Below are 576,716 nucleotides of genomic sequence, written 5' to 3'. Positions count from 1 at the left end.
TTGAAGTCTCCCAGATAGATTGCTGGGTGAGGTTGAGCCTGAATTACTGATCTTGGCCATGGAGTGGTTGGAGGTTTATAAATATTTGTAACGGTTACGCTCCCAATTTTTACTGTGACATTATGGATTCCATCACCTGACGGCGTGGAGATAAGGGAGGCATTTTCTATATCATGTCTGATGTAGGTTGCAACACCATGGGTATGGTGGTAAGCGGCACCAAGTAATTCAAATCCGGGTATTTTGCCCCTTTTCCGCAGTTGTACTTCAGTACTACAATGTGTTTCCTGAATGGCGATCAGATCAATGTTGTCTTTCTTCAGTAGTTTTGATAAGTATTGGCACTTAGAATAGCTTATGCTCTCTATGTTGAGATGGCAGATTCGGACCGTAGGTCCAAGTTTCCTTGTTGGCATATCCTTAGGAGGACGTTTTTTGTGTCTACTTGCATAGTCAGGAGAACCTTTCACGGTTTGTCTGACTGCCATTATGTGCTAGCTCATTTAGCGTTACCCGGGGTGCACCACGTGGAGGCGAGCTAGCTTTACACCCCAGTAATATAGGTAACTTCACTCAAAAGAACACTGCCTGAATTTACGTCAGGGCCCAGGGCAGGTAACCAGAACACTAACGGCCATAAGGCAGGTAATTCCACTGGTGCACTCAAACTGTAGTCGACCAAAATAGTTAACTGCAACGCATGGCGGCTGAATTTCAACAATAGAAACACTCGGTGCTGCTCACAGAAAAACCTTGCCAACAGCAAACCACCGAAGCGAACCACCGCAATATGAATGCACGTGGCTTGGGTAGCTGAAACCACTACTCAACTTTGACGTCCTGGGTTGCTGAACCACGAAGCTCGTAGCGATCGGACAGCTCCAGACACGCTCCGACACTGCGCAGGGACCGCCAGCGGACCCAGCCGACTGCACCGCGCGGAGATAACTTCCCTCGTCCGCAACAACCGGCCGACTCCCGCAGAATGCCGACAACATTTAAAATCGTCGTCAGTGGAAATAGCGCCAACTACACACACAACCCGAGAAACACTTGCAGGAAGACCTGAACGATACACAACAGTAGCTAAGCACTCACGAAGACAAATCGGGAGTCGATGCACAGACACACAGCCGACTGATGAACGGTCAGCGATCCAAAACACGTCGTCCGGTAGGACGACCGACCGACGATCCACCAAGACCGTGGCCCGGCTCAAGTGATGCGTGGCGGCAATGGTCGGGCGCGCCATGTCGACGCAGACCTCACTGCTGCTCCAACCCGACTGCACCAGTGCCGCGTTGTAACTCCCCGACTGGCAGGTCCGGACTGCGTTCCAGACGCGTTCCAAATGACTCGCCGACCGGAACTCGCAACCCGAACTGACCCGTTTGCGACCGACAACGACCGGTAAGTAATAGCAGTCAAGCAAAGATACTAGGAGACGAAATATATCGATACGCGCTGCTAGCGCCGCTCACGGTCAGGCAAAGCATCAACTCAGTGACAGTAGTAAATTAAATTAACGTAGTGAGGTGGAAGTACGTTAAAAACAGGGTGCAGAACACATTATGGTGCGAACATGAGCCACGCAAGGCTCAGTTCTCACAAAAAATAGAATATAACATTAGAGGCCAGCTACACCTACATTCTGCGGGAATAATAATATTCCAAAGGGTTTACAATTTTTCTTAACAAATTAATTTGTACTAGTTTCCGTTACATTATTAATTTCGATTATTATTTCATATAAACACTGTAAACAATATAGGACTGCGTAGTTAATGATAGAAAAATGTTCCAGTAATTCGTAATTTCGAATGTTTCTAAAATGAATAATGTTAACTTTACATTCAGAACTAGTAGTTATCGATTATAACGCCGGCCGGTGTAGCCGTGCGGTTCTAGGCGCATCAATCTGGAACCGCGTGACCACTACGGTCGCAGGTTCGAATCCTGCCTCGGGCACGGGTGTGTGTGATGTCCTTAGGTTGGTTAGGTATAAGTAGTTCTAAGTTCTGGGGGACTGATGACCACAGATGTTAAGTCCCATAGTGCTCAGAGCCATTTGAACGATTCGATTACACATCGAAAGTACAACATTTTATAAAGTAAGTACTTATCATAAATTTTAGCTTGAAATGTAACGTACTGTGTATAAAATTATATCATAGTTTTCAGAAAAGCAACCGATATAATACTGACCTATCGAAAATTCGAAAAATGATACTGGTATCGACAAGTACTGTTGAGGAAAAGTAATGTTGGAGGAGGATGTCCGTTTACAACATGTGTTCGGCTTTTGAAGGGCTGTCCACTGGGCCATTTTACCACTAAGTCTGAGAGGGGTGCGATGGCTCGTTTCCCTTGTTAGGTATGTCGTACAGGGATCCGTCCTGGGCATCTGGCTAGCGGCTTTTCATGTAAAGACTATTAATTTCCAAGAAAGTCAATGAAGAAGTTTTATTCGTACCTGCCATACACGTAACGTTAGTTCTGCTTGCGCCAACCGAAAGTACCACAGTGGCTGACGTTCACGGCTGTCACGCTGACGAAACTGGTGCAGCTTCTACCACTCTACTTATTTTTTTCAGTTTCAAATGGCTCTGAGCACTATGGGACATCTATAGTCATCAGTCCCCTAGAACTTAGAAATACTTATACCTAACTAACCTAAGGACATCACACAACACCCAGTCATCACGAGGCAGAGAAAATCCCTGACCCCGCCGGGAATCGAACGATGGAACCCGTTTTTTTTTCAGTTTCATCGTACAAAACATCATTACAAAGGATAGGTCATTCTAAATTATTTTGCTCTAAAATTTGTCAACATATAAATCATTACAGCAAACATTCTTCAAATGTGCATTCAGTTTGTGGTTCACAGTTAAAATGCTAAACAATTGCATAACTTTCTCTTTGTTTGAGGAACGCAGACTGATCAGACACATTGTAACAACAACAACTGTACATATAATAATTTTTTCTTCCTTCGGTGAATACCCTGTCTGTAGGGGAGCGGTAAAAGGTGGATGGCAGGCGAGCGCGGGAAAATACACACAGGCACTGTACGGCATAACGGGCTCAGCAGTAGTAGTCGGAGTTGGGCATCGGTCTGAGAAACACGCTCTCGATCAAGGAGGCTCTCCTGGAAAACGTGATTTCATTGAGCCTCGGATGTGCCGTTTCCGACGACTATACAGCATGGCTATATTCCATAGGCACTAAATGGGAAAGTATTGCGACGCTAAGAAGAAGCAAAGTGCCGATACATCAAGAGCCATAGCTGTGATTGTATGTGTGCTTTGCGCCTCGCCATCACGCCGCCCGCCAACCGCCGCATCGACACGAACAGGTTGAAACTTTTAGTACTGTATTCGTGTGGACCAGTGTTACTTTTGTTCCTGACTGTTCAATAACAACTTAACTTTTACCAGAACTGTCCTATCATTTAATTATCCTCATCACTAACCTAGACAGGGTATTTTCCAAATGTTGTGCAATCCGAGTGTCCCGAAATGAAGGTTTAAAGTTTATGTTAATAATACTTACCTGCAGACCTATCTATGTTAGAATGATGTTATGGAACTTTGTTGTTAATGAATATATAGGTAAATAATATAGGTCTGACGAAGTTGGAAGATAATGTTGAAATTGGTCTAGTAATGAAGGCTAATTAATTTGAGACAAAAATTATGGTAGTTAAATGAGCAAGAAATAAGACAAAAAGAGTAGTAACTCATATATTGGAAATCTTGAGTGCTTACTGATTTCGATAATCAAAAATTTCAGTACAGTGATCATAACAGTTTCAAGGTCCCCTCCCCCTTTTCTTTTCTATTCATGTAAATTGTGAAATGTACTGAACTGATTTGACCAGCAAAGTTAAAGTCGAGATAAAACCAAAAGTTATTAGTGTTCTACCTTTTTCAAAATTGACATTGTATGTGTGTTTCGAAAGTGCTATTTCTAGGGTAACCTATGCCCGATTTTAATCAGATCAATGGACTGTACGAAGTTTGTAGTAAACATTATAGTATATTGTTGCGTATTTATGGCTTGTTCATATTAGTACAGAAAGTAAAATTATTAGTTCAGTAGATTTTCTGGTTCTAAAATTTACCACATTATGCAGTGTTATTACGTGTTGTTTTGCATACACGTGCTTCAACTTGTACAGGGAAGAAACTCAATTAATGCCTAATTAGACTGGCGACAGTATTATTAACAACTGGTAGCATCTGCTGTGTTGTTTCTTGTCCGTCCTGATTTTGCCTCCATTCAGGTACACGTGGTCAACATATATACAAAAATCCTTTCTCATAAGGTGAAGCCCGTCAACTTACCATAGTACAGGCTTTAATAAGTATCGTGCGTAGTAGCGTAGTGTTACAACTTTACGATCAATTTTTTGCGGATGAATGTACTCTGCTTTCGAAACCAACCCTGTGGTGTTTATTTTTATGGCACGTTAAGATTTTCACGAAAAAATTTCAAAATCCTCCCAACTTGCTAAAGACTAATAGAGGAAGCGCTTCGGGAGAAGATTCCATAAAAATACATTGTTTAGCTCTGTGGTACCTGAGACTCTTGAAAATGAGCAATTAACAGGTCTGATGATCCCCTTGTGAGAGAGTGTGGCTCAGAAGTGCAACTCCCAGTCAAAGCGTTTCTGGTACGGAAATTTCTTGAAACACGGTGTGAGAGTAGCGAAATATACACTCCTGGAAATTGAAATAAGAACACTGTGAATTCATTGTCCCAGGAAGGGGAAACTTTATTGACACATTCCTGGGGTCAGATACATCACATGATCACACTGACAGAACCACAGGCACATAGACACAGGCAACAGAGCATGCACAATGTCGGCACTAGTACAGTGTATATCCACCTTTCGCAGCAATGCAGGCTGCTATTCTCCCATGGAGACGATCGTAGAGATGCTGGATGTAGTCCTGTGGAACGGCTTGCCATGCCATTTCCACCTGGTCAGATGGACCAGCGTTCGTGCTGGACGTGCAGATTGCGTGAGACGACGCTTCATCCAGTCCCAAACATGCTCAATGGGGGACAGATCCGGAGATCTTGCTGGCCAGGGTAGTTGACTTACACCTTCTAGAGCACGTTGGGTGGCATGGGATACATGCGGACGTGCATTGTCCTGTTGGAACAGCAAGTTCCCTTGCCGGTCTAGGAATGGTAGAACGATGGGTTCGATGACGGTTTGGATGTACCGTGCACTATTCAGTGTCCCCTCGACAATCACCAGTGGTGTACGGCCAGTGTAGGAGATTGCTCCCCACACCATGATGCCGGGTGTTGGCCCTGTGTGCCTCGGTCGTATGCAGTCCTGATTGTGGCGCTCACCTGCACGGCGCCAAACACGCATACGACCATCATTGGCACCAAGGCAGAAGCGACTCTCATCGCTGAAGACGACACGTCTCCATTCGTCCCTCCATTCACGCCTGTCGCGAAACCACTGGAGGCGGGCTGCACGATGTTGGGGCGTGAGCGGAAGACGGCCTAACGGTGTGCGGGACCGTAGCCCAGCTTCATGGAGACGGTTGCGAATGGTCCTCGCCGATACCCCAGGAGCAGCAGTGTCCCTAATTTGCTGGGAAGTGGCGGTGCGGTCCCCTACGGCACTGCGTAGGATCCTACGGTCTTGGCGTGCATCCGTGCGTCGCTGCGGTCCGGTCCCAGGTCGACGGGCACGTGCACCTTCAGCCGATCACTGGCGACAACATCGATGTACTGTGGAGACCTCACGCCCCACGTGTTGAGCAATTCGGCGGTACGTCCACCCGGCCTCCCGCATGCCCACTATACGCCCTCGCTCAAAGTCCGTCAACTGCACATACGGTTCACGTCCACGCTGTCGCAACATGCTACCAGTGTTAAAGACTGCGATGGAGCTCCGTATGCCACGGCAAACTGGCTGACACTGACGGCGGCGGTGCACAAATGCGGCGCAGCTAGCGCCATTCGACGGCCAACACCGCGGTTCCTGGTGTGTCCGCTGTGCCGTGCGTGTGATCATTGCTTGTACAGCCCTCTCGCAGTGTCCGGAGCAAGTATGGTGGGTCTGACACACCGGTGTCAATGTGTTCTTTTTTCCATTTCCAGGAGTGTATAATGACAAAGTAAAAGACTTTTCAGATAAATTCATGGTCATTATAAACGTTACATTCTAGGTAAATCATTATCCTATAATTCTGTCACTAAGAATGTAATAGGACTAAATTAACTCATGAGAAATAATTTCTTGGCTAAGTAGAGAGCTTATCGATATTGGTATGTATTTGCATTTACACGCGTACTGTGTATCGTATATTCTATTGCGTTGTTCCACATTTATTCACGTATTCCACGCACCTATCGAGTCAAACATGATGATTACATTATTCCGTTACCCTTTGATGCATAGGCCTCATTTAGTTGATTGGTGTAGTGGAAGTGTTGGAAAGGCTTCCCCGAAAGTCGCTTCTCTGAAATTACGGTAAAAACAGGTGTTTTTTCAGCTTTAAAAAAGTTTGTACTGTAATTTTAAAAAAGAAATATAAAAATCAAGAACTATGCGGGGTTATTGGTCCCGTGCGTAACTTTAAACTTATAATTAGATTTGGGAACTAACTAATGCTTGTATATCATGAAAAATCGCTATGTTTCCATTCGCCGCACAGGCAGGGGTGCATAGCAACAGCAGTGTTAACTTTAACAATTTCTCTATTTTGTGCCCATTGTAGTGAATAGGGACACGTCGGAAACTGTTCTGGGTCGAGGAGAATAAGAAACAAAATCTGCCTGGTTCAAAAAAGTCTTTATTCAATACAAAACCTAAAAAAGTACATGAATTGTGCTTTTTATTGTGTTATATCGATATTTACTTAATTTTGAGATTGAATTGATGAAATTAGTTCGTTTGTTAATAGATTACGTCACTGACATCATGCTTAAAATTATGTCTTTGAATACGCTCCTCTTTAAAAGACTGAAGTAGGGATCCAGGTGTCTCAATCCTCATTTCGCTTCCCTCAACAAAAATTTTATCGTGCGAACACATTTACGCTCTCTTAACACACAACATTCTAAATCCATTTGTCCAGTCTCTCTTTGTAGTGAAGCTCTCGTACTCGTCATTTCCCTCTCAATGCCCCTCAATATCTCTCTCTCCCCCACTGCTTCCTTTTTCTGCTATTGACATTTTCTTCGGTCTCTCTCTCTCTCTCCCACTATCGCTGTCTTTATCGTTTTCTATGACTCTTCCTCACCAATCTCTCCGTCTCTGCCTCTTTCACTGTCTCTCTCATTGTCACTGTCTTTGTCCCATTCTTTTTGTCTCGTATTGCCATTGTCTCTTTCTTTCTCGCTTGTAGTCTGCTGTCTTTCTCCGCAACCACTATTCACACATGTCTTCGGATAGGGTTTGGTCGAGGTTTTGACCCCTATATCTGGAAAAAAATGAATCTGAGTATGGTATTTGTGGACACCTTCCCAGGGAATTCTGCCGCAAGGTGCCTCTTGAGCTGGCGCCACCATGGCGACTTTCGCGTCGATGATGATGAAATGATGACGACGACAAAACACACACACACATACAGTCCCTTGCTGAGAGCCTGGGGCACCTGGTGCACCGAGGTCGAGAGCGAGCATCGCCAACCACGCGACCACGAGCTGCTGACACAGATCGAGGAAGTTTAACACGTGGTTGTATGGGGTGCGTTGAAGATGAGAAATGTTTTGGTGTTAAGGGTCATCGGTCTGGAAGGTGGGGGACGGGGGGAGGGGGCAGGGGGGAAGGGGTGTTCAGACCCAATGTCTCCATCCTTGCTGGCTCCCGATGCTATTGTCTTCATCTACCTTGTGGGGCGGCGGGTAGAAAATTTTACTGTTGTATTTTTTGTTTGTGTTTGTAGAAACACTGCATTTCCCGGCCGATGCACCATATGTGGGGCGGCGGGTGGCGGAAATGGTTTACTATTGTATAAATGTTTGAATGTTGAAACACTTCTCGGGCATGGATGTGTGTGATGTCCTTAGGTTAGTTAGGTTTAAGTAGTTCTAAGTTCTAGGGAACTGATGACCACAACAGTTAAGTCCCATAGTGCTCAGAGCCATTTTTTTGAAACACTTCCCGGTCGATTAACTATATGTGGGGCGGCGGGTGGAATTAATGGTTATATAAATGTTCCTATTATTTATGCTGTCTTTTGCCGTTCTCAACACTGGCTTTCTAACTACAATATTGGCAACCAGAAAGTGATTAGCAAAACGTGAAGCCTGTAATTAGAATCCCTAGTGCCCACTTCATCTGAGAATACACTTATAGTTACAGCATAAAGCTCTGACGAATTAGGAGATTGTCTGGGATTTATAATCAAAAAACGGTCGTAAAAAGAAAAGTTCTGTATTCTGAAAGTCACAGATGAAAACAAAGGAATCCACACAATCTAACTAACAGAGCAGATCAGAGTCTAATGCGCTGATGCAACTATAAATGTCCAAATTAAATGTTTAAATGAATTCTCGCCATAATTTGATGATTAGGTTCATCAAACGCCACGCTAAATAATGGTAGAATGTTTGTCCCGTGGCGGCACGTGAAAATACGACAATACGCAAACTGATGATCGATAATTAAAGTCAACCCAGAATTAACACTTCACTCGAAAATGATTTCATGGTTACGCGTATCTCTAGTAACTTAATACGGCATCCGAGGCTGTTTGTAGCAATGATACCGACGCGACGCGACTCCCGACACAGATGGCGTGCTATTCAGCGTCTGGAGAGAACTGGGGCATGCTTCCTCGCGCAGCGTTCTTATATATAAAGCCGCGGTGCGGACGGCTAAGGGAACGCCTGATCAAATCGGCTCTCCCGACTAGCCGCTGGACTAGTAATGCACCTCATTAGGTTACCGAATAAATCATAGCTTCTTTGCTGATGGCCGATGAAGCTCTTAATTTAAATGTGCATCCAGCACGCAGGTAAGTATTGATAATAAAATTTTGACGTGGCTAAGTTAAATATTTTGGGCGAGAGAATTAATTTAATTACACTGCACGCAGGAGACGAGTTCTGAACTGGCCCTTTGGAGATACGCTATCGCTATAGTTTTATAGGTATTCAAATGAAACTTCTCACATCTTCATAGTTATAGCGGATCTCCAACCTATTTACATATAAACATCCTAGCCTTATTTATTAGCCTACTTAATCTATCTTGCTTCCTTAAATTTTAAGACAAAAACCAGATAATATTGAATTTCAACTAAAATCTTAAATTGTGAGATCCAGAAGACTGTTTCTATTAAATATTTATGAAATAGGAATCTAATTATAAATTTTGAAGTCTCTAGCTCTTTTCTGTTGCGCCAATGATTTTTACAGAAAAATGTCCAAATTTCGAAAATGGCTAAAGTTATCGAACTGATATTCCACAAACATTAATTTAGTATTACTCCTGACATGCTAGAAATGTTTTAGGTTATTTGCTTGATTTTTAAAGTATTGCGCAACATTTATGACGTCAGAGCTAGTTACAGCAGATTGGCTGGCACACAATGGAAAGACTGATGTGAATTTACTACAGCGTGAGTAGGCTGCTTCCCTACAACCTCTCTTTCTCTTTCACTGCCACATTTTCTCTCCCTCCATCATCTTTATCTCCTCTCTCTCTCTCTCTCTCTCCGACTGTCACAGTTTCCTCTCTCTTCTATCATCACTGTTTCTCTGCTAGTCTCTTTCAGCACGAAAAAGCACGAATATTTTTGGTGAAGGAAGAAGGATGAGAATTTAGGAAGCTCGTTCACCAATTTTCTATTTTCTAAAGGGGAGCATATTCCTCTTTTTTGCCCTCCAACAGGAGCATTTTTCAGCTGATTCTTTTCGCTGTTCTGAAGGATGTGCTGCTTACACAAAACGAATTCTGTAGGTCAGTGGACGGTTTATTCATATATTTCGAGACATTTACGTACTTCGACACATAGAAACAAGAAATAAGTATGCATAACGTAAACACAAAATGATCTCACATTCAACGCAAGTACATAAAAATCAATACATAAAAGTGCACAACATTTTTTGGCTGCACCTACAGTAAACCGAAAAATGCGGTGTTTGATTTGCAAGTCCAAAGCATTTCGTAAGGCATAATAGTTTCATGTACGGTGCTTACGCCAACCGGAGGCACTGTCGAATTATTTCCAGGTCGAGACAACCTGTATAGGCATAGAGTGCCAATTATATAGAGACAGCACGTCATAAAGTTTTATTGGTAAAAAATGGCAACCAAAGCATAGTTTCTGTTTATCCTCCATGGGCAGGGGACATCAGTTGGCTAAGTAATTGTCAATATCAATGAATTTCTCCAACTGCCGTGTAAATAAGATGTTATTTTATTTTATTTTGACAACAGTTTCGGATTTCCACTATGCCATCTTCAGGTCCCTGCATAATAAAAGAGTATACATGTGATCTATATCAGGGTGTACAAAGCAAAAATTACAGAATGTGACGGGTAATCATAAAAGCGCTTAAAGCTACAAGTAGAAGTAGTGGCGCTAAACCAAACCTCTGTGTACATCCAACACACAAGACTAAAACATGTATACATATATGTCAGTCATAAAACTATTTAGCAATACGGATTCACAAGAGAACATGTGAAAACATTAACAAGATCAGAAATAGACAGTATGATTAGGAGCTCCGCTGAAACAAAGCTTGTTTTTTTTTAATATAAAAAACCTATCAACCTATCTATAGATGAGCCCATCTAAATTACAAGACGTAGCAAGTTGTGTCACGATAGGTAACATGGGTATGGAAAATGGTAAAAGTTAAATGAGTGTGCAAAGACCAGCATATCATCAAAGTTGAAGCCCACTAAATGAGTAACGTAGTCGCGTGTCTAAGGGGCACCGACTGTGCGCGAAAAATAGTTTATTAAGTGGAACCATAGCACAGAGTACTCGTGGAGTGAACACTACTACTGGATGCAATAACAGAACGTGTTAGTGCCAGTCCAAACACGTATAGCGTCGCAGGCCTATTATGTCCCACAGTTGTAGCCCATAAACTCAAAAATTTTATACCTAACGTCAGGTCAACATCAGACTCCATGAACACCAAAACGTGTACTAGGTAAGAGCATCACAGCATTCCCCCCTAAGCGTGGGGAGAATTAAGGACGTCACTGAAGCTCTTATATAAACTGTCCGAATTTGGGTCTAGAAGTGCAACTGCCTAAAACGTGGTATCTGGCAAAAGATAACATCAAATCATACCATGAGGAAGCCGTAGAACACTTCATTGTCCTAAGTATAAAACTAGCGTACAAGGTAACAAATTAATGAAAATACGGTCTATAATGACCATTCGATTTGCTGTATAACCTAGGCTCACAAGGTATTTGTGAATATTCTTAGCGTGCTCTTTGCATGCTGTTTTCCTCTTAATATATCGTCTGTCGTTGGATTTTGCGTGAAGTGGTTTTTTTGATTCTATGACAACTAGTAAATCACCAATTATGATATATTAAAAAAAGGACAAGCTTTGTTTTAGCGGAGCTCCTGTTTGTATACTGTCTATTTCTGATCTTGTTAATGTTTTTACTTTTTCACTTGTGAATCTGTCTTGCTATATATTTTTATGACTCGCAAATATGTACACATGTTTTAGTCTGTTGTGCTGGATGTACACGGACATTTAACACAGAGATTTGATTTAACGCCACTACTTTCACTTTGTAGCTTTAAGCGCTTTTGTGATTACCCGTCACTTTCTGTAAGTTTTGCTTTGTACACCCTGTTATACATTACATTTACACTCTTTTATTATGCAGGGACCTGAAGATGGCATAGTGGAATGCCGAAACTGTTGTCGTCAAAATAAAATAACATCTTAGTTACACGGCTGCTGGGGAATTTCACTGATATTGATAAAAACATAGTTTGGTGACCTCATAATCCTTGCGATAGCTCCGTAAGTCTTTCCGTTTTACACGACGTCAGAATTACATCTACTCCTCGGACCGGATATTATATGTATAACTTACGACCATATTTTACATACATAAGTATGTAACTTTTAAGTAACTCGTTAACGGATAATGATATCGAAAAATGTTTCAAGGAACCCCGAGAATATCATCTTAACAACATATGGAGCACATTTCGCCGATTTGTCACCAACAGAATTTATTCCAGTGGCCGCCCCGCTGTTGGTACTTTTGGTACCCAATCAAGATGTTTTTTGGTTGTATCTTGAAAACGGATACAGATTTTCGAAAACGAGAAAGTGTAGTTTCTAGATAAATCTCGAAAGAGTATACAGTTAAAGTTGCAGCCGTTTTCTCTGGTTACAGATTTACATAACGGCGGCCCATGGTTCAGAAACGGCTAGATTCCGCTTTTTGCGGTTTTCTCCCTAAGTGCTGTAACTTTGAAGCTCTGGATCTCTGTAACGGGTACTGATGTCGAGAAAATCTTTGAGATTCTCTGAGAACAATTTCTTCACAACATATGGGAAAAATCTCGGCTGTATGCTATGAATAGAAGTTATAGAAATGCCCTCACTCCATTTCGTACTTTTGTTTCACTTGTGGCTTTTTGGATACTGTTGGCGCCGTGCATCGTCGAGCATGGACCAATTTTAAAGGAGTTACAGCAAATGTGCTTCTCTTGAGAAATTACTCGTGCACAGACTTAGTAATGTGAATTTCTAACTTAATCGTGTTCAGAGTATTCCTGTTTCATTAACTTGATCTCTGTCCAGGCCTGTTGGTCCGATTAGCACTGACTGCTAGGTATGACCAAAGTGTCATGGCTTCGGAAACACCTGTGTTTATGGTTTTACTTCTAATGAAGACCATTTTTGTCTTTGTTATCTTCCGATTCCAGTGTTGTTTTCTGGAGGCTGTCACTCTTTACATGGCACAGCGCCTAGCTTTTTCCCGCAGTCTTGGGAACCATTATCCTGTGTAGCTAGTGCCACTGAGTAGGGAAGTCTATGTTGGCGAGTTGTTCCTAAGACACAAGTCAAGTAATCCCAAGCTCGCCGATTTTTCCAGCGTTACATATGTTTCAACGTTTAGCTGAGCTTCGAGTATTTTCTGCTTCGTGATTTGAAATTTTCAGGAGATGCCGCTCAGACAATTACAGAATAAGATTTAATCACGAACAATCGTTACGCGTATTCGAACCTCTACCAGTTGCGTAGGCGTCCAGTACTGAGCCGGCCGGAGTGGCCGAGCGGTTCTAGGCGCTACAGTCTGGAATTCCAAATATTTGGTGAAGACGGTATAGTGGGCGAACTGCTGAAAACCTCGGACCAAACTCACTTCGAGAACTCACACAGATTATCACAGACATCTGGACATCTGTATATCAGAAAAGCTGCCAGGCGACTGGTAATGAGCACTTCATTCACTGCATAAAGAAAGGTGACCGCACAGACGTAATCAGTTACACCCGCATTTCCCTACAACAACTGACATACAAGATCGTTTCAGCGTGCCTACTCAAAAGGACACAGGAGCAGCTGGAACACAAGATCGGCGAGTACCAGGTGGGCTTCCGACCTGGTCGCTCCTGCGCAGAACAAATCTTCAATTTGAAGACTACTCTGAACATCAAAACCCTCAGAAATACGCCAGTCACACGCAGTTTCGTTGACTTTAGGGAAGGGTATTACTACGTTGGCCGCCAGTCATCGTTCAGCATCCTATACGAACAAGGTTTGGACAACAGGACACTGCGGCTGATCAGACACTGATAAACACGACATCAAAAGAGAAATTTTGGGAGGAAATCTCTGAACCCTTTGAGATCAGGACAGGGATGCGTCAAGGTGATGATCTCTCACTACTGTTCAACCTAGTGTTGAGCGAAGTCATTAAGGAATGGGAGAAAGAGCTGAAATTACAAGGATACTGAAAGCGAGTGTGACTAGGACGACCCAAGGATGACCTAGAAGTTGGTTGTTTAGCCCTCGCGGACGACCTGGCACTACTTGCTGACAACGAAACCACAGCAATCGGGCAGGTGGAAGTACCCAAAGAATGCGCAGAAAAAGTAGGGCTACACCTTTCCTCCCAAAAAAGTGTTCTTCTGCGTGAAATTTAACATACTGAATTTAAACACAAAATATGGCAAGATCAACAGAGTAGCACATTTTAAATACTTACCGGAAGTGCTCGAACCATTAAGAAAGGAGAAAATCACGCAGAACGCCAGAATACTGAAGATACCCCTGCGACACACCCACGCTACACACCAAGAGCGACCTAGAGAACATCCCCACACAGGAAAGAGAAATTATCACGAAAATTTTGGGACAAAAACTCATGGACGAAGGGAACAGGCTTCACTCCAGAGACATCACAGAGAAGTTGTCCAACCTCACAGCGAACATCGGAAAAAGGCGAATAAAATTTTACGTCCGCATGAGCAGACTCCCACAGACCAGACTCACCAAACCCACTACACCTTGGATGGCGTAAGTCAAAACTGATCTGGAAAAAGCCACAGGCAGATTCAGTGGACATGACAGACAAAAGCGTCTATAGACACAAAACACACAACTGGGAAGTAAAGTCAGAGAAGATAGCACCTAAAGCCCAAAGACCAAAAAGAACCGAGGAAAGGAAGATGGCCTTTAGCGAACGAATGAAAGAATACTAGTAGAACAGGATGAATAAGTAGTCATAAAATGTTCGCGTGGTCTGACAAAGCCCTGTAACGTGTGTAATAATAATATATGTAAGGCAAGACAGCCAATGATGTCTTCAGTGCAGATGCACAACGGGCTCGATCTCTGAAGGGAATAGTAAAATATGGCGAGTATTGTGGCTACAATACATTAGTAGTTTGTTCTTAATTTCAGAATCAGAGTCTGACGGAATGCGTGCTAGGATAGCCCATGCAGCTGCTATGACCAATGCATCCGGATGGCTCAGTGCTCAGAGCATCTGCGTAGTACCTAGGCGACCTGGGTTTTAATCTCGGTCCGGCACAAATTTTTGGCTACCCCACTGATTTCAACCAATCTCTGTAATTTCTCTTTGTCAGCCTTGTACAAATTGTGAAGCTCACATATCGACGAACAGATGTAAGAAAGGCACTAAAGCTTTTATTTTGATAGCTGAAATAAATTCATAAACAAATACAATAATTATGGCACCTAGTAGTTATTAACTTGGAAAATCCATTTCCTGAAACAATGATGAGGTATCTTACGAAATAAAATTATTTTGCTTTATTCACAATGGAACAACTGGTCATCGAATTTTATAAGTTCTCAATGTGACCATCTTTGAACCAAGCATCTGCTCTATAGGAAAATAAAAGTCCTTATCCTTAAATAAGTTTTCACCAGTTAACGAAATAAAAACACGGTTTTGTTTATTTTGGTGAATAAACAGGGCGCGGCTTCGCTCAGTGACGCTATTCAGGCGGCGTCGGCCCAGTTTATAGCAAGACGGAACATTGCATTGGCACTCCGAAAGTCCGGGAAGCCTTTTGTTTTCATTTTCCGCTAACGACTGGCTTCAGTACGCGTCTCTTGTATTTATGGAGGGAAAAATCTCCCTCCGCTGTACAGGCCGTGCGAGCACCAAGACCTATTAAGTATTCACGTGCAATATTCGAGGCAACTCAGGGAGGGGGGGAGGGTTGAAATTTATGCATAATTGATCCACCAGAACGACGGAAACACGGACGGCTCACTTAGACCGCCTGCACCCCTCGCAGCCTTCACCCCCAGACCGGGGATTTACCGCGCCGACACTGGGCGTGGAGCAATGCATATGTCCGTAATATTTTTGCTCGCAGAAATCGTAAAGTTTTACAATACACGGATTCCCTCTCTCAGACCGGTATTAAAACGGTGTTTCGGGCGGGGAGAAAGGCGAGGGGTGCGATATAATGGCAGTGGCTGGGATGATGTACTTCCCCTAACACTACCGGAATTGAAACAATTTCCAGATTGTGGAAAAAAAAATCGAGGAGAGAAATGAGGCCAGGTTATATTCTCGTATACATCTGACGACATTTCTTTCTTAATCACGGTATCAGCCATCCGGGATGGAGAATCGGCGAATGTAGAGTGTGAGGGAGTGACCCACTAAACAACTTGAAACATAATTTGTAGGACAATAGATATTCGTTAGAACGTGTGATGTCTACAACTTATAGGGTGACAATTATTGAACAAAATCACTACAGATACTCGGATTTCGGTTACGACATGTTCGATATGGCTACCATCATTGGCGATGATATGGCGCAGACGAATAGCGAAATTCTGCATGACCCGCTGAAGTGTCGGAACATCGATGCTGTCGATGACATCCTGAATGGCTGTTTTCAGCTCAACAGTGTTTTTGGGGTTATTGCTGTACATCTAGTCTTTAATATAGCCCCGCAAAAAGAAGTCGCATGTGTTCAGATCCGGAGAACATGGCGGCCAGTCGAGGGCCATGCCCGTGGCCTCTGGGTACTCCAGAGCCAGAATACGGTCCCCAAAGTTCTCCTGCAGGACATCAATCAATCTGTTGCTTCAGTGGCGTCGAGCTCCGTCTTGTGTAAACCACATATTATCGAAATCGGGGTCACTTTGGGTAATGGAGATGAAATTATCTTTCAAAACCTTCACGTACCATTCGGTGGTCACCATGCCGTCAAGGAATATCGCACCGATTATTCCGTGGCTGGGCATTGCACACCACACAGTCACCAGTTGAGGGTGAAGACACTTCTCTATGGCGAAATGCGTATTGTCAGTCCCCCCAAATGCGCCAATTTTGCTTATTAACAAACCCATCCAAATGAAAGTGTGCTTCATCGCTAAACGAAACCATACTAATTCCCATCATGCTTCGCGGCCAGCCGCACAGTTTGAATGTCCTAATGCAAACCGTTTAAAGGTTATGACGATTTGATTTCATATAGCTCAATAATTGTCACCCATCGTAAGGGCGTTAATTCAGTACTACGCACAGGATATCAGGTATATCAACTGCACTGTTATACAGACTGTTATGTACTTCCTTGCAGGCTTATTCACAAGACTGTATTTCATATGTTAATTATACTGTTGTACATAATTTTATATACTTCCTTGCAGATTTATTCATAAATCTATATTTGAAACCTTTATTATACCATTATAAAGAATGTTAAGCTGTCTCATGTAGGTCTACTAGAAAATGTGCACTCCGAAAGTTTATTTTCCGTTTATAAAATTCTATATGACTTACAGGAACGGTGCTGGAGGTTTGATCTCAATGTGATTAGCGAGCAGAATTCTTTGTGTGTAATTCTACTTCAGACTTGTTTTTCAGGCAACACGTACTTCCATGGAACGTTTGCTTGAAGATACAAAAGATGGAGTGCAGTTTCCCGTCTTATGAGAAAGCGCTTTGATGGTCTTAAAACAGTGGTCTGGCTGTTTTCTGTTTGCCATAGTGATATATCGGACAAGCAAATCTGACGGTATAACTTCCTCATAGCCTATTGGCAATGTATTTGTGATGGTAGCTAATCTTAAGCGAAAGATGGTGGTAGATATAATGGGTGAAGATTCGCTATGCTTTTCGAAGCTGAATTATGTATGAGAATCAGGAACCGCACAAGGCACACAGTCAGTTCTAGTCAAATGGTTCAAATGGCTCTGAGCACTATTGGACTTAACTGCTGTGGTCATCAGTCCCCTAGAACGTACAACTACTTAAACGTAACTAACCTAAGGACACCACACACACCCATACCCGAGGCAGGATTCTAACCTGCGACCTCCTCTTGTGTCGGGGGCAGTGAGTCGGAGTGCTGCTCTGTCGGCTCTTCCTCTAGGAATCTCTCTGTGGGTTCTGGGCAATTCAGAAGTTCTGATAAATACTGTGCCAGCACCTTGCAGTTATCCTTATTTGTCAGTGGCAATATTCCATCACTTTTCCTGAAGCAGAGGTTCGGTGGTGTATTTGCCCTACTAACGCCCTGTGAAATCTCTTACGTTGTAGTTACGGAAGTTGTACTCTATGGACTCCACCTGCTCTTTCATGAATTTTCTCTTGGCTTGTCTGATAATTTTTTCGGTTGTTTTTTAGTGTTTGGTTAAAAGCTTGTAAATTTTCTGGGGATTTTTTGCTATTGTATTTCTGGTATGCAACTTCCCCTGCGACGAGTGCATTCTCGCAGTCGATGTCCCACCAAGGGTGTTTGGCATCCTTCTTCAGAGGAACGATGGCCTGTGCTTTTTTTTGTGACTTTTCGTTTGAAATTTTGACAGTCATTTACATGTTCTTTTTCCCAGACTTCTTTCAGTCCAGATTCTGCAATCTTCCTTGTGTCAAAGTTTGACACATGGTTCCTTACTAAAAGTTCTCTTTGAATTTGACTTTGACACGTGTGAGGTAGTGATCCGAGTCGATGTTGGCTACCCTGAGTATCTGCACATTGTGAATCTCTTTCTGTACAGGACACGAGATTGCCACAGGGTCAAATTGGAACTCACGTAACTGCTGGACTGGTGAGCGCCAGGTTTTCTGTTTTCTGGAGTCTTTTCCGAGGGATGTCGACATGAGCCTGAAGTTGTTCTGTTGGCAGAGTTCTATGAGCCGAGTGCCATTTTTGCTAGTAAATTTATGCTCTGGATAATTTCCTACTGTTTTCTTTTCTGGTTTTTCTCTGCCGATCTGTGCATTGAAGTTGCCTAGGAGGAGTTTGATGTCATCTCTGGGGACTTTGGACATCAATTTCTCGAGGGTCGACCAGAATTTTTCTGTGGCCTGTGAGTATTTCTTGTTACTCTGGTTGGTGGGGGCGTGTGTGTTGATCAGTGTGTACTTTTGGTGGGGTATTTCTTGTAACTCTGGTTAGTGGGGGCGTGTGCGTTGATCAGTGTATACTTTTGTTGGGGTATTTCTTGTTACTGTGGTTAGCGGGGGCATGTGCGTTGATAAGTGTGTACATTTGTTGGGGTATTTCTTGTTACTGTGGTTAGTGGGGGCGTGTACCTTGATCAGTGTGGTTTTTTGATGGGGTCTTTCTTGTAACTCTGGTTAGTGGGGGCGTGTGCGTTGATCAGTGTGGACTTTTGTTTGGGTCTTTCTTGTTACTGTGGTTAGTGGGGGTGTGTGCGTTGATCAGTGTGTACCTTTGTTAGGGTTTTTTCTTGTAGCTCTGATTAGTGGGGGAGTGTGCGGTGATCAGTGTGGACTTTTGTCGGCTCACTGAATCCGCATAGTCATCAGTCGCTGCAACTTCTTTTGTGGATTCGACTATGGCCTTGTGAACCATGAAGGCCGTCTTCAGTAGTCGAGCGCCTTTGGCAACGCGCCTGTCAGTTTTGCTTTTGAAGATGCGGTATTTGGCGTATCTGTGGTGTCTTCTTCTCTGACACGTGACTCCTGGAGTGCAAGGATTAGAATCTTCTGTCTGTCGAGTTTTGTCACTAGGTTCTGCAGCTTTCCATGCTGTATGAGAATGTTAATGTTGAGAGTCCCTTTGTAAGTAGTTGTGTTGAGTGGGAATGTTCCACAGAATCCCGATTTTCTCTGTATTCGTGGAAGCCCGGGTTCCCCAGGATTAGAATGCCCGGTTGCCGTTTGTGTGGCGAATGGATTGATTACCACCCGGGGTATTGCTGTTATTACTTGCACGAGCCACGGTTGGCTGCAAGCAGCTATGTCCAGTGGTTACCCACCAGGTTTGCTAAAACCAGGGATTGTCAGTTCCTGGAGCACGTGTCGCAGCCGCACCACTTGGTGAACAGACGCTGACCGTACTGCCACTTGCTCCCAGTCAGACGCATCATGGATTTTGGTTGTCATTTTTGTCTGCGGGTGGTATTTTATTTCCCACCTACCCTGCATATCTGTCGGCCATTCCCCTGTCCGCCACCTGGGGACGAGCCACAATGAGGTTGACGACTCCACGAGATAGCTAATTGGTGGTCCTGGCCTCTACCGCCTTTCATCACTACTCACTTACGCCCAGATCATCCAGCACGCCATGTACAGACAAAACCCAAAAAAATTCCGGAAGTGTTTTTTAAAACTATATATTTTGAAACGACCTTATTCCCTTAAAAACACTCTCCACTACAACAAATGCGTTAGTCCCACCGGTGCTTGCACTGTTCTAAACAATTTCTGTAGTCATATTTGGAAATGGCTGACAAATCCGCCATCGTCTATTTCTTGACTTCTTCAGTGTTGTGAAATCGGTGTTCTTTCATGCCCCGCCGTGCGGAGTGGCCGCACGGTTTGAGGCACCATGCCATGGATTGCGTGACCCCTCCCGCCGGAGGTTCGAGTCTTCCGTTTGGCATAGGTGTGTGTGCTGTTCTTAACGTAACTTAGTTTGAGTTAGTTTAAGTGGCTTGTAAGTCTAGGGATCGATGACCTCCGCAGTTTGGTTCCTTAGGAATTCACACACATTTAAACATTTCATGCCCCTTTTTATGCGTGGAAATAAGAAAAGTCGCACGCAGGCAGGTCAGGCGAGTAAGGTGCGTGGGGCAGCAGAAACACGCCATTTTTAGCCAAAATGTTTCTAACAGACATGGCTGCGTGTGCAGGTGCATTATCGTGGTGTAAGAACCAGTCTGTCACAAATCGTTCATTTTTTGACGAACACTGTTGTGTAATGAAACTTCCTGGCAGATTAAAACTGTGTGCCGAACCGAGACTCGAACGGAACCTTTACCTTTCGTGGGCAAGTGCTCTACCAACTGACCTACCGAAGCACGACTCACGCCCTGTCCTCACAGATTTACTTCTGCCAGTACCTTGTCTCCTACCTTCCAAACTTAACAGAAGGTCTCTTGCGAACCTTGCAGAACTAGCACTCCTGAAAGAACGGATATTGCGGAGACATGGCTTAGCCACAGACTGGGGGATGTTTCCAGAATGAGATTTTCACTCTGCAGTGGAGTGTGCGCTGATACAAATAAAGAAAAGATGTTATGTGGACATGTGTCCGGAAACGCTTAATTTCCATGTTAGAGCTCATTTTAGTTTCGTCAGTATGTACTGTACTTCCTCGCTTCACCGCCAGTTGGCCCAATTGAAGGAAGGTAATGTTGACTTCGGTGCTTGTGTTGACATGCGACTGCTAGAACATGTGCCTTTACAAGTACCACACAACATGTGGTTCATGCACGATGGAGTTCCTTCACATTTCAGTCGAAGTGTTCGTACGCTTCTCAACAACAGATTAGGTGACCGATGGATTGGTAAAGGCGCACCAATTCCATGGCCTGCACACTCTCCTGACCTCAACCCTCTTGACTTTCATTTATGGGGGCATTTGAAAGCTCTTGTCTGCGCAACCCCGGTACCAAATGTAGAGACTCTTCGTGCTCGTATTGTGGACGGGTGTGATACAACACGCCACTCCCCACGGCTGCATCAGCGCATCAGGGATTCCATGCGACGGAGGGTGGATGCATGTATCCTCACTAACGGGGGACATTTTGAACATTTGCTGCAACCAAGTGTTTGAAGTAACGCCGGTGCGTTCTGTTAGGGTGAGTCACCTAACATTACCGCTGGATATATTTCGTAAACCACATCAAATACTAACGAATCGATTCCACAGACCGAACGTGAGGGGAGGGGCTAGTGTAATTGGTGAATACAAACCATACAAAAATGCACGGAAGTATGTTTTTTTAACACAAACCTACGTTTTTTTAAATGAAACCCCGTTAGTTTTGTTAGCACATCTGAACATATAAACAAATACGTAATCAGTGCCGTTTGTTGCATTCTAAAATGTTAATTACATCCGGAGATATTGTAACCTAAACTTGACGCTTGAGTACCACTCCTCCGCTGTTCGATCGTGTGTATCGGAGAGCACCGAATTACGTAGGGATCCAAAGGGAACGGTGATGGACCTTAGGTACAGAAGAGACTGGAACAGCACATTACGTCCACATGGTAACACCTTTTTATTGGCCTTCGTCACTGACGCACATGTACATTACCATGAGGGGTGAGGTACACGTACAAACGTGGTTTCCGTTTTCAATTACGGAATGGAATAGAGTGTGTCCCGACATGTCAGGGCAATAGATGTTCAATGTGGTGGCCATCATTTGCTGCACACAATTGCAATCTCTGGCGTAATGAATGTCGTACACGCCGCAGTACATCTGGTGTAATGTCGCCGCAGGCTGCCACAATACGTTGTTTCATATCCTCTGGGGTTGTAGGCACATCACGGTACACATTCTCCTTTAACGTACCCCACAGAAAGAAGTCCAGAGGTGTAAGATCAGGAGAACGGGCTGGCCAATTTATGCGTCCTACACGTCCTATGAGACGCCCGTCGAACATCCTGTCAGGGGTCAGCCTAGTGTTAATTGCGGAATGTGCAGGTGCACCATCATGCTGATACCACATACGTCGACGCGTTTCCAGTGGGACATTTTCGACATTTTCGAGCAACGTTGGCAGATCATTCTGTAGAAACGCGATGTATGTTGCAGCTGTTTGGACCCCTGCAATGAAGTGAGGACCAATGAGGTGGTCGCCAATGATTCCGCACCATACATTTACAGTCCACGGTCGCTGTCGCTCTACCTGTCTGAGCCAGCGAGGATTGTCCACGGACCAGTAATGCATGTTCCGTAGATTCACTGCCCCGTGGTTTGTGAAACCCGCTTCATCGGTAAACAGGTAGAACTGCAACGCATTCTTTGTTAATGCCCATTGAGAGAATTGCACTCGATGATTAAAGTCATCACCATGTAATTGCTGATGTAGCGACACATGAAACCGGTGAAAGCGGTGACGATGCAGTATGCGCATGACACTACCTTGACTCAGTCCACCGGCTCTCGCAATGTCCCGTGTACTCATGTGTGGGTTCATGGCAACAGCAGCTAACACACCAACTGCACCCCGTTCTCCAGTGACGGGCTTGTTACGGACCCGTTTGCATGCTACGACCATACCTGTTGCATACAGTTGGCGGTAGATGTTTTGCAATGTGCGGCACGTTGGATGCTCTCTGTCCGGGTACCGTTCTGCATACACCCTGCAGGGTTCAGCTGCATTTCGTCGACACTCGCCAAAGATGAGTATCATCTCCGCCTTTTCGGAGTCCGAATACACCATGGTCACAGTTCCTACAACACTACACTATCACAGACGTCTGGTAACACGGTGTGCTACAGTTGGTCTGCGTGCGGAGACGAATCCAGAATAACAATAGCAGCTAGTGCTACATGCGGACACTGCGACAGCTATACCAAACCACAACAGTGCACTACAGCCACACTCGTAAACACGGTCGTCATCGTAAAAATGTCCCTGCAGATGCTGCTCGCCGACCGTGGCCCGTGTTTGTTACAACACGCAACTGAACGTCGGAGGTTTCAAGCGTCAAATTTAGGTTACAATATTTCCGGATGTAATTAACATTTTACAATGCAACAAACGGCACTGATTACGTATTTGTTTATATTTTCAGATGTGCTAACAAAACTAACGTGGTTCCATTAAAAAAAACGTAGGTTTGTGGTAAAAAACATACTCCCGTGCATTATTGTATGGTTTGTATTAAACAATTACACTAGCCCCTCTCCTCACGTTCGGCCTGTGGAATCGGTTCGTCAGTATTTGATGTGGTTTACGAAATATATCTAGCGGTAACGTTAGGTGACTCACCCTATATATATATATATATATATATATATATATATATATATATATATATAAAAAAGTGTGTGTGTGTGTGTGTGTGTGTGTGTGTGTAAACACATATAATTTCTGTAATACACAGCGTGCCGGACATGCTGGAGGGTGAGTGAGTAGAGTTGAATGGCGGTGAGGCCTAGCGCCATACTTAACGATAAGGAAGAGCTTTGTTGATGCTGGCTGGCCTGGTGTAGCTAGGCAGCACGCCTCTCCTCGCAGACTCTGGGGCTGGGGCCGTTGTGCGGGCTGCGTCTTCCGCCTGCCGCTGCTGCGGCTCCGGCACCTGCACTGCTGCGACACCGGCAGCCTATGTAGGCCGCGGCCGTGACCTTAGTCGCGCGGCAATTTATCCTGCGATGGCCTCCCTCTCTGGAGACGGCCCCTCAGCTCAGAAAGTGGCCGCGGTTGTGGCATGCGGAGACTGCTGTGCCCGAGACACAATCCACTGCCCTCGGACAGAAGTCGGGTGGCAGCTCGCGCTGCGGCGCGGCGCCCCAGTACGTGCTCGTCGTCGGAGTAGGCAGGTGTGGTCGGTAGATCGGAAACACAGTGCAGGCGGCAGTCGCAGCCTGGTCTTGAACCCACAGCCGCAGCTGGCGGAACCCAGCCGTTTCGGCGTCCTGCGTCGTTCTGCCATAGTGATGGTGCTGATGGCTTCCGGCGACGAGGAGTGATTCCTGATTTAAAATCCAGAATTATGCACACTGAGGTGACATGAGTCATGCGGTAGCAAAATCCACATATACAGATGGTGGCAGTATCGCGTACGTAAGGTAGAGAGGGGCAGTGCATTGGCGGAGCTGTCATTGTACTCAGGTGATTGACGTGAAAAGGTTTCCGACGTGATTATGTCCGCTCGATGGGGTTCGAACGCCGATTGGTAGTTGGAGCTAGGCGCACGGGACATTTTATTTCGGAAATCGTCGGGGAATTCAATATTTCGAGATACAAACTGACAAGTGTGTGTTGAGCATATCAAATTTCAAACATTACAACTGACAACGGAGTGGCCGACTGGCTTCACTTAACGACCGAGAGCAGCGGCGTTTGCGTACAGTTGTCAGTGATAACAGACATGGCAATACTGCGTGAAGTAACAGCAGAAATCAGTGTGGGACGTACGACCTACGTATCCGTTAGGACAGCGTAAGAGGTCCATGATTAAGGAATTTGTTGCTGGCGCACTCGAGCAGATGTAATTTCGATGGATTGCTCATGCGCTGCCTGCGATATGTAAGCTATAAGAGAATCTCAGACCAGAGAGCAGTGTTGCAGTTGTAGTAGTATTAGCGTGCAGTCGTGTTATGGAGCTGACTGGGCCGGTCGTGCCTGAGCGATGTAGTATAAGGTAAAAGCAGCTTCGCGCATATGTACTATTATTATATCAAGTACCATGTAAATGTTTTAAAAAAATCTCTTAATAATAATCTTTCTTATAAAAATTAACTTTTGACAATCATTCGTCTCTATTTATAGGGTTTACTAATTTCTCCAATCTATGGTCATCCCAATTATTGCAAAGAAAAATCAGTTCTTTCTTTTTATATATAACACATTGAAACGTCCCTTTAGAAAATTTATGAATGACTGAGCTGATAAACCTCTTACATTATTTGATTTTCAAACAGCTGAGCACAAATGAACGTACTCAGATATTTCTCTCTTTACTTATTCTGGTCAACACTAAATTGACACACAATATTTTTAGCGCAACGCAATCTGACTTTCAATAATCCCTACAAAAGAATGGCCCTGACTAACAATAACCTATACCTTTCATGAATCACTTACCTCACAAAAATTTTCGTTACTCGAACTACTGCAATACAGCGAGCGCCAATACTGCCAGCTAAATAAAAGATTCTAACTACTGAAGTCACTAACTACTGATAGCCATAGTTAGCAAATGAAAGATTTGCCGTAGGTTCGTGAGTAGTGGATTGCGGTGTGAGACTTGTTCGAAGCTATTTTCACTGGGGGGAATGCAGTGGGGAAGCCAGTGGGCATTCTGGTGAGATCCTCTCCTGGAACTGCAGGTTATGTAGCAAGAGTAAGTTGATAGAGGAGCAGGAGCGTAAGATCTGTGCCCTTCAGGTTCAGTTGAAAAACGCACAGGAGGAGCTAGATGGGATGAGGAAGGAGAAGAGGGTTGGGGAATGGGAGCTGGCTGTTGGCAAGAGATCTGCTAGGAGAAGAAGATTTTCAGATAGTTTTACAATTGGCGTTTACAATAGATATGACCAACTGTCAGAGTCTAGTGGAGAGAAATCTCTAGTAGCTGTAGATGTAGGAAGTATGCAGCAGACCTCAGTAGTTACTGTGCCTAGAACAGTTGCAAAGTAGAAGAGGAAGAAGGAGGTTCTGCTGTTAGGTAGTTCTCATGGCAGAGGTGTAGGCCAGCAGTTGCAGGAAGTGCTGGGGGAGTGAGTACCAGGTCACCAGCATTGTGAAGCCTAATGCAGGGTTGGCTCAGGTGACTGTTAACATAGGGGGGTTATATAGGGATTTTACTAAAGAGGATCAGGTAGTGATTGCGGGTGGGGCTGGTAATAGTATTGATAGGGATGGGGAGTATAACATAGATGGTGACCTGGAAAAGATAGCCACTCAGACTGGCAACACGAATGTGCATTTCGTGGAACTGTTTCAGCGTCACGATCGGCCTCATCTTAATACAGCCGTCAGGCGTAATAACATGAGACTTGGGGGGGGGGGGGGGGGGCGCTGATGACAGGAGGCATGGGTCACGTTTCAGTGGTGTCGGTGGAGTCTATCAGCAGGACAGGTTTCACTAGACATGGCCTGCAACTCAACAGGTATGGAAAGGGGAGGTTAGCAAAGCTTATAGGTGACAGCATAGGTGGGGTTGGTGGGATCACTCATGGGAAAATTCCTGCAGTAGTGGGTGTTAGACCTGCACCTTTTTTAGATTGAAGTCAGCTGATAGGTATTCCTGCTTAAGGGAAGTCTCTCTAACAAGGGAATCACTTTTGACAAAGCTTAGGTATCCGAGTAATGAGAGAATTAGTATAATTCATCAAAATATACAAGGTATTAGGGATAAAGTTAGTGAACTGCTTATAGATGTTGACTCTGAAATTATTGGTATATCTGAACCCTTCTTAAATAAGGAGATAATTCAGAGGCTTCCTTTACCAGGATACAGGTTGGCTGGCAGCTTTTCGAGGAGCTCTTTGCGGTGTGGGGGAGTAGCCATGTATGTGAAAAACGGCATCCCATTTGAGTCAATTGATGTTTCAAAGTACTGCACTGAAAAGGTGTTTGAATGTTGTTCAGGGCCCGCATCTCGTGGTCGTGCGGTAGCGTTCTCGCTTCCCACGTCCAGGTTCCCGGGTTCGATTCCCGGCGGGGTCAGGGATTTTCTCTGCCTCGTGATGGCTGGGTGTTGTGTGCTGTCCTTAGGTTAGTTAGGTTTAAGTGGTTCTAAGTTCTAGGGGACTGATGACCGTAGCAGTTAAGTCCCATAGTGCTCAGAGCCATTTGAACCATTTTTTTGTTGTTCAGGTGTGGTTAGATTTAACGGAGCTAAACTTCTAACTGTTGCTATTTATAGATCCCCAGACTCCGATTTCACAACATTTTTGCTAAAGCTAGAGGAGGTTCTTGGTTCACTTTATAGGAAATGCAAAAAGTTAGTTATATGTGGTGACTTCAATATTGATTGTATAAGTGATTGTGCAAGGAAGAGGATGCTGGTAGACCTTCTTAATTCATATCATCTTATGCAAACCGTATTCTTTCCAACTAGAGTGCAAGGTAACAGTAAAACAACCATAGACAACATTTTTTTTTCATTCCTCATTACTAGAAGGGCATTCTGTTAGCAAAAAAGTGAATGGCCTTTCAGATCATGATGCACAAATTTTAACTTTAAAAGATTTTTGTGCTGCAACACGTGTTAAATATAGTCATCAACTGTTCAGGAAAGCTGATCCAGTTGCTGTAGAGACCTTCGTAAACCTTATAAAGGAACAAAAGTGGCAAGATGTTTATAGTGCTGATACAGTAGACGATAAATATAATGATTTTCTCAAGACTTTTCTCATGCTCTTTGAAAGTTGCTTTCCGTTAGAACGTTTAAAACAGGGTACTAGCACAAACAGGCAGCCTGGGTGGATGACTAGAGGGATAAGAATATCTTGTAGAACAAAGTGGTAATTATATCAGAACGTTAGAAACAGTCAAAATCTAAATGCAGCAGCCCATTACAAACACTATTGTAAGGTGCTTAAAAATGTTATTCGGAAGGCAAAAAGTATGTGGTATGCAGATAGAACAGCTAAGTCTCAGGATAAAATTAAAACCATATGGTCAGTCGTAAAGGAAGTTGCTGGTCTGCAGAGACAGGTCGAGGATATAGAATCAGTGCGTAGTGGAATGTCCGTGTTACTGATAAGTCGCATCTATGTACAGTATTTAATAATCACTTTCTGAATATAGCAGGTGAACTAAATAGAAACCTAGTCCCAACAGGGAATCATATAGCGCTCTTAGAAATAGTGTTCCGAGACTGTTACCTGAAATGCTCCTCCATGATACTGACAAGAGGGAGATTGCGTTAATAATTAAATCACTAAAGACCAAGAACTCTCATGGATATGACGGGGTATCTAGCAGAATACTGAAGTATTGTTCTATGTATGTTAGCCCAGTTCTCAGCCATATCTGTAACTTTTCCTTTAGGAGTGGTCGGTTTCCTGACCGATTAAAGTACTCGGTAGTGAAGTCACTTTATAAAAAGGGAGACATTGATAAGTTGACAATTTTAGACCTATTTCTATGCCATCGGTGTTTGCTAAAGTTATCGAGAAGGTTGTATATACAAGGTTACTGGAGCATTTAAATTCAAGTAATTTACTGTCAAATGTTCAGTTTGGTTTTAGAAATGGTTTTAACAACTGAAAATGCTATATTCTCTTTTCTCTGTGAGGTTTTGGACGGATTAAATAAAAGGTTGCGAACGCTAGGTGTTTTCTTTGATTTAACGAAGGCTTTTGACTGTGTTGACCACAAAATATTACTGCAGAAGTTGGAACCATTATGGAGTAAGGGGAGTAGCTTACAATTGGTTCGCCTCTTACTTTAAGAACAGAAAGCAGAGGGTAATTCTCCGCAATATTGAGAGTGGTAGTGATGTTCAGTCCAATGGGGCACTGTTAAGTGGGGCGTTCCCCAAGGGGTCGGTGCTGGGGTCACTGCTGTTTCTTATTTATATAAATGATATGCCTTCTAGTATTACAGGTGATTCAAAAATATTTCTGTTTGCTGATGACACCAGCTTGATAGTGAAAGATCATGTGTGTAATATTGAAACAGCAACAAATAATGTAGTTCATGAAATAAGTTCGTGGCTTGTGGCAAATAATTTGATGCTAAATCACGGTAAGACTCAGTTTTTACAGTTTCTAATTCACAATTCAACAAGAACCGATATTTTGATCAGACAGAATAGGCATATTATAAGCGAGACGGAACAGTTCAAGTTCCTAGGCGTTCGGATAGATAGTAAGCTGTTGTGGAAAGCCCATGTCCAGGATCTTGTTCAGAAGCTAAATGCTGCTTTATTTACCATTAGAACAGTATCTGAAATAAGTGACACTTCAACACGAAAAGTAGTCTACTTCGCATATTTTCATACGCTTATGTCGTATGGTATTATTTTTTGGGGTAATTCTTCTGATTCAAAAAGGGTATTTTTGGCTCAAAAACGGGCTGTTCGAGCTATATGTGGTGTAAGTTCGAGAACCTCTTGTCGACCCCTATTCAAAAATCTGGGAATTCTGACATTGCCCTCACAGTATATATTTTCTTTAATGTCATTTGTTGTTAGCAATATTAGCCTATTCCCAAGAGTTAGCAGCTTTCACTCAGTTAATACTAGGCAGAAATCAAATCTGCATGTAGAATGCACTTCCTTGACTCTTGTGCAAAAAGGAGTGCAGTATTCTGCTGCATCCATTTTCAATAAGCTACCACAAGAACTCAAAAATCTTAGCAGTAGCCCAAACTCTTTTAAGTCGAAACTGAAGAGTTTCCTCATGGCTCACTCCTTCTATTCTGTCGAGGAGCTCCTGGAAGAGCTAAAAAATTAAGCAAATTCAAGCGTTACATTGTCGATTTACTTCATTTAAACTTACGACTTGTCACCTGAATATGTTTTATTATATTTCATTTTATCTGTTTCTAATATCGTGTTATAATTTCATGTATTGACTCGTTCCATGACCATGGAGACTTCTCTTTAATTTGGTCCCACAGGACAATAAATAAATAAGTAAATAAATAAATAAATAAATAAAGAACTAACAATATATTTACCTTAATAGTGTTCAAAAGTCATAATATATATATATATCAGTTCATGAGATCCAGTCTTACAAATTTACTGCCTCTGATGGACACACGTCCAGATCATCCTCTCTCAAAACTCTGCCATCTCTCTTCCCACATCCACCACTGCTGGCGGCTCACCTCCAACTGCGCAACGCTACGCGCTCTTCACATCCAACCGCTCAACACTATAATAGCGAATATTTCAACAATGCCAACCAGCCACAGACTGCACACAGCACAGAATCTCAGACCAGAGATGACTGATGGGAAAAGGCAAATAGCAGGGGGAAGGATTAAAATAACGCAGCAGAGTTATGTGTCTGGCTGACAAGTGGAATAAAAGGGATAAGCTAGCCATTCTGCAACACACTAAAATCACCAGCCTAAAAGCTTAGGCCGCAGGCCACACACATTACAAAACTTTAAAACCTCGACCAAAATCGCCTCGACATCACGTAAATAGAGAGTAGATCCCCACCGAAGCTCGCCTCAGCCCCTTGAACGTAATATAAATAGCACTCAGCTGAAGCGTGGCGTACAGTGACTTGCACTCCACAGGCACCACAGGCTGGGAGATCCTCTCCCCTGCAGAAGAAGCCAGGCGGGGGCGACAGTGCAGGATTCGGAGGCAGGTCAGGGCCACTTCATCCCGTCTGGGTGGAGAACGCCACGACCGGATGGTCTCAGGAAGGCACCCGACCGCCAACTACCACCGACATCGTCCCTCAAATCACACCACAATACCGCACTGTAGAAAACGGTAACAGGCAAAGGGAAAGAGGAAGAAGATTTACCTCTCTGTCAGTGTTGCACAGAAAGTACCTGCACAACAATGCAAATGACTATAGTATACGCTCTGTGTCTTGTTTGGAAACAAGTTTTTTCCATCCACTCATGTTACTCGCCGTTGACAATAGTTACGTCCACTTTGCACTTCCCCTCAAGCTTGCACTCAGTATCGCTCCATACTTCCTCAGCTTTGTCTTTTCGGCAGTGTTAGTTCCACGTTAACAGTGATAGACAGCAATGGGAAGGGTTTACTGATGGTCAATGTGCACCTCGTACAAGGGTTCACTGAACGCAGTGGAAGGGCAGCACAACCACGCTATGCTCAGCTGTTTCTACAGCGACGACAACCACAACAAGATCTCCAGAATGAGATTTTCACTCTGCAGCAGAGTGTGCGCATGATAGCTTCAGTGAAGTTTGGACGGTGGGAGATGAGGGATTGGCAGAAGAAAAGCTGTGAGGACAGAGCGTGAGTCGTACTTGGGTGGCTCAGATGGTAGAGCACTTGCCCGCTAAAGGCAAAGGTCCGGAGTCCGAGTCTCGATCCGTCACACAGTCTTAATCTGCCACTAAGTTTCACAGTAAGATCTATCTGAGTGTTGTTCCATTACTCTGTGCTTTGTATCGTGTGGTTCAGTGGCTGAATATTTTTGGCTTTCTCATTGCTGAAAGGATATTTTCTCAGTAACATCGGAAATTGAGGCAACAGTCTGAAAGGAATATACCAGGTGTACCGGTATGAAATGAGCGTTTTTTTGTGAAAATGAAACACTAGTTTTGAACTGAAAAGTAAAAAAATTTTATTCAAAGTACTGACCATTGCTTTCTATACATTTTGACGACCTTTTTGGCAATTTGTGGACACAACGCCAATAGAAATGTTCGTCTTATGAAGCAAACCAATCAGACACACAATTTTCGACTTCTTCGTAGAAATCGAAGTGTTTCTCAGCCAATGCGTGTTCCATTGCTGAAAACAAACGGTAGTTGGAAGGGGCCAAGTCTGGTGAATGCGGCGGGTGGGGTAGCAGCTCCCAGTCAAGTGTTTTGCTTGAATCCTGAACCAGTTTTGCTTTGTGTGCAGGTGCATTGTCGTGTAAAAAAATTACTTTGCCATGTCTTCTGGCCGATTATAATCTCTTTTCGATCAATGCATAGTTCAAATTCATCATTTGTTGTCTCTAGCGATTAGTACTCACAGTTTCACCGGGTTTTAGAAGCTCATGATACACCACACCTTCCTGATCCCACGAAACACAGAGCATTGTCTTCTCACCGAATCGACCTGGTTTTGCAGTCGAAGTTGATGGTTGTCCCGGATTACCCATGATTTTTCCCGTTTAGGATTCTTAAAATAAATCCATTTTTCATCGCCAGTAACAATTCTATGCAAAATTGATTTTCTTTCATGTCTTTGAAGCAAAATTTGACAAATGGTTTTTCGGTTTTCCATCTATCTTTTATTCAATTCATGTGGCACCCATTTTCCACAGTTTTGGATTTTTCCCATAGCTTTCAAACGGTCAGAAATTGTTTGTTGTACAACATTTAGCATTGCTGCCGTTTGCTTCTGACTCAAAGTATCATCTTCATCCAATATTGCCTGCAATTCGGCGTCTTAGAACTTTTTTGGTGGTCTTCCACATTCTTCATTTCTTACATCAAAATCGTTATTTTGGAACCGTTGAAACCATCTTTTGCATGTTGCTTCTGATAGAGCATGATCACCATATGCCTTGACAAGCATTCGATGCGACTCTGCAGCACTTTTTTCAAATGAAAACAAGAAATTAATGCTTTCCGCAAATCATCACTTTCTGGTACAAAATTCGACATCGTTAACACGATGAAAACATATGATGTTGTTTGTTCCATGACTTGATGTATACTAAATATCTTTGACAGATGTCATACCAACCAAACAAAAAAAGTTAAGGCTCGTTCACAACAAATCGACGCATTTGTATCTTAACGCTCATTTCATACCGGTACACCTGGTAATTGCATTACTACTCTGTAACGAAACACTGGACTTCGGTGGTCGTTTATGGTAAAATATGTAGAAAATGTTTCTGGAGAAAACTCTGTGGGTTTCAGGATCGTCATGGATACAACGTGGAGTGGCGCAGTGCTTAACACACGAGGCTGTCAAGGAGAAACAGCGAGATTCAAATCCCCTTAAGATCATTAAGATTTACGCATCTCTTGATCTCCTGAAATCGTTAACTGTAAATGTTAGTAGGTGTCCCATGAAAAGGACGCAGCACATTTCCTTCTTGGTCACGTCCCTATCGGACATGTCCTCCGTCAACGGAATGTTAAATCCTAAACATCCCGGTTTTAATTTTAGCTACTCTCCATACAAGTGCTACATGCTATATGGCTTTGAGATTACTTACAATACTTAACGAGAGGTCTAAGAAACAGAAAAACAATAAATATGTTAAAACGTTCAATATTTCCTAGCATGTTGTAAGAATTTCGATAATAATGAAGCTAAACCTAACAGAATATGCTGGACACATCTGACGTGGTGAAGAGACGGGAGTCAGATATGTTGAGGACTGGATATTCACCTGCTTCTTGTCTCCTGTTTCCAAAACGAGTAGGGATATACAATGAAGTTGTCACACTTCCTCCTGGACGAATGGACGGATATCACAAAAATATAAAAATACCAGGGTGCCATCAACTATAATGTGCACGGGGAAGTGATGCAGTAGGTATCACTCTTTTACTCTGGATAGAGCAAGTATTGCCGTCGAGATGTTAGCTGGTACTCAATGTTTAGCCGCCGTCAGCACATAATGCAAGAATGATACAGTGACACAATGTTGCTTCTGAAAAGATAATACAAAAGAGGTTCCCAAGGACTACAGAATATTAGGAAATGCGGGTTTTTCTGCAATCTAATTCGATATGAAGTAAGTGGAAATACCCTAAATGTATCGTCAACTACCCCTTGTCTGTTCACCTACAGATTTGGACCTAGAAATAGTACATGTGTTTGTGCCACGAGTCGCAGTCGGCGAGTTTAAAGTGGAATAAGTGTGCAAGCTGTACAAGAGAACAGAGAAGTTGGTACGACAAGTAACAGATGACGTCAGATACAGGATATGAGGTGTCCCCGGGTATCCTGTGTATTAAGAAAGTATTACAAAGGCCCTGGTCACCTTTCAGTACTCAGTTCAAATCAATAAGGTAGTTTAATTTGCCGAATGTGAATACGTTTTAATTTTATATTTCTACCTGCAAATCCCCCCATGAACCATGGACCTTGCCGTTGGTGGGGAGGCTTGCGTGCCTCAGCGATACAGATGGCCGTACCGTAGGTGCAACCACAACGGAGGGGTATCTGTTGAGAGGCCAGACAAACATGTGGTTCCTGAAGAGGGGCAGCAGCCTTTTCAGTAGTTGCAGGGGCAACTGTCTGGATGATTGACTGATCTGGCCTTGTAACATTAACCAAAACGGCCTTGCTGTGCTGGTACTGCGAACGGCTGAAAGCAAGGGGAAACTACAGCCGTAATTTTTCCCGAGGACATGCAGCTTTACTGTATGATTAAATGATGATGGCGTCCTTTTGGGTAAAATATTCCGGAGGTAAAATAGTCCCCCATTCGGATCTCCGGGCGGGGACTACTCAAGAGGACGTCGTTATCAGGAGAAAGAAAACTGGCGTTCTACGGATCGGAGCGCGGAATGTCAGATCTCTTAATCGGGCAGGTAGGTTAGAAAATTTAAAAAGGGAAATGGATAAGTTAAAGTTAGATATAGTGGGAATTAGTGGAGTTCGGTGGCAGGGGGAACAAGACTTTTGGTCAGGTGATTACAGGGTTATAAATACAAAATCAAATAGGGGTAATGCAGGAGTAGGTTTAATAATGAATAAAAAAATAGGAGTGCGGGTTAGCTACTACAAACAGCATAGTGAACGCATTATTGTGGCCAAGATAGACACAAAGCCCATACCTACTACAGTAGTACAAGTTAATATGCCAACTAGCTCTGCAGATGATGAAGAAATAGATGAAATGTATGACGAGATAAAAGAAATTATTCAGGTAGTGAAGGGAGACGAAAATGTAACAGTCATGGGTGACTGGAATTCATCAGTAGGAAAAGGGAGAGAAGGAAACATAGTAGGTGAATATGGATTGGGGGGAAGAAATGAAACAGGAAGCCGCCTTGTAGAATTTTGCACAGAGCATAACTTAATCATAGCTAACACTTGGTTCAAGAATCATAAAAGAAGGTTGTATACCTGGAAGAATCCTGGCGATACTAAAAGGTATCAGCTAGATTATATAATGGTAAGACAGAGATTTAGGAACCAGGCTTTAAACTGTAAGACATTTTCAGGGGCAGATGTGGATTCTGACCACAATCTATTGGATATGAACTGCAGATTGAAACTGAAGAAACTGCAAAAAGGTGGGAATCTAAGGAGATGGGACCTGGATAAACCGAAAGAACCAGAGGTTGTAGAGAGTTTCAGGGGAGAGCATAAGGGAACAATTGGCAGGAATGGGGGGAAGAAATACAGTAGAAGAAGAATGGGTAGCTTTGAGGGATGAAGTAGTAAAGGCAGCAGAGGATCAAATAGGTAAAAAGACGAGGACTAGTAGAAATCCTTGGGTAACAGAAAAAATATTGAATTTAATTGATGAAAGGAGAAAATATAAAAATGCAGTAAATGAAGCAGGCCAAAAGGAATACAAACGTCTGAAAAATGAGATCGACAGGAAGTGCAAAATGGCTAAGCAGGGATGGCTGGAGGACAAATGTAAGGATGTAGAGGCTTGTCTCACTAGGGGTAAGATAGATACTGCCTACAGGAAAATTAAAGAGACCTTTGGAGAGAAGAGAACCACTTGTATGAATATCAAGAGCTCAGATGGCAACCCAGTTCTAAGCAAAGAAGGGAAGGCAGAAAGGTGGAAGGAGTATATAGAGGGTTTATACAAGGGCGATGTACTTGAGGACAATGTTATGGAAATGGAAGAGGATGTAGATGAAGACGAAATGGGAGATAAGATACTGCGTGAAGAGTTTGACAGAGCACTGAAAGACCTGAGTCGAAACAAGGCCCCAGGAGTAGACAACATTCCATTATAACTACTGATGGCCTTGGGAGAGCCAGTCATGACAAAACTCTACCATCTGGCGAGCAAGATGTATGAGACAGGCGAAATACCCTCAGACTTCAAGAAGAATATAATAATTCCAATCCCAAAGAAAGCAGGTGTTGACAGATGTGAAAATTACCGAACTATCAGTTTAATAAGTCACAGCTGCAAAATACTAACGCGAATTCTTTACAGACGAATGGAGAAACTGGTAGAAGCGGACCTCGGGGAAGATCAGTTTGGATTCCGTAGAAATGTTGGAACACGTGAGGCAATACCAACCTTACGACTTATCTTAGAAGAAAGACTAAGAAAAGGCAAACCTACGTTTCTAGCATTTGTAGACTTAGAGAGAGCTTTTGACACTGTTAACTGGAATACTCTCTTTCAAATTCTGAAGGTGGTAGGTATAAAATACAGGGAGCGAAAGGCTGTTTACATTTTGTACAGAAATCAGATTGCAGTTATAAGAGTCGAGGGGCATGAAAGGGAAGCAGTGGTTGGGAAAGGAGTGGGACAGGGTTGTAACCTCTCCCCGATGTTATTCAATCTGTATATTGAGCAAGCAGTAAAGGAAACAAAGGAATAATTCAGAGTAGGTATTAAAATTCATGGAGAATAAGTAAAAACTTTGAGGTTCACCGACGACATTGTAATTCTGTCAGAGACAGCAAAGGACTTGGAAGAGCAGTTGAACGGAATGGACAGTGTTTTGAAAGGAGGATATAAGATGAACATCAACAAAAGCAAAACGAGGATAATGGAATGTAGTCAAATTAAATCGGGTGATGCTGAGGGAATTAGATTAGGAAATGAGACACTTAAAGTAGTAAAGGAGTTTTGCTATTTAGGGAGTAAAATAACTGATGATGGTCGAAGTAGAGAGGATATAAAATGTAGACTGGCAATGGCAAGGAAATCGTTTCTGAAGAAGAGAAATTTGTTAACATCGAGTATAGATTTAAGTGTCAGGAAGTCGTTTCTGAAAGTATTTGTATGGAGTGTAGCCATGTATGGAAGTGAAACATTGACGATAACTAGTTTGGACAAGAAGAGAATAGAAGCTTTCGAAATGTGGTGCTACAGAAGAATGCTGGGATAAGATGGGTAGATCACATAACTAATGAGGAGGCATTGAATAGGATTGGGGAGAAGAGAAGTTTGTGGCACAGCTTGATCAGGAGAAGGGATCGGTTGGTAGGACATGTTCTGAGGCATCAAGGGATCACCAGTTTAGTATTGGAGGGCAGCGTGGAGGGTAAAAATCGTAGAGGGAGACCAAGAGATGAATACACTAAGCAGATTCAGAAGGATGTGGGTTGCAGTAGGTACTGGGAGATGAAGAAGCTTGCACAGGATAGAGTAGCATGGAGAGCTGCATCAAACCAGTCTCAGGACTGAAGGCCACTACAACAACAACCTGCAAATGTAATTTTGTCTCTTGTAGAAAGTTTTTCTTGGTACTTCAGTCTTCTGACTGCTTGACGCGACCCACTATAACTTCCTCTACTGTGCCAACACCACACCTCAGTCCATAACTTCACCTTGAATCCTCAACTATCTGTTGCATATATTACAGTATTTCTCGTCTTCCAGTGTTTTTTCCTCTAGCAATTTATGCACAGTCGTTTTCACAAATGTCGTATTATCCTGTCCCTTCTCCTAGGCCCAGCGTTTCCTGACTTTTTGTACTCATTTAGAAATTTGGACGTACAACTTTATAACGAACCGTGAGGTTGGAGGGGGTGTGCTTGCGGAAGACTGACCGATAACTCCCGCTCGAGTGAGGAACGGGGCGGGGGAAATAATTTTCGCCATCTTGCGCTCTGCTGACGACGTACATATTGTAACGGTAACACGGACAACCCTAAACGGCAATCTGTGCTAACGTTAAATCTCTGCGAGGAATTTTTGAGAAAGCTGTGACCGTGAGATAACCTAATGGGAACGATCAGAGTGGGATTCGTTTCCAAAACACTCCAGCAGAGGATAATCAACGGTAAACAGGTGGGTCAGGAAAAGACGTCCTCCCAGCACAAAATCAATTTGTAACATTACATAGTAATGTCGGTCGGCAGCCAAATTAAGCGTTCTTGTGTCAAGCCAATGATAAAGCAGAAGGCAGTGCTAAGGCTAACCTACCATTCCTTGACACACACACTAAACTTTTTCTTTATACCTGTTCACACTACAACACAGTAAACTAACCTAGCAGACAAATGTACTACTAACTTGAAAGTCAAACAAACAAATTGCCAATGAGACAGCAAACAGTAACATATGCCTCTCAACAACACTTACCTTAAATGAACTAGATGCAGCGGTTTATGGAACCAATCGCCAACACACATGAAACTAATAGCAATACTAAACCGGGAAGAACATGAAATGATTGTGACTTAAATCAGGGGGTCTATTAATGATCATACTCTACAACATCAATGCTTACTACAGGGTCTCTATGCTTGTACATTAACCACCTTGCGATAGAATAGCCACCACAGTAAATATTTCTTTCTTAAGATCAGTTTGAAGCAATTACACAGAACACGAATCGAACTACAGTGACTCTGAAGGAGCCTTTACTTTGCTTCATTAACTAACTAGCCTAGCACATGGGGGCCCTTAAACTTTCACGGTTTGGAAAACCATGCTTATTAACAAAACTACACAAGTATGTATAAGAAATGGTAATTATTCTCATGAATAATTATTAATTAAGTAAAGCACAGTGAACTATAACTCCTTAAATAACAAATGTGCTTTTATAAGAAGTCTTTTAACTGACTCAAAATATAGTTGGCTATGCAAATACCAACACAACATTAAATTCAAGTTCAAACACTTTCTCATGGAATGAACACTGATAAAACTTTTTAATTTTGATCAAAATGCATAATTGTAACAATTAATGTTTTTCACTTCAGATCAATATTTTCTCTGCCTCGTGATGACTGGGTGTTGTGTGATGTCCTTAGATTAGTTAGGCTTAAGTAGTTCTAAGTTATAGGGGACTGATGACCATAGATGTTAAGTCCCATAGTGCTCAGAGCCATTTGATCCATTTGATCAGATCAATATTATTGTTCTTTTAACTAACAACTTTACTATTTTCACGGAGCTTTTCAAGTAAGGCAAATTATTTAAGAAAATGACTGCAGATGAATTTAAAAATGTACTGGAAGTGGAGTATTTCTCAAACTATAAAACTGAACTTTAAACACTATAACTCCACACATTAAAAAGCAATCACAGCTACTCTTACAGCTGCCTTATAAGTCTTTCCATAATAAGTTAGGACACTCGGAATTAAATTCACTAGGATGCGATTCCTGTCCAGGTTTGTGATTTGGGATAATCACGGCCCGCGCAAGATTAGCGGAGCGGTCTAGGGCGCTGCAGTCATGGACTGTGCGGCTGGTCCCGACGGAGGTTCGAGTCCTCCCTCGGCCACGGCCGTGTGTGTTTGTCCTTAGGATAATTTAGGTTAAGTAGTGTGTAAGCTTAGGGACTGATGACCTTAGTAGTTAAGTCCCATACGATTTCACCGACATTTGAACATTTTTTTTGATAATCACGGGTGTAAGATAGAATTTTTAGCAACACCACGATTATTATTAAAATCAACCAAAATTTCATAAATTCCTGGTCCATTTAGAGCATGCCAAATATGAACAATTTAGTGGAAAGGCGGTGGCACTGTTAGCGTGATTTGCAGTGGCTGCTTTTAACATGGCGGCGATGCAACCATGGCAGTGCTGTTGGCCTCGGAATTATATTTTTACAGGGCCAAAAACCACAGTATCACCAAATGCAGCATCCGAAGCCCATAAATACTACTCTTACGCTCCTCTGGTCTCAAAACTCCAGCAATATGAGCCACAGTGACCCGCTACTGCTGGCGAGGTGTTAACCACAGCACTGCTCACTCCAGACTCCTTACCCGTCACAAGAGTTGCCACTTGGGAACCAACCACACCTTTTGCACTCCTCCAGGCTACTTCCGTAGCTGCGGGGCTTCCCCACGTCTTTTACATTCAACCCTACTTTCCTTAAGAATGGACCAAATCATTTACAGTACATTATATAGCAATCATTCCAGTAATTATTTAAATCCACAAGCACAGTTTAAACAACATCGTTCAAAAAGTTCACATAACTGAAATATGTATCCATAGTGAAAGAATTTCCGTGACAGATACAACACTCAACATAAGCAACGCTACAAGCTGACATAGAAATATCGATACAGATACAAAATAGGTCAAAAATAGGTGTTACATTTTGATTTTGCGTCGTGCCGATAAACCACTATGTTTGGCAGAAATGGGACGCACGTAAGTAAGAAGGTTTCACGGAAGCACTTTTTTACATGGTCGTTCAAGTTCATATACGGTGCTTATTTGTACGAAATAATACGAAATTAAAGTAATTGGGTTCTGATACAAATATTCGGTGAGTAAGAAAGAAATGACATGCAAAATATATGAAGCAGTAAAATTAAAACAAGGCAGATGGAAAAAAATAAGTAAATGTTATTTCAAAAGTAATTGCCATAACTGTTTATACAGTCCCTCTGCCAGACAAGACGGTCGATGCCCTCTCGGAAAATGTTTGCGATTGCCTAAGGAGCGACGTTTGTGTCCAGCCGTGCAGCTCTCCGCCCGAAGCAAATCTACGGCCATGAATGTCTTTCCTCACGGCCACAGCAATGGGTGAGATTGGGACTTTATGGACGATGTAGAAAGACTTCCCGCCGTTACATCCGGAGCGTAGTCGAAACAAACTTGTTAATGTGGGCCGGGCATTTTGTTGCCAAGGTTATTTGGACTACGCTGCGGAAGGAGCTCTGGGACACTCGCATACAAATGTGGGCGGGCAGTTTGTTACCAACTCTGATGTTATCTCCTAAGAAAGCTACTGTGCCACGTTCTTGTAGCCGGTCGGGGTGGCCGAGCGGTTCTAGGCGCTACAGTCTGGAACCGCGCGACCGCTACGGTCGCAGGTTCGAATCCTGCCTCGGGCATGGATGTGTGTGATGTCCTTAGGTTGGTTAGGTTTAAGTAGTTCTAAGTTCTAGGGGACTGATGACCTCAGAAATTAAGTCCCATAGTGCTCAGAGCCACGTTCTTGCGAAACTATTTTCAAAAAGTGAAACGTGTCAAAAATATTAGCTAAATAGGCCAGTCTTGATACCGCTGATCATCCACGAAAAAATTCTTCACGTCATTATTTTTGTTAGTGAGGATATAAAGACCTCGGGTCCCAACTCCAATATTCGGTTTAACACCTTGCCGCAAGTGACCCAACTCATTTCATCATGCAGAAGCAAACTTTTAAATTTACCTCCCATATCTTCACCCAAAGCGTAAACGGCCGTGAGTTCAGCGCCCTTGCCTTGATGAACTTCACAACTTTTACAGAACAATATGAAGAGTCTCAGGCATATCCCTAGAAACCAATGCTTCTTGTTGTAATATACACTTCGACAATCAGTTACAAGTTTCTTTACTTTCGTTGCCAGCTCTGTTAAGTGACCATACAGTACATTGCGTTAGGCTTGTCTGCATTGATACAACACGTTTTTGCCAAGGAATACCAACTTTTTGAATAATGAAGTCAATGAAATTAAAAATGTTTTCTACTGTGGCATTAAACTCATGCGGTTTGCTAATTTAATAAAAAGTCTACACTTTTATCTCCGTGATAGCCAAAATGCAAGAACGAGTAACTGTGCCATTATCGTGACATATAAACTCTAGCCTATTTGGACAGCGAAGTTTAGTGCACTCTTGTAGTTGTAATAACTACGTTTTTTCAAATTGGGAGACATGTTTTCTGTTCCTTTTGGCGGATTGTTGGATGAAGGATTTTTCTTTATTTCTTTGGGTGCTTTTCCCCAAAACTACTTTGACCACGTCTAACAGTAAGAGAGAATTGAGAGCCCCACCTCCCCCCCACCTCCCCCGCCCACCACTGCTATCATAAAAAGGTATGAGGCTTTCATCAAGTTATTAGCAGTGTTACTAAAATTTGCCACGCATTTGGATTCTTTTTTTTACACAACAAAGATTTTCTCTGAAAAAAGTCAACAGATTTCCATCTAACTCAGAGTGCTTATAAGTTTCGTGACTTTTTAATAAATATGGCTTGGTGCTTTGATTTGAAAGCGTTTTTTAAGCGTACAACGCATTGAGGAATTGGGTTTTCACCGGTTTCTGTATCGGCCTTAATTGTATAGCCAAACTGTAAGTAGCTTTCGTCATTCTTGCGAATAGGTGTTGGCTGTGGTTTTTTTAGCTGCATTCTTGGAAGTGGAAAGGGCTTCTAGCGTAAAAATCGATGCATGGTTAAAAAGACAAGCAGATATAAGTCACACAGTCAACTTAAGCTTCAAATCACAAATATACTAATGAAACGGTGAAGAATCAGTTCGCTGTAATACGCCCCCCCCCCTCCTTAGTATCACTATACCATTTAACGCAACACGCAACAGAACGATAACAATAACAATTGCGTAACGGCTGTTGCAGCGCCTCACATCAGTACACGGCGTAGGTTGGCAGCACTTGCAAAGCGGAGCGAAAAGTTTCGATCAAAACATCACCACTGTCAGAACAAGATGATTCATTGAGTTTTTGACATTTTTACGGAGTGACATTTGCACTGAGACAGAATGTGTTGACATTTGTTCGAAGCGCAGGACACTTCAAGTATGTGGCCAAATAAAACACCTACAGCCGTCCTAATGATTTTATTTTATTTTGTTGCAACCAGTTTCAACGCTTCAGTGCATCACCTTCAGGCCTGTGTGCATAAAACAGTAGCAATAGCATTATCAACTTATCAATCAAGTTACTTAGAAACAGATTAAAACAGAATGATTTAATACACGAGATTCCCTTAGAGCGATATAGGAAGAGACAAAAAAAAATTGAACGGTGTAAGTTACATTGGCCCTCTGTCAAATGACGTGGCACATATTTTTCATAAAGTTAATACTAATGTAGGATTCAAGAATAACAACACGTTGTCAAAGTTGCTGACACATTCAGTGGAACAGTTCTGTCCGTTTCAAAAATCTGGCGTATACAAAATAACCTTTGCTGATTGTGGACCCATGTACATAGGCCAAACTGGTAGAACTTTTAGAGAAAGATGCAGGGAACATACTGCCCTGCATACTATTAAACACTGGACATTCAAAGAACATAAAGACAATTAAACATACGGTCAAGGTATAGACGAGAATTTAAAAATTTTGTGCTTCGTGGATAAAGAAGGTACAATGGACATAATAGAAGATCTTGAAATTTATATCCATTTACACAGAGAACCTAATTTTTTGCTGAGAGAACAAACTTAGTCGAAGAAGAAACCATTCTTTGACTGTTTTCTTAACTTTTTATGCATATAAACTACAGTTTGTGTCATGTATGTTACAATTACCTTGACTTAGTAAAACATTTTTACTAATGTTGTACAGACACCGTAGTCTTGATGTACTGACCCACAGGGTTTTCATGTGAACCACTACGTATTTCACCTTACTACTTTACAGTATTTGTTTGACTACGCCCCAGTTATTGGGTTTCAACATTTTACCCTAGTATTTCAGTTTCAATGTTCCTTATACATGGGTTTGGTTTCGATTGCTGTTATCGAGTGTGAGATACTCGCGCATCGTCTGTTTAATGTCGACCGACTTCTTTGAGTATTCGCTGAAACATATCTTGTGTTTTAATGGTTCTCGAGTCAGTTGGCAGTTGACGGCTGGATTTCTGACACGTTTCAGGTACTTCCAACATTCATTTACAGTTGTTATTAGAGTTGTAAACTGTGGTATTCATTGTATTTATGGCGTTTTGCAGATAATCTGTGTATCCAGCAATGCTGGCGCAACTGATATATATATATATATCAACCCATACCGCATCAACAATAGTGAGTCTTTCAGTGTTTTCCGTGTTTTTGTGTATATTTGGCTTATGAATGGGGAGGGCTTTTCGACACTGGCTTATAGCTGCTTGATAAGTGTCGTAATGGTTCATGTCTCTGCTTGTTCTCACATTAGTGGTACACCATTTGTAACTGTATTTTGATCAGTGTCTATTACAAGCCATCTTGTGCCTGTACGGTTACATTAACTCTCGTCTTATCCCTTCTTCTCTCCTCCTACCGCCCACTACATAATTCGTGCCACGTTCCTGTTTTTTCATAGCTGTTTTAGTATTGACTAAGTACGTGTCTCTTGCCGACTTTCACTGTATTATCTGTTTACGCTTGGTTTCGTAGGTGATAAGTAGTTTGTAGCGTGATTTAGAAGATTTGTCGAGTAATGATATATGATGAGGTGCACGATGCTGTTTCTTTCACATGGAGCTGTTTTGGTCGTATGTGACACATTCAGTGGTTATGCACACATTTTCGTGTTGACAGAAGTACGCATTTCCCATCACTCAGATTCTGCTGGCCAGGACTATGGCTTCCCCAGTGTTGCAATTGTAATGGTGAATAAAACGTCAATTCGCAGACTGCTATGACATGGTCATGGTCTCACATCAAACATAAGTATACGGTTCACTTACGATTCAATTACTGGCATGTTGTGTGGGCTCCTCAATGGTCAATTGATGAATCGGTTTGTGTGACATGTATGGCTCTTTTGAAATTTGATTACATTGATATGATTTTTAGTTTTGATTTCCAAGGTGTTTATTGCTTACAATACATTTGCTCTTAAATATATCTAATTTAAATTTTGTCGTTTTTTGCGTGTTTACTTGGGTTTAATACATATGGGTACATTTCGAGTGGGTTGCTGGTCAGGAAGTTGGCGTGGACGTTGCTGCCACTAGCCTCTAGTTACGCATTTGGTGGTAGAACTGTATTATGTTAAATGTCGCTTTCTGTAACAGGCAATTACTTTAGTCATATATGACACATATGGTGATTATGTACCTGTCTTGTATTTCGCGTGGATTTGCATTACATTACTTTAAGTCCCACTGCGTACGAGTCGTAGCATTACCAGTGTTTTTGTTGTAATAGTGCATGTATTGCCAACATATAGATTGCTGTCAGTCATTAAAAGCTTACGTTGGATAGAAAAATTACAATTACTTACGTTTTAATTAAGAGCATGGTGTGTGGCCTCATCACTGGTCAATTAATAATGTGGCTTGACTTTGACACGTTGTGAATGACTGGAAATTTTCGATAAAAAATTAATTGCTGGCATGTAATGGCTTTTGGTTTCAATGCCATCCAAAGACCTAAGTGTGTACTGGTTACAGTGCATTTATTCATAACTATATATTTTAGATTTGAATTATTTCCTCGTCATCACTTATGTTTAACACACTTGAGTACTTCTTGAGTGGTGTGATACTCAGTAAGCTTTTCTGGTTTTCTCATATAGATGTATATATTATTGAGTCATCCTTTATGATACACTGCATCCTTGCGGGCTACTTAGTATCCCTATATGTGATTGTTTCATGGCAGTACACGATATACGATGCATTTGTATATGAATGTTTGCATCGTGAACAGCTTCCTTGTTGGTGTCTTTCGTACGTTCTACATATGTGGGTCCTACATTCGGTTTATAACACGTCTTGGACTTTCATTTAATAGATATGACATAGTGTATGCCCCTCATCTGTGTACAACTAAGCGTTTTACACTTTGACACGACACATAGGTCATGTTACTTCTTTTTACTTGTGTGTGAGGTATTGTTTCCTCTCATTCATGACCTTCCACAGTTATTTTGTCTTACAGTAGGTTATTCAGGGTTGTGCAGATAATGTATGTCCGACTGTCCCATAAAAATCATGAGTAGTAATTAATGAAACTTTTAATAGATAGTATAATTGTACAATGTGTTGAGTGGAAATTCGTGATGATATATTTTAGATATGTGAAAACGGATGTATCTGTTCGTTCTATCGTTCGGTGTCAATTCACTGGCAGAGTCTTGCCATTGTCTCTCATTCTATTTTAATCTGTTCTTAAGTAACTTGATCGATAAGTTGATAATGCTATCTTTACTGTTTAATGCATACAGGACTGAAGATGATGCACTGAAGCGTTGAAACTGGTTGCAACAAAATAAAAGAAAATCATAAGGACAGTAATTTCAACACTGGCCAATGATTTGACAGCATATTTCCCCAATTTCAATCTCATAGCCAAACTGCCCCTTCTCTACTTTGCGAGTATCATTGTGAATGAAGATGACTGTGCAGTACGTCCATTCAGTGTGAATTCTCGAACACATAAATCATCAAAGTATACCAGACAACGCTCTACATATTTCTAACACCTCGAGCAAAGTGTTTAATTTACGATCTATCTCTCCGTGTATGAGAGTGACAGAGCACTCTCGCTGTATCAGGGTAAAATTAGAAAGTGAAAGACCCTCCTCACACTGTTACCGTCACCGTTACCGAATTAATCTGCAATCAATCACAAGTAGACAGCTGCATTCCACATCTCGTCAATGAATAGAGCTTTCCGAGTCCTCATGTTTCCCATGTGGAAAGCTGTAGAAATAAGAGTAGTTGCAAGATGCGTAGGGGGTGACTAAAACCACTTTGGAATTTTATTGTTTCAGACGGGTTCGAGAAAGGTGACTCGTGTCATGATATGAGAATGCCAGAAATTTTGACTGAGTAGTGGTTGTAATCATTAAAGGAATTCTCAAAAGGATCCAACACAGGTATGTTCTTGAATGGGAAGACCTGATTCCAAATCATGGACATCATTTTTAGGAGATAGCGTAACACTAGAGATCTGAGAAGCTATTGTACATTTTCTTGCGACTTCAATCAGCGCATCATCTACTACTACTGTTTGTGATCCTTCTCAATCAGTCATCACCTATAACTCAGTGCATATATCACCGAACCTTGTAAGGTGTCAGGCAAATCCAACACCTTCCATGAAAACCCTGACGTGATAACCAAATCCAGTAGTATGTCACATAGCTCTGAATAAATCGTGACATTAAATTAACCAAAGTAATACGAGTAACGAGTAAGCAAATGGAATACCACAGACTAACACAAGAATGCCTAAATGCATGTCATACCTTCCCACCGTGAGACAGACGCAGTTCCGAGGGGAGAAACGAGAACGGAAGCCGAGAGCAGAACTGTGTCAAGCTGGAAGGCCCTACGATAAGGGACAGACGGACACCAACGTCGCCAGATAACTGCTAGGTCCACACCACCCGCAAGTTTTAGCATGAGACTTTTTCGCGTCTCTGTTACGTTACCACCACCCCCAGCCAATGTTAAAAGCTGGAGCCCTCCAGAAGAACAGTATAGATCTTATGATAACGCTAAAAGGACCATACCAGCTGCAAGTCTTAGCGTGAGACTTTTTCGCTTCTCTGTTACGTTGCGAACTTTAAAAACATTGCCCCACCACGAAAAGTATAACGTTTCTCATTGGATAGACAGAATTTCTGTAGGCGGAGCTTAAGGTTAACATTGAGACCCTGATTGGTCAGATGAAAACACAGCCAGATAGTTTTGTTTAAACCAACTTCGGTAAATTGTAGTAAGGAGAAGTTAGAGGAGAGTTGCTTCCGAGAGGGCGAGCTGGATGGAGCTGTGCTCCCCGCCGCCCCCTGACGAACACCGACAAGGTAATGAACGCACGCGATGCCGCATTTTTGAGCGCATGAGGCTTCACTCAGAACTGCAGAAGTCTCATCTGTTACATCCCCTTTTTGCGTAATACTAATGTCGATCGTCAATTAAAGCTCATGGTGTTCACGTTTGCCACTTGAAGTAAAAATCTGAAACGCGATGATTTTTCTGCTATATAGTTATTGAGAAGCCACATAAGCCACTGTAATTTACGACAAGTTAGATAAGTAATTAAAGATAATTGAGGGTCACTGTAGACCATTTTGATAGTTTTCTCTTTTGTGAAACTTAATTTAAACCTAGATTATAGATGTGATATGGCATAGGTCATCCTTCGATCCATTGTAGAACTTGGAAACCCACTCAGGGAATATTCGTTGACATTTTTGTTGAACGCAGTTGGTTTTTACCATCCTGTATTAAAACATTTCCTTTTATCAATAGTGCAAGTTATAAACAATGTTTTGTGAGTAGAATAAAATTTCCAATAGTAAACTTAACTGCTTTTTCGACGTTATTTTACCAGCGAACTAAAAATAGGAAAGCCTTGAACCCCTTCCACTACATTCAGTTAGTATTAAGATTCTTTTACAGGGAGTGCAGTGGAGCTGACGCTGAAATCAATAAGTATTTGGTCATATCATCGCTAGACTCACTGAACTCTTCTGAATTCTACATGTCATGTGTGGTCTGGCGTCTCCTTACCAGCAACAGGTCCCAGGTTCAAACTAGTCAATTCCCTAAAAAACACACTCAGAGCATCGTTGCGCGAAAGTGGTAGGGAGACACAATATAGAACAAACAGACACCACGCAGAATGTTTAGAAAATGGCGACCCTGCCAGGATGGTAAAATACCATGATTGAAGGTCGACCACATGCCTAACTAAGTCAGAAAAATATCCTGTTGAAAAATTTTGGTAGTAAAAAAATTTTTTTTTCTTAAAGTTATACATGTCTAAAACAGTAACTGCAGCGATAGATAGTAAGAAAGTATTCAATAGAAAGTGAGTCTGGCAGAGACAATAGCATAATAAACTTATGAATTTTAAAAATTGTTAGAATTAAGTTTTCTCCTTAATGCAAGCGCACAGGTGGCGGATACATCGTTGGCAAGTTGGTTCTGACCCAACAAGTAAGTGAATGGATTGTCAGTCTTGGTAGTGTCAAGTCGTATGAGCGCATGTTGACTCGAAGTAGGGCTCGTGAATTGCTTTTAAAACAGAAAATAAGGGATTCGGAAAGATTAGCAATGGCAGATCGAGACCTTGACCAAACTGAGGTAGAGACCCAGCATGAAAATGGACAGAGAATAGAGGACAGTACAACAGACGATGCAGTATCGCGAGAAATAGGACATATAACGCACGATGACGAGGATAATGTACGCCAAGGCATAGAAAACATAGGTCAGCATACGACAGAGGAGCAGGAAAGTAGTCGATGAGGATTCTAACTTGCGTCTTGAATACGTAGAACCCATAGTACAAGTAATTAGAGCTCCCTCACCACAGAGTACAAGGAATTCGAGCAGAAACGTGTCACCGCACAGTTCAATGCAATCGGTTGCGAACCAACACTTGGGCGAAAACACAGAGCGTAGGACGTCGGAAGAAAACGCAATAGGACCCACCAATCCGGCAGAATTATTACAATTAACGACGGAAACCATGACAAGACAAAATAAAGAAATTGCGAACCAAATTAAAATTCAGAATGCAGAAACGACGAACCAAAATGCAGAAATCACGAGACAAATCCGTGAGATTAAAGAACAAAACAAAAAAATTCAGTTACACCCAAGTCATATTGAAGACGAGGTAAAACAATCTCGAGAAGTGATAGGAAACTTAATAACAGCTCACAATCAATTGGGAACAGACATTGACAAGGTACAAGCGGACGTACAAACATTGCGTAATGACATTCAGGACGAGATCAAAATATTACGTAACAACACCCAGGGAAAAGTCAAGAAACTAGAGAAACAGATAAACGAAATTACTAGACAAGCAGCAGATACAGCGCGTGAAATTGTTGAAAACAATGTGTTACACAAACGCATCACAAAAGCAGCGCTGAAAAGATATGATAACCGCATGGTCAAAATAGAAGCGCAAACGAAGCGACAATTTCAGAAATTGCGAACAGAGTTGTTGCAAACCACTGAAGAGCGTAGCGAACAGGATCGAACAAGCACTGAGTCTGCAACCACATCCGTATCTGTAACAGCACCGGAAAAACAAGCAATTAACGAAGATATTACACATTTGCGATTCCAATCACAGGCGGAAAGTAACATACGTGAAATCAGACAGCCTGCACAGCAACAAACACATTTAGAAATTCTTGATGAACAAACGTCATCACAAACACATGCGGAACCACAAATGTATATTTCAAGACAGTTTGGATCGTTCAATGAAGCAGCAAGGTTAGCCAGACAAGATACCGAACCAATTCCTGACAATGGAAAGCCAGGTCGCGAAGAGTACAGTGCAATATATTCAGCTACACGTTCACAACCAATGGAAGAAAATTATTGCGTACCACTCCAACGATACTACGCAAGGGTAGGCGAAAGTTACAGTGGACAATATCCAATGGATCTACCACAACCGGAAAGAACAACGGGAGAAATGATCGGAAACAAAAGTGGCGAAGAGCCGCGAATTTCATATGGAACTATGACGAAGTACGACCACGATCATTTCCTCACAGTCAGAAAATTTCAACACTTTCGAGAAGGAAACTCATTACATCCACGAACTTTCACTGATGAATTCCGAGTAGGATTACCAGAACACTGGACACTAGCACACAAATTAAACTTTATATGCGCACACATGTCAGGAACAGTCGCAGAAACCATGCAGAGTGTTGCAGCGACATGCTGATCGTACGAAGATTTCAGAGAGAAGTTTCTCTCACGATATTGGTCCAGCGAAGCACAGAACAGAGTGAAGTACGAATTATTACAGAACCCATATTTTGAAAATTCAGGAGAGAAGAGTCCCGTGAAATTTTTCGAATTAATGGCAAAGAAAAATCAATGCTTAGATGTACCATACAGTGACGGAGAGTTGATTAAATTATGCACGATGAAGCTACCATTGAAATACCAGCAATCATTATCAGGGGGCGGAGGCAATGACGTCGAAGCATTTAAAGGTATTCTAAGGGAACGAGAGTTCATATTTTCGGAAGATGACGCAAGAAAAAGACGAAGCGCACGTGAAAACGAAAGCAAAAAGCAGTGGAATCCACAAGACACAGTACTAAGAAACAATAATTACGAACCATGTGATAACTGCGCACCAAGATACGACAATAGATTCCAACAAAGAACCGGTTATGTATTTAGAAGAAATATGGCAATAACTATAATTCACCCAGGAACGGCAACAACTATTACAGAGGGAATAACTACAACCGGAACGGGTACTGGAGAACCAATAGACCGACAAATTATCAACAAAGAAACCACTATCAACAAGCTGAACAAGAAAAGAATAAAGATAGGTGGAGGTAAGACCACCAAACACCGATAAACGTTCGAATCGACAGCTAAGCGCCCATGCGAAAGAGAACGACGCACCGACCCAGGACAATTGCAGCACCTTGAACAGAGAAGTAAAAATCTTATCACGAGAAGAGAAGAAGGAAGAAACAAATCCGCAGGGACCAGATGAAAACGCAGACAAGAAAATAAAAATATCCTATTGGGACGAAATTGGTTGGGAGAATACTGACTACTGACGAGGAAGATGAATTACCAGAGGCATGCACAACGAATGTAGGAGGAAAGGACGAAGTAATGAGTATTGCAGAGCTATTTGAGCACAGAAAGCGAATTCAATGAGGATAATGCGCAGTCGACAGAAGTTGAAAATAAGTTACGGGTGGGCACACAACCCAACGCATATAATGAAGGAAGTTATGAAGCGATAATTAGAGCATTTAGATGCGATTATGTGGAAGTAGCGACGAAGAAGGAGAAGATAGACGAGGATGAGGAAAAAGTAGAGGATTTTGAAGAAAGCGTAAATGAAGGAAGAAATAGAGAAGAGGAAATAAAAGAGAGAGAAGTAGCAGTCGAAGCTTATCCTACAGAAAGTTCGAATTCACAAGGGAAATTCCTAAAAAGACTCATGTATGATTCAGTGGAGGATTCGTTGATGCAAGAAGAATAAGAACAGAACCAACCCTTTCAAATTCAGCCAATTGTGAAGGCCATGGGAAATCATATCCCAGTCAATATTGTAATTGATAGCGGAAGTGAACTGACTGCGATCTCAGAAAATTTATTCATGCAGTGTAATGCTAATGAGGAATTGCCAGTTCTGAAAACACGTAAGATTAAAGTAAGAGGTCCTATTAGAAACAATACTGCGGAAGTTACGAGACAAACAAGGTTTACTCTTTCATGCCAAGGTCAAAAGATCGAAGCCAACTTCATGAATATACCTAAACTAACTGTAGATATGATTATAGGTGCTGATTTTTTAAATGAGAGGTGAGTGATAATAGATATGGGGAAAGGTAGCGTATCGTTCAGGAATGTCACACTTCTCTTTGAGCAAAAGTTAAAATTAGAAGAAATACCAGTTATAAACAAACAATTAAGAATGATGCAAGATAAAGAGGATGAAGAATTAGAATGGTATGCACAAAAGGGGGAATCGCCTCAACTCATGTTAGAAGTCCATAAAGAAATCGACGAAAAATTGCAAGAAGTTCAAGGTATTTCGGAACACAGTAAAAGAGAATTAGAGGGTTTTTTACCTAAGATTGGCAGTATTAAACACTTTCAGTACGATTTTGAAGATTAATTTTATTACTGGTAAATAATCAGCACAATATTTCAAGATTATGTTGCAGATGATATCGTCAGGAGAAAGAAGAATGAAGAGAGAGGAAGGTGGGAAAAAGAAAGTAGTTTCAATAATAACACCAATAGTACCATAGATTAAGGTGAAGGGATAAAGCGTAGATAGTCTAACAGCATGAAATACTAAAATGATATACACCATGGCACTACAGAAAAATAACAAACGAATTTGAGGTTTCTTGTATAAGTTAAAACTCAAAATATCTTAGAATTGTAACATGGAAAGGGCGCCGAAATTTGTAAAGCTTTTAAAAAGGCGCAAAATAATGTAGGTACTAGACATATGTTAGATAAATATAAGTAAAACTTTTTGTAAGAACCATTGTAAAAACTCCAGCAAGGACCAGATGCAATGAGCCACAAGTTGCAACGCGAGAAGTATCAAGAAAGAAAAGGACGTAATTAGCAAGACACGATCCTACAAGGCAGAAGCGTCAAGAGAAGGGAAAGGACAGCGAGACCAACAGAATGCCCTTGTAACTGAAGTGGGCAATAAATTTAACCACTAGGCGGAACCCTGCTGGGATGGAACACCCTGCAATGATGCGACGGGACGCCGACGCCGAACGCCGGAAAGGTCTCCAAGCGCCCCCACTCAGCGGAGCGAGCAAAAAAAAAAAATGGCCTGATGAGAAGACCGCTTGGGCATGCCACTACAGGCAAAAAATATGTGTAAAAGTCACACTACCGCTATTAAACAGCACGCTGATGCACGAAACTGAAGAAAACGTCCACAAATTAAAAATGACATGCTCAAACAATTTGTCAAACTGTTACTAAGAGGAAAACATCAAAGCGACTAGTTATCAATAAATATTGCCATATCCCACCCAGAGAAGAACCAAGAAGCAAGTAAGAAACAGAATTGAAGATTTGCAAGATTGAGACCAAGAAAGAAGATGGTTGAAGAACTGATGACATACCTTCCCAAATCCCTATCCTATTTTAAACTAGTCGTCTGCGAAGTATTACAACGAAAAACGACTCCTTTCAGCGACACATAACGATGACTTTCACACATACAAAGCCAGTAAACCACGAGATTCTGCACTCACAGCTCCATTCCATTATGGGACCTCCACAATAGCAGCACACACTTGCAAAGCCAACAAGGAATGACGAACGAAGCTGTACATCAAATACTTGCCCACACCCATCTCGCTCAAGTCCATCACCTTCATGCAAAAACATTCGCTAACCTCATGCTTTAATATTTATAGGATTGTGTGAAAGTGTGAAATCAAATTATGTGATGTAGGAATTGTGAAAAAGAAACGTGTGAAAAACTAAATAAGTTAAGCATGCCAGACAGCTCATAAACTACAAAATATCAGTCATTGACTATGGACTTAAGTAAAAAATAGACTAACGATAAAAATAATTCATTAGTTCTGAAATGGACAATATATAAAGAACAAAAGTAAGGCATAATAAACATTAAAACTATATGCCACTTATTTTCTCCTCATAAAAAAAAAGAATAACTATATTTTACTTATTTTCTCCTTATAAAAACAAAGAATAAAAAATTATTTTGTTGGATATTTTCCCTTTTTTTTAACATTTGTACCATTTGTTAGGATAATATCTCAATACTTGTGTATGCATATTTCTTTGTCAAAGCAATTCTTCGAAATAAATCTTATTAGTTAGTGTAACAATGTTGAAATGAGTGTCTAGAAACATGTACATGATATTTAGAAAATGTGTTTGGAATAGATTTTACTTAATTACTACATTTATAAAAACAATATTTCTAAGAAAATCGATGTGAAAGGCTCCTCACTTTCGATTACAAACTTCTTAAAAAACAAACTTCACACTTAAATAACGAAAGAAAATAATTAAAAATTAATAACAGCATAAAAATATTCTTCTCTTGTCAATTTTAAGAATAATTTGGAAGAATATAAAAATATAAAGTAGTAATACAAACTAGCATAGAACCAGAATAATGTGGCTGAACAGTAGGCAACAAAATTTAGATAAATAAATAATTTTTGACTGACTTAGCCGACGATTCAATCATTGCCTAAATTCAGTGCAAAAATTAAGTTTGAAGGGTGGTGATATGTAAGGTGTCAAGCAAATCCAACACCTTCCATGAAAACCCTGACATGATAACCAAATCCAGTAGTATGTCACATAGCTCCGAATAAATCGTGACATTAAATTAACCAAAGTAATACGAGTAACGAGTGAGCAAATGGAATACCACAGACTAACACAAGAATGCCTAAATGCATGTCATACCTTCCCACCGTGAGACAGACGCAGTTTCGAGGGGAGAAACGAGAACAGAAGCCGAGAGCAGAACCGTGTCAAGCTGGAAGGCCCTACGATAAGGGAGAGATGGACACCCACGTCGCCAGATAACTGCTAGGTCCACACCACACGCAAGTTTTAGCGTGAGACTTTTTCGTGTCTCTGTTACATCAAGACCACCCCCAGCCAATGTTAAAAGCTGGAGCCCTCCAGAAGAACAGTATAGATTTTACGATAACACAAAAAGGGCTACACCACCCGCAAGATTTACTGTGAGACTTTTTCACGTCTCTGTTACGTTACCACCATGCCCAGCCCATGTTAAAAGAAAGAGCCCTCCAGACGAACAGTATCGATCTTACGATAACGCTAAAAGGACCATACCAGCTGCAAGTTTTAGCGTGAGACTTTTTCGCTTCTCTGTTACGTTGCGAACTTTAAAAACATTGCCCCACCACGAAAAGTATAACGTTTCTCATTGGATGGACAGAATTTCTGTAGGCGGAGCTTAAGGTTAACATTGAGACCCTGATTGGTCAGATGAAAACACAGCCAGATAGTTTTGTTTAAACCAACTTCGGTAAATTATAGTAAGGAGAAGTTAGAGGAGAGTTGCTTCCGAGAGGGTGAGCTGGACGGAGCCGCGCCGGCCGCCGCCCCCTGACGAACACCGACAAGGTTATGAACGCACACGATGCCGCATTTTTGAGCGCATGGTGCTTCACTCAGAACTGCAGAAGTCTCATCTGTTACATCCCCTTTTTGCGTAATACTAGTGTCGATCGTCAATTGAAGCTCATGGTGTTCACTTTTGCCACTTGAAGTAAAAATCTGAAACGCGATGATTTTTCTGCTATATAGTTATTGAGAAGCCACATCAGCCACTGTAATTTACGACAAGTTAGATAAGTAATTAAAGATAATTGAGGGTCACTGTAGATCATTTTGATAGTTTTCTCTTTTGTGAAACTTAATTTAAACCTAGATTATAGATGTGATATGGCATAGGTCATCCTTCGATCCATTGTAGAACTTGGAAACCCACTCAGGGAATATTCGTTCACATTTTTGTTGAACGCAGTTGGTTTTTACCATCCTGTATTAAAACATTTCCTTTTATCAATAGTGCAAGTTATACACAATGTTTTGTGAGTAGAATAAAATTTCCAATAGTAAACTTAACTGCTTTTTCGACGTTATTTTACCAGCAAACTAAAAATAGGAAAGCCTTGAACCCCTTCCACTACATTTAGTTAGTATTAAGATTCTTTTACAGGGAGTGCAGTGGAGCTGACGCTGAAATCATTAAGTATTTGGTCATATCATCGCTAGTCTCACTGAACTCTTCTGAATTCTACATGTCATGTGTGGTCTGGCGTCTCCTTACCAGCAACAGGTCCCAGTTTCAAACTAGTCAATTCCCTAAAAAACACGCTCAGAGCGTCGTTGCACGAAAGTGGTAGGGAGACACGATATAGAACAAACAGACACCACGCAGAATGTTTAGAACCTCTGACATGGTATCAAGACGTTACAAGTACTAAAGAAATATCTAGCTGGGGCAGCATGAGGGAGTCCAAGTATCTCTTACATAGGACGTTCCTTAGGTGAATCACTTTCAAAATTCAGCGATTTTATCACTAGGTTGCAATGTAGGCGACGTGTAATCGGAGTGTTGGTCCAACACTTATATGCTCCTGTGATCACTGTCACAGTATTTGTCCGGACAAAGTATTATACTTAGTAGTGGGGTGAGCATGACATGTTCGCATTTGAGCATCAGGCACATAAAGTATATGTTTGTATTCCGACATGTGTAATGGAAATGACTATGTCAAGTCGAAGGAAGGTATGTATTTGACGTGGTGTATGGTGACAGCATGGGAAGAGTATGTCAAGTCATAAGAATGGTACTGATATTTCCATTTCCATTGCCACAGCCGTCAACAGAGTTTATTTCCGATACTTCCCTCATTGTCGAATGTCGTTCATTTAAGACTGTGATCGTAATATTTAGTTGTAAGTACAGCGATAAAAAATATATGTGGACGACTTCTTAGGATATACATTCTACCTGTATGTGCTCGGCCTGACACGCCAGTGACCTTTGCAGGGGGATTCACGTTTTCCATTAACAGTAGGAGCTCTCAGACTGGAGATGCCTGTTGGAGTGTACGAATGTATATGAATTAATCCTTTTGTCCCCTTGACGACCAAATAACAAACTAATACCTAGTATGTGTTGGATAGCTTTCACGATCGCGTGGGAATTGGGAATGAATATGGAGGTGCGGTTGCGCTGGACCGTTATTCCCGTCCAAGTAATTTGTTCAGTTGACTGCTTCTGTACATTTTGTACCATTTTTTAGTTGAGAGAAGACCGATTGTGGTGTGTGCACCTAGGATGTGGAAGACACGTTTGTCGGTTCTGTAAATTACAGGGATGTTTTGGAATCTACTACATCACCGACATTGGTATTCAAGAATGGAAATATCAGTTTCCTCTAATTGTCTCGAGCTGTGAAGTAAAGGTCTTCGCCGACGGGATACGTTTCTAGTTATTCAATGGTCTACATCATGCTCCACATAGCTAAAGTTTAGGCTTTGTAGAGAAGTTATTCCCAGAATGCATCTTTGGAATTATAATGCGTGGTTTGTTGGTAGGATACTGCTGTGTGCAAAGCATGTGATAGTATATTTGTTCTCCTAACCCTGGAGTCTAGAGATGGATGTGAAGAAAAGTAAGGGGGGAAGCAGGTCATGACCAGAAACAGCAACGCATTTGTGTCTAGGGGGAAACGGGCCAGTCTTTACACAACAGCTCTGAGAGTGACTTCGATCCAATGACAGCTTTCTGATGCAAAAGGGATGCTTTTGTATAGTGGAGGTCATGAATTGTACGTTTAATACATCGACATGGTATGCACTGATATATTGCTGGATCAAGCTCCTGTACTCAGTGGGAGAGTAGTGTAATTGAGTAAGAGTCTTTCCGTGTTTGAAGATTTGTATGGCAAATTGCAACTTTTAGTTGTCGGTGCAATATGGTGATCAGTGTAAAACAGCTTTTTTAACACTGAAAGTCATGTCTGTACAAAGAAAGAAAAGGCGGACGCTGCTTCCCTAGGACTGAGGAGAATCATGACATATAGCCAGTGTGAGTGTAGGCATACCATAATTTTTTCTGGAGCTGTAAAGATATAAAAGATAACTGCACTGTTTGTGTAAAATGTGTATATATTGAATTGTAAAAGTTATTGTGGCTTATGTTGTGTAAAATGTGTATATATTGCATTGTGGCATGACAAGAGAAGATGACTGTGTGTCTTACCATGGGGGATGTATAGAGTCAGCAAATCAATAACCGTGAGAGTATCAGAGAGATTTTTTATGTGGAAAATTACGTGCGCTTTAGATAGTGAGATATGTACAACAATCACAGCCGTCATGAGGAGACATTACCTGTATATCGATCGGTGTCAGACTGTAGCAGCAATCGTAATATTTAATTGTAGCTGCACTGGTAAATGTGTTTATGGCTTCCAATATTCTTGTGATTCTAGTATGTATTTGATGATCTGTAGACATCTTTGCGAGTGTAACTGTCAATGCAATTTAGCGATCTGTGCAAAATAATTTTACCACTGTATGTCTCTTCTGCAGAAAAAAAGAAAAGGTGGATAATGCTTCTAACTTGCAGCATCAGTAATTCAGCGGGTAAATTCGATACGAGCCAATCAAAATGATCGATTGATTCACAAGACATCTTTTGTGCTGGGATATAGGAGTCTCTACATTGCGGTAAGAAAGTTAGTGTATGTTGAGAGCAGGAAGGGTATAACGTTAGGATGGCTGGCAAGAGTGCATTACATGTTATTCTGTGCTATTTTCGTAAACAGGTTCTGTTAGGGAAAGAATTTCCGTGCATACAATCTGAGACATCCCGAAAACTCCTACAAAAGGGACGTTAAGTATTTCTAGGACAGTATGCAATTTACTAGAGTTCCACTTGGTTATTATTTTAGATAGCCATGTGGCTTCAGTATAACATTGAGAATGTTGCTAGATGCACTTGTGATGGTATGTAGCTATGCACGGTGATGCGTCAGTCACATGTCACACATGGTCCATTACAATCACTAGGGAGAAAGCAGCTTGTGCTATTCTGTAACGGATTTCTGCAGTACCGCTTGGCAGTGAGCTCTTCACCAGACCACAGGTAGTGGAACGGTTCACACCAGCAGTGGTGAACACACATGCATGGTCAACCATGGAGTGTCTGCACTTTGTATATAGGTTACGCTACCGTCCGATCGCGTCATCAATGGCACCTAGGTGAACACGTATTTTGAAAGGAATTTCTCTGGTGTTGCATATGAAATGGATGCCACCACCTCATGCGTCCAGGACCCGAACAGGCGCCTGTGTGTGGTTTGACAGCTGATGGTCGCATCACTTCTCGGAGCTGTCGATGCATCCCAACTTCTGGGAAAGTATGTGGTCCAGTGGACAGGGGGTGGTGGGCAGTGTCTGTGCATGTCTGTTACATTATTTTGCGAGCAGGTCTGTAGGCTGTGCTATGCACTATTTGGATAGTTTACGAATACTGAGCGTGTCTACACATCACTGTCCCACATTATGAAGGAGCAGTTTCCAGGTCTGTACTGAAATTATTTCAGTAAGTTAGGAGTTGTTTGAACGTCTGCAGAGCGTTATTTAGGAGTTGTTTAGAGGTCTGCAGACTTTGTATTGTGACCCCAAGCATGTGTTTCATATCAGTGTGATAAAATCTCTCCAGCAGCCCAGCGCAGGCTGAGTAATTTTCGCTCCATTCTCCCCCTCCAGACCACCATCTTGGATTACATCACAGAAAGGATTATAGCACCCTCTGGTGGCAGTAATGTGTACAAGGTCAGTTGGACTCTAGATCTCATGGTGGAGACACTTCCTGCAAAATAGACTCATGTCCATCACAGGCAGCGTCCTTTTCTTATGATTTTCCCCCACCATAAGAGTCATCTTGGGTTACGTCATGGAACTGACTACAGCGGCCTCTGGTGACAGTGCTGCATACTAGGTCAGTTCGACTCTAGATCTCTTGGTGAAGACACTGTCTGTCGCCATTTTTCCCCACCGTCTTGGATCATGTCTTGAACGGCAGTGCCCTCTGATGGTAGTACTGTGTACTAGGTCAGTTGGAGTCCAGACTCCTTGGCGAGCCCACTGGATGGTGGTAGTGCCTGTAATTGTTCAAATAAAATAGTGCAGGCCAAATAAAGACTTATGTCCAACACTGGTCGAGACCTTTTCCCACAAATCCCTAATAGGAGGTGTCAGTCGGGTGACATAGTTTAGTTGAGGTAGTCCAAGTGTCTTTTCTTTTGCGGTATTTTCTCAGCTTAGTAGAGATATGCGAACTGACCTTTCTTTATCACCAAAATTCAAATTGGTGCCAGTTCCTAGGAAGAGGTGGCGGTCGGATGATTGAAGTTAGTGGAAGTAGCGCAAGTGACCTATCTTCCCGCAATTTTTTCAGGTTAGTACATATAACTGAGGTGTCATACATTATCCTGTTGGAATCTGAACTTCCTGCCATATTTCTGGGGGAGAGGAGGCGGGTACGATCAGTGGAGGTAGCCCAATTGACCTATCTTCCAGCCAAAATTCAAATTTCCCGCCAAAATCCGCTAGCTTGGATGACGTCACAGTCACCATCTTGGATGGCGTCATCTCCGCCATCTTGGTTGACGTCATCACCGCTATTTTGGATAACTGTACTATGGGGCAGAGCCATCCTTGCCCCAATACTCCTGTGTCCTGGGAGTAGTCCAAAACATTCTGCAGTAAATCCATTTTATTTTATACAGATGCTCCTTTATCAGTCTGTTTTATCACTGTCATTTTATTTTAAACATGTAGGAGAATAGAAATGTAAGAGAACAGAAAAGGGACTAAGAGAATAGATTATTTAATACATGTTTTGTTTACTTCTATCACCGGAAATGTCCTTTTGTACCACCAGCTGTACATGCTCCATTATGTGAGGACCAATATTCTAGGCTGTGTTCTCCATATACGTGCACCATCACCTGGGAAGGAACACTTTAGACTGTGTTCTCCGTATCTCCCTCACCTCCCCTATTCTCCTGAGAACCGACTCACTTCATATTCTACATCCTTCCATAGCGCCATTTCCAAACTGCGAATCTCTCATGTTCTGATTTTTTGTAGTCTGTTTTTTACTTCCTTACAATGCACTACCCCAAACGTCCATATCCTGAAATTTCTTCCTTGCATTGAAGCCCTTGTTTGACACGAGTAGAAATCTTTTAGCAAGTTGTGTCCTCTTTGCCTGTCCCAGTCGGCTGCTTATATTCTTCTTCCTCCACCGTTATTTTGCTCCCAAGGCGGCGAAATTCCTCCAGTTCGCCTACCACGTGGTCCCCGAGTTTAATGTCAAGTAATCGATAGTTTCATTTCTGATTCACATTACTTTTGTCCTTTTGTGTTTACTCTCACTTTACATCAGCCCACTACACCATTACTTTCAACAAGACCCACAATTTTCCTCAAGTTCATTTGGGTATGAGTTGATAGACCTACATGATTGATATCTATTCACCATGATATTTAATCCTACTCTTGAAACTTTGTTTTATTCTCTTCATTGCTTTTCTGATACACAGGCTGAATAGTGGGAGAGGACTGCAGCTTTGTCTTGAGCCCTTTAACAGCTGTTATCTCTCGCTCTTCCATTCTTATTGCTCGCTCATCATTCTTGTACATATTATGCATTACCCACTTTCCCCCGTCCTTGTATCTATTTCTCAAAGCATCTCCAATACATAGTACCATATGACATGTAAATACAATTTCGAACGCAGTAGTTCTACCGACTCTGTAGCCCCTAAACATACTATTTTAAATACAGGTTATTTGAAAAAAAACTCCCCGGTTTTAACTGTAAATTTAATGAGGAAATTAATGAAAAATTACATCAATGAGTACATATCATGAAAGAGAATTCCTTCAAGTTCTGTTTAATGTTAGTAGACTTCAACGTGGGATCCATTTGTTGCCCTGTAGACGTCGAGACGATATTCCACTTCTCGCCATGTATTCACCAACATTTCAGGTGTAACTGTCCCAACCGCCTCGCCAATTCCTTCCCGAAAATGACTGATGTCTCTGATCTTTTCAATGTACACAATATTTTTTATGTGGCCCCAAAAGAAAAAGACCAGAGGGGTTAAGTCTGGGCTTTGTGGTGGTCAAGGTATTGAGCCAGCCCTTCCTATCCACCTTCATGGAAAGCAGATGTCAAGAGCCACATGCACATGGTTTCGGTGATGATGAGTTTTTCCTGTAGGTGGTTCACCACCATATTGACATCGAAACTCACGTTGCAGTGTTATAACTGACTCACTTTTGACGAACCAGATATCACACTGAACTTCCCGTTTGAGAGTACACAATGTTGCTGGGTTGCTCTGCACTGCACTACACGCACACCTGGACTGAACTGAGGGAACAGATGGAAGAAATAGCATTGGTGCCGTCTCAAGGTCAAGGAGACCAGGGGAGCCAAACTTGGAGAGTTGATGAATCAAACACCACAAACTAGAATAGCGTATGTCACTTTTTAGACATTCTAGAACACATTAAAAATATGGAGTTCTTTTTTAAACACCCTGTGTAGGAACGTAGTCTACTCATCAAGTTGAACAGTTTGATACCACACATGCCCTACTTCAAGTAAAGTGATAGTGATTGGCTTTGTATAGAGAGTAATACGTGGCCTACATGAACTCGATACTAAAAGCATTCCCTACTTTGCATGTTAATAGTCATCAAGTATCGCAATCAATTTGAACCGAAGTGCACGCAGGGAGTTTCCAGCCGTAGAGAAAAGTAGAACATGGAACGCATTTCGTGAGGGGCCAAAAAAAAAAAGCCGACCCATCGCAGTGGGGAGGCAGGCACCATTAGCTAACAATAAGCCATTAAGTGAGCTTCCCTGACTCGCATCTGCGTGGAACGGAAAGAAACAGCATAGCAGGACCGCTCTTAGGGGACCAATACGCGGAATACGCGTTTACGAAAATTGTTGCCGCACAAAATAAAAGTTAACAGTGCATCAGAGACAACTGGACATAACACACGAAGGATGACCACATCTAATGCCTGGGAAAGTGCCTTTCAGAATCACAATGGGAGGTCTTTAAAAAGCACGAAAAACATTGTTGCTATGTTTCTTTGTTTCAAAACAGAAAGTCCGCAGCTCGTGGTCGTGCGGTAGCGTTCTCGCTTCCCGCGGCCGGGTTCCCGGGTTCGATTCCCGGCGGGGACGGGGATTTTCTCTGCCTCGTGATGACTGGGTGTTGTGTGATGTCCTTAGGTTAGTTAGGTTTAAGTAGTTCTAGGTTCTAGGGGACTGAAGTCCATAGATGTTAAGTCTCATAGTGCTGAGAGCCATTTCAACAATTTTTCAAAACAGAAAACAGGCCACAGTGGAAAGCACCGCTATTTTCAACAAATACTCGCGTATGACTTGATGAAGGTGTGTAGAACACGAGGTTGCACATGGACAGTTCGCGTATGGGTAGAGTGCGGATTATAGAAGCGATACATGAATGCTATAGGCCAAAAGGAAAATAGTTTCCACCCCCAATACGCTTCTCAAGCTTCATTGGGACAAGAAACGACGCAAGTGGTACCACAAAAAGGATTGGCTGCTACGACATGTGGCAGGGGATGAGCACAAGGTACAGTGGGGGAGAACAGAAATGATATACGGATCGGGTCTGTGAGTAGAAGGGAGAGATCTCTTCAGATCATGGCCGTGTGCAGAAGGACTGTTCTGTCGGACTAGAAGAGCTTTTTACTGAACACTTGCGTTCACAGAGTTCGAAAATCTCGTAACATCTACGGAGTGGATGTTACTGATTTCGACCCGAGTTAGTTACGTGCTGCAGAACAATTAAAGAGGGCAAAGGTGTACACGTCGCTAAGTTATAGCGAGTGGACATTGCCAATAACTTAGTTAGGGAAAAATACAGTTTTCTGCCTCACGAAAAATCAGGTCAGTTTATGACTGGTCATACAGTCAAGGCCAGAATAGTGTTGAGGTTTACAGGTCCGCACAACGCCGACGTCATCATACTTCACTGCGGACCACAGCAGCCGCCGACACAGCACGGTAAATATCGCGTTTGCTCAGGCGCTCAGTAAGGAAGTCACTAGCTTGTGTGTGCACTTCGGTTCTATTAGAGACTCTAGTTGTGTTACGTATTTACTTGCCATTCCCTCATATCCATGCTAGCTACGTATCGCATTGTGTTCATAGGGCTTAAAAGTCGAGAAACGTATCGGTAAATATACGTCACTCTCCAGCAGACAACAGGGCGTATTGAAGTGGTGTGAGTGTAATGGTTTTGAAAGGTTGTTATATGTTCGTGTTATCACGATTAATTTCATTTTGTTCGTGAATTCATTGTCAGGATCTTCCTAACTATAGACGATTTTCCAATGTCACTAACTACACGCTCGAACCCAATGTGGGCCGCGTGGGATTAGCCGAGCGGCCTGAGGCGCTGCAGTCATGGACTGTGCGGCTGATCCCGGCGGAGATTCGAGTTCGCCCTCGGGCATGGGTGTGTGTGTGTGTGTTTGTCCTTAGGACAATTTAGGTTAAGTAGTGTGTAAGCTTAGGGACTGATGACCTCAGCAAGTCCCATGACATTTCACACACATTTGAACATTTTTTTAACCCAATGTGTATGGTGATTCTGTAATAAAAACATTTAGTACAGGTAACAGTTGTTTGTGTATTCTAAAATAGAAGCTATCCCTTTCTCACTAATTATTTTGGGGCATGTATGACGGCTGTTATTCTGATGTCTAATCGTCACTTCGTCTGGGATTGCCGGCCGCGGTGGCCGTGCGGTTCTAGCCGTTTCAGTCCGGAACCGCTGGACTACTACGATCGCAGGTTCGAATCCTGCCTCGGGCATGGATGTGTGTGATGTCCTTAGGTTGGTTAGGTTTAAGTAGTTCTAAGTTCTAGGTGACTGATGACCTCAGATGTTAAGTCCCATAGTGCTCAGAGCCATTTGAACCATTTTCATCTGGGATGGCCTTACCTTGCAGGGCCTGCGTTCACAGGCACTTTAGTTCTGTCAGGTATCTCCGTGCGTGGCAATTGGTAAGGACAGCTCATAACGACTGGGGGAATACGTTAAAATTCTATGCGGTTCTGGTCTCGTAGTGTAGCGATGAAGATTATGACACCACAGAAGCACAGTTTCAACTGGAAGAAATCTCGCAATTGAACACGTGTCTGAATTCAGAGAACCTGCTGACATTTCCGCCGCATTACGCAGAGCCGGATGACGCCGTTGTGCCTCCCGCAGGCCTACGCCGTCGGCTCTGCACGGTGTGACATTACCCCGGGCCTTTCCACGCAACGGCGAGCCGCGGTACCGGATGGCGAGCCGCAGCGGCCCAAATTGTCCCAGTCCGACAAGTGTGTAAGAGCGTCGGGCATTCATCACCAGACGGGAAAATCGCGGCGTTTGCGAGAGCCGGCGCGCGAATGCTTAGAATTCAGCCGGCGAGAGCTTTCATTAAATTAGCATTAAAAAGGCAGATTAGCGGCGGGCGGCGCGCGCGTTGTAATTGCGTCATCAGTATGCGCGAGCGCTCGCGGCCGTGTGTGTTCTCGCGCGCGAAAGCGCATTCTGAACGCGTTAGTTCCGCGCTTTGCAGCCGCGAGAGCGCTTTGAAGGAGGCGCCACGTACTGACGATTTCGCACGGGAAAAAAGGAGGGGAAAAAAACCCAGAGGGTCGAGGGTTGTTTTCAGGCTGCTGCGGCTGGGGTAACGGCTGCCACGGCCGGTGGAGGAACGGGGAAGAGCGGAGGCAACCCTACCTCTGTTCACGGTGACCAACACGGCCACTATGGCGACAGGAGACCAGTGACGGGCAGTGACTGAGTGGGTCCGACTCGGCGCGGCTGCTTCGCGCGTCTCCAGCAAACAGTCGAGGAACGCCTTCTTCTTTACGTTTCTGTGGCTCGGTGCTGGTGTAGCTCCATGTCAACTGTTACTCTCAGTGACGTAGCTTCCGTACCACCAGCAGCGTTCTGCGCTTCGCCGTTGCAAGTTGGCAACAATGGTGGCAGGTCAGCACCCTTCCTCCGCAATACGAGGCTGCTTCCCGTTTTACACGCCACTCTCCTGTTGGACACGCTAACATTGCTACAGAGTATCGGACAGACCTGCGATTGAAGGCTTCCTAACTAAAGTCCTCACGTCGTTCGTGGGTGGAAAGATCGTCAGAAAAGTAAGACGCTATGTTAATCACACAACTCTCCTCGAGAGACTGAGTTACTATGCAATTGATAGCCAACCAATGAATGATGTCATATCTTTCCAAAAGCGTGCAGCTTTAAAATGTTGACACTTTTTTGCTGTGGCCCGCCACGAATTCTTCTCCTGTGTCAACTTTCCCATCTCAGTGAAGCAATTCTAACATACGTCCTCAATTATTTGAGAGATTTATTCTAATCTCTGTCTTCCTCTACAGTTCTCTGTCTCTACAGCTCCTCCAGTACCATGGAAGTTTTTGAATGATGTCTTAACAGATGGTCTATCACTCTTTCCCTTCTTTTCATGTTTTTCACATATTCCATTTCTCGCGGATTCTACAGAGAGCCTCCTATCACTCACCTACTTTCAACATTATTCTGCAGCACGTAACTTCAAATGCTTCGATTATCGTCTGTTCCCGTTTTCCCACAGTCCATGTTCCACTATCACACGATGCTGTGCTTCAATCGTACATTCTCCAAGTGCCCATTCACAAATTTAGTATGCAATAAATTGAATGTGACATTAACGTCTCTTTCTATATATACCTCAACTCATTCCACCTCTTTCACATTACTCCTAAAGCATTGTCTCCTCTTTTCGTTAAATCAGATCTACATCTACATTACACAGATACTCCTTAAGCCATCGTACAGAGGGTACCCTGTACCACTACTACTCATTTCCTTTTCTGTTCCACTCGCAAACAGAGCGAGGGAAAAACGATTGTCTATATACCTCCGTATGAGCCCCAGTTTCTCCTATTTTATCTTCGAAGTCCTTATGAGCAATGTATTTTGGCGGCAGTAGAATCGTTCAGCAGTCAGCTTCAAATGCCGCTTCTCTAAATAAGCCTCGCTGCTTTCTGTGAACTTGTCTCAGGCCTGTAAAGTGTCACACTGTTTATTTCATTTGACTGTGCATCACGATCAGATATTGTAGTAACGGTTGGTTTCATACGAGTATTAATTGTTTCAACCTCGCCACACTGTCTATCCAAGATGCTACTACTTTGCTGCACCCGAGTTGGAAAAATTAGCCACTGCAATCAGAATGGAACCTACAAATAATAATCCCAGTTAATTTTTTCTGTCCGTATCATCTAAGAAGTCTACACTGAAATCTCCACAAGCTACTAACTGTTCTTTCCTTTCTGACAGGTAGCTCAATAACGCGTCTCTATATCTCAGAAATAGCTGACAGTGAAAGTTTCCTAGAGGGTTTATGGGAACTGTTAAAACCACCCTAGCAGAGCTCTGCAGTAACAACTCGTAAGCCTATGTATGCTTCTAGGTTCTGATCTAATAATAATAACATAAAACGATCTGTTTCAGTATTTTTGGCTGTGCCTCCAAGTTATATATATTTTACAACTCCTTGTTTTTGCGTGTTAACACGAAAATGATACTAGTCTGTAATCCCTAATACTTAACCCCTCCATCCCCGTGATTACAAGATATTCTGAGAGGCACCGAACGTCTATCACTTCAGAATTTTTCGTGTCTTCTAGACTATAAGAAGCTCTTCCGTCTACTTTTTTAACACCGAAATAATTTGATGAGAAAAATTAATTTTTCAGGAACTGTTACATATTTTACGGTCATGTTCTGCTGTAATTTCTTTCAATACTGTCTATCCCTAACCTGACTCTGACGTAAAAAATGTACCCTTTTTATTCCAGTAATCACAGGATTTTGTCCTGTGTGCTTGAGGCTTCACTTACACTTTCTTCAAGATGCTCAGCTAATCTTTCCTTTCTCCTCTTGTTCAGGTACAGTCCATGATTTGTGCAAAGCCATCTCCCAATTGCAGCAACAGGCACAGTACAGATATGGGACTTTATTTCTGTCAAAAGCAGTTCACTCAGATTGTAACCTCCCCCTCACTTATCGACCTTAATGACAGTGAAAAATTAAACCGCGTGTACCTAATGGAAATTTGGGAAAAGCAATCGTCACCGAAGTTAATCCGTCGGTAAAGAGGGAGGAAAGGGTTACATCTAAACGAAAGGAAAAATGCAAATGAAACTGGTGGAAATTAATTTTGAAAAGGGGTAAAGTTAATAAAGAAAGTAAATGTGCGGCCGTTACGTCAACAATTAACTTGCGGTAATTAGATATTTGAGATTTGGGGGAAATTACAGTCGCCAGTCCTAAGGACAATTACTATAGTAACTGAAAAAGAAAGGTTATTACACATATAATTAGCACTAGAAGCGTGGCAACTGAAGGTTGACACGTGTAGTGTGAAAACTGAAGGTTTGTCAGAAGTAATAAATTTCGTTAGGGGACTTATGACCACAGATGTTGAGTCCCATAGTGCTCAGAGCCATTTTTGAGCCAATAAATTTCGCTACACTCTGACTTAATTTAGCAAAAGAATTAATAAAACCGGAAAATTGAAAGTTAATTTCGTGACTCAGATTAGTACTGAACTTTGTTTCTGAAGCATATTGAAATTCAGTAAAATACAGTTAGTCTTGGGCTACCTCAACAATCATTTCAAAAGCTACTTGAATCTATGCAATTTAGAAATAAGAGATTTAACTTCGAACTTGAATTAAATGATTCTGAACAATTAACAATAGTAAAATTTAGTACGCACCAAGCTGAGCTGCAGTCACAGGTAAGCTAAAATATGGTAACAAAACCCGCACTCTTAATTTGTGCTTGTGTAATCTAAATATTGTAGCCAGCTATGAATACTTTAATTGAACTTTGAAATTAAAGCAGTGAAATCGAATTATATTATTTTAATGCTGGCGTTTGAATTTCAACGACACTCGGGTTCATTTCGGAAAAGGAAGGGACCCTGCTTGGTAATGCAATTGGGACAATGAGCAACAAAGGTTCATGCTAAGTTCCTGTAATTTTGTGATGCAACAATTTTAAATGCTAAGGTCTGCCATACAGTTCTGAAACTTTACGTGCTTTTAGTCTTCCTTGTTGGTTGATTGAAGGTTTGAAGACGTCGATCGAGGAGGTGGCGACAGTCACTCATTGTCGGCCGTCGCTGTTGCAGAAGGTGGATGCTGGCGCGCCTTCTTCTCGACACGGTCACCAGGCGAAACGGGCTCTTGATGTGTGCCAGCTAATGCTTCCCGTCCGCGACACCGTGCTAGAAACTGTTATAGCCAGTCGAGCGCAATTACATGGTGTCCAACCTCGAAAGCGCGGCAACTCGCGGGAGCTTCACACAACACCTGCTCCACTCACTACTCCAGCCAGACTCTCTCTGCTCAGCCCGCGCTCCACGCGGCAGAGTTAACACTACCAAAGATCCTAAAGAGTACCGCAGCTGTCTGCAGCTAGTGTAAATCATGAAATATTCCGAACATGTTTCAGACGTCTGCAAGTCGTGTAACTGAGGCACGATGGGGCACAGCCAAGTATTCACCTAGTGGGATGTGGGAAACTGCGTAAAAACCCCATCCAGGCTGGCCGGCACACCGGCGCTTTGTCGTTAATCCACCGGGCGGATTCGACCCGGTGCGACGCTCCTACCCGAGTCCAGGAAGCAGCGCATTACCGCTCTGGGCTAACCTGGCGGGTCTCAAACCAGAGCTGAACATGACACTGTAAAACCTCCACAAACCCGACACGAGTGTGTGCTATTGCGGCTCCTATTTCTTCCACGTCACCTTTAACGATTCATTATGTTTTGCCAAGCTGTTTCCTGTTCCTCCTTCTGTAAGTACCTGATCCTTTGTTCCAAAATCTCTGCAAAAGGCGACTACGATCTCTGCATCTGGCTAAGCTTGGAACTAGGATTGACGATGTTTTTGACCTGGTATTCTGTGCCTAGGTTTTCCTGCTGCATTCGACTGACATATTTGCCATAACTGCTGCTTAACAGCAGGGCTCTTTTCTTTCTACTTGATTTATCTAGATCTAGCCTTAAAGTCGTTCCTTCGAGTCTGCTGCACTCTACTTTTCTCATAACCTGGTTGAGGTTCTTCTCTTATCTCCGATAACAAGTCAAATTGATTGCTGAAGAGAATTTGAAATGTCGTTTGTACGCTTTTCTACGACATTTCCTAACAACGCCCCTAAACAGGCACTATTAGGAAATCGTGTAAAACACTGTAATGTATTCGAACAACAGGTAACGACTAACGAAATGGGCGTTTTCAAGGCTTCCTCGTGCAGACACATGACGAAGTTATGTCGGCATCCCCGTCACGGGACGTGTTGAACCGTTTGTTATTTTTTCCCTGGACGCACTGACATATAGTAAAGCCCAATGAAAATAAGGAAGAAGTTTCGTTTCCCGTACTGCAGATGGGGCCGAGAATTCGGCTCTTGAGCCGTTCCTACACAATACGCTCCGTGGCCATGCCCTGGCACAAGTGCCTTAACGATCGAACTCGCTGCACAACACTTCCCCCACTACCACGTCACACTGTCTGAGCGCAAGGAGGGTGAACAGTGGAAACTGCGAGTACGCTGCATTTAAATGCCAGTACAGTCACACTGTATATGGCTTGTTTTCACGTTGCACATTTCTGAACAACATAGATCACTATCAAAACGCATTTTCGGTCTTTTATAAATATTCTTCGTGCGCTGAAGACGTAGTATAATTTTTATCTGCTACAACTTGCAGGCATACGGTCGAGCACAAACAATTTCTCTGATTTTTCGGGCTCAGGTTGCCAAATAATTGTGAATTATTTAGTTTTATAATCGAATGAAGGTCTTTCACACAATTATGTTGATCGAAATATTGTAGTGCTTGTGGAATCCCATTATGGAGACGTGGAGACTCTACCTCACAAAAGAAATGCAGACAGTTTTAAAGTAAAAGGATTTGTCTTTAAGACCGGAATTATCTCGCAGGTCTTTCACTTTCCCCTGCACATGGACAGGGGTGTTTTTAAGTGCAACAGCAAGCTCTCCTCAAAACAGCTCGAAAAAAGATGTAAGATTGGCAGTGTCTTCAAAACGTTTACGAAACCATCCTCGTAATTTTTTCAAGACCACTGCGAATCCTTCAAACTTCGCATTTTCTTTAACGCCAATGAGCATTTTGAAGTGGACCGTGTTTCTCATAATGTGTCCCTTTTTCTTGAAATCGTTCCCATCGCATCACGAAGACGTTGATTCTCACTTTGCAATCTCTTACTGTAGACACTGTGATGTCAAGTGCGCTTAAGCTGTGAAGTCTGCAGTCCATTCCGGATGTTCTAATTTTTGTTCCCGCACTCATTTTCCCTTCATAAATCCGACAATAGCGAGTTTTAAACTGAAAAATCGTTCCAGGCATGGCCCTTGACTTAACCAACGTACGTGATATAAATTTGTACTTCGCCAATAAATAAAGTCTCCGTACTCTTCATTCAGTTTCGTCGATAACTGTTGCAACTAAGAGGAATAATGTATGTGACTTTAATATTGCTATTCGTAGTACTAATTTTTCCCCCACTGCAAGCCTGCAAATTTAGCACGAAGTACTTCTTGATGGACGGAACAATTAATCACATCTGTCGATCGTTGTATTTTTTTTCTTTCGTTGTCAATTAAACCTTTAAATTCTTTCTGCATCCTATTGTAACAGCAAATTTGCAGAACGAGGCTCTTATGAGACTGTATAATATACATTGAGAATTCTGATCGCTCCTTTTCCGTCATTCCCATTAATTTTTAAGGGCTTCTGACGACAGATTGCTACACTTTCATCTTTGTAAAAACATTGTACCTTCGAGTATCCTGCGTACCGTGGACAAACAGCACTGACACTACGATTCTGCCGAACTGAAGAGGGTTGCGCCAGCCGAAAACAGCCACATCGCAATACTAAATGAAATGGCGCTCTGTAACGTGTGCTTGTGAAAAAAGCACGCACCATGGACACAGAGCACGCGTGAAATTTGACAAGCCATGGCCTGCCATGCTGTACAGTGTACAGTCAACAGTTGCACGAAGCTTAAGAGAAAAGGAATTACGTGGCGTGGCAAAGACTGTAACGTCGTCAGTCCAAATTCTACAACTTATTTACACAACTTTACTAATCTTTTGTATGTTTTTTTTCTAGCTGTGACGGCACCGCAGATTTGGAAACGCCAATATATGCACAACCGCAGACATTACCAGATAAACAAAAATCTCAGAGTTGTCTAGTTTGAGGCATCAGTCTTCTGACTAGTTTGATGCGGCCCGCCACGAATTCCTGTCCTGTGCCAACCTCTTCATCTCAGAGTAGCATTTAGACACTACGTCCTCAATTATTTGCTGGATACATTCCGATCTCTGTCCTCCTCTACAATTTTTGCCCTCTGCAGCTCTCTCTAGTCCGGCCGTTGTGGCCAAGCGGTTCTAGGCGCTTCAGTCTGGAACCGCGGGACTGCTACGGTCGCAGGTTCGAATCCTGCCTCGGGCATGGATGTGTGTGATGTCCTTAGGTTAGTTTGGTTTAATTAGTTCTAAGTTCTAGGGGACTGATGACCTCAGAGTTGTCTAGTTTGGGAGTATGCGTGCGGAACGATTTGAAGTGGAATGATCATATAAAATTAATTGTTGGTAAGGCGGGTACCAGGTTGAGATTCATTGGGAGAGTGCTTAGAAAATGTAGTCCATCAACAAAGGAGGTGGCTTACAAAACACTCGTTCGACCTATACTTGAGTATTGCTCATCAGTGTGGGATCCGTACCAGATCGGTCTGACGGAGGAGATAGAGAAGATCCAAAGAAGAGCGGCGCGTTTCGTCACAGGGTTATTTGGTAACCGTGATAGCGTTACGGAGATGTTTAATAAACTCAAGTGGCAGACTCTGCAAGAGAGGCGCTCTGCATCGCGGTGTAGCTTGCTCGCCAGGTTTCGAGAGGGTGCGTTTCTGGATGAGGTATCGAATATATTGCTTCCCCCTACTTATACCTCCCGAGGAGATCACGAATGTAAAATTAGAGAGATTAGAGCGCGCACGGAAGCTTTCAGACAGTCGTTCTTCCCGCGAACCATACGCGACTGGAACAGGAAAGGGAGGTAATGACAGTGGCACGTAAAGTGCCCTCCGCCACACACCGTTGGGTGGCTTGCGGAGTATCAATGTAGATGTAGATGTAGATGTAGATGTTAAGTCCCATAGTGCTCACAGCCATTTGAACCATCTGAACCATAGCTCTCTCTAGTACCATAGAAGTTATCCTCAGATGCCTCAATCAGACCTGTCATTCTGTCCCCTCTTCTAGTCAGTGTTTACCACATGTTCGTTTCCTCTCGGATTCTGCGGAGAACTGCCTCATTTCTTAATTATCAGTCTACCTAATCTTGAACATTCTCTGTAGCACCACTTCTCAAAGGCTTCAGTTCTCTTAAATTCTGGTATTCCCACAGTCCATGACTCATGCCGCACACTGCTATTCTCCAGACCCACGTTCTCAGAAATTTCTTACTCAGGTTAAGACTTTTCTTGACCAGGAACGCCTCTTTCACCAGTAACATTCTGCTTCTAACGGCGTCCATGCTCCGTCCGTCATAGGTTATTTTGCTGCCAAGGAGGAGAATTTCTTGACTGAGACTACTTCGTGATCACAAATTGTAATGTTAAGAGTCTCCCGGTTCTCAATTCCGCTATTTCTTATTATTTCCGTCTTTCTTCGGTTTACTCCCATCCATATTCTGTACTCATCGGATTGTTCATGCCATTCAGCACATCATGCAAATCTTTCTTCACTCTAACTGAGGATATAAATACCATCAGCTAATCTTATCACTGATATCGTTCCACATTGAATTCTAACCTCACTGTTGAACTTTCTTTTATTTCGCTCATTGCTTCTTCGATATATGGATTGAACAGTAGGGGGTGAAAGAGTACATCCCTGTCGTAGAGCCTTTTTAATCTGACCACTTCGTTCTTGTTCTACCAGTATTATTGTTCCCTCTTGGTTCTTGTACATATTGTATATTATCTGCCTTTGCCTATAGCTTACACTTACTTTTCTCAAAATTTCTATTATTTTGCACTATTTGTTCCACGCGACAAATCCAATGAACGCGTCTTGACTGTTCTTCAGACCAGCTGCCATTATCTACTACAACATCAGAACAGCCTCTCTGGTGCCTTTACCTTTCCTAAAGCCAAGTAGATCGTAAGCTAACAGGTCCTCAGTTGACAAACTTCCTCTTGGCTTCTGTCACGGGTTGTTTGGCCGACGTTTCAGACGTTTCGCCAGCACGAGTGGCTGGCATTGTCAAAGCTTCACCCTCCATTGCTGGTGGTGGACTGGAGCCGAGATCGCGGCCGCAGACTATATGTACACTCCTGGAAATGGAAAAAAGAACAAATTGACACCGGTGTGTCAGACCCACCATACTTGCTCCGGACACTGCGAGAGGGCTGTACAAGCAATGATCACACGCACGGCACAGCGGACACACCAGGAACCGCGGTGTTGGCCGTCGAATGGCGCTAGCTGCGCAGCATTTGTGCACCGCCGCCGTCAGTGTCAGCCAGTTTGCCGTGGCATACGGAGCTCCATCGCAGTCTTTAACACTGGTAGCATGCCGCGACGGCGTGGACGTGAACCGTATGTGCAGTTGACGGACTTTGAGCGAGGGCGTATAGTGGGCATGCGGGAGGCCGGGTGGACGTACCGCCGAATTGCTCAACACGTGGGGCGTGAGGTCTCCACAGTACATCGATGTTGTCGCCAGTGGTCGGCGGAAGGTGCACGTGCCCGTCGACCTGGGACCGGACCGCAGCGACGCACGGATGCACGCCAAGAACGTAGGATCCTACGCAGTGCCGTAGGGGACCGCACCGCCACTTCCCAGCAAATTAGGGACACTGTTGCTCCTGGGGTATCGGCGAGGACCATTCGCAACCGTCTCCATGAAGCTGGGCTACGGTCCCGCACACCGTTAGGCCGTCTTCCGCTCACGCCCCAACATCGTGCAGCCCGCCTCCAGTGGTGTCGCGACAGGCGTGAATGGAGGGACGAATGGAGACGTGTCGTCTTCAGCGATGAGAGTCGCTTCTGCCTTGGTGCCAATGATGGTCGTATGCGTGTTTGGCGCCGTGCAGGTGAGCGCCACAATCAGGACTGCATACGACCGAGGCACACAGGGCCAACACCCGGCTTCATGGTGTGGGGAGCGATCTCCTACACTGGCCATACACCACTGGTGATCATCGAGGGGACACTGAATAGTGCACGGTACATCCAAACCGTCATCGAACCCATCGTTCTACCATTCCTAGACCGGCAAGGGAACTTGCTGTTCCAACAGGACAATGCACGTCCGCATGTATCCCGTGCCACCCAACGTGCTCTAGAAGGTGTAAGTCAACTACCCTGGCCAGCAAGATCTCCGGATCTGTCCCCCATTGAGCATGTTTGGGACTGGATGAAGCGTCGTCTCACGCGGTCTGCACGTCCAGCACGAACGCTGGTCCAACTGAGGCGCCAGGTGGAAATGGCATGGCAAGCCGTTCCACAGGACTACATCCAGCATCTCTACGATCGTCTCGATGGGAGAATAGCAGCCTGCATTGCTGCGAAAGGTGGATATACACTGTACTAGTGCCGACATTGTGCATGCTCTGTTGCCTTTGTCTATGTGCCTGTGGTTCTGTCAGTGTGATCATGTGATGTATCTGACCCCAGGAATGTGTCAATAAAGTTTCCCCTTCCTGGGACAATGAATTCACGGTGTTCTTATTTCAATTTCCAGGAGTGTACTTTGCGCGCCAACGACCAAGAGTTTCTCAACGGTCATTTCCGGTGCGGTTCTCCTCTTGCTACCTGCAACAGTTGTTCGCTACAGCACGGGAATTCAAGATCCGTTAAGCTATTCGAGTATTGTGTAGTTCTACAGCTTCTCTAAACAAGCAGGCGTGACAGCTCTTCTCTATAGCCAGAACTTTGGTGTCGGCTAATTTAGTACGTGGTCGGCCTAACTCAGTGTTTGCTCTGCCACGGTAGATTTATCGACCTGCCCGAACCTGCAATGTCGCTTATGTTCTGCGATCCTGGTGTTGATTGATTGTCCAATCATTCCGACATAAACTTTTCCGCATGTGCGTGGTGCACGGTATATTCGCTACATTGCAAGTTGGTCCCTTTTCTCCTTTGTCGATTTGACACACTCTTTGACCGTCTTCGTCGGATTTTCAAAAGCCTTTCCGTCGTCTTTAGGCAGTATACGGCCAATTCTATCCTCCACTCTGGGAATGTATGACAGAAAGGCCGTACCCGACATTTCTTCTTATGATGTGTCACTTTGTCGAGTGTTTGGCTCTGTTATGCTTCTAATATAAGCTATGCAGTACCCATTGCTGCCCGAGCCAGAAAAGAGTCTTGACGAATACGCTCGCAACGCGAGGAAGACGAATATGTGAGTTGCAGCACCTCAGACCTCACGATAGTAGTGTGTGGAGAGAAGCGTTTTTACATAATTGTAAGAGTTGCTAGACGAAAAAGAAGAAGGAAACAGAATCAGGGACTTTTTTTTAGGTGTCTGCTGGTAAGGCAGTCACGATTAGGAACAGTGTAATGTTTGTGTAACACTTGTTTATTGTATTGTGTTGTGATGGGTGAGTTCGCATCTGTCTGTGATATGTTGTCCAAATAGTGGATGTTGGGAGCCAGTGGTACGAAATTTTTTTTTTCTTTATTGTGATTTCATTCCCCTGCCCAATACGGGCAGGGGAGGGCTGTCAGCGGCACAATCCGCCGCTCTTCAGCCGAGTGACATAACAACTTTAAATAAGAATAAAATGTTACATACTTAAGGCGAGAAAGGGGAACTTAAAACAGAATAATGGGAGAAAATGGAGGTAAAAAATAGACTAACATGGAGACGTTCATGGAGGACAGTTAAAAGTCACCAGAAAGTTAAAAAACACAGTTGGCGAGTCTTCAAAACTCAGAGAAGATACTGAATGGACATGCACACGTTAAAAGTCGGCCACAGTAGTAAAAACACTCCGGAACAACACACTGAAAACCCATTTGGAGCACACACAGTGAAGAACAAAACTGCCGAGGGAAAGGGCAGAGAGGATGGAAAAGGAGGGGAGAGCAAGGGGCAGCAGGGGAAGCGGCGGGATGAAGAGACGAGGGGCATCAGGGGGTACACGAAGAGGCAGGATACACGTGGGGCGTGAGAGGAAGAGGGGAGACAGGGCTCGAGGGAGCGCAGGGACCCAGTGGTACGGAAGTGGTATTGTAACAACAACAACTGTACATATAATAATTTTTCTTCTGATTTTCGATGAATTAATGTCAGCAATGTTTTGATTTCATTCCTTTTTCTTTTCGTGTCATTATGTTAAAGAAAATGTAAGCAACTTTCGATGTGAATGTTAATATTTATGTCAAATTTCAAGAAATTCTATAACAGAATTGAAGTGTAACACATGTTGAATCTATTGTGACATGTTTAAAATTGTAATTGTGCGCCTGGTCCATACATAGGCAATGTATTTGGATATGTGGAATGTAAAACCTTTGGTGAATACCCTATCAGTAGGGGAGCGGTAAAGGGTGGCAGGCGAGCGCGGGAAAATACACACGGGCGCGGCACGGCATAACGGGGTCAGCAATACAGTCGGAGATGGGCATCGGTCTGAGGAACACGTTCCGGATCGAGGAGGCTATCCTGGAAAAAGTGGTTTCATTGAGCCTCGGAGGTGCCGTTTCCGACGACTACACAGCATGGCTATCTTCTATAGGCACTGAATTGAAAAGGATTGCGACGCTAAGAAGAAGCAAAGTGCCGATACACCAAGAGCCATAGCTGTGATTGTATATGTGCTGTGCGCCTCGCCATCTCGCCGCCCGCCAACCGCTGCATCGACACGAACAGGTTGAATCTTTAGAATTGTATTCGTGTGGACCAGTGTTAATTTTGTTCCTGACTGTTCAATAACAACTTAACTTTTACCAGAATTGTCCTATCAATTAATTATCCTTATCACTAACCTAGACAGGGTCCTTTCCACATGTTGTGCAATCCGAGTGCCCCGAAATGAAGATTTAAAGTTTATGTTAATAAGAATTTCCTGCAGACCTTTTTATGCTAGAATGAATTTTAAGGAGCTTTATTGTTAATGAAAATATAAGCAAAGAACAAAGGTCTGACACAGTTGGAAGTTAATTTTGGAACTGGTTTAGTAATAAAGCTTAATTAATTTGAGACAAAAATAATGGTAGTTAAATGAGGAAGTAATAAGACAAAAAGAGTAGTAACTCATATTTTGTAAATCTTGAGTGATTAATGTTTCCAATAGTTAATAGTTGCAACACAGTGATCGTAACAGTTTAGGGTCCCCCCACCCCCTCCACTCTTTTCTTTTCTATTCATTTAAATTCTGGAGTGTACTGAACTGATTTGACCTGCAAAGTTAAAGTCAATATAAAACCTAAATTTATCAGTGTTTTACCCTTATTAAAATTGACATTGTTTGTGTGTTTCAAAAGTGCTATTTCTAGGGTAACCTATGCCCGATTTCAGTCAGATCAATAGACAAAACGCAGTTTGTAGTAATCATTATAGTGTAATGTTGTGTATTTATAGCTTGTCCAAATTAGTACAGAAAGGGAAAATATTAGTTCAGTAGATTTTTCTGGTTCTAAAATTTACCATATAATGCAGTATTACTACGTGTTGTTATGCTTGTACGTACAACCACTTGTATAAGGAAGAAACTCACTTAACGCCTAATTAGGCTGGCGACCGTATTATTAACGATTGGTAGCATCTGCTGTGTTGTTTGTTGCCCGTCCTAACGTGTAGTTGCACTTTAGACTTGCTTGACGTATCATTGTTGTTACTGAGTGGGTGTAAGTCTAATTTTGCCTCCATTCAGGTACAGCGGTCAACATATTTACTAAAATCCTTTCTTATAAGGTGAAGCCCGTCAACTTATCATAGTACAGGCTTTAAAGAGTTAACGTACGCCCGAGCGTAGGCGTTACAGTATCTGTACATTCATAGGCTGTAGAGATCGAACACAGGCCAGGGGACTGTATTTCATAAAGTTGAAATACGACTTTAAACTGAGATCCTGCACAGAGTGATCGCCACGCTCAGAGAATAGTAATAAAATCAGTTAATAAAATACTGTACTTGATTTGCCACCATTACGGGAGCAGCGAAAGACGAGAAGCGAGCTCCGGGGTTCGATGTTACGTGATGTCGATGTGACGCGGTGCAGAAACAGGCGGCGGGCGATTTCTCGCGGCCCCCGGCGGCGGGCGCTGACGCGACTGCGGCGGACATTAATATTCCCGGCAGCCGGCGCCCTCGGGCGTTCGCCGGAGAGGCCGCATTATAATACGTAATCTGATTTGCGCCGCCCGCTCCCCGGGGCGCCCCGGCCGCCGTAATCTGCGACGGCAACCTTTCCGCGAGTCGGCCTCTCGTTCTGGCACTTGGCGCCGACGAAGCCAATAGGCGGCAAAGCGGCGCCGCCGGAGGCTCCCGCCCACCCGCCCCGAGTACCGGCGCCGAATTAATGGTCGCGTCCGCTCACCACTCGTGTCTTCACCGTGGCCCTTGCCTTACCTCCACATCTGCTGTTATTGCGACGTATCCTACTCTTTTTTTTTTAATTTTCACTTGTTTTTTAATCTAGAGGCATCGGACCAGTCCTGTCTCGTTGGCAATAATTGTAGAACTGAGCCATCCGTAATTTTCACATCCACTACCTTTACCTAATGAAACGGTACAGTAGTTTCCGCTCTACAAGCAGCAGGTTTCGCTGCTCGCTCGCACCGGGAAATAGAAACAGAGGCGGCTCCGCAGCCAATTTTATTACACGGCGCGGCCGACCGCGGGTGCAACAGAACCCATGTGGACGGGTGGAAAGAAATGTGTCAGGCTTCATAATACGTATTTCTATGTATCGTGTATTATGCACCTTTCCGTAAAACGTGGCCAAATCCTTGTTGGGAAGTAGTTATGTAGTATAGTAGTGCCAACCTTACTCCTGGCTAGGGGATCAGAGAGACAGCACAGGCGGGTAAAAGTCAAAGACTTTCCAGTGTCACAAGATTTGGGGTGGAGAGGTTGGTCACGGCCAAGTGGTTCGACCGCCCCATCCACCGGGGCTCAGGAAGACCTCCGCGTGGCCGCCACATTCGTGGAGGGTTACAGAAGACAGGTAAGTGAGCAGACGTGCCTTAGTGTGTCTGTCTCAATGTTCACGCATGGAAGAGAGGTATTTGAATATTTGCACTAATTCTTTTATTTACAGCTTCTGATTGTGTAAGGAAATGAATGTTCTCGTTAATTTATGAGATTTAACCCCCTGTGTTAATGCATCTGGTCCCCAGTTTGCCCGTTATCCTCCTCACATAGTGAATGTCCCACGTAAAATATTGGGAGGCTTTGCTGATATACATTTGGCCAACGCAATTCCGTCTTGCCCGTAGAAAAGTGCGTGCAGATTGGTATATAATATACCCGAGCTATAAGTTGTAAAAATTGTAATATGTCTAAACTGAAACAATTGCTACCATCGCTGTAAAGTCGAGTGATAATGTTTAAAATAAATAGGTAATTAATTGGCATCATTCTTTAACATACTCTAAAAACCACATACTAGTCAAGTTAAAGGAATTCATCTAAAATAGAAGATATAGAATGCAGGGAGCCACACTTCAGCGTGTGAGCCCTCCAGCCCCTTGCCTAGTATCGTACAGAAAGTGCACGCTCTCTAGGTAGCGCTCTCAAGCTCCCCTCCCCAGTTATCCGTTGCGCAATTTTGATTCGGGGCTTGGCGACATCAACTTTCATTTGGCGTCCCTAGGCAAGGAGGTAGACGGTAAACTTTGACTAACCATAGAAGACCGTCCTATCCAATTAACACACACACTAAAATATCTCGATCTAATACTTGATTGCAAATCAAAATAGTGACCACCCCCGCTATATCACCCAACACAAAGCCCACAATAGACTTACACTGAGGTAACAAAAGTCATGTGATAGCAACGTGCTAATATACAAGAGGCAGTAGTATGGCGTATACAAGGTATACAAGTGTAGCACGTTGGCAAAACCGACATTTGTACTCAGACGATTCGTGTGAAACGTCTTCCCAGACGTGTTTATGGCCGTACGACGGGAATTGATAATGAAAGCGCAAAGGAAGTACACACATGGGATTTCCATCAGGGAACTCAATATTCCGAGATCCATAGTGTCAACAGTGTGCCGAGAACGCCATATTTCAGGCATTACCTCTCACGCATTGGCCAGAGGCCTCCACTTAACGACCCAGAGCAGCAGAGTTTCCGTATAGTTGTCAGTGCTAACATACAAGCAAAACTGCGAGGCCTAACTGTAGGAATCAATGCGGGACGTGCGCGGACGTATCCGTTAGGACAGTGCGGTGAAATTTTGCGTTAATGGGCTGTGGCAGCAGCCGACAGTCGCGAGTGCCTTTGCTGACAGCACGGCATCGCCTGGAGCGGCTCTCCTGGGCCCGTGACCATATTGGTTGGATCCTAGACGACTGAAAAACCGTGGCCTGGTCAGACGAGTCCCGAATTCAGCTCGTAAGAGCCGATAGTAGGGTTCCAGTGTAGCGCAGAACCGACGAAGCCGTAGACCTAGCTATCAACAAGGCATTCTGCAAGCTGGTGATAGCTCCCTAATGGTCTGGGCTTTGTTTACGTGGAATGGACTGGGTTTTCTGGTCCAACTGAACCTATCATTGACTGGAAGTGGCTACGATCGGCTGCTTGGGGATCATGTGCAGCCGTTAATGGTCTTCATGAGCTCAAACGACGATCGAATTTTTATGGATGACATTGGGCCATGTCACCAGACCACAAGTGCTCACGATTGGCTTGAAGAATATTCTGGACAGTTTGTGCGAATGATTTGGCTGCTTACATTGCCCAACATGAATCACATCGAGCGTTTATGGGACACAGTCGTGAAATTAGTCCCTGCACAAAGCCCTTCACCGGCAATACTTCCGTAATTATGGACGGCTATAGGGCACCATTGCTCAGTATTTCTGCAGGGGACTTTGAAAGGTAACTGTCTTTCTTGCCATTACGATTTCGACAGAGTTTTGACCATAAATGTAAAGGAAGTTTCGTATTTTATAAATGTACTCAAACTCTGTAATGTCGATATTACCATATTCTTTGTAAGTCTGGTCCTGAGACCACAGATCTTGGTCAGAGAGGTTACTTCTTTTGAAGAGAGTAGCAAGTAGTGTCTGTTACAGTCTGGCTATGTACTTAGTTCGGAAAGGATCGAAGCTGGCCTGCCGTCTGCAGGAGGCAGCACTATTTAAGAAGGATTTTTTAGTAATATATACTGAGGCAAAATGTTGTGGAAATGAGAAGATACGAATGCAAGAATGTCAAAAATGGAAACTTTTAAGGTATTTCAGTTCTTTTATATTCGTAATTGTTAAAACATTTTATATGGTTCAAGTTTAGTCTAAAAATGTCCGCCTCCTTAGCTGGATGGTAACGTGCTCGCCTCCAATGCAAGCGGGCTCGGTTTCGATTCCCGGCCGGGTTAGAGATTTTTCTCCGCTCGGTGAGTGGGTTTGTGTTGTTTTCATCATTTCATCCTCACCGAGGGCGCCCAAGTCGTCCAATGTGGCGTCGACTGAAATAAGACTTGCACTTGGCGGCCGAACTTCCGGGGATAGGAGCCTCGCGGCCATCGATACCATACGCTCATTTCCACGATAAAAATTTTATAGTGTAACACATGCATTTGCCTTGTATTTGAAACAGTTTTCGAGTAACTGTAAACAGGAAAGTTACTAAGAAATATTTTGGTAACTTGTCATGTTGTGAGAACTTTGCGAAAGGGTGAATTGTTGCTATGACTTAATGAAGCATAGTTATACTTTGAGTCTTTGTTCTCATTTATCAGCCGTTAAGTTTAGTTCGTCTCTTTTAATTTCTTACCTTTATGAATGTGTTTTGTATACTCACATTGCACATCGCGAGCTGTAGGCTGCAGAAGCATTTTGTGAAAACTGGTGAGATAGCGTCTTGCACTGCATATCGCAAATACGGTAATTGAAATTTTGCTTTGCACAGCCAGACCACTATTCCTAAACCAATATTCCTAATAGCAACAGGTTGCAGGACAGGCGAGCGTTCCGTGTGCACAGGTAGGTCAACAAATTTAACCGTCATCAAAATTCATGTCCACTATAAGATACAGTGATTGTCGGAATGTATTTGTGAGATGGCTGTTCAGAGATATCATATCATTACAAGATATCAGAAAAGTGCAACCTTGTAATTTTTTAAGCACTTTATCAGAAAGTAAAATGCGTTAAATTTTATGTTCATATTGTGTGTAATTAGAATAACAGTTCTGGTAAAGTGATTGTTTGCCAGGTAAAAGATAAAGATTAGCAGTATTCAGGGTCAACATTTTAATGTGTATCATTTTGTTCTACAGCCAAATAGCATATAAAATTTCATAGCAAAGACATTTTTCTCTCGCAGGCAAATTTCTTAATGTACTGGCTATTTTGGATTAGCCATGGTGCAGCGTGAACTACGTACTTCTATATCAGTCTAGCCTCTCTCCAACTATGTGATACTAGCCAGAAATGTACAAACACGAGTTTACAATATCGTTTCAACTTCCCTCCCTTCTATTCCAGTCTCGTATTGTTCGTGAGAAGAAGGATTGCTGGTATGCCTCTGTGTGGGCTCTAATCTCTCTGACTTTATCCTCATGGTCTCTTCGTGATATATACGTAGGAGGGAGCAATATACTGCTTGACTCTTCGGTGAAGGTATGTTCTCGATACTTCAACAAAAGCCCGTACCCAGCTACTGAGCGTCTCTGTTGCAGAATTTTCCACTGGAGTTTATCTATCATCTCCGTAACACTTTCGCGATTATTAAATGATCCTGAACGAAGCGCGCTGCTCTCCGTTGGATCTTCTCTATCTCTTCTATCAACCCTAACTGGTATGGATCCCACACTGCTGAGCAGTATTCAAACAGTGGGCGAACAAGCGTACTGTAACCTACTTACTTTGTTTTCGGAGTGCATTTCCTTATCATTCTTCCAATGAATCTCAGTCTGGCATCTGCTTTACCGACGATCAACTTTATACGATCATTCCATTTTAAATCACTCCCAGATAATTTATGGAATTAACTGCTTCCAGTTGCTGACCTGCTATATTGTAGCTAAATGATAAAGCATCTTTCTTTCTATGTATTCGCAGCACATTACACTTGTCTACATTGAGATTCAATTGCCATTCCCTGCACCAAGCGTCAATTCGCTGCAGATCCTACTGCATTTCAGTACAATTTTCCACTGTTACAACTTCTCGATATACCACAGGATCATCCGCAAAAAGCCTCAGTGAACTTCCGATGTCATCCAGAAGGTCATTTATGTATATTGTGAATAGCAGTGGTCCTACGACACTTCCCTGCGGCACACCTGAAATCACTCTTACTTCGGAAGACTTCTCTCCATTGAGAATGACATGCTGCGTTCTGTTATCTAAGAACTCTTCAATCCAATAACACAATTGGTCTGATAGTCCATATACTCTTACTTTGTTCATTAAACGACTGTGGGGAACTGTATCGAACGCCTTGCGGAAGTCAAGAAACACGGCATGTACCTGGGAACCCGTATCTATGGCCCTCTGAGTCTCGTGCACGAATAGCGCCAGCTGGGTTTTACACGATCGTCTTTTCGAAACCCATGCTGAGTGGATTTCTAGTCTCCAGAAAAGTCATTATACTCGAACATAATACGTGTTCCAAAATTCTACAACCGATAGACGTTAGAGTTATAGGTCTATAGTTCTGCACATCTGTTCGACGTCCCTTCTTGAAAACTGGGATGACCTGTGCCCTTTTCCAATCCTTTGGAACGCTACGCTCTTCTAGAGACCTACGGTACACCGCTGCAAGAAGCGGGGAAGTTCCTTCGCGAACTCTGTGTGAAATCGAACTGGTATCCCATCAGGTCCAGCGGCCTTTCCTCTTTTGAGCGATTTTAATTGTTTCTCTATCCCTCTGTCGTCTACTTCGATATCTACCATTTTGTCATCTGTGTGACAATCTAGAGAAGGAACTACAGTGCAGTCTCCCTCTGTGAAACAGCTTTGGAAAAAGACATTTAGTATTTCGGCCTTTAGTCTTTCATCCTCAGTTTCAGTACCATTTTGGTCACAGAGTGTCTGGACATTTTATTTTGATCCACCTACCGCTTTGATATAAGACCAAAATTTCTTAGGAATTTCTGCCAAGTCAGTACATAGAACATTACTTTCGAATTCATTGAACGCCTGTCGCATAGCCCTCCTCACACTACATTTCGCTTCGCGTAATTTTTGTTTGTCTGCAAGGCTTTGGCTCTGTTTATGTTTGCTGTGAAGTTCCCTTTGCTTCCGCAGCAGTTTTGTAACTCGGTTGTTATACCACGGTGATTCTTTTCCATCTATTACGATCTTGCTTGGCACATACTCATCTAACACATATTGTACGATGGTTTTGAACTTTGATCCTCAGTACTATCTGTACTTGAGACAAACTCGTTGAGTTCATGCCACGTTCAGTTGTTGCACTACGCCGGGCAAAAGGAGGTCCGGTTCGGCAAAGTCTTTTATCAACTCAGTTTACTAAGCTGTGCCCGTCATCCTCCACACCTTATAAAGCCTTCATCCTATCTATATACTCCTACGCAAATCTCGTCTGAATGTCTGTCCCATATACATTCTATCGATATCACCAAACCCTTGACACAACGTACTTCGTCTTTCGTTCCGAATTCTCTTACCCTCCCCTACAGGAATTATTTGCGACCTACGTCTTACACTGACTACCTCGAACCGAGTGAATACTTCCCCCTTAATCACAAACCCTGGCATCGATAAACATATTCCACACACTCTACACTTACACACAGTCCATGGCCTCTTTGAGCGCAGTTTCAACAAAGTCTCGACCCTTAACTGTGATACCTGTCCTGACGTCCACTCCTCCCGTCAGATTTCCCTCTCCTCCCTGTCGCCTTTCGTTTTCAGGGCTCCCCTCCTTCCCCCGTCCTACCCTTCTCTTGACATTTGTCTGGCTCCCATCCTAGACACCTGTATACTTCTTACATTATACTTGTCCCCGAAACCCACCTGTCCTCCAACAAGCATCTCCACAAACTCTTTAATTTCGCCAAAGAATCAACCCACCTTCCCTCTCCACATTACTTAACCTAAATGCAGGTCCCTCCCATCAAGTAGTATAGATGTGGAGTACAGTGTAGTATTTGTCTTAACCAACTAACAAGTCGATGTTTTTAAATGCCCTACGACATTTCAGTGCGTGTTATTTTAAATGCCATGACTGAAAAGTGTATTTTGAAACATGTGAGCCGCGCGGGATTAGCCGAGCGGTCTGGGGCGCTGTAGTCATGGACTGTGCGGCTGCTCCCGGCGGAGGTTCGAGTCCTCCCTCGGGCATGGGTGTGTGTGTTTGTCCTTAGGATAATTTAGGTTAAGTAGTGTGTAAGCTTAGGGACTGATTACCTTAGCATTTAAGTCCCACGAGATTTCACACACATTTGAACAACCTATGAATATCTGCGATGCTCTGGTTTCCCGGCGATAGAAACGCAATGAGAATTCTCTGCTTGGAACGCATCTCTGTTACAGATGTCATTCTGAAGGCTACGCCAAGAGCTACCATTTATCGGAACTTGATGAAACTATAAGGATGAAGAGGAAATATCTCATCATGTCTCACAATAAATTCTGCGTTTTTAAAACCGGTACTGGTCGTGAAAAAAATATGTTGCTGTACTTATCGAAAGCCCTTCGTATGTTCCTGAGGGTACGTGCCTATGACCTCTGCCCGAACTTCTGCTGTTTTTACCTGTCTGTTAGTCAAAGCCTTATACGATACTCTCGTGCTGCAGTCTTTCTGGAAGGATCCATTCCCACTCGTCTTGCCAACCTGTTGTCTTGAGTCCATCTCGTGAACCCACGTGCTGCACATGGACCTACAAGCATTTGTTCGTGCAGTCTGCCGCTATGTTCTCCCAAGAGAAAGATGGGCTACACATGTACGTCGCCTGAGGATGCTGTAATACGATCTCAACGAGAAAAGTTGTAGTCACGTCAGACTCCCCCGACAGGCGTGATGCACACACACCAGCTCACAGCAACTGGAATTACTTATTCCTGGCCGGCCTTGGTGGCAGAGTGGTTCTAGGCGCTACAGTCTGGAACCGCGCAACCGTTACGGTCGCAGGTTCGAATCCTGCCTCGGGCGTGGATGTGTGTGATGTCCTTAGGTTAGTTACGTTTACGTAGTTCTAAGTTATAGGGGACTGATGACCTGAGGAGTTAAGTCCCATAATGCTCAGAGCCATTTGACCCACTTATTTCTGTACCAAAAATACGAAAATTAGCTCGCATGTGTATGAAGTTGACTTAGTAGATAGTGTCGGAAGTTCCATGCGGCTTTTCGCGGATGATGCTGTAGTATACAGAGAAGTTGCAGCATTAGAAAATTGTGGCGAAATACAGGAAGATCTGCAGCGGATAGGCACTTGGTGCAGGGAGTGGCAACTGACCCTTAACATAGACAAATGTAATGTATTGCGAATACATAGAAAGAAGGATCCTTTATTGTATGATTATATGATAGCGGAACAAACACTGGTAGCAGTTACTTCTGTAAAATATCTGGGAGTATGCGTGCGGAACGATTTGAAGTGGAATGATCATATAAAATTAATTGTTGGTAAGGCGGGTACCAGGTTGAGATTCTTTGGGAGAGTGCTTAGAAAATGTAGACCATCAACAAAGGAGGTGGCTTACAAAACACTCGTTCGACCTATACTTGAGTATTGCTCATCAGTGTGGGATCCATACCAGGTCGGGTTGACGGAGGAGATAGAGAAGATCCAAAGAAGAGCGGCGCGTTTCGTCACTGGGTTATTTGGTAACCGTGATAGCGTTACGGAGATGTTTAATAAACTCAAGTGGCAGACTCTGCAAGAGAGGCGCTCTGCATCGCGGTGTAGCTTGCTCGCCAGGTTTCGAGAGGGTGCGTTTCTGGATGAGGTATCGAATATATTGCTTCCCCCTACTTATACTTCCCGAGGAGATCACGAATGTAAAATTAGAGAGATTAGAGCGCGCACGGAGGCTTTCAGACAGTCGTTCTTCCCGCGAACCATACGCGACTGGAACAGGAAAGGGAGGTAATGACAGTGGCACGTAAAGTGCCCTCCGCCACACACCCTTGGGTGGCTTGCGGAGTATCAATGTAGATGTAGATGTAGAAGTTGTAGTCAACAAACACACCGAATAGCTACGGAAAACCCAGAATACCATTCTGGCAGCTTTCAGACAAGTTGCTCACGACGTAGTACAAATATTATTTATGTATCTCATTTCCTACAAGTGTTATTTCTGTTTGCAAGCATCATGAACACTAGCAACTGAAAGTAAACTTAATATTGTAGAGTCTGTCAGAGACCGCGGAAGCGGGTAAGTGTCCTCAAAACCAGGAGTGCAGGCTTCCTTAAGAATCCCGCAATTAACCCGGTAATCAACCGTTATTACATGGGCGCTACCCGTGAGCCGGATCACGCTTCGCCACCGTAAAGAGTCTCTCGGACCAATGCGGCGGCTCCGCTGCGCCGTTTAATGAAGAAAACGGCTCCGCAAGAAAATTGGCGCCGATGGTTCGCAGTCGTCGGTGGCCAGGAGGGGGGTGGGGCAGGGGGAAGGTTGCAGCCGGGAAGGAGAAGAAAGCCGCGCATACCTCGATGCGGGCAGGCGAGACCACCGACCATTACGAGCACGCCGACACTCGGATTAATTACTGCTGCCGCTTACAACACAATCTACGATTGAACGCTCCCTGTTTGTGCGAGCAGAGGTTATGCTAGGACAGAAGTAAGGAAAGATATAGCACAGTTACCTCCGTTAATTTAAGATAGAGTACTCCTGGCTTGTAAGTGGAGAAGTGCGCTAGGCAAGAAATAACAAAGAAAATGTTACTTTGTGACACGAGTGATACTGGCGTATGAGCAATGAGTCTTTTCTTTAGCAACAACTGACTTATTCTTAGCGCAGGTGTAATGTCCAGTGAAATTTTCATATACAGGACGATTTTTTCACACCGTGCACAAACTCTAGGGATTGATCGATATGAGGATGCCGAACAAAAGACATCTAATGAACTTATGTCGCGAAATGCATGGTTTCTATGCTAGAGACTTTCTACTCAATTATACGAGGTGTATTCAAGTTCTAAGGCCTCCGATTTTTTTTCTAATTAACTACTCACCCGAAATCGATGAAACTGGCGTTACTTCTCGACGTAATCGCCCTGCAGACGTACACATTTTTCACAACGGTGACGCCATGATTCCATGGCAGCGGCGAAGGCTTCTTTAGTAGTCTGTTTTGACCACTGGAAAATCGCTGAGGCAATAGCAGCACGGCTGGTGAATGTACGGCCACGGAGAGTGTCTTTCATTGTTGGAAAAAGCCAAAAGTCACTAGGAGCCATGTCAGGTGAGAAGGGAGCATGAGGAATCACTTCAAAGTTGTTATCACGAAGAAAATGTTGCGTAACGTTAGCTCGACGTGCGGATGCGTTGTCTTGGTGAAACAGCACACGCGCAGCCCTTCCCGGACGTTTTTGTTGCAATGCGGGAAGGAATTTGTTCTTCAAAACATTTTCGTTGGATGCCCCTGTTACCGTAGTGCCCTTTGGAACGCAATGGGTAAGGATTACGCCCTCGCTGTCCCAGAACATGGACACCATCATGTTTTCAGCACTGGCGGTTACCCGAAATTTTTTTGGTGGCGGTAAATCTGTGTGCTTCCATTGAGCTGACTGGCGCTTTGTTTCTGAATTGAAAAATGGCATACACGTCTCATCCATTGTCACAACCGACGAAAAGAAAGTCCCATTCCTGCTGTCGTTGCGCGTCAACATTGCTCGGCAACATCCCACATGGGCAGCCTTGTGGTCGGCCGTCAGCATTCGTGGCACCCACCTGGATGACACTTTTCGCATTTTCAGGTCGTCATGCAGGATTGTGTGCACAGAACCCACAGAAGTGCCAACTCTGGAGGCGATCTGTTCAACAGTCATTCGGCGATCCCCCAAAACAATTCTCTCCACTTTCTCGATCATGCCGTCAGACCGGCTTGTGCGAGCCCGAGGTTGTTTCGGTTTGTTGTCACACGATGTTCTGCCTTCATTAAACTGTCGCACCCATGAACGCACTTTCGACACGTCCATAACTCCAACACCACATGTCTCCTTTAACTGTCTATGAATTTCAATTGGTTTCACACCACGCAAATTCAGAAAACGAATGATTGCACGCTGTTCAAGTAAGGAAAACGTCGCCATTTTAGGTATTTAAACAGTTCTCATTCTCGCCGCTGGCGGTAAAATTTCATCTGCCGTACGGTGCTGCCATCTCTGGGACGTATCGACAATGAACGCGGCCTCATTTTAAAACAATACGCATGTTTCTATCTCTTTCCAGTCCGGAGAAAAAAAATCGGAGGCCTTAGAACTTGAATGCACCTCGTACTTTGTTACAGAGACTGCGGTCTAATAAGCGCTGTACGATGCAGCCACAGTTACTGTATGCATTGTTCCTCGCTAGAGGGTGGTGGTGTTCCTCATACGTGATGCCCTACCGCTCTCTGCTGCCGTAGTACTTGGTAATGTTGTGTCCGATTCACTTCTCTCGCTGACTCACCTTGTAGTGGATGTGAAACACCGCTGTACACGATGGTGTCGTATTTCAATCGGGGGCTCGCCGGCATGGTGTTTACTTACGGAAAGGCAAATGACAACAGGCGGCGGGCAGCAAGGTTGTATCAGGAGACCTATCCCCGCCAACAAAAACCACAGTATTCAATATTTGCAACAGAGATTTCCCCGTCTGTCCGAGACAGGGTCGTTTCAGAAAGCAGGAAACAGTGAAGGAAGTGCCCGAAGTGTTCAGACACCAGATGTGGACGAAAATGTGATTAACACTGTGGAAGGCGACCGCCGTGTCAGCAGCGGGCAGTTGGCCTGCCGGTACAGGGTAAGCCAGACAAACGTGTGGAACCTTCTCCCTGACAATTTTTATTACCCTTATCACCTGATGTAAGTGTGCAGGGCTTACTGGTGACAGACTTTCCACATCGGGAGCATTTTTTTTTTTTCACTGGTTTCTTCACCAGGTAACCACGATTCCGAGATTTGTGTCATCCATCCTATTGACAGATGAGGCCAGCGTTCTTCAACTTTCATAACAGGCGTCTGTGGGGTAGTATGCAGACCCACATGGTATGGTGGCAGCGAATCATCAGCATCGGTGCGACCGGGATAATCGGCCACCGTGTTTTGTGACCAGTCTTTCTTCCACGTTGCCTAACAGGCCGGAATTTTTCAGGATTCCAACACACCATGCTATTCCCCAGTCTCTAAGGTGCAAAATACTGATTCTCAAGATTATCTCCGCTGAATACGACAGCCTTACGGCACCTTACTGTGAGGGCTTATATGCCCGCATGGTACCACTCAACTGGTGGACTTCGGAACCAACAGGACTTACAGAATTTCTTGCGGGTGACTTTGCTTCCTCTGCTGGAAGAAGTGCCATTGATGATTCGAAGGGTAATGTGGCGGCTACGTGATGGTGCTCCAGACCACTTCGCCGTTAACGTCCGGACGCATCTCAGTCGTGTCTTCCTTCGTCGATGACTCGGTCGAAGGGGTCCAGTTGCACGGCATGCTGGTTCACCGGATACCAGCCCGTACCATTTCTGGTTATGGAGCATATCAAAAGCATCGTGTATGACGAGCGCATTCCAGATGTGGAGACACTGGAGCAGCATATTCATGCTGCTTTTGGCACTGGTCGGATGCAGCCTGGCCGATGTGAACGTGAGAGACAGAACACGCTACGTCGAGTACACGCATGCGTTGCGGCACGTGGAAACCATTTTCAGCACATACTGTAACTGCGGCTGCATGGTACAGCGCGTATTAGACCGCAGTCTCTGTAACAACATATAACGGAAAAAATGGTCTCTAGCATGGAAACCATGTATTTCCGGACTTAAGTTCATTAGACGTTTTCTGTTCCGTATCCTCTCATGTATCAATCCCTAGAATTTGTACACGGCGGAGAAAATCACCCTCTACAGTTACCTTCTCAAAACTGAATCCTTTTCCTCAATTAGTTTCTCGTCTGCTCTCCTCAAATGACACAAAACCGATGCAATACAATATGGAAAATAATCTTCTATATTATGTTAATATAGAAACACACATCACTTCAAACAATTTGAAAGACGCCAAAAGCGCAGAATATGCCTTCTGGTAGCCACGATCAAGGACCTCCCGAGAATCTGGTCCCTCCCATGGACTCACAAAGGAATGGTCCAGTCCTACGTGTCGAAACATGCTCTGAAATTTTTTATGCAGGAAGAATATACACAACGGAATATTCTGTCAAAGACAGCAGTACTGCAAGTATTCAAAAAAATGTTGAAAATCGTAGCTCGCCAGGAGGTTGGAGAACTGTAGACCACAACCGGAGCTGTAGCGGACATGGTAGGCGAATGTCCTTGGTTAACGGCGCGTTGGTAAATTTTGTATCTGTCTTCAGGTACCTCAAGGAATAGTCTACATCTACATCTACATCTACATTGATACTCCGCAAGCCACCCAACGGTGTGTGGCGGAGGGCACTTTACGTGCCACTGTCATTACCTCCCTTTCCTGTTCCAGTCGCGTATGGTTCGCGGGAAGAACGACTGTCTGAAAGCCTCCGTGCGCGCTCTAATCTCTCTAATTTTACATTCGTGATCTCCTCGGGAGGTATAAGTAGGGGGAAGCAATATATTCGATACCTCATCCAGAAACGCACCCTCTCGAAACCTGGCGAGCAAGCTACACCGCGATGCAGAGCGCCTCTCTTGCAGAGTCTGCCACTTGAGTTTATTAAACATCTCCGTAACGCTATCACGGTTACCAAATAACCCGGTGACAAAACGCGCCGCTCTTCTTTGGATCTTCTCTATCTCCTCCGTCAACCCGACCTGGTACGGATCCCACACTGATGAGCAATACTCAAGTATAGGTCGAACGAGTGTTTTGTAAGCCACCTCCTTTGTTGATGGACTACATTTTCTAAGCACTCTCCCAATGAATCTCAACCTGGTACCCGCCTTACCAACAATTAATTTTATATGATCATTCCACTTCAAATCGTTCCGCACGCACACTCCCAGATATTTTACAGAAGTAACTGCTACCAGTGTTTGTCCCGCTATCATATAATCATACAATAAAGGATCCTTCTTTCTATGTATTCGCAATACATTACATTTGCCTATGTTAAGGGTCAGTTGCCACTCCCTGCACCAAGTGCCTATCCGCTGCAGATCTTCCTGTATTTCGCTGCAATTTTCTAATGCAGCAACTTCTCTGTATACTACAGCATCATCCGCGAAAAGCCGCATGGAACTTCCGACACTATCTACTAGGTCATTTATATATATTGTGAAAAGCAATGGTCCCATAACACTCCCCTGTGGCACGCCAGAGGTTACTTTAACGTCTGTAGACGTCTGTCCATTGATAACAACATGCTGTGTTCTGTTTGCTAAAAACTCTTCAATCCAGCCACACAGCTGGTCTGATATTCCGTAGGCTCTTACTTTGTTTATCAGGCGACAGTGCGGAACTGTATCGAACGCCTTCCGGAAGTCAAGAAAAGTAGCATCTACCTGGGAGCCTGTATCTAATATTTTCTGGGTCTCATGAACAAATAAGGCGAGTTGGGTCTCACACGATCGCTGTTTCCGGAATCCATGTTGATTCCTACATAGTAGATTCTGGGTTTCCAGAAATGACATGATACGCGAGCAAAAAACATGTTCTAAAATTCTACAAGAGATCGACGTAAGAGATATAGGTCTATAGTTTTGCGCATCTGCTCGACGACCCTTCTTGAAGACTGGGACTATCTGTGCTCTTTTCCAATCATTTGGAACCCTCCGTTCCTCTTGAGACTTGCGGTACACGGCTGTTAGAAGGGGGGCAAGTTCTTTCGCGTACTCTGTGTAGAATCGAATTGGTATCCCGTCAGGTCCAGTGGACTTTCCTCTATTGAGTGATTCCAGTTGCTTTTCTATTCCTTGGACACTTATTTCGATGTCAGCCATTTTTTCGTTTGTGCGAGGATTTAGAGAAGGAACTGCAGTGCGGTCTTCCTCTGTGAAACAGCTTTGGAAAAAGGTGTTTAGTATTTCAGCTTTACGCGTGTCATCCTCTGTTTCAATGCCATCATCATCCCGTAGTGTCTGGATATGCTGTTTCGAGCCACTTACTGATTTAACGTAAGACCAGAACTTTCTAGGATTTTCTGTCAAGTCGGTACATAGAATTTTACTTTCGAATTCAATGAACGCTTCACGCATAGCCCTCCTTACGCTAACTTTGACATCGTTTAGCTTCTGTTTGTCTGAGAGGTTTTGGCTGCGTTTAAACTTGGAGTGGAGCTCTCTTTGCTTTCGCAGTAGTTTCCTAACTTTGTTGTTGTACCACGGTGGATTTTTCCCGTCCCTCACAGTTTTACTCGGCACGTACCTGTCTAAAACGCATTTTACGATTGCCTTGAACTTTTTCCATAAACACTCAACATTGTCAGTGTCGGAACAGAAATTTTCGTTTTGATCTGTTAGGTAGTCTGAAATCTGCCTTCTATTACTCTTGCTAAACAGATAAACCTTCCTCCCTTTTTTTTATATTCCTATTAACTTCCATATTCAGGGATGCTGCAACGGCCTTATGATCACTGATTCCCTGTTCTGTACATACAGAGTCGAAAAGTTCGGGTCTGTTTGTTATCAGTAGGTCCAAGATGTTATCTCCACGAGTCGGTTCTCTGTTTAATTGCTCGAGGTAATTTTCGGATAGTGCACTCAGTATAATGTCACTCGATGCTCTGTCCCTACCACCCGTCCTAAACATCTGAGTGTCCCAGTCTATATCTGGTAAATTGAAATCTCCACCTAAGACTATAACATGCTGAGAAAATTTATGTGAAATGTATTCCAAATTTTCTCTCAGTTGTTCTGCCACTAATGTTGCTGAGTCGGGAGGTCGGTAAAAGGAGCCAATTATTAACCTAGTTCGGTTGTTTAGTGTAACCTCCACCCATAATAATTCACAGGAACTATCCACTTCTACTTCACTACAGGATAAACTACTACTAACAGCGACGAACACTCCACCACCGGTTGCATGCAATCTATCCTTTCTAAACACCGTCTGTACCTTTGTAAAAATTTCGGCAGAATTTATCTCTGGCTTAAGCCAGCTTTCTGTACCTATAACGATTTCAGCTTCGGTCAAAACTGAAAGAAAGGACTCTTTAGTGACAAGAATCTTATAATCGACCTATAAAAATCTGGGAGAATAGGAAAGAATTATTTTTAAACTTTCATTCGAAACTGTTTCTAACCATTGCAGAAATTATTTCATTGCTTTTGCTGGTCTTTTGGCCTGCACGTAACTATACTTCTGTCTTTCATGACTTAGATGCAAAGACTGTTCATGTAATTCAGATTCCACCCAGAACAACTAATGTGACTCCCGTTAAAGAGGTTTGTCAACTGCGGAAAGTTTTTTTTAAAGAAAGTGTCGAATAATATAATTTCCGTTAGCTCTGCGTCATTTAAGGTTTAGCCGGAGAACAGTATTCTTAAATTTCACGCATTTGTGCGTTATCAGATTCCGAATTGCTAAAAGTATGCTCAGTGTGCTGCACAAGAATCAGAGAAACGGCCAGAACCATTTCTTACTCCAACCCAGTTCCGTCCGACTAAAACAAATAATTATTGTGACATGCCTAAAACTATTAATTTTTCTTTCCTCAGGTGTGTCTGGTACAAGGAAATGTTCGTTTTTGTCATTCAAATGACACTTCGCTGCACTGAGAGGACTACGAGGAATAAAACAAGGAACTGTTTCATTGTCACTAAAATGTGCGCTATGCAAGAATTATCATAAGAATTGTGCTACAGAAATTGTTATAAGCCGGCTGCTGTGGTCGAGTGGTTCTAGGCGCTTCAGTCCGGAACTGCGATGCTGCTACGGGAGCAGGTTCGAATCCTGCCTCGGGCATGGATGTGTGTGATGTCCTTAGGTTAGTTAGGTTTAAGTAGTTGTAAGTCTAGGGGGCTGATGACCTCAGATGTTAAGTCCAATAGTGCTTAGAGCCGTTTGAACTGTTTGAGTGTTAACTGTTATAAAGTGATTTGTGTGTAAGAAATATTTCATTTCAACAAGTTAAAGTCATGACTGATGGAAGTCGTCTGTAATATAATATCAAACACTACCTTGATGAGTTTCCTCTGCCAGTCGCCTTTGCAAAAATTACGTATGCAACAATTTAGCTCCTGATATGAACTGCCTCTTATACAAAACAATAACGATACGTAACTCTTTTCTACGGTTTAGGTGCTTCAAGTTCGCTTGTGTCACTCCGAATATTAGCGCTACGTGGTGCACGTTCTCTCTTGTCATGGCCCATCGTGCGCTAGGCAGGAAGGACGGCTACACAAACCGTTCTCGTAAGCGGTTCTTCGTGTGGCAAAGACGAGTGATTACAACATTTAAAAAACCTTTTCAGTGCATCTTGGGATATAACCTTTTGACAACTCATTTCTTTCATTGTATTCCCACTGCAGAAAACATTTCAAGGTGGGTTTCCACCTGTCGGACAGGACTATTTCCTTGTCAGATGCGCTAATGAAAACTGGCGCCCGGATAAATAACGACCTGAAAATGATGGCCCTGACAAATGAGTCGTGGGTGTTTGTCCTTTAAAAAAGCATTAATTATTTCAATAAAGGGGGTTCATGCATCTACAGAAACATGATAACGTTCCAAATTAACTCACCACTGTATGGAATACATAATATGAATTTGCACACAAAATGGTATCGTGAGTGATAATAGACAGAGGAAATAAAACAACCAATCTTTATGTATAATGTGGAGTCTAAATTACTGATTGCCTAATCAAAACCATCGAGCCCTGGAACATAACTTACTCAAAAACCAGGGGCCTCACGAACGAGTGATAACTCTGGTTTGCAGTTTCCTGTGCTGCTGAATCTCACCGTGATTTGAGATGCAGGATGAAGCACAGTGCAAGAGGAACTCCGCCTTTTAAGCGCAGAGGCGAGGGATAACATGTGTCAGGGGTAAACTGGAGGACTCTGCGACGGGAAGGAACTGTCTGACGAGATAGAAGGAAGAAGGAAGTCGTTGTAGAAAGCGCTGGAGACCCAGCATCAGAGCCAGAATTTGACAGTGCTTTGCAAGACTTGAGATTAAGCAAGGCAGGAGGCACGGACGGTGGAGCATCTTACAGACACTATGCGCACCTCGGGTCAGGCTATGAGCTGGTGTGCACCGAGACCAGTATGCACGCGGGCAGTGCGTCGAGATCCGCAGCAGGGTGGACTGCCCTGCTCTCGTTGCAGCTTCCGTCAACGCAGCGACAGAAGAGAGACGCGCGCAGACCGCGCTGTGTCCGTCAGCAATGGAGAGGAGGACACGTCGCCTTGTCGGGGGAGTACCTCTTCTGCATGCATCTGCAAATCCGGGTATGAAGCCTCTGAGGAGAATGAAAGTGTGAGGTTCCTGAGCCACGGCTGTCTCATGCTATGCACTGGATTAATCCTTCCTTGCGATTCTGTGTTTAGTCTCCAGCGGTTATCGTGATTATGCTGTTATCCTGTCCTTCTGCGGGTAGCGGCAGCGGTGTGTATCGATATTCCCACCTTGGACAATCTTTGACCTGCCGCTTATAGTTTCTGGCTGGGCGGTGTACGACCAGTCGGTCAGTTCTCCGCGGGACGTAGTTTGGCCGAGGCCGCTGGCGGTCTCTACGGGGTGTGTGTGGAGCTGTTCGCATTGCTGGTCCGTGGCTCGCCGACCCTGGACACGCAAGTTGAGTTTCGACTTAACCTACCAGCAAGAAAGACTGTTCACATTGTGTCGTTTGGAGTTCGTTGTCGGCTGTTGGGGTGTTGCCGCGAGCAACAACGTGTGTTTTCAAGTTGGCAAATTCTAGCCACCCTCCGGTGGAGTTTCACTGTATTTGGTTATTTGAACTGAAGTGCACCAGCGGAATCTTCTGTTTTGTAGCCATTAACGTTCCGGTTACGTGTCCTGGCCGTTGACTTAAATTTAAGGCAGTGTAGTTTTCTCATCGTGTTGTTGCTGTCCATCGCGGTGTGTAGTTTGACAGCATGTATGATTGGTTGCGGGCGTCAGTATCTCCTACGTTCAAAAATGGGTCAAATGGCTCTGAGCACTATGGGACTCAACTGCTGTAGTCATAAGTCCCCTAGAACTTAGAAATACTTAAACCTAACTAACCTAAGGACAGCACACAACACCCAGCCATCACGAGGCAGAGAAAATCCCTGACCCCTCCGCGAATCGAACCCGGGAACCCGGGCGTGGGAAGCGAGAACGCTACCGCACGACCACGAGATGCGGGCAATCTCCTACGTTGTTCCGTTGAACTCCCTGTAGTGCCCTGGTCGGGTGAAGTGGAAGTTATTTAGTCGGTGGGTCCGTTGGCTGTCGTCGGTTGGGTTGTCGTCGGATCGTGAATGGTTGGCGCGACTGCCTGTCTCACCTAAGCGAGCGGTTAGTGTTTGAATTCTAGGCCGACCCTCCAACATCTGAGCCCCTTGGGTGTACTGCCCATTTTCTTTATTTCTTCTTGTTGTTTGTACTTGTATGGCTTCTAGTAGATTTCTTTTTTCTTTTAATTAACGTTGCCCTTATGGCGTAAGATTCTTTAGGCCTTCAGGCGAACGTAAAGAACTGTTTCACGTAAGACCGTTGGCATTTTAAAGGTTCTAATGTTGTTCAATTTTAAGCGTTGGGCCTTCAGCCGATTTTGAGTTTGAGTTCTTTTAGTCTTAAGGCCTTCAGCCTAAATTAAAGAACTGTTTCACGTAAGGCCTTTGGTATTAAAAAAAATTAATGTTATGGCCTTCAGCCGATTTGAATATAACGTGTTTGCTCTTGAAGTGTCTGATCCTTTGGGCCTTCAGCCTAACTAAAGAACTGTTTTAAGATAAGGCTTTGCCTTTTAAATATATGTTTCGGTTGAATTTTGCCTAATTAAGAACTGTTTTACGTAAGGCCTTGTATTCTTTCTTTAAAAATTTAATGTTGTTTAGCCTTAAGTGTTGGGCTTTCAGCCGATTTTGAATTCAAATTGTTTGCTCTGGAAATCTCAGATTCTTTGTTCCTTCAGCCTAAATAAAGAACTGTTGTAAGATAAGTCTTGCCTTTTAAATTTCTGATTATGCTTGATTTTTAAGTTATTGACCTTCAGCTCTTTTTAAATTAAAGTGGCTTTCAGCCGGTAATTAAGTCCCAAAGATTAAAGTTGTGTGTTTAAAAAAATTTTTTTGAGCTTTTGTAATGTTCAATCAAATATAAAGTTGTATGTTCGAGTGTAACTGACAGCCCCTTATTTTTGCCCCTTTCCACAATTTAAACTACCTGTCCTGTCCTGCGGGTTAAGAGGGGCGTCTCAGTTCCATTTGCCATACAAAATTATCACCTCTCGTTCCACAGTCGGTAATTGGACAGGACGCGCTATATTTATGGTTCAAATGGCTCTGAGCACTATGGGACTTAACATCTGAGGTCATCAGTCCCCTAGAACTTACAAGGGAACCTCCCCATCGCACCCCCCTCAGGTTTAGTTATAAGTTGGCGCAGTGGATAGGCCTTGAAAAACTGAACACAGATCAATCGAGAAAACAGGAAGAAATTGTGTGGAACTATGAAAAAAATTAATAAAATATAAACTGAGTAGTCCATGCGAACATAGGTAACATCAGGGAGATTGGGAGTTAGGAGCGTCGTGGTCCCGTGGTTAGCATGAGTAGCTGCGGAACGAGAGGTCCTTGGTTTAAGTCCTCCGTCGACTGAAAATTTGACCTCCTTTATTTTCGCAAAGTTATGATCTGTCCGTTCGTTCATTGACGTCTCTGTTCACTGTAATAAGTTCAGTGTCTGTGTTTTGCGACCGCACCGCAAAACCAAGCGATTAGTAGACGAAAGGACGTGCCCCTCCAATGGGAGCCGAAAACATTTGATCGCAAGGTCATAGGTCAACCGATTCCTCCACAGGAAAACACGTCTGATATATTCTATACGACACTGGTGACGGCATGTGCGTCACATGACAGGAATATGTTGTCGGCCCACCTAACTTGTACAATTGGCGAATGGGTAAAAAGATTGTTCTACCTTGCCCGATTTAGGTTTTCTTGTGGATGTGATAATCACTCCTAAAAAGTGATGAAAACATATGAGTTTGTCACATAAACTGAAAATAAAAAATTAAAATTTTCGCTCGAGGAAGACTTGAACCTAGGACCTCTCGTTCCGTAGCTGCTGTCGCTAGCCACGGGGCCACGTCGCTCCTCGACTCTCGCTATCCTTGATGTTGCCTGTCTTCGAATGGACTACTCAGTTTGTATATTTTACTAATTTTTTTCATAGTTGCACACAACTTCTTCCTGTTTCCTCGATTGATCTGTGTTCAGTTTTTCAAGGCCTATCCACTGTGCCAACTTATAACTAAATCTGAGGGGGGTGCGATGGGGAGGTTCCCTTGTTAGAACTACTTAAACCTAACTAACCTAAGGACATCACACACATCCATGCCCGCGGCAGGATTCGAACCTGCGACCGTAGCAGTCGCGGGGTTCCGGACTGAAGCGCCCAGAACCGCTCGGCCACCGCGGCCGGCCGCTATATTTATCATCTTTAACAGCGGCGCAGTTAACGTCCGAAGATATGCACGTTCTTCGAGGTCTCCAAGACCTCATGTTCCAGCAAAGCACGAGTCCACGAGACATGAGCTACCTCCATACGGAGGCTGTTCGAATGTTAACTGACCAGCGTGCTCTTCCCTTCTATCACACGCTGAGAATACTCGTATGTGGTCATTGATGCCCGACACAAACTATTCTCACCACTGGTACCACTCACTGGACATTACGGTTGATGAACTCTTGCACAGCATGGAATGACGCACCCGCATCTGTCACCCGACCTCAGCTCTGCTCGGTGACCAGCCGGATTAGAGCCCTTCTTGGCTTCGGGAGTTTCATTTGTGCGTTCTAAATGTCGCATCCTGCATTCCATCAAATTACCTGTTAACTTATTTGGTGACCTTCCTTGTGTTGCATTTTTATTTTCCAGTGGCGTAATTGTTTTACATGTCTTCCAATTGGTAATTTTTACTAACTCAGTAAGGTTCAGACAATATAACTTTCATACGAGGCGACGTCACGTCGCTTCTCTGCCCGAAGTCAGGTGCTTTCTTATGACACCATTCCTATAGAGTTAGGATAAGGCCGGAGCTAGTTGATTCCCTGCCAGTTCTCATTTATCCAATCGCTGACAGTTATGATTTATGTACGCAGCCTTGTAGTCATGATACGGTTTATACAGCGTGAAAAACTGACAAATTGTAGGGACGAATTGCTGACTGGAACTGGAGGAAAAAAGATCTTATGAAAATGTGTCCGGAAACGCGTCGTTGCCAAGGTAAATGGCGCTGAGAAATGGAAATTTCTTTGACCACGTGCTGTGGGTTCCTTGGGTGTCGAAAGCTGTGTGATTGACACTGCGTATTGTAAGCAGCAAAATTTCCATTCATAGCGGGAACAAGCCGAGATGGTGTTTGCGTACGACCAAGAAAATGGTAACGGTAGAGAGGCAGCACGGTTAAACTAAAACAAGTACCCTCACACACACCAACCACAACACTCAACATTTCAAGCCCTTTTTTGCGTTTCTGTGATCATGGGTCTTTCCAGACAGACGAACGTACAGCGAGGCGTCGGACTGCGCGTACAGCAGATCTGAAGGTCCGGTTCTACAGGATATAAAGACTAACCCTAGTACAAGCTCGAGGCAAGTGCTCACCAATTTGAAACGTAAAAAGAGGCGATAGTCTCACGTTAATGACAGGTTCAAGAGTGAATCGTAGAATAAAAATACGTGAAAACTGAGGGACTATTGTTTTTGCGGCTGTTTAATGGTACGTTGCCTGGAAGTTTAGTCACTCGTCAAGGAATCTCAGGCCGCAGGACTGGAACACATTGTCATTTTCGTACGTCAGACGCTCACAAAGATCTGAACATGCTTGGTACCAAAGAAAAGTCATTTCGCTGGAAATTCATTTTCCTAGCATTCACGTGAGACATTCATATTTTTTTACGTCTGAAATTGGTGAACACTTGCCTCGAGCTTGTGCTAGGGTTCGTCTTAATATCCTGTATAACCGGGCCTTCAGATCTAGTGTACGCACAGTCGAACGCCACTTGCCCTCCCAACATGGTGTAAGCCAAAGTACGATTATGTGTAGCATGCATGACAATCCCTACTATCCCTGTCATCTGCAACGAGTTCAGTGACTGTCAGCAGCGGATTTCTCTCTACTGGAAGGATTTTGACGGTCGTTTTTACACCAGACTATCACAATTATGGGATTCCTGTCAGCAGTCCTCTTTACCGACGAACCAACCGTTATCACAACCGGCACGCTCAATCTGCATAAGCGTTGTCCGTGGCCTACAGACAATCCTCGGAGAATGGTTGAGGCGTCTCACCAGCTTCGGTTCAGCATCAGTGTATGGACAGGTATTCTTGGAGCCCACAAATTTGGAACGGTTGTTGTTCCGCAACGTCACAACGAAGGAACTTACCTAGACTTCCTGCGGAATACTCTGCCTGAGCTTCTTGAGAATGTGCCTACGGTAAAGGACTGGTTATGTGATTTCTGCATAACATAGCACCACCACACTCCCGCAATACAGTTTTTTTTATTTTATTTACACGTCAAGTTCCGTAGGATTAAATTGAGGAGCAAATCTCCAAGGTCATGGAACGTCTCAGTACATGAAATTACACCATGAAAGTATTAACAGATCAAAATAAATGTTCATGAACCCGAAAAAAGTCAGTCCATAAGTTTAAATAAACGCAATCAACAATACAATAAGAATCAGTTTAATTTTTCAAGGAACTCCTCGACGGAATAAAAGGAGTGACTAATGAGGAAACTCTTCAGTTTCGATTTGAAAGCGCATGGGTTACTGCTAATATTTTTGAATTCTAGTGGTAGCTTGCTGAAAATGGATGCAGCAGTATACTGCACACCTTTCTGCACAAGAGTTAAGAAAGTCCAATCCAAATGAAGGTTTGATTTCTGCTTGTATTAACCGAGTGAAAGCTGCTTATTCTCTGGGAATAAGCTAATATTTTTAACGAGAAATAACAGTAAGGAATATATATTGAGAGGCCAATGTCAAAATACCCAGACTCGTGAACAGGGGTCGACAGGAGGTTCGCGAATTTAAACCACTTGTTGCCTGAGCAGCGCGTTTCTGAACCGAAAATATCCTTTTAGAATGGAAAGAGTTGCCCCAAAATATAATACCATACGACATAAGCGAATTAAAATAAGCAAAGTAGACTAATTTTCTGATACCATTCGAATAGTAAAAATGGCAGTATTAAGTCTTTGAACAAGGTCCTGAACGTGGGCTTTCCACGACAGCTTACTATCTACCTGAACACCTACAAATTTGAACTGTTGAATTTCACTAATCATATGCCCGTCCTGTGAAATTAAGACGCCAGGATTTGTTCAATTGTTAGAAACTCTAAAAACTGAGTCTCACTGTGAATTAGCGTTAGTTTATTTTCTGCAAGCCATGAACTTACGTCATGAACTGCACTATTTAAAACCGAGCCAATGTTGCCCACAACATCCCTTACTACCAAGCTAGTGTCATCAGCAACAGAAATATTTTAGAGTTACCTGTAATACTAGAGGGCATATCATTTATATAGATAAGGAACAGGAGCAGCCCCAACACTGATCCCTGTGGTACCCCCCACATGACTGTACCCCACTCAGACCTCACATCACAGACATTCTCAACACTGTGAATAATGGCCATTTGCTGTCAGCTGCTAAAGTAAGAGGTGAACCAATTGTGAGCTACTCCCTGTATTCCATAATGGTCCAACTTCTGTAGCAATATTTTGTGATCAACACAGTCAAACACCTTAGTTAAATCAAAAAATATGCCTAGTATTCGAGACCTTTTGTTTAGCCCACCCAGTACCTCACAGAGAAAAGAGAATATAGCATTTTCAGCTGTTAAATGACTTCTGAAGCCGAACTGTACATTTGATAGCAAATCGTGTGATATAAAGTGATGAATTATCCTTACATACATAGCCTTTTCAGTAACTTAACTAAACACTGATTGCATAGAAATAGGTCTAAATTGTCTACATTATCCCGTTCTCCCTTTTTAAAAAGCGGCTTTACTACTGAGTGCTTTAATCGCTCAGAAAACTGACCATTCCTAAAGGAAAAATAACAAATATGGCTAAATACATGGCTAACATGTTCAGCACAGTACTTTAATATTCTGCTAGACAATCCATCATAACCACGAGAGTCCTTCAGCGATTTAATTATTGACTCAATCTCCTTCTTGTCTGTATCACAGAGGTGTATTTCAGACATCAGTCTCGGAAAGGCATTTGCCAAGAAAGATATATGATTTCCTGTAGAAACGAAATTTTTATTAAACTCACCAGCAATGCTCATAAAATGGTTGTTGAATGCTGCACTTATATCTGATTTGTCAGTAACAGAAATATTTTTGCTGCGAACTGACTTTATATCGTCGACCTTGTGCTGCTGACCAGACACTTTTCACAACTGACCATTTGCATACCATATACTCTTCGCCTCCCTAATAACATTTTAAGCACCTTACAATACTGTTTGTAATGGGCTACTGTAGCTTGATTGTGACTACTTCTAACATTTTCACAACCTCAACAACGTCTTCTCCGGAAGCTGGACAGTACGCGGAGTCCCTGTAGGACGGCCTGGTAGCTCTCCCCCCCCACCCCCACCCCCCCCGGATTTTATATGAAAAGCGTTGTGTAAGTTGAACCAGTTCCTGATGTACAAGCCAGATTTTGTCGGCTTTTATTAACGTTCAATCTTTGTACATCACCTGCGAGCTGCAGTGCAAGCAAGTAGGTATCTATTGGTGTCCTTGTCACCATGGTACCTCAGTCCATACTAACACGACTTTATACAGAGTGTCCCAGATGGAATGGTTGTGGAACAACAACCGTTCCAAATTTGTGGTCTCCATGAAACCCTGTCCACACACTGATGCTGAACCGACGCTAGTGAGTCGTCTCAACCATTCCACGAAGATTGTCTGTACCCCACAGATGGCGATTATGCAGATAGAGCGTGCCAGTTGTAATGGATATGACAGAAACAAAACGTCGAGTTAAGACGGTCTCTATAGCCTAAGAACTTTATTTATAGCTTAGTGAACGCGAACAAGTGCTGACAGCTCTTAAAATATGGACCTTGGATCCCATGTTTACTGGACATCTCCGTACGTCTCTGGTCTTGAAAGAATGGAAAGCAGAGAGAATGCAGTAAAATAGATTTGTTTCACAGTACTGAAGGTGAGGAAATGGTAACAACTCTTCGTGTATATATTTTGAAGCCCATGTTTATTAGAAATTTTTGCATCGAATGATCGTTGCTGTCACATCCCTGATATTGACCATTCCTGTTGGGACTCCCTGTACAAAACCAGTGAATAACTGGCTGCCATATTTCTGACCTGTGCATACTGTTGTGATAACGGTAGATTGCACCAATCCTCATTGAAAACAGAATACCACCCTGCAGTCTTATCAATGCATTGTATGCTGCTACGGTCGCAAGTTTGAATGCTGCCTCGGAGATGGATGTGTGTGATGTCCTGAGGTTACTTACGTTTAAGTAGTTCTAATTCTAGGGGACTGAAGACCTCAGATGTTAAGTCCCATAATGCTTAGAGCCATTTGCACCATTTGAATGCATTGTACTTCAGTGACGCTGAAAATTTAATATCTATTATTAGGTTTGTACGACAATTTTGGAAACAGGAAAGCGTAACATCGTTTTCTCTTAGATGTACTTCCGCAAATGTTTCACATTTTGGAAAATGGAATTAGTTTCTTGTGGTCGTACACTCCATCATTTGTATCAATAACGCTACGAACGAAAAAGAGTGGCTGTTATTAGCTTAAACTGCGCACACATTTTAATGCATTATGTAAACGCTGCCTCACGTACGTTCGTATGTAAATCACGTTACACATTGCTGTTTCTGATACAGTGTGCGTTTAATCCAGCGAAGCGCAAACCGAGGCAGGAAATTTGGAAGGCTCACTGCGTGCGCAGGTGGTGGGCGGCGCGAGATAACGCGGCCGGCAGGTAACCTAGCTGGCGGGCAGCAGGTAGCTGGCGGCTGAATTAACGCGCTCTGCGCTGGACCGCCTGATCAGGCGCGCAGTCAGCAAACTCAACGCTTTGGCGCCGTCAGCGAAGCCCCGGGGCCCTAGGCTGCCCGCCGTACAACACGCGCCCGGCACTTGGCCATCAGCCGCTGGTGCTGCTCTGAGCGGACGAACGGCAGGCTCACAATACAAATATGTGCACAAGGCTTATAGTGGCTGCATTCCACATCAGAGAGCTCGGATTAAACGGCAAATAACTTTAAAATACTTTCAATGCAGTTCGACACAAGGAGTGTGCAAACATTCTATCCTCTTTTTATTCTTTTCAATATGATCGGATACCTTGCGACCAAGTGTTATTCATTCACACTAAATCACAGATGTTCAGGTCCAGGGTGGCTGCTGCATCTACATCTACACACGACAGGCCACCTCGTCGTGTGTGGTGGATTGCGCTTTGAGCACCACAGCCACTTCACTCCTCCAGTGCCAGCCTCGGATTTTTGGGAGCTCGGCGCTAATTTCACGTTCATACCCTTTTCCCGATATATTTCTAGGAGGAAGAAACGGATTGGTTTACTCTTCTAGGATGGTATCGTCACAGAATTTTAATAGTAACTTGTAGGGTCTGTCGCTGGAGTTTGACGAACTTCACTGTAACGCTTTTGCGTTCGCTGAACAGACCAGTTACAAAACATACCGCTCAGTTTTGTTCTATCAGTCCTATCTGGTATACGGGTCCCACATTACACTGCAAAATTTAAGTAATGGTCGAATGAGGGTGTTGTAAGCTACTCCTTCGCAGGTGACCTATGCTTCCTGAGAATTGTTCGAATGAATCTGACATCCGCTTTCGTCCGTTTAATGTTATGGGCAATTCACTCTAAATCGCTTTCTATATATTATTATAGGTGTTTGATGAATGTGGCGGGTGTTACACATATTTGTGCACAGTAAGCTACATATTTTCGTGCTAACGTCAACTGCAAATCGCCACACGGGGCGTTGATTCTCTCCTTATCGCTGCAATTACTAGGGTTGCGACTTCCCTCTTGCAACAGCATCCTCGGTGAATAGTGTCGTGGAACTTCGGAGGGTACCGAGTAGATGATTTATAAATACGTGGCACGGTGCGTAAATTTTTCACTTCAAATAATTTTTGACACGTTAAAGACATTTGTAACTTGTTTTCAAAAAGACGAACAGGGAAAAGGTTTCATGACAAAAATAGCAATGTTTTTAGCAAGTTCATTATCAACCAAGATTCAGACATCGACTTTTTTAGTGGAAGTATGCAATTTTTTGCATGAGATTGTCGTAAGTGGACGAAAAGTATTCAGTGATATAACTCATTTGTAGGTTTAAGACTAAATCGTGGAATAAAAATACGTGAAAATTCAGCGATTGTTGTGTTGTTGTTGCGGCTGTTTAATGGTTCGCTGCCTGGAAGTTTAGTCACTCGTCAAGGAATCTCATGCTGGCGGACTGGTACACGTTGCCATTCTTGTAAGTTAGACGCTCAGAAAAATTTGAACATGCTCGGTACCAAAGAAAAGTCATTTCGCTGCAAATTCAGTTACCTAGCATTAACGCGAGACAATCGCCTTCTTTTACGTCTCAAATTGGTGAACACTTGGTCCGATTTGCAAGAGATCATCTGGTGCTCGAAAAGGCCCAAATTATTAGAATTTGCAGGTAAAATATGCTGAATAAAAATCAAATTCTTATTTTCTTCCATCTGCTTCAGGTATGTTGTCGTCTGCATACCAGTACAAAATTTTCATTAATGTAATACATGAAGTAAGGCGCCGGACCAAAAGAAGTATGCAGTCGGAAGGGAAAGGGGAAACGAAATTTGCAGATTGAGGGCATAAGTGGTGTTATTTCAGTGAATACAAAATCGAATCAAATTTACGGAGGACTGTAGGATGCCACTTACTAATATGGTGCTGCAACCGCTTTGTCCTGGATACGGGCTCTGATTCAACTGGGAATGGTGCCATAAAACCTTTGCATCCTCTCCTGAGGCAAACTGGTCCACATCTGTTGTATCTTGTTCTTGATATGTCCTGGATTCTGTCCCTGGGAAAGAGGTGACGTCCAAACTGGTCGCACACATGTTCTATAAGAGAGGGATGTGGTATGTCACTCGCCACGGAAGTTCCTCAGAAACACGCAGGCGGTTCACAAGCATACCTGCCGTGTGTGGGTGAGTATTGTCCTGATGAGAAATGACAACGTCGTCCTCTCTAATGAGGGGTAACACGCAGCACGTCCGTGACATAGCGTTGCGCCGTCACAGTTCCGCAACCACTAACCAGCCGCTACCTGAAGATAGTTCCACACACCACGACGCTAGGAGTAACTCCGCTGTTCCTGTACAAAGCATTGGAAGATCGGAACCTCTCCACAGATCGCCGGTTTTCTCGACGACGACTGTCATCCGGAATAGGGCAGAACTGCATTTCGACTCCATTCCTGCGCAATCCATGCTTCCTCCACACGTTACCACTCCAAACGCACTGTGTGGTTAAAGGCGGTCTGTTAGTGGGACGGTAACTGCATAATCCGGCTACTACTGCTCTCCGATTAAAGGAGCAGGACGACATGGAGTTTTGCAGGGTGTCCAGTATTTGTTCTCGAATGGCTGGCGCTTATGTCAAGGGGCTGTGATGTGCTCGGTACACTACACGACGCTCCTTCCTTGTGGTGGTCGCAAGACGACGACCAGACCCTCGACGACGAGATGTCTGCCTTCAGGTTCCCAGACATTGTGAAACTGGGTCACTGTCACATCTGAAAGAACAGACACCGCACATGTACCTAATTGTAATATCTATACGCCTGATGGGTACAAAACATTTATGGTAGATGATCGAATGGTCATTTCGTGCACAAAATCCTGTACCGGCAACACTGTCGCAATAATGACGGCTATAAACGGAGCATGGCTCAATATTTCTGCAGGGGACTTCCAAAGACTTGTTGAGTCGCTGCCACGTGGAGCGGGTGCTCTGCGCCGACAAAAGGAGTTCCGACACGATGTTAGGGGGCGTCTCACGATCTTTTCTCACTTCAGAGTATACACTACCATGCTTCGTAACAACACGAAACACGAACAACACCAGTGAATTCTGTTTAAACTGCTACCAGTCAACGAGAATTTCAATTTGAATTACTTAGATACCGTGTAAGAATTTATACCAACATCTGACCAACACTTTTGTGGCTAGCTGTGTAAAACGGAAAACTACGTTTACCAGTGTCAGCAGCCGTTTCAAATGTATCTGTCAGCGTATACTGACCACACTTTTGAACCATACAAGAGAGCGGGAGTACGACGGGCGCGAAAACGCTAGTTTTGCGTTGCCTGATACTCTATAAGACCGGATACAATCCAAATATATGCCACAACTATTCCTGGCTGCACTGCTTATGTACGACATCGAAGTCCATCTCTCGTCGTTTTGAGGTTTCAGTACAGTTGGAAATTCGTAAAATGTAAATTTTTTGATTTTCTATGTGCCAATGTTGGACAATAACTTACAGGCGCTGTGCCTCCTATACTGTGCAGAAATCCGTATAAACGTAAATCAATATCACCATCAATTTTTTGAACAATGTACACACAAAAATAAATTTCACAGCTCAATACCAGAATAATGTTAGGATTTATTTTCTACAATTGTGGATAGAAAATAACAGCAACAGGAACAATTTCAAGACACCCAGGAATATGATAACTCAGTACAACAATCTTCGCCACATCATATCATCCAGACACACACAAGAAAGCTGCGTACAAAACAATAAATATAGATCGATGAAAAATCCTATGATCAGAGAGACTGGGAAGGAGACATTAGACATGAAGCAAATTGCACTCTGTGAGTTACCGAACATTGCGCTGTCATTTAAATATATGGCCGAAAGAGTCAGCCTACAGGAATCGTGTAACGAAGCCTGTCGTCGAGTAGCGCGTGCCACAAAGGACGCAGATTCACTACGAGGTAGCGACACTCACAGGCGTCTATTGTCTATTGAGGCCTAAGCGCTGTCGTGTGCGAGTGAGACAGACGAGAACCTACGTCATAGGGAAACCCAGTAAAAAGCTTTTTTGGCCAAGGAGATGTAGCAGTGTTAAATATGGCGGACCTTAGATCGGCAAGAAAGGGAAACATTTATGGAAACTATTTAATTCTGTAGTAATGCAGGGAATCAAGCCACAGTAATTTTAATCTGCCATCCTCCATAAAGTTTCATGGTGATCCCAATAAAACTTGAATATTGATCAAATCTACAATAGCTTAGGATTTACTGTTAAAGTGAAATTAACGAGTTTTGTAACAAAGACCTCAATGCTAAAATCTGAACGCATTGGTCAACCTTAACGAATGATATTTCGTATAGAATCCCATCATTAAAATGACAAATGCTGTAAATATCAACTCTGTAACTTCATTTGTTTAAAAGATATAGTGAATTTAAATTATCTGTATTTTCAGTTAAGATGGTTCTAATGGCTCTGAGCGCTATGGGACTTAACATCTGAGGTCATCATTCCCCCTAGAACTTAGAACTACTTAAACCTAACTAACCTAAGGACAGCACACACATCCACGCCCGAGGCAGGATTCGAACCTGTGACCATAGAGGTAGCGCGTATCCATTCAGTTAAGAATCAGATCATCATTTCCTCCAACAAAACACATTGAACGATGACAGCATGACACCTTATTGAGTCATTAGGTGATAGAATATTTGTTGTTAAGTTTAGTGTATAGTAGTTACTTCTATTCTTTATTTATTTTTCAGAAAGCACAGGAAATTGTATTGGTTTTATGTAAAAGAATGTAACGTTTATTATGTAATGGATATTATTGTTTATTTAGAACGTGAAAGTGGTCAAGCTTTGATTATTTAAATATTTTAAAATGTAAAATAATATAGAATAAGCTGTAGCTAATCAGATGGACGGCATCAGGAAAGAGAACTGCCCTAGTCAGTTGAGCGAAGATGTTCGGCGCGCTGGAAACACGAGCGGAGACGGACCGAGTGAGTGCTGGCGCAGATGCGAAAGAGGTCAGTTCGGCTGGAGACGCCAGAGGGTACAGTTCGAATTGAGACGTGAAAGTGGACAGTCGGTCTATAGGCAGATAATAAGTGAAACGACTTAGAAAATTTCGCGTTGTGTTTGTGTGGTATCGCGGGACTTAGTCTCTGAGCGGTGAGTAGCCGCACACCGGGTGTGAACTCTAACTGTTCGCGTAGATTACTTGTGTTTCGCGATGAGATTGTGGATGATCTGACTGTGTCAAATGGATATGCGTTCGAGTGTAACCGTAACTCTAAATACGACCACTTTCGCTATTAGTTTGCTTTCTGAATAAACATTATTCTAACCAAATCGCAACTGTGTTGCCTACATCATTTATTGGTCGTTAATTAAGTTCCCAATGTTATTACTACTGTTATCATATGTTATGTTAACTTTGTATTTCGCAAGCTTGCCAACAGCCAAACAATCTAACCAGAGGGTCACGAGTGTCTAATTCAGGGCGTGTAATGTGATACGTGCGGTTCAAACCCTAGACTAGTTTTACCCAAGACATTTTAAACGAAGAGGAACCGCATTCGATCCCGAACATCTTTGGGATATTAGTTCGCAACTGGCTAGTATCTTCTCCGGCTGAGTGATATACAAATGGCAGAAACAAAAAACAAATATGAGGATATTGCCAGTCGCATCTCTCGAACTAATAATACAATCAAATATGTGGGCAGCAAACTTTTAAATAATATTTCACAAAAACTACCAAGCCTACTTAGGTCACACAATGTCAAAGTAGCTTTCGCCACAGACAAAAAATTACATCCATTTTTTACACCAGGAGTTTAATGAGCCATATGTATAACTTTTTCAAGATAATATATTGAACAAACTGTGAGAAACTTCGTGCTTGATACACTATAGGAATGACCTGTTACAAACATAAACAGTTCACAAAATCAGCCGTGCCAAAAAACTTAAAAAATGAACACATGATCCATTGTAGAATGTATACACAGCGTACAACAGACCATGTTTTCATTTTTAAAATATTTAGAGGCTGTACAGCTACACATAAAAACGCTTTACACCCATTCCCAAACAGAAAAGAAGATCTTAAGATATTCCACGTTCAGAAATGACGTACAATAGATGTGATGATAGTGCTGCCCATTGTTCTACAGCACAAAAAGCAAGAAGAAAAAATTCTCGGTGACAAACTAAATATTGGATCGATTAACTTCGTCAATATTTCTGCTGTATATAATAATTCAAACACATAAATATTTTCCCTGATTCACACGTTCTATTTACTGTTTACAACACAGTAATATAGAACTGAATACAATGTGCAATCGATAATTCAAATAAAATGAAGTGTCAGAATAGAGGACAGTGATGATAACTTGGTGTAAATAATACAATCGACACAAAATGGAACAACTTTACTGCTCTACAAATCCGAAGTATGCCCTTTAATGACAGGAAAATTACTGAAAATTGAAACTGCAGAATTGAGACTCCATGATATTTGTCAGGATAGAAAGAGTACATACGAGTGAGATAACAGGGGAGCACAATGTTGTACGAGTAACAGAATAGATCCAAGAGCACAGAAAGCAGTGGGATGACCATCTACTACGTATGGATCGAAGCCGGTAACCAAAGAAACCATACGACTACAGGTTCAAGAGTAGAACAAGGACAATCATCTTTAAATTGCTTGATTTCGGAATACGCAAAGACGTCTGGTCCGAAAATCTGTGAAGATGATGATGATAAGTACATTTTAACATGGAAAACGGTGGGAGAGTTGGTTTTTATGTATGTGTGCGAATTTCGTCACAACGTAGGAGGCTCAGATCCTTTAGACGGACATAAAGTACAATTTTCAAACAATGGCACGTAAAAAGATCGAAAGATTTATACGTTATGATTTTACGATTGCTGTAAAACCATGAAGAGATACGTGCTGGTACTGGTTCAGTACTCTTGTCTTACTTGTTTTATTTGTGATTCTCAGTTTAATTTAAATTGCTAGATAGCACATATTTTGCGATATTCATTGTTAACGTTTTTCTCGTTAGTACCCTTTATATTTATTTACTGTTCGACTTTAACATTTTCAGAACGTTGCCACTGCACTGTCAGAGATGCTATTAGTCTTTGTACTCGCTATCGATGAACACATTTTGCTATGTTTTTCACTTATACTGTGTTCTCTTAGGCGGCGGCAGAGTCTGATAATCGTCTTGTGCGACAATAATCGGTTAACAAAATAAATTACCACATTTTTTCGTGTTTTCCGTTGCTCCTTAGCTGCTTCAAAATTCATGGGTGTATGTTCCGCCTGTGCAACTAACTGAGGGCAGCTTGTTTATTGATTACGTGTTTCGCATCTTCAGTGGCTTACGATTTCCGGCGGTGGTAGCCCATACGTGTGGAAATCTTAAGTGACACCGAGCGATAATTCCGTATCAGGAAATTTGTGCTACAAAAGTTGATTCTAACCTGAAAAGCAAGATAAAAACACAGAATGTAACATAGTAACATACTGAAACTACCACATAATACGTTTATTATATGTATAAAAGAAACATCTATTACAGGCCGCTGAAGATGCTCTGTAAGTAAATGAAGCGAAACGCGTATGGCAATAAACAAACTGCCGTCAGTTAGTTGTATAGACTTAACAACTCCAATGAAAATAAATTAACTCTAAAGAACATATACATTATTGTTATTGCCATCGAAAAAAAGCTTCTTATGGCCTGGCGCCTACGAACGAGCGTCTAGGAGACGGCGAAGATGGTCCCTTGTCTGCTTGTCACTACGGTGAGGAACTACGGAAAATGCTGGAAGGACGGGGAATCCACGAGATGTGTTGGTCGTCCACGCCTCATCATAGAACATGGAGGTCGGAGCCTCGCAAATCAGCCTAAGCTGTGATGTACGGCAGTGCTGGTGGAGACAGACGTGTTTCGGAACGCGCCTTTTAGCGCACGATGTTGACCACGTGGCTTCACAGAAGACGACCCCCAATGTGTTTCTGTGTTGAGCCAGAGGGTTCTTAGGAGCAAATTATTTCTCTACCCTTCCAGCCTCTAAGAGCGCGTGTGAAAAATAAACACTTTAACCTTTCCATACGAGCTGTGATTTATTTTGTTACGGCGATCATTTCTCCCTATATTTTCGCATTCAGAGGACAAAGTTGGTGATCGACATTTCGTGAAAAGATCTCGCCCTAACGAAAAATACCTTTGTTTTAGTGATTGCCACGCCGAATCGCTTAACATATCGTGACGGTCCCTCTCCTACTTCGCGACAATATAAAGCGAGCCCTCCTCTTCATGTTTTTACGATGTTCTCTGTCAATTCTGTCTGTTAATGACCCCAAACTACAAAGCAATACTCTAGCAGAGAAGCAGTATTCCAGAAAGGAACTAAATTAATAAAAAGTAAAAGAATGTATTCTTTAGTCAATAAACATTTTATCTACGACGTGCACCGCTGTCAGAGGCCTCTACAGATTTACACGGTAATCACTGGTGTCCCTGCACACCAGCTCTCTTATGTCCATCGTATGTGATGTAATTTTGCTGTTAAGTCATTCATTGCAGGCGTTCGCTAGCACACTGTTGTTCTGTGAAGCGGTTGGTCCTGGACTTGGGCCAAGTATTGCTAACGTTCTGGCGCTGGATGTGCTGCACAGTTGTCTAACGAGGCACTCCACAGAATTTTCACAGCACTGTACAGACTCAGACACTGTTCTTTAACATCGTTTCGTTTGGCTGCTGTCAGAACTAGAATATCAGCAGTTCTAAATGTTATGTAGTAGCAATTCTATAGCGTATTTATGTCCCACATAACTGTCAACCACACAATAAAGATGGTGCAAACAGTAGAATTGTACACTGCAAAACTGACGCAGCAGCCATCTGTTCTCTGTACTCGGAGAGAAATACCGCTTTACTAGAATTATTAATCGAAACTAAATGGGTGGAGACTGAAAAACTGTTCAGTGAATTATTAATTTTACAATTAATCACACATTTTCAATTTTTTATTCATTCCTCCTCGAATTTCCGAGATATCTTCTACGTCTATTCCATTGGCGAATTTCTGTTTAAAAACTGGTAGCCAATAAAAAAAGAGGGTAAAGTGAAAAGTGGGGGAATACTAGCCCATGAACTAAGATGAAAGAAAGCCTCAATCAAATGGGAGAAGGTTCGTAGGAATGCAGACGAAATGACGTAACAAACTGTGTTTTGGGTCACCTAAGGATCGTCTGCTATCAAGAAACAAGTGGCGTTCCCCAGGGCAGTGTTATAGGCCCTCTATTGTTGCTGATCTATATTAACGACATAGGACACAATCTGAGTAGCCCTCTTAGATTCTTTGCAGATGATGCTTCAATTTACCGTCTTGTAAAGTTATCAGATGACCAAAACGAATTGCAAAATGATTTATATAGGATATCAGTATGGCGCGAAAAGTGGCAATTGACTCTGAATAAAGAAAAGTGTGACGTTATTCACGTGAGTACTAAAAGAAATCAGCTAAATTTCGTTTACGCGATAAGTCATACAAATCTTAAGGCTGTAAATTCAATTAAATACTTAAGGGTTACAATTACAAATAACCCAAACATTAACGATCACGTAGATAAAGTTGTGGGTAGAGCAAACCAAAGACTACGATTCATTGGCAGAACACTTAAAATGTGCAACTGGTCTACTAAAGAGACTGCTTACACCACGCTTGTTCGCCCTATTGTTGTGCGGTGTAGGATCCGCATCAGGTGGGAATGACAGATGACTTCGAAAAAGTTCAGAGAAGGGCGGCTTGTTTTGTACTATCGCAAAATAGGGAAGATAGTGCCACATGCATGATACGTGAATTGGAGTGGCGATCATTAAAACAAAGGCGTTTTTCGTTGCGACGGAAATGAAATTTCAATCAGCAGTTTTCTCCTCCGATTGCGAAAGCATACACTCTGACATTACCAACGGACGACGGGCGTACCCAGTAAGGCTAGTACGCCCGTCCGGGATTGCATCAAAAATCGAAAAGTTGAATTTCGAAAAACAGACATTGCCATTGCATACAGATGTGATATAATAGTAAGCATACCGAATATTAAACAATTTCATCAACAAATGACGACAATATTCAACAACAAAGATTTCAGAGACTAAGTCCCATAGGGAATCCAATGTATACGGACTTTAACTTTCGTCGCTTAATTGAAACGCGAATATTCTAAGTCCAACATGCCAAAAAAATGAAAATGCAAAAATGCAGAAACTAACTACATACAGTGATGTACCCTTGTTCTGACATTACAAATACCAAATATTATTACGATTGATCAACAATTGTGATCTGTAGCGCAGCTGAGAACTGGGGAGTGTACATCTAGAATCTGTCGGCCATAGAGCGAGAACAGCATGTTTTATTCGTTATTGATCATTATAATACACTGATATAGCTTGTGGGGGGATGGGGGGCACAACAGACTCCTCCCACTCAAACATCGCTACGACGATGACGTCACATGCATACACTCTGACATTGCCAACGGACGACGGGCGTACCTAGTAAGGCTAGTACGCCCGTCCGGGATTGCATCAAAAATCGAAAAGTTGAATTTCGAAAAACAGACATTGCCAGTGCATACAGATGTGATATAATAGTAAGCATGTTGGCACACACCTACATATGGAGAAATGATCATCACGATGGAATAAGAGAAATCAGGGCTCGCACAGAAAAATTTAAGTGCTCGTTTCTCCCTCGCGCCGTTCGAGAGTGGAACGGTAGAGAGACAGCTTGAAGGTGGTTCATTGAACCCTCTGTCAGGCAATTTATTGTGAAAGCAGAGAAGTCAGATGTAGATGCAGATGTGGTGCAGGAGTTAATGAGATTCCACGGGCCTTAAATTGGGCCGATGCTTCAGGTTAAACTGATTGGACATTTGGTCACGCTAATAAGGAGGTACATTAATGAAACTGAGATTGCAGGCGCTCTCCAGAAGTGGGGCACATATCGACCACCATCGTGTGACTGCAGTGCGGAATGACAGACAGTCGCTCGTGTTGTAGCAGCAGGTCCCGCACGTGCCTACAAATGTCCTTCCGAAGACATCGTGACAGCGACGAGCAATGTGATAAAATACATAAAACTTCTTGATATCTGTATTAAGCTGTTGCTGTTTGTATTATTTTATTCTGGAGAGCTGTGTTTAAATGTTGATATCTAATAGTTTTGTAATCTTTGTATATGGATTTCCATATGATAAATAATTACATAAATTAATTAACCTCATAACCGAAGTCTGTCTCAGGTAGGAAGAAGGTTTAAAAATCCTCCATTGCAGCTAGGACTTATTCATCAGTCTATACCTGAAAATGATTTACAAACTGTTGCACGGTAAATTACTAACATTGAGATTGGCGAAATGCTGATTTTTCGAAAGAAATACTTACTTCCATTAAACGAGATCATAATTGTGAACTAGGTTGATGCGTCTGAGTAGGATGATATCAAGATATTGATAATGGCCAGGTGAAGAAGTGCAAAATACATAAAGAAAATAGGTAAAGCTGCTACTTAGAGATATAGAGCAATAAAATGTTTTTTCTCTAAATGATAAGAGCAATGAAAACATCTTTTATTATGCAGATGAGAAGACATGTGGCTGTTTGAATTTGAGAAATAAGGCGAGAACGAGTTAACTTTCAAACCATATTCCTGCAATAAATTGAAGCTGTACTCCCTGATCCTTGGAATGGTAAGATCAGTCTTGATTTATAATCAGTAACTGAGATGAGGATGGTCGGCCGGGGTGGCCGAGCGGTTCTAAGCGCTACGGTCACAGGTTCGAATCCTGCCTCGGGCATGGATGTGTGTGATGTCCTTAGGTTAGTTAGGTTTAAGTAGTTCTAAGTTATAGGGGACTGATGACCTCAGCAGTTAAGTCCCATAGTGCTCGGAGCCATTTGAATCTGAAGATGGTTCTGTGTGAGCCGAAACCGGTCATATGAATAAAAAATTTTTGCAATCAAGACGGATTATAAGTAACATTATACAATCACTGATTGCTGCTATCCCATCAGACATTATGTCGGTTTTTGCAATCAAGACGGATTATAAGTAACATTATAGAATCGCTGATTGCTGCTATCCCATCAGACAATATGTCTGTTTCTGCAAAATTTGAATTTTTTTTTTTAGATGAGGATGCGGCTCAGTGAGCTATCCACAACTTGGAGAAACTTTCGTCCGTCGAGAAATTTAATCCCTTTATATTTGTACTATTGGCTGCAAAGTCTGTGAGTTTTTGTAGTGACGGCTGTGACTGATACCGATGGTCAAGCAAGTCCGACAGGAATGTCGCGTGGTGTCTGCTTCTCAACACAACAACGTTTTGGGAAATGATAACCATATTTTTAAGAAACTGATATCTGTGTTAGAGCGATGGTCGGAGTACGAGCGCTGTGCTGGCCGTTAAAAATGACGAGGATTCTCGTATCGTCACGGTGCATGAATGGTTGCGAAACATAACTTTGAAGTCCACGTTATGTCAGTCAGCGATATAGATCTATATTGGGCTCATCACTGTGTAAGCAGCAAGTGCGGATGTCGCCGCGTCTCCCATCAGTTGTGAGGTACGTGCTGAAACTCGCTTCCTGCGAGCGGAAGACATTGATGTCGCCGGGAGCCGTCGTCGATTGTGTCGTGTCTGTAGGGCGGGCCTGTGAGCGACGGTGATGTCACAGAGTGATGCAGCATATTCAGCATTGGTAGCGTGGAGGTGCACGGCGAAAGTGGTCGAGCAATACACTGAGATGCTGCTGACGAATTTTTGCAACACGTCGACGAAATTGTTCTTGAAAGACGTCGGTTGACAATTTCGGAGCTTCTGAAAATGTGCCTAGGACTGCAAGGACAACCCTCTTTAACAGCGTCATTGAGACGTTCGATTACCACAGGATTTTTCCACGGCGGGTGCCAAGTTGTTTAACAGGTTAAAAGCAGTGGCTCGTTTGTTTCAAGTTACTATTCCTTGCCGTATGGGCTGTGATTTTTGATATTTTTTGTCTAAACCAGCAAGGCAAAACAGGGGCCGCTACTCCCACCACATCAAGTGGATTTAGTGCTCACGTACTCACACTGAGCCGTGAACACTTCCCAGTTTATCAATGGGGAATAGTTGAGCATGATTATTACTGTTATCGAAGCCATGCGTGCAATGGTCGTGCCAGGCGCCTGGTATTGAATCCTTATACCAGGGGCGGGCAGGAATCCTGCACGTGTGCGGTGCGGTGCACTTGCACGTGTGCAGTAAACAGGTGTTCTGCGTGCACACAGGGGCAAGCTGGCCACCCGCTTCTCTCCCCTCCCCACCATAACGTCTCTCCGCTTCTTCCTCTGTAATAAGTTTTGTTTCCTGGCCTGCTTTATTGAATGAAGGAATAAGGTTACTACGAGTGCTTGAAAGAAATCATGGTTTGAAAGAGTACCTATTACCTACGATACGTTGCATTTAATTTTCACAGGTGGAGTTTACAATACGTTTAATGTCTGGAACAAAATTTCTACATACAGAAAAACGCAAACAGTTACGTAAATTTTCATTACTGATGTTTGCTCTTAACCGAGACTTATTAATTTTCATAACAGAAAAAAATCTCTCGCAAACGTATGTCGAGCCAAACATATTATCTTTGCGGCTTCACGATGGAGACGAGGAAACTCTTGCTGTGGAAAGCCGTGATAAAAATCTATTACACGTCTTGCCAAAAGGAACGTGTCTCATACGAGAATTACGCTGTTGAATCTACACTGTAGATCTATTAATTCCATTTACAAACTGGGATGAATATCATCTACTGAAACAGCAAATTGTCTCGAGAACTATTCAAAACCTTGGGATAACTATGATATATCCCCAAATCGCTTGAGAAATTCCTCTTTTATTGCACTAAGTACGGGAACATATTGAAATTTATTATAATGGTGTTCAATATTAAACTTCCGCTGACCAGCGAGAATACTGTCACATTTCGAATTTTCACGTTTTTGCACAAATAAAAAAATGATTCTCCCATTCCTTTTTAAAAGATAGCAAATCTCCACTTCTGAGTTTCCTTGATTCACTCTGCATTTTCCGTTTCTTGAAATACAACGTTCACTACGTAGTGGTCCCTTCGCTTCAACGTCCACAGCTTAGCCTGGCACTACACTGCCGCAACCTGCCGGCTGTCGCCACTGTCCCGTTCGACGGCTGCACGCGAGCAGCACACGTGCAGCGCTGTGCGCTCATGAGCCGCGTGCAACGTTTGCCCGCCCCTGCCTTATACTATCGTTAGTGGCGCGAGACCGGCACGACCTTATAGCAACCGTTAGAGTTCCGCATTATTGTGTTGCGCTAGGGGTGAGTTCACGTAAGGTAAGAGAGAGAATGTAAGATTAACAGTTGAGAATCGAACAATAATACTACCAAATGGGGGTGGAGGGGGAAGAAAGATTCGAGTTCAGCAGCCTGCCCCAACGTACGTTCATAACACGCCACGATAGCAGGAGGAAAGGAATTTTAGTAACGATCGCTGTATTATCAGATGGAGCACCATTTAGTAAAGGAAGGGGTTGCAGGCGTGCAACGACCACCGCCAGGAATTATCCAAAGACTGCGAAGAATCGCTCGGTAGCCTCGCTTACTAAAGCAATAAAACCCGCAAGACGCGAAACTATTCACAATGACCTATCAGGTCCCCTCTGGGCCGCAGGGCGCGAATCTACAGTGCACGTCGGCGCTCATGCTTACCGAACTTCATCTCCTGGAAGCAGCACCTCCAGTCTCCGGCACGGTCACAGTAGAACTGCTTCTAGTGCCCCTGTATCCACTATCCACCCGCGGAGGGCGGTTGGCGCGTACCCGCGAAAAAGGGCGCGCACCTGAACTGGCCAATCATAGGGCGGGAATTTCACAGGGAGGCGACCTCGTGACGTTAAAATCGAGAAGAAATAGCAGTTACAAGGTGTGTAAGGCATATTGGGGAAGTGAGAACAGGAGAAACTTTGGCCACTGCTGAATGTTCAAACGACACCACGTGCTACCCTGGCGATCGGAAAACGGATGGGAAACGGGAAGCCATCGTGGCTGCTAGGAAGACTGCTGTCCTCGCCCATAAATAAAGAAAATTTCTAGCGCCAAGTTCCTCTCAGAGATCAGTGTGAGACAAGCTGCAAAATTGTCAAATAAATCAGTCAACCGATAGAAATTATATATATTTCCTGAATTATTACTTTACCGAGTACCAGAATGCTAGGATTAGAAATATGAAACCGGAGCACTGAATGGTGAATGAAGTGCGCATCTTTCAAGATGTTCAAAAAACAGAACGGTTCGACCCTGATATTCCAACATTGCCATCATGACGAGGATGAATATTTAACAGAACCGTCACTGCGGACGAATACGAATACATAAGTGAACTCAGAAACTAAGAGACAGTCAAAACAGTGAATGTGCACTCATTCCCGCAGTAAGCCCAAAACATATAGGAGACGTCAAATATCACAATGGTGCCTTCGTTTCTTTGCGATCACAAATGAATTTTGACAACAGATTTTCAGAAAGTAACCCGTGACAATACTGTGACATTAGAGGTTTATTGTGATACTCTTTCGATGCTCTGAAGATCGGTCGAAAATGGCGTGGGAGGATTAGCCAAGGACTCATTCTCCTACACGATAATCGTCAATCCCGTTCAGCAAAGCGACGATAAACACCAAGCTTTTGGCTCTGAGATTTTTCAGTACCTTCACTTCAGTCTGGACTAGAGAGCAAGCTAGTGTCATCTCTTAGGCAAGATTAAGTCCTCCCACCACTGATGATGACCTCAAAAAAGCAGTGAACAACTGGCTAAAGCACGACGCTGCACCATTCGTTGGTGAAGGAATGAGTAATCCGGCGCCGCGGTACGAAAAACGTTTCAATTTGGATGGAGACTATGTGGAGAAGTATCTCAACATATAGGTACAGACTGTATATATACAAAAGGTATCTATTATTTCTTTTTTTAATGGCCAATTTAAGATTAATTTATGAAAATCCCTCACACGTACCGTGGTACGTACGTTGGAAGACAATCCGAAGAAATTCTGCTCGTATGTAAAGTACACAAGCGGCAAGATGCAGTCAATACCTTACCTGCGCAGTGCCGATGGTACTGTTACCGACGACTGTGCAGCTAAAGCGGAGTTATTGAACGCAGATTTCCGAAATTCCTTCACCAGGGAAGACGAATGGAATATTCCAGAATTTGAAACACGAACAGCTGCTAGCATGAGTTTCTTAGAACTAGATACCTTAGGGGTAGCGAAGCAACTCAATTCGCTTGATACGGGCAAGTCTTCAGGTCCAGATTGTATACCGATTAGGTTCCTTTCAGATTACGCTGATACAATAGCTCCGTACTTAGCAATCATCTACAACCGCTCGCTCACCGATAGATCTGCACCTACAGATTCGAAAATTGCGCAGATCGCACCACTGTTTAAGAAGGGTAGTAGGAGTAATCCATCGAACTACAGACTTATATCATTGACGTCGGTTTGCAGTAGGGTTTCGGAGCATATACTGTATTCAAACATTATGAATCACCTCGAAGGGAACGATCTATTGATACGTAATCAGCATGGTTTCAGAAAATATCGTTCTTGTGCAACGCAGCTAGCTCTTTATTCGCACGAAGTAATGGCCGCTATCGACAGGGGATCTCAGGTTGATTCCGTATTTCTAGATTTCCGGAAAGCTTTTGACACCGTTCCTCAGAAGCGACTTCTAATCAAGCTGCGGGCCTACGGGGTATCGTCTCAGTTGCGCGACTAGATTCGTGATTTCCTGTCAGGAAGGTCGCAGTTCGTAGTAATAGACGGCAAATCATCGAGTAAAAGTGATATCAGGTGTTCCCCAGGGAAGCGTCCTGGGACCTCTGCTGTTCCTGATCTATATAAATGACCTGGGTGACAATCTGAGCAGTTCTCGTAGGTTGTTCGCAGATGATGCTGCAATTTACCGTCTAGTAAGGTCATCCGAAGACCAGTATGAGTTGCAAAGCGATTTAGAAAAGATTGCTGTATGGTGTGGCAAGTGGCAGTTGACTCTAAATAACGAAAAGTGTGAGGTGATCCACATGAGTTCCAAAAGAAATCCGTTGGAATTCGATTACTCGATAAATAGTACAATTCTCAAGGCTGTCAATTCAACTAAGTACCTGGGTGTAAAAATTGCGAACAACTTCAGTTGGAAGGACCACATAGATAATATTGTGGGGAAGGCGAACCAAAGGTTGCGTTTCATTGGCAGGACACTTAGAAGATGCAACAAGTCCACTAAAGAGACAGCTTACACTGCACTCGTTCGTCCTCTGTTAGAATATTGCTGCGCGGTGTGGGATCCTTACCAGGTAGGATTGACGGAGGACATCGAAAGGGTGCAGAAAAGGGCAGCTCGTTTTGTATTATCACGTAATAGGGGAGAGAGTGTGGCAGATATGATACGCGAGTTGGGATGGAAGTCATTACAGCAAAGACGTTTTTCGTCGCGGCGAGATCTATTTAAGAAATTTCAGTCACCAACTTTCTCTTCCGAATGCGTAAATATTTTGTTGATTCCAGCCTATATAGGTATGAATGATCATCAAAATAAAGTAAGAGAAATCAGAGCTCGAACAGAAAGGTTTACGTGCTCGTTTCTCCCGCTCGCTGTTCAGGAGTGGAATGGTAGGGAGATAGTATGATTGTGGTTCGATGAACCCTCTGCCAAGCACTTAAATGTGAATTGCAGAGTAATCATGTAGATGTAGATGTAGAGCTTATCAAACACATTATACCGAAATGGAGTCACGTCGTTCAGATATTGCGTTGCCTCATGCTTCTGTGAGATACGCTGCATACCGTGAACCGATCGTAGCATTCGAGGATGACGACGCGTGCGTCGGACGAAACGTTACAGGTGACACGGGGAGTGACTACGGAAGTTTGCGCGCCGCGCCAGGAGGTATCTCCCGTTAATTGAGTGGTGTTTTTAACGAGGGAATTCGCAGAGGATAATTTCTCCCGAGGGAAATCTGACTAAACGTCTTACGGGCCTTCTCCCCCGCCAAGTTAACTGAGTTTACGCCAGAAGGCTCGGAATGAATAATGAGGAGGCGAGGGCGCTCCGCAGCTGAGCCAGTGCCCGCCTCGCCACAGGGGACGCCGGCGGCCGCGGCGGCGCGCGGTTTAGCGGCGAGGCGTCGCTCTGCGCTCAGAGGTCGGAAAATCTCTGACTGGCTGGCAGCGGGAGTGCAGACTCCTGCCACACAGTCCGTCTTTATTTCCTCTCCGTGCGCAGTGTTACAGCACTCAACAAACACACAGCATTTTTCCTAGGGAGAAGACTGCTTATCTTAATCTCCGTCTGCAACAAGCGTCGGTTTTCTTTTCTGACTTTCGTTCTCTGTACACCGCAGTAACTTCGAGCCAAACGCGTCACTACCGTCGTGTATTTTGATATCTCGTTTCGGCTGTCCGACTACTGTCATCAACTTACGTATGTTCGTGTTAGCAAATGGTTCAAATGACTCTGAGCACTATGGGACTTAACATCTACGGTCATCAGTCCCCTAGAACTTAGAACTACTTAAACCTAACTAACCTAAGGACATCACACACAACCATGCCCGAGGCAGGATTCGAACCTGCGACCGTAGCAGCAGCGTGGTTTCGAACTGAAGGGCCTAGAACCGCTCGGCCACACATGCCGGCTCGTGTTAGCAGATTGTACCGTGATTTATTTTCAAAGAATATTCTTAAGAATTTATTTTATTTACTAGCGATTCATCAAGAACATTAACACAATTAATAACACTATGTAAGCATGGAAGTAGCTGCCAGGGAGTAACTGATGAAATCATAACCAAATTCCTTTTAACAAATGGGAATTTTATTCACTTTAATAGTGCCTAAAAGCATTTTTTAAAAGAAACAGATTTAAAATTATAATCAGAAACCATCCTTTAAATATCAGAGTTACAATTTATTCAGAGGCAGAAAGAAACAAGTTTTGACTGTATGAGCTTTGTGGCAGAGAACCTTGACGCTCCCTTTTCACACGGCCATAGTTACGACCGCTCACAACAGCCTCTGAAAGACTACGCTGGTGCAAACCTGCAACACACCAGATAAGTTTAAACTAAGATTTTTAACAATTTACACAAGCACACAAACTATGAACCCTCGTACGAGGGATGGAAATGGTACAGAACACGAACAATTAAATAATTAACCTTGCCACCGAAGGTGCAACTTGATTCCAAATTCTAAGAAAAGTCTTATGGTGAAAGGGTGGCAACTATATATACTACAATGATTATTTAAATAAAGGCCCATGAAATGCAATCTTATATAGAATTCTACTAGGTTGGCCAAACAATAGTTAAGATGCTCTACGGTACACAGATACCGCCTCTCAAGATCATAGGCAATAATATCAAAGTTACCAAAGATCAAAACATATTTCAGGTATTAGGCCGTTACTCTCTATGCAATAAATTCGTTAACACACCAAATTCAACAAACATGACAGAGGCAGCTACTAAAATACGGTAGATTGATAGGGAGATTACCGAACAACCCGAACCGCAGGATGCTCTAACCTGCCCCTACTTCACAAGGGAATAACGGACCACCCAATTTATAAACAACCACCTTCCCGTGGGTGGGGAAACGGAGAAGAATGGTGGGACGACCCCAAAGCAGAACGGCTGGTGACCTCACCAAGAAAACATGTAGAATTTAACAAGAGTAAATCAAACAACATATCACCAATCACTTAACTTCTAATAAACTGCGATTTCTCGAGAAGACCTGGCGCAGCACCCCCAAATCACTCTCCCGAACCGTCCGCTGCCAGCCGCTTCAACGGCCGCAGGAAGGCGCGCCGATCTCCCGTCTCACGGCCTCGCAGCTCGCACCGGCCAGACTGATGTCGTGGGTTGACTCCTGTTGCTCTCGTGTTGACCGCGAAGCCACTACCCCTCGCTATACGGCGCGGCCCACTGGACTCACGTGGCTACCTCACATGCGCCGATGCTCAAGACGGACAAGTCATCTTGTGTCTCAGTGCGCGACCGACCGACCGATCGATCCAACAGCCTTGACCATTGCCTGACCAAACTCGAGCAGACTGGCGGCGTAACGCGCAGAGTCAGATGCAGGAACTAAGCCCAGACAGAGAGACCACTCGCTGAGTTCTCTTACTGGCGGAGTGGAAAGACTCTCATTTTGCCGGCTTTAAAGGTTGATCCGAACGACAGACATACTAGCACTCCGAACGACAGACAGGCACTAACTACCTAACAAATACGGACGAGAGGCAGACTAGCAAGCTGGGGACTTGAGACTGACCCAGACTGACTGACTGGCGAGGTCATAGCGCCCCTCAAATGCACGTGAACAGGCAACCTTTTCCCTTTCCCACCAGAGGGAGACACCAAAGCTGCGATTGCCACAGCGGCGCCACCGCCAGAAACGGAGGGCGACTGTTTCACACTACGCGCTGCGGCGCGCTCTTCAAAACAGCAATTTTTACCACGGCTCACAGATTCTCACGTTTTATCGTACACACTATCCGATCAAAAGTAACAGGACACCTGTTAGCGGATCTTAATGTGGAGTAGGTCGACCATTGATCTTTTTGACGGCTTGAAAGTTGCTGGAGACACCTTAAGTGAGGTGACTGAGTATATCTAGAGGAACCGCATCGCATTCTTCCCCCAACAGCTTAAACTAGAGAATATAATAATGTTGGCTGATGATGTCTGGAGTGAAGTCGACAATCTAACTCATCCCCAAAGTGTTATATTGGAAATGTAATTGTACACAAACCATTTCCTTACAGACGATGCCCCATGACACGGTGCATTGTCGTGCTGCTACAACAGGTCACCACTTCCGAACAGTTTCTCTACTGTACACAGTAAGACGTCGAGACGGTTCATCCTGGAAACGGCCACGAGAAACTTCAACAACAGACGCGGCTGTGCACACGTCCTGTTGTAGCCGAAACGGCGTGTGTTGAGACAGCCAAGGGAGCGTGCTTTGACAGCTGGAGGGACCATGATGTAGCGGACGAAATTTGAGGCGGCGTCCGTGGGAGGCGGCCCCTTCGAGGTGCGATGACTGGCGGACGTCAGAAGTAGTCTATGTGAAATCCTGAGCACGAGTCAGCCAGCCGGAGTCTCTGAATGCGTAGTGGGAAAAACCCAGCAAAAAAGGTGAAGTCACTCATGACAGTGCCACCAAAGCAATGTTTTTACACACGATTTGCCGAACCCCCTTCACCAAAGAAGACGAAGTAAATATTCTCCAATTCCAATGAAGAACAACTGCGAAGATGAGAAACATAGAAGTAGATATTCTCAGTGTCGCAAAGGAGCTTAATTCAATAAAGTCAGAGCTTCCGGTCCAGATGGTGTACCAGTCAGGCTCCTTTCAGAGTATGCAGATTCAATAGCTCCATATTTAGTAATTATATACGACGGATCGCTCACAGAAAATTGCGTACCTAAAGACTGGAAAGTTGCTCAAGTCACACCAACACCCAAAAAGGGAAATAGGAGTAATCCGCTGAATTACATGCCAATATCACTAACGTCGATTTGCAGTAGGGGATTGGGACATATACTGTTTTCGAACATTATGAAGTACCTCGAAGAAAATGATTTATTGACACATAGTCAGCAAGGATTCAGAAAATATAGTTCTTGCGAAACACAACTCACACAACTAGCTCTTTATACTCCTGAAGTAATGAGTGCTATCGACGTCAAATTGATTCCATATTTTTAGAGTTCCATAAGCCTTTCGACACCGTTCCTCACAAGTGTCTTGTAACCAAACTGTGTGCCTATGGAATATCGCCTCAGTTGTGCGACTGGATTCGTGATTTCCTGTCACAAAGGTCGCAGTTCGTAATAATAGACGGGAAGTCATCGAGTAAAACAGAGGTAATATCTGGCGTTCCCCAAGGAAGTGTTACACGCCCTCTATTGTTCGTGAACTTTATTGACAACGTTGGAGACAATCTGAATAGCCCGCTTACATTATTTGCAGGTGATGCTGTCATTTACCGTCTTGTAAAGTCATCAGATGACCAAAATGAATTACAAAATGATTTAGATAAGATATCTGTGTGGTGCTAAAAGTGGCAGTTGACCCTGAATAAGGTAAAGTGTGAAGTTATTCACATGATTACTAAAAGAAATCAACTAAATTTCGATTACGCATCTTAAGGCTGTAAATTCAACTCAATACTTAGGGATTATAATTACAAATAACCTAAACTGGATCGATCACATAGAAAATGTTGTGGGTAGAGGAAACCAAAGACTGCGATTCATTGGCAGAACACTTAAAAGGTGCAACAGATCTACAAATAAGACTGCTTACACCACGCTTGTCCACCCTATTCTGGAGTACTGACGTGCGGTGTGGGATCCTTATCAGTCTGGAACCAGGCCACCGCTACTGTCGCCGTTTCGAATCCTGCCTCGGGCATCGATGTTTGTGATGTCCTTAGGTTAGTTAGGTTTAAGTAGTTCTAAGTTCTAGGGGACTGATGACCACAGATGTTAAGTTCCATAGTGCTCAGAGCCATTTGCGCCCTATTCTGGAGTATTGCTGTGCGGTGTGGGATCCGCATCAGGTGGGACTGACGGATGATATCGAAAAAGTACAAAGAAGGGCGGCTTGTTTTGATTATCGCGAAATAGGAGAGATAGTACCACAGACATGATGGGTGAACTGGAGTGGCAATCATTAAAACACAGGCGTTTTCCGATGCGACTGGTTCTTCTAATGGAATTTAAATCACCAGTTTTCTCCTCCGATTGCGAAAACATTCTGTTGGCACCCACCTACATAGGGGGAAATGATCATCGCGATAAAATAAGAGAAATCACAGCTCGCAAAGAAAAATTTAAATGCACGTTTTTCCCGCTCGCCGTTCGAGAGTGGAACGGTAGAGAGACAGCTTGAAGTGGTTGATTGAACCCTTTGCCAGGTACTTAATTGTGAATAGCAGAGTAATCACGTAGATGTAGGTGTAGATGTAGATGTTTCAGTGGACGTGGGAGGTTAGGCGTCATTGAAGGAATTGACTGAATAAAAAAAAATGATAAGAAGGAAATTCCAGATAAAAGGTAAGCCCAAATAGTTATATAGAAGGTACTAAAATTTTAATAAAGACTAAATTTAAGAGAGTCATGAGTAAAGACATGCTCTTGTTACGAAGGTTTTCTTTCAACTTATTTAATGTTAACTATTTTACTTATAAAATGATCTTCAAAAATTAATGACTCACTAGAAGCTTAAGCGATTCATACAGACCTAGTGAATACTGTAAGTGAGTAGTGTCGAGCTTTCGTGGTAGATATTTTTTGTGAGTATTAAATTCTGCACATGAAAAACTGAACTTTCTCACAAATTTAACATGAAACAGAGAAAATAGAAGCAGCATTAGTAAATAGATGTATTTAAGTATATATGGCTATAATTAGTTTAAGAGTTTTGTGTTTATAGACGACATAACGACACCAAATAGCACCCGCATAGAAAAATACACTACCTCTGATCAGATCTTTAACGCTAGAGAAAAAACTACGAGCAGCATAGGAAAGCTTATGAAATCGGTGTCCAGTTACACGTGTCATACGTACACACAACATTACATATGTGGTTTATTTGTGGTTTTGGATGTCGTAAATCACGTCAGCGCGTAGCTGTAAATAAACGCTACCGTTTTCGCGTGCGAGACTCGGCTTTTGTGCAGCGGTCTGAAAAGAGATAGGGAATAGACACGTGATATGTGCAGCTACACGTCGCCCAGTGTGAGCATCAGAAATATTTTTAAAGTATTTTGTCGTGGAATTGTTAAATTCCGTGTGCGTCGCACGTGAGGGCTCACACGTATGTGTATGAATTGGTAGGATTGGGAACTTGTAGCACTTTGAAATCGATTGCGAATACACTGTAACATTTCGAGCGTGTACACTCTGAATATTTTGGATTAAGCGACTTGGTCTATACTTTTAAACATTGTTTTGCTGCTAACTTTGGCTCTTAGAACATCGGTAGTTCGCGATCACGGAATTACGACTTTAAAACTGTGCCGACGCAACTTCAAAAATTTTTCGTTGATTTTTGGCGGATTAACTCAATACTTGATACTGGCCAGCCTACTTAAACTCTCACACAGATAGATATTATTTCAATAATAAACCACTGTGAATTATAAGAAGCGATACTCTTGAACCATGGACCTTGCCGTTGGTGGGGAGGCTTGCGTGCCTCAGCGATACAGATGGCCGTACCGTAGGTGCAACCACAACGGAGGGGTATCTGTTGAGAGGCCAGACAAACGTGTGGTTCCTGAAGAGGGGCAGCAGCCTTTTCAGTAGTTGCAGGGGAAACAGTCTGGATGATTGACTGATCTGGCCTTGTAACATTAACCAAAACGGTCTTGCAGTGCTGGTACTGTGAACGGCTGAAAGCAAGGGGAAACTACAGCCGTAATTTTTCCCGAGGGCATACAGCTCAACTGTATGATTAAATGATGATGGCGTCCTCTTGGGTAAAATATTCCGGAGGTAAAATAGTCCCCCATTCGGATCTCCGGGCGGGGACTACTCAAGAGGACGTCGTTATCAGGAGAAAGAAAACTGGCGTTCTACGGATCGGAGCGTGGAATGTCAGGTCCCTTAATCGGGCGGGTAGGTTAGAAAATTTAAAAAGGGAAATGGATAGGTTAAAGTTAGATATAGTGGGAATTAGTGAAGTTCGGTGGCAGAAGGAACAAGACTTTTGGTCAGGTGATTACAGGGTTATAAATACAAAATCAAATAGGGGTAATGCAGGAGTAGGTTTAATAATGAATAGAAAAGTAGGAGTGCGAGTTAGCTACTACAGACAGCATAGTGAAAGCATTATTGTGGCCAAGATAGACACAAAGCCCATGCCTACTACAGTAGTACAAGTTTATATGCCAACTAGCTCTGCAGATGATGAAGAAATAGATGAAATGTATGACGGGATAAAAGATATTATTCAGGTAGTGAAGGGAGATGAAAATTTAATACTCATGGGTGACTGGAATTCGTCAGTAGGAAAAGGGAGAGAAGGAAACATAGTGGGTGAATATGGATTGGGGGGAAGGAATGAAAGAGGAAGCCGCCTTGTAGAATTTTGCACAGAGCATAACTTAATCATAGCTAACACTTGGTTCAAGAATCATAAAAGAAGGTTGTATACCTGGAAGAATCCTGGAGATACTAAAAGATGTCAGATAGATTATATAATGGCAAGACAGAGATTTAGGAACCAGGTTTTAAATTGTAAGAGATTTCCTGGGGCAGATGTGGATTCTGACCACAATCTATTGGTTATGAACTGCAGATTGAAACTGAAGAAATTGCAAAAAGGTGGGAATTTAAGGAGATGGGACCTGGATAAACTGAAAGAACCAGATATTGTAGAGAGTTTCAGGGAGAGCATAAGGGAACAATTGACAGGAATGGGGGAAAGAAATACAGTAGAAGAAGAATGGGTAGCTCTGAGGGATGAAGTAGTGAAGGCAGCAGACGATCAAGTAGGTAAAAAGACTAGGGCTAATAGAAATCCTTGGGTAACAGAAGAAATATTGAATTTAATTGATGAAAGGAGAAAATATAGAAATGCAGTAAATGAAGCAGACAAAAAGGAATACAAACGTCTCAAAACTGATATCGACAGGAAGTGCAAAATGGGTAAGCAGGGATGGCTAGAGGACAAATGCAAGGATGTAGAGGCTTCTCTCACTAGGGGTAAGATAGGTACGGCCTACAGGAAAATTAAAGAGACCTTTAGAGAGAAGAGAACCACTTGTATGAATATTAAGAGCTCAGATTGAAACCCAGTTCTAAGCAAAGAAGGGAAGTCAGAAAGGTGGAAGGTGTATATACAGGGTTTATACAAGGGCGATGTACCTGGGGACAATATTATGGAAATGGAAGAGGATGTAGATGAAGATGAAATTGGAGACAAGATACTGCGTGAAGAGTTTGACAGAGCACTGAAAGACCTGAGTCGAAACAAGGCCCCGGGAGTAGATAACATTCCACTAGAACTACTGACAGCCTTAGGAGAGCCAGTCCTTATAAAACTCTACCATCTGGTGAGCACGATGTATGAGACAGGCGAAATACCCTCAGACTTCAAGAAGAATATAATAATTCCAATCCCAAAGAAAGCAGGTGTTGACAGATGCGAAAATTACCGAACTATCAGTTTAATAAGTCACAGCTGCAAAATACTAACGCGAATTCTTTACAGACGAATGGAAAAACTGGTAGAAACCGACCTCGGGGAAGATCAGTTTGGATTCCGTAGAAATGTTGGAACACGTGAGGCAATACTGACCTTACGACTTATCTTAGAAGAAAGATAAAAAAATGGCAAACCTACGTTTCTAGCATTTGTAGACTTAGAGAAAGCTTTTGACAATGTTAACTGGAATACTCTCTTTCAAATTCTGAAGGTGGCAGGGGTAAAATATAGGGAGCGAAAGGCTATTTACAATTTCTATATAAATCAAATGGCACACAGCTAAGGACTTGGAAGAGCAGTTGAACGGAATGGACAGTGTCTTGAAAGGAGGATATACGATGAACATCAACAAAAGCAAAAGGAGGATAATGGAATGTAGTCAAATTAAGTCGGGTGATGCTGAGGGAACTAGATTAGGAAATGAGACACTTAATGTAGTAAAGCGGTTTTGCTATTTAGGGAGTAAAATAACCGATGATGGTCGAAGTAGAGAGGATATAAAATGTAGACTGACAATGGCAAAGAAAGCGTTTCTCAAGAAGAGAAATTTGTTAACATCGAGTATAGATTTAAGTGTCAGGAAGTCGTTTCTGAAAGTATTTGTATGGAGTGTAGCCATGTATGGAAGTGAAACATGGACGATAACTGGTTTGGACAAGAAGAGAATAGAAGCTTTCGAAATGTGGTGCTACAGAAGAATGCTGAAGATAAGGTGGGTAGATCACGTAACTAATGAGGTGGTATTGAATAGGATTGGGGAGAAGAGAAGTTTGTGGCACAACTTGACTAGAAGAAGGGATCGGTTGGTAGGACATGTTTTGAGGCATTAAGGGATCACAAATTTAGCTTTGGAGGGCAGCGTGGAGGGTAAAAATCGTAGAGGGAGACCAAGAGATGAATACACTAAGCAGATTCAGAAGGATGTAGGTTGCAGTAGGTAATGGGAGATGAAGAAGCTTGCACAGGATAGAGTAGCATGGAGAGCTGCATCAAACCAGTCTCAGGACTGAAGCCCGCACAACAACAACTCTGTTCTCTGCAAATAAAGTCAACTTGCTGAAAATTAAAAAGCTATGACAAGTGAACATTATTCCATCGCAATTTCCTGCCTGCATTTATTAAATGTGTGACTGTTCTTATTTGCGGTTGATACGAGAGATGCGTTGGTTCGAACCTCAACAGAAATATAGCCAACATTTTGGAATCCACTACAGTCTGGAACCGCGCGACCGCTACGGTCGCAGGTTCGAATCCTGCCTCGGACATAAGTATGTGTGATGTCCTTAGGTTAGTTATGTTTAAGTAGTTCTAAGTTCTAGGGGACTGATGACCTCAGAAGTAAAGTCCCATAGTGCTCAGAACCATTTGAAGCATTTTTTTTTTTTTTAGATCCAACCGTGCAGTATCGAGGCCCTACAAAGAGTGGTTCCCTTGGTTTTCAATTCTATATTCGTGGTGATGCACGTGGGGGCTCACAAGCCATTATTAGGTAGTTGCAACGTTGATCACCATTACAAAATCATTATTACGTCAGTCAGCGAGAAAAACACATTATCATTTACTTTCACCATCGTATTTCAGTCCGATATGTAGAACTGTTCTGCGGTTAGTGCTTTCATAAGTGCAGTAAGGACTGCACACCCTAGCCACGGAAGACAGCACCGTACTCTCAGACCAGTTCCTCCAAATTTGGTTGTTGACACTGTAAGTAGGCTGTTTAGGTTTTTTTATTGGTAACGCCACCTCTGTATGAAAATCACTGGCTGTGCTGTGTGCAGTCTGTGGCTAGTTTGCATTGTTGTCTGCCATTGTAGTGTTGGGCAGCGGCAGCTGGATGTGAACAGCGCGTAGCGTTGCGCAGTTGGAGGTGAGCCGCCAGCAGTGGTGGATGTGGAGAGAGAGATGGCGGAGATTTGAAATTTGTCATGAACTGCTATATTTATATATGATGATATCAAGGTAAATAAATTGTTTGTTCTCTATTAATATCTTTCATTTGCTAACTATCCCTATCAGTAGTTAGTGCCTTCCATAGTTTGAATCTGTTATTTAGCTGGCAGTAGTGGCGCTCGCTGTATTGCAGTAGCTTGTGCAGCGAAGATTTTTGTGAGGTAAGTGATTTGTGAAAGGTATAGTTTAATGTTAGTCAGGGCCATTCTTTTGTAGGGAATTTTGAAAGTCAGATTGCGTTGCGCTAACAAAATATTGTGTGTCAGTTTAAGCACAGTCATGGATAATTGTTGAAAGGGGACGTTTCATATGTCGACCCTTAGCCGAGGATACCTCACTGGAATCTTCTGATTTTTTCTTGTAGTTTGTGTAATTGGTGTAGCTATTGTTTATTGATAGCGCGTAATCATAGAGAGAATTTCCTTTGTAGTTGTAGTTTTTCATTGTTGTACAGTAAAACAGTTGTGGCATGCATGTAGATTTGCACCAAGTATTTCGCAGCTGCGCTGGCAATTAAGTAGACATTATTTCCATTGCTATGTTATTTTATTTTGCTCTTCAAATTGTGCTTTTCTGTGTTATCGTGTGAAATATTGTGACAATAATGGCGTGTGAAAAACGTAATACTAGGCTCCAAAGTAAACTGAGAAGTGACAGTGAAGACGAAAGCAGTGTGTTAGCGCCACGTGTAATGAATTAACTAATGTTCAAAGTAGTAATTTGGTAATTGCGCATAGGGAAATGGAGCGGGCGGCAAACAATGGTGTAGACAGTGAAACAGGTAGTGAACAGGGAAGCGTTATCGATCGATTGGTCGGAAACAGCTCGCCTCAGGAATCGGGAATGACAGAACACAATATTGCAAATACTGCAGACTCAGGTTTTGGGTTCTCACCGTTTTCTCAAATGAGTCAAGACACATTTTCCGCTTGTCAAAATGTGAATGTTGCCGGTGCAACTTCACTGCCGAAAAGCACTGAGGAACATGTTTCAGACACCAGTGCATTGTTATTACAATTAATGCAACAAATGGGACAAAAGCTTGAAAGGTTAGACACAATGGAACAACACCAGAGACAAACACAGCAACAGTTAGACACAATGGAACAAAATCAGAGACAAACACAGCAACAGTTAGACACACTGGAACAAAATCAGAGACAAACACAGCAACAGCTTCAAAAGTTAGACTCATTGGAACAAACTCTTGAACAAACGCATGAAGATTTAACTACTGAGTTACATAACATTGAATCGAAATGTCAAAAAGTCTGTAATGACGTAAAAACTCAAATTTGTGAGCATTTTCAACCTATTTTTTCGCGGCATGAAAGGGCATTACAGAATCACGAAGCAGCCATAAAAGAACTGCAAATTATTGTTCATGAAAATCATGAGACCTTGCAAGCTAAATTTGACACAGTTGCATCTACCGATTCGGTTACGCAACTTGCAAAAACTCAGTAAAACTTAAAGAACACAGTAGATTCGATTTCAACACAAATGGACACTCTGAAACTTGGTTCAGAAAAACACATTGAGGAAATGTGTTCACTATCGGAGAAAGTAGCCGAACTTTCGGATCAGTTCACTAACTTATCTACGAAGGTAGATGATAATCTGAACGACACAAAACCGGTAGTCTTTAATGACACAGAAGAGTGCGAACAAATTAGGAAATTCAAACAAAATCAGAATCAAATTAATACGCAACACCAAAGAGAAATCCGGGAAGTACAAGATCAGCTGACTCAGGTAATACAAGAATTACGTATTTCAGAGGCCACTCGCGCTCCAATACGGGAAGAGGGACTTAGAAATACGGAACAACCACAAAATAATAACACAGGACACTTCGGAAGTTATGAAAGAAATTGGCAAGGTGCACCGAATTTTGAAATGGAACCGCCGAAACGACGTAACAATGACCGATATGCGACTCGCCGACATGATGACTTTGACTATAAGCTGTTCATTACTACACGTAAATTCAAAACATTTAAGAATTCTGGCAACGACATTCATCCACAAGCATGGCTCCATCAATTCTCTCATTGTTTTCCTCCCAACTGGTCATTAGAGCACAGATTAGAATTTATGTGTGGCTACTTAGAGAATGAACCAGCTGTAAGAATGTGGTCGGTCATTCACGATTGCCACAGTGAAGGAGAGTTTTACCATGCCTTCCTCTCAGCATATTGGTCTCAGGCCACACAAGACCGAGTAAAACAAAGCATTATAATGATGAAACGTTTCGAACAATCTGAATTTTCCAGTCTTATGAAATATTTTGAAGACATGTTGCACAAGAATCAGTACCTGTCAAACCCATACAGCCCCTCAGAACTTATCCGCATTTGCTTAATCAAATTGCCTGAACATTTACGACACATTATTTTGGCAGGACGTTGCAAAGACGACATTGAAGCTTTTCAGGGACTGTTACAAGAATTGGAAATTGACACTAACAATCGCGGAATGCGGAAACAGGAACACAACAATTACAGGTCACATCCGTCACAATTCCTCGATAATAACTGGACGCGACAAGGCTATTCTCACAACACAAATCGTCACCAAAACAGACACCACCCGTATGACAACCATTGGCAGAGTAGTAATAATTACAGGGAAAGATCACCTCTCTGCGGTAATGACTATCACAGAGACAATCAGAGAAACAGACAATATGGGAACCAAAACAATTATTATTACGGGAGACAGAATAACTTGAGACGCAACGGTCCAGCGCGCAGTTACGATTAAGGGAGAAATTCTCCACCACTTAACCGACAAGAAAGAAACTACAGGATCTACCGACATGACGACAGACGATGTGATCGTAACGACAGACCTGAATTGCATCAGAACTGGCGGGATTCAAACAGAGCAGGGCCCTCTCGTCACGGTGAATTTGTAGAAGTTAGGTCTCCAAACCCCAATAACGACGCGCGCCAACAAAGAGACAATAGGCAATGACTCACACCGCTGGCAGCCACAAAACATACTTATGAAACTGACGACGCAGCTGCCGTAGCTAGTAATTACGTAAAAATGGAAGACATTAGGGACATCTTACTCCAGGAACACGACATAAAACATAACAACATTGCATATCCTGTGATTCACATTACAGTAAATGATGTAAAATTTACGGCAGTACTTGACTCTGGCAGTCCCATTTCAGTAATTAGTGAAACAGCCTTTAGCAAATGCAACAAATCGAACGATTGTCCCACACTTCCGTTACGTAAGATTAAATTACAAGGTGCAATCTTTGGAAAAAGTGTAGATGTACGCCAACAAACCAACTTAGAATTCTTTTGTCAAAGCCACAGCTTCTCTATGAGCTTTCTTATTGTTCCATTATTGTCGACGGAAATTATACTGGGAGTAGACTTTTTGAATGAATACAAAGCAATCTTAAGCTTTCACGATGCTGAAATAAGTTTAGAAAAAGAAGTTAAGTCAGTAGCTTTGAAATTTGAAGATTGGCTCTCAAACCATGACGAAGAAATTAATCTGCTTTACGTCCTGTTAGACAACAGTTCGGAATTTTCAACGGAACTTGACACTAACAATCACTCTGCAAGTACTGACAGGGATGATGTCGACGGCATATTTGAAACTAATAAGTTAATTCAGAATAAAATTCAAACAATTGAGAATTGTAATGACACTGATAGGCAGGACCTCTTTGAGATTTTACAAGCACATTCCACAGTTTTTACTCACAAAACAGGAACAATCAAGGGATTTCAATACCAATTTCGTGTTCGTGAGCATACTAAATTTTGTGTTAGACCATACGTAATTCCGGCGCATTATAGGGACCGTGTTAGAACAGAAGTACAATCTATGCTTGATGAGGGCATTATTGAGCCTGCAGTAAGCTCATACAACAATCCATTACATGTTGTTGAGAAGAAAAATGGATCGATCAGACTTGTCTTAGATTCGAGACAAATCAATACTATCATTATTCCTGAAACAGACAGGCCGCAAACGTTGGAAGAACTTCTTCAAAATTTTAATGGTGTAAAAGTGTTGTCTTCCATTGATCTCAGATCCAGCTTTTATCAGATCGAACTTCATCCAGAATGTAGCAAATACACAGCTTTCCTTTGTTTCGGCGTTTGTTATCAGTTTCGGAAACTTCCCTTTGGTTTGAACATTTCTTCAGCAGCATTCATTCGCGGGCTAAATTCCATATTGCCTGAGTTCTTAAAACGTCACATCACCTTATATGTGGACGATATTCTAATAGCAGAAGCTTCATGGGAACAATATAATCGCATCCTCAACACTTTGTTACGCATTTTTGCAGAATCTGGAATTACAGTTAACTTGGAAAAGTCTGAATTCGGTCGGACAAAGGTGAAGTTTTTGGGAAATATTATTTCTTCTAAAGGCATTCAGCCGGATCCTGAAAAGTTAGAAGCAATCAGAGCCATTCCAGTTCCATCCACAAAAAGACAAGTCCGCAGTTTTCTAGGTCTCGTAAATTTTTACCGTTGTTTTCTGAATATGCAAATTCTTGTTACACCTTTGATGACCCACCAGTACCATTATCTCTACAAGGACTACAGTGGGTCTGCATCGATGATGACCCGCCATGCCATTATTTCTACAAGGAGTGCAGTGGGTCTGCACCTCTGGTGGCGTACCAATACCGTAATCTCTACCAGGACTACAGTGGGTCTGCTCTGTGATGACCTACCTACCAATACTCTTCAAAATTTCGACTGACTCTGCTGTGGGTTTGCTCTGTTGTGGCCCATTACCTGTCTGCATGTCGAGAGTCAGCACTGTCTTTCCATTGGAAGGACAACACTACTTCTTCAAGACTGCATGGAAATCCACTACTTCCGTGTGCATTTTCTTTTACTGCTCAGACTTTGAGAAAAACACTGCTATTCTCCTGTTATGTACGATTAGGACTGTCTTTATGGACTGTGAGACAATTTTAGCTTTTGACCAACATTGTATCAATAAGTGTGTGCATTTGATTTCTTTGTTATTGTAATTATGAAAAAATTTTTTCAAATCTGTATTGGCCACTGCCCAATCCAATTTGTAAAATTTTTTGTGGGGAGCATGGGGGCTATGTAAGTAGGCTGTTTAGGTTTTTTTATTGGTAACGCCACCTCTGTATGAAAATCACTGGCTGTGCTGTGTGCAGTCTGTGGCTAGTTTGCATTGTTCAAACTAGTAATTTGGTAATTGTGCATAGGGAAATGCAAATAATGGTGTAGACAGTGAAACACGTAGTATACAGGGAAGCATTATCGATCGATCGGTCGGCAACAGCTCGCATCAGGAATCCGAAATGACAGAACACAATATTGCAAATACTGTAGACTCAAGTTTTGGGTCCTCACCATTTTCTCAAATAAGTGAAGACACATTATCTACTCGTCAAAATATGAATGTTGCCGGTGCAAATGCAATGCTGAAGAGCATAGAGGAACAGATTCCAGACACTAATACATTATTATTGCAATTAATGCAGCAAATGAAACAAAATCAGAGACAGACACAGCAACAGTTAGACACAATGGAACAAAATCTTCGAAAGTTAGACACAATGGAACAAAATCAGAGACAAACACAGCAAACGCTTCAAAAGTTAGACACAATGGAACAAAATCTTCAAAAGTTAGACACAATGGAACAAAATCAGAGACAAACACAGCAAAAGCTTCAAAAGTTAGACACAATGGAACAAAATCTTCGGAAGTTAGACACCACACTTGAACAAACACGTGAAGATTTAACTACTGAGTTACATAAAATCGAAGCGAATTGTCAAAAAGTCTGTAATGACGTAAAAACACAAATTTGTGAGCATTTCCAACGTATTTTTTCGCGTCATGAAAATGCATTACAGAATCACGAAGCAGCCGTAAAGGAACTGCAACTATTGTTCATGAAAATCACAACACCTTGCAATCTAAATTGACTCAGTTGCATCTACCGATTTGGTTACGCAACTTGTAAAAACTCAGGAAAACTTAAAGGACACAGTAGATACTCTGAAACTTGGTTCAGAAAAACATACAGAGGAAATAATTTCACTATCGGATCAAGTAGCCGAACTTTCAGACCAGTTCACTAACTTATCTACAAAGGTAGATGATGATCTGAGTGACACAAGACCTGTAGCCTTCACGGACACTGAACAGTATGAACAAATTAGAAAATTCAAACAAAATCAAAATCAAATCAATACACAGTCCAAAAGAGAAATCCGGGAAGTACCAGATCAGTTGGCACAAGTAATACAAGAATTACATATTTCAGAGGACACTCGCGCTCCAGTATGGGAAGAGGGACATAGAAATACGGAACAGCCACTAAATAATAACACAGTGCATTTCAGAAATTATGAAAGAAATTGGCAAGGTGCACCGAATTTTGAAATGGAACCGCCGAAACGACGTAACAATGACCGACATGCGACACGCCGACACGTTGATTTTGACTATAAGCTGTTCATTACTACATGCAAATTCAAAACATTTAAGAATTCTGGCAACGACATTCATCCACAAGCGTGGCTTCAACAATTCTCTCATTGTTTCCCCCCCAACTGGTCATTAGCGCACAGATTAGAATTGATGTGTGGCTATTTAGAGAATGAACCAGCTGTAAGAATGCGATTGGTCATTCACGATTGCCACAGTGAAGGAGAATTTTATCATGCCTTCCTCTCAGCATATTGGTCTCAAGCTATACAAGACCGAGTAAAACGTAGCATCATAATGTTGAAACATTTCGAAAAATCTGAATTTTCCAGTCTTGTGAAATATTTTGAAGACATGTTGCACAAGAATCAGTACCTGTCAAACCCATACAGCCCCTCAGAATTCATCCGCATTTGCTTAATCAAATTACCTGAACATTTACGACATATTATTTTGGGCAGGGCGTTGCAAAGACGACATTGAAGCTTTTCAGGGACTCTTACAAGAATTAGAAATTGACATTGACAATCGCAGAATGCAAAAACAGGAACACAACAATTACAGGTCACATCCGTCACAATTCCATGATGACAGAAATAATAACTGGACACGACAAGGCTATTCTTACAACGCAAATCGTGACCAAAACAGACACCACCCGTATGACAACCGTTGGCAGAATAATGGTTACAGAGAATGATCGCATTTCCGTAGTAATGAATATGACAGAGATAATTATAGAAATAGACAATATGGGAACCTAAACAATTATTATCAAGGGAGACAGAATAACTTCAGACGTAACAGTCCAGTGCGCAGTCACGATTCCGGGAGAAATTCTCCACCACATGACCGACAAGAAAGAAACTATGGAATCTACCGACATGATGACAGACAATATGATCGTAACGACAGAGCTGAATTCCATCAGAACTGGCGGGATTCAAACAGGGCAAGGCCCTCTCAACAAGGTGAATTTGTAGAAGTTGGGTCTCCTAATCCCAATAACGACGCGCTCCAACAAAGAGACAGACAATGATCCACACCGCAGGCAGCCACTTGCGCCGGTTGGCTGAGAGAAAAATAACATAGACACCCACCTTGAGAAAAATTTGAGCATTCTTTACCGATGTACCATATACCACATGATAATTCCGTTGAAGCTGGAGCTTTGCATAGTAGGAAGAGTAAAGGCTTGCACCACATTTCACATGTAAAACCGTTTATTGAGAGACTATCTGCTTTTTAACTTAGTCTTTGCCATAAAATTTTTCACTTCACACTTCTAGTACAATTTGTCACCCTGAGAAACTGTTAACGTGCAACAATGTTTTGAAGTTAACTATCTAGTCTAGAACCTATGGAACATATTTAGACAGTATTTGCGAGTGCATTGTTGTAGTGAACAGACGACACAGTGTTATTGTGTGTGTACATTCTTGTTTGGTAGTTGCACGATTACGTAACGACTATCAGGCTTACATACTTAGAACATATACTGCTAACGAGATTTTAGTGCAACATTTTGGTTTACTTGAAAAGATACTCTTTATTTGAAGTACATTTGGTGAGATTAAAGATGACTTAGCATTTGGTTTCTTTGATAGCTACACGATTATATCTTGATGCTACTAATATGTGACACAATTTACATTGTTGCTTTTGTGCTGTATCTGCTTTATATCTGCACAGGTTTTCTAAATTTTTCTGGAAATAAAACGTGTTTTAGTAGGAACTTTGTGGTATTGCTACAATGAGACAGCCTTTTCCATAGCACAACAATACGTTACAGCACAGTACTTTCTTGATCACGGTAAGGTACGTAATAACTACGATATCTATACGCAAAGCATTTCACTTTCGTTTATAATGAGGTAAGTGCATTGACTTCAGCAGAACTTTGCTTACAGAGGACAATAACTACAACAGTTCCACAGAACTATCTCACAGCAAGATGCTCATTTAGCGCTACAGGACACGCATTTGAGTGATTAATTTTGTACTTAAACCATTTATTTTTCAAGATTTTTGAATTACAAAGAAAGTTTTCCGTGATACATTTCATTCCATTGCTGTAACCTGTAACACCTGAGGATATAATTACATCAATCGTCAGGGGGGTACACGCTTACTTTGTGTACCATGTGTTTGGCAAGCACAAGGAGCCCTAGCTAGTATGGTATTTGCTTATACAACTTTACACATCGGTACCATATTACTGTAACATATAATTACACAACTATATGATCATTTAACTGAGAGAAACAAACATTTTTTTTTTACTATGTCAGTGACACATGTTTACGCAATTACACAGTTGGATAACTTCATACTTATGAAATTGTATTTTGTCTGTACTTTGTGAACTGCTCATATTTTTTCGGAACCATTGTGATACTATGAGAGCTTAGAATGATGTATTTGGTAAGGGATCATGATTTTTGAAGTACGTTTGTGGTAGATGACTTTATTGAAGGTCTTGATATTATTGAAAGAAGCTGCAACGATTCTGAGATGTGGTTGATCTGTTATGATGTTATTATTGCAATGACGATGTGTATTATGCTGTTGAGGTATGTTTATGATCAATAAGCTGGGAATCGTACTTTAAGAGTTATGAAATGTGTGTACATGTGTGAATGTATCACAATGCCGCCGAAAGTTTTTGGGCTCTGTTATATTGATAGGATTTTGTTTCCACACATTTGTAAGGCAAATTCTCGACCTGGGAAATTTTTATATGAGACCGTCACTGCTCTCGCAAATATTTCGGTAAGAAAGTTAGGTGACCACCTTCACGTAATGCGTCGTGGGCACCCAGCTGCACGACAGTCGCCTGGAAAAAAGACATTAATGTGTGCCTTTCAGAGGCACAGGTGGAGAAAAAATATAAAGGCCATCATCCTCGTTATTGAAATTTCTTTGTAGAAAGCATTGCAAATACGACACGCTCAAACTTGGAAACATATGATTATACCGTGGAGCACGTGCTTTGTGCTACTTACTGACATGCTTATGAACTGATGGGAAATATTCTTACATCTGCACACCTGATTATGACAAGTGTCTTTCTACGAGAGTTGAGAGAATTTCTACTAACTTATGAAATGCCACATGACTATTGAATTATATTTTTATGCTTCGCTTTAGATAGTTGCTTATTTCATTTGATATCTGGTTTCCAGCTGTGTTACAGCACTGGTTTTATGAAATAAAACTAAATGCATTTGCAAATGTGAAAACTTTCTGTCAACAGATCTATTAAATAGTAATTTTATGATCCTCATTCGAAAAAGTAGCACTTGGAATGGAAAGAACGGTATGAAGAGATTAATAACAGTAACTGCATACATAATTTTCTTTTCAACTACTCGGTAATTTTTTATAGAATAAGTTTTTGTGGTGCACCACTTTAATTATATAGACATTAACATGTAAATATACATTTCCCTTATCTGCATTGTTGTCTTTAGTGTACTATTTTTTCTGCTTGTGGGTTTGTCATGTTTAGATATAAGTTATTACATTTACTGCTGCTTCCTTTGCCAATTTGCATTTCTTTGTCATTGCTGTTTGTGTTAATTGTTTTATGCTGCTGCATTGTGTCGTCCCTTAGTTTAGCATCTGAGCTCAGTAGATTTAAGTTAGCTTAACAGGTGGTAGACTATATAAGAAACTAACTATGATTGATTGGAAGAAATGGATTGAGAAGCTATAAGAAAATGGTTAGGCCAAATAAAGTAGTGTACAGTGGAGAAAAACTATTTTTGAAAGATGATTTGAACAGAATACAGAAAGCGTGCTTGGATAGGAATATTTTTGGCTGGAGCAAATGTCGAAATAAGAGGGACGATCTATGGAATGAAGTTTTGGGTTGGACTGCAGTACCTAATGTTACACTGAAAACAAACCCTGTCCTTTCCTTTTGTGTTATCCCACTATGTGTTTGTGTACCCTTGTGTATTTGTTTTCTTCCTGTCTCTGTGTACTGTTTCATAGAATTATTTTCTCTTCTAATACTAAGCTACATTCACTATGATGAGGAATATCCTCAAATATAATTGGCATTAATAATATGTTATTTACTTTGTAAAGATGTTTAGACATTTTTTATTCTGTTTTGTTTTAATGCTCATGTGTGAAGTTGATGTTTGAAAAGTTATTCTGATCTTTTAGGTATTTACTTATGTCATAATTCCTGTAACGCTGATGTATATATTAGTTCGATTCTTTTGTAAAGCCCGTATTACTACAAATGTTATCTGTACTAATATGTTCTTTAATGATGTATTTTGTACCTTTATTATTGTATTCTTATGTTATAAAATTGTAATTGACACCAGTTCATCAAATTAAGTAATTTGTAAGTTAAATTTCACTGCACACGTTTCTGTTGTTCATAGTATATGGACAATATGTGACAATTAGGGACCGATAGTGTTTGCACATGTGTTAATAATTCAGCAAGGGACTAGTTAATAGCATTGCTGGTTCTAAGGACAATTTTAAAAAAACTTTGTGAGTGCACAAGTGGTGGTTTATGGACTTGCTATATTCTCTGCAAGACTCTTCGATGGTGATTGTGCACCTGCACAGTCGCAACAGATGGCTGCTGGCCGTCTCTACAGGGACTACAGTGGGTCTGCATCTTTGATGACCCACCCATACCATTATTTCTACAAGGACTGCAGTGGGTCTGCACCTTTGATGACCCACCAATACCATTATTTCTACAAGGACTGCAGTGGGTCTGCACCTCTGGTGGCCCACCAATACCATACTATCTACCAGGACTACAGTGGGTCTGCTCTGTGATGACCTACCTACCAATATTCTTGAAGTTGGACTGACTCTGCTGTGGGTTTGCTCTGTTGTGGCCCATTCCCTGTCTGCATGTCAAGAGTCAGCACTGTCTTTCCGTTGGAAGGCCCAACACTACTTCTTCAAGACTGCATGGAAATCCACTACTTCCGTGTGCATTTTCTTTTACTGCTCAGACTTTGAAAAGAAAAACACTGCAATTTTACTGTGATGAATGATCAGGACAGTCTTTATGGACAGTGAGAAAATTTTAGCTTTTGACCAACACTGTATCAATAATTGCGTGCATTTGATTTCTTTGTTATTGTAATTATGAAAAAACTTTTCAAATTTGTATTGGCCACTGCCGAAAACAATTTGTAAAATGTTTTTGTGGGGAGCATGGGGGCTATGTAAGTAGGCTGTTCAGGTTCTTATATTGGTAACGCCGCCGCCACGTAGTGCTCTGTATGAAAATCACTGCCTGTGCTGTGTGCAGTCTGTGGCTGGTTTGCATTGTTGTTGGCTATTGTAGTGTTGGGCGGTTGGCTGTTAACAGCGTGTAGCGTTGCGCAGTTGGAGGTGAGCCGCCAGCAGTGGTGGATGTGGGGTAGTGAATGGCGCATTTTTGGAAGCGGATGATCTGGACGTGTGTCCATCAGAGACAGTACATTTGTAAGAAAAAAAATGGTTCAAATGGTTCTGAGCACTATGGGACTTAACATCTGCGGTCATCAGACCCCTAGAACTTAGAACTACTTAAGGACATCACACACATCCATGCCCGAGGCAGGATTCGAACCTGCGACCATAGCAGTCGCGCGGTTCCGGACTGCGTGCCTAGAAGCGCTAGACCACCGAGGCCGGCCATTTGTAAGAATGGATGTCATAATATATATATATATATATATATATATATATATATATATATATATATATATATATTATGACTTTTGAACACTAGTAAGGTAAATACATTTTATGTTCTCTATCCAAATCTTTCATTTGCTAACTATGCCTATCAGTAGTTAGTGCCTTCCATAGTTTGAATCTTTTATTTAACTGGCAGTAGTGGCGCTCGCTGTATTGCCGTAGTTCGAGTAACGAAGATTTTTGTGAGGTAAGTGGTGAAAGGTATAGGTTAATGTTAGTCAGGGCCATTCTTTTGTAGGGATCATTGAAAGTCAGATTGGGTTGCGCCAAAAATATTGTGTGTCAGTTTAAGCACAGTCTTGTACAATTTTTCTAAGGGGACGTTTCAACCCCACATATCGTCTGCTATGCAACGACCATATTGGCTGCTAATAGCAACGGGGACGGGACTGGAGGTATCCAATGGTGAGCACAGCATTAGTAGTCTATGGAGCATAGTTGAACTGCTTAGTTGACGAATAGCTCACAACAGTGCTACAGTGTTAGTGGTGTTGATGCAGAGCAGAGGAATGTCAACGATATACAAAGCAAACGTTGCATTATGACGTTTCGTCATAAAGGAAAAATGGTTCAAATGGCTCTAAGCACTATGGGACTTAACATTTGAGGTCATCAGTACCCTAGACTTAGAACTAAGTAAACCTAACTAAGCCATAACACACATCCATGACCGAGGCAGGATTCGAACCTGCGGCCGTAGCAGCCGTGTGGATCTGGACTGAAGCGCGTAAAACCGCTCGGCCACAGCGGCCAGCAAAAGGAACGCAAGGACTTTCGCAGAGTGAGAAAGAAGTGGTAGATGAAATATTAGCGTTTCTACAAGATGAGTCAGTAGAATGTGTGGTGTCGTATACACTCGACTGTGCGGATAATCTACATGAGGAGTACAATGATGACAATACCTGCTTAACAAGTGAAAATGATACTGAAGCAGCTATCGAAGCATGTAGTTCATCATCCTTGTCGGACAGGGAGCCACAAATCCCGTTTCCAATTAAACGTAATAAAGGACAATCGTTGTCCAAAGATCGGGTACTAACCATAATTACCTACATTGAAGATCCACCTTCGCATAGTAAAGAAAACTTATGAACAGATTCCGGACAACGTGTGACTGTGTACTGCATAAGAAAAACTGCAGTCTCTCTAGTAGACCTGTCGCACCTTTTAAGTTTTCTGACAATGAAGTCTTTGGTGTGGTCTATCCATAAAACTATCTATATGGTCGTTCCAATTCAGGTGACCTGTAATTGTAATCCCTAAATATTTAGTTGAATTTACATCCTTCAGGTTTGTGTGACTTATCATGTAATCAAAACTTAGAGGATTTCTTTTAGTGTTCATGTGAATAACTTCACTCTTTCCTTTATTCAAGGTCAACTGCCACTTTTCGCGCCATACAGATATCGCACATAAATCATTTTGCAATTTGTGTTGGTCGTCTGATGACTTTACAAGACGGTAAACTGCAGCATCATCTACAAAAAATCTGAGGGTTACTCAGATCGTGTCCTATGTCGTTTATATAGATCCCGAACAATAGAGGACCCATAACACCTCCTTGAAGCACGCCTGATATTACTTCTATTTTACTCGCTGACTTTCCGTCTATTGCTACGAACTGTGACCTTTCTGACAGAAAATCACGAATCCAGTTGCACAACTGAGACGATATTCCATGGGCACGCAGTTTGGTTGGAAGACGCTTGTGAGGAACGGTGTCGAAAGCCTTCTGGAAATCTAAAAATATGGAATCAATTTTACATCCCCTGTCGATAGCACTCATTACTTCGTGAGTAAAAAGAGCTAATTGTGTTTCACGCAAACAATATTTTCTGAATCAGTGCTGACTATGTGTCAATAAATCGATTTCATTGAACTTATTCATAACGTTCGAACACAAAAAGTGGTTCAAATGGCTCTGAGCACAATGGGACTTCATATCTAAGGTCATCAGTCCCGTAGAACTTAGAACTACTTAAACCTAACTAACGTAAGGATATCACACACACCCATACCCGAGGCAGGATTCGAAACTGCGTCCGTAGCGGTCGCGCTGTTCCAGACTGAAGCGCCTAGAACCGCTCGGCCACACCGGCGAGCGTTCGAACACAGTATATGTTCCAAAACACTGCAGCAAATCGACGTCAGTGATATAGGCATGTAATTCAGCGGATTACTCCTATCTCCCTTTTTGGGTATTGGTGTGACTCGAGCAATTTTCCAGTCTTTAGGTACAAATTTTTCTGTAAGCGAGCAGCAGTATACAATTGCTAAATTGTTGTTGTTGTGGTCTTCAGTCCTGAGACTGGTTTCATGCAGCTCTCCATGTTACTCTATCCTGTGCCAGCTTCTTCATCTCCCAGTACCTACTGCAACCTACATCCTTCTGAATCTGCTTAGTGTATTCATCTCTTAGTCTCCCTCTACGATTTTTACCCACCACGCTGCCCTCCAATGCTAAATTTGTGATCCCTTGATGCCTCAGAACATGCCCTACCAAACGGTCCCTTCTTCTAGTCAAGTTGTGTCATAAACTCCTCTTCTCCCCAATTCTATTCAATACCTCCTCATTAGTTATGTGATCTACCCATCTAATCTTCAGCATTCTTCTGTAGCACCACATTTCGAAAGCTTCTATTCTCTTCTTGTTAAAACTATTTGTCGTCCATGTTTCACTTCCATACAAGGCTACACTCCATACAAATACTTTCAGAAACGACTTCCTGACACTTAAATCTATTCTCGATGTTAACAAATTTCTCTTCTTCAGAAACGCTTTCCTTGCCATTGCCAGTCTACATTTTATATCTTCTCTACTTCGCCCATCATCAGTTATTTTGCTCCCCAAATAGCAAAACTCCTTTACTACTTTAAGTGTCTCATTTGCTAATCTAATTCCCACAGCATCACACGACTTAATTCGACTACATTCCATTATCCTCGTTTTCCTTTTGTGGATGTTCATCTTATATCCTCCTTTCAAGACACTGTCCATTCCGTTCAGTTGCTCTTCCAAGTCCTTTGCTGTCTTTGACAGAATTACAATGTCATCGGCGAACGTCAAAGTTTTTATTTCTTCTCCATGGATTTTAATACCTACTCCGAATATTTCTTTTGTTTCCTTCACTGCTTGCTCAATATACAGATTGAATAACATCGGGGATAGGCTACAACCCTGTCTCACTCCCTTCCCAACCACTGCTTCCCTTTCATGTCTCTCGACTCTTATAACTGCCATCTGGTTTCCGTACAAATTGTAAATAGCCTTTCGCTCCCTGTATTTTACCCCTGCCACCTTCAGACTTTGAAAGAGAGTATTCCAGTCAACAATGTCAAAAGCTTTCTCTAAGACTACAAGTGCTAGAAATGTAGGTTTGCCTTTTCTTAATCTTTCTTCTAAGATAAGTCGTAAGGTCAGTATTGCCTCACGTGTTCCAATATTTCTACGGAATCCAAACTGATCTTCGCCAAGGTCGGCTTCTACTAGTTTTTCCATTCGTCTGTAAAGAATTCGCATTAGTATTTTGCAGCTGTGGCTTATTAAACTGATAGTTCGGTAATTTTCACATCTGTCAACACCTGCTTTCTTTGGAATTGGAATTATTATATTCTTCTTGAAGTCTGAGGGTATTTCGCCTGTTTCATACATCTTGCTCACCAGATGGTAGAGTTTTGTCAGGACTGGCTCTCCCAAGGCCGTCAGTAGTTCCAATGGAATGTTGTCTACTCCGGGGGCCTGGTTTCGACTCATGTCTTTCAGTCCTCTGTCAAACTCTTCACGCAGTATTGTATCTCCCATTTCGTCTTCATCTACATTCTCGTCCATTTCCAGAATATTGTCCTCAAGTACGTCGCCCTTGTATAGACCCTGTATATACTCCTTCCACCTTTCTGCTTTCCCTACTTTGCTTAGAACTGGGTTTGCATCTGAGCTCTTGATATTCATACAAGTGTTTCTCTTTTCTCCAAAGGCCCCCTGAACTTTCCTGTTGGCAGTATCTATCTTACCCCTAGTGAGATAAGCCTCTACATCCTTATATTTGTCCTCTAGCCACCCCTGCTTAGCCATTTTGCACTTCCTGTCGATCTCATTTTTGAGACGTTTGTATTCCTTTTCGCCTGATTCATTTACTGCATTTTTATATTTTCTCCTTTCATCAATTAATTTCAATATTTCTTCTGTTACCCAAAGCTTTCTACTAGCCCTCGTCTTTTTACCTACCTTTTTACCTGCCTTCACTAATTCATCCATTCAAAGCTACCCATCCTTCTGCTACTGTATTTCTTTTCCCCATTCCTGTCCATTCTTCCCTTATGCTCTCCCTGAAACTTTGTACAACCTCTGGCTTAATCAGTTTGTACAGGTCCTATCTCCTTAAATTCCCACCTTCTTGTAGTTTGTTCAGTTTTAATCTACAGTTCATAACCAATAGATTGTGGTCACAGTCCACATCTGCCCCTGGAAATGTCTTACAAATTAATACCTGGTTCCTAAATCTCTGTCTTACCATTATATAATCCATCTGATACCTTCTAGTGTTTCCAGGATTCTTCCATGTGTACAATCTTCTTTTATGATTCTTGAACCAAGTGATAGCTATGATTAAGTTATGCTCTATGCAAAATTCTACCAGACGGCTTCGTCTTTCATTTCTTTCCTTCAATCCATATTCACCTACTATGTTTCCTTCTCTCCCTTTTGCTACTCTCGAATTCCAGTCACCCATGACTATTAAATTTTCGTCGCCCTACACTACCTGAATAATTTCTTTTATCTCATCATACATTTCATCAATTTCTTCATCATCTGCAGAGCTTGTTGGCGTATAAACTTGTACTACTGTAGTAGGTGTGAGCTTCGTGTCTATCTTGGCCACAATAATGCGTTCACTATGCTGTTTGTAGTAGATTACCCGCACTCCTATATTTTTATTCATTATTAAACCTACTCCTGCATTACCCCTATTTGATTTTGTATTTATAATCCTGTATTCACCTGTCCAAAGGTCTTGTTCCTCCTGCCACCGAACTTCAGTAATTCCCACTACATCTAACTTTAACCTATCCATTTCCATTTTTAAATTTTCTAACCTACCTGCCCGATTAAGGGATCTGACATTCCACGCTCCGATCCGCAGAATGCCAGTTTTCTTTCTCCTGATAACGACGTCCTCTTGAGTAGTCCCCGCTTGGAGATCCGAATGGGGGACTATTTTATCTCCGGAATATTTTACCCAAGAAGACGCCATCATCATTTAACCAGACAGTAAAGTTGCAAGCCGTCGGGAAAAATTACGGCTGTAGTTTCCCCTTGCTTTCAGCCGTTCGCAGTACCAGCAAAGCAAGGCCGTTTTGATTAGTGTTACAAGGGCAGATCAGTCAATCATCCAGACAGTTGCCCCTGCAACTACTGAAAAGGCTGCTGCCCCTCTGAAGGAACCACACGTTTGTCTGGCCTCTCAACAGATACCCCTCCGTTGTGGTTGCACCTACGGTACGGCCATCTGTATCGCTGAGGCACACAAGCCTCCCCACCAACGACAAGGTCCATGGTTCATGGGGGGGAATTGCTAAATATGGAGCCATTTTATCAGCATACTCTGAGAGGAACCTGACTGGTATACAATCTGGACCGGAGGCCTTGCCTTTATTAAGTGATTTAAGCTGCTTCGTTACTCCGAGGATATCTACTATTTTTCTCATCTTGGCAATTTTTCTTGATTGGAATTCAGGAATATTTGCTTCGTCTTCTTTGGTGAAGAACTTTCGGAAAAGCGTGTTTAATAACTCTGCTTTGGTGACACTGTCATCAGTGACTTCACCGTTGTTATCGCGCAGTAGTGTGCTTTATGTATGACCAGAATCTCTTTAGGTTTTCTGCCAGATTCCGAGACAGAGTTTCGTTGTGGAAGTTATTATAAGCATGTCGCATTGAAGTACGCGCTATCTTTCGAACTTCCGTAAAACTTCACCTATCTTGGGGATTTTGCGTTCTGTTAAATTTGGCTTGCTTTTTTCGTTGCTTCTGCAACAGCGATCTGACCCGTTTTGTGTACCATGGTGGGATCAGTACCATCACCTACTAATTTATGTGGTATATGTCTGCCAACTGGTGTCGATACTATCTCTTTTAAATCATTCAACATCTTTTATACAATTACGTGATCAGAACAGAAGGAGTGGAGATCCTCTCTTAAAAAAGTGTTAAGAGCATTTTTATCAGCTTTCTTAAAGAGATGTACATTGTATTTCTTTTTGATGATTGAGGGTGCTACGGTATTTAACCTAGCAGCAACTGCCTTGTGATCGCTAATCCCTGTGGTCGTCATGAACCTCCCTATTTGTCAAGGATTATTTGTTGTTAAGAGGTCTAGTATACTTTCGCAACCGTTTACGCTTCGAGTAGGCTCATGAACTAATTGTTCAAAATAATTTTCTGAGAAATCATTCACTACAATTTCGGATGACGTTTTATGCCTGCCGCCGGCTTTAAACGTATAATTTTTCCAGCATATCGAGGGTAGATTGAAGTCACCAGCCACTGTTAGCTTTCGCGACTGAGTTGTGCCGATCACTTGGTATTGACCGAGAACTGCTTCATTATTCATTACAGCACACACAGATACACACAAATCAAATGTCAACTATCTTTCATCATTTTATAAACGAGAGTTTGCAAAGAAAATTCTTTCTCATTGTAAAGTTTAGTCAGGTGTTAAAGTTGATGATGGTGGGGGAAAGCAGTTGAGGGGTGGGAGTGCTGGAGGGGGGGGGGGAAGTTTAATAGGTAACATCTTATTGAACTCAGGGGTAGTAGGCTACAAAAGATTGTGAGCCACTGCGACAGATTGATATTCGACGTTCCTGCAGCAGGGGGTAACGCTGGCTGCGCCCCTGAATCGTCGGTTAGTACCATGGAGCAGAGGTCTGGGGGCGTTTCTTCTAAGAATCATAGCTCTTACGGGATTTCTTGAGTAATAGACGTTTGGCTGCTTTTGTAAGTGATTTATTTTACGTCCAGTTTCGTAGCTTTGAAGCCACATCGTCAGGTTTAGAAAACGCGTTCGCTACAGTTGTGGTCTGACATAGTTGCTCTCTGTAATAAAAAAGAGGGCAAATTCCTTACAAGTTAAATCATGACATAAAACTTGTGACATGGACGGGATCAAACGATACTTTTCTGTTAATGAACAACGTAACTAGCGATTCGTCAGTTAAACCGAAAGCATGGGTCCACGATTCCTCAAGAGTTCCTTTTCTTTTAAACTAGGAGAATCGTCAATAAACATCCGCCCAATCTAGTGCGGCATAAACTAATAATACGCTGGAATACTCATTCAGAAATTAAAAAGACGTACCATGGAACCGGAAAGGACGACAATACGCCGAGAATAACCGGTTAACCATTCGATCGAGTATCACAGTCCGTCAGAAGTGCCTAGAAATTAATAAAAATTGTGGGAAGTATGGACAAGAACCGGCTTAGTGATAATAGTATAAAACGGTAACTGGTTGGGGAATTTGTACGCTGATGAAAACGAAATGCCCCAAATACAGCAGTCCATGACGCGTGAAGATGCAGGCAAGAGAGAGCCCAGCGAAGGTTTGCACGAGAAATCCTGTCGATTGTGGTAACTAGGGCTGTGCATGTGCGCTGGGGCAATATGACCTACCGGAAAATTAGTGTGGCGTGATCATATTCGTAGACGAAAATGCTCTGCCCCGAATGACGTTTACGTAATAGAACAATTACAAGTAACAGACAACCATGACCAGAGAATAATAGGTTTTTCCATAAGATAATTAGGCACCTGATTGGCAAAATCACTAGCAGAATATGAATAAGTAAAATTATTATTTGAGGCGTGCTTACTTGAGAATATTGTAAGAAGTACATGATAAGTAAACGAAGTACATTACTGAATATTTTAGTGGATATTGGTGACATGTTGTCTGAATAGTTATGATGTGGAAAAGATACACTTTTTTATTATATAAATCTGTGTATAGCGAAATCCAAACCAAAAGTGATAAAGTGAGCTATACTAAAGCAGTACGAATAGTCATTGGTACAGTACTAAAGAAAAATTGAGTAGGGTTGCAGAATACCATATTTGCCACTTTTATTTAAAAAATCAAAGTTATCCGCAATGTTACGATAATGTAGTTCCTGTTGTCTGTTTAGCGTCTGTTCGGGAAACTGCTAAATGGATCTCGTAATTTCCACTTCCTCAAGGAATTTCAGTATGTTCCCCTAACGTTTACGATGTAAAAAGTACAAATTTGAGGCCGAATCAATAGCCATATGCCCTTGTTCCTGAAAGTGGACGCTTAGTGCCGATCTGGGACCTGAACCGTTAAGAAGTTCTTTCAGTCTAATGCTGTGGGGTTTCAGAAGTTTCAGCTAGCTCAGCTTAAAGCAGTCATACCAATCTCAAAACGACTTACACATTCTGCTCCTTCAAACGATGAACATCAGCAGAGTGACAATTTTCGCTCACAAGTGCCTCTCTCTGTATCTCTCTGCACTGATTTCGTGCGTCATTAATCGACTTTAAACATTAATGTTTTCATGGTACTAGAGAAACACTTTTGTTTCTGGCATTGGCAGTCTTGTCCACAGTAGTATGGGCGTTCAAAGTCTTTAAATGCTGCGCTAAAGTTCAATAAAATGCGTTAATAAAATTCTGACCTCCTATCCAGAGTTTCACGAAAGGTTAGTTGAAGTAAGGGCGCGAAACACGTCGCGCTAATTTCCGTTGCTCGAAGTTCCTTGCTTGATAACTCCGTTTCTTTGGAAAAATATCTACCCTTGCTAGTTTCTTTTTGTTACTTGGGATTCATTTTGAAAGTTAAATAGAACTGTCAAAATCATGTATTTTGACGTATAATTCAAGGGCAAGACTCCGGTCGCCATACTGGGGAGAGACTTGCAGCCTTCGCTGGTGTTGAAACTAGGAGAGGCCCCCGCTACTGCATCATCGCAACACATGCGTCATCCTGTTCGCAGCAACTCCAAAAAATCTATTGACTGACGAGGAACTGTCATTTAATTTAAAACTTGGTTGTGTTATTAAAGAAAAGTGACAGACTGCACCGCCTGTGCTCTGAATACTGAAGCAAATTTAAGCTGAGTAGGACACCGATTTAGCTGTGCTAATGTCATAATGTGTTTTCTAGTACATACATTTCTGATGTATAAAATGCGTTTTTAAACCATCAGCTGTTTCTATTTTAAATAGAAATTCTACCGGTTTTAGTCTAGGACAATATTCACGGATCAAGGATTAAAGTGGTTTAGCCGGCCGGGGAGGGCGAGCGGTTCTAGGCGCTAGAGTCTGGAACTACGTGACCGCTACGGTCGCACGTTCGAATCCTCCCTCGGGCATGGATGTGTGTGATGTCCTTAGGTTAGTTAGGTTTAAGTAGTTCCAAGTTCTAGGGGACTGATGACCTCAGAAGTTAAGTCCCATAGTGCTCAGAGCCATTTGAACCATTTTGAAAATGGTTTAAGCGACCATATTGCGTTAGTCATTATTTAAAATATGTAGTGCATGCCAAGAATGTAAGTATATGTGACAGTGCTTTAAAAGAACACATCCGAAACAAAATGTGTGCAGTACACAGTGTCCACAGACTTTCTGTAAATGCCTCCGGATATTTGTGACAGCCCAGTTCAGCATTTCTCAACCATTCTTCCTTTGGGGCACACCGAAGTACGTTTCAGATTTCAAATGGCTCTGAGCACTATGGGACTCAACTGCTGAGGTCATTAGTCCCCTAGAACTTAGAACTAGTTAAACCTAACTAACCTAAGGACATCACAAACATCCATGCCCGAGGAAGGATTCGAACCTGCGACCGTAACGGTCTTGCGGTTCCAGACTGCAGCGCCTTTAACCGCACGGCCATTTCGGCCGGCAGTACGTTTGAGATTTCCGCCACACACCTACATGTGATTCTTTTCCCTAGATTCAAAAAAGCAAACACGTGGAGTGCGTACAAGATTTGTTTTATTGTAGAACGAATATGAGATACTGAATTTTATCAAATTTCCTACTCCAAGAAACGATTTGGCGATAAATTATAGCAATCTAGATATTGTATATGCGAAAGATTAGAAGACTTTAAAAACCTCGCGACACACCTGAAATGTATTCGCTACACACCAATGCGTAGCGAGACGGTGACTGGGAAACGCTGGTCCAAGTTTCCGGCAAAGAAATTCAGTAGCTTCTCTTTGTTCGGAACTCGTCTCACGTGCTATTTTGGAGATTGTTACAGAGCTGCCATGTGTCGGGAGTTACTGGAAATGTATGAGAGAGCAGAAGAATATTAAAGGATGTCGTAAACAAAGTTTCAATTCTTAATCATAACTAGCCGAGGAGAAAGAATGCACGCCCGGGTTCCCGGGTTCGATTCCCGGCGGGGTCAGAGATTTTCTCTGCCTCGTGATGGCTGGGTGTTGTGTGCTGTCCTTAGGTTAGTTAGGTTTAAGTAGTTCTAAGTTCTAGGGGACTTATGACCACAGCAGTTGAGTCCCATGTGCTCAGAGCCATTTTTTTTTACAAAGAATGTTGCGTTATTTATGGGACGCCTCTCGTAACACTAACGTGTTAACAGCTGGCCTCTAGAAGCCACATTCTGCTTCTTTGTCCGAACCTGTTTATTTTGTACGATGTCAAGTAATCCCTTAAGCCTGACAGAATATACGGATTTGTTTAAAGTTTGTGAGGTACTGAACCACACGTGACATCATTAAATGCCAGTGTCGTTCTTCAAAAATAACCACGAGAACTGCTTCCGTGTAATTTAAAGTACTCTGACTGCGTCTGTTGAGGACAATCCGCAGGTGAGACATCCAAAGCAGCTCCGAGAATTCCCCGTTCGCCGTAAAGCCCCTGCCCGCGAACGCGCAGTATTATTTACGGCCGTAATCCGCTCCGCCTGTTGCAGCACGGAATGGTTCGCGCGGCTTCTGCCGCTGCGTCGCGAGTCCTCCGACGCCGAACGCGGGCCGAGCTGCGCCGGACTCCGGCGTTCTGCTCCGTGGGGTGAGTGGCCATCAGCGAGAAAAATACGGCGTCACGCCGCGTTATTCATAAGTGTCGGCGCGCAGCTCAACATATCGCGGCCGTGGGGATAAGGAAACAAAACACTGGCGGGGCGCAGGTTTCGTCGCCGGCGGTGTCGTGTGCGCGCGTGATGGATGCGGGCCTTATCTGCGCGCTGAAAACGCGGACGCGCGACCGCCGGGGCGTCCTCCCTAAAGCGACCGCCATCCGTCATGTGCAGCGGCCGCCGGGCGACGCCGCAGACGAGCCGCCACTGTGCAGAAGTACAGCAGGACAGCACACCTGCTGTGCCGCAGGCAGCGAGAGTACAGTCGGCTGCTACACCTGCCGTGCTTCGCGGCGCTAGGGCAGACAGCCACTACATCAGCGGCCTTCCAAATCTGCCCCTCTTGGCTCTAGATACCTGTTTCTAGAACCAAAGCAAACAAACCTAAACACGTGTTACTGGCGCTGATAAGAATAATTTCTTTAACGATCTGACGTACCTTCCAGATGCCATCAGGAATAGGAAGGAGCTGTATATTTTAGGAGAGTTTAAAGGACGAGTTGGTTATAAGGATTCTACCAAGGTTGTAAGCAAATTTAGGGAGGATATTGTTATCGATAATGCAGAGAAGACGGTAGAAATATGTGGACAGGGCAGCCTTAAGAGATGAAATGGATTTCTTCAACACAAACAGATCTATAGATATACGTGGACACAGCCTTCGAGCAAGTTAAAATCTATAATTGGTTAAGCTATAGCGAAATCAACTAATCGTACAAAGGTGTAGGATTGTAGAATGTGCATCTGACCATTCCCTGCTTCGGTGTGAACTTTGGATCTCCTTTCAAAAAACTAGTAGGTACCAAAACAGTTGTAAAGAGAATGGAGAGAAACTGCACCAAATACATTGTAAGTTAAGTTTAATGCAGGATCCTTGAATTGCCTTCCTATACAAGCTTACATTCAGTGGGCAGCTACATCAGACTCATGATACGACAGTGGAAATAGCGTTTAAGACCATTCAGACAGCTGCTCATAAAGCTGCCTTTGGAAGTCGCGGACTAGTTGGGAAAACGTCCGGCAAATTCAAATGAGATTGGTGAGATGATATCGCAGCAAAGTTGAAGGAGAAAAAGGAGGCCTAGAACACATGCTTATGAGCAATAAGACTCATTACAAGTAGGTATATAAGACTGAGGGGAGACGCAAAGAAGGCAGTAATTAGAGCAAAAACTGCAATGTAGAACTTTAACTGTGACAAATTCATACAGTAAATGGACAGGGGGTTCAAAGACCAAAGAAGCGTGGAAGGTGATAAAGCAGCTAAGACCAAATGACAGAAGTAGTATAAACTTACAAGGTAGATGGAAGATATACTATCAAAAACTTTTCTAGCGAAGATCGATAATCATTTCGCGATATACGCTCATTTACAGGCAACGAACATACCACATAAATCCAGGAAATAACAACAGAGGAAGTATAGGACACAGTTAAGCAATTCCAAAATGGCAAACCAGCAGGAACTGGAGCCGTTTACATAGAGTGTTGAAGGCCGGGCCAAACGTGTTATTTGTTGTTGTTGTTGTGGTCTTCAGTCCTGAGACTGGTTTGATGCAGCTCTCCATGCTACTCCATCCTGTGCAAGCTTCTGAATCTGCTTGGTGTCTTCATCTCTTGGTCTCCCTTTACGATTTTTACCCTCCACGCTGCCCTCCAATGCTAAGTTGGTGATCCCTTGATGCCTCAGAACATGTCCTACCAATCGATCCCTTCTTCGAGTCAAGTTGTGCCACAAACTTCTCTTCTCCCCAATCCTATTCAATACCTCCTCATTAGTTATTTGATCTACCCATCTAATCTTCAGCATTCTTCTGTAGCACCACATTTAAAACTCTTTTAGTCTCTTCTTGTCCAAACTATTTATCGTCCATTTTTCATTTCCATACATGGCTACACTCCATACAAATACTTTCAGAAATGACTTCCTGACACTTAAATCTATACTCGATGTTAACAAATTTCTCTTCTTCAGAAACGCTTTCCCTCAGCATCACCTGATTTAATTTTACTACATTCCATTATCCACGTTTTGCTTTTGTTGATATTCATCTTATATCCCCCTTTCAAGACGCTATCCATTCCGTTCAACTGCTCTTCCAAGTCCTTTGCTGTCTCTGACAGAATTACAATGTCATCGGCGAACCTCAAGGTTTTTATTTCTTCTCCATGGATTTTAATACCTACTCCGAATTTATTTTTTTTTGTTTCCTTCACTGCTTGCTCAATATACAGATTGAATAACATCGGCGAGAGGCTACAACCCTGTCTCACTCCCTTCCCAACCACTGCTTCCCTTTCATGCCCCTCAATTCTTATAAGTGCCATTTGGTTTCTGTACAAATTGTAAATAGCTTTTCGTTCCCTGTATTTTACCCCTGCCACCTTCAGAATCTGAAAGAGAGTATTCCAGTCGACATTGTCAAAAGCTTTCTCTAAGTCTACAAATGCTATAAATGTAGGTTTGCCTTTCCTTAATCTAGCTTCCAAGATAAGTCGTAGGATCAGTGTTGCCTCACGTCTTCCAACATTTCTACGGAATCCAAACTGATCTTCCCCGAGGTCGGCTTCTACTAGTTTTTCCATTCGTCTGTAAAGAATTCGCGTTAGTATTTTGCAGCCGTGACTTATTAAACTGATAGTTCGGTAATTTTTACATCAGTCAACATCTGCTTTCTTTGGGATTGGAATTATTATATTCTTCTTGAAGTCTGAGGGTATATCGCCTGTCTCACACTTCTTGCTTACCAGATGGTAGAGTTTTGTCAGGATTGGCTCTCCCAAGGCTGTCAGTAGTTCTAGTGGAATGTTATCTACTCCCGGGGCCTTGTTTCGACTCAGGTCTTTCAGTGCTCTGTCAAACTCTTCACGCAGTATCATATCTCCCATTTCATCTTCATCTACATCCTCTTCCATTTCCATAATATTGTCCTAAATACATCGCCCTTGTGTAGACCCTGTACATACTCCTTCCACCTTTCTGCTTTCCCTTCTTTGCTTAGAACTGGGTTTGTATCTGAGCTCTTGATATTCATACAAGTGGTTCTCTTTTCTCCAAAGGTCTCTTTAATTTTCCTGTAGGCAGTATCTATCTTACCCCTAGTGAGATAAGCCTCAACATCCTTACATATGTCCTCTAGCCATCGCTGCTTAGCCATTTTGCACTTCCTGTCGATCTCATTTTTGAGACGTTTGTATTCCTTTTTCCCTGCTTCGTTTACTGCATTTTTATATTTTCTCCTTTCGTCAATTAAATTCAATATTTCTTCTGTTACCCAAGGATTTCTACTAGCCCTTGTCTTTTTACCTACTTGATCCTCTGCTGCCTTCACTACTTCATCCCTCAAACCTACCCATCCTTCTTCTACTGTATTTCTTTCCCCCATTCCTGTCAATTGTTCCCTTATGCTCTCCCTGAAACTCTGTACAACCTCTGGTTCTTTCAGTTTAAACATGTCGTAAAGCTATTTAACCTCTGTCTTAGTGAAGAGGAAATCCCTGTCGAGTTTTTCGAACGAAGTTGTGCAGAACGCAACATGCTTTAATTATTGCTGCGCAGAAGTCCTCATCCACATTTAAAGGGCGATGAAAAATTCGCCACTTGGATAGGATTCCAAAAGTGCACTCAATGTAACGTCGCGCCCTCGTTAACCTGTAATTATAAACCTTTCTTTTCTCTGTCAAATTTTTTCCACGGTACAGGCGTTGCATGTTTTCTTCAAGTGCAAATGCTTCATCTCCAACAAAGCAGAATGGAAGCGGTTCTGGCAAATTTAAATTATTGTCTTTCATTCTTTCGTAAAGCTCACTGATGTTGTAAATTTGTGAGTCCCCACTTTTGCCATATGAACCAACGTCTATGAGTGTAAAGTAATCATCAGCATCACAAACTGCTAGTAACACTATTGATAAAAAGTGTTTGTAGTTATGGTATAAAGAGCCACTGTTTTCAGGTTTAACAGTTCTTACATACTTTCCATCAACTGCACCAAAACAGTTTGGAAAATCAGTATACACTTTAAATTTTTCTGCTATATTAATCCAATCTTCTTCTGATGCGGGTGGGATGTATATGTTTTGTAGATTATCCCATATCACCTGACAAGAGTCTCGCACGATTTTTGATGTAGTTGAAACGCCACATTTGAAGGAATAATGTAGGTCTTTAAATGTACAGCCTGTAGCAAGGTACCTGAAATCAGAGAGGTGTTTTTTTACATATGAAGAAGAAGATTCGTGACTGTTACACAAGAGAACTCAACAAAAGAAAAGCCTCAAAAAGTGGTAGTCCTGCAGAAACCCACAAAAAATATGTATATTTCGTTATGCTTAATTTCCTATCACCTGTAACTGCCACTAAACCACCAGAATTGGAAGGAGCTGATGCACATATTGGTGAGGCAAATAATTCTGATGTACAGGATGGAATTGCCTCCAGTTCCCGTAAGAGACAAAAGATGACAGACGAGGAGAAATTATTTCAGATACTTGCAGCAAACATGAGGAAAAAAACACATCAATGGCCGAAGCAGATGACCGTGACAAACATTTTCTACTATCATTATTAAATAACTTGAAATCTGTGCCACAACATTTGAAAATTGACGCTAAATTTGAAATAATGTCGGTTTTGAGGAAATACAGCAGGTTTTACAGTCCACTAGACAACTATAATTTTCAGTTGACAAATACCAATGTTCGTACACTCAAATTCACCCATAACTGTACCTCCATCTAATCCAAGCCCATGTACATCAAATCGTGATGCCACACTTTCACCTGTGTCATCTGATTCTTCAGTGGACTCTGATTTATTCTCTGGGTAGCGAAAGATCACAGTTTTGGCTCACAATATTTTAATATTACACACTGGAGCAAATTACTGTTAAACCTACTTTAAACATAAAGGTGTATATAAAATAAGCATTTTATTTACCTTAAAGTAATCATTAGTCTATCCGCTCCTGAAATACTGTTCCTCATTTGCATATTTTGCTTCGTGAGATTTGGCCTCAGCACAGTACATAATTAATCAAAAGATGTCACATACATTCTGAAATTGTTTATGAATTTTGCGGGGTTTTCTCTTCATTCATAATAAATTGTGAAAAAAATATCCGTGTTTCTCTCGAGTATTCAATAGAGGATGAATCCAGTATTTTCTCTGACATTGGCGGCGTCTCTATTTCCTTTTCAACAACAGAGCGAAAAGCAACAGTTCCTCGTCAGAATCCATTTCGGGACTGGCTGGCACAAGCACACAGACCCACAGAGCAGCTGCCGCGTGGTTGTGCCGCGTACCTGGCGAATCAGTCGCACGGTTCAGCCGCGTGATAGTCGCGCATTGCAGCGACTGAATTGCGCGGCGACGAAATCGCCAGTGTGGAAACAGGGTTAAGGTTGGCAGCGGGCTGAGACGTGGATGCTGTTTAGAGCGTATGCTTTTTAAAATATTTTTGAATGAAGCACTGGAAAAGAAAGTGCAAAATCATCGGAATTAGAGTAGGTGATGACATGCTGTTCTCCCTAAATTACGCCGAGGATCACGTCGTCTTCGCCAACGAAGAAGAGGATGTTTCTTATATATTAAGACAGTTTCAAGAAGAATATAGAGGGTGGGGCATGAAAATTAACTTTACAAAGACTGAATGCTTGGTTTTCGTAGGTATAGGAGGGGATCTTTTTATGGGTGATGGATCTCTAATAAGGTGTAACAGATCATACAAGTATTTAGCAGCAATCATTTCGGATAAAGTTGGATTTTAATACCTACTCCGAACTTTTCTTATGTTTCCTTTACTGCTTGCTCAATATACAGATTGAACAGCATCGGGGAGAGGCTACAACCCTGTCTCACTCCCTTCCCAACCACTGCTTCCCTTTCATGGCCCTCGACTCTTATAACTACCATCTGGTTTCTGTACAAATTATAAATAGCCTTTCGCTCCCTGTATTTTACCCCTGCCACCCTCAGAACTTGAAAGAGAGTATTCCAGTCGACATTGTCAAAAGCTTTCTCTAAGTCTACAAATGCTATAAGTGTAGGTTTGCCTTTCCTTAATCTAGCTTCCAAGATAAGTCGTAGGATCAGTGTTGCCTCACGTCTTCCAACATTTCTACGGAATCCAAACTGATCTTCCCCGAGGTCGGCTTCTACCAGTTTTTCCATTCGTCTGTAAAGAATTCGCGTTAGTATTTTTCAGCTGTGACTTATTAAACTAATAGTTCGGTAATTTTCACATCTGTCAACACTTGCTTTCATTGGGATTGGAATTATTGTATTCTTCTTGAAGTCTGAGGGAATTTCGCCTGTCTCATACATCTTGCTCACCAGATGGTAGAGTTTTGTCAGGACTGGCTCTCCCAAGGCTGTCAGTAGTTTTAATGGAACGTTGTCTACTCCCGGGGCCTTGTTTCGACTCAGGTCTTTCAGTGCTCTGTCAAACTCTTCACGCCGTATCATATCTCCCGTTTCATCTTCATCCACATCCTCTTCCATTTCCATAATATTGTCCTCAAGAACATCGCCCCTGTATAGACCCTCTATATACTCCTTCCACATTTCTCCTTTCCCTTCTTTGCTTGGAACTGGGTTTCCATCTGAGCTCTTGATGTTCATACAAGTGGTTCTCTTTTCTCCAAAGGTCTCTTTAATTTTCCTGTAGGCAGTATCTATTTAACTGCTATCGCTTGATATTTTATAGATTGGGCAACTTTTAAATTCGTGTGGTTTACGGCATAAATCGAAATTTAACCGTTTTTTGTGCTTGTTGTTGAAGATCTCAGACTTTTCTTCGTTTAGCGTAAGCTGTCAATTTTTGCACTATTGAGATATGTTGGCTAAATCATTTTGTAATTGATCTTAGTATATGGTAAATGACAAATCATTTTGCATTTGGTTTCGAGTTTCTGATGGCTTCACAAGGTGGCAGACATCAGCTTTATCAGCAGTCCTATAAGAGGGGTTCTCAGACTGTCCTTATTCACTTACACAACGTCATACAGCTGCACCTACAAATACATTTTATGCAACCCGCAACGCCTTTAAAAAACCTCAGGCAAGACTGTCATACTCTCTGGTTCTCTACATGCAAACTATTAGTCCCAGAGAGAAATTTCTCTAGGAAATTTAATGTAGTTTAGTTTTGTACTGGGATGCATTTTCGCTGGAAACTATAGTTTTGGTGTTATTAACAAAAACGCTTTTGAAGCTCACTTTTTATTTTTTCAATATTTGGGAAATTATAGCCTCTGAAGAGATCGCACCCCAGTACAAAATTTAACTACATTTAATTTCTTACAAGAACGTCTTGTTCATTTCTTTTTTTTAGGGCTAATAAGCGGCAAACAGCGAGCGAGAGGGCATGAAAATCTTGTGGTATTTGAAGGCGTTGTGGGTTGCATAAATCCCACAAGTAAGGGCAGCTCAATCGCCCTGTATAGATTAGACATAGCAGAGGGCCTGTGAAACACTTTCCTGGGAATCCCAGTTATCGTTTTTGTGTCACCACACTGCTCGCCGTCGGTTACTACGAACTGTGACCTTCCTGACAGGAAATGACGTGTCGAGTCGCACAACTGATACTACACTACGCGGCTGTTCGTGAGGAACGGTGACAAAAGCCACCTGAAAATCTAGAAACATCCGAATTAACTTGAGATTCCTAGTCAATAGCAACCATTACTTTGCAGGGAACCAACTGTGTGTCACAAGAACGATGTTTTTTTATTCCATCCCAGTTATGTGTGAACAGATCGTTTTCTTCCAGCTACATTCCTGGAAATTGAAATAAGAACACCGTGAATTCATTGTCCCAGGAAGGGGAAACTTTATTGACACATTCCTGGGGTCAGATACATCACATGATCACACTGACAGAACCACAGGCACATAGACACAGGCAACAGAGCATGCACAATGTCGGCACTAGTACAGTGTATATCCACCTTTCGCAGCAATGCAGGCTGCTATTCTCCCATGGAGACGATCGTAGAGATGCTGGATGTAGTCCTGTGGAACGGCTTGCCATGCCATTTCCACCTGGCGCCTCAGTTGGACCAGCGTTCGTGCTGGACGTGCAGACCGCGTGAGACGGCGCTTCATCCAGTCCCAAACATGTTCAATGGGGGACAGATCCGGAGATCTTGCTGACCAGGGTAGTTGACTTACACCTTCTAGAGCACGTTGGGTGGCACGGGATACATGCGGACGTGCATTGTCCTGTTGGAACAGCAAGTTCCCTTGCCGGTCTAGGAATGGTAGAACGATGGGTTCGATGACGGTTTGGATGTACCGTGCACTATTCAGTGTCCCCTCGACGATCACCAGTGGTGTACGGCCAGTGTACGACATCGCTCTCCACACCATGATGCCGGGTGTTGGCCCTGTGTGCCTCGGTCGTATGCAGTCCTGATTGTGGCGCTCACCTGCACGGCGCCAAACAAGCATACGACCATCATTGGCACCAAGGCAGAAGCGACTCTCATCGCTGAAGACGACACGTCTCCATTCGTCCCTCCATTCACGCCTGTCGCGACACCACTGGAGGCGGGCTGCACGATGTTGGGGCGTGAGCGGAAGACGGCCTAACGGTGTGCGGGACCGGAGCCCAGCTTCATGGAGACGGTTGCCAATGGTCCTCGCCGATACCCCAGGAGCAACAGTGTCCCTAATTTGCTGGGAAGTGGCGGTGCGGTCCCCTACGGCACTGCGTAGGATCATAGGGTCTTGGCGTGCATCCGTGCGTCGCTGCGGTCCGGTCCCAGGTCGACGGGCACGTGCACCTTCCGCCGACCACTGGCGACAACATCGATGTACTGTGGAGACCTCACGCCCCACGTGTTGAGCAATTCGGCGGTACGTCCACCCGGCCTCCCGCATGCCCACTATACGCCCTCGCTCAAAGTCCGTCAACTGCACATACGGTTCACGTCCACGCTGTCGCGGCATGCTACCAGTGTTAAAGACTGCGATGGAGCTCCGTATGCCACGGCAAACTGGCTGACACTGACGGCGGCGGTGCACAAATGCTGCGCAGCTAGCGCCATTCGACGGCCAACACCGCGGTTCCTGGTGCGTCAGCTGTGCCGTGCGTGTGATCATTGCTTGTACAGCCCTCTCGCAGTGTCCGGAGCAAGTATGGTGGGTCTGACACACCGGTGTCAATGTGTTCTTTTTTCCATTTCCAGGAGTGTATTTCTTTGAAGTTCATTATCATATCTTGGAAGCGAGTACAGTTTTGCAATACTGACGCACAGTGCTTTCCTAATGCAAAGTGAGCATATCCACATCGCTGCGTGTGTACAAAATTCGTGGTGTCTGCCGGCCGCGTCACGCCAGCTGCCTTACGGGGCTGGCGGCTTCGCCACTCTGCGGAGCCGCAGGAAGCGGCGGCCTTGCAGCTTTAAGGCGAGGCGGCAGGAAACTTCATTGACGCGTCTAACGAGCGACTGCGCCTCGCAGGAGCCATTGATTTCCCAAGAGTTGCCATCGGCTCTTCTTAGTGGTAGACCGACTCCCCCGGGCCGATGAGTTACGTCCGCACTCGACTCGATAGCTCTGTCGCCGACCTTCTTCAGTTAAACTGGCCCTCTGCTCCGTTTCTTCAGGTTTTACCGTTTTCGACTCGATCCCAAACTGATCACAAAACAATTTCCAGAAAGGAGAATCATTTCTACAAGGTGCTGAAACCATAGCATTGCGTGTGTAAGGTATACCAGCGTGCATAAAAATTCAAAAATCGTGCCTGACAGACATGGCGAATGCTACACTTTCTGTCTGGTACGTAACCAACTGCCTATGATAATTATACATCTGGGGAATCTAATAAGCCATAACGTTAAGCTTTCATGAAACCTGAGGTTGGTCTGACCACTGTAGCGCTTTACCGCTGGGTGTGGCCATATTGAAGGTGCAGCGTTCTAGTCTTCCTCTGGCCTGTCAGCTAACCTAGATACGGCGGCTCGTACGGTCTGACACAGAGTCCAAAGCACAGCGCTGCCTCGCACTTTTCACATAACAAAAACACTGCCAGAGGTGAATTAAGCAATAAGTGACATATCTATTCTTGTACTGGGTGAGGATCTACCACTAAAATTTTGGATTCTTTTGTGGGGCTTGTAGGGAAGCAGCCTACTCACACTGTAGTAAATTCACATCAGTTTCCATTGTGTGCCAGCCAGTCTGCTGTAACTAGCTCTGACATCATAAATGTTGCGCAATACTTTAAAAATCAAGCAAAGAACCTAAAACTTTTCTGGCATGTCAGAAGTAATACTAAATTAATATGTGTTAAATATCAGTTCGACAACTTCATCCATTTTCGAAATTTGGACGTTTTTCTGAAAAAATCATTGGCGCAACAGAAAAGAGCTAGAGACTTCAAAATTTATATTTAGATTCATCTTTCATAATGATTTAATAAAAACAGTACTTTGGATTTCACAAATTAAGACTTTAGTGGAAATTTATGATTTTCTGGTTTTCGTCTCAAAACTGAAGGAAGCAAGATAGATTAAGTAGGCTAATAAATAAGGCTAGGATGTTTAGATTTAAATAGGTTGGAGGTCCGCTATGACTATGAAGATGTGAAAAGTTTCTTTTGAATACCTATAAAATTATAGCGATAGCGGATCTCAAAAGGGCCAGTTCAGAGCTCATCTACTGCGTGCAGTGTAATTAAATTAATTCTCTCGCCCAAAATATTTAACTTAGCCACATCAAAATTTTATTATTAATACTTACCTGCGTGCTGAATGCACGTTTAAATTAAGAGCTTCGTCGGCTATCAGCAAAAGAAGCTATAAATTATTATGTAACTTGAAGTGGTGCGTTACTAGCCCAGCGGCTAGTCGGGAGAGCCGATTTGATCAGGCGTTCCCTTAGCCGTCCGCACCGCGGCTATATATATAAGAACGCTGCGCGAGGAAGGAAGGCACCAGTTCTCTCCAGACGCTGAATAACACGCCATCTGTGTCGGGAGTCGCGTCACATCGGTATCACTGCTACAAACAGCCTCGGGTGCCGTATTAAGTTACTAGAGATACGTGGAACCATGAAATCATTTCAAGTGAAGTGTTAATTCTGGGATAATTTTCATTATCTAGCTTCAGTTTGCGTATTGTCGTATTTTCACGTGCCGTCGCGGGACAGACATTCTACCAATTATTTAGCGTGGCGTTTGATGAAATACTCTCATCAAATTATGGCGAGCATTCATTTCAACATTTAATTCGGACATTTATAGTTGCATCAGCGCATTAGACTCTGAACTGCTCTGTTAGTTAGGTTGAAAGGATACTTGTGTTTTTTATCAGTGAACTTCAGAATATACTCAACTATTTTGGAAAATCGTTTTTGATTAGAAATCCCGGACAATCTCCTAATTCCTCAGAGCTATAAGCTGCAGCTATAATTGTATTCTCAGATGAAGTGGGCACTAGGAACTCTAATTACAGGCTTCACGTTTTGTTAAATCACTTTCTGGGTGCTAAAAAGTAAATAGAGAGCCAGTGTTGAGAACGGCGAAAGACAGCATTAACAACATTCTAAAAGCCAGAAACTGATTCAACATGCAAGCATTTATACAGCAATTTATTTTTTACAAGTTATTCGCCGCCCCACAAGCTCTTATCGAGCTATCGAGTCACCATAAGATATTAGAGCACAAAGCGAACAATGTGTGGCCATCCTACGCAGCAAGAATATAAGTACTTGTTTTGCAAATCAAACTACCTTTTCCTGCTGCTAGTTATTTTATTTATTCCATAAGAGTTCGCCTTCTCCTGTTCTAAGGCATCGTCTGTGGGTTCTATAATGATACAGTTTTGTTTGTTGTAGATTATCAAACAGTTCACTTCGCGATTTTTTTGTAAAAATGTAATTACTTACGATTTGCTGATCTGCGTTTCCTCACATCTGGTCTGGAGGTCGCACTACCACTTTTATCACCGTTCTATATTCACAACTTTGTGTTTTCGCCATCCACACACTGTTCACCACGTTTCTACTCTTTTTTGTGGTGGACTATCGTTCTTCTGTCACTCGATCAAACTATTTCGTCGTACACTTCTTTTCACAGCGTAAATATTGCGACTCCATTACGTGTTTCATCGTCTTTGGTATGTTTACCTATTTGTTGCCAACCTAACGAAGTATATGTTGGTTACTAACTTCTGTTTATGATGTTTATACCGTGTGTGTGTGTGTGTGTATGAGAGAGGGAGGGATAGAGCCGATTTTTTTCTCGGGGGGGGGGGGGGGGGGGGAGGGGGGTGGCGGTTGTACTAGTTGTTAGCGAGTGGCTGAAAACTTTGGTGACAACTGTTTTGACTTTTCGTTTCAATATTCTGGGGAACAAATTATTCGCACTGGGGTAATACGGTTACAGTGAAAGTTGTTACAGATTAACAAACGTATTCACAAGTACATCCGTTGCACTGTCGTCAAAGCACTCATTTCTATTTTGCAAGTGTTCATTTACGATGCAGTGTGTGGTGAGTGCTGGCCGAGAAGCGGTTCAACACGGACCACCTATTCCGTTTCTCCTGTAGCCACTTCGATATGCAGTGACAAAGTTTGAGACAACCCATGGAGAGGTAGCAACATAATTAGGAAACCAACATCGATTCTACCACACCAAACGAGCATCCTTCATTGGTGTTAAGCAAACTATTGTTCTCACTACTGACCTTACTAACGAGATACATTTCATTAGAATTACGCGATTAACTTTTGTAGGGACAATCTGCACTTGTAACCCTACCACCAACACTTATTCTTTAAAGAACTTAGCTATCGTGTATAGAACAGATTCAAACATCTAATTACATTACATATGAGTTAATCTGTTAAAACTACATGTAAATACATAATCTGAAAGCGACCACACCGTGTCAGCTCTACTAGTGATTTCCTTTCCCTATTCCACTCGCTCATGGAGTGAGGCAAAAACGACTATCTATACGTCTGAGTAAGAGCAATTACTTCTCGTATGCTACCTTTGTGGTCCTTAAGCGAAATGTACGTTGGCGGTAGTGGAATCGCTCTGCAGTCAACTGCAAATGCCTTTTCTCTACATTTTTTCAACAGTGTTTCGCGAAAAGAATGTCATCTTCCCTCCAGGGCCTCCCGTCTGATTTCACAAATCATCTCCGTAGCACTCAGGTGTTGATCAAACGTACCAGCAACAAATCTGTCAGCACGCATCCAAATTGCTTCCATGTCTTCCATCAGTCCGATGTGGTGGCGATCAAAAACACTCGAGCAGTACTCGAGAATGGGTTGGACAAGTGTTTCATACACGGTCGCCCTTCTATATGAGTTGCACTTTTCTAAAACTCTCCCAATAAACCGATGTCGATCATTCACTTTGCCTGCTACAATCTCTACAAGCTCGTTCCATTTCATCTCGTTTTGCAGTGTTACGTCTAGACATTTAATCAACGTGACTGTCTCAACCACCACACTACCGACACTTTATTCCAACATTAGGGTATTATTTGCGAACTTCCAGCATGCTTGAGTAGCTGTGGGTCAGCAACTTCTGTTAATCAGTATAGCGAAAAACCTGTCCAAAGCTCCACATTTAACTTCTTTTTATACACTATTCGTTCAACATTTTTGACATGGTTTTCCCATATTCGGAAATACCATTTTTGACTATGTTACGATAATTTGAAAATGGGCCTCGGCTCGAAACCAGTCATCGAGTGAGTGGTTTTTCATTATACTGATTAGAGTTTTTTTTTTTACCTACTCGACTGCATTAACTTACTCTTTTCTACATTTATGGAAAACTGACATTCATCACACCGCCTAGAAATTCTGTCTAAGTCATCCTGTATCCGTCTACAGTTACTGAACGACAATAACTTACCGTTACTACAGCTTCATCACAAACAGCCGCAGAGTGTTGCTCAGCCTGTCCGTTATGTCATTTGTCTATAAAGAGGTAAAGAGGGGAGCTATCACGCTTCCCTGGGGTCCTCCTGACGATATCGCTGTCTCTGGTAAACATCCGAGGGGACGAAGTACCAGATTCTATTACTTTAGAAGTCTTCGAACGATTTACACATCTGAGAACCTGTTCCCTATGCTCGGACTTTTGTTGACGGTCTGCTGTGCGGCACCTGGTCAAACACTTTCTGGAAATCTAGGAATGTTGAATCAGCTTGTTGCTCATCTGGGTCCATCGTTCGCAGGATACTGGCTGAGAAAATGGCAAGCTAAATTTAGCACCAGCGCTGCTTTCTGAACCGGTACTGATTTGTGTGCAAAAACTTTTCCATCTGAAGGAAATTTCTTACATTCGAACTTATAATGTGTTCAAGAATTTTGCAGCATACCGATATTAAGTATATGGGTCTGCAACTTTGAGGGTCCGTTCTCTTACCCCATTTCGTAGGTCACCATTCTTCTGACTGGTGTGATGCGGCCTATGACGAATTCCTCTCCTGTGCCAACGCCTTCATCTCATAGTAGCACTTGCAACCTACGTCCTCAGTTATTTACTGGATGTATTCCAGTCTCTCTTTTCCTCTACAGTTTTCACCCTCTTCAGCTCCCCCTAGTAGCGTGGAAGTTATTCCATAATATCTTAACAGATGTCCTACCACCCTCTCCATTCTGCTTGTCAGTGTTTTCCATATATTCCTTTCCTCGCCGGTTCTGAGCAGAACCACATCATTACTTAACCTATTAGTCCACCTAATTTTCAACATTCCTTTCACCTTGAATTTTAAAACCACTCTTGAATCATTGTATTATTTCCGTCATTGCTTATTCCATGTACAGACTTAACCGTTGAGGTGAAAGACTACATCGCTGTCTTACGCCCTCTTAATTTCAGATTCTAGTTATAGATCCCCAACCTCTTCCCTCTCGAATCCTGTTTATTGTTGCGCCACACCATTAGACCTTTCCCTCATAGTGGCCTTAAATCTAGTCTTCAGTAGATCTGTTCGACGGTATTAAAGATGACCAAGTCCTCACAGCCCTTAAGATATCAGTTTTAGAACCCAGATGTGCTACACGTTTTATCTTCGAATCATTGCTCCTGTAATATCCCTGAACATTGACCATTACTCCTGGGACACCCTGTACACGCAGGAACTGCTACTAACTTTCGTATGTCGATATTTCCACGTTCTTTGCTGCCCCGAGAGTGTTGCAATCCCTGCTTCCTCAGCATTTTCTGAATATTGTTATTAAACCGCTGCCTTTTCCGTTCTTAATCCACTTACAAGCCACATATGCGTCCAGAGTACAATTTGCAAGTGGTTTAAACTGTGCCCACAATTCCTCTACGTTCACCATACTGAAGCTAAATTATGTCCATTCATTGTCTGAGCCGGATGCTGAAAATTACTTGTGTGCTCTTTACAGCGTGAATACTATTCTAATCTTCTTGATGGGTTTATTAACTTTAGTAACTATCAACGCTATGTTAACGTCATGACCACTAATCCGTATCACTGTACTGGTATAGTCGATAAGGTAAGGTCTGTTTGTAGCTACAGGGTCTAATTTATTTCCTATCCGTGTAGGATGTTGAACTAGCTGCTCAACAGGTTTCGGTAATCGTGTTGAGATCTGCTACAAAAGAGTGTCTGTCCCTACCACGTGCAATGAATCCACAGACCTCCCAGTCTCTACTCGGTACGTTAAAGTCACCTCCAACTAATACTGCACGATCTGAGTAGTTCCACGCTTCTGAGCGTAGAATTTCTTTGAATGATTCTGCAACTGTTAAGGCGGAATCGGTTGGCCGGCAAAGATATTCGATGATTAAATATACTTTACCATATAAATGTACGATTACAGAATTTAAAAAAAAATCATAATTATGTCATTATAATTGACGCTGTATTTCGTGCAGGAACGGGAGATACTACTGTTGCATTTGACAAAGAGTTATCATAAGCTATGGTTCGTGACGGAAATGTTATTAATATTTTCGAGTTAACACTATCTCAAGGCATAAATAATTTCTAACTTTAATACTTGACTTACTGCGTTAAACCTGTAAAGTGTTTGTTAGCGAGCAGACAGCATTTCCAATTTTGAAATTTGGTCAATAACAAAATCAAAATGTTGTGCTCTGTGGAACCTGCAAGATAGGCCACCTGCAGCCTGTACCAGGTGACGTTATTAATATTGTTGGGGTTAAAATATGAATTTGTAAGGTGAAATGTTAAAATTTATTTATAGCTCTTTTTATGAACCCCCACTTAAATAATAATCTAGAATTAGGACGGGACCGGTTTAGTTGTTTGCTAGAACTTCAGCTCCTATGCCCTAAATCAGTACGCTACAGTGTCCAAAGAATATAGATCATAAGGAAGCCTGAAGTGAGTACTGGTACGTGCTATTTGTGTCCAACAATAAGACGGGAAGGAGCAGCGCCGTAATTATCATACACAGCTTGTGTTAAACAATGTTTATTACCTTGCACTATTTAATACAACAAATGAGATAAATTTAAGAACCCCACATGAGTACAATTCAAATTTCTCTTAAACCCCCTGATAAAATCTGCTCAACTAATGCATGAAACATTAACAAAATTTCTGTTGGTGTAAATATTTAATACATTCAAAACTTGCCGAACTCCGAACTCGCAAGACTATCCTGTACAACGACTTCGCTTTTGCAATATAAATTCATACCAAGGTATAACATTTAGGCATAATATAAGGCATTTTTATTTTGCCATCAGTCTACTGACTGGTTTGATGCGGCCCGCCACGAATTCCTTTCCTGTGCTAACCTCTTCATCTCAGAGTAGCACTTGCAACCTACGTCCTGAATTATTTGCTTGACGTAATCCAATCTCTGTCTTCCTCTACAGTTTTTGCCCTCTACAGCTCCCTTTAGTACCATGGAAGTCATTCCCTCATGTCTTAGCAGATGTCCTATCATCCTGTCCCTTCTCCTTATCAGTGTTTTCCACATATTCCTTTCCTCTCCGATTCTGCGTAGAACCTCCTCATTCCTTACCTTATCAGTCCACCTAATTTTCAACATTCGTCTATAGCACCACATCTCAAATGCTTCGATTCTCTTCTGTTCCGGTTTTCCCACAGTCCATGTTTCACTACCATACAATGCTGCACTCCAGGCGTACATCCTCAGAAATTTCTTCCTCAAATTAAGGCCGGCATTTGATATTAGTAGACTTCTCTTGGCGACAAATGCCTTTTTTGCCATAGCGAGTCTGCTTTTGATGTCCTCCTTGCTCCGTCCGTCATTGGTTATTTTACTGCCTAGGTAGCAGAATTCCTTAACTTCATTGACTTCGTGACCATCAATCCTGATGTTAAGTTTCTCGCTGTTCTCATTTCTACTACTTCTCATTACCTTCGTCTTTCTCCGATTTAGTCTCAAACCATACTGTGTACTCATTAGACTGTTCATTCCGTTCATCAGATCATTTAATTCTTCTTCACTTTCACTCAGGGTAGCAATGTCATCAGCGAATCGTATCATTGATATCCTTTCACCTTGTATTTTAATTCCACCCCTGAACCTTTCTTTTATTTCCATCATTGCTTCCTCGATGTACAGATTGAAGAGTGGGGGCGAAAGGCTACAGCCTTGGCTTACACCCTTCTTAATACGAGCACTTCGTCCTTGGTCGTCCACTCTTATTATTCCCTCTTGGTTGTTGTACATAATGTATATGACCCGTCTCTCCCAATAGCTTACCCCTACTTTTTTCAGAATCTCGAACAGCTTGCACCATTTTATATTGTCGAACGCCTTTTCCAGGTCGACAAATCCTATGAAAGTGTCTTGATTTCTCTTTAGCCTTCCTTCCATTGTTAGCCATAACGTCAGAATTGCCTCTCTCGTCCCTTTACTTTTCCTAAAGCCAAACTGATCGTCACCTAGCGCAATCTCAATTTTCTTTTCCATTCTTCTGTATATTATTCTTGTAAGCAGCTTCAATGCATGATCTGTTAAGCTGATTGTGCGATAATTCTCGCAATTGTCAGCTCTTGACGTCTTCGGAATTGTGTGGATGATGCTTTTCCGAAAGTCAGATGGTGTATCGCCAGACTCATATATTCTACACACCAACGTGAATAGTCGTTTTGTTGCCACTTCGCCCAATGATTTTAGAAATTCTGATGGAATGTTATCTATCCCTTCTGACTTATTTGAGCGTAAGTCCTCCAAAGCTCTTTTAAATTCCGATTCTAATACTGGATCCGATAACTCTTCTAAATCGACTCCTGTTTCTTCTTCTATCACATCAGACAAATCTTCACCCTCATAGAGGCTTTCAATGTATTCTTTCCACCTATTTGCTCTCTCCTCTGCATTTAACAGTGGAATTCCCGTTCCACTCTTAATGTTACCACCGTTGCTTTTGATGTCACCAAAGGTTGTTTTGACTTTCCTGTATGCTGAGTCTGTCCTTCGGACAATCTTATCTTTTTCAATGTCTTCACATTTTTCTTGCAGCCATTTCGTCTTAGCTTCCCTGCACTTTCTATTTATTTCATTCCTCAGCGACTTGTATTTCTGTATTCCTGATTTTCCCGGAACATGTTTGTACTTCCTCCTTTCATCAATCAACTGAAGTATTTCTTTTGTTACCCATGGTTTCTTCGCAGCTACCTTCTTTGTACCTATGTTTTCCTTCCCAACTTCTGTGCTGGCCCTTTTTAGATATGTCCATTCCTCTTCAACTGTACTGCCTACTGCGCAATTCCTTATTGCTGTATCTATAGCGTTAGAGAACTTCAAACGTATCTCGTCATTCCTTAGTACTTCCGTAGCCCACTTCTTTGCGTATTGATTCTTCCTGACTAATGTCGTGAACTTCAGTCTACTCTTCATCACTACTGTATTGAGATCTGAGTCTATATCTGCTCCTGGGTACGCCTTACAATCCAGTATCTGATTTCGGAATCTCTGTCTGACCATGATGTAATCTAATTGAAATCTTCCCGTATCTCCCGGCCTTTTCCAAGTATACCTCTTCCTCTTGTGATTCTTGAACAGGGTATTCGCTACTACTAGCTGAAACTTGTTACAGAACTCAATTAGTCTTTCTCCTCTTTCATTCTTTGTCCCAAGCCCATATTCTCCTGTAACCTTTTCTTCTACTCCTTCCCCTACAACTGCATTCCAGTCGCCCATGACTATTAGATTTTCGTCCCCCTTTACGTACTGCATTACCCTTTCAATATCCTCATACACTTTCTCTATCTGTTCATCTTCAGCTTGCGACGTCGGCATGTATACCTGAACTATCATTGTCGGTGTTGGTCTGCTGTCGATTCTGATTAGAACAACCCGGTCACTGAACTGTTCACAGTAACACACCCTCTGCCCTACCTACCTATTCATAACGAATCCTACACCAGTTATACCATTTTCTGCTGCTGTTGATATTACCCGATACTCATCTGACGAGAACTCCTTGTCTACCTTCCACTTCACTTCATTGACCCCTACTATATCTAGATTGAGCCTTTGCATTTCCCTTTTCAGATTTTCTAGTTTCCCTACCACGTTCAAGCTTCTGACATTCCACGTCCCGACTCGTAGAACGTTATCCTTTCGTAGATTATTCAATCTTTTTCTCATGGTAACCTCCCCCTTGGCAGTCCCCTCCCGGAGATCCGAATGGGGGGGGGGGGACTATTCCGGAATCTTTTGCCAATGGAGAGATCATCATGATACTTCTTCAATTACAGGCCACATGTCCTGTGGATACACGTTACGTGTCTTTAATGCAGTGGTTTCCATTGCCTTCTGCATCCTCATGTCGTTGATCATTGCTGATTCTTCCGCCTTTAGGAGCAATTTCCCACCCCTAGGACAAGAGAGTGCCCTGAACCTCTACCCGCCCCTCCGCCCTCTTTGACAAGGCCGTTGGCAGAATGAGGCTGACTTCTTATGACGGAAGTCTTCGGCCGCCAATGCTGATTATTTATCAAAAGTTAGGCAGTGGCGGGGATCGAACCCAGGACAGAAGACGTTTTGAATATGTATCAAAGACGCTACCCCTAGACCACGGTCACGACGCAACGTAAGGCATACAAGTAACAATAAAAGCAACATCTGAAACATCAACGCTCGGCGATGAAGACGCCGGGCAGTCGAACTTCTGACTATGGAATAATCCAGTTGGTGCCAGTACAGGGAAGCACTAATTAAATATCGAACAATTAATAAAAAACATCGCCTCAGCATCTAAATACTCCCAGAGAACATACGCACATGGAACACTCCTTTATAAAAATTAAACTTCACAACCAGCATACAGAGTACAAATATGATACAAATGGATGATAAGGTAATACAGAATTAATTAGACGAAGCTTCTAGCAATCTGACTGGGCACTAATTACAGAGTGAAACCCAGTTTTACAACTCATATTTCGAGCGAAAGATGCATTCGACAAAGCGGTGGAGGAACGAGCTACAAAGCTTAACGACCTTACAGAGCCAGGAACGAAGAGAATAGCAATACTCAACTTAAGGACGAGATCGAGACAGAAGGCCTGCAAGATGGAGCCCGGTCTGAGGAATCACAGTTCCACTGGCAACGAAGTGGTCAAGCCCAGATGCGACGTCCCACCGTACCAGACGAAATACAGTGCGCTCCGCACAACTCAAACATAAATCAGCTACAAGAGCACACTTGCAGCTGCACATTCATGTTATGTAAAAGAATAAAATATAACATTAAAACAGCAAGGCTCGCCAATTTTAACAACACTTAAGAATTCATTTCATTTTTAACATTGTAATTCTGTCAGAGACAGCAAAGGACTTGGAAGAGCAGTTGAACGGAATGGACAGTGTCTTGAAGGGAGGATATAAGATGAACATCAACAGAAGCAAAACGAGAATAATGGAATGTAGTCGAATGAAGTCGGATGACGCTGAGGGAATTAGATTAGGAAATGAGACACTTAAAGTAGAAAAGGAGTTTTGTTAACATCGAGTATAGATTTAAGTGTCAGGAAGTCGTTTATGAAAGTATTTATATGGAGTGTAGCCATGTATGGAAGTGAAACATGGACGATAAATTTGGACAAGAAGAGAATAGAACTTTTCGAAATGTGGTGCTACAGAAGAATGCTGAAGATTAGATGGGTAGATCACATAACTAATGAGGAGGTATTGAACAGAATTGAGGAGAAGAGGAGTTTGTGGTACAACTTGACAAGAAGAAGGGACCGATTGGTAGGACATGTTCGGAGGCATCAAGGGATCACAAACTTAGCATTGGAGGGCAGCGTGGAGGGTAAAAATGGTAGAGGGAGACCAAGAGATGAATACACTAAGTAGATTCAGACGGATGTAGGTTGCAGTAAGTACTGGGAGATGAAACTTGCACAGGATAGAGTAGCATGGAGAGCTGCATGAAACCAGTCTCAGGGCTGAAGACCACAACAACAACAATAACAACAAGAATTCATTTAAATGCTGCAATACACGCATAAATAAGATTCTTCCTTGAAATGTGATAGTACCAGCTCAGTATTACTTTAAACGCAAGAGCCCAACACAACTTCATCTTGATAGAATCTGACTTTGCTTTACGAGACAGCATAGTATTTCGCCACTCATAAACTAAGGCGCAAATTTGGATACTTTATCACCAAAGTTACAACAGTTTTAGATATGCCATCACAGAATAATGAGGAGCTAACCGGGTTTCCTTACATCTAGCTGCAGATCCTTCATCAGGTGGTAGGAAACTAAGATGGAAAGCCCAAACCCCGTTATCACGCCATGCCATGTGACTTAACTTTGACATACCAAATTCACACTGAAGACAACATTAGTTAACCATTAACAAATACAGAAAAGTTCAAACACACGCCATGTGCCCAGGCGAATGGTTAATGCCAGGCAATGCTCCGGCAAGCTCTTCTTCTCAACTTGCACTGCGTGGCGAGAAAAACCAAACAACACGCCTCGTGCCGGAACCCAAAACTTTTCCGCGTCTCCGGCCGCAGTGCTCCAGTAATACTACGCACAATGAGTATGCGCACCAAGTAAGGGCCAACCTCCGACCGTGTTGTAACCGCAACCGACAGACCATACAGTGAGAGCTGCTGCCTCGACGTTGCAGACTTAAATAACCGAACCCGCGATGAACAACTGACTAGCAGCCGGCCAAAGCGAAATCAATGGCAAAGATGATGATGATGATGATGATGATGTTTGGTTTGTGGGGCGCTCAACTGCACTGTTATCAGCGGCCGTACAAATTCCCAACCTTTGCTCAGTCCAATCTCGCCACTTTCATGAATGGTGATGAAAGGATGAGGACAACACAAACACCCAGTCATCTCGAGGCAGGTGAAAATGCCTGACCCCGCCCGGAATCGACCCCGGACAACACTACAAGAGAGAGGTACTGGCGCCAGCCGCGCGATGTACCAAGTACCTTTCGTTAACAAATTAATTCTCTGACATGAATATTCTAATCGACATGAAGATGTTAAATGGTAAGGCAATAACACTGCGTCTCACGAAAGCTACTTTAAATGCAGGCTTTAAAACGGGTCATAATGTTTTGCCCGCACCCTTCCACCTGTTTACTGTTCAGTGGGACACGCAGCCAGGATCCCATCTGGAGTCTCCTTATCGGTTTCCTCTCAATCCGACACCGAGGCTGCCTCTTGACAGCCAGGAAAAGCTATAAACAAAAGGCTGTACACCTCTTAACCACAAGTCTCACTAAAAACTGTGTCGTCAGATGAAGGTTAATAGTAGTTAAATGAAAGTATTTTTGTGCGTAAAATTTCACTATAATACGGTAAGCTTGTTTACACCAGTTGCTACCAAGCCTTCCTCTGAGCTGTAGAAAGTCTGCAAAGTCCACACGCTCATATCATTCGTAACCGAAGCCAGTTTACGATAATTAATAGTTATCCTTCACAGGAAGTTTACGAACGGGTGGTTTCTTTTAGAATCACCCGCTCAAATGTTGATATAACGTCTCAAGTAACAAAATGTTGACGTTCGCGAGTAAGCAACACGCCATGCGGAAGTTAGTTACTTAAAATGTCACCAAAATTTCTGAATTTCACACCGTATATAAAATCGAACTCGCTTCCACACTTCACGGCACTTCTCAAAATTTTGGTGCCGAAATATCGGCCGGACAGTGTGGCCGAGCGGCTATAGACGCTTCAGTCTGGAACCGCGCGACTGCAACGGTCGCAGGTTCAAATCCTGCCTCGGGCATGGATGTATGTGATGTCCTTAGGTTAGTTAGGTTTAAGTAGTTCTAAGTTCTAGGGGACTGATGACCTCAGATGTTAAGGCCCATAGTGCTCAAAGCCATGGCATGGCCGAAATATCAAAATGTTAATAATTTTCATCGGAGCACCTAGCAAAAGGTCTAATCACTGTCAGATCCAAGCCCAGATTCCACTCATTTCGCTACACAAAGGAAGTTTCTAGATCGCAAAATACGAGCGAATATGCTAATTTCTGATTGGTAGAGAAACATCACAGCCAATCGGAAAGCAGTATTAAACCCGCTCAAGCCGTCATGTGTACATATACAGAACCAATCAAAATTTGTCACTGAATCAGAACAGTATACTAACATAAATAAACTCTGACAACCCGCAAATATAAAATTAACTCCTAATTAACAAAAATAGTTTACCGAAATCATAATCTCATTTCTCCAGTACCACAAAATGAAGGAATAGTTTGTAACAAATTCCCCGGCGTGAATCACTTAACACGCACGCCATTCTGGAACATCCCTCATGAGACAAGTTACTTCAATGTATAGTACAAAAACTTTGCATAAAATATTATTTCACATTCACACTTCTTTCACTCTCATAAGAAATTACAATTATGATAGCAATTGATAAACACTTGAGAAATTAAACAAACAGAATTGTAAATGAGAGTAGTATTTTGACAGCAGCTCAAACACTGTCTGTCAGCTAGTGACCTATACCAGATCGCGTAGAAACTACACACCATCGAGCAGTCTGGCGCCATCTGTCCTGCGCGTGACTCATACTGCACCGTCTGTTGACCACTGTTACGTTCCATGTCAACAGACGCGATATATGGCGCTGCTGCTCATCGTGTTCAGGGTCACCCACGAGTCTGTGGAGGTGACGCAGTGCGCTGTAGTGATGGGACCACAATCTCTCACAGACAACAAGGCATACACACCCCAACATCTACTGCAGGGCAAAAACCATTAAATCAAGTCGAGTGTGATCAATGGTATTAAATTATTTATACCGATTGAAACGACCGCACGGTAAAACATGTGATTAGGATTGTGGAAAGGTCCAAATAAGGTGGCGGTCAGTTTCACTTCAAAATTGTAATGTAATTTAATAACACATTTAAACCAAAACGGCCAATAGCCGAATCTTTACAACTACGTGTTTCAAAATACAATTTTTCACGGCTCCAAACAAGAAACTTTAAAAATCGACAAGATAAACTTCAAGTGACTGAAGACACGCAGCTAAATTTGGAAAAAGCCGGCCGAAGTGGCCGTGCGGTTAAAGGTGCTGCAGTCTGGAACCGCAAGACCGCTACGGTCGCAGGTTCGAATCCTGCCTCGGGCATGGATGTTTGTGATGTCCTTAGGTTAGTTAGGTTTAACTAGTTCTAAGTTCTAGGGGACTAATGACCCCAGCAGTTGAGTCCCATAGTGCTCAGAGCCATTTGAACCATTTAAAATTGGAAATAACATAATTAAAATATATGTGTGTACATCACAGCTAGGCTGAAAGCCTCAAGGCAAAAGTGGATAGAACAAACATAAACAAGGTGCAATACTTACGGCTGAGGGCCTCAATTAAATTTCAAAATTTTAAAATATATTACCATAATATTTTAAGGCAGAAGGCCGCAATGTCTTCGCTTAAGTGAAAATTTTGAGAATAAAGCCTTCAGCGGCTCAAGGCCCACAGTTGATTTTCCAAAAAGTCAAAAAACAGCTTAAACCTTTGAGTTTTAAGTGGCCGAAAGCACACTAAATATAAGGCAACGCAGCGACAGTAACTAAATTTAAGAATAAGGTTTTAAGCAGCTGAAGGCCCACAACTGATTTTCTAAAAATTCAAAATACCTTACGCCTTTAAGTTTTAAGTGGCTGACAGCGCACTACATGAAAAGATAGCGCACTACATGAAAAGATAGCGCAACAACAGTAACTTTAGGAAAATATCTACTTGCCAGAATTCAAACTTACTTACACGGGCTGAAGGCCCTTGATTTACACAAAAGACGATAATTTTTTTTCCTTTAAAGCATTGGCTATAATACATTACTAACAGACCATTAAACATCCATGAAAAGAACAGTATAGACAACGGCCCGCAGACGCCTCCAGCTGGGGGGTGGGGTCAGAGGAAGGGGGGGGGGGTGTGCAGTCCTCAAATCATTAACGTTCACTTAGGTGAGACAGGTGGTGGGCCCGCCTACACTTCATCCGTCGTAACCCAGCCAAGAGACAGCAAGGGACCAACCAACCAAACGACTTGCTAGCCACCAATCGGTACATAAAAACTCAAAGACCAAACTGTTACGGACGTGATTATCTACAATGAAATATGTATTAAGCTGTCAGGATTACATACTGTGTTGGAAAGCGACAACAGGTGAGGAAAGGACACTGCCTGAAATTACGTTACTGGCCAGGGCAGGTAACTGGAACACTAACGGCCACAAGGCAGAAAATTCCGATGGTACACTTGAATTTTAAATAAGGTAATATAGTTAACTCTAGCAAAAAAGAACACTGCCTGAATTTACGTCAGCGGCCATGGCAGGTAACCAGAACACTAACGGCCACAAGGCAGAAAATTCCGCTGGTGCACTTGATTTGTAGTGAACCAATGTAGTTAATTCCACCGCACGGTGGCTCGGTTTAACCACTACAAACTCTCGGTGTTGCTCACAGGGAAAGCTCCCCAACAGCGAACCACCGAAACGAATGACAAAACGTGAACCTATGTGGCTTGGGTGCTTAGGACACCACTCAACTTTGACGTTCTAGGTCGGTTAGCCACCAAGCTCGTAGCGATCGGACAGCTTCTACACTGCGTAGGAACCGCCAGCACACCTAGCCAACTGCGGCGCAAGGGAGATATCCTGTCTGGTCCGCACCAACCGACTGACTGCCCGCACACCCCCTAGCCGGAAACTATACGCACAAGACCAATGGTGCAAATGTCGATAGACATCGCTGCTGCCACACGTAGAAGGAGGAAGAACCATGGCATAACCGCAACAATGGCGGGAAACCAAACAGATATAGACAGCCTAGTTCATAGTTCGGAGTGAGCGCAGCTCACGGATTAATTTGAACTCACAAGTTGCTAGATGACCATCGATGCTGATCTGCTCGCTGCAGACACCATTTCTAGCATTCTCCACAAGCAATGTGGTGAAGTCAAAGAGAACCATTCTCGACAAGCAATGTGGTGAAATCAAAAAGACCATAAGTAATGCAACACATTTTTATCCTCGGCCAATTTCGGTTGCAAAAATGCGGAATTTGTTGTGGGGCATCGTGGAACACTCCCGCTTCACCCCCTGGACTTTCATAAAGTTCCACAGGTGGCGTGGCTGTACATGGCCCTTAAAGTGACTTGTGTAACGGTGGTGAATTCCGGACAGAGAGTTCTCATTGATTTTCATTTGGTGGTAACCGAGACCACCGCACGTATTCATAGGCGCTTGCAGAATGTCTACGGAGAACTAGCAGTAAACAAAAGCACAGTGAGTCGTTGGGTGAGGCGTCCGCCTTCATAGTAACAGGTCTCGCAAAACGTGTCCATATCCCGCGTGCTGGCCTGCAATGTTGGAACCCGCCAAAAGTCTCACTCGAGGTGATCGACCGATCACAATCAAGCACCTCGCTGCTCGGCTGGATGTCTCTGTTTGGGTACTGCTGTCACACTTGTCCGTCAGTTGGGGTACTCAAAGCGGAGTGCCCGCTGGATTCATCGCATCGTAACAGACACCGTGAAAAGCATCGAAGGACCATCTGTGCGGTATTGATTGTTCGTTATGTGTAGTCGTCACAGGCGATGAAAAATGAATTCATCACTTCGAACTGGAAACAAAATGGCAATCAATTAAGTGGTGCCACACTACCCCTCTCCTATAAAAATGCTCAAAGCCACAGCCTCAGCAGGTAAAGTCACGGCGACGGTCTTTAGCGATTCTGAAGGGGTTATTCTGCTTGATGTCTTTATGGTGCAGCGATCAGGTCTAAAGTGTATTGTGCTACTGTCAAGAAGCCGAACAAACGAGTTCATGGTACTCGTTGTCACATAAATGCAAACGAACTTCTCCTTTTCCAAGAAACGGAATGTCTAACAGATGTCTGCGCACCCAAGAGGAGCACACAGAATTTTATTGGACTGCCTTTCCTCGTCGACACTAAAGCCCGGATCTCGCACCTTCCGACTTCCATCTGTTTTGTCAGGTGAAGGATGCACTCTCCGGGAAGCAGTACATGTATGACGGGGAGGTTGGTGACGCAGCAAGACGTTGGCTCCGACGTCGACCAGTAGTGGTACCTTGCGAGCATACACGTCTTGCAAGTAAGGTGGCTTCAGGTCGTCGCATTGAAAGGAGATTACATTGAAAAACAGGGTTTTGCAGCCAGAAGAGTGGGGAATAATGTGGTGTACTGGAATCCTAAGTAAAACCAAACTTCTTCCAGAAGGAAAGTGTGGCGTTACTTATTGAAGGCCCTTCGTAGACGGACGGAGGGGTTGCCAATGATTGCTCCTTCTGAAAGTGATTTCACTCCATTAAACATCCTGTTACCTCACTCACTGTCGGGGGAGGAATCATTCACAGTTATATTTAATAAACGATTGAGAATAACATATGAACTGATTTCGCGAAATGTCAAAACTTACACAGTATTATTGGATTAATGCAGGCCAAGGATTTGGACGTCTTACCGCTTGTTCTAAATTCAGAGCACCGCCATTGCTTTTTCACACACTGCGACACCCTTCTTTATTTATAGAAACAGTGAATTAAGTAACGCTTTAACACAACTTTTGTTTCAGAAATCGTTTAGAGACACCAGTTGGGTCGTGGCTGGCAAATACATGAGCGCAGAAGACCGCGACATCTTGTGTCACTTCTGCAGGGAATCTGCTTCTTCCAGCAAACAGGTGTATCAGATGGTCGTAAGTTATTAAATGAGAAAAAGCATAAGCATTTATCCTTTCTAAACAATCAGTTTCATATCAGTTCTTATGGGAAAATAATTTTACATATTTCATAGCTTTACTATGTTATTGAAATAATTTTTTCAACAGATCCACGATTGAATCGTTCATCTTTTGACCAATATTGGGGTTTTTAAGGAACCATTTGCACTAGAGCACAGATAATATTTAAGTTAGTTAACTTAGATTATATGTATCGATTTTTTAAGACAAGAGAATGCAAAATAAAGCAATTAACACCGCTCTCTTGTCACAGCGAGTAGGCATCAACACTCTCATGTCATTCGTTGTCCTAGAAGGATTTAATATTTTGTGCGGCTCCACAGTTAGCCATATTGATATTTATTAGCAGAAAAGAGGCGCAGAATTAATAAGTCGCTCTCATTTGTGAATGATCTGCCATTATTTATCTAGAATTTTACGTAAGTGTAATTTATATCGTAATGTATGTGTTGAAATGAATATATGTTTATTTAATCTTATGCTTTGCTTTGTTTTAGTAGTTTTAGTCACTCCATCTTCATGATTGAAGCTGAGGTCAGATATCAGACTCTGTCTACAAAAAAAAAAATACATAATGAGCCCTGGCTACGTTCCGTACATCTTCGGACGTGCGAAGCTCGATAAATTCACGGCGTAAAATTTTAATCCCTCAATTACTTATCCAAACAAACAATTATTATTATTACAAATTATTATTATTATATTTATTTATTATTTTATTTTAATATTTTTTATTTGTTATACTGGCGACTATGTGCCAGGACTCATTATTGTATCTGTACTACAACTAATTGTTCTTTTTCATGTACATCCTGACCGGTAACAACCTATGTGACGAGAATATTGAAGAAAACGAATAAAATCTGGAGACAATTTGGACTGGAAATGCAATCTTCTCATCAAGACGATATGTACGGTAAGACGCAGCACTCGCGCATCCACAATTGATTCCAAGCACATTTTTCATTCAAAATTATTTTTCTCAGCATTAAATTCAGTATTCAGTTTCCATTCAGTAATTTTTTCCAAATTCCACGAAATCTCATTATTCAGACGATTACATTCCGATCCAACAATACGCAAGTTACATTGCACAATATGGCCGACATTGTACAAGATTCAAGCAACATGGCTAGTCACCATTAACACGTATGCTACTTTCGATCTTTAAAGTCATCTCTCAATCATTCTCAGTCATTTAAACACACACATAGGCAGTACATTTTCACACTACGCGTTTAAACGATTTTTTTCTTGCACACAATTTATTCACGATATGGTAAAAACTCGACACCAGTACACAATGGAACAACAATCAAGTAATGCAAACATGGATACACAGACACATTCAGACACAGAAATTAATACAGACACGCAAACACATCAAAATAATCCGCTACAGACACAAATAAACGCCGAGAGGAGCAATTCAGAACCAAACCTGAGAGACCACGTCACGTCTAATGACGCGGCGGGGGCAAGCTCATTTTGCAATCAAAATTTTGGTGCTATACTGAATTCAATTTTGGAAGGCATATCCAATATTAAGCAAGACAATGACGAAAAATTCTCACAATTAATGACAGACAATGCAGCCTTCAGAAATGACATAAAATCAGACTTCGCCACACTGACTCAAAAGGTAGATGAAATTAACGCACGTCTTTCCAAACAGGTCGACGATCTTACGGAAAAATTCGAAAATTTAGAATTACGACAAAGCGACAATGCCAACCACATCAATGACTTGACAAAAACCTGTGAAACTATTAATTGCAAACTAGAATCAAACACGCAAGCATGTGACGAAATTAATTTAAAGGTGAATACAATAGAAACAAACGTAGCTGACATTCACAAACAGATTCACACAACAATACAGATAGAGGCTGAACCCCACTTGTCTCGCATTAATTCACAATTTAAAGAATGGACGGCACACAAAGACGAAATTTTTGAAGAATGTATACAAAACAAATTGCCACATATTGTGCACGATTCTGTAGTGGAATACATGAACAACAATAGACAAGTAATCGATGACGATATGCAAACAAAGACAACTCAATGCCAAGCACAACAGAATAGTCCACCCACTACACATTTTTACACACACCCATCACCTGAAATACAATACAATTATTCTGATGAAGAACCATGTACACACAGGGAAGAATTCAATGATTACACGGAAAGAAACAGACGAACACGTAACAAAGAAGAAGAAAGTCTATTCAAGCACCGTAAATTCCAACCTTTTATACCAGGCAAAAACACTGTACACCCTGTCATCTTCTTAAAAGCTTTTAGGAACGCATTCCCACGTTCGTGGAGCGATCACAAACGCATTGCGTACGTTGTGGATTACATTCAAGGGGACGCTGCTGTCTGGGCTTACCATGAAAGCGACAGATGTGTAACATACGAGCAGTTTGAACGCGCCTTCTTGAATAAGTTTTGGTCACCCACTGTGCAGGAACGTATCCGCAAACAAGTCACTGAACCCGAACACTTCAATCCTAAAAACGGCAACCTGCGCAGATATTTCGAGAAGTACCTAAACATGACACACTTCCTTAATGAACCAGTGAAACCAAAAGATGTGATCCGATCACTGAAAGCAAGACTTCCTTTTAATATTAAAGAGAAATTACTGTACTTACCGGACGACGATCCTGAATATTTTTTGGAAAAGTTAGATGCTGTTGATTTACTATATGAAGAACGAGAACCAACACACAACCCACGCAGTAGGAATGAACATGTCTACATTGCTACATTACCAAACACACAGCAAAATTCACAACACACAGTAAACATGCAAAACAATCACCAAAACTCAGAGCTGCATACAAACAACTACGACTATACGCAGGGAGATAACCCGTACAAAAAACGAAGAAACAACAATTTTAATTCAAGAAGGAATAGTGGAAACAACAACGCACACAAAGCAAAACAGAAACACTGGCAAAGAAACAACAACACAGATTACACAAGAAATGGAACACTTACACCGCACTTTAATCAGAACGACAACCAGTATTATGTGAGACAGTGGCAAACACCGCAACCGCCACCACAAAATCATGTTCAGATGCCACAAGGGAATTTTGTGCAAACAAGCAACACAAACCAACAAGTGACTTCAGCCAACCGAAAACAGACAGGTGATTGGCAAAGACGGTATCCAAATGTAAATATTATTGAGGTAGCTAATGAAACTACAACTACACTTACCAATGACCAGACAAACCAGGTAAACTAGAACCAGTCATTACTGAGCCCCAGGTCGTGACTGAGGAACATTTGGGGGGCAACTTCAATTTAGAAACTATGTTTGAATACACACTTGCTAGTGAAACTGTGAAACAAGAAAAATTAACATTTACACAACAAGAGTTGCCTACACTATTCTTAAGATATAATGAAAGTGGAAACTTAGCTGATGATCTGATAAATTACAACACACAATGTCACAATGTAAAGAAAAGATTTGTACTGTCTTCCACCTCAGGCATTGTAGGAGGTATACCTACTAACATAATTATTGATACAGGAGCTGCTGTCAGTGTGATTTCTCACAATTTTTATACTATGATGAAGAAAACTTCTAAGATACCAGAGTTCCCAGTTCAGAACTGTTTAATATTAACTGCATTAGGTAATAAGTCAAGTAGAGTTAATAAGCAGGTATTTGTGACTGTTAATATGGGAAATGGAATCGTACAATGGCCTTTCCTAGTTGTCCAAAACCTTGCTGCCAATTGTATATTGGGTATTGATTTTCTTTGCGAGAAGGACTGTACTATAGACTTCTCCAAAGGCATTTCTTATTTTAAGTATGAAGGCAAAGACATAGTTTTGAACTTGGACACTCGACTAGTAGACCATAACAAGCACTGTTCTGGCTACACGATACAGATTATACGTGAGACTGACATAGATTCCACACAACAACCTGTATCACACGGTGAGGTAGTGAATGATGTACTTACACAAATTAATTCTAAGTTATCAGAATGTGATGCTATTAATGAAGAGGAGAGATCCCAGCTTAAACATATTTTACTTAAGAATAAGGATGTTTTCACTAGTAAGCCAGGTAGGATCAACACATATATGTATACGATTGAAGTCAAGCCTCACCAAATCTATTACCACAAGTCATACAATGTACCTCTAGCTCTGCGACCTGCAGTTTGGGAAGAACTAAAGAAAATGATTACATGGAATATTATAGAACCATCAACATCTCCATATTGTAGCCCTTTGCATGTAGTGAAAAGACACAATGGAAGTATCAGGTTAGTATTAGATGCAAGAGCTATCAACCAAATTATCTTACCTGTGAGGACACAACCAGAAAATCTTGACGAACAACTTCAGAAGTTCTTGGATGCAAAATATTTCTCTACAATAGACCTTAAAAATTCGTTTTGGCAGGTGCCAATAAGCAAAGAATCCAGAAAATATACAGCCTTTATGTTTGGTGGCAGAACTTATCAATTTTGTGTATTACCATTTGGCCTAAATGTAAGCTCAGGAGTATTCATTACTGCACTAAACTCTGTACTCGGTGATGATTTACTAGAAACTGTTACACACTATGTAGATGACATACTGATTGCCTCAAAAACCTGGAAGGATCACACTGATACCCTGAACACTTTACTATGCAGATTCACACAAGCTGGTATTAATGCCAATATTTGTAAATCTAGATTTGCTTGTTGTGAGATCAAATACCTAGGACACATCATCAACACACAAGGCATTAAACCTGACCCGTCAAAATTAGATGCTATCAGACATTTCCCCAGTCCCACTAATAAGAAACAGTTAAAATCATTTCTCGGTCTATGCTCGTTTTTCAGACGATTCATACCTAAACAGTTACTCAATAGCAGATACTTACTAAACTTATTAAAGAAGAACCAGGTATGGATTTGGAACCAAGACTGTGAAAATGACTTTACTAAAATCAAAGAAGCCTTAGTAAATTCTAACATGCTGGAACATCCAGACTTCAATTTGAACTTTTGTATTGCTTGTGATGCATCAAACATTGGTTTGGGATGTTGTTTATTTCAACTTGTTAATACAGAAACTTCAGAACGTATTAAGATCATTGGTTTTGCCAGTCGTACTTTAACGGAATGTGAAAGATCTTACTCCACCACAGAATTGGAAACATTATCTATTATATGGGCATTTAAAAAGTTTAATTATTATCTGTATGGAAGACATACCATTATATACACTGACCATCAAGCACTTACATTCCTTTTGTCATGTAAACTCATTCACCCTAGACTTACACGATGGGCACTTGCATTACAGAATTACTCTTTTGAAATCAAGCACATCAAGGGAAAAGACAACATAATAGCTGACACACTTTCAAGACTACCGCAAGGATTACACCATAACAATACAGACTTTGAGAACACACACGATTACAGAATACTACTCATGCAAGACAAACAGTTTACACAATACTACATAGACCTATGCAAGAACATGGCAACACTACAAGATTCAGATCCACACTGGTACAAAATAAAACAAATCATAGTACAACAACACAATGACACTTTACAAGACAGATACATGTTACACAACAACATACTTTTCTACAAAAGACACACAAATGCTACTAACTGGTGCGTTTCCATACCACAAGATTCTGTACACAATCTCGTTGCACACACTCACACAGTTTGGGGACACTACGGAACAAAGAAATGTCTAAACAAGTTACATACATATTGCTATTTCCCAAACATGAGAAGAAAAATACATGATGTTATCAGCAAATGTCTCATATGTCAAAAATCCAAGCCACAAAATCAATCCACCAAAACAGATTTGCACTCTATCTTACCTACTGGACCTAGAGAGATACTTTGTACAGATGTTAGCGGACCTCATCCAACTAGCATCAGAGGTTGCAAATACATTCTAGCATTTTATGACATATTTTCTAAGCACATCAAACTTTTTGCCATTAAGTCACCCACAGCAAACACCATCATCAGAAGATTCACAAATGATTACATGCCATACTGTGGAAAACCTAAAGCCATTCTATCAGATAACGCCAAGTATTATGCAGGATTCACCTGGAGAAAATTTCTAAAGGACAATAACATTAAGAGCATCTTTATTTCAAAGTTTCATGCATCAGCCAACCCTTGTGAGAGAGTTTTTAGAGAATTAAATAGATTCATGAGAACTTATACCTCAACACAGCACACAAACTGGATACATTACCTAGCACTTTTTGAGGAAATACACAACAATTTAAATATATACAACACACCCTACACTCCCAGAGAAATCATGTTTGACACAAAGGAAACTAATGAATGGAGCAACCCACTACCAAAATTTTCTGACACCAAACCTTCACACGAGGAAAAGGTAAGGGAAGTACTCATGGCAATTACTGAACAAGCTGACATTAGAAATAAGAACTATGGTGCTAATTTGAAAAGAAGGCAAAACTTTACAATAGGCATGCAAGTTTTACTTAAGACCCACTACAAATCGTCATTACCTCTAAAACGTAATGTTAAGTGGCGTCCACTATATGAAGGTCCTTACACAATCATTGATATACCACACCCTGGAGCATATCTGTTACAAAACCCCAAGAATAAGAGAATTTTAGGTTTGTACCCTCACAAAGATTTGAAAACTTTTAGCCCTTAGCAGAGTATGCTGATAGAAAAACAAGGTAAGTCACATCTGGTACTTCATGCTGGAAGAAGAAGAAGATATAAGCTATAATCTTAAGTATCTACATTTTACAGCACCAGCAGTAACAGCAGCAGCAGCAGCAGCAAGAAGATAAGACACAGGAAGAACTAACAATTTTCATGCAAAGCACAGTTACTGATTATATTTGTTAATACCTTGCAGACAAGCTGACAGACTAAATGACCAGAGACAATTGCTGCTCTGAACCTGATACATTAATTGGCATGATAGACACTTGATTTGCTATTCACACTCACACCACAATCCACATGAACACAACATGCACAAAAAAAAAAACCACTCTACAGGAAATGACAAATGAGATTAATTGAGCAAGGCTATATAATTTATTTTATTTGTAAATGATACTTTGTGCATATGCTAATTTGGAATTGATTGTGGATGTGACGTGTCGTGTCTTATTGTAATCATGACTTTTCAGGACAGATCATCTCAAGGATGTTTTCTAACCTATTATGAAAGTTTATGTTGCAGGAAACATTTAATGAGGAAGAACACTTAACGTGTAGTACTGATGTAAAGGAAAATATACTTAAAAGGAAAACTTTATTAAAAAGGGGAAGAGACCTATAAAAGAAAATGGATTTTCTGAATGTATCACAATACACTGAACCTATTAGATAATTTTTTTTTATGTCTGACCCATATGTACTTGTAAATATCTAGTTTAATGCAATTGAAAAATATAAAATATGTATATGTATTACGAAACAATGTAGTGTAAATGTATAGATACATGTTTCACAGAAAATTTTTATATCTATGTAAATATGTAACAGAAAACTGTACTCAAAGTGAAGTGATATTTGTTATGTTTTGTGCTCTCTGTTGTGAACGAACATTTTGTTTTGCAACGAACAATGTATGAACAAGTTGTGTGCAAATATAAAAAAAACGGTTCACTGCGCTCATGATGGGACACTATAGGTGACGTGAGTAGCAAAACCACGGCACACTTTTCGACGAAACGACGACACAATATCCAGGAGACGACATACGCTTTTTGGAAGACGAAATATGGAGGTTATTGAGTAGATGTAACACGGACTGGTCAGTATGGAACCACTGACACCATGAATTCCTACCACGACGAAACCACATTTTAACTATGTCTTCCAAAGCACGCTTCGTTGCGAGATTCTTGATCTCCAACTTGTTTCTTCAAGAACTTTCGTCTCAATGTAAACAAAACGTGTGACACGTGACATTTATTTTAAAGTGCAAAGACTTTAGCACAGTATAAACCTTTACTACCAAGTGACATTCTAAAGAGAATATGTTCACATATCTCTGAATATGCACAAAACCATTAATTAATTTTATTTATTGAATGAACATGTGTAATAACATTTTGAAGTGAAAGAGAACAACGGACTATATGCCCAACAAAATTTTTACAAAGTAACAGCACAAGTGAATACGAACTATGAAATTCGTTACAGTCTGTGTAGAACTGTTACATAAAATTGAAAACTCTATGCACGCTAGCAGTGATAGCGCTGAGCCACTTCGCTAGTCTCTGATACTGCAGTTCCTGAGTTCAATACTGCTCGGAAGCGAATATTTTTATTTTTTCTTTTCACTTTCATTGATCTTGTATGTAATTATTATTTATGTATTTTTGTGGATGTATGACATTTTATGATATTTTAAGTATGTTGAATCTGTGAAACAAGATACGTAATAACTTATGATTCATGACATGACAAATAAAGAAAATACGTCAACAAATTGCTCAGCTGCAGGTGGTACACCTTTGCTCTCGCAATTTGGGGGGCAGTTTAAGGAACCATTTGCACTAGAGCACAGATAATATTTAAGTTAGTTAACTTAGATTATATGTATCGATTTTTTAAGACAAGAGAATGCAAAATAAAGCAATTAACACCGCTCTCTTGTCACAGCGAGTAGGCATCAACACTCTCATGTCATTCGTTGTCCTAGAAGGATTTAATATTTTGTGCGGCTCCACAGTTAGCCATATTGATATTTATTAGCAGAAAAGAGGCGCAGAATTAATAAGTCGCTCTCATTTGTGAATGATCTGCCATTATTTATCTAGAATTTTACGTAAGTGTAATTTATATCGTAATGTATGTGTTGAAATGAATATATGTTTATTTAATCTTATGCTTTGCTTTGTTTTAGTAGTTTTAGTCACTCCATCTTCATGATTGAAGCTGAGGTCAGATATCAGACTCTGTCTACAAAAAAAAAAATACATAATGAGCCCTGGCTACGTTCCGTACATCTTCGGACGTGCGAAGCTCGATAAATTCACGGCGTAAAATTTTAATCCCTCAATTACTTATCCAAACAAACAATTATTATTATTACAAATTATTATTATTATATTTTATTATTATTTTATTTTAATATTTTTTATTTGTTATAGGTTTTAAGTTGAAACACGAACTGCTAGGCCCCTTCCACATTACTGCGAAATCCCACTTTACCTAGTTTCGTCAGGATAGAACTTCAAATAATACTGCCTTTCTCTTTCTTTTTAATTTCGTTCTAAAATTCATCAGTCTTCAAAGTGTGTTTGTTCGTCCGCCGCGAATTAGTCTCCTGTGCAAACTTTTTCATCCGAGAGTAACAATTGCATCCAACGTCGTCATTTATTCACTGGATGCTGACCTGTGGTAATAGGATATGGGGATCCGAGGGTGGAAAGTACTGAACCTATAGAAGCAAATACTGTACAGTAACAAATTTTGTTCCTCGCGACAAACATTGCGCACACGCTAGCAGTAGGTACGCTTGACCACGTAAAAGTGAAATGGCATATATCTCAGAGGAAACAGCAACTTTACATCCTGGTATAAGCACACACAAATGTTAATTAATCCTCTCTGGCAAATCAATCCCGTCATCAGTTAATTAATTGGCCCAATGTCAAAACTGTTCAGTTAAATCTTTGTCGAACTACAGTATTTGGAGCAGTCCGGAATCTTTTGCCGATGGAGATATCAGCAGGACACCTTTTGAATGACAGGCATCATTTCCCGTGGCTACACGTTACGTACCTTTAATGTAGTGATTTCCATTGCTGTTTACGTCCTCATACCGCTGATCATTGCTGATTCTTCCGCCTTTAGGGGCAATTTCCCACCCCTAGGACAAGAGAGTGCCCTGAACCTCTGTCCGCCCCTCTGCCTTTTTCGACAAGGCCGTTGGCTGAACGGGGATCACTTTCTACGCTTGAACACTTCGGCCGCCACTGCTGATTATTGTTAATCAAAATTTCTGCCGTGGCGAGATGCAGACCCGGGACCACTATGGTTTTATTACTAGGAAACGACGCCACCCCTAGACCTCGGTTTTATTCACTCCTACAATAGCTTAAATGACCGACGTTGGAAAGAGAATAAAACTCACACTGTGGCATGTGAGGTACGAGTAAAATTTCAGTGTTTCTTTCACGGTCCGACGTGAACCATAACTGAGAGAAGATCCTTCAGAATAAAGTAGAGGAACTGAAACGAAACAAAAGAAAACGTGTTACTCATTCGAAGGTCGTTTTCCTCAAAAAAATGGCTCTGAGCACTATGGGACTCAACTGCTGAGGTCATTAGTCCCCTAGAACTTAGAACTAGTTAAACCTAACTAACCTAAGGACATCACAAACATCCATGCCCTAGGCAGGATTCGAACCTGCGACCGTAGCGGTCTTGCGGTTCCAGACTGCAGCGCCTTTAACCGCACGGCCGCTTCGGCCGGCTTCGTTTTCCTCCCTTTTGAAGGATGTACCTTGAACAATCCACGTGATTTTACCTTCTTCAATATGAGTTCACAGGGTTAGGTAAGGAACAATACTTTTTCTGCGCAGTTCTTAGTGTATGAAACATTCTTCTCAGTACCTGGCTAAGACAGATTAGTCAATAGCCGCGCGGTTTGAGGTGCCATGCCGCGGAATGCATGGCCTCTCCCGCCGAAGGTTCGAGTCCTCCCTCTGTCACGGGTGTGTGTGTTGTTCTGAGCGTAAGTTGGTTTAAGTAGTGTGTAAGTCTAGGGACTGAAAACCTGAGCTCTTTGGTCCCTTAGAAATTCACAGACATTTGAACATTTGTCAGTATATGGTGTTTCAAAAAGGTCTTTAAAAAATTATGTAAATTTATTGAAAGAAGATATAGAGCTGGGTTTAGTGTTATATTGTAGGGAAACACACCAACCTTTTTACCTTAAACGAAAGACGTATGTGGCTTCCGTTGGTTATCATGCACACATCCCTTCGGAAGTCGATTTCTTCTGAAAGTCACTGTAACTTTCTAAAGTGGTGGCGTAAATTCTTGCTCTAAGTTCACGCTGAGAAGCCGCCACAGGAGGTACAAACACGATATTCTCGATGAATCCCCATGAAAAAAAAAAAAAAAAAAAAAAAAATGGGTGGTGGCAGGTCTGCGAAATATGGGGGCCCCACAATCGGCGCGTCACGGCCAATCCATTGACCTGGAAAGCGGTCACTGAGAAAATACCTTACGTCAGCCAGGCAGTGGGGTGGTGCACCAAGTTGCACGAAGTAAACATTTGCTTCAAACTTCCTGGCAGATTAAAACTGCGTGCCGGACCGAGACTCGAACTCGGGACCTTTGCCTTTTGCGGGCAAGTGCCCTACCATCTGAGCTACCCAAGCACGACTCACGCCCGGTACTCACAGCTTTACTTCTGCCAGTACCTCGTCTCCTACCTTCCAAACTTTACAGAAGCTCTCCTGCGAACCTTGCAGAACTAGCACTCCTGAAAGAAAGGATATTGCGGAGACATGGCTTAGCCACAGCCTGGGGGATGTTTCCAGAATGAGATTTTCACTTTGCAGTGGAGTGTGCGAAAGGTAAAGGTCCCGAGTTCGAGTCTCGGTCCGGCACACAGTTTTAATCTGCCAGGAAGTTTCATATCAGCGCAACTCCGCTGCAGAGTGAAAATCTCATTCTGTAAACATTTCCTTCTTGGTCATCTTCATCGATCTGTGGTATCAAAAATTTTTGTAACATATCCAGGAACACTATCCCGTTGATTGTTCTCTCATGGGAAAAAAGGGGCAGTACACCTTGTTCTTGAGCAAAAAACGTTCAGTTTAGGGCTACTGCGAACAAGTTGCAATGTTTGACGTGGATCTTCACTGCCCCAATCCTACAGCTATGTGTGTTAACCTTGCCACTTAAGTGAAAAGTCGACTTGTCAGACAAGATGATTTTGTCCAAGAAATGTTCATCCTGGTGTAATCGATTTAACATATCCTCACAGAAGGTCTTGCGACCAATTTTATCATTGTCTTTTATTGCTTGTACGATCGAGAATCTGTACGGTTTCAAATGCAAACGGTTTCTCAACACACGCCAAACAGACGTACGTGGGATCTGCATTTCGCGAGATGCACGTCGGGTCTAGTGAAGGCAGCCATCTTTAACGTAACTACCGCTAGCGGGTCTTACGGTGCGATGCAGTAAAACCAGCGAACTACGCGAGACAAAACTTATATACTTCCCTACAAACTGACACTACAATAACCTCTGTAAGTACAATGAATTAATTTATATGAATTTTCAAAGTCCTAAAGTCTTTTTTGAAACACCCTGTGTATAGAAAATCTAAAGCAGATCGTGAAGTCATATACAAATACAAAGTGTTTTAAACTTTGCTTCATACAGTCGTTTGAAGGTTACAAATGTAGCATAAACTTAGTTTTACGATCATTTCTTGGACAGTAGTCGTTTTCTCCTCCAAACCAGCCACAACTAGAATCAGTGTGCGAGTGTAGACCGTGGTCGGTTGTCTGACCTCTTCTGAGCGCCACCAGTGTTCCGAGACCCAGAGCCCAGCAGCGCCTGAGCAGCAGAGCCAGCCAGGGAGCTGCTTTCAGCCGACGGCGGCGGAATTAACTTCCGCTTCGACGCGGCACGATCCGCCGCGCCATCCGCCAGAGTTTCGAGTTTGTGCAGCCCCTGTTTTGTTTCCAGTTTGGAGATGGTCAGCTGAGTTTGCCTTAGTAGGGCATCCACTGCTGCCTCTGTCAGCCTTTACAGTTTCTAGAAATGCATTTACGTACCTTATTTCCACTGTGTGGTTACCCCGAGTATATTCTCGCATAGCGTGAGTCAAAATACAACCGACAAACACAAATACATAAAACTGCAACCGGTCACTTTTTTTTTAAAATTATTTCTTATTCCATGTACCGGTTTTCGAACCTTTTCAGGTTCATCTTGATGGTTTCTGGAAGTTACATCATTATTTCTAGCTCTGTGACAAGGAGATGGAACACGCTTTGATACATCGCCATGACTATTGTTTGTCTGTCTATATAGGCGTAAATATAGTGTTTTCCTTACTGCGACAGTATGGACGGCTTTATTCTTTAGTCTCCATCTGTCTGCTTCGATTTTGATGGCCAGTTGGTACGTCACTTAACGAACTTTTACACGGCGAAACTTTGCCAGCATCCAGAGTGTGCTGGCGATATAGATAAGACATGAGATCACTTGAAGTTTCTTCTTGCAGTAATTCATTCTTTGATTTATGTATTTTATTTCGCGCTCTCATGTTATCGCCAGTGTGATTAAAATATTTGCCCTTATATCGACTTTAATACGTGTAAACAAGAACAAATTACATCTCTGAGCAAGATCTCTGTTACAAGCGCCAAAGGCCTTGCCGCAGTGGTAACACCGGTTCCTGTCAGATCACCGAAGTTAAGCGCTGTCGGGCTGGGCTGGGCTAGCGCTTGGATGGGTGACCATCCAGTCTGGCGAGCGGTGTCGCCAAGCCGTTATGACGCAAACTGAGGAGCTACTTGACTGAGAAGTGGCGGTTCCGGTCTCATAAAACTGACATACGGCCGGGACAGCCGTGTGCTGACCACATGGCCCTCCATATCCACATCCAGTGACGCCTGAGGTTTGAGGATGACACGGCGGCCCGTCGGTACAACTGATCCTTCCCAGGCCTGTTCGGACGGTGATAGGGTTTGTTAGAAGTAATAAATGTGTAGCAAATGGTGGATTCCAACAAAGTTTCGCTGTGTAAAAGTGTGTGAAGTGATACATCAACTGCCATCAAAATGGAAGCAGAGATATGGTCACTAACGAAAAAAACCACCCACACTGTCGCAGTAAGTAAAAAATTACATTTACATCAATATTGACAGATAAAAAATAGTCATGGCGATAAACTAAAGCATGTTCCATCTTCTTGTCACAGTGCCAGCACCCAGCTTTATGCTAGAAATAATTATGAAGCTTCCAGAAACCATCTGAAGAAGAACTTGAAAAGGTTCGAAAACGGGTTCATGGAGTAATAAATAATTATTCAAAAAAGTGACTGGTTGCAGTTTCATGTAATTGCATTCAGTTAACAACCACGGGTTATAAAATATCCGTAACGGATAAGCTCAATCAACTGACAATGTTTTTGGGTTTGATTTGTACCTCCGTCGAAATTATAGTATGTTATCACCAGCAAATTTTTTTTGTACGGAATTAGTGTCGCATTTCCAGTTCCTTGTGCTCTGTTGACAAAGTAATTAGATATTACTTTCTCTTCTCACCGCTATCTCCAACTATAACGATGAACACGATTGTACTAAACAATATCACATTCAATAAGATCGTTGGTGTGCAACGCTCATATTCGATAGTGACTGTATTTATTCCAAGTATCTTTTATGTTTTCTTATGCTTCAAATGATGTCCCTATATATATTGTTCTTTAACCTCTATGTAAATAATTGTTCCTGCTTGCTGTCAAGTTACCTAACAAGAACTAATTTGTGCACGTGCAGTCAGATACCATTGAGAGTGGATGCATTATGGTAGGAACATCTGGTGAATATTTCACCACAGTACCCTCCAGCTGACTTGTGGCTTCCTTTGTTTAACGAGGTTTCCAAGTGCTGGCTTTATTCTGAAGCTCCAAGGTGTTTGGTAAACTTGCACCTACATACCTTTATTCAAGAAAGTACATCCGCATGTGCTGGTACTCAGGAGGAATCGTCGCTACGTTTGCTGGCAGCAGCAGTCGCATACTGGTTAAGTATTTTGCCTTCATTCGGCTGATGAGGAGCGTAGCGCATTATGCTTCGGATGGTGATGAGTTCAAGGTCGTCCCACATGGGAGGTCCGCGAATTGTAGCTTAAAGATGTGACCGTGAAGAAGAAATCAGCTGAATGCCCGCTTCAGGAAGCGGTAGTACTTGAGGCATGTACTTTGTTTTGCTTGATAGGCTCCTGGTAAAGTAGACGTAGGTGTAGAGAGAGTGCGATCAACGATCTCCTGCATCATGGAGAGAGCGAAGTAATGGTCAGTTATATTTGTAAAAGTAACAGAGCGCTTGCGTTCAAAGATGCATCGAAAAGGGACTAGATACTTGAATACATAGTTGCCGATTCCAGTGTTGAGTTAGAAAATAACGCGAAATTCAACATCTGCAACGAGGTTAAAGTAGCATTACCACTATAGAATAAAATTAGCTACGGTGAAAACAAATTTTAGGTGATAAAAATCTTCTATAGCTGTAGCCGTTCGCCGGCCGAAGTGGCCGTGCGGTTCTAGGCGCTGCAGTCTGGAACAGCGAGACCGCTACGGTCGCAGGTTCAAATCCTGCCTCGGGCATGGTTGTGTGTGATGTCCTTAGGTTAGTTAGGTTTAACTAGTTCTAAGTTCTAGGTGACTAATGACTTCAGACGTTGAATCCCATGGTGCTCAGAGCCATTTTGTAGCCCTTCCTTTAACTACACTCCTGGAAATTGAAATTAGAACACCGTGAATTCATTGTCCCAGGAAGGGGAAACTTTATTGACACATTCTTGGGGTCAGATACATCACATGATCACACTGACAGAACCACAGGCACATAGACACAGGCAACAGAGCATGCACAATGTCGGCACTAGTACAGTGTATATCCACCTTTCGCAGCAATGCAGGCTCCTATTCTCCCATGGAGACGATCGTAGAGATGCTGGATGTAGTCCTGTGGAACGGCTTGCCATGCCATTTCCACCTGGCGCCTCAGTTGGACCAGCGTTCGTGCTGGACGTGCAGACCGCGTGAGACGACGCTTCATCCAGTCCCAAACATGCTCAATGGGGGACAGATCCGGAGATCTTGCTGGCCAGGGTAGTTGACTTACACCTTCTAGAGCACGTTGGGTGGCACGGGATACATGCGGACGTGCATTGTCCTGTTGGAACAGCAAGTTCCCTTGCCGGTCTAGGAATGGTAGAACGATGGGTTCGATGACGGTTTGGATGTACCGTGCACTATTCAGTGTCCCCTCGACGATCACCAGTGGTGTACGGCCAGTGTAGGAGATCGCTCCCCACACCATGATGCCGGGTGTTGGCCCTGTGTGCCTCGGTCGTATGCAGTCCTGATTGTGGCGCTCACCTGCACGGCGCCAAACACGCATACGACCATCATTGGCACCAAGGCAGAAGCGACTCTCATCGCTGAAGACGACACGTCTCCATTCGTCCCTCCATTCACGCCTGTCGCGACACCACTGGAGGCGGGCTGCACGATGTTGGGGCGTGAGCGGGAGACGGCCTAACGGTGTGCGGGACCGTAGCCCAGCTTCATGGAGACGGTTGCGAATGGTCCTCGCCGATACCCCAGGAGCAACAGTGTCCCTAATTTGCTGGGAAGTGGCTGTGCGGTCCCCTACGGCACTGCGTAGGATCCTACGGTCTTGGCGTGCATCCGTGCGTCGCTGCGGTCCGGTCCCAGGTCGACGGGCACGTGCACCTTCCGCCGACCACTGGCGACAACATCGATGTACTGTGGAGACCTCACGCCCCACGTGTTGAGCAATTCGGCGGTACGTCCACCCGGCCTCCCGCATGCCCACTATACGCCCTCGCTCAAAGTCCGTCAACTGCACATACGGTTCACGTCCACGCTGTCGCGGCATGCTACCAGTGTTAAAGACTGCGATGGAGCTCCGTATGCCACGGCAAACTGGCTGACACTGACGGCGGCGGTGCACAAATGCTGCGCAGCTAGCGCCATTCGACGGCCAATACCGCGGTTCCTGGTGTGTCCGCTGTGCCGTGCGTGTGATCATTGCTTGTACAGCCCTCTCGCAGTGTCCGGAGCAAGTATGGTGGATCTGACACACCGGTGTCAATGTGTTCTTTTTTCCATTTCCAGGAGTGTAATTATGTTATCGTAACGGAATTTCATCTTTCATCCAGTAATTGTATCCGGATCTCCATCAGTGAACACCTAAGTAACTAAAAGGTTTTTAGTAAAAGTAGTGTTTGTGAAGATTTCTGCTACAGTCACGCGCTGAAAATAATATTCGTGATTTGTTATCAGAAAAGTCACGGTTCGTAGTAACTGGCGGGAAATCATGCAGTGAAACAAAAGTGATATCCCGTGTCCGCCACGGAAGAGTAGCCTATAGGTTCCCAGCTGTTCCTAAATATGAGGGGTATTCAATTAGTAATTCAGCATATTTATTTCCTGAAAGCAGGTTGGTTTTGTACATGATTCCAGTACACCATATTATTCCCGATTCTTCCCGGCACCTTAGCTTGGTGGACAGGACACTGACTGCCATGCAACGGGCCGAGGTTCGATTCCTGGAGATTTTCCCCGCTCGGGGACTGGGTGCTGCGTCGTCTTCATCATCATTGATATGCAAATCGCCGGATGTGTATCACCTGAAAAGACTTGCAACTCGGCCGCCGAACTTCCCCGAGTGGGACTCCCGGCTACAAATGCTATACGATAATTTCATTCCCCCTCCCCCCCCCCCCCATCTTTTGATTACAGAATACTTTTTTTCAACATAATCTGCGTTCAATGCGACGGTCTTACGCCACCTTACTGTATACCGGCATTGTAGCACGCTACTGGTAGACGTCGGAGGCAACACGTTGCTGCATAAGTAACCTCCCCAATATGCACGTACTGCTTTCTGCTGCATTCACTCTTCGTTTGCCTAAACAGATGGCAGTCGAAAGGTGCGCGATTCGGACTATACTGTGGATGAGGAAGAGCAGTCCAATGATGCTTTGTGAGCTCCTATCGGGCGCACAGACTTACAGTAAGTGATGCCTCGGGTTTTCATGGAGAAGGAGACTCTCGTTTGCATTTTCGTGACAACGAACATTCTGAAACTGTTAACTTCAGTTTCCTGAGCGTAGTCACAGCTGCGTGCGTCCGGCCGACACGCGGCGTGGTCGGACAGGTTTTCTCGACCTTGTTGCGACGATGGGAGACGCCTCACCCAGGGACTCACCGTGCTTTTGTTCACTCCCAGGTCTGCGGCCGCCTATGAATGTCTCCGATGCCCTCCGTTTCCCGCCAAATGAAACTCAATGACAGCTCTGTGCTTGGAACGCTCCTCTGTTACAGATCAGACTTTGATGGCAACGTATAGCGCCGACATCTTCATGAAACTATAGGGCCTCCAAGCGGAATATTCCATTATGCCCCACTACAAATACCGCCTTTTTTCAACCGGCATTGGCAGAGGAAAAGAAATTCTTACTGAATTCCCCTCGTATATTTAGGAGACAGTCTCAGCATCGGTCTTAAGACTGTTCGCAGATAATTCTGTCGTTTACCGTCTAGTAAATTCGAAAGAAGATCAGACCAAGTTGCATAATAATTTAGAAAATGGGTCTGCGTGGTGCGAAAGGTTGCAAATGATTCAAAACAGCAAAAGAGTGAGGTCCACGGAACGAGTACTGAGGAAATTCATTAATTTTCGGTCGCACTACAAACCACACAAATTTAAATGTTGTCGTTTCAACTAAATGCCTTTTACGTCTTTACTCCAACTTAAAAATGGAAGGAAGACCTAGAAAAAGTTGGGAAAAAGACGATTCCGTAACTGCGCTATTTGCAGAACTCTTGAAAGATATAAGCAGTCTCCTAAAGAGACTGCCTACACTGCGCTTGAGCGTGAACTTCTGTAAAGGGTGTTTCAAAGAGGACTTTACAGATTTGAAAATTCATATAAATTAATTCATAGTACTTACAGAGGAGATTGTAGTGTCAATTTGTAGCGAACTACATCAAGTTTTGTCTCGCATAGTTCGCTAGTGCCAAAACGCACCATTAGGAACGCTAGAGGCCGTTGCGTGAAAGATGGCTCCGTTCACTGGACCAGAGAGTGTTTTGGTTTCAGGAATCGAAGTCGGTGACAGTTCAGCGCGATTTCCGAACCAAGTACGCTAAAGACCCCCCTAGTAGGCCTACAATTTATGAGTGGCATAAATGTTTTGTAGGAACAGGTGCTCGATAAAGCATGGGAAGTCATCAGGTCGTCCAAGCACATCAGACGGCGTCGTTGAGCGAGTGAGACAACGTTTTGTTGCACAGTTTCTGATACCACACACTGAGGAGGATGACCAAGAACGAAATGTTTATTTCATGCGAGATGGTGCACCACCCCACTACCCGGCTGACGTCCAGGATTTTCTGTGACCGCCTTCCAGGTCAATGGGTTGACCATGATGTTGCAAAATTGCATGGCCCCCACGTTCTTACACCTGACACCATTCGATTTTTTTATGGGGATTCATCAAGAATATCGTGTTTGTGCCTACTGTGCTGGTTTCTCTACCTGAACTTAGAGAAAGAATTTATACCGCCACTAGGGTAGCTACACCTCCTATGCAACAGCGAGTTTGGGAAGAAAGTGACTTCCGATGGGATGTGTGCAGAATAACCAACGGAAGCGACAAACAACATCTTTAGTTTAAGGTAAAAAAAAAAACTGGGTGTGTTTCCCTGCAGAATAACACGAAACCTAGCTCTATATCTTCTTTCAATAATTTATATGAATTTTTAAAGTTGTAAAATCATTTTTCTGTGCGGTGTGGGATCTTTACCAGCTAGGATTGACGAGAACATTTAAAAAGTTCAAAGAAGGGCAGCTCGTTTAACACAGTTCAGTCACTGTTAGATGAGCACCCTTCAAAAGACTGAATATGGTCCCCAATAATAGACGCATACTTTTCTTCACCTATTGTGCCTTTCAGAATGATGAGATCACCCAGGGAATGCCACGAAAACATTCCCAAGACCTTAACGCTGCCATCTGCGGCCTGGACGCTTACTAAGATTGCTGCAAGGTGTTTGGTTTCAGATGTTTGCTATTAGTCGTTTAATGCCATAGATGCAATATGTCGCGTGGAACATAAATCATTATTTATGTGAAAAGGCCGCTTGTCGCAACTGAGCAGACGTCAGTTGCGATATTGGACCCTGCGCAGCAACGTTCGCTGAACGGTTGTTGAGTAAGTGGTGTCGGTAGGCACTTGCTTTATCTGGGTGGTCAGCTGCTCAACAGCTGCATGGCAGAGGCATCGGCTCCGGTGTTGGATAGCGCCATTTTGTCATTCGTGGCATATTTGAAGCACGGCGGCACACCAACAGATTAGGAACTTAGCCCTTTCAGAAATGCTTCCACTCTAGGCCCGTAAGCCAGTGACCAAGCAATTTTGGACGTCAGACATATCTCTCTGTTTCCTCATTACGACAACGACTGCAATGTTTTCTACGGCCCCTGACACGCGTTATACACTGAAGAGCGAAAGAAACTGATACACCTGTCTGATATAGTGTAGGGCCACCGCGGGCACGCAGATACGCCGCAACACGACATGGCAAAGACTCGACTAACGTCTGAAGTAGTGCTGGAGGGAACTGAAACCATGAATCCTGCACGGACCTCCATGCGAGGGGGTGGAGATCTCTTCTCAACAGCACATTGCAAGGCATCCCAGATATGCTCAATAATGTTCGTGTCTGGGGAGTCTGGTAGCCAGCGCAAGTGTTTAAACTCAGAAGAGTGTTCCTGCAGCCACGCTGTAGCAATTCTGGATGTGTGGGGTGTCGCATTGTCCTGCTGTAATTGCCCGAGTCCGCCGGAATGCACAATGGAGATGACAGGATGCAGGTGATCAGACGGGATGCTTACGTGGGTCTCGCCTGTCAGAGTCGTACGTAGACGTATCAGGGGTCTCATATCACTCCAACAGCACACGCCCCACAACATTACAGAGCCTCCACTAGCTTGAACAGTCCCTTGCTCACATGCAGGATCCATGGATTCATGACGTTGTCTCTATACCAGTACACATCCATCCGCTCGATACAATATTAAATGACCCTCGTCTGGTCAAGAAACATGTTTCCAATTGTCAACAGTCCAACGTCGTTGCTGACGGGACCAGGTAAGGCATAAAGCTTTATGTCGTGGAATCATCATGGGTAAACGAGTAGGCGCTCGGCTCCGAAAGCCCACATCGATGATGTTTCGTTGAATGTTCGCATGCTGACACTCGTTGATGGCCCAGCATTGAAATCTGCAGCAATTTGCGGAAAGAATGCACTTCGTTGAACGATTCTCTTCAGTCGTTGTTGCTCCCGTTGTTGTGGGTCATTTTCCGTCCGCATCGATGTCGGAGATTTGTTGTTTTATCGGATTCCTGAAATTCACGGTACACTTGTGAAATGATCGTACGGGAAAATCCCCACATTATCGCTACCTCGGAGATGTTGTGTCCCATCGCTCGTGCGCCGAAGATAACACCACATTCACGGATCTTGTGCTAAAAAAGTTGCTTCTAACCAAAAAAGCAACATAAAAACTCGACAAAATGTAATATAGCAGCGTATTATATCTATCACATGATACGTTTATTGTATGCATGTATGAAAAGAGACACGTATTTCAGGCCACTGACGATTCTTCCCAAATAAATGAAGCGAAAGGCATGTGGCAACAGACAAATTGCCTTCATTTAGTTGCATAGGCGATACATAACTCCAACATCAATATTTTGTTGACTGTAGCCTACACAGGGAGAAACGACCATCGTAATAATATAAATCAGCACTACCACGAAAAGTTCTACATCTACATGGGTACTCTTTAAATCACATCTAAGTGCCTGGCAGAGGGTTCTTCGAACCACCTTCAAAATTCATTATTATTCCAATCTCGTAAAACGCGCGGGCTAAGACCCAGTGGGCTAGGGGTAGCGTCTTTGATTCATAATCAAAACGTCTTCGGTCCCGGGTTCAATCCCCACCACTGCCTAAATTTTCATAAATAATCAGTATTGGCGGCCGAAGACTTCCGGCATAAGAAGTCAGCCTCATTCTGCCAACGGCCTTGTCAAAGAGGGCGGAGGAGCGGATACGGGTTCAGGGCACTCTCTTGTCCTAGGGGCGGAAGAATCAGCAATGATCAACGACATGAGGATGCAGAAGACAATGAAAACCACTGCATTAAAGACACGTAACGTGTATCCACAGGACATGTGGCCTGTAATTGAAAAAGTGTCATGATGATCTCTCCATTGGCAAAAGATTCCGGAATAGTCCCCCATTCGGACCTCCGGGAGGGGACTGCCAAGGGGGAGGTTACCGTGAGAAAAAGATTGAATAATCAACGAAAGGATAACGTTCTACGAGTCGGGGCGTGGAATGTCAGAAGCTTGAACGTGGAAGGGAAACTAGAAAATCTGAAAAGGGAAATGCAAAGGCTCAATCTAGATATAGTAGGGGTCAGTGAAGTGAAGTGGAAGGAAGACAAGGATTTCTGGTCAGATGAGTATCGGGTAATATCAACAGCAGCAGAGAATGGTATAACAGGTGTAGGATTCGTTATGAATAGGAAGGTAGGGCAGAGGGTGTGTTACTGTGAACAGTTCAGTGACCGGGTTGTTCTAATCAGAATCGACAGCAGACCAACACCGACAACGATAGTTCAGGTATACATGCCGACGTCGCAAGCTGAAGATGAACAGATAGAGAAAGTGTATGAGGATATTGAAAGGGTAATGCAGTATGTAAAGGGGGACGAAAATCTAATAGTCATGGGCGACTGGAATGCAGTTGTAGGGGAAGGAGTAGAAGAAAAGGATACAGGAGAATATCGAAAATCTAATAGTCATCGGCGACTGGAATGCAGTTGTAGGGGAAGGAGTAGAAGAAAAGGTTACAGGAGAATATGGGCTTGGGACGAGGAATGGAAGAGGAGAAAGACTAATTGACTTCTGTAACACGTTTCAGGTAGTAATAGCGAATACCCTGTTCAAGAATCACAAGAGGAGGAGGTATACTTGGAAAAGGCCGGGAGATACGGGAAGATTTCAATTAGATTACGTCATGGTCAGACAGAGATTCCGAAATCAGATACTGGACTGTAAGGCGTACCCAGGAGCAGACATAGACTCAGATCTCAATATAGTAGTGTTGAAGAGCAGGCTGAAGTTCAAGACATTAGCCAGGAAGAATCAATACGCAAAGAAGTGGGATACGGAAGTACTAAGGAATGACGAGATACGTTTGAAGTTCTCTAACGCTATATATACAGCAATAAGGAATAGCGCAGTAGGCAGTACAGTTGAAGAGGAATGGACATCTCTAAAAAAGGGCCATCACAGAAGTTGGGAAGGAAAACATAGGTACAAAGAAGGTAGCTGCGAAGAAACCATGGGTAATAGAAGAAATACTTCAGTTGATTGATGAAAGGAGGAAGTACAAACATGTTCCGGGAAAATCAGGAATACAGAAATACAAGTCGCTGGGGAATGAAATAAATAGGAAGTGCAGGGAAGATAAGACGAAGTGGCTGCAGGAAAAATGTGAAGACATCGAAAAAGATATGATTGTCGGAAGGACAGACTCAGCATGCAGGAAAGTCAAAACAACCTTTGGTGACATTAAAAGCAACGGTGGTAACATTAAGAGTGCAACGGAAATTCCACTGTTAAATGCAGAGGAGAGAGCAGATAGGTGGAAAGAATACATTGAAAGCCTTTATGAGGGTGAAGATTTGTCTGATGTGATAGAAGATGAAACAGGAGTCGATTTAGAAGAGATAGGGGATCCAGTATTAGAATCGGAATTTAAAAGAGCTTTGGAGGACTTACGGTCAAATAAGGCAGATGGAATAGATAACATTCCATCAGAATTTCTAAAATCATTGGGGGAAGTGGCAACAAAACGACTGTTCACGTTGGTGTGTAGAATATATGAGTCTGGCGACATACCATCTGACTTTCGGAAAAGCATCATCCACACAATTCCGAAGACGGCAAGAGCTGACAAGTGCGAGAATTATCGGACAATCGTCTTAACAGCTCATGCATCGAAGCTGCTTACAAGAATAATATACAGAAGAATGGAAAAGAAAATTGAGAATGCGCTAGGTGACGATCAGTTTGGCTTTAGGAAAAGTAAAGGGACGAGAGTGGCAATTCTGACGTTACGGCTAATAATGGAAGCAAGGCTAAAGAAAAATCAAGATACTTTCATAGGGTTTGTCGACCTGGAAAAAGCGTTCGACAATATAAAATGGTGCAAGGTGTTCGAGATTCTGAAAAAAGCAGGGGTAAGCTATAGGGAGAGACGGGTCGTATACAATATGTACAACAACCAAGAGGGAATAATAAGAGTGGACGATCAAGAACAAAGTGCTCGTATTAAGAAGGGTGTAAGACAAGGCTGTAGCCTTTCGCCCCTACTCTTCAATCTGTACATCGAGGAAGCAATGATGGAAATAAAAGAAAGGTTCAGAAGTGGAATTAAAATACATGGTGAAAGGATATCAATGATACGATTCGCTGATGACATTGCTATCCTGAGTGAAAGTGAAGAAGAATTAAATGATCTGCTGAACGGAATGAACAGTTGAACAGTCTAATGAGTACACAGTATGGTTTGAAAGTAAATCGGAGAAAGACGAAGGTAATGAGAAGTAGTAGAAATGAGAGCAGCGAGAAACTTAACATCAGGATTGATGGTCACGAAGTCAATGAAGTTAAGGAATTCTGCTACCTAGGCAGTAAAATAACCAATGACGGACGGAGCAAGGAGGACATCAAAAGCAGACTCGCTATGGCAAAAAAAGGCATTTCTGGCCAAGAGAAGTCTACTAATATCAAATACCGTCCTTAATTTGAGGAAGAAATTTCTGAGGATGTACGTCTGGAGTACAGCATTGTATGGTAGTGAAACATGGACTGTGGGAAAACCGGAACAGAAGAGAATCGAAGCATTTGAGATGTGGTGCTATAGACGAATGTTGAAAATTAGGTGGACTGATAAGGTAAGGAATGAGGAGGTTCTACGCAAAATCGGAGAGGAAAGGAATATGTGGAAAACACTGATAAGGAGAAGGGACAGGATGATAGGACATCTGCTAAGACATGAGGGAATGACTTCCATGGTACTAGAGGGAGCTGTAGAGGGCAAAAACTGTAGAGGAAGACAGAGATTGGAAAACGTCAAGCAAATAATTGAGGACGTAGGTTGCAAGTGCTACTCTGAGATGAATTTCCATTATTTTATCGTGGTGATCGTTCCGCCCTATGTAGGTCGGTGTCAACAAAATATTTTCGCATTCGGAGGAGAATGTTGGTAACTGGAATTTCGTGAGAAGATTTCGTCGCAACGAAAAACGCCTTCCTTTTAATGATTTCCAGCCCAAATTCTGTATCGCTTCTGTGACACACTCTCCCATATTTCGAGATAATACAAAACGTGCTGCCTTTTTTTGAACTTTTTCGATGTACTCCGTCAGTCCTACCTGGTAAGGATCCCACACCGCGCAGCAGTGTTCTAAATGAGTACGGACAAGTTGGTGTATGCAGTCTCCTAAGTAGGTCTGTTACATTTTCTAAGTGTCCTGCTAGTAAAACTGGGTGTTGATTTTTCTCAAGGGCGAATGATTGAGAACTAGGGTGCAAGTGGTTCTATGAGCGCTATGCAAAGCACTCAGATGTGGATGAAGAACAGTCATATAGCCGTACATCCGTTATTGAGACGTGTAGCAAAGGCAACGTACCTACTCGGTGCCTTTTGGAGCACAGAACAGACAATAAGTTATTAACACGTTTCTTTCTTGCGTGTTTTTTTTAACTGTACCCAGTGGGAGGCTTCGTGGAAAGTGTGAATGTTCTCAAACACTTTTGCACTTGCTTCCTTCGTCAGGGTAAGCTTCAAGTCTTTTCTGTATAACTGATTCCATGTCTCTTATTTGCTGCATCCTGGTAAGTTCAATTTCTTGTCTCTATGATGAAGAGTAAGCTCAAGGACAAGAGACTAGTCAGAAAGAATCAATACGGTAACAAATGAAATTCACAAGTACTACGGAAAGGAGAGATACGTTGAAGTTATCTAACGGTATAGATACTACGACAATGCCTAGCTCATTAATCAGTTCAGTTGAGGACGAATGGTCATCTCTAAAAAAAGAGAAATCACGGAAGTTAGAAAGAAAAACATAGGTATAACGACGGTAGCTGCTAAGAAACCACGGGTAGCGGAAGAAACAGTTCATTTGACCGACAGAAGAAGAAAGTACAGAAGTGGTCAAGGAAATTCAGTACAGTAGTACAAGTCACTCAGGAATGAACTAAACAGGAAGTGCAGGGAAGCTTAAGAAAGACGGCTGCAAGAAAAAAGCGAAGAAATCGAAAAAGAAATGATTTTCGGAAGGACTGATTCGGTATATAGAAAAGCGAAGGAGGTGACATTAAGAGTCCAATAGGAATTCCACTTTTCAATACAGAGGAGAGAGCGGATAGGTGGAGAGAGTACGTTGAGGACGTCTATGAGGAGAGGACTTGGTTGATGGCGTGATAGACGAAGAAATAAAAGTCGAAGGGAAGAGAACTAGAATCAGAACTAGAATCAGAATTAAAAGACCTTTGGAAGATTTGAGACCAAAATAAGGCAGAAGGGATAGATAACGCACCATCAGAGATTCTAAAATCATGGAGAAAAATGGCTACAAAACGAGTGTGGCTACGCTGGTGTGTAGAATGTATGAGACTGACGCCGAAGCATCAGACTTTCGGAAAAACATCATCCACACAATTCCGAAGATCGCATGAGCCAACAAGTGTGATAATTACAACACAATCAGTTTAAGAGCTCATGCATCGTAGCTGCTGACAAGAATAATACACAAAAGAATGGAAAAGAAAATGACGATCAATTTGGCCGTGAAAAACGTGAAGGTACCAAAGAGACAGTTCTGACATTATGGTTGCTACTGGAAGCAGGACTGAAGAAAACTCAAGGTACATTTATAGGTATTAACGACCTGGAAAAAAGCATTTGTCAATGTGAAATAACACAAGACGTTCGAAATTCTGAGGAAAATGGCAGTATGCTATAGGGAAAGATGGGTAATATACAATTAGTACAAGAACCAACAGAGAACAACGAGAGTGGAAGACCAAGATCGAAATGCTACATGGGTGTAGGCTTCCGCCCGCAGTGTTCAATCTATATATCGAAAGTTTCAAGAGTGAGGTTAAAATTCAAGGTGAAAGTATGTCAGCGATAAGAATCGCTGACACTATTGTCCTCACTGAAAGGGAAGAATTACAGGGTCTGTTGAATGGAATGAACAGTTTATTGAGCACAGAATATGGACTGAGAGTAAACCGAAGAAAGACGAAAGCAATGAAAAGTATAAGAAATGTTAGTAGCTAAAAACTTAATATCAGGATAGATGTTCACGAACTAGATGAAGTTAGGGAATTCTGTTACCTACGCAGCAAAGTAACCCATGACGGACGGAGCTAGGAGGACATAAAAAAGTCTACTAGCACTAGTAGACCTCTCCTGTCGAAGAGAGGTCTACTAGTACGAAACATAGACCTTAGTTTGAGGAAGAAATCTCCGAGAATGTACGGTTGTAGTACAGTATTGTATGGTAGTGAAACACGGACTGTGGGAAAACCGGAATAGAAGGGAATCGAAGTATTTGAGACGAATATTGAAAAGTAGGTGGACTGATAAGGCAAGTAATGTGGAGATTCTGCGCAGAATCGGAGAGGAAAGGGAAACGTGGGAAAGACTGACAACGAGAAGGGACAAGGTGATAGGACATTTGTTACGATATCAGGGAAGTACTAGAGGGAGCCTAGAGACTAAAAACTGTAGAGGAAGACAGAGCGTGGAATGCATCCAGCAAATAATTGAGGATGTAGAAGAGATTGGCACAGGAGAGGAACTAGCGGCTGTCGTATCAAACCTGTCAGAAGACCGATGAGAGCCAAAAAATTTCTATTGCAGCTGCCTTTGGAACCAGGATCGCCTGTGCGAGAACCACACAATTCGCAGGCTTGTCGAAAGTGACCGTTAAAATATGTTCGCAAGAGATTACACTCTTTGGGTTACAGTTTGGACGTGAAGTGGCAGGACGTCAGCCGGGAAAAATTGCTTCCTCTCTGCGAGCCGCTCCCCCGGCAGGCGTTAACGATGACCTCCATCTGTCTGCGCACAGTGAGGGAAGCCGTCCGCGTGGGAGGGCCCACCCCCGCCGACCGCTGGAACTCCGAAAGTGGACGCCGAATAAATATCTGCTCTTCTGCGGCGGCTGAAACCAAACGATCTGTCACGTCGGAAAAGGATGGGCGTTTAAAAGGCAAAGACAGCGCTGAAATGAGTGAAACTTTGTGCCTGCTGAACTATTACACTCTGTCCGATTGTGTGCGGGATTCAGCGAAATAACTGTGTTCATACGGATTCCCTTATCTGTCGTGTTTTATATCCCTGGATCAAATGGATAAATTAAAACACCGTGCTGCCCCACAGTAACACCGAAAATGCAGACAAAACATCTTCTGCAACATCCAAAATTTTCGCCGTTTGATATCCGTTGATAACTTGCACTGTACATTTGATTCTGGAGCAGTAAGGTGTGTAGCAGAAACTATATTTAATCGATGCACTAGTGTATTTTTTGACTGTAATTGATCATAATTATAATGAAAATATTGTAAATTGCTGTGTAACAGTAACGACAAAATGGTAGTAGCTGTGCCGTTGTTTATCTTTGCTTATGGAGATTCTCTGCCACGTTGCTAACAGAGAGGAGGCAGAGCAGCTTGAGTCGTGAAAGAGTGTGGAAGTGTTTGTTGCGCGCTCCCGCCGCTACGATGTGCAGCTATGCTCGCGCCAGAGTAGACGCTCCTGGTTCGTTAACCCGCGAGTGGTGAGACCACGGTAAGAGTGGACAGGCGGCGGAAGCTGCAGTTCCAGCTGCTGCCTGTCCTGTAATCATCCGTGGCTCTGGAGACGACTCGGGGTTCTCACTGAGCAGCAGCAGCAACAACAACAGCAGCATCGCAGCATTGTCGTCGGCTACATTCTTCGCCGTTCGCTCAGCTACACCACCGTAAGACTGTTAACTGACAAACACAGTAATGTAGAGGCTTCGCCCAGCAATATTTCTTTCATAAAGTATGAATAATTTAAATAATAACTTGGAATAGTCAAAACTTGTAGGGCACCTGTGTTGTCATTGTCCTCAGACTTTATTACCAAGCAGGGTCCCTTTCCTTTCCATGCAATCACCGAGTGTCGTAAGAACAGCAAAAGTGATTAACTTTTTACTGGCAGTTAGTGTGTTTGTTAAAATCTAGTTTCACTCTAAATTTTCTGCCACTGTAACTGTTCATCCTTGTATTGCGTGACAGAGGCTTCTTAAAGCAAAGTAAAATTTCACTGTCAAAGCTAATAACTAAAGGTACAACACAAATTACGAGTGCGCAAATTCATTTATTCTGTGTTTAGCTTAGATAGTGATTTCTGCTGGCATGATAAGCATTTTATTGTTGTTATTTTAAAATTAAAATCAATTGCTCATTTGCTTAAAGTTAATTCAGTTCAATCTTTAAATAATCAAAAGAAATTGCTGACCTTTTCTAAATTTTTCATCACGTTACAATGAGGTTACTGAAAGTTATTTTTGTACATAACGAAGTTTAAGTTAAGCCAGTCATTTATTTAACCAGTAATTTCAATCGAACGTTGCTTTGAAAATTTGGTATTTCACAGTAACTAACTGCAAACTCGGTGCTTTCTGATTCATTGATTTTTTCGTGAACTGTTGTGCTGTGGAAAAGGGTGACAACCTTCTGTTGCCACGCTAGTGATTATTTGCTTACAATTCTTTGCCATTACCTATCTCAATATTCTGGAGATTCGCTGCACTAGCGGGCTGGCGACCGTTTAATTATCCCTTATTCAGCTAATCAGTATTTTCTTCGTGTTATCAGTGATTTTTGTAGTAAATATTACGTGGTACCATCCCCCCCTCCCGTGCTTCCGTGCGGTTCGTGAGCGGCTGCACTATATTCCACCCATTTCAAAATTATCAGCAGTATTCAGCTTAAGTTTAGAATAGATTATCCCTCCAGAAGAGTCTGTTGTACACTTTCCTCCAACTAACCGGCGTTTTTTCCTTAGGTAACGGTAGCCTTACTAACTGTAAAATTTCATTAGGCATATGCGATCACGGTCAGTTTTATCGCAATCCAGTAGGCCGATTAGGTAGTGGGAGGCTAAACACATTTCTTTATTTACGAAGGGAAGCAACCAAAAATACTCCCAGCATTCAAAAATAATTTAATAACCACTATTCTAAAGGAGGTAGGTGCTGGCAGATGTGAACATTCAAAATGGTTCAAATGGCTCTGAACACTATGCGACTTCACTTCTGAGGTCATCAGTCCCCTAGAACGTAGAACTACTTAAACCTAACTAACCTAAGGACATCACTCACATCCAAGCCCGAGGCAGGATTCGAACATGCAACCGTAGCGGTCGCTCGGTTCCACACTGTAGCGCCTAGAACCGCTCGGCCACCCCGGCCGGCTAGATGCGAATATTACCAAACTGTTTGATACATAATGGTTTCAAAGTACCGAAACGAAATGGTATGCAGAAGAATGCAGAGACTGATAGAACCCACCGTCAAATGAGATCAGTTTGGGTTCCACAGAAATGTAGGACCACACGAAGCAATATTGACCCTACGCCTTGCCGCAGAACACGGAATAAAGAAAGGAATTCCAAGTTAACAGCCTTCGTAAATTTAAAGGTTTTAACAATGGTGACTGGAAAGCACACTTTGAAACTCTGAAAGTGGAAGGCATAATGCAAAGAGAGGGAAATATTGTGTACAACTTGTGCAGAAATCACACGGCAGTTGTCAGAGTCGGAGACATGAAATGGAAGCAGTAGTGGACAGGGGTGTAAGGACGGTGCTATTCAATCTGTACATAGAGAAAGTAGTACAGGAAAACAAAGAGAAATTGGAATGGCAAAAACATTTTAGTGGAAAGACACAAACTTCGAGATTTTCCGATGACATTGTAATTCTTTTAGAAGGTGTAAAGGAATAAGGTCTGTCGAGTTTATTGTGTCTTGAAAAGGGTTATACGTAGGTTGGAACTTAAATAGTGGCAACGCTGCTGTGAAGACACTATGCAGTGGAATCTACTATTGTCGCTGATGATACACGTTGTTGACTTACCTACCATACCTCCTAGCAAATGGACTCGCCCGTCCCACGTCACCGGCGTGCGCACAATCGAGGGAAACACAGTTACTTGTGAACGAGCGGTCTAAGGTAACAGTGTCACTATGTTTTCGAAACATAAACAACGGAGTAGGATCAAGATTGAATGTGCCAGAGCTCGTAAAACACGACAGTGTCATCAAGGTCTTCAAGAGGCGTGCGGGGAATCGGCATTGCCGGACAGAACGGTGACGCGTTGGGTAAAAGCCTTCAACGAAGATCGGCAAACTGTACCAGACATGCATCGGGCAGGTCGTCTTAGAGTCTCTGAAGAAGAAGTGCATGCTGTTGCCGCGTTAGTGTACAGTGATCGACGCCATACGATTCGTGAGCTCACCCACGAAACCGGATTAGCGCATACGATTGTGCTTCGGATCCTGAAGGAACGCCTGGGCATGCGAAAAATTGCATCACGATGGGTCCCGCATGGCTTGACGGAAATTCAGAAATGGATGCGTTATGACGCTGCTCAGACGCACTTGGAGCGCTATGAGCGCGAAGGAGAGGCTATCTTACGCCGTATCGTAACACTGAATGAGACATGGGCCACAATATCCAAAACTGAAACGCCGGTCCAACGAATGGCGTCATTATCGGTCGCCGCGAAAGGCGAAAATGTGTTAAAGCCCCAGTATGATGAAAGTTACGGTGATTCTCGTGTACGACTGTGGTGGTGTTATCCTAACGCATTACGCTCCTCCACGGCAGACCGTCAATGCACAGTATTACTGTTCGTTTTTGCAGCTTGACCTGCGACCAGCTTTGCGAAAGAAGCGGCGACACTTTCTGCGCAACCCACCCATCATTTTGCACGACAATGCCCGGCTGTGGCTGCTCTGTTCGGTCGATGGGACTGGGAAGTACTGTACCAGCCACCATACTCCCCGGACTTATGTCTTTTTGATTTGATTCCGAAGATGAAGAAACCACTTCGTGGCATTCGCTTCGTAACTGTTCCAGAGATACCACAGGCAGCAGACCGCCCCATTCGCGCCATTAGCAGAACAGGCTCTAATAACGGTATACTACGCCTTCCACATTGCTCGCAATGGGTTCTACACAACGCTGGTGACTACTTTGAAGAACAGTAACAGGTGCAAACATGTAACTCTTTTGTATCAGTTGTGAATAAATAGTTGCATCTATTTAAGTTCCAACCCTCGTAATATGAATGTCAGTAAAGGTAATACAAGGAAAGAGTTTTTCAACAAGTGAAGTTTCTTAAAATCAAATAAAAATGAAAGCGATAGGTCTTTTCTGGAGGTATTTCTGATGAGTTTAGCCTAGAACGGAACTGAAAGGTCATGCAGAAACAATATAATCAAGAAAAGAGTAGCAGCGTTTGAAAAGTGACGTTACAGAAAAATGCTGAAGATTATATGTGATAAATATGGAAGAGGTATTGAATAGATCTGTATAGAAAAGAAATTTATGCCACAACTCGATTGAAAGAAGGGATCCGTTGGTTGGATACATTCGAAGGAATCTGGGAATCGCCAATTAAGTAAAGGAGGGAAGCACTGGGGTACAGATTGGAAAGGTACCAAGGCTTTGATACAGCAAGCAATTTCAGGTGCTTGGAGATAGCAGCACTTACGCGTAAAGGAAGAGGCTTCGGATAGCTGCAGCAAACCATACCTCAACAACAAAATTACCAATGCGAACTCATACACAGTTTCAGTAGGTTTATGAGGACTACGCTCCTTCATTTCCAACAGCTAAAACCTGCTTAACTGAATTTAAATACATAAATCTGCAGAGCGTCTGGAAACTATAACAAGGGATGAAAAACATATGGAAAGTCATCAATATGGTCCTAGACGATAGATAATTACGAGCGTATAAAATAGCTTACAACATGCTACAGTGTACATGAAAATTAACTACAAGAAAGCTTTGTTCAAAAGGGGCGCACAAAATGTTGAATATTCACGAAATGTAAAACAGATTTCGTAACATATCCGGACCGTGATAAAAAAAAAGTCGATTCTACCTGCTCCATTAACTATGGCACGTGTAATGATTTATAACTGGATTACGTGGAAAACTAAGTGAAATTTTGATTTCAACAGCACTGTCACACTAAGACGAAATTTATTTGCATCACCATCGTAAGTTTAGTTAACGGGATATCACATCTTGAGCTTGACCTTCGTGCTGATTGCGATAAGGTAAGCTTAGCCATTAGAGATTTAATTTTTTTAATTCTAGTCAGATCGCACAATTAAGTCACTGCACATTGCTCGTTCTGCTAGATGTGACGCTGTAATAAGAGCCACACCACAAAACACGTAGCATACAACATAACCGAGCCCATGTGTAGACTATTGTTACGCGGAACTACATGCAAAGATTTATATACTAACTGAATACTGTTCTGTGTAAATTTTATTTATGGAAGCCTGTCCGTACTGACCGACAGTACCTTGATTTTTAACGGTTAATTTGTCATGCTTACTTTGTAATTGCATTGTATGGTTTGCCCTTGTTATAACGTAACTCCAGACATACTTACGTTCATATTCGCCGATGCCATTAAAAACGTAAACCACTATGTCTGAAGTAATCGATGTAGTGTTTTTCAGTTCTGTTGCAGAAGATCCAATGAGCAAGAAAGACTAAATAGGTGCTTTAAGTTATTTAAAGGGTACAGTGGTCGTTCTATTTTTTTACCATACGAGACATGGTAAAACAATGTCACACTTTTATGTTCTGTATGTCTATATTTAAATCATCAATCAAAAAATTGAATTTAATCAAACTAACAGTCAGAAGGTAGAGTTTTCTGGATAAAAATTCCCCATCTAACTTGGAAATTTCGGATTTCTCTTCCGGCGTCCCGTCCCATAACACTATTGCTTGTCCAGCAGACTGCATCATTTTCTTCAGCAGTGTCGAGAACCATATTCACCAGTTGCTCCTTACTATGTTGGTTTGCCGATGATTCGTCCAGTAAACACTAAGCGTGTAAGTAGGCTGTTTAGGTTCTTATACTGGTAACGCCGCCACCACGTAGTGCTCTGTGTGAAAATCACTATCTGTGCTGTGTGCAGTCTGTGGCTGGTTTGCATTGTTGTTGGCCATTGTAGTGTGGGCAGTTGGCTGTTAACAGCACGTAGCGTTGCGCAGTTGGAGGTGAGCCGCCAGAAGTGGTGGATGTGGGGAAGTGAGATGGCGGATTTTTGAGAATGGATACTCTGGAGGTGTGTCCATCAGAAACAGTAAATTTGTAAGAATGGATGTCATGAACTGCTATATATATTATGACTATTAAGGTAAATACATTGTTTGTTCTCTGTTAAAATCTTTCATTTGCTAACTATGCCTATCAGTAGTTAGTGCCTTCCATAGTTTGAATCTTTTATTTAGCTGGCAGTAGTGGCGCTCGCTGTATTGCAGTAGTTCGAGTAACGAAGATTTTTGAGGGGTAAGTGATTTGTGAAAGGTATAGGTTAATGTTAGTCACGGCCATTCTTTTGTAGGGATTATTGAAAGTCAGATTGCGTTGCGCTAAAAAAAATATTGTTCGGCAGTTTAAGCACAGTCATGTATAAATTTTTCTAAGAGGAGGTTTCATATGTTGACCCTTAGCCGAGGATACTTCACTGGAATCTTCTGACTTTTTTCTTTTAGTTTGTGTAATTAGTGTAGCTATTGTTTATTGCTAGCGCGTAATTGTAGAGAGAATATCCTTTGTAGTTGCAGTCTTTCATTGTTGTACAGTAAAACAGTTGTGGCATGCATGTGGATTTGCACCAAGTATTTCGCAGCTGCGCTTGCAATTAACTAGATATTATTTTCAGTGCTATGTTAATGTGTTCTCTTATTTTTGCTCTTCAAATTGTGCTTTTCTGTGTTATCGTGTGAAATATTGTGACAATAATGGCGTGTGAAAAACGTAACACTAGGCTCCAAAGTAAACTGAGAAATAATAGTGACGACGAGCGTAGCTTATCAGCACCACTGTGTAATGAATTAACAGACATTCAAAGTAGTAATTTGGTAATTGTGCATAGGGAAATGGAGCGGGCGTCAAATAATGGTGTAGACAATGAAAAAAGTAGTGTACAGGGAAGCATTATCGATCGATCGGTCGGAAACAGCTCGCCTCAGGAATCCGAAATGACAGAACACAATATTGCAAATACTGTAGACTCAGGCTTTGGGTCCTCACCGTTTTCTCAAATGAGTCAAGACACATTTTCTGCTTGTCAAAATGTGAATGTTGCCAGTGAAAATGCACTGCCAAAAAGCGTAGAGAAACAGATTCCAGACACTAATACATTATTATTGCAATTAATGCAATAAATGGAACAAAATCAGAGACAAACACAGCAAAAGCTTCAAAAGTTAGACACAATGGAACAAAATCAGAGACAAACACAGCAAAAGCTTCAAAAGTAAGACACCATGCTTGAACAAACACGTGAAGATTTAACTACTGAGTTATATAACATTGAATCGAAATGTCAAAAAGTCTGTAATGACGATAAAACACAAATTTGAGAGCATTTTCAACCTATTTTTTCGCGACATGAAAATGCATTACAGAATCACGAAGCAGCCATAAAAGAACTGCAAACTATTGTTCATGAAAATCATGAGACCTTGCAAGCTAAAATTGACTCAGTTGCCTCTACCGATTCGGTTACGCAACTTGCAAAAACTCAGGAAAACTTAAAGGACACAGTAGATACTCTGAAAATTGGTTCAGAAAGACACATAGAGGAAATTAGTTCATTATCAGATAAAGTAGTGGAACTTTCGGATCAGCTAAATAATTTATCTACAAAGGTAGATGATAATCTGAATGACACAAAACCGGTAGTCTTTAATGACACAGAAGAGTACGAACAAATTAGGAAATTCAAACAAAATCAGAATCAAATTAATACACAACACCAAAGAGAAATCCGGGAAGTGAAAGTTCAGCTGACACAGGTAATACAAGAATTACGTATTTCAGAGGACACTCGCGCTCCAATACGGGAAGAGGGACATAGAAATACGGAACAGCCACTAAATAATAACACAGGGCACTTCCGAAATTATGAAAGACATTGGCAAGGTACACCGAATTTTGAGATGGAACCGCCGAAACGACGTAGCAATGACCGACATGCGACTCGCCGACATGATGATTTTGACTAGAAGCTGTTTATTACTACACGTAAATTCAAATCATTTAAGAATTCCGTCAACGACATTCATCCACAAGCGTGGCTCTATCAATTCTCTCATTGTTTTCCTCCCAACTGGTTATTAGAGCACAGATTAGAATTTATGTGTGGCTACTTAGAGAATGAACCAGCTGTAAGAATGCGATCGGTCATTCACGATTGCCACAGTGAAGGAGAATTTTATCATGCCTTCCTCTCAGCATATTGGACTCAAGCTACACAAGACCGAGTAAAACATAGCATCATAATGATGAAACATTTCGAACAATCTGAATTTTCCAGTCTTAAATATTTTGAAGACATGTTGCACATGAATCAGTACCTGTCAAACCCATACAGCAACTCAGAATTCATCCGCATTTGCTTAATCAAATTACCTGAACATTTACGACATATTATTTTGGCAGGACGTTGCAAAGACGACATTGAAGCTTTTCAGGGACTCTTACAAGAATTAGAAATTGACATTGACAATCGCGGAATGCAAAATCAGGAACACAACAATTACAGGTCACATCCGTCGCAATTCTGCGATGAAAGAAATAATAACTGGACACGACAAGGCTATTCTCACAACACAAATCGCGACCAAAACAGACACCACCCGTATGACAACCGTTGGCAGAGTAGTAATAATTACAGGGAAAGATCACCTCTCTGCAGTAGTGACTATCACAGAGACAATCAGAGAAACAGACAATATGGGAACCAAAATAATTATTATGAAGGGAGACAGAATAACTTTAGACCCAACGGTCCAGTGCGCAGTTACGATTCAGGGAGAAATTCTCCACCACGTGACCGACTAGAAAGAAACTATGAAATCTACCGACATGACGACAGACAATATGATCGTAGTGACAGAGCTGAATTGCATCAGAACTGGCGGGATTCAAACAGGGCAGGGCCCTCTCGACAAGGTGAATTTGTAGAAGTTAGGTCTCCAAATCCCAATAACGATGCGCTCCAACAAAGAGACAGACAATGACCCGCACCGCAGGCAGGCACTTGCGCCAGCTGGCTCAGAGAAAAATAACGTACACACTAACCTTGAGAAAAATTTGAGCATTCTTTACCGATGTACCATATACCACATGATAATTCCGTTGAAGCTGGAGCTCTGCATAGTAGGAAGAGTAAAGGCTTGCACCACATTTCACATGTAAAATCGTTTATTGAGAGACAATCTGCTTTCTAACTCAGTCTTTGCCATAAAATTTTTCACATCACACTACAGTACAATTTGTCACCCTGAGAAACTGTTAACGTGCAACAATGTTTTGAAGTTAACTATCCAGGCTGGAACCTAGGGAACATATTTAGACAGTATTAACGACTGCATTGTTATAGTGAAGAGATGACACAGTGTTATTGTGTATGTACATTCTTGCTTGTTAGTTGCACGATTATGTAACGACAATCAGGCTTACATACTTAGAACATATACTGCCAATGAGATTTTAATGCAATATTCTGGTTTACTTGATAAGACATTCTTTATTTGAAGTACTTTCTGTGAGATTAAAGATGACTTAATATTTGGTTTCTTTGACAGCTACACGATTATATCACGACGCTACTAATGTGTGACACAATTTACATTGTTGCTTTTGAGCTGTATCTGTTTTATATCTGCACAGTTTTTCTGTATTATTTTGGAAAGTAAAACATGTTTTAATAGTAACTTTTGTGGTAAAGCTACATTGAGACAGCCTTTTCCATAGCACAACAATACGTTACATTATAGTACTTTCTTGAGCATGGTAAGGTACGTAATAACTACGATATCTATACGCAAAGCATTTCACTTTCGTTTATGATGAGGTAAGTACATTGACTTCAGCAGAATTTTGCTTACAGAGGACTATAACTACGACACTTCCACAGAATTATCTTACAGAAGACGCACATTTAGCGCTACAGGACATGCATTTGAGAGATTAATTTTGTACTTAAACCATTTATTTTTCAAGATTTTTGAATTACAAATAAAGTTTTCCATGATACATTTCATTCCATTGCTGTAATCTGTAACACCTGAGGGTATAATTACATTAATCCTCGTGAGGGTACACGCTTACTTTGTGTACCATGTGTTTGGCAAGGAGCCCTAGCTAATATGGTATTTGCTTGTACAACTTTACACATCGGTACCATATTTCTCTAACACAGAATTACACAGCTGTCTGATTATTTAACATAGAAACAAACATTTTTTTTACTACATCAGTTACAGATATTTACGCAATTACACAGTTGGATAACTTCACACTTATGAAATTGTATTTCGTCTGTACTTTGTGAACTGTTCATATTTTTTCAGAACCATTGTGATACTATGAGAGCTCTGAATGATGTATTCGGTATGGGATCATGATTTTAAAGTACGTTTGAGGTAGATGACACTTTTGAAATGAGCAGAGAATTTTTTTTATGTTTTAAAATATTCAGAAACCTACGACGATTTTGAGATGTGATTGATCAGTTATGATTTATTATTACGACGACGATGTGTATTATGCTGTTGAGGTATGTTTATGATCAATGAGATGCTATATGAGGAATCTGATTATGCTCTGTATTTATTATGAGTAAATTTTGAAGACCTGTTGATGAATATGTATATGTGTAATAAGATAAGGAATAAGGAGTAGTGGTTAGGGACTCTGACTTGTGAAAAAGGATGATAGAAACCAAGAATCGTACATTAAAGAGTTATGAAATGTGTGTAAATGTGTGAATGTATCACAATGCCGACGAAAATTTTTTGGGCACTATTATATTTACAGGATTTTGTTTCCACACATTTGTAACGCAAATTTTCGACCTGTGAAATTTTTATATGTGACTGTCACTGTAGCAGAAACTGCTGTCGTAAATATTTCGGTAAGAAAGGTAAGTGACTGTGACGTAATGCATTGTAAGCGGCCAGGTGTGCCAGCCGCCTTGAGAAAAAGCCATTATATGGAGAAGAAAGAGGCCATTATCCTCGCCATTGACATTTCTTTGTAGAAAGCATCGCAAATATGACACGCTCAAACTTGAAAACATGATTACACTGTAGAGTTCTTAATTTATGATATTTACTGAAATGAAATGATGAGAAACACTTCATGTCTATTGTCTTGCTAGTTGAAAGATTGTTTACTGCATTATGAAATGCCATATGGCTAGTGAATGACGTTTCATGCTTTGCTTTGCCTATTTAGTTTAATATCTAGTTTCTAGCTGCACTGCAGCATTAGTTAAAATAAAATTTTATAGATGTACTTATATAAATATTTTCTGTCTACAGATCCAGTAAATAATAATTTTGTGATGTACTTCCAAAAAAATGAGGGAGCACAAAAAGACATTTCCCTTCACAGGAACTGCATACATAATTTTCTTTTCAAGTACTTGGTAATTTATTTCATAGAATAAGCTTTTTTTGGTGCACCACTTTAATTTCATAGATATTAAAATGTGAATGTACATTGCCCTTATCTGCATTGTTGGCTTTAGTGTAATATTTATTCTGCTTGAGCTTTGTCATGTTTAGGTATAAGTTATAGCATTTGCTGCTGCTGCTTGCCAGGCATAGTGCTACTAAATTTCACTTTGTATTACTCTGTGAAGCCAGTTTTACTAATGATTTATTTTTCTTTTTGCTGCACATTGGCTCATATTAGTGATAATGTTGCATTTGCTCTTCAAATTTAGATTTACTGCTGCTTGCTTTTCCAGTTTGAATTTTTTGTCACTGCTGTTTGTGTTAATTGTTTTGTGCTGCCCCATTGCCTCGTCCCTCAGTTTAGCATCTGAGCTCAGTAGATTTAAGTTAGCTTAAGATGGGGTAGGCTATATGAGAGAACGAGTTGTGATGAATTGGAAGAAATACATAGAGAAGTTATAAGACACTCGTTTACAAACAGAAGACAAAATGTATTTTGAAAGAGGATATGAACAAAAAAGTAGGGTTTAGGGACAATAGGTTTAGGTAGGATTTTCTTGGAAATAAATGATGAAGTAAGATAATGGAAAATAAATAATGAGGTAAGAAATATGTGAACATATAAACACAGAAATCTGGCTTTGATAGGATTTTTTGGTGTAAACAAAAGTTGAAATAGGACGAAAGATCTATGGAATGAAGTTTTAGGTTGGACTGCAGTACCAAATGTTACACTGAAAACAAACCCTGCCTTTTCCTCTTGTGTTGTTCTGCTAGGTGTTTGTGTACTCTTGTATATTTGTGTTTTTCCTGTCTTTATGTGTTTAGCTGATATGAGTTATGCTTGGAATTTTTCTAATAATATGTTATTTTCTTTGTAAAGATGTTTACATATTATTAATTCTGTTCTGTTTCAATTCCCATGTGTGAAATTAATGTTTCAAAAACTATTCTCATTATTTTATATATTTATTTATGTCATAATTCCTGTAACACTGATGTACATGTTATTTCGATTCTTTTGTAAAGCCTGTATTACTACAAATGTTATCTATATTGTTATGTTCTTTAATGATTTATTTTGTACTTTTGTTTTTGTATTCTTATGTTATAAAATTGTAATTGACACCAGTTCATCAAATTAAGTAACTTGTAAGTTACATTTAACTGCACACATTTCTGTTGGTCATAGTATATGGACAATATGTGAGAAGTAGGGACTGTTACTGCTTGCACATGTGTTAATAATTCAGCAAGGGACTCGTTAACAGCATTGCTGGTTCTAAGCACAATTCCAAAAACTTTGTGAGTGCACAAGTGGTGGTTTATGGACTTGCTATATTCTCCTCAAGACTCTTTGATGGTGATTGTGCACCTACACAGTCGCAACAGATGGCTGTTGGCTGTCTCCACAAGGACTACACTGGGTCTGCATCTGTGATGGCCCACCAATACCATTATTTCTACAACGACTACAGTGGGTCTGCATCTTTGATGGCTCACCAATACCATTATTTCTACAAGGACTACAGTGGGTCCGCATCTTTGATGGCCCACCAATACCATTAATTCTACAAGGACTGCAGTGGGTCTGCACCTCTGGTGGCCCACCAATACCATACTCTCTACCAGGACTACAGTGGGTCTGCTCTGTGATGACCTACCTACCAATATTCTTCAAAACTTCGACTGACTCTGCTGTGGGTTTGCTCTGTTGTGACCCATTACCTGTCTGCATGTCAAGAGTCAGCACTCTCTTTCCGTTGGAAGGACAACACTACTTCCTCAAGACTGCAAGGAAATCCACTACTTCCATGTGCATTTTCTTTTAGTGGTCAGACTTTGAGGAAAAAAACACTGCAATTTTACTGTGATGAATGATCAGGACTGTCTTTATGGACTGTGAGAAAATTTTAGCTTTTGACCAACATTGCATCAATAAGTGTGTGCATTTGATTTCATTGTTATTGTAATTATGAAAAATTTTTTCAAATATGTATTGGCCACTGCCCAAAACAATTTGTAAAATTTTTTGTGGGGAGCATGGGGGCTATGTAAGTAGGCTGTTTAGGTTCTTATATTGGTAACGCCGCCGCCACGTAGCGCTCTGTATGAAAATCACTGGCTGTGCTGTGTGCAGTCTGTGGCTGGTTTGCATTGTTGTTGGCCATTGTAGTGTTGGGCAGTTGCCTGTTAACAGCGCGTAGAGTTGCGCAGTTGGAGGTGAGCCGCCAGCAGTGGTGGATGTGGGGAAGTTAGATGGCGGATTTTTGAGAATGGATAATCTGGAGGTGTGTCCATCAGAAACAGTAAATTTGTAAGAATGGATGTCATGAACTGCAATATATATTATGACTATTAAGGTAAATACATTGTTTGTTCTCTATTAAAATCTTTCATTTGCTAACTATGCCTATCAGTAGTTAGTGCCTTCCATAGTTTGAATCTTTTATTTAGCTGGCAGTAGTGGCGCTTGCTATATTGCAGTAGTTCGAGAAACGAAGCTTTTTGTGAGGTAAGTGATTCGTGAGAGGTATAGGTTAATGTTAGTCATGGCCATTCTTTTGTAGGGATTATTGAAAGTCAGATTGCGTTGCGCTAAAAAAAAATATTGTGCGTCAGTTTAAGCACAGTGATGTTAGAGGGCAGTTCTATAAGTAATGCAACACATTTTTTTTCTGAAACAGGGGTTGTTTTATTCAGCATTGAAATACACCAGGTTATTCCCCAATCTTTTAGCTACACAACACTATTTTTCAACGTAATCTCCATTCATTGCTACGGCCTTACGCCACCTTGAAATGAGGGCCTGTATGCCTGCACGGTACCATTCCACTGGTCGATGTCGGAGCCAACGTCGTACTGCATCAATAACTTCTTCATCATCCGCGTAGTGCCTCCCACGGATTGCGTCCTTCATTGGGCCAAACATATGGAAATCCGACGGTGCGAGATCGGGGCTGTAGGGTGCATGAGGAAGAACAGTCCACTGAAGTTTTGTGAGCTCCTCTCGGGTGCGAAGACTTGTGTGAGGTCTTGCGTTGTCATGAAGAAGGAAAGTTCGTTCAGATTTTTGTGCCTACGAACACGCTGAAGTCGTTTCTTCAATTTCTGAAGAGTAGCACAATACACTTCAGAGTTGATCGTTTGACCATGGGGAAGGACATAGAACAGAATAACCCCTTCAGCGTCCCAGAATTCTGTAACCATGACTTTACCGGCTGAGGGTATGGCTTTAAACTTTTTCTTGGTAGGGGAGTGGGTGTGGCGCCACTACATTGGTTGCCGTTTTGTTTCAGGTTCGAAGTGATGAACCCATGTTTCATCGCCTGTAACAATCTTTGACAAGAAATTGTCACCCTCAGCCACATGAAGAGCAAGCAATTCCGCACAGATGGTTCTCCTTTGCTCTTTATGGTGTTCGGTTAGACAACAAGGGACCCAGCGGGAACAAACCTTTGAATATCCCAACTGGTGAACAATTGTGACAGCACTACCAACAGAAATGTCAAGTTGAGCACTGTTGTTTGATGGTGATCCATCGATCATCTCGAACGAGTGTGTTCGCACGCTCCGCCATTGCAGGAGTCACAGCTGTGCACGGCCGGCACGCACGCGGGAGATCAGACAGTCTTGCTTGACCTTGCGGCGATGATGACACACGCTTTGCCCAACGACTCACCGTGCTTTTGTCCACTGCCAGATCACTGTAGACATTCTAAAAGCGCCTATGAATATCTGAGATGCCCTGGTTTTCCGCCACAAGAAACTCGATCACTGCCCGTTGTTTGCAACGCACATCCGTTACAGACGCCATTTTAACAGCTCCGTACAGCGCTGCCACCTGTCGGAAGTCAATGAAACTATACGAGACGAAGCGGGAATGTTTTAAAATATTCCACAATAAATTTCCGGTTTTTTCAACCAAAATTGGCCAAGAAAAAAGATGTGTTGCATTACTTATTGAACTGCTCACGTATAAATTTTTCTAAGGGGACGTTTCAAGCGAAATGCATCACATGAATGCAAAGAGTAATCGAATATTACTTCTCATTCCCAAGGTAATAATAATCGTTTATTTAGTTAATTTGTGCATTTTGTTCCACTGATCATACATCAATTTACACAATGTAACATGTATAGCAGTATTTATTTTCTGTGCTTCTGTAACAATTTTGTTCATACAAATATATTTCGTGCACACGAATTTCAATTAATGTGTTATACACTTTAATAACATGTGTGGACAACAGTATACGGCAATTATTAGTCTGTGGTAAATTTTTTTGGTTACGGTCGTAGCACAAGCAGGAAAAAACAAATGGTTCCAATCTGCAATTGATGTTTCGTTCCACTTACAACAAGGACACTCAATAACTTTGTTTTGACGCACATGAGTAGTAGATGACCCGTGTCTGAATCTGATTATAATTAGCGATACATTTTGTCTTCTGTTTGTAAACGAGTGTTTTTATGTATGACATACGACTACATACCTTTTGCTTTTTACAATTTTAGTTTCATTCGACCACTTTTCTGTTCTTGAAACGCATGTATTTAAAAGTATTGTTAATTTCCATTTTTGTCGGTTTGAAATGATGTTTTTATAGAGCGTTCACTGTCTCCTTTACTAAACTAACCACCAGTTCATTGAATATACTTCCTATGAATCCTCACTCCGCAAATGATACCTGTTGCACAACTGAGTTGGTTTAGTATTTCTTTAGTTTTTACTTCCTGTTTCCAAAATCAATGTTTGATTCTGCAGTGATGTATCTCTCCACTGAAATTCTCTGAAAGACGAAAATCCTGTACTAAGGGCCCAACCGGTACTCGAACGTGATACGTTTTACCTTTCACTGTGAAAGGACACTGATACACGTTCTAATATAAGTGCGATATGTACCACACTTCGTTTTAATGTTTTTAAGTGGCGTTATACTAAGACCTGACAGTATTGCAATAGAGAAAAGATGCAAAAACAAAATCTAATAAAACTTTGGTTCATATGGCTCTGAGCACTATGACACTTCACATCTGAGGTCATCAGTCCCCTAGAACTTAGAACTACTTAAACCTGACTAACCTAAGGACATCACACAACACCCAGTCATCACAAGGCAGAGAAAATCCCTGACCCCGCCGGGAATCGAACCCGGAACCCGGGCGCGGGAAGCGAGAACGCTACCGCACGACCACGAGCTCTGTACCTTTGGTTCGTACCTTAAAAGGTGATTTGCTATAATTGTGGGTACGCGAATTTACGAATCACCATCTCGAGAAATGATCTTGGGTGTGAAGAATACCTGAAAGTTATTACAAGAGTAGAGGTAGATGCTAGGACATTGTGTGCTATGTAAAAAGAGATATGACTAGTTAAGTGGGTCTGGAGTGGTCTTTAGAGTACTAGCACAAAAAGTGTGTGAAACAGAGTGGTGATTTTCCATTAGAGAAAGAACTCTATGCTAGAAGGCACTGATAGTATTAATCAGATACGATAGCTTAAAAAATGTAATCATAAAGAAACAAGCCGACGTTTTGACCGAGTAGTTTCATTCGGTGTCACGTGCTTCGTAGTTATGAGCTATGGCATTCTTGCCGCTCTTGATAAACATTGTCGGTGATGTGGATTGGAGCATACGTGTCCTAAGAGCCGTAGTCATTAAAATGTATTATGATGCTCTGGATGTCATCTTTGTTGATATTTTTAAGATAAAAGTTTGAGGCCGATGTTTGTCTTTAGCCATGTGTCTTTAACTAGTATGAGTTTAGAATATCTTCTTAAAAAAAGGCATTGCAAGTATTTACCACGGATTTTACGATCACCGTTGTAAATTCAGCTTCTCTTTCCGTACATGAGAATATGTTTTAAATACATATGAGATTTGGTAAAAACACTGATAAGAGGTTACTGTGAGTGACATTACAAGGATCTCCTACATTTCAGACCTTACACAATGATCATTTGATTGTCTACGGAACAGGTTCCACGATGGCAGGACAGGACTGCTTGATGGAATTGTTACGTCTTTTAAACACTGATAGTAAACTGATAACGGCTATAAAGTAAGAAATCAACCCACCCACCTGGGAACACGAGTATGACGCCAGAGCTAGGTGACGAGTCAGCGACGGCTGCCGCGCCGGGAGGGCGCCGCCTTTACAGGACAGTTACTGGAACAGTCACGCAACATATGTAAATTCATGTGAATTTATATTAGAGACCCTCCCTCGACCTGAATAATTAATTACAATCAGAGATTGAATTGATACTAAATGAATGAGCGATTGTCAGTTTATGTAGTGATTTGCGTGCTGGTAAGAAATAGGGGAACGTTTTGGAAGCACACAGGGAGACATGGGTGCAGAATGAAGAACGGGGACCCTGAGGCCAGCGGTGAGGGGGGAGGGGAAGGGGGAGGGGGGGAGGGGGCGTCATTGACTGCCAGGGCAAGGTCCGGCACGCACCACTGTGACACAGCACTGCCCTGCACTGCGGATGAGCAAGAGTTGGGACATCCTATAGCGACGGCTAACCCAAACGTTTTCATGAGGTGGAGTGAAAAAAGAATTTTTAGAGAAAGACACTACTGGCAGCTGAACGCAGAAGGCTGAGTTTTTGGATGGCCGCTTGCAGGTGAAAAGAGAACCCCAGGGTACGTCTCTGAATGCCACGAAACGCATCACTGTAACAAGAAACTGGTTGGTCTAAGGCTTTCCCAGCATGACACAAAAGCCGCTTTGTCTGAGGTGAGAGACAGGAACAGCTAGGAACGACTTTTTTCAGAGCAGAACGGTGGATAAGAAATTATTGGTTATCAAAGCAAACACCAGCTCAGCGGAGGGCACGCGCACTCTCTCAGGAGCATATTGATAAGACGGAGACCGAAAGATTCAAAGCCCAGCCAATGAAACTGAGCACGTATCGAAAAATTAGGCAAAGTGAGGATTCCTTGTTGGACGCCCTGGAGCAGAAGTCACATTTTCTCCGCCTACTTGCTTTGTGTTGGTCAACTACTGATCTTGTTGTCTTGGAGCACTGCTACCACACCACCATCTTCGTCAGCTTCAACCACCAGCTGATCTGATGTGTTTGGGGGAAACGAGGGCTCTGAGCACTATGGGACTCAACATCTTAGGTCATAAGTCCCCTAGAACTTAGAATTACTTAAACCTAACTAACCTAAGGACATCACACACACCCATGCCCGAGGCAGGATTCGAACCTGCGACCGTAGCAGTCCCGCGGTTCCGGACTGCAGCGCCAGAACCGGGAAACGAGGGCACATTACTTCAGTCACCGACTGCTACTTTGTGGTGGGACCAAGCCGCTAGTGCTGGAGATGTAGGGAAGTTCAAGTCAAGTTATAATTCTACAATATCAGGGACTCACTTTGAAGATTTACCTCGTTTAATCATGAGCAGTTAGTTTCCAAAATCCGCAACAGGTGTGACATTTTACCTTCAATAATTCTACACATTATCTCCACTAGTTCTTCGTATTGTATTCAGTAGCTCTATTCTATACTAATTTCATGACAATCACGCAATACTTGTTCGATTTATCCTTACCTTTTCACCGATCTTCATATTTCTTCATATTTCATTTTTTCAATTTTTATTGCATATTTCATTTTTTTCGTTTTTTATATTTCGTATCTTCATATTTTTCATATTTTTTTCGAATTAGATACATCAGATTTGCACTTGCAAAATTTATCATTATTCAGTGTATGTTAGGTAGTACTTGTGCGATTTTCCCTCAGCTTTCCACCGATCCCCATATTTCATCCCATTTCACTTTTCATTTTTTAGTTCATATTTCATTTTTTTTCATTTTTCACATTCAATATCTTCATATTTTTTTAAATTTTTTTTCAAATTAGATTCATCAGATTTGCGTTCTCAAAGGTTACCATTAATCAGTGTTTATTAGGTTCCTATTATTGTGTATGAAGAATTAATTATTAATGAGAGTACTTGAATATCATTTTGCCTTAATTGTCAATTGTCTAAATTTGAAATGCAAATAAATCCAAATAATTATAATATGTGTATCAATTAACATATTATTGAACCTCCCCAACATAATACCATACACTAGCCTATGAATCCAAATGTTTGGGGTCGATTCTAGGATTGTTTGTGTCACTTGCAGCCTATTTCACCTCTTGCCAATGGCTTTTTAATGCTAACAAGCTGAGGTAGGTCTTACCTTGGAGTTCACCTTTCAACGTGTGTCTCTGTATGACTCTCTGGGTAAGATAGTTGAAAAATCACACGAAGGCAGGAAGGAAGACTAGGGCTTAACGTCACGTCGATTGTGGTCGCAGGAAGGCAATGGCATGTCACGTCCAATAAGACCATGCCTATTAGAACTTTAATAACAGCTTCACTTTTCTTCGGCCTCCACAGAGACAGGAATTACTGTCGTCTAATACATGTTTTGCCGAACCAACCATTTGCGGATACAATTCTTCTGAAAGAATTTTCTGCGAGAAACATTTCAGCGACGTTTTATGCTAGGTTTCGACGAATGTAAAATATTTTAAGTTAGCGTTTGATGCCCATTACGCAGAAAAATTACCTGAAAATTACATCCACTCTTCAATAAGAATAGATGACAAATTAGACTCACCCACAGGAGACATTATGTTGGCAAAGTGTAACATCATCGCTAACTTTGATAACGGCCTCCATTTACCGAATAGGAGGGACCGTGAATTCCATATTAAGGTGCAGCGGTTCACTGACGATTACGTGCGCTATGGCTACAAATTACCAGGCATGTTGACTGCTTCCTTTTACCCCCTGTTCCATATAGTGAAAAATATTACCTGTGGTATTTATATTCGGTCACTTGGCGGGCTGTAGGAGGTGCCATAGAGTGGTTGAGTGTTCGTCAAAACTGAAACGCTTGCCTGCAGTCCTGTGAACACGGTTTCCAAGACGGCATTCTCCACAGTGGATTAATCCTGAATATGCAGAGGAAGGGACAGCGCTTGGTCGGTGAGAATGTTGAATTAAACTAATGAGGGGATCCAAGCCAAGCTACAAAAACACCCTCTAAATAATACGGAATCGTCTCCAGTACGGCATACACACACCACACATTGCGTGTTACATCTCCTGGTCCGACCGTAGGTGGAGTCGAATTCTAGTATGACTTGAGGAGGCCAAAATTGCAATTCACTACTGCACATTACATGCTTGTAGTCAGATACTGTCGAACTGCAGTGTTCTTTGTTCCATTAAGAGTAATCGTCTTTTGCGCAGTACCCGACCGCAAATGTCCACGGCACGCAGTTCCGTTCGACATGTTCACTCTCAAACTGATTATAATGGCCCTGCAGTTATGGATACAAAAAGTCCTGTCAGATTTGAAACTGGCTGTTACTGACGAAGCATGACACTTGATTACAATGCCCTTTCGGCTCAAATCGCTTTGTTACCATTGCCCTGAAGGTCGAGTTAAATGGCTCCGATTGGTACAACACTCTTTTGGACACTCAGGACAGTCCACACTGGTAAACCAACAAATCTTTGTTTTCAGTGCGTATCTGAACATACTAGCTTCTTTCTGCCGTTCTGTCATCCGGCCACCTGGCACATACACAAAATAATGGCCTAAGGCCGAAATTGCAATAGTGTAATAAAAACTTATAACAGTCACTGGCGTAAGGATGATGTCGTTGACAAAATTTTCTATGTCTGTGAATCCCAGCTACAAGTTTATACATACACAACACTTCACTACCACGACTGACGTCAATGGTGGAGGACGGCCTGGTACCTGTCCTAATCACCTAAAGTGCCCCAAACCGACCACTGCGCTCTTTTAAGGGCGCGGCTAATTCTTTGTGTGGTGAGCTTACCCATACAGTATCACTGCTTTTGAAATATCAGCGTTTACGATCGTCAACTCTCTGAGCTTATTCCTCTGTATCTGTTAAAATGTCAAGCAGCAATGAAGATATTCAACAGGACAAAAGGAAAGTACGAAAATAAATTTTGTTAACTGAAGAGTTACTGTAAAGAGTGTGCGACGTGACCTATACAAATTTTTTGTCCTCGGTTTGGTGCGTTGAAAGCATCATGCCATTACCGACGCGACATTTCTTATTTTTAACGAGCAAATCCAATTAATCATCGGTATATTCATGTTTAGACCGATCGACTTATTATTTCGAGTTGTAAGACTAACGCCAGTGACAGTAAGGATCAAGTCATCTTTTAATCTAATTCTCCATATTATAATAGGGTTTTCATGTATCCAATGGTGGTTTTTCCACCTGTGTGAGTCGAAATGCCCCGCGCTGTGTGGCTCTCTTAGAGACCTGAGGCGACTTGTGGAGGACAGAGAGGAGGTGTCGGGCCCGGCTACACGTGGCGGATGCACTGCCGGCCCATGTGGTTTTGGTTCGGAAGGGCACGTGGCAAAATTTTGTCCTCGTGCTTTAGAATACAGTGCACACTGCGACAGCGCAGCAGAACGTTAAAGACGGTGACCTCCGGAGACCCGGCCCAGTACATGAAAGACCGTTGTACAGCTGGCCCTTCCAACAAAATTGCTCTCTGCACTGTACTTTGCCCAGTGTGTCCCCACAGGGCAGGTGAAGGCGGACGCCTTTGAACAGCTCGCCATTTGCCTCCCACTTGCGAAAGTTTTTCCCCGCTTTATGGGAGCGCATTGTGACGACCAGGCGCCACCACCCACCTACGGAGTACAAGAAACGCGTTGGGCGTTCTTCTGCATGGCTAGAGCACGAGGCCAAAAGTCGTTATCGGAACTTCTGTGTGCAAAACGACCGTGCACTGGTGGAACAGAGACACAGTCTCGCGAATGCAAAATTCTAGAAACAACGCAGCCAGGAAACCGGCCATTTGGAGAATGGTTTTTACAGAGTTTCTGGTGGGAGAAAAACAGGAACATGGTTTAGAGCTGTGAGAACATTAACTGATTGGTGGAAAATATTCAGACGGATCTATGAGCGGAGCAGACACAAAAGGCGTGGTTTTGCCTTCACTTCACGGGAAAGACACGGTGACTTCAGAGCAGTGGAGAAGGACGAATTGCGCTTTAGATTCGTAAAAGGAAGAGTGACGCTTTAGACTCCTCACTGTTTATGAGGCAGCCTGAGTTCTGGGGGCACCCACTCCATCTAACACTCCACACACAACAATTATGGCCAGAATGTCTGGTGGTATGGCTGGTTAAGACGGAACGTAGAGATCGTCCAATGCTATAGTAAATCCACGCAGGCTCGTCCAAGACCAGGTGGACAGGCATTTCTCTTCCTGCAGCTATCTTGTGTTAGGTAGTGAATTAACACTAGCCCCATTTCTTCTTAGATAACTTTTCAAATCTTCTCAGTGTTTATCATAGTTTAATTTCATGTTTCGATCAGATGTTCTTTGCCAAGTGCTCAACTAAATTCTATGTAATGTCTCTCTTAACTTGTTCACACTGACCTTTCTGAAATACAAACTTGGTTTACTTGGGCCACGTTTTTGATTTTATAATCGGTGCATCTTTTTCTTATGCAAAAAAAATGGCTCTGAGCACTATGGGACTCAACTGCTGAGGTCATTAGTCCCCTAGAACTTAGAACTAGTTAAACCTAACTAACCTAAGGACATCACAAACATCCATGCCCAAGGCAGGATTCGAACCTGCGACCGTAGCGGTCTTGCGGTTCCAGACTGCAGCGCCTTTAACCGCACGGCCACTTCGGCCGGCCTTTCTTATGCAGTTTATTAATATTTAGTTATAGGAGTACCAAGATACAAGACTCAGTGCTAGAGACACCATCTTTTTAGAATTAAATAAAATACCTTGGACAATATTTTAATTGAGTACCTGACTTCTTCGAGGAGTGATCTGCCTCTAATCAGCCCAACTTATGCAAATCACAGTACAGTCTTAGACATAAAAACTGACCGCCGGCCGGCCGCCACAGAGACTAAGTCCGAGTCGTTCACTTAAGGTGGCCAATAAAACTGACCGCCCCTGACAAGTCCGGCCATCTGCACTATCTGGCAACACTGTAAGATGGGGAAGTGTTAGGAGAAAGTGTTGTCTACTTCCGAGTTGATATGGATGGAGTGAGCCCGTGGCCTTGCGGTAACCGTCGTGCATTCTGAACTTACAGTCGCATGTTCGCGTCCAACTATTTTTTTTTTTTTTTACCATATTTCGGTCTGAAGTTATGAGTCTGATTGTACATCGAAGACAATTTGCTTAACATTCTACCCACCCACAATTACAAGTATTCCAGAAACAATCCCGCAGGACAGCTCGTGGCTGCGTCGCAATCATAACAGCTTAGCGCTCGAGCGTTTCCTCGCGCTGCAGCGGCTACCGGCCACCGGCCAGACGCCACCCGCCGCCTGAAATCCGGCGCCGGCCATGTGAAGGCGGCGCCACGCTGTCAGTGTATGTATCAATGCCATTTTTGAATTTGAAGTTCTAGTTATCATCTTGCAGTTAAGCATTGGATTTTGCATACTTGAAAATCATGAACTACAGTTAAGCATTGTAAAACTGAGTCGCAAGTGGAAAAAGGTGTAACATCTGCAACACAACGTTTACTTTTGGTATAACAGAGGGGTGAATGTAGAGGAGGCAGCTAGAAAGATTTGAACTGCGTTCAGAGCGAGTGCTTTTGGGAAAAATACGCCAGAAAAAGATATTCTTGTTTCAACAAAGATCGTTCTGGCATGAATGATTTTCTACGTTAAGGACGTCTCGACTACTGATATATGTGACAGTTTACCATTTTACCGACATGCGACATTTGCATTCAACAGGCAAAGTTCAGAAGTCTGGTGTAGGAGTACTGCATGCTCTGATTCGAAACAACAAAAATCAGCGGAGTGACTATTATTGAACGTCACCAGGTCGCTCATTGAGCATTCCTATGCAGTACTGTTACTGGTGACGTGTTATGATGCCTTTATCGGTAACTTCCTAAGAAGAAATGAAAGGTTGAGCCCCACCAAAAGACGTAGACTAGAGTAAAGTGGAGTGTGAACATAATATTTTACATCTGATAACTCGAAAAGTGTGTTTTGGGCTACGAATTCTGCCCCAAAGAGTGTGTGCAACACAGCTGGAATTTGTTGTCAACAACTGAGACACCTTTCGGTCGCAGTGTAAGAAAGTCGAGCAACAAAACTACATCACCTATGCTATTGCATGATAACTCACTCTGTTGATTTGAGACACAAAACTATCCAGGAGATTGATAGGAAAGTCGTCTCTCAGGTACTTGTATTGATAGGGAAGTCCTCTCTCAAGCACTTGTCCCTCTCGTCATATACTCGTAAAATTTTACCTTTCCCGCTCTTGATCGATCAACCGTCAAGGCAATTCATTTCTAGACGAAAATACTCTTTAAAACTACTATGATTTAATGACATCGTTAAAACAAGTAGGTTTCTACGGGCGTAGAATTTGTAAACAACTGTTGCATTGTCAGATTGTTGTAGATATCGTGAAAGAAAATTCAGCTGCTGATTAATTTGTCTTTGATGATTAATGTTGCGATTAGTAAAGTAATTGAAAATGCAATTAAAATATGCACTGTACTAATACAAATTAAATTCAGCTTACTACAGAAACATCACGAAGGCAATTTATCTTAATAAAGCATTATGCGTCTATAAGACGATTGATCCTATTTTAACACGAATTAGTAGAATATTACCGACTTTGGACTCTGTATTTACTTCATTTCCCGTATCATTCGCAAGTATTATGAAAATGTACCATTTCATAGATAAAATTATGGATTCACAACAACAAAAAATATGTCGGCAGAAAACAAAAGTGGCATTATGAAATTGGAAGTACCATAAGGTTTCCGCTCTGAAACTAAGGGTTACTGTAAGTAGCAAGCCGAATTTTGCTCGAGCGTTATCTTACGATTCCCTTATTGAGTGTGTATCTGCCTGCTTGTAGCTCTACTACAAAAGAATTAAAAATCTGGCTTTTAGCGATGCTAGAAAGGCGAACGACAGCAGCTTGCACCTGGTAGCCAAGCGTGTTACCTGAGAAATGGTATTTTCCTAAAGTGGGAAGACATCCTTTTGTGGTTGAATTGTTGGCAATTATCAGTCAGAGGTGTGCCGTTGGTCTAAGAGTTTCGGTGTGTTGAATTTGTATCAATGATTTTTCTACAGGTTTTTTCTGTCCCAAATAGAGATTTGAAGTCTCCCTTTAGTATTTTCACATCATCTTGGTGAATTTTGCTCATAGTATTTTCGAGTGTGTTTCAGAATTTTTCGACATTTTTGGTGTTTTTCTTATTTTCGATGTTGGTGGGGCCATGTGCATTGATGAGTATTTATTTTTTACTGGGGCTCTGAATGAGCATAGTCGTAAGTCGATTGTTGATGGCAGTGATTTCTTTGACAGAACTGATGATAGATTTGTGTTCGAGATATGCCATGGCCAAGATTGGTACGCCTTTCGCTACCTTTTGTTGCGTTTTGCTCTTGAAGATGCAATGGTTTCCGTAATGCAAGGTTACATTGTCTTCAAAGTATCCCTCCACACGGTGACTTTGCAGAGGCAAAATGGAGGACTTGGAATTAAAGACGTGATTTTAAACTAATACATGCCACTAAGAGAGGCATCACGAAAATTCTGTTCCTCTCGCTAGATCCTTGGGATAGGAACGCTCCTGTTAATGTAGCATGCCAGCCTAGATTACGTCCGAAAGCACTATGTCGACTGGAGCTGTATAAGACTTCCACCAGCACAAACCAACACTAGAACCGTCTATGATTATATTACCACACATAGCCTTCACAAACCAATTCCGGTAAATTAACCTACAAAAAACTGGAGGAACGTCTGGAAAAATATCAACAATAAAATTCTACCAACTAGAGTCAATGCCGAATGGTGCGACGTTGTAAACGAAGCCATACCCTCAGCGGAACGATTATGGAAAATCAAATTGAGACCATCTCCATACTGAGACAAATGTCGGCTTGTAGAAACTGTAGCGCACATCTTCTTATGTGAAAATAGAATCAGAATTTGGAACTGGACTAGGAAGAAATTAGCACTATCAACAGAACCGCAGAAAGTCATATACCGATAACTGAAGCTTTACAACCCGACTGGAAATGTTACCCGTCCGCAATCAATAACAGTTATTCGTGGCTTCTGCGACAGTTTGTGTTTTACGTCGTAACAAACAGAACTTAGAAGAGTACATGTTTTATATTGCAGAAGAACATTTTATGCTAAAGAAGAATAACAAATATAAGGAATTGTTTCCAATTATTTTATCTATTGCTTTATGTGGGCTACGAAAAGGTTGACAGTTTTTTTTATTAGAAGCAGAATACTATTCTTTCACTTTTTTTATTCCTGGAATATTCTTTTACGTTGGTTCTAAAATCAGAACTGTTCTTACTTGGCAAAACCCCTCCGGCTCCGAATTTTCTTCATTTGAGGAGAAACATATGGCTACCTCACAGACCTCATATGCATCCAGTGCAAAATAACTCAAATTGTGAATATATTTCTGAATGAAAGTTTGTTATGTATTTTTCCGTCACCCTTTTCACTGTTATAAGGTTCTACAAGGAACGCACGCCATTGGAGGCGGCAATCTGTAATTTATTTTACCTTAATTACTACTTCAATTTTGTTCCACAATTTAAAGGTATATACGGGGGCAATCATGGGATACATGGGAATAATGCAACTGCTCAGTGACAGGTATGGGGGAGGTATTGAGGCCAGGCCTCGGATCTTCGACCCCTGCTCTCTTTGCCTTCGCCTACCTGGTGCTGAAAGTCTTCTCAAACTTTGTAAAAAAAATATATAGTGCAGTGATCAGCATGTCTGTCTAGTAAGCAGGAGGTCCAGGTTCAAAGCCCAGTCCGTCACAAATATTCATCTGCCGTCTTAGCTGTATTTCAACGCGCCGTGACAGTGTGGACGTCGGTCCTTCGATATTTAAGATACAATTGTTTTTTGAGGCAATAGAGGTGATTTGCGAACATTTGTCTTGCCATCAGTGTAACGGGACTTCAACGGCATCCAACCCTTAGGCATTGCTTTGGTCCGGCGCTAACCCATGTCATATTTATGCGAATCAGATTGTAGTTCACATTTAGTCAAACAACGAATGGTCAGTATACAAGTATGCCGGCCGGGGTGGCCGACCGGTTCTAGGAGCTACAGTCTGAAACCGCGCGACCGCTACGGTCGCAGGTTCGAATCCTGTCTCGGGCATGGATGTGTCTGATGTAATTAGGTTAGTTAGGTTTAAGTAGTTCTAAGTTTAGTGGACTGATGACCTTAGAAGTTAAGTCCCATAGTGCTCAGAGCCATTTGAACCATTTATGAAGTATACAAGTATTTACGAACAGTAGAAGCAGGATTGCAGTGAACTGATCCCTTAACAAAGTGCAACATAGAGTACCTGTGTAATGAGTCATTCCAGCCGCATAGCTGAGGGTCATATTTGTTAAGCAATTCATTGCAGAATTAATGTAATACCCGCACGATGATCTCTGCAGTCATACTGTATCATTAGCAGCCCGCGAATGGAGTACTATGTTCGTTAAATCGAATTACTCAAGCTGAGGCCAAATAAAGAGAAGCGACGACGCCACAACACTATCTTTACTTAACCAGGTAGTCAGCGCTAAATTATGTGTGCCACCATTAACGTTACTGTAAGCAGGTTGACCACAACTACTGACAACCTGAACCATATCATCACGCAGTTGTAATTCGCAGTGATTACAAGTTGCTGATGTTTGTCAAGAATAGCGGAAAGCGCCTCTGAAGTTCCATTTGCATTACGCCTAGGACGGAGAGAATCCTAAATAACAGTAATAGGTCACCCAGCGAAGAGAAGAGTCCACGTATTGTCTCAAGTTCTTGCAGTTTGATATTAATGCAGTTCCCGATAGTTTCACACTAACGGGTTCTTTTGGCTATCGGAATACTCATATGGGAATTATAAAAGTGTAATTGCTAGAACGCTCAACTACCTTAATAACACCTCATTCTGGATTGAATACGACTCGGAAAGCGACGTTAATTTGACGTTTCCATCCATCTCCTGACGTCTTACTGAATGAAGTCTGAAGTGCACGCACAGTTGTGTTGTCTGCCGCATGGATTCTGTGAAGTGTTATGGCAGCTGGCAGCCATTGCTGAATACAGACGTTTGCAAATATCCCCACTGCTTTAGGGGAAATCGTCTTTGTTGCATTTTTTCCATACCGTAATTAGCACAATAACATAAGGCTTGTTCTGCTGAAGAACTTGATGCCCACAAGTCCTTAAATAAGAATCTCCCAGCGGGAGTAATGCATGAAAGGAGACAGAATGTTTAACAAAAGAATGGACAGCTCCCTGCTTTTTGCGTTTCCGATAGCGCCTACGATAAGAATCTTGTGTCATATTATGCTTCACAAACTTAAACTCTTTGTTTTTTTACTTCATACTAAAATAAAAGTTATGATATGAGAAGAGGAAATGACTGATACGCTTCTCAGGAACTTTAGTTTTTCATGTTTTTTTCTCACTTCATACTAAAACAAGGGCGTTAATATGAGAAGAGGAAATGAAATATACGCTTCCAAGACATAATATTTCCTTGTGTGCTACTACTGTATGCATGAAAGCCCTGCAGTTAATTTTTGTATGTTGGATAAATTTTGATATCACGTCACATTCCTTTGTGAGAAGGTTCCTATTTTCTTGGGATTCAAATAGAGTGGACATTTCATCACTGGTTAATATTCTGATGACTAATGACATGATCCACGTTGCAGTTGCCCCATGGCACCTGTGAGTGGAGTCAGAGCCAAGAGGATTTCTTTCTGTTTATGGCGAAGCGTCTGCTGCAGTGTCCACGCTCAGCCAACATAAACAAATTGCGGAGGCAGTGGGCACTGCTAATCAGTGCACTTGTCGCGAGCCTCGACTTCACGAGCGCACTGTCTCTGCTAACGATACTATGGAGTTAATACATCTTACTTAACGTAACGTAATATGCAGGTCGTGGGTTGGGTAAAAATTCAGTTTGTAACTTCCCATCGCATTAAAATGCTTTACAGTCTTATTTGATGCAATATTTATTGTTGGTTGTCTCTCTAATGTTAATAGTATTGATTCAGATTGTGTGTGAACACGAAAACACACACACCCAAACAGTCATTGATTCCAGTGAGGGTGACAACTATTGTGTGTTGAACAACACATGCACCAGTCAATTCCTCAGTTGGCGTCGAGTGGATGAGATTTTTCAATTACCTTGCATTGCAAGACTTGTAAGGAGGAGACTGAAAGTAAATGGACTTGTATCTAAAGAGCTGCGACAAAGCAAGGCTTGACCGACTATCAGATAATTATCCACATGGGTTTTGTTGACGAGTATTCTTTTAGTAACCAACCAACCCACGATCATTACGTAAGATTTCTCGAAGGCGTAGGGGCATTGCTTTCATTAAATCGTCGACAGTGTAGCGTGATGGTTTACTTCCCACCATACGTTTTCTATATTCGTCCAAAGGTCGCTTGCATTTGTAGGTCCACATGGCAATGACCTTGTTACCTCTGTCCACATATTCTCTATCTGGTTGATGTTCGGTGATCGTGGAACAAACGGAAACAGCTTTATCCTCTCTTGGCCCTGAAACCAAACTCGCACAGCTCTGCTATGATGGATGGGGCTCTGCTCCTGTAAATAAACTGTTATCTCGTTCGTTCATGTATTTATATTTAAATAAAATATTTGTAATAAGCGCATTGTATTATTATTTTTCACAGTGTTTAAGAATTCACGCCCTGTCATAAATAAGTGATCTAGTTTCAACCGTCCGATTAAGAATGTGGTTTACCCAGTCTATCAAATGATGAGAGTCGTATTGGGATATCCACATTAAGCCTGACTGGCTGAGTCCGATTAGAACGATCTGGTATCGAATTGAAAATAGAGAAATCGGATAATTTGAACATCTGTATTGCAACAAAGGTGCACACATATATTCCTATGACGGAGTAACAGGTACCAACTGCCCACGAAAAAGTGAGAAATATGTCTACTAGCAGCAATGTAAGGTAATTATAACCCATATTTATGCGATGAAAATACTGAGTCGAACAATGCACATATATTTCAGTGATGAGAAGATGCACCATATCGGATTTGCTGATGACATAATGACAATTATAATGATAATAATAATAATAACAGTAATAATCCCTTGGGGCCGATAAGGGAAACCGTCCCCCATATGGGTGGTACCGAGGAAATCAAATACTTGGGGTGAACCAAATACTAACACAATCCTCAACGACTGCTCAACCCGTTGAACTCAAAATCCACGCACGTCTGAGTGAAAACCGCCGCTTCTCTGGTCACCGTCTGTTATTTCAATGAGCCCGGCTGAAAATATTTGCTTCCAAAGGCTTCAAAACCCTCTGGTACTGTCCGGTCCTGGAATCACCCAGGCCAAACCAATGAAACACAAGCAAACATGAACTGTGCAAACTGTCGACAGGCGGCAGTTGGAATTTCGGATTCTGGGGAGGCCAGATTGGCACGGCAGGGAATATCGAAGATCTCTGATAAATTTCACTACAAGCAGAAAACATGCATTTGAAAACTAAACATCGGTACATTGATCTTAGCACGAAAACTAAATAATCTCACAAAAGAAATCGACCAACAAAAAATTCTCATCCTTGCTCTTCACGAACCACGACTAATTGACAGTGAAACCTTGCATTATGGAAACCATTGCAGCTTCAAAATACATCAAAAGGTAGCGAAAGGCGTACCAATCTTCGGATTCCTTTTCTCGAACACAGATCTATCATCAACTCTGTCAAAGAAATCACACCCGTCAACAATCGACTTATGACTATGCTCATTCAAAGCCCCAGTAAAAAATATACACTCATCAATGCACATGGCCCCACCAACGTCGAAAAAAAAAAAAAAAGAAAAGCAAAATTCACCAAGATGACGTGAAAATACTAAAGGGAGACTTCAACTCTCTATTTGGGACAGAAAAAACCTGTAGAAAAATCATTGATACAAATTCAACACACCGAAACTCTTAGACCAACGGCACACCTCTGACTGATAATTGCCAACAATTCAACCACAAAAGGATGTCTTCCCACTTTAGGAAAATACCATTTCTCAGGTAACACGCTTGGCTACCAGGTGCAAGCTGCTGTCGTTCGCCTTTCTAGCATCGCTAAAAGCCAGATTTTTAATTCTTTTGTAGTAGAGCTACAAGCAGGCAGATACACACTCAATAAGGGAATCGTAAGATAACGCTCGAGCAAAATTCGGCTTGCTACTTACAGTAACCCTTAGTTTCAGAGCGGAAAACTTATGGTACTTGCAGTTTCATAATGCCACTTTTGTTTTCTGCCGACATATTTTTTGTTGTTGTGAATACATAATTTTATCTGTGAAATGGCACATTTTCATAATACTTGCGAATGATACAGGAAATGAAGTAAATACAGATCTTTTCGAAGTCCAAAGTCGGTAATATTCTACTAATTCGTGTTAAAATAGGATCAATCGTCTTATAGACATATAATGCTTTATTAAGATAGATTTCCTTCGTGATGTTTCTGTAGTAAGCTGAATTTAATTTGTATTAGTACAGTGAATATTTTAATTGCATTTCCCATTAGTTTACTAATCGCAACATTAATCATCAAAGAGAACTTAATCAGCAGCTGAATTTTCTTTCACGATATCTACAACAATCTGACGCCCGTAGAAACCTACTTGTTTTAACGATGTCATTAAACTATAGTAGTTTTAAAGAGTATTTTCGTCTAGAAATGAATTGCCTTGCCGGTTGATCGATCAAGAGCGGGAAAGGTAAAATTTTACGAATATATGACGAGAGGGACAAGTGCTTGAGAGAGGACTTCCCTATCAATACAAGTACCTGAGAGACGACTTTCCTATCAATCTCCTGGATAGTTCTGTTTCTCAAATCAACAGAGTGAGTTATCATGCAATAGCATAGGTGATGTAGTTTTGTTGCTCGACTTTCTTTCACTGCGACCGAAAGGTGTCTCAGTTGTTGACAACGAATTCCAGCTGTGTTGCACACACTCCTTGGGGCAGAATTCGTAGCCCAAAACACACTTTTCGAGTTATCAGATGTAAAATATTATGTTCACACTCCACTTTACTCTAGTCTACGTCTTTTGGTGGGGCTCAGCCTTTCATTTCTACTTAGGAAGTTAACGATAAAGGCATCATAACACGTCACCAGTAACAGAACTGCATAGGAATGCTCAATGAGCGACCTGATGACGTTCAATAATAGTCACTCCGCTGATTTTTGTTGTTTCGAATCAGAGCATGCAGTACTCCTACACCAGACTTCTGAACGTTTCCTGTTGAATGCAAATGTCGCATGTCGGTAAAATGGTAATCTGTCACATATATCAGTAGTCGAGACGTCCTTAACGTAGAAAATCATTCATGCCAGAACGATCTTTGTTGAAACAAGAATATCTTTTTCTGGCGTAATTTTCCTAAAAGCACCCGCTCTGAACGCAGTTCAAATCTTTCTAGCTGCCTCCTCTACATTCACCCCTCTGTTATACCAAAAGTAAACGTTGTGTTGCAGATGTTACACCTTTTTCCACTTGCGACTCAGTTTTACAATGCTTAACTGTAGTTCATGATTTTCAAGTATGCAAAATCCAATGCTTAACTGCAAGATGATAACTAGAACTTCAAATTCAAAAATGGCATTGATACATACACTGACAGCGTGGCGTCGCCTTCACATGGCCGGCGCCGGATTTCAGGCGGCGGGTGGCGTCTGGCCGGTGGCCGGTAGCCGCTGCAGCGCGAGGAAACGCTCGAGCGCTAAGCTGTTATGATTGCGACGCAGCCACGAGCTGTCCTGCGGGATTGTTACTGGAATACTTGTTATTGTGGGTGGGTAGAATGTTAAGCGAATTGTCTTTGATGTTCAATCAGACTCATAACTTTAGACCGAAATGCCGAAATGTGGTAAAAGAAAAGAGAAACAGTTGGACGCGAACAGGCGAATGCACGACGATTACCGCAAGACCACGGGCTCTTTCCATCCATATCAACTCGGAAGTAGACAACACTTCATCCTAACACTTCCCCATCTTACAGTGTTGCCAGATAGTGCAGATGGCCGGACTTGTCAGGGGCGGTCAGTTTTATTGACCACCTTAAGTGAACGACTCGGACTTAGTCTCTGTGGCGGCCGGCCGGCGGTCAGTTTTTATGTCTAAGACTGTACATCTCCAGAAGGAAAGTTTAGCTCAATCTGGAAGGGTACAACAACCTCAACAAATTCAGCTGTCAGAAATCGAAGTTTCCTTTTGAAGCACAAGTAATAAGTTAAAAATATTTCGGAGCTTAATATGCAGTAGAGTTCTTTTTTCTGCAAGGGATGATTCACGTGTTCTTACTACTTGAAAAAAGAAGAGAAGCTGCAAATATGGTGAAATAAAGATCGTGTCAGTTTCTATGAAGTAATTTCTTCTTCTCTAAACCAGTGCACGTACGAAGCCGGTTTAAGAAAACAGTCAAGTAAAAGGTAGGAAATTTGTGTCTAATTTTACACTGAAATTTTCTGTCATCAAAGAAAGGTAATTTGGTATAGGAGTGAGATTACGGAAAGGAAATCCAAGCAAACCATAAAATTTGGTAACGATAGATCTTAAAGAACGCAACTAAACTGAATCTGTTGTTTCTTTCGTATTAAACAACCAAACTGTCTTAACTAATTTTATTGCTGATTCAATATGTTACGTCTCTTCTATAGGCAATGTGCAAAGCAAATAGTCGAGGTACTACTCACTTTTAGAGCTAAACTTGTGGGCATGATGGGACTGTACTATGTATAAGAGTCTTCGTTGTAAGTCTACAGGCTTGAAAGACACCCCTTCTGTCCCTTTATATACTTTTTACTAGCTATATGTAGATCCCCAGATCTATGTTAGTTTCATCTCAGTGAGTATGATGTAATACACTAAATTGACAGAAGACATCGGTTAGCGATATGCACTCATAAAGATGGCGGTAGCACCACCTACACAACGTATAAAAGGTTAGTGCATCGGCAAAGGCGACTTTTGTACTAAGGTGATCCATGTAAAAAGGTTTCCGACTTGGGTATGACCACACGTTGAGAGTTAATACACTCTGAACGAGAAATGGCAGTTGGAGCTAGGTGAATGGAATATTCCATTTCGGAAACCGTTAGAGCGTTCAATATTGCGAGGTCGACAGTGACAAGAGTGTTAAGAGAGTGCAAAATTTCGGGCGTTACCTCTCACCAAGGAGAGTGCTGTGCCCGAAGACCTTCACTTAACGACCGTGAGCAGCGGCGATGGCGTAGACTTATCAGTGCTAATAGACAAGCTACACTAAGTGAAATAACCTCAGAAATCGATGTAGACATACGATATACATATTCATTAGGACAGTGCGACGAAATATGGCGTTAATAGGTTACTGCAGCAGTTGACGATGCGAGTGCCTTTGCTAAGAACACGACGTCGCCTGCAACGCTTCTTGGGATCGTGACCATATCGATTGGACCTTTTTTTTTTTTTTGGTCATCAGTCTACTGACTGGTTTGATGCGGCCCGCCACGAATTCCTTTCCTTTACTGACCTCTTCATCTCAGAGTAGCACTTGCAACCTACGTCCTCAATTATTTGCTTGACGTATTCCAATCTCTGTCTTCCTCTACAGTTTTTGCCCTCTACAGCCCCTCTAGTACCATGGAAGTCATTCCCTCATGTCTTAGCAGATGCCTTATCATCCTGTCCCTTCCCCTTATCAGTGTTTTCCACATATTCCTTTCCTCTCCGATTCTGCGTAGAACCTCCTCATTCCTTACCTTATCAGTCCACCTAATTTTCAACATTCGTCTATAGCACCACATCTCAAATGCTTCGATTCTCTTCTGTTCCGGTTTTCGCACAGTCCATGTTTCACTACCATACAATGCTATTAGCAGACTTCTCTTGGCGAGAAATGCCTTTTTTGTCATAGCGAGTCTGCTTTTGATGTCCTTGCTCCGTCCGTCATTGGTTATTTTACTGCCTAGGTAGCAGAATTCCTTAACTTCATTGACTTCGTGACCATCAATCCTGATGTTAAGTTTCTCGCTGTTCTCATTTCTACTACTTCTCATTACCTTCGTCTTCTTTTATTTCCATCATTGCTTCCTCGATGTACAGATTGAAGAGTAGGGGCGAAAGGCTACAGCCTTGTCTTACACCCTTCTTAATACGAGCACCTCGTTCTTGATCGTCCATTCTTATTATTCCCTCTTGGTTGTTGTACATATTGTATATGACCCGTCTCTTCCTATAGCTTATCCCTACATTTTCAGAATCTCGAACAGCTTGCACCATTTTATATTGTCTAACGCTTTTTCCGGGTCGACAAATCCTATGAAAGTGTCTTGATTTTTCTTTAGCCTTGTTTCCCTTATTAGCCGTAACGTCAAAATTGCCTCTCTCGTCCCTTTACTTTTCCTCCAGCCAAACTGATCGTTACCCAGCGTATTTTCAATTTTCTTTTCCATTCTTCTGTATATTATTCTTGTAAGCAGCTTCGATGCCTGAGCTGTTAAGATGCTTGTGTGATAATTCTCGCACTTGTCAGCTCTTGCCGTCTTCGGAATTGTGTGGATGATGCTTTTCCGAAAGTCAGATGGTATGTCGCCAGACTCATATATTCTACACACCAACGTGAAAAGTCGTTTTGTTGCCACTTCCCCCAATGATTTTAGAAATTCTAATGGAATGTTATCTATCCCTTCTGCCTTATTTGACCGTAAGTCCTCCAAAGCTCTTTTAAATTCCGATTCTAATACTGGATCCCCTATCTCTTCTAAATCGACTCCTGTTTCTTCTTCTATCACATCAGACAAATCTTCACCCTCATAGAGGCTTTCAATGTATTCTTTTCACCTATCTGTTCTCTCCTCTGCATTTAACAGTGGAATTCCCGTTGCTCTCTTAATGTTACCACCGTTGCTTTTAATGTCACCAAAGGTTGTTTTGACTTTCCTGTATGCTGAGTCTATCCTTCCGACAACCATATATTTTTCGATGTCTTCACATTTTTCCTGCAGCCATTTCGTCTTAGTTTCCCTGCACTTCCTATTTATTTCACTCCTCAGCGGCTTGTATTTCTTTATTCCTGATTTTCCCGGAACATGTTTGTACTTCCTCCTTTCATCAATCAACTGAAGTATTTCTTCTGTTACCCATGGTTTCTTCGCAGCTACCTTCTTTGTTCCTACGCTTTCCTTCCCAACTTCTGTGACGGCCCTTTCTAGAGATGTCCATTCCTCTTCAACTGTACTGCCTACTGCGCTATTCCTTATTGCTGTATCTATAGCGTTAGAGAACTTCAAAAGTATCTCGTCATTCCTTAGTACTTCCGTATCCCACTTCTTTGCGTATTGATTCCTCCTGACTAATGTCTTGAACTTCAGTCTACTCTTCATCACTACTATATCTGCTCCCGGGTACGCCTTACAATCCAGTATCTGATTTCGGAATCTCTGTCTGACCATGATGTAATCTAATTGAAATCTTCCCGTATCTCCCGGCCTTTTCCAAGTATACCTCCTCCTCTTGTGATTATTGAACAGGGTATTCGTTATTACTAGCTGAAACTTGTTACAGAACTCAATTAGTCTTTCTCCTCTTTCATTCCTTGTCCCAAGCCCATATTCTTCTGCAACATTTTCTTCTACTCCTTCCCCTACAACTGCATTCCAGTCGCCCATGACTATTAGATTTTCGTCCCCCTTTACATACTGCATTACCCTTTCAATATCCTCATACACTTTCTCTATCTGTTCATCTTCAGCTTGCGACGTCGGCATGTATACCTGAACTATCGTTGTCGGTGTTGGTCTGCTGTCGATTCTGATTAGAACAACCCGGTCACTGAACTGTTCACAGTAACACACCCTCTGCCCCACCTTCCTATTCATAACGAATCCTACACCTGTTATACCATTTTCTGCTGCTGTTGATATTACCCGATACTCATCTGACCAGAAATCCTTGTCTTCCTTCCACTTCACTTCACTGACCCCTACTATATCTAGATTGAGCCTTTGCATTTCCCTTTTCAGATTTTCTAGTTTCCCTACCACGTTCAAGCTTCTGACAATCCACGCCCCGACTCGTAGAACGTTATCCTTTCGTTGGTTATTCAATCTTTTTCTCATGGTAACCTCTCCCTTGGCAGTCCCCTCCCGGAGATCCGAATAGGGGACTATTCCGGAATCTTTTGCCAATGGAGAGATCATAATGACACTTCTTCAATTACAGGCCACATGTCCTGTGGATACACGTTACGTGTCTTTAATGCAGTGGTTTCCATTGCCTTCTGGATCCTCATGTCGTTGATCATTGCTGATTCTTCCGCCTTTAGGGGCAATTTCCCACCCCTAGGACAAGAGGGTGCCCTGAACCTCTATCCGCTCCTCCGCCCTCTTTGACAAGGCCGTTGGCAGAATGAGGCTGACTTCTTATGACGGAAGTCTTCGGCCGCCAATGCTGATTATTTATCAAAATTTAGGCCGTGGTGGGGATCGAACCCGGGACCGAAGACGTTTTGATAATGAATCAAAGACGCTACCCCTAGACCACGGGTAATCCTACGGTTGGACCCTAGAAGCCTGAAAAAGCGTGGCCTTCTCAGATGAGTCCCTATTTCAGTTGGTAAGAGCTGATGGTAGTAGGATGCGAGTGCGGCACAGTCCCCACCAAACCATGGACCCAAGTTGTCAACAAGTTGCTGACGGTAAATTTCTATGTTCGGGTACCAGGAGATCATTTCCAATTTTTATGGATGACAATGCATCATGTCACCCGGTTCGAAACTGGTCTGAAGAATACTCTGGACAATTCGAGTGAACGTTTTGGTCACGCAGGTCGCCCGACATGAATGCCATCGAACATTCATGGGATATAATCGAGAGGCCAGATCGTGTACAAAGTCCTGCACCGGCAACACTTCGGTTGTAGGGGCAGCATGACTCAACATTTCTCCAGCGGACTTCCATCGAGTAACTGACTCCACATCGCGTCGAGTTGCTGCACTACTTTGGACAATAAGAGGTCCACCACGAGATATTACGAGGTATTCCATGACTTTTGGCGCCTCAGTGGAGACCTACCAGGTACCCCCTGCCGTTGTAGCCTGGTCGGCTCACCCGCGCTCACTTTGATAGTCTGCATGCCGATCGATTACATTCTGTCATGTGTAACAGAAGTAGCCCAAAAATTAATTGATGGTGAACTAATGTAGCGCAACGGATAACATCTTTAGTATTCCATTCTATGGAAGCTAGCATCGTGATCATTGAATTACATTAACAAAACGTTTGGAAGGAGGCTCTTCGTTCTTTAATTATTAGAGTTCAAGATTTTCGTGATATAATAGCCCTCTTATTCATTAAAATAACAGAAACTAGGGGTTAGCGGTAAATTGTGGGGTGCATTAAATATCTCAAAGTCATTGAACAATATAGTAGCGGCACCATCGTTTAGGATAGGGAAAGTCAGTTTTGTGCGATATTCTGAGCACAAGTTACAGCCACGTGCGGGTCGGATTGCAGTAAGTTAGACTGACCAGCAGATGCGAAGCGGAATGGAGGCCACAGGGCCGTCGAACGCAGCTGTATGCATGGCGCAAGCTACAGACAGAAGGGGTCCACTGGCGCAACCCAGGTGTTGTGTGTAATGGACTCGGAGGAATGCGTTATCAAAACAGGGGTGCACAGCCAAGTATAAATAGGTGCCCTTTTCTAACGAGATTCGTTCAAGTGTCGCAGCTCCCCTAGACGGCGAGGCATGTCACTCCGCCGGGCTACACGCAGCAACAGATGGGGTGCAACGTCCCAGTCCATGGCGGGTCGTTGGTTCGACCCTCTGAGGCCGATGCGGCAGGCCACTCTTTGGTTCAGTACCGCAGGCAGTCGTCTTGGCTCCCGATACACGCCGGAGACTTCCTGAGACGAGGGCCGCAGATTCGGACAGCCCAATCTCAGCCACACAGGCGAGAAGAAGCAGCATCTGGCTGCCCGCGACTCACACCAAGCAGTGCTGAGACGGCAGGCATGCAGACCGCTGAGCCAATTCCTGGCAGCCTGAGGACGCCTCACTCCACTGGCGTCAAGGCCGACACACAGCGCATTGCACTGGGTCACTGGGAAGGCGGCCTCAGCATTGTGGGACCCTGTGACGCGGACCGAGGTGAACGGGGTGCTATAGTGGAAACAAATAAATCATTTGGAAAATTCTCACCAAGTTTTAATATGGCACCTCCTGGCACCCACCAACTACATTTGGTGTCTTCCCACTACATTTGGTCATCCTGATACATTCAGTGGCAGAAGTCGCCACAACAATATTAATGATTTATTGCATGTTTTTAGTGGGACCCTTTCTTTGTTCCACTAACATTTAATATAAACTCGATATCAGTTTGGCATTCAATCAATATTATTATTATGCACCAAAGGTACAGTTTGTAATGATTCTGCCAACTCCTGTCCATGTTATATCATTTGCAGGTCAAATACGCACCACCAGAAGTCATACAGCCACTGATCTATAGTGCTCTGATGGGGTGTAGATACCTTGGGTAGACAATGGTAGTCCAGGTGTACCTGCTGATGTCGCAAGCCAAAGGTAAAGACATAGAGGGAGCATATGACGATACTGTCCCATTTCAGGCATAGTTATGGTAATATCTTCGGAGTTGTGTGGCCGCGTCATATTCCTCTGCTGGAATCTTCTGTAGACACAGCGTGAGAAATCAGTGGTCTTTGTGGCAAGCTAAAATGCCACATCGCAGCGCTATTTAGTGCGTGGCCTCTCTGGTATGCTTTCACTAAAGTGTACAACTGGCGTCCTGTTTTACTGCTGCGATACCCGAAGCGTTCTCAGCAGTTTTAAAAATAGCCAAAATTTAATTTTCATACTGACAGGGTGAAATTCCATACAGTATCAGAATTGATTATTTTCCTGCAGTTAGAATGCTGGTTCGTAGGTTTGTCTTTTCCCATTAACGATGACTAGACGTTATGTCAGACATTTGTCACCACACTCGCCAAGTGGCAAAGTCTACAGCCATAATAATTTCGATGTTTCTTGAGAAGGTCACACCCCACAGCTCGTAGATATTTGAAAAATGTCATGGTTACCACGTAGAGCTGCTGATAAAATCTTTATTTAAGCAACCAGTTTCGGTCAACTCACCATGAGGTTATCACAGAATTTACAGCACCATATTAGGCGAATATAAAATCATTAACCTCCGATAGTAAAACCATAAAATTGTCATATGTTAATATAAATTGCTACCCCCATCAACCACGGACCTTGCCGTTGGTGGGGAGGCTTGCGTGCCTCAGCGATACAGATGGCCGTACCGTAGGTGCAACCACAACGGAGGGGTATCTGTTGAGAGGCCAGACAAACGTGTGGTTCCTGAAGAGGGGCAGCAGCCTTTTCAGTAGTTACAGGGGCAACAGTCTGGATGATTGACTAATCTGGCCTTGTAACACTAGCCAAAACGTTCTTGCTTTGCTGGTACTGCGAACGGCTGAAAGCAGGGGGAAACTACAGCCGTAATTTTTCCCGAGGGCATGCAGCTTTACTGTATGGTTAAATGATGATGGCGTCCTCTTGGGTAAAATATTCCGGAGGTAAAATAGTCCCCCATTCGGATCTCCTGGTGGGGACTACTCAAGAGGACGTCGTTATCAGGAGAAAGAAAACTGGCGTTCTACGGACCGGAGCGTGGAATGTCAGATCCCTTAACCGGGCAGGTAGGTTAGAAAATTTAAAAAGGGAAATGGATAGGTTGAAGTAAGATATAGTGGGAATTAGTGAAGTTCGGTGGCAGGAGGAACAAGACTTTTGGTCAGGAGAATACAGGGTTATAAATACAAAATCAAATAGGGGTAATTCAGGAGTAGGTTTAATAATGAATAACAAAATAGGAGTGCGGGTACGCTACTACCAACAGCATAGTGAACGCATTATTGTGGCCAAGATAGACACGAAGCCCACGCCTGCTACAGTAGTACAAGTTTATATGCCAACTAGCTCTGCAGATGATGAAGAAATTAATGAAATGTATGATGAGATAAAAGAAATTATTCAGGTAGTGAAGAGAGACGAAAATTTAATAGTCATGGGTGACTGGAATTCGAGAGTAGGAAAAGGGAGAGAAGGAAACATAGTGGGTGAATATGGACTGGGGGAGAAAAATGAAAGAGGAAGCCGTCTGGTAGAATTTTGCACAGAGCATAATCATAGCTAACACTTGGTTCAAGAAATATAAAAGAAGGTAGTATACATGGAAGAATCCTCGAGATACTAGAAGGTATCAGATAGATTATTAATGGTAAGACAGAGATTTAGGAACCAGGTTTTAAATTGTAAGACATTTCTAGGGGCAGATGTGGACTCTGACCACAATCTATTGGTTATGAACTGTAGATTAAATTAGGTGGGAATTTAAGGAGATGGGACCTGGATAAACTGAAAGAACCAGAGGTTGTACTGAGTTTCAGGGAGAGCATAAGGGAACAATTGACAGGAATGGAGGAAAGAAATACAATAGAAGTAGAATGGGTAGATTTGAGGAATGAAATAGTGAAGGCAGCAGAGGATCAAGTAGGTAAAAAGACGAGGGCTAGTAGAAATCCTTGGGTAACAGAAGATATATTGAATTTAATTGATGAAAGGAGAAAATATAAAAATGCAGTAAATGAAGCAGGCAAAAAGAAATACAAACGTCTCAAAAATGAGATCGACAGGAAGTGCAAAATGACTAAGCAGGGATGGCTAGAGGACAAATGTAAGGATGTAGAGGCTTGTCTTGAAACGTCCCCTTTAAACAATTATACACGACTGTGCTTAAACTGACACACAATATTTTTAGCGCAACGCAATCTGGCTTTCAAAATTCCCCTACAAAAGAATGGCCCTGACTAACATTAAACTATACCTTTCACAAATCACTAAATCACTTACCTCACAATAATCCTCGTTTCTCCCACTACTGCAATACAGCAAGCGCCACTACTGCCAGCTAAATAAAAGATTCAAACTACTGAAGGCACTAACTACTGATAGGGATAGTTAGCAAATGAAAGATATTAAGAGAGAACAAACAATGTATTTACCTTGATATCATCATATATAAATATAGCAGTTCATGACAAATTTAAAAACTCCGCCATCTCTCTCCACACATCCACCACTGCTGGCGGCTCACCTCCAACTGCGCAACGCTACGTGCTGTTCACATCCAGCTGCCGCTGCCCAACACTACAATGGCGAGTATTACAACAATGCAAAGCAGCCACAGACTGCACACAGCACAGCCAGTGATTTACATACAGAGGTGGCGCTACCAATAAAAAAACCTAAACAGCCTACTTACATAGCCCCCATGCTCCCCACAAAAAATTTTACAAATTGGTTTGGGCAGTGCCCAATACAGATTTGAAAATTTTTTTCATAATTACAATAACAAAGAAATGAAATGCACACACTTATTGATACTATGTTGGTCAAAAGCTCAAATTTTCTCACAGTCCATAAAGATAGTCCTGATCATTCATCATAATAGTAATTACAGTTTTTTTCACAAAGTCTCATTAGTAAAAGGAATTGCACACAGAAGTAGTGGATTTCCATGCAGTCTTGAAGAAGTAGTGTTGTGCTTCCAACGGAAAGACATGGCTGACTCTCGACATGCAGACAGGTAATGCGCCACAACGGAGCTAACCCACAGCAGAGTCAGTCGAAGTTTTGAAGAATATTGGTAGGTAGGTCATCACAGAGTAGACCCACTGTAGTCCTGGTAGAGATTACGGTATTGGTGGGCCACCACAGGCGCAGACCCACTGCAGTCCTTGTAGAAATAATGGTACTGGTGAGTCAACAAAGACGCAGACCCACTGTAGTCCTTGTAGAGACGGCCAGCAGCCATCTGTTGCAAATGTGCAGGTGCACAATCACCATCGAAGAGTCTTGCGGACAATATAGCAAGTCCATAAACCACCACTTGTGTACTCACAAAGTTTCTGGAATTGTCCTTAGAACCAGCAATGCTGTTATCCAGTCCCTTGCTGAGTTATTAACACACGTGCAAACACTAACAGTCCCTGCTTCTCACATATTGTCCATATACTATGACCAACAGAAACGTGTGCAGTGAAATGTAACTTACAAGTTAATAATATCATGAACTGGTGACAATTACAATTTTATAACATAAGAATACAATTACAAAGGTACAAATACATCATTAAAGAACATAATAGTACAGATAACATTTGTAGTAATATGGGCTTTACAAAAGAATAGAAATAAACATATACATCAGTGTTACAAAAATAATGACATAAGTACATACATAAAGATCAGAATAACTTTTGAAACATCACCTTCACATATGAGCAACAAAACAGAATAAATAATGTCTCAACACCTTTACAAAGTAAATAACATAGTATTTGAAAAATTCTACAACATAGCTCTCATCAGCTAAATACATAAAGACAGGGAAAACACAAATACACAAGGGTACACAAACATATAGAGGGATGACACAAAAGGAAAGGACAGGGTTTGTTTTACTGCAGTATTTTGCATGGAGATCTCCCTTTGTTCATCATTATTCCCAAAAGTACTATCTAAGCCTGCTTTCGTATTCTGTCCACATCCTCTTTCAAAATAGTTTTTCTCCGCTGTACACTACTTTTTTTTTTTTTTGGCCAAACCATTTTCTTATATCTTCTCAATGCATTTCTTCCAATTCATCATAGTTAGTTTTTTATATAGTCTACCCCCTCTTAAGCTAACTTAAATCTACTGAGCCCAGATACTAAACTAAGGGACGAGGCAATGCAGCAGCACAAAACAATTATATCTTCTCAATGCGTTTCTTCCAATTCATCGCAACTCATTCTCTTATATAGTCTACCCCCTCTTAAGCTAACTTAAATCTACTGAGCTCAGATGCTAAACTAAAGAACGAGGCAATGCAGCAGCACAAAATAAGTAACACAAACAACAATGACCAAAAAAATGGAAAATTGCAAAGCAAGCTACAGTAAATCTAAATTATCAAGCAATGCAACATTACAACTAATATGAGCCAATGTGCAGCAACAAGAAAAATAAATGAGTAGTAAAATTGGCTTAGCAGAGTAACACAAAGTCAAATTCAGTAACACTACGCCTGGCAAACAGCAGTAACTTATACCTAAACATGACATAGCTCAAGCAGAAAAAATATTACAGGAAAAACAACAATGCAGATAAGGGAAATGTATATTCACATCTTAATATCTATGTAATTAAAGTGGTGCACCACAACAACTGATTGTAAAAATAAATATTACCATGTACTTGAAAAGAAAATTATGTGTTACTGTTACTAGTTCCTTCTTATTGTTCTTTCCTTTCCAAGTGCTCCTTTTTTAAAGAATGTGGATCATAAAATAATTATTTAATAGATCTGTTGACAGAAAGTGTTTACATTAGCAAATGCATTTCATTTTATAAAAGCAATGCTGCAACACAGCTGGAAACCAGATATCCAATGAAATAAGCAACTATGAAAAGCAAAGCATAAAAATATCATTCAGTAGTCATGTGACATTTCATAAGTTAGTAGAAATTCTCTCAACTCTCATAGAAAGACGCTTGTCATAATCAGGTGTGCAGATGTAAAAATATTTCTTGTCATTTTATTAGGCATTTCAGTAAATATCATAAATTACGAGCTCCACAGTATGCTTTCAACAAGGAAATGTCAGTAGCACGGACAATGGCCTCCCCTTTTTTTTTCTACCTGTGCTGCTGAAAGGCTAATGGCTTTTTTTTTTTTTTTTTTTTTTTTCGGGCGGCTCTCGCCCAGGTGGGTGCCCGCGACGCATTACTTGCAGGTGGTCACTTAACTTTCTTACGGAAATATTTACGACAGCAGTTTCCGCTACAGTGACAGTCTCACATAAAAATATTTCACAGGTCAAGAATTAGCGTTGCAAATCTGTAGAAACAAAATCCTATAAATATAAGTGTCCAAAAAAATTTTCGCCGGCATTGTGATACATTCACGCATTTACACACATTACATAACTCTTAAAGTACGATTCTTGGTTTCCAACATCCTGTTTCACAAGTCAAGAGTCCCTACCCACTATTCATTACTCCTTACCTTATTACACATATACGTATCCATCGACACTCGTCAATATTTCGTCATTATTAATATGAAGCATAATCAAATAACTCATATAGCCTCAGCCTATTAATCATAAACATACCTCAGCAGCATAATACACATCGTCGTCGTAAAAATAACATCATAACACCTCAGTCAAACCTCAAAATCGTCGTAGCTTCCTCCAATAATTAAAAAAATTCTCTGCTCATGTCAAAAGTGTCATCTGCCTCAAACATACTTTAAAAATCATGAATCCATACCAAGTACATCATTCAAAGCTCTCCTAGTATCACAATGGTTCCGAAAAAATATGAAGAGTTCACACAGTACAGACAAAATACAATTTCGTAAGTGTGAAGTTATCTAACTGTGTAATTACGTAAACATGTGTCACTGACGTAGTAAAAAGCATGTTTATCTCTCAGTTAAATGATCAGATAGCTGTGTAATTTGTGTGTTAGAGAAATATGGTACAGATGTGTAAAGTTGTATAAGCAAATACCATATTAGCTAGGGTTCCTTGTGGTTGCCACACACATGGTACACAAAGTAAGCGTGTACCCCCCCGAGGATTAATGTAATTATACCCTCAGGTGTTACAGATTACAGCAATGGAATGAAATGTATCACGGAAAACTTTCTTTGTAATTCAAAAATCTTTAAAAATAAATGTTTTAAGTACAAAATTAATCACTCAAATAGTGTACTGTAGCGCTAAATGTGCGTCTTGTTGCAACATAATCTGTGTGGAAGTGTCGTACTTATCGTCCTCCGAAAGCTAATTTCTGCAGAAGTCAATGTACTTACCTCATAATACACAAAAGTGAAATGCTTTGCGTATAAATGTCTTAGTTATTACGCTTATTGCCGTGATGAAGAAAGTACTGTGCTGTAACGTATTGTTGTGCTACGGAAAAGGCAGTCTCATTGTAGCTATACCACAAAAGTTACTACTAAAACCTGTTTTACTTTCCAGAATAATTCAGAAAAACTGTGCAGATATAAAACAGATATAGCGCAAAATCAACATTGTAAATTGTCACTCATTAGTAGCGTCGTGATAAAATCATGTATCTGTCACATAAACTAATCACTCTGTCGTCTGGTATCTCACAGAAAGTACTTTAAACCCAGAATGTATTTTCAAGTAAACCAAAATGTTGCATTAAAATCTCATTAGCACTACTGGTAAATGTTCTAAGTATGTGAGCCTTATAGTCGTTATGTAATCGTGCAACTAACAAGCAAGAATGTACACACACAATAACACTGTGTCGTCTGTTCACAATAACAATGCATTCATAATTTCTGTTTCAATAAGTTCTCTTGGTTCTTGACTGGATATTTCACTTCAAACATTGTTACATGTTAACAGTTTCTTAAGTCTGACAAAGCATACTAGTAGCGTCAATTGAAAAGTTTTATGGCAAAGAAAAAATTAAAAAGCAGATTATCTTTCAATAATCGGTTTTACATGTGAAATGTGGTACAATCTTTTACTCTTCAAAGTACTCAGAATTTCAGCTTGAACGCAATTATCATGCAGTATACGTCAGTAAAGAATACTGGAATTTTTCACAAGGTTAGCGTCTATGTTATTTTTCTCTGAGCCAGCCGGCGCACGTGGGTGCCTGCGGCGCGAGTCATTGTCTGTCTCTCTGTTGGCGCGCGTTGTTATTGGGATTTGTAGACCTAACTTCTACAAATTCACCGTGACGAGAGGGCCCTGCCCTGTTTAAATCCTGCCAGTTCTGATTCAATTCAGGTCTGTCGTTACGATCACATCGTCTGTCGTCATGTTGGTAGTTCCTGTAGTTTCTTTCTTGTCGGTTAAGTGGTGGAGAATTTCTCCCTGAATCGTAACTGAGCGCTGGACCGTTGCGTCTAAAGTTATTCTGTCTACCGTAGTAATAATTATTTTGGTTCCCATATTGTCTGTTTCTCTGATTGTCTCTGTAATAGTCATTACCACGGAGAGGTGATCTTTCCCTGTAATTATTACTACTCTGCCAACGGTTGTCATACGGGTGGTGTCTGTTTTGGTCACGATTTGCGTTGTAAGAATAGCCTTGTCGTGTCCACTTATTATTTCTTTCATCGCGGAATTGTGACGGATGTGATCTGTAATTGTTGTGCTCCTGCGTTCCACGATTGTCAGTGTCAATTTCCAGTTCTTGTAAGAGTCCTTGAAATGCTTCAATGTCGTCTTTGCAACGTCCTGCCAAAATAATATGTCGTAAATGTTCAGGTAATTTGATTAAGCAAATGCGGATGAGTTCTGAGGGGCTGTATGGGTTTGACAGGTAATGATTCTTGTGCAACATGTCTTCAAAATATTTCACAAGACTGGAGAATTCAGATTGTTCGAAATGTTTCATCATTATGATGCCATGTTTTACTCGGTCTTGTGTGGCTTGAGACCAATATGCTGAGAGGAAGGCATGGTAAAATTCTCCTTCACTGTGGCAATCGTGAATGACCGATCGCATTCTTACAGCTGGTTCATTCTCTAAGTAGCCACACATAAATTCTAATCTGTGTTCTAACGACCAGTTGGGAGGAAAACAATGAGAGAATTGATGGAGCCATGCTTGTGGATGAATGTCGTTGCCAGAATTCTTAAATGTTTTGAATTTACGTGTAGTAATGAACAGCTTATAGTCAAAATCATCATGTCGGCAAGTCGCATGTCGGTCATTGTTAGGTCGTGTCGGCCGTTCCATATCAAAATTCGGTGCACATTGCCAATTTCTTTCGTAACTTCCGAAGTGCCCTGTGTTGTTATTTTGTGTCTGTTCCGTATTTCTATGTCCCTCTTCCCGTATTGGGGCGCGAGTGTCCTCTGAAACACGTAATTCTTGTACTACTTGTGCCAACCGATCTTGCACTTCCCGGATTTCTCTTTTGTACTGTGTATTGATTTGATTTTGATTTTGTTTGAATTCTCTAATTTGTTCATACTCTTCAGTGTCCGTGAAGGCTACAGGTGTTGTGTCATTCAGATCATCATCTACCTTTGTAGATAAATTAGTGAACTGATCCGAAAGTTCGGCTACTTTCTCCGATAGTGTACTTATTTCCTCAGTGTGTTTTTCTGAACCAAGTTTCAGAGTATCTACTGTGTCCTTTAAGTTTTCCTGAGTTTTTGCAAGTTGCGTAACCGAATCGATAGATGCAACTGAGTCAAATTTAGCTTGCAAGGTCTCATGATTTTCATGAACAGTATTTTGCAGTTCTTTTATGGCTGCTTTGTGATTCTGTAGTGCATTTTCATGACGCGAAAAAATAGGTTGGAAATGCTCACAAATTTGTGTTTTTACGTCATTACAGACTTTTTGACATTTCGATTCAATGTGATGTAACTCAGTAGTTAAATCCTCACGTGTTTGTTCAAGAGTTTGCTCCAATGAGTCTAACTTTTTAAGATTTTGTTCCATTGAGTCTAACTTTTGAAGCTTTTGCTGTGTTTGTCCCATTTGTTGTATTAATTGTAATAACAATGCATTGGTGTCTGAAACATGTTCCTCAGTGCTTTTCGGCAGTGAATTTGCACCGGAAACATTCACATTTTGACAAGCAGAAAATGTGTCTTGACTTATTTGAGAAAACGGTGAGGATCCAAAACCTGAATCTACAGTATTTGCGAGATCGTGTCGTGTCATTTCGGCTTCCTGAGGCGAGCTATTGCCGACCGATCGATCGGTAATGCTTCCCTCTTCACTAATTGTTTCACTGTCCACGCCATTGTTTGACACCCGCTCCATTTCCCTGTGCACAGTTACCAAATTACTACTTTGAACATTAGTAAATTCATTACTCGGCGGCGCTGATAAGCTACGCTCGTCGTCACTATTATTTCTCAGTTTAGTTTGGAGCCTAGTGTTACGTTTTTCACACGCCATAATTGTCACAATATTTCACACGATAACACAGAAAAGCACAATTTGAAGTGCAAAATTAGGAGAACACATTAACATAGCACTGAAAATAATATCTAGCTATTTGCAAGCGTAGCTGCGAAATACTTGGTGCAAATCTGCATGCATGCCACAACTGTTTTACTGTACAACAATGAAAGGCTACAACTACAAAGGAGATTCTCTCTACAATTACGCGCTAGCAATAAACAAAAGCTACACTAAATACACAAACTAAAAGAAAAAAATCAGAAGATTCCAGTGAGGTATCCTAGGCTAAGGGTCGACATATGAAACGTCCCCTTTCCACAATTATACACGACTGTGCTTAAACTGACACACAATATTTTTAGCGCAACGCAATCTGACTTTCAAAATTCCCTACAAAAGAATGGCCCTGACTAACATTAAACTATACCTTTCACAAATCACTAAATCACTTACCTCACAATAATCTTCGTTTCTCCCACTACTGCAATACAGCAAGCGCCACTACTGCCAGCTAAATAAAAGATTCAAACTACTGAAGGCACTAACTACTGATAGGGATAGTTAGCAAATGAAAGATATTAAGAGAGAACAAACAATGTATTTACCTTGATATCATCATATATAAATATAGCAGTTCATGACAAATTTAAAAACTCCGCCATCTCTCTCCACACATCCACCACTGCTGGCGGCTCACCTCCAACTGCGCAACGCTACGCGCTGTTCACATCCAGCTGCCGCTGCCCAACACTACAATGGCGAGTATTACAACAATGCAAAGCAGCCACAGACTGCACACAGCACAGCCAGTGATTTTCATACAGAGGTGGCGTTACCAATAAAAAAACCTAAACAGCCTACTTACAGTCTCACTAGGGGTGAGATAGATACTGTGTACAGGAAAATTAAAGAGACCTTTGGAGAAAAGAGAGCCACTTGTATGAATATCAAGAGCTCAGATAGAGACCCAGCTCTAAGCAAAGAAGGGAAAGCAGAAAGGTGGAAGGAGTATATAGAGGGTCTATACAAGGGCGATGTACTTGAGGACAATATTATGGAAATGGAAGAGGATGTAGATGAAGATGAAATGGGAGATACGATACTGCGTGAAGAGTTTGACAGAGCACTGAAAGACCTGAGTCAAAACAAGGCCCCGGGAGTAGACAACATTCCATTAGAACTACTTACGGCCTTGGGAGAGCCAGTCCTGACAAAACTCTACCATCTGGTGAGCAAGATATATGAGACAGGCGAAATACCCTCAGACTTCAAGAAGAATATAATAATTCCAATTCCAAAGAAAGCAGGTGTTGACAGATGTGAAAATTACCGAACTATCAGTTTAATAAGTCACAGCTGCAAAATACTAATGCGAATTGTTTACAGATGAATGGAAAAACTGGTAGAAGCCGACCTCGGCGAAGATCAGTTTGGAATCCGCAGAAATGTTGGAACACGTGAGGCAATACTAACCCTACGACTTATCTTAGAAAATAGATTAAGGAAAGGCAAACCTACATTTCTAGCATTTGTAGACTTGGAGAAAGCTTTCGACAATATTGACTGGAATACTCTCTTTCAAATTCTAAAGGTGGCAGGGGTAAAATACATGGAGCGAAAGGCTATTTACAATTTGTACAGAAACCAGATGGCAGTTATAAGAGTCGAGGGGCATCAAAGGGAAGCAGCGGTTGGGAAGGGAGTGAGACAGAGTTGTAGCCTGTCCCCAATGTTATTCAATGTGTATAATGAGCAAGCAGTGAAGGAGACAAAAGAAAAATTCGGAGTAGGTATTAAAGTCCATGGAGAAGAAATAAAAACGTTGAGGTTCGCCAGTGACATTGTAATTCTGTCAAAGACAGCAAAGGAGTTGGAAGAGTAGTTGAACGGAATGGACAGTGTCTTGAAAGGAGGATATAAGATGAACATCAACAAAAGCAAAACAAGGAGAATGGAATGTAGTCGAATTAAGTCGGGTGATGCTGAGGGAATTAGATTAGGAAATGAGACACTTAAAGTAGTAAAGGAGTTTTGGTATTTGGGGAGGAAAATAAGTGATGATGGGCGAAGTAGAGAAGATATAAAATGTAGACTGGCAATGGCAACGAAAGCGTTTCTGAAGAAGAGAAATTTGTTAACATCGAGTTTAAGTGTCAGGAAGTCGTTTCTGAAAGCATTTGTATGGAGTGTAGCCATGTATGGAAGTGAAACATGGACGATGAATAGTTTGGACAAGAAGAGAATAGAAGCTTTCGAAATGTGGTGCTACAGAAGAATGCTGAAGATTAGATGGGTAGATCACTAATGAGGAGGTATTGAATAGAATTGGGGAGAAGAGGAGTTTGTGGCACAACTTGACAAGAAGAAGGGATCGGTTGGTAGGATATGTTCTGAGTCATGAAGGGATCACCAATTTACTACTGGAGGGCAGCGTGGAGGCTAAAATTCGTAGAGGGAGACCAAGAGATGAATACACTAAGCTGATTCAGAAGCATGTAGGTTGTAGTAGGTACAGGGACATGAAGAAGCTTGCACAGGATAGAGTAGCATGGAGAGCTGCATCAAACCAGTCTCAGGACTGAAGACAACAACAACAACAATATAAATTGACATCTACATCTACATCTACATGACTACTCTCTAATTCACATTTAAGTGCTTGGCAGAGGGTTCATCGAACCACAATCATACTATATCTCTACCATTCCACTCCTGAACAGCGCGCGGGAAAAACGAACACCTAAACCTTTCTGTTCGAGCTCTGATTTCTCTTATTTTATTTTGATGATCACTCCTACCTATGTAGGTTGGGCTCAACAAAATATTTTCGCATTCGGAAGAGAAAGTTGGTGACTGAAATTTCGTAAATAGATCTCGCAGCGACGAAAAACGTCTTTGCTTTAATGACTTCCATCCCGACTCGTGTATCATATCTGCCACACTCTCTCCCCTATGACGTGATAGTAGAAAACGAGCTGTCCTTTTTTGCACCCTTTCGATGTCCTCCGTCAATCCCACCTGGTAAGGATCCCACACCGCGCAGCAATATTCTAACAGAGGACGAACGAGTGTAGTGTAAGCTGTCTCTTTAGTGGACTTGTTGCATCTTCTAAGTGTCCTGCCAATGAAACGCAACCTTTGGCTCGCCTTCCCCACAATGTTATCTATATTGTCTTTCCAACTGAAGTTGTTCGTAATTTTTACACCCAGGTACTTAGTTGAATTGACAGCCTCGAGAATTGTACTATTTATCGAGTAATCGAATTCCAACGGATTTCTTTTGGCACTCGTGTGGATCACCTCACACTTTTCGTTATTTAGCGTCAACTGCCACCTGCCACACCATACAGCAATCTTTTCTAAATCGCTTTGCAACTCATACTGGTCTTCGGATGACCTTACTAGACGGTAAATTACACCATAATCTGCGAACAACCTAAGAGAACTGCTCAGATTGTCACCCAGGTCATTTATATAGATCAGGAACAACAGAGGTCCCAGGACTCTTCCCTGGGCAACACCTGATATCACTTCAGTTTTACTCCATGATTTGCCGTCTATTACTACGAACTGCGACCTTCCTGACAGGGAATAACGATGTAATTATATGTATTGAGTGCGACGAAAGTGAAAAATTTGTGGTTTTATTATCTCACGTTAATCAGATACGACGGGCCTTCAGTAAGTAACGCAACACTTTTTTTATCGGGCGATTTCGGTCAAAAATATGTGGAATTTGTTGTAGGTGATGGTGTGTTCAAATGAGTGTGAATTCCTAAGGGATAAAACTGCGGAGGTCATCGGTCCCTAGACTTGCACACTATTTAAACTAAATTACGCTAAGGACAACACCTACACCCAAGCCCGAGGGAGGTCTCGAGCCTCCGGCGGGAGGGGCCGCGCAATCCGTGACATAGCGCCTCTAAGCGCTCGGCCAGTCCGCGTGGCGTAGCTCATAGTGGAATATTCCTGCTTCAGTCCCTACAATTTCATGAAATTCTGATTGGTAGCTGCGCTATACGTAGTCTTCAAAATTGTGTCTGTAATAAAATTGTGTCTGTAATAGTGGTGTGATCCAAGTACAGAGCTGAAACTTCCTGGCAGATTAAAACTGTGTGCCCGACCGGGCGTGAGTCGTGCTTCGGTAGCTCAGATGGTAGACCACTTGCCCGCGAAAGGCAAAGGTCCCGAGTTCGAGTCTCGGGCGGGCACACAGTTTTAATCTGCCAGGAAGTTTCATATCAGCGCACACTCCGCTGCAGAGTGAAAATCTCACTCAAGTACAGAGCTGTAAATGAATTCCTTATGGCTATAAATGAGAGCACCGGAGATACTCATAGAAGCTTGCAGAATGTTTGAGGAGACCTGGCAGTGAACAAAAGCACGCGGAGTCGTTGAATGGGGCGTCTGTCATCGTGCCGACAAGGTCGCGCAAACGTGTCCTATTTCCAACTTGCGGGCCGGGCGCAGACAGCTGTGACGCCTGAATAGTTGGAACGTGTGGACACTCTCATTCGGGGTGATCGACGGATGACAATCAAACACCCTGCTGCTTAATTGGAGGTCCCTGTTGGTAGTGCTGACAAACTCATTCGCCATTTAGGGTCTCAAAGCTGTGTGCCCATTGGTTTCCTCACCGCCTAACAGGAGACTAAACATCTGTGCGGGAGTGCTTGTGCGTTACGAGGCTGATGGTGGAAACTTCCTGTCAAATTTCTTCAAGGACGAGGAAACCTGGTTCATCAATGGCAATCCTTTACATGGCGACTCACTACCTCTCCTACGAAGAAAATGTTAAAAGTCGCACCCTCAGACGCTAAAATCATGGCGACCCTCTCGTGGGACTCTGAAGGGATAATGTCCTCCCTCATGGTGCAACGCTCAACTCTGAACTATTCTGTGTTGCTCTCAGGACATTGAAGAAAAGACTTCAGAGTCTTCGTCGCCACTAAAATCTAAACGAACTTATCCTCAAAATTTAAATCTTCTGGGGTGGCAGGCCGCATCATATTTCCTCGAAAATAATCGAGGTTTCCACACCTCTTGTGAGGTAACGGGCGAGTTGTTCGCGCTCTGACAATAGTCTGAGTTGACGTAACCGTGCTGGGCCCTCTCGGCAGGTAGCAACCCGGCAGCAGACACGTGGTGCCGAACGTTAGCTTAGCGAGAGTGCTGGCCCCAGCGCCTGGTCCAGCAGCGTGGCGGACTTTGTGAAACATTAATGGCAGATATTTCACACTTCCTCTAGAAATTAATAGTAGCCAGATGAATCATGATACCTCAAAAAGAAAAATATACATTACTATTATTTGCACGACGATTCTGATGGTTTAATCAGATTTTCAATATCTTAATTAGTTTCATGTTTCTGACGATATACACTACTGGCCGTTAAAATTGCTACACCAAGAAGAAATGCAGATGATAAACGGGTATTCATCGGACAAATATATTATACTACAACTGACATGTGATTACATTTTCACTCAGTTTGGATGCATAGATGCTGAGAAATCAGTACGCAGAACAACCACCTCTGGCCGTAATATCGGCCTTGATACGCCTGGGCATTGAGTCAAACAGAGCTTGGATGACGTGTACAGGTACAGCTGCCCATGTAGCTTCAACATGATAGCACCGTTCATCGAGAATAGTGACTAGTGCATTGCAACGAGCCAGTTGCTCGGCCACCATTTACCAGACGTTTTCAGTTGGTGAGAGATCGGAAGAATGTGCTGGCCAGGGCAGCAGTCGAACATTTTCTGTATCCAGAAAGGCCCGTACAGGACCTGCAACATGCGGTCGGGCATTATCCTGCTTAAATGTAGGGTTTCGCAGGGATCCAATGAAGGGTAGAGCCACGGGTCATAACACATCTGAAATGCAACGTCCACTGTTCAAAGTGCCGTCAATACGAACAACAGGTGACCGAGACGTGTAACCAATGGCATCCCATACCATCACGCTGGGTGATACGCTAGTATGGCGATAACGGATACACGCTTCCAATGTGCGTTCACCGCAATGACTCCGCACAGCGAGCATCGTGATGCTGTAAACAGAACCTGGATTCATCCGAAAAAATGACGTTTTGCCATTCGTGCACCCAGGTTCGTCGTTGAGTACACCATCGCAGGCGCTACTGTCTGTGATGCAGCGTCAAGGGTAACCGCAGCCATGGTCTCCGAGCTGATAGTCCACGCTGCTGCAAACGTCGTCGAAATGTTCGTGCAGATGGTTGTTGTCTTGCAAACGTCCCCATCTGTTGACTCAGGGATCGGGACGTGGCTACGCGATCCGTTACAGCCATGCGGATAAGATGCCTGTCATCTCGACTGCTAGTGGTACGAGGCCGTTGGGATCCAGCACGGCGTTCCGTATTACCCTCCTGAACCCACCGACTGCATATTCTGCTAACAGTCATTGGATCTCGACCAACGCGAGCAGAAATGTCTCGATACGATAAACCGCAATCCCGATAGGCTACAATCCGACCTTCATCAAAGTCGAAAACGTGTGGTACGCATTTCTCCTCCTTACACGAGGCATCACAACAACGTTTCAGCAGGCAACGCCGGTCAACTACTGTTTATGTATGAGAAATCGGTTGGGTACTGTCCTGATGTCAGCACGTGGTAGGTGTCGCCACCGGCGCCAACCTTCTGTGAATGCTCTGAAAAGCTAATCATTTGCATATCACAGCGTCTTCTTCCTGTCGGTTAAATTTCGTGTCAGTAGCACGTCATCTCCGTGGTGTAGCAATTTTAATGGCCAGTAGTGTACAAGTAAGACCCGGCAACGAATTTCCAAAATCTACACGCGTCATCCGTTTTTCTCGATCGATGTGTCTTTAGAAAGCTATTAGTGTAAACCTAAATTGGTATGAATTACAAGCATGTAACTCGAGAAGTACATGGACTATTGGAGGTCAAAGTGGCCGGTTACTACTAATCACGTCAGGCCGTAAGTACTCCATAGTGACACGAAAAAACGGTAGCAGCATGCTTATGAATATATTTAATCATCTATGTCTTTGTTTATATCCGATATATACTATTCATGAAGAAATTGGTTCAATATTTACTGTGTTTTATAAAGCACAGAGACCTTAGGCTACTGGCCTATCTTTTGTTGCTATTGCTTTGATATATGTTTATTTAGTTTGTTTATGTATTTAATAATGTATGTTAGAGCGTGTTTATGGCCCAGCCGTAGGAATATTTGTTTAATATCTAGTTATTTAAATGTAAATCCAGTATTTAGAATGTGTTTGAGTGGGGCTCTAGTAGCCAGTGCACGTGAATAGGGAGACTGGATGGAAGCGAGGGGGGGGGGGGGGGGGGAGTTCCAAACAGGACGGCACAGGACACGGAGGTGCTGGTCGCGACTACGCGACGGACGTACAGTCGCAGGAAGGACTTGGAGACTGCAGAGCGGTTTGGACGTGATCGCGGGAGGTAGGAATACTTCGGAATGCCGACTTGTAACCGTGTGAGGTTCCCGTGGTTTCTACAGTGAAGACGTAGTGTGCGTTTAGAAGTGAATATCTCGCGAGCTATGTTGTCGTTCATAACTAATTATGTGAAGTAGGAATCTAATCTTTCCGTGTTATTCAACTTCCATTTTACTTAATCGCTGGACCATCGACACCAATAAGTGTTTTTCATAAATATACCACATTCTCAAAAGTACTTCTGCTATCGTACTCATCATTTGAAGTCCTTAAGATAGTACCTGCAGATTTTACTTATTGCCATCATTTATTTATAAATTTCTATTTTACATTCGCGATTGTCGAGTGATAGGAACCTTCGACCATTCGATTCACGTGTATATTCACACTGTGTACTGTACACTCAGCAGTATGTGGCTTGTAATGCGGCAACTACGTATCCCAGAACCTAGACAACGAAACCAGCCCAAACTTTTAATATTTCAACTCTGAGTCAGTGGTACGTAGTTGAGGGCCACATCACCACCACACCACTTCATTTTTGTTAGTTGAAAGCCCGCAGTCGTCTGGTGTGCACTATTCCTAGAGCACACATGAAGATTCTAAAGAAGATCCCAGCAGAGGTGTCGAAAAGTCGATTATTTTAGAGGGATTATGAGGCGACCTAACACCCTAGAAGATTTTAAATTAAGCGACAACAAGCACGAAAGGGTGCAGACTTACACGGAACTTATCCTTCTCCATGACAACGCAAGGCCTCGCAGAAGCCTGCATACCCGAAAGGAGCTGAAAAAGAAACGCCATTGTGCTGTACTTCCTCATGCACCCTGCACCCCGAGCCACGCACTTTCTGACTTCCATCTTATTTGGCCAAATGAAGGATGCACTCCGCAGGAAGCAGTACGTGGAGAGGTGACCGATGTCGACCAGTAGGGTGGTACAGATCCTCCCAGTAACGTATTGATGCCGCATTGAACGGAGATGTTCAAAAACAGGGTTTTGCAGCCAAAAGTTTGGTGAATATTGTGGTGTCACCGCCAGACACCACACTTGCTAGGTGGTAGCCTTTAAATCGGCCGCGGTCCGTTAGTATACGTCGGACCCGCGTGTCGCCACTGTCAGTGATTGCAGACCGAGCGCCACCACACGGCAGGTCTAGAGAAACTTCCTAGCACTCGCCCCAGTTGTACAGCCGACTTTGCTAGCGATGCTACACTGACAATTACTCTCTCATTTGCCGAGACGATAGTTAGCATAGCCTTCAGCTACGTCATTTGCTACGACCTAGCAAGGCGCCATAGCATTTGATATTTATCTTAAGAAGCATGTACAATCAAGAGCGATGTTCTACAATTATGGATTAAAGTTAAGTATTACAGCAACTGCGTCCGTTTTTCTAAGTTCTCATTTCCTTATAATGTTCCAGACCTCACGCCAGTCAGCGTGAGCTTGAAGCGAGCCTTTCGGCTACCTCCGAGTGGCTTGGCTGTCTTGCCACGCCACTACAAATACTATGGTGTACTGGAATTCTGAACAAAAGCAACCTGCTTTTAGAAAAAAAAACTGTATTGCATTACTTACAGAAAGCCGCTGTAAATGGTTCAGAGAACTTGATGATGGTCAATCAGGCGAAACTGGCTGTTTAAGTAGTTTTATCAGCATCTCAATGCGGTAATGGTGACATTCGTGAAATATGAATTCCGATTTCTAGATGAACGTGTTTATTTCCTGATGTAATCACTTTTGTGAACAAAGCAATCTAAATAACGCGTTTTTTATTCTATTGGTGTAATGACACAAATTGACTGAAGAGATATAATAATGTCGTGTGACTAGGGCCTCCCGTCGGGCAGACCGTCCGCTGGGTGCACGACTTTCGATTTGACGCCACTTCGGCGACTTGCGCGTCGATGGGGATGAAATGATGATTATTAGGACAGCACAACACCCAGTCCCTGAGCGGAGAAAATCTCCGACCCAGCCGGGAATCGAATCCGGGCCCTTAGGATCGACATTCTGTCGCGCTGACCACTCAGCTACCGGGAGCGGACGACTTAAGAGATGAAAAATGTGCTAATTTTGATACGGATTGTGATAGACGCGCTGGGATTATCGTATTCGCCTCAGCGACAGAAAGTGAGTGCGGAAATAAACTCTGTGTAGGTGATGCCACTCTTTGCTGATATAACATCCTTAACACTGGATTAATAATACTTCTTACTGCTGCTTGAGACAGTGGCAAAGAAAGAAATGTTGTCGGAGCGGAGTTAACTGTATCGTTGAATGGTAGCCATTACGGAATTAGTTAGGGAATTAAGTTTATTTAAACGCTCAGGCCTAATATCATGTGAATAGAAATACGAAATTGGTTGTTTTGTTAAAGGCAACTTGTAACCTCCTCCTTCGTAATAGGGCTAATGAGTTGCGACATAACTGACCGTGATCTCGTACGCCTAATGAAATTTTACACTGAGTGAGGCCATCGTTGTCGAAGCAAAATAACGCCGGTCGGTTGGAGGAAAGCGTGCAACAGACCCTTCTGAAGAAAGAATCTATTCTAAACTTAAACTACATATTTATGATAATTTTGAAATGGTTTCAGTTTAGCGCAATCGCTCACGAATCCCACAAGGGGAAAAAGGGTACCACCTAACATTTACTATAAATATTACTGATAACAGAAAGAAAACACTGATTCGCTAAAAAGAAGGGATAATTAAATGGTCACCAGATCACTAGGGCAATGAATCTCCAGAACCTCGAGAAAGGTAATGGCAAAGGAACTGAAGCAAATTATCACAGGCGTGGCAACAAAAGGTTGTCACGCTTTCCACAGCACAACAGTTCACGAGAAAATAAATGAAACAGAAAGCACTGAGTTTGCAATTACTTATTCTGAAATACTAAACTTTGAAAGCAAAATTAAACGGAGCTACTGGTTAAACGAATGACTGGCTTAACTTAAACGTCATTATGTAAAAAAAATTACTTTCAGTACCCTCAGTACAACGTAATGCAAAGGTTAGAAAAAGACGAGCAATTTACCTTTGATTATTGAAAGACTGAACTGCATTTACTTTAAGCAAATGAGCAGTTGATTTTATTTTTAAATTAACAACAATAAAACGCATAAAAAGCCAGCAGAAGTCACTAGCTACGCTAAATACAGAATAAACGAATTTGCTCACTCTTAATTTGTGCAGTATCTTTAGTTATTACACACATAAAAAAGTTTTACATCACTCACATTACTCCTGAAGATGGGCGTTGACTGTGGGTATCGAATCACCGACACACTTCCTTTGACTGTTCAGAGATGTCACTAAAAACGCCGAAAGATGTAAACAACCATGCATGAGCAGCGCCTATTAGCCGGAAGGGGTCCGACAGCCGATCAGTTCCAGTCATTCCACCAGGAAGGAGGTACACGGCTCGTGTTGTCTCTAGTTCAACCACGCCTAGCCGGTCAATACCGCGGTTCTATCGCGACCGCACTGTTGCTTTGTGCAAGCTTACAGCTTGTTGACACCAGTGCCTACCAATTTAAATTATATATTACAGCACTGAAGATGGTCACTAAGTGACCGAAAATCGATTTTGCTGTTAATAAAACAAAAAAAATTCGACCAATGCTGTCTCTCCTTCCAAGTATTCCCATTATCTGGTCGTGGTGCACAGGACACTCCATGGAGTCGCCAATCAATAAGAACTCTCATCAGTTACACTGCCAGAAACAGAGTTCATTTTGTTTGTAGATGACACAAGTATTGCAGTTAATAGTATGTCGAGTGTAGTTCTAGAAAGATCTGCCAATGATATTTTCATGGATATTAATAAATGGTTTAAAGCCTACTCACTGACAATAAACTTCGAAAAGACTCACTATATGTAATTCAGAACCTGTAAGAAGTTTCCACCCAGCATATGGATAAAGTATGAAAAAGAGCAGATAGAAGAGGTTGACAGTCTTAAATTCCTGGGATTACAACTTGATAATAAATTGAGTTGGGAGGACACCACGGAACTGCAGAAACGCCTTAACAAATCTGTATTTGCAGATCGAGTGTTAGCTGACATATGCCACATAAAAATGAAAGAGCTTGCATACTTTGCCTACTTTCATTCCATAATGTCATATGGTATAATATTTTGGGGTAACTCTTCAAGTCAAACAAAAGTTTCCAGAGTCCAAAAGCGTGTAATACATATTATTTGTGGAGTAAATTCACGGACGTCCTGTAGAAACCTCTTCAAAGAACTGGGTATACTAACTACTGCCTCTCAGTGTATTTACTCCTTAATGAAATTTGTCCTAAATAACATATCTCTTTTCCAACAAACAGCTCAGTTCATACATACAATACAAGGAACAAAAATGATCTGCACAAGGACCAAAAAGCACTTACTTTAGTTCAAAAAGGGGTGCACTACTCAGGAACACTCATCTTCAATAATTTGCCAGCAAACATAAAAAATTTAGCTACAAATAAAGATTAGTTTAAAAGGAGCCTGAAAGACTTACTAGTGGCCAACTCCTTCTACTCTATTGACGAATTTTTTAAGAGAAACAAGTGATGTATTGCATATAGTCATACTATTAGTATTGTAGTTTCAGCTTTAAAGAAATATATTGACATGTTCCACATCCACGAGGATCTCGTCAGCACGGATCTATGGAACGAAAAACTAATCTAATCTAATCTATTGCATGGAAAGGAAAGTAATCGCGGTTGGTAACAATGTCTCAAGACAATGACAACACAGGTGCCCTACGAGTTGTAAGTAGTCGAATTAAGTCGGGTGATACTGAGGGAATTAGAGTAGGAAATGAGACACTTAAAGTATTAAAGGAGTGGCCTAGCGGTTCTAGGCGCTACAGTCTGGAACCGTGCGATCGCTACAGTCGCAGGTTCGAATCCTGCCTCGGGCATGGATGTGTGTGATGTCCTTAGGTTAGTTAGGTTTAAGTAGTTCTAAGTCCTAGGGGACTGATGACCTCAGAAGTTAAGTCCCATAGTGCTCAAAGCCATTTGAACCATTTTTGCTATTTAGGGAGCAAAATAACTAATGATGGTCGAAGTAGAGAGCATATAAAATGTAGAATGGCAATGAAAAGGAAAGTGTTTCTGAAGAAGAGAAATTTGTTAACATCGGGTATAGATTTAAGTGTCAGGAAGCCGTTTCTGAAAGTATTTGCATGGAGTGTAGCCATGTATGGAAGTGAAACATGGACGCTAAATAGTCTGGAGAAGAAGAGAATAGAAGCTTTTGAAATGTGGTGTTACAGAAGAATGCTGAAGATTAGATGGGTAGATCACATAACTAATGAGGAGCTATTGAATAGAATGGGGAGAAGAGGAGCTTGTGGCACAACTTGACTAGAAGAAGGGATCAGTTGGTAGGACATGTTCTGAGGCATCAAGGGATCACCAGTTTAGCATTGGGGGGCAGCGTGGAGGGTAAAAATCGTAGAGGGAGACCAAGAGATGAATACACTAAGCAGATTCAAAAGGATGTAGGCTGCAGTAGGTCCTGGGAGATGAAGAAGCTTGCACAGGATAGAGTAGCATGCAACATTGAAGTTATTGACGCTTTTTGAAAGAAATGTTGCTGGGTAATGCCCACGTAAGTTTATAATTTTTCACGTAACAGTCTTACGATGTTGTAGCTGTTCGGACGACGAAGAATGTAGCTACCGACATCGCTGAGCTGCCGTTGTTGCTGCTGCTGCTGTTCGAAGATCCCAGAGTCGTGTCCAGAGCCACGGATAATTACGGGACAGGCAGCAGCTGGAACTGCAGCTTCCTCCGCCTGTCCACTCCTACCGTGCTCTCAGTACTCGCGGGTCAACGAATCCGGCGCGTCTACAATGGCGCGAGCATAGTCGCATACCGCGGCGGCGGCGGGAGCGCCCAACAAACACTTCCGCCCCCCCTCCCCCCCACCAGCAACGCAATAGTGACTCTGCGTACGCAAAGATAAACAACGGTGAGGCTGCTACCATTTTGTCGTTGCTATCGATAAATTTCAATACAGTTCTCTTGGCTTACAATATTTTCGTTGTAATTACAATCAATTATATGCAGTCTAAAATAAATACACTAGTACATCGATTACGTATTGAATGTAGTTTCTGTAATACAGCTTAGAGCTGTAGAATAAAAAGTACAGTGCAAGTTATCGACGGATATTAAACGGCGAATATTTTGGATGGCGCAAAAAGTGTTTTATGTGCATTTTCGATGTTACAAACTATGGTATAGATATGCATTTATTCAAAGGTGAGCAGTTTCATAAATTTAACAACTTTGGAAATTCTTGTTTCAAGTTTACATATATACACGATTAGACAATCGTCTCTGCGACTTTGTGAGTGTTGCTTCGAACCTACACGCGGTTCTGTTGCGTCGCAATAGGCCATCTATGCATTGGAAGTGTAATTTACCAATATTTCCTCCCGAAAAATTGAGAGTGCTAGATTCGACACCGCAGAGTGTGCTACGGGTGTAGGTGGCCAACAGCGTCTAACGTGATGAATAAACTTACATAAGCTTTTGAGGAGAGCGGCGTGCAGCAGCAGCGGTGTGGAGTGCGGGAAGCTGCAGCTTCGTTTCGCTGTAATTACCGCGACTATACGAACCTGCATCATACACGTAAACGTATTAAACATAGCCATAGCTGGACAATCCTGAAAGCTTAGACCCTTTTAAAGGCGATCCTAGTTAAGGGGAAATCTTCTTTGCGAAGCACGTTAAAATTTAACTTAACATCCAAGAAACATTCATTCCTATTTTAACATTTTAAGCTTAATATTCATTGATGTAAGTCGCAATTTAAATTTTTCTCTCTTTATTTTGTTGTTGTCATATAATATAATGACGGTTAAATGAGGATGTCTAGAACATGTAGATCAATCAGCTGGTGCGCTCATTGTAATGCCAGGAAGCTCAATTTTTTGGACATGTACATTTAGCTATTTTGGTTTCGTGGTTGTAGTCCAAGTTTTCTGGAGCGCCATTGGCGATCTCACAACCTTTGAATGGGATACCGAAGCTCTCCAATATACATCTAATCATGAAAGGATACAAGTTTTTTTTTTACGGGGGAGAGAAATTCTTCGGTTAGAGGTTTTAATGCTGTGAGAGCACTCGGCAGAAACTCCTTCATCCTTTTGAAATATTTTGTGATCCGTTCCTCCGAACTTCCCTTGCCCGTATCGCCGTTCGCGGAAAAATTTGGCGCTTCTGTGCGAATTCCCGGAGAGAGTGTATTCCTTTTACTTTGCAGCTGGCTGGCACCCGAATACCTCGGAAGGGGAAATTTGTTGTTGCGAAAATAAATTTCGTTCCGCGCAGCATATTTCACGCCCCGCTGATTATTTTTCCCTCCGGGGCGCCGTGCCGGCAGACACAATGGCTCCGGCAGCTGCAGGGGCAGACACACGGACAGAGAGAGAGAGAGAGACAGAGAGACACGGACCCGCAGACACGGAGACAGAGACAAGGCGTCTACGTCTGCGTCGGCCCGGCCGCTGCGACCGCAGCTGGCGGATACGCGGCTGCGGTCTGCAGACAGCGGAGCCGTGCGAGCAGCACCACAGCACCGTACAGCAGTACAGCAGTACAGCAGTACAGCTGCTGTCGGCGCAGACAGCGGGGCGTGTCTGCTCCTTCCGTAGCGCAGGCCGCGACGAGAACCGCAGGCCGTCTGCAGACAAGCGTGTAGCAGCCACGGACGTTCTTCCGAAACGCCAGCTTCAGTGACAAAGCCAGAGTGTAAACACAGCCTTTTCTTTTCGCGGGCAGTGCCAAAACATATAACAGCGTTGGGCAAAAATGGTCGGCAGACCATCTACATAGCGGTGTAAAAAGACTATGTATACAATATTTTAGATTTTTCACTAAACTGCAATCATGATGTCAAATTAAACGCCTTTCAGCCGTCAAATTTCAGCGTTATTTTATCAGGCAACCAGTTTAGTCGCTTTATTACGCCAAGCCCTTGACCAACGTGTGGGAATAATCTACCTCGCTTTTGATCGAATCAGAGGCCAGCACTACTGGTATTAGTGACCTGAAAATGGCGCAATAAGGCGCCGAAACTGGTTGCCTAATACAAGAAGGTTAAAATTTGACGGCTGAAAGGTGTTTAATTTGACATCATCAATCCAACAGCCGACTGTCAGGAAGTTTTATTGCTAAAAAGATGGACATATTCTAACATTCTGCGTGGTTTCTATTTGTTCTAAGTCGAGTCTCCCTACCACTTTCGCGCAACGACGCTCTGAGCGTGTTTTTTAGGGAATTGACTAGTTTGAACCTGGGACCTGTTGCTGGTAAGGAGACGCCAGACCACACATGACATGTAGAGTTCAGAAGAGTTCATTGATACTAGCGATGATATAATCAAATACTTAATGATTTCAGCGTGAGCTCCACTGCACTCCCTGTAAAAGATTCTTAATACTAACTAAATTTAGTGGAAGGGGTTCAAGGCTTTCCTATTTTCAGTTAGCTGGTAAAATAACGTCGAAAAAGCAGTTAAGTTTAACATTGGCATTTTTATTCTACTGACAAAATATTGTTTATAAATTGCACTGTTGATGAAAGGAAATATTTTAATACAGGATGATAAAAACCAACTGCGTTCAACAAAAATGTGAACGAATATTCCCTGAATGGATCGAAGGATGACCTATGACATATGACGTCTATAATCTAGGTTTAAATTAAGTTTCATAAAGGAGAAAACTATCAAATGGTCTACAGTGACCCTCAATTATTTTTAATTACTTATTCAACATGTCGTAAATTACAGTGACTGATGTGGCTTCTCAATAATTAGAAAAATCATCGCGTTTCAGATTTTAACTTCCAGTAGCAAATGTGAATACCACGAAGTTTAATTGACGATCGACACTTGTATTACGCAAAAAGGGGATGTAACAGATGAGACTTCTGCAGTTCTGAGTGAGGCTTTATGCGCTGTTATGCGGCATCGCGTGCGTTCATTACCTTGTCGGTGGTTAGTCAGCGTCAGGGGGCGGCGGGCGAAGTAGGTCCACACCTGGCCGTCTCGGAAGCAACTCTCTCCTAACTTCTCTTTACTACAATTTACTGAAGTGGGTTTAAGAAAAGCTATCTGGTTGCGTTTTCAACTGCCAATCAGGGTCTCAATGTTAACCTTAATCTCCGCCTACAAAAATTCTGTCTGTCTAATGAGAAACGTTATACTTTTCGTGGTGGGGCGATGTTTTTAATGTTTGCTACGTAACAGACACGCGTATAGTCTCACGCTAAAACTTGCAGCTGGTGTGGCCCTTTTAGTGTTATCGTGAGATCTATACTGTTCTTCTGGAGGGCTCTATCTTTTAACATGGGCTGGGGGGTGGTCCTGGTGGTCGGCAGGCTATGTGGGTGTCCGTCCCTTATCGTAGGGCCTTCTAGCCTACACGGTTCTGCTCTCAGCTTCTGTTCTCGTTTCTCCCCTCGGAACTGCGTCTGTTTCACGGTGGGAAAGTATGACATGCATTTAGGCGTTCTTGTGTTAGTCTGTGGTATTCCATTTGCTCACTCGTTGATCGTATTACTTTGGTTAATTTAATGTCAGGATTTATTCGGAGGAATGTGATATACTGCCGAATTTGCTATCATGTCAGTGTTTTCATGGAAGGTGTTGGATTTGCCTGACACCTTACAATATAGAAACTGGAATCCGTGGGATACCGGCAATGCACAGCGACTTTCGAATACCGAATGTGAAGGACAGCAGTCGGTCTCAAATCCGTAATCTACCGTAAATCTAGGTTTCGACAGTAACATAATATTCATTGGCGCTAAAATACAAAAGCAGGAAGAATGAAGAACAAATGAAATATACGTACGAGGGTCCTTCAGTAAGTAATGACCCACATTTGTTTTAAAAAGCCAATAATATACATAGACAACATCGTTTTTGTTGCTTCACATATGATATCTGTTCTGTGCGCCGGTGAAGTTCGTTCTGGCAGATGGCACAGCCGTAGTACAGCGCCAAAATGGCGTCTACGTTCGACTCACGTTACAAGCAGCGTGCTGTTACTGAATTCTTGTGTGCAGAAAAGAAACCGTGGTGAACATCCATAAACGTTTGTGTGCAGTGTATGGCGATGCTGCAGTTGGTAGGAGTAAAGCTGCAGATGATCAGCTACGCTCGGGACGTCCTGTCACAGCCACTGCTCCAGACATGCTGAATCGTGCGGATGCCATTAATCGTATATACGAAGACAGTAACTTGTTCCCGAAAGAACAGTTACTCTTGATGACCGTGCAGCTTTTCTTTGGAATAAATGATGACTAACTGAAAACCTCAGCTGCCGACAGGTGTTGTTGATATTCCTCGATGTGGACAGCTGAAAATGTGTGCCCCGACCGGGACTCGAACCCGGGATTTTCTACTCTGCCATGTAAGCAGGAGATCCCGGGTTCTAGTCCCGGTCGGGGCACACATTTTCAGCTGTCCACATCGAGGTATATGAACAACATCTGTCGGCAGCTGAGGTTTTCAGTTAGCCATCATTTATGCCATTAATCGTACCGACCGGCGCATCAAAACTCGATGTTGGCTCTACAGTTCACGGTCAGTATTGTAAGTGCGTCTGCAATGATCGAGACTCTCGGACATTCTAAGAGGTGCTCACTAAGGGTTCCACGAATGCTCACAGCGGACCACAAGACTCAAAGAAAGGCCATTTCATCTGATTTGTTGGAGTGCTTTGAGACCGACGGAGAGGCCTTTCCGTCACGGATCGTTACTGGGGACGAAAGATGGGTGCACCACTTCGCGCCGGAAATAAAAAGGTAGACCATGCAGCGGCATCATCCTCATTCACCACAAAAGAAGAAATTAAAAGCAACCCCCTCTGCCGAAAAAGTTATGGTGACAGTCTTCTGGGATTGTGATGCCAGTAGGGTCAACCATCAGTTCAGAGGCATACGTGAAGACTCTGAATAAACTCAAGAACCGTCTCGACGTGTTCGAACGGACAAGAATCCAGCAAAAATCTTGCTCCAACACGATTATGCACGCCGACACACAAGCCTGAGAATCCGGGAACACATCGCCAAACTGGGTTGCACATCATTGCCTCATCCGCCCTGTAGTCCACACCTGGTACCCTCGGACTTCCATCTCTTTGACCCGCTTAAAGATTCTCTACAGGGAACACACTTTGAAGGTTACGAGAGTGTCAGTCGTACAGTGAAAACGTAGCTACGTCTATAGGACAAGAGCTGTTACCAGGAGGGAATACATGCTCCACCACAACATTGGCCTACGGCCATAGAACGTGATGGAGACTGCGTAGAAAAATAGGACATGGACAAACACGTTGATGTATATTGTCACCAAATTCTGACTCTTAACAATACATACGTTCTGATGTAAAAATAATTTGGGCCATTACCTACTGAACAACCCTCGTATGTACGTATTTAACGTAGTTGTACGAAACCTCGTGAGTGGTAACATATCAATAACAACCCATTAACAGAAGAATAAATTTGATGACAACTGACTCTAGTATTTAAATGGCATAAACAATACCGAAGCTGTTGCTTACAGCCAGCGCAGACAGAGAGCATATGCGTCGTCGTGGATCTGTTACAGTATACTCTATAGCTAAAAATTATTGACTACCACAACCTTAAATGAACTCTAAAATACAGTGAAAAATCACGGTTTTGTCACACTGTAATCCTATGGGGGACTCCTGTCTTTTATGACTTTATTTTCATTTAGGTTCCGTTGTTCGTTTTTTTATGGATTTTTAAATATATTCACTACATAATTGGTATATCCCATATATACCGTCTTTTAATATTCATTTAACGGTTATTTTCAAGTGTGTGTGAATTCCTAAGGGATCAAACTGCTGAGGTCATCAGTCCCTAGACTTACACACTACTTAAACCAACTTATGCTAAGAACAACACACACAGACACACACACACACACACACACACACACACACACACACACACACCCATGCCCGAGGGAGGCCTCGAACCTCTGGCGGGAGGGTTAACGGCTATGGTGTTCAACAAAATTGAGGAACAGCTTCACGGATGTTTATTGCAGTAGCGGGCACAACAGGTCAACGGTGACGCGTATTCTTGGCTGTAAGCAATGGCATCAGTTTTGTTTCTGCCATTTAAATGCTAACGTCAGTTGTCATAAAATTTATGCTCTGACGTGATCGGACCTGTATCACTCTTCTGTTAATGGCATGTCATTACCATGTTCCCTTTGCACGGTTTCGTACAACTGCGTTATTCAGGGTGAATCACCTAAAACTTGCAGACCTGGAAAGTGCTACTGATGTGTGTTTTCCAAAGAACGAATAGCTAGCCAGGGGCTCGTATTGATAGCGAAAAAACAGATTTTAATGAAGAATGAAATTTTCACTCTACAGCGGAGTGTGCGCTGACATGAAACTTCCTGGCAGATTAAAACTGTGTGCCGGACCGAGACTCGAACTCGGGACATTTGCCTTTCTCGGGTAAGTGCTCTACCAACTGAGCTACCCAAGCACGACTCATGCTCCGTCCTCACAGCTTTACTTCTGCCAGCACCTCGTCTCCTACCTTCTGAACTTTACAGAAGCTCTCCTGCGAAACCTTGCAGGACTAGCACTCCTGAAAGAAAGGATATTGCGGAGACATGGCTTAGCCACAGCCTGGGGGATGTTTTAAGAATGAAATTTTCACTCTACAGCGGAGTGTGCGCTGGAGAGCTTCTGTAATGTTTGGAATGTAGGAGACGAGGTACTGGCAGACGTAAAGCTGTGAGGAGGGGGTGTGAGTCGTGCGTTGGTAGCTCAGTTGGTAGAGCACTAGCCCGCGAAAGGCAAAGGTTCCGAGTTCGAGTCTGGGTCCGGCACGCAGTTTTAATCTGCCAGAAAGTTTCAGCTTTTAATGAACTTACTAAATGTGTTTTTGTGTAAACATACACTTCTTAAATGGACAAATGTCTATTGAGAGTAACGAACTAAACGTAGGGCAAGAATGTCAGTGATGTTTATTAAATGATTCTAGTACGGGTCGTTTTGAGATACAGTATTTTGAACAGTTCCCACACCGGCGCTTATAGAACACCTGTGGTCCGCACACGCTAGAGAACGACATAAGAGCATTCACTAGTTATGCGGACTCTGGCCAGTAACGGGATAAATGACAACCGGCAGCGGCAGTGCACGCTACCAGTCTGGTGTGAAACGACTGCTGCACATGTGCCAGCATTTCAGCGGAGATGTCCGAGCAGGCTGCGGAAATACGTCATCGTGTGGTGGTTGGTATGTACTTGCAGACAGCATCTTTCAGATTTCAAATGGCTCAAATGGCTCTGAGCACTATGGGACTTAACATCTGACGTCACCAGTCCCCTAGACTCAGAACTACTTAAACATAACTAACCTAAGGACATCACACACATTCATGCCCGACGCAGGATTCGAACCTGCGACCGTAGCGACCACTCCGGCCGGCTTCCAGATTTCCCCCCAGACAAAAACGTAGGGACGTCAAAACCGGGGGACAGGTCGTCCAAGTTTGGGCTCCTCTGCTTCCAGTTCAACAATTTGGAAACAATTCGTGAAGACAGGCTGTATTACTTCGTGCAGTATTGACTGGACAGCCATCATGTTAGTACCACTGTTTTCTCCTAGCCTGCAGAGCAACCTCTACTAGCATCCGTGGAAGATAGTCTGATAGGAGGCTGCGATACGTGTCCCGTCCATGAAACACGGGCCTCTGAGCTGACGGCTCACTACCCCAGACCGCACGTTTACACTCCATGAACGCTGACGATCCACCTGATGAAACCAATGGGAATTCTCAATAGACCAATACCGCATTTTTCGGCCGTTTACCTGTCCATCATTGCTAAGTGTTGCTCCATCACTAAAAAATGTTCACGATACATCTGAAGTATCCTCTCTTAATGTCCATGTACAGAAGTTACCACGATTGTCATAAACGTCTCCACGGAGCTCTTGATGGAGAGAGATGTGATACGGATGGAACCTATATCGATGCAGAATGCGTGGGCACTTGCATGACTCGTGCCACTTCGTTGTGCGATTGCGCGGGAAGTAAGGTGCGGAACAACTCTAATGGCGACACGAACATTAATTTCCCCCTATCCTGCCATCACTTCTTTCCTTCTGTACGTTGTCTAGGTATTAGACTACCACTTTGAAACACGTATGTAACATAGCAGCGATGGCGAGGCATTGTAGCATCTGTGACCAGAGAGTATGCGCTTGACCGCGCGAGTGTTGCGAGCAGTCTCAGTCAGTCTGTAGTCGGTCGTGGCTCAGTTAGTAGCAGTCAGTCTGTCGTTGCGAGTCCGTCAGTTCAGTCGTTGCGAGTCTGTAGCTCTGTCTAGTTGAGAGCAGTACTCAGTCTGTAGTCGTCATGCAGAGCGGTCGGTCAGTAGTAGCAGCCCAGTGCGGTTGTGTGATGTAGGCGGTCGGCAACACTGGTCAAGATGAGGAATAAGGTATACTGTTAATTAATATAATCATTAGATAATGAAAAATTTTATTTATTGTAATTATTCTCCAACAAGTCTCCCAATAATAATTTTTTTATTTCAAAAGCATTTTCTCAAAAATTTAATTTTTTATTGAACTAAAGATCTCGTTGCACTTCCCATTTCATTCCACTTCTTTTGAAGAAAAACTCCACTAAAGTCACAAAAAAAGAGAATATTATTATTTGCAATGCAGTTCCTCCAAGCGGTGCGCAACAACAAGAGCAGATATGTGACATCCATTTATTCTGAGGTAAGACTTTAATTCTGATTGTTTTACACAGGGCCAAAGACCGATATTTCGGTTTAATTGTATTTTCTTGTCACTGAACGGACTTTAAATTTTGTGAAGAATTTATATTTGAGTCAGATTGCGTATTTCACATTTTTGTTGCCATTGTCAGTACATTTCATTGTGGGCAGGTTACGCTTAGAGCAATGTCCATCAGCATTTCTAATTAGCATCGTCCTTTCTTTAAAAATTTTGTGGGGAGGTTACACATGGCCCCCATTTCTATTAAGTATTGTCAATTTTCTTTAAAAATTTCGGTGGGGAGGTTACACTTGGCGACACCCAGTCCAGGATCGTATTTCGTTGAGAGTCTTTTGAACAACAGTCAGATATCTGCTCTTGTTTGCTTAGATATAATTAGGATTTAGCGCAACGCTGTTAATAATATTGTGACTTTCTCTCTACAGGTCAACGGCAGTTTGTTGCTTTATTGTATTTGTGTGTTGTTTTTGCATTTGTGCTTATTGTTTTGTGAAAAATTGTGACTATTGTAAAAATGCCGCGAAAGACTGTGAATAGTGTATCGCGAGGTATTACGAACGAAATTACCGGCTCAAACGACTTTACCGATAGGACATGTGATACGCAGTGTAATGATGACAATCCTGCGTTCACTATCAATCAGTGCATTCCAACCACTAGTGATAATTTTTACCTTGATAATGAACAAACGAACTCAATTGTCTCGTCTGTTAATTTGACGACAATTGATGACGCAGAACGCTCTATTGTAATGAGCGCTGCCGAGCTTAGCACACCCGATTTAGAAAATCCAAGTAATGAACAGACAAATTTGTCTAATGTAAATGGACAGTGTTCTGAAAGTACGACGGATCCATTTAATTCAGAAATAATGACCGACAGTGTACATTCGTCTGGCAAACCTTTTTGTAAATCTCAGAATAACCAAATGGTTACAGAAAGCGAGAGAATTCCAGATCCACCACTAAACAGCACAGAGAGTATAAACGCTAATTTTGGCTTTGATCGATTTTTGGCACTAGTGTTGCAACGACTTGACCAAATTTGTGAAAAATTTGATGAGCAGCACAAAGAATTTATAGAACGGAACAAACAATTTTCTGAAAATTTTAAACAGCAGAACGAACAACACGACAACGTTAATGAACAGAAGAAACAAGTTAGTGAACAGATTACAGCTGTTACCGTTCAATGTCAGGACAATAAAGAACAATTACGTGAGGATACTGAGGATTGTGCTAAAAACAGTAATAAAGAAGTTGGCACTTTTGCACAAGAATTAAGTAGCACACGTGTAGACACAACAGAATCACATAAAGACGAGATTATTGCAGTCACCGAACAATGTTCGGCAAACGCAACATTGATACACGAAATTAATGCAGTCACCGAACAATGCCGTAAAAACGCAGTACAGGTTCGCGACGAGGTTAATTTAGAGTCAGTGGAAGTTTCACACACTCCGAATACGGAAGTTGACGAGAAATTTGCACGACAGATCAACCAAATTGACGAAAGTGTTACAGTAACAGAGTTGAAAACTATTCCAATCACCAATACGTCACAGAATCCGCCAGTTTGCGAACATTTGTCTGACTCACGCAGCGTGTATAATGTGAACAATTTACAGAGAATACGCGAATTAAAATCCGAAAAGCCACGCGACTTAAAATCTGAAAAGCTATGCAACTTGAAATCCGAAATGACACAGACGAACAGAATCACACACAAACCCGAACGTGTTTTCAAATTCAATGACGAGAACGTAGATTACGAGCAATTTTTATCCGCATTAAAATGTAAAGAATTGAATAATGACAGAACACAGATACACGCTTTGCACTGTATACGACAATTTATCTTTGTACATTCACCGCTATTGCCTGTAATGCAGAAGCTAGCTTTGAAACAGATGCGACAATTTATTTTTGTATTTACAACAGCATTGCCTGTAATGAAGAAACTAGAATTAGCATGCAGACAGCAATTTATTTCTGAATTTGTACCGCCATTGCCTGTAACACAAAAGCTAAAATTTATTTGCAGTGCGTAATTGACCTCAGGGGATTCATTACGCTTTAATGAATATGTGCCGTAGCGAGCATAGGGCCCCGAGCTGTAGTAGTGCTGTTTCATCTTTAGTTTTCTGCACTGCTGCCTTCTCTTCTACTATCCTTTATATCTATCAAAACTGCTCTTTAACTATTGCTCTACCTAGAATTAAGAAAAATGACTAAAGAAAACCCGATATGACAAATTTTTACCGAATGTGACAATTTTCATTAGGCACTCCAGAACCAGTGTAATTTTAATAACGGATAAAATCGTGATCATCAGTATGTGTAAAATCAACAGCAAACGCATTTTTTTGGTAACAATAGACCTTTTCACCACAACAGCATGAAAGTCAGCCGCTTAGCATACGTAACCAACAATGCAGTCTACAAGGTCAACCAAACTTTAATGTTTCGCCGCGTGCACGTATAGTCCCAGCCCCAACAAATAGTAACGCATGGCAGCAAAGAAATAACCACGTACAGACAACACTCTATTTCAACTCGTATCGCAATGCGCCGTATAGAAATTACCATTGACAGACGTAAAAATGATGAGCACAATTTTCAGCGTACATTTAATAACAGTCGATCTTATCAGCAGCAACAACATCAGCAACAACAAATAATCATGAATGAAACAGACAATAGGTGTCATCCATAGCGTAACACGTCAGTAAGAAATAACAGAACAGTTCATATAGTGGATATGCCATAGCATCCTCCCGTAAATAACAGGACGTACGATAGATTTTAACCAGATACAGCACAGATTGCATAATACAGTAACGCAAACATTACTTTTGACACGCAGAATTTTGCTCACGAGAATGTTATTTGAAACATGCTCTGTTGAATGCACCACTTTTGTCGCACCCAGATCTTACTAGAAATTTTTCTATTGCCACCGACAGTTCCAACACCGCTTTAGGCGTACACATTTTCCAGGAAATAGAAGAAGATGGTTCAACAGTTATTAAAAACATCGCATTTGCAAGCCGCATTTTGTCACCTGCTGAGCGAAATTATTCTGTTACAGAACTTGAAACATTATGTGTTGTATGGGCTTTTATGAGATTTAGGCACTTTCTTTATGGCAGACATACCACCGTCTACACAGACCACAGAGCAATACAATTTTTACTCTCGGCTAAATTTACTCACGACAGATTAAGCAGATGGAAACTTTATTTACAGGAATTTAATTTTACGATTGTCCACATTCCCGGCACACAAAATGTTATAGCAGACGCACTATCGCGTTCTCTCGGCAACAATCAGCAAGACGTAGCAACCAACTTCTGCAAAACAAATTTCAGTGTCATGTACATTCAGCAAGTTGCTTTTGAAAATTTTATTTCATCGTCATTACAGGACATAGCACAAGAACAAAATAAAGACAACGTGTGGAAAGAAATTAAACACCTTTGGCAAGATAAAAAAAATGTTACGATTAGAAACCATTACACTGTACGCAATGACGTTCTGTTTCGCCGCTCTCATCCTGACAGCAACAATTGGCTAGTATGCATTCCTGACGAACTGGTCAACAAATTAATTTGGTACACTCATTTAAGCTACGCACATTACGGAGCACGAAAATGTTTTCTTATACTGAGACAGAACTGTTATTTTGCCAACATGGAGAAACGTATACGACGAGTTTTAGCGTCTTGTAAAATTTGCCAGAAAGCTAAATCAGACACCACTTCACATATTCCTCCTTTATATCCCATTATACCTGTTAAATTAAGGCACATGGCCGCAGTAGACATTTTTGGTCCGATTCCCAGAACTAACAGAGGTTTTTGCTACATATTTGTCGCTGTTGAGCTCACTTCAAAATTTGTTACTTTCACTCCGTTACGCAAAGCTACTGCTAAAACTGTTTCAAATGCATTTGTAAAACATTTTCTATCTCATGTAGGGCATGTAATGAAAGTAATTTCTGACAATGGATCTCAATTTCGTAGTAGCGTATGGACACGCATGTTACGAGCCAGAAACATTTCTCCGATTTATATATCCAAGTACCACGCTTCTTCGAACCCCTGTGAACGATTAATGAAGGAAATTGGTAAACTGTGTAGAATATACTGCCACAAAAGACATATTGATTGGGATACACACATATTCTCATTCCAAGATGTAATGAATTCCATTCCAAATGAATCCACTATGCTCTCTCCGACTGTTATACTGAAAAATGCTGAACCACCTAACAAAATTAAAGAATTAATAGAATTTCCCAAAAGTCGTCGCCTACGACACCACGAAATAATTGACATTGCGCTGAACAACATCAAACGTGCCGCAGAGCGCCGGAGAAGACAGCAAAAACAGGTTTGTACACGCCGCGTCTTTCACGTTGGACAGAAGATACTAGTACGTACACACTATTTATCCAGTAAATTAAAAGGTAAGTGCAGTAAATTTGAACTTCTATACGCAGGTCCATATCGGATTCGCAGCATCCCTCACCCCAATGTTGTACACGTCGAAACTTTGAGAACCAGAAAATCGAAAGGCAATCACCATATCTCAAACATTAAACCGTTTATTGAGTGAAACCACTGTATGATTCAACACACTATGATGCCATTTACTAATGCAATTAATTCACCTGACTAATTACTGATGATTATCGTATTTTTTCTTGGCAAGTGCCCGGCAAGGTAAGGTTAGCAGGTCGCTCTTCTTGTCGTTACACATCAGACCATGCATATTTTTCCAGATGAATTTACACATTTATGACTATTTTTGCAATTATATTTATGTGACTACTTATTGATGATTATCGTGTTTTTTCTTGGCAAGTGCCCGGCAAGGTAAGGTTAGCAGGTCGCTTTTCTTGTCGTTACACATCAGACCGTGCACATTTTCCATTTTTTTGTGTATGTAACTGTACTCCAGTTTTGTTTGTATGGACTATGAAATAGTTAAGATATAACACACACCAGTCGACTTTGACATTTTTTTTGCCTTATGACATCTCAACATCGTGACTGTTTCACATTTTTTTTGCTGCTGCATTGTATTATTCTGTGTATATCTTTGTTTTTGAACACTGTCAATGTTTTTGACATATTACGTTTTCTGTCATGTTATGCTGTAGGGTTAATTATGTTACCATAAACCAGTCATTATCTAGTGGGTATATGATTTAAATGCAGGACATTAATCTTTGTTCATCAATTTCAGAAAGGAATGATGATTCTAAGAAATAAATTTAACATAAACGGGAATTTCACCTACGGAATAAACGAAAGGAGATGCGATAACTTTATGAGGAAAAGTAAATGGATCAGGATTAACAAACATTAACAAGAATATACTATACTCATCACAGAATAGCAGTCTTAACTAATTTTTTCTTTCAGAATACAAGGTGATTGATGCAGGCTGTCAGACTGAACTACACATCTTAGTTTTAGTGATGAAATATGCTAGAGATAAGGAATAGTTATGAAATGAGTAATGAAGTGATTTTTTGCAGATGATAATGAATACTGATGAATAATGATGAAGGAAATGGTATTATGAATAATGAAGTTTTTCTTTACAGGTGATGATAATGGTGAAGTTATGATGATATGGATAATGAAGTTTTTTTTTTTACAGATGAGGATAATGTTGAAGTAATGTATTTATGCTACGTAGTTATTTAAGTATTTGTTGCAGTTTGCTTTGACAGCAGGTGTTACATTGCATAGTAGGATGACTGAAAGTTTTGGAAAGGACAGCTATGGAACACATTTTTATACACACTTCACTGCCTGTTAATTCGAAGTTCACTACTTTTCAGCATAGTGTGCGTTTCTTCTTTCAGGTCAATAATCCGTTTTTGTATTTTTTCCAGGAGAAGCTTTTCATGATACTTACTAAACCTGTTAGTTATTATACCTGTTCTAGTACTTGCATTTTTATTTTTTACCCATTTGTGTCTATCGCTTATAAATGTGATCACATGTACTGCCTTGTTACATAACCTTGCTACAGCTGACTCATGACGAATGACGTTACCTATCCTCATTTGCAGCAATAGGTCAAAAACAAATAGTGTTATGTTTCAGCAATTAATTATCGATCCCAACGCAATGCATTGCTAACAAAAAAAAAAAAAAAAATATAAAATGTATTAACAGTCCCAAATAGTGATACCAGTTTGAGAAAATTCTGAATAATACTGATCAACTCTGAATAGCATGTCACTTGAGTAATGACCTCTTAATGAGACTATATTCAAAATAATGCTTTGTCACTAGCTAATAACTGCCACTGTCTATTATAATGATACTACGTATAATGCCTGTGATTATTAATGATTTGCCTGTAATTAACTGATTTTAATAATGACTTTGTAATGGTCTGAATACTACTGAAGGAGGAACACTGTTTATTGTAATGTTACCACTTATAATGCTTGTGATTACTAATGATTTGACTGTAATTAACTGATTTTAATAATGCCTTTGTAATGATCTGAATACTACTGAAGGAGAAACACTGTTTATTGTAATGAGACTACTTATAATGCCTGTGATTATTAATGCCATGACTGTAATTAACTGATTTTTAATAATGACTTCGTAATAATCTGAATAATACTGAATGATGATTTTATTCAATACTTGCTGGCCACTGAGTGCCAATAATTAATGTCACTCCACGAATTGTTATTAATTATGCCATTGATTAGCTCTTGTTTCCAATGTTGATACTTTGTTGTTGGAAATGAATGTGACTGTTTCATAATGCTTTGTAATTAGGAAAAGACTAATGATTCTTAATAGATTGGAATGACACATAATTAATTAACTATGGTACTGTTTAATAATGCTTTGTAATTAAATAAGGCTAATAATTCTTACTATATTGAAATGACAAATGATTAATTAATTAACTGTAATTAGACAAATGATTAATTAACTGTAATTAGACAAATGATTAATTAACGACAAATGATTAATTAACTGTAATTAGACAAATGATTAATTAACGACAAATGATTAATTAACTGTAATTATACAAATGATTAATTAACTGTAATTAGACAAATGATTAATTAATGACAAATGATTAATTAACTGTAATTAGGAGAAGGTTAATGATTCTTAATTATACTCTGTAACTGAAAAGAATGCGACTATTTCATAATGCTTTGTAACCCGGAAAAGAAGGCTACTGATTCTATGTACAACAATTAATGAACATTTTTCTGTAATACTACATACTTGGTACAGAAATGTTCAATAACTGGGCTATGAATGCCACAAACTACTAATTAAGTCTGTAATTATCAATATTATGTGACTTGATGTCCTTCACCTCATAAGCTGACTACCCTAAATTACTGCAATGTCCATTTGTCCTGTTTATCCTAGTGATCATGGAGCACTATATTTGGTTTTTGCACTAATTCTACGTTGGTGTGCCTTGTAAGAGCGTGGTGTTGACACGACATGCTGTCCACCACCATGAGCGATGAAGACATTATTATGGTCCCACTGTTTGGTGTACCTAATGTACTGCCAAAATGAAAACATGGAACATTACTACGACAGTTCAGTGTCTTGGCTACACTGATAAATTCTGATGGGAAAAGATCTTCAAGTTGTGTCACTTGGTGTTGTACTTCTGTGGAAAGATATGGACTTTCAGAGCAGCTGTGTGCAATCTAAAGTGCTACAACCATGATGCAATCCTTCCCTTTCCTATCCTGATTCTTGTCACATAAAGAAAAAATTTTTTGGTAACATCATTTATGTTCATAGGTTATACATTTTTCGATTCGCTGAACTCCAATGCGAGTACACTTATGTCACTTGTCAACATAATATTTTTTGCCAGTCTGTTTATTTGTTCTGAATATGCTAAAGAATTTTTTCAGTGCCTGTGCACTTTATCTGTCAAGTAATTTATATATACTTTTCTGATTTGCTACTATGTTTTGTACTCACATTTTGTCTTTGTCTGATATATTTTGTACTTAGTGCGTGTGCACAACATTTACTTTATGTACTACATCTAATTATTCTTGCCAGTCTGTTTATTTGTTCTGCATATGCTAAAGAATTTTTTCAGTGCCTGTGCACTTTATCTGTCAAATAATTTGTATATACTTTTCTGATTTGCTACTATGTTTTGTACTCACATTTTGTCTTTGTCTGATATATTTTGTACTTAGTGCGTGTGCACAACATTTAAATATTCTGTAAGTTGTAGGATTTTGTTAATTAAAGAAAAATTTTGCCGCGCTTGGCAAGTCCAAATGACTCACCATCGCTGCCAAATTTTTGCCCCCCCAGTGGAGGGTTATGAAACACGTATGTAACATAGCAGCGATGGCGAGGCATTGTAGCATCTGTGACCAGAGAGTATGCGCTTGACCGCGCGAGTGTTGCGAGCAGTCTCAGTCAGTCTGTAGTCGGTCGTGGCTCAGTTAGTAGCAGTCAGTCTGTCGTTGCGAGTCCGTCAGTTCAGTCGTTGCGAGTCTGTAGCTCTGTCTAGTTGAGAGCAGTACTCAGTCTGTAGTCGTCATGCAGAGCGGTCGGTCAGTAGTAGCAGCCCAGTGCGGTTGTGTGATGTAGGCGGTCGGCAACACTGGTCAAGATGAGGAATAAGGTATACTGTTAATTAATATAATCATTAGATAATGAAAAATTTTATTTATTGTAATTATTCTCCAACAAGTCTCCCAATAATAATTTTTTTATTTCAAAAGCATTTTCTCAAAAATTTAATTTTTTATTGAACTAAAGATCTCGTTGCACTTCCCATTTCATTCCACTTCTTTTGAAGAAAAACTCCACTAAAGTCACAAAAAAAAGAGAATATTATTATTTGCAATGCAGTTCCTCCAAGCGGTGCGCAACAACAAGAGCAGATATGTGACATCCATTTATTCTGAGGTAAGACTTTAATTCTGATTGTTTTACACAGGGCCAAAGACCGATATTTCGGTTTAATTGTATTTTCTTGTCACTGAACGGACTTTAAATTTTGTGAAGAATTTATATTTGAGTCAGATTGCGTATTTCACATTTTTGTTGCCATTGTCAGTACATTTCATTGTGGGCAGGTTACGCTTAGAGCAATGTCCATCAGCATTTCTAATTAGCATCGTCCTTTCTTTAAAAATTTTGTGGGGAGGTTACACTTGGATCCCCATTTCTATTAAGTATTGTCCATTTTCTTTCTTTTAAAATTGCGGTGGGGAGGTTACAACTTTCACGTAACTGGTCGAAGATGTTGATACACAACTGTCAAGATGACTGACGTCTTTTGGGATACACTGCCGCACACGCCGTACAAGAACGATGTGCGTTTTCACCACGCTCTCCCTACACCACGAGCACGTCGGCTTTTTCTGCATTGGTAAAACCTGTCGTCCACTCAGAATTTCTGCTTACACTGTCGCCCACTGACTGACTAGCAAGTCTCAATGCACTCAAGGAACACACAAGCACATGGTAAGCAAACAACATTTTCCCAAACAACTAAGCAGAATGAATAACACAAGCAAGTGTTGGTACTTTACAGAGTACGGTATGTCGTAAACGACTCGCATTAAAATTCTGCACCAAACATCACAGACATTCTAATTATCCTACTTTTAAGCTGAAGAGCCAAAGAAACGTACACCTGCCTAAAATGGTGTAGGGCACCTGCGAGCACGCAGAAGTGCCGCAACACGATGTGCCATGGACTCGACTAATGAATGAAGTAGTGCTGGAGGGAAATGGCACCGGGAATCTTGCAGGGCCGTCCATAAATCCGTAAGACTAGGAGGGGGTGAAGATCTTTTATGAATAGCAAGTTGCAATGCGTCCCAGATATACGCAATAATGTTGATGTCTGGGGAGTTCGGTGGCCAGCGGAAATGTTTAAACTCCAAAGAGTGTTCCTGGGGCCACTCTGTTGCAATTCTGGACGTGTGGGGCGTTGCGTTGTCCTGCTGGGATTGCCCAAGTCCGTCGGAATTCACAATGGACATCAATGGATGCAGGTGATCAGACAGGATGTCTACGTACGTGTCACCCATCAGAGTCGTATGTAGACGTATCAGGGGCCGCATATCACTCTAACAGCACGCTCCCTCATCATTACGGAGTGTCCACGACCTTGAACAGTCCCCTTGTTACGCCGGAAATGCATACCCTCCTATTTCCATCTATTGTAAAAAATGGTACAAATGGCTCTGAGCACTATGGGACTTAACATCTGAGGTCATCAGTCCCCTAGAACTTAGAGCTACTTACACCTAACTAACCTACGGACATCACACACATCCATGCCCGAGGTAGGATTCTAACCTGCGCCCGTAGCGGTCGCGCGGTTCCAGACTGTAGCGCCTAGAACCGCTCGGCCACCCCGGCCGGCCCCATCTATTGTACTATAATTTTTTTTCCTTATTTTGTTACCTGAAGATATGACATTTCTCTGTCTTTATATATTGTAATTGTTCTATGCACTTATGTCGATGTACAATTGGTTTGTTTTGTAAATATTATTTGTATTTTTACGCTGGGTCTTGCCTAGGGAAGACTATGCTATCGAACGATTACGTCGATAGGTCGTGTGAAGAAGCAAAGTGTTCAGGATCTTTGGTAGTGTTAACTCTGCCGCGTGGAGCGCGGGCAGAGCGGAGTCTGGATGGAGTAGGGCGGTGGAGCAGGTGTGTTGTGTGACGCTTCCGCGAGTTGCCGCGTTTTCGTGGTTTGGCAGCATGTAATTGTGCTCGACTTGCTGTGATAGTTTCTGACACGGTGTCGCGTACGGGATGCATTAGCTAGCGCACATGAAGAGCCCGTTTCGCCAACATCCAGCTTCTGCAACAGCGACGGTCGACAATGAGTGACTGTCGACACCTCCTCGATCGACGGCTTCAAACCTTCAATCAACCAACAAGAAAGACTGGAAGCACGTAAAGTTTTAGAACTGTATGGCAGACCTCAGCTTTCCAAACTGTTCCATTTTCGTAACTATAATTACAGCAACTTAGCATGAACATTTGTTGCTCATTGTCCCAATTGCATTACCAAGCAGGGTCCCATCCTTTTCCGGAATGAACCCGAGTGTCGTTGAAATTCAAACGCCAGCATTAAAGCAATATCTTTCCATTTCACTGCTTTAATTTCAAAGTTCAGTTAAGGTATTCATAGCTGGCTACAATATTTAGATTACACAAGCACAAATTAAGAGTGCGAGGTTTGTTAGCATATTTTAGCTTACCTGTGACTGCAGCTCAGCTTGGTACGTACTAAATTTTACTATTGTTAATTGTTAAATCTCTTATTTCTAAATTGCGTAGATTCAAGTACCTTTTGAAATGATTGTTGAGGTAGCCCTAGACTCACCTTATTTTATTGAATTTCGTAGAGCTTCAGAAACAAAGTTCACTATTAATTTCAGTCACTAACTTTCAATTTTCCGGTTTTATTAATTCTTTTGCAAAATTAAGTCAGAGTGTAGCGAAATTTATTACTTCTGACAAACATTCAGTTTTCACACAGCACGTGTCAACCTTCAGTTGCCACGCTTTTAGTGCTAATTATATGTGCATTAATCTTTCATTTTCAGTTATTATATTAGTTGTCCATAGGACTGGCGACCGTAATTTTCCCCAAATCTCAAATATCTAATTAACGCCAATTAATTGTTAATGTAACGACTGCACATTTATTTTCTTTATTAATTTTACCCTTTTCTCAAAATTAATTTCCACCAATTTCATTTGCATTTTTCCTTTCATTTAGATGTAACCCTTTCCTCCCTCTCTACCGACAGATTAACTTCGGTGACGATTGCTTTTCCCAAATTTCCATTAGGTGTACGCAGTTTAATTTTTCACTGTCATTAGGTCGATAAGTGAGGGGGAGGTTACACTCTGCTTATATGCAGGATCACGGATTCATGAGGTTGTCTCCATACCTGTGCACGACCGTCCGCTCGCGCTCGATACAATTTGAAACGAGACTCGTCCGATCAGCAACGTGTTTCCAGTCATCAACAGTCCAATGCTGGTTGGTGCTGACGGACCCAGTCGAGGCGTAAAGCTTTGTGTCGTGCAGTCATGAAGGGTACACGAGTGGTTCTTCGGCTCCGAAAGCCCATATCGATGATGCTTCGCTGAATGGTTCGCACGCTGACCCTTGTTGATGGCCCAGCATTGAAACATGCAGCCGTTTGGGGAAGGGTTGCAGTTCTGTCACGCTGAACGATTGTCTTCTGCCGTCGTTGGTCCCGTTCATGTAGGTTCTTTTTCCGGCAACAGCGATGTTTGAAATTCGATGTTTTACCGGATTCCTAACATTCACGGTACACTCGTGGAAGGGTCATACTGTAAAATCCCCACTTCATCGCTACCTCGGAGATGCTGTGTCCCATCTCTGGTGCGCCGACTGTAACATCACGTTCAAACTCACTTAAATCTTGATAACATGACTTGTAGTAGCAGTAACCGATCTAACAACTGCGCCAGACAATTGTTGTCTTATAAAGGTGCTGCCGATCGCAGCGCCGTGTTCTGCCTGTTTACATACCTCTGTATCTGAATAGGCATGCCTATACCATTTTTTTGCGATTCAGGCTAGTTTGTTACGCCAATAGGCATTGTTGCATTTAAAAAACTATATGTTTGCACAAATAATAGACTTTCTAACAATTATTCCAATCTCACTATTGGCAAACGATGCCAGACCCTGAAAACCAACCCATTCTGTGAAAACGGTACATAAATAGCACTTCCCATTTCCGAAATATTCGCAGTCCTAGTTTTAGGTGATGCACCCTGCGTACATGTTTTTCGTCTGTTCTTAATTCCCTCTTGTTTGTATTTTAGCAACGATGATGACTGTGCTGTAGTCTAAATCTAGATGTGCACCAAATTAAGAATTTCTGTGACTTATTGCTGTTCTTCTTTACGTTTGAACATATTAGAGTGGTTTAAGGAGGCGTGTTAATAACGAGACAGTGCACTACTTCCCCGTTACTGCCTGTAATCGTCCTCTTATCCTATAATTTTCATCTATATCTTCGTAGCTAGTCTGTGATTCACAATGAAGTGCTTGGCAGAGGTTTCATCGAACCATCTTCAAGCTGTTTCTCTACCGTTCCACTCTCGACAAGCTCACATGAAAGACTAGCGCCGAGAACTTAAATATTTCTGTCCTTTCTCTCACTTCTCTTTTTCTGTTATGATGATCATTTCTCGCTATGCATGTGGGTGCCAACAAAATATTTTCGTATTCGGAGGAGAAAGCTGGTGATTGAAATTTCCTCAGAAGTCCTTGCCTCAGCGAAAACCGCCTTTGTTTTAATAACTGCCACCCGCATTCGTATATGAAGTCTGATAATACAAAATGACGTGCCGTTCTTTGAATTTTTTCCACGTCGTCCGTCAATTCTGTCTGAAGGAGGTCCCACACCTCACAGTAGTTCGCGAGAAGACTACGGGCAAGCGTAGTGGATTTGTTGCGTCTTCCAAAACCCAAGTGTTCTGGCAATCAGACGCAGTCTTTGGTACGACTTCCCCTACTACATTTTATTTAACGGCTATGGGATGGGTAACGGGCAGAACATACATAGTAGCTAAATGAACCTGCCTGTGTTCTCTAACACTAAAACGTATTTCTTTACTTCGTGATGTGGTAGTTCCTGAAATTTAAGTTGTAAGACGTTGCTTTTAAAGGATAACAATACAAATCATTTTACTCCGTTTCAGGCCTTTTTCCGTGTAACACACTTCGTAACAACGCCTAGGCCAATCATACCGTTATTAACAGTTAAAAGTATTCCGCTTTCACACTAAAATTTACAATTCTTGTCTTGCATTTACGAATTAATGTTTCAGAGTGTTAACCGTACACGGTAGCCTTTTTACAGTGTTCAGACAGCAGTACGTTCAGCCAACGGAAGCTACTGACTAAGAACGATGATAGCGTTTCACCAGCTGATTTCAAAAATAATTACAGGGCTTCCAAGAAAATGCAAGCTTGAACACGAAGTCCGATGTGAGCCAGGCGCGCAAGTTGCACTGTCGTATCTGAACACGAGCGGCACCTTTGCACGACCCTCAGCATGCCGCAAGTGTTGTTCGTGATCAGAAAGCGTTCTGCGTAGTTGCGAGTGCATTATGTTAAAGTGAATCAGATGGTGGGCAAAGTGTTGTTGCTCCTATGGTGGGTGCTTCCGTAAAGAGAAGTAGCCGACGTTTTTGGTGATCCATCGGGCACTGCCTACAGGAAAAACGGAAAAAGCATTATCCGCTGAGTGCGTAAGTGGGTGCTGAGTGATGGTGGCAGAAGGTCACTGAAAATGATTGTAACGAAGAATACGAGGACAACAGCTGGCAGAATCACTGCAGCACTCGCGAACCCTCTGACCACCAAAAGCACCTCGAAGGCAGCTCCATGAGAAGAGTATTCCAAAACCGCTCAGCAGTCAGGCAAATGCTCTTTAATGGAAAACGCGGTCCTAAGCCACAAAACCTGCACTATGGAACAACGGGGGAAAGTCATTTGGTCGTTTGAGTCTTGCTTGACAATGCTTCCAACTTTTGGCTGAGTTTACGTCCCAGGAGTGAAACATGGCGATGATTATTTGGGCAGCCATTCCGTGGACCCCATCGTTCCTCTTCAAGTTCCCGTTACTGCCAAGGATCATGTGGCAAGTTTTGCCGATCAGGTCAGCCCCATGATATAATATCCATTCCCCAGTGGTAAAGCTGTGTTCTGCGCGGACAGGGTCCCTGTACATCCAGATTGCATCGTCCAGGACTGGTTTTTTGAGCACGAGGATGATTTGTCGTATCTTCTCTGTCCGCCACAGTCACTAGATCTCTGTACTAATGAGCCTTTGTCCCTACTTTCTACAGACGAGCGAGTGATTGCTATCCATTATTCTTACATGAACTTGAATAGCGGTATAAGAGCCTTTTAAAAACTACACAGCACGTGTAATTACCCCTTCCGAGATGACTGGAAGCTGCTTTAAACGTCAATAGCTTTTCTAAATCTTATTAGCCTTTGTAATGTGATTTTGTTTTTTTTGTTTTTCCATGGTTTTCTCCAACCTGTGTATGTGGTCCTTCGGCAAACAAATCGATTCACTGCTCACTGTTATCCTACGTACCGACGTAATATTTGCAAGTTCATAATTCGGCACTTCAGAAATTCGATGTTTGGTTTCCAGCCGTTAGTCAAACATTAGGGTCGATGTCCGACATGCGAAATAAACAAATCGTCCAACTTAATTTCACTTTTAGGCCAGCTCTCAGTCTTTGTGTATCCCATCGTGAAACATTTTGACACAACTGCGAATGGCTACCAGCACGACAAAGTTTTTCTAGCATTGACTTTAGCACTGTCCATAAGGAAGAAAAGGATGACGGCACACCAGTTCAGGGAATCGTCGAAACAGAGAAATATATCCACGAAGATCTGCTAACGAGAACATTACACCCAAACTGGCTATTAGATCAACTTACTCCTAACGAACACCCAAACTATTAATAAATTGTTACCATTACTTCCACAGTACGTTGAAAGTGAAAACACAGTTATTCGAGAATTATTCCAGTTTCTCAGCAATTACCCACAATCATCCTGAGGTTGGGGCCTTTTTCTCCGTGTTTGCTTTAACAAAACAGACGTTTTCGGATGGGGTGCGCCTTTAGCAAAACACAATTTTGTTTTTTATCCCAAACGTGTTTCACTGCAGTTACAGCATCTTCAGTGTTCTCCAAAAAAACTGTAACTACAATTTTAAAAACTAATATTTACATGTGTACGAACAGTAAAGTACATTCTTTATGCTTAACAGCCATAAAATAAAATCCCACTGAAGATTCTGCGACTGCAATGAAACATGTTTGGGATGAAAAACAAAACTGTGTTTTGCTAAAGGCGCATCTCATGAAAAACATATGTACAGGATTACTTATAACTTTAAAATTAAAATTTAAAACAATCTTGATCGCTGTCTTGTTAAAATATTTTTTATTGGAGTGAGTGACCGGTTTCGACCGTGTGAAAGACGCATCTTCAGACTCTGTAAGGATATATTGCCAAAGTAGCATACACGTTATAATACGCATATAAAATCACATGTAAAAATAAGATAAATATTATTAAAATATACCCAGAGCGGTGGATGGACGCTGCTAGATGAGTCCCGTCGACCGTCGACGCTCGCGTCACTGCTGACTGTGCACGGAGGGAGCGGGTATTAATAGGGGTGGTGTAATTTATTACTATTTACCATACTTATACAGGGTGAGTCACCTAACGTTACTGCTGGATATATTTCGTAAACCACATCAAATACTGACGAACCAATTCCACAGACCGAACGTGAGGAGAGGGGCTAGTGTAATTGTTTAATACAAACCATACAAAAATGCACGGAAGTATGTTTTCTAACACAAATCTACGTTTTTTAAAATGGAACCACGTTAGTTTTGTTAGCACATCTGAACATATAAACAAATACGTAATCAGTGCCGTTTGTTGCGTTGTAAAATGTTAAATACATCCGGAAATATTGTAACCTAAAGTTGACGCTTGAAACCTCCGACGTTCAGTTGCGTGTTGTAACAAACACGGGCCACGGTCGGCGAGCAGCATCTGCAGGGACATGTTTACGATGACGACCGTGTTTACGAGTGTGGCTGTAGTGCACTGTTGTGGTTTGGTCTAGCTGTCGCAGTGTCCGCATGTAGCGCTTGCTGCTATTGTTATTCTGCATTCGTCTCCGCACGCAGGCCAACTGTAGTACACCGTGTTACCAGACGTCTGTGTTAGTGTAGTGTTGTAGGAACTGTGACCATGGTGTATTCGAACTCTGAAAAGGCGGAGATGATACTCATCTATGGCGAGTGTCGACGAAATGCAGCTGAAGCCTACAGGGTGTATGCAGAACGGTACCCGGACAGAGAGCATCCAACGTGCCGCACATTGCAAAACATCTACCGCCAACTGTATGCAACAGGTATGGTCGTAGCACGCAAACGGGTCCGTAACAGGCCCGTCACAGGAGAAGCGGGTGCAGTTGGTGTGTTAGCTGCTGTTGCCATGAACCCACACATGAGTACACGGGACATTGCGAGAGCCGGTGGACTGAGTCAAAGTAGTGTCATGCGCATACTGCATCGCCACCGCTTTCACCCGTTTCATGTGTCGCTACATCAGCAATTACATGGTGATGACTTTAATCATCGAGTGCAATTCTGTCAATGGAAATTAACAGAGAATGCATTGCAGTTCTACCTGTTTACAGATGAAGCGGGTTTCACAAACCACGGGGCAGTGAATCTACGGAACATGCATTACTGGTCCGTGGATAATCCTCGCTGGCTCAGACAGGTAGAGCGACAGCGACCGTGGACTGTAAATGCATGGTGCGGAATCATTGGCGACCACCTCATTGGTCCCCAAACAGCTGCAACATACATCGCGTTTCTGCAGAATGATCTGCCAACGTTGCTGGAAAATGTCCCACTGGAAACGCGTCGACGTATATGGTATCAGCATGATGGTGCACCTGCACATTCCGCAATTAACACTAGGCTGACCCTTGACAAGATGTTCGACGGGCGTTTCATAGGACGTGGAGGACGCATAGATTGGCCAGCCCGTTCTCCTGATCTTACACCTCTGGACTTCTTTCTGTGGGGTACGTTAAAGGAGAATGTGTACCGTGACGTGCCTACAACCCGAGAGGATATGAAACAACGTATTGTGGCAGCCTGCGGCGACATTACACCAGATGTACTGCGGCGTGTACGACATTCATTACGCCAGAGATTGCAATTGTGTGCAGCATATAATGGCCACCACATTGAACATCTATTGGCCTGACATGTCTGGACACACTCTATTCCACTCCATAATTGAAAACGGAAACCACGTGTGTACGTGTACCTCACCCCTCATGGTAATGTACATGTGCGTCAGTGAAAAAGACCAATAAAAAGGTGTTAGCATGTGGACGTAATGTGCTGTTCCAGTCTCTTCTGTAGCTAAGGTCCATCACCGTTCCCTTTGGATCCCTACGTAATTCAGTGCTCCCCGATACACACGATCGAACAGCGGAGGAGTGGTACTCAAGCGTCAACTTTAGGTTACAATATCTCCGGATGTAATTAACATTTAACAATGCAACAAACGGCACTGATTACGTATTTGTTTATATGTTCAGATGTGCTAACAAAACTAACGGGGTTCCATTTAAAAAACCTGGTTTGTGTTAAAAACATACTTCCGTGCATTTTTTTATGGTTTGTATTAACCAGTTACACTAGCCCCTCTCCTCACGTTCGGTCTGTGGAATCGATTCGTCAGTATTTGATGTGGTTTACGAAATATATCCAGCGGTAATGTTAGGTGACTCATCCTGTATATATATTTTTATATGCTTATTATAACATCTATGCCGGCCGGGGTGGCCGAGCGGTTCTAGGCGCTACAGTCTGGAAACGCGTGACCGCTACGGTCGCAGGTTCGAATCCTCCCTCGGGCATGGATGTGTGTGTGATCGTTAGGTATAAGTAGTTCTAAGTTATAGGGGACTGATGACCTCAGAAGTTAAGTCCCATAGTGCTCAGAGCCATTTTAAACGCCTGTACTACTTTGGCAATATATCTCTACAGAGTCTGAAGATGACTCTTTCATAGAGTCGAAACCGATCAGTCACTCCAGTAAAAAATATTTTAACAAGATTGCGATCAAGACTGTTTCAAATTTTAATTTTAACAAATTTTATGATCGCAGACTATGTTTTCAAAAATTTCAAAAACTTTAAAATGTCTGACAACTGAAGCAGATTTGTAAGATTTAAAATTTGTACATTTCATTGCATATCGTACACTAAATGATATAATGACGAAACATATGAGGAAATAAATGAAGTATTAAAAGACAAAATAATTTTTCGGTACTTCCACCTCTACACCGTGTGCTGAGTTTTTTCTTTGCTTCTTCTTGCTCAGTATATTTTTTTGATGGCAATAACGTAACATGTCCACCGTTTCAGTACAGGCCTGTGATCGGATTAATCCATGTAATTCCGTGATCTAGGTTTCCAAATTGCAAAAAAAAATGTTTTTTCAACTCCAAACGATTCATACGGTCCGTCATCTTCAAAGTGTGGCAACTAGCTAATTTTTGACAAAAGCAAGCGTAAACGTCCAGATTTTTCAGACAAATCTGCCATCAAACACAAATTGCCTCAGTACTTGTTTCTTTCACAGATGTGTTAAAGAAAGCAGCTTTCTGCTAAATAATTAGACAAATAGGTGAAATTTGACTGTCTGGGCGTCTAGAGGTGCCTTAAGAAATTAAGGTCATGTAAACTATGAGGCCCTGCAACTGTATCACTTTAAGCAATCCATCGCTCTTTAACCGTTTGTGGTAAGTGCTGTCGTACGAATCGTAGAAAACGGGGTACTTCCCCTTCAGGCATAACACATGCAACGGCAACGATCTACAACAGCACGGAAGGCGATCCAAAGAGTGTGTTTCGTCGGCAGGACACTTAAAATATGCAACAAATCAGCTAAGGAGAACGTCTACACTACGTTTGCTAATCCTGTTCTGGAGTACAGCTGCGTGGTATGCGCTCGATACCAGGTTGGTCTGATGGAGGACAGCGAAAAAGTTCAAAGAATTTCAGCTCGTTTACTACCTGAATCCTCGTTCAAAAGCAGTGCGTGCAACTGACGTAGGAAAACCGCCGAACTCTTAATGTGATGCTCACACTGACCCACCAGTGGGCTCAACAGAGCAGCAAGGCGATTCGCTAAAGGGTATGTTGGGGCACCAGTGTTACAATAGTCGCAAGAGGGAAACCTTCCCTGTCGACATTCAGGAGACCACAAAATCTAGGATGAACAGCACAAAATCTCCTGTGAGAAGTAACGTTTCTTCAGAAGGCTGTTGGTCTGTCTCTCAACACTTTTTGTAGCTTCAGCACCGATCCTGCGATGAGCTGTCATACGGTGAGCACATTGCATCTACTGAACGTAATCCTGCTTGTCCAGCACCACTATAGCATTGCCACTGTCTGCAGGTAAAATAGCTGTATTGGGATCCACTCTGACAAGGATCTCATCGAGGTAGAGGTCGCAAAGGGCCAGTGATGTTTACGGCATCCGACGCCCCACACATTGTCTACCACGCAGCCACAATATTGGCTGTTAAAGTCAACAGGGGGCGGACTGGATGTATGACACTAGGGAGCGTGTCTGAAGTGCTTAGTCGAAGAGTAACTCACAACGCTGCTTAAGTGCAAGTGTTGTTGATACAAAGCAGAGCAATGGCAACGATAAACAAAGCAAACATTGCGTTATGTGTACAACAATAATTGATGAAGCTGACTTTTCAAAACAAAGAAACAACAGGAATTTCGCAAACTGAGAAAGAAGCGGCAGATGAAATATTAGCGTTTCTGCAAGATGCGTCAGTGGAATGTGTGCTTTCGTATAGGTTCCGTTGCGCGGACAAAGTACATGATGAGTACAATTGACGATGGGTGCTTAACAAGTGAAAGTGATGTTGAAGCAGTTTTCGAGCCATATAGTTCATCTACCTTGTCGGATGGAGAGCAATAAATTCCGTCTCGAGTGAAATGTAGTGAGGATAATCGTTGTCCAAGGAGCATGTACTGAACAATACATGTGCATACAAGATTATCCACAGCATAGTAAATAAACAATTATGAACAGATTTCGAATAAGTCCGCAGCAATATGATTGTGCAGTAAGCTACAGGGTGTTTCAAAAATGACCGGTATATTTGAAACGGCAATAAAAACTAAACGAGCAGCGATAGAAATACACCGTTTGTTGCAATATGCTTGGGACAACAGTACATTTTCAGGCGGACAAACTTTCGAAATTACAGTAGTTACAATTTTCAACAACAGATGGCGCTGCAAGTGATGTGAAAGATATAGAAGACAACACAGTCTGTGGGTGCGCCATTCTGTACGTCATCTTTCTGCTGTAAGCGTGTGCTGTTCACAACGTGCAAGTGTGCTGTAGACAACATGGTTTATTCCTTAGAACAGAGGATTTTCCTGGTGTTGGAATTCCACCGCCTAGAACACAGTGTTGTTGCAACAAGACGAAGTTTTCAACGGAGGTTTAATGTAACCAAAGGACCGAAAAGCGATACAATAAAGGATCTGTTTGAAAAATTTCAACGGACTGGGAACGTGACGGATGAACGTGCTGGAAAGGTAGGGCGACCGTGTATGCAACCACAGAGGGCAACGCGCAGCTAGTGCAGCAGGTGATCCAACAGCGGCCTCGGGTTTCCGTTCGCTGTGTTGCAGCTGCGGTCCAAATGACGCCAACGTCCACGTATCGTCTCATGCGCCAGAGTTTACACCTCTATCCATACAAAATTCAAACGCGGCAACCCCTCAGCGCCGCTACCATTGCAGCACGAGAGACATTCGCTAACGATATAGTGCACAGGATTGATGACGGCGATATGCATGTGGGCAGCATTTGGTTTACTGACGAAGCTTATTTTTACCTGGACGGCTTCGTCAATAAACAGAACTGGCGCATATGGGGAACCGAAAAGCCCCATGTTGAAGTCCCATCGTCCCTGCATCCTCAAAAAGTACTGGTCTGGGCCGCCATTTCTTCCAAAGGAATCATTGGCCCATTTTTCAGATCCGAAACGATTACTGCATCACGCTATCTGGACATTCTTCGTGAATTTGTGGCGGTACAAACTGCCTTAGACGACACTGCGAACACCTCGTGGTTTATGCAAGATGGTGCCCGGCCACATCGCACGGCCGACGTCTTTAATTTCCTGAATGAATATTTCGATAATCGTGTGATTGCTTTGGGCTATCCAAAACATACAGGAGGCGGCGTGGATTGGCCTCCCTATTCGCCAGACATGAACCCCTGTGGCTTCTTTCTGTGGGGACACTTGAAAGACCAGGTGTACCGCCAGAATCCAGAAACAATTGAACAGCTGAAGCAGTACATCTCATCTGCATGTGAAGCCATTCCGCCAGACACGTTGTCAAAGGTTTCGGGTAATTTCATTCAGAGACTACGCCATATTATTGCTACACATGGTGGATATGTGGAAAATATGGTACTATAGAGTTTCCCAGACTGCAGCGCCATCTGTTGTTGAAAATTGTAACTACTGTAATTTCGAAAGTTTGTCTGCCTGTAAATGTACTGTTGTCCCAAGCATATTGCAACAAACGGTGTATTTCTATCGCTACTCGTTTAGTTTTTATTGCCGTTTCAAATATACCGGTCATTTTTGAAACACCCTGCATTTTGTATCTCTATCGCTATTTCAACGTCTGTTTGTAGTATCGCTTATGTATAGTATTGTGTTTGTCACGGAAATTCTTTGACTATGTATACATGTTTCAGTTATGAGAAACGTTTGAAAGATATTACTTAAAATGTGCTTGTGAATTTAAATAACTACTGAAATGACTGTTATGTAATGTACTGTAAATAACTTGGTTTATAGTTAGGAAACATAGGGTTGAATGCAAAAGATGTGGGGAAGCCCCGCAGCTAAGGAAGTAGCCTGGAGGAGAGGGGAAGGTGTGGCTGGCATGCAAGTGGCAACTCGTCCCTTGTGACGGGTAGGGAGTCTGGGCTGAGCAGTGAGTGCTCTGGTTACCACCTCGCTAGCAGCAGCGGACCATTGTGGCTCGTATTCCTGGAGTTTTCAGGCCAGAAGAGCTTAACGGCAGTATTTATGCGCCTCGGATGCTGCGTTATCATGGCATGGCTTTTGGCCCTATAAATATAATTCCGACGCCAAGGAGATATGTAACAGGGTGAGGCCAACAGTATTGCGTCGCCGTCAGATTAACAGCCACTGCAAAATACGCCACCAGTGCCACCAGCCTTCCAATAAATTGTTTATATCTGGCTCTCTGTAAATGGACAAGTTATTTGTGAAATTTGGTTGATTTTATAATAATAATTGTGGTGTTGCTAAAAACTCTATCTTACCCACGTGATTATCCCTTTAACGACCAGTGGGAACAATAGTTCCCACTTATCTGATTTCGCTGTAAGTTCAGTGGTAATCCGTGTTCCAACACCTAACTTGTGCTACCATCTCTGTTAGAGTGTGCTAACTACGTGTAGATTGTCAACGGTTAGGCGAAAGCTGTTGTATTTCAAGCTTGCTAGTCAATCAATGAAGAAGCGCGGTTCCCGCGTGAAAACGAGTCGCTGTTTCGACCGCTACAGCATTTTTTGGATAGTATGCTTTCCTTTTGCGTGTGAAGTGACTTGTGTTGTATTTATCTACTTTTATATTTATGAGGCAGATAGTGTTCACGTATATTTGCTGGATTTGACTGAAAATTACATAAATATCACAAGGTAAGTTAGTGGGAACTATTTTTCCCACTGAACTTGGGTGAAGTGCAATGCATATGGCTGCGCAATCGGCATCATAGTTATTGTTTGTTTCTTATTGTTTAGAATGCCTGGACTGACACCAGAAGAGGTTTTCAGAATTTTGTATGCTTTACCAGAAGATGTAGAAGATTTAGATATCGATGCTGACTCTGATGATGATTCTGAATCACCAAATACTTCTCAGATTTTGGGCGAAAATAGTGATAACGTTATTCTTTCAAATGAAGACGACTGTTTCAATCTGACAATAGACACTAGTGAAATTGGGAACATGTCTCCTTGTCAAGCAAGTGTATCCGATTCAACCCCAGAAACAGCTGCTGCAACATTTTCTTCTAGTGAAAAAATGTGGAATGAGAATATTTCCTATTTTGAAAATCGTCCACTGAATTTAGAAGAAAGCGCAGAAAATATTGCAAATTTCTCAAAGTCTGATAAAGAAATAAAATATTTCGAGTCTATATTTACAGAAGAGCTGTTGCTTCATATTTGCAATCAGACGAACTTATATGCAAGGCAGGAAAGGTGTGTTGTGAAGTCAGGGAAGAAAACAACCAAAGTATCTTCCAAGTGGCAGGACATTACTGTTCCTGAGCTAAAAGCTTTTTTGGGAATGCTTATTTCGATGGGTGTTCATCAGCTTCCACAACTCGGAAATTATTGGAGCAGTGATCCTATTCTTGGAGTAACTGCTATCTTATCGGTCATGACAAAGCTTCGATACAAAAAAATTGTTGAGAACCTGCAATGACAACAGCACGTGTGTCAAAAAAGGGAAGCCGGGTTATGACAAGTTACACAAAATTCGACCTGTCATCAGAGCAATATCAAATAAGCTTTGTAAAGTCTACAAACCGTCTTCTGTTTTAGCAGTTGACGAATGTATGGTGGCCTTCAAAGGACGGTCAACACTCAAACAATATATGCCAATGAAACCAGTGAAGCGTGGATATAAAGTGTGGTGCTTAGCTGGTGCTAGTACTGGGTTCATCATAAATTTCGACATCTACACTGGAAAAAGAGATACAAATGATACATCCGAATTTACTTTGGGTGAAGAAGTTGTGCTTACTCTAACAAAGGCAATGGATGGCAGCAAAAGGCTGGTAGCTTTTGACAATTATTTTACAACAGTACGAATAATGGAAGAGTTACGGTCTCATGGACTTTATGGCATCGGAACTGTTCGTCCAAATAGGAAGGATTTGCCTGATATGCTGAAAAAAAATTCCAAGCTTAGCAGGGGAGAATTCGAATTTGCTGCCAGGTCATGCGTTGCAGCAGTGAAGTGGCAGGATAGTAAACCTGTTTGTATATTATCAAATTACCACAATCCCAAACACGTTACAACTGTTTTGAGAAGAAACGAAGATGGAAGCAGAAGTGAAGTATTCTGCCCATTGGCTGTGGCAGAGTATAATAAAATAATGGGAGGAGTGGATAGATTTGATCAGCTGCGTGAACGGTATGCTGTAGGCCGTCTTTCATGGAAGTGATGGCACAGACTGTTTTTCTTTCTTGTAGATTTGGCAGTTGTCAATTCCTACGTTATGTGGAAGCTACAGAAGACAGAAGCAGACCAGCTAACATTTAGATTGCACTTGGCAAGGCAGCTTATCTCTGGCTTCTCAAGTCGTAAGAGAAGACGAAGGCCCGTTCATTTTCAAACACCAAAAAGAGGTGTGTCTGGAGTACCAGATGAAGTTCGTCTGGAGAAAGTTGGAACTCACTTCCCTACAAAAGGCACAACAAACAGAAGATGCCGCCAATGTAGCACCAAGAACAAAGAAAAGAGAACAAAGATAATGTGTAGCAACTGTCGTGTACCTTTGTGTGTAGCACCATGCCTCTCTAAGTTCCATAGTACATCACCTTAGTGAACTCAAAGGACAATATGAACTAATACAAATATAAATGTAATGTTTAACATGTTTTTGCACTAAAAAATAAAGGAAATATATTTTTTTAAATTATCAAGTGAAGTTACTCCAGAGTTCGGTGGGAACAATAGTTCCCACTAATTTTTTTATACTCGTAGGCTAAACTCTCACTTTAAAGATTTAAACTATGATTTTATGAACGGTTTCTTAGCCCAATAAAGTGTTCATACAAAGTCTACAACTTCCGGAAATAATTAGGTCACTAAAGGGTTATCCCAAATTACTAACCTGGTCAGGAATCCTATCCCAGTGATTTTAATTCCCAGTGTCCTATTTTATTATGGGAAAGTGGTTAAACATGAATTTAATGTTGTGTTGTAATCTGCACAGCCAATTATACTTTTAGTAGGTCAAAAGACCGCTTATGAAAGCACATTCGTTACTTAAAGAGTTATAGTTTGTTATGCTTTACTTAATTAATAATTAATGATAGAAATACAATTTCTCATACATACTGATGTAGTTTGTTAATGAGTATGGTTCTTCAGACCATGAAAGCTTAAGGGTCCTCGTGTACCAGACTAGGTAGTTAATGAAGCAATGCAAAGGCTCCTTCAGAGCCAGTGTAGTTAGATTTGCATTCTGTTTAGTTGCATCAAACTGAGTTTAAGAAAGAACTGTTCACTGTGTTATCTATCTAATGCACATTGACCATTGCACAGTCTTAAAGGCCCTGCATCAGGGAATGAAGTTGTAGATTATGATCATTAGCAGATCCCCTGATTTAAATTCAGAATCATTTCAAGCTTTTACCTGTTCAGTATGGCTGCTAGTTTCATGTGTGTCGGTAATTGGTTTCATAAACTGTTGCACCTAGTTCATTGAAGGTAAGTTTAGTGAGTGGCATATGTTACAATTAACTTGCACATCGGCCATTTGTTTGTTAGTAGCACAATTATCTGGAATGTTCGGTTATTGTGTTGCAGTATGAACAGTTATAAGGAAAGGGTTTAGTGTGTGTCTGTGTGCGTCAAGGAAAGTTAGGTAACCCTTAGTACTGGCTTCTGCTTTATCATTTTGCTTAATGCAATAATGGCTAATTGGGCTGACGGCCTGTTTTAGTAAGTAATGTTTGTGAGGTAACGGGCGAGTTTCGCGCCCTGGAAGTGTTATGTGTCCGGAACTGGGGCGGCCGCACAAGACGCTGGTCAAAGCCACAGCTCATTAACAACCGCGATGCCGCACAATAGCTGGTCACGTGATTGCTAGCCGACCGCGTGGTTGGGAATTCCCTGGTGACGCTGTGTCGGTGGAAGAAACTTGTATGCCGGTAGTGCCAAATATGGAGGACTTGGTGAAACCATAATGGCAGACATTTCGCAGTTCATATAGAAATTAATACTAGCCAGAGGAATCATGGTACCTCAAAAAGAAAGATATACATTACCATTATTTGCACGACGATTGTGATGGTGTAATCAGATTTTCAATATCCTCATTACTTTAAAGTTTAGTATCTGACGATAAATTATACAAGTAAGACCCAGCAATGAATTTCCAAAATTTAAACGGTTCATCCGATTTTGTTGGACGATGTGTGTTTAGAAACCTATTAGTATAAACCTAAATTGGTATGAATTAGAAGCATGTAACTTATATAGTAAATGAGTTATTCGAGGTCAAAGTGGCCAGTTACTATTAATCACGTCAGGCCATAAGTACTCCACAGTTACACGAAAAACCGGTAGCAGCGTGCTTATAAATATATTTATTCATCTATCTCTTTGTTTATATCCGATATACACTATTCATGAAGAAATTGGTTAAATATTTATTGTGTTTTAGAAAGCACAGACACATTAAGATACTGGCCTACCTTTTGTTGCTATTCCTTTGATATATGTTTATTTAATTTGTTTGTGTGTTTAATAATGTGTGTTAGAGCGTGTTTATGGTCCACCCGTAGGAATATGTATGTAATTTCAAGTTATTTAAATGTAAATCCAGTATTTCGAATGTGTTTCATTATGTTTGTGAGTGTGCGTTGGCTTGGAGACAGGACGGGAGCGCTCTAGCCAATCACAGCAATCGTTCCAAAAAGGACACGTGGAGAGACTGTATGGAGGTGGGGGAGGAGCATCGTTTCGAGAGAGGACGGGGGAGTTCTGGACAGTACGGGAGGGGACACAGGAGAGTGCTGGACGGGAAGCAGCGACGAACAGTCGCGGGAAAGACATGGAGATTGGAGCAGTTAGCGCGTGGTCGCGGGAGATATTTCGTAGTGCCGACTTGTGGATTTGTGAGATTTCCATGGCTTCTGCAGTGAAGACGTAGTATGCGTTTAGAAGTGAATATCTCGCGAGCTATGTTGTTGTTCATAACTAATTACGGGAAGTAGGAATCTATTGTTTCCCTGTTATTCAACTTATGTTTTATTTCATTGTTCGACCATCGACACCATAAGTGTTTTAGAGTAATAAAGGCTATTCTGAAAGGTACTTCTGCTATCGTACCCATAATTTAAAGTCGTTAAAATAGTACTTGCAGAATTTACTTAATTGCAATCTTTCATTTATAAATTTCTATACAACATTCAAAATTGGGAGTGACAGGAACCTTCGACCATTCTATTCATTGTATACTGTAGACTCAGAAGTATTTGGCTTGTAATGCAGCAACTACGGATACCAGCCCCTAGACAACGAAACCAGCCAAAACATTTTAATATTTCAACTCTGACTGTGTGGGTACGCAGTTGAGGGCCACACCATCATTCCACCTTATTTGAGAGCCCGCATGTTACAACTTGCTTTTGTGCTGGGAGAACGTCTGTTCTTGACCCACTTGTTTACTGTTGGTTATACTCTGCTGGATTGTTTCGGAAACGAACCCCAGCTTGATTCTTCTGTTCTCATCAGCGTATATCACGGTCAAATTCCTCAAAAATTCCTCGTAGGGGTATAACGTTAACATCGATTGTCGTTTAACGTCGTCGGTGGAAGCAGTACAAGTGCATAAGAAAAACTGCAGATATTCGAGGGAGGACAAGGCGCACTTGTTACAAAAACTGGTGCTTCCTCGATAGAATGCTCGATAGGATTCACAGGACGTTCATGATAGTGAGCTACTACGCTATGCACATGAAACTCCTCGCGACGTAAATTTGAGTGATTTCAAGGGAAGCAGTGGATAGTTGCATAACTTCAAACAGTGCTACAGAATTGAAAGACGTAAGACGACGAGATTACAAACAAAATTTCAACTTGACGATGCACAGAGAACTCCGGAATCGGTCCGAAAATTTGTAGATGAGCTAAACGAACTTACGCCATCATGCAGCAAGGAATTTGTTTGCAACTCCGACCAATTAGGATTTGAAGAGGAAATGCATGTTAAGGAATCCTGGGCATTGAAGGTTTGAAGAGAGTTGCATCAAGATCAATTAACATCAATGCCTTAACGCATTCGTATACAATTATGACGACTGTTAATCTGGATGATAAATTGAGTGGAAAGCCGTTTACTTTGCTGCGAGAAGTTGTAGGTGCTCTACTCCCTGCGGTACTTCCTCGTGTCCGTGGTCTTGCAAGGGTAGTAGTACATATTTTCGTCACAGTAAGCAAGAGTGTGTAAATGGGCGTAAGAGAATTGCAACAGTAGTGTGAGCACTGCTTTTGGCCAATAGCTCGGCGAAGTAACTTGCTTCTGCTTCATTCCTCGTCTGCGTATAAAAATCGTTCTCTTTTAGAACAAACTATCCCTCCTGAAAAGTGTGTGACATTGCAGTTCATATCACCTGGAACCACTGGACAAATTCAACCGCTAGACGTTTCACTCTCCGTTTCCATCTGCAGCTACGTCTTAAGGGATAGCCAGTTTTACAAAAAGCACCAAGACCGACTGTTTCGTATTCGATTGCATGCCATTACATTCGATCAGTTCTTATTCCCTCGTTACACCAATATGATTCTACACGCGTTCTTTAAACGTTGTTACCCAGCTGGACGCCGTGCACGGTTTGGAACTCCCAAGGAGTCGTCTTCGGTCTTGTGCGAACCTTTGTGATCCCTGTGACAGGCTATTCCTCATTCCGTGTTCATGGTGAAAGTTAATTGTTTGTTTTGAACTTCTCTTGAATGCAGGCGATGTCTATTTGGGAATGTAATAACTACATAACACAGAAGGTTGATCTCTGCACCTCTCGAACACTTATTTTCTGTCGTCCTCCTGGTGCACATCATTAGCGGGTAATAATTTTCCTGTTGTAAATGTAAACACGACACTTTCAAATGATCCTCACAAAAGATTAAACTCACGACCTCGCACTGAATGGGATCCTTGTGAGTGAACGTAAACAAGCTCTCTCAGCGGCTGTTACAGAACTCTTGGGTGGACATGCCCCAGTCAACACGCGACACGTCTTCCTCTTAACCTCCTCTGCAGAATCAGAAGGTTGTATAAAAGCAGCCTCTTCAAGAGGACTTGTAAAATCAACCACTCGTAAACGCTTCGTCGTGGTGAATAATTTAAACCTCTCCCTGGCACGAATAAAGCGGCGGCACAAAAGCTTCCTCCCTGAGGCAGATCACAGAACGTCGAGGTACATTGTTCGACTCCGAGCCACGGGAATGTTCAAACTTCTGTGAATACTGAGCAGTTACGAAATGAAATTTCCAGTTACACTGCTACAATGAAAAACCGTCTGGCCATTTCTAACAAAAGGACGAAATCATTGAATTAGTCATTAAACAAAGCCGAAATAATTCCTGGGAAACAGAATAAAACTATCGGGGAGTGTAGTTGGCTCCTTCACGAGCAACATTACATTCTTTTTTGTGATTTGCAGTAGGGCAATTAATACAACGCAGAACTTCGGTAAACGTTGGAACAATATTATGATAACGACATCGCTAGAAAAGGGACTATGCATACTGCCATCTTACTTCACTACTGCGGAGTTAATAAAACCTCCGCAAACGGCGATACACTTCGTCCCCGGAGAGGAAAGCAATGTATAAACTGAGGTTCTTCCAGCGTACAAAATGTAGGAATAAGTTACGGGAATGCAGCCGGGTACGCCTTCGACAACCGCCGAAATTTCGACATGTGCACACGCTGTCATTTTCAAGGCACTAATGTAGCGCTGCGCTAAAGCACTTACCCACCCACCCACATACCCATCCATACACACGCTCACATACACACACAGACACACACACACACACACACACACACACACACACACACACACACACACAGCGGAGCAGTACCGCCGCCAAGAAACCAAAGATGGGTGCCTCCAGAAGTTATCGATAGTGAATATTAAAAATGAATGGGTAAAGCAGCATTAACTCTGTCCCTCTGTTTTTTGACAAAGCAGAGGAAACGATTAGCTGAAAATTATAAGCGAAAACCTCCACCTCTGTTTGTAACGTCACGTGTTAATTCAATTTCAACAGCCTTAATATCAATATTCCAGTTGGGTTGGGTTGGGTTCTTTGGGGAAGGAGACCAGACAGCGAGGTCATCGGTCTCATCGGATTAGGGAAGGAAGTCGGCCGCGCCCTTTCAAAGGAACCATCCCGGCATTTGCCTGGAGCGATTTAGGGAAATCACGGAAAACCTAAATCAGGATGGCCCGACGTGGGATCGAACCGTCGTCCTCCCGAATGCGAGTCCAGTGTCTAACCACTGCGCCACCTCGCTCGGTCAATATTCCAGTATATGGAAGTACATATCAGGGTCTCCGTATTTTTATATTCCATAGGATGACTGCGACCAATTCTATGTTCTGCAATGCATTAGATACTGCGTGCATTTTCATATATGGAGATTACTCTTTTGTCGTTTGGTCTCATCGTAGTGAGAATTTAAAAGGCGTTTTCGAGTGCCTGAATTTAATCCAACGGAATATTCGTTTCATGATGGAAAATTACAGCCGAGGCTGATAGTTGTCACCCACTCTAGCCCTGAAAGTTTGTCAGCTGAGTTATCATCCCATCTGGAAGTCACTTTTTGTCAAAAAGCGCTGGGCTATCGACCAACCGAGCACTGGGGTTAGTGATGATAATGCCCAGGTTGTAGAAAAGCCTTCTGTGTTATTGCCTTGCGCAGCAAGCATTTCCCAAAGGACTGGTCTTTTTTTCGGAAATGTTATGTGGAATGTGTTTTTCGACCACTATCTAAGACTGAGGCCGTTTTAGGGTCTGTAAGGGATGATCATGCGTAATACGGATGTCTATCGTATTCCCTGCTATTGTAGCATGTCACATACGAGTACTGGCCAGACATTCAGGGCTGCGGAGGACGGGTGTGTTGGACGCGAGCGGTACCCACAGCCGAGCAAATCTGCTATTGCAGAACATTGTCTTGGCACATCTCATCCTTTGGGAAATAACAACACGCCGATTCTGACATATATGCAGGTGGAGTTATTATGGAAATCAACAAGAAACTTTATAAACAGAGGCGGGTGTTTTTGTTGAAATTCTGCTTGGGATCTAGCTCCATCCTTTGTCAAAACACTGTGGAACAGGATGGTGGTGCTCGTGTTTACTGTGTGTGTGTGTGTGTGTGTGCGTGTGTTATCATTCACGAAATGCGCTGCATACCCATGTTCCAAATTCACTTGCACAGCGCTTCCTTGCAGAATCTGCGTCTTGAAAGTCACACGTCTGCACCTTTCAAAATACCAGCGGTTGTTGAAGACTTCACCCGGCTCTGTTCCCACAAGATAATTGAATATTTTACACGGCGGGAGAAACTCAGGTTTCACAATTTGTGTTTACGTTTGTGTCTTTAGTAGGTCTAGTTTTTAGCACTTTGAAGAACATTTTCTACTCATTCCCTCATACCCGACACGCGAAGTGATTGTGCCTTCAGCAGCTCCAGTTTTTCGCATACTTGTTTGAGGAACATTTTCTGCTCATTTCCCCGTACCGGCATGCCAACTGTTCGAGGTCTACCGAGATTCTGCTTTACGAATGATCTCACGTGTGTGCTGATGGATAGTTTTCAACGTGAAACGCGCCAGAGAGGCTGTCATTAGGCGTCCGTGTGTGTCGGCTAATGCCGTTATTTAAACCGGTACAGAATGCTGTGTCTGCCGTTACCCAAGTGGACCAGTAGGACGGTTTCCCTGCTCATGTTGTTCGCCCTCTTTGGAACCATTAATCGTGTTCCGCTAATAGCGCGACACCAGAACGATGCGTTCTGGACGGCCACAGTGGGAGACAGTTGTATGCGCTGTATCTGACGTCATCACTACCAGGAGACTACTTACGAGACTGACACGTAACAAGTAACGAGCAGCGAACGATAGAAGGGGTGCGGTCTTCCCTACACGGCGCTGGCCGTTCTCAACAGAAGTAAAATAGCCCATAATTCAACGCACTCTCTATGCAGACGTTAATTAAGAGCACGTTTTGTTTTTACCAGTACCATCTGCTTAAAAATTACACGAAAGTCATTTTTAAAACGTTTGCACACTTTAATGTGACTATGACTGTACTCAGTGTGGATATTTTTTAATACGTCAGTTGTATTTCAGACGTATGCGACCGTTGCTTAAGGGTGTTCATTTTTCGTTTGCCACTAGCGCACCTTATCAGTTGCTTTACTCCCTGGGTTACATACACTGCCACGGAGAGCGCGGGTGTGTAAACACATAAGAATGCTAACGTCTGAGGGACCGACGACAAACATTTGCTCATATCGTGTTTTGGCTGCGTGTCGCGGCGCTGATAAACGCTGTAAATGTTTACGAAGCAATCCAACAAGTGCCCCCCTGCTCGTGTTTGCAGCGTATCAGAAACATTCTGTCGCCATTCCAGTAATAATTAACTTAGCCCCACATTATTACATAAAGGCCGCAAAATTAATTTACTGTTCGTGTCATTCGCTTCGCTGCAATTTCTCTTAATTTATTTGAACGTATAATTCTGTGAACAATATCAACAGAACTAAATGGCAGCGTGTACACGTTGCACTATTTACATCTGCACTAGAGAGTGGGAGCTGTTTCATCAGTTTATCGGCATTTTATGTCAAATTTACAGTGCGGCTGTAACAATTACGCTACAAGCTTTCCCCGTAAACGAAAACATGAAAATAGACTGAGGCGACAAACGTCATAGAGTACGTCCTAATATAGTGTCGCCCCTCATTTTGCGCAGCATAGCGCAGGAACTCGACACTGCCTGGACTCGACAAGTCATAGGGAGTCCGCTGCAGAAGTACTGAGCCTTGTCGCCTCTACAGCTGTCCGTAATGGGCAACGTGTTCCTACTGCATTACGTGGTACACGAGCTGACCTCTCCATTATGTCCCATAAATGTTCGACGGGATTCATGTCGGGCGATCTGGGCGGTCAAATCATCTGCGCGAATCGTCCAGAATGTTCCTCAAACGTCGCTGTTGTCGTCTTCAGTCCTGAGACTGGTTTGATGCAGCTCTCCGTGCTACCCTATCCTGTACAAGCTGCTTCATCTCCCAGTACTTACTGCAACCTACATCCTTCTGAATCTGCTTAGTGTATTCATCTCTTGGTCTCCCTCTGCGATTTTTACCCTCTACACTGCCCTCCAACGCTAAATTTGTGATCCCTTGATGCCTCAGAACATGTCCTACCAACCGGTCCCTTCTTCTAGTCAAGTTGTGCCACAAACTCCTCTTCTCCCCAATCCTATTCAATACTTCCTCATTAGTTATGTGATCTACCCATCTAATCTTCAACGTTCCTCTGTAGCACCACATTTCGAAAGCTTCTATTCTCTTCTTGTCCAAACTATTTATCGTCCATGTTTCACTTCCATACATGGCTACACTCCATACAAATACTTTCAGAAAAGACTTCCTGACACTTCAATCTATACTCGATGTTAACAAATTTCTCTTCTTCAGAAACGCTTTCCTTGCCACTGCCAGTTTACATTTTATATCCTCTCTACTTCGACCATCATCAGTTATTTTGCTCCCCAAATAGGAAAAATCCTTTACTACTTTAAGTGTCTCATTTCCTAATCTAATTCCCTCAGCATCACCTGATTTAATTTTACTACATTCCATTATCCTCGTTTTGCTTTTGTTGATGTTCATCTTATATCCTCTTTTCAAGACAATGTCCATTCCGTTCAACTGCTCTTCCAAGTTCCTTGCTGTCTCTGACAGAATTACAATGTCATCGGCAAACCTCAAAGTATTTATTTCTTCTCCATGGATTTTAATACCTACTCGGAATATTTCTTTTGTTTCCTTTACTGCTTGCTCAATATACAGATTGAATAACATCGGGGAGAGGCTACAACCCTGTCTCACTCCCTTCCAAACCAATGCTTCCCTTTCATGTCCTTCGACTCTCATGCCATCTCGTTTCTGTACAAATTGTAAATAGCCTTTCGGTCCTTATATTTTACCCCTGCCACCTTCAGAATTTGAAAGAGAGTATTCCAATCAACATTGTCAAACGCTTTCTCTAAGTCTACAAATGCTAGAATCGTAGGTTTGCCTTTCCTTCATCTATTTTTTAAGATATGTCGTAGGGTCAGTATTGCCTCACGTCTTCCAACATTTCTACGGAATCGAAACTGATCTTCCCCGAGGTCGGCTTCTACTACTTTATGCATTCGTCTGTAAAAAATTCGTGTTCGTATTTTGCAGCCGTGACTTATTAAACTGATAGTTCGGTAATTTTCACATCTGTCAACACCTGCTTTCTTTCGGATTGGAATTATTATATTCTTCTTGAAGTCTGATGGTATTTCGCCTGTTTCATACATCTTGCTCACCAGATGGTAGAGTTTTGTCAGGACTGGCTCTCCCAAGGCTGTCCTCAAAAGTATCGGGAACAATTGTCGCAAAGTGACATGACATCTTTGTTTGGAAAGATGAAGTGCATGAATGGCTGCAAATGGTCACTAACTAGCCGAACGTAACCATTTCGAATCATTGATCCTTTCAGCTGAACCAGAGGACTCAGTCCATTCCATGTAGACAAAGCCACGACATTACGGAGCCAACACCATCCAGCACAGTGTCTTGTTGACAGCTTGGATCCGTGGCTTCATGGGGTCTGCGCCACACTGGAACTCTACCATCAGCTCTTGCTCACAAAGATCGAGACTCATCTGACCAGGCCGTGGTTTTCCAGTCGTCCAGGGTCCAGCCGATATGGTCAGGAGCCCAGGGGAGGGGCTGCAGGCGATGTCATGCTGGTAGCAAAGCCACCCGTGTCGGTCGTCCACTGCCATATCCCATTGACGGCAAATTTGACCACACATAAGTTTACGTTCGTCTTACGTCCCACATTGATTTGTGCGGTTAATTCAAACAGTGCTGCGGTCTAAGGCGCTGCAGCCATGATTTTGCAATTGGAATATATAGACGCCGAAATTAAAGAAGAAAAAGAGGAAAGAAAACTTAGCTCAAAAGAGAAGCAACTGTCAACAACTCATTTGCCAAGCAAGAACTAAGCAAAGAAGACAAGGTTAGAAAGTGGAAGCAATATGTAGAGAGGAGAGGGAGAGTGGTTATACCCGCTAACATGAGCACAAAGTAAGATTCCTGTGAAATGTCTGAGCACGCGAGGCGATATTGATCCTGCCACTTAGCTTAGTAGACAGACTAAAGAAAGCCAAACCTGTTTTATGGCATTTGTATACGTAGAGAAAGGTTTCGACAGTCTTAATTGAAAGACACTCTTCGAAGCTCTGGAGCTGTCAGCGGTAAGACACAGACACAGAGAGACTATCTACAACTTGTACACAAGCCACACTGCAGCTGTAAAATTTCAGTGACTTGAAAGGGAAGCAGTAACTGAGAGAGACTGTGAACAACGTGTACACAAACCACACTACAGCTGTAAAATTGAAGGGGAAGCAGTAACTGAGAAGGCAGAAATAGAGGCGGTATAAAATCCACACTGCCAATAGCAGGAACAGCGTTTCTGAAGAAGAAAAATTTGTTGACATCGAGTAGATATTTAAATGGTTGGGTAGCAGTTCATGAAGATATTTGTTTGGAGTGTAGCATTGTTTTTTTTTTGGTCATCAGTCTACTGACTGGTTTGATGCGGCCCGCCACGAATTCCTTTCCTGTGCTAACCTCTTCATCTCAGAGTAGCACTTGCAACCTACGTCCTCAATTATTTGCTTGACGTATTCCAATCTCTGCCTTCCTCTACAGTTTTTGCCCTCTACAGCTCCCTCTAGTACCATGGAAGTCATTCCCTCATGTCTTAGCAGATGTCCTATCATCCTGTCCCTTCTCCTTATCAGTGTTTTCCACATACTCCTTTCCTCTCCGATTCTGCGTAGAACCTCCTCATTCCTTACCTTATCAGTCCACCTAATTTTCAACATTCGTCTATAGCACCACATCTCAAATGCTTCGATTCTCTTCTGTTCCGATTTTCCCACAGTCCATGTTTCACTACCATACAATGCTGTACTCCAGATGTACATCCTCAGAAATTTCTTCCTCAAATTAACTTCATTGACTTCGTGACCATCAATCCTGATGCTAAGTTTCTCGCTGTTCTCATTTCTACTACTTCTCATTACCTTCGTCTTTCTCCGATTTACTCTCAAACCATACTGTGTACTCATTAGACTGTTCATTCCATTCAGCAGATCATTTAATTCTTCTTCACTTTCACTCAGGATAGCAATGTCATCACCGAATCGTATCATTGATATCCTTTCACCTTGTATTTTAATTCCACTCCGGAACCTTTCTTTTATTTCCATCATTGCTTCCTCGATGTACAGATTGAAGAGAAGGGGCGAAAGGCTACAGCCTTGTCTTACACCCTTCTTAATACGAGCACTTCGTTCTTGATCGTCCACTCTTATTATTACCCCTTGGTTGTTGTACATATTGTATATGACCCGTCTCTCCCTATAGCTTACCCCTACTTTTTTCAGAACATCGAACAGCTTGCACCATTTTATATTGTCGAACGCTTTTTCCAGGTCGACAAATCCTATGAAAGTGTCTTGATTTTTCTTTAGCCTTGCTTCCATTATTAGTCGTAACGTCAGAATTGCCTCTCTCGTCTCTTTACTTTTCCTAAAGCCAAACTGATCGTCATCTAGCGCGTTCTCAATTTTCTTTTCCATTCATCTGTATATTAATCTTGTAAGCAGCTTCTATGCGTGAGCTGTTAAGCTGATTGTGCGATAATTCTCGCACTTGTCAGCTCTTGCCGTCTTCGGAATTGTGTGGATGATGCTTTTCCGAAAGTCAGATGGTATATCGCCAGACTCATATATTCTACACACCAACGTGAATAGTCGTTTTGTTGCCACTTCCCCCAATGATTTTAGAAATTCTGATGGAATGTTATCTATCCCTTCTGCCTTATTTGACCGTAAGTCCTCGAGTCCTGTTTCTTCTTCTATCACATCAGACAAATCTACACCCTCATAGAGGCTTTCAATGTATTCTTTCCACCTATCTGCTCTCTCCTCTGCATTTAACAGTGGAATTCCCGTTGCACTCTTAATGTTACCACCGTTGCTTTTAATGTCACCAAAGGTTGTTTTGACTATCCTGTATGCTGAGACTGTCTTTCCGACAATCCTATGTTTTTCGATATCTTCACATTTTTCCTGCAGCCATTTCGTCTTAGCTTCCCTGCACTTCCTATTTATTTCACTCCTCAGCGACTTGTATCTCTGTATTCCTGATTTTCCCGGAACGTGTTTGTACTTCCTCCTTTCATCAATCAACTGAAGTATTTCTTCTGTTACCCATGGTTTCTTCGCAGCTACCTTCTTTGTACCTATGTTTTCCTTCCCAACTTCTGTGATGGCCCTTTTTAGAGATATCCATTCCTCTTCAACTGTACTGCCTACTGCGCTATTCGTTATTGCTGCATCTATGGCGTTAGAGAACTTCAAACGTATGTCGTCATTCCTTAGCACTTCCGTATCCCACTTCTTTGCGTATTGATTCTTCCTGACTAATGTCTTGAACTTCAGCCTACTCTTCATCACTACTATATTGTGATCTGAGTCTACATCTGCTCCTGGGTACGCCTTACAATCTAGTATCTGATTTCGGAATCTCTGTCTGACCATGATGTAATCTAATTGAAATCTTCCCGTATCTCCCGGCCTTTTCCAAGTATACCTCCTCCTCTTGTGATTCTTGAACAGGGTATTCGCTATTACTAGCTGAAACTTGTTGCAGAACTCAATTAGTCTTCCACCTCTTTCATTCCTTGCCCCGAGCCCATATTTTCCTGTAACTTTTTCTTCTACTCCTTCCCCTACAACTCCATTCCAGTCGCCCATGACTATTAGATTTTCGTCCCCCTTTACATACTGCATTACCCTTTCAATATCCTCATACACTTTCTCTATCTGTTCATCTTCAGCTTGCGACGTCGGCATGTATACCTGAACTATCGTTGTCGGTGTTGGTCTGCTGTCGATTCTGACTAGAACAACACGGTCACTGAACTGTTCACAGTAACACACCCTCTGCCCTACCTTACTATTCATAACGAATCCTACACCTGTTATACCATTTTCTGCTGCTGTTGATATTACCCGATACTCATGTGACCAGAAATCCTTGTCTTCCTTCCACTTCACTTCACTGACCCCTACTATATCTAGATTGAGCCTTTGCATTTCCTTTTTCAGATCGTATGTAAGTGAAACGCGGCCGATGAGCAGGGACGCTATCAAAACGTGGTGGTAAAGAAGAATGCTAATGGTTAGATATGTAGATTGTATAGCTAAAGAAGTGGTACTGAATTAAACTGAGGAGGAAAACGAAATTATGGCACAACTTTTTTAAAAAAGAATTTTTTAACAGTAGATATAATGAGGCGTGAAGGAATCGTCAGTTTGGTAATGGAGGCTAAATGGTAGAGAGAGACCGTGGCTTGCCAACGGTAAGAGGATTCGAATGGATGTGGGATGCAGCAGTGACGTAGAGTTGAAGAGGCCTACACAGGATACACTACTGTGGAGCACTGTATCAACACAGTCTTCAGGCTGACGACAACAGCAGACAAACAGTGAGACCAGTTGCATTTCATGTTGATGCAACCCGGCAGCAAACAACGTCACCTCTGATTAGGCAGGTCACTTGCGTATCTATTGCAGAACATTTGTTTGATACACCCTCTAGCACATATCACTTGTGATGTATTTCTGTATGCATCTCTTTTACTCTCTGCAAACAGCCTTACGTTCGGTAAAAGTCACAGCCTGAGTGCAGTTTTCTTATGATGACTCCCAGCAAATGATAGATTTGGATTACTGATTGCCGGCCGGAGTGGCCGAGCGGTTCTAGGCGCTACAGTTTGGAACAGCGCGACCGCAACGGTCGCAGGTTCGAATCCTGCCTCGGGCATGGATGTGTGTGATGTCCTTAGGTTAGTTAGGTTTAAGTAGTTCTAAGTTCTAGGGGACTGATGACCTCAGAAGTTAAGTCCCATAGAGCTCAGAGCCATTTGAACCATTTGATTACTGATTTGGCCATTCTGCCATTTGTGGCAATTCCAATAAGACAAGTATTCCTACATGAACCAAGAGCCAGTGACTGGCTATGTATTATCCGTGACTTTCGAACGCACTGGCCGTTCTCAAGCTGTGTGGAGATCTTGGGCGGCAAATGTATAGTAATGCACTTCTACGTATGCTGCTATACGTTTTTTGTGCAGTGGAGGCTTTTCCGCTTACTTCAAATTTCATGGAATCATTCTCAGGCATGTTAAAGGATGCACTAACGTCGTATGAAGCTACTGTCTTTTTAATTACCGTTTGTGTTGGGAAATCAGGTTAATCAAAAGATACATACGAGATTTTGGCAGCCAAACACATAATCGGCAAATGGACCATAACACCTAAAGTGGTAACTGTCAAACCAATTATTGTGACTGATCCTTCATAACTACCTGCAAGACTGGGATTATTGAGACTTTATGGATGTTGAAGAAGATGCACATAATATTATATCTGGTACTTTATGCCAAGGTATTTGTCGCAAGGATTCGATCAGGGACGTAAAATCTTTGGGTAAAAGAAATCGATTTATCAGAGGTTACATATCCTGGCCGTAAAGACTATTTTAGCTATGCTGGAAAGAGTAATTGACAAACCGGTGTTAAGACATGTAATTGTAAAGTATTCTATACGTTGCAAATAAACAAAACGTCTGAAGACAAAACGAAATAATTAATAACAAGTTTGTTTACGTGGCGGTCAGCCGCAGCAGGCACAGAAGTTTTCGTTTTGTAAATAACAAACGCCTTTTTCTTGCTGTGATGTATTTTATTGGTTACAGTCGCGCCTCGCCTTTTAATTTAAGGCATTTCTAAAGGAATCTTGGAGACATTTGTAGATTATGAAAAAGTTCACATCTTATATTTTTTCATGAATAAGTGTTTACCTACAATTAATCGAGTTGATGGCTGGCATTCGTGTTTCCTCTCACCTGATCGCAGGCTGTAGGTGACACTCTAACTTCACTTACTAGACATAAGCATATTTCCACGTTACAAACGGTTTTCTTCAAAATTTTCATGTTCTTTGCGCTAATTTGCGTGGAGCACAATTATTCTTCTGTCAGTAGCTGCGGATATTTTACCGAAAATGATTTAAAGTCGTAACTAAGTCGTAAATACTGTGTGTTCAATTTATGTTTCTTCTTATTTGGTTTATTTATGTACATTGTGCCAACCTAACGAAGTATATGCTGAAAACTAAGTCTGTTCATTTCCGTTCTCTTTTATCTCTCTCTCTCTCTCTCTCTCTCTCTCTCTCTCTGTGTGTGTGTGTGTGTGTGTGTGTGTGCAGTTAGTCAGGATGAGTTGTAGAAAGCTGAATGTGAATGTAATAGCTGTCGGAAGGTAGTTGAATGTTTTCGTGTTCTGCTGATTCGAGATTTGGTTTAAATGTTTTGTGGAGGGGTCCATGTAAGAGTAAATACAAAGAGCTTGGGTACTAATTTTCTGATAATATTCCTCTGTTGGGGTGTGATTCTACAATTTTGTTTATTAACGTAAGAAGTGCGTTTACTCTTACATGAACCCCTCAACAAAATAAGTAAACCAAAACTCAAATAATTTGAACACCAAAACTTTCAGCCACTCTCTGACAGCTATTGCAATCACAGTCAACCTTCAATGACTCTCAGTGACTAGCCAAACACTTTTTCAGATATAAGGACAACAGAAATGAACAGACGTTAGGTTTCAGCACATAATCCGCTAGGTTGACAACATGTAACTAAACAGACTAAATAGGAAGAGACAAAGTCAACACACTGTAGTTACGAGTTAAAATAATAGTTTTCGGTAAAATGTCTGCAGCTAGTGACAGAAGAATAATAGTGCTTCACACCAATTAGCACAAAGAACACGAAACTTGGGAAGAAAAAAGTGCGAATGTGAAAATCTGCTTATGTTCTGTCAGGCAAGTTTTAGTGACACATCCAGCATGTGATCAGATGAGAGGAAACGCAGATGCCAGTCAAAAACTTGATTAGCCGTAAGTAATCACTTATTTATGGAAACAAATAAGATAAAATTTAGATATCACACATCAAAACAAAATTGAATCACTCTAGATTCCACTGAAGATGCATTAAAGTAAAAGGCGAAACACGTCTTGAACAAGCGAAACAGACTGGAGCAGGAAAAAAATTGTTTCTTACATATGAAACGAAATAATCAATAGCTTAGAAAATTACATCTTATTGCCTACTAGCAAATTAGTTTCGGTTTAACTTGTGCAGGTCTACATATAACGTAGTAAATATTAACGTGTTCCATATCACCGTAATTAACATTTCGCATGCTATTAAATGTCGTTTAAAAAAGTTCCTCGATCCATTTGGAAAACCTATAGTTACTTTCGCATCTCGACAGATAAATTGATTTTGCATACTTATCACGCGACAAAATATGTGACTCTTTACGAGTTATCAATTGCAAAAAAAACACGTTTCGATTTCTTGAACTATTACAAAACTTGGGGCTGATCAACCACGTGTTTTACGACGAGCAGTGAGAAGTATCGGGCGACCCGCTCGCCGCCACCGCGTTGCACCCTCCGCCGACATGTCATCCAGTATCTCGAGAACGGTGATAGCCATCGTTCTGCTCTCAACTTATAAACAATTTAGATATGTTGGCTAAATTTCATTTGCAATAACGTATTACCTAAAATGAACTATACGCAAAGTCTGTGCAATGCGTTGTTACCTCTACACACTCAATAAAATTTCGTGTAGTGCTTTACATAAAAGTGATACAGCAGGTGCCCACGACAGATAACGAAAAGAAATTCAGCTCCTTATTGAGTGAAGATATCATGCTGTAAGACACAGAAGAATCAAATTTTTTTCACCAAACAGTTTCCCTCAAATCGGATTGTAAGTATTTCATGGCTGCCGTTGTGCCCGCACCAGGTAGAGATTGGCGGGGCTGACCTGCAGCACGGCACGCGGCAGCAGTTCGACATGGGTAAGCTGTGACGCAGAGCCGCTATGCCGCGTAACTGACTGCATTTCCATGGTAACCAAAGCACTGCCACGCAGTTTTGACGCGCAGCAGCCCTAGTGGGAACTGGCCTTCCAGCATCTGGCGCGGCATTGTAGCCGACGTGCTGTAGCACCCAGGCTTGGTGGAAAAACAATGGTGAATACTGACCGACCACAAATCAAACAGGAACCAAAAGTAAACGGACGCCCTATGGACCGAACGATGGTAACGAATCCCATTCCTGACACCAATCGGCAAGGAAGGGGGCTACAGGTTGTTGGATTCTGCTTATGACAACAATGTACAGAAGGTCGAGCAGTCAGGGCTTGTGTGTGGGCATCCAGGGCTGCTGTTAAATGATAGAACAGAAAATTAAGTATAACAAAGAGAATATATGTCAGTGTACGGAATACAAAAGGCACACCTAGAGTCAGAAGTTACCAGGTGTGGACCAGTCTAGGAGGACGAACAACTAAATAAGTGGGCGACGGAAGGGAGGTGGTTCGTGTTAACTTATGTCGTTGTCTGGTCATGGAATTCAGGAACCAGAGGCTCTGTCTCCTGAGAAAGATATCTGTTCTCCTCAAGGTCTTGATCACAAGAGAGAGAAGCAGCTGTGTTCTATACTGCAGAATCCTCCAGCATCCACACATGTGACCTTTATCCCACGCACACTATTGGCGAAAACCGATGGGTGAATTCGCTAGCAGTTTCAGCAGAAGGCTCAAAGCGGCTCTTGTCAGCAGCTTTAGCTGGACAGAACTGCTTCAGTTCTGAAAGGCAAGCAGCTCGTGTCACATAGGCACAGCCGAAGTTTCTCTGGTAGAAAACTTGTAAAGTTCTCACTGGCAGTTTCAAAAAATTTTTCAAACCAATTCCAAAAATATTCTTTGACTGGCTGCCACCCTGTACAGCCATTCTTTTTACATACACTACCCATCCTATCTGTCTTTCTTCTATTCTACTGTATCTGTAACAGTACAATGGCTCTTATTTCCTCATTTGTCGCACACTCAAGTCGAGACTTTCCACATGCTCTTTTCAAACGGTCCACTTCTAAAGCTCTGAGTCTCTCGTCACTCTTTATTTCCTACAGTGCGTTCGCAACATTCACTCCCACAACTTCTTTTTGGCTGCACAACGGGTTTGTGCAATATTATTTTAACCTATAAACCCCATTTTGACGTTGGAGTAATTTTTCGATAGCCCCTCTTCCTTGCCTGATCCATTGTTGGCTATCTGTCACATCTTCCATCAAGTGATAGAATACTAATCAGATAATTATACTGTATAATGATGATGATGAGGTTCCATACTCCATGGAGCGTAGGGGACGATGTGGGAGACCCACACTGCCGTACTAGGCAAGGTCCTAGCGGAGGTGGTTTACCATTGCGTTCCTCTGACTGTAATGGGGATGAATGATGATGATGATGATGACGACACAACACCCAGTCATCTCGAGGCAGGAAAAATCCCTGACCCTGCAGGAAATCGAACTCAAGAGCCCGTGCACAGGAAGCGAGAACGCTACCGCAAGACCACGAGCTGCAGGCACTTATACTGTATATACACTTTAATCCGATGTCCCTCAATATCTGTGTTACTTTCCTCCCCCCTTAAATATAGATATTCTGTCTACTCAGAATTAATTTTCAGACCACATATCCTCTACATAGTTTGTTGCGACGACCTGATTATCAGGATAGGGAAGTGTGTCTGTTCACTGGTTCACTGTTTCATTCCCCATTCCCATGCATTTTCTACCCCAGAGATCTAGTGCCTTCTGCGCTTACAACGTGGTTGTAATTCAAGTTTGGCTACTTCACCCAGTTTAGACGGAAAACTATTTACTGCACTGGCACCCAGTTTTATAGGAGTGATGTTCAGAATGTGCCCTACAGGATTTGCGTTGTCATCAGTGTTAGTGCCTCGACTTGCCGTTAGGTGCCAGTACAGGTGCGGCGATATAGGCTTACCTGTGTCACAAGCACCTGTGTGCACTACAGATGCAGACAGTCGACATGAGTCTGGACTAGGTGAGCAGGGCCTTACACACAAAGCTGTTTTATCAAAACAACCAGACTGCTGCTGTTGTTCGGGAGTATCAATGCACTGAATGAATACGAAGAGGTTCGCTTTCCGCATCAAGGTTGAAGAACAAGATTGGGAAGTTCGAATTAATGGCCAATCGTTCGAAACTGCGTTCTCACGAAGAGCACCAGATTTGAACCTGTGTGATTTTTGGCTCTGGGCTTACCTGAAGGACACAGTTTATCAACGGAAGACTAACCCGCTATGGAGGCTGAAGAACAGAGCAGGGAGGTAGTCAACATCCCAAATGAGACGTTTAGAGTGCAGTCTCGAGTGCGGTTCCAGGCTGTCGTCGACGCGGATGATCGTCGCATTGAGTAACGTTTGTAGTGTGGAACTTAAACATAGTACTCAGTTAACAAATGTCAGTCTCGCATGTAGAAATTATGTGTGTTTCTTTCAAACGCTTATTCATTATTTATCTTCCGTTCGTCCTTATAAACGTTTTCACAATGTTTTGTTGTTCTACGATCAACCGTTCTTCATAGGGCCCTCTCAATTAGCGGAAGTATAATTATGACCGCCCTATACTTCTCCAAGAGCCTTGGAGTCAAATATCATCCTTGCTACAGTGCTTTAGTTATTCTCGAGGCCACTCTAGATATTTCCTTCATCTCTTTAATGACACATTCTGCCAATTTGTAGAGGTTTATGATACTTCTTACGCAAATTTTTGTCAGTTGCTTTGACTACAGTGACATCATGTCATATGTTTTTCAGAAACTGTGTAAACCACATAACTACTTCGATTCCTTTCTGGTGTCTTCTCCGTGATCCGTCTTAGGGTAAAGTTGATTTTAAAAGATTCCTACACAGCCTGCTAACTGAACATGTGCCTCGACAATTCCTACACATTCCTTTGTATGGGGCTTAGATACGTGTTCTACTCTGTTGAAATTTCCTCTCCATACCACATACATTTATTAAATAACTTGTTTAGATATTCTTACAGATACTTGGCCCTCCCCCTCTATTGGTGTACTGTGTATTCGCGCTCTGGTGGTTTACTCGTTTTCATCTGTGTTCCCTCCTTCTGCACCATTTCTGTGGCTATTTTCTATAACTCTTCACCATCCTGTTCCTCTCTCAACTCCCACTTCATGCCCTTGGAGTCTATCCTTTCTTCTGTTAGTAGGCTTATAAAATTCTTCGTCTCCTCTTTGTGACTGACACTCGGCACGTTAACTCTTCCTCTTACCTTTTTCCTTTGATCTGCGATATATTGCACGCCGTCATTACTCGCATCCAGGCCAAACAGACTTAAGCATATTGCTAATAAGTGGACTCATATTATGAGGGTCATTCGGAAAGTAAAAATCGTTTCATTTTGGCACGTGATCGCGTTCACCCACCACCACCGCCGATCGATCGCTGAACTTGATATCTGCTTCAGTTTAGCGGCAGCTACGATGCAAGACGGCTGATTTCTGTTTAGTTGTGCGACTTTAAAATGCGTTACAAAATCGACGATCCCGTGAAGTATGAGGTGCTTTTTAAACGTGCAAAACGTGCAACCCACGGGAATTTGTAGTCACATCAGTGGGGTTTACGGTAATGTGATGAACGAAGTGTGAGGTCGGATGTGATGTAGCGTACTTAATGGAAGACGGAAGAATGTTCACAACGAAGATCACGCGGGCCGACCCTCAGTGGTAACTGGAGAATTGAAACTCAAGACCAAGAAGATGGATGTATCACAATTAGTAGCAGAGTGGCCTACAAAGATTTCGCCGCGCCATTGAAAACAGGCTGCACGGAATGCCATCCCGTGGAGTCATCGTACTTCACGACAAAGCACGCCCGCATGCAGCGAAAGTGGCGCACGACTTACTGAGCGGTTTCAGTTTTGTTTCGTTTTAGGGCGCAAAAAAAGCTAGGGTCTTCCACACCCAAGCCAAAACTACAGAAGATGAAGACAGGAGTTAAAAACGAATCGACGTAAGAGAAGAAAGTTAAGAACAGGAACGTGGAGAAAGTTCTGTAAGATACACCATAGAGAAACCGAGGTCCAGAACTAAAAGTTAAATATCCTTCGCCATTTTGCTAAGACGGATAAAAAGTAAAACGCGCTCGACAGACCACGCGTCCTTCGCCAAAACGGCCGATAACACAGATGATAAACACAAACGGGAACGTAAGCGATTAATGGCGGACTGTTAGAAGTTGGGCGCAATGTGCACAAAGTGGTGGGCGAGCGCCACTGAACAAATGGCGAGGGCTAAAGAGGCAGTGCCCAATACCCAACCTAGTAGAGATGGGCAAACTGAAACACTTAACTGTTTCGAAACAAATGAAACAGTACAATGTAACGTTTCGATACGCTGTTTCGAAACAGTGAAACAGTTTGTGTTTTGTAATCTAATAAACCTACACATTTTATCATCTTGAATGTCTACTGTATAAGTATGTCCATACAAACACAAATGAGGTGCGAGAGCGCTAATCATTTCGCAGAAAGTATGAAACTATCACTTGGGAGTCTTGGCAGTTTCGTATTTCCTGCAGCAAATGCGCTGCTTTCGTGTCGTGTGACTTTCATACTTTTCAAATGGCTGAGGACAGCCATAACTGAAGACAGAAGAACCATCACGAACGGAACTGGAGGTGGGAGCAAACTGCAGAAACAACGGATATGCTACTGGGATTCCCACATTCCGTTAGTATGGGTAATATACCCATCCTGCTAATTTCCATGCACACAAAGGGAATCATTGCGGATAATAGGCACAGTGACTATAGACTCACAGATAACACCAAATAATTCGAATAAATAACAAAATATAACAGAAAAAATTTTGCCTTTCAAGGTGTTTCGAACCGTTACTATAAAGTCACCATGTTTCCCAGCCCTTCCCGTTCACCACTGCACTATCAGTGGTATGTGAAACAGATTGCTTGCAATTATACCTAGATCAAATTTATATATATATCTAATAACTGTCACTACGCCTTTTTTTATTCAGAATGTTGTAGGCTTACTTGCGTTTCTTAATACGATTACTGTACATGAAAAGAGAAGCGTATGTTAAAAAGTGTAATTTAACCGAACGATTTTCACATATTTATTATTTTGAATGTGAATAGTATGCGTTGTTTCATTGTTTGGTTAGTGTATATAAAGCAGATGTTACGCCATTTCGTAATAGGACAGTCAGCTAGAATCGAAGCTTTATTTTCGGATATCTTAAGCTTCATTCTATTGCTTGTCAAAAATATATCGCCACTCTTGAAAGTGTTCCATTAAGTGTTGTGTTTCAGTGTCTGTGCCGAGCCCGAATCTCGTACGACACCGAGCGGAATGAAACATCACTCTTTCGATACAATTAGTCCGTTCCAAACGCAGGTGGACTGAAACAGCCTTATTTTGAAACAACGATACAGTTTCTGTGTCTGGCTCGAGATCGAATCTGGTGCGGTTATCCGAGACAGGGGCGGAATGAAACACCACTGTTTCGAAACAGTGAACCACAGCCGTTCCGAAACACTGAAACAGTCCCACGTATCGATACACTGTATCGAAACATAGAAACAGTGGCCAAGTCTACAACCTAGTTAAAATAATCTCCTCGTTGCGAGAGGAGGTCGTCCAAGACGCTGGGAGAGGCTTGATAGCCCGCAGCTTGTTCCCATGAAGGGAGGACCAGTGGCGGTGCCAAAGTGACGTCACCTGCTGATAAACGGCAACACAGAGATCACGTGCGGGAAGGTAAGAACTATAGTTGAATTCTTCTATCTTGGCGGCTCGCGCATGCCCGCCCAGACGCGGGAGATTGCTGCGTTGCCAGTTGCAAACGACGCACGCGCCAAGAGAAGCAGCGCCATAGTATAGCATAGTTCGCAAACTTACGTTTACGGGGGGAGCGCACAGTTTATGAAGTAAAGCCACCACGGCAGCATTAACCCTTTCGCTGCTACACAGACGTGCTCCCCGCATTTTGTCATCACTGCACTGCTCGCCTGTGCAGACACATGGTCTTCTGACTGCTTTGACACACTTATCATTCGATTTCACAAAAACGATTTGGCCCAAAAATTTGATTTTTACACATCTTCTTGACTGATACCTTCCACCCACAAATGACTTAATTTTGTTTCGATGTTCAACGCAGTTCTTGTGCAGCATTAAATGTAGTAAACCATTGCACGAAATTTTGAAGAGTTTGCAGAGGTAAAAATCCATAGCGTATACTTCCTGTATGGTCGATTTTAGTTTCCACAATGTTGAGAATGAAATGTGGACAAGATACCTAAATTTCATAAAAAATTTACTGTATAACAAATCTCATTTAATTTTAAGTACCAGACAGGTGTCGTATGTAATATTGAGAAATATTCCGTCTTTCGCGACTGTAATAAAAGTTTTATTTACACCAGGCGCGTTTGGCTTTATTTTAAAGCACTTCAATCAATCAAAAGGAAGTAGACTAAATACATTAAACAAAACACTGGACTTACAAAACCATCAGGACTTGAATATACTGCGTATCAGTGAAGTGCTCTGAGCTATGTCAAATATAATTTTTGTGCGTGGCACATACAAACAGCGTTTATTTGACACTGATCAGCCAACACAAGCGTTGAAGATTGTTACCGCAGCACAAAACTACGAAAGGTGACTTGGCAATGGAGGAGACAAAATACAGCCCACTGAAGATGCTTCAAAAGAGAAAAAACCGTCTGGTCTAAATGAAGTAAGACACTTCGATATCGCCTTTCAATAAAGAAAATATCAAGATTTGAACCTAGAACTTTGCGCTTAGTATCCAAACACCTTAACCATTACACTAATGCAACTCATCGTTTGCCGGCCGCGGTGGTCTCGCGGTTCTAGGCGCGCAGTCCGGAACCGTGCGACTGCTACGGTCGCAGGTTCGAATCCTGCCTTGGGCATGGATGTGTGTGATGTCCTTAGGTTAGTTAGGTTTAAGTAGTTCTAAGTTCTAGGGGACTGATGACCACAGCAGTTGAGTCCCATAGTGCTCAGAGCCATTTGAACCAACTCATCGTTTAACAGACGTCCTGAAGGACTGTAAAACATCACGCAAAATATCGACAAACACTGTTGGTATGACTGTGAATTACGTTTGCTCGATGTACAATAGGATATAAACAATTACCGCTGTTCTTTATTGCGAAGAAGCGGTTCGTGAGAATGATACAAACACTTATCCTTGCTATCACCTGAATTAGGAGGCTTATTGCTTGTTTGGTTTTATTAATTAATAGAATATGAAGCAAATGGTATAAAGAACGTTGTTTCCAAACTTTGTATAATAGAAAGTCTGTTATCAAGACATTGCTTTTGTTCAATTACTTTATTTATGACTGAACGTTCTAAAACTGAAGACACTCGTCCGTGCTCTGCACTGCAGTCGGGCTCTGGCAACGTCGTTCTCTGTTCATTGGCTGACAGTGTTTTGTGACGTCAGATGCGCAGAACGAACCTAAACTCGGCCGCCGCCGTAAATGACGCGCACTTTAGCTGGCTGAAGTACGAGGACTGCAGCCTTGGCAGCAGTGGCGGCGGTCTCGTTTCCTGACAGACCGTTGTGACCAGGAGCCCACATAAACATCAGAGTGGCTGCAGCGAGAGTGAGCAGGTGACAGCTTTCCTGGACCGGTTCAGTCCGGACGTAGCCCAAAGTGATTATCACTTATTTCCCTTTATTGGAACATCTTCAGGCGGACAGCTCTACGGAAGTGATAATGAACTTCAAGAAAAAAATTAATAAGTGTTGAACAAGTTGCCAATGAGTATGCAGATAGCATAGAAAAGCTGGTAAAAGGGACGATCAAGTGCCTTTTGAGAAATGACTACGTAGAAAACTAGCTTCGATGTGAAATTTTATGTAACAGGTTTGCCGAGAAAGTAATGCACCACATTTATTCAGAAATTCTTTATTGAACATAGTGAGAATTACACACACAAAATAATTATGTTTTATCCACACACTGTATTTTACCACGTAATCTCCATGCCGTTCTAAGGTCTTCGTCCAGTGCCACAAGGGCGTGTATGCGCTGTCAAAAAAAAAAATGGCTCTGAGCACTATGGGACTTAACTGCTGTGGTCATTAGTCCCCTAGACTTAGAACTACTTAAACCTAACTAACCTAAGGACATCACACACATCCATGCCCGAGGCAGGATTCGAACCTGCGACCGTAGCGGTCACGCGGTTCCAGACTGTAGCGACTAGAACCGCTCGGCCACACCGGCCGTGTATGCCTTGTCGGTACGAAACCTTGCCCTGGTGGCGGAGCCAGTGCTTCACTGTGTCAGTCACCTGCTCATCGTCCTCAAAATGTCTTCCATGAAAGGTATCCTTTAATGGCCCAAACAAGTGGAAGTCCGAGGGCAGTAGGGTGTATGGGGTAACACTGTCAAACCCTGTTTTGCCATGTGTTCAGCAGTCCTCAGACATGTGTGAGGCAGAGCGTTATCGTTCAAAAATGTGTGTGAAATCCTATGGGACTTAACTGGTAAGGTCATCAGTCCCTAAGTTTACACACTACTTAACCTAAATTATGCTAAGGACAAACACACACACCCATGCCCGAGGGAGGACTCGAACCGCCGCCGGGACCAGCCGCACAGACCATGACTGCAAGCGTTATCGTGTTGCAGCAAAACATCTCCTGGGTTGCGGTGGCGCCGAAGTCGCCGGAAGCGCATCTTGAATTTTGTTAATGTGTTGACACTTGCTTCTGAGTTAATGTTACCCCCTCTTGACATCACATCAATGAGATTCACACCTTCACAGTCCCAGGGCACAGTGATCATGACCTTACTGGCGGAAGCAGTTTCTTCGATTTTTTTCTTCTGCAGGGACTGGGAATGGCACCATTCCATCGACTGTCGTTTTGGTTTGGGTCCAAAATAGTGAACCAAGATTTCATGACCTGTCACTATCCTGGACAAGAAGGCCTGCCCCTCAGCTTTAAAACGTTGCAGCAAATCAAGGCAAATGTTTTTTTTTCTGTGCAATTTGTGACCCACCGTTAGACAGCGCGAGGCCCATCTTGAAAACAGTTTTGAATATACAAGAGTGCGGATAGTTCCATCCTCACTTCCTTTGCTGATTGACAGACGCAGCGCCAACTGCCGAGTCGTAATGCGTCTGCCCTCGCGAACGACAACATCAGCTCGCTGCGGCGTGTCAGGTGTGACAGCCGCGGATGTTGTCCCCGACCACTGCAAATCGCGGAGCTCCGGCGAACCGTCTTTTGATGACCTCACCCTCCGCCTAGCGACTAAGTATAGCCGGCCTAGGTGGCCGAGCGGTTATAGGCGCTTCAGTCAGGAACCGCGCTGCTGTTACGGTCACAGGTTCGAATCCTGCCTCGAGAATGGATGCGTGTGATGTTCTTAGGTTAATTGCGTTTAAGTAGTTCTACGTTCTAGGGGACTGATGACCTCAGATGTCAAGTCCCATGCTGCTCAGAACCATTTGAACCATTCTTGACTAACTGCACTTCTGTCGACGGCAGATGCTCCGCAGACTCTGCACAAGCGCTCGTAAATATTCCCCACAGCTTCTTTCTCTGCCGTGAGAAATTCGATGACGGCACGTTGCTTGTAACGTACATCACGTACAGACGCCGTTTTGAAACTGTTCTGCAGCTGAACTAGCCGTCGGATATGACGGAGACTTGGCGTGCTCACTCAGGAGTCTTCAAATAATACGTACGTAACGCTTCGCATTCGTAGCGTTGTTTTCGACTGACAAGGGAACCTCCCCATCGCACCTCCCTCAGATTTAGTTATAAGTCGGCACAGTGGATAGGCCTTGAAAAAATGAACACAGATCAATCGAGAAAACAGGAAGAAGTTGTGTGGAACTATGAAAAAATAAGCAAAATATACAAACTGAGTAGTCCATGTGCAACATACCCAACAACGAGGACACAGCAGGCTCAGGAGTCTCGTGGTCCCGTGGTTAGCGTGTGCAGCTACGGAACGTGAGATCCTTGGCTCAAGCCTTCCCTCGGGTGAAAATTTTAACTTTTTATTTTCAGTTTATGTGACAAACGCTTATGTTTTCATCACTTTTTTGCGAGTGATTATCACATCCACAAGAAAACCTAAATCGGGCAAGGTAGAAGAATCTTTTTACCCATTCGCCAAGTGTACAAGTTAGGTGGATTGACAACATATTCTTGTCATGTGATGCACATGCTGTCACCAGTGTCGTAAAGAAAATATCAGACGTGTTTTCCTGTGGAGGAATCGGTTGACCTATGTCCTTGCGATCAAATGTTTTCAGTTCCCATTGGAGAGGCACGTCCTTTCGTCTACTGATCGCACGGTTTTGCAGTGCGTTCACAAAACACAGATACTAAACTTATTACAGTGAACAGAGACGTCAATGAACGAACGGACAGATCATAACTTTGCGGAAATAAAGAAAATGAACTTTTCACCCGAGGGAAGACTTGAACCAAGGACCTCTCAGTCCACAGCTGCTCACGCTAACCACGGGACCACGGTGCTCCTGAGCTCACACTGTCCTTGATGTTGCCTGTCTTGCACATATACTCAGTTTGTATATTTTGCTTATTTTTTCATAGTTCCACACAACTTCTTCCTGTTTTCTAGATTGATCTCTGTTTAGTTTTTCAAGGCCTATTCACTGTGCCAACTTACAACTAAATCTAAGGGGGGTGCGATGGGGAGGTTCCCTTGTGAGAGAAAATAAGATGCGGTGCATTACTTTCCGGGCAACCCTCGTAAAATACAGTTTCGTTGAATTATATCGTAAATTTCTGTAGAAAAAGAAACATTCTTTACTTTTCGAATGACCCTTGTACCAGATTCTTTGTAAACGTAACCACTGAAAGAACACTGCGTATCCTGTCAGCCCATGAAGCTCCATTTCGTGGCCTCCACCATTTCTGCGTGCTGCACCTTTCATGTCGGGCAGAGTGTTTTCTACATCTACATCTACATGGATACTCTGCAAATCACATTTAAGTGCCTGGCAGAGGGTTCATCGAACCACCTACACAATTCTGTTATTCCAATATATCCTTCCGTACGAGCTCTGATTTCCCTTATTTTATCGTGCTGATCGTTCCGCCCTACGTAATTCGGTGTCAACAAAATACTTTCGCATTCGGAGGAGACAGTTGGTGGTTGGAATTTCGTGAGAAGATTCCGTCGCAACGAAAAACGCCTTTCTTTTAATGATTTCTAGCCTAAATCCTGTATCGTTTCAGTGACACTCTCTCCCATATTTCGCCATAATACAAAACTTGTTGCCTTTCTTTGAACTTTTTCGATGTACTCCGTCAGTCCTACCTGACAAGGATCCCACACCGCCTGGCAGTACTCTGAAAGAGGACAGACAAGCGTAGTGTAGGCAGCCTCCTTAGTAGGTCTGTTACATTTTCTAAGGTCCTGCCAATATAACGCAGCCTTTGGTTAGCCGTACCCACAACATTTTCTATGTGGTCTTTCCAATTTAAGTTGTTCGTAATTGTAATGCCTATGTATGTAGTTGAATTTACTGCTTTTAGATTAGATTGATTTATCGTGTAACCGAAGTTTAACGAGTTCCTTTTAGCACTCCTGTAAATGACCTCACACTTTTCGTTATTTAGGGTCAACTGCCACTTTTCGCACCATTCTGATATTTTTCTAAATCGTTTTGCAGTTTGTTTTGATCTTCTGATGACTTTGTTAGTCGATAAACGACAGCGTCATCTGAAAACAACCGAATACGGCTGCTCAGATTGTCTCCCAAATCGTTTATACAGATAAGGAACAGCAAAGGGCCTATAACACTAGCTATGCGAACGCCTGAAATCACTTCTGTTTTACTCGATGACTTTCCGTCAGTTACTACGAACTGTGGCGTCTCTGACAGGAAATCGCATATCCCGTCACATAACTGAGACGATATTCCATAAGCACGCAATTTCACTACGAGCCGCTTGTGTGGTACAGTGTTAAAAGCCTTCAGGAATACGGAATCGATCTGAAAACCCTTGTCAATAGCACTCAGCACTTCATGTGAATAAAGAGCTAGTCGTGTTTCACAGGAACGATGTTTTCTAAACCCATGTTGACTGTGTGTCAATAGATCGTATCCGGTCGTGCGGTAGCGTTCTCGCTTCCCACGCTCGGGTTCCCGGGTTCGATTCCCGGCGGGGTCAGGGATTTTCTCTGCCTCGTGATGGCTGGGTGTTGTGTGCTGTCCTTAGGTTAGTTAGGTTTAAGTAGTTCTAAGTTCTAGGGGACTGATGACCATAGATGTTAAGTCCCATGGTGCTCAGAGCCATTTGAACCATTTGAAGATCGTATCCTTCGAGGTAATTCTTAATGTTCGAACACAATATATGATCCAAAATCCTGCTACATATCGACGTTAACGATATGGGCCTGTAATTTAGTGGATTACTCCTACTACCTTTCTTGAATATTGGTGTGACCTGTGCAACTTTCCAGTCTTTGGGTACGTATCTTTCGTAGAGCGAACGGTTCTATATGATTGTTAAGTATGGAGCTAATGCATCAGCATACTGCCTATAAAACGCAGCCTTTGGGTAGCTGTCCCCACAACATTTTCTATGTGTTTTGGGTGGCCTTTCTTAGCTGCCGCGCCCTATGCTTGACGGCAGTGTTTTAGAGATACCGTACGGGCACGACTGGGCGCGGATCTGAATGCACGCGGCTCAGCTGCGACTCCAGTCGTCGCCGCGGTCGCTCGAACACATCAGCTCTCCCCTGCTGGGCGCCGCGATCAAACGCTTCGACCAGAGAGCCGACGGCGGCGGCGGCGGCGGCGCGCTTGTGCGTCTTTCGCCCCGCCGCACCCCGCTGAACTCAAATGAGACGCGTAAGTTAATCACCTACCCAATTATCCGATATATCCGAGCGCGCCGCCCGTCCGTCCGATAGCTCATTATTGTCCGCCTGTCAATCACTCCCCTACACTGTGTGGCATTACTGCCAATATTCGTACGTCATGTAATCTTGTGTGATTTAATATAATCCGTTTTTAACGAACCATTATCATATCATTAGTGTCAAGCCGCTTTGAACAGCCTCACCACTTCAATATCATCCGCGCCGCTGAAGGACATAATCGAGCTGCGATAATACGTCATTCACTAAACGTTTCTCCTGTAAAAATCCCTTAGTCAGTTAACGGCTAAACTGCATACAGAAGCGAGGCATCTCCTGCAGGTACAGTCTCTTCATTTATCCACACTCGCTACTATCATCAGGAGACAGTTTTATTTTGAGTTAATATCTTCGCGAGAACGCGTCAGTTACTTGTCAAATCGTTTCCAGGGGCACAAGTACCTGCTGAAACTGAACTTCCTGGAAAACTGTAAATGTACGGAACAGCTACTAGCAATACAAGCTGAAACTTTCTGGCAGATTAAAAAACTGTGTGCCGGACCGAGACTCGAACTCGGGACCTGTGCCTTTCGCGGGCAAGTGCTCTACCAACTGAGCTACCCAAGCACGACTCACGCCCCGTCCTCACAGCTTTACTTCTGCGGCTAAGCCATCTCTCCGCAATATCCTTTCTTTCAGGAGTGCTAGGTTTGCAGGGTTCGCAGGAGAGCTTCTGTAAAGTTTGGAAGGTAGGAGACGAGATACTGGCAGAAGTAAAGCTGTGAGGACGGGCCGTGAGTCGTGCTTCGGTAGCTCGGTTGGTAGGACACTTGCCCGCGAAAGGCAAAGGTCCCGAGTTCGAGTCTCGGACCGGCACACAGTTTTAATCCGCCAGGAAGTTTCATATCAGCGCACACTCCGCTGCAGAGTGAAAATCTCATTCTGGAAGCAATACAAACTGCCTGTGCTAAGTACTGCAGGATGAATCCTTCCACACATACCTCAGGAATTGTTCTAGTGGCCGCTTAAAGCACTGTAGTCGAATTCTAGAAGAATAAAGTTCAAATACGCTCACAGAATTTGACATTTATGATTTCTATGGCTCCTCACGTCACTCGAGGCTCATTCTAGGGCGGTACATTTGGACACACTTCCTGTCCTATCCTTATACAGTACATACACGTGGCGTTAAAGCCTAATGTAATTTCGTAGTTCCCCACCAACGACCGCAAAAACGATGCGGCGTTAAGCCTTCACCCCTACAGCATGCTGCAAGAAATAAACTTACCGAATCGGCGGCATTACGAGTAATCCAGTCTTGAAATCGCTGAGCGAAGTGTCTCAGTAGCTAGACAACAGACACACATTCGGCAAGGTTACGGTTTCAACGATCATTTCAGACATCCTGACTAAGCTATTTCGTGCCTTCCGTGAGTTTCGATGGATACCGTAATGATTCCTTTCAAAAGGACAAGGTGGATTTCCTTCATCCTTTCCTTGAGCGTAATCCGATACTGTGCTTCGTCTATAATGGTATCCACGTCAATGGCATATTAAACCCTAAGCTTCCTTCCATTTCAGTTCTTTAGTGAAACGAAGCGTCGGTAATCGTAATGCAACAGACGAATATGAACTCTTTTAAAAAATAAAAGAAAATAAAAACGAAATAAAATAATGAATAAATAAATTATACGGTATTCAGGGATATGTTCTGAATAATTTAATCTCGCGTAACCATTTTACTAAGTAGTTGCATTTCTCCAGAACCTAAATATTGACCAGATCATTCTTCGAGTGGGTCGTTCCACACTTCCTGAAAGATGTACCACCAATGACTCATAGTATAAGATTATTTCGAAATGTCATGGCACGGCTGCACTTGCCAATGTTACGCATGACCCTGAAGTATTGTTGGAAAATGGCGGTGATCTGATTCCATTGACAGATAGTTCAGTATGGCGCAGACATCCCTTTTCTGCGGTCACTGCCAACTTACACTCACGTGGAACAGAGCGTTAGGGTTCTTGCCCGTGTTTCAGTTGTAGGCCAACTCCTGAAGCTTCAGAGCAGTGTGAGCCGACCCAGTCTCTACCTCCCACTGTCCCATTGGCGGGCGTTCCAGCCGTAGGACTTCCTAAAACATTTTCATAAGCTTTTCATAAAATTTTGACTCAGTATTTGGGAAGTAATTATTATTATGTGCTTTAACTTGCTGCAACCCCGCTCCATAAATTTTATAACGTAAAATAAACGAAAACAATCATCAATGCATAACAGAAAGAAATCGCAAGAAGTCGAAGACTTTTTTGAAGACATGGAAGAACTAACAAATAAAATAGCACGAAGACATCTTAAAATGTTATTAGGAGACTTCAATGCACAACTAGGCAAGGAGAAGAAGTACAAGCAAATCACAGCCCCTTACACAGCACACAAACAACAAACGCACCAACAACAATGGGAAACATTTCATACTATACTGTCAAAATTTTTGCTTAAAAATTATGTCAACACAATTTCAAAAGTCAAAACGAATACTCACAACATGGAAAACCCACAAAAACGTAGTGGGAGAAATTCAAATAGATCACGTGGACATCACAAGCAAAAATAAAAGTGAAGTTCTGAATGTGAGAACACTCAGATGATTCTCCGATTCCGACCATCACTTGTTACGAGTAAAAATTAGGTCAGTCCCAAGAAACAGAAAGACAATACAGAAAAAAATTAGAAGACCGGATCCAGAATACTTGAAGATAAACGAAGACAAAATTATTGAAGAAATTAATGGAAGTTGAGCACAAAATCGGACAGATCTCGCGTAGACAATTGAGAATGCAATGCGGTTCAACCTAGTACTAAACGAAAAAAACAGAGAGTGGAACGCAAGATGTTATCAGGTCAATGAACTTAGAATCCAGGCCTACAAGAAGTTTAGCAGCAACAAAATAAAATAGACATGGCAAGATTTCCACAAAGTTGAGAAACAGTCCTCGAAAGATATTAGCATAGTATAAAGGACGTACAACAAAAGTTCACTAAATGAAATTGGGGAACACTTCAAGAGAAGTAACACGAGAAATTTCTACAGAATTTTCTGGGAAAATATAAAGAGTTATCAGCTCCCCAATATTTGCTTCAATGGAACAGACAGATCTCTGGAAACAAGTACCGCAGAGAACTTTAAAATTCTTAAAAAATATTTTGATAAACTCCTCAACTGCGAGAACCCTAAAGAAAAATTACTCTTCACGAAAACAGTACCAAACCCAGATGCAAAGCGGCCTTCAGTAGCAGAGATAGAAATAAAATCAACAGAGTCCAAGGAGAAGACGGAATTACCTCCGAGATCGGAAAACTCAAAGACCAAACTACCAAAAAGAAAATTTATGAAATTCTTACAGAAATATGGAATACAAAGAAAACTCCACAAGAGTGGAAATGTGCGTTGATTCATCCAGTCCACAGAAAGGGCGACAAGACAGAACCTTATACCTACAGAGGTATCTCATTATTACCGGACACCTACAACATTCTCTCCAAGGTATCACTGAACAGACTAGAACCACAATCCTATAAAAAGATAGGTGAATAACAAGCAGACTTCAAGAAAGTAAGGTTCCGTACTGAAAAAATTTGGAACCTGGGAACGCTCCTGAAGGTCAGGCAGACGAACAACACTGTAATCACATTCGTGATTCCATAGACAGGCAGGTTCTCTTTGACACACTAGAAGAATATGAAATAGACGAAAACACTCGGACAGTCATACGACAGACAATTACAGATATGACATCTAAAATAAAATTAAGGGGAGAAATCTCAACCTATTCGATATACATACAGGTCTCATACAAGGAGATGGTCCCTCACCGTTTTCTTTCTTCAGCATTGTCCTGGACAGAATTATCAAACAATAGGAAGACAAAGTAAAAGAAATTCTATTAGGAAGAACGTGTGCAAACAAGACGATCATAAAATGCCTGGCATATACAGATGACCTGGCAGTACCCAGCAGTAATAGACAAGAATCCCAAGAAGCACTGGAATACTTATGAGTACACGAAGGCTCTGCGAAAACAGGTCTACAGATATCGTATGAAAAGACGCAATGCATGGAAAGAAAAAAGCGACAAAAGCCAAGCCATGTACACATAATACTGAAAGGTTAACAGAGTGTAACAATTCAAATATCTTAGGGAATATATACAAAGGGGAGGATCAAACAAGGCATCCAAGAAACAAAGAACAGGAAAAACTTCACAAAGCATACAGACTGACATGCACGCATTACAATCAAAGAAATGTTTCATGACAGGTTAAACTCAGGCGTTACACTACGGAAGCACTATACGCCTCAGAAACGACCACAATCGGAGCATTAGGCATCACAAAAGCAGAAAAAAAAATTGAGCGTAAAATCCTATGAAAAATGTTTGGAGCAGCACGCAGAGATGGTATTTGATTGAAGACATCAGCAAAGATTTATATGAACACACAGACAGGCTCACAGACATGACCAGAAAACGGTGACAAACATTCTGTGGACACATACATAGTATGAACAACAAAAGACTCGCAAAGACGATTTTTGATGTCGTAAACAGTTCAATCAAAAAACCAATCGGTTCCAAGAAACAGAGGAGAACCTAAAACAAGCAGTGATCGGTACTGAAATGATAAACGAAAGAGACAAATTCAGAAACAAAATTATGAACACGTAAAAGAAGTAAAACAAAAGAAGAAAACCGACAAAATAGGGGCAGAGCCAAGGAAACAGGAGTACAGTGAAAGGATGAAGAGGTTTGAGGAAGAGAAAAAGAAGGAGGAAACAAGAAAAAGTGAATAATCGTGTAACAGACGAGTTAATCACTGTCCTGGTGGCAAAAATGGGTAATAATACTAATAATATTAATAATAATAATAACAACAATAATAATAAAATAACCTCTCTATACAAACATTAAAAAAAGTTTTGCATCACCCCGGTTTCCAGAACTCTTGAAGATAGACGTTGACTATGGATATTGTATCACAGACACAGTCCCCTTGACTGTTCAGAGATGTCACTAAATCCAGACGTAAACAACCACGCATGAGCAGCGCCTATTAGACGGAGGGGGTCCAACAGCCGATCAGTTCCAGTCAGTCCACCAGGAAGGAGTTACACGGCTCGTGTTGTCTGTAGTTTAACTATGTGTAGACGCTCAATACCGCGGTTGGATGGCGTCAGCATTGTTACTTTGTGCCAAGAAGGGCGTTGGACAATTGAAGTGTCCAGGCGTCTCGAAATGAACCAAAGCGATGTTGTTCGGTCATGAGACACAGAGAGACAGGAACTATCGATGACATGCCTCGCTCAGGCCGCGCAAGGGATACTACTGTAGTGGATGACCGCTATCTACGGATTATGGCTCGGAGAAACCCAGACTGTAATGCCACCATGTTGAATAATGCTTTTCGTGCAGCCACAGGACGTCATGTTACGACTCAAACTGTGCATGATGCGCAACTTCACTCCCGACGAGGTCCATCTTTGCAACCACGACAGCATGCAGCGCGATACAAAAAAATGGTTCAAATGGTTCTGAGCACTATGGGACGTAACATCGGAGGTCATCAGTCTCCTAGAACTTAGAACTACTTAAACCTAACTAACCTAAGGACATCACACATATCCATGCCCGAGGTAGGATTTGAACCTGCGACCGTAGCGGTCGCGCGATTCCAGACTGAAGCGCCTAGAACCGCTCGGCCACATCGACAGGCCAGCGCGGTACAGATGGGCCCAGCAACATGCCGAATGGACCGCTCAGGTTCGGCATCACGTTCTCTTCACTGATGAGTGTCGCATATGGCTTGAGCCAGACAATCGTCGGAGACGTGTTTGGAGGCAACCGGTCAGGTCGAACGCCTTAGACACACTGTGCAGCGGGTGCAGCACGGTGGGGAGGTTCTCTGCTGTTTTGGGGTGGCATTATGTGGGGCCGATGTACGCTGTTGGTGGTCATGGAAGGAGCCGTAACGATTGTACAATATGTGAATGCCATCCTCCGACCGATAGTGCTACCATATCGGCAGCGTATTGGCGAGGCATTCGCCTTCGTGGACGACAATTCGCGCCCCCATCGTGCATATTTTGTGAATCACTTCCTTCAGGATAGCGACATCGCTCGACTAGGGTGGCCAACATATTCTCCAGACATGAACCCTATCGGACATGCCTGGGATAGATTGAAAAGGGCTGTTTATAGACGACGTGACACACCAACCACTCTGAGGCATCTATGCCGAATCGCCGTTGAGGAGTGGGACAGTTTGGACCAACAGTGCCTTGATGAACTTGTGGATAGTATGTCACGACGAATACAGGCATGCATCAACGCAAGAGGATGTGCTGCTAGGTATTAGAGGTACCGGTGTCTACAGCAGTCTGGACCACCACCTCTGAAGGTCTCGCTGTATGGTGGTGCAACGTGCAATGTGTGGTTTTCATGAGCAATAAAAAGGACGGAAATGATGTTTATGTTGATCTCTATTCCGATTTTCTGTACAGGTTCCGGAAGTCTCGGAACCGAGGTGATGCAAAACGTTTTTGATGTGTGTAAATCACGATTACTGTGGTACCAGTGCACGTTTAGAAAATTTTACTGCCAACGGAGTGGACGGTGCGTAACAAAGATTGCCTACTGCTGCCCGTGAGTTTTAACCTGAACACCGTGTTTTGCTACTGTATCATTTGTATCGATCGTAGCTGTCGGCGCTTTCCAAAAATATCGAAAAGAAATATTTTTCCACGGTAATAAAACTGATACGAGAGAGTGTTTTAAACAGGGTGTGTGTTTCGCTACGGTTTTGTTGAATTATTTCGTGCGTTTTAGCTATCCATTACAGAACGTATATTATTACAGGTGAAAAATTAACGGTAGTTGTCTGGTTTATTTTTGTCATTAATACCCTATTATGATCCCAGAATGATTACAGTTGGAATATTAGTGAGATACAGGATTGGAAATCATATTTTGGATTATAAGGCGTGTCCAGGAGCACATACGCTCATACCACAATTTTGTAACTCTGCTGTAGACTAAAGTTTCAGATCGCTGGAAAGAGTCGTTGTGGAAAGAAGTGAGATACTGAAACACTTAGGCCTGATGACGCGCGTTTAAAAATCTTGAAGTCTGTTGATATTACGATCATGGATACTACGGTCACGAACATCACAACAGTCACTTAAGTTAACGAGGAATGGGCATATCTAATGTAAGTAGGCTGTTTAGGTTTTTTTATTGGTAACGCCACCTCTGTATGAAAATCACTGGCTGTGCTGTGTGCAGTCTGTGGCTTTGGCAAAAGAATTCTAAATTGGTTTGTTGGCGTACATCTACACTTTTTCCAAAGATTGCACCTTGTAACTTAATCTTATGTAACGGAAGTGTGGGGCAATCCTTCGATTTGTTGCATTTGCTAAAAGCTGTTTCACTAATTACTGAAATGGGACTGCCAGAGTCAAGTACTGCCGCAAATTTTACGTCATTTACAGTAATGTGAATCACAGGATATGCAATGTTGTTATGTTTTACGTCGTGTTCCTGGAGTAAGATGTCCCTAATGTCTTCCATTTTTACGTAATTACTAGCTACGGCAGCTGCGTCGTCAGTTTCATAAGTACGTTTTGTGGCTGCCAGTGGTGTCAGTCATTGTCTATTGTCTCCTTGTTGGCGCGCGTCGTTATTGGGATTTGGAGACCTAACTTCTACAAATTCACCGTGACGAGAGGGCCCTGACCTGTTTGAATCCCGCCAGTTCTGATGCAGTTCAGGTCTGTCGTTACGATCATACCGTCTGTCGTCATGTCGGTAGATTCCATAGTTTCTTTCTTGTCGGTCACGTGGTGGAGAATTTCTCCCTGAGTCGTAACTGCGCGCTGGACCGTTGCGTCTAAAGTTATTCTGTCTCCCTTGATAATAATTATTTTGGTTCCCATATTGTCTGTTTCTCTGATTGTCTCTGTGATAGTCATTATCGCAGAGAGGTGATCTTTCCCTGTAATTATTACTACTCTGCCAACGGTTGTCATACCGGTGGTGTCTGTTTTGGTCACGATTTACGTTGTAAGAATAGCCTTGTCGTGTCCATTTATTATTTCTGTCATCGCGGAATTGTGACAGATGTGACCTGTAATTGTTGTACTCCTGTTTTCGCGTTCCGCGATTGTCAGTGTCAATTTACAGTTCTTGTAACAGTCCCTGAAAAGCTTCAATGTCGTCTTTGCAACGTCCTGCTAAAATAATATGTCGTAAATGTTCAGGCAGTTTGATTAAGCAAATGCGGATGAGTTCTGAGGGGCTGTATGGGTTTGAAAGATACTGATTCTTATGCAACATGTCTTCAAAATGTTTCATAAGACTGGAAAATTCAGATTGTTCGAAACGTTTCATCATTATGATGCTATGTTTTACTCGGTCTTGTGTAGTTTGAGACCAATATGCAGAGAGGAAGGCATGATAAAAATCTCCTTCACTGTGACAATCGTGAATGACCGATCGCATTCTTACAGCTGGCTCATTCTCCAAGTAGCCACACGTAAATTCTAACCTGTGCTCCAATGACCAGTTGGGAGGAAAGCAATGAGAAAATTGATGAAGCCATGCTTGTGGATGAATGTCGTTGTCAGAATTCTTAAATGTTTTGAATTTACATGTAGTAATGAACAGCTTATTGTCAAAATTATCATGTCGGCGAGTCGCATGTCGGTCATTGTTACGTCGTTTCGGCGGTTCCATCTCAAAATTCGGTGTACCTTGCCAATTTCTTTCATAATTTCCGAAGTGCCCTGTGTTATTATTTAGTGGCTGTTCCGTATTTCTATGTCCCTCTTCCCGTATTGGAGCGCGAGTGTCCTCTGAAATACGTAATTCTTGTATTATCTGTGTCAGCTGATCTTGTACTTCCCGGATTTCTCTTTGGTGTTGCGTATTAATTTGATTCTGATTTTGTTTGAATTTCCTAACTTGTTCGCACTCTTCTGTGTCATTAAAGACTACTGGTTTTGTGTCATTCAGATTATCATCTACCTTCGTAGATAAATTATTTAGCTGATGCGAAAGTTCAACTACTTTCTCTGATAATGAAGTTATTTCCTCCATGTGTCTTTCTGAACCAATTTTCAGAGTATCTACTGTGTGCTTTAAGTTTTCTTGAGTTTTTGCGAATTGTGTAACCGAATCGGTAGATGCAACTGAGTCAATTTTAGCTTGCAGGGTCTCATGATTTTGATGAACAATAGTTTGCAGTTCTTTTATGGCTGCTTCGTGATTCTGTAATGCATTTTCGTGCCGCGAAAAAATAGGTTGAAAATGCACACAAATTTGTGTTTTTACGTCATTACAGACTTTTTGACATTTCGATTCAATGTTATGTAACTCAGTAGTTAAATCTTCACGTGTTTGTTCAAGTGTGGTGTCTAACTTTTGAAGCTTTTGCTGTGTTTGTCTCTGATTTTGTTCCATTGTGTCTAACTTTTGAAGATTTTGTTCCATTGTGTCTAATTTTTGTAGCCTTTGTCCCATTTGTTGCATTAACTGTAATAACAATGCACTGGTGTCTGAAACATGTTCCTCAGTGGTATTCGGCAATGCATTTGAACCGGCAATATTCGAAGTTTGAAAAGCAGAAAATGTGTCTTGACTTATTTGAGAAAAGGGTGAGGACGCAAAACCTGAATCTACAGTATTTGCGAGATTGTTTCCTGTCATTTCGGATTCCTGAGGCGAGCTGTTGCCGACCGATCGATCGATAATGCTTCCCTGTTCACTAATTGTTTCACTGTGTACACCATTATTTGCAACCCGCTCCATTTCCCTATGCACAGTTACCAAATTACTACTTTGAACGACTGTTAATTCATTACACAGTGCTGCTGGCAAGCTACACTCATCGTCACTATTATTCCTCAGTTTACTTTGGAGCCTAGTGTTACGTTTTTCACACGCCATTATTGTCACAATATTTCACACGATAACACAGAAAAACACAATTTGAAGAGCAAAAATAAGAGAACGCAATAACATAGCACTGAAAATAATATCTAGTTAATTGCAAGCGCAGCTGCGAAATACTTGGTGCAAATCTACATGCATGCCACAACAGCAATGAAAGACTGCAACTACAAAGGAGATTCTCTCTACAATTGCGCGCTAGCAATAAAAAAAGCTACACTAATTACACAAACTACAAGAAAAAATCAGAAGATTCCAGGTTCGAATCCTGGCAGGGTCGCCATATGAAACGCCCCCTTTGAACAATTATACACGACTGTCCTTTAACTGACACACAATATTTTTAGCGCAACGCAATCTGACTTTCAAAAATCCCTACAAAAGAATGGCCCTGACTAACATTAAACTATACCTTTCACAAATCACTTACCTCACAAAAATCTTGGTTACTCGAACTACTGCAATACAGCGAGCACCACTACTGCCAGCTAAATAAAAGATTCAAACTACGGAAGGCACTAACTACTGATAGGGATAGTTAGCAAATGAAAGATATTAATAGAAAACAACCAATGTATTTACCTTAATAGTCATAATATATATAGCGGTTCATGACAAATTACAAAACTCCGCCATCTCTCTCCCCACATCCACCACTGCTGGCGGCTCACCTCCAACTGCGCAACGCTACGCGCTGTTCACAGCCAGCTGCCTAACACTGCAATGGCGAGTATTACAACAATGCAAAGCAGCCACAGACTGCACACAGCACAGCCAGTGATTTTCATACAGAGGTGGCGTTACCAATAAAAAAACCTAAACAGCCTACTTACACTAACAAAGGCTACCACAGAAGTTGGACAGTTGGTGATAACAGAGTAAATATTCAGCTAAATGGTGAAAGAAGAGAGAACAAAAAAATAATCAGGAAAATACGGCGATAATTCATTATAAATCACATAGGATTGAAGTAAATAAGAAGGCACAGCAAAATACCTACAGAAAAATACGAAGTACTGATTGTATGTACGAAAGTCAAACCTATCTTCGATGAAATTAAATGAAAAAATGACAACAGTTAATGGTGCAACAGGAATTCCACTGTAAAACATGGAAAAGAGAGAGTACGCCGAAGGGGAGTAACTTTCTTATAGCATGAGATAAGAAGAGATTAGAGTTGACTTTCGTCAGAGTTGCGAAAGACTTGCGATCGAATAAAGTGGCAGGCATAAATAACATTCCCTCGGTATTTCTGAAATAACTGGGGCAAGTGTCAACCATGCTGTTTTTTAGAGTCCGTAGCGTATCACCTGACGTTCGTAAAAATGACATCCTCAAGTTCTGAAGACAGTAAGGACAGACAAGGGCGAGGACAATCACAGTTTGCTTAACACCTCCTGGATCCAAGCTGCCGACAAGAATGATATACAGAAGACTAGTTAAGATAATTGATGATATTTTAGATGAAGACCAGTTAAAGTTTAGGGAAGATAAATGTGTCAGACAATCCATTCTAACGTTGCACATGATAATGGAACCAAGATGTAAGCAAAATCGAGGACAACACGGCGACCGGTCGGTACCTTTGGGCCTTCGTGACTGTTCGCGTGGAGTTCTGTGGTTTTTTTTTTTTTTGTGAAACAGGCTTACTAATTTATGTATTAAGGTTTTGAAAAGAAACCATGGTCTGTTCGAGGCTGAAATGTAAATATATTTAAATCGTCCTTAAACCATTTTCAAGAACCTGCAATAAACCAGTGTGGAAAAACACGCGTCTTCATACATCGCCATATATAACTGATAAACATATTGTAGTGCAATAATTCTACTTGGATGCGGGATGCCACGTTTTCTTTTTTTTTTTTTTAATTTTTTCAATCATCAGTTTTCTTACTGGTTTGTTGCCACCCGCCAAGAATTCCTCTCCTGAACCAACCTCTTCATGAGTAGCACTTGAAACCTACGTCCTCAATTTACATCTTCAACTTTTGTAGTCCTGTCTTCCTCTGTTGCGCGTAATAGTATGGTATATTGATAATTTTTACTTTTGAACCGTCTAACTACAACTGAATGAAACACAGTTTTCGTGTGGTACGATTACTGTGCTTCATTCAGTTGTAGTTAGACAGCCCAAAACTAAAAATAATCAATATACGTCGTCAATTATTTGCTGGGTGTTTCTCTACAGTTTTTACCCACTACAGCTCCCTCTAATACCATGGAAGTCATTCCCTGATGCTATTTTGTCTAAAACTGACATGGTGAGACCGTGGCTGCGTACAATTAATGTAGGCTGATTCTTACAAAGAAGAAGACAGCAACGAGCTACTATTAATAATTCTACTTATTTAAGTAAATGACGCCGTAACCGGTTTCGAACTGACAAGTTCATTATCAGACGGCTGTTCACAAGATTCACAAGATGCACTTTACATAATCGTCAGTTTTCGATGTTTATTTCGCTACGGTTGGAGAGTCGTAAGCGTCCTGTCTGATCACCTGCATCCATTCATGTCCATTTTGCATTCCGACGGACGTGGGCAATTCCAGTAGGACAATGCGACGCCCACACGTCCATAATTGCTACATAGTGGCTCCAGGAACACTCTTCAGAGTTTAAACATTTCCGGTGTGTAACACTCCGGTTTAATCTTCTGACTTATCCCGCTCGATCGGGATCTGATAGCATCCCAAATAGATAATAATTAATGTGACCGTGTACCTAATGGGGCTGGCAATCGGATTGGACTGCTACGGAGTTGTTACATTCCATTTTGTCCTTCTCAAATGCCGTAATAATGAATGTCTGGTGCCAAGAAGAACAGCAACACAGCTTCATTAAACAGCAACCTATATTCATCACAAAAACACCAAAGTAAGGAGACAGCCACTGCCTTCGTCGTACAGAGTTAATAACGGCTAATCTCAGCACAGGCCCTTTCGTTATTCCTTATCGTCACACGTAATTTCAATCATTGTAATCCAACACTGCAATCCAACACTGCAATCCAGATAATGCCGGCGCGGTAGACGCGTAATTACAAATATCGGCACAAAAATATCACTGAATCACACTAGTAATTATACTTTTTCACTTTCCCGTATATTTCTACCACAAAAGGGGTTAAACCGCGGCGATGGCCACCCCCTTTGTCGGTACGGCCTTGCATTACGGCCACCGGCGGCCCACGGCCCGGCCTGCAGCCTGGGTCCCACTCTACTGACTCAACACTCGCTCTCGCTCTCGCCACCCGACGCACACTATCGATTGTTTGTCCTGTCGACCTGTGCTGTCGCAAAACTTACAGTAAGGGCCTACGGACCCCTTACAGGTGGCCACAAAACTCTCCAGACAAGAACATTATTGAGCACAACTGGGATGCCTTGCAACGTGAAGAGATCTCCACCCCCTCGTGAAAATAAAGAAATTTACAACTGAAGTGGTATTTTCAGCCTCTCCTTTTAAAATTGATTAAGTATAGACATCCAGAACGAAACGATTGGTAAATATACACCCCAAGAGGCTAAGACGCACTGCTGATGTAGGGATTGCACTTCTGAATATTAAAAAAGGAACTATTTAGTAAATCTACACCATGAGAGATTGATCTGTACCGCTGATCAAGACACTGAATTTCCGAAAATTTCAAATTAACACTGTACTTACAATTGCAGCTAAACATAACGCAGCATACCCGCCAAATTATGGTCCCATTAAAATTACTTGATAGGTGACACTTCTGCATCTACATGATACTCCGCAAGCTACCTAGTGGTGTGTGCACGAGGGTACTTTTTTTACCACTAACTGAGCCCTCCAAACCTGTTCCACTTGCGAAGGGCGCTTGGAAAGAATGATTGCCAGTAAGCCTCAGATTTTCTCCTCGTGGCCATTAGCGAGACGTAACAGTGGTAAAGCAATATGTCGTCCGACTCTTCCCGGAAAGTGATCTCTCCAAATTTGAATAATAGGCTTCTCCGTAATGCACAACGCCTCTCTTGTAACGTCTACCTATGGAGTTTTTGCCGTCTAAACGATCTTGTAACGAAACGCGCTACTCTTCGTAGGATCTTCTCCGTCCCTCCTATCAGTCCTACCCGTTAGGGATCCCAGATACAGACAGATGAAGATTAGTCAAGAATCGGTCGAACACGGGCCCTATAAACCACTTCCCTTGTGGATGAGTTACACTTACTTAGGATTCTTCCTATGAATCTGGCATCTGCTTTTCCCACAATTTGTTTTAAGTGGTCATTCCAGTTAAGGTCGCTCTGGTAATTACTCCTGGATATTTTACGGTAAATACTATATCGCCGGCCAGTGTGGCCGAGCGGTTCTAGGCGCTACAGTCTGGAACCGCGCGACCGCAACGGTCGCAGGTTCGAATCCTGCCTCTGCCATGGATGTGTGTGATGTGCTTAGGTTAGTTAGGTTTAAGTAGTTCTAAGTTCTAGGGGACTGATGACCTCATATATTAAGTCCCATAGTGCTCAGAGCCATTTTTGATACTGTATCCAGCGGTTTGTTACTATCTTATGGCGTTTATATTTTGTTATCTGCGACGAACAGCCTTAAAGAGCACCCGACACTTTTTACTAGATTTTAGATATATATATATATATATATATATATATATATATATATATATATATATATATATGTGTGTGTGTGTGTGTGTGTGTGTGTAGTAACAGTCCTATCGCACTTCCTTGGTGTACTTTGGAAATTACCTTTACATCTGTCGATTTTGTTCCGTTAAAAGCGACGTGTTGAGTTCTATCCGCAAGAAAGTCTTGAATCCAGTCGCAAGTCTGCTCGCTCCGATACTCGATAAGCTCGTATTTTATCTTTCACTAAACGACAGTGCGGGACGGAGTCAAAAGCCCCCCTGAAGTCGAGGAACACGGCATCAAGCTGAGCGCCGTTGTCTAGGCGCTCTGGATCCTGTGGAGGAACAGAGCAAGCTGAGTTTCGCTGGATCTTGTTTGCGGAATCCATGCTGATTTTTATAGTGGAGATTTTCATTTTCGAAAGACGTCGTAACTCTTGAGGATAATACATGCTCCATAATTGTACAACATATTGACACCATCGGTATAAGTCCATAATTGTGTGCATCTGCGCTACAGCCCTCATCAAAAACCGGAATGACCTGCGCTATTTTCCATTCGACCCTTCGTTGCTCGAGCGAACTACGGTAAATTATTGCTAGAAGGGGGCAAGTTCTTTGGTGTAAGCCTAGTAGAATCTTACAGATATCTCATCTCATCCCGACGTCTTTCCACTACTTTGAGACTGTAGTTGTTTTACTATTCTGCAATCGTTCGTAAGATTATTGAACGGAAGACCCTGTTAAAATCTTCCGCGGCGGAACAATTTCGGAAGACCGAATTTAGTATTTCGGCCTTCTCTCTGTTATCTTTCCTTTCGGTGACAGTGTAGTTGCTGAGTGGGTGAACAGATGATTTTGACTCACTTGCTGATATTACATACCACCAAAACCTCTTAGGGCTTTTACTCAGATCGGTTGACGAAGTCTTACTTTCAAAGTCATTGGACGCTTCTGTCATTGCTCTTCTTACCTTCTTTTTCGCTTCTCTTGAATGTGAGATTTCTCTTTGTTTATGTAATAGTTTTCTAACACGGCTATTAAATCATGGTGGATCTTTCCCACCCCTTAAAACCCCACTCGGAACGTACTTTTCTAAGGTTTATTGCACGATGCCTTTGAATTTTTTCCATTTGTTCTCCCCATCTTCATCCGTATCACCAAATATTTGACGATGACTGCTCGGGTACTAGGACTTTATATCCTGTCTCCCTAGCTTAACAAAAATATCTGGCTACCTTTCCTAACTTTTTTTTCAGTCCAGTTGTCGTAGATACCACCACAGCCTTATGATCACTGATACCTTCCTCTACGTTAACTGATATGATAAGTTAACCTCCGTTTGTTGCCAGGAGGTCCAAGACGTTAGCTCACGAGTTGGTTCTCTATCTGCTCAAAGTAATTTCCGGACAATGCATGCAGAACAATGACACGTGAATCTCTGTCCCTGGCACCAGCGTTGATATAACTGGCATGTTGAAGTCATGCCATATTACAACGGCATGAAAATTATTAACGATGTTCTGCAAGTATTGTCTGAAGCTTTCTACCACTAGAGTTTCTCATGCAGGCAGTCTATAAAAGCATCCGATTAGTATATTTGATCGATCTTTGATACTAACTTTACGCTGATTAATTCACATTCGGATTCCATGATAATCTCACTAGATTTTATCGAATTTCTTGCTGCAATGAACAACACTGGCGACCATCGACACCCGCAGGGGGGGGGGGGGGGGGGGCAGTGGGGGCAGTTGCCCCTAGTGAGAATTTATTCAGTTTACTGATATAAAAAATACCTGTAACTTTAGGGTTCAGTTATGTGTGGTTTAAAATATCTGTAAAATTACCACTAAAATAACCGGAAAACATCGATAAAATGGTGTAAAAATGATATAAAACATATGTAAACAGAATTACAGAATGAACTAGAGCAATGAAAAACTTTAAAGGAGAATCGAACTGAAATTAAAAAATGACGATAAATTTAAAAACTGTGTGTTTTTCTTTAAGAAATCTCGTTCGTTGAAGACGTGCAAAATTGTTATATATCCGTCCTACAGCTATTGCCTACGAAGTATTTTTATTTCTACACCCACACGTGGTAGAAATTAACAACAGCAAGTGAGGCAACAATGGGAATAATCAGATGAACCAGCAGTTTATTGTTAACTTCTAGAAATGCATTCTTGAGCAACATTTACGCGTTTTTCCAGAAGGCACGCCCATTGCTCGTTCTTTACATATTAAGAGAATCAGTTGTGTCATAGAGGGACGTTAAAAACAAACTAAAAAAATGATATCTTCCTTGAAAAAGAATCTACAATACAGTATCTATATGTCGAAAAATACAAAATTAAAGATAGATATCTGTAGCCGGAATATTCGAGATTTTAGTAACTGTAAATAATGCATATCTGATGAAGAAAGGCCGTTTACGTGTTAACAAACCTAGGCATTACTAATAAGCTATAATAAAATAAAGCGAATCTGCCGATCGACAAACTACTACATGTGTACATGGTCCCATTAAGAATGGTACCTCTTCATAAACCTCGACTGGCAACACAATACAGTTGCACAACAAAACACACTCGGCAAAATTTTATTCTTTCAAATTTCAAATAATGGTTAACAATTGTCAGATGCTAATTTAAAATAGCGTATTGTATTATGTTCCTTTTCGTTTGCTGAAAAAGTGTTCGAGGGTACTGTGTGGCCACAAATATCGCTACTTGTCTGTAGAAGTAGGCAATATTCGTCATTGGAACTACTGTCAACGAACGTGATCTAGCAGGGTGTGGCGTGAGCTACCTTCATTTCCTGAACATTCCAGATGAGTCTTGCTATGTTCTAATTGGAAGATACCGCATAATTATTTCCACATCCATCGCAAGAAACGGCTCCGAGCGATCGTGCGAAACTCAAAGTCGCTGGCTTCCGGTCTAATGGACACGGCGCTGTTTCTTTGTTGAACCAAAACCCCTCCCTCCCTCCCACCACTGTGATAGGCTTTCAGCTTCTGTTCTTTAGTCATCGCTCAGCTCGGTTCAGGGTTGTGTAATTTCATTGTGAGTTGTAAGTGGGCAGTGGTGCTTGATTGTGGTTTGCATAGACGTCTGTGCGTTGTGAATGTAAAAGCGCAGTGTATATAATGGCAAAATGACCGATATACGTTTTTGTACCTCATAAGCGAATGAAAACTACAAATGGAAGTATAGGTGTCGAAGAAGATACTGTCTATGATGAGGTATCACAGGAAAAGGGTGAGTCAAACGCAACCATCACTATTAAAAATTCCAGTAGTTGTGCTGATGGAGAAAATAAAGACGAAGCCAGTACCTCTGCTGGCTTCAAGTGCGTTGATGAAAGGGGTAGTAGTAACCTGGTCAGTATTCCCGATGTCGGAAATTAAATTGAAAAAAAAAGGATATTGACAATTGCCTAAAGTATAAGATTTTATTGAATCCATGGCAACCTGAAAAAAGTTATAATTTTAAGAATGACATAGACAGCACAAAAAGAACATTTCGAACAGACTGGCTGTCATTATATCTGTGGCTGGTCTATTCTAAAGCAGTTAAAGGTACCCTGTGCAAGTTTTCTGAGCTTTTCCGCCCACGCGTAACGCTTGGTAGTCATCATGGCGCATTCATAAGCCGCCCATTCACAAATTTCATAAAGTTCCATCAATGTGTAAAAATGCATATGAATTCCGAGTGGCATAAAGATGCAATAGAAAAGTCAAATAATTTCATTAGTGTTGTGACAAACAAAACTAAAAGTATGGAAGAACTCGCCAACGAGAATCTTGCGAAATTAGTACAAACTAATCGTGCAAAGTTAAAATCAATTGTTTTTCTTGTATTGTTTTGTGCATTACATGACTTACCTTTAAGAGGAAAATCAAATTAAAATGCTGTATTTGATGATTTGTTACAATTTAGAGTACAGTCAGGTGACGAAACATTGCGAAAACATTTTGAGGGTGCGCCTATAAATGCTACCTATGTTTCTCATAGAACTCAAAATGATTTAATTGATGTATGCGCCAAAGTACTAAGAAATGATTTGATTAATACCATCAATAACAGCGAATCATTTTCAGTGTTGGCAGACGAAACAGTGGATATTGCAGGCACAGAACAACTTTCTCTTTCTGCCCGTTATTTTGAGCTTGCAACTAATGTAGTCAGAGGACACTTCCTTGAATTTACACCATTAGCAAGGTTAGATGCAAAACATATCTCCAACACAATAATATCTACTTTGTCTGCTTGGGGTTAAAATCTAGATAAAATGGTAGGAAAAGGCTATGACGGGTGCAGTACGACGGCCGGTAAAATTGGCGGAGTACAGAAGATAATTGCTGAGAAATATCCCAAGGCTCGCTTCTATCATTGTGCTAGCCATAGACTTAATTTAGTTGTGAATGATTTGCACACCTTACCAGAGGTTAGAAATGCCATTGGTACTATCAAAGAAGAAATTTCTTTTTCCGGGGGAGCACACAAAGGAAAGTCCTAGTTGGGAACCTTCAAAAACTGTGTGAGACACGCTAGTCTGAGAAGCATAAGTCTATAAGGAAATTTAATGACAAGTTTTTAGAAATTATTGAAGGATTAGCAGTTTTACATAAAGAAGGAGATCGTGAAACTAGGCAGAAAGCCTGGCAACTTTACTGCACACTTACTTCTCCAACATTTATTGTTACATTAAAAGTCATAGCAAAATATTCAGCTAAACTAGAACCTGTCACCAATATCCTACAATCAGTAAACATTAACTTGTTAGAAGTTTCAGAACACATTCAAGGAATTGTAAAAATGTTATTGGATGACAGAGAAAATGCGGAAGCCAAATTTGAAATGCTAATGAAAAGTGCCGAAAGCAACTATAGTGGAATAGATGTCACTGGCATTCGACAACCGCGAGTTGTTGCGCGACAAATGCATCGTGCAAATCATCCACCAGTTTCTGTCACTGAGTACTACAGAAAATCTCTCTTTATTCCATATTTGGTTTCCCTAGTCCAGTCCTTGCAAGAACGGTTTTCAGAAGAAAACAAGGCATCTTTTGAGATTTCCTGCTTGCACCGAAAGGTAATGAAATCCCAAAGCGACCTAGATATGAAAAAGATAATTGAAAATATCAAGAGATTTTATGGCGATCTTTTAGATAACTTCACTGAAGAAGCACGGACATGGAGCAGTATGTGGAAACGCGATAAAGTAACTGAAGGAGATATTGCTGAATTAAGCCTGACTGATCTACTGGACAAAGCCAAATTCTTGCCCGCCGTAGCTTCAGCCTTGAAGATAGCCCTTAGCTTACCGGCAACCACCTGCTCTGCAGAAAGATCGTTCAGGTACTTAATTACCACAGTAACATTTTTCTGATTGTAATTACTTAATTAGAAAGACTTTGAAACAATTTCTTAAGTCAAATGAAACATTTCTTCTAATTATTTTTAAATCTTGTTTGAAGTATAATCACAATAGAGTAATTGAAGAAGGTTTCACTGTATGAATTAGTGTAGGCCTACGTCATGTTTGTTTGCAGCACTCTCAGGCGCGTGAAAACGTGGCTGAGAACTACCATGGCAGATAATCGACTCAGTTGTTTGTGTATGGTGTCAGTTCATCTTGATAAGATAAAATCAGAGGAGGAGTCCTTCATCGAAAAAGTGGTAGATAATTATGGGAAGGACCCGAGACGAATTCAAATTCTGTTTAAGTGATGCACATTATTAATAACAGAACCAGTTTCCACAATCGTATTCCTTCTTTTGTTCTTAATATTACATTTACAACAGTATTTCAAACTACATTAATATGTTTGTAACAATAAAACAGTTACATCATCCTCACAACCAAAGTTCACAAAATTTGTTAAGACACGAATCTGTTATGGGTTGTGGAAATTATTGTGTACATTTAGTTTTTACTTTACAAAATAGAAAGTAAAGCCCTGTTTTTTTTTTCACTTTTCAGGGGACTAACAGAGAAAAGTATAAATATCAAGAAAATGTATTAAGGCAGGCGAAAATGAAAGATTTATTCTTACTTAAAAAGAGAAAATAATTTATTTTTACCTATTTAACAATATGAAATTGTTATTATTTATTTTAAGCACCTATTAACATCTCTCAACAGTGGTGCACTTACTGACATGGCGTTGTGCCTCAAAATGGGCAATTACGAGAGCAGTTCAGAATATTCCCACAACATTAACTCTTAAAATGAGACACCTTAACAGCAAATGTGTGAGAAACAGCGGTGTGGCTGACACTAGGGCGTCTGCCTGTAAGAACACAGCATAGCACACGAATCTAAACTTTGCACAGCTGCCAAATTTTATTCGTAAATGCGTTTCCAGTTTTATTTGTCTCCTCTCTATGACTATGTGGAGTCGCCACACCGGGACCAAGTTTGAAACATTTGCCAGTTGCCATTTACTTCAGTATTGCAAGCGAGGGTACGCCATTAACCATCCAGGCATTTGATCGATACGGCATATTGTAGAGAGATGGTAACTAATAAGTGACTGATGATTAATGAGACAATGATGGCTTGTTTGTGATAGTTTGATAATGACTTAGAAACGAGTGGTCTCAATCCCTTAGGAGTCACAAGGGCTTCGTTCGTATAATATATCCCGGATGTGCCAGTTTCCAAACATACAGGAAAGATAAAAACTGATTTTCAGCGTCTTGAAGGCCTGGTCAGACTCAACGGGGTAGTCTGCTTGTGCGGGGCACGGAACGCCTCACAGGCAAAAGCGGTTAGCTGCTGCGTCAGCTGTCACACCGTGGAAACGGACGGAACCTCATCACATAGCAGCCTGCACGTGTAGCGTGGTATCAGAGATCTGCCTCGCGCCGTTGCTGTCAAATGCGCCAGCGAATGTAAACAGCCGCTCCGGGCTGCTGCGAATCTGTCCGTGTTGACGTCAGCCGGTGCGGCGAGCCGGCCAGTGTCGCGCTCTGTGTGACCGACACCTATACACAACAACGATGCCGCCTGGCCGTTGCCGTTGCTTTTCAAGGTCACAGGTCGGGCCGCCAGGCCGCGCTCTTTCTGACCAGGTCTTTAAAGGCCTGGCCAGACAGAAAGCGGCCTGGCCTTCCGGCCTGTGGCCTTGAACCGCAGCCGGCAGGCCGCACTGTTGAATCGCTCGTTATAGTATGGCGGCGGTCACACTGAGTGCGGCTCTGACGCACCGGCAGACGGCCTGCCGCACCGGCCGCCGCCGGGTTGTCACAGATTACAGTTTCGCCGCAAGCCGGAGCGGCTGGTTGCCTCTGTAGGCCCACTCAACTGCTGTGTGGTCACACTAGAAGCAGCTGCGTGAGGCGGTTTTTGTCTTGCAGCTCGTAGTGCATGCACACAGAAAGACTTGTAGAGGAGGTGAGAGAATACAACTTTTTGTATGATACACGCGATCCTGATTTGGAGGTAGAATACATTTGTCCTCGATATACTCCTGATAGAAAGCTGAATGGTGTTGTCACTGTGACGTCCGTAACTTCCAATATCAACTACTGTAAACTCGGTAGTATGGATCAACGATCGCAAGGAGAACTAGCGAAAAGAACTGTTTGTAACAGAAGAACTGGGATCCACTATCCTCCAGGCATTTTAACCTGACAGCCTTTCCGTCTGTACTTCCAAGGCAGTTCGGAAACCCCCAGTTCTATAAATCCTTCTTCAGATTTCTTCCACATCTCTGTTGTAGGAATAGGAAAATACTTGGGCTGTAGAACAGCCCTTATTGTCTGGCACACTTGTTTCACAATATCTGAGAGTGTTGAACATCCTAACCGAAAAGAAAAAGCTATGGTCTGGTGACTGTCGCCTGTAGTCAAGTATTTGGAAAAGATTAAAATCAATAATGCCGATAGAGCGAATAGATAAGTTAACGACCAGAGATATGTTTGTTTAAATTCAATGACAATGTTATGAATACAATGAAACAAAACAATTTATTAAGTTGATAGTTCTCTCTAGCGGGACATACGGAACTAGATGTTACTATCGTTTGCTGTATTCGTAAACACTGCAGATAAATTTATCACTCCACTCGTAACTACGTTGTGGGATAGCACTTTCTTCCGCCAAACCTTTCATATGATACCGCAAAACTGAAATGGAATAAATTATACGACTTCTGTTTCAAGCACAAAGAGGCCACAAATGGTAAAACTTACCTCAAACAAATGACTAGTCTCTGCCTTGTATCAATTGGCTTTCTCCGGTTCGTTGTGCACTCCTCGGTGCTACCTTTTTATCAGGCGATGCAGTTCCTCGAAACATTCTCAAAAATGTTCAGATGTGTGTGAAATCTTATGGGACTTAACTGCAAAGGTCATCAGTCCCTAAGCTTACACACTACTTAACCTAAATTATCCTAAGGACAAACACACTCACCCATGCCAGAGGGAAGACTCGAACCTTCGCCGGGACCAGTCGCATAATCCGTCACTGCAGTGCCTTAGACCGGAAACATTCTCACGACAAACGAAAATATTTGAAGAAGCTATCTTCGTCAGAATCTAGATCAATACACAGACGATGGTATTCTCCTAAGCTTTCTCTCTTGCTATTAATGTCGTGCACCCAACGTCTCCTTTTCTTGGTGCCATTTCGTATCGCTAGTGCGAGCTTACTCATTTTTGCACTTTAAGCTTAATAATGGGGTTCGGCCCTTTCCACAGTGTAACAGCTGACGTATCAAGAGCCGCTGCGGCCGGCCGTTGCCTGTGAGGCGTCCCTGGCCGCTGACTGGCCCAGCCTGCCGCAGCTCCGTCCGTCTCAGCGGCAGGCCGGATTCTGTCTGGCCAGGCCTTAAGGCCGGTTGCACTCACAGCGGATATTTCCCGCCAGGTCAATTGACCGTCGCCATTGTCAGAAGTCCAGTGTTTACATACACGGCAGTAAAATCACCGTCGCCACCGCACGAGTCAGCAGATTAAAGGCATCATCAAACCCGTTCATTTAATTTTAATGTGTTACGTAAATTATTCATTGTTTTTAAACGTACAGTTTTGTTTGAAATGAACAGACAGTAAAATTTAAGTATCGTTGTTATTGTGTCGACTAATGAAAAATAGAAGGAAAAACCGAATAATTTGGGATCATCATCCAATTACTTTAAGAAGAGGGGAGGATGGAGCTTTCTAAACTTTGTTTGAAGGGAAGGATGACAAGATATCCTTCAGTTACTTCCGAATGTCGATTTTTTAATAGCAGGAAAACAAGCAGTTCAGAGAGAAAAAGCTTAGGACAGGAGCAAACGAAAATGGCGTCAAAATGTAGAGTCTGCTAATGTAAAAACAGGTTTTGCTATAGTTATAATGTTAGTTTTTTGTGTTCATAACTCTGGCATGGTACTAAAAGTGCATCAGTATTTCTAAATTGCATATAAGGGGAAAACATCTGGCTTACCATGAAACTACAAATGCTCTTCAGAGAACAACAGTAATTCAGTAAGCATATTAGAACGCATAGGCTTATTCCAAAATAGAGCTGTATCACATGAAAGAATCGTTCTTAGTTAGTACACTACGCAACTGCAGAACACTATTGTTAAGTGCACAAAAGAAGCTTTCACAGTAATGTAAGTGAATCTGACCAGGTTTACACAGTTGAGTGTAGTGAACCGTTTTTTTTTCCGGACTGTTAATTTAAATCCGACTGCGTTCACTGCATGAGCAGTGTTTTTAAGAGCTGAAACAATTATTAGTGGTAAGAAAACAATTTATTGACAGAATACCTGCGGGCGCCCCTGCTGGCGACTAACCTATTCTTACGATAAATGATTCAATCAGAACTGAGGATTTCGTTGCCATTAACGTCCGGTTTCAATCAACTTTCTATTCCTAACTGCGCATTAAACCTTTCCTTGGAAACCCCTCACTTTACTAATATCATATTAACCTTTTCTATCTCTGATCTGCGGCGACGAACATTCTCTGAGGACATTGTGGCTAATCTATAAGGCAAATCGTCTTTTATCCCTAGGGAGGGTTTCTCCAACCTAAAAACGCCGCATGTGCACGACACATGTACTCGGCTGCCTTAGTAGCCTGACCTCTTAATGAGAACCTTACAGTTCTGAGTTCTGTACCCGACAGTGGAGGTCGAGAAATTCGCATCCGATTCCGCCGCAGAGTCGTCTGAACCTCTGAGTTAGACCTTCCACTCTGCTCCAAACCGGAGGACCGCGATCAACGCCAGCCATCCTCCGGAAGGCGCCGAGGATGCCCTCATAACCCAAGCGACACGCGTCATTCGTGCCGACATGTGCCACTGTAAGCAGCCTGCTGCAACCACTGCCCTCGATGCCGCCGGCAGGGACTCCTCCACATCACATACGAGACTCTGCGTGCAAACATAGCGAGTGCACGCTGGCATTCTTTCCCGCCTTGCCTGCTGTGTTTCCCAGAGGGCTCCATCACCTGCCTAACATCGGAGCTCCGGATGACAAGCATACCCACCTTCTGCACTTGTCCGTACCCACAGCTATCGACAACATTGGGTAGCACCTCGTGCCTACTGCTAAGGTCAAGGGATCCAGCCGCGTGACCTTGCCGCTCTCTTGCCTTCCGCCCAGTGACACGCGAACCTACCACTGCCTGCCACCCACTCGCAAGGGAGGACGGAGCGGCCAGATGTTGGGTATCGGAAGCTGCAGCGACGTCCGGGTCACCAGAGGATTGCAACGGCACGAAAGCTGTCGCACGTCTCTATCGCCGAAGCTTTGAGCATTAGCCAGGAGCATTAGCGTTAACTAACTCAGCTTCTAGCTGTTTACGGACAGCAGCCAATTCTTCTTGCTTCCGCTCACAAAAAGCACAGTCCCTCGCCGTATCGTAGTGTGTAAACAACAGAGAGAAGACCACAAATAGCGCTACTGTGTTCGGAATGTAAGCAAAACATAACGAGGAGAATAAAGAAACACTAAAAACTGCTCTGCAGATTTCTCACTGTACTCTAGGACCGTAAGCTCTTAAACAGAAATAAATATCTGTACTGAAGTGCGTGTATCTACATGTAACACCCAAAATTCAGATAACATACCTTCAGCACCATCCAAAAATTCTACCGTTTAATATCCGTTGATAACTTATACTGTACTTCAGATTCTGAAGCTCTAAGCTGTATTACAGAAACTATATTTAATAAGTAAGCGATGGAATATTGTACTTACTTCTGACTGTATGTAACTGATGGCAATCATAATGAAAATAATGTAAATTGCTGGGTAATAGCCATGAGAACGTTATTGAAATGTATCGACTGCAACGACGAAATGGCAGTAGCTGTGCCGTTGTTTATCTTTCCGTATGGAGAGTCTCTGCCACGTTGCTAACAGAGAGGAGGCAGAGCAGCCTGAGTCTTGAAAGAGGGCGGAAGTGTTTGCTGGGCGCTGCCGCAGACGCGGTGTGCGGCTATGCTCGCGCCAGTGTAGGCGCGCCTGATTCGTTAACCCGCGAATGGTGAGCGCATGGAAGGAGTGGACAGGCGGAGGAAGTTGCAGTTCCAACTGCTGCCTGTCCCGTAATCATCCGTGGCTCTGGAGACCATTCGAACAGCAGCTGCAGCAATAACGGCAGCTCAGCACTGTCGTCGGCTACATTCTTCGTCGTCCGCACAGCTGCAACATCGTAAGATGGTAAAGGAAAAAATATAGTAATGCAGAGGCTTCGCCCAACAGCATTTATTCCACAAAGTATGGCTAAGCTGAATAATGATTTGCGATAGTTGAAACTTGTAGGGCATCTTTGTTGTCATTGTCCTCAGATGTTATTACCAAACAGGGGCCCTCTCCTTTCCGTGCAATCACCGATTGTCGTATGAGTACGAAAATTGATTAACTATTTACTTCCAGTTTTGTGTGTTTGCTAATGACCACTTTCCGTCTAAATTTTCTGCCTCAGTAACTGTTCATTCTTGTATTTCGTGACAGCCTCAAAAAACTTGAAATTTTTACTATTAACTTTATTCACTTAAATTAACGCAAAATTTCACTGGCAAATCTAATAACTAAAGATACAGCACAAATTAAGAGAGTGAACATTGATTTATTCTGTATTTAGCTTAGGGAGTGAGTTCTGCTGGCTTCGTATGTATTTTAATGTCTTTATTTTAAAAGTAAAATCAGTTTCTCATTTGCTTAGATTCAGTTCTGTCTTTCAATAATCAAAAATTGCTCGCCTTTTTCTAAATGTTGGATTACATTACACTGAAGTTCCTGAAGGTCATTTTTGTACATCACAAAGTTTAAGGTAAGTCAGTCATTTATTTAACCAGTTAACTTCATTTAATTCTACTTTCTTCTTCTTCTTCTTCTTCTACGTGGTCAGGCCTAGTGGACCGCACGCTGCTATACGTTTCCTCCTCAAATGTATTCTGTCCATTGCTGCTATCCGTCATCCGTCCCCATCTATTGATGCTTGGTTTAAATCTTCATGGAGACCATCCCTCCAATGCTTTTTGGGTCTCCCTGGGGGTCTCTTTCCTGTTTTTGTGAAATCCAGGAGCTTCCGAGGCCATCTGTGATCTTCCATCCGGGCCACATGGCCGGCCCACTGTATCCGTTTGGCTTTGACAGTTCCTGCTATGTTGGGCTGCTGGTATAGTACCTCAAGCTCTTGGTTGTGTCTGATCCTACATTCCCCTGTGTCTGCATCCTAAACCGGTCCGAATATATTCCGAAGCACTTTTCTCTCAAAAACGAGGAGCTTATGAAAGTCCTGTTTCCGGATACTCCACGTCTCACAGCCATATAGAACAACAGGCTGGATCAGGGTTTTGTATAGTCGAATCTTGAACTGTATCGAGAGATATCTAGACCGAAGTGGTTGTGTTGGGCCGTGGTCAGATCGCTTTCCTGCTTGTATTCTGGCGTTGATCTCTGCTTCACATGACGATTTCTCGATGAAAAGAGCCCCTAAAGATTTGAATTCTTGCACTGTCTTATAGGACTGGTCTCCCACCTGCAGTGACTGTAGATGACCAGCAATCTGACTTTGACCACGCGTCATAACGAGGTACTATGTCTTGACTTCGTTTAGACCACATTTGCTGTCAGTCTCCTTTAGTGCTCTGGTCATATGCTCCAACTCCTCCTCAGACCTACAGAGTAAACAGGTGTCGTCTGCATAGGCTAAGTATGCCAGTCTCTTTCCTTCGATTTCAATCCCTTCGTTCTCTTGGAAGGTCTCGCGTACGATCTTATCGAGGGAGGTATGGGGCAACCCATCTCCTTGCCTGAGTCCTGTCACAATTTCAGATTCCTCAGTTACGCGAATGCCCATATTGAGCATTGCACGTGTTTCACTCAGATCTTTATCAGATTTATGAGTTTGTCTGCAGTGCCAAACCCCCTTAAACAGTTGAGCAGGCTCTTGCGATGTATACAACCATAGGTCTTCCTAATATCAACGAATAAAATATGCATGTCTTTACCATATTCATCCAGTTTCTCAGTTAGCTGTCGGAGATTGAAAATAAGATCTACTGTTGACCGCCCTGGCCTGAAACCTCCCTGGTACTCCACAATCACCGATTCTGCCACAGGCTGAATTCTATGTATGAGGCAATTGGACAGGATCTTATAGCAGAAGTTAAGCAGGGCGATTTCTCGATAGTTGTCACATTTCAGTTTGTCGCCCTTTTTGTGTATCGGACAGATCAGAGCTGTTTTCCATTCTGCTGGTAGTTCTTCATATTGCCAGCATCAGTCGGTGTATTCATTCTACAAGTTTCTCTCCTCCTGCCAGGATCATTTCAGACTGTATACCATATTCACCTGAAATCTTATTCTGCTTAAGGTGTTCTGAGTTTGGTTTTTGTCTCATCTAGGCTGGGTGCGGGATAATCTGCATCGGCTGTAACTGGATACTGGAAATCAAACTGCAGTTCGGCTTCATCAAAATTTTGGAGCTGTCGAAAGTACTCTTTCCATCTCTTAGCTGTATCGCTATCGTTCGTCAGGATCTTATCATGGGAATCTTTGACAAATTTCTGCTTGGCCTGGTGACCTTTGCAGAGGTACTTCACCTTCAGAAACGTTTCCCTGGTCTTTTGTCCTCTGAAGTCTGTTTCTGCTTCAGTTATGAAATCCGTTATATATGTTTCCTCTTTGCCCTTCTCAGAGTTGTTTGTGTAGTCTTTCGGACCTCCTCAAACTGTGCTTTGCTCTGTGCCAGATTTGTCCCCTCCAGCCATTTGCGCCTGGCTTCCTTCTTCCTTTCCAGGACATCTGCACTTCCCTTTCTAAACCAGGTCTTCTAGCCCACTGTGTTTCCCATAAACGTCTCCTTTGCCGTATCTCAGTCAGCTCTGGATGTTTCCCCACATTAGTTCAAGGTCCTGATTCGCGTCCATTTCACTGAGTGCTTCAAAGCGGTTACTAAGTTGCACCTGGTATTCGGTCTTCGTTGCGTCACCTTTTAGTTTCTCCACATGGTACCTTTCAACTCTTTTTAACATGGGCCCCGTTCTTCCATTACACTGTACGTTTAAAAGGCCTCTGATCGGGAAATGATCACTCCCACCTTCGGCACCCCGCGCTGTCTTAATGTCTAACACCCATCTCTTGGCTCTGAGATCAATGGCAACATGGTCTATTTGATTTACAGTTCTCCCGCCTGGTGACACCCAGGTTCTCTTGTTTATGTTTTCCCGCTGGAAGTTTACTTTCGAAATTTATCATTTCAGAATAAGTAAAGGCAAACTGAGTGCTTTCTGCGTCATTTATTTTTCCTTTGAACTGTTACGCTGTGGAAAAGCGTGGCAACCTTCTGTTGCCACGCCAGTGATTATTGCTTAAATTTCTTTGTTGTTACCTTTCTTAAGATTCTGGAGACTTATTTCCCCAACGGGGAATCAGTGTTTTCGTTTTATTATCAGCAATTTTTGTAGGAAATATTACGCTGTACTCTTTTTTTCCCACCTGTGCTGTTCGTGAACGATTGCACTATGTTCCAGCCATTTCAGAATTATCATCAACATTTAGCTTAAGTTTAGAATAGATTCTTTCTTCAGAAGAGTTTGTTATACACTCTCCTCCAACAAATCAGTGTTATTTTCATTCTGTAACGATAGCCTTACTCTGTAAAATTTCATTAGGCTTTATAACGTTATACTGCAAGCTAGCGCCAAGTATCACGCCCTCACAACTAATGTTACCCTCTGGGAGGAATTTTCTATTTGACCGTGTGTTTACCTAATGGATAGAGAGTTTCGAAAATGAATTTCGTGACTATGGCAATTAATAGAAAGCTGAAAGACTTTAATTTAGGAAATAATGAAAGTAGTGAAAGTTTTCGTGAATTATGCCCAATTAGGCATAATAAATGTGAGACCATTAAGTTCAAAGAATTTTACTCAAATTTTGCAACAGCGACTTTCATTCTTTCTCTCGTTGTGAAGTGCAATGAATACACACAACTACCAGGCGAACTGAACGGTGATTCGCAGTACTTATCATTCGCATAAATTAGCAGTCACAGAAGGCTAAATGGTACTTTACTCCTGTTAATAACAATCATCATCCCAACCATTAAGCAATTCAGCACCAGAAAGTTATCGAAGACATCACGAGACTAAGTGGAGTATGACAAGAGTGCTGGTTTAACTAACACACAAACATCACAAATGCTATAAAATAACACTGTACAAACGCTTTTTTATAGTCTCTCTTTTTTTGAAAATACGTCAGATTCCTTTAGCAAAATCGATATTTAGTTTAACTTTCTCATTATAGAAAAGAGTACAGTGGGGCCGATAAACTGTCATTTAATCTAGTGGCAAATTCTGTAACTGTTCAGAGACAAATTGCATTACAGTAATGTGGATTTCTAACCCCACTTCAATTTGTTTATATTTCATTACTATAAAGCAATTCATTCAACTGCTATTTTCAAATAAAACTTCAGAAATTAGTTCATGGTAACAGTCAAAGCAAAAATCAAATTTCCTGTAAGTCAAAGTATATGCCTTTTTCACTACCTGTGAAGCAGATGGTTTAACGAGCAACATTTATACAATTTATCACTGAAACTTAGTCACTTTCAAAGAAGAAACAATTCAGACATTATTCAGAAACAGGATACTCAGTCTTTTTCACGTTTAGGATAGGAGCCTAAAACGGTTTTATGATCAGGACAGTTCCAAAGATCACACCCATGTTTTTATTACTTGAATTATTATTGAAAAAGCACACACACAAACATACTGGTTCACACTAAGAACATATCTGATGTCCTGAAGTTGGCGGAGCAGTGGCGTAATAGTGGTGGTAAGCAGGTGGCGACTATCTGGTCTCAACTCTTGCAGTTTAAGACTCTTTTCAAATTCCATAATACAAGAGCACCATATTACAGCCGAAACCACATCCGAGGCACCCGCGGTATTGACTGTGCAACTGCTGGCCACTGGCTGTGTGATGTGCTGTCTGTCTTGCCGCCCACATTGACCGCCAAAACCACCTTTTCACGCGCGCCAAGCCCCTTCTGTAGAAGAGGGGGTTCCCTACACCTTTTCCTTTATATACCCAACTTCCTTAAGTATGAACCAGTATTCAAAGTACAAGTTCTCTTTTACGAGCATACATTGTTTATAAAGTTCCATTATTTTTAAACATTATTATATCTTTTACAAAATATACATCATAAACTTCCACTTTTCCTCTTACAATTCAAAGATCTTAACTAGTACACAACAATCACTTCATATTTACATACACATAATCACAATGTATAAACTACATAAATCGATAATGGTGTTACAGCATATGCGATCATGTTCAGTTGTATCGCAGTCCAATAGGCTGATTAGGAAGGGGGAGGTTACATACAGTTACCTGTTGCTAGAAACGCTGCTGACCCGAAAGCTACTGCACGAGATAAGAATGCAAACTAGAATACTCTGATCTAATGTACGTGCTGTGTACCAGCACGAGATTTAAATTTAGTGGTGTAACGTGAAGCTTTTGGTGGCGGGACAATTGCACTAGAGAGATGACTAACACAGAGATGGGCACCAAGATTTAGGCAAAATCAAAAACTTAAGAGTAATTTTCTAACCACTAGCCTACACAATAAAATACTATCATGTGGTTCGTACTTAAAAAAAAAGAGAGAGAGAGAAAAGAAAAATCAGTAACTGAACTAATTTACTGTGCGTTAGACTGCTGCTGCTGCTGCTAGAGCTGCTTACGCGCGCGCTCGGTTCGGCGTCTGCCGCTACACTTCACGCGATGGAGCTGGTTTCCTTCAATTAGAGCCCTCAACGTGACACCCGAACCGTCCTCCGTTGGCAGACTGCCACAACAACTGGTGAGTTCATTTCCAGTTCCTTCCCGAAGCCTGGGTCTGGGGCTTTTATTTCGTATTTCATCACACATGATAACCGCACCAAAAACAAGACACACAGGCACACAAGTCAACAACACGCACATACAAAACGATGATAACGAAATACACACATTTCAAGCAAAGACTGCTGCATCTTTCCGCGCAAGACACGATTCAATGCCACATATACAGTTATCGGCACCTTAGAAAGCTTCATACGATATTCCGTCAAACCGAATTTTACAATGCTCCAGTTCATCGTTACGCGTGAGTCATTACAGTCATAAATCTAGCATTCACTCGCAGTGCCGTGACATAGCACAGTGGTTAGCGTGTAAAGTAGACATGTAGAAGGTCACCAGCGCGAATATTGTCCAAGGCAGCGAATTTCTTTTTTGTTTTTTTTTGTTTTTAAACCTAATAAAGAGACTGTTATTATTTTTATTCAATTAATTGGTTTAAATGTATTGTTCCAAAATTTATAATACTGTGCCGCGCCATTTTGGTCACCGTACTTTTTTTGCTCTTATTTTTCTTCCTATCCTTTATTTTTCATTTGGAACCTGCCTGTGTCACCTATAATCTGTAACCAAGTGACAACCAGCACTGCTTATAGATTGGTAACGTGGCATCTCGTGCAGCCAGTTTCAGGTAAACAATGGTAGCGAGAAATTACATTTTGCTATTAGAGCTGAAACTTAAATTTTTCTGACCAGAGTTTACTTGTAGATGTCAGCTTTAATCGCCGTGATCAAGGAGCTCATGATTAAAGTTCTGCTGCAGATCACTGATCGTCTTTTTCTCTGATACATTGCAACTGACGAGGCTGTGATTAAGTTCGGACATCAGTCTAAATTCAGGGCTTCAAAATACGTCGTCTGCCGCAGTTAACTCATTGGCCACGTAAGATTCCCTACCGACAGAGCATCTCTCACTTCTGTCAAGCCTCGGGACGGCTGCTCCAAACAGTGTTTCGCATTAACAGCATTTGTGAAGCTACTCGTGGTGTTTGTATGTGACAGACGTCAACCATCAAGTAAGCTCAGTCGGATGTTTTTTATAGCCGCCCGGAGGCTCTCAGTATGCAAAAAGCAGCGGAGCACCTGTTGTGGCCTTTGGCAGACACCTCCACGGTGATAGCGGACTCACGTAGGTGTTGTGACCGTCCTATCACGGTTTATAGTTCCCTCCTCTGTGGGCGGCTCTCCGCGCGAACTTCCATCTGCTTCTCGGCAGAAGGACGCTGTTGATGGAATGTATTCCCGGGGCGCCGGTGTCCATCACCGATACGGGCTGCGTTTGTGTTCTCCCAGCCGGGAAACTTGCTATTTCGTATGCCGAAGGCGTACTGTCTTCGTAAAGCAAACGACGTGCCATAGTGCAGATTGACCGCTTCCACGATCTGCAGTGACGTTAAGAGGCTTCGGTGCCCTCCCCCCCCCCCCCCCCCCCCCCCTCCTGACGGCCAACGCTTTGAGAAATAAAATCTGTGGAATCCAGGAACTTGGCGCAAGCTATCGATCCTGCGGTACGCCTTACTTATCGTTCTGCATATTTATTATTAATGTCTGTCCGCCCCCGGTTAGCTGAGTGGAAGCCGGCACGATAGCTCAGCGTGTTCGGTCAGAGGGCTGCATGCTCTCTGTGACAAAAAAACTGTGTCAAGGAATTAACGATCAACTTGAACGGATGTCATATCACGTCCGCCCAGACCAAACGCAACGAACTACACCGAACAAAGGAAAAAAAAAAAAAGTGGTCAGCGTGACAGACTGACAATCCTAAGGGCGCGGGTTCGATTCCCGGCTTGGGCGGGGATTTTATCCACTCAGGGACTGGGTGTTGTGTTGTCCTAATCATCATCGTTTCATTCCCATCGACGCGCATTCCGCCAAAGTGGCATCAAATCGGAACACTTGCACCCATATGCCGGCACGGTAGCTCCGCGTGTTCGGTCAGAGGGTTAGCTGCCCTCTGTAATAAAAAAGAAAACTGAGTTAATCGATCGAACAAAATGAGACTAAAAAAAAATCGTGTTCGGTCAGAAAGCTGCGTGCTCTTTGTGATAAAAAAAACTGATTCAAGGAATTAACGATCAACTTGAACGGATGTCATGTGACGTACGCCCAGACCAAACACAACGAACTACACCGAACAAAGGAAAAAAAAAAAGTGGTCAGCGTGACAGACTGTCAATCCTCAGGGCGCGGGTTCGATTCCCGGCTTGGGCGGGGATTTTATCCACTCAGGGACTGGGTGTTGTATTGTCCTAATCATCATCATTTTATTCCCATCGACGCGCAAGTCGACGAAGTGGCGTCAAATCGGAACACTTGACCCGGCGAACGGTCTACCGGTCGGGAGGCCCTAGTCACACGACATTTACATTTTTACTCGTAATTTCTGAGTATTCATTTCTCAACATAGACACTCTGGCGACGAACACGTTTCTCCAACCAAGACACCAGTTTGTTGATATTGTAACTGTAGAATGACTGTCTTCGTTGATTTGGTGCACCGTTTCATCACTATGAAAGTGTATTAATCGAAAGTGTACTTTAAATTTTGGAAACAGATGAAAACATAGGGCGAAGTTGGGTCCGTACGGAGACAGGTCCACACAATTACAGACCTATATCGTTCACGTCTATCTGTTGTAGAATTATGGAGCATGTTTTATGCTCAATGATTAAGACGTTTTCGGAAAATGAACATCTGTATAAGAACCAGCTTGGATAACGCAAACAGAGATCCTGCGAAACTCAGCTCGGTGTATTCCTCAAAAATGGCTCAAATGGCTCTGAGCACTATGGGACTCAACTTCTGAGGTCATTAGTCCCCTAAAACGTAGAACTACTTAAACCTAACTAACCTAAGGACATCACACACATCCATGCCCGAGGCAGGATTCGAGCCTGGGACCGTAGCGGTCTCGCGATTCCAGACTGCAGCGCCTAGAACCGCACGGCCGGCGTGTATTCCTCCACGAGATCCTCAGCAAAGGGGACGACGGCGCTCAGTTTCATGCCGTATTCCTTGATTTGAGTAAAGCATTTCACGCGTCCCGCATTGCCGTTTAATGAAAAAAGTACGAGCTTAAGGAATATCGGAACAGACTTGAGATTGGATTCAAGACTTTCTTGCAGACAGAACTCAAAACTTTGCTGTTAACAAAACAAAATCGACAGATGTAAAGGTAATATCCGGATTACCACAGGGAAGTGTGATAGGACCCTTGCTGTTTACAATATATATAAATGATCTAGTAGAAAGCGACGGGTGCTCTTTAAGGCTATTCGCACATGATGCAGTTGTCTATACCAAAGTAGCAACGCCAAAAGATAGTAAGAATTTGCAGAACGAGCTGCAGAGAATTGATGAATGGTGCAGGCTCTGGCAGTTGAGCCTGGACGTAAATAAATGTAACATACTGCGAATAAATGAGCTATACTACTGATGACAAACAGCTGTCGACAGCGACTGCCGTAAACTGTCTTGGCGTAACTATCCAGAGCGACCTAAAGTGGAATGATCATATAAAACAGGTACTGGAAAAAGCAGATACCAGACTCTGATTCATTGGAAGAATCTTGCGGAAATGTAACTCATCCACGAAAGAAGTGGCATATAAGGCGCTTGTTCGCACGATTCATGAGTGTTGCTCACCTATCTGGGATCCCCATCATGGAGGACTGATAGAGATGAGAAGATCCAAAGAAGAGCGGCGCGTTTCTTCACGGGATCGCTTAGCTTGGGAGAGAGCGTTACGGAGATGCTAAACAAACTCCACTGGCAGACGTTACAAAAGAGGCGTTGTGGAGCACGGAGCGCTTTACTATTGAAATTTCGGGACAACACTTTTCTCGAGGAGTCGGACAACATATTACTTCCCCTTACATACATTTCACGTATTGACCACGAGGAGAAAATTCGAGAAATTAGAGCCAATACAGAGGGTTACCGGCAATCATTCTTCCCACGCACTATTCGCGAGTGGAACAGAGTCGGAGGGATCAGATAGTGGTACCGAAAGTACCCTCAGCCACACACCATAAGATGGTTTGCGGAGTACGATGTAGATGTAGAGGTGGTGACAGTGGACCCAAGGCGTCGCATTAAACCAGATACCGCAGCGCCTTTGTGTGGTCTAGAGTTGCCGCACTCAAGGAGAAGGTGCTCCATGTGTGGACAAAATCTTGGAGTTCGAAACTCGATTATGGTGTTCCTCACCCACCGACATAGTTACGTTACACGTTACGCTGCAATTCGGAGCCATCTAGCGAGAGACGGCTGAAAATATGTAGATATGAAGAATAAAGATGTAGAATTTAGTAACATCTAATTTGTTTATAAAGCTGTAAGAGATTTCACATCACCAATTCTGCGGCACTTGTTTACAGCACGCACTCGTAGTTCAGCTGCTGTTCATAGTGTTCCAATTCACTTTGTAAAATATACATCCATCTGTAGCGTTTCACGTCAAGATATATTACTGAAAATTAAATTGATAGACACGATTCCATGCACACCAGCAACCGTTTTAATAAAGGCACTGCATGTTACCGTTTCAAACTGATCTTCACTTTTACATAGTGACTGTTCAGTAGGTTCAATAATCAATAAAACTATAGACATCCATAATTATACAGAGGAAAATACACTATAGTTATATTGATGCACAACCATTTAATCAAAAACGAGAAATAACTTGAAACTTCCTGGCAGATGAAAACTGTGTGCCAGACCGAGACCTTTGCCTTTCGCGGGAAAGCGCTCTATCAACTGAGCTACCCAAGCACGAGTCACGCCCCGTCCTCACAGCTTTAATTCCGCAGCACCTCGTCTCTGCTGAGAGGACGGGGCGTGAGTCGTGCTTGGGACAGCCCAACTCTCGGCACAGTGGCTAACGCCGCGACTTCTCACTTTTCTGCCGGCACGGTAGCTCAGCGTGTTCGGTCAGAGAGCCTCTGTAATAAAAAACTGAGTGGAAGGATCAAAAAGCGAACTTCAAAGGATGTCATGTGACGTCCGCAACGACCAAACACAACGATCAAAAACGAACAAAATGCGCAAAATAAATTAATATATATAGGCGGTAGAGCACTTGCCCGCGAAAGGCAAAGGCCCCGAGTTCGAGTCTCGGTCTGGCACACAGTTTTACTCTGCCAGGAAGTTTCATATCAGCGCACACTCCGCTGTAGAGTGAAAATTTCATTCGGGAAATAACTTATCAATCTAAACGTAAAAATAAATATTATTACGATTTAATGTTTTTACCTTCTTTATTAAAGTGTGAATGTAGGTGTAGCCTATGTGTGTACAACTAAGTCAGCTGTAATAATGAAGAGCAGATGTGAGGCTAGCCACGTATAGATTTTGCGGAAGAGCTTCTTTAGCAGTGATTTATTTTGGTGAAACAGTAGCATATCGGGTTTCAGAGTTTTGTGTGTGCGTTAATTGTCAACAGTACTCCCGTATCTGGCGTATTATGAGTTGTAACTGTTTTAGCGCTCCTATCGGCGGCCTTCTGAACCAACGGGCCGGTACTACTCCGAAAGAAACCTTGTTTTTGTTTCACGTACTCTACGATTTGTTATGTTATGTTTACCTACACCTGTTTTTTAAAACGTTTCATGGTCTTTATAATTAAGCTGCATGTAAATGAGGCAATGCACAAAGTCGGACGCTTTATGAGGCTGTTCGTGGATGACGCTGCTGTGTGCAGACATGTCACAACCCTTGAAAATTGTAGCAAAATGCCGGAAGACCTGCAAAGTATCGGCGCAATGTGTGGGAATTCACAGTTGCGGCTAAACATAAGCAAACATAACGCATGTACTGGCAAGCGAACGCATTACTTTATGATTATTCGATTGTTGGATGCAGTCGCACCCATTACGTCTGTGGGAGTATTAGTATGGAGTGAGACGAACGCACGAAATTAATGCTAGGAATCGGTGGTGCGAGATGAATCCATATGAAGTATCCACCCACGGAAGGGGGCAGCTAGCAGAAACATTATTCGACGACAACTGAACATCCCTCATAATGTGGGAGCGTCGCCAGGTAGAACTGAGAGATGGTATAGAGAAGATCTACAGAGGAGCAGCACATTCCGTTACAGGTTCATTTAGAAAGCACGAAAGCGTCACGTTGACATTCATCTAATTCAAGTGGCAGACGCTGCAAGAGAAGCGTTGAGAATTACGTATTTGTTTACTGTTCACGTGACAAGAACGTTCGTTACTACAAGAATCCACCAACATATTGCGACCTATATGAGTCTCGCGAGAAGATAACTGGCGTAAAAATAGAGAGATTCGAGTTCACATAAAGCAATCGATCTTACCTCTCACTGTTCACGACTGGAACAGAAAAGGCGAGAATCGATAGAACTACGCGAAGTAATCTCCACTACACAGCCTAAGGCAGTTTTCGGAACATAGCTGTAGGTGTAGATATGTGAAACATTCGTTATACGAGGGTCGTTCAATAAGTAATGCCCTGCATGTTTTAAAAAAGGCATTAATCTACATAGGCACACGTTCTTGTTGGTGCTTCATATCTGATGTTTGTTCTGTGCGCCGGTGCAGTTTCGAACCGTTCTGGCAGATGGCAGAGCCGTAGTAGAATGTCAAAATGGCGTCTACATACGACTCAAGTTAAAAGCAGCGTGCTGTTATTGAATTCTTGCGTGGGCAAAAACAAACTGTGGTGAACGTCCATTAACTTTTGCTTGCAGTGTATGGCGACGTTGCAGTTGATAGGGGTACAGTTGGGCGATGGGGTAAGGAAAGTTACAGCCTCGGAGAATGTAGAAACAGAGCTCCATGGGCAGCCACGCTTGGGACGTCCTGTCACAGCCACTGCTCCAGTCGTGCCAAATTCGTGCGGACGCCATTATTCGTGCCGACCGACGCATCACAACTCGACAATTGGCTCTACAGTTGTCGGTTAGCATTGGAAGTGCGTCTGGAGTAACCGAGACTCTCGGATATTCAAAGAGGTGCTCACGATGGATTCCACGAATGCTCACAGCGGACCACAAGATTCAAAGAAAGACCATTTCATCTGAATTGTTGGAGCGTTTTGAGACTGACGGAGAGGCCTTTCTGTCACGGATCGTTACGGGGGACGAAAGCTGGGTGGACAACTTCGTGCCAGAGCCGCGCGGGATTGGCCGAGCGGTCTCGGGCGCTGCAGTCATGGACTGTGCGACCGGTCCCGGCGAAGGTTCGAGACCTCCCTCAGGCATGGGTGTGTTTGTGTCTGTGTGTGTTCGTCCATAGGATAATTTAGTTTAAGTAGTGTGTAAGCTTAGGGACTGATGACCCTAGCAGTTAAGTCTCATAAGATTTCACGCACATTTGAACATCTGAACAACTTCGTGCCAGACACTAACAGGCAGTCCATGAAGTGGCATCATCCTCATTCACCAAAAAAGAAGAAAATCGAGACCACCCTCTCTGCCGGAAAAGTCTTGGTGACAGTCTCCTGGGATTGTGATGGCGTCATTCTCGTGAATGTGATGCCAAGAGGGTCAACCATCAATTCAGAAGCATACGTGAAGACTCTGAATAAACCCAAGAACCGTGTAAACGTGTTCGATCGGACAAGAATCCAGCAGAAATCTTGCTCCAACACGATAATGCACGCCCACACACAGGTCTGAGAACCCGGGAACACACTTATAAATTCTCTACGGGGAACATACTTTGAAGATGATGAGAGTGTCAGTCATGCGGTGAAAACATGGCTACGCCTACAGGACCAGAGCTTTTACCAGCAAAGAATACGTGCTCTTCCACAACGTTGGCGTACGTCCATAGAACGTGAGAGAGACTACGTAGGAAAATAGGACGTGGAGAAGAGATTTTGGTGTATATTGTCACCAAATTCTGAAGCTTAACAACAAATATGTTCTGAGGAAAAACAATGTGGGCCATTACTTATTGAACGACCCTCGTACATTAAAATTTGTTTGTACCGGGTGATCAAAAAGTTAGTATAAATTAGAAAACTTAATGTTGTTGTTGTGGTCTTCAGTCCTGAGACTGTTTTGATGCAGCTCTCCATGATACTCTATCCTGTGCAAGCTTCTTCATCTCCCAGTACTTACTGCAACCTACATCCATCTGAATCTGCTTAGTGTATTGATCTCTTGGTCTCCCTCTACGATTTTTACCCTCCACGCTGCCCTCCAATGCTAAATTTGTGATCCCATGATGCTTCAAAACATGTCCTACCAACCCATCCCTTCTTCTAGTCAAGTTGTGCCACAAACTTCTCTTCTCCCCAATCCTATTCAATACCTCCTCATTAGTTACGTTATCTAACCACCTTATCTTCAGCATTCTTCTGTAGCACCACATTTCGAAAGCTTCTATTCTCTTCTTGTCCAAACTGGTTATCGTCCATGTTTCACTTCCATACATGGCTACACTCCATACAAATACTTTCAGAAACGACTTCCTGACGCTTAAATCTATACTCGATGTTAACAAATTTCTCTTCTTCAGAAACGATTTCTTTGTCATTGCCAGTCTACATTTTATATCCTCTCTACTTCGACCATCATCAGTTATTTTACTCCCTAAATAGGAAAACTCCTTTACTACTTTAAGTGTCTCATTTCCTAATCTAATCCCCTCAGCATCACCCGATTTAATTTGACTACATTCCACTATCCTCGTTTTGCTTTTGTCGATGTTCATCTTATATCCTCCTTTCAAGACAGTGTCCATTCCGTTCAACTGCTCTTCCAAGTCCTTTGCTGTCTCTGACGGAATTACAATATCACTGGCAAACCTCAAAGTTTTTACTTCTTCACCATGAATTTCAATACCTACTCCGAATTTTTCTTTTGTTTCCTTTACTGCTTGCTCAATATACAGATTGAATAACATCGGGGAGAGGCTACAACCCTGTCTCACTTCTTTCCCAACCACTGCTTCCCTTTCATGCCCCTCGACTCTTATAACTGCCATCTGGTTTCTGTACAAATTGTAAATAGCCTTTCACTCCCTGTATTTTACCCCTGCCACCTTCAGAATTTGAAAGAGAGTATTCCAGTTAACGTTGTCAAAATCTTTCTCTAAGTCTACAAATGCTAGAAACGTAGGTTTGCATTTTCTTAATCTTTCTTCTAAGGTAAGTCGTAAGGTTAGTATTGCCTCACGTGTTCCAACATTTCTAGGGAATCCAAACTGATCCTCCCCGAGGCCCGCTTCTACCAGTTTTTCCATTCGTCTGTAAAGAATTCGCGTTAGTATTTTGCAGCTGTGACTTATTAAACTGATAGTTCTGTAATTTTCACATCTGTCAACCCTGCTTCCTTTGGGATTGGAATTATTATATTCTTCTTGAAGTCTGTGGGTATTTCGCCTGTGTCATACATCTTGCTCACCAGATGGTAGGGTTTTGTCATGACTGGCTCTTCCGTGGCCATCAGTAGTTCTAATGGAATGTTGTCTACTCCGGGGGCCTTGTTTCGACTCAGGTCTTTCAGTGCTCTGTCAAACTCTTCACGCAGTATCTTATCTCCCATTTCGTTTTCATCTACATCCTCTTCCATTTCCATAATATTGTCCTCAAGTACATCGCCCTTGTATAAACGCTCTATATACTCCATCCACCTTTCTGCCTTCCTTTCTTTGCTTAGAACTGGGTTGCCATCTGAGCTCTTGATATTCATACAAGTGGTTCTTTTCTCTCCAAAGGCCTCTTTAATTTTCCTGTAGGCAGTATCTATCTTACCCCTAGTGAGACAAGCCTCTACATGCTTACATTTGTACTCTAGCCATCCCTGCTTAGCCATTTTGCACTTCCTGTCAATCTCATTTTTTAGACGTTTGTATTCCTTTTTGCCTGCTTCATTTACTGCATTTTTATATTTTCTCCTTTCATCAATTAAATTCAATATTTCTTCTGTTACCCAAGGATTTCTACTAGCCCTCATCTTTTTACCTACTTGATCCTCTGCTGCCTTCACTACTTCATCCCTCAGAGCTACCCATTCTTCTTCTACTGTATTTCTTCCCCCCATTCCTGTCAATTGTTCCCTTATGCTCTCCCTGAAACTCTCTACAACCTCTGGTTCTTTCAGTTTATCCAAGTCCCATCTCCTTAAATTCCCGCCTTTTTGCAGTTTCTTCAGTTTCAATCTGCATTTCATAACCAATAGATTGTGGTCAGAATCCACATCTGCCCCTGGAAATGTCTTACAATTTAAAACCTGGTTCCTAAATCTCTGTCTTACCATTATGTAATCTATCTGATACCTTTTAGTATCTCCCGGATTCTTCCAGGTATACAACCTTCTTTCATGATTCTTGAACCAAGTGTTAGCTATGATTAAGTTATGCTCTGTGCAAAATTCTACAAGGCGGCTTCCTCTTTCATTTCTTCCCCCCAATCCATATTCACCTACTATGTTTCCTTCTCTCCCTTTTCCTACTGACGAATTCCAGTCACCCATGACTATTAAATTTTCGTCTCCCTTCACTGTCTGAATAATTTCTTTTATCTCGTCATACATTTCATCAATTTCTTCATCATCTGCAGAGCTAGTTGGCATATAAACTTGTACTACTGTAGTAGGCATGGGCTTTGTGTCTACCTTGGCCACAATAATGCGTTCACTATGCTGTTTGTAGTAGCTAACCGGCACTCCTATTTTTTTATTCATTATTAAACCTTCTCCTGCATTACCCTTATTTGATTTTGTATTTATAACCCTGTAATCACCTGACCAAAAGTCTTGTTCCTCCTGCCACCGAACTTCACTAATTCCCACTATATCTAACTTTAACCTATCCATTTCCCTTTTTAAATTTTCTAACCTACCTGCTCGATTAAGGGATCTGACATTCCACGCTCCGATCCGTAGAATGCCAGTTTTCTTTCTCCTGATAACGACGTCCTATTGAGTAGTCCCCGCCCGGAGATCCGAATGGGGGACTATTTTACCTCCGGAATATTTTACCCAAGAGGACGCCATCATCATTTAATCATACAGTAAAGCTGCATGTCCTCGGGAAAAATTACGGCTGTAGTTTCCCCTTGCTTTCAGCCGTTCGCAATACCAGCACAGCAAGGCCGTTTTGGTTAATGTTACAAGGCCAGATCAGTCAGTCATCCAGACTGTTGCCCCTGCAACTACTGAAAAGGCTGCTGCCCCTCTTCAGGAACCACATGTTTGTCTGGCCTGTCAACAGATACCCATCCGTTGTGGTTGCACCTACGGTACGGCCATCTGTATCGCTGAGGCACGCAAGCCTCCCACCAACGGCAAGGTCCATGGTTCATGGGGGGGAGAAAACTTAATAAACCCCGGAATAATGTAGCTAGAGGGGTAAAAATTGACACACATGCTTGGAATGACATGGGGTTTTATTAGAACAAAAAAAAAAAATTGCTAGATGCGTGAAAGATCCCTTGCGCGCGTCGTTTGGTGATGATCGTGTGCTCAGCCGCCACTTTCGTCATGGTTGGCCTCCCAGGTCCCTAGACCTCAGTCCGTGCGATTATTGGCTTTGGGGTTACCTGAAGTCGCAAGTGTATCGTGATCGACCGACATCTATAGGGATGCCGAAAGACAACATCCGACGCCAATGCCTCACCATAACTCCGAACATGCTTTACAGTGCTGTTCACCACAGTATTCCTCGACTACAGCTATTGTTGAGGAATAATGGTGGACATATTGAGCATTTCCTGTAAAGAACATCATCTGTGCTTTGTCTTACTTTGTTATGCTAATTATTGCTATTCTGATCAGATGTCGGACATTTTGAGAACTTTTGTATTTTTTCGGTTCTAATAAAACCTCATGTCTTTCCAAGCATGTGTGTCAATTTGTACCTCTCTATCTACATTGTTCCGTGATTTATTCAGTTTTCAAATTTATACTGACTTTTTGATCACCCGGTATTTCGAGTGTCAGATTCTAGAAGAATCTTTGTGTGCTGAGGATGTCCACATCGTCGTCGGCATAATTCGCGCATACATCGTAATGGTAGAAGAGAAACGGGCGGTACAGCGCAGTACGTGGGACAGTGAGACGTGTCTGGATGGGTCAACTGGAAATGCGCAGACGGTGAACAGCAGGTGTCCGGGTTTGAGACCGATTACCGCAGCAGGAAAATTATTCAGTCAGGTAAATTAAGGTACAATTTTCTGCAAGAAAAGTACTATAATAGGTTACTTGATACGGTTTGTGGGTAACAGATAACTGCGTCACAAATTTTCAGAATAATCTGTCGGAACAGGTTTCGCCTGCTACCGAATTAGAGGCGTGCAGAAGAGAAAGAAAGCAGAAGCCTGGGTAAGTGCAGGTGTCTGGGACCCGCGCTGACAGGCGGGAAGCGGGCAACCTGTTGTTAAGCAGCTTTCAGCGGAGCGCCGGCCATCCGTGTGTCGTGTGTGTGGGTGGGTGGGCCACGTGGGCGCCCTCCGCAGACTGCGCGCTTCCGGGCAGCTGCACTGCGGTTTCGTCCGGGGCAGTGATTCAAGAGTGCACCGCCAGCTGCTTCCTTTTTTTACTCCAGAGCGACCTAGCAGATGTTAAACCGCGGATTCGGCCCCGGTCGCTTCAAGTTGCAGTTCATCTCTTTAAATTTTCAACCGCTTTAATTTTTCAAATGACGTCCTGAAAGCCATCGTGAAGGCAATCCAGGCAATCAGTAGAATAAAGTGTTTCCCGACTTCCTAAAAGCAATCGACTCAGCAGCGCATAAGCGCTTCTTAACAGAAGTGCGAGACCTTTTGCTGGCTCAAATGGCTCTGAGCACTGTGAGACTTAACTTCTGAGGTCATCAGTCCCCTAGAACTTAGAACTACTTAAACCCGACTAACCTAAGGACATGCCCGAGGCAGGATTCGACCCTGCGACCGTACGGTCGCGCGGTTCCAGGCTGTAGCGCCTAGAACTGCTCGGCCACGCCGGCCCGCCCTTTTACTGGATCAAGGATTTTTTGTAGGTAGGATGAGTATATTACCTGTGATGGAGAGTCATCGGAAGACGTACATGCAACTTCAGGCGTGCCCTGGGGCTGTCTAGAGACCGTGGACGTTCATATTTGTTAACGAACTCACACATAGTATGAATACGTAGATATTTTGCAGGTGACGCATTTATCTGTAATTGAGCAAACTGCACAAATGTCTAGGAACACACCGACTGGATTTAGAGGAGATGAAAAGGCTGGTAACTTATTTTAAATGTGCAGAAATGTAAAACTGTACACTTAACGAAACGTAGAGAAGTAAATTGAACAACATTCGCATAGTGCACAGCCACAAATCTGTTAATTTCAAAATTCACAATAAAAACATAGGTCGATTTCGTGACACAGAAGTATACAGAACCTAAATTTTCACCACATTTCACCTTTTCATAAATGTTTTGGTAGAGGTCATAAGAAATAAAACTCTCGTAAACTTTAGCAAATACTGAACAAAAAACTTTCAGTGTATCCTTCCAAACGAGGTCCCCGTAAGAAAAGAACGAAAGGTGTAACAATCGTCTGAAGATGGCTTTGTAAAATATATATAAATGATTTTATCCTAATAAACCCCGTTTAACCATACTGAGCCGTGGTAAAAATTGCTGTTTTGAAGAGCGCGCCGCAGCGCGTTGTGTGAAGCAGTCGCTCTACGTTTCTGGCGGTGGCGCCGCTGTGGCAGTCGCAGCTTTGGTGTCTCCCTCTGGTGGGAAAGGGGAAAGGTTGCCTGTTCACGTGCATTTAAGGGGCGCTATGAGCTCGCCAGTCGGTCAGTCTGGGTCAGTCTCTCGTCCCCACTTGCTAGTCTATCGTCCGCAGTTGTGAGGCAATTACTGTCTGTCTGTCGTCCGGAGTACTAGTATGTCTGTCGTTCGCATCAACCTTTAAAGCCGGCAAAATGAGAGCCTTTCCACTCCGCCAGTAAGAGAACTCAGCGAGTGGTCGCCCGGTCTGGGCTTAGTTCCTGCATCTGACTCTGCGCGTTAGGCCGCCTGTCTGCTCGAGTTTGGTCAGGCAATGGTCAAGGCTGTTGGATCGATCGGTCGGTCGGTCGCGCACTGAGACACAAGATGACTTGTCCGTCTTGAGCATCGGCGCATGTGAGGTCGCCACGTGAGTCCAGTGGGCCGCGCCGCATAGCGAGGGGTAGTGGCTTCGCGGTCGACGCGAGAGCAACAGGAGTCAACCCACGACATCGGTCTGGCCGGTGCGAGCTGCGACGCCGTGAGACGGGAGGTCGGCTCGCCTTCCTGCGTCCGTTGAAGAGGCTGGCAGCGGACGGTTCGGGAGAGCGATTTGGAGGTGCAGCGCCAGGTCTTCTCCAGAAATCGCAGTTTATTAGAAGGTGGGTGATTGGTGATATGTTGTTTCATTTACTTGTTAAATCCAACTTGTTTTCTTGGTGAGGTCACCAGCCGTTTTGTTTTGTTGTCTTCCCACCATTCTTCGCCGTTTGCCCACCCGCGGGAAGGTGGTTGTTTATGAATTGGGTGGTCCGTTTTTCCTTTGTGAAGTAGGGGCGGTTTAGAACAACCTGCGGTTCTGGTTGTTCGGTAATCTCCCTATCAATGTACTGTACATTACTAGCTGCCTCTCTCATGTTTGTCGGATTTTGTGTGTTAACGAATTTATTGGTTGGAGTGTACCGGCCTAATTCCTGAAATATGTTTTGATCTTGCCTATCATCTTGAGAGGCCGTATCTGTGTACTGTAGAGCATGTTAACTTGTTTGGCCAACCTTGTATGATTTTATATAACATTGCATTTCATGGGATTTTATTTAAATGGTCGTTTTAGTATATAAAGTTGCCACCCTTTCACCGTAAGACTTTTCTTAGAAGTTAAAATCAAGTTGCACCTTCGGTGGCAAGGTTAATATTATAATTTTAGTGTTTTGTACCATTTCCATCCCTCCTACGGGGTGCATTGTTTGTGTGCTTGTGTGAATGTTAAAACTTTTAGTTTAAAGTACTTTAAAGATTTGCACCAGTGTAGTCTTTCAGAGGCTGTTGTGAGCGGTCGTAGCCACGGCTGTGTCAAAACGGAGCGACAGATTTCTCAGCCCGAAAGCTCATACACTCAAATATTTGTTTCTTTCTGCCTCTGAGTAAATTGTAACTTGATATTTAGAGGGTGCTTTCTGATTATAATTTTAAATCTGTTTCTTTTTTTAGAAAAAGCTTTGGGCACCATTAAAGTGAATAAATTACCATTTGTTAAAAAGGAATTTGCTTATGATTCCATCAGTTACTACCTGGCAACTACTTCCATTTTTACATAGTGATTAAATGTGTTAATGTTCTTCATGAATCGCTAGTAAATAAAATAAATTCTTACGAATATTCATTGAAAATAAATCACGGTTCACATACTTGTGGTTGGCTGCTGTTTCAGTTATAAACCTAAAGCAGAGAAGTAATGTACTATGACAACAACACCAACTATCCACAGTTTAAGTCAGTAAACTTATTCAAATACATGACTTTAAGAGTTCGTAGAGACATGAAATGAAATGATAATGCTAAAGCGTTGATAAAGCAGGTGGGTGATTCATTTGATTGGTAGGATACTGGGAAAATGCAATTAGTTTGCAAGGAAGATTAGGTACCGTAATCTGACTGATACGGTGATCTCCGGGAGGTGGGTGACGGGATCCTCAGTTATTCCACCCACCAACTCTGATAAGTATATTTAGTCCAGCAAGTCTGCAGGAATAGACAAACCGTCATAAATAAGATGCACTCTTAACAGACATACTTCCTCTAGCGATCAATTTAGAAGCCAGAAGTAGTTTAGTCCAAGTTGGCAATTACCAGAGATATACACGGTTATTCAAAACCTATTTTCAAAAATTCGTATGTATTCAAGTACAAATCCAAAATGAACAAGCTTTATACCAATGAAAAGAGGAAATTTCAAAGTTTTTGGCTGGCGGCGGAGGGTGGACTGTGATGGTTTCAGAAGCGGCTGGCAGAGTTCGCTTGGCGATAGGGCCGTCATTCCGTTTCACTGTCAGTTGTGAGTGAGATGGCGACTGTGGAACACAAGGTATTGTGCGTTCTTGAGTTCGTGAAAAGTGGTTAGCAAATTACAGTACAGTACAGCGGGCATTCCGTACCAAGTTCGGTATTCAACCACCAACTCGCAAAAGCATTAGCCGTTGGTTTAAACAATTTAAACGGACTGGGAGTGTGTGCAAAGGAAAAACAACAGGCCGACCGCGTGTGTCAGAGAATGTTGCCCGACAGATTCCAGAAGGTTTTGTGCGCAGTCACAGGAAGTCCACCAGTATAGCCAGTCTAGAACTTGGAATACCTCAACCAACTGTGTGGAAAGTTCTGAGACGGCGTTTGCTGCACAAGCCCTACCGATTACAACTTGTGCATTCTCTCAACCCCAATGACAAAGAGAAGCGTCTCGAATTTTGTGCTTATGTATCAGCGGAGATGGAGGATGACACATTTCTGCAGCGTGTAGTTCTTAACAATGAAGCGACTTTCCATCTTAGTGGAAAAGTCAACAGACACAGTGTTCGCATATGGGGTTTGGAAAATCCACCTTCACCACTGCAACACGAAAGAGACTCACCAAAGATCAACGTGTTCTGTGCCGTATTCCGTACAAAGGTTTATGGACCATTTCTCTTTGCCGAAAGAACTGTAACGGGAATCACGTAACTGGGCATGTTCGAACAATGGCTGTTCCGTCAAATTATGGAAGATTCCCTGGACTTAATTTTCCAACAGGATGAATCTCCGCCCCATTGGCACCGTGATGTACGAGGCTTTTTGAATGACTCCCTTCCTCAGCGCTGGATGAGTCGGAAGGGACTTAAGGGCCTCGCTCCGCACTCCCGGGAACCGAGGTCTCCTGATCTCATACCCTGCGACTATTTCTTATGAGGTTACGTGAAAGAAGCTGTTTACGTCCCGCCTCTACCAACCACTCTGAACGATCTGCGGAACCGGATCACAATGCTGCCGTGGGCCCAGTAGCAGCAGGAGCGCTTTCGCGTGTGTGGGACGAGTTTGATTTCCGCGCCGATGTTTGCCGTGCAGCCAACGGTGGCCACATTGAACATTTATAACGTTTATCACGTTTCTAATTATTAAATAATTATTAGAAACTAACTAATTACAAATTATTAAATTTATTGAATTGGTATCAAACATAATGGGAAAAAACTCTGAAGCTTCCTGTTTTCATTGCGATATAGCTAGTTCATTTTCGATTTCTACTTGAATAAATACGAAGTTTTGAAAATGGATCCATCACTTAGGCTAAACATGTATATTCTTTTAACCTTTATTTTGGTAAATCAAAGATCCAGCTGTGGAAAAGGCAGAAAAAGTGAACAAAAGGAAAAATGAAAGAAACTTTTAAGGTTCTTCTGCCCTAAGAAGAGAGTTAAGGAATCTTTATCAGTATAGGTTGACCCACTCCAACAAATGCCGTCAAGTGAAGATATAGCCAAAGAATTGACAAACATTAAAAATACCATAACTCAAGTCCCTAAAGAAGTCCTAGCTGAGAACCGCAAACCGAATCGACAACGAACTTAAATTTTAGAACTAATAGATAGAAATCACAGAAAACGAAAGTAAAACGTATAGGGAGTTCTGGCAGAATAGACTGAGGAAGCTAAAGAAAACTGTGATAAAATCAGGTATGAAACAAAAAAAAAAAAATGTGATGAGTAAAAGATCTTCATGGGACACATTTATAAACAGAGCTGAACATTACTTTCATTGTAGACAGGAAGTACTATTTAAATTGACCAGAGAGTTGACAAGAATTGGCTATCATTCTTCCAGAAAACTGGATAACTCACTATAAGAAATTATGGTATAATCCTTGTGTAGATGGGCCAACGGAAGAAAGAGGAAAGGAAGGGACAGATCCGATTCATTTTGAAGGGTCAAAACAGGCTTTCAAGAATACAAGAAATTGAAAAACACCTGCATTAGACTCAACTAAATCAGAAATGATAATAAATAGTGATACATTCCTAGAATTAACAATCCTCCATCTTTGTGACGTGTACTGGCGTACAGGCAAAATGCCAGAAGAATGAGATGCGTTAGTTATTTCATAGTTTAAAATACGAGATAGAAAGACCACAAAAAATTACAGGGGAAACAGTGTTGTAAATGCTTCTTATAAGATTTACAGCAAACTAATTAATGAAAGGCATAGAAATATCCCTGATTCAATTTTATTGAAATAGCAACCCGGTTTTCGTAATGAAAGATGTTGTGCCGAATGAGCATTCACGCTGAAACAAATTATATATAAAAAACAGAATTCAGGTTGGAAAGATACCTATCGTTTATCGATTATGAAAATGCCTTTGACCATACTCACAGAAAAAATCTCTAGTCAGACACGGAAGAAAGAGGTTTCCCCAGGCACCCGATAAAAGTATGCCAAGGTTTATATAAAAATATCGAAGTGATAATAGATACTAGCAAAGAGCTGACACCGGAAATTGAGATAAGCTAGAGATTAAAGCAAGGCCGTAGTAAGTCACCTGTAGTGTTTAACGTCTACATCGACGACCAGGTCAGGGAATGGACGAAGAAAAGTGTAGCTCCAGATGAAATAACTGGGAGTAATTTATTTATAAATGCAATGTTTCTTGCAGACAACCTGGTAATTATGAAGGAAAGTAAAGACAAACTACAAATAGGGGTACACAGAATAAACAATATAGGATTAAATTATAACCGGAACGTATGAAAAACTAAAGCAACAACAATGGCCGTAGAAAAATAGCCCATAGCAAGCAAGATAATCCTTAGTAACGTAATAATAGAAACTTTCATCAATCTCCAGTATCTCAGACGTGACGTAACTTTTGAAGAAGAGAAAGACTTAAATAAGAAAATTAATACCTTGCGATACATATGTGGCCCGATAAGAAGAACATCTAAGGATAAAATGCTAGAAAGAACATCCGAAGGTGGAACGGTAAGAGAAACCCAAATGAAATTTTATAGTCATGAGGAGCAGGAAGTTTGGCACTAAAATAAAATTATCCAAGACAACTTGACACATTAGAAATGAATTTCATTAGATAAGTGAAGAGTGTACAAGAGAAGAGAAAACAAGAAATGTAGAAATAATGAAAAATCTACGGCTACAGTCACTAACCGAAAAAATAACCCAACGAAAGCGGGGCTGGAAAGAGCACGTTTTGAGTACGCCACCTGAGAGAATCCCTCGATAAGCGATTGAATACTCTGAGATGAATCGTAGGAGTGCGTTATGCAGATATACAGATGGTGGTAGTGTCGTCTACACAAAGTGTAAAAGGGCAGTGCACTGGTCATTTGTGATGCGTGTGAAAAGGTTTCTGATATGATTACGGCCTCAAGACGGGAATTAACAGACTTTGAACGCGGCATGGTAGTTGACAGCAAGATGCAAGGAACATTCCAGATCGTTAGGGAATTCAATAATCAGCGACCCACAGTGTCAAGAGTGTGCCGAAAAAAACACATTTCAAACATGACCTCTCACTGTGCAAAGGCCTGACAACTTTCACTTAACGACCGAAAGCAGCGGAGTATTCATAATGTTGTCAGTGCCAACAGACCAGAAACAAGGCGTAAAATTTCCGCAGAAATGTATGTGGGTCGTACGACGAACATATCCGTTAGGGCAGTGTGGCGAAATCTGAAGCTAATCCGCAATGGCAGCAGACGACCCATGCGAGTGCCTTTACTAACAGCACGACATTGCCTGCAGCGAGTCTCGTGCGCTCGACGCCATACCGGTTGGAGCCTAGACGACTCAAAAACAGTGGCCACTTGCTAAGAGCTGATAGCAGGGTTCGAGCGTGGCGCAGAAGCCAGGAAGCCATTTACCCAAGTTGTCATCAAGTCACTGTGCAAGGTGGGCTGTGTTTGCATGAAATGCACTGGGTCCTCCGGATATTTAGCTACTTGGAGACCGTTTGCAGGCATTCGTGGACATCAAGTTCCCAAACAGCGATGGTATTTTTATGGATGACGATGTGGCGTGTCACCGGGCCACAGTAGTTCGCGATTCATTTGAAGAACATTCTGGACAGCCGGAGGGAATGGATTGGCCACCGAGATAGCTCGCTATGAATCGAGAGGTCACTTTGTGCACAAACTGGTAACGTTTGCTCAGTTATGAACGGGTAGAGAGTCAACATGGCTCAATTTTTCTGCAGGGGACATCCAACGACTTGTTGAGTCGACGCCACGTCGGGATGCAGCAGTACGCCGGCCAAAATGAGACTCGACACGATATTAGGAGAAATCTCACGTCTTTTGTCTCCTCGCTGTATTACCCTATTGAAAGGTGTGTGAGAAGGATGAGAAAGAAATGGTGAGGCCGGAACGGGCCATAAGGCCCAGACTTGGATAGGCAGAAGAAGATCTGTTCTTTGAAATAAATAGTTTCTAGCGTTGCCCAGTTCAATTTTCGAGATCAGAGCTCCGATCTCTTACCACACCATCACTGCTGGTATTAAATCAGTTCACTTGGCTTAAAATAATCTTTAAAGTATTCCATAATACTGCAGAAGTAATATTACGCTTTAGAACTCCTCCTTGAGACAGAGAAGTTGCTGTCTATGCATCAGCACGACTTTAGAAAGCATCGCTCCTGCGAAACGCAACTCGCCCTTTTTTCACATGATATCTTGCGAACCATGGATGAAGGGTATCAGACGGATGCCATATTCCTTGACTTCCGGAAAGCGTTTGACTCAGTGCCCCACTGCAGACTGCTAACTAAGGTACGATCATATGGGATTGGTTCCCAAGTATGTGAGTGGCTCGAAGACTTCTTAAGCAATAGAACCCAGTACATTGTCCTCGATGGTGAGTGTTCATCGGAGGTCAGGGTATCATCTGGACTGCCTCAGGGAAGTGTGGTAGGTCCGCTGTTGTTTTCTATCTACATAAATGATCTTTTGGATAGGGTGGATAACAATGTGCGGCTGTTTGTTGATGATGCTGTGGTGTACGGGAAGGTGTCGTCGTTGAGTGACTGTAGGAGGATACAAGATGACTTGGACAGGGTTTGTGATTGGTGTAAAGAACGGCAGTTAACTCTAAATATAGATAAATCTAAAGTAATGCAGATGAATAGGGAAAAGGATGTTTGAATACTCCATTAGTAGTGTAGCACTTGACACAATCACGTCGATTAAATATTTGGGCGTAACATTGCAGAGCGATATGTAGCGGGACAAGCATGTAATGACAGTTGTGGGGAAAGCGGATAGTCGTCTTCCGTTTATAAAACGCTAATACGACCTATTCCTGAGTACTGCTCGAGAGTTTGGGATCCCTATCAGGTCGGATTGAGAGAAGACATAGAAGCAATTCAGAGGCGAGCTGCTACTATAAATTTGTTACTGATAGGTTTGATCATCACGCGAGTGCTACGGAAATGCTTCAGGAACTCGGGTGGGAGTCTCTAGAGGAAAGGAAGCGTTCTTCTCGTGAATCGCTACGGATGAAATTTAGAGAACCAGCATTTGAGGCTGACTGCAGTACAATTTTAGTGCCGCCAGGTTATATTTCGTGGAAAGACCACAAAGATAAGATAAGAGAGATTAGGGCTCGTACAGAGGCATATAGGCAGTCATTTTTCCCTCGTTCTGTTTGGGAGTGGAACAGGGAGAGAAGATGCTAGTTGTGGTACGAGGTAGCCTCCGCCACGCACCGTATGGTGGATTGCGGAGTATGTATGTAGATGTAGATGAAACAAATTTACCATACCATTAAGAACGAATCACTGCACAGCTGAGTAATGGTCATTGATGTAATTGTACATTAAGCTATGGATCGATATCTGAAGATGTTAAGATGATTATCTTTCCCTGGTCGTCATGTTTATCTGTGCATTATCATCTTCGGGGAAACGGTAATTTACTTGAAAATGGGCTTAAAACCCGAAACCTCGGTCGTGAATAGTAAAATTGTGAAACAAGGCCTTAAACAGTATTTGCTTAGTTAATAAATGACTGGTATGACATCACGTTCTTTTGTTGAATGTAACAATGTAGTAAATGTGGTTTGTATTCAGCTTTCATTTACTCATGGTTCCAAATCCCATCACTGTTATCTAGACAACGGCGCTTTGCAGACTTTGATCCATCTTTTATAGAAATGTCGGTAGACGCTTTCTTCCGTGCTAAATATTACTCATTTCTCTATTGGAATAATAAGTTTACTAATGAGTACCCACACATTACTGACACAGCAGTGTTTCAGTGACCTCCCACTCAGCCAGCTGTACAGTGCTTACCGCCCGGCCGTCAGGCGGCTGTAGAGGGCTCGACTGATTGGCAAGCAACCGGTGCTCGCGAAATTTGAAAGCTCTAGTTTCGGAAGGTCGTAAGTGCGTACTATCAGAACCGGGTCCAAATTTTGGCCGGAGTCGATTGCTGGGCTCATATTTTGCACATGTGTTTTTTTTTTTTTCCCTTAAATTATGAGGTCGAGTTGGTGATGTTTCCTTGCAAGTATAGCATTCGCGTCCAACGTCCTGAATTGTATGTTGCATAGATTCCAACATCTGCGTTCCCTTGCAGGTTTTAGCCTCTACAGTTTCCTCACATACAATGAAAGTTATTCAAAAATGTTCAAATGTGTGTGAAACCTTATGGGACTTAACAGCTAAGGTCATCAGTCCCTAAGCTTACACACTACTTAACCTAAATCATCCTAAGGACAAACACACACACCCATGCCCGATGGAGGACTCGAACCTTCGCCGGGACCAGCCGCACAGTCCATGACTGCAGCGCCTAAGACCGCTCGGTTAATCCTGCACGGCGAAAGTTGTTCCTTGTCTTAACACACGTCCTATCATGCTGTCCCTTCGTGTCATTGTTTTCCTCATTTCTTCTTCTTGGCGATTCAGTTGTCAATCTTCTCATTTCTTATTTACGTACACCCAGTTTTGAACATTCATATATAGCAATAACTTCCCTACTGTTGCAGCGGCGCGGGGTAGCCGGACGGTCTAGGGCGCCAAGCCACTGTTCCGCGTTCGAGTCCTCCCTCAGGTACGAGTGTGTGTGTGTGTGTTGTCCTTAGCGTAGTTAGTTTAAGTAGGATTAAGTAATGTGTAAGCCTAGGGACCGATGACCTCAGCAGTTACACAAATTTCCATTTTCCTAATGTTGTAAATCTGCTTGCACCAATGTCTCACGTAGTACCTGTTGATTGCTGTACATCATTGCTTATCATGGCTGTCTCTCAGCCCTGGTGTTGCCTCTGTACCAGCAACAACAACGGCGTAGCTGGTGCCACCGTATGCAAACAACCGCTTCTCAATATGCGTCTACATCGCTTGACTACTCTACAATTCGTACGTAAGTACTTAGCAGAGGGTTTATAGAACCACTTGCGGAATACTGCATGAGGAAAAAAGAAACAAACAAATTTCGGTTCTGGTATGATTTATTTTGTTAAGATGGTTATTTCTCGCCGTGTGAGAGGCAGTCAATAAAATATTGTCCGCTGGAAAAAGGCAGTTGGTGACTGAAAAATCGCGAAAGGATCTAGCTGCAAACACAAAAGTCCCCGTTTTAATGACTGCCACGCCAGCTCGCATACCGTATCCAGTATACTCCCCTGTTTTGTGCTTATACGAAATGAGCTGCCTTTCTTTGAATTTTTTCGATGTCGTCCGTCCCTCCTGCGTGGTTGGTATCCCATATCGCGCAGCAGTACTCCAGAAGAAGACGGACTAGTATAATGTAATACATAGATTAATAGATTATTTAATAGATTAGTTGCATCTTCTAAGCATTCTGTCAATAAAACACAGTCTTCATCTTCTCACAACATTATCGATGTGACGGGGCCAGCTGAAGTCGTTCATGATTTTAATCGCTTTTACAGTTTGTGTTTCATCGTGTGACCGAAATGGAATTGATTTCGTTTAATACTCATGTGGACGACCTCGCACTTTTTATTACTTTGGGCCGATCTGTCGACAGAGGGCGCTAATCGAGATTTATGCATGTGCGCCTCCACTATAATTTCTGGGATAAACTTAGGAACGTGCACTCGCAATCTGCAGTGTAAAATATTCACCTGAAAATGTCGGAATGGTCGTTAGCCGAAATATCGTGGCAAGACATCGACGTCCTTCGGCTACAGTCCGGAAACCACGTGACATAAGTCGTTACGCTGGGAAAACATAGAGTGTTACGGAAGTGCGGAGGTGAGGATCTCAGCATTTCTAGTATTTATCTTGTAACAGCTTCTTGATCGATGGGTCAGTATCGTAACATCACTGTTACTAGTGCGTTCTTTCCGTGGGTTCCAAACATACAACACTTCCATAACAGCGTGCCCTTCACGAGCCTGAAAAAAGAAATTCGTTTTCTGGAAACTAATCGTTCTATCCCATTCAAGTTAATTCACGTGTCACTACGTACTATTTAATTTGATTTCGACATGACATATTGCACTTCCTTCGACGTTTCGACTCTGTTCGGTGACTCTTCACTGGGTTAGCTCGATATAACATTTATCTTTGTAGTCAAAACGAAGTTTGATTGAAACTGAGTTAACCGAGTTACATGAAAAATTATCAGTGGAGCAAAGAGATGTGCTGAAGATTACAATCAAGGCTACTGAGGCAAGTAACAATACAAACTACACGGCCTTAATTTCTCAAGATCCAGCACGAGTACATACATGAAGTGCAAGACTAAACTATCAAATACCTTCCGGGAATTTAGCCAGATAACACTTTCAGCGACCGCCGATACTTCGGCGGGAGAAATGTTTGCCTTGAAAATGGCGGGGTGTTCTCCCGCCGAAATATCAGCTGTCGCTGAAAGTGTTACCTGGCTTAATTCCCGGAAGTTATTTGAAAGTTGTATACGCCAGGAGAAACTCAGGTCTCAAGACTAAACTAATCTCTGTTGCAGCAGGCGTTGTAAGGCCCAACGGTACCGACCGGCCGCCGAGTCATCCTCAGCCCACAGGCGTCACTGGAAGCGGATATGGACGGGCATGTGGTCAGCACGCCGTCTCCCGGCCGTACGTCAGTTTTCGTGACCAGAGCCTGCGCTCGGCAGAGCTGGATGGACGATGATCCTTCCAGGTCTCCAGAGTGAGATTTTCACTCTGCGGTGGAGTGTGCGCTGATATGAAGCCTCCTGACAGATTAAAACTATGAACCGGACCTTTTGCGGGAAAGTGCACCTGCCGCGAAAGGCAAAGATCCCGAGTTCGAGTCTCGGTCCGGCACACAGTTTTAATCTGCCAGGAAGTTCCATTTACCCAACTGCTAGCCAAACCCGACGGCGCTTAAGTTGGATTATCTTACGGCAACCAGTGTTGCCATTGCCGCATGGCCTTTGGCAATGTGCGAGACAGGCAACTAGCAACAAGCAGTGAAACTAGAGCGAGTCTGTGAGCCACACAGTTAAAAAAATTAATGAAATGCAGTGTCAAATAACAGTTCTTGAAGGTACCAAATTGAATGTACACTTCTCGATGCACGTCCGTACTACGCAAATTCCTTACTAGCAGTTACTGCTGTTGTTTTAATAATTATGGTTCTGCTTGTTCCATTCTCGATGAGACATAGTCAGAATGATTCCTTACACGACACTGTGCTGCCTGTTGTTTTTCTAAGCTCGTATTTTTAGTCAGTATGCAAGCAGTTCATGGAATCTTCTACCACAGATTTTCGATGGATATTTGACTCTTCGACTTTCCACCAGTGGCAATTTTTCTTCAGTTTTGTTATACTCTCTCATTAATCCACCTTATCTGAGACAACACTGCTCTTCTTTGTACACGCTGGATGTCCATTGTTAATCTAACCTGATTTAGGATGTATAGGCTGGAGTAATATTCAAGTGCAGGCACTAAATGCGACGAGGTAGATCACAGAGCTCTAATCCTTAAGTTGATATACAAAACGAGACAGCCAGAGTTGCGACTGAAACTGGTAGTCATTTAGTAGGTGACCGTTTCCGGACTGCACCGATTCACAGATCAACCAATGTTTGCCAAGTATAATCTCCGTCAAAATAGTAGTAAAAAATTGGGACCATACACATATGTACGCACTTTGTTTACTGCTGTTTTGACGAACAATTTACTTGGCAGACATTGGTACACATACGTACGCACTTCGTTTACTGCTATTTTGACGAACATTTTACTTGGCAAAAATTGGTCGATTTGAGAAGAGTGTAGCCCAAAACCGGTCACCGGCTGAATAAACATCCATTTAGTTGCAACTCTAGCTGTCACGTTTTGCATCACAACCTGAAAATGAGTTGCTGTCCCACTGTGCACAGTACGGTGGAGTTATGCTAAAGTTGGTAGTTATTACTACCATATTTTTCATCGAGTAGCCGGTCGCTGTGGCCGAGGGGTTCTACGCGCTTCAGTCCCGAACCGCGTTGCTGCTACGGTCGCTGGTTCGAATCTTGCCTCGGGCATGGGTGTGTGTCATGGCCTTAGGTTACTTAGGTTTAAGTCGTTCTAAGTCTAGGGGACTGATGACCTCAGATGTTAAGTCCCATAGTGATTAGAGCCATTTTTTTTTTCATCGACTAGCGTTTCCTCGTAGAGAGGAACATCATTTACCAATAATCTATTATTGCAATTAAGACTATACGATATTCTATGGCAAGAACAAAACAGCTATGTTGGTAATTTGTATTTAAATTCTGTGAGGTGGTGAATAAACTAAAAGAGATTTTTTGAGAAGCTGCTGGTAGAGGAATTACGAATTTCAAACTCTGTGACGTACGTTGAGCTCCCTTTCAAGAGTACGTGCTTTTGTGGTTTACTAACTTTAGCCTTTCTTACTGCGGCGCCCAACAATGCCTCATGTATTTTCTAGTGAGATTTCTCAACAGTTAACGGTATGGATAGGTTGGGAGGAGCTCATTGTAGGTAGAATGCGCTGTGTGCCGGACCGGGATTCGAACCCGGGACTTCGTCTCTGTAGCTAACCATGTTGTGCTCAGAGTCCACACTCGCATCACTAAAGCTGCCACCACCTTTCTGCTACCTGCCAGACTTCACATCTAGCGGGAATGGCGTTATCAGGTCTGTTCTGGAAACAAACTCTAGCCGGTAGCTGAGCCACTTCTAGGCGGCATCTTTTGTTCCAGCACTCACAGTCTCGCAACTTGGACAAAGTCTGAAAAGTGAGAGAGAAATGTTGGAAAAATTGAAGTTGTTCAAATGGTTCAAATGATTCTGAGCACTATGGGACTTGACGTCAGAGGTCATGTTCAAATGGCTCTGAGCACTATGGGACTTAACATCTATGGTCATCAGTCCCCTAGAACTTAGAACTACTGAAACCTAACTAACCTAAGGACATCACACAACACCCAGCCATCACGAGGCAGAGAAAATCCCTGACCCCGCCGGGAATCGAACCCGGGAACCCGGGCGTGGGAAGCGAGAACGCTACCGCACGACCACGAGATGCGGGCAGAGGTCATGTCCTCTAGACTTAGAACTAAGTAGTTCTAAGTAACTAACCTAAGGACATCACACACATCCATGCCCGAGGCAGGATTCGAACCTGCGACAGTAGCAGCATCGTGGTTCCGGACTGAAGCGCCTAGAACCGCTCGGTCACACCGGCCGGCTACTACACTTCGGTCTACCAGTAAGTGTCAAAACTACAAACACTCCACTACAGAATGAAAGATTTCTTCTGGACACATGGAATGCTTTTTGTCAAAGACTACCACGCTATATAGGTAATGTGAAACGTTCTAGGACAGATGTTTATAGTTACATGCATACTCACCAATGTCAGTTGGTTGTAGAATCATGGATCATGTGTTATGGTCACGCACTAATACGTTTTAGGAGGACAGACTCCCTTGCATAAAAGTCAACATGGATTCCTCAGTCAGAGAGCTTGTAAAAATAACAGCCCACTCTTTTCGTCTAAGAAATCCACAGAACCGTAGGCAAATGCTCCCACGCTGATGTCGAGTTCATTGACTTCTGAAAGCAGAACAGTTGCGCACCGCCGTGTAGAGATGTTTAGAGATCTAAATACGGGCTTACCGAGTATTGGGCCAGATTTGTGATTGGATACAGGACTATCCAGCTAAGAGGAGTAAATACACTCCTGGAAATGGGAAAAAGAACACATTGACACCGGTGTGTCAGACCCACCATACTTGCTCCGGACACTGCGAGAGGGCTGTACAAGCAATGATCACACGCACGGCACAGCGGACACACCAGGAACCGCGGTGTTGGCCGTCGAATGGCGCTAGCTGCGCAGCATTTGTGCACCGCCGCCGTCAGTGTCAGCCAGTTTGCCGTGGCATACGGAGCTCCATCGCAGTCTTTAACACTGGTAGCATGCCGCGACAGCGTGGACGTGAACCGTATGTGCAGTTGACGGACTTTGAGCGAGGGCGTATAGTGGGCATGCGGGAGGCCGGGTGGACGTACCGCCGAATTGCTCAACACGTGGGGCGTGAGGTCTCCACAGTACATCGATGTTGTCGCCAGTGGTCGGCGGAAGGTGCACGTGCCCGTCGACCTGGGACCGGACCGCAGCGACGCACGGATGCACGCCAAGACCGTAGGATCCTACGCAGTGCCGTAGGGGACCGCACCGCCACTTCCCAGCAAATTAGGGACACTGTTGCTCCTGGGGTATCGGCGAGGACCATTCGCAACGGTCTCCATGAAGCTGGGCTACAGTCCCGCACACCGTTAGGCCGTCTTCCGCTGACGCCCCAACATCGTGCAGCCCGCCTCCAGTGGTGTCGCGACAGGCGTGAATGGAGATGAGAGTCGCTTCTGCCTTGGTGCCAATGATGGTCGTATGCGTGTTTGGCGCCGTGCAGGTGAGCGCCACAATCAGGACTGCATACGACCGAAGCACACAGGGCCAACACCCGGCATCATGGTGTGGGGAGCGATCTCCTACACTGGCCGTACACCACTGGTGATCGTCGAGGGGACACTGAATAGTGCACGGTACATCCAAACCGTCATCGAACCCATCGTTCTACCATTCCTAGACCGGCAAGGGAACTTGCTGTTCCAACAGGACAATGCACGTCCGCATGTATCCCGTGCCACCCAACGTGCTCTAGAAGGTGTAAGTCAACTACCCTGGCCAGCAAGATCTCCGGATCTGTCCCCCATTGAGCATGTTTGGGACTGGATGAAGCGTCGTCTCACGCGGTCTGCACGTCCAGCACGAACGCTGGTCCAACTGAGGCGCCAGGTGGAAATGGCATGGCAAGCCGTTCCACAGGACTACATCCAGCATCTCTACGATCGTCTCCATGGGAGAATAGCAGCCTGCATTGCTGCGAAAAGTGGATATACACTGTACTAGTGCCGACATTGTGCATGCTCTGTTGCCTGTGTCTATGTGCCTGTGGTTCTGTCAGTGTGATCATGTGATGTATCTGACCCCAGGAATGTGTCAATAAAGTTTCCCCTTCCTGGGACAATGAATTCACGGTGTTCTTATTTCAATTTCCAGGAGTGTACATTGTTCTTATCGAGACGAAACTGAAATGTGTAATGATAGTTTCAGGTGTACCCAAAGGCAATGTTATAGAGCCGTTACGGCTTACAGCGATCTCTTGGATATCGTAGGAGGCCCCGTGAGGCCATAGGCGGACGATACGGTTGCCTGTACGACTACAACGCCGGAACACTTTAGTGAAGTGCGTGGAAACCTGCAGAGGGTCCGTGATTGGGGTAGTGTCTGGCAATAAATGTGACGTATGAGCGAAGACGTCATGCTGCTGGCGAAAAGTTAGTAGAAACAATAACAGCCCTGGAACGTCCGAGAGACCTGAACTGAAATAAAAAATGACTATGTTAAATTAACTGTACGAAAATTTGTTCAGATTTATTAGAAAAAGCCTAAGAAGTTAATTCATACGCGAAAGAAGTACCTCACAGAACTCTCGTCTGGATAATTCTCGAGTGTTTCTTAGCAGTCTGGAACCCTTGTCAGGTTCAGTTACTAGCGGAGATCGATATAGAGGCACGTTTTGTTACACGATCGTTCACCAAGCACTAGTGCGCGACTAATTCCAGTGGCAGGCGGTACAAGAGAGGTGCGTGTACCACGCGGAGATTTACTGCAGGAATTTGGTGAGGTTACGTTTGTTGACGTTGTTGCTACGTTCAGGAAAGCATCGTCATTGGACGATCTAAAGGAACTAGAGAAAGACTGGGGCAAAAGTGCTGAAATGAACAGCAGCTGTGAACAGAAGTGGATAAATGCGAGGTCATGTCTACAACAAGGAGAAAGTAACCTAGAGCACTTGCTTACAGGATCAGTCGTTGACATGTAGCGCCTGCCACATCATATATTCAAGGGTAAAAAGAAGAAGCGATATGAAACGCGATGATGATGTAAAAGCAGTATCAGGGAGAACGAATGGAAGAGTTAGAGTTGCTGGGAGGGTTCTGCGTATGTGCGATGCTTCTGCAAAGGAAAGCACACTCAGGACGCTGCGCTGGTGCGACGGTTATTGAATTAAAGAGTGTTTAGTTCTACCAGTCTTTTGACTCCTTATTAGTTTGTCGTGACAACTGACATGGAACGAACAGAGACACGCGCTATTAGGATCCTAAGAGGTCGGTATAGTCTACAGCAAAGTATAAGTTTCTCCATGTTTGGAGGACGCTGCCGGTCCGCCATTGAGTACAGAGATACGGAACAGCCGCTCCAGTTCTTCATTCTACTCCACGACCTATTTCGACTTTTATATTGCAGCCATTTCATAGTGGAACCTGTAACTGACATAAACGCACGATACAATGAATATTTAAAAACTATACATAACAGGAGTATAGCAACGTTGAGCTGAAATACATTAAGTTTACATAAGTATAGAAAAAGAAAAAAAAAGGAAAAATATAGCTCACATTGTGCTATGTTGAAGCAACGTAATTTTTTTTATCATCAATCTTATGACTGGTTTGATGCGACTCGCCACGCATTCCTTTCCTCTACTAGAAAAGCACTCACAACCTACATCCTCAATTCTATTTGCTGAAAGTATCCCAGTCTCTCTCTACCTCTTCCTCTACAATTTTTACCCTTTGCAGCTCCCCTCAGAAACAAAGAAGTTATCCTCTGAAATTTTAACAGGAGTCGTACCATCCTGTCCCTTCACCTTGTCAGCCTTTTCCATAAACTCTCTTCCTCACCGATTCTGCGGAGAAGCTCCTGATTCCTTAACCCTTGTAAGTCCATCTAACTTTTTGCTTAATCTCTAACACCACATGTCAAATGATTCGGTTCTCGTTCCGATTTTACCTGATCCACGTTTCACTACCGTACAACACTGTGCTCCAGTCGGATATGTTCAGAAATTTCTGCCTCCAATGAAGGTCTATGTTTGGTGTTAGTAGATGTTTCTTTGCCAGGAATGCCGTTTGTTGCAGTACTAGTCTGCTTTTTATGTCCGACTTGCTCCATCCGTCATGGGTTATTTTGCCGCCTAGGTAGCAGCAGTTCTTAACTTCATCTACTTCGCGATACCCAATTCTGATGTGAAGTTCCTCGGTGTTCTCATTTCTGCTGGTTCTCATCACTTTCACCTTTCTTCGATTTACTGCCAGTGTATATTCTGTGCTCATTAAACTGTTCCAGTTCATCATCTTCCGTAATTCTTATTCACTTTGACTGTGAATGTCAGTGTCATCAGCGAATCTTATCACTGGTATCCTTGCACATTGAATTTCAATCCCACTCTTGAATCTACCTTTTATATCCGTCATTCTTTCTTCGAAGTATAGATTACACCGTAGGGGCGAAAGGAAACATCCCTGTCTTACACCTTCTTCAATCCGGGCACTTCGTTCTTGTCTGTCCACTCTCATTATTCCTTCTTGGCTCTTGCACAAGTTGTATGTTACCCATCTCTCCCAATGGATGACCTACTTTTTTCTTGTACCAGTTGAATTGTCGAATGCTTCTTCCAGTTCGATTGACACTATAAAACCACAGACGATTTACCTGATAAATTAGTCGCAATGTCCACAGACAATGTTCGTCGTCTCAGATCAGAGATAGAAAAGGTTAATATGATTTCAGTAAACTGCAGGAGGCTACAAGGAAAGGTCCCAAAATTAGTATCGCTTACTGAAGGTTATAATCCACAGACAGTACTAGGGACATAATTTTAGCTGAAACCTGACGTGAATGAAACCGAAATCCTGAGTTCAGATTCAAATATTTATCGTAAGGATAGGTTAGTCGCCAGTGGCGGTGGCGTGTTTATTGCAGTAAAGTATTCGACAAAATCTAGCGAGGTTATCACAGATTCCTATTTTGAATTGATCTGGGTTCAAACGATTCAAATGGCTCTGAGCACTATGGGGAACTACTTAAACCTAACTAATGTAAGGACATCACACACATCCATGCGATCAACTTTATATGATCATTCCATTTTAAATCACTCCTAATGCGTACTCCCAGATAATTTATGGAATTAACTGCTTCCAGTTGGTGACCTGCTATCTTGTAGCTAAATGATAAGGGATCTATCTTTCTATGTATTCGCAGCACATTACACTTTTCTACATTGAGATTCAATTGCCATTCCCTGCACCATGCGTCAATTCGCTGCCGATCCTCCTGCATTTCAGTACAATTTTCCATTGTTACAACCTCTCGATATACCACAGCGTCACCCGCAAAAAGCCTCAGTGAACTTCCGATGTCATCCACAAGGTCATTTATGTATATTGTGAATAGCAACGGCCCTATGACACTCCCCTGCGGCACACCTGAAATCACTCTTACTTCTGAAGACTTCTCTCCATTGAGAATGACATGCTGCGTTCTGTTATCTTGGAACTCTTCAATCCAATCACACAATTGGTCTGATAGTCCATATGCTCTTACTTTGTTCATTAAACGACTGTGGGGAACTGTATCGAACGCCTTGCGGAAGTCAAGAAACACGGCAGCTACCTGTGAACCCGTGTCTATGGCCCTCTGAGTCTCGTGGACGAATAGCGCGAGCTGGGTTTCACACGACCGTCTTTTTCGAAACCCATGCTGATTCCTACAGAGTAGATTTCTAGTCTCCAGAAAAGTCATTATACTCGAACATAATACGTGTTCCAAAATTCTACAACTGATCGACGTTAGAGATATAGGTCTATAGTTCTGCACATCTGTTCGACGTCCCTTCTTGAAAACGGGGTTGACCTGTGCCCTTTTCCAATCCTTTGGAACGCTACGCTCTTCTAGAGACCTACGGTACACCGCTGCAAAAATGGGGGCAAGTTCCTTCGCGTACTCTGTGTAAAATCGAACTGGTATCCCATCAGGTCCAGCAGCCTTTCCTCTTTTGAGCGATTTTAATTGTTTCTCTACCCCTCTGTCGTCTATTTCGATATCTACCACTTTGTCATCTGTGCGACAATCTAGATAAGGCTTTCTTCCGACAGTTACATCTTTTTCGATTTTTTCGCCATTCACCTTATTTCATTCCTAAGTGACTTACATTTCTGTATTCCTGAAATTCCCTGAACATTTTTTACTTCCGTTTTTCGCCCATCAACTGGAGTACTTCTTCTGTTACCCACGATTTCTTCGCAGTTACCTTCCTTGTACCGACCTTTGCTTCTTGACTTCTGTATTTGCCCTTTTTGAGAGGACAATCCCTTTTCAAGTGAACTGCCTACTGAGCTATTGATTATTGCAGTATCTATGGCTTCGGAGAACTTCAAGCGTATCTCTTCATTCCTTAGAACTTCCGTATCCCACTTCTGTGTGTGTTGAGTCTTCCTGACCAATCTTTAAACACCAGCCTAATCTTCATCTTCACTATTTTCTAATGTGAGTTTATGTCTCCTCTCGGGTGGCCTTACAATCTAATATCTGATTTCCGAAATCTCTGCCTGATCATGCTGAATTCTAACTGTAATCTTTCCTTATTTATCCGCCTTTTCCAGGTAAACTTTCTCCTCTTGGATTCTTGAACAGAGTATTCGCTATTACTATCCGAAATTTATTACAGAACACAATTAGTCTTTCTCGCCCCTCATTCCTACTACCAAGTCCGTATTCTCCCGTTACACTTTCGTCTGCTCCTCCTTCTATAACAGAATTCTAATTCCCTACGACTATCAGATTTTGGTCTTCCTCGGCGTACTGAATTAACCGTTCAATATTCTCACATGCTCTGTCTATCTCTTTATCTCTTAATTGCGACGTTGCCATGTAAACCTGAGTTGTTGTTGTCCGTGTTGGTTTTCTGTCGTTTCTTATGAGAACAACTCTGTCACTGAACTGCTCACAGTAACTCACTCTCTGCCCTACATTCCTATTCAAAAGGAACCCTACTTCCGTTATACCGTTTTCTGTTTCTGATGATATTATCGTTCACTCGTCTGACCAGAAGTCCTTGAAATGTTTCCATTCCACGTTATTGACCTCCTCTACATCTAGATTGAGCATTAGTATTTCCCTTTTCAGATTTTCTAGGTTACATACGACGTTCAAACTTCCGACATCCCAAGCTCCGATTCGTAGAACGTTACCCTTTCGTTGAATTTTTTTGTTCTTTTGCTGATTCTTTTTCCTTTCGGGGCAGTTTCACAACCCAAGGAAAAGAGAGTGCACTGAACCTCTGACCGTTCCTCCGCCCTCTATGACAAGGCCGTTGGCAGAGTGAAGATGGCTTCTTATGCCGGAAGTCTTCGGAGGCCAATGCTAATTATTAATCAAAGTTTTACCTTGATTATTCACTCTTCTTCTGATGGGCACTTCCCACTCAACAGTCCCCGCCCGAAATGTCGTAATCTTTCGCGTATTGGGAGATGATCGTGACTCTTTTTCAATTACCGGCCACATATCCGGTGGATGCAGATTATGTGAGTTTAATGATTGGTTTCCATTACCATCTCTATCCTGTTTGGTGCCATTGATCATTTCTGATCCTTGTACCTACTATGGGCAATTTCCCACCCAAAGTGCAAGGAAGTGCCCTGAACCTCTGTTTGTTCCTCCGCCCTCTCTGACAAGGCCGTTGCCAGCACGAGGATGGCACTTCATGCTGGAAGTCTTCCGCCGCCATTGCTGACGATTTTTATTAATAAATTAATCAGTGGTGAGGTTCTAACCCTGGAACTATGAGATTTTGATCATTAGTCAAAGATTGTTAAAAACCATTCGATTGCGAAGATCGCTTAAAATATTTCTCTATTCGAGACAAATTGTTTATAATGTGCTGATTTTTATCCACTTGATGTCTTGTGCGTGAGGGTGAGCGTAAACTGAACACGTTTTACAACAAAAGATTTTTAAGACCTGAAGATGACGGCAAAGTCTGTTGAAACCGTCTGTCTTAAATAAAGAAATATTTTATGCTATCTTGCCTGTTAAATGATTTTTAACAATTAAAACAGCTCGCCTTTCAGTGCTATAAATGAGAAAGTTCAATTAATGTACGAGGATTCGTATAGACCTCGTATGCAGGTCAGATAGCTGCTGCAGTAAACGTCAGGTATAATATCGTGGGAAAAGTGGGTATGTCATGTTTATAGTATATGTACATTTTGTAAGTAGGCTGTTTAGGTTTTTTTATTGGTAACGCCACCTCTGTATGAAAATCACTGGCTGTGCTGTGTGCAGTCTGTGGCTAGTTTGCATTATTGTCTGCCATTGTAGTGTTGGGCAGCGGGAGCTGGATGTGAACAGCGCGTAGCATTGCGCAGTTGGAGGTGAGCCGCCAGCAGTGGTGGATGTGGGGAGAGAGATGGCGGAGTTTTGAAATTTGTCATGAACTGCTATATTTATATATGATGATATCAAGGTAAATACATTGTTCGTTCTCTATTAATATCTTTCATTTGCTAACTATCCCTATCAGTAGTTAGTGCCTTCCATAGTTTGAATCTTTTATTTAGCTGGCAGTAGTGGCGCTCGCTATATTGCAGTAGCTTGAGCAGCGAAGATTTTTGTGAGGTAAGTGATTTGTGAAAGGTATAGTTTAATGTTAGTCAGGGCCATTCTTTTGTAGGGAATTATTGAAAGTCAGATTGCGTTGCGCTAACAAAATATTGTGTGTCAGTTTAAGCACAGTCCTGTATAAATTGTTCAAAGAGGGGACGTTTCGTATGTCGACCCTTAGCCGAGGATACCTCACTGGAATCTTCTGATTTTTTCTTGTAGTTTGTGTAATTAGTGTAGCTATTGTTTATTGATAGCGCGTAATCATAGAGAGAATTTCCTTTGTAGTTGTAGTTTTTCATTGTTGTACAGTAAAACAGTTGTGGCATGCATGTAAATTTGCACCAAGTATTTCGCAGCTGCGCTGGCAATTAAGTAGACATTATTTCCATTGCTATGTTATTTTATTTTGCTCTTCATATTGTGACAATTATGGCGTGTGAAAAACGTAATACTAGGCTCCAAAGTAAACTGAGAAATGACAGTGAAGACGAAAGCAGTGTGTTAGCGCCGCACAGTAATGAATTAACTAATGTTCAAAGTAGTTATTTGGTAATTGTGCATAGGGAAATGGAGCGGGCGGCAAACAATGGTGTAGACAGTGAAACAGGTAGTGAAGAGGGAAGCATTATCGATCGATCGGTCGGCAACAGCTCGCCTCAGGAATCCGAAATGACAGGACACAATTTTGCAAATACTGCAGACTCAGGTTTTGGGTTCCCACCGTTTTCTCAAATGAGTCAAGACACATTTTCCACTTGTCAAAATGTGAATGTTGCCGGTGCAAATTCACTGCCGAAAAGCACTGAGGAACATGTTTCAGACACCAGTGCATTGTTACTACAATTAATGCAACAAATGGGACAAAAGCTTGAAAAGTTAGACACACTGGAACAAAATCAGAGACAAACACAACAACAGCTTCAAAAGTTAGACTCATTGGAACAAACTCTTGAACAAACGCGTGAAGATTTAACTACTGAGTTACATAACATTGAATCGAAATGTCAAAAAGTCTGTAATGACGTAAAAACTCAAATTTGTGAGCATTTTCAACCTATTTTTTCGCGGCATGAAAATGCATTACAGAATCACGAAGCAGCCATAAAAGAACTGCAAATTAATGTTCATGAAAATCATGAGACCTTGCAAGCTAAATTTGACTCAGTTGCATCTACCGATTCGGTTACGCAACTTGCAAAAACTCAGGAAAACTTTAAGGACACAGTAGATACTCTGAAACTTGGTTCAGAAAAACACACTGAAGAAATAAGTACACTATCGGAGAAAGTAGCCGAACTTTCGGATCAGGTCACTAACTTATCTACAAAGGTAGATGATGATCTGAATGACACAAGACCCGTAGCCTTCACTGACACAGAAGAGTATGAACAAATAAGAAATTTCAAACAAAATCAGAATCAAATTAATACACAACACCAAAGAGAAATCCGGGAAGTACAAGATCAGCTGACACAGGTAATACAAGAATTACGTATTTCAGAGGACACTCGCGCTCCAACACATGAAGAGGGACTTAGAAACACGGAAAAGCCGCAAAATAATAACACAGGGCATTTCGGAAGTTATGAAAGAAATTGGCAATGTGCACCAAATTTTGAGATGGAACGGCCGACACGATCTAACAATGACCGATATGCGACTCGCCGACATGATGATTTTGACTATAAGCTGTTCATTACTACACGTAAATTCAAAACATTTAAGAATTCTGGCAACGACATTCATCCACAAGCATGGCTCCATCAATTCTCTCATTGTTTTCCTCCCAACTGGTCGTTGGAACACAGATTAGAAATTTATGTGTGGCTACTTAGAGAATGAACCAGCTGTAAGAATGCGATCGGTCATTCACGATTGCCACAGTGAAGGAGAGTTTTACCATGCCTTCCTCTCAGCATATTGGTCTCAAGCCACACAAGACCGAGTAAAACATAGCATCATAATGATGAAACGTTTCGAACAATCTGAATTTTCCAGTCTTATGAAATATTTTGAAGACATGTTGCATAAGAATCAGTATCTTTCAAACCCATACAGCCCCTCGGAACTCATCCGCATTTGCTTAATCAAATTACCTGAACATTTACGACACATTATTTTGGCAGGGCGTTGCAAAGACGACATTGAAGCTTTTCAAGGACTCTTACAAGAATTAGAAATTGTCACAGACAGTTGCGGGATGCGAAAACAGGAAAACAATGACTACAGGTCACATCCGTCACAATTCCGTGACGACAGAAGTAATAACTGGACACGACAAGCCTATTCTTACAACGTAAATCGTGACCAAAACAGACACCACCCATGTGACAACCACTGGCAGAGTAATAATAATTACAGAGAAAGATCGCATTTCTGTAGTAATGAATATGACAGAGACAATCATAGAAACAGACAATATGGTACCCAGAACTATTTTTATCAAGGTAGACAGAATACATTCAGACGCAACAGTTCAGCGCGCAGTTACGATTCAGGAAGAAATTTTCCACCACATGACCGACAAGAAAGAAATTATGAAATCTACCGACATGACGACAGACGAGATAATCATAACGACAGACCTGAATTGCATCAGAACTGCCGGAATTCAAACAGGGCAGGGCCTTCTCGTGAGAGCGAATTTGTAGAAGTTAGGTCTCCTAATCCCAATAACGACGCGCGCCAACAAAGGAACAGACAATGACTCGCACCACAGGCAGCCGCGTGCGCCGGCTGGCTCAGAGAAAAATAACATAGACGCTAACCTTGAGAAAAATTTTAGCATTCCTTACCGACGTATAAAACATGACAATTGCTTTTCAGTTGAAAGTCTGCGTACTAGGAAGAGTAAAGGTTTACACCACATTTCACATGTAAAACCATATATTGAGAGATAATCTGCTTTTTAACTTAGTCTTTGGTGTAAAACTTTTCACTTCACATTTCTAGTATGCTTTGTCAGACTTAGAATCCGTTAACATACAACAATGTTTGAAGTTAAATATCCAATCAAGAACCAAGAAAACTTATTTAAACAGAAATGACGAATGCATTGTTATAGTGAACAGACGCTGCAGTGTTATTGTGTGTGTACATTCTTGCTTGTTAGTTGCACGATTATGGAACGACTATAAGGCTTACATACTTAGAACATTTACCAGTACTGCTAATGAGATTTTAATGCAACATTTTGGTTGACCTGAAAATATATTCTGGATTTAAAGTACTTTCTGTGAGATACCAGATGACACAGTGTTAGTTTATGTGACAGTTACACGATTTTATCACGACGCTACTAATGAGTGACAATTTACAATGTTGCTTTTGTAGTGTTTCTGTTTTATTTCTGCACAGTTTTTCTGTTTTATTCTGCAAAGTAAAACATGTTTTAGTAGTAACTTTTGTGGTATAGCTACAATGAGATTGCCTTTTCCGTAGCACAACAATACGTTACAGCACAGTACTTTCTTCATCATGGCAATAAGCGTAATAACTAAGATATTTATGCGCAAAGCATTTCACTTTTGTTTATCATGAGGTAAGTACATTGACTTCTGCAGAACTTAGCTTTCGGAGGACGATAACTACGACACTTCCACACAGATTATGTTGCAACAAGACGCACATTTAGCGCTACAGTACACGTATTTGAGTGATTAATTTTGTACTTAAAACATTTATTTTTAAAGATTTTTGAATTACAAAGAAAGTTTTCCGTGATATATTTCATTCCATTGGTGTAATTTGTAACACCTGAGGGTATAATTACATTAATCCTCAGGGGGGTACACGCTTACTTTGTGTACCATGTGTTTGGCAAGCACAAGGAACCCTAGCTAATATGGTATTTGCTTATACAACTTTACACATCGGTACCATATTTCTCTAACACACAAATTACACAGCTATCCGATCATTTAACTGAGAGAGACAAACATTTATTTTTACTACATCAGTGACACATGTTTACGCAATACACAGTTGGGTAACTTCACACTTATGAAATTGTATTTTGTCTGTACTTTGTGAAATGCTCATATTTTTTCGGAACCATTGTGATACTATGAGAGCTTTGAATGATATATTTGGTAAGGGAGCATGATTTTAAAGTACGTTTGAGGCAGATGACACTTTTGACATGAGCAGAGAATTTTTTTAATTATTGGAGGAAGCTACGACGATTTTGAGATTTGACTGAGGTGTTATGATGTTATTTTTACGACGACGATGTGTATTATGCTGCTGAGGTATGTTTATGATTAATAGGCTGAGGCTATATGAGTTATTTGATTATGCTTCATATTTATAATGACGAAATATTGACGAGTGTCGATGGATTCGTATATGTGTAATAAGGTAAGGAGTAATGAATAGTGGGTAGGGACTCTTGACTTGTGAAAGAGGATGTTGGAAACCAAGAATCGTACTTTAAGATTTATGAAATGTGTGTAAATGCGTGAATGTATCACAATGCCGGCGAAAATTTTTTTGGACACTTATATTTATAGGATTTTGTTTCTACAGATTTGCAACGCTAATTATTTTATGATCCACATTCTTTAAAAAAGGAGCACTTGGAAAGGAAATATGTTTAGGTATAAGTTACTGCTGTTTGCCAGGCATAGTGCTGCTAAATTTAACTTTGTATTACTCTGTTAAGGTTTTCTTGTTGCTGCACATTGGCTCATATTATTTGTAATTTTGCATTTTTTCTGTTAATTTAGATTTACTGTAGCTTGCTTTGCAATTTTCCATTTTTTTGGTCATTGCTGTTTGTGCTACTTGTTTTGTGCTGCTGCATTGCCTCGTCGCGTACTTTAATATCTGAGCTCAGTAGATTTAAGTTAGCTTAAGAGGGGGTAGCCTATAAGAGAATGAGTTACGATGAATTTGAAGAAATACACTGAGAGGTTATACGAGGAAAGTACAGAAAGCAGGTATAGATAGGACTTTTTGGAAATAATGAGGAACGAAGGGAGATCTCTGAGAAGTAAAGAAAGTTTTGTTTGCAAAATACTGCAGTACAACAAACCCCGTCCTTTCCTATTGGTGTTATCCCACTATATGTTTGTGTACCCTTGTGTATTTGTTTTCTTCCTGTCTCTGTGTAGTTTCATAGGATTTTTTCTTCTTCTAATACTAAGCTACATTCACTATGATGAGGAATACTGTTATCCTCAAATATAATTGGCATTAATAATATGTTATTTACCTTGTAAATATGCTTAGACATTATTTATTCTGTTTTGTTTTAATGCTCATGTGTAAAGTTGATGTTCCACAAGTTATTCTGATCTTTTATGTATCTACTTATCTCATAATTCCTGTAACACTGATGTATATGTTTATTTCTATTCTTTTGTAAAGCCTGTGTTACTACAATTGTTATCTATATTGCAATGTTCTTTAATGATGTATTTTGTACCTTTGTAATTGTATTCTTATGTTATAAAATTGTAATTGTCACCAGTTCATAATATTATTAACTTGTTAGTTACATTTCACTGCACACATTTCTGTTGGTCATAGTATATGGACAATATGTGAGAAGTTGGGACTGTTAGTGTTTGCACGTGTGTTACTAATTCAGCAAGGGACTGAATAACAGCATTGCTGGTTCTAAGGACAATTCCAAAAACTTTGTGAATGCACAAGTGGTGGTTATGGACTTGCTATATTATTCGCAAGACTCTTCGATGGTGATTGTGCACCTGCACAGTCGCAACAGATCGCAACAGATGGCTGCTGGCCATCTCTACAAGGACTACAGTGGGTCTGCATCTTTGATGACCCACCAATACCATCATGTCCACAAGGACTACAGTGGGTCTGCATCTTTGATGACCCACCAATACCATCATCTCTACAAGGACCACAGTGGGTCTGCATCTTTGATGACCCACCATGCCATTATTTCTACAAGGACTGCAGTGGGTCTGCACCTCTGGTGGCCCACCAATACCACAATCTCTACCAGGACTCCAGTGGGTCCGCTCTGTGATGACCTACCTACTAATATTCTTCAAAACTTCGAATGACTCTGCTGTGGGTTTGCTCCATTGTGGCCCATTACCTGTCAGCATGTCAAGAGTCAGCACTGTCTTTCCGTTGGAAGGACAACACTACTTCTTCAAGACTGCATGGAAATCGACTACTTCCGTGTGCATTGTCTTTTACTGCTCAGACTTTGAGAAAAGAAACGGCAGTTTCACTGTGATGAACGATCAGGACTGTCTTTATAGACTGTGAGAAAATTTGAGCTTTTGACCAACATAATTTCAATAAGTGTGTGCATTTGATTTCTTTGTTATTGTAATTATGAAAAATTTTATCAAATCATTATTGGCCACTGCCCAAAAATATTTTGTAAAATTTTTTTGTGGGGAGCATGGGGGCTATGTAAGTAGGCTGTTTAGGTTTTTTTATTGGTAACGCCACCTCTGTATGAAAATCACTGGCTGTGCTGTGTGCAGTCTGTGGCTAGTTTGCATTATTGTCTGCCATTGTAGTGTTGGGCAGCGGCAGCTGGATGTGAACAGCGCGTAGCATTGCGCAGTTGGAGGTGAGCCGCCAGCAGTGGTGGATGTGGGGAGAGAGATGGCGGAGTTTTGTAATTTGTCATGAACTGCTATATTTATATATGATGATATCAAGGTAAATACATTGTTCGTTCTCTATTAATATCTTTCATTTGCTAACTATCCCTATCAGTAGTTAATGCCTTCCATAGTTTGAATCTTTTATTTAGCTGGCAGTAGTGGCGCTCGCTGTATTGCAGTAGCTTGAGCAGCGAAGATTTTTGTGAGGTAAGTGATTTGTGAAAGGTATAGTTTAATGTTAGTCAGGGCCATTCTTTTGTAGGGAATTATTGAAAGTCAGATTGCGTTGCGCTAACAAAATATTGTGTGCCAGTTTAAGCACAGTCCTGTATAAATTGTTCAAAAAGGGGACGTTTCAATTTTAATACATTATAATTACTGGCATTTTACAGCATTAAAAGGAATTGTACTCGGACGTAATCAGAATTTACAATCACATGCTTTACTAATGAAAAGCTAAAAGTCTTGTTCACATTTAATGAAGTTCTAAAACGGTTACAGTGGACGTTGAGTCCAGGTGTACTGTAAAGTTACTTCCGCAAGTGTGAGCAGGCAAAAGCTAGAACACAGAAACTACACAGGTCTATAGCGTATCATGGGCTGCTCTCAAGGTAAGAGAATGTTTCTGTAAGTCTGGTAGGTGGGAGGTTGATTCTGATACAGTGCAACGTATGGGGAGAAATACAAAGATGGCCTTACTTCATTTGCTTTTTTTCCATTTCAGTCTTGTGCGTTCCTTGCGTCATCCATCAGAATTCCTTGTCATTTACATTACAGACAGAGCAGGAGATTTTCTATATGGCGCCTTTTACACAGTGGCAAAGATACTCGGCAATATCGGTACGTCTGTGAGGCTACGGGCGATTTGTGGCGCCCTGAAAATATCCTAGCAAGGGAACCTCCCCATCGCACCCCCTCAGATTTAGTCATAAGTTGGCACAGTGGATAGACCTTGAAAAACTGAACACAGATCAATCGAGAAAACAGGAAGAAGTTGTGTGGAACTATGAAAAAATAAGCAAAATATACAAATTGAGTAGTCCATGCGCAACATAGGCAACATAAAGGAAATTGTAAGACAAGGAGCGCCTTGGTCCCGTGGTTAGCGCGAGCAGCTGCGGAGCGAGAGGTTCATGGTTCAAATCTTCCCTCGAGTGAAAAGTTTATTTTCTTCATTTTCGCAAAGTTATGATCTGTCCGTTTGTTCATAGACGTCTCTGTTCACTGTAATAAGTTTCGTGTCTGTGTTTTGCGACCGCACCGCAAAACCGTGCGATTAGTAGACGAAAAGACGTGCCTCTCCAATGGGAACCTTGTTATTGAAGTCGCGAGCTATATTTGCTGGATTCATATTGCCCACGGAATACATCTCACGTGTTTAATGCACTCTCGTCCAAACTGCCAGCCAGCCAGGGAGCTTCGTTAGCAGGAATACTCTCCCTTCCGTGCGCTGTAGTCGACTGACGTCGTTTGTTTCGATGTTTGTTTCATCTACATCTACATTTACACTCCGCAAGCCACCCAACGGTGTGTAGCGTCCCCATTCTACGGCGAAGTTACCTCGCGTTGGACGGACGGATGGACAGGTCTGAAAATAGAAAACTAAAATTTTCACTCGAGGGAGGAGTTGAACCACGAACCACTCGTTTCGCAGCTGCTCACGTTAACCACGGGACCACAGCGCTCCATAGTTCACTTCATCGTTGATGTTGCGTATGTTGCTCATGGACTACTCAGTTTGTATATTTTGCTTATTTTTTCATAGTTCCACACAACTTCTTCCTGTTTTCTCGATTGATCTGTGTTCAGTTTTTCAAGGCCTATCCACTGTGCCAACTTATAACTAAATGTGAGTGGGGTGCGATGGGCAGGTTCCCTGGTAAGTTAGGAGTTGGCGTGGCCGCACGGGCCGCTTGGTGGGCATGGGGCTCGTCGGCGGCTGCCTGGTGCCGGACGTTAGCCGGAGCAAGAGGGGTGGGCAGGCACAGCGTGTGGTCCAGGCCGACCGCGTGGCTGGGAATTCCATGCTGATACGGTATCGAGGACTGTGCTTTGTGTCGATGAAGGAGATGTGTATCCCTGGAGTGCCAAACATGGCGGACTTTGTGGAACTATAATAGCAGACATTTAACAGCTCATGTAGAAATTAATAATTGCCAGAGGAATCATGATACCTTAAAAAGAAACATGCACATTACTGTTATTTGAACGAATATTCTGATGGTGTAATCAGATTTTCAATATCTTTATTAGTTTAAAGTTTGACTGTAAATTATACAAGCAATGCCCAGCGAAGAATTTCCAAAATCTAAACGGTTCATCCGATTTTGTCGATCGACGTGTCTTTAGAAAGCTATTAGTGTAAACATAAATTAGTTTGAATTACAGGCATGTAACGTGACTACTACATGAGTTATCGGAGGTCAATGTCGCCAATTACTATTAATCGCGTCAGGCAACAAGTACTCCACAGTTACACGAAAAAACGGTAGCAGCATGCTTATAAATATATTTATTCGTCTATGTCTTTGTTTATATCCGATATACCGGGTGATCAAAAAGTCAGTATAAATTTGAAAACCTAATAAACCACGGAATAATGTAGACAGAGAGGTAAAAATTGACACACGTGCTTGGAATGACATGGGGTTTTATTAGAACCAAAATGCAGGATGGCGCTCCACCCCATATTGCTAGACGCGTGAAAGATCTCTTGCGCGCGTCGTGTGGTGATGATCGTGTGCTCAGCCGCCACTTTCGTCATGCTTGGCCTCCCAGGTCCCCAGACTTCAGTCCGTGCGTTTATTGGCTTTGGGGTTACCTGAAGTCGCAAGTGTATCGTGATCGACCGACATCTGTAGGGATGGTGAAAGACAATATCCGACGCCAATGCCTCACCATAGCTCCTGACATGCTTTACAGTACTATTCACAACATTATTCCTCGACTACAGCTATTCTTGAGGAATCATGGTGGACACATTGAGTATTTCCTGTAAAGAACATCATCTTTGCTTTGTCTTACTTTGTTATGCTAATTATTGCTATTCTGATCAGACATTTTTTGAACTTTTGTATTTTTTTGGTTCTAATAAAACTGCATGTCATTCCAAGCATGTGTGTCAATTTGTACCTCTCTATCTACATTATTCCGTGATTTATTCAGTTTTCAAATTAATACTAACTTTTTGATCACCCGGTATACTATTTATGAATAAATTGGTTAAATATTTATTATGTTTCAGAAAGCAAAGAGACATTAGGCTATTGGCCTACCCTTTGTTCTATTCCCTTGATGTGTGTTTGTTTCATTTGTTTATGTATCTAATAATGTGTGTTAGAGCGTGTTTATGATCCACCCATAGGAATACAGAGCTATTACAAATGATTGAAGCGATTTCATAAATTCACTGTAGCTCCATTCATTGACATATGGTCACGACACACTACAGATACGTAGAAAAACTCATAAAGTTTTGTTCGGCTGAAGCCGCACTTCAGGTTTCTGCCGCCAGAGCGCTCAAGAGCGCTGTGAGACAAAATGGCGACAGGAGCCGAGAAAGCGTATGTCGTGCTTGAAATGCACTCACATCAGTCAGCCATAACAGTGCAACAACACTTCAGGACGAAGTTCAACAAAGATCCACCAACTGCTAACTCCATTCGGCGATGGTATGCGCTGTTTAAAGCTTCTGGATGCCTCTGTAAGGGGAAATTAACGGGTCGGCCTGCAGTGAGCGAAGAAACGGTTGAACGCGTGCGGGAAAGTTTCACGCGTAGCCCGCGGAAGTCGACGAATAAAGCAAGCAGGGACCTAAACGTACCACAGTCGACGGTTTGGAAAATCTTACGGAAAAGGCTAAAGCAGAAGCCTTACCGTTTACAATTGCTACAAGCCCTGACGCCCGATGACAAAGTCAAACGCTTTGAATTTTCGGAGCGGTTGCAACAGCTGATGGAAGAGGATGCGTTCAGTGCGAAACTTGTTTTCAGTGATGAAGCAACATTTTTTCTTAATGGTGAAGTGAACAGACACAATGCGCGAATCTGGGCGGTAGAGAATCCTCACGCATTCGTGCAGCAAATTCGCAATTCACCAAAAGTTAACGTGTTTTGTGCAATCTCACGGTTTAAAGTTTACGGCCCCTTTTTCTTCTGCGAAAAAAACGTTACAGGACACGTGTATCTGGATATGCTGGAAAATTGGCTCATGCCACAACTGGAGACCGACAGCGCCGACTTCATCTTTCAACAGGATGGTGCTCCACCGCACTTCCATCATGATGTTCGGCATTTCTTAAACAGGAGATTGGAAAACCTATGGATCGGTCGTGGTGGAGGTCATGATCAGCAATTCATGTCATGGCCTCCACGCTCTCCCGACTTAACCCCAAGCGATTTCTTTCTGTGGGGTTATGTGAAAGATTCAGTGTTTAAACCTCCTCCAGCAAGAAACGTGCCAGAACTGCGAGCTCGCATCAACGATGCTTTCGAACTCATTAATGGGGACATGATGCGCCGAGTGTGGGAGGAACTTGATTATCGGCTTGATGTCTGCCGAATCACTAAAGGGGCACATATCGAACATTTGTGAATGCCTAAAAAAACTTTTTGAGTTTTTATGTGTGTGTGCAAAGCATTCCGAAAATATCTCAACTAATAAAGTTATTGTAGAGCTGTGAAATCGCTTCAATCATTTGTAATAACCCTGTATTTATTTAATTTCACGTTATTTAAATGTAAATCCAGTATTTATTTAATGTCGCGTTTTAAATGTAAATCCAGTATTTCATGTGTGTTTCAATACATCTGTGTGTGTATTGGATCGAGAAATGGCGGGGACGCTCTAGCCAGTCACAGGGCTCGTTAATGGGGAGACTGGATGGGAGTGGGGGAGGAGTCCTGCGCAGGAGCTACTTTGCGCGCATTCGCGAGAGATAGAAATATTTCATAGTGCCGACTTGTGCACTTCGGGGACTTCCGTGGCCTCTGCAGTGAATACGACGTATGCGTTTAGAAGTGAATATCTCGCGAGCTACGTTGTTGTTCATAACTAATTATCTGAAGTAGGAATATATTGTTTCCCTGTTATTCACCTTATATTTTATTTAATTGCTGGACCATCGACATCAATAAGTGTTTTCAGAAATGAATGGCATTCTTAAAGGTACTTCTGCTATCGTATGCATCATTTAAAGTCGTTAAAAACAGTACCTGCACATTTTATTTAACTGCAATATTTCATTTATGAGTTTCTATGTTACATTCAAAATTCGCAATTGCAGAGTGATAGGAACCTTCGACCATTCAGTTTATGTGTATATTCATCTTGTATACTGTAGACTCACCAGTATTTGGCTTGTAATGCGGCAGCTACGTATCCCAGCCCCTAGAGAACGAAACCAGCCAAAACTTTTAATATTTCAACCCTGAGTCTGAGGACCACATCACAATTTTTTATTTATTTGAAAGCCAGAAATTGGAGGTTTCTAGTCAGGCATTTGTGCTCTCCAAACTGGTAATTCCTTTGTTCTCTGTTATTCAGCGTACTATGCGAAGTGTAAAAACCTTTGCAAAACCAGTAGAGATTTCTGTAGAGTGAACCTCTCACAAAACACAGTGTGAGATCGATTTTTTTTTTTCCATGTAGGTTTCTGGAAATAGTCAAATTACGCAGTAATTTTCACACCTAACACATGCTATCGATAGAGGTCCTATTCTATCACGTTAAAGGCAATTTGCGTGGTGGTTCAGAGTCGAAATAAGTTGAGTGCAGGGAACAGTAGCGGTCAGTGCGTTTAACTGACAGCGGTATGGGAGGCGGTTGGAACACGCGGTAACCGGCAGCAGCTACAACTACATCAGGAGACTTCTGCAGTGGCGGATGCAGATCCTGCAGCAGTACGACGACAGCTTCTTCGAGTACTCCAGGGCAGTCTTCATTGTCGACTTCCACTACAACCGACGGCATCACCATGTCAGAGCGAACCATTTCAGATCAGGTATGTGCCTGCGCAAATAGCGAGATAGTGTTTAACTCTGAAGTTCAAGCTCCACTTACAGATCTCGCGAATATAAAAGAGTCACCTAGTATGTGTAAATCTGAATACGGAAGTGAGCCGGTTAGTCCAAAATCAGAATGCGAAAGTGTAACTAATAGGAATTCAGGCGAGGGGAATGAATGTGCGGGAGATATTATGTCTCAGCTAACACAAATGATCCAGGGAATGGCAAATTATATCAGTACAATTTGAACAGATACGGGGACGTTGCAAACAGCTACGGATAAAATTCGGACTGATATGGGTACAATGCGAACTGAAATAGGTTCCGCTATGAAAGAGGAAGTTGAAAAAATCATGGGTAACCTTGAAAAAGCAATTGATAATAAGTTAAAATGTGTCCGAGTGGATATGGGGAAAATTACAGACGAAGTTGTAAGAGTAAAATCTAAAATCGAATCAGTGGAAAAAGATCTTGTGCAAAAATGGATAAATACAGACAGAACTTGGGGGCAAGGTAAGAGTCTGTATAAAAGCGCAAGATGCTCATAGAAGCAATATAAACTTAGCAATTAGTGGCATTGCCAATCATGTAGGTTAGGCAGAGAAAGAAGTGGGTAAAATTAAAGATAAAATAGAATTCAGGATCACTAGTGAAAATGAATTTAAAAAACAAATGCAACAGATAAAAAGTGATTTAAATTCGTTAGCCTCCAAACAGGCCACGCCGGTTATGAATATCCCTTGGGAAAATAACGGATCTGTGAAATGTTACAGCCGGCCGCGGTGGCCGTGCGGTTCTGGCGCTGCAGTCCGGAACGGCGGGACTGCTACGGTCGCAGGTTCGAATCCTGCCTCGGGCATGGGTGTGTGTGATGTCCTTAGGTTAGTTAGGTTTAAGTAGTTCTAAGTTCTAGGGGACTTATGACCTGAGATGTTGAGTCCCATAGTGCTCAGAGCCATTTGAACCATTTGAAATGTTACACAGATGACGGAAGCTATCACCCAGTAAATTTCTTGGCTGCGTGTATGGAGGCATTTGTTCACGGCATCTTGGACGAAGCGAAAATACAATACGTTAAACAGCATTTGCTGGAAGACTCACAGTCTTGGGCAAATGTTAAATGTGGTTCGTGCGAATCGTAGGAAGAGTTCGAGAAGTGTTTTTTTGAATAAATTTTGGAGCGAGGCATATAACAGACGCGGATCCAAAATGAACTCTTAAATCGGCCGAGTTACGGGTACGTTAATGGGATGATAAGAGATTTTAGCAAGCGCGAACTTGGCAAGTTTATGCACGTGAAACATCCATTGGGGGGTTTTAACGGAAATCACCGCGTTTAAAATGCGATTACCCGAAAATTTGCAGTGGGATGTTGTCCATAGTCCATGTGATTCCGTGGCGAATTTCTAGAATTTGCAGAAAAATTAGAGACGTCTTTGAAGTTCAAACCCGAGAGCAAACTGGGTTGTAGTTATTAAAATGTGAATCCAAATAATCACCACAAAAATAATAATCTTGACAGAAATGAAAGGAATTCTCAGGGAGACAGTAGCTGGAATGAGCAGAATGGTCGCAGAACGAACAGGAGTGATAACTTCCGTGAACGGGACCCAAGTAAAGAACGCACATTTGACGGGGGAAGTGCAATCGTGTAACAACCAGTCGGAAACTGATGTTCGGCACATCTCAGGTGTTCCTTTAGGAAGTGCCGCAACACGACGTGGCATGGACTCGACTAATGTCTGAAGTAGTGCTGGAGGGAACTGACACCATCAATTCTGCAGGGCTGTCCAGAAATCCGTGACAGTACGAGGGCGTGTAGATATCTTCTGAAGAGCATGATGCGAGGCATCCCAGATAAACTCAATAACGTTCACGTATGGAGAATCTGGTGGTCAGCAGAAGTGTTTAAACTGATATAACTGTTCCTGGAGCCACTCTGTGGCAATTCTGGACGTCTGGGGTGTCGCATTGTCCTGCTGCAATTGCTCAAGTTCGTCGGAATGCACAATAGGGTGTAAGGCTAGTTCGCGTCCTCAGTACAATACTACACGTGCACTCTGGACAGCGTCTAATTATAGACGTGAACTAAATGAACTAGCCCAAACTGGCAACCAGACAATCATATTGATCTCCTGACTATTTAATAGCACATCCTAATCGAAATGGCACAGACGAAATCCATCGGTCATTCTCATGGCCAGCTGACAAGAAAACTGGGACCCTGCGTCAGGATTTGCCAGCTAAAATAGAAGGAATCAGCAGGGCCAAGAGTGGTGTCCTGCAAAAGGTTCTAAACCATAATTACATTGACGTCGCTGCCATTCAGGAAACACACACAGAGAATAAGGAACAACTAAGAAAAAGAGGTAAAATGTATGGTTACGACTTAGTTGGTGCCACATGCCACCAAGCTTATCGTGTGGTAACCTATGTTCAGTTGCATTCAACATCTACCAGCAACAACATACACGAAGTGGTTATTCAAGTCGGAGGGTACACCATAAGTAACACATACAAACCTCCTGCAGCCTCTCGGCCACCACAAGTGCTACCACTATTGCAACACCCATCTGTCTATGTAGGCGACTACAACAGCCAATGGAAATACAAAGAGAACAATGACAATGGTGAGGCACTTGCAAATTGGGCAGATGAAAACAATATGTACCTCGTATTTGACGCAAAGGGTAGAGATACCTTCTATTCGGCAGCATGAAGACGAGGATATAACCCTGACCTACGCTTTGTGACTACAGACAAGGAAAACATAACGCTGAAAATTTCTCGTAATATTCTACCACATTTTCCACACAGCCAATATCGTCCCAGTCTAACAGAGATTGGAATAACTACTCCCCTAGTTACTTCCTTCCCTCGCCCGCGGTAGAATTTCCAGAAAGCAAACTGGGAAATCTTTTCTAACAGCCTGGATAAGTTGCTGGGATGGATACCTCCACAACTAAAGAACTACAAGAGGTTTGTTGGAGCGGTCATAAGCTCCGCAAAAAGGGCAATACCTAGAGAGTACCGTAAACCGTATAGCCCAGGATGGAACAAAGAATGTGGAAATCAGTACCAGGCATTCCTCAACAGCAACGACCAGGAAATTGCTGACGACCTACTGCACAATCTTGATGTCGCTCGACGAGAACGATGGATGGAAACCGTTCAAGAACTAGACTTCAAAACGTCTAGTAGAAAAGCATGGTCCCTTTTTAGAAAACTAAATGACGACAATAAGAGCATCTACAAAGAAACACCGATAGATCCAAACAATATTGCCTCCCATATAGTTTAAACTTCTAATACTCCGAGAGTTAGAGCTCACACCACTCAGATAAAGCATGAGCTCACAACATTAAAATCTCTCTGCGATGACCAAACGGAATTTCCCCGTCCATTCTGGGCAGAAGACATAACAAGTGCTCTCAAAGACGTAAAATCGGGAAAAGCACCTGGATTTGATGGAGGCCATCCGGAGTTTCTTCTGAATTGCTGAAAATATGCGAAAAGATAGTTAGCAGAATTCTTTACAGATATTGTAACTCACGGCATAGTCCCTCAGCAAATGATACGATCAAAAATCGTTCCTCTCCTAAAGCCAGGGAAGCCGAGTAACGAATCAAAGAGCTACCGCCCAGTCGCATTATTGAACTCTGTCTATGAACTCCTGAAAAGACTTCTCTATAGCCGCATTGCCACCAAAACTCTCGAGTCAGTTCCCATGGAGCAAGCCGGGTTCCGCCCTGCGCGCAGCTGTACAGACCAGGTTATGTCACTAACTACTTACATAGAGGCTGGCTGCCAAAGGAAATTAAAAACAACAGCTTTTTTCATAGATCTGTCTGCTGCCTATGACACTGTCTGGAGACATGGACTATTGTACAAATCCATGCGAACAGTCTCTTGCCTGAGAACTACCAGACTTATAGATGCCATGCTTGCTGCCAGAACATTCCAAGTAGAAACAGGAGAACAGATAAGCCACCAAAGAACCATGAACAACGGCCTACCGCAGAGCTCCGTGTTGGCTAAACTGCTTTTAAGCTTATATATCTCCGATATGCCATCCATATCTTCCAGGAAGTTTGGGTACGCAGACGATTGGATCTTGGCAACACAACACAAGAAATTTGATTTCATGGAAACAACCTTGACATCTGACTTGGAGACATTAAGTACTTACTTTGGTAAATTGAGATTACAGCCAAATCCTACGAAAACCGAAACTACATATTTCCATTTCAATAATAAATTTGCGAGCAAACAACTTGACGTTCGTCTCGAGGGAAATCGGTTCCGATCTAATGAGCATTCAAAGTACCTTGGAGTCACTTTGGACATGTGGAAAATACTGCAGCCAAACTGAAGACGAGGAATAATGTTCTCCAGAAGCTGTGCGGCACTACTTGGGGCTCCTCGGCTGACACGCTACACACGCCGGCACTGGGAATGGTCTACTCGGCCGCGAAGTACTACGCTCCGGTCTGGATGAACAGTGTTAAAAAAAAAAAAAAAAATCGACGTGCAGCTGAATAGCACGACGCGAATTGTCAGCGGAACCATGAGATCAATCCCAACACATTGGCTGCCAATTCTAAGTCACATACCACCTGCGGACCTACGTCAGGAGAATGCTCTTCTCCGGGAATATAGGAAAATACTCGACAACGCCCAGCTCCCTGTACACTGCGACATGCCTGATCTGGAAAGAAACAGACTTCGGCCTAGACATCCGACAGTGATAACAGCCAAGAAATTGCAAAGTAGAAAGTTTGATGCAATAAAGATCTGGAGGGAACAGTGGCGAGAGGTGTGGCCTGAGCATTGTCAAGCCCTCCCCTGCATCACTGAGAGACCGCCGGGGTATGAACCACCACGTAAAATATGGTCATCCCTTAACAGAATACGGACAAATCACGGAAGATGTGCAGATACACTTTACAAATGGGGAAAACCACCAACTCCTAACTGTGACCGCGGAGCCAACAGACAGACAGGCAGAAGAGCGTACAGTGGCAAGTTCAGTGATTTTCTGGTGGCGACAGACGCCGCAAAAGACTTTATATATAATCTTGATATTTGTATTTAATTTTTTGACTGTATATAATCTTGATGTCTCTGTTTAATTGTATTGCCCATTATCTGTATGTTTTATCGTGTTTTTTTATGTATATCTCTGTTTAAACATTTGTAAGAAGCGTAAAATGATGTGCACTGCCATACACTAAATAAATAAATAGTGCTATGTCCGCGAACCTAACCGAACACGGGCGCCCTGCCGTCGCTGAGCCCGGCCGCACATTCGCGATGGTCGGCCTTAGCTTCACGTCGTCGCGTCCGCCGGAGGTTCATGGCGATATATCCGGCTGAAGACGTCGCGCCATTCAGTAGTTCTCGCCTGCAGCTCCCTCTGTGGCCACAGGATATAACGGGAGCGCAGACCTGACGCCACGACCACTCGCTCTTGTTGCTCGATAGCTGCGTTAATATCGAAGTGTTATTGTATACTACTTATATGACAACCTTGGGCTTAGAACTTAGTTACGATTTGGATTGCACTGTGGATTTGTGAATTGTATTGTGAACTTAATTACGTAGCTATTTGCTATGAGAGCAATACACGGTGCCTGCTTTAGTGTGGAGAATGAAGATAAGTAATCTTCCTGATCGCTGGTGCCTTACTTTGAGACTAATCTTTCCTCGACCACCAGATCTTGCGTCACACCCCGGTCACGTCCTGCTACCAATTCCAAATTATGTTTGCCACTCCAGGCAGACATAGAAAATAGGAATGCACAATGGACACGAATGGATGCAGGTGATCAGACACGATGCGTACGTACGTGTCACCTGTCAGAGTTGTATCTAGACGTATCAGGGGTTCCCATGTCACTCCAGCTGCACACGCCCCACACCATTACAGAGCCTCCACCAGCTTGAATAGTCCCCTGCTGACATGCAGGATCCATGCATTCATGAGGTTGTCTCCTTGCCCGCAGACGTTCATCCGCTCCGTACAATTTGAAACGAGACTCTTCCGACCAGGCAACATGTTTCCAGCCATCAACATTCCAATGTCGGTGTTGACAGGCCGAGAAGAGTCGTAAATATTTGTGTCGCGCAATCCTCAAGGATCCACGAGTAGGCCTTCGGCTCCAAGAGCCCGTATCGATGATGTGTCGTTGAGTGGTTCGGACGCTGACGCTTTTTGATGGCCCAGCACTGAAATGTGCAGCAATTTGCGGAAGGGTTCCAGTTCTCTCAAGTTCAACGATTCTCTTCCGTCGTTCAGTCGTCATTGGTCCTGTTCTTGGAGGAGCTTATTCCGGTCTCAGCGATGTCGGAGGTTTGATGTTTTACTGGATTCGTTATATTCACGATGCACTCGTGAAATGGTGGTACGGGAAAATCCTCACTACATCGCTACCTCGGAGGTGCTGTGTCGCATCGCTCGTCGCCCGCTATAACACCACGTTCAAATTCACTTAAATGTTGATAACCTGCCATTGTGTGCGGTAGCGTTCTTGCTTCCCGCGCCCGGGTTCCCAGGTTCGATTCCCGGCGGGGTCAGTGATTTTCTCTGCCTCGTGATGACTGGGTGTTGTGTGATGTCCTTAGGTTAGTTAGGTTTAAGTTGTTCTAAGTTCTAGGGGACTGATGACCATAGATGTTAAGTCCCATAGTGCTCAGAGCCATTTGAACCATTTTGAACCTGCCATTGTAGCAGCAGTAACCTATCTAACAACTGCGCCTGACACTTGTTGTCTTACATAGGAATTATCATCGCAGCGCCACATTCTGTCTGTTTACATATATCTGTATCTGAATACGCATGCCTATACCAGTTTCAAAAAAATGGTTCAAATGGCTCTGAGCACTATGGGACTCAACATCTTAGGTCATAAGTCCCCTAGAACTCAGAACTACTTAAACCTAACTAACCTAAGGACATCACACACAGCCATGCCCGAGGCAGGATTCCAACCTGCGAGCGTAGCAGTCCCGCGGTTCCGGACTGCAGCGCCAGAACCGCACGGCCACCGCGGCCGGCATACCAGTTTCTCTGGAGCTTCAGTGTATGTTACCTGGACAGATTCAAGAAATTACGTTAAGCACTCCGTCTTGAGGCCACAAGTGGCCCATCGGGAGCATCCGACCGCCGTGTCATGCTGAATTGAGGATGTGGATAGGAGGGACGTGTGGTCAGCACACCGCTCTCCCGGTCATTACGATGGTTTCTTTGACCGGAGCCGCTACTATCCGGTCGAGTAGCTCCTCGATTGGCATCACGAGGCTGAGTGCGCCCCGAAAACTGGCAACAGCGCATGGCGGCCTGGATGGTCACCCATCCAACTGCCGGCCACACTCGAAAGCGCTTAACTTCGATGATCTCACGGGAACCGGTGTATCGACTGCGGCAAGGCAGTTGCCAAGAAATTACATTACTTTGCATTAATTATTTTTTGGCGTTGTGATTTTTTTCGGTCAGTGTATTACTTACTCGGAGGTACTGTGACTCACGAAAAGCCGACTGCCGGAGTATCAGAGACAGAGAACTGGTACTGAGTTTGCTCATAGTCATTATTCCCACGCGAGGGAAGGTGGGAGTATAGGAGGGCTCGGACAGGGGGGAGGGTGCCAGAAGTGTGCTCGGCCACACGCCGTTAGGTGGCTTGCCGTGTATTGATATAGACGCAGATGACGAGGAACCGGTCTCTCGACGTCACCTATCGCCGCACGAGTGACCGGGGGACTCGAGGACGGGGTGAAGAGGATCGGGCGCGCGTGCGCCGCCAGTGTCCTGCCTGTGGCTGAGCCGCCGCCGAGTGCGCGGCGCGCCGCAAAGTAGCCGCGGGCCTGACGCCGTCATTCCGCGCCGGCGACCACGCGCGCGCCCCTGTACACACGGCAGGAGCGCCTCTCGATGAGCGCCCCCAGGAGTCGACCCCCGCTGCTTCCCTCGGTCAGGCGGCGCCGTCCCGGCGGTGCAGCAGAACAGAGGCCAGCCGACACGCGACCGCATCACACAACGGCCGCCATTCACGGAGCTCTGGAGGGCCGGCCGCGTGCCCATTGTGGGACTCGTCAGCCGCCACCAGCTGCAGAAGTCAGCCGGAAAGGCGTCACGGCCGCAGTCGACGAGGAACAAACCGGCCGTGACACTGCGTCCTTGCGGATCTGTGCCCGCAGCTGCTCCGCGGTCGCTAACTGCAAACAAACTGCCGTCACGCCTCGTTAAGCCTCACACGGAGGGGTAATCGTTCGCTGCCCCCCTGAAACGAAGAGCTAAACGTGTTGCGAGACGCGTTTTTTACAATAATATTACAATATAGATAGACTCCCTCGGAGTAACGTGGAAGGACCGAGTGACCAACGAAGCAGTGCTATCTAAAACTAACTGCAACAGTATTTCAGCTATCTCGAAGCAGAGACGACTCCGCTGGCTGGGACACGTCCACCGTATGGATCCTGACAGATTACCACGTGAGGTGATGCTTGTTGAGATCTCTATAGCCAAAAGACCTGCAGGACGTCCTGTATTGAGGTTCAAGGACTCCTGTAAACGAGATATGTACAGCTTTGGACTCGACACAAACAGATGGGCGGCACGGGCTAGCACGAGACCAGAGTGGCGTGATGATATCTGGAATGTCGAAGCACGATGAAGGCTTGTTAGACAGATTAAGGCAGAAAAGGCTTCGCAATGCTACCACTGCTCATGCCTCAGCAGCCAGATACACTTGTGACAATTGCGGCAAGAGATGCCGTGCTGATGCAGCCAATAAACACACAGACACTGCAACAATCATCTAACACGATGTCGTGCCCATACGAGTGTCGACTGCTAAAATCGAGTTGACGTAATGTTTCGGTGCTCCAGCTGCCCGTCATCTTCAGATGTTACGTAAAGACTGTCCCGCCCGAGCTGTCGTCCCTACATAAGTCACTGAACGCCAGATCCGTCTGCGCCAGTATATGTAATTGCCGCCCCAGTCTCCACTCCGCTCCCGTAGCGTTCCCCTACTATCTGCTTCTCCGTTGGCTGAAGGCCGTCCCAATCAAAAATGCACCCTTCTTAACCTCTAAAGACGTTATTTGAACGGACATGATCGTTTCCTCTGCTAATATGTTACAACAATAGAGGGTATTTCAAAAAGGACTTTACAAAAATGGCTCTGAGCACTATGGGACTTTACATCTACGGTCATCAGTCCCCTACAACTTAGAACTACTTAAACCTAACTAACCTAAGGACTTCACACAACACCCAGTCATCACGAGGCAGAGAAAATCCCTGACCCCGCCGGGAGTCGAACCCGGGAACCCGGGCGCGGGAAGCGAGAACGCTACCGCACGATCACGAGGTGCGGAAAAGGACTTTACAACTTTGGAAATTCGTACAAATTGATTCACGGTACCTACAGAGATGGTTGTAATGTCAATTTGCAGGGAAATGCATCAAGTTTTGTCTCGCGTAGTTCGCTAGTGCCGAATCGCACCGTAAGGAGCGCTAGCGGCGGTTGCGTTCAAGATGACAGCCTTCAGTGGGCCCGAGTGTGCTAGCTGTGTGTTTCGGTTTGAAGAATCGTAGTCGGTGACAGCAGTTCAGCATAATTTCCGCTGAACATCCTTCTAGTAAGCCTACAATTTATGAGTGGCATAAATGTTTCGTAGAAACAGGGTGCTCGGGAAGACATGGGAAATCGTCAAGTCGTCTAAGCGCATCTGACGACGTCGTTGAGCGAGTGAGACAATGTTTTGTCAACGGCCCTAAGAAATCGACCTGGCGTGCATCTCGCGAACTGCCAATCCCACATACGAGTGTTTGGCGTGTGTTGGAAAACCGTTTGCATTTGCATTTGAAACTGTACAGATTGGCAACAAAAGACACTGATAAAACACCTCGCAAGAACTTCTATGCGGATGAGGATGAACATTACTTGGACAAAATCATCTTTTCTGACAACACGACTTTTCAGTTAAGTAGCACGGTTAACACACATAACTGTAGGATTTGGGGCAGCAAAAATCCACATCAAACATTGCAACATGATGATAGCCCCAAAGTGATCGTATTTTGAAACTTGCTGGCAGATTTAAAGTGTGTGCCGGACCGAGACTCGAACTCGGGACCTTTGCTTTTGGCGGGCAAGTGCTCTACCATGCCCGTGAAAGACAAAGGTCCCGAGTTACAATCTCGGTCCGGCACACAGTTTTAATCTGCCAGGAAGTTTCATGTCAGCGCACACTCCGCTGCAGAGTGAAAATCTCATTCTTAACGTTTTTTGTGCACTGAGCAAGAACAAAGTATACGGCCCCCTTTTTTCCTTGCGAGAGCCATCAACGGGACAGTGTACCCAGCTATGTTACAACAATTCTCGATACCACAGATCGATGAGGATGACCGAGAACGAAACGTTTACTTCATGCAAGATCGATAACCATCCCACTACCTGGCTGACGTCCGGGATTTTCTGAGTGACCAGTTTCCAGGTCAATGGATTGACCGTGATGCACCAATTAAATGGTCCCCACGTTCCCCAGACCAGACACCACTCGATATGTTTTTTCATGGGGATTCATCAAGGATATGGAGATTGTTCCTTCTGTCCCAGCTTCTCTACCTGAACTTAGAGCAAGAATTCACGCCGCCACTGAGCAAGTTACACCTGCAGTGCTACAGTGGGTTTGGGAAGAAATTGATTTCCGATGGTATGTGTGCAGGATAACCAACAGAAGCCACATACAACATCTTTAGTTTAAGATAAAAAAACTTGATGTTTTTCCCTACAAAATAACACTAAACCCAGCTCTATATCTTCTTTCAATAAATTTATATGAATTTTTAAAGTTGTAAAGTCCTTTTTGAAACACCCTGGATTTAAATAAAGAAGTAAATAAACATTTGGTTACACTCACATTATTCACAATACTTATAAATGAAGGTTTTTCAATAATAAATAGGGAAACATTCTTGCACAAGCGCACAAGCATTAAATGACAAAAGATTGTAATTGAAAATGACTTATAGAGTTATTCATGCTTCCTTGACAGCACTCTTTACAACTGTGGTGTCCGCTAGCACATACGTTTGACCACTTTTGAATTATCACAATTTTTCAGTGCCACTTGCAATCAATATTTAAACAAAGTGACTGGCTAAATGTGAAATTGCATATTATTTAAATACACAAGTAAGGCAAAATGTGAGGCATTGGAACTGTATTCCTTTGTTGTGTAAGTGTGGGGAAAGGGATGTTCTGACAAACATTTGCATAATGAAAGTGATATAAAGGACGCCATAAATCAATCGACAAAATAGATACAGATACGTAGCTTTCATGGACGACAGCTATAGTTAAACGCTATTATTTGAGATATCGTTTGTTGAAATTGCATGAAACAATTAAAAGTTGTTAATTCAGAGGTTCATTGTGATATACACTCCTGGAAATGGAAAAAAGAACACATTGACACCGGTGTGTCAGACCCACCATACTTGCTCCGGACACTGCGAGAGGGCTGTACAAGCAATGATCACACGCACGGCACAGCGGACACACCAGGAACCGCGGTGTTGGCCGTCGAATGGCGCTAGCTGCGCAGCATTTGTGCACCGCCGCCGTCAGTGTCAGCCAGTTTGCCGCGGCATACGGGGCACCATCGCAGTCTTTAACACTGGTAGCATGCCGCGACAGCGTGGACGTGAACCGTATGTGCAGTTGACGGACTTTGAGCGAGGGCGTATAGTGGGCATACGGGAGGCCGGGTGGACGTACCACCGAATTGCTCAACACGTGGGGCGTGAGGTCTCCACAGTACATCGATGTTGTCGCCAGTGGTCGGCGGAAGGTGCACGTGCCCGTCGACCTGGGACCGGACCGCAGCGACGCACGGATGAACGCCAAGACCGTAGGATCCTACGCAGTGCCGTAGGGGACCGCACCGCCACTTCCCAGCAAATTAGGGACACTGTTGCTCCTGGGGTATCGGCGAGGACCATTCGCAACCGTCTCCATGAAGCTGGGCTACGGTCCCGCACACCGTTAGGCCGTCTTCCGCTCACGCCCCAACATCGTGCAGCCCGCCTCCAGTGGTGTCGCGACAGGCGTGAATGGAGGGACGAATGGAGACGTGTCGTCTTCAGCGATGAGAGTCGCTTCTGCCTTGGTGCCAATGATGGTCGTATGCGTGTTTGGCGCCGTGCAGGTGAGCGCCACAATCAGGACTGCATACGACCGAGGCACACAGGGCCAACACCCGGCATCATGGTGTGGGGAGCGATCTCCTACACTGGCCGTACACCACTGGTGATCGTCGAGGGGACACTGAATAGTGCACGGTACATCCAAACCGTCATCGAACCCATCGTTCTACCATTCCTAGACCGGCAAGGGAACTTGCTGTTCCAACAGGACAATGCACGTCCGCATGTATCCCGTGCCACCCAACGTGCTCTAGAAGGTGTAAGTCAACTACCCTGGCCAGCAAGATCTCCGGATCTGTCCCCCATTGAGCATGTTTGGGACTGGATGAAGCGTCGTCTCACGCGGTCTGCACGTCCAGCACGAACGCTGGTCCAACTGAGGCGCCAGGTGGAAATGGCATGGCAAGCCGTTCCACAGGACTACATCCAGCATCTCTACGATCGTCTCCATGGGAGAATAGCAGCCTGCATAGCTGCGAAAGGTGGATATACACCGTACTAGTGCCGACATTGTGCATGCTCTGTTACCTGTGTCTATGTGCCTGTGGTTCTGTCAGTGTGATCATGTGATGTATCTGACCCCAGGAATGTGTCAATAAAGTTTCCCCTTCCTGGGACAATGAATTCACGGTGTTCTTATTTCAATTTCCAGGAGTGTATTTACTTACTGTGAAATATTAATTCCGTAGCTTTAAATATATGGAAGTACTGTTGTGTTATTGGAGATGCCCCGTTTATCTGAGATGGTCGATGTATTCAGATTTGCTTTAGTGCTTGATGTGAATAATTACAGACTCTCACAGAGCTGTAAGAAAACCATCTTTCAGCTTGTCTCAGAGTCCGCCATTGCCGGTCCATCGGCATTCTGCGAAGCTAGCGCCATTGTCCAGCTTCCTTCTTCTGGGATTTATCCACATGTGGTCCACGTCCCGGGCTCACCTGCCGTCTGCTCTGTGCCCTGGGCCTGCTAGTGTCCAGCCATACATCGTGCACCTCAGCTCGTAGCAATTCTGGGTGGCCTGTGAGGCCGCTTAAATACGGGCAGCGCTAGGGTATGAACGGAATAGTATTACGAAATACGGAGATTGCGGCCCGGCATCCAAGTAAGGCAGGATTGGGTTGCGATTGTGGACGGGGCCGCAATCAATTACTGTTGGTTAGTTTATTTTTCAATCACGTACACCTTACTTGGAAACAACAACAAATAAAAGGTGACAATAAATTAATAAGTGTTCCACGGCTGAAGGCCTTAATGACAAAAAATTCGAACTATTTCTCAGCTAGGATCCAATAGTGATGATTTAAAACTGTTTCACTCGGCACTGTTACCAGAAGAGGCAGAGCGACCAGGAATACAAAGGGGCTATTCAGTATCAACAAACTACTTTCAATGAAAAAGACATACAGTCAGCAGAATGATACTTTCAAGAGGTGTCGAAAGTTGCTCAAGGAGGAACCACATACAAAACTATGACATGTGAGGGGAACTAGGAACTTGTAATGTAGATGAGAAGATTGAAGACTGCAGGGGAGAATGGTAACAACACCTCTGGAGTACGCATGAAGACAGATGTCCAGTCGTTGTTTACAAACCCCGAGGAAGAAAGATGTAGGATGGCAGAGAAACAGATAGAGTTAATTAGGTGACGTCAGCACAGGCGTATTGCCAAAGTGTTGACGTGAAAAAGAACAAGACTTCTGTGGCGAAATTTACACATACCAGTTGTCAAGCATTGTTTAACCGAGGACCAGAAGGACGTGATAGAAATCAGACTGTCAGATAATCTGCTTAAACGAGACAGTAGTGATACGCCCGCCAAAAACGCTGGGCAGAACAGGTAATAGGATTGTGGAAAGGGCCAAGGGTTGAGGTTAGTTTCTGCTTCTAATTGTCATTTACTGTAATTTAATAACATTTACAACCAAAGCGGCGCATTGGCGAATCTTTACTGAATGCAACTCTTTCACAGCTGAAGGCCTCCAACAAGAAATCTTAACAAGATAAAAATCCAATTAAGATAACAATAAAATAATTCAAAAAACAACATACGCAAAGTGTAATATAAATGGATAGGGCCACAATTAAACTCCAAAATTTTGAATATATTACCATAGTCAGAAGGCCTACATGTTTAACGATCAGAAATCCTAAAAATCAACAATATAAAAATCCAATTAAAATACTTTAAAGAAGCAACATATACAAGGCACGATACCAAAGGCTGAGGGCAACATTCAAACTTCAAAATGTTTAAAATACATTACCATAATCTTTAAAGGCAGAAGGCCACACTGTTTAAGCTTGAAAGATGAATTTAAAATTTAATTTTGCAAAATTTTAAGAAAACAAACAAATAACCATAAGCCTAAAATTTAAAATAGCTGGCAACAAATGTTTAAACACCAGAGGCACTCAGAAGGCATCCAGGGAGGTCGGTCTGTCCTCGTTCACTTAGGTGAGACAGCTGGTGAGCCCAACTATACTTGATCCATCGGAACCCAACCAGGGGACAGCCACGGACCTACCGACACAACAACTTGCTTCCCGTCAATCAGAACATGAGAACTCAAGCCGGCATTGTTACAAACGCAAAAATCCACAATGGAGTATGTATTAGCTGTCAAAATTACACCCAATGTTGGACAGCGACAACAGGTGAGGAAGGGACGCTGCCTGAAATTACGTTAGTGGTCAGGGCGGGTAACCAGGACACTAACGGCCACAATGCAGAAAATACCACTTTGCACTCATATCGTAGTCGACCAAAAGGGTTAATTTCACTGCATGGCCGCTAAATCTCAGCAGTAGAACCACTCGGTGCTGCTCACCTGAAAACCTCCCCAACAGCAACCACCGAAGCGAACCACCACAACATGAATAGACGTGGCTCGGGTATTTGAAACCACTACTCAACCTTGACGTCCTGGGTCGGCGAACTACGAAGCTCGTAGCGATCGGACAGCTCCACACACGCTCCGACACTGCGCAGGGGCTGCCAGCGGACCCAGCCCTCTGCACCGCACGGAGATAACTTCCCTCGTCCGCATCAACCGACCGATTCCCTGCTGGCCGGTCAGCGGCTGCTGGTCGATCGCGACTGCATTGCTGGCGCTTCTCCCATTCACTTGCAGATACACAACGCGGAAGTACTGGCTCGGATGCAACCATGCAGAGGAAACATGCCCATTGGCTAAAAGACATCCCTGCACCACGAAAGGACCGACCCAAGTTCTACAAGATGGTAACTGAAGGGGCCCAGAAGCGCTTGGAGAACCAGTTACACCTCGCCTGATGAGACGACCGACCTCTCAGAGGCAGTACACCGACAACATTTAAAATAACTTGCCGAAGGGAGTAACGCCAACTACACACACAAACTGAGAAACACTTGCACGAAGACTTGGACGATTCCCAATAGTAACTAAGCACACACGAAGACAAATCGGGAGTCGATGCACACACAAAAGGCCAAAACGCGTCGTCTGGTTGGACGACCGACCGACGATCCACCAGGACCGTGGCCCGGCTCAAGTGATGCGCGGCGGCAATGGTCGGGCGAGTCATGTGGACACAGAGCTCACTGCTGCTGCAATCCGACTGCACCAGTGCCGCACTGCAACTCCCCGACTGGCAGGTCCGGACTGCGCTCCAGACGCGTTCCCAGTCTGGCAGACTCGTACTAGCAACCCGAACTGCCAACTAACTGGCTTACGACAGACAACGAAAGCGTAGTAATGGCTGTCAAGCCAAGATACTACGAGAGGGGATATACCGATACGCGGTGCTAGCGCCGCTCACGGTCAGGCAAAGCAGCAACTCAGTGACAGTAGTAATTTAAATTAACATAGTGAGGTGGAAGTACGTTAAAAACAAAGTGTAATATACTTAATTGGTGGGAACATGAGCCACACACGGCTCAAGTAGGTTTCTTTTAAGCAAGAAGACAGGTATCCCATTGTGTACACATATCATCTCCCAAAAGTTTTGATGCTATGGGTGGGAGATATTACTGGGGTTTTTCTGCTTGTAATACAGCGCTTTCCCCTGTGCTCATCACAGATAAGGATACATTTGCACTCAGCTATGTGTCAGCTTGTGCTGAAGGCTTCTGGTGCATGCACAGTGGACGTTCTGTGGCTTACTAGGAGTGACGGCTATGGCAGTTTAGGTTGCCATTAACTAGCATAGGAACTCCAGGATTCAGTTCTTACATAATGAAAGATGACCCTACAATATGTTAATGACTGGCATACATTTACAAACAACACAAACAGTAACACTGTACCCTCACTTTTCTCCTCGCTTACAGCAGCTGTGGTCAAGATTTCAGCTCACGGGCCATGCCTAGGCCTGAGTGCCAAAGCGCTCAGCCTCACTTCACATTTCCCCCACCACCCCGCCACACTGGCTGAGCACGGGGTGGGGGAAGAGGGGAAACGTGCCGCATTCAAATGGCAGGCAGCCGCTCTGCATACTACTTGGTTTTATATTTGAGATTTCTCAACGACATAGGAGACAAACGAAAGAAATTTTCATCAATATTTAATTACTTTTGGCGCTCTGAAGACATAATTTAATTTTTACCTAGTAGAAACTGTCGGCATACAGACAGACGCAGACAATATCACAGAGTTTCGGACTCAGGTTGCCACGTAATCGTGACTTATTTAGCTTCATAATCGAAAAAATGTCTTCCATACAAATGCGTGCACCGAAATATTGTAGTACTTTTGCAACCTCTTTACGGTGCCTTGGAAACTGTACCTGAGAAAAACTATGCAGATGTCCTGGATAGTTTTAACGTAAAAAGATTTGTCATTAAAACTGGAGTTACAACAGTCAGTTACACCTGCACATGTGCAGTGGCACTTTCAACTGAAGTGGCAAACAGTCTCGAAAACAGCTTGGGGACAGATTTAAGACAGACAGATTTTAGACTGACATACTTTAGACTGACATATCGTAAAGTGCAACGCCAGTCACAATAATTCAATATCCCAGTCACTTTTTATCATCATCCAATACATGTTGACATGCTCATTTACACGGCCATGCCATTATAGACAACTAAAACTTCTTCCAGTCAGCCTCGTAAGACCCAGTGCTATTGACCGACCACCGTGTCATCCTCAGACGATAGGCGTCAAATGGTTCAAATGGCTCTGAGCACTATGGGACTTAACATCTATGGTCATCAGTCCCCTAGAACTTAGAACTACTGAAACCTAACTAACCTAAGGACAGCACACAACACCCAGTCATCACGAGGCAGAGAAAATCCCTGACCCCGCCGGGAATCGAACCCGGGAACCCGGGCGTGGGAAGCGAGAACGCTACCGCACGACCACGTGTTGAGTGGTACTTAAGTAAATAAATTAGTGAAATCAAAGTGAACTAGAAATTAGAATATAAATGGAAAACTTGGTTTAGTTTAGAGAGTTACATACTCGCATTCAGCGTGCAGAACAGCAGAACAGAAGAGACAATGACCGTGAAGTCAGTGACCGTGAAGTCAGCGAGTTCCACATACGCTGGCGCTGTCGATTCAGCCGTCAGGGCATCGCCCGACCGGCTCACGTGTTTCTCAGTTGTCGCGTGTGAGCAAAGGCCCTCGCCTACATTCCAAGAGCCAATGACCGACGTTAAGAAGATTCTTCGAGAGGCTTTTCAACGTGACGGAAGAGGCAATGACCGGCTCACATGTTTCTCAGTCGTCACATGCGATCGGAGGCCCCCGCCTACATTCCAAGAGCCAATGACCGAGGTCAAGAAGATTCTTCGAGAAGCTTTTCAACGTGATAGAAGAGGCAATGGTCGTGAAGTCGTTCACCTCCAGTGAACTGAAGTGAATAAATACGCGAGACGCGGTGGGCCCGACAGATGAAGACAGATGAAGACAGATGAAGACAGATGAAGACAGATGAAGACAGATGAAGACGAGAGACGAAGGAAGAAAAGAAGAGTAGCAGTAGTTTTCAGTCAGTTTCGATGCTGAAGACCGTCATGCAAGAAGAGACTACATCATGCACAGTCGCACCAAGTCCGCCGCTGTAATGGAATAGCAAGCAGCAGCCGCGGCGCCAGAAGACAGAAGTTAAAAGGTATTGGAAGTCTGATTTTTACGTACCCGGGTGACTCGTGAGGACGGGAAGGAGACGGCCTCACCTCAGCAGTCACCTGTGAGCTGGGATAAAGACCTGACAGCCGAAGACTGGCAAGCGGGAGTCCGTGGTTCGAGTTCGGGACACTGGCCTTGCCCCGCCGCGCCGCTCCGCTGGTCGACGCACAACACACGCGGCCGCTTAGAGAAGAGAAACACTGGGACGCCACACCCAAGGTATCATCCGATGCACGACTTCGCTCGCAATAGTTAAAACCGGCCACCTCGCGCTGCGCGTCTCCGGTCAGCTGGGCGAGACGGCGACACGAGATACACACCGCTACGCGTAATCAGACGCCGCCGCCGCCGCCGCCGCCGCCGCTGTCGCAGCAGAAGGCTACGCAAACGACACGGCTGCCGCTCTCCGAACCAGAACGTCCCAGTAAGATACAGTTGTACGAAACTTTCAATAAAAGTTATCTTATGTAAAAATGATGCTTCATTCGACCTCATACCCGAGCCAAGGAAGAACCCACCCTGCCCACATGTTGTTAAGAGAGAATAGTTAATTTATTTAATATTTTCACCCTGACAGAATGCTTTAGAATGCTCATCCTGACAATTGACAGCATCAAAAGAGAAAACCCAGTTACATTGAGTGACAGAAGTGACACATTTAGTAACACAACTGTTACATTTGGTGTCAGAGAAAAAACCCTTGGCTCAATATGAGGTGTGAATGACAGTCACTAAAGGTCCACAGTTAGTATTGTTTAATGTGTGAAGGGATAGAGGTTTGCATAGCAGTCGTAATATTTTCTTTATTTAGACGTGTATTTTTCCATGATTTTAAGAGTTTGTTCGAAATATTTAAACATCTTTTAAATTCAGTATAGGAAGATTGTGTAACTAACAGTTTGTAAAATGATGACACGAAATCGTACAAAGTCAGAGTCAGCACCACAAGCGGTTTCTACTGATGAAGCTATTCAGAGCTTAGTTAATCAAATAGCACAGCTTAAAAATGATAATAATACATTATTTAAACAGTTGAGTGAGGTTAGGCAAACCAATTCAATCCCTCCCACCCTAGATTCTTCAGCAGCAGCCTTAGTAACTCCTTTTTCAGGTAAACCTGGCGAGGACATAACAGCCTTTTTTGATGATTTAGTAGCAGCTGCAAAGTTAGGATCATGGTCAGATGAACAGCTCTCACAAATGACAAAGTTAAGATTGACAGGAGAGGCTAAAGCACACGTATTATACCATGAAGAATTACGGAATGCTCCAACATTTGAGGAATTGAAGAAAGGATTGCTTAAACGTTTTCAAAAACAGAACAGCTGTAGATTTTATAGGGAACAGTTAAACACTATCACTCAGAGGCAAAACGAGTCGTTAGAAAGCTTTGTAGATAGGATTAGAAAAGTTAATATTAACACCTATCAATTGACAACTAGTGATGAAGCAAATAAAGTTATTTTACAAGAGGCAGAAAATAGAGCTCTGGATACATTTTTACGTGGGTTACCTCCTGAAACGTCCCGTCGTGTCAGGGCCGAGTTTCCTAAAAATTTAGCAGAAGCTGTATCTGTGGCGACAGCTTTTGAAGAAATTGACATTGCCACCAGATACAAGGAGAAGCGAAATATATTTTCAGCAGGAGTACGATGTTTTAGGTGCGATCGACAGGGACATATAGCAAAAAACTGCAGACAACCTCAATGCACTAATTGTCAAAGAATAGGTCACACATTCAAGGAATGCAGGTCTAAGACAGTTTTTGGAAATAGAAATCAGTTAAACTCAAACGGGAATGTCGGAGCCGCCGCCAGGCGTTCCCAATAAAATTTCATGCCATTAAGGCGAATGTGAAGGCGGAATGCTGGTTATCTGCTACCATACAGGATAGAGAGGCAAGGATACTGGTGGATACAGGCGCAAACGTATCAATAGTAAGTAATGAATGTATTGGAGAAAAGAAATATGACCCTCCAAGGTATAGATTGAGTGGAGTAGGAGGAGGTACAGTTAAGTCATTAGGATGTACATCATTGATTTTCTATATTCACGGTGTACAATTTCAAGAAGATGTAGAAGTGGTAACAAAGGTAACTGACGGGTACGACGCGATCCTAGGGTTGGATTTCCTGAATAAACATCACGCTAAAATCGACCTCAGACAGCAAACTGTTGAACTTAGCGGAATAGTGTTTCAGCTAGGTGACACCGCTGCAAAGGGCCCTCTGCCGCAAGATTTCCCTAACCGGAAGGCGAAATCAACTATACTGCGTGCAACGTCCTTGAAGGTTGATTCGCGGGATCAGATACCATCTGGCTCAGGAAGACTTCTCTGGATGACTGTTGACCACGAAGTACCTACAGATACAGTGTGTCTAGTAGAGCCTCTAGAGGAAAATGAAGAATTAGATGTATCACATTGTTTTGTACGTAGGAGTGTTGTACGGGTTCAAGACGTTGACGGAGAAAGAAAAGTACCGGTACATATTGACAATTTCGGAGTGGAGGACAAAGAGTTGCATAAGGGAATATTAGTAGCTACAGTCAGTACTTTTGAAGAAGAAGATTTCATTTGGTCAGATATTAATGATGGTCAGAAACCAGACGCCTATAAAACCGCATTGCGCCAGAAGATTGAGCATTTGAAAGGAAAGGATAGAGACAGGATAGAAGCAGTTTTAGTTGAGTTCCAAGATTTATTTAATGCAGAAGGTCCATTGCCAGCAACAGACATCACACAGCATAGGATCCCAACAGGAAATAGCCCCCCAGTTTATAGGAAGCCTTATAGAGTTCCGCATCACTTACAGCCAGTACTGGATGAATTTATAGAACAGCATCTAAAAGATGGAATTATAGAATATTCTGACTCGCCTTATAATTCAAATATTGTAATTATTCCAAAGAAGTCTCCCGACGGTACGAAACGATATAGATTTTGTTGTGACTACAGACACCTTAACAAACAAACTATCTCAGATGTTTATCCTCTTCCAAACATTACAGATATCATTGACAGTTTAGGTAACAGTAAATACTTTTCAACAATCGATTTACGTAGCGGATATCATCAATTGGATGTTGCACCTGAAGATAGGCATAAAACAGCATTTTCTACCCCTGGAGGCCACTGGCAATTTAAAAGAATGCCTTTCGGTTTGAAAAATGCACCAGCAACTTTTCAAAGACTACTCGATGGAGTATTGCGAGGACTCAAAACTCAGCAATGTTGTGTATATCTAGACGATATTATTGTATTCTCCAGAGACATTAATGAACATGCTGTGCGTCTGCGTAATGTTTTTCAGAGACTTAGAAAAGCTAAATTAACATTAAATATGGAAAAATGTAGTTTTGCATTGACAGAGGTTACATACCTAGGGCATGTCATTAGTGAAAAAGGAATTAAAACAGATCCTCGATTAATTTCGGCAGTTAAGGACTTCCCTACACCACAACGCGTTAAGGAGGTACAAAGTTTCATTGGTCTCGCATCGTATTACCGAAAATATGTTCAAAATTTTGCTGAAATTGCCCGGCCCTTAACCCAATTATTGAAAAAGGGTGCAAAATTTCATTGGTCTGAAGATTGTGAATCTGCATTTCAAACCCTTAAAGATAAGTTAACACACAGTCCTGTATTAGCCCACCCAGATTATAACAAAGAATTTATTTTATCCTGTGACGCAAGTGGTCATTCAGTAGGAGTTGTTTTGAGTCAGAATATTAATGGCGCGGAACACCCCATAGCCTATGCTTCGAGACAACTAACAACGGCAGAAAGAAATTATTCCACAACGGAGAAAGAATTGTTAAGTGTTATTTATGGTACCAAATACTTTAAATGCTACTCGTATGGTAGGAAATTTAAGGTCATTACAGACCACGCAGCTTTAAAATTGTTGCTTGGATTAAAGGATCCATCTAGTCGTCTTACCCGTTGGGCCCTATGTCTTTCCGAAATGGATTTCGAAGTTATCCATAAACCAGGCAAAAAACACACGAATGCAGATTGCCTAAGTCGGAAAATAGCACTTTTGGAAGCAACAGGCCGAGATACTGAGGACTGGAGAAAGGCACAAGATGAGGATACAGAATGTAAAAAATACGCAACTCAAAAACAATTTTGCTTGGAAGATGGTGTATTATGCCGTAAAACAAAACTTGGACCGCGAATTGTTGTTCCCCAACACCTTAGACAAGAAATAATGGCAGAGGCCCACGATCATATCCTTGCAGGACACGGTGGACAGCGGACAACCGAAAGACGAGTAGCAGAGCGATTTTGGTGGCAAACCAGAAAGCAGGATGTTGCTCAGTACGTTCGTAATTGCATTGCGTGCGCACAAAGAGCTGAACTTTCTCGTTCAAAAATACCCTTACAGAGGCTCCCCGAGGCTTCATGTCCATTTCAAATCTGCGGAGTAGATCTCTACGGGCCATTTCATAAAACACCTGCTGGTAATAAGTATGTTCTTACAATTATCGATCACTTTTCACGCTATCTAGCTATGGTGAGTCTCCCAGATCAGCAAGCAAATACAGTTGCCCAAGCTTTAGTTAACAACTGGATACTTAAATTTGGAGTGCCTGAAGCTATTATCACAGATCAGGGATCTAATTTTATGTCTGAATTAATGAAACAGCTATGCCACTTATTAAAAATACGCAAATTACGCACAACTCCGTTACACCCTCAGTGCAACGGGCGCACAGAAAGAGTTCATCGGACAATTGGCAAGATGCTTAGTTATTATATTAACGAACAACATTCTAATTGGTATACGTATTTACCAATAATCGTGTCGGTATACAACGCCAAAACGCATGAAGCAACTGGCATGTCACCTTATGAAGTGGTCTATGGAAAAAAAATGCCGTCCCCTTTTGATGTAATTAGGCAGAAAAACGGAAAAGTCGGAGAAACAGTAAGAGATTTCAGTCGAATGATGAAGGATGTATGGAAAAAGGTTCAAAAATCTAATACAAAGGCTTTGGAACGACAGGAAAGATTAGGTAATACCCAAACTAAATATCCAAATTACAAAATCGTTCAGTGGGTTATGCTTTCAACTCCTTACATAGCGAAAGGAAAAACGAAGAAATTTGTAACAAACTACAGAGGTCCTTATCAAATTATTGAGATCACGTCACCAGTCAACGTTAAATTGCAACTGCCCACCCGAACTACCATTGTCCATGCAAGTCATTTAAAACCTTTTAAGGGCGCTCCAGATGTAATTCCTTCAACAATAGTGTCTGCTTTTCCGAAGGGTGGAGGAAGTTCCCGTAAAGGAAAAAGAGTGGCCACGCCAGCACAACATACAGACATGGCACCATACAATCTTCGATCAAGGGTGCGAATGTCCTAGTTGAATCTTAGTAGACTGTGGACAGTATACAAATGTAAATAATTAATAAATGATAATGGTTTATTTTTTAAGAAAAAAACAGTTGAACGTAGAAACACGTAGATCTTGTAGTTAACAATGTATTTCCTCTTTTCCTTATTTTTGCGTTTACTAGGTTGGTAGGTTCATAACCATGTTGTTTGCTTTTTCAGAAAACGCCATGCAAGCATTTCCTACACAAAACCTATCCTACCTCAATTACTCCCTTGACAGTTCCCTTCTGAAGTCATTAGATATGTTCATAAACTCGCAGCAAGGCAAAATTGATACCAATGTTATGATGCAACATGTCTTACAATTAAAAGGTGAACAAAACTAAAATTATAATGCTAGAAACGGGTATATCTGGAACCTTTGTGTTGGTGTTTCTGCTTTGTACAGTTTTCTTTTATTTACGACGAAAAAATAAGCCAAATTATAATATACCACTTCATCAAATCCCTGTTAACTGGATACCACACTCTTAACTGGTGTACTTCAGCAGTTACTTTTGAGCATTAGTGTATTAATTTTGTTTATTGTACTTCATTCTTTATTAAACAGTCTCTTGTTAACATAAACAATACTGTAGAATAGATATTCTTTCATTAGTATACAGTAGATTAAACAGCTGTTGCTCTGTAATTTTCTAAGTGCAAAACCTATTTTTTGTTTATTCATTATCAAGATATGTTACACATATTACAACCATTTATGTAAGAACTATGTGATTCCTGACCGTACAGTGCTTTTGTAAAGTGATAAAGTATTTTCCACATACTTAATGTGAAGCGTGTGTAATCTTCTAACTCGAGAGTTTTCAGTGCTTGTGCTTTTTCCGTGTGAAGAGTGGAGGAATGTTGAGTGGTAAATTCGAGGGCGAATTTCTCCGAAGGGTGGAGGAATGTTGAGTGGTACTTAAGTAAATAAATTAGTGAAATCAAAGTGAACTAGAAATTAGAATATAAATGGAAAACTTGGTTTAGTTTAGAGAGTTACATACTCGCATTCAGCGTGCAGAACAGCAGAACAGAAGAGACAATGACCGTGAAGTCAGTGACCGTGAAGTCAGCGAGTTCCACATACGCTGGCGCTGTCGATTCAGCCGTCAGGGCATCGCCCGACCGGCTCACGTGTTTCTCAGTTGTCGCGTGTGAGCAAAGGCCCTCGCCTACATTCCAAGAGCCAATGACCGACGTTAAGAAGATTCTTCGAGAGGCTTTTCAACGTGACGGAAGAGGCAATGACCGGCTCACATGTTTCTCAGTCGTCACATGCGATCGGAGGCCCCCGCCTACATTCCAAGAGCCAATGACCGAGGTCAAGAAGATTCTTCGAGAAGCTTTTCAACGTGATAGAAGAGGCAATGGCCGTGAAGTCGTTCACCTCCAGTGAACTGAAGTGAATAAATACGCGAGACGCGGTGGGCCCGACAGATGAAGACAGATGAAGACAGATGAAGACAGATGAAGACAGATGAAGACAGATGAAGACAGATGAAGACAGATGAAGACGAGAGACGAAGGAAGAAAAGAAGAGTAGCAGTAGTTTTCAGTCAGTTTCGATGCTGAAGACCGTCATGCAAGAAGAGACTACATCATGCACAGTCGCACCAAGTCCGCCGCTGTAATGGAATAGCAAGCAGCAGCCGCGGCGCCAGAAGACAGAAGTTAAAAGGTATTGGAAGTCTGATTTTTACGTACCCGGGTGACTCGTGAGGACGGGAAGGAGACGGCCTCACCTCTGCAGTCACCTGTGAGCTGGGATAAAGACCTGACAGCCGAAGACTGGCAAGCGGGAGTCCGTGGTTCGAGTTCGGGACACTGGCCTTGCCCCGCCGCGCCGCTCCGCTGGTCGACGCACAACACACGCGGCCGCTTAGAGAAGAGAAACACTGGGACGCCGCACCCAAGGTATCATCCGATGCACGACTTCGCTCGCAATAGTTAAAACCGGCCACCTCGCGCTGCGCGTCTCCGGTCAGCTGGGCGAGACGGCGACACGAGATACACACCGCTACGCGTAATCAGACGCCGCCGCCGCTGCCGCCGCTGTCGCAGCAGAAGGCTACGCAAACGACACGGCTGCCGCTCTCCGAACCAGAACGTCCCAGTAAGATACAGTTGTACGAAACTTTCAATAAAAGTTATCTTACGTAAAAATGATGCTTCATTCGACCTCATACCCGAGCCAAGGAAGAACCCACCCTGCCCACATGTTGTTAAGAGAGAAAAGTTAATTTATTTAATATTTTCACCCTGACAGAATGCTTTAGAATGCTCATCCTGACAATTGACAGCATCAAAAGAGAAAACCCAGTTACATTGAGTGACAGAAGTGACACATTTAGTAACACAACTGTTACATTTGATGTCAGAAGCCGTTATAGTTGTTACACACGAGCTGCGGACGATAGGCGTCACTGGATGCGCATATGGAGGTGCACACCATTCTCCCAGCAGGAGTCGACACTGGGACTTCTCGAGTGAACAGCTCAAGGCAGCGATTCTGCACATTTTGTATCGAGTTCTTGAAGAGGGCAGATCTGCCTGCAGCTACGTGCTTGTTTTGACTGTGGAGATGTTTGGTTTTGGGGGGTGAACGGCCGCCACAATACTGTAAGATGTGAAAGGACGTTCTATTTCGAGAGGCCTGAACGTGCTCCAGAGTAGGACTAAATTTTTCCACTTGGACCTTGGAACTTTGGATAGGCTAAATGTGGGTATCTACTCCTTGTATCGTGTGCGTTAATTTGTGAACCATCATGTTGAATTCTGAATTCTTTGAAGCTGGTGGATATTTTGTGTACTATGTTTAGGGAACGGATTTGGTTTCTGCGTGTCTTTGATCACAGTTTAGTTTGCTACCATTCTCAGAACACTTTAAGGGTAGTTTCTGTCTGTATTTAACCGAGTAACGTAGAACCACTTCCTCTCTATTTGAGATCTTCTTTCTCGAATACACTTTATTCAACGTTATCTCTGTTGTCTACATCAATTACGGACGTTAGAACAGCACCCTTGCTATTAATTAGCAATTTACATTAGTATTTACATTAGTATTTCTGTGTCATTCATTAATTGACAGTTCTAGCCAGACCACAGTGTTGGACCGGAGGATCGCAGCTACAGATTCTTTTTTTACATTCGTTCCTTGATTTACGGAGTATGAGTTACTATTCTTCGTATCGCATGTTTAACTCTGAACTGTTTTGACCTGGTGAATATTTCGTGTATTGTGATAACGGAACGGACTTCATTTACCCATATCTTTGATGGTTATTTAGTTCCCGGATTTCGCTTCTATTCTCATACCACTCTCAGTGTGACTCTAATGCATTTGATAAGAGTGTTTTCTGTCTGTATTTTAGCTGAAAATCGTAGAACCACTTCCCGTTTATTTGAAATGTTCTTTTTTGAATAAACTTTGTTCAGCATAATTCTCTATTGTCTTCTTCAATTACAGAAGATAAAATAGAACCCTTTTTATTAAATTATTCATTTATGTTTTATGTTATATTTCTGTGTATTTTATTAATTCGCAACTCTAGCCAGTGCGTAGACTGTTTGACTGAAGGATCACAGCTACAGATTATTATTCATAGAGAGTTAGCTGTGGGGCATGTAAACAGATGAGCGCGGCTCGCCTCTTTGCCTACACTGAGCAGTTATTTTTGAACAGAGCCGCGCACAGCCCCAGAACCTAGCGTGCGAGTAACTGCTGGCAAAGGTGCAACTGGTTTGCTCGTATGGTCTGCTGTTTGGAAGAGCAAATACACAAGCAGTAACCGCTAGCTACCGTCGCAGTCTGTAAACGTTAGGCTACCTACTTCTACTCCACAAATGTCGATCTTTGGAGCACGGGCGCTACAGGATGGAAGAAAAGCACTAAAGAGAGTGGGAAGTCGCAGTAACCTGACCGTCCTAGATGGTACTGCCAAAAGTCAAGAGAAAGTGTTAACTAGAAGAAATCCACCTCCAAAAAAAGTCGTTTCCTTGTTTAGAACAGATGATTACTGAAAAATGAGTGCAGTAACCTTTTAAACTCTAGCATTTAATTCTACAGGCGAATTATGTCCACGGAAACTTTAACGAAAGGCTGACAGGTGCATTAAGGAGGTATGGAAGAGTAATTAGCTTGGCAAGATACAAATACAAGAAAACACCATTATTTTCGGAGAAAAATATAGTTCCAGAATGTAGTGTAGTAAACAGCTGATCCAGTGCCGCGTCAGATGATTTGGTATGCTCTTCGTGATCATTAAGTTGCTGAAACCAAGGTCAACTGAGCAAAAATGCTGAACAAGAGCACCAGCAGCGGGGTGCGGTGCTCTGCAGGACTGAATGACTGACTGCATTCCTGCGAGAGTTGCTGTTTCACCACCGTTCAGCTCCGTCTTCGCTGCCCTTCGTTACGCTAATGGATACCGTAACGCTGCGTTTTCCTAGCTGCGGGAATTTCCCGCTGCGTGCTGCGTAAAACGCGTGCGAAACCCCTTTGCTCACTCGCTCAATGCAAACATACGAGACTAGGGTGTGGACAACGCATTGCAACGGACTCCGCCTGCGAGAAATGCTCGCGTGCTTCGGGAGGAGTCTGTCCCTCAAGTCGCAGCGATTTACTTGGCCGGAGGAGCGGGGGTAGTCGAACTGGGGACCAGCGAGGCGACAGCTCCACCGTTTTCTGCGCGCGCACAGGCAACAAGAGACAATGAGTTGTTATAGAAACAATCACCAGAAATGTCGACTGACCTCTTCTCTGCCTCAGAGGATGAGCAGCTTATCGAACTGGTTTCCGAAAAACAAATTTTGTGGAATATGACCGACGCCACCCAAATGGAAAAAAGACTTATTTGGTCAGAAATCGGAAGAAAAATGAGTAAAACTATTCGCGAGATGGAGGGATCAGATAGTGGTACCGAAAGTACCCTCCGCTAGATACCATTAGGTGGCTTGTGGAGTATGATGTAGATGTTTTTTATTACGTTCAACGTCATATATTTTTCAACTCGGTTACAGTAATTACTTCTCAGTTTGTCTTCAGTTACCGAAAGAAAACAATGAAACTAACTGAGTGCTCAATTTATTCACATAAAGTGCTGAGTACTATTGACAAGGGATTTCAGGTCGATTCCGTATTTCTGGATTTTCGAAAGGCTTTTGACACTGTACCACACAAGTGGCTCGTAGTAAAATTACGTGCTTATGAAATATCGTCTCAGTTATTGGATTTGTGATTTCCTCAGAGAGGTCGCAGTCCATAGTAATTGACGGAAAGTCATCGAGTAAAACAGAAGTGATTTCAGGCGTTCCCCAAGGTAGTGTTAGAGGCCCTTTGCTGTTCCTTATCTATATAAACGATTTGGGAGACAATCTGAGCAGCCGTCTTCGGTTTTTTGCAGATGAGGCTGTCGTTTATCGACTAATAAAGTCATCAGAGATCAAAACAAACTGCAAAACGATTTAGAAAAGATATCTGGATGGTGCGAAAATTGGCAATTGACCCTAAATAACGAAAAGTGTGAGGTCATCCACATGAGTACTAAAAGGAACTCGTTAAATTTCGGTTACACGATAAATCAGTCTAATCTAAAAGCCGTAAATTCAACTAAATACCTAGGTATTACAATTACGAACAACTTAAATTGGGACGGAACACATAGAAAATGTTGTGGAGAAGGCTAGACAAAGGCTGCGTTTTATTGGCAGGACACTTATTCCTATTAAGGAGACTGCCTACGCTACGCTTGTCAGTCCTCTTTTAGAATACTGCTGCCCGGTGTGGGATCCTTACCAGGTAGGACTGACGGAGTAGATCGAAAAAGTTCAAAGAAAGGCAGCACTTTTTGTATTATCGCGAAATATGGGAGAGAGTGTCACAGAAATGATACAGGATTTGGGGGAGAAATCATTAAAAGAAAGGTGTTTTTCGTTGCGACGGAGTCTTCTCACGAAATTCCAATCACCAACTTTCTCTTCCGAATGCGAAAGTATTTAGTTGACAGCGACCTACATAGGGCGGATTTTTCACCAGGACAAAATAAGGGAAATCAGAGCTCGTACGGAAAGATATAGGTGTTCATTCATTCCGCGCGCTATACGAGATTGGAATAATAGAGAATTGTGGAGGTGGTTCGTTGAACCCTCTGCCAGGCACGTAAATATGATTTGCAGATTATCTATGTAGATGTAGATGTAGAGTGTGAATCAGAAAAATGCCATAAACTTAGCCGCATCGTCAAGCTAATGTTTTGTAAGTAAAATTTTACATGATCCTTCTTCTTCACGATGCAAGATCATTCGTCTCACTGCGTTGCGGTTCCTGAGTACTCTTTCCAATAACACACAGTCCCTAACTTCCATGTACTTTCGGAGTGCCGAGATTGACAGTTTTCAGCTGGAGCACTGCGCTGCATCATGTTCGGCCTTCACTGCCTCCGGACCAAGCAGAGAGCGCCTCGCAGGGCGCAGGAAAACAGCGTCGCACCAACGAACCGCACGAAACTGCTCTCGTCTAGGAGAAACTATAGCACCCACCGACTTCCAACAAACTGTAATAATTATTTCAAACCTTTCCCAAACTTTTTCTAACTTTCTACCCCCATGAAAGTATAACGGGAAAAAGATTGTCGCTTACTACATTTTGGACGTTGGTTTGGTAAAGGTTCCGCGTCAGACGTTACATTTCGATTTATTACTTCACTATTACCGACTCTATTGGCAAGAACTTTTGCACACGTTATCGACGTATACTGCTGAAGGCAGTTGTAAACTTACGTTGTTGTACGACACTTATTTTATGAGATATGGTGTGATAAATATCGAGTAGCGCGAAAAATCAACTTTTCTTAAAATCTTACATATTCATCGATTTCAATAGCACAAAATTTTCATTGAGTTAAAAGAAAAGGTATCAGGAGGTAGTTCTCGTATCACTCTATCAGGTGGAGTTGCTAAATTATAAAAAAAATTGTTTCATTTTTTAGGTTTTTGAAGCTCACCGCCCCGCTCCTCCGGCCAAGTAAATCGCTGCGACTTGAGGGACAGACTCCTCCCGAAGCACGCGAGCATTTATCGCAGGCGGAGTCTGCTGCAATGCGTTGTCCGCACCCTAGTCTCGTATGTTTGCATTGAGCGAGTGAGCAGAGGGGTTTCACGCAGCACCCTGCGACCCGCATCGCACAGCGGAAGACGTAAGCCTATTCCGCACCACGCTGCGAAAAATTCGCGCACCTAGGACAACATAGCACTAGGGAAGTGTGTTCTGTGGACAATGCTACACACTGATCTATATCTACAGCTATCTGATTACTCTTCCATTCACAATAAAGTGCCTGGCAGAGGGTTCAATGAACCACCTTCAAGCTGTCTGCCTACCGTTCCACTCTCGAACGGCACGCGGGAAAAACGAACACTAAAATTTTTCTGTGCGAGCCCTGATTTATCTTATTTTATTGTGATGGTCATTTCTATGTAGGTGGGTAACAACAGAATATTTTCGCAATCGGAGGAGAAAATTGGTGACTGAAATTTCATGAGAAGATCCCGTCGCAGCGAAATACGCCTTTGTTCTAAGTGATACTTGCGGCGAACCCAAGCGAGGCTCTTGAAATCGAAGTCCTAACATGTTATGATCGTCGACAAAACTTTTGTCTCCATTTAAACAACCACAGGATGAGAACCTCAAAACGATTCCATCTCATTGAACCACAGAAATTATTGGAGCTCCTCTTACCGGGGTGGAGACGCACCGATATCTGCGCTCTCGGTTACGAAGTGACCGCTATGTGAATGAGGTTGAAAGAGCAAGAATCAATGCAGCCTGGGTGCTGTTAAGAGACGTCACTGGTCAGAAGATTAGCTTGGATTAGATTAGATTCGTTTTCGTTCCATAGACCCAAAAAATGAGATGATTTTGGTGGGTGTGGAACATGTCAAAGTGTAACATAACAAAAAACATTCGAATATAATACTTACTACCCTGATCATTTGTCATAAGATTGTCGAAATAGGCCAATACAATGCGATAAGCTCAAACAGCTAATATTTATTAATTAACACGCTGTCAGAATGAAACATTGTTATGCACTATTCATAAATTTCTCATACACAAAATACCTAATCTTGACTGTTGTGAACAAGTGCTGTCAAAACTGAAAAGTAACAGACATTTTTACTTAAACTGGGTAACAGTCTGTGTGAAGAAGACGCCTATCCACCTACAATCATAGATATACGGCACAATGGTGAGGCCATTGCATTATATGGTACCGAGTATTGGCCCGCACCCACAAGTACTGAACACTACTACATGTCATGAAAATGCAGATGCTGAGAAAATGAGTAGACGTTTTCCTGCTCGACCACATCAGCAATACAGCGACCCGACTCCAGTCAAAGAAAAGACGCAACAATGGAGACATGCGTGGTATGGACGAGGCACACAGCCACCACCTACTTCAGTAATCAGGTCGGTCTATCATCTTACTGTCGAAAGCCAGAGACAACTCGGAAGACCTAAATTATAGTGACTGGGCACTATGAATCCAGATCTATAGGGTGACAATTATTGAACTATAAAAATAAAACGTTCGGAACTCCTGAACGGTTTGCGTTAGGAAGTTCAAACTGCACGGTTGGCCGCGGGGCATGATGGGAGTTGCTGTGCGCGTGTGCACGTGCCTTGTTGTTGGCCATTTGCACGCGAAAATGTCACATTACAGCGTGCCTGAGCGTATAGCGCTTGTGAAGGCCTACTGTGCGAGCACTAACAGCCCAGCTGCAGGTCGAAGACACTTTGCGACCAGGTTCAAGCTGAAGACACCAGATCCGCAAGTTTGTAGGGAAGGGGTGGTGTTCGTGATGACAGTGTTGGCAACGTATGTCGTCCAACAAGGGAGAAAACGCCTCAAAACATCGAGAAGACACGCGCTGTTTCTCAAACGAAGCCCAGGAAATCTATCAGACGAGCTGTACAACAGGTGGGAGTCAACCAGGAGACACTGTGACAAATTCTTGTTGAAGACCTGCATCTCTTCCCGTTCAAAATTCAAACCCATCAGCCATTAAGGCCAAGGGCTATGGAACAGTGGTTGCGTTTCATCAACACTATTGTCTACAAAATTGACACACAGGATTTTGATGTGAAGTTTAGATTAGATTAAATTTACTTTCATTCCAATTGATCCGTAGCGAGGAGGTCCTCCAGGACGTGGAACATGTCAGGAAAACAATAATACATCACAAATATTTACAACTAAACAAAATAAGCTAATGTACCTTCCAGAGGTCCCAAGTGGAACGATCGCTTTTTTTCTGTTTTTAAGTGAACACTATATGAAAGGAATATTTTACAACACTCATTTACTCATGGTTTGGTTTAGCGACGAAGCCCACTTTCATTTGGATGAATTTGTCAATAAGCAAAATTGGTGCATTTGGGGACTGAGAGTCAGCAATTCGCGATCGAGAAGTCGCATTATCCAAAGTGACCCTCATTTTGACAATATGTGATTCATGGAAGCAGGAGAGTGTTTGATGTCCTGGAGGAGAGCTTTGGGGAACGCGTTCGGCACTGGGGTACACACAAGCCACTGGCGTGGGCCACGATTGGCCGCCATATTCTCCGGATCTGAACATGTGCGACTCCTTTTTGTGGGGCTATATTAAAGACAAGGTGCAGAGCAATAGCCTCAAAACAACTGCTGAACTGAAAACAGCCATTCAGGAGGTCATCGACAGCTGGGATGTTCCGACACTTCAGCGGTTGTTGCAGAATTTCGCTATTCGTCTGCGTAACATCGTCGCCAATGATGGCCGGCACATCCAACATGTCATAACCTAAATCAGAGTATCAGTAGCGAGTTTACGCCGTGAATACAGCGTGTGCCCGCCATAGCTTGCAACTAATTTACGGTTTTTTCATGTAGTTCAATTATTGTCACCCTGTAAGACCAAGAAGCCTAAATCGACAGGATGAGATAAACCGTGAGAAATGCCTTGCATTGACCCAAAAAGTCAACCCCGCTCCAACGGGACGGCGCTAAGAAAAAGAAGAAGAAGAAGAAGAACGTGCCGTAGTAAGCAATGACTATATGTATTCAAAGCATAGATAAAAACATCTGTAACAGAAGTGACATTCATAACTGAACCGTGGTAAAAATTTGCTGTTTTGAAGAGGGCGCCGCAACGCGTAGTGTGAAGCAGTCGCCCTCCGTTTCTGGCGGTGGCGCCGCTGTGGCAATCGCAGCTTTGGTGCCTCCCTCTGGTGAAAAAGGGGAAAGGTAGCCTGTTCACGTGCATTTAAGGGGCGCTATCAGCTCGCCAGGGGGTCAGTCGGAGTGAGGCTAGGTCAGTCTCGCGTCACCAGTTGCTGGTCTGTCTCTCGTTTGCATCTGTGCGGCAGTTAGTGTCTGTCTGTCGTTGGGGTGTTAGTATGTCTGTCGTTTGGATCAAACTTTAAAGCCAGAAAATGAGAGTTTTGCCACTCCTCCAGTAATAGAACTCAGCTAGTGGTCACCCGGTCGGGGCTGAGTTCCTGCATCTGAGTCTGCGCGTTAGGCCGCCAGTCTATTCGAGTTGCTCGGGCAACGGTCATTGGCGGTTGGATCGGTCGGTTGGTCGGTCGCGCACTGAGACACGAGATGACTTGTCAGCCTTGAGCGTCGGCGCATGTGAGGTCGCCACGTGAGTCCAGTGGACAGCGCCGTATAGCGAGGGGTAGTGGCTTCGCGGTTGACACGAGAGCAACAGGAGTCAACCCACGACATCGGGCTGGCCGGTGCGAGCTGCGACGCCGTGAGACGGGAGGTCAGCGCGCCTTCCTGTGTCCGTTGAAGCGGCTGGCAGCGGACGTTTCTCCAGAAATCGCGGTTTATTAGAAGTGATTGGAGATATGTTGTTTCACTTACTTGTTAAATTCTACTTGTTTTCTTGGTGAGGTCACCAGCCGCTTTGTTTTGGGGTCGTCCCACCATTCTTCTCCGTTTGTCCTCCCGAGGGAAGGTGGTTATTTGTGAATTGGGTGGTCCGTTTTTCCCTTGTGGAGTACGGGAGGTTTAGAGCAATCTGCGGTTCCGGTTGTTTAGTACCCCCCCCCACCCCTGTCAATCTGCCATACATTAGTAGCTGCCTCTGTCATGTTTGTCGGATTCGGTGTTAACGAATTTATTGCATAAAGGCCGAATTCTTGAAATATGTTTTTATTTTGCCTATCATCTTGCGAGGTGGTATATATGTAATGTAGAGCATGTTGTACATTTTATGTAAGTCTGCATTTTATGGGTTTTATTTAAATAGTCATTTTAGGTTATAAGGTGGCCACCCTTTCACCGTAAGAGTCCTTAAAAAAAATTCCATCGTCGGTGGCAAATAATTTGAGTATTGTACCATTTCCATCGCTCTCACGGGGTACATAGTTTACGTGTTTGTGTGAGTTGTTAAAATTTTTTTGTTTAAAGTAATCTGGTGTGTTGCAGATTTGCGCCAGTGTACTCTTTCAGAGGTTGTTGTGAGCGGTCATTACTAGGGCCGTGTTGAAAGGGAGCAGGCAAGCTTCTCAGCCCGACGGCTCCTATTGTTAATATTGTACCGTCTGCGTCTAAATAAAACTGTAAGTTGATATTTCGATGGCGATTTTCTGCTTATAATTTTAAATCTACTTTTGAAAAAGTTTTTAGGAATGAAATTCACATTTGTTAAGAGTAATTTCATTTTCCATCAGTTACTTCCTGGAAACTACTTCCACGTTCACCTAGTGTGATTAAATGTGTTAATGTTCTTGGTGAATCGCTAGTAAATAAAGTGTATTAAAAAAAATTGAAACTAAATTCCCGGTTCAATAACAACAAAGAGCTACGAGGAAAATGCTAGAAATTACGTTACAGTGACAATTTAGTCGCGAAGAAACGGACAGCCGCGGCAAATAGAAAACGTATGGCTGAGGTCTCTTCGTAACAATGACAGTACAACCTCTCCCCCTGTCCGACCGTCGAGCCCCCCTGTCACCTCCCACTTTCCCTCCCCCACGGGCCAGATGGGCTAATCTACCAAAAGAATTGCTAGACAGACACTCCTGCACTAATCGATCCAGAGATTGTACAGAATGGGTTGAGGAGTAAGAAGTTGTAATGTTTGTGTTGTGGAGACTGCAGATAGCTGTATATCTCGAGCGCTGCCTCCCCGTGGGCACTGAAGCGAGGACACGGCCTGCCCGCGGGTGGGAGGTGGTGGGATGTGGCGTCGGCTGCCCCCCCTCCCCCAGCGCTCGGCTTTCCCTCAGGAAGGACATTAGTGACAACTTGCCGGCAGGAACACGGGCAGCGCGCCGTAAATCTCCCGCGCAGTGGCGTATCTCAAGTTATGAGTTGCCGGCCGCTTTGCATAACGGCTCCGCGCTACTGGGCGGCAGTATTTTATGCTAAGCGGAACACTATCTATCCGCGGTAATGTCTTCACCACACTACTTCTCCTGTGGGGCCAGTGCTTTGAAAACTGCAGCGTAGGGAAGTTCTGCGAAACCGATACATCAGCGGAGTAGCTGCGGCCGTAACATAAACACCAACTTCTTCGCCGGTTATTATCCTCTACTTTACTATCTTATTTTTCGCGATTTATCGAACTTTTATAAAAACATTTAACGGTGGAGTGTTGTGCGACAATATCATACTGCTTTTGTCTCACCGTGGAGGAAGAAACATGTGAGAAATTATATTTCTATTGTGTAGCTGCAGATGCCTTCCCACCACTACAGTAAGTGACAGCAACGATCCAATGGACAAGCAATGCATTTTACATTTCTCGGTTACGACCGTTTACGCCACACGGAGCAGAGTAATGGTATCTCGGTACCAAAAGCTACCCGGCTGTTTCCGGAATGAATTTCCACTTTGCAGCGTACTCTGCGCTGACCTGAAACTTCCTGATAGATCAAAACTGTAAAAACGTATGCTGGACCGGGACTCGTGCCTAGGAACTTTGCCATCAGCAGGCAAGAGCTCTTAAGTCTGAGCTATGCAAGCGCGTCTTACATCCGGTGGTAAAATTACAGATACATACAGAGGTATTTGCACTGAAGCTACAAGGGTAGCGGAGTACCTATGGAGTGCACATGTGGGGATTTTTTAGGTTAGAGAATTCCCTCCCTAGGCCCGACATGACGCCTCCTGAGACGCGACAGGGTAGCAGTAGGCAAAACGTAACCGGTAATGACAATATTAATGTGGTAATAGTAAACTGCAGGAGCGTCTATAGAAAGGTCCCAGAACTTAATAAACGGTGACAATGCCCACGCTGTACTAGGGACGGAAAGTTGGCTGAAATCAGATCCAAACAGAAACGAAATTCTAAACTCAGACTAGAATGTATACCGCAGAGACAGGCTGGACAGTGAAGCGACAAAAAGTGCAATAGTATCGAAGGAAATTAACGGAGGTCCGAAATGTGAAATAATTTGGGTGAAGGTCACGGTTAAAGTAGGCTGAAACATGGTAATTGGATGTCTCTATAGGCCCCCTGGCTCAGCAGCTGTTGTGGCAGAACACCTGAAGCAAAATTTGGAAAATGAAACGAGTACATTTCCTGACCATTGGGTGGAGATTTTAATTTATCAGATATAGACTGGGAGACTCAAACGTTTATAACGGGTGGCAGGGACAAAGAATCCAGTGAAATTTTTTGAAGTGCATTATCTGAAAAATACCTTGTGCAGTTAAACAGAGAACCGACTCGTGGCGATAATAAGTTAGACCTTCTGGTGACGAACAGACGCGAACTATTTGTAACACTTAACGCAGAACAGGAAACCAGCGATCAATAAGCGATTACAGCATCGGTGATACCAGACGTAAATAAAAATATTAAAAAAGATAGGAAGATTTTTCTGTTTAGCAACAGTGATAAAAAGCATATTTCAGAGTACTTTACGGCTCAACACAAAAGTTTTATCTCAAGCACAGATAGTGTTGAGGATCAGTGGACGAAGTTCAAAACCATCGTACAATATGCGTTAGATGAGTATGTTCCAAGCAAGATCGTATAGATGGAAAAGAGCCACCGTGGTACAACAACCGAGTTGGAAAACTGCTACGGAAGCAAAGGGAACTAAACAGCGAACAAGAGCATGGCCAAAGCCTTAGAGACAAACAAAAATTACACGAAGCGAAATGTAGTGTGAGGAGGGCTATGCGAAAGGCGTTCAACGAATTCGAAAGTAAATTTCTATGTGCTGACTTGGCAGAAAATCCTAAGACATTTTGGTCCTATGTCAAAGCGGTAGGTGTATCAAAACAAAATGTCCAGACACCCTGTGACCAAAATGGTACTGAAACAGAGGATGACAGACTAAAGGCCGAAATACTAAATGTCTTTTTCCAAAGCTGTTTCACAGAGGAAGACTGCACTGTAGTTCCTTCTCTAGATTGTCGCACAGATGACAAAATGTTAGATATCGAAATACATGCCAGAGGGATAAAAAAAAAACAATTAAAATCGTTCAAAAGAGGAAAGGCTGCAGGACCTGATGGGATACCACTTCGATTTTACACAGAGTACGCGAAGGAACTTGCCCACTTCTTGCAGCGGTGTACCGTAGGTCTCTAGAAGAGCGTAGGGTTCCAAAGGATTGGAAAAGGGCACAGGTCATCCCCGTTTTCAAGAAGGGACGTCGAACAGATGTGCAGAACTATAGATGTATATCTCTAACGTCGATCAGATGTAGAATTTTGGAACACGTATTAAGTTCGAGTATAATGTTATGGAAATGGAAGAGGATGTAGATGAACATAAAATAGGAGATACGATACTGCCTGAAGAGTTTGACAGAGCACTGAAAGACCTGAGTCGAAACAAGACCCCGGGAGTAGACAACATTCCATTAGAACTACTGACAGCCTTGGGAGAACCACTCCTGACAAAACCCTACCATCTGGTGAGCAAGATGTATGAGACAGGCGAAATACCCTCATACTTCAAGAAGAATATAATAATTCCAATCCCAAGGAAAGCAGGGTTGACAGATGTGAAAAGTACCAAACTATCAGTTTAATAAGCCACAGCTGCAAAATACTACCGCGAATGCTTTACAGACGAATGGAAAAACTGGTAGAAGCCGACCTCGGGGAAGATCAGTTTGGATTCGGTAGAAATGTTAGAACACGTGAGACAATGCTGACCTTATGACTTACCTTAGAAGAAAGATTAAGGAAAGGCAAATCTACATTTCTAGCATTTGTAGACTTAGAGAAAGCTTTTGACAATGTTGACTGGAATACTCTGTTTCAAATTCTAGGGGTGGCATGGGTAAAATACAGGGAGCGAAAGGGTATTTACAATTTGTACAGAAACCATATGGCAGTTATAAGAGTCGAGCGGCATGAAAAGGAAGCAGTGGTTGGGAAGGGAGTGAGACAGAGTTGTATCATATCCCCGATGTTATTCAATCTGTATATTGAGCCAGCAGTAAAGGAAACAAAAGAACAATTCTGAGCAGGTATTAAAATCCATGGAGAAGAAATAAAAACTTTGAGGTTTGCCGATGACATTGTAATTCTGTCAGAGACAGCAAAGGACTTGGAAGAACAGTTCAACGGAATAAACATGGTCTTGAAAGGAGGATATAAGATGAACATCAACAAAAGCAAAACGGGGATAATGGAATTTAGTCGAGTTAACTCGGGTGATGCTGAGGGAATTAGATTAGAGAATGAGACACTCAAAGTAGTGAAGGTGTTTTCCTATTTCGGGAGTAGAGAAGATATAAAATGTAGACTGGCAATGGCAAGGAAAGCGTTTCTGAAGAAGGGAAATTTGTTAACATCGAGTATAGATTTAAGTGTCAGGAAGTCGTTTCTGAAAGTATTTGTATTGAGTGTAGCCATGTATGGAAGTGAAATATGGACGATAAATAGTTTGGACAAGAAGAGAATAGAAGCTTTCGAAATGTGGTGCTACAGAAGAATGCTGAAGATTAGATGGGTAAATCACATAACTAATGAGAAGGTATTGAATAGAATCGGGGAGAAGAGAAATTTGTGGCACAACTTGACTAGAAGAAGAGATCGGTCGGTGGGAAGCTTGGAGGAAAGCGTGGAGGGAAGCGTGAAGGGTAAAAATCGTAGAGGGAGACCAAGAGAGGAATACGCTAAACAGATTCAGAAGGATGTAGGTTGCAGTAGTTATTCTGAGATGAAGATGCTTGCACAGGATAGTCTAGCATGGAGAGCTGCATCAAACCAGTCTCAGGACTAAAGACCACAACAACAACAACAACAACAACAACATAATAACTTTCTGGAGACTAGAAATCTACTCTGTAGGAATCAGCATGGGTTTCGAAAAAGACGATTGTGTAAAACCCAGCTCGCGCTATTCGTCCACGAGACTCAGAGGGCCATAGACACGGGTTCCCAGGTTGATGCCGAGTTTCTTTACTTCCGCAAGGCGTTAGATACAAATCCCCACAGTCGTTTAATGAACAAAGTGTCCGCAGCTCGTGGTCTTGCGGTAGCGTTCTCTCTTCCCGCGCACGGGGTCCCGGGATCGATTACCGGCGGGGCCAGGGATTTTCTCTGCCTCGTGATGACTGGGTGTTGTGTGCCTTTCATCATCATTTCATCCCCATCGACACGCAAGTCGCCGAAGTGGCGTCAACTCGAAAGACTTGCACCATGCGAACGGTCTACCCGACGGGAGGCCCTAGCCACACGGCATTTCCAATGAACAAAGTAAGAGCACATAGACTATCAGACCAATTGTGTGATTGGAATGAAGAGTTCCTAGATAACAGAACGCATCATGTCATTCTCAATGGAGAGAAGTCTTCCGAAGTAAGAGTGATTTCAGGTGTGCCGCAGGGGAGTGTCGTAGGACCGTTACTATTCTCAATATATATAAATGACGTTGTGGATAACATCGGAAGTTTACTGAGGCTTTTTGCGGGTGATGCTGTGGTATATCGAGAGGTTGTAACAATGGAAAACTATACTGAAGTGCAGGACGATATGCAACGAATTGACGCATAGTGCAGGGAATTGCAATTCAATCTCAATGTAGAAAAGTGTAATGTGCTGCGAATACATAGAAAGAAAGATCCTTTATCATTTAGGTACAATATAGCATGTCAGAAACTGGAAGCAGTTAATTCCATAAATTGTCTGGTAGTAGGCATTAGGAGTGATTTGAAATGGAATGACCATATAAAAGTTACTGTCGGTAAGTTCATAGTTCTAAACGTCTTCCTAAAGTCTCTGGGTTACAAATCCACTTTGCAGCATACGTTATCAGTACCTTTATAACATTCTGCGTGGTGTCTGTTAGTTCTATATCGTGTCTCCCTACCACTTGCGCGCAACGACGCTGTGAGCGTGTTTTTTAGGGAATTGACTAGTTTGAACCTGGGACCTGTTGCTGGTAAGGAGACGCCAGGCCACACATGTCATGTTGAGTTCAGAAGAGTTCAGTGAGACTAGCGACGATATAACCCAATACTTAATGATTTCAGCGTCAGGTCCACTGCACTCCCTGTAAAAGAATCTTAATACCAACTAAATTTAGTGGAAGGGGTTCAAGGCTTTCCTATTTTTAGTTAACTGGTAAAATAAAGTCGAAAAAGCAGTTAAGTTTACCATTGGAAATTTTATTCTACTCACAAAACATTGTTTATAAATTGCACTATTGATAGAAGGAAATGTTTTAATACAGGATGATAAAAACCAACTGCGTGCAACAAAAATGTGGATGAATATTCCCTGAATGGGTTTTCAAGTTCTACAATGGATCGAAGGATGAGCTATGCCATATCACATCTACAATCTAAGTTTAAATTAAGATTCACAAAAGAGAAAACTATCAAAATGGTCTACAGTGACCCTCAGTTATCTTTAATTACTTATCTAACATGTCGTAAATTACAGTGGCTGATGTGGCTTCTCAATAATTATATAACAGAAAGATCTTCGCGTTTCAGATTTTAACTTACGTAGCAAATGTGAATACCATGAGCTTTAATTGGCGATCGACACTAGTATTACGCAAAACGGGGATGTAACAGATGAGACTTCTGCAGTTCTGAGTGAAGCCTTGTGCGCTCAAAAATGCGGCATCGCGTGCGTTCATTACCTTGTCGGTGTTTGTCAGGGGGCGGCGGGCAGCACAGCTCCGCTCACCTCGCCTTCTCGGAAGCAAGTCTCCTTACTACAATTTACCGAAGTTGGTTTAAAAAAAACTATCTGGCTGTGTTTTCATCTGACCAATCAGGGTCTCAATGTTAACCTTAAGCTCCTCCTACAAAAATTCTGTCTATCCAATGAGAAACGTTAAATTTTTCGTCGTGGGGCAATGTTTTTAACGTTTGCAACGTAACAGAGACGCGAAAAAGTCTCACGCTAAAACTTGCAGCTGGTGTGGCCCTTTTAGTGTTATCGTAAGATCTATACTGTTCTTCTGGAGGGCTCTATCTTTTAATATGGGCTCGGGGGTGGTCCTGGTGGTTGGCTGGTAACGTGGGTGTCCGTCCCTTATCGTAGGGCCTTCTAGCTTAACACAGTTCTGCTCTCGGCTTCTGTTCTTGTTTCTTCCCTCGGAACTGCGTCTGTTTCACGGTGGGAAGGTATGACATGCATTTAGGCGTTCTTGTGTTAGTCTGTGGTATTCCATTTGCTCACTCGTAGATCGTATTACTTTGGTTAATTTAATGTCAGGATTTATTCGGAGCTATGTGACATACTGCCGGATTTGCTTATCATGTCAGCGTTTTCATGGAAGGTGTTGGATTTGCCTGACACCTTTCCTCTTGAATTCTGTGCAGTTAGAGACAAACAGCAAATTTTGTAAGCCAAGCTGAAGTGTTTCTTCGTAAAACATTTTATTCCTTGCATAAATATTTTAAGTCCATTTAGTTGTGTTATGGAAAGTTGTTGACGGAAATAGATGGAAAATCATACTGATTCATGCACGGATAAAGAGCCACTGAACTTTAGTCTAGGGATAGCGTCACTCAATAGTAATCAATACGTGCTGAGTGTCGGATTTGATTTTGAACAGTAATCAGCTTCAAAGGAAATCTAATTCTTGGGGTGGCTAAATAGCCCTAAGGGCCAAAAAAATGAGCAATCACCTCCGGCAAAAGGATGTAGAAGGCAACGGAAGAGACTGCATTAAAGACACATCTGGAAGGTATACTTACTTACTTTAGCAGTTGTTTCCACTTACAGGCAGCTGCATGCTCTCAGAAGCCAGAAACTTCTTTCCTACCAATCTCCTTCCGATAGAGCCTTGTGTTTTGAATTGGCAGGAGCCAATTCACGGGGTTTGGAGGAAGCCGAAAGGCACGCGTTTAAGCTCAGGCAGGCTGGCGTGAGGTCTGGAACAGGTGGTGGTGGTGGTTGTTGGATGTTTAAGGGGGACTAAACAGCGAAGGTCATCAGTCCCCCATTCCAAAATCAGGCGAGCCGAAAATCTACGAAGCAGATAAAAACCAAAGGGGGAGGAGACGTCCCCCCAGGCGCTAAAAGCACACAAACGCAGCAACAGACACGACAGACAAGAACAGGACAGAGGAACACCAGACAGAAAGAAACAGAAGAAAGGAAGATGGCCGGAGACTGGTTGACTGACCACGAGATCAAAAATGGGAAAGAGTCAACCATCTCATGGCACACCAGAACAGCAACAGACACAAGGACAATAGACACAGAAAGGGAAAGGTGCAGGACCTCCCTAAATCGAACCATAAAACGGACTACCACGGATAAAATTTAAAACGGTATCAGCCACGGAGGCATCGTCGGATAAAACCAAAGCCAAAGTGCCCGGGAGATGAAAAGATTACCGGAGTGTGCGCAGTCGAGGACACTCCAGCAAAATGTGGCCGACCGTCAGCCGGGACCCACACTGACACAAGGGGGGATCCTCCTGACGTAACAGATGGCCGTGCGTCAGGTAGGTATGGCCGATGCGCAGCCGACACAGGACTACCGAGTCCCTGCGAGAAGCCCGCAGGGAGGAACGCCACACATCGGTCGTCCCCTTGAAAGCCCGTAGTTTATTCGGGGCTGTCATGCCACGCCACTCAGCAGCCCACATCCCAAGTACCTTACGGCGCAACACCAGCTGCTGGTCGCGAGCCGTAAGGCCGATCCCCAAAGCTGGGGCGTCTATCGCCCCTTTGGCCAGCCTGTCAACACGTTCGTTCCCCGGGATGCCAACGTGACCTGGCGTCCAAACAAAAACCACCGAACGACCAGAGTGGGTAATGGTGGAAACGGACTCCTGAATAGAGGACACCAGAGGAGAAGAGGGATAGCAGCGGTCGATGGCCTGGAGGCTACTCAGGGAGTCACTGCAGATGACGACGGGCGCATCTGAGCAGGAACGCATATGCTCAAGAGCTCGCAAGATGGCCACCAGCTCTGCAGTAAAAATACTGCAGCCGGCCGGCAAGGAGCGTTGCTCAACATGGGCAGCGTGAGCAAAAGCGTAGGCAGTGCGACCATCAACCAGGGAACCATCAGTGTAGACAGGCTCACAGCCCGGAAATGAGGCGAGGAGCGCAAGAAAACGGCGACGGAGGGCCACAGGCGGAACCGAGTCCTTAGGTCCCTGTGCCAAATCCAGATGGACGGACGGCCGGGACAAACACCAGGGAGGCGTAGGTGTACGGACCCGGAAGGGAGGCAGAAGAGGGAATGACCCCAGTTCTGACAGCAGGGACTGGACACGGACAGCTACGGAAAGCCCAGACCGAGGTCGCCGTTCGGGCAGGTGGCGGACCAAGGCAGGGAAAAGCAGGTGACGATTGGGATGGCCTGGCGAGCAATGTACGTGGACAGCATAGTCGGCGAGCAGACGATGGCGGCGAATCCGCAGCGGGGGAACCCCGGCCTCCACCAGTAGACTATCCACGGGGCTGGTGCGAAAAGCGCCAGTTGCAAGCCGAACCCCACAGTGATGTATGGGGTCTAACAACTGCAACACTGAGGGTGACGCAGACCCATAGGCCAGGCTCCCATAATCAAGCCGGGACTGCACAAGGGCTCTGTACAATTGCAGTAGCATGCAGCGATCTGCACCCCAAGACGTGTGGCTAAGGCAGCGGAGGGCGTTGAGGTGCCGCCAGCATTTTTGCTTCAGCTGAGTAACATGAGGAACCCATGTGAGCCGGGCATCAAACACGAGTCCCAAGAAGCGGCAAGTGTCCACCACTTCAAGCAGGTGGCCGTCGAGGTAAAGGTCAGGATGAGGGTGGACCGTCCGACGCCTGCAGAAGTGCATAACCCGAGTCTTGGCAGCAGAGAACTGAAAACCATGAGCCAGAGCCCATGATGCTGCCTTGCGAACGGCGACTTGCAACCTGCGTTCGGCGACTCCCGTAGTCGTGGAGCTAAATGAGATGCAGAAGTCGTCGGCATACAAAGAAGGAGACACCGACGACCCCACTGCTGCAGCCAGACCATTAATGGCCACTAGAAATAACGAGACGCTCAACACTGAGCCCTGCGGGACCCCATTTTCCTGTATATAAGAGGAACTAGAGGTGGCACCGACTTGCACCCGGAAAGAGCGGCGCAATAAAAAGCTTTGAAGAAAAGCCGGGAGCCGACCACGAAGACCCCACCCATGCAACGTGGCGAGGATGTGATGCCTCCATGTGGTGTCATACACCTTCCGCAGATCGAAAAATACAGCAACAAGGTGCTGACGTCGGGCAAAAGCCGTACGGACAGCAGATTCCAGCCGCACCAAATTGTCCACTGCAGACCGGCCCCGACGGAAGCCACCCTGGGATGGAGCGAGGAGACCGCGCGACTCAAGGACCCAACACAAACGCCGCCCCACCATACGTTCGAGCAATTTGCACAAAACGTTGGTGAGGGTAATGGGACGATAGCTGTCCACCGCCAGTGGGTCCGCACCGGGCTTCACGATGGGGACAATAAGACCCTCTCGCCATTGCGACGGGAACACGCCCTCGCTCCAAATGCGGTTAAAGATGGTGAGGATGTGTCTCTGGCAGTCCCTGGAGAGATGCTTCAGCATCTGTGCGTGGATGCAGTCCGGTCCTGGTGCTGTATCAGGGCAATCGGCGAGGGCAGCGAGGAGTTCCCTCTCGCTGAAAGGAGCATTGTATGTTTCATAATGACGCGTGTGGAATGAGAACGGCGTCCGCTCGGCTCGCTCCTTTAGAGAGCGAAAGGCGGGGGTATAGGATGCAGTCGCAGAGCTCTGAGCAAAGTGCGCGGCGAGCCGTTCAGCAATGGCGGCAGCGTCCGTGCAGACAGCGCCGTCCAAGGAGAGCCCAGGGACACCCACAGGGGTCTGGGCGCCATAAATCCGCCGGATCCGGGACCACACGTGCGAGGACGAGACACGGGAGCCCAGGGAGGAGACGTACCTCTCCCAGCACTCCTGCTTACGCCGTGCAATTAGTCGACGGGCGAAGGCACGGAGCCTCTTAAAGGCGATGAGGGTCTCCAGAGACGGGTGCCGCCTATGACGCTGGAGAGCCCGCCTACGGTCGCGAATAGCCTCAGCAATCTCCGGCGACCACCAGGGGACAGCCTTCCGCCGAGGGAGGCCAGAGGAACGGGGGATGGTAGCCTCGGCCGCTGAAATGATGGACGTGGTTAAAACACGGACCACCTCGTCAATGTCACCCTGTGGGGGAGACGCTATGGTTACAGCGGAAGTAAAAGCTGGCCAGTCAGCCCTGTGGAAAGCCCAGCGGGGCAAGCGCCCAGAAGAATGACACTGTGGCAGTGACAAATAGATGGGAAAATGGTCGCTACCACATAGGTCAGGATGCACCCTCCAGTGGAGGGATGGGACAAGTCCAGGGCTGCAAATAGAGAGATCGATGGCCGAGAACGAGCCATGGGCCACACTGAAATGCGTGGGAGCACCGGTGTTCAAGAGGCTAAGGTCGAGCTGAGCCAACACATGCTCCACGGCCCGACCACGATCATCGGAGACAGTCCCACCCCATAGAGGGTTGTGGGCATTGAAGTCGCCCAGCAGCAAAAAAGGTGGCGGCAGTTGTGCTATCAGAGCAGCCAGGACATGCTGCGCAACAGTACCATCAGGTGGAAGGTAAATACTGCAGACGCTGATAGCCTGTGGCGTCCACACCCGAACAGCGACAGCCTCTAAAGCTGTTTGTACAGGTACAAACTCGCTGTGAAGAGAGTTCAGGACATATATGCAGACGCCACCAGACACCCTTTCGTAAGTTGCCCGGTTCTTAAAATAACCCCTATAGCCACGGAGGGCGGGGGTTCGCATTGCTGGAAACCAAGTTTCCTGCAGAGCAATGCAAAGGAAAGGATGACGGCTGATAAGTTGGCGGAGCTCAGCTAAATGGTGGAAGAAACCGCTGCAGTTCCACTGGAGGATGGTACTGGCCATTGCTGGGAAAGGCGTGACGGGACGGGGAAGGCAGATTACGCCACTGGGTCACCTGCTGCCTCCAAGTGAGCACCTGTGCCAGTGCTTTCCATGGCGTCGGAGGGACTGGCGAGATCGAGGTCCTCAGCGGACGCCAGGATCTCCACCTCGTCCTCAGACGCAGAGGTTGAAGGTTGCGGTGGGACAGGTGCCACCGCAATGTCAGGATGCTTGGGAGCCTTTTTCTTCAAAGGCTTTGCACGCTGTGCCTTGGGAGGGGCTGGCTGGGAGGGCCCCACTGGGTCAGTCTCAGGGACGGACGACGACCGTGAAGCCCTATGACCAGCGACCGGTTGTTGCTTCAAAACTTTGCGGGTATCCGCTTTGACACTGGGCAAAGCCTGGGAAGGGAGGGCCCCAAGGGACCCCTTCCTGGCTAGAGTAGCCGAAGAAGCCCTACGCTTCTCCGGCTGGGAAGGGGGGACAAATGTCCCCGATGGTTGGGGTGGTGTCGCTCCTGGAGTAGATGGAGCAACAGAGGGCGAAGTGCTCCCCACAACCAAGGGGGCCGGGTCATTTTGACATAGCTGAGAGGCAACAGTACGTGACGACACGGGAGAGGATCGGACCGCTGTTGCAGCAGCGGCATAGGTGGATGTCATGGGCACAGGATGTAGCCGCTCATATTTCCGCCTTGCCTCGGTGTAGGTCAGGCGGTCCAGGGTCTTATATTCCATTATCTTCCTTTCCTTCTGGAAGATCCGACAGTCCGGTGAGCAGGGGGAATGGTGTTCTCCACAGTTAACACAGACGGGAGGCGGAGCACATGGAGTATCAGGATGCGAAGGACGTCCGCAATCCCGACACGTGATGCTGGAAGTACAGCGAGATGACATGTGCCCGAACTTCCAGCATTTAAAACACCGCATCGGAGGAGGGATATATGGTTTCACATCACAACGGTAAACCATCACCTTAACCTTTTCGGGTAAGACATCACCCTCAAAGGCCAAGATGAAGGCACCGGTGGCTACCTGATTATCCCTCGGACCCCGATGGACGCGCCGGACGAAGTGAACACCTCGTCGTTCGAGGTTGGCGCGTAATTCATCGTCGGACTGCAGAAGAAGATCCCTATGGAATATAATACCCTGGACCATGTTGAGACTCTTATGCGGCGTGATGGTAACTGAAACATTCCCCAACTTGTCACAATTGAGCAACCTCCGTGACTGAGCAGAGGATGCCGTTTTGATGAGCACAGAGCCAGAGCGCATCTTGGACAAGCCCTCCACCTCCCCGAACTTGTCCTCTAAATGCTCCACAAAAAACTGGGGCTTCGTCGACACGAACGATTCTCCATCAACCCGCGTACACACAAGGTACCGGGGTGAATATTCGCCACTGCCTTCTTTAGCAAGACGTTCCTCCCATGGAGTAGCTAGGGAGGGAAACGATCTCTGATCCAATTTCTTCCCGTTGAGGTTAGACCTCGATCGCTTAGAGACTGCTGGTGGAGGCCCACCAGCGATAGATGATGTACCACGCTTCATTGCGGGTCATCCGCCCTGATGCCACCTACTCCGACCAAGGGCCCTCCCCACGGGCGCCACCCAGCCACAGCAAAGGCCACCTGGCAGGATGGCCATTGCCGGGAGTCCCGATGCCCCAGGGAGATGGGCATCTACTCCTTGGCATACGTGGGGAGTGAACGGCGCAGGCATCAGTAGAGCGATCCCTGTGTTGTCAGGGGGCTACAACCAAGAGGGTACATGGCGACCCCACCACAACGGACTGGCTACCGTGCTGGATCTTAGGTGCAAAAATGGCCAAGGTCGTCGTCACAGTTAAAAGAAACACTGCAGAGTGCAGCGTGGTAATCGCCCAAGAGATCGAAAACGAGTGGGACACCATTGCAACGACGAGAAAGACGGCTATAGGTCTAATTGCACGAAGGATACAGTGCACCATGTAAGGTGCCCTTCCCCAATTGGCTCGCTCTTCGGAATAATTTAGATAGATGGAGGTCAAACCCGAGAGGGGACCATCACATAAGGCCGAAACGTTTGAGACTCCTTTTAGTCGCCTCTTACGACAGGCAGGAATACCGCGGGCCTATTCTTACCCCCGAACCCGCAGGGGGAATCTGGAACATTACAAGGAAATGAGAACTTAGAAAAACGCAGTTGTTGTAATACTTAACTTTAATCCATAATTGTAGAACATCCCTCTTGACTGTACATGCTTCAAGATAAATATCAAATGCTATGGCGCCTTGCTAGGTCGTAGCAAATGACGTAGCTGAAGGCTATGCTAACTATCGATTCGGCAAATGAGAGCGTATTTGTCAGTGAACCATTGCTAGTAACGTCGGCTGTACAACTGGGGCGAGTGCTAGGAAGTCTCTCTAGACCTGCCGTGTGGCGGCGCTCGGTCTGCAATCACTGACAGTGGCGACACGCGGGTCCGACGTATACTAGAGGACCGCGGCCGATTTAAAGGCTACCACCTAGCAAGTGTGGTGTCTGGCGGTGACACCACACCTTGCTTCCCATGTATTTGGCTGTCGTTACCTTCCACGACGCCCTCGGCTTCCCTCGGCTCCTTTTTCCTGGCAAAAGTTGAGCAAACACTGCGACCACTCTTGTTCCTCCGTCTATCGGATTTGTCTACACCAGCTCAGTGCTCGGTCATCAGTCCTATTCGTGAATCGTTCCATCGCATCGTTCTCCATTTCTACACATTCGTTCCCCAATCGATCCAAGGGGGTCGCTGTCACGCTCCGCCGTAAGCCGTCCATTTCCCCGAGATGTGCGGTCTGTCACTGCGATCTGTCCATTGAAATAGAATCTCGATTAGCGCCTCTTTAGGAGGAAGGGTCTGCCAAGATGGAGGTGACAAAAAAAAAACACGAAAGTGTAATATACTATCAGTCACGTGAAGTTTCAGAGGTGTGAACATGGTAGGAAAACTAAAATCTTAAAACTTAAGTGCAAATGCTGAGTCTAGATACGGTAGAGATCAGTGAAGTGGAACAGAAAGGAGATGTAAGTTCGCAGGGCTTCCACAGCCTGTGTCATTTCGGCTCCAGAAAGATGACGATTGTGTTAAGACTGATATAGGGTAATGTCAACATAAGCAGATAAGTGATAAAACAGGAGAACGATTTGTTATGGGTAGGAAAGTAGAACGAAGTTAGGGTTACTGCGAACTGTTCAGAGATAGGGTTAGTCTAATTAGAATCGACAGCAAACCAGCGCCAATGACAACGGTCCAGGTAGCCACGCTAATCCAACCAGAAGATGAAGAGCCAGTGTATACGAACACACTAAACGGGTATTTCCGTGCGTATGGGGAAACAGAGATATGATAATCATGGGGTACAGGAATCCAATATGAGGGGAAGGAACAGAGAGTGAGAGGAGAAAGACTTATTGACATACACAATACCAGCTGGTAGCATCAGATGTATCGGTCAGGAATCAATAATTGAGGAGGTAAAGTTAGAAAAGACTTGCAGACACGGAAGGACACAAGCTGGTAAGACAGGGAAAGCCAAATCAGGTAATGGATTCTTAGACGTGTCCAGGAGCACAATTTAGTAATGATGAAGAGAAGACTGAGTTTTAAGAAAATCGTCAGGACGAGTCAACTTATAAAGAAGGGGATTTCTGAAGTACTGAGGAATTACGATTTGCATTTGATGTTCTCTGAGGATTGAGGCTCCGTAATAATGAATATCATGGTAGGAAATGTTGTTTAAGAAGAATGAACATCCCTAAAAAGCATAATTAGAGAATTTGACTGACTTGGAAGAAACTCTGAGTAACAGAAGAGACAAATTGATGGATAAAAGAAAGGAATGTAGGAATAGTCAGAAAAAGAAAGTAATACAGAATTATACGTCAATTAGGAACGAAATCAGCAGGAACTATACGGAAGGTAAAATGAAATCGTTACTGCAAGAATGTGAAGAGTTGGAGGAAATGATCATCGAAAGGCAGATTCAAGACACTGAAAAGTTAACATAACTTTCAGTGAAATTAAAGCAAAGGATCAACATTTAGAAAGCATGATGAACTCCTCAGTTAAACACAGAGGAGAGAGCGGATAAATGGCAAGATTATATCACAATTGTCTGTTAACGTGATAGAATAAGGTACGAGTCTCAATTTGGAAGACGGAAAGGATTGAATATAGGGTTTGACAGGTATCTGAAGGACAGATATTTGAAGACAGATATTTGTAAGGCTGATGGGATAGATAACATTCCTTCAGTATTTTAAAAATCGTTATGGGAAGTGACAATATACAAAACATGGACCTTCATATAAGTCAGAAATTACTGATAATGTATGCTCGGAGGTCAGCATGAGAAACGGGAAGAGAATAGAAGTGTTTGGGATTTGATGTTACAGAAGGAAACAGAAATTAAATTCCACTGGTAAAACAAGGAATTTTGGGATTCTGCATAGAATCGGTGAGAGAAAGTATATTGGCGAATTCTCAATACAGTTGCAGACAATCAATATGGGTCTGGACAAGATGAGCAGGCCTTTCCTCGTATGTCTGTTTTATCAAAACTACAGCAACATTGTTGCTGATTATCTACACGTCAAATGAGTCGGACAGGTCCTCTGTCCGCACCGCTGTTGAAGAACGTATTCGGAAGCTCGAATGAATTGGTGGTATGAGAACTGCGTGGCCACTAAGATCGCCAAATTTTTTCTGGTTTCTGGCTGTGCAGGACACGGGACACAAACACACGGTCAAAGTCGAGGAACACAGCAAGGGAGGTGGGCGATATTTCCTGCCTGAGACTTTCGGGCAGCAGCAGAGCAATCTCCAGTGCGGTCGCAGGCTGTCACGGGTGCAGGTGATAATCACAATGAGCAACGTTTGAAACACGGAACGTCTGTCGTACGCAGTTAAGAAGTGTTACCCCCTTTTAGTGGTTTCTCTTCCCTGAACCCTTACAAAAGTTTCCACGTAGTTTCATTGTCCTACGATCTCGTAGTTCACCATGTGGGCCTTCTCAGGTAACCACAGTTTAGTTATAACAACCTTGCACATTTACAGAGCTGTGATACGGCATACTGGACTGGTAGCCTAAGAGCTTGGGTAGGCTGCAAGTGAAATGGAAAAAGTAACGCACGCGCCGCGCAAGAGCCTTGGTCGCTTCCCTGAACGATCCGAGTCGTCCGCACACTTGTCTCACGGCGGTCTCCACACTCACTTTTCGATATCCTACGTGCGAAGCGCGCGTGGCATACCGTTGTCACTCGTTCTTCTCGTTCATGTGTCCGAAAGCTGGCTGAACAATGAGCTGAACTTTTTTCACCATGAATGCGGCGCTGAGGGCGTCGTTCGGCGTACATGACGCGTATGTGTCGATGAAGCCGTTAATTAACTCATAGCAAGGTACGTCGTTCACGCACCACGGAATCATGAATCTTATTCTGACGTCAGGACAACTTCAGAACGAGGCAGTTGTAGGTCGTGTTTGTGACACTAACGTCACAGTTAGTGTACTGAGTAGAGACACAGAGAAGAGCAGTGGACATCAACAACATCACGCAGTCCCCAACAGTGAACGTTCTGGACTCAAGTTCAATGCACCACATCTCAATAAACATTTATTCCCGTAAGTAAGACTATGGGTCTTTGTTCTCGGTTTGATCTGTACGATCTGCTATGAGAGCACGAGGCAACTTTTTTTTAAGAAAAGAAAAAGTAAACTCAAAGTATGCTTCACGTTCACGTGCCATGAAATAGGTTCAGTGCAATTTAAAAATTAAAGCAACGGGTGTCAAACATTACGCTTAACTGCAGACGTTTAGGAAAAATAATTGTTGATAGAAGGGCACTGGCATACGCCGTTAGTTAGATACACACTGGAGATCCAAAGAAACTGGTACACCAGCCTAGTGTCGTGCAGGGCCCCCGTAAGCACGCAGAAGTGCTGCAACACGACGTCACCTGGACTCGGCTAATGTCCGAAGTAGTGCTGAAGGGATTTGACACCTTGAATCCTGCAGGGCTGTCCGTAATACCGTAAGACTACGAGAGGGTGGAGACCTCTTCTGAACACCACGTGACAAGGCATTCCAGATACGCCCATTAATATTCATGTCTAGGTAGTTTGGTGGCCAGCGTGATTGTTTAAACTCGTAAGAGTGTTCCTGGTGCCAGCCTGTAGCAATTCTGTGCGTCTGGGGTGTCGCATTGTTCTGTTTGAATTGCCCAAGTCCGCCGGAATGCACAATGGACACGAATGGTTGCAGGTGATCAGACACGATGCTTACGTACGCGTCACCTGCCGTAGTCGTATCTAGAACTATCGAGGGTCCCGTGTCACTAATTGCACACTCCCCACACCATTACAGAGCCTCCATCAGCGTGAACAGTCCCCTGCTGAGATTGAAGGTCCATGGATCCATGAGGTTGTCTCCATAGCCGTACACGTCCATCCGCTCGATACAATTTGAAACGAGACTCGTCCGACCAGGCTACATGTTTCCAGTCATCAACAGTCCAATGTCGCTGTCGACAGGGGCAGACGAGGCGTAAAGCTTCGTGACGAGCAGTCATCAAGGATGTACGAAACGGCCTTCGCCTTCGATGGGGGCCGATGATGTTTCGTTGAACGGTTCGCACGCTGACACTTGTTGATGGGCCAGCACTGAAATCTGCAGCAATTTGCGGAAGGGTTGCACTTCTGTCACGCTGAACGATTCTCTTCAGTCGTTGTTTCCTTTGTTCCCTTCAGACGCCGTCTTTTTCGGGCCACAGCGACGTCGGAGATTTGATCCCTTACCGGATTGCTGATCTGATGGACACTCGTGAAACGGTCGTACGGAAAAATCTCCACTGACAATTGCAAGAACTAAGACCTCGGTACTATTTTTATACTTAATTCATTTCATCGCTACCTGGGAGATTCTCTGTCCCGTCGTTCGTGCGACGAGTGTAACACCAGGTTCAGGCTCACTTAGCCGGCCGTAGTGGCCGAGCGGTTCTAGGCGCTACAGTCTGGAACCGTGCGACCGCTACGGTCGCAGGATCAAATCCTGCCCCGGGCATGGATGTGTGTGATGTCCTTAGGTTAGTTAGGTTTAAGTAGTTCTAAGTTATACTGGACCGATGACCTCAGAAGTTAAGTCCCATAGTGCACAGAGCCATTCAGACTCACTTAAATTTTGATAACCTGCCATTGTAGCAGCAGTAACAACGGCGCCAGACACTTTTTGTCTTATATACGCGTTGCCGATCGCAACGTTGTATTCCGCCCGTTTAAATATTTCTGTATTTGAATATCCGTCTCTACACCAGTTTCTTTGGTGCTTCACAGTAAGTTGCGTATATCATCTGAACGATTCTTTCATCGAAATGGTGCGGAATTAGACAGTTTACAGTATATGTATACATGATTGGTGAGAGGAGTTTCTGAACGTAACAAAAAGACTGACGATAGATGGCTGCAATCTCTCTGTTATCCTAAGCTTTCAGCGCATAATGTAGCACTGACTGGCTTGAAGATAAATCCGCCAAATTATGATGGTCTCATTGATGAAGTTTCACAGCAAACTTTATCGTGCTACGTATCATGCATTTTCGTTCCGGCGTCTCTGGTGGCTAGCTAAGAACAAAATTCTGCATTGCGTTCCACAGAAAGTCACATACTTTTACGCAGGGCCGTTTAAAGTACACGTAGTCGCATCGTGCCGTTTTGGCCGGAATGAAGCAGCAGAGGCAGACGACCTGGTACGCCAGTGTAAGCCGGTGTTAGCACGGTACTGCTGTACCGTGCTGCGGAAGGCGACACCCAGTCAGAGGCCCGCGCGGCGTATCCGAGCAGGTGAGCGCCCCTCGCGGCAGCTCTGAGAAGCAGACCCTCGTACAATGCGGCCGTTCCTAAGGCCCCATCAGCTTCACGCAGAGGCGCGCCCGCCTGCAGTGTCGCGAAGAGAGGGGAGCACGCATCGTCTGGTGGTGTGTGCTGCGTGGGGTGGGGGGTGGGGTGGGTGGGGAGGAAACGTGGTGCTTTCCCCAATACATTTCGAAGTTTTAGGAAACAGGCCGCGTGTGTCTGTAGCCAGAAAACTATAGACGTTTATTGACCAACTTTTCCTACGAGAGAAGCAAAGCCAGTGTGTCGTCGACATCTTGCTAACTACAGATGTGTCACGATTACAGGCGGGACGCCACTTCTCCTGTGGAGCATTGTTGAATGGACACTCACCGCATTTATATTAACTGTTTTCATGATCCCAGAAAAAGTTAAAACGTAATGGCCGCATCGGATTTTCAAGAGCCGACTAGCAGACATCGGATGATCGTTTGAACCACATGCTTGCACAAGTATGGGAAGAATAGTAAACCGATCTGGAATTGCCAGGATTATTGAGTTGGAGGCTCTAAACGAAGGGTGCTGGTACATAACAACACGAAGGATATGACGTATTCCAACGATTTTAGAAGAAAGAAATTTGCCGTGTAAAACTTCTAGAAAGAAGAACAAAAAAGTAGCCCTCGATTTAAATAAGTCTCTATCAATGCCTCTATATGATTCGACCAGAACGTTGATATTAGGTACGAGTTCACATTTGGGGGAGCATTAAAATCTGTCTAAACTGATCGTATGAAGTCTGATTTGGTTTCATTTCAGTGTTCAGAAGTTTGAAACTGACACTAGAGTCAGAAAACCGTTTATTTTTGTAGAAACGGACGCTCAGTCCAAGCGACATACAAACCTTTCACAACGACAGGAATAATGTGGAACAACTATAGGCAGAGCTGAAACATTGTTTCCCTGCATATATTAAAATACAAGATGTTTTCGGTAACATTTAAGACTGAAAATTAAAAGTATTGTTGTGACTATTGCGAGATTGTTATTTTTTGTTTTATTTACTTGTCTGCTTGGTTTCAGACAGTTAAATTTTATCAAGGTAGTGTTTACAGTTTTTCCCCGTATTCTTTTCGTCACGTACATACATACAACACAATATTTAGACAAAAACACCGGGATCGGATCAAAGCTGTGTATTAGATATTAAACAACAACGAAGAAACAGTTTTTTCTGTACAATAGGTATGTAGAAAAAACCATTTTTAGTACAATCGAAAAGTGAAAAAAGCATTTAATATCGAATGCTCGAATTCTTTCATCTCTACGTAAGAACTACAGCTAATATTTTCTAAGGAAACAGTTTATTTATTCCAAAATATCTATTTATGAATGATGGTTATATGCAGTTCATTTTGGCATCACATGGTGAATGGTACATAATGATCGTTAGTTATTGTTCACAGACACAATTTAAAATAGCCTTTACTCCTTATTGATATATACTATGATTCTTTCCACATCCCAGTGAATGTAATGCCTGAAGGGTGTTTAAATCACTGTGTGGTTTTAGACCAATACTTCCCATTAGATAGTTTCCTCAAGACAGAATAATGAGGTTCAAATGGCTCTGAGCACTATGGGACTCAACATCTATGGTCATCAGTCCCCTAGAACTTAGAACTACTTAAACCTAACTAACCTAAGGACATCACACAACACCCAGCCATCACGCGGCAGAGAAAATCCCTGACCCCGCCGGGAATCGAACCCGGGAACCCGGGCGTGGGAAGCGAGAACGCTACCACACGACCGTGAGATGCGGGCAGAAATGTAGTTCTTGGCCAGAGTCACATAGGACAGTATTAGGCTTATTTTCAAAATGAAAGGTCCCGACTAGCTGCATTAAGTTTAATATTCTTTACGACAGCTGTTTCACCTTTATTACCATTCTATAGTAGCCCACGAACGCAACACAGGTGAGACTATCCATACATGTGTTGGCCGTAAATGTGAACAACTGTAGGCTGCTGTTATACATTGGTACTTACGTCTAGTTTGATATGGTGTCCATATTGCATCCATAGTAAACTGCCCCTGTCTAATTCGTAGTGGTTATGTGACTTATAGTAATTATAAACGTATGGAATACCGTTTCGAAACGTATTTGATAGTTAGTTCACTATAAAGTACAATTTGACATCTGCGAGTATTTGACAGTTCGTTTAATAAGAGCCTCCATGTTGACAAATTACAATTAGCAAAGCAACGATTGTGTTATATTTCACTGATTGGATTTTGTTGTGACTTCTATCATTGGTCTCATATATTTTTTTCAAATTTACTATCTCTTTTTGTGCTCCAATATTTCAATGAAGTTTTCCATATAATATTTACGTTGAAGTGACACAACTTCAGAGACTTTACTAGTCTCATACAGATATGATTTCGTGTACATTGACTGAAACGGCGGAGAAAATTTGTACTGAGGCCGGGAATCGAACGTTGGTCTCCTGCTTACGAGGCAGGGGCCTAAGCCACTAACCCACCTTTGCACAGCGATTCAGGTAACTGCACGGATTACCTTGGCACGCCTCCTTCCTCGATCCAAATTATCACTGGCGCCATAGTCTACTGTAAATTCCCCCTTACACACGAAGAGAATTGCCGAGGCTGTCCGTGTTTTGGAATATCTGTATCAAGGTGCCTTAGCGGCTTATGCACCTGACTGGGAAGCAGGAGATCCGAATTTGATTCCGAGCTTTGGTACAAATTTTCATTCGCCACTCCAGTTCTCGATGTATGTTCATAGTGTGTCCTTTCGGTATTCAGGATAGGTATTTAACATGTGAACTTTTATTTTAATTAGAACCGCATTACAGGCAGACTGACCATTTCGTGTATCCATTCATTATGGCATGAGGAGCAGAAAGATAACGCATAGGTTGTGGAGACTTGTTACGTTTTAAACTGCGTCCTGCAGATGTAACTATATATGAGTACTCGCAACGTGGCTCCTGTATCTCCAAGTGTCCATAAAACAAGAAGCTGCAACTCAATCGACACACCTCCCTGCAGTTACAACAAGTTCAACATCGGAGGCTTGGTCACTAATTTGCTGTAGGCAAGCTTAGACACAGCACATTTATAAATTATGCTCCTGCTTTATGAAAAAGACTATATTTCTACTAACAACCACATTGTTAATAAAATTCCTGTAGTGGCAGAGTTAAGACATCCACGTGATGCAGCCAGATGGTAAAACTGAAATATTTTGCGCCCTGCTGTTCCAGGTAAAATAGTAACTTCTGTTTTTTCGTTCCACTTCGATAAAGAGCGCCGAATTTTATGAGGGATCGTGTAGTTATTTTCGCACTGCAACGGTCTGACATTCTGTTCCAGCATTTCACGTGCTGTTACTGGCGCAGTTACCCTCCCACTCGGCAGCAGGAAGTAATGCTCGCTAATGCGTCAGTTATCGGTAAACACTTACGCCGCAGAGTCGGCCAGCTTGTGAACGTCCCTTCCACGCATTTCGTTCGCAGCTGACCCGCACGCACGCGTAAACCGAACCGTACTGCTCCCCCACCCTTGCCGTGAACCTAATGAACATTAATCATAAGGGTCAGGAGAGAGAGGTTGTTTCCGGGAGAGCATTTTGCATTCTAATGCAATTTCCTACTACCAGAGCCGGCGGCCGGGCACCCCCTCCCCCGCGGGAGTACAGGCCGGGTTATGGAGCAGGCTGCGCCGGAAATGGGCAGCCGTGTAGCCGCTGCGATCGGTTAGGCCCCCTCGTGGCCCCGCTCACCCACCCCGTCCAGTGGAAGGGACGTCTGTCTGCGAGCACTCCTACAAATACAAAGCAGCAGACTCGCCCCTCAGTATTCTTCCTTGGCATCCTCTACTATAAAATCGTACATCCACACGTCTTCCAATTTTACAACACTACATACTCCTGCGATAAGTTTGAAATTCCTCGGAGGACCACAAACCTTTTATTTTTAAAAGAACCATCCGATTTTGCAGGGCTACATGCTTCACAAGTATACTCGTAGAACTTGGGACACTTTCTATAGTTCCGTTTAGAACCAAAGTCTTCATTCACTTTTCATAGATGTTCAATGTGGCCTCCACCGGATGCACGAAATATACCCCGACTAAAGTCAGTATTGTTCCACACTTGTCTGGAATTACTGTGTTTACTGCTGGCGATATAGCGGCACCGCAGTTCAAAAAAATGGTTCAAATGGCTCTGAGCACTATGGTACTTAACTTCTAAAGTCATCAGTCCCCTAGAACTTAGAACTATTTAAACCTAACTAACCTAAGGACATCACACACATCCATGCCCGACGCAGGTTTCGAACCTGCGACCGTAGCGGTCTCGCGGCTCCAGACTGTAGCGCCTAGAACCGCTCGGCCACCCCGGCCGGCTACCGCAGTTTACCCCAAGCTGTTGCAAGGGGAGCTATACGGAGATGGGCTTCAACGAATTCCATTGTGCGAGGAGCCACAGTGGTTGGTACACTAGACTCGCATGCTGTTCAGATCCCCGTCCGACCATCCACATTTAGGTTTTCAGTTAGTTAATTAGTTAGTTACATGTTCCATGGATCATTTTCCACGATAGGCCGTAATTATTTGCAACGAGTCATTTTACATTCACATGCTAATTTATTTGTACATTCTAAAAGTTTCAAATTGCGTTCTTCTTTAACTAAAAGAAAAAAAAATACAGATATTAGTAATTCGTACCCACCAGCTTTTACATATTACGGCAAGAGAAATTCTTTTACAGAATAGAAGGAGTTGTCTAGGAGAAACTTTCTCAGTTTATCAAATTTTTCTTTGCTGTCTGTCAGACAAAAAAATGGTTCAAATGGCTCTGAGCACTATGGGACCTAACATCTGAGGTCATCAGTCCCCTAAAACTACTTAAACCTAACTAAGGACAACACAGACATCCATGCCCGAGACAGGATTCGAACCTGCGACCGTAGAGGTCGCGCGGTTCCAGACTGAAGCGCCTAGAACCGCTCGGCTACACTGGCCGGCTCTGTCAGACATTTTATACTACTGGGTAAGTGATCAAAAAAATTTTTGTTGCAGCACAGTGCACCCCTTTTTGTGCTAAAGCAACCTTAATGTGGAGGAATGAATGTCATTTTTCGTGCGGTATTGTAATGCTGTGCGTCATTGTTACTTTTGAACTGTGGTGGATTACTTACAATAAACTTCATGAGGGAATAAAAATAGTGCGAAGGAATGGTCAGATAGCCCGACTACTTAAACAGATGTGTACGAGATGATCGTGGGTGAGCACTCTAAATCGCTCTAGGAGAGTGTCGAGATGGTTGCTCTGAAACGGCCACGGCACATATACTTCCCCATCCTTTCGTAATCCAAGTTTGTGCTCGTTTCGAAGCACTGTGCGGTCTACGGGACGTGAAAGTGTTATCTTCCTTCCTTCCTTCCTTTCTTCCTATTTTCATTTCCAGTACATTCCCTGGGATTAGTAGGTTTTTAAGGCCATTGGCGCAACGAGAGATCCGAACACACCTGGCTCTGAGCACTATGGGACTTAACATCTATAGTCATCAGTCCCCTAGAACTTACAACTACTTAAACCTAACTAACCTAGGGACACCACACAACACCCAGTCATCGTCTGCTAAAAGAAGTGTTCTTTTACATGAACGTGCCGGTATGTCTTTGTTCCTTACCACTGAAAAATGAAGTTTTCGGCATGTTCTGACAGTCTTAGAAACAACTATATCTGCAAAATATTAATGTATGAGACACGTGTAAACATGTTCCGACAAAAAAAGAAGGGACCACAAATCTTTGCCCGGGAAACGGCGTAAAACACATGATATTTGGAGAGAGTGTCTAGTGTTCTAATACGGTATGTGACTGCTGAGTGCGCCATGTTCTAATGCTGTGGCGTTTCACTGTTCCACTAACACATGGAAAATGACATAATAAACAGACTGAAAAATTCAAAATTTTAGGTGTCCGTATTGATGAGAATTTAAACTGGAGAAAGCACATGTCGTAACTCATACAACGACTTACTACAGCCACATTTGAAAATCGTGGGGACAGACAAATCAGTATTTAGACATACACTGAACGGAAAAAAAATCACAGCACCAAGAAGGAGTTGTGCGACGTAAATGAAAGTGTTTCTACATGTGAGAGATGACGTAAATTCACATTTCACGCCTGTCGCATAAGAGTGTTCGACTATGAGGATACAGATCAGGTTTACCTTAAATACACTCTGTAACGGTCGTGAGCTTAGTTACGGCGACAAAAACGCCATTATAAACACCTCATTGAATTTTAAAGATGTCATGTAATAGGATACTAGAAGCCGGATGTTCCTTCTGCGATACTGCAGAAAGACTTGGCAGAAATGTAGCAACTCTACAGCGGTGGTCACGAAATGTACGTTCGCAAGAAGAACGTCTTTGGACGACCACATGGTTCTACCGAGAGGGAAGACCATTGTGTTCGGCATATTGCTCGGGCGCATCGCACTGCATCTGCAGCAGCGGTTGGCGCCACTGTGTCACAAAGAACTGTTCAAAATCGATTACTTCAAGGAGAGTCCCGAGCCGGACGCCGTGTAGCGTGCATCCCACTGACTCCAGACCACCACCACCACCAGCCTTCCAGGGGATGTTTTCCATCAGGATAACGCTCCTCATAGTACGGCTGTTGTAACCCAACATGCTCTACACAGTGTCGACGTGTTGCCTTGCGTCCGGAGCTCGTGGGCTAGTGGCTACCGTTGCTGCCTCTGGATCGCCGGGTCCCGGGTTAGATTCCCGGCCGGGTTGGGGATTTCCTCTGTCCGGGGCTGGGTGTTTGTGTTCTCCTTTCATCATCATCATCATTTGTGACAGTGGCTAGTTTAGACTGTGTAATGCTTGGGAGTTTGTACGGTCGCTGATGACCGCGCAGTTGAGCACCCCACAAACCAAACATCATCATCATCATGATGTTGCCTTGGCCTTCTCCATAACCAGATCTGTGTCCAGTTGAGCACATGTGGGACCTCATCGTGTGGCAACTGCGCCATCATCCACAAACAGCATTGACCGACCGAGTACAACAGCTTAGAACTCCATCTCACAAACTGACATCCGGTACCTTTACAATGCGTGCACATTAGCGAGCTTGCATTCAACGTTCTGGGGTTTACGCCGGTTATTAATTTACCAGCATTTCACATATGCAGTGACTTACCTCGCGATTTCATTAACCTGTGATCTTCTAATTTTGATCACTTAAATATGTAACCTAAACAAATGTATTTCTGCATTTTTTTTTTACTCTACATTAACTATTCCTCGTATTGCGATTGTTATTTGTAGATTTTTGTTGAATAATGTCATGTGAAATTATGTTTTGTTGTAATTCATCTTTAAGTATGAAAGTCTTCACAGCTCAAAAACGTGCTGTGAGGAAAATGTATGATGCTCACCCACCATCATCTTGTAGACATCCGTTTAAGAAGTTGGACATTGCGACTACTGCTTCACAGCAAATTAATTCCCTCGTGAATCTTTTGCAAGTAATCCACCGCAGCTAAAAATGACGATGATGTACATAATTACAGTACCAGATGGAAAATGACACTCACTACTCCTCATTATGGTTGTGCTTGGCACAGAAAAGGGATGTATGATACTGCACTTAAAATGTTTGATCACATTCCCCAGAATATGAGGTGTTTAACAGCAAACTAAAATTTGAAAACGAACTGAAAAAGTTCCTACTTGACAACTCTTTCCATCCAGTTGAAAAATTTCTGTTATTGTAATGTGTAAAAGGTGGTGGGTAGGTACTACAGACTTGAGCGGAACGTAGCCAATCACTGAACATTAGACGTGCAAGGAAATTGTTATCTCCCATTTCCACGCCCCAAAGAAATTCACAAGTCTCAACACGTACATCACCCTCATGAAGGACGTGTATCAATCGAATACTGTATGGTTTGAAACACAAACGACACCATGAGGGCAGAAGACCTCTGAGGGTCCAGTGCAAAGGGGTTTAGAACGAGCACACGCGGGCAGCCTGTGAGTTCCCCCTCACATAAAAAACAGTATCTTCAAACCACTGCTGTCATGGTCGAGTACTATGAGCTGCAGGAGCTGTACTGACGCACTGTCGACAAAAATCACGCGGCACAAACTCAGTTGCACTTGTTGAAACTGGAGTGCTTAAAGTCGTATTCTGCTGTACTATCGCCAAGTTGACTCCACTTACATTAGGTAATGGGAGAGCGAGCGAATCAGCTATCATCACCAGGGAGAAACCACATGAACCGGCAACTTAACAGCTGGGGCTAAAAGAAAACGCTTAGTTTTGATGCAGAAGGTGAAAATTACGCCTACATATTATTGTCATTTATGTAGAAGATACTGCGAAATCGAATGAATCCGTGAAACACCTTACGTATGAAAAAATAACAATATTTCAATAGAAGATCTATCAAACTGAGCTGGTAACGTGCAAGATATCCACAAAGATTAACCAACAACGACATAGAAAAACATTGGATATAAATTAAGCAAATGTAGCTGAATACAGGAGAATGGACGACTGATTAAGCAATGAGTGAAATCATGGAACGCAACCGTGAGTACAAATCACCAATTTGTCTGGGATTCACAGTTTTTGAGAAAGCTTTACTCGTTGTTGTTGTTGTGGTCTTCAGTCCAGAGACTGGTTTGATGCTGCTCTCCATGCGACTCTATCCTGTGCAAGGTTCTTCATCTCCGAGTACCTACTGAAACCTACATCCTTCTGAATCTGCTTAGTGTATTCATCTCTTGGTCTCCCTCTACGATTTTTAACCTCCACACTGCCCTCCAGCACTAAATTGGTGATCCCTTAATACCTCAGAACATGTCCTACCAACCGATCCCTTCTTCTAGTCAAATTGTGCCACAAACTCCTCTTCTCCCCAGTTCTATTCAATACCTCCTTATTAGTTATGTGATCTACCCATCTAATCTTCAGCATTCTTCTGTAGCACCATATTTCGAAAGCTTCTATTCTCTTCTGGTCTAAATTATTTATCGTCCATGTTTCACTTCCATACATGGCTACACTCCATACAAATACTTTCAGAAACGACTTCCTGATACTTAAATCTATACTCGATGTTAACAAATTTCTCTTCTTCAGAAAAGGCTTTCCTTGCCGTTGCTGGTCTACATTATATGTCCTCTCTACTTCTACCATCATCAGTTATTTTGCTCCCTAAATAGCAAAACTCCTTTACTACTTTAAGTGTCTCATTTCCTAATCTAATTTCCTCAGCATCACCCGACTTAATTCGATTACTTAGTGTTAACAAAATCTGTAGAAACTGCCCATGAGGAATGAGGCACTGGTTCAGCCTATACGTTAGCGCTTCAACTGGGATATACACTGACAGAATAGTTGTGAATTCAGATTTAACAGACGAATCAGGCAATACTGTCAGCAGTTTCACGAGACGCATGCAGATCTCTGAAGTGAGAAAACGAAGAAGAAATAGAGCGTATGGATCATATTTTAACTACATTCGTTTTGTTGATGATGATGATATAATGTACTATAGTGCTTGCCCGTGGTGGAGACGAATGAAAGAACTCGATCCAGGAAGTTTGAATGTAGGAATGAAAGTCAATTACATAAAATGGGAATACAATCATATTACAGCCTATTGGCAAAATTAATAATACAGTAACATAACCCATCGATGAGGCTGAGTTCTTAAGACTCTTCTAGAGAACGAGAGGCAGGTGAAGGAGAGAAACACAAGACTAACATTAGCCTTCACTAGTTTTGCTAAGTTAAATAATTTTTTTTCTACGTATCTAAAAGGAAAAATTTACTATCACTTCTCATTAGCCGGTTTCATTTGTCGCAGCGGGTCGAATATGCTACAACTTTCCAAAAAGATACAGTCGATACAGCAAGTTACGCTGAGAATTACCAACTGAAACAAGCGGTTTGTTGCCTTAATTTTGGACAGCAGTGTACAACTGCATGGCTGTTAGGCCACTGTGTTCATTACATTGCAGATGGAGGAGGCTATAGGAACTCACCTTCCACCAGTACATTGCCACTGCAAACTGGAAGCGTTTGCGGATGCCACAGCGTCGCGATTTCTCTGCCATTATGTGGGACCCTGTATTTCGTCGTCAAGTTATCGGTTGAGTTAACCGGTCGTTGTGGTACGCTCGTCATGGTCCCATTCATTATTATTGTTAGGTAATTTATTTCATTTTTGTGACCTTCCTTTGTCTTGTTTTTCTTCTTTAATTAACAAAATGAAAACAAAATTGTTGCAGGCAACGACTGGAAAAGATTTTTTTTTTTTTGTAAGGGGCGGAAGCCATATAGAATGAACTCCGATTCTATTTCATTTCTTTTCCTTTTTTTATAGCAAGCGCCAGCCGGAGTGGCCGAGCGGTTGTAAGCACTTCAGTCTGGAACCGCGCGACCGCTACGCTTGCAGGTTCGAATCCTGCCTCGGGCATGGATGTTTGTGATGTCCTTACGTTAGTTAGGTTTAAGTAGTTCTAAGTTCTAGGGGACCGATGACCTCTGATGTTAAGTCCCATAGTGCTCAGAGCCATTTGAACCATTTTTTTGTATAGCAAGTGTACAGATTCAAAAAAATTAAAAACCGAGAAATTACAAGAAATGGCCAGTACCATGTGAAGGGCCAGCACAGTGACAAGCAGAAGGGGTGGGGGGTGAGAGGGGGTGGAGGGCACCGTGGCCTGCCCACTGCCCAGCTCGTCTTCAGTGAACCTGGAGCTGACGGTGTTCTTTCTTTCCTGCCGATACAAGTATCTTATGTATCGTAAGAAAACGGAAAAAACGGAAAAAAGACGAAGACACTAGACTCGTCAACCGATATTCTGTTCCTATCTGTCATAAAGAAAGGAGAAAATAGTATAGCATCGTCGACTAGCATACTGAGTGTCGTCAGTTCAAATCCGACCAACTGCTTTTGTTTGTACACACACCACAGCCAAAACTTTGAAATAGGTAAAAAGGTGTAGCGTCTTTGACTAGTAAGGAAAACGTCCTTCCGAACGCCGCCACCGATTAAATGTTGAATGAAAATCATCATAAAAGGTGGCCAATGACATCCGGCACAAGAAATCGCCCTCGTTCTGTCAATCAAAAAGAGCGGAGGAACGGACGGAGTTTCCCTATCCCTTGGGGTGGGAAACTACAACTAAACGGCGCAAGAATCAGCAATGATCAACGGCATGGGGATGCAAAAGGCAATGAAAAGCACTGCATAAAAGACATATAATGCGTATCCACAGGACATGTGCCCTCTAATTGTATAAAGTGTCATGATAGTCACTCCATTGGTAAAATATTCTCCGACTAGTCCCTCATTCGGATCTGTGTGAGAGGCCTGCTAAGTGGGATGTGATTAGAGAAACACATTGAATAATCAACGAGAAAATAACATTCTACGAGTCTGGGATTGGGATGTGAGAAGTCTGAACGTGGTAGGGAAGCTAGAAAATCTAAAAAGTGAAACACAAAGGCGCACTGTGGATATAGTGGGGTTCAGTGAAGTGAAATTGAGGTAAGACAAAGATTTCTTGTCAGACGAATATAGGGTAATATCAGCAGCAGCAGAAAATGGTATAACGGGAGCAGGACTCGTTATGAACAGGAAGGCAGAGCAGAGAGTGAATAGCTTGGTCATAGGGTCGTTCTCATCAGAATCGACAGCAAACCAACATCGACAAAAATACAAAAATTCTCGTAGTTTAGGTGTACACGTCGACGTCGTGAGCACAGGATGAAAGAGAAAGTATATGAGGATATTGAACGAGTAATTCTGTACGTAGAGGGAGATGAAAATCTGGCTGGAATGCGGCTGTAGGAGAGGGAGTAGAAGAACAGCTTACGGGAGAATATGGGGTTGATAGTAGCAAAGAGAGGAGGCAGACTAACTCAGTTCACAATAAATATCAGATAGTAATAGCGAATAGTGCGTTCAAGAACCACCTTAGGAGAGGGCATACTTGGAAAACGCTGGGAGATACGGAAAGATTAAAGTTAGATTATGTCAAGATCAGGCAGAGATTCCCAAATGAAACAGTGGACCGTAAGGCGTACTCAGGAGCAGATATAGCCTCAGATGACAACTCAGTAGAGATGAAAACTAGGCTGATGATTAGGAGAGACAGGAGGAATCAATGCGCAAAGAAGTGGGATACGGAAGTCCTAAGAAATGAAAAGATTCTCTTGAAGTTCACTAAGGCTATACATACTGAGAAAATGCATATCTCAGTAGTCAGTACAGTTGAAGAGGAATAGGCGTCTCTAAAAACAGCAATCTCAGTAGTAGAAAAGAAAATCTTAGCTATAAGAAGGCAACTGCGAAGTAACTGTGGATAACAGAGGAAATACTTAGCTGATCGACCAAAGAAGGAAGTACTAGAATGTTCAGGGAAATTCAAGAATACGAAAATACAGGTCACTAGGGAACAAAATAGATAAGAAGTGCCGGGAAGTTAAGACAAAATGGCTGCATGAAAATTTGATGACATCGAAAAAGAAATGATTGTCGGAACGACGAACTCAGCATAGAGAAAATTCAAAACAACCACTTGTGAATTTAAAAGAAAGGTCGGTAAGATTAATAATACAAGGGGAATTCCATTGTTAAATTCAGAGGAGAGAGCGGATAGGTGGAAAGAGAACACTGAAGACATCTGAAGAGATAGGGGATCCAGTATTAGAATCATAATTTAAAAGAGCTTTCGAAGAATTATGGTCAAATAAGCCAGGAGCTATATGTAACATTCTATCGGAGTTTCTGAAATCATTGGAGAAAGTGGCAACAAAGCGACTATTTAGTGCGTTTATAGAATGTAAGAGACTGGCCATATACCATCATACTTTCGGAGAAACATCCACAAAATTCCGAAGATAACAAGAGTTGACAAGTGAGAGAAGTATAGCACAGTTAACAGCTCATGCATCCAAGTTGCTTACAAGAATAATATACAGAAGAACGGAAAAGGAAACTGAGTAAATGTTAGGTGACGATCAGTTTGGCTTTAGGAAAGGAAAAGGCAGCGGAAAGTCAGTGTCGACGTTGCCGTTGCTAATGGAAGCAACACTGGAGAAAAAATAGAGACACGTTCATTGGATCTGTCGACCTGGAAAAAGCGCTGGACAGTGTAAAATGGTGCAAGATGTTCCTCGAAATTCTGAGGTAAATAGCGGTAAGCTGTAGGGAGAGACGGGTAGTATACAACATGTACAACAGTCGACACGGAACAATAAGACTAGAAGATCAAAAAGTGCTCTGATTAAAGACGGTGTAAGCCAAGGGTGTAGACTTTCGCCACTATTGTTCAGTCTATACATCGAAGAAGCAAAGAGAGAAACTAAAGAAAGATTCACTGATGATGTTGCTATCCACTGTGAATGTGAAGAAGAATTACAGCTTTTGTTGAATGGTATGAAGAGTAATGAGTAGAGAATATGGATTGAAAGTAAACTAAAGAAAGGAGAAAGCGAGGAGAACTAACAGAAATGAGAACAGCGAGAACCTAGCATCAGAACTGGAGATCACGGAGCAGACGAAGTTAAGGGACTCTGCTACCTAGGTAGCAAAGTAACCACAGAATGACGGAGCAAGGAGGACATAAAAAGCAACTAGCGCTGGCAAAATGGGTAATTCTGGTCAAGGGACGTCTGCTAGTATCAAAAACAGGTCTTAGTTTGAGGAAAAAATTTCTGAGGATGTACGATTGGAGCATAGAATTGCATGCTTGTAGGACATGCCATGGGGAAAACAGGAACAGAACAGAACTGAAGCCTTCTAGATGTGGTGAAACAGAAGAATGCTGAAAATTAGGTCGATTTTCATGGTAAGAAATGAGGAGGTTCTCCGGAGAATCTGTTAGGAAAGGAACATATGGAAGACACTGACAAGAAGAGCCAGGATGACACGACAAATGTTAAGACATCAGGGAATAACTTCGACGGTAGTAGAGGGGCTGTAAGGGGTAAAAACTGTGAGGAAGACAGAGGTTCGAATACGTGCACGAAATATTTGAGGATAAAGGTTGCAAGTGCTACTCAGAGATAAAAAGGTTGGCACAGCAGAGGAATTCGTGGCGGGCAGCACACTGATTGCACAGGATTCTGGAGGGAAGTATGTCAGCATTCCCTGTGGGAGTACGATTTTGGAGAAAGAGGGAAAATAGTTGAGGGATTCAAATATTTTTCCGGATTTGTTTATTCTTCGTAATAATGGCCAATGTCTTATCTGCAATGAATACGGGGAACCTAAACCGTTTAGTGGAACAGTGATTTATTGTATTATGTGTCAGCAATGTGACTTGCGCTAGGTTGGACAAAATGGCAGGTCCTTCCAGACTAGTTTTACGGACCATTGTATCCTTCACAAATCCAAATCAGCAATGTCTGTGGATTTAGTTTTAAGTAATCATAAAATACGGAATACTGAGGAGGATCTTTGTGTTACTCATATGATAAGGGCCTACCTTTAAATGTTTTGGAAGAGATCGATTTTTCAAATGTACAATTAACAATCCTGACAGTGACGTTAACGAACAAGTTGAGCTCGACCATAATAATATCCCGAATAACTGTACAAAGCCTTCAGTAACCAGTTTCGGAGTCAGCTTACTGTCTTCTACGCTCCTTTTTCACAACCCTGCCGCGGGCCCTTCATCTGCGTTCTGTATCTCTTTTATTGCAATAACATCAAATGGTTTATTACTGTAAAAACCTCTTTACTTTTTAATTTCTTAAAATGTTTTAATTTTTTTATCTTTCAGATGTTGTACCTTTTATTTTCACTTGTTCACAACCTGTCATTTGTTATGTTTGACTTTTCTGCTGTTGGATATAGTTTTTGGCGATTTTGTGTCTTTCGGTCCTTGCCTTATGCTATTATTTATGATAGCATTCTATGTCATGTGTGTCTTGCTTTGTTCTACCTATTCTGTTATTAGTCATGCAGCTTTTTCTTAATTCCTTGTTAAGGTGAACATCTCCCGCATTGGACTGCCGTTAGTTTTTTTTATTACCTATATTGGTTCTGCATTTTTTCGGCATTCTTATGTGGTTGTACATCAGTTCCTCTCCGTACCATGTTAGACATCCTTTTCATGTTGTTTACCACGAACATTAATGGAGTAGGTTACAACAGTTTTTTTTTTTACTTTTATTTCAGTTTGACCTGATGAGGGGATAAGACACAGAAAGTGTGGTAGTGTAGAGCGACTTCTACTGTGCAAGACTTCCATCAATAAAAGTATTTTACAACTACGCCGAATTTGTTTACCATGAACATGTAGCAGAAGACTTGTGGATGTCCACAAATAAAAATTTGTAGAACAAAGTAATTTCACAGTTAGCACCGTTTTAACCTCTTGATGCTACAGTACGTTTTACTCAATTGCAATTATTTACATCAAACGATAAAGTGCGCAGTTTTCTTACACAGGCGCGTTTTACATCGAAACATGAAGAAGCTGTTTAGGAGATGCACGTGAATACTCCGGACGAAAATGTATAGATAGTTCTACTGTACTGCGTAATGCATCTTTAATTAGTTTTAAAGCTGCACGCTGGAACGTTTCAAAACATTTGCTGCCTTAGCTACCGTTCTAGTTAGGCGATACTACATGCATCCCCATTCCAACCCAATGGGAATGCAACATGGCGCTAGAGATTTCCCTGGAGCTAAGTAACAACTGTTTATTTATGAGGCGTTGTAAGCGTTAAGGTCATCACACAAAGTTTCTGCCGTACGGACATTAGCTGTGGTAATTGATGGTTAGGACTATCGCCCTGGAGTGTCGTTCCATGACTGAGGGGGATAACCTTCGCTTACTGAAATCTCAAGTTTGATTAGACTTCACCTCGGGGGAGATGCCAGCGGTGTACACGAGGAGAGAGGAGCTATTCTCATTTTCCATTTCTGTATCTCTGCTGCCAAAAGAAGAGACCTCGCACATAGGAATAAGACGTATTTCAAAGCAATGAAGGTGAAGATATGTAATGACGGAAATAAATAGGATTTCTATCGTTGTTTTGTGCAGTATATAATCACAAAAGCTAAGAATTAGAAATCTGTACTTTCCTTTCAATTCTAGGAGTACATTTTCTAGATGAAATATTTCTTGTTCGTATCTATTTAACCAGGCCAGATTACAGGTTTTCAGGACGCTCCTATTCAGACCACTTTCCTTGGCATTCAAAACTCTCTGAAATTAAGCTTAAAGGACAATAATAATAATATCTGATATTCATTTCAACTTAGTAACAAAACCTGTGTGTTGATATACAATCAGTTGTCTATAACGATATGTTTACGTAATGTGTATACATAAACATACAGTTATAAATGTCCCCGTTCGTAGTCGCTAATTATAACAATATGTTTACTTTTGTGCTGTAACATATAGCTATAATCAGCGGTGGAAATATATTTTGCGAACGCCGAGCGTGTGCGGCTGTTTCTTGTTGGATCGTCTGATCAGTCGGAAGTTGCAGTGCATAGGAGAGTAAATGCCTATTCAAAATATAATTATTTTTGGATAGCTCAACATGAATTTCCTAAGGGGCCCTAGTTTATCATGCATTTACCAGTAGAATATGGCGCGGAGAAAATATTTCGCCGCATGCAACTTCCGTCCGAACTCGATGAAAGAATTCGTGACTGTGAACTCTCTATTTGGCAGAAACATAAAGAAAATTAAATAACTTCATGAAGGTGGGACATAGATTCTACACTAAATAAATAGTTCCATTTAACTCCGAATTTATGGCAATTAATAGAGAACTTACACTACAATGAAGAATTTAACATGGATGCCGTTTTGACTGGCACTTCTAGTAATGAAAATAATTCCTTTGACGTTTTCACATTCACGTCGCACAATAAATCTACTGCTTATGCAGTATTGCACTTTTACTTTACACTAAAATAATATTTTTAACGATAATAAAACGGCGGCAAGACATGCGCGTCCGACACAAGTTACAAGAGACAAGAGAAGAGTGAGTAACTGTTCATCGAGAATATCTCGTACATCAAAAAAAATGTGTAAAAGTGTTCTTCTTCTGTCCGGTTTCGCGCCGCGGTTTTCAAAGTCAATAACTCACTGCATCTCTTGACGGCGCTCCAACAATAAACAAGTTACGTCACAGGACGTCCACCTTTTACATTCTCGCAACATTATTTGCTAACAGTCCGCCCTGGTAGCTGAGTGGTCAGCGTGACAGACTGTCAATCCTAAGGGCCCGGGTTCGATTCCCGGCTGGGTCGGAAATTTTCTCCGCTCAGGGACTGGGTGTTGTGTTGTCCTAATCATCATCATTTCATCCCCATCGACGCGCAGGTCGCCGAAGTGGCGTCAAATCGAAAGACCTGCACCAGGCGAACGGTCTACCCGACGGGAGGCCCTAGCCACACGACATTTCCATTTCCATTTGCTAACTGTAGCTGTTGCCGAGCGACTGCTCGATTAGAGAATGATTTAAAATGATAAGGCAATCACATAATGTTACATATCTCATCCTCTCTGAGAAATGTTTACAAGTAGAATCCCGGTGAAAAGGAAGGTCAAGATTATAAAAAAATGGGTCTACAAAATAGAAATCGAAGCAAGAAACATAATCTAAAATAGAAGAGGACAAAATGTGCCAATTTGGAGTTTGGTTATATGGCGATGGAAGTAGAATCAAGGAATGCAAATGAAAGAAATCTGCCTTGAACTTTTTTACTCAAAACCGAAAGCTAGAATAACGTGCTAAATAAATATCAAGAAAGATCTGGAAGAAATGGGTGTACAACCGACGACGCATAAAAAGCAGACATCTTACAAACAGCTGTAGTCACATATCACGGCGAGGAGCGAACAACTGTTGTCAAGTAGTCAGATGAACAACATGCTAGGCAAAGTGCATCGATGGAAAAAGTCTAGCTTAAACTAAAAAGTAAAAACCGAGAACAACGGTAATAATGACTGTAACTTTATGGTGGCGATTCAAAGACCAACTAACAAGGTAAATTAAAAAATAATAGTTAAATAATACTGCTGAATAGATTGTTTGAACTACTCTCAGATGTCTCTAAGGCAAAAACGACTCTATTAGTTCCAGTGTTACTAAAATAATTATTTGTATTTGGACTAGTATTGGCGATTAAGATACAATAATAATAATAATAATAGTAACTGACTTGGACTACCAGTTATTTAAGTGGCGTATCGACATTTTGTTAGCGCTCCATATTTCGTGAATGATTTTTTATGTGAACTAATGCCTGAGCATGTGGTGCACTTTAAGTTGTATTGGGCTGTCACAAGAAACTTTAAAATTCATTTTCGTCTTTTATATCTGCTTCAAAACAATTACTGTAAAAAGACACGGCCCTGTAACTGCGTGTAATTCACAACCGTCGCGGGGACAGTTTAAACGATTATCCTGCATGGGCTATACTGCTGTAAATTTGATAGCTGTGGAAGTGACACTGCAGTAAGTACTGTGAGCGACAAAGCTCCTTATTGCTTTGGGTGACGAAGCCACAGCATCCCAGTAGCTACGGTGCCTCCCAGAGAAATTTATCTGCTGCGCAGACAATAATTCTTACTTAATTGTCGGACTTTTCTCCGACTGTGTGAACAAAATTTGCGACCGAATTATACGTTTATTTTGGACGTTTCATTATCATCTTAATTAGGCAGCCAGCGCGAACACCTGGGCCACGAAGAGGCGAATTTCTTTCCAGATAAACGAGAAGACAATCTCATCTGTTGCCGCCTTATCTGTCGTCATCCGGCAGTCGGTGCCGGCGAAAAAAAAGGAAGAAAATGAAAACTACTGCCGCTCCAGCTCGCAGGCCCGCTGGAGGGACCGTAATTGGCTGAAACATTAATTGGCCCGATAGCGAAAAGCGAAAGCATCCAGCTGTTTTTCGAAGTTATTTCCTAATGACTCAGGCCTCTTAACAAGGATCTATACGCCGAGCGAGACAGTGGAAACCACAAGAAGGTATTAAATTTCACACACGTATGCAACTTCCAACGAGACCTTATAGAGTTAAGAGTGTGAAATCGGAAACGCTGACCTTCAAGGAGTGTGTTTTACGTTTCACCGTAGCACGTATCTCAAGCGATCCGTAGTGTCTGTTTCTACACAGTTATGCAGAATCCGGCAGTCTCCGACAGAGCTAAGGAAACGAAAACTAGCAGATTAAAACCTAAAGAAGAGACTACGCACATTTGAATCTAAAGCTGTGACAACGGATTCCAATACGATTTAATATTGAGACGGGTGTTACGATTAATCAACGAAAATCCCCAGTTGGGAAACAGGGCCAAAATTAGTTGGTTACTGTCGAGTTGCAACTTACAATTTTTTTATTGATTACTTCAACCATTAACAGTCATTTCTTTGCCACTGGACCAGGAACAGATCCGAAAAGCTAGCAGGCATGAGTGCCTCTTCCAAACAATTTACTTTACAGTTAACGGCGAAGCCATTTTACTTAAAACCGGTTTTCATGAAACATTTGATAACAAATCAAAATTTTCCAAGTAATGAAATTAAAACCTTTACTTTACCGTTAATAGCCAAGCCATTTTACTTAAAACAGACTTTGATAAATCATTTAATAACTAAATTAAAACTCTCCAATTAATTAAACAAAAACAATTTGCATACAATTTTACTACCGAACACGTAGGGAGCCACTTCTTTTAAATTTTGGCACAACAAGATATAAAATTACAAGGGCTCGCTAACAGGGAGGCAGAACTAGGATGCCAAGTACATTAAAACAATCAAAGCTTTTACAATAACTAACAATTGTAAAGCCACGTAATTTTAAAAAACCCACCAATGAAAGGCAAACTTAACGTTTTTAAACAGTGGCCAAAAACAATCAGTAAAATACCACCATTTAACATTTTACAATAACTAACAACTTCAATACCATGTTCTGCCACCAAAATGTCCTGGGACAGAAACAATTAACCGACCGAAAGTAAGGGCAGCCAGAATTGTCTCCCGAAGGATGCTCAGACTAGAAGCGGACTAACAGACCCACAACGCCTCACATTCAGCAATCACATCCACCTCACGCGAGGCCAGGGGAGGAGGAGGAATCAAATCAGGAACCATAATCCCTGCCCAAAAATACACTTCCTCCCAGACAGTACTAATAAGAAGTCAAAAGATCACAGTCTATAATTACACCGGCGACAGGGACAGGAAATCCGAAAGCAGGTGGCCACAAGGCAGAAAAGACGCTGGTTGCACAAACCAAAATTCTTCAATTAACATCTGAACCTTTAACCAACTTAACTTGCAGTTTATCAGAGAAACGGCAGGTGAACTCCGATGCAAGGGTTCCTCACACCCGACCGTGTCCACGTCGCAGCGTACCCAACCGGGCACAGTGACGCAGCCACGCGCTCTGTCACCGGAGCCCTCGTCTTCTCTGCACCCACGGCGGCGACATACCACTCCTCAGGTTAGGTGAGTTACTAGTCCATCATTCCCGCCTCGAGACGGACAATTTAAAGACATCCGTTGCCGCTCCCACCAAGTAGTGACTCGGAACCACAGCCGTGGCCCCTGGGTGTTCACAGCAAGAGCTTACACCCTTGTGCCGTCAACTCGCCCCACACGTCTCGCACCGCCAGCATAGACCACGCGGCTTGTCGGAACAACAGCCGACTCTCCACTGCCACGCCACGACGCGGTCTCCTCGTACGACATTCTCTAATTCCCGATCTTGAAAACCGACCGACCGACTCGTCACCGCTAGGCAACCAACCGGCCATCCCCCCCCAAAATTCTTCTTCCCTTACACGAGGCTAACAGGAAGCAACGACTCGAAGATCGATAATACCATGTAGGGAAGCAGCCTACTCACGCTGTAGTAAATTCACATCAGTTTTCATTGTGTGCTAGCCAGTCTGCTGTAACTAGCTCTGACGTCATAAATGTTGCGCAATACCTTAAAAATCAAGCAAATGACCTAAAACTTTTCTAGCATGTCAGCAATAATACTAAATTAATGTGTGTTAAGTATCAGTTCGATAACTTCAGCCATTTTCGAAATTTGGACGTTTTTCTAAAAAAATCATTGGCGCAGCAGAAAAGAGCTAGAGACTTCAAAATTTATATTTAGATTCATCTTTCATAATGATATAATAAAAACAGTACTTTGGATTTCATAAATTAAGATTTTAGTGGAAATTCATGATTTTCTGGTTTTCATCTCAAAACTGAACGAAGCAAGAGAGATTAAGTAGGCTAATAAATAAGGCTAGGATGTTTCGATTTAAATAGGTTGGAGGTCCGCTATGACTATGAAGATGTGAAAAGTTTCTTTTGAATACCTATAAAATTATAGCGATAGCGGATCTCAAAAGGGCCAGTTCAGAGCTCATCTACTGCGTGCAGTGTAATTTAATTAATTCTCTCGCCCAAAATATTTAACTTAGCCACGTCAAAATTTTATTATCAATACTTACCTGCGTGCTGAATGCACGTTTAAATTAAGAGCTTCACCAGCCATCAGCAAAAGAAGCTATAAATTATTATGTAACTTGAAGTGGTGCGTTACTAGCCCAGCGGCTAGTCGGGAGAGCCGATTTGATCAGGCGTTCCCTTATCCGTCCGCACCGCGGCTTTATATATAAGAACGTTGCGCGAGGAAGCAAGGCCCCAGTTCTCTCCAGACGCTGAATGACACGCCATCTGTGTCGGGAGTCGCGTCGCATCGGTATCACTGCTACAAACAGCCTCGGGTGCCGTATTAAGTTACTAGAGATACGCGGAACCATGATATCATTTCAAGTGTTAATTCTGGGATGATTTTTATTATCTAGCTTCAGTTTGCGTATTGTCGTATTTTCACGTGCCGTCGCGGATCAGACATTCTACCAATTATTTAGCGTGGCGTTTGATGAAATATTCTCATCAAATTATGGCGAGCATTCATTTCAACATTTAATTCGGACATTTATAGTTGCAACAGCGCATTAGACTCTGAACTGCTCTGTTAGTTAGGTTGTATGGATACTTGTGTTTTTCATCAGTGACTTTCAGAATATACTCAACTATTTTGGAATATCGTTTTTGATTATAAATCCCGGACAATCTCCTAATTCCTCAGAGCTATAAGCTGCAGCTATAATTGTATTCTCAGATGAAGTGGGCACTAGGAATTCTAATTACAGGCTTCACGTTTTGTTAAATCACTTTCTGGGTGCTAAAAAGTAGAGAGCCAGTGTTGAGAACGGCGAAAGACAGCATTAACAACATTCTAAAAGCCAGAAACTGATTCAACATGCAAGCATTTATACAGCAATTTATTTTTACAACTTATTCGCCGCCCCACAACCAGACACGCCGCCAGAGGGTAATCTCAACAGAATCGTACGCAGCATAACGATAAATATGAAAGAATCAATTAACGATGGAATGGAAGGACTCAGAACAAATCTTAACAGCGCGATATACAGTATGTTGAGAGCCGATGCACGCCTCAAATACGTTTATACACTACAAATCCCTGTGTGTTCATGCTTCCAAACTATTCTGGTAGTCGGCCTTCCAAAGGAAAATGTTGCCGAGTCTTATGCAGATCCGCTAACACGTACAGTGTAAAGACTGGAAGTGGTCTGTTCCGCTGGTACTTGTCTCATGATATGTCGAAACTCCCTGAGATTTGAGAAACGCTGTTTACCACTGCAGATAGCATACTCCAGTTTCAGACTACGACCAGATCACATTTTTTGTTTCAGTTACGAAATCTCATTCCGTTGTAATCGCGTCAGATGGAATCAAAAGTTTTCTAACTTTTTTCCCACGACGCTTTCAAATTACAGTTTTGGAAAGCTGTACGTGGCAGTCGTAAAAAAATTAATACATACACAGCCTGACCTAGGTAACGAAGAATTGGATAAGTGAGAAAACATTATCAGTGATACTAACAACCACGACCTTGCGACGGTAGAGAACTGTTCACAACTATACTCAGAATTTTTTTTCCTTTTGTAATTCAGAAGTGCTAAGTTTTCTGCACCCTCGTCGTCTTACATAAATGAGTAATCGTGCTGTTTATTGACAGATGTGTGGGCGCACAGATCCATGTTTTGGGGAACAGTGTTACGTATTTGTACGTATTGTTTGTTTTGCTGCGTTTCCTCTGTCTGAGGTGCTCCTTGGTCGGCGTGCAGCGTTTGAAGTTAGTCAGCAGAGTCACAGCAGGTATGGTTCAGAGCTTTCATTTTCACACTGAGTCATAAGGAGGATCTGGGAATAAGAGGCTGAAGACTCCAGAAAAAATCTGTACGCAAGAATATGTTTGATGTAGCTCACAAGAAAAGCTTTGAATTTGTTTTACTACTGAAACTTTTGTTAAGGATCTATCGGCACTTACAGTCTGTTGCATAAGCTGTTGTAATAAATGCACAGTGACATTTAATCCGTGGATTATCATATAGTCGTTTAAAGATATTGATTAACAATAGTAATAATTGCTTGGTTGGTTGATTTTGGGGAGGGGGCCAAACATTGAGGTCATAGGTCCCATCGGATGAGGGAAGGATAAGGTAGGAAGTCGGCCGCGACCTTCCAAAGGTACCATTCTGCTATTTGCCTCAAGCGATTTAGGGACATTACGGAAAACCTAAATCAGGATGGCCGGACGCGGGATTGAACCGTCGTCCTCCCAAATGCGAGTCCAGCATGCTAACCACTGCGCCACCTCGCTCGGTGTATTAATAATAATAAATGTATTTTATTTTAAAGAAAAGATGCTACAAGGCTTACTACGATTACGTCATACAGTGAACCATTTCAGCCTGCACAAGCGGGAGTCGTTTTCCATGTCTGGACCTCTTGATGTGAGACCACCCCAGTTTCCGTGTATACACACGACGGTCCCAGGGAATACGTTGTTTACCCGATGTTGTAAATAAACACAGACCTATAGTTATTGTTACTCACTTCCACAGTCGGATAAACTACAAGTGATGGATAAATCGAATGTCGCAGACAATTTCTATTTTATATCTCCTATTTACTTATGTATATAATTTTTAAAAGGAGACAATCTTCTAGAGTAGAATCAACGAAAACTTACATGAATTCCTGTTTGTCAGTCTATAGAGGTTCATTAGCGGCTTCTCTTAAAATGCACAACTTCTACAACGCGATTAATTGATCACAGTCGCTTCGACTTCCGCTTAACTTAGTTCAGCTGCATTACTGTTTGTACCTTGTAAGAATTAACTGTTACGCAAATATGGAGCTAAACCATATATACAGGAAAGGTACGCAGACGACCAGCTGGCAGTTAGTTAAGACAATTACTGGGCAATAGAGTGTCAGTATTTCATTCCAAGAAGCACAATAACCTTCTTCCTAGCAGAGCAAAGTTATTTGTACTGCTGTTAAGGCATTGTTCAACACAGAGAAATTGTATATAACGATTTTAGGGTTAGGATGCGCCGCCTCAAGTTATGCATACCTCTATGTTCGCCTGATCAACTGGGACGGACACTTACATTTCGCTATGATTATGGCGAGTCGTCTTTGGTTGGACTCCAGGCGATACCAACACATACTGGGTGCTCACCGTGGTGTATGACTGTTCGACATCCACCCCAAATTAGCGAAGATTGTTCGAAGCTGTGTCTAAGTCGCAGAACTTTCACTCGGTAGTGTGACAGTTGTGCAGACAGCAATGATTTCAGGTCCTGGGTGGGCACATAATTACTATCATAAAGGTGCACCGATCTCACGCCATTTCGACGCCAATCAGGAGTGTATTGCTTTCCTGAACGTCTAGATTGTCTGCGGAGATTTATAGACGAAGAAGTTATGTACATGTTCTAGCATCCAGTTTGTGTGTCCATGCGTCCATTCTAATCTCTGCAGTGGGCCAGACGTCTGGGGCGGTGGCATCTGTAAAGTGAACCTAGTCTGTGGGTATGGCTAGCGTGGCCGCCCGTCAGTTGTTTTTGTCCAGCGTGAAATGGGAGAAATGGTATTGTTAGAAGCCTTAGCGCTAAGAGAAATGCTAGCCGCATTCGCATCAAACGCGGATTTGCTGCAATCACATGCGTCACTGTATGTAAGTATCTTCGTATATCCATAATTGCAACGGATGACCTGGGACGTCAGCTAGTATAATCTTCTTCTTCTTCTGCTTTTACGGCCTCATTGGACCACTTCAGTCAATCATTTCTGGTCGTCTTCTTTGGTATTTTCCCCTTCCGAGTGGCCCAGTATCTCTTCATTCGTTCCGATGCTTTTCGTCGTTCCTCATCTGTAAATACCCTTTTCATTGAATGTCGTTTGTCAATTTTTGGTTTAAATCTTATTTCTGTGTCCCTCAACTTCTTTAAATTTGGCGTTTTGTTCTGCAAATCATCCAGAGTTATTTCCAGTCCTTCCATATCCTCTCTTATTTCCTTAAGCCACCCTCCTTGTTGTTTCAAATTCCAGAGTTTCTCAATAATTTTCCTTGATAATCTGGTTTCTGGTGTCCTCAGAATGTGACCACAAAAAGAGATCCTTTTCTTTCGTATAGTATCGGTGATGGGCTCCAGTTCTCTGTATACCACTTCATTTGGAACTATCCGCCATCGCCCAGCTTTTTGATATTTCGCCAGCTAGTATAATATATGTTAAAAAATGACAAAATTCCTCCAGCTGTATTAAGGTGTTGGTTTTATCGGCAACTAGTTTCGATGTTGTTACATCATCATCTTCAGGCACGTACTTGCCTTCCGCGTGGAACACGCCTATCTCACCATTCACTACTAGTGTTAGACACATACGGTTACTGTCAACAAGTATGGGCCTGAGGATGATGTTGTAACAACATCGAAACTAGTTGCCGGTAAAACCAACACCTTAATACATCTGGAGGAATTTCGTCATTTTTTAACATAACGTATGTAAGTATGTACGTTCCACATCTCCGACTAAACCAATGAATAAATTTCAACAAAACTTCGTACACACGTTACTTACCATCTGAAAACCAGCACTGTAAGGGCAAGAATACCCTGTCTCCCGTTAGAGTGTAGGAGGGAGTGAAAATGGGGTGACACAAGAGCTTATCTCAGGAGAGTCAGAAACAAATTCAATCATATTTTGTATGTACTCGGTTCATTATTTATATAAAAGTAATGTAGGGTAAGATATCCCTCGTTCCTCTAGGTGTAGGAGTGGGGGGAAGACGAAGTGACAGGTAAAAGTGTTCGACAACGACCTGCTGGAACTTTTTCCTGTATTTAGTTAACAAGGAGTAATTTAAAAGTGTGAAGCCCAATCAGTCACATGTCTGTGTTGTTTAGTGCGTCAGCCAGGCCGCAAGAACTGCAGGGTGACTTAATTTTGTCGTAGAGTTTCGGGACACAGTGGAATACCAGAGATACGTCCGAGACCCCTCTCGTTTCGCATGTTATAAAACAGCGGAGAATCAGATGAAAAATTTGTGCAAATACGTGCGAAACATTTTTAATAAATGTGAAACATCGGCTTGTTTGAAATGTATGCGACTTACTCGTGCGCGTAGGAAGCCGCAGGCAGAATTGTAAACCTTTTTAATCCGTTATGCATACCGAAGCTGTGACAGTTCGCTCGCGCCAGACGCAGATTTTCCTCTGCTGTAATCGAATCTGGTAATTCACATGCCATAGAATGTAAACGTAGACTTTGTTTGGGTTCCACAGCTATAACAAATTCAAAGAACGAAGTCATTTACATACAAAGCGAGGTGCTTAAATCCTGGCAAATGAAACTCTATTTTTAAAGCAAATTTCTTAAAACGAAATACAAATGAAAACAAAAATCGTTTTATTTATTATTAATGGTATTTTCAAGAGCAACATTACTCGATGTAACCTCCTTCAGCCGCAGTGACCGCCTCCAATCTTGTCCTGAAGCGATCGCATGCACTCAAAAAAGCATGGTCCATATTAGCGAATGCTGCTTCGATAGCTGTGCGTAGATATGCACCATTAGGGTACCTCGTCTTATTGGTAACTCTTGCGACTACGCTCCAAACATAGTAGTCGAGGCGACTCAAGTCCAGGCTTTTCGGGGGCCAGAACTCCTCTGACCAGAACACGTCAGCGTTATCCGAGAGCCAGTTTTGGACTAAATGGTTCGTATGGGGTCCTCCTCTGCCATCCGACGCATCTTTCGCTCGCTGCCATTCAATACTGACGCCGATTTCCTCAGCGATTGCTCCGGGTCCTCCGAAATCAGCTGCTGAGCCTATTCGATGACTGCTTCAGCTCGTGACACGCGTTTCCCCGTATGAGTTTTCCTCGCCGGATTAGCGGAAGCTTCCCCAGACTTCTCCAAACCATTATACTTGGCCACAATAAACAGTTGATCTCGGGTGCCCGAAGAATCGAACGCCCAGGGCGAGGACTTTCGATAATTCCGGTTCTTGGGCTTCACTTTGCACTTTTCCGTAACATCTCGGCCATCTTGAGGTTCTGACTGTTTACTAGATGCGTATGGCTTTCTAGAACGCCAATCGCAACCTCCGGCGGAACTACGATATTGTGGGAAATTCGAATTGAAATATGTCCGGATTTAAGCGTCGCGCCTTGTGCAAGAAGACTGTAACATTACAGAAATTAGAATTTTCTGTGGTGATTAGTGAAAAGGGTTTTTGGTTATTCTCCAAGGACCTATTTAGCAACTAAACTGAAGTCGTGTAGAAACAATTGTCGTATCTGGCATACCGTTGTTAGTGATTTATACTGTTAAGTGTTACTCGAACAGTTCGTTTATTTAGTAGACGTTCATTCATTACAACATTAAATCATTTTAACGTCCTAGACCGTTCAGTATAACAGGCAATGCTTAGTGCACTTTTAAATACACTTAAGAGAAACATTACTAATACAAGCTCTGGTTTTATACCAAATATTATTTGTGCCATATGTAACAGACAAGGAGCCCAACTATGGATCCGAGAGTGTAAAGTAGTGTCCTAGAACAGCTGCCGTGTCACTCGGCCGCAGATTTCGATTTTTCAAATGGTTCATATGGCTCTGAGCACTATGGGACTTAACATCTGAGGTAATCAGTCCCCTAGAACTTAGAACTACTTAAACCCAACTAAGCTAAGGACATCACACACACCCATGCCCGAGGCAAGATTCGAACTTGCGACCGTAGCAGTCGCGCGGTTCAGGACTGCAACGGCTAGAACCGCTCGGCGATCGCGGTCGGCTTTCGATTGTTGTATAAGCAAGCAATGTCACTTCATTCGAAACAGAAATGACTCAGGTATAAAGCAGCTGCTGGTACGAGGGAAACAAGATAACGTGGGAAGCCAGGCAGAAGAGGTCAGCGCGGGGGTGTCATCAGTACGCCTATCCTGTCCAGGACACTGCCCATTCAAGCCAATATTACGATACTCTGTTCCGAGTGGTCAGTAATTGTAATTGGAAAAATGACGCTGTCCTTAACGCAGCACCAGAAAGTAACTGTTGTTGCGGATATGCACAGATACATCATCGTATATCCGTCCAGATATTCGTGGTGCAACCGTTAAGCGAGTCACAGAGACGGTTCCACATCAGATGCCTCAACTTTTTTTTTCTTTTTTCAGTCCATCAGTCCTCTGACCGGTCTGACGTGCCTCTCCACGAATTCTTCTCCTCTGCCACCCTCTTCTTCTCAGAGTAGCACTTGCATCAAATAATGTCAATTATTTGTTGTGTTTACTGTAGTCTTTTACATCAACAGCTCCTAGTGAAACGTCCCCTTTGAACAATTCTACACGACTGTCCTTAAACTGATACACAATATTTTGTTAGCGCAACGCAATCTGACTTTCAAAATTCCCTACAAAAGAATGGCCCTGACTAACATTAAACTATACCTTTCACAAATCACTTACCTCACAAAAATCTTCGCTGCTCAAGCTACTGCAATACAGCGAGCGCCACTACTGCCAGCTAAATAAAAGATTCAAACTATGGAACGCACTAACTACTGATAGGGATAGTTAGCAAATGAAAGATATTAATAGAGAACAAACAATGTATTTACCTTGATATCATCATATATAAATATAGCAGTTCATGACAAATTACAAATCTCCGCCATCTCTCTCCCCACATCCACCACTGCTGGCGGCTCACCTCCAACTGCCCAACGCTACGCGCTGTTCACATCCAGCTGCCCAACACTACAATGGTGAGTATTACAACAATGCAAAGCAGCCACAGACTGCACACAGCACAGCCAGTGATTTTCATACAGAGGTGGCGTTACCAATAAAAAACCTAAACAGCCTACTTACATAGGATATGAAACAGAAACACCGCAAACAGATTCTAAGTCTGACAAATCATATTAGTAATGTGAAGCGAAAAATTTTGTGGGAAAGACAAAGTTAAAAGGCAGATTATCTTTCAATAATCGGTTTTACATGTGAAATGTGGTACAATCTTTTACTCTTCAAGGTACTCAGAATTTCAGCTTGAACGCAATTATCATGCAGTATACGTCAGTAAAGAATACTGGAATTTTTCACAAGGTTAGCGTCTATGTTATTTTTCTCTGAGCCAGCCGGCGCACGTGGGTGCCTGCGGCGCGAGTCATTGTCTGTTTCTTTGTTGGCGCGCGTCGTTATTGGGATTAGGAGACCTAACTTCTACATATTCACCGTGACGAGAGGGCCCTGCACTGTTTAAATCCCGCCAGTTCTGATGCAATTCAGGTCTGTCGTCACGAATATATCGTCTGTCGTCATGTCGGTAAATTCCGTAGTTTCTTCCTTGTCCGTCACGTGGTGGAGAGTTTCTCCCTGAATCGTAACTGTGCGCCGACCTGTTGCGTCTGAAGTTATTCTGCCTCCCTTGATAATAATTGTTTTGGTTCCATCTCTCTCCCCACATCCACCACTGCTGGCGGCTCACCTCCAACTGCCCAACGCTACGCGCTGTTCACATCCAGCTGCCTAACACTACAATGGTGAGTATTACAACAATGCAAAGCAGCCACAGACTGCACACAGCACAGCCAGTGATTTTCATACAGAGGTGGCGTTACCAATAAAAAACCTAAACAGCCTACTTACACTAGTTCAATAAGTAATTCAACATATTTTCTCCCGACCAGTTTTAATTGAAAAAATGCGGAATTTGTGTGGAACATGGTGTAATATTCCCGCTTCAGCGCCTATAGTTTCATGAAGATTCTATCTGTGGCGGCGCTATGTATAGCAGTTAAGCGGGCTTCAGTAGCGGAGGTATGCCCCAAACAGAGAGCTCTCATTGACCTTCTTTTGGCGGAAAACCAGAGAATCAGAAATATTCACAGCCACTTGCTGTCTGTAGAGACCTGGCAGTAAACAAAAGCACGGTGAGTCGTTGGGCGAGGCCTCTGTCGCCGTAACAAGGTCGCGCAGACCTGTCCGAGCTCCCGCTAGCTGGTCGACCGCACACAGCTGTAACTCCTGCGGTGTTGGGACACTCTCATTCGAGGTGATCCAGGGACCAGGGTCTCACACCTCGCTGCTCAAGTGGACGGCTCTCTGTCGGTAGTGCTGGCACATTCGTCCACCAATTGGGACACTGAAAGGTGTGTGCCCACTGGTTGCTCGTTGTCTAACAGAAGACCACAAAGAGCAAAGAAGGACCATCACAGCGGAATTGCCTGCTCGTTACGAGGCTGGTGGTGACAATTTGCTATCGAAAAATCGTCACCGGCGGTGAAAAATGGGTTATCACTTCGAGCCGGAAACCAAACTGCTGTCCAGGGAGTGGCAGCGTACCACCTCTCCCCCGAAGAAAAAGTTCAGAGCCGCACATTCAACCGTAAAGTCATGTCGATGATCTTCTGGGACTCTGAAGAGTTTATTCTGCTTGATGTCCTCCCTCATGGTGAAACGATCAATTCTTAAGTGTGTTTTGCTACCCTTACGAAACTGAAGAAAAAGCTTCAGCGTGCTCGTCGCCACAAAAATGTAAACGAACTTTTCCTTGCCCATGACAACAAAAAGCGTCACAGACGTTTGTGTAGCCGAAAGGAACTCACAGAACGGCATTCGACGCTGCAAGATGGATGTTTTTTGATAATGTTATTGTACGTGTTAATATTTGTAAAGGAGAGTGATATATTTCCAGAATTGTGTTAAGAGAAACAGTTTTTAGGTAACAGTATCTGTGTCTGCGATGGCAGCACTATGGAGTCGTTCAATCTTTGACAGACAGTAGGGGATAGCTGCAGTGTGCAGCAGGAGGATTTTTCTTTGAGTGTACAGTGTGATGCTTGGACCAATTTTTAGAACTATGTGAGTTGCAGATTTATTACGAGGAGGAATGATAACTCAGAACAATGGTCGGATAGCATACAGGCATAAAAAAGGTTTTGAAATGAAGGACAAGGTATTATATGATGACGTAAAATGTTTAGTTTTATTTTTACAGACTTATATTGTTAGACCACTTAACCCTTGTCACAATCGAGTTTTTGATCATTATTCTGTTGGCTCATCTTTTGAGTTAATTTACTGTACCATGGAAGTAATTAAATTAAATGAATTTTCTGTTTTGTCGTGTGACTAGGGCCTCCCGTCGAGTAGACCGTTCGCAGGGTGAAAGTCTCTCGATCTGACGCCACTTCGGCGACTTGCGCGTTGAGGGGGACGAAATAATGATGATTAGGACAACACAACACCCAGTCCCTGAGCGGAGAAAATCTCCGACCCAGCCGGGGAATCGAACTCGGACCCGTAGGTTTGACGTTCTGTCGCGCTGACCACTCATCTACCGGGGGCGGACAATTTTCATATTAGAGTCTATAACTGTTTCCTTCCTAACTGAAATTTCAGAACTTAAAGGTTGAACGATGTTTCTCATTTTGAAGATTATGAACCAAATTTCGGTTGACCAACTGTAACTAGTGTTTTGCAGTACTTTTTTAGCTGTTGCGTTGTCTTGCTGTGTTGCTGTTTCTGCCAGTACTTCATTTTACAGGTAAGATTCATAATACGTGATTGTTTCGTTTCCTTTGATCAATGTAGGTTCTGTCAGTTTCTTTAGTGCCATATGTCGGTGCAGAAAGTTTCGTGTGTTTTACGTTACATTCTTATACAGATCGAAATTACAGTTTTTTATGTACTTACCATGTCTACTGAGCATGAAATTACTGGTTTACTTGTTTATTTACTTATGAATGAGACCAGTTTCCACAAGATTCTTTTCAGTTTCATATAATTGATGTGGCTTTGAGTTCAGTAGCTCACTTTGGTTGTCAGTTCAAATTTTCATGTTAGTATTTACGATAACACACACACACAAGTAAACGCCACTCAGTTACAAGTTCCTTCCTCGTGTACCCTACAGCCCGTATCTCACTCCTTCCGACTTCCATTTGTCTGACACAATGATGCAAATTTATGTGTATATAGAATGAAACAGTAAGTGGAAGTTCGTAGCAAGGCTGGGAATCGAAGTCGGGTCCCCTGCTTAGTAGGCAGGTACGTTGGCCACTAAGCCGCCTCGGCACACCGGTTCACACAGCTGCACAGATTACCCTGACACGCCTCGCTCCTCGGTCCAAACTCTCACTGCCGTCCCAGTCTACCTTAAAGTCCCCGTCACACTCGAACAGAACTGGCGACGCTCTCCATGTTGTGGAACAGCACTTCAGCATCGAACGTAAATGGAGGATCCAGACTGAAACCCAGTCGCAGGTACTTATACAAAGAAAATTAGACAATTCCAGAGACTTTACTGGTCTCATACAGGTACGATTTTATGTTTACAGACGGAAGCGGCAGTTGTGTGAAGCACTGTGCCAAGGTGACTTCGTGGTAAGCAGGAGACCTGGGATCGATTCCTGGCCTTGGTGCAAATTTTTCGCCGGCCAGTGTGGCCGAGCGGTTCTAGCCGCTTCAGTTTGGAACCGCTCGACCGCTACGGTCGCAGGTTCGAATCCTCCCTCGGGCATGGATGTGTGTGATGTCCTTAGGTTAGTTAGGTTTAAGTAGTTCTAAGTTCTAGGGGACTGATGACCTCAGATGTTAAGTCCCATAGTGCTCAAGGCCATTTGAACCATTTGCAAATTTTCCCTTACTGCTTCAGTCTACATACGTAAAAAAATATCTGTATGTCACCGGTAACTTCTCTTAAATATTATCATTTAATTTTCCAAAGAAGCCAAGCACTGCACGAGAAGCAGTATGTGGGCGAAGGGGAGGTTGTTGATGCATCAAGACGCTGGCTCCGTCGTCGACCAGTAGTGGTAGGATGCGGGAGCACAGGCCCTGCCAGTAAGGTGGCGTAAGGTCGTCCCATTGAACGGAGATTATGTTGAAAAATAAGGTTTTGTGGTCAAATGAGTATATGGTGTATTGGAATCCTGAATAAAACCAACTTGCTTTAGAAAAAACGTGTTGAATTACTTACTGAATGCCTCTCGTATCATCCGTAACATTTGTTTGCTGTTGAAATGTACAGAGCAAAGACCAACTATTAACATTTCTTATTCACGTCTGTAAAACTACAAGTAGCTGGAATCTCATATCTATTTCTATTTTGCACATGCTCCGTACGTTACATCTTCTTTCTACGGTTAGAACATGGATATAATTTGTAGTTTGGGCAATAATTTCTGTAGAAAAAAAAACACTAATTGCGATCGCATTCCTGGTGTTAATATAGATAAATGAAGGCGGACAAATGTTACGTGATTAGGCTACTGATTTTTCGATCGATATGTTGCCGGGATAGTTCCGTTACTGTCCGTTAATTCGTTAAGAGCAGGTACGACTGTATAGCTCAAGATCATTAGAAGAATCCGTGTGGCCACCTGTGGTCTGGATATGTATTAAGACGCCAAAAAGTTTATGGTAGCGGGTTTCCAATTTGTGGCTCCGGGGTCTGCGACAGAGCCTTGATTTCCCCGGATAACGAGTGGCTTTCCTTGTTCCCCCGTCGCTGCTGCGTTCAGTCCGCTCGCCTATTAGCATAAGCAGGGAGCTGATAGCCCTGCCCTGCCCAGGTGGCCGGGAGGTGCGGGAGTGACGTCATCACACTCCAGACTCCTCCAACCTCACACACTGCGATCGGCCGCGGGATATCCCGGCAGACGGTCGTTCACGGCTGGCGGTACTCGCTCAAACCTCCACCGTAACCAGGCCCCTTGTCCCTCTTCTGTATTCAAAATACCTGATCAGTTAAGAGGAAGCGTGAATACATTCCCTTTATCTTTTCCATAATTTACTATAGCCTGTGAAAGCACACACGAGTCAAAAGATGTGGGAAGGTATATGTTTCGTGATTCTGACTTTGGAAACGTTTAAGTAAATGAACGAATACTGACGATATTACACTAGATCTTCATTAAAAAGTGACAGAATTGAACGATAATGCTATTTAAAATATTTAAAATAACCAAGTACTAAATATCAAAGTTAAGAAAGGATATTATACACTATTTGATAAAAAATATCCGGACACCCCCAAAAACATACGTTTTTCATATTAGGTGCATTGTGCTGCCACCTACTGCCAGGTACTCCATATCAGCAACCTCAGTAGTCATTAGACATCCTCAGAGGGGAGAATGGGCCATCGGCGGAACTCACGGACTTCGAACGTGGTCTGGTGATTGGGTTTCACTTGTGTCATACGTCTGTACGAGAGATTTACACACTTCTAAACATCCCTAGGTCCTCTGTTTCCGATGCGCTAGTGAAGTTGGGACATGAAGAGACACGTACAGCAGTAAAGTATACAGGCCGACGTCGTCTGTTGACTGACAGAGACTGCAGACAGTTGAAGAGGGTCGTAATGTGTAACAGGCAGACATCTATCCAGACCATCGCACAGGAATTCCAAACTGCAACAGATTTTACTGCAAGTACTACGACAGTTAGGCGGGAGGTGACAAAACTAGGATTTCGTGCTCGAGCGACTGTTCGTAAGCCACACATCACGCCGGTAAAAGCCAAACGACGCCTCGCTTGGTGTAAGGAGAGCAAACACTGGACGACTGAACAGTGGAAGAACGTTGTCTGGAGTGAAGAATCACGGTACACAATGTGGCGATCCGACGGCAGGGCGTGGGTATGGCGAATGCCCGGTAAACGTCATTTACCAGCGTGTGTAGTGCCAACAGTAAAATTCGGAGGCAATGGTCTTATGGTGTTGTCGTGTTTTTGATGGAGGGGGCTTGCACCCCTTGTTATTTTCCGCGGTACTATCACAGCATGTAACCTCCCCCTCACTTATCGTCCTTAATGACAGTGAAAAATTAAACCGCGTGTACCTAATGGAAATTTGGGAAAAGTAATCGTCACCGAAGTTAATTTGTCGGTAAAGAGGGAGGAAAGGGTTACATCTAAACGAAAGGAAAAATGCAAATGAAACTGGTGGAAATTAATTTTGAAAAGGGTTAAAGTTAATAAAGAATGTAAATGTGCGGCAGTTACGTTAACAATTATCTAGCGGTAATTAGATATTTGAGATTTGGGGGAAATTACGGTCGCCAGTCCTATGGACAATTACTATAATAACTGAAAAAGAAAGGTTATTACACATATAATTAGCACCAGAAGCAAGGCAACTGAAGGTTGACACGTGTAGTGAAGTAATAAATTTCGCTACACTCTGACTTAATTTAGTAATAGAATTAATAAAACCGGAAAATTGAAAGTTAATTTAGTGACTGAAATTAAGAGTGAGCTTTGTTTCTGAAGCATATCGAAATTCAGTAAAATACGGTTAGTCTTGGGCTACCTCAACAATCATTTCAAAAGCTACTTGAATCTACGCATTTTAGAAATAAGAGATTTAACTTTGAACTTGAATTAAATGTTTCTGAACAATAAACAATAGTAAAATTTAGCACGTACCAAGCTGAACTGCAGTCACAGGTAAGTTAAAATGCTAACAAAACTCGCACTCTTAATTTGTGCTTGTGTAATCTAAATATTGTAGCCAGCTATGAATACTTTAACTGAACTTTGAAATTAAAGCAGTGAAATCGAATTATATTACTTTAATGCTGGCGTTTGAACTTCAGCGACATTCGGGTTCATTTCGGAAAAGGAAGGGACCCTGCTTGGCAATGCAATTGGGACAATGAGCAACAAAGGTTCATGCTCAGTTGCTGTAATTTTGTGATGCAACAATTTTAAAAGCTGAGGTCTGCCATACAGTTCTGAAACTTTACGTGCTTTTAGTCTTCCTTGTTGGTTGATTGAAGGTTTGAAGTCGTCGATCGAGGAGGTGGCGACAGTCACTCATTGTTGGCCGTCGCTGTTGCAGAAGCTGGATGTTGGCGCGCGTTCTTCTCGACACAGGCACCAGGCGAAACGGGCTCTTGATGTGTGCCAGCTAATGCTTCCCGTCCGTGACACCGTGCTAGAAACTATTATAGCCAGTCGAGCGCAATTACATGCTGCCAAACCCCGAAAGCGCTGCAACTCGCGGGAGCGTCACACAACACACCTGCTCAACCGCACTACTCCAGCCAGACCCCCTCTGCTCGCCCGCGCTACACGCGGCAGAGTTAACACTCTAAAAGATCGTAAACACTTTGGTTCTCCACACGACCTATCGATGTAATCGTTCGATAGCATAGTTTTCCCTAGGCAAGACCCAGCGTAAAAATACAAATAATATTTACTAAACAACCAATTATACATCGACATAAATACATATATATATATATATATATATATATATATATACAAATAGTGAAACAATTACAATATATAAAGACACAGAAATGTCATATCTTGAGGTAACAAAACAAGGAAAAATCTATAGTACAATAGATGGAAATAGAAGGATATGCATTTCCGGCGTTACACGTGCCCCACATTGTCTGAGGATGTTCGTGTAACCTAAACAGACTCAGAAAATGTCCCAAAAAGGAAAAACTACAATGGAAATGCATATGTTCAAAACATGAAGAAAATTTAGCATTAGGCTAATTAACCATAAACCAATCTTTGAACCATAATAATTGAGTGGAGATACTCCTAACCTTATTCCACTCTGTCATCCTACACAAAAGAAAACAGGTTGACAACATATTATAATTCATAGAAAAGATAGAAAATGGTTTAGCTATTTTAAAATCGTCAAAATTCCTAACAGTATCAAGAAGTGGAATTATATTTACAAAATTAATCAGAGTACATGGTCATAAAAAACAGGTATATCAAAATACGCATATTAATAATTAATTACATAGAATACACATTTTATATAACCTTTTCATAGTTAATACTCTCGCTATGACAGTCCACTTAACGCTAAACAAGAAAATAATATACAGCAGATCGACAAAAACATAGATATTGACAACAGAATTATTTCACATAGACTGTCCGGGAACAAAAACAAGTCCGCCTTCCGTACTCTCAAGTACAAAGAATGCCGACAGAGGCACAAGAGCCGACAGCGGCTCCGCCTCGCCAGTATTGTTGCGCCCACCTGTGCGGCACGCTTGATTTCACTCGCCTGTGTAACGGCATTTCCAGAACGTCCGTTTCACTGAATTCTTTCGGAAAAACCCACTCCCGAGTAATCTCAAGGAGTCCATTAACACTATCACAGTGGGTAACTCAACACTGTCCATCATCATACGCATGCACTAGCCTGAAACTTAAAACAGCGTCTAAGTACATCGGCAGTGACTAGTAAATCACATATTCATGAAATCTTACAGCTAGTTACAAAATCACATTCACATTCCTTAATCCACCGTGACTCAGCTGAAAACAAACTTGCAGCTTGGATTTTTCAAATGATTAATAATTAGTTACTCTTAAATCATTCAATCAAAATTAATTACTTATTAATTGCAATTTCTTTAATGATCTTTTGGTCAGGCAAAAGCATGGCAACCTAGCAAATCCTTAAATCTTACACTCTGTTACATCTTGTACAAGTTACCCATTCTGTGGTATTAATCAATTCTTGGTTGGTACAATTTCAAGTCTACAATGTTCCGTATACCTAATAGTTTTCCAGAGCTTGGATACTCTAAGCAATAAGCATTTGTGTGAGGTATACCAATGACTTTATATGGTCCATTATAAACAAACTTAAATTTAAAGATTTCATTGTCTATCTCGCTCGATTTCTCATGAGCTTTTACAAGTACTAAGTCTCCGATTACAAACTTAGCAAAACGCGCTTTAGCGTCATGACGACGTATGCGAACATCGGCTTTTTAGCTTCATTACTTCACGCAAACGATCTTTTTTCACACCAATACTCGGTTTGTCTGGAAACACACTCTTATTCCTCATTATTACTTCATACAGGCCTCGTCTTTGTTCGTGTGTTACGCTTGACACACCGTCTACAATACTTTCCAATTCACTTTCTCCACAGTTGTCAATGCCGAGATTCCTCACGTTACGGCAGTTCAAATTCATACCTACATCAATACCATCCGGCCAGTTAACAATGTGTATAAGCTGGTATTGCCTATGCACACCGTCTCCTGCCTCTTCAAAGCTAACCACTATTGTTTTATCTTGTGACGTACATGTCAAAGTTTTGCTTTCGCAATTAATCACTGCACGGTACTTTAATAGCCAATCTAACCCGATAATTACTTCCGTAGTTAAGTCTGGCACGACGACAAACTCTTGTTCAAATCGTGCCCTACATATCTCGAAGTTGACAAAAATCTGATTTGTGACCGGTTTACTGGCCTTCCCTGTAGCACCGATAATTTTCACTCCTGTTACTGGCATAACTACGATACCAGGTCTGTCTTTCAGTAACTGAAATATTTTTCCAGATACAGCACTCAATTCTGCACCGGTGTCAATCAACACGTTTAGTTGTAGGTCGTGCATAACAACAGACACTACCATCTGTCTACACTTGTCCTCGACTGTTTCTTTATTTTCCCACAATAAATCCTCGTCTGTATCCAGGTCATTCCAGAAAAAACCATCCGGCTTTGATCGTCAATCCGGCTTATCTGGCGGCTTTTTCAGCTTCTGTTCACATACAGTTTTAATTTCAACGCCGGCCGAAGTGGCCGCGCGGTTCTGGCGCTGCAGTCTGGAACCGCGAGGCCGCTACGGTCGCAGGTTCGAATCCTGCCTCGGGCATGGATGTGTGTGATGTCCTTAGGTTAGTTAGGTTTAACTAGTTCTAAGTTCTAGGGGACTAATGACCTCAGCAGTTGAGTCCCATAGTGCTCAGAGCCATTTGAACCATTTTTAATTTCAACACGTTTGTCCTGAGGCTTAGTCTGTAGCTTCGCCTCCAATACCGAAACCTTTTCCTGTGACTCGTCAACTAGTGGGTGTTGCTTTGCTGTCAATTTACTAATTGTCACCTTCGTTGATTCCTCTTTGGCCAGATTGGTCTCATCTGGCAATCTACCTGGAGGAATGTGCCCAGTAGTATCTGTAATTACTTCCTCTGGATCTGCGCACCCCACACTGCTACCGTCTGTCCGTATAACGTCAGCTCTAACCTCATACACGCTGTAATCTACGTGCTTTTCTACCAATCGTGTCCGGCTATCGCTAAAATTTTCGTAATCTTTCTCCTTAATACTCTCGCAATGTTTAAACTGGAGTTTCGCGTCGAATGGGTCGGCCACTTCTAACACTATAACTTTCGGCAAAGTCTGCCGGTCAGGGCCAGAACTTTCTATCACTTCACAAACACCATTTTCCGGCGGGACGAGACGCGGCAAATCCTGCCCGCGCTCCCCATAAACACTTCTCCCGTACAGGCCCCTATAATCTCTTAGTTCGTCGTATAAGCGACCGAACTGCCTTAACCAGACCTCATCCCTCTCTGCATCCCCTCGCTCAATGACGGACGTGTTATCCGACATCTGATCTTCTCTCAACAATTGCAAATCATTCTTAATCTCAATCTCCAGTTCCGCTGTGGGTGTTACAGCTGCCACTTTATAATCGTTTTCCGGAACACTACTTAAATTGTTCTCACTGATAGTGAATGTACTTTCTACTGCCGTGTATACAGCTGATCTACTACTTGTGGGCGCACTCTTTTCTCTTAACACTGGCACACTCTCCCGCCGTTGAGTATTCCATACGGAATTTTCATAACGACGATACCTCGGTTTTCTACTGTTATTGGGCCGCCAAAATTTCTCCACGCCCGGTGGGCCCCTCACCGGCGCGGCTAATGGTTTCCCTGTCTCGTCCCAGCAGATACGCTCCCCGGATGCTGCTGAGACGGCTGATCACACCCTCTGGCGTTATTACTATTCTGTGAAGCCCGTATCACGTTAGTATGATACTGGTTTCCGTCATTCCTGTTATTATTTGCATTGTACCGATTGTCATCACGGTCCGAACCACTATTGTTATTGCTGCCAAAGTTGCGATATGCATTATTCCCATGGTTATAGTTGTTGTTGTTGTTGTGGTACCCGTTGTTGTTACCACGGCCTCTACCACTGTCGCGATTATTGCGCCAATTGTCCTCATCCTCAACTCTTTCCAGGAAATCATGGATTGTCTTGCAATTGCTTCCGACGTATCGTTTTGTATCATCTGGAAGCTTCTTGTAGAGTTCCCAGACTATTTCGGATTCCGTGCGGCGATCAAGCAAATATTCCAACTTGCGGATCCAGCCCTCACAAAACTCCTTCATCGAGCAGCGCGAATTAGCATCGAAAGGCCTCGACACGACAAATTCGCGCCAGACACTTTGTTGTTTTTGCTCTGACCAGTATTCAGCCAGAAACAAATTTTTAAACTCGTCAAAAGTCAGGTTCGTAATGTTGAGGTTTAAGCCCCAACGCTTGGCATCACCAACCAACACATCAATAACCGCATTAATTTTTCTCTCATTAGTCCACGATCTGGGTAAAACTCTTTCACAATTTTTAATGAAATCCGTCGGGTGTATACCGCCTTTTTTCAAGGGGTCGAACCGCTCCTCTTTCGTCAACAACTCCGAACTATGTGCACAGATTGGCACATAGCTCTGTTTTTGGTCAAGTTTCTTTTCTAATTCCGACACTCTCGTAATAACTTGGCAAGTGGTTGTCGCAAGCGTTTCTACTTCCCTTTTTTTCTCTTCGCAGATATTAGCCTGCTTCCTCACTTTAGTATCTACTTCGGACACTAAAGCCTTCAAAGTTTCCACCTTCTGTTGATCCTCTTTTTCCACTAATTGAATTTGTTCCGTCACCTTATTCTAGATGATCGGAACAACTGCTTCTCCCACACTTTTCTCGATAATGCTAATTTCGGAATCAAAACGAGTATTTATGCTCGCAATTTCCGCCTGAACGCCTATCATTTCCTGGTTAAGATTACCGATTTCGGTATTAATCACAACAATATCTTCTTTGATTTTATCAACTTTTGTGTTAACAACTCCAACATTCTTGTTAACAACATTAATAGCTTTGTTCTGATTGTCCAGCTTCCGTTCAATTTTTTCAGACTGAGCTTCTTGCTTGGCAGACTGAGCTTCTTGCTTGGCAGCCTGAGCTTTAATTTCTGCCGATTGACTCTAGATTTCATTAATCAAAACATTCAATAAATCAGTTAAATTCCCGGAAACTACCGGTTTTACTTCCGTAGCGGCTTCCTCTTTAATTGTCCCCCCGTATTCGTCATCAAGGGGTTCAGATTTGATTTTCACTTCCGATTCCGAAACATTTTCTAAAGTTTGGAATTCCATTTCTGCTTTTTGTTGCGTTTCGGCGGTCGCGTCTTTCATGATTGGCCGCCTGCCCCTGAACAATGGTTACCGCGGTGCGCGTTTCCCACTGTTCGACCGATTGTTCCGTATCCAAGTCTACCAAATTTTGGTAATTGTTCCCTTCACTCATTTTAATAATTTTTCAATATAAATGACAAATCTCAAATCTAATTAGGATTCCTTCCACTACTTAATCACGCTGACGTAACTTTGTTACAAGATTTGCACCAAACAAAATTCGTGTCCAGAACAACCTCAAATCTGAAGATTGTCTTGTCACCATGTCGCCACGTGTAACCTCCCCCCCACTTATCGACCTTAATGACAGTGAAAAATTAAACCGCATGTACCTAATGGAAATTTGGGAAAAGCAATTGTCACCAAAGTTAATTTGTCGGTAAAGGCGGAGGAAAGGGTTACATCTAAATGAAAGGAAAAATGCAAATGAAACTGCTAGAAATTAATTTTGAAAATGGTTAAACTTAATAAAGAAAGTAAATGTGCGGCCGTTACGTTAACAATTAACTAGCGGTAATTAGATATTTGAGATTTGGGGGAAATTACGGTCGCCAGTCCTAAGGACAATTACTATAATAACTGAAAAAGAAAGGTTATTACACATATAATTAGCACTAGAAGAGTGGCAACTGAAGGTTGACACGTGTAGTGTGAAAACTGAAAGTTTGTCAGAAGTAATAAATTTCGCTACACTCTGACTTAATTTAGCAAAAGAATTAATAAAACTGGAAAATTGAAAGTTAATTTAGTGACTGAAATTAAGAGTGAGCTTTGTTTCTGAAGCATATCGAAATTCAGTAAAATACGGTTAGTCTTGGGCTACCTCAACAATCATTTAAATGTTACATGAATCTACGCAATTTAGAAATAAGAGATTTAACTTTGAACTTGAATTAAATGAATCTGAACAATTAACAATAGTAAAATTTAGCACGTACCAAGCTGAACTGCAGTCACAGGTAAGCTAAAATGCTAACAAAACTCGCACTCTTAATTTGTGCTTGTGTAATCTAAATATTGTAGCCAGCTATGTATACTTTAACTGAACTTTGAAATTAAAGCAGTGAAATCGAATTATATTACTTTAATGCTGGCGTTTGAATTTCAGCGACATTCGGGTTCATTTCGGAAAAGGAAGGGACCCTGCTTGGCAATGCAATTGGGACAATGAGCAACAAAGGTTCATGCTCAGTTGCTGTAATTTTGTGATGCAACAATTTTAAAAGCTGAGGTCTGCCATACAGTTCTGAAACTTTACGTGCTTTTAGTCTTCCTTGTTGGTTGATTGAAGGTTTGAAGTCGTCGATCGAGGAGGTGGCGACAGTCACTCATTGTTGGCCGTCGCTATTGCAGAAGCTGGATGTTGGCGCGCGTTCTTCTCGACACAGTCACCAGGCGAAACGGGCTCTTGATGTGTGCCAGCTAATGCTTCCCGTCCGTGACACCGTGCTAGAAACTATTATAGCCAGTCGAGCGCAACTACATGCTGCCAAACCCCGAAAGCGCTGCAACTCGCGGGAGCGTCACACAACACACCTGCTCCACTGCACTACTCCAGCCAGACCCCCTCTGCTCGCCCGCGCTCCACGCGGCAGAGTTAACACTCTAAAAGATCGTAAACACTTTGGTTCGCCACACGACCTATCGATGTAATCGTTCGATAGCATAGTTTTGCCTAGGCAAGACCCAGCGTAAAAATACAAATAATATTTACTAAACAACCAATTATACATCGACATAAATACATAAATATATATATATATATATATATATATATATATATATATATATATATATATATACAAATAGTGAAACAATTACAATATATAATGACACAGAAATGTCATATCTTGAGGTAATAAAACAAGGAAAAATCTATAGTACAATAGATGGAAATAGGAGGATATGCATTTCCGGCGTTACACGTGCCCCACATTGTCTGAGGATGTTCGTGTAACCTAAACAGACTCAGAAAATGTCCCAAAAAGGAAAAAAAACAACGGAAATGCATATGTTCAAAACATGAAGAAAATTTAGCATTAGGCTTATTAACCATAAACCAATCTTTGAACCATAATAATTGAGTGGAGATACTCCTAACCTTATTCCACTCTGTCATCTTACACAAAAGAAAACAGGTTGACAACATATTATAATTCATAGAAAAGATAGAAAATGGTTTAGCTATTCTAAAATCGTCAAAATTCCTAACAGTATCAAGAAGTGGAATTATATTTACAAAATTAATCAGAGTACTTGGTCTTATGACCAACAGGTATATCAAAATACGCATATTAATAATTAATTACATAGAATACACATTTTATATAACCTTTTCATAGTTAATACTCTCGCTATGACAGTCCACTTAACGCTAAACAAGAAAACGATATACAGCAGATCGACAAAAACATAGATATTGACAACAGAATTATTTCACATAGACTGTCCGGGAACAAAAACAACTCCGCCTTCCGTACTCTCAAGTACAAAGAATGCCGACAGAGGCACAAGAGCCGACAGCGGCACCGCCTCGCCAGTATTGTTGCGCCCACCTGTGCGGCACGCTTGATTTCACTCGCCTGTGTAACGGCATTTCCAGAACGTCCGTTTCACTGAATTCTTTCGGAAAAACCCACTCCCGAGTAATCTCAAGGAGTCCATTAACACTATCACAATGGGTAACTCAACACTGTCCATCATCATACGCATGCGCTAGCCTGAAACTTAAAACAGCTTCGAAGTACATCGGCAGTGGCTAGTAAATCACATATTCATGAAATCTTACAGCTAGTTACAAAATCACATTCACATTCCTTAATCCACCGTGACTCAGCTGAAAACTTAAACTTGCAGCTTGGATTTTTCAAATGATTAATAATTAGTTACTCTTAAATCATTCAATCAAAATTAATTACTTATTAATTGCAATTTCTTTAATGATCTTTTGGTCAGGCAAAAGCATGGCAACCTAGCAAATCCTTAAATCTTACACTCTATTACATCTTGTACAAGTTACCCATTCTGTGGTATTAATCAATTCTTGGTTGGTACAATTTCAAGTCTACAATGTTCCGTATACCTAATAGTTTTCCAGAGCTTGGATACTCTAAGCAATGACTTTATATGGTCCATTATAAACAAACTTAAATTTAGAGATTTCATTGTCTATCTCGCTCGATTTCTCATGAGCTTTTACAAGCACAAAGTCTCCGATTGCAAACTTAGCAAAACGCCCTTTAGCGTCATGACGACGCATGCGAACATCGGCTTTTTAGCTTCATTACTTCACGCAAACGATCTTTTTTCACACCAATACTCGGTTTGTCTGGAAACACACTCTTATTCCTCATTATTACTTCATACAGGCCTCGTCTTTGTTCGTGTGTTACGCTTGACACACCGTCTACAATACTTTCCAATTCACTTTCTCCACAGTTGTCAATGCCGAGATTCCTCACGTTACGGCAGTTCAAATTAATACCTATATCAATACCATCCGGCCAGTTAACAATGTGTATAGGCTGGTATTGCCTATGCACACCGTCTCCTGCCTCTTCAAAGCTAACTACTATTGTTTTATCTTGTGACGTACATGCCAAAGTTTTGCTTTCGCAATTAATCACTGCACGGTACTTTAATAGCCAATCTAACCCGATAATTACTTCCGTAGTTAAGTCTGGCACGACGACAAACTCTTGTTCAAATCGTGCCCTACATATCTCGAAGTTGACAAAAATCTGATTTGTGACCGGTTTACTGGCCTTCACAGTAGCACCGATAATTTTCACTCCTGTTACTGGCATAACTACGATACCAGGTCTGTCTTTCAGTAACTGAAATATTTTTCCAGATACAGCACTCAATTCTGCACCGGTGTCAATCAACACGTTTAGTTGTAGGCCGTGCATATTAACAGACACTACCATCTGTCTACACTTGTCCTCGACTGTTTCTTTATTTTCCCACAATAAATCCTCATCTGTATCCAGGTCATTCCAGAAAAAACCATCCGGCTTTGATCGTAAATCCGGCTTATCTGGCGGCTTTTTCAGCTTCTGTTCACATACAGTTTTAATTTCAACGCCGGCCGAAGTGGCCGCGCGGTTCTGGCGCTGCAGTCTGGAACCGCGAGGCCGCTACGGTCGCAGGTTCGAATCCTGCCTCGGGCATGGATGTGTGTGATGTCCTTAGGTTAGTTAGGTTTAACTAGTTCTAAGCTCTAGGGGACTAATGACCTCAGCAGTTGAGTCCCATAGTGCTCAGAGCCATTTGAACCATTTTTAATTTCAACACGTTTGTCCTGAGGCTTAGTCTGTAGCTTCGCCTCCAATACCGAAACCTTTTCCTGTGACTCGTCAACTAGTGGGTGTTGCTTTGCTGTCAATTTACTAATTGTCACCTTCGTTGATTCCTGTTTGGCCAGATTGGTCTCATCCGGCAATCTACCTGGAGGAATGTGCCCAGTAGTATCTGTAATTACTTCCTCTGGATCTGCGCAACCCACACTGCTACCGTCTGACCGTATAACGTCAGCTCTAACCTCATACACGCTGTAATCTACGTGCTTTTCTACCAATTGTGTCCGGCTATCACTAAAAGTTTCGTAATCTTTCTCCTTAATACTCTCGCAATGTTTAAACTGGAGTTTCGCGTCGGATGCGTCGGCCACTTCTAACACTATAACTTTCGACAAAGTCTGCCGGTCAGGGCCAGAACTTTCTATCACTTCACAAACACCATTTTCTGGCGGGACGAGACGCGGCAAATCCTGCCCGCGCTCCCCATAAACACTTCTCCCGTACAGGCCCCTATAATCTCGGTCGTATAAGCGACCGAACTGCCTTAACCAGACCTCATCCCTCTCTGCACCCCCTCACTCAATGACGGACGTGTTATCCGACATCTGATCTTCTCTCAACAATTGCGAATCATTCTTAAACTCAATCTCCAGTTCAGCTGTGGGTGTTACAGCTGCCACTTTATAATCGTTTTCCGGAACACTACTTAAATTGTTCTCACTGACAGTGAATGTACTTTCTACTGCCGTGTATACAGCTGATCTACTACTTGTGGGTGCACTCTTTTCTCTTAACACTGGCACACTCTCCCGCCGTTGAGTATTCCATACGGAATTTTCATAACGACGATACCTCGGTTTTCTACTGTTATTGGGCCGCCAAAATTTCTCCACGCCCGGTGGGCCCCTCACCGGCGTGGCTAATGGTTCCCGTCTCGTCCCAGCAGATACGCTCCCCGGATGCTGCTGAGACGGCTGATCACACCCTCTGGCGTTATTACTATTCTGTGGAGCCCGTATCACGTTAGTATGATACTGGTTTCCGTCATTCCTGTTATTATTTGCATTGTACCGATTGTCATCACGGTCCGAACCACTATTGTTATTGCTGCCAAAGTTGCGATATGCATTATTCCCATGGTTATAGTTGTTGTTGTTGTTGTTGTGGTACCCGTTGTTGTTACCACGGCCTCTACCACTGTCCCGATTATTGCGCCAATTGTCCTCGTCCTCAACTCTTTCCAGGAAATCATTGATTGTCTTGCAATTGCTTCCTACGTATCGTTTTGTATCATCTGGAAGCTTCTTGTAGAGTTCCCAGACTATTTCGGATTCCGTGCGGCGATCAAGCAAATATTCCAACTTGCGGATCCAGCCCTCACAAAACTCCTTCATCGAGCAGCGCGAATTAGCATCGAAAGGCCTCGACACGACAAATTCGCGCCAGACACTTTGTTGTTTTTGCTCTGACCAGTATTCAGCCAGAAACAAATTTTTAAACTCGTCAAAAGTCAGGTTCGTAATGTTGAGGTTTAAGCCCCAACGCTTGGCATCACCAACCAACACATCAATAACCGCATTAATTTTTCTCTCATTAGTCCATGATCTGGGTAAAACTCTTTCACAATTTTTAATGAAATCCAACGGGTGTATACCGCCTTTTTTCAAGGGGTCGAACCGCTCCTCTTTCGTCAACATTTCCGAACTATGTGCACAGATTGGCACATAGCTCTGTTTTTGGTCAAGTTTCTTTTCTAATTCCGACACTCTCGTAATTACTTGGCAAGTGGTTGTCGCGTTTCCACTTCCCTCTTTTTCTCTTCGCAGGTATTAGCCTGCTTCCTCACTTTAGTATCTACTTCGGACACTAAAGCCTTCAAAGTTTCCACCTTCTGTTGATCCTCTTTTTCCACTAATTGAATTTGTTCCGTCACCTTATTCTAGATGATCGGAACAACTGCTTCTCCCACACTTTTCTCGGTAATGCTAATTTCGGAATCAAAACGAGTATTTATGCTCGCAATTTCCGCCTGAACGCCTATCATTTCCTGTTTAAGATTACCGATTTCGGTATTAATCACAACAATATCTTCTTTGATTTTATCAACTTTTGTGTTAACAACTCCAACATTGTTGTTAACAACATTAATAGCTTTGTTCTGATTGTCTAGCTTCCGTTCAATTTTTTCAGACTGAGCTTCTTGCTTGGCAGACTGAGCTTCTTGCTTGGCAGCCTGAGCTTTAATTTCTGCCGATTGACTCTTGATTTCATTAATCAAAACATTCAATAAATCAGTTAAATTCCCGGAAACTACCGGTTTTACTTCCGTAGCGGCTTCCTCTTTAATTGTCCCCCCGTATTCGTCATCAAGGGGTTCAGATTTGATTTTCACTTCCGATTCCGAAACATTTTCTAAAGTTTGGAATTCCATTTCTGCTCTTTGTTGCGTTTCGGCGGTCGCGTCTTTCATGATTGGCCGCCTGCCCCTGAACAATGGGTACCGCGGTGCGCATTTCCCACTGTTCGACCGATTGTTCCGTATCCAAGTCTACCAAATTTTGGTAATTATTCCCTTCACTCATTTTAATAATTTTTCAATATAAATGACAAATCTCAAATCTAATTAGGATTCCTTCCACTACTTAATCACGCTGACGTAACGACCTGTTCGTAACCAATACTTTGTTACAAGATTTGCACCAAACAAAATTCGTGTCCAGAACAACCTCAAATCTGAAGATTGTCTTGTCACCATGTCGCCACGTGTAACCTCCCCCCCACTTATCGACCTTAATGACAGTGAAAAATTAAACCGCGTGTACCTAATGGAAATTTGGGGAAAGCAATCGTCACCGAAGTTAATTTGTCGGTAAAGAGGGAGGAAAGGGTTACACCTAAATGAAAGGAAAAATGCAAATGAAACTGCTAGAAATTAATTTTGAAAATGGTTAAACTTAATAAAGAAAGTAAATGTGCGGCCGTTACGTTAACAATTAACTAGCGGTAATTAGATATTTGAGATTTGGGGGAAGTTACGGTCGCCAGTCCTAAGGACAATTACTATAATAACTGAAAAAGAAAGGTTATTACACATATAATTAGCACTAGAAGAGTGGCAACTGAAGGTTGACACGTGTAGTGTGAAAACTGAAAGTTTGTCAGAAGTAATAAATTTCGCTACACTCTGACTTAATTTAGCAAAAGAATTAATAAAACCGGAAAATTGAAAGTTAATTTAGTGACTGAAATTAAGAGTGAGCTTTGGTTCTGAAGCATATCGAAATTCAGTAAAATACGGTTAGTCTCGGGCTACCTCAACAATCATTTCAAAAGCTACTTGAATCTACGCAATTTAGAAATAAGAGATTTAACTTTGAACTTGAATTAAATGTTTCTGAACAATAAACAATAGTAAAATTTAGCACGTACCAAGCTGAACTGCAGTCACAGGTAAGTTAAAATGCTAACAAAACTCGCACTCTTAATTTGTGCTTGTGTAATCTAAATATTGTAGCCAGCTATGAATACTTTAACTGAACTTTGAAATTAAAGCAGTGAAATCGAATTATATTACTTTAATGCTGGCGTTTGAATTTCAGCGACATTCGGGTTCATTTCGGAAAAGGAAGGGACCCTGCTTGGCAATGCAATTGGGACAATGAGCAACAAAGGTTCATGCGCAGTTGCTGTAATTTTGTGATGCAACAATTTTAAAAGCTGAGGTCTGTCATACAGTTCTGAAACTTTACGTGCTTTTAGTCTTCCTTGTTGGTTGATTGAAGGTTTGAAGTCGTCGATCGAGGAGGCGGCGACAGTCACTCATTGTCGGCCGTCGCTATTGCAGAAGCTGGATGTTGGCGCGCCTTCTCCTCGACACGGTCATCAGGCGAAACGGACTCCTGATGTGCGCCAGATAATGCTTCCCGTCCGCGACACCGTGTCAGAAACTATCATAGCAAGTCGAGCGCAATTACATGCTGCCAAACCCCGAAAGCGCTGCAACTCGCGGGAGCGTCACACAACACACCTGCTCTACCGCACTACTCCAGCCAGACCCCCTCTGCTCGCCCGCGCTCCACGCGGCAGAGTTAACACACTAAAAGATCGTAAACACTTTGGTTCTCCACACGACCTATCGTTGTAATCGTTCGATAGCATAGTTTTGCCTAGGCAAGACCCAGCGTAAAAATACAAATAATATTTACAAAACAACCAATTATACATCGACATAAATGCATAAATATATATATACAAATAGTGAAACAATTACAATATATAAAGACACAGAAATGTCATATCTTGAGGTAACAAAACAAGGAAAAATCTATAGTACAATAGATGGAAATAGAAGGATATGCATTTCCGGCATTACAAGTACAGGACTACATTGATGCTTTAAGCACCTTCTTGTTTCCCACAGTTGAAGAGCAATTTGGGGATGGCGGTTGCATCTTTCAACACGACAAAGCACCTGTTCATAATGCACGGCATGTGGGGGAGTGGTTACAGGACAATAACATCCCTGTAATGGACTGGCCAGCACAGGGTCCTGACCTGAATCCTATGGAATACATTTCGGATGTTTTGGAACACCGACTTCTTGCCAGGCCTCACCGACCGACATCGATACCTCTCCTCAGTGCAGCACTCCGTGAAGAATGGGCTGCCATTCCCCAAGAAACCTTTCAACACCTGAATAAATCTATGCCTGCGAGATTGGAAGCTGTCATCAAGGGTAAGGGGGGCCAACACCATATTGAATTCCAGCATTACCAATGGAGGGGCCACGAACTTGTAAGTCACTTTTAGCCAGGTGCCTGGATACCTTTGTACCAGAAATTAAAACAGCTAAATGTTTCATTACCTCTCTAAATGCACTCCTCTTAATTGCAAACGCGCTTTATATCTCTTTCGTGAATGGAAATTAGATAAATGGTTCAGTTATCAGTGTATCAAAATTTTTTGGTTTTTCTTTGTGTTTCTGTTTCATTACTATTACTATTACTATTATTATTATTAATATTATACTCGTGGAAGTATCAAGCAAAGTAACTACGAAACTAAGACTGAATATGTTTTATGTTAACGCATAAACAAATTCTAGCTAGTGCACCTAGGTTTCAGGGCAAACTTAACAGACGGTTCATTCACCATGAAAATCGATAATCTCGACCAGTTTTGCCTTTTGTCGACACCGATACTGCCAAGACATATGTTCCGGAAATTCCAGGATTTTTGAGAATGTTTTAAGTTTTAATTTTAAATTATTCGCGTAATTTCGCATTCGTTATTGTAATTTTTGACCTACATGTACATCTACGTCGTTAGTGAATCACACTTAACTGTCTGGTACAGGGTTCATCGAACCAATTTCACAATAATTCCCATTACTCCACTCTTGAACACCGCGCGGAAAAAACGAGCGCCTGTATCTTCCCATGCGATCTCTAATTTCCCTTATTTTATTATGATGATCGTTTCTCCGTCAACAAAATATTCTGCGTCAACAAAATATTTTCGCTTTCGGACGAAAAAACTGGTGACTGAAATTTCGCGTGAAGATCCCGCCCCATCGAGGAACGCCTTTGTTTCAATGATCTTCACTCCAAATCCGGTATCATGTCCGTGACACTTTGCCCACTATTTCTCGATGATGCAGAACGTGCTGCTGTTCTTTGAATTTTCTCGATGTGTCCTATCTCGTAAGGATCCCACACCGCGCAGCAGTATTCTAAAAGAGGACGGATAAGCGTACTGTAGGCAGTCTCTTCAATAGCTCTGTTGCATTTTCTAAGTGTTCTGCCAATATAACGCAGTCTTTGGTTAAAAAATGTTCAAATGGCTCTGAGCACTATGGGACTCAACTGCTGCGGTCATTAGTCCCCTAGAACTTAGAACTAGTTAAACCTAACTAACCTAAGGACATCACACACATCCATGCCCGAGGCAGGATTCGAACCCGCGACCGTAGCGGTCTCGCGGTTCCAGGCTGCAGCGCCAGAACCGCGCGGCCACTTCGGCCGGCGCAGTCTTTGGTTAGCCTTCGCCACAACATTTTATGTGTGTCCTTTCCAATTTATGTTGTTCGTAATTGTAATTCCTAGGTATTTCGTTGTATTTACGGTCTTCAGATTTGATTGATTTATCGTGTGACCTAAGTTTAACGGATTCCTTTTAGCACACATGTGGATGACCTCACACTTATCATTCTTCGGGGTCATTGCCAATTTTAACACCATACAGATAGCTTTTCCAAATCGTTTTGCAATTGGTTTTGATCTTGTGATGAATTTACTAATCGATAAACGACAGCATCATCTCTTAACAATCTAAGACGGCTCACCAGATTGTCTCCTAAATCGTTTATATAGATAAGGAACAGCAAAGAGCCTATAACACTACCTTGAGGAACGCGAGAAATCACTTCTGTTTCACTGGATGACTTTCCACCAGTTCTACATCTACATCTACATCCAGCCACTTGACGGTATGTAAAAGAGGGTACTTTGAGTACCTCTATCGGTTCTCCCTCCTATTCCAGTCTCGTATTGTTCGTGGAAAGAAAGATTGTCGGTATGCCTCTGTGTGCGCTCTAATCTCTGATTTTATCCTCATGGTCTCTTCGCGAGACGAGGCAGGAGGGAGCAACATACTACTTGACTCCACGAGGATGCAATGTTCTCGAAACTTCAACAAAAGCCCGTACCGAGCTACTGAGCGTCTCTACATCTACATCTACATTTATACTCCGCAAGCCACCCAACGGTGTGTGGCGGAGGGCACTTTACGTGCCACTGTCATTACCTCCCTTTCCTGTTCCAGTCGCGTATGGTTCGCGGGAAGAACGACTGTCTGAAAGCCTCCGTGCGCGCTCTAATCTCTCTAATTTTACATTCGTGATCTCCTCGGGAGGTATAAGTAGGGGGAAGCAATATATTCGATACCTCATCCAGAAACGCACCCTCTCGAAACCTGGCGAGCAAGCTACACCGCGATGCAGAGCGCCTCTCTTGCAGAGTCTGCCACTTGAGTTTATTAAACATCTCCGTAACGCTATCACGGTTACCAAATAACCCTGTGACGAAACGCGCCGCTCTTCTTTGGATCTTCTCTATCTCCTCCGTCAGACCGATCTGGTACGGATCCCACACTGATGAGCAATACTCAAGTATAGGTCGAACGAGTGTTTTGTAAGCCACCTCCTTTGTCGATGGACTACATTTTCTAAGCACTCTCCCAAGGAATCTCAACCTGGTACCCGCCTTACCAACAATTAATTTTATATGATCATTCCACTTCAAATCGTTCCGCACGCATACTCCCAGATATTTTACAGAAGTAACTGCTACCAGTGTTTATTCCGCTATCATATAATCATACAATAAAGGATCCTTCTTTCTATGTATTCGCAATACATTACATTTGTCTATGTTTAGGGTCAGTTGCCACTCCCTGCACCAAGTGCCTATCCGCTGCAGATCTTCCTGCATTTCGCTACAATTTTCTAATGCTGCAACTTCTCTGTATACTACAGCATCATCCGCGAAAAGCCGCATGGAACTTCCGACACTAACTACTAGGTCATTTATATATATTGTGAAAAGCAATGGTCCCATAACACTCCCCTGTGGCACGCCAGAGGTTACTTTAACGTCTGTAGACGTCTCTCCATTGATAACAACATGCTGTGTTCTGTTTGCTAAAAACTCTTCAATCCAGCCACACAGCTGGTCTGATATTCCGTAGGCTCTTACTTTGTTTATCAGGCGACAGTGCGGAACTGTATCGAACGCCTTCCGGAAGTCAAGAAAAATAGCATCTACCTGGGAGCCTGTATCTAATATTTTCTGGGTCTCATGAACAAATAAAGCGAGTTGGGTCTCACACGATCGCTGTTTCCGGAATCCATGTTGATTCCTACATAGTAGATTCTGGGTTTCCAAAAACGACATGACTCTCTCCTGCAGAGTCTTCCACTGGAGTTTATCTATCATCTCCGTAACGCTTTCGCGATTACTAAATGATCCTGTAACGAGGCGCTGCTCTCCGTTGGATCTTCTCTATCTCTTCTATCAACCCTATCTGGTACGGATCCCACACTGCTGAGCAATATTCAAGCAGTTGGCGAACAAGTCTACTGTAACCTACTTCCTTTGTTTTCGGACTGCATTTCCTTAGGATTCTTCCAATGAATCTCTCTCTGGCATCTGCTTTACCAACGATCAACTTTATATGATCATTCCATTTTAAATCACTCCTAATGCCTACTCCCATATAATTTATGGAATTAACTGCTTCCAGTTGCTGACCTGCTATATTGTAGGTAAATGTTAAAGGATCTATCTTTCTATGTATTCGCAGCACATTACACTTGTCTACATTGAGATTCAATTGCCATTCCCTGCACCGTGCGCCAATTCGCTGGAGATCCTCCTGCATTTCAGTACAATTTTCCATTGTTACAACCTCTCGATATACCACAGCATCATCCGCAAAAAGCCTCAGTGAACTTCCGATGTTATCCACAATGTCATTTATGTATATTGTGAACAGAAACGGTCCTACGAGACTCCCCTGCGGCACACCTGAAATCACTCTTACTTCGGAAGACTTCTTTCCATTGAGAATGACATGCTGCGTTCTGTTATGTATGAACTCTTCAATCGAATCACACAATTGGTCTGATAGTCCATATGCTCTTACTTTGAACATTAAACGACTGTGAGGAACTGTATCGAACGCCTTGCGGAAGTCAAGAAACATGGCATCGACCTGGGAACCCGTGTCTAAGGCCCTCTGAGTTTCGTGGACGAATAGCGCGAGCTGGGTTTCACACGATCATATTTTTCGAAACCCATGCTGATTCCTACAAAGTAGATTTCTAGTCTCCAGAAAAGTCATTATACTCTAATATAATACGTGTTCCAAAATTCTACAACTACGTTACTACGAACTGTGACCTCTCTGGCACGAAATCACGAATCCAGTCACATAACGATATTCCATAAGCACGCAATTTCATTAAAAACCGTTTTTGTCTGGGAATCTAGAAATACGGAATGAATTTGTAATGCCTTTTCAATAGCACTCAAGATTTCGTGTGAGTATAGAGCTAGTTGTGTTTCACAAGAACGATGTTTTCTAGTTCCGAGTTAACTGTGTATGAACAGACAGTCCTCTTCGAGGTAATTGTAATGTTCGAACACAGTAAACGTTCCAAAATCCTGCTGGACATCGACGTTAATGATATGGACCTGTAATTTAGTGGATTACTTATACTGCCTTTCTTGAATGTTGGGGGTCACCTGTGCAACTTTCCAGTCTTTGGGTACGAATGTTCTGTTCGAGCCAGCGGTTGAATATGATAGTTAAGTACGGAGCTATTGCATCAGCATACTTTGAAGGAAATTGGTATTACGTCTGAACCAGGAGACTTCATTTTACTATATGATTCAAGTTGCTTCACTACTCCAAGAATATCTACTTCTAAGTTACTCATGCTGGCAGCTGATCTTGGTTCGAATCCTGGAATATTTACTTTTTTGGAGGGTTTGGTAGCTGCGGTATTCAGCCACTAATTCCTATATTCGTTTTGTTGCTCGTTATTAGCTGAGGACTTTTTGTTGCTAAGAGGTCAAGTGTGTTTTCATAGCCGTTTACTATTCGAGTAGGCTTATGAACTAATTGCTCGAAATATTTTCAAAGAATACGTTTAGAACAATTTTGGATGATGTTTTATGCGTGCCTCCGGCTTTAAACATGTATTTTCTCCAGCATATAAAGGGTAAATCAAAGTGGCTACCAACTATAATTGTATGAGTCCGCTACTAGTTTGAAATTAGACTCAATTTTTTTTGTACCTTTCAGCAATAGTGCCATCTGTTGGGAGGTTGGTAAAAGGATCCTATTATTATTTGTCCGATTGCCAAGAATGCCCTGCACACTTACTAACTCGCAGGAATTGCCTACTTCAAATTCACAAGAAAATAAACAACTTTTAACAGCAAGAAATGCGTTTGGCTACCGCCTATCGTCTCTTAACACTGTTAGGTCCTTCGCAAAAATTTCGGCTGAACTTATCTCCGGCTTTAGCCATCTCTCAATGCCAATAACTATTTGAACATCAGTGCTTTCTATTAGCGCTTGGAGCACTGGTACTTTCCCAACACAGCTACAATTTACAAATGTTATACCGATGGTGCCTGGATCTACGTCCTTCCTGTGTTCGACCTGCGCCCTTTCAAACTGGAGCCCTGTTTGGTTTCCACGAGGTCCTCTAACCTAAAAAACCAGTCCACGCCACACAGCCCCTCATACCCGTGTAGCAGCCTTCTGCGTGTAATGCATTCCTGACCTATTTGGTGGAAACCGAAACCCCATCACCCAAAGTCGAGGATTCTGTAGCCTACATAGTCGTAGAACCGTCCGATCCTTTGATTCCGACCCTCCACTCGGCTCTGGTGCAACGGTACACAATCGGTCCTGTCGACTATGCTGCAAATTGTCAGCTGTGCTTTCATCTCGCAAGCAAGACTGGCTGTCTTTACCACTTCTGTTAACCGCCTTAAACCAGAGAGAATCTCTTCTGATCCAAAGCGACACAGGTCACTGGTACCGACGTGAGCCACCACCTGCAGTTGGCTGCATCCTGTGCTCTTCATGGCATCCAGAAGGCCCCATTTCACATCTGGAATGACCCCACCCGGTGTGCACATGGGGTGCACGCTGGATTTCTTCCCCTTCTTGGCAACCATGTCCCTAGGGGGCCCATAACGCACCTGATGTTGGAGCCCCCAACCACGAATAATCCCAACCTTTGTGACTGCCTAGATCCTGCAGGTTGAGAGCCATCGTCTTAAAGAGGACGACTACATCTGGCTGAGGGACAGTGTCAGCCACACGCAGCACCTGGAAGAACGCATTTGTCAAACTAACTGGGGAAATGTTTCGCAGCTTACCATGCCTCGAGGCGGCCTCCCACTGGAACACAGGTGAGGGGTCAACTCCAATGGGAGTAGTAACCGGGCTGGCCACCAGTACAGACTGATAGGCGGACTCGTGAGTCGTGCTGGACGTTCGTTGGATCCCTATGGCCGACTCGCAACACTGATACCCATCCACTGCAGCCTCAAACTGGGTACCGAAGCCAGTGCAGCCTGGAGCTGACAGTGAAGTGTCACCAATTAGACTCGATTCCGCACACAGCATACACAGTCTGTATCCATAAGAACGATGGTGTAAAACTACACTACACAAACAAACCACTGTCAACACTTGCTATGAAACTCTGTTGTAGACATTGACGAAAACCCTAGAAGTGTGTCCAACAAATTAGATTAACACGTAAAGATTCAAATTCTAAACCGCCACAGGTAAGACTATATAATTCGCTCCCTTTACGAACTTGTAATATATCGCCCAATCGATTTACTTTTGAACACAAACGGAAACACGAGAACTGTGGCTGTTAAATGTTAAATTAACACACAGAAATTCGAAAACGTTTTCGCGACAGTCCCGTATTTACAGTCTAATTTGTACAGAGTTAAATTTTTTCTTTATTGTTATTCCATCCCTCACGCCCAATATGGGCAGAAGGGGTGTGGTCAGCCAGCGGTACAGGCAACCTGCTCTTTAGTCAATTGACAATAAAAATTAAACGATATGGAAAAGGAGCAAGGAATGAAATAGGAGAGATATTAACGTTGAAATTAAAATTTCTTGGAAGTGAAAAATAAAATGGAAGTTTCTAGATATAGGAGAGGTATGATCTCTTGCACTGGTGGTTAAAAACAGTAACAATAAAAAATAACAATAAAAAATAAGCCCACACTTAAACACATGTAAAATTTGATGCTGAAACACTGATATTTAAAAGAAGCACTTTCCTAAGAAACGGCAGACCTGTTCTGGGACAGGAAGTTTTTGTTGAAGGGTAAAAGGTTACCCAGTGAGGAAGGTAGGAATGTCGTGGTATGAGGATGGAGAACTGAAGCTTAGTAGCAGTAGGATATGAGTAGCTGTTGGGACAGAAGAGAAGGCTGTTTTGTTTTTGTGATGCTATTAATTGTGGGGAAAAGGGAAGTGGGGAAAGAATGGCAGATGGGAAGAAGGGTGGCACGGACGTGTGTGTGTTGGGAGGGGGGGTAGGGGGAAGGAGAGGAAGCCCTGGTGAGTTGGAATGGGTGGGGCCAGAGTTTTATCGTGTTATTCACCCTAGGCCACATGTGTATCAGAATCACACGGATGTTGTTGTTGTTGTTGTTGTCTTCAGTCCTGAGACTGGTTTGATACAGCTCTCCCTGCTACTCTATCCTGTGCAGGCTTCTTCATCTCCCAGTACCTACAGCAGCCTACGTCCTTCTGAATCTGCTTAGTGGATTCATCTCTTGGTCTCCCTCTACGATTTTTACCCTCCACACTACCATCCAATGCTAAATTTGGGATCCCTTGATGCCTCAGAACGTGTCCTACCAACCGGTCCCTTCTTCTTGTCAAGTTGTTCCACAAACTCCTCTTCTCCCCAATTCTATTCAATACCTCTACATTAGTTATGTGATCTACCCATCTAATCTTCAGCATTCTTCTGTAGCACCACATTTCGAAAGCTTCTATTCTCTTCTTGTCCAAACTATTTATCGTCCATGTTTCATTTCCATACATGGCTACACTCCATACAAATACTTTCAGAAACGACTTCCTGATACTTAAATCTATACTCGATGTTAACAAATTTCACTTCTTCAGAAACGCTTTCCTTGCCATTGCCAGTCTACATTTGATATTCTCTCTACTTCGACCATCATCAGTTATTTTGCTCCCCAAATAGCAAAACTCCTTTACTACTTTAAGTGTCTCATTTCCTAATCTAATTCCCTCAGCATCACCCGACTAAATTCGACTACATTCCAATCTGCTCGTTTTGCTTGGATGCTGTTATAAAATACATATTATTCATGAAAAGATGGGGTAATTTTATAAGCGTGGCAAAACATCGATTTCACAGCGAGAGGGGAATGCATTTGATCGTAGATCAGCCAATTAACAGGAAATATTTGTTAATTACATACACTAACCTCCCTCGTGAATCGCTCTTCCTATGACAGGGAACTAAAGCAAAATCCCTATGGTAGTTCCTGAGGTTTGTGACAGATTGTGACTGCAGTTTTGTAACGGCAAAAAAGTTTTTATGTGTTAAAATTAGCTTTTATTGCTTTAACAGCTGTAATGTTTTCTTGTTTACAATTCGGGCACATACAGTACAGCGCTGTAGTACCTTTAAACGATATGTTGTGTACAGTAAAGGTACTCCTTGATTAAAATCAGCACCATAATTACTTTTCTGTTAAGGTGGAAGGCGTTTATAATGCTACTCAGGTAGAGCAACTTTACAGGGAGCGATATCCTGGCAGGAGCCCTCCTCTCCGATAGAATTTTGCTCATCTTATTGTGGCGCTTCAGGAAACAGGAAGTTCCAATCCAAGAAAACACAATCTTCGTAGAACTGGCACGCATGGAGCCAACTAATTATTTTCACTTCTGTTGTAATGAATCCACACTCCAGCATAGGTGAAGTGCCGCTATGAACCAGATTACTTATGTCGTACAAACACGCTGGATGTCCAATACACACTACGTTGCCTGCACGTCGTGTTCTGCACGGAAGGCATCCCGTCAGATGGACTGTCGTGGAGGAGGGGTGGATTTATCTGCTTGGCCTCCCAACTTAATTCCACCGGACTTTCTTCTTTCGGCGGCACGATGTTGTCAATTGCAGGAACTCCAGAGAACATGCAGGAAAACAGGGCCGGCCACGGCTTGCGAAATTTCACGTGGGCACACCGAGCGGGTCACAGTTCGGCCCGCTTCGACTTTGCTCGTTCCACTGCCTGAGTAGTCGCCACAGCGGGACATTTCATTCAGTATGGCAGTGTGGCGTTTATCGGTCCGTGCAACTCTCTCCGGTTCGGCGGAATCCCGATGTCATCGTGGTTCTCCCTTCGTTGTGTGTTCGTGATATGAAGGACGCTCACAAATCCAGAGTACGTTTGCATAAAAAGAGGCAGTTTAGCGATCTACTGTCACAACCCTGTAAAATGAATGGGAACGACAGAAGAGAGGGATGAGAACACCCCAACGTACGTTATGCAGTAAAATAAGCAACGGTACTGCGAATTTGTTATGAAACGATATTACAGTACCATGCAGAAATAATTCAGAGATTTATTTAACAATGAAATATCAAAATATTACAACGATCGACAGACGTGGTACGTTGTTCAATACATCAAGTAGCACCTTCTGCTATAGGTGCAGGTATCGAGCACTTCAGGAAACTCTTGCTACGAACAGTAACATTTCAGACGTCGCACGCATTATTCCACTGCCAGCTGTAACAGTTTCCTATTGAAGTGAACAAAGACTGTGGAGACTTCGTATGTCACTGAGAAGTATGTTGGTTAAATCAATGGTCAAGGCTGGAACGAATTTTCGATTAAATTCCTTTGAATTTATGAAGGAAAAACGAGTGCAGGAACAATAATTAGAGACGTCGCATTTGAAGTGGACATGACTGCACACTGCTCACAGCAAGACACTGCAAGGAGAGAAACAACTTCTTTCTGTTTTGATGGGGATGCATCTAAAAAGAAAATCGCGTCCCACAAGAGACACATTCTGCCACAGTATTGTTCCCGAAGCTCACAGCTGTTAAATAAAACGTGACGTGTGGAGAATTCACTGTGGCCGTGAAAGAATTACAAGCATAGTTTCCTAAATGTTTCGAGCACACTGTCTATTTTCGAGACCGTCTACCGTTTCGTAATCTTAAGATGCTCTTTCTGTCCGTTTAGACAACGCCGAAAATGCATGAGTAAACTGGTGGTAAGCAACTGAATCGAATGCACATAACGCGTGAAATCTTGTTTTGATGTACTTACCGATACAAGATATTAGCGAAGCACCGCTTTTTAGAAAGAGAATACACAGACAAGTGAAAAGATCGTACTAACAGTGTCAAGAAAAAGAGGTTTATAAGTATTCAGTACTCACGGGAAAGGTGCTTTGGTTGACAACTGAATCGAACTGTTCACACATGAAACGTCATACTGTTGGCTCTGTAGGTACTGAACATGGGGAAATTATAATCCAACTGTGGCACATATCGACACGAATGACGCCTGTCGCTTGGGTTCAGAGGCCATCCTCGGCTCCTTTCGGCGGCTGGCTGATTTTTTGAAGGCCACTAGCAACGCACGCGGGGTGGAGGCTAAGCTGTCTACTCGTACCATCGTGCCCACGGTTGATTGCAGTCCTCTGGTTTGGAGCAGAGTGGAAGGTCTAAACCAGAAGCTCAGACGGCTCTTCGACGGTATCCGGTGAGAATTTCCCGACCCCCGCTATCGGGTACAGAATTGTAGGGTTCCCATTAATATGTCAGGCCTGCACTACACGCAGGAAGCGGCTACTAGGGTAGCGGAGTACGTGTGGCGTGCACATGCGGCTTTTTTAGGCTAGAGAATTTGTCTGATAAATTAGCCACAGCGACCTCAGAGAACGTTCGTCGCCGCAGATCAGAGTTAATACGATTTTAATACACTGCATGATCATCCAAGAAAAGGTCTCAGAGTTAGTATTGCTTACTGAAGGTTATAATGCCCAGATAGTGAGCCGCACTCACCCTCAACTATGCGCTTTCGTGTACTTCGCTGTCTATGTGTGTTTGGTTACGTCGTGGTTCCTTCTACGTGTGGCAGGAGCGATGTGTATCGATATTCGCACCGTATATCATCTTTGGTTTTGTGCATATATTTTCTGGCTAGTGGGTCTGCGGTGAGTCGGTCGGTTGCGGCGGACCAGGGAAGTTATCTCCGCGCCGTTCAGTCCGCTGGGTCCGCTGGCAGCCCCTGCGCAGTGTCGGAGCGTGTGTGGAGCTGTCCGATCACTACGAGCTTCATGGTTCACCGACTCAGGACGTCAAAGTTGAGTGGTGTGTTAAGTACCCAAGCCACGTCCGTTCATGTTGTGTGGTTCCTTTCGGTGGTTCGTTGTTGGGGAGGTTTTCCTGTGAACAACACTGAGTGTTTCTACTGCTGAAATTTAGCCGCCATGCGGTGCAGTTAACTATTTTGGTTGACTAAAATTCGAGTGCACCAGCGGAATTTTCTACCTTGTGGCCGTTAGTGTCCTGGTTACCCGCCCTGCCCACTAACGTAATTTCAGGCAGCGACCTTTCCTCACCTGTTGTCACTGTCCAACATGCTGTGGAGTTGGCTGCTGATACATATTTCATTGTGGATAATCACGTTCGTAACCTTTGGTGTTTGAGTTCTCATGTACTGATTGGTGGCAAACAAGTCGTTGTGTCTGCATCTACATCTACATTTATACGCAAGCCACCCAAAGGTGTGTGGCGGAGGGCATTTTACGTGCCACTGTCATTACCTCCCTTTCCTGTTCCAGTCGCGTATGGTTCGCGGGAAGAACGATTGTCTGAAAGCCTCCGTGCGCGCTCTAATCTCTCTAATTTTACATTCGTGATCTCCTCGGGAGGTATAAGTAGGGGGAAGCAATATATTCGATACCTCATCCAGAAACGCACCCTCTCGAAACCTGGCGAGCAATCTACACCGCGATGCAGAGCGCCTCTCTTGCAGAGTTTGCCACTTGAGTTTATTAAACATCTCCGTAACCCTGTGACGAAACGCGCCGCTCTTCTTTGGATCTTCTCTATCTCCTCCGTCAAACCGATCTGGTGCGGATCCCACACTGATGAGCAATACTCAAGTATAGGTCGAACGAGAGTTTTGAAAGCCACCTCCTTTGTTGATGGACTACATTTTCTAAGCACTCTCCCAATGAATCTCAACCTGGTACCCGCCTTACCAACAGCTAATTTTATATGATCATTCCACTTCAAATCGTTCCGCACGCATACTCCCAGATATTTTACAGAAGTAACTGCTACCAGTGTTTGTTCCGCTATCATATAATCATACAATAAAGGATCCTTCTTTCTATGTATTCGCAATACATTACATTTGTCTATGTTAAGGGACAGTTGCCACTCCCTGCACCAAGTGCCTATCCGCTGCAGATCTTCCTGCATTTCGCTACAATTTTCTAATGCTGCAACTTCTCTGTATACTACAGCATCATCCGCGAAAAGCCACATGGAACTTCCGACACTATCTACCAGGTCATTTATATATATTGTGAAAAGCAATGGGCCCATAACACTCCCCTGTGGCACGCCAGAGGTTACTTTAACGTCTGTAGACGTCTCTCCATTGATAACAACATGCTGTGTTCTGTTTGCTAAAAACTCTTCAATCCAGCCACACAGCTGGTCTGATATTCCGTAGGCTCTTACTTTGTTTATCAGGCGACAGTGCGGAACTGTATCGAACGCCTTCCGGAAGTCAAGAAAAATAGCATCTACCTGGGAGCCTGTATCTAGTATTTTCTGGGTCTCATGAACAAATAAAGCGAGTTGGGTCTCACACGATCGCTGTTTCCGGAATCCATGTTGATTCCTACATAGTACATTCTGGGTTTCCAGAAACGACATGATACTCGAGCAAAAAACATGTTCTAAAATTCTACAACAGATCGACGTCAGAGATATAGGTCTATAGTTTTGCGCAACTGCTCGACGACCCTTCTTGAAGACTGGGACTACCTGTGCTCTTTTCCAAGCAATTGGAACCCTCCGTTCCTCTAGAGACTTGCGGTACACGGCTGTTAGAAGGGGGGCAAGTTCTTTCGCGTACTCTGTGTAGAATCGAATTGGTATCCCGTCAGGTCCAGTGGACTTTCCTCTATTGAGTGATTCCAGTTGCTTTTCTATTCCTTGGACACTTATTTCGATGTCAGCCATTTTTTCGTTTGTGCGAGGATATAGAGAAGGAACTGCAGTGCGGTCTTCCTCTGTGAAACAGCTTTGGAAAAAGGTGTTTAGTATTTCAGCTTTACGCGTGTCATCCTCTGTTTCAATGCCATCATCATCCCGGAGTGTCTGGATATGCTGTTTCGAGCCACTTACTGATTTAACGTAAGACCAGAACTTCCTAGGATTTTCTGTCAAGTCGGTACATAGAATTTTACTTTCGAATTCACTGAACGCTTCACGCATAGCCCTGCTTACGCTAACTTTGACATCGTTTAGCTTCTGTTTGACTGAGAGGTTTTGGCTGCGTTTAAACTTAGAGTGGAGCTCTCTTTGCGGTCCGTGGCTGTCTCCTGGCTGGGTTCCGACGGATCAAGTGCAGTTGGGCTCACCACCTGTCTCACCTAAGAGAACGAGGGCAAACCGACCTCCCTGGAGGCTTCCAGGTGCCGTTCTCTTTATTGTCCTTCTCACCAGTGTTTAATTCTCTGTTTATAATCTATCATAGCCAATGATTTAAAGATTCTTGTTTTTATTGAACTTTATGTACTTTTGAATTTTGGAAAATCAATAGTGGGCCTTAAGCCGCTTAGAACCTTATTTTTGAAATTACCCTTTAAGCAAAAATATTGCGGCCCTCTGCCTTAAAAGATTATGGTAACATATTTTAAAATTTTTAGATTTAATTGTGGCCCTCAGCCGCTTGTATTGTACCTTGCGTATGTTTGTTCTATCTACTTTTGCCTTGAGGATTTCCAGCGTAGCTGTGATACCACATATACTTCAATTATTTTTTTTTTTTTAACTGCGTTTTTATTTTGTTGACTTTTAAGATTTCTTGTTTGGAGGCCATCAGCCTTGAAATAATTGCCTTTTTTGAAACTCGTAGTTGTAAAGGTTCGGCTACGTGCTGTTTTGGTTTAAAGGTGTTATTAAATTACAATAAATCGCAATTTTGAGTCAATCTGACAGACACCTTATTTTGCCCTTTCCACAATCCTAATCACCTGTTCTGCCCTGCAGGTTTAGCGGGCGTCTCAGATAGTATTACGAACAGAAAGTTGGTTGAAACCAGACGTTGATGACAACGAAATCCTAAGCCCAGATTGGAATATTTATCGTAAGGAGAGGTTAGTCGCAAATTGTGGCGGCGTGTTATTGCTATAGCGAATTCGATAAAATCTAGCGAGGTTATCGGGGATTTGTCAGTTAATCTGGGTGAAGTTAAGTATTAAAATTAGTCGTATGCTTTTATAGGCAACCTGGGTCACGAGCTGTAGTAGTAGAGCGTTTCAGACAGAACTTGCAGAATGTTGTTAGTAATTTTCCTCATCATGTCTTTGAATAATGAGTAATTTCAACTTGCCTGTTGTAGTTTAGGAGTGTCATGCTATTAAAACTGGTGCCAGAGACAGGGATTCGTCTGACATTGTACTCGATGTCTTGTCCGAAAATTTTTTTGACCAGATTGTTAGAAAACCAACAAGTGAGGGTAACGTCTTGGACCTCCTGGCGACAAACAGACCTGAAGTTATCGAATCAGTTAACATAGGGGAAGGTATCAGTGATCATAAGGCTGCGATAGCATCTATGACGATGGGTGTTACATAGGATGCTAAGGAAGGTAGGAAGATATTTTTGTTTAGCAAGAGTGACAGGATACGTATTTCAGACTATCTGAACAGCCAGCATCAACATGATCAGGACGGAGATGTGGAAAACAAATGGAAATAGCTCAAAGGAATCGTGCAGTATGCCCTAGACAAATATGTTCTGAGTAAGTTTGTAACGTTGTTGGTTTAATTTGCTACGAAAGCGGTGCTGATAGACAGTAAAAGCGGGTTAAAAGCTGTGAGTTGTCTGGGGAAGTTAACCTTGCATTACTGAGCAACTGTTTCACCAGGTATCCAGTCTAGCTTACCAAATTCCCAACCAGACTAACATTAATTATAATCTTTTAATAGTCATACGACAACCGGTGATATATATATATATATATATATATATATATATATATATATATATATATATATTAATTATGAATTTGGCCAGCTATGGACCGCATACAACTTAAGACTTATGGTGTTTCTTTTTCTTCCGTTCTTCCCAGTACTTCTTCATTTTCTCGCCAACTGCTCGTCTCTGCTCATCTGTCCACACTCTCTTGTGTCGATGTTTTGGCGCATCTTCTTCATAGTTTGCGTTTTCTATAAGTAGCCTAAAGTTATTCCTGTCACGTATTATTTCTTCTGTAGCACCTATTTTGTTGGCGTCTTCCTTTACTGCTTCTATCCATCCTACGGTGTTTTTCAGCTTACTAACGTAATTAAAAATTTTCTTTGTAATTCGTGTTTCTTCCATTCTTTTTAAATGTCCATAAAATTTTAGCCGTCTCTTCCTCATTGTATCTGTGATCTTTTCTGTACTTTTGTATAGGTCTTCATTTCTCCTTTTAATCCACCTGTTTTCCTTGTTTTTCTCAGGACCTAGAATTTTTCTTAATATTTTTCTCTCTCTTTTTTCTAGTTCTCTTAATTCGCCTTTCTTATTCAATGTTAGGCACTCTGATCCTATGTTGCTTGTGTCCTAATAACTGAATTATAATGTTTAATCTTTGCTTGTATGGATATTGATTTCTTATTGTAGTAGTTTTGTCTTAATTTATATGCAAATTCCAACTTTTTTATTCTTTCTTTATTTGTTGTGTTATCCAGTCCATTGGCTTGGATCCACTCCCCCAGGTATTTGAATCTATCAACTCTTTTAATATATATATATATATATAAGAGAATTTAAATAAAAAGAAATAAATCGGTTTATATTTGGAAATTTATTTCAACACTGATCGTTGAAATTTCAGCATATTAAACTTGGGTCATAATTAAGCTGGTGCCTTATTTACGACTGTGAAAATGTGAGTTTGTAATCTTACGAAACACATCAAATATGGAGCCAAGACTGGGAGACTGCATACAACTCTGCATTAATAGAATAACACACGAAGAACGTTGAAACATATGCAAGAGGAAATTAACCACAACCAACCGATTCAATTTTCACCCAAAGAAGTTACGTTCGTAGCGCAATCCTGTCCGTCATGTAATTACCAGACACTGGTATACTAAATTCATACTAACTCTCTGTGAAATCTTCCCGAAAAGAATAGCTGAGGGCTACTTTGATGATTACACCACATGCTTCACATGTTCAACTTGGTTTACACAAAGAGTGTAACTCCACAATAATTTTGATAATTAAAATAAATTAGATCGAAAAGCAATTTACAAACGAAAAACCTCGAACTGGTTACTATCGTCTTACTATTAACCTGATGGGTCAAACAATTGTATAAGCACGTGGTACTGGTCTCACAAAGTACACCCCACGTGGGTTGAACATAAAGAAAAGTTGCTATATTGAAAAATATTGTCAAGACGAGACGTTATAATCTCACGCACATTCGCATTTAAGATTGATGAACTTAGTTAGAGTTACTGATCAACACGTGGTTCCACTTTACTCACAAAGTAGTGACAAAGCAACTACCGGAAGATATTCTGAACTTCACACGCGAACTACACTGCGTTGCAATTTAAGATAACATTAGATATTTTAGAGCTAAACCTGAAATATAGGTGATTAAATTTTCAGTTAAGCTGAACTTAAGAAATCCATTGTCCTGCGGACTTAGCACACACGTGCTTAGCCGGAGATCATACCACTTCAGACGCTCGCCACGGACAGACTGCCTGGTTCCTTCCTGAGGGTACCTCACCAATACAAACGGAAGTGACCAGAGAGGCAGCTTCCTATACCAACATGACAAGGGACGGGCAGGACCATACTAAGGATAGAAACCTCTTTGCTTTTAGAAAGCGTAGCTACCTGTTCCGACGTTGGTCCTACTGTTCTCTAGCAGACAGGCTTGTCTGCTACCATCCAGCATGCAACTAGAAATACATTTGCTCATTCATCCTCTCACACAGAAGGGAAGGGGGATGACAGTATCTTATCATATACAGGATATAAAAGAAAGCGGATGTAGGTTCCGTATGAGACTGTGTGACATGAATTACATATAAACTGTGTTTTAAAGTGTAGTAATGTGACAGATCGTTCTTATTTATGTGTAAAAGTAACACGTTCCACTGCTCAGTCTCCTCCCAGATAGTCAGAAACACCACAGTAAATTTAGAAGAGGAATTTATGCCGTAAATGACAACAGATTTAAGAAATTAACATGAAAGGAATCCAACAGAGACCTTTCAAGTTCTTAAGGGATGGGAAAGACCCATCATGGTATAATTGCCGTGTCAGAAAACTGCTATATAAGCAAATGGAACTTCATTTCAGATTCAAGAGGAGTAAAAACCTGCCTGACAAACAAAAGCTGAACGAAGAGAAAATTAGCGCAGATAGAGCCATGAGAGAAGCGTTCAGTGGTTTTGATAGTAAAACTTTGTCAACCGATCTGAGTGAAAACTCTAAGAGGTTTTGACCAAAATCAGTGTGTCAAAATCATCTATTCATTCACTCAGTGACCATACTGCCACCGAAACGGAAAGTATCAGAGAGAAGGCCGAAATACTGAATTCGGTCTTCCGAAATTGTTTCACCGCGGAAGAACGTAACACGGTCCCTTCTTTCAATCGTTGTACGAACGTCGAAATGGCAGATGTTGAGATAAGCGATCGCGGAATAGAGAAGCAGCTACAATCGCTTAGTAGTGGAAAGACGGCAGGACCAGAGGAGACACCTCTAAGATTCTACAAAGACTATGTGAAGGAACTTGTTCCCCTCCTAGCAGTAGTTTACAGTAGATCGCTTGAGCAACCAAGGGTACATAGTGAAAAACCTTCCAGTTTTTTAGAAGGGCCATAAGACAGATGTACACAATTACAATTCTATATCGTTGACGTCAATCTGTTGTGGAATTATGGAACATGTTTCATGCTCAAAACTTATGACGTTCTTGGGGAAGGAAAATTACCTCACGGATTCCGCAAACTGAGATCCTGCAAAACTCATCTCTCTTCGTTCCTCCACCAGATCCACAGCGTCGTAGACAATGCTGCTCAGGTTGATGCTGTGTTCCTTCAGGAAGGCATTTGACACGGACCACATTGCCGTATAGTGAAAAAAAAACCGAGCTTATTGGGTAGTGGAACAGATTCGTGATAGGATTCAAGGCTTTCTTGCACATAGAACTCAACACGTCGCTGTTAACGGAAGAAAATCGACAGATGTGAAGTCAGTTTCCAGTGCACCCCAAGGAAGTGTCACAGCGCCGTCACTGTTTACGGTAGATCTAGTGGATCGTTTAGCTGGCGAGGGAGCGTTACGGAGATGCTGAACAAACTCCACTGGCAGACGTTACAAGAGAGGCGTTGTGCATCACGGAGAAATTCACTATTGAAATTTCAAGAGAGCACTCTCCGGGAAGGGTAGGACAACATGATACCTCCCCCCACATTCGTCTCGCGTAATGACCACGAGGAGAAATTGCCGAGAGGCAATACGGAGGCTTACAGACAATCATTGGTCCCATTCGCTATTCGCGAGTGGAACAGAGTTGGAGGGCTCTGTTAGTGTTACGAAAAGTACCCTCCGCCACATACAATTAGGTGGCTTGCGGAGTAGATATTGTCACTTATCAACGTTCGATATTAAGGTCTGGAAAAGGCCCTACGAGGGGTACACTCTGCTGCAACTAGGAATTTTGGTAATCACTGGTGGAATGGCGAAGACTACAGATGTGACAGATAGGCTACAGTACTTCGAGTAAAAATGAAGCATTTCGCGGAGAGGGTAACGAGCACTATTCATACAATAATTCGTTGCTTCAGCTCTCATTTAAGAAGAAAACTAGGCGCTTCACGCTGGTGGTGTGCTAATCCTGTTAGAATGCTATTTTAGAAATTCTCATGGTGTTTATGAAGTGAATACGCATCTTGTTGAAAAACATGAAGCGAAGATTTTCAGTATAGATAAATGAAGGCGATGAAGGTTACCGCTGAGGCACAGACTCATGGCCGTCAAATAAAAGTTGGCATTTAGTGAATGTATTCTGTATTATACTGTTTCGTAAACATAAGTAATACGAGGGTCACTCCAAAAGAAATGCACACTATTTTTGTAAAAATACAGTTTTCATTCTGCATGTGTGGAAGTTTTACAGTACGTAGATACATCCTTCCCGCTTGTTTTCAAACTTAGTTCAACCTGTTCCTTCTCGCTTCCCACGCCCGGGTTCCCGGGTTCGATTCCCGGCGGGGTCAGGGATTTTCTCTGCCTCGTGATGACTAGGTGTTGTGTGATGTCCTTAAGTTAGTTAGGTTCAAGTAGTTCTAAGTTCTAGGGGACTGATGACCATAGATGTTAAGTCCCATAGTGCTCAGAGCCACTTTTTTTTTCAACCTGTTCCAGTGAGTGGCGCCGTCACAGCATGTCTTCAAGATGGTTGCTACACTTGACGTTCGTCAGAAGCAACGTTCTGTCATAGAATTCCTGTGCTGTGAAAAAAAGACAGTGCGAAACATCCACATGAGGTTGTAAAATGTGTATGGAGATGCTGCTGTCGATCGCAGTACAGTTAGTCGGTGGGCAAGCAGGTTACGTGATGAAAGCGGGCACGGCAATATTGAGGAGTGTCCTCGCAGCGGCAGGCCTCGTACTGCACACACTCCAGACAATATGCAGAGAGTTCACGAATTGGTGACTGTTTACAGACGCATCACAGTGAACGAATTGTCACTCTACGTTGGGATAGGGGAATGAAGAGTTTGCAGAATACTGAAAGTGTTGGGGTTAAAAAAGGTTTGTGCCAGGTGGCTTCCCAGGATGTTGACAGTGGCTCACAAAGAAACAAGAAAAACGGTAAGCAGCGAACTTTTGGAACAGTACGAGTATGGTGGAGATGAAGTTCTTGGAAGAATTGTGACAGGTAATGAAATATTGCTCCATCATTTTTCACCAGAGACGAAGAGGCAATCAATGGAGTGGCATCATGCAAATTCACCCAAGAAAAAAATTCAAGACCACACCTTCTGCTGGAAAAGTTATGGCTACGGTGTTTTTCGATTCCGAAGGACTCTTGCTTGTGGACATCATGCCAAGTGAAACCACCTTAAATTCTGATGCATATGTGACTACACTGAAGCAACTTCAAGCTCGACTGAGTCGTGTTCGACCACATGGCCAAAAGCAGGATGTTTTGCTGTTGCACGACAATGCACGGCCACATGTCAGTCAAAAAACCATGGAAGCGATCAGAAAACTCTGATGGATAACACTGAAAACACCCGCATTACAGTCGTGACCTGGCTCCATGAGACTATCATCTCTTTGGGAAGCTGAAAGACTCTCTTCGTGGAACAAGGTTTGAAGATGATGACTCCCTTGTGCACGCTGCCAAACAGTGGCTCCAACAGGTAGGTCCAGAATTTTACCGTGCGCGTATACAGGCGCTGGTTACAAGGTGGCGTAAGACAGTTGAGAGGGATGGAAATTATGTGGAGAAATGAAAATATTGTTCCTAAGGGATGTATCTACACACTGTTAAACTTTCAAACATGTAGAATAAAAGATCAATTTTAAAAAAGTAGTGTGCATTTCTTTTGGAGTGACCCTCGTATTTTCATATCAACGAGCTATTCTGTGCTATCTCGATTGAACTAGTTTATGAGACAACGTTTTGCTTATTAAATTAACCTCTGCGTGTATTAATGATTGTATAAAGAAAAATTACATTTATCAGAGAAATATAATGATGTAAAACTTCTGCGACAATTTGTCACAAACTTGTTTTAGCTTACGGAGTAAAAGGCACATAACACAAGGTTAATTTCGATGAAGGTAACATATAAAGCATATGTAGATACGAAACACTGGCACAGAACGCTGAAAAAATTTAATGGAAGACAAATGGGGTTCATTTATAATTTAATCAGAACACTTAGAAGATGTAACAGAGCTATCAAAGAGACTGCCTACACTACGCTTGTCCGTCCTGTTCTGGAGTAGTGCCGCTCGGTCTGTGATGCTTACGAGGTAGAATTGACGGAGCACATCGAGATAGTTCAAAGAAGAGCATCACGTTTTGTGTTATTGCGAAATAGGGGAGAGATTGCCACAAGCATGATACAGGATTTGGGGTGGACACCAATAAAACAAAGACGGTTTTCGTTGCTGCGGGATCTTTTCACGAAATTTCAATCACCACCTTTCTCCTCCGAATGCGAAATTATTTTTTTGATGCCGACCTACACAGATAGAAACGATCATGTATATGTTCGGTTTTTCCACGCGCTGTTCGAGATTGATATAATAGAGAATTATTCCAAAGGCGGTTGGATGAACTCTCTGCCAGGCATTTAAGTGTGATTTTCAGAGTATCCACGTAGAGGAGTATCGATGTAGATGTAGATGCAGAACTATTTATGTTCATTTTATGTAATGTTTCTGGATCAAAGAATTATAGCTGGCCGTTGTGGCCGAGCGGTACTAGGCGCTTTGGTCTGGAACCGCGCGACCGCTACGGTTGCAGGTTCGAATCCTGCCTCGGGCATGGATGTGTGTGATGTCCTTAAGTTAGTTAAGTGTAAGTAGTTCTAAGTTCTAGGGGACTGATGACCTCAGATGTTAAGTCGCATAGTGCTCAGAACCATTTGAACCATTTTGAAAGAATTATAGTGAGATTGCGGTACTGAAGTACAAAGCATATAAAAGAGTGTTGATACCATAAAATGTTGCACAATATGTTAGTGTCTAAATAGAATTTCTTGCGTGGAACATAAACACGTTTAGAATGGAACGATGCTAGTTTCTTGTCAACTCTTACAAAGTCCATTAATAGAATTAAGATGTCACTTACATACCCACTCGTAGATGATAGTTCTTAGATCTATGCATGGAAGTAAATGACGCCTGTACCACAAGTGTACAGATTACGACAACCAGTGGTGATTTAAAGGGGCTTTAAGTTACTTTCACTTTTACGAACACATTTAATTTGCTCGGAAAGTGTCCGGATATTATCGTAGGAGCGCAGTGAGCTCTTTTACCTGCTAGAATGAGGCTGATTCACAAACGGTCAAGGGCATTTTTAGCCAGTTACTCATTCTTTAGCTTATTGCCATTGTTTTCAAATTGTCAGTGGTTGCTACTGGAATCTTCTTAAGAAATTAATTACAATGCAACACTGTCGATAAATTACCTAGTCAGTCTTATAGTCGTATATGAGTGGTTTTAAGACACAGAATTATACACTGCACAGTTCGCATGTACATGTAAAGTAACCTGCCCTGTATGCTCTCTGTCGGGAGTTCTTACTGGCGAAGCCATATCGACCATCGACAGAGCTGTTTTTTATGATTCGAAGTGTAGTGCTCACGTATTTTCAGAAAACATATTTGTATTTTTATGATGTTGCTGTTCTTTGACGTCCTCTTTTTCGGTACCTTTGTTATTCCTGTTTTTTATCTATCTGACCTCTACACCACTTCCTTGGTCTACCTGTTGATATTTTTGCTATAAGTCGATAATTTATTATTTTAGGCATGTTATTTTGATTAAGTCTTGTGACATGATGTGTCCTTTTATGCCTATACTCATTCACCCGTTTATTTGTGGTTTTAACTCCTAGCGCTTCTATTTTGTGATTCTTATCTTATCAGGTGATGATGAGATGATGATCATCATCTAATCTTATCAGATAGTCTATAGCAAACTGGTCCAGCGGATAGGCATTCGGAAACTCGTATTCTTTGTTATTGTTAATCGATCATATTGCTGCTGTCTTTATGCTGATTTTTTATATACGTGGAGTGTATGTGTGTGCATGTATGTCCAGGATATTCTCCGAAACCCTTTTTATTCGCTTTCAACCAAATTCAGCACAGAAAAAGCTGGCACCACAAGTTTCAGCACTGTTGGTTTCATAGGCTCCCATCTCCAGTAGGAGTCGGAGATATGGCCAAAAACGTTTTCTTTTTCAGTCCTTGGCCACCCTACATGACAAGCATGTTGTTTGGGAACAGTATTGGCCTGCCAGATGAACATGTTTTGCAAGGCAGCATACATGTCAAAAGCAAGAAACGGTTGTCCTGCACGATAGGTAAGTTGTGCTGGAGCAGTATCAGCCTGCTTTGCCGACCTGACTTGCGAGGCAGCCTGTTTGTCATGCTTTTCAGATCCTTGGGGTGTGGTCTGTCCTGCATGACAGGCTTGTTGTGAGGTTAGCACAGAGCTAGTTTATTGAAGTGTATTGCAGGGATTACACGTGCCGATGGGCATAGCTTTTGACAGGTTGAGACAAGAGATGGGCAGAATAGGGAGTATGATGATACGGGCAGAGAGAGGGGAGGTGATGCATTAGGGAGTGGAAAACGTAAAGTGGTGGGAAAGTGGAAAGTCAGAGGCGCAGGTGGAAAAAGAGATGGAGAGGAGGATATGTTCATAGGGAATGGGCGAAAAAATGGTCAGAGAGAGGGTGCAGCGGATGTGGATAGAGTGATGGCAAAGAATACTGGGAAGGAGAAGACAGACAGTCATGGGAGGTGGACAGAGAGAGGAAGGAAGAGAAGGAAAATACATGTGGCGAACTGTTACATGGCCGAATCTGCAGGGAAAAGGCTATTATGCCATAAAAATGAGAAAGCAAAAAGCTGCCTGCAGTATAAAAGAAAAAAGAACCGGTATTCATGAGAACTATTAATACGTAATATAAACAGAGAGGGAAAGTGAAGTGAATAAATCCATTTGGGCACACCGTGAAACATTAAGGAAACGTGAAAAAGGCATTGTTGCAGACTCTGTGAGTTGGAAAAGGACAATGGAATACTTACAACGAGGGAAAGTTCGTGTTGGCACACTACACTGTGCTGCAGACAGCACCGCCAGACACGGCGGCCACGTCCACTTGGCAGCTGGCCGCGCTGTGTGCAGACTCGCCGTGTCGGACCGCCCCACGGCGGCCCCTCCCCCTGCCACGGCCGGCTCATATCTGGGAGCGGGGATTATGCAAAACACGCGGCGGCCGGCCAGCAGAGGGCCGCCAGAGAGGAAGCAGCGGCGGCGGGCTGCTCCCGGCTGACGGATGTCCTGGGGGCGCGGCTGCACCGCGTCCTGAGGGGGCGTAGCCTTGCGCGACGCCGCTGTTTACTGCGAACCACCCCCACCACACACGGCGCTACCTGCTCTCTGTGCGAAAAAGAGTGCCTGCCTTCTGTAACGAGGCAGCCCGCTGCCTTTGTTTACACCACAAGCGGGTTTTCCGTGCTTTAAACAAGGACTTAAGAATTTATTTATTTATTTAGCGTATGTCTCATAACATCACAGTAGAAATTACAGAAACAACACGATTTAAAAAAAAATCACATATTTATAAACAGAACAATAAATAACAGTTTTTATACAGGGTGTTACAAAAAGGTACGGCCAAACTTTCAGCAAACATTCCTCACACACAAAGAAAGAAAATATGTTACGTGGACATGTGTCTGAAATCGCTTACTTTCCATGTTAGAGCTCATTTTATTACTTCTCTTCAAATCACACTAACCATGGAATGAAAACACACAGCAACAGAACGTACCAGCGTGACTTCAAACATTTTGTTACAGGAAATGTTCAAAATGTCCTCCGTTAGCGAGGATACACGCATCCACCCTCCGTCGCATGGAATCCCTGATGCGCTGATGCAGCCCTGGAGAATGGCGTATTGTATCACAGTCGTCCACAATACGCGCACGAAGAGTCTCTACATTTGGTACCGGGGTTGCGTAGACAAGAGCTTTCAAATGGCCCCATAAATGAAAGTCAAGAGGGTTGAGGTCAGGAGAGCGTGGAGGCCATGGAATTGGTCCGCCTCTACCAATCCGTCGGTCACCGAATCTGTTGTTGAGAAGCGTACGAACACTTCGACTGAAATGTGCAGGAGCTCCATCGTGCATGAACCACATGTTTTGTCGTACTTGTAAAGGTACATGTTCTAGCAGCACAGGTAGAGTATCCCGTATGAAATCATGATAACGTGCTCCATTGAGCGCAGGTGGAAGAACATGGGGCCCAATCGAGACATCACCAACAATGCCTGCGCAAACGTTCACAGAAAATCTCTGTTGATGACGTGATTGTACAATTGCGTGCGGATTCTCTCAGCCCACACATCTTGATTGTGAAAATTTGCAATTTTATCACGTTGGAATGAAGCCCCATTCGTAAAGAGAACATTTGCACTGAAATGAGGATTGACATAATGTTGGATGAACCATTCGCAGAAGTGTACCCGTGGAGGCCAATCAGCTGCTGATAGTGCCTGCACACGCTGTACATGGTACGGAAACAACTGTTCTCCCGTAGCACTCTCCATACAGTGACGTGGTCAACGTTACCTTGTACAGCAGCAACTTCTCTGACGCTGACATTAGGGTTATCGTCAACTGCACGAAGAATTTTCTCGTCCATTCCAGGTTTCCTCGTCGTTCTAGGTCTTCCCCAGTCGCGAGTCATAGGCTGGAATGTTCCGTGCTCCCTAAGACGCCGATCAATTGCTTCGAACGTCTTCCTGTCGGAACACCTTCGTTCTGGAAATCCGTCTCGATACAAACATACCGCGCCACGGCTATTGCCCCGTGCTACTTCATACATCAAATGGGCATCTGCCAACTCCGCATTTGTAAACATTGCACTGACTGCAAAACCACGTTCGTGATGAACACTAAGCTGTTGACGCTACGTACTGATGTGCTTGATGCTAGTACTGTAGAGCAATGAGTCGCATGTGAACACAAGCACCGAAGTCAACATTACCTTCCTTCAATTGGGCCAACTGGCGGTGAATCGAGGAAGTACAGTACATACTAACGAAACTTAAGTGGGCTCTAACATAGAAATTAAGCGTTTCCGGACACATGTTCACATAACATCTTTTCTTTATTTGTGTGTAAGGAATGTTTCCTGAAAGTTTCGCCGTACCTTTTTGTAACACCCTGTATAAGGACACCACCAATTGTAAATTTACACTCACAGAAGAGCAATCACAAACAAACGTCCAGCTTCGATAACATATAGCCGATTGCCTCTCGTGTCGCCATTAGGAAATCCTGTGGGTCACCCTCATATGCCCTTAGTGGGCATTCCTGCACGATGTGTTTGACAGTCTGTCTCTCAGCGCCACAGTCGCAAGCGGCCGAAGGGAGTTTACCCCATCTGTGTAAGGAGTCGGCGCATCTCCCATAGTTGGTTCTGATGCGATTGAGAATTGACCAAACTTTGCGAGGGCAGTCAAATCCTTTTGGTTTACTAAAGGTGCATGGCATACTGTGGCAGTTTACTGCTGTTCTGCTGTCCCATTTCTCTTTCCGTCGGTCATTTATTTTAAAGTTGGTTTGGTGCAGCGCCTGTGCGGTCTTTAGTGGAGCATGCCTAGATCGGATTCGGTTTCCTCGGATGTCGTGAGTATCTTCATGGATTTGTAATTGAGGGTTGGTCATGATTTTTTGTTAATTCTCTAACCAGAGCGTGTTCTCGGCATAGGTTAGGAGGGTTTATGTTACTGAGAACGGGCAGCCACACTGTAGGAATTGGCCTGATTGTGAATGATATAATACGCATTGTTGCATTAAGTTGGCTGTCTACCATGTGTGTGTGTGTGTGTGTGTGTGTGTGTGTGTGTGTGTGTGTTTGCTGTTGAGCCACACTGGGGCACAGTATTCTGTCACTGGATACACCGAGCCAAGTGCGGATGTTCTTAAGGTAGATGCTGTGGAGCCCCAAGTGGTGCGACAGAGCTTCTGAAATATGTTGTTGCTGCGTGTTTTAAGTTTCGCTGCAGTTTTCGTCAGGTGTTCTTTGAATGTTAGTCTCCTATCTAGGGTAACCCCAAGGTATTTTGGGTGTTAGTTGTGATTTAGTATTTTCCCGTCTACATATACATGTAGTTCTCTGTTGGCCATTTTGTTGTTCAAATGGAAGGCAGATACTTCCGTCTTTGTAGCACGAGGTTGTAGCCTCCATTTTCTAAAGTAATCGCTGAGAATCCCTAGGTCGATCGTAAGGATATCTTCGGCAGTTTCTATATTTCTGTGGGCTGTTGCCAGAGCCCAGTCGTCAGAATAACCAAATTTGCGCGATCTGGTTGCAGGCATGACAGCGATGTAAAGCTGAAAAGAAGGGGCGCAAGGACAGAGCCTTGTGGGAGTCCATTATTGAGTTTCATCTGTTTATTTCTCTCATTCCCCATTACTACTTGGAAGGTTCTATTTGACAACATATCGTCAATGAGGTTTGTTATCTTCTTGCAGGGGACCGCACAGATTGATTTGTACATGAGACCCTGTTTCCAAACTGTATCATCGGCTGCTGTTAGGTCTATGAATGCTGCAGCTACTTTATGTTTCTTCTGGAACCCCGCCTCTACATATGTTGTCAGTGATAGGACTTGATCTGTACAGCAGCGATTGGGACGGAATCCTGCTTGTTCGATAGGGATTTTTTTGAGTATAGTTTCGCCTATTCTGTTGAGGAGCAGTCTCTCTAGTAATGTATAGACCATACTGAGAAGGGCAATGGGGCGGTAACTCTCTGGTCCATCGCCTGGTTTACCAGTTTTCAGGACTGCGATGATCTTTGCTCTTTGAAGTGAGGGAGGAATGTTACCCACTTGGAGAATGTCCGTAACGAACTTAACCAGCCATTGTTTTGTGTAGGCTCCAACATGTATGAGGAACTCAGTTAAGAAAATTACCACTCTTTAGAGCACAGTAGGGAAAATGAAATCACTGATATGTATTTTCACTTTTAGCTGCTAGAAGCCAAAGTGAAGCAGATTCCAAAAGCGTTTTCTTACGAAAAGTTTTGATCTTCTTAACGAAAATGCCTCTTCTCCGGATCTTCTATTGTCCTGCGGGCTATTACGAGGGTCGTTCAATAAGTAATGACCCAATTTTTTTTAAAAAAAAAAGCCATTAATATACATAGACAAAAGTCGTTGTTGGTGCTTCACATTTGATGTTTGTTCTGTGCGCCGGTGAAGTTTCGAACCGTTCTGGCAGATGGCAGAGCCGTAGTACAGCGCAAAATGGTGTCTACACACGACTCACGTTACAAGCAGCGTGCTGTTATTGAATTCTTTTATGGACAAAAACAAACCGTTGGTGAACACCCATAAAGTTTTGTGTGCAATGTATGGTGATGTTGCAGTTGATAAGAGTACTGTTGGGGGGATGGGTAAAGATAGTTACAGCCTCTGGAAGTCTGTACGGTCCTAAAATTATCAATTGACGCTACATAAGGAAAAATGTGAGGTCACAGACGTGAGTGCTAAAAGGTATCTTTAAACTTCCATTACATGTTACATCAATGTACTCTAAACGCTGTAAATTCATCCAAATAGCTAGGAATTACAATTACGAACAACTTAAATTGGAAGGGACATATAGAATATGTTGTGGGGAAAGCGTTTTATTGGCAGGACACGAAGAAGATGCAACAGATCTACTAAAGAGAGTGCCTACATTATGCTTGTCCATCCTCTTTTAGAATACTGCTGCGCTTTGTGAGATCTTTACTAGATGGGATTGACGGAGTACATCGAAAAAGTTCAAAGAAACGCACCACGTTTTGTATTATCGCGAAATAGGCGAGAGAGTGTCATTGAAATGATACATATTTTGGGAAGGGCACATTTAAACCATAGGCGTTTTTCGTTGCGGAGGAACGCCGACCTATATAGGGAGAAACGATCACAAAACAGGGGAAATCAGAGCCCACATGGAAAGATATAGGTGTTTGTTTCTTCCGCGCGCTATAAGAGACTGGAATAATAGATTATTATGAAGGTGGTTCGATGAACCCTGTGCCAGGCACTTAAATGTGATTTTCAGAGCATCCATGTAGATATGTAACAGTGTTGGGACGTGTGGACACTCTCATTCGAGGTTATCGAGGGACCAGAGTCTCACACCTCGCTGCTCAAGTGGACTCCTCTGTGTCGGTAATGCTGACACATTCGTCCACCAACTGTCTCAAATGGTTCAAGTGGCTCTGAGCACTATCGGACTTAACTTTTGAGGTCATCACTACCCTAGAACTTAGAACTACATAGAACTACTTAGATGTAGATGAAGCGAGCAAATCCAAGTATTAAACATATTTATCGTTTGATGTAAAGTTCCACATGTGACACAGAGGATATGTAGGTCGTGGTGACACAGCGGAGAAGTAGGTTATATGTTTTATTTCCACACAGCATTAACGTTAGTTACCAACACTCAAAGACAACAAAGGAGCGACGTACACTGATGCGTATTCATCTTGTAATAGGCTCCGGCCGAAAATAAGCTACGACCATAGAAACGTTTAAATGGTGGGTTCAGAGTCTTGTAACAATTTTAAATAGCATAACGGAATTCAAGGAAGGCTATGTAATACAACCTAAATTACACAAAAAGTAAATAAAAGTTGTCATTTCTCTGTAATCGGCGCATCTGAAAAAGTTCAGAGCTTTACATCCTATCAATTTCCTAGGCATTAGAAAGTTGTACATTTAAACTTGGATGATAAAGGCAAGCCGCACAAAACCAAGGGTGGACGTAGGGAGTCTACGACTTCCGAACGTCAGTCGGGTTTTGGTCACTGTGTCTGCATACTCAATGAAAAATACATACATTAGAGAAACTTGAAAGCAATAAACCGGATGTGTAGTATGTGAGAGAAAAATGCTTGTAATGAATATTCGCTTAGCTGTTCAAGCGAATAACGAAACCTTCTTGAGTCATGGTGCATTGGGATGGATAGACAAAAACTTAATTTAAGAAATTTTCGTGTTAAAAATCGCTTTTTTTATCTCGCATCTGAACAGCGAGTTTTATAACAAGAAACTTTAGCCCCCGGCTATTCTTCTCAAAACAAGGGTTGCAAGAAGGAAAAAGAAAGAAAGATCCGCTTAGGAGCCTTAGGGCTAGCGCCTCCTGTTGTTTCGGCATCCCAATATCTTATTACCTTCTCCCCACATCCTCATTCCGTCTCCATTCACAATTTATTTTTCCGAGCAGGAAGACCATCGCCTCCAGGGGCCGCTAACCAGATGGTACGCGAGAGAGAGAGAGAGAGACACAGCTTGTGTTCGCAGTATGGTGCTCGCATTCATAACAAAAACAATACGTAACAAAACATTCTGCCGCTTCCTATTTCATGTCACGAAACATCAAATGTCACTCTAATTTTGCAGGAGTAGCTCTAGATTGCGAACAACGTTTGTCGTTGTCTCGAAATCGAACCCAAATTATATATTGTACACATCGACGTCTGCAGTCAGTATTTGAACTCTTCCGAATCATCCCAGCAATACACCGTACAAATAGAATGTCTTTGTGGTATTACGCTGCAAAATTTTCTGGACACAGCAGTCAGAAATGAATTGTAGACCTTCAGTTGTCATCCATCACTGCACTGCCGTCGGATAGTAACCGCACTAACTTGTTTTTCAGCCAATAGGTAGTCGTAATATTCATAATGGAATAGTCACCTCCAGTTAAGCCATCGACGTAAAAAGCCAACCCGTTCCGGAATTTGTAGATTATCTATTTACATCTACATCTACATTTATACTCAGCAAGCCACCCAACGGTGTGTGGCGGCGGGCACTTTACGTGCCACTGTCATTACCTCCCTTTTGTGTTCCAGTCGCGTTTGGTTCGCGCTCGAATCTCTCTAATTTTAAATACGTGATCTCCTCGGGAGCTATAAGTAGGGAGAAGCAATATATTCGATACCTCATCCAGAAAGATAAAAATGAACAGTAAAAGGTGTCAAACATGGGCCTTAACTTCGCGAAAAACATTTCTCAGAGTATACTTTTGGAGCACATCATTGCTGGTACTCAATCAAGGACTCTGGAAAAAGCATACGCGGGGGAGTAGTTGTTGTTGTGATCTTCAGTCCAAAAATAGGTTTGATGGAATTCCGCAGGACAGCTAGCTCTTCAAGATCCTTCATCTCCGAGTAACTACTGTAAACTGCATACATTTGAACCTGCTTAATATATTCACGGCTTGATATCCTTCTACAATTTTTACCACCTACACTTTCCTCCAGTACTAAGTTGGTGATTCGTTGATTCCACAATTTATCATACCAACCGTTTTCTTCTTATAACCAGGTTCCGATACAAATTTCTTTCCTCTTCATTTCGATTAAGTAGGGCTACCTCCTCATCACTTACTCAATCTGTCTACCTAATCTTCAGCGCTCTTCTGTAGTAGACCTATGGGATTTCAAAAGCTTCTGTTCTCTTTTTGTGTGAACTGCTTTTCGTCTAGTTTTCACGTCCTTACAAGGCTACATTCCAGACTGCCAGAAAACACTTCCTAACACTTAGATTTACGTTACAGGGTAGGAAATTTCGGTTTTAACGATATGCTTTTCCTTGTCAATTCCAGTCTACATTTTGCATTCTGTCTTCTTCAGGTCTCAGCAGTTACTTTGCTGCCAAAACACCAAAACTCATCTACTATTTTGAGTGTCTCGTTTCCTAATCTATTTCCCACTCTTGATCTAATTCGACTGCATTCAGTTACCACTATTTCACTTTCGTTGATCCTCATCTTATAGTCACTGTTCAAGACATTATTCATTCCCTTCAACTGCTCTTCCGAGTTCTTTCCTATCTCAGAAAGAATTACAGTGGCACTGGCACTCCTCAAAGCTTTTATTTCATCCCCTTGAACTTTAATGCCTTCTCCAAATTTTTCTTTCGGCTTCTTTGTTACCCGGTCAATGTACAGATTGAAAACCATCAGGAATAGGCTACAACCCTGTCTAACTCCCTTCCCAATTATTGCATCCATTTCCTGTTCTTCTCCTGCCAGGTTTATGTAAAAGTTGTATATAACCTTTCGCTCCGCACATTTTATCCCAGCTACTTTCAGAATTTCATAGAGTGTACTCTAGTCAACAATGTCCAAAGGTTTCTCTATACAAATTCTTAGGTTTGTCTTTCTGTAATGAATATTTTAAGATAAGTCGTAACGTCAGTATTGAATCAAGTGTTCGTATAACTGGAACCCAAAATAATATTCCCCGACGTTGGCTTATACCAATTTTCCCCCTCTTCCGTAAATAGTTTGTGTCAGCATTTTGCAAGCGTGACTTCTTAATAAGACAGTTCGGTAATATTCACACCTGTCAGCACCTGCTTTCTTTGGAATTGGAATTATTCATTACATTCTTCTTTAAGTCTGATGATATTTCGCCTGTCTCATACACCTTGCGCACCAGGCGGAATAGTTCTTCCATGCCGGCCGGAGTGGCCGAGCGGTTCTAGGCGCTACAGTCTGGAATCGCGCGACCGCTACGGTCGCAGGTTCGAATCCTGCCTCGGGTGTGTGATGTCCTTAAGTTAGGTAGGTTTAAGTAGTTCTAAGTTCTAGGGGACTGATGACCACAGCAGTTAAGTCCCATAGTGCTCAGAGCCATTTGAACCATTTTTGAAGTTCTGCTGTATTCATTTTACTGTCTCCTAGTCTGCGTTATTAGAACATAGTTGATGGACAGTCGCAAAATCGGTATTGCAGAGGCTTGTGAAACAAACAGGAGGTTCCTGAGTTCGACGATGGTGGTGCTGACAAAATGAAAGGCCAATCTAAAACAAGTGCAATGTCGTGGTAAGCGTACACACCAACTGCAGGGAGCAACGACAATCGAAATCGTAATACTTGCTAGGTCAGACACTCTGCTACCTGAGGCTTCAGTGGACTAGCGAGTCCGACCGGGAAGTGTGTGGCCGCCGTATTTACTGGCGCTCTGGCGTCAGTGTAAGACAGCACGTGACACGCCAGCAGCAGTGGATGCGGTGTCCCCTCATGCAGGCGGCTGTCTGGGGACGCGGCGTAGCCCGACCACCTCTGACTTCTCCTCCATGTCGATACGCGACGTGGACCGGAAATTCGGTGCACTGTCGCATACTAAACTTTTATCCCTACTTCAGTCTAACGTTGCCTAATGATGCTCTGAAAATATCAGTAATCTCTGGTCCTTTCAACATATCCAAGTCCCATTTTCGTAATTCCTTGCCTTTTTTCCAGTTTCTTGGCTTTTAAATTTCATTTTATAGCTAATAAACTACGGTCACAGTTCACATCCACCCCTGGAAATGTCCTCGACATGGCTTCGAAATCAGTCTAAAATCTTCTGATGTCCCCAGGTCTCTTCCTTATATAAGACGTTCTTTTATGAATCTCAAACTGAGTATTGGCGTTGATTTCATTAAGCTCTGTGCAGCACTGTACCAGAAGGCTCCCACTTCCATGCTTTTCCCTCAATCCGTGTTCTACTATTTTTCTTTCTCTTCCTTTTGCCATTTTCGAATTCCATTCCCAATTACAATTAAATTTTCTGCTCACTTAAAGATATGAATAATTTCTTTCATCTCGTTATACACTCGTTCAATCTCATCATCACATGGCGCGTATTCTTGTACTGCTGTCGTGAGTTTTCTTATTCAACACTCGACCAACTCAGGCTTTATCGTTGTTTTATTTCGTGTCTATAGCCCTGACCCCACCTAGCCAGGTCCTTCCTGCTACCGCACTTCTACATCTACCCGGATACTCTGCAAATAACATATAATTGCCTGGCAGAGGGTTCATCGAACAACCTTCACAATGTGATTCTTGAGTTTCTCCCGGCGTATTTGGTAAGCAAAATATCCACGGGTGCACTGCCGGTCTACAGTGTCCAACGGGCACAATATTTCGGCGATCATACATGTCGCCATCATCAGGTGAACTGACGGGCTGAGCTCCTGTGAACGTGCCGGCAGGGAGATTCGTACGCTATGGCTGCTCAGGGGGAACCGGGATCGGTCGCGGCGGTGGCCGACTTAAATACCCTCCGCCCGCGGCGCGCTCCCTCCGCCGTCCGCATCCCGCGCCACGGTCACACGGTGGAACAGATTGCGACGGCGTCTGAGATGACGTCGGAGTCATGGCTCTGTCCGCCGTGCTCGTCACAACTATACCTTTGCTCGGTTTACTCTTGATTAACCCAATCGCTGGTTCCCAAGCCTTGCTAAGATTATAAACACAGTCACGGTTTATGAGGTCGTCATTGGTGCGAATTTCGATGGCCTCTCTAACAACGCTGTCCCAGTATCTCGACGTCTGTACCAGAATCCTCGTGCGTTCATACTCCATAGCGTGATTTTCCGACAAACAATGTTCAGCGACCGCCGACTTGCTCGGATACATCAGTCGAGTGTGCCTCTGGTGTTCACGGCATCGATCCTCGACGGTACGCATCGTCTGACCAATATACGACTTGCCACATTGACACGGAATCTGGTACACGCCGGCCTTCCTCAAACCGAGGTCATCTTTCGCGCTCCCCACCAGTGCACGAGTTTTATTCGGAGGACAAAACACAGTTCCGACCCGGTGTTTCTTCAAAATGCGGACGATTTTCCCCGAGAGTGCGCCTGTATATGGAATAAACGCAGTGCCTACCTCCTCCCTCGTGATTTCATCCATCTCCACAGGTTGTGCTGTAGTGGTTGGGCGGAGAGCACGTTGAATCTGCCACTCTGAGTACCCATTTTTTCGAAATACAGTTCTCAGATGTTCCAATTCCTGGGGTAGACTCTCTGCGTCAGAGATAGTGCGCGCCCTATGTACTAGAGTTTTAAGTACCCCATTCCTCTGTGAAGGGTGGTGGCAGCTGTCTGCGTGCAAATACAGATCATTGTGCGTAGTCTTCCGATACACCCCATGACCTAGGGTGCCGTCAGCCCTTCTCTTGACCAAGACATCAAGGAAAGGTAACTTACCCTCCGCTTCAGTCTCCATGGTGAATTTGATACTTCGTTTTAATCATGTCCATACCAAATCCCGTATCATTTCAGTGACATTCTGTCCCCTATTCCCACAGCATTGTATGGTTGTGAAACATGGACAGTAGGAAAACCGGAACAGAAGAGAATCGAAGCAATTGAGATGTGGGGCTGCAGATGTATGTTGAAAATTAGGTAGGCTGGTAAGGTAAGGAATGAGGAGGTTCTACGCAGAATCGGTGAGGAAAGGAATATGTGGAAAACACTGACGAAGAGAAGCGGCGGGATGACAGGGCATCTGTTAAGAAATCAGGGACTGACTTCCATGGTACCAGAGGGAGCTGTAGAGGAAGGCAGAGACTGGAATACACTCCTGGAAATGGAAAAAAGAACACATTGACACCGGTGTGTCAGACCCACCATACTTGCTCCGGACACTGCGAGAGGGCTGTACAAGCAATGATCACACGCACGGCACAGCGGACACACCAGGAACCGCGGTGTTGGCCGTCGAATGGCGCTAGCTGCGCAGCATTTGTGCACCGCCACCGTCAGTGTCCGCCAGTTTGCCGTGGCATACGGAGCTCCATCGCAGTCTTTAACACTGGTAGCATGCCGCGACAGCGTGGACGTGAACCGTATGTGGAGTTGACGGACTTTGAGCGAGGGCGTATAGTGGGCATGCGGGAGGCCTGGTGGACGTACCGCCGAATTGCTCAACACGTGGGGCGTGAGGTCTCCACAGTACATCGATGTAGTCGCCAGTGGTCGGCGGAAGGTGCACGTGCCCGTCGACCTGGGATCGGACCGCAGCGACGCACGGATGCACGCCAAGACCGTAGGATCCTACGCAGTGCCGTAGGGGACCGCACTGCCACTTCCCAGCAAATTAGGGACACTGTGGCTCCTGGGGTATCGGCGAGGACCATTCGCAACCGTCTCCATGAAGCTGGGCTACGGTCCCGCACACCGTTAGGCCGTCTTCCGCTCACGCCCCAACATCGTGCAGCCCGCCTCCAGTGGTGTCGCGACAGGCGTGAATGGAGGGACGAATGGAGACGTGTCGTCTTCAGCGATGAGAGTCGCTTCTGCCTTGGTGCCAATGATGGTCGTATGCGTGTTTGGCGCCGTGCTGGTGAGCGCCACAATCAGGACTTCATACGACCGAGGCACACAGGGCCAACACCCGGCATCATGATGTGGGGAGCGATCTCCTACACTGGCCGTACACCACTGGTGATCGTCGAGGGGACACTGAATAGTGCACGGTACATCCAAACCGCCATCGAACCGATCGTTCTACCATTCCTAGACCGGCAAGGGAACTTGCTGTTCCAACAGGACAATGCACGTCCGCATGTATCCCGTGCCACCCAACGTGCTCTAGAAGGTGTAAGTCAACTACCCTGGCCAGCAAGATCTCCGGATCTGTCCCCCATTGAGCATGTTTGGGACTGGATGAAGCGTCGTCTCACGCGGTCTGCACGTGCAGCACGAACGCTGGTCCAACTGAGGCGCCAGGTGGAATTGGCATGGCAAGCCGTTCCACAGGACTACATCCAGCATCTCTACGATCGTCTCCATGGGAGAATAGCAGCCTGCATTGCTGCGAAAGGTGGATATACACTGTACTAGTGCCGACATTGTGCATGCTCTGTTGCCTGTGTCTATGTGCCTGTGGTTCTGTCAATGTGATCATGTGATGTATCTGACCCCAGGAATGTGTCCCTTCCTGGGACAATGAATTCACGGTGTTCTTATTTCAATTTCCAGGAGTGTATATCCAGCAAATAATTGAGGATGTAGGTTACAAGTGCTACTCTGAGATGAACAGGTTGGCACAGGAGAGGAATTCGTGGCGATCCGCACCGAAGCAGTCACAGGACTGATGACGGAAAGAAAAACCGGATAAGTAGTTGTTATAGTGACACGCCTGGACCCCCAAAAGAATTTTAAGCAAGATATTTGAATCTGTTTCTGTTAATACGTATTAAGGAGAAGTACACTTAAAAAAACTTATGCGAGGAAAAATGTTCAAGTTGAAATAAAAGTGCAAACTTGTTTCGTACAAGAAACAAATAGTGTGTTTTATTTAAGAATACAGCTCGATAGAAAAACTATAACATGTTAAATACTAAAGAAGAGATACAAAGAAGAATGAAAGCGTGAGCTACAGCCGGATACGGTCGCTCTAGATAACGAACTACGAATTATTTTAGATGTAGTACAACATTAAGTTAAAGCATATATAATTTTTTCGACATTATTGGAGACAGGTGATCTGTTACCTAAGTCAATATCGCTTTGAGTTTATTGACGACCCATGTTCAGATTTAAAATACAGAAAATTGCATATAATGGTTGTAAGGGGTCAACCGCCCCTTACGTAATGAGAACAATATATCTTTGCCTCACGCGGCTCGGAGTAGTTACTATCGATAGTCGAGCACGCGGTGCGGCAGAGAGTGGTCAGTGTTGAAACTGAGCAAGTAATCTGTTGGTTGCCAAGCGAGCAGGGGGGATTTCGGCGGGACAGCCGACCGAGTTTACAGTTGTTTAACGGCTGTGTGTTTCACCCAACGTCTTGGGCCTGACCTCCAGCAAATACAGAAATGGCTTCAAATTGAGTGATTTGTTTGATGTATTTAAGAGTTCATTTGTGCACCGTGGTTACGCGACAACCGCGCCGGATACCCACGATTTGGACTGCAGTCAGGATTGTGCATTCAGTGCTACGTGAAGAATATTGGCGTGTGTCGACATTAGTAGGCGACCTGCGGTGAGTTAACCGCTATTAAACGTGGAACACGTCAGCCTCAGTTGCAAATAGAAACCAAACTTTATCCAGGTTTCAGCCAAAATAATTTGACCTTCTTCAGAAGCGAGTGTCACTCGTTTTGTTTCTATTTTGTTTCGTTTCTATTTGCAACTGAGGCTGACGTGTTGCATGTTCAATTATCACAGTTGCTGACAGGGCTGCACAATGTTAAAAATTCTTAACGGCTTTACTTAGTCAGACAAAGGGAGCAACTGCCTTATTCGTGCTCTTAGACAAAAGATATAGGACATTAACCACAAAGTATGTACCGATTATTGCTACTTGAAAGCCTAACAAGCTTTGTTTGATTGGGGATGAAACAACTCCCCTGCAAATATTAATCGATCAGTCTTTATCAGTTGCACACGGTCAAACTATTTTAAACTGTTATGTCATATTCCACTAGTCAATAACGGTGGGTTAATGAGGGAGTGTTTCAGGGTCGAACAACAGCGAACTGCGGTTCATATTTCAACTTCCAGTATATGAAACTGTAAGTAGGCTGTATGAAAATCACTGGCTGTGCTGTGTGCAGTCTGTGGCTGCTTTGCATTGTTGTAATACTCGCCATTGTAGTATTAGGCAGCTGGCTGTGAACAGCGCGTAGCGTTGCGCAGTTGGAGGTGAGCCGCCAGCAGTGGTGGATGTGGGGAGAGAGATGGCGGAGTTTTGAAATTTTTAAAACTGGATGTCATGAACTAATATGTATATTATGAGTTTTCAACATTATTAAGGTAAATACATTGTTTGTTCTCTATTAAAATCTTTCATTTGCTAACTATGCCTATCAGTAGTTAGTGCCTTCCGTAGTTCGAATCTTTTATTTAGCTGGCAGTAGTGGCGCTCTCTGTATTGCAGTAGTTCGAGTAACGAAGATTTTTGTGAGGTAAGTGATTTAGTGATTTGTGAAAGGTATAGTTTAATGTTAGTCAGGGCCATTCTTTTGTAGGGAATTCTGAAAGTCAGATTGCGTTGCGCTAGCAAAATATTGTGTGTCAGCTTAAGCACAGTCTTGTATAATTGTTCTAAGGGGACGTTTCAAAACATACCAATAAAGTGGTTCATACACACTGAATTAAATAAAAACTTTATTTGTATTCATAAAATAGTGAAAGCATTTTGCTATTGTACACCTCTCTCATGCAGTCCTCTGCATTTTATATCTGGAGATGGCTCATCAATGAACGGAAGCTAGTTGCCAATAAAGGACCTTTTGCTATGTTGACTTAGGATATTTACCTTTTTTTTCCTTTGTTGTTATTTTAATACCTTTTACTAAAGGTAGGCCGGCAGCGGCCTATCTACGGCGCTCTTCGGCCACAGAAAGCCATAGAACAGATAACATGTACACAGAGATACAGGAAATATGAATATGAAACAACAGGTGACACACATAACGATAAAAACGAAGACGTTCGAACCGAAGACACTGAACTGCATAAGCAAGTGCAAACGTACACGAAGGCAGAATGAGTACACTGTCGAACGGTGGAGGACGCTGAAGAGACACAATTGCACTGTAACGGGGAAACACTGCACAGAAAACACTGACGACCATCTTCGACGCACTGCATCCAATATTGCACGAAAAAAGGATGGGGACTGTCACAGGGAATAGGGGAGGGTAGGAGGGAGGTGGGGAGGACGCCAGTGGGAGACAGGAAGTGAGAGGGAGGGGAAGGGTAGGGTGGGTGTGGAAGCGCGGGAGAGGAGAGGGAGAGAGGAAGGAATTTAGGAGGGAGAGAATGGAGAGAGGCAGTCCTGGAGGAAAAGCTCAAGAGGGTGGAGGGGAGCATCCAATCTGGTAGGAGGGGTAGATGTAGGGGATGAGGGCATCATCAGGGAGGGGCAGTTGGCGGAGACGCTTTGGGAAAGGGTATGGAGAGCGGGTGGGATGCAAGAGTACAGGCGCGGCCACAGATTGGGGTGGGAAAGGATGAGAGAGACAAGTGGGTGAGGGGGATCAAGCTTACGGGAGGTTTAAAGGATCTGTGTACGTTCCAGGAAGAGGAGGAGGTGTGGGAAAGGAATAAAATCATAGAGGAGCCACATGGGAGAGGTGAGGCGGATGCAATAGGCGAGGCGGAGCGCATGGCGTTCCAGGATTTGAAAGGACTTGTAGAAGGTAGGAGGGTTGGAGATCCAGGTGGGATGGGCATAACAGAGGATGGGGTGGATGGGATTTTTATCTTTTTTTTCCTTTATTGTTATTGAAACATCTTTACATAAGGTGGGCTGGCAGCAGCATACTACGCTGCTCTTCAGCCACAGGTTTGACAATGAAAATACAAAGTAGACACATAAGATACTGAACAAAGTGGCGGGCAAAAAAACAGTAGACACAGAAACAAATAACACGAGGCCATTCACACTGGACGAAAAACACACTAAAAAAACTGCCGGCACTGCACACAAACACTGACAACGTAGACGGTACAGGTGAACGAAGGAGCGTGACGGCAAAGAACACTAAACCACAAACACGATGGCACACACACGAGAAACTGATGGCGATGATCTCCGGCACGTGAATATCCACTTAATGTGTGCGAGTCCGGGGACCAGCTGAGAGGGGAAGAAGAAGGTGGGGGGGGGGGAGAGGGGAGAACAAAGATGCCAATGGCAGAGGAGATGGTAGGAGGAATGGAGGTATGGGGGTAGGGGAAGCCCGGGGGAATGGGAGAAAGGGAGGAGGGAGGGAAAAGGGAGAGAAGGGAGAGAGGGTGCCAATAGGAACAAACACAGGAATGAGGAGGGAGGATCAAAGTTGGTAGGAGGGGTAGATGGAGGGGTGGAGGGCATCATCAGGGAGGGGGAGCTGGCGGAAGTCACCTTAGGAGAGGGTATGGAGAGGTGGAGAGCAGGTGGGACTTGGAAATACAGGCGCGGCAGCAGACGGTGGAGGGAGAGGATGTGAGAGACAAAGGGGGGGGGGAATCTAGTTTACGGGTGGTGTATAGGATCTGTATCCATTCGAGGAAGAGGAGGAGGTGGGGGAATGGAATACGGTCGTACAGGATCCGTGTGGGGGAGTGGATACGGATACGAGAGATGAGGCGGAGAGCATGGCGTTCAAGGATTTGATGAGATTTGTAAAAGGTAGGAGGGGCAGCGATCCAGGCAGGGTGGGCGTAGCAGAGGCTAGGGCAAATGAGGGATTTATAGGTGTGGAGGATGGTGGAAGGGTCCAGACCCCATGTACGGCCAGAAAGGAGCTTGAGGAGACGGAGCCGGGAGCATGCCTCGGCTTGGATCATCCGGAGATGGGGGGTCCAGGAGAGGCGACGGTCGAGGGTGACGCCAAGGGACTTAAGGGTGGGGGTGAGGGTGATAGGATAGCCATAGATGGTGATATAGAAATCGAGGAGGCGGAAGGAATGGGTGGTTTTGCCTACAATGATCGCCTGGGTTTTGGGATATTTATCCCACCATATGAATATGTAAGGGCCCAGAGGTTCATAACGAAAAGTGAGTGCACTCATTTCGAGGCGTCATTGTGAAGAGACACAACAATTTTACAAAACAGAATTACTTTTACGTAGCTGTTGCTGGTATTTATGATAAGAATCTGCGCAACCTGCTATTTATCACGAGCGTATGTCGTGCCGCAGAGGTGCACGCGCCCGCTAAGACGTGTACAGTGTGTTAACTGTAAGACGGTAGAGTTGTGAGGGGAGTGCGGGGAGAGGAGGAAGCAAGCATTGGCTGGCGTGGTGAGGGGAGCTGTTGGGGGAGGGGGGGGGGGTACAAGGCACGCCTACCAGTTACAGTGCTGGCACTACAAATTGCGCGTCATGCTTACACGAAAGCAGACGAAGGGCTTGGAAGTAAAACTCACTTTAAATGTTGTTCGTAAACGAAACTGAAATCGTCATGTACATTAAAATCTATATATATATATATATATATATATATATATATATATATATATATATATATATATATAAAAATGAATGTATCTATGTTTGTCTACTATGCGATCACAAACCATTCGTCCGATTGCAATGCAACTTTGGTGAGTTGTTCTCCGAACGCCCAAAAGAGTAATGAACAATGATTCAACAGATATGTCACTGTAGCACGTGTAGCGCAATTGATTAGATAACGGCGTATCATGCAGCAGACACGGGTTCGATACCCACCGCTCGCAATTTTTTATTTCATTCCCCGCAATGTTAAACTATTAATTATAAAATTTAAATATACTTAAACAGGTCATATAGTATAACGTAACTGTCTATATATAAAAATCAATGTATGTATGTCTGCCCTCTGTGCGTTCTCAAACCATCCGACTGCGATGACATTTTGGTGATTTGTTCTCCGTACGCCCACGAAGGTTCCTAGCCGAAAAAAAAGAAATAAGACACATTCTTGAGGAGATATGACGTCATAAACAATGAGATGCCACCGCGGGAAAATACCCAGATTTATGCATCCACTATTTGAGAATGAGAGCACTTAGCGACTAGCAACAAACGTTACATACAATTTCAAACCTTTACGAAGTTTTTCCTGCTGACACCCCCCACAAAATAATGAAAAGAAAAAAGGTTGTCGCTTACTACGTTTTCTCAGTACATACCGTAAATCTGCCGCAGTAGGCATGACGTTTTAATGTATTATTTCGTTACTATTAACTCTAATCGCAACATATTTCGCATACAGTATCCACATATATCAGTAAATGTGCCAGCAATAATTCAGGAGATATGACGTGGTAAACATCGAGATGCGTGAAAAAGTGCCGCGTCAGGCATGACGTTTTGTTCTACTATTTCTTCACTACTAACACTATTCGCAACACGTTTCGCAAACGTGTTAAAAAAACGTATATAAAACCATGGGGGTTGTTGGCGACTCCCGAGATGGGCCAGCAACTGCCTCTTCACTCATTTTGATAATGTTTAGCACAACTGTACAATAAAAACACGCAGAACAGTACAGCGCAAAACAATAACGAAGCAGACGACAATGGCTACCTCGTACAACACAGTCAGCTACGTAATGTTGGCAGCAGTCGAAACTGCGTGCCTACCGAAGCCTCCCGACGTTTACCGACTTCTACCGATTCAGGACTTGGGAGAGGTCTGCCATCTAAAAGTTTACACACTGTACTTGTTGGAGTGCTCCCTGGCGCCCCCACAGTGTCGCCCCCTCAAGTTCCCGGCAAGCTTTTTTTTTTTTTTCTAGTGTGTATTGTGGACTGAAGAGATCATCCTTGATGACTTATTCTTCTACGATGGGATGTAAGGATAAAAGGAAAACACTTTATTTATTACACATTCAGTTAGGCTTGGGCACGCAATGGGTCCTTTAGCCTGCTGTCTTTGGTGATGTCTATCTCCTGTGGAGGGTGAAATGTGCCAAGGCTGTTATGTGTGCCTGCTTCCTCGTGTTATGACAGATTACCTATGGGGGGTGAAACGTTATTGACTTCAGTACTCTACACTTGTGCCATCTTGCAGGGTTTACCGTTCCTACCGATTCTAATTGTCGAACTTCGTCCCTAAGGGCATCGATCTTGTCAAAAACTCGTAGAGCCTTGTCATGGACCTTCTCTTGTATAGTGGTCTCGTGGAGTGCGGTGCGGATGTCGACGTTTCTTGTCCACCATGGAGCTCCTGTGATCCATCGATAGCAAATGTTTTGCAGCGCTTGGAGTTTGTTGTAGTTGGAGACGCACGTAGTTCCCCACGGGGTGGAGCCATACAACATTGTGGGTTCCACATTTGCCTTATACAACTGGAGTTTAGTCATAGGGTTAAGATCCTCACTCTCCAGGAACGGAATCAATGACCTGGCCATCTTCTGGGCTGCCGTCTTCTTGTCGTCAATATGCTGCGTAAAGAGTAATTTTTTGTCAAGGTAGACACCGAGATACTTCACTCCCGGCGACCATGGGATAAATTGGTCAGCTATTTGGAGGCTGTCGTTCAGAACTGGTTTCCTCCGTGTGAATAGAACGGCTGCCGTCTTCGTCGGGTTGATGGTTATCTTATTTTGCAGCGCCCAGCGTTCCATTACAGCAAGTTGCCGTTGCATCCTAGCGATTAGGTGGTCCAAGTGTCGTCCAGTTGTCAGAATGGCCGTATCGTCCGCATAAAAACTCGCCGTAACAAGGGGGACTGTTGGGATGTCATTTACATATAAGTTGAAAAGCAGAGGCGAAATGACAGAGCCCTGCGGAATTCCTGCGGAGATCAGTTTCATTTCGGAGTTTTTGTCGTCGACTCGGACATACAGTTTCCTGTCCTGCAGAAAGCTGTCTATAAGTCTAATATAACAATCCGCAATAGGGGTAGTGCGATGCATTTTGACGATAAGGTTGGGCCGCCACACCTTATCGTAAGCTTTTGCGATGTCAAGGAAGACACCAATCGTGAAGTGCTGCTTGTTGTATCCGTCTTGTATCCGTTCGGTGATCCGTAGAAGTTGAAGTTCGGCAGATAACTTGTCCTTGAAACCGAATTGTTCGGGTCGTATAACATCATGCGCTGTAAGCGTGTCATGGAGCCTCTTCAACAGCACTCTCTCGAGCACCTTGCCAAGGGTCGGCAAGAGGCTAATTGGCCGGTAACTGTTGGGTTCTGCTGGGTCTTTACCTGGCTTGGGTATTGGAACTACTCGAGCCGTCTCCCATGCCGTAGGAAAATATCCGTGCAGAAGACAGCTATTGAGAATTCGGGTAAGGAGCACAGTTGGCTTCCTGGGCAACTGTTTCAAATCGGTGTTGCTTATGGAGTCGCTGCCCGGCGCATTATTCCGAGTCTTCCGAATAATTTACGGATCTCTGCTGGTGTGGTGAGTTGTGGGCGGATCTGCACAGGCGCAGTACGAAAAGCAGTCCATTCTGCTGTAACGACGGCTTCCTGTTCTTACAGGCGGACGTCGTTCACGGGGGCCGCTGGTGTAGACATCTGTTCTCGGTAAGTCGTAGCATACAGCTCCGCCTGGGCGAGTTCGTCATAGTGGAGGCCATCTGGTCCTCTGATGGCTCGTTTAGGTGGCCGCTGGTGTCGTATGTTCTTGACTACCTGCCATTCGTTCTTGGTTCGAAGTAAGAATTCGTCCATCTTATCTTCCCAGACCTGCTGTCGCCACTCGGCTACTCTCCTGTGCAGTTCTCGTGTTAAGACGTGTGTTTATCGTCGATCGATCGGGTTTCTATAGCGGAGTCAACGTCGCCTGCTCCTGTTTCTCTGTGTCTTCAGTTCTTGGAGTAGAGGCGGGAACTCGTCGAAAGCTACTACAGGGTAGACCGTGTGAGTAGTTGCCCTCCGTTTGACTACCCCCGGCAGGCCTCTCAGCCACTGCCTGGGACGGCCCGCCCTCCGGCAGGTGGAGCTGCGGCGCGGCTGACGCGCACTCGTCCGCCGCGTGCCGCCGCCGCGTCGCGTCGCCATTGATTTAGCCTCACCGGGCCACGTCTCGGGGCTAACGACGTTAAGCTCGCGGAACTAACTTCCTCGGATTTGATTAGTCCTGTATCGCCGCCTATCAACGAAGCCACATTAAATTTCCTCTCGTAGGGAGGGCTGCTGACGGTGCACTGTATATTGTCGCACAGCTGGTCCTGCGCGCGGTCCTTTAGGTTCGTTACACCTCTCCCTCCCTCCTTATACGACAGTACCGACCGGGAAATTCTGCTAAAGGTTTCTTGCCAATTGTCATCTTAGTGAAAACGCTCCAAGATCAATTGAATCTTATAACAAACACATGGAGCGTATAATTAATTATGGATCCTACAACGCATCTGTTGCCCGGAATTCGTGTAGGAATAGCAATGGCCGGTAGTAGGCGTCTTGTGTCTTATCACTGTACATCACCTACGTATAAACGCGCAGTTCACGATGCAGTGCTCTGTATACGTCAAAGGGCACAATGGACTGGAATTCCCTGTCTAACTCCACTCGCATATGGAGCGAGCTTTAACGACCGGCTGTAATGCGTCAGTATGCATCATACTTCATCATATCTTTCTGTCGAGAACCCTTTTTGCCATGCGGAATGGAGACAATAATTTTCCCGATATCTGCAATGAATGTTGATCCATATATCGAACTACAGAAGGGAAGTAAAAATTTTCATACGGTAGAACAATATTTAATGCTGAAAATAAAAGTGAAAAATCAATAAAACAATAAAGGTGTAAATAGAATGAAACATAATACTTGAAGCGAAGGACTATGATAGGCCAATAAATGATCAATTGAAAGCATTAAAATTCACAAATAAATATTTTCTTCAGGATTACAGAAAGAAGTGAAGCCAGCATCTTCAGATGGAGACACGGCTAATACAATAGATACTTAACCATCAACAGAAGTTAATGTCAATAACACAGCACAAAAATGAAAAGAAAGCACAGATGAAGTGTTAAGCTGTCCGCTGAATGAATGAATAAATAGCATACAGCAACATTGTAAACGATACCTTAATTTGAGGCACTTTCCGAACTATCTAAAACAAGTGAAAGCTGTATCTCTGCTAAAGAAAAGTAATGGAAAAGATAGAAAATTATTAGCCTGTCTCCCTGCTGTAATCCTTCTCATAAGTTATGTGATATTCATCATCGTCATCATCTAAGGGAAGTCTCTCTCTCCATTCTTTGCAGATAGTCGTTCCATTTTCTTCTGTAATCTCGAATTTTATCATTGAGGCTAAAGACCTGCAGTTCTTCTCTGATGCCTTGATTTCTTAGTCTGTCTTCTCTTGTGCAACCTTTAACACCTCTAAGGAAATTCATTTCTTGTAAGCCCCGTCAGCAACTGTGATAGACTAATATTTTGAAGAATCAGCCTCAGTTGAACAAATTTTCTGGTCTTCACCAGGTTTCGGCTAAATTAATCTAGCCTTCTTCAGAAGCATAAAATTTCTATAACATGCCACAGTAAGGCACAGTCAACATTAAAGTTAAAACCTATAGTACCGTGGTACCATGTCGAATTAAAACTACTTAACTGAAGTCCAGCCCGGCATTCTTCACCACGTGGTCAGTTGGCAGCGGTTTTCTTGCTTCTTGGTAATCACCCAGGTCTCACTTCCATAGAGCAGTGTGGGAACTGCAACAGTTCTGTAAAATTTAATTTGAGTGTTTCTCCTGGTTTTGTTTTTTAGGTTTCTGTTAATTGTTCCACATACCCGGCTGAATTTACCAAGCTTAATTTCAATATGTCTGCTTTAGCCATATGTCATTTCACATCCTAGGTAATTGAAATGGTTTACTTGCTCTAAAATTTTCTGTCCTGTCACTCTTTGGTTCTGTTTGGTCCCTTCCCCATGAAGGCCGTTGTCTTAGTTTTTTTCTTTTGCAGTTTCCATCTTAAATTTTGAACTTATTTGTTTTATCAAGTAGACTCCGTTCTGAAGGTCAGCTTCCTTAGCTGCTAGGATCACTGCATCATCAGCATATAGTAAATTATTTAAGAGAATGTTCCTGTCTAGGTAGATGCCTTTGTGAAATTCTGATTTCCATATATGTATTATTTAATTAATGCAGATGTTGAACAAAGTTGGAGAGATGCAGCAGCCTTTGTTAGTTGGTATCTCCTTAGTTGTTTTATCACTGAGATCTAGAGTGATATTTGTGTCCCGGTATAAACTTTTTATCGCATTTACTCGATGCTTCGCATATCCGCGATTCGTCATTATTTCGCAAAGTTTCTGTCTATTGACATTGTCGAAAGAGTTTTTAGAGTCAATAAAACCAATGTGTGTTTCTTTATTATACTCTCTCCGTTTTTATATTCTTTGCTGTAGAATAAAAACTGCATCTATTGTGGAGCGTTCTATCTTAAAACCCATTTGTTCCTCATGCAGGAAGTTATGAGATTAAGTGTGAAATACTGTACCTGAAAATGTATAGTCTCCTTAGAGAAAGGCAGTTAAGTTCACGTAGTGGTACAGAACAGCTACAGTGAAATTTACGGATGTA

Source organism: Schistocerca piceifrons, chromosome 4 (genome assembly GCF_021461385.2).
Source record: "Schistocerca piceifrons isolate TAMUIC-IGC-003096 chromosome 4, iqSchPice1.1, whole genome shotgun sequence".
Lineage (NCBI taxonomy): Eukaryota > Metazoa > Arthropoda > Insecta > Orthoptera > Acrididae > Schistocerca > Schistocerca piceifrons.
The sequence above is the reverse complement of the archived record's forward strand: the minus strand, read 5'-3'. Positions refer to the sequence as shown.